We start from the raw sequence: 576,716 nt of genomic DNA on the forward strand, positions 1-576,716 counted from the left end.
CTTTTGGTGGAAGCCATATTTTTGAGCTTCTCTCCACTGAAACGAGTTGTGTTTTAAAGCTTCAGTAACAAGTAAATGTGCATTTCTCTTACCCTTTAAGACACTTCCTTGTGTTTGGAAATCTTCTATTAAGCCCCTAAAAGCACAGAATAATAATAAAAAAAGGTAAAAATGAGTTCACGCACAAGGGAAATGGCAGGGCAGAGGAAATATTATTCTATTGGAAATCAAAATACACCAACCTTCTACAAATTCAGAGTAGATAAACTATTTACTAGTCACTACCTAGTATGGGAGAGTGATGGTATAATCACCAAAAACATTTTGAAATACATTTCTAAATAAAAAGGCATTTTGTACTGTTGCAGTAATTAATGGTTGCTCTCTTGCAATAGCCTGCAGAAAATTAACTCATGCGTTTGACAGCAAACATGAATATGCTTGTAAAACTGAAGGGAATCGTTAGACTTGTGTGAGCTTGATCACTTAAAAACAAACCAAGAAGCTGAATGTGGAAGCATGTTAAGACTTAGGGGCTTGATTGAAGTCAAGGGGAGTATGTCAGTATTGGGTCCTATGGAAAGGAAGGGAAGGCCCAGGTCATTTGCAACCTTGCCAGCTATGGCCCGGGGGTTAATGTACGTGATAAAGTGGCACATTTGAGGTCCCAAACATGGACGTTTTGAAAGAGAAGGGCAATTATAACACCATTATACATGTGGTTTCCTTGGAAAACTGGACCTCACTGTAGGCAGATGTGAGAAGATGGTGATATTCTGAGATTGTTGTGCATAATTCTGGTTCGTTTTTGCCTCTGACTTGCATGAGGGCAACTTCTGTCCCATCCCTGGAGTTTCTGTAGGAGGAAATACTGTTTATTTGTGAGGGTTAAAGAAAAGGGGAGGATTATGGCAAATTGCGCAAAACCTAAAAATTTCAAAAAAGCAAACAAAAAGGTGATTCAGTTTACCTCTCATTTTGCATGTGCTTACCCTGATTATTCCATCCAGTTAATGTGCAGGCATGAATTTTCAGGAGCATTCATTGGAAAAGCTTCTAAAGAAATATGGCAAAGCTTGCACGGAGAGTGAATTTCAAAACTCTGTGCTATGGAACTGCAGCTGATTCTCTTTTATATGTCTGAGCAAGGGACAGAGGCACCTCATGTGACCACTCAAAGTTTCTTCTTAGGTAATTTAAATATTTTAGATTTGGTGTCTATGTTAGAAAGTTACAAATGGCAAGCATCAGTTTACAAATTATTCTGAACTGTGGAAAAAAATCATAAAATGAATGGGGGGAAAGCCCTACTTATTTGCTGTAACTCTGTTCACATAGGTATCAGATGACATAGTGACTTGTTGAAGTTGAGGTGCATAAAGTCTACTGAGAACTATAATTCATGCTATAGAATTTAAACGTGTAATATCTACCTGTTCCTCATTTGTATTGTGGAGTGCAAAATGCAGAATTCTTATGGCTCAAATACATCTGAGTATCCCAAACTTACTAATTACTGGTAAATGGCAAATTTTCTATTTAAAGGGATGGGAATTTCACTCCAGTTCTGGAGGAGCAAGCAAGTTTTGCTCTTACTTATGGAGAGGTTAATTGGGAATACCTCTGCTGTCTATCCAGTCATCCCATTTGGATAGAGAGGAGACCATGTGAGCTGTAAATGAACGCTTTTCTCTATAGCAGGGTTTAACAAAAGCTGTTTGGAACAGGAGTAATTTTCATTGTGTCTATGCTCTCTAATGTTACTTCTAGTTGCCTCCTGGACCGTGTAGAATTGCGTAGTCCCTGGCATTACCTCAGTTATGATTTTGACAATTTCCTGATAGATTGTTTATCAAAGAAAATATTATGTCAATAATGTCTAAAAGCTGTAGCAATATTGCTCCCAGCCCAGAGATTGTAAATACTGTGTTATCTCATGGCACAGCCTTAAATGACGCCACACATCTTGAAATAACATGTCCAAATGTGTCGGAGGAAGAGATTGTTAAAGCGTTTGCCTTATGTTACCTGCCTGCTAGCAAATGGGTGGTGAGAGACCTAGAGTTTAATTTTTTCTTTTTTTTTTTTTTTTTTTAAATGTCTATTAGGCAGATCATGCAACTATCTAAACACAGTTCTGGAAAACCTGTTTGCTAGCTTACTCACAGCCCCAAATGGCTTTGAGTTGCAATAGTGTGGTGCCTAACCCTTCGGGGGAAAAGAAAAACATAGCAAACCCAACCCAGTGCACCTTCTAGAACAACATCTTCCGAATTTGTGAAGATGGGGGATGGGGGGGGGGGGGGGGGAGAAGGGAGGGGAAAATGGCCTGTGTGTGAAACCACGAATTATATTATGTCTGCCAAACCCCTTTGAGAATTGGACCAACTGTCGGTTCAAATGATTTGTGCTTATCCAAACTTTACTCATCAAAGGTTTTTATGAGTTCACTTTGGCAATGGCTGTGTTTTTCCATGTGGTGAAATCATACACCTGGAAAACATGCAGCCAAAATGGTGTGGAGCTTGAATAACTCTCCTTGTTCTCCAAATGCTCTTGAGTTTTAAGCATCATGGTAGTTAAAGTGTTTGTGGTGCTATAAAATTTGTACAACTTTACTGTAAACCTGACTCTTGCATAACCCTCTTGGCTAGATGATTGGCAGCTTGGTTGTGATCTTATAACACAAAAAGGAACAAATATTGGTCTGAAGTTTTTACTGTACAGAGGGAAGAAAGCTGAAAATCTTTACCTTTGTACAAGCTGTGCATGGCAGCATGGAAAACATCCTGTGAAGCAGCAGCCTATGAATAATCCTATTTTATGGTTTGCTTCACAGTGTACAGAGCCCTATCCAAAATGAGCCAGTTCTGGGATGGACAACGGCAATCAAGAAGATGACTGTACCTCACAGAAGTGATGGGGAGAGGCTGACAAGATACTGGCAGAAAATTCAAGAGAAAGGGTATGTCTACAGCAGTACTTGATGTTGACCTTGAAGTTACCTTAACCAGTCTCCGTGTTGTTTCTGGCAGCCTGCAGCAAAGCCAGTTATATTGCCCTCCTAATCTGCAAGTTGGGCCCTCCTAGGACTTGTTTTGAGGCCAGCTTACCTCTCCCCATGGGCAGTGGAGAGGAGCAGAGCTGGGGAGGAGCGGTGAGAAGTGGGAATGGTGGGATTGTTGTGGGTTGGCTTCTGTGCCCCGAGCCTGTGCTGGCTCCAGACGTGGTTCAGGATAGCACAGGGTTGGAGGACAGGCAGTGGTGGGAAGATCTCTGATCTGTAATTGAGCAAAGGTCCCAGGATGGTGGCGGCGGGACCACTTGTAAATTGTGGCTTTGGCAACCTCAAGGTTAATTGCCATTGGCGTTCTAGGTATTGGGTGGGTCTTTGAGCATGGCTGAAAAAGGTGCAACTTTTTCTATTTAACTGAAGAGCATCCTTCCCCTGCATAGTGTATTGTTTTATTTTCTAACTGCAATTAAGCTGGAGTTGTCTAGGGAAGAGGCCACAGCATAATTCTCAAAATGGTATCATGAAACAAAGATACATAAAGCTAGTGTAACAAAACTGGTGAAGTTGTAAAGAATTTAGGCCATGATGATCATCGGTTTTTTGACTGTAATGCCTAGTCACTTGCCTCTCTGTTTACACAACAAAATAGCCTGAAGAGAGTTAATATGTTTAGAAAACGGCACTTGCATGTATTTCTAATGGGAGAGGAAACTCAACAAATTGATGTGACTCAACAAATTGAGTATACAGAACAGATCACAGCTCTGATTAGGCCATTTGCAGATTGGTTTGAAGAGCACTGGCCTCTGGCCAGTGAGCTACTTCTTACTTGCAAGGAACATAGACAGACAATGAGGACACTGAGCTAATGCCACACTATGCGTTGTCTGAAGCAATGATGATCTTGTACTTGGAGCATACGCTCAAGGCTGGCTGCTTAGCATAATGGCGCAGTCCTGCACCACACACGCCTGTAGTCATGCTACAGAGGCTTCACCACAACATAACAGCAGACCTCTTCCACTAAGGCCTCATAAATGGCACAGATTAAAAATAATATGGGTAACATAAAATAGAATTTAAAATAATATGGATAGCTTAATATGAAAGTCATGAATAATGCTGCATAAAATGCCTGAGCTATTAGTTCACTTATAACCAGCATACCTGTGCACAAATCTGTATCCTGTAATATAAATGGCCTTTATTCTTGCCTTTATATAATAACACCCCACCTAATATCTAGATACTCTTGTGTATATTTTACACATATATCTAATTTAGTTAAATATTGCTCCAAAATCCACACGTACACCAAAATAACCGTAATATTGTCAAACTGGTTTGACATCTATAAAGAAGCAGTGCTTGGGAAGGGGAGGATTGAAAGCTGAAGAATTAAAGAACATTCTTTTTAATTTAGTGGCCTTGTAATATGCTACTGAGTAGGAGGAGAAAAGAATGAGTCTGGTGGCGGGATTGGATCTGGGCTTCCTGTGTTGACATGGGATGGGTGGAGCAGGAATGGTAGTGGTGTCCCCAGCCTTGGAAGGAAGAAACAACCATTTGCTCTTGATGTGGAGTAACTTGGGGTTTAACTCTGGGACAAAGTTGTTAGATTTGCTACCCAGGCTGGTTTTCTCCCTTTCAAATAAATGTTAGTGCTCCTTCCCCTTGAGTTTTCATCTCGTACTTCTGAGGAGACCACTTCTTGGAGGGTCTCACCGCTGTGAGGCATGGGACCTCGCCTGGCCTGTTGTGTCCTGAAGCTGTGGTGAGGCTGTGAGAGTCTGGGATCCCAGGGGCAAGCCAGGGAGAGGGAAGAAGCAGCTGTGAATTACTGATGAATCTCAACAAAGCCAAGATGCTTGGGTTGTCAGAAACCCGAGTGATGTTCATGAATTTCAGCGTTGGACTGATGGGTTTTTATCATTAGTCTCTTTTTTTTTTTTTTGTATCTGCTATTGTACAAGGGAAAGAATCTGCAAAAAACCAAAGGAGCCTGTAAACAAAGCTAAACAGTTAACACATGAGCCTGCCCCAAATGAGAATGGAAGGGGAAGATGTTTTTCATTTAGTGATGAGTTGCTAACTGGGAGTCAGTTTGCCATCTGCTTGTGGGAAAGCCCTAGGAAGAGGCTTTGACGTACAGCCCATGGAGTTCCCCACTGCTCCCCCTCCAAACCGTTCTTCGGCATGGAAAGCTGATCCTGCTGTGAAAGCAGTACGTTCTGGAAGTCTGCCACACTCGTACTGGGGAAATCTGAGGCAAGATGCTTAGTCTGCGCACCCTATGTCCCGCTCCGCACAGCAGGGACAGCCAGTGCTTCCCTACCACGCAGGGGTTTTGCAGGGGTGATGCTTATTATTATTTCCTAGGTGTTTGGGATGCTGGAGTGGTGGGAGAACGTGACCAAATCTTGAGTGATCGGTAAAGTGGGTATGGAGGAGTTCTTCCCCAGTGAGAAGAGGTTTTTCTGCATGCTGTGGGGATGTTCAAAATTATAAATGCAGCAGTTGTGTGTGGTTGTGACTACCTCTGTAGGCAGGTTTATCTACCAGCTGCAGTTGTGCTCTGTTCCTCTCCCCTGCATCCCCTCTCTCTCCAGCCAATTCACCAAGAGGTTTTCCCAGAGGCTGCAGAAAAGTTACTCTGTGGCTTCAGTTCTCAGGTGCCCATTAAAGATATGTTAAATACATAAATGAAAAACATCCTCCCTACTTCTGTCCTCCCCCACGTTGTCTGGAGCACCCATCACATGACCTCCTGCTTGGTAGAGCTGATGATGCAAGGATAGGGATTACTTCTGCTTGCAAGAATTGTATGGCAGTTCCAGCCATGTATTATAATTTTGTGCTGGTTGGCGCCAACTAAATAATCTCTGTGATAGCCTTAGGAGCAGCTTTGCCATGAGATCTTAGAAATGATATGTTGTCTCCCTGTGAAAGTGCTGAATTAAACAAGTATTTGCAAATTTTCATGACCGTGAAATTCCATTCCCTGAACAAGACTGGGGAATTTTCTTGAATCTGTGGAAATTAGATATATAGAGGAATTCTGTGGTTAAAGAATGACTGCCCTTTTAAGTTACCCTGCCCTCTGTTATTCTTGTTTCTTTGGGAGTGAGAATTGTTCTAAAAATTCTGGCATTATGGTTCAATATGTTCTGTATCGCAGAGCGAAAAGAATCTATAAATCTTTTATTATCAACCCAGGAATTTTGCTCTGTGGCTTTCCAAAGGTGAGCACCTGCCCCTTGTCTTATTGAGTGAAGGAGGTGAAGTTTATTGAGCCTGTCTTATTGTTGACTTCATTACTTTGATGTCCTCCAGATTATCAAATTCTCTTTGTATTAACATATGATAATTTCTATCTGTATTGATAGACAATTATATATGCAACTGCACTATATCACATGATACTGAGTGATTCATCCTTTGTTCTTGTGAATGTAAAAACTGGGTCTCCTGCCTTCCCAGACTGTCTCTAATTTAGACACTACAAGCTTAAAGCATCAAAATCTGCTGTGCTGTATCTATGGTTTGTTACAAGGAAATTGATTCTTCACCCAGTTATGCCACCGAGGGGAAGAGAGCCTCTCTCAAACCCGTAGCTACACTGTGAAGGTGGAAAGGTTGAGTCCTCCTGTACCTTTGGCTCTTCTGAGGATAGTGGGTATGTTCTTCCATTTAATGTATATTTAGAGCAGTGCTGCTTTAAGATCAAAAGAATTACTCTGGATTTATACCAGGGTAGCTAAACATGGAATCATACATAATTCCCAAGCACATTTGTCTTGCAAGAACCACACCTGATCTGCCTCCCAGCTCTTATTTACATAAGACATCCTCATTGTGTTGAGAACATCTGGGGTGGGGTTGCTTGCTGCCAGGGTGGGCAGCCGTCACTGCCACACAAGCCTGACTCCTACCTCCTCTGTAACCGTAGATCCTGACCGCTTGCAACCCCTCTTCAGACAGCAGGAACATCTCTCTCTGCTGGGTTTGTGCATTTCTGTGGTCTTAACACTAACCTATTTTATCCCTGAACACAATGGGATGAAATCCTACAGGAGAAAGACATATCTCAAATGTTTCCAGGATGCGTAGATCAGTGATGCATGTGTAGTTCCTAGTACAGAGAGGATTAGAATAAATGCATTCTTTGTAGATGCTGTTTTAATCTTTCAAGCTAAACTTAGATCTCGGACACCTGTCTCTGCAGCAGTCTGTCTCTTGAGCTCATGAATTTTGTGCACAGCTGTCAGTGCTGTATGTGGGGTTCTCTCTTTTCAGCTGGCTCTATTCCCAGTTGGCTGAAAAGTAGGAGCCTGTCTTAGAAAGAGAATTTCCACTCCTGCATACTTTGATGGAAACAAGAAGATATAAAACAAGATTTAATGACCCAGTTTTTTTTGAACCATTTATTAGCTGTTCTGTACATACTCAGTCTCTGGGGAACTAAGTTACATATTATGATAAGTATGGAGTGCCTGTTCCCTGTGGACTTTTTTTCATTATTTATGCGGATAAAATAAAGCATAGAAACCAAATAAATTACCTTGGATAGCTTACTTTGAAATAGGACTCTGGGAAGTGCCACAAGGTGGCCAGATTAAATGCTGACCTGAATCGGTGGTGCTAAAATGAGGATACCATCTCCTGCCCCTGCCAAGCCCTTTCTTTACCTCTGAGGATGAAGATTACAAAAGGAGGAAAAGAGTTGTTAGGAAAAACATCCACCTGTGTTGTCTTCATTCCTTTGGGACTCATTAGTTGGGCGGGATATGTCACAAACTGAATGGCTTCACCACGAGCTTAATGATGAGTAGTGTCTGCAAAGTTTTGCAGTGTGGTTGACTGCCACCCTTTTTCTCTGAGAAATGCCCCTCTGAGACTTTGGATCCCACCATGCTCTACTCGCCCTCTTGGTATGGGGACAAAAGCAAAGCTGCTCAAAACGAAGGGTTGCCGTTTTAGCTGTGCCTGGCTGTCTCTGGAAATGTAGATTGCTGTGCCACTGAGAAGAGCTAACTGTTTTCTTTTTTTGTTTGTTTTTTTTTTTGTTTTGGTTGGTTGGTTTTTTGTTGGGGTTGTTTTTGTTTTCTATGATAATATTATGGGCAAAGTAACTCTTCTACATTCGGGAAGCAAAAAGCATAGCCTCCTTGGGTGAACGTTAGCCACTCTCTGCATTTCGTAAAAGATGCTGCTGAAGCCATCAGTCATGTACTGCAGGGGGAAGGAGCCTGCTGGAGCCTTGTATCCTCTCTAGAAAAGAGAAGAAGCAACTGAAGGAATTTGGCTCGTGTTAGACGATACACCTACACTACCAGATAATGATTTGATCAATCGGCAAGCTTGTCAGATCAGACCCCAGATAGAGTGGCGACTTGCCAGGTGCTGGATCAGAGAGACTTTGTTTGATGTTATCAGAGTACAATTAGGTTACATGCATTGCTTCATGGCGCAGGCCAAGTGTGGGTGACTGGGAGGTGCATTCGCCTGCCATGGGAGGCCCTGCCAGCACCTGGCACCTCCGGTACCTGCTGCAGCAGCTGAGGGGGTCTGGTGGGAGGGCACCCCACAGTCCCTGCCCGGGTGTTGGTTCCCCTCAAACTCCTGTCAGCCTGCAATGAGAGAACAAGTAGATTCAGTTTCAGGAGACCTCAGGGCTTAGTAAAAAAGAAAGCTCAAAGGAATTACTCTGTAGAAGAGTAAAATACCAGGTGTAACATGCAGCTAATTATGCCACTGGTTTACAGGATGGATTTTAAATGTTTCTTTCTGAAAAGCCTGAAAGGAAAAAAAAATCAAAGGGGAAAGATTGAAAAACAAGTATGAGAAGATATAAAACAAGATTTATATCTAAATAATTTCCTCTAATTGCTGTTAGAAGACATTAATTTTCCTTTTGATGCTCCACTTTTACCTTAGGCTTTGCTGTACCTGCCAGGATGGCAGGGAGTCAAAGAGGATTAGCTCAGCAGCTCTCTACCTTAGTAGCCTCTGTAAAAGATTTAGCAATGGGAAGAATATACCGGTTTAAAAAAAAAAATCCTAATTTAAACAGGCCAACTTCAACCTTCGTTTATCCTGTGCAATCATGATGACTTCACCAGCATCCCATGGGTACAAATGAGGTAGAAACTGAGTTCAGAGTGCCAGGTGTGTGTGTTGCTTTTTAAAGATACAGAAGTGCCTGATGTATCTGTGGCTGCATAGGTGTCAGCAGTGGTTTCAAAACCATTTCAAGTGGAAAATGTTTTGTCCATACAGCCAGCCAACCTAAAGCCCATGCACCAATTAAGGTTTGCCTAAGTCCTGGTCTGGAACGGACTTAAATAATGCTCAGGGGCAAGCCCATTTGCCAAGGGAGGGCTTTGCCCGGGAACAATCTAGATAGAAGCAATATGATAATATTTAATTTGCCTAGATTTTTATAAGCTTCCGTTCTGGCTTGCATGTGCGTGGGACATCTCTCTGTGTCTGTGGTGGCATTTGGGCTGTGATTCCACTGTTGTCCATTTTTCTGTCTCTTCTTCTCCATCTGAAGATTGTGCAATTTTCTTGACTGAGACTGAGAGCGCAGAGATTGCAACTCACCCAAGAGTTTGCTTGCTGAGACTAAGTCTGCTAGTGATGCCAGCTGGATAGGTCAAACACTTTTTGTTTCACCTTTTTCTTTGTCAGAATTTTTCAGTTTAAAGGCACTTCTTGATCTCTGATTGCACCTGAAATCCAGAATTGCTTTTGGTGGTTGTGGCAGCCACTTCCCAGCTTGACTCAGAGGTACAGATACCCATTCAGTTCGACAGGAGTGGGAAAGTCCACATTCCTCAGGCAGCACTGAATATCTCAGCCTGGAAGTGTTGTTTATCAAAACTTCTCTTAGATGAACCTTGTGGTAATTCTCCATTAATTTATTTCCTCCAGTTATTACAATGAGTTCTGCTCAGGGGTATCCTAGAAAACCACTTGGAAGCATCAGTGGAGAAAAATGAAGTGCGGTTGGCTGGAAGGAGCACTCTATGCCACATCACAAGACTCGATCTCTTATTTTCCCACTGCTTTAATCTATTCTGTTCTCTGTGTAGGGCTTAAACAAAAGTAACCTAAGAAGATACTGTCTCTTTGTTTTTGTCCTGCATATCATTTTGTATTAGGCAGTGATTCTTAAACACAGCTCATAGCTCAAAAATCCTGTAGATGGGCCTTTTGGGTGAACAATGAAACAGATGCAGAAATAATGAGAATCAAAAGCTGCTTTTAAATTGCAGGTTGAGGTTATGAATAAATCCCCTCCTTCAGATGGAAATACAGGAATGTATAGTGTGTATTAACTGTCCAGTTCACTAAGGTCATGGGTTTTGTGAGAGTTGTTCTCATTTAAGCACTGTAATAAATACCCAGGCTGTCCAAAGAAGTTAGTGTGTTGAAGACATACACTGGTTGCTGAGCTCTTCTAAAAATCTGGTCCCACTAAATCAAGAGCAGACAGTCTCTCTTATTCATCTCCTTGTCTGGTGATGGTTAAACAAATGCTTTTGAATCTGAGGAACATTAAAATTCTGCAGCTTCCATAAATGACTTTGATTTCAAGATGAACAACGAGATGTTACAATCAAAACCAAAACCGCTGCAGAATGTAGCACTGAAGGAAGCTGTGCTAATTTCTTCAGAAACAAATGTAGAAGTTAGTAACATGAAACAGCTGACCACGAGCCAGATGCTTCAAAGTGATAACAAGTAGTTCAGGAGGCCCCCAATAGCTTTGGTTTTCCAGAGAACTTTAAGATCCATATGTATACCTTTTAGGGGTAAAACTACTTTGCTAAACACAATGGTGCTCCAGGTAGAAAATAGGAATAGGCAATGCTTGCAAACACCAGTGAGTACCTCTTCAATGGTGAGACTAGTAGATTTGTCCTTCTGAATATCAAGTTAAGAATGAGTTATTTTGCACAAGAAGCATCTATGGAGTAGAATTGATAATAACCAAAAGATTTTTCATCTGCTTTAATATGCTTGATAAAGTCCTGTTGCCATCGTATTTATAAGAAGCTCACAAACCCATACCAACCTTAGGAGTAATTACAAAATAACTGCTCAAGAAAGCATGCATTATTTTCGATTCTTCAATCCTCCTCAAGAAAACTATTCACTGCCCCCAAATGTGACTGTGCCCTCTATTAAATCCATTGCATCTTGTCTGTATTCTGACCCGCTATACCCTCTTCAGTCACAATTTGCCCAAATTTAGCACACTTGCTCAGTTTTGTACTGAGTAATGGTGCAGACTCTGAAGTAAGTAACAGTGGTTTGAATCTTAAGCAATACCAGAGTTACTGTGACTCTGTAGTATCAGACATGTTCTTAAAAAGATGTCCTGTTCTGCTGTCAGGCTTTTCATTTTCAAAACAATAGATGAGCATTTGGGAATTGAAGGAAAGAAAACTAGTCTCCTACAGGAGATGAGATCTGATATAGAGGCCTCAGAAGGAAAAATACGGCTAAATTTATGGTTGCTGGAGTGGCTGCTCTGTATCTTATTTATTGTTTTTTACATTCATCTGAATGTATATTTATTGCTTCTCAATTTTGTATCACTAAAAAAGTTCTTTCCAGTGAATTCAAGGAATAAGTTGGAGTATAACAAATGGACAAAATCTCATAGAGCCTCCTACCTGAAGTTTCCTCTGTTGGGGCAAATTTTTTAAGGGCAGCCAAATGAGTTAGTGATATTGAGGTTTCTTTGTGCTGAAGGATGATGGGTACAAATCCTTCCTGAGAGGCCTTGTTCAGGATCAGGGCCTCGCAGTGCTGGTTGCTGTACAAAACAAATAAAATTATATCTATGTACCCTTCAGCATTCATTTTTGTTGTATGGACATGTGTCATGCCCAGGATTGCATGCAAAGTCCTTGGGAGGGCAAAAGGTAGAAATCTGCTATGTTCTCGTGTTGCTTCTGTGTTGTATCCAGCTGGCTGATGCACGAACAATGTAGAAGGAGCCTCCAGTCATTGCTTTTACTGACATCATGTGTATAATCCCTAATATCATATGTTTATAGTTGTTTGGTTTTTTTTGCTACTGGTCTTTCTGAAAGCAAAATTCTCTAGCTATCAGTCAGGAGACTGGACTGCAGGACTTGGTCTTGCTTTCCAGTTTGGAGCACTATAGTTATTGTTTACACTCACAAAATTCCCAATCTCTGTGGCAGGATGCAGTGCTTTTCAATCTGAATTCGTCTCGCAGTACGGGTCTTTTTTTCATGGTTTTATACCACACAAAGTGCTGTGGTATCTAAATGCCTTTGTGTCCTTTCCTCCTTTTCATAAATTTAGCCCAGATCCCCTCAACCAGTGACTTTGACCAGAGCCATGACCACTCGTATCCTCTGAAAGTCAGTCCCAGGCTCTCTGAGTGACAAAAACAAATTAGGGAGTGATTTTTATTTTATTATATTTTATTTTATGGGTTTATTTACTTGCCTGGGAGCCTGGGGCATAGCCAAAAAGAGACCTGAAGATGTTCACAGCCCTGGTTCATGCCAGCTGTGCTCGATAGTGCTGCTGCCCTATATTAGAAAAACTTGATGATTAAAAAGAAACAGCTAGATATATCTAATTTAATAAGATACAACCCATGTGGATCATAAAAGGGAGATCATAGCTGATTAAAACTGCATGAATTAAGTGCATTCCTCAATTTTTAGACTAGAACAAAGGAGATGACCTGATTTATCCTGGAATATGGAGATAGATAAGAGCAACTACCTCGGCTAGACTTTTCCTCTGCCAACTCAGGATTGTATATTTAAAAACTAGTCTGGACAAACACTAGCTGTGTGCCAAGCAGCAATGTTTCCATCGCTTCCCTTGGAAGATTATTCCATACACTAATAGATCTTGTTGTCAGGAGGCTTTTTCTTAGAGCCTCAATCATTCACCTCAAAACATTAAGGAACTGAGGCAGGAGTCTAAGAGGTTGGGTTTTTTCCATTGTGCCTTGTTCCTCTCCAGTGTCTCAAGGCTGTAACCACGATACGTGGAGCTGCTGCTGAGCCAGATTATCAAGCGTTTGGGAAGACTTTGTATGAAACAAACTGCTCTGAAAAGCCAGGGTAGAGACTGGTTAAAAATTGGCTTTTGGACAGAAAATAGAGGATGTCACAGCCAGGAAGCACTTCAGGATGGGGAGGTGTGGCAAGGGTCAATTTTAGTTGCGCTTTTGTTTCCCTTATGTATAAAATGGTCTTTGCCCATTCTAGGCTTGAAACAAACTGCTGCTCAGGCTAAAGGAGACCAAACAGAAAAGGTTTTTCACTAATTTCAGAGTAGTGCTTGAGTGTGGTGGTGCGATGGTGAGTTGAGCTGACCTGTCTGTGTCTGTCCTTATTCCCAGTCAAGTCAGCCCATACTTTGTGGGCTTTGTGGTGCAGGACCATCATCCTTAAGATGCCATGGGTTATCTGTAAATAAATAAAAAACAACGCAGAAGCAGTTTAAATAAGCGGCCTTAATGTATTGGTTTGATAACTGATTTATGGGACTCTTTCCACTTGTGAATTGGCAGAGCTCCACTGACTGAATTAGGGCTGTGCAGATTTACACCAGCTGAGGATGTGGCTCATTGCGTTTAATATACCAGGAACTCTCGGGCCAAAAATAGCCATAGATACCTTGAAAGGAAATGCCATGTGAAACGCTGACCGAGAACAAGACTGTTGGGAGGAGGAGGAGGGGAGTGTTGGTGGTGACTAATACACTATGGCCATCTGCACAAATTGGCAGCTGTAAAGTAAAAGCAACGAGGTTATTGCACTATATATATATATTGAAGCATTAAGTGTAAAGCGTGTGGATGTACTGTGTGGAAGCATTCAGCATTAATCAGTGGGGAACGTGAAATAAAACACGTAGGCTATTGTGTGCGGTTTTAGTTACCTTATTATGGGAAGCGTGCCGCACATTTGAGAATGCAGAAGGGGCAGCATAGGGCAACCAAAGTTATTCAGGGATTTGGGGAATGAATTATAAAGAAAGATTAGCTAGGCTTGGCCTCTGTAACTTTGAAACAAGAATTGTTGAGCTGAGCAGCTTGCTTAGGCATGGTGATACTGAATTGGAAGCTCAGGAAAATAATACCTTAGCCAAGCTCTTTGACAGACTTGCTGGAAAAAGCACCGTGAAAGATTTGGATGGTGCAGCACTGGGAGTTTATACACTGGAATTTTATTTCTCTTTTGAAGTTGGAGGATACTTTCGTGGTGAGGGAACAGAGAGAAGGTGAGACTGTGGCCCTGCTGAGGCATTGGTGGTGCTGGCTTTCACTAAGGCATTCCCCATTTCTGTTTGTGTGCTGAAGTCTGTCATGGACTTCTCAGGATTTAAAAAGAATGACCTGTAAGCCTGGTGTCAGATGTGTTTTTATTTTCAGCATGTTTTAGCTTTCATTGTGATATTTTTAGCTGGGTTTTCTGGAAAGCCTGTTGGAGAATCCATTCTGGTTTAGACTTTCTGTATTGAGGACCTATTTTCAACCTGCCCTTCGTATCACTGGGAATTAAACCAGGACGTGTAACCATCCATGGCATCTCAGATCACCCGTCTATACAACAAGAGCAAAGATGAGTTTGCAGTACCTTGGTGATCTGGATATTTGTGATCGTCTCCACGTGTGTGGAATTTGTGGCTTAATGAACATCTTGAAAAGGGATTCGAGGTCCTTAGGTTAAAGGCCCATATCCTGTAAAACACCACATTATGATTATTATATTCCTCCTTATTGATCAGCTGTCACGGAGACAGACTCCAGTGCCACTTCGCTGATGAAATGGCAGCAATACAAATACCAGTGCTGCTCCACAGAGCACCTTGCACTAATACTGCCGAGTGCAGCTCCAGTAATTGCCTGGCAGCAATACAGGCAGTAGTGCTGCTCCATTGATCAGCTGCTCATCACCAAGGCTCCAGTGATGCTCTGCTGATCGCTTGGCACCACTTGTGGGCTCCAAAGCTGCTTTGCAGTCCCAGCAGCACAGGAGACTCCAGGAGATCCTCATCTACCTGGTAGAAGTCCTGCCCCGAGAGCCTCGTTGAGGCTGTGCAGATGGGGCCTTGATGATTTATTTGGTTTTCCAACTGATTTCCTTCTCAGCCACAATGGAAAATGCCGCAGCAATGCAAATGCTCCCCTTGAAAGCACAAGGCTCACATTCTGTTATTCTGAGTAATTGCCACAGTCTCCAGCCCTCTGCTCTCCCATCCAGTTCGTGTGCCTCCTAGTAGAGGTGTCTCTTGCGGAAGTGTGTGAGTGTCTTGGGGTGTGTGTGTACTTGCAGTAATTTCTGTACCACTCCACGGCCAGACAGGAATAAGTGTTTAATAATGGAAATCTAACGGTGTCTGCAAGTGAATCGTTATTCCTTAGTGTTTCAAAGGCTGGGGGTGAGAGGTGGAAAGGAAGTTGATCTGAAATGCAGCCAGAATGTGCTGTTGGTATTTTAGCAGGGGACTCCCTAAAAAATGTGCTCCTTTCACCTGGCTTGATTGCTCCCGAGGAACAGGAAGGGAGCTGCTGAGGGAGGCAGGCAGGCGAAATAAGTGAGCGTGTGAGGTGAGTTGGCACAAGGTAGTTTTCATGGTCTGCCACTGGAAAAGGAAGGTGTTGCTCTGTTGTACCCTGTGGTGGCCAGTCCTCTTCATCCTGGCTAGCCTCCTTGAGGTGTACATCTCTTGCTATTTTGTCCATGTCAGGGGGACTGGGACTGCACCCCCTGAGGTTCTTTCTTTTATTCTTTTTTTTTCTGCTCTTTACCCAGGGGCAACTGAGTTCAGCAAAGCTTATACATAATAAAGGGAAGCCCAGACTTTTCCTGTGAAGGACATCCACCAAAACCAGCCCTTTATCTTCTCCTGGGGTTAACACTGACGAAGGTACTTCATGGTTAACTTCAGGTGTCTGGTCTTTACTTGGTGTTGAAGTTTTTTCTGTTTTGTTTTGGTTTTATGCTTTTTTCTTTTTTTTTTTTTTTTTTTAACCCCAGGACAGTTCAAATGTGTTAATTATCCTGAGGTAAAGTAGACATCTTTTAATGTGAAGGCTACCCCTGCATATGTGAAATATTTAACACTTGGTATGCTGAGACTTGCTCTTCAAAGTATTTTTGTTAGCTTCAGGGGTAAATAATGTTTGGCAAGGATGATTTAGTAGGCACCAGAGAGAGGGTGCCTTCACACGAGGAAATCACTAAAACATCCCTCCAGTTTGCAAACTAATTTCAATGTACCCTGTGCATCTTGTTCTACTGTGGTGCTGAAGCACAGAGAGTGCAAAGTGGGGGCAGATACTGTGCTCCATGGGAAGAATTTAATTTTGTCTTGTAAATGTTATTAGCATCCTTTAATACGTAGCAAATATTCTATTGGCATTTACAGAAAGAAAACCAGTTGATTAGATTGTAGACGCATGATTTGGGACGTGCACATGGTTAAATCCCTGATGTTTTCGTTACAAACTAATTTCTGGCCAATTTGGCTACGTGAGGCAAAGCCTTAGATGATGGCTCCCCAGCACTGAAATTTTGTGGAAAACTTTAGTCTACTTGATGAAAGGCTGTATCCACAACACAGACGTGTTCTGAATCTTGGGGTAACTGCAATGCTGAAAAGTTTGTTTCTTTAAAAAAAAAGAAAAAAGCTAGGATTAGTGCCATAATAAAGCAGACAATTGAAATGAAAACTAAATGGAAATTCATTTCAGGTTTTTTTTTATCTACTGTTCCCAAGAAGAGTTTTGTTTGGTTTTTTTATGCTTCAGAAATTCAAATACTGAAAAACTCAGAGGTTTGGCCAAAATACTTTTGTTTTTAGGCATTTATTTTTTCAGGAAAAATAAGGCAAAAATTTTCCACACAAACCAACACTTTTTGCAGCCTCTCATGTTTCCTTGGAAATTTTCCTTCTAATTTGTTTCTGTTGGAGAACTCGGGCTCTACCCTCCCAGGGGAAAGATCCACAGCCTACCTGACTCAAATCCTCAAAAGCAGGCTAACACAAAGTTACTCAACTTAACTGTGGTTCTGTGGGCCGAGAAGGGTTATGGTTGGTACAAGCATGTCACAGATATTCCTGTGCACCCTTAACCCTTCTTTTCCTAAACCTTTGCTTTAGCACACTCCTACTTAACCCTCTGCGCCTACCAAACAATGGTGACTTGTGGACTGTGCATGGCTTGCTCTGCATCAAACCATGAACTGAAGTATGTTACGGGTTCTGCTAGAAAACTCACTCTTTAGTTAGCTCAGGCTTGCAGGTGTACCTCAGGGCTTCGCAGCGAGCCACTGAAAATGGGGCCTCTCTTAGTCCTGTTCCGCAAGGCAAGGCTGGCTTGGTTGATGAGGAATGATAGAGGATTCACATTCTCAAAATGGTAGCTTTGCATTTCTGGAAGCTGGAGGGTAAAGGAGGAGCCAGGAAGGAGGATAAAGAAAACAGTGGATTGCTTTTCTGCTGGGAAAAGGTATTTTGCAGGCAAAAATGGTGACTGTTCCCAAAAGCTTTAAATCTGTGGTTTTCCTATAGGAGTTCATGGTCCAAGGATTTTCTGCTCTTAGTTGTAAGGTCGAGAAAGCATTATGTATGGAGATTTGTGGAAGACACACTGTCCCAACGTGATTTCAATTCCTGAAGCAGGGCTGTGGGGTTCCCAGGTGTGGATTTACCTGGGAGCTGGCGAGCAGGAGGGGTGGTGTGCCTCTCTTGTCCTCTGCTGATGCAGAAATAGCTGTCTGCTTGCAAGTGCCCCTCTCTCCTTACCGCTGTCCTTGTTATGGCTACGCCTGGCCCTGAACACTGAGGTTTCGTTGCCTGGATTCCATTGATGCTCCTTTGGCTTTATCCTGTTAGGCTCCAATTTCCAAAGTGTATTTGGATATTTGTCAAAAGCACCGAGATGCCCTATTTTTACAGAAAATCAATGGGGTTTAGCTATTAAGTGCTTTCACCTGAGTCTTTTGAAAATGTCCCCCATAAATAACAAAACAAAAGCAAAAACTGTGTGTGCGAGCTGAGGATTGCAAACTGGCTTCCTCCGTAGGACTAGCACCAAGAAGTCAGAAGGTGCATAAGGACACATCTCGCAGCAATCAGCTGCATTAGCGGGTGTAAGGGATTATCTCTGAGCTGTAATTTCCACAGAGAAAAGTTCACACTGGTCTTAAAACGTTTATTCTCACAAAGTGAGTGTGCTGCAGAAGCAAAACATTCAGCCTTTTAATGTCTTGTATAATTAAGGACCACTTTATTTTCTCTTTTTATTAATGACTTACCTTTAATGTTAGCCCGATGACACAGTTGTGTAATTTAATGTGAAATGTATTATTCAGCTAGCTGCCGCCTTACAGAAAGGTTTTGACAGGCTGTAATGGTTTTGGTTTCAGGACAATAAACCATCTTTTTTATAAATGCTGGGAAGAAACTTGAAGGAAGTGACGTGGCTCTTTTAGTAGTTTGATGGGATTAATTTTTTTTAAAAGAAAGTGTAACTGAAGGAAAAAAAAATACAGTAAAGGACCTATCATAGCAAAGGCAAATTAGTTGTTCAGTCCCCAATTCAGAGGAAGCATTTAGGCATATGCTTAAGTCTCATTGGGGACTTGCCTCAGTGAAGCTTATGCTCTCTTGACTAAAGACTGAGTTTAAGCGATTATTTACCCTTTGCATAGTGAAATTTGTAGAAAGAGATAGAGCATCTTTTATTAAACCAGTGTTTTGTAAGGCACATCAGCATGTCCTTTGTCTTATGAAATGCCAGTTGGAGTCAGCTGAAAATTCACAGTTGCTTTAAGTTAAACAAATTTAGGAGTGTTCCCATGATTTTGTTGAACTAGGGGGCAGAAATATTAATAATTAAATGGGCTACATGAAGAGGTTTCCTGTGGGAGAAAACGATTTGATTCAGTGACCCAGTCCTAAATTCAGTTTGCTGAAGCAAAAACATCATATAGGGAAAAAATGAGAGGAAGTTTGTTGCAGTCCTGTGGTTTATACTTTCTTCCAACTGAGTGAAAAGGTAGAATCCTTTTTTTAGTGCCATTTTCTTAAGAAACAGAGCCAGTGCCGTCAGTCTGTGGTGCTCAGTGCCTTTGGATCTGATGGCTGATTTTTTCCAAACTGGATGGAGGTTTCGGAAGAAAGCTAGTTCCTGCAAATTCTGTAAGATGAGGTGCCTGGGCAAAGGAGGCTGCCCAGACCCGGGTTAAGGTCTTACATGGGAACCTCAACACTGAGGCACGAGAGCACCCACAGGGGCACAGAGCAGAGGGATACCGAACCCTGGTAAAACCCTGGTGGGCAGTAGCACGTGGGCCAAGGCACACACCCAGAGGCCACAGGTCTCCTTCGTGCAGGGGCTCTCCCACTTTATTTCACTGGCTTTCAAGCTGGCTCTCCTACACGCCATCTCAGTCACTGGCATTGATCTCTGATTTTTGTACAGGCAAGAGTCTTATTTGTACCTATGCAAAATCAGATTATTATGTCCATCCCCGTCTGCATGACAGGGACAAATTCCCAAAATGGCATGCTTAGAAACAACACTTCCCATCATGCAAGTTTAAGTGCACAGATTGCTTTTTCAATGTCTACGTCTTTGTCATTGCATGTCACTTCCCCCCAGCACCCCAGCCTGATGAAGGTTATTTGTTTTCCCTATAAACCTGGTCCAAGAGCATCCAACCATCCCTGGAGTATTGCCTACTTACCTTCCAGCAGCCTTACCCATGGGGAGGGATGTATTATTGCTCTTATGGTCAGACTAAAGGAGTGAACAAAGGTGCACAGAGATCTCCACACAGACATCCCTAGCAGGCTAATGCTTAAACCACGAGGCTTTTCTTCCCTTCCTCCCTGCAAAAAGCAAGTAAATTGGAGGCAAATACATAAAGGAGAGGGAGAGAGGTCTGCACTGAAGACAGTGGTGTTTGCTCCCTGCCCTGCAGGTGATCTCAGCTGCCTCTCCAGGGCCTTGCGAGTCCTCCCATAGCTAGATATCAGGTACAGGGGGAGGTTGTGGAGAAGAGTTCCTCTCACGTCCCGTCTACATTAGGCAGCACTGATATGCTTAAATTATGATCTTGCAATTAAAAACTGTATTAAAATCTTCTGCTGGTTCTGGAGTGGGAAGCTGTAGTAAATCAGATAGCTACATGGAGACTCTTAGACAAGTTACGAATTATTCATAACCAATTATGTAAATTCCTCTGGAGCTGTAATAGTAAAAAACATCTCGGAGCCCTGTACAAAAAGTGGGTTGGTTTGGTTACCCCCAGAGAAGGAGAAGCACTATTATTGTTTAAGTCTAGTCTGTAAATGTGTTAATGGATCCACTCTGAAGTATCTGAGGGGAGAAAGAACAGACGCAACCTATTAACTGCCCATGTCCTAGTAATCATCGAATAAATTGACTTTTATTGTATCCAAAAGTAAGAAATCTTCTGGGATAAAAAACCTTTTGCTACTTGGCTGCTGATAATTGGAATCAACAACTCAAGGAATTAAGGAAGCTAGATCAGCTACATGCTTTTAAAATGATTTGTAGCTGACGTATTGCCAGTTATGCACTCTATGGGCTAATCTCTAATTGTTTTTTCATGTATGGTTCTGGACTGAGTGGGTGATTTACTTGACACACGGTTTGATCTACTCATCACCAGCCCTTAATATAGAGGATTTGCCATTCCAGATTGAGCTCTTTGTCCAACAAGTCCAATCCTCTGCCTTTGGTAGTGGCTAAAAACACGCTTTCACAGAAGCACCCTTTGCTGAAGCAGACAAACAGGTAGAGGGGCCGCTCACTGCTGACAATGGTGGTGGCAGGCATGGTTCCTGGTCGCAGCATGGTTGTTTTCGCTGTCGAGCTTCAGACACCCCTGCTTGGGGCCTGACCTCTCTGTGTAAGCAATAGAGACCAGAGGCACTTTCCAAGGCAGCTTCAGAGCTGCAAAGTTGTTGCCTTTGTCAACTGCTTGGGAGCCTCAAGATAGAAGCCAACAGACAGCACGAAGACCCTTATGTTTTGAGGGAATCTGCGTGGTTTAGGCACTAGTTCAGAGGCCAGGAAACTGTTAGCTAGCTCTGCTTTGGGAGATACTGAATCAGTTACTCTATCTCTCTGAACTTGTTTCCACCCACTCCTTCTCTTGCCTAATTAGACTGTAAGCTCTTCAGGGCAGGGACCATCTTTTTATAATCTGTTTTGTGTAACACCTAGCACAATAGGGTGCCAGTCTCACCTGAGGCCTGCAGGCACTGCTCTGTTATAGATAATTAGTATTTTTTTAGGCACCACTGTAGTACAAATAACCAGGGTGTTTTGTTGTTGTTGTTGTTTATTCTTGGCCAAATCCTGCTTGCGAGTTGAAGACACGCAGCAAGCGAAGGTGCAGCAGACACAGAGCGGACTTTGTTGCACAGGTTGAGTTCAGGGAGGAACAAATACTCCTGTGAGCTTGTGGGGAAGGTGGGAAGGACTCTGCAGACCTCTGCTTTATTCCTAGCTCAGCCACTGGATCCCAAGTTGCTTTTAGCTAGCCACTTCATTACTTTTCACCAAAGTTTCCTTTCTGTGAAAAGCATGATTAACAACCAGCTCCTTTATAACGGGCTTTGAGAGGTTTGGCTAGAAACAATGACTTTCAGCAGAAATAGTAAGAAATTAGATATGGCAAATTCTGTTTAATTCCTACTTATACTTGCATATACGGAGGATGTTCTTACAGCACTTCTGTAACATGCTGTGCTCTGGATACGCAAAAGCAGGGACGAACGACAGAAACTCAAGTGCCAGTGTGTGTGCGTGTGTGTTCATCTGACCAGCCGTGTGTATATGCTCCCATGTGTGAGAAATGTCCTTTTTTCTTTTTTTTTAATGTCACAGAACTGTTCTTTGTTTCCTTAATCTCACCGTAGATGGTTTCCTCTTTGCATGCCCATCCTGTAATTCCCCCAGTAGACATCTGTCAGGAATACACAAAAACTAGCACAGCTTTGATGCAACAACAGAATCCTGGAAACTAATCAAGAAAAAAAAAAAATTGCCCTTGTAAAACTGGGTCTGTAATTATTATGGGAGCCAAGATATCGAGATAATAAGGAGACAGCCCTAAATAACTTGGGGGAATTACAGAAGGTAATAATGTACTGCACCACTGCCAGACAGAGTTAGACAGACAGAGTGGCTATGGGTTTTGGCCTGGGTTCTGCATTGTGTTTAGAGCTGCTCCATCGCTGCCAGACAGAGGAAGGAGCGTGAGGAGAGGGGCCGTGCAGCCCTCCTGCCTTCGCTGCGCCTTCCAGGGCGGCACTGCAGGGACTGTGATTCCTCGCTCCCCTTGCCCCGCAGTCTGGTGAAGTTTCAGTGCTGCCTCTCACCTGAGAGCTACGGGGCTGTTGCAGAGTGGCCTGAAACCTGTTGTGATTTCGGGGATCAGCTTTTCCTTCCTATGTCTGCTTGGCCATGACATCTTGTACCCACGAGATGATCCGCTCCATGCCAACAAACAAGCCTCGAATGCAGAGATCTCAGCAGTTGCCCCCATGCAATGTGATACTGTCATGGTACCCAGCAATGCAAAATAGGCAAAGGGTTACCAAAAAAAAAGGGGGGGGAGGGGGGCAAAACTGTTGCTGCTTCTGAGGGAGGGAGTGTCAGCTCGGCTTTGCTGGTTATGGTAAACTGTTGTACACAAGCTCATATCTTCAAACGGGAATCTCTGTGCCAGAAAGTCCATGTAGCCTTGGAAAACAGATGGTGTGGGAGCAAGCTAATCGGAGTGGTTGCCCTATTGCATTTGTGTGTTGCCAGAAGAGTCAAGCCAAGATCACGTTGCTTTCTTTTGCAGCCACCTTCAGCGGGGCAGGAGAAGCTGGGTAAATTAGCCTGCAGAGGAAATTTGGTCGGTTGCTGCTGCAGCTAGCCTGTTTCCAGTACCAGAGCGAGCTTGTTGAAAGCTGGCATGGGCATCTCAATGCTGCGGTGTAGACATATCCTTTGGGTGTAATAACAATAGAAAGATGAGATACGTAGTTTTCAGAGGTTTTAGAGCAATAGGGTGTTAAGATAATACAGGCAATCAAGCTCAAAATATATCTGGTGGTGGTTTCTAACCCTACTGGTATTTCTCCTCGGGGTTCAGTGTGTTAGAAGAGACCAAGGGCATGTTTTAAAGTATGCAGAACCCACAACCAGGAGTAAAGATTTCCAAGGATCTTAGCACTCATTTAGACAAACAAAAATCACTCTGTGGTACAAAGCTGCTCTTCAAACTGGGGGCTGAACTCATTTGGAAATTCAACTTTTAAGTGCTGTCGATTTACTATTCAGCAAGACAAGATCTTTGCGTCCTTTTCAGCAAAGCAAACGCTATTTAAAGACACACATGCACACTTACATTATTACACTTAATGTTTCTGTTTTGCAAGGGTGTTCTAACTCCAGGATGGGGATCTAGAGCTGTTATCCCTACAGGCTGACTTCAGTCCTCAAAACTGAATCTTAAACAGCAACCTCTTCAGTTTTCCACTTAATCTTGGAGATGCACTAAAATACTCTGTACCTTCCTTAAATAGAAGAAAAAACATGAGTTTCAGATGTGGAAATCCCAGTAAAGCTGAAGAGTCACCCTGTATAGCAGCACTTTCCGGGGACACTTATTACCTCTCCTCTAATGTCCTGGTACTCAGTAATTGTAGGAGCATAGCATGCTACTGCTAAGTGTTTTTAAATTAGGATTTTAAAACTTCTCCTGTGGCTACCCCTGTTGATTACAAATCTGGTTTTTTTCCCTACCAAGACCCAGAGTTTTGGCTCCAGCACCCTCATCAGTTGTAATTACTGTGCCCTTTTACATGGAAAATGTGATCAACTTCAGCTTGTCTGAGCTGCTTCATCCATCTGCACCTGTGGCTATGGAGGGAACGGCTCATGCTGGAAATTCTGACTCTATCAGAATGGCAATTATTAATCCTAGGAACTGCATTAAGAAATATCTCCCTTTTTATTAGTACTATTAAGAGAAGTCTTATTCTTGATGATCTGCTAATTGCTTGTCATGTTAATTCCAATGTAAAGTATAAACCTCCTTCTTTAGTTTGAATCAAAATCACGTTTTTCAAGACATAGGAATATAGTTGATGAATTAATATGGTTGACTGAGGGTAAATATGGCCAGAGTAATCCATTCACTCCCTGCTCTCTTTGAATCCTGTGTAATTCACACAGAAAAATGGCAATACAATATCCTTACTCATTTTTAGATTTCAGTTGGGCCTTCTGATTGTGCTAAGCGCAAATGGCCTTTGCAACTCAAGTTCAAGGTGAGCTTGATGGGGTGTTACGTGGCACACAACTGTCAGGAACATCAGATAACTCTGCCTCTGTCCTGCATCTCACACCAGGCTCTGGATTCTTCTGTGGCCTCGATTTCCACAAAATTTTCTCTCCATCAGGCCAGGAGGAGCAACTCTGAAGGTTTGCTTTTTTAAAAGACGGGTTTGGCTCCTTCTTTTGCTACTTCAAATGAATTGAGGGTAAAAAGACAAAAGTTCACACTCTGTGTGCACAAACACAGGGAGAGAGAGAACATGAACAGTTCCCAAGTCCTGCAGTAGCCCTGAAAGGCACCGTACGTCGTCGTCTCCTCTGCAGCACGTGTCCCCCCTGGCCTAAGACCCATGCTCAGATTAAACCTGGCCAAGGAGCGAGGATGTCCATGTGCAGTGGTCAGATCAAGCACCAGCTTGCGCTGCTGGACCTTGTTTGGGTTCCTGCTGCTCTGCCTGCATCTGTGCAGTTGTCTCCGTGCCCTGCAAACATCCCATGTTTGCAAGCCTCAGAAATCCGCTTGCACAGAGGAGAGGTGGGGCACAAATGCTACTTTTGCAATAACAAGCTCGTCTTTCCACCAATTCCGCCTGGGTGGCACAGTAACCACAGGCTCTCATCATTAGCAACAATTGGTGGGTCCCAGATTTAGCTCTGTCACCACAAACCCTGTCTTTTGCTCGAGCGGTCTCCAGCTTTAGCAAGTGGTAACTCCCTTAATTATACATTTTTATCTCCTCCACCCCAGTTACTGCACTCTGGGCTGGGGGAAGGGAGAAAAGAGCAAAAAGAAGGAATTGAAGGGGGAAAGTTAATTTAAGTACTTGGGCGCAGGGAGCACTGCAGTCCATCTTACTGGCTATAGCATAGCTCTGTTCTCTGCACTGTGATTTTAGTAGAAGCCCTGGCCAAATGATTTTTCCTTTCTATTGGGGCTGCAGCTTAGGGCTGTATTTTGGGGCTTCCCCCCACCCCCAGACTCTTCTTCCTGCTCAGGGAGGCTTATCGTGTGACTCCCCTTCTCTGGCCTGGTTTGGGGTGAACCCAGCTTTGCCCTAAGCCCACCACCATCTCCTTGAGCATCCTCCTTCCCTGGCTGGGGGCTTTCCAGGTCCCTTGTCCTTCCCTGCTCCTCTTTCTTTTTCCTTTGCTGCCCCCTATCCCCCAGGCTTGCTCTGCTACCTAGCACATAAAACTGTAATTTGCTGCATAGGCATAAAATACTGTGAACTGCTGCACCTTTTGTACATGGATAGGTCAAAAAGAAGTGTAGCAATTTGCTTGAACATGTGCACGGGCAGTATTAATGCAGATCAGTTGCAAGAAATAACGTAATACAGATTTGCCAACGTATGTATTGCATAAATGCTGACAGGTGCTGACAGAAGTGTGTGCGTAAACATTTAATAGCAGTGTTAATTCATAGCACAACAGTTGCTGTTGGCATGGTTTGGAATTTATTATGTTTTGCTATTTATTCCTAGTCAGCTTGTTGTCCATCATCCTCCCAGATGGCACGTCTACCGCGATTCCTTCCTCCTAAAATTTGCATGATGCTTTTCCTGGGAGCAAGGCAGGGTGGCTGATAGCTCAAGTTGTGCCTGCAGACTCCAAAGCCTCCTTTCTTGTTCAATACAAGCCCGCTTCGTGTCTGTGAAGAATTCCCCTAATCTCTTTATATCTTAATTGCTCTCTGTGAATAGGGGAAAATAAATATTTCATTCCCTTATAGATGTGCTTCCCTTTTCTGTTTTTCTTTTCTAATCTGTTCAGGTTGCCGTGGTGAAAACCTGGCCCCACTGAAGGCAAAGGCGAAACCACCACTCATTTCGTTTCAACAGAGATTCACCTTAACTGACTCTGCCTAAAAGTTAGGTGTCTAGCCTAAGATAATCATCTAGGCTCCTTTTATAGTCCCTGTCGAAAGATACTGGCACCTCCAGCATCAATTCACCATACCCATCTCAGATAGCTATCTTGGGATGGGATGAATAGCCCTCCATAGGTGCTAATTTCTCCCTCTGTTGACTACAGTTTAGGGTGAAAATTTGAACTCAAACTAACTTTTATGCGGCTATTTTTCAGTTGTGAGTCACAGGGATTACTTTTTTGCAATGTGGTGGCACTTCCTCTCTCCCTGCCAGGGATGGGAGCTCCAGTGGGATATCAACATGCTGTAACATTGCAAATATTTATAGCTGGATCAAAACTTGTGTGCAATTTTTGCCATGGTCTCAGGTATTCCCCTGCAAACCAGACTCAGGTGGCCTTGGATTGTGCCTTGCTCTGGCTGCCTGCTGGCATCACTGCATTAATCCCTGACAGATTTCAGAAGCGGCAGCAAGAGGTGTATATATATGCTGAGCAGCGCTTTGCTGGGTTTTGCCAAGGGAAAAACTGAACCATCGTGTGGGTTTCAGGTTTTGCTTTCCTCAGTGGAAAAACTGGACACTATCAAATGACACGAACAGCTTTCTAAAATCATTTTCTTTCCAGCAGTGAATAAGAGGAGCATTTTCACTATTAACGTCTAAAGGTACACAGTAATCCATCATGTTTCAGGTATGAGTGACAGTAATTGTCTGCTTGGGGGTCTCAGTGTGTGTCTACTCATGCTGGTCATCAGGAGCATGGGAGTTCTGAACACGAGCATGTGTGGATAGCCTCTAAGACACATTCCTGATTGTTTTCCTCCAAAATTAAGGATGCTGGTTAGGAGGTACTGCTAACAAGGACAGTCTCTGAGGAGGCGATTGCCTGATGGGATTCATTCCTTTAATTTCACCAGGAGCCCCACAGGAATTGCAGTGTGGCCTCCTAGTTGTGGCGGGGGGCTGTTGCTGCAAGCCGGGGTGGTCATAGGTGCTGAATTTACGGCCTGACAAGCTGCTGGGATGTCCTCCTGACAAATGAGAGGGAGGGATGTTTCTTGGCTTTAATAGAGTCACCTCATAGGAAAAGTCAACACGGAGAAGAAAATCAAACCTTTGTTCTGCTAAATTGTGAAAATTATTTCCTCTGTGGGTGTAAATTGATGGGGGATATTCTGATTTATCAGGTAAGGATCTGATTCTAATGTGCAGTAAAAGCTTCAAGTTTTGGCTGTAGCTCAGGTTAGTCCTTTAGGTAGTCACATAGGAGGTTTTGCAAGGGGATCAGAAGGTGGGGGTCTTGGGAACCCCAGGAAAAATAAACATAACCCAAAAAGCTGTGAGAGATTGTGTGACAGCCTCTGGTGAATGAAAAGTGACTGAACACCAGGTTTTTCTCTTTCACAGCCATAAAAACCAGGCTAAGGAGGCTGTCCATTACATCTCTTCTATGGTATCACTCCCCGTGTTTGACATAGCTCACATGATCTACGAACTGGGGCCTGGTTTTGATTTAGCACTGTTTATTAACCTAACGGTGCTGACATATTTTAGTGCAACATATAAAATCTAAGGCTTTTTCTTAAGCTGAGGAAATGAGGTTATGTGACATTGATCCAAAATGGAGGGGAGTATTTTAGGTTTCACTTTAACAGACAAGGGAACCAAGACAAGGGAAATGCAGTCTTTCTCCTGTCCTCCCTGCCAAGTCCTCTGCAAATGGGGCAGAAACACTAGGTTTCAGTAGAGTCTAGCGCACATTTAAAACCAGCTGCAAACGGCTTTTGATCATTTTGTCATGTGTGTGAAAGATTGTAGGAATCAGTTTAAAATTTTAATTGAAGCAATAAGAAAATCGAAATAACAGGTCTGCTTGAGTTACTCAACTCACGTCCAGGTCTGAAAACAGTTGGACACAAATGTCCTGTGGCTCCAGTGAAGGTACACCACCATGTCCCTGTTGTGTGGAAGAGGAAACTGAGGCCAGAGGGTGGGGGAATGGCGAGTCTGATGATAACGGTGGTTCAATGGGTAAAAAAAGAGATTGGTCCTCCTGCTTTTAGGACCTCGTGGAATGCTAGAAACGTCAGTTAAGGATAACTGATTAAGGAAATCTAGAGCTTACTGGCACAAAACGGTGATCCGCAGACAGGCAATGACAGGCCATTAATAGACCTGGTAATATGGATTTGCATTAACTGTTTGGAGGTATTTTGTAAGGCCCTTGGCTGCATGTCAAATCACTAAGCTGGTACATTGTTCCAGCATTGGAGTTACTGTTGTTGGCATTGAGTCCAGAGTTGTTGTGGTTGTGCAATACTACGAAGTCCTTGCTTTTCTTCTGGTTACCTTTTGAATGGAAGTCCTTTCCTTGATTTTGATAACAGCTATTAAATTTGGCTGCACCCACTCAACATTGCAGTGCTTCTTGGAAATAGGACAGTGGTTGTGTAATTTCCATTCATCAGCCCATACAGAGAAGTTAATTTCCATTATTGAGGTTTCCCAACATCACAAGAGAGTTGCATTAATGTGGCTTATCTGTGATAACCAGTGCAAACTAGTGCAGGAAAATCCATGAACAGAGCCAGTCCTGTTTAATTCAGTCTGGTGACTGAACATTACACCATTTTACCCCACTAGCTTCACCGCCTCTCAGCTTCCTGCTCCTTCCCACACTGCTCCTCTCCCCACCTGTGCCGCGGTGCTCACGCTCTGCTTGGATGCACACTGGCTGCATTTTGATCCCTATATCTGCTGGAGTTGCCTGTAAGAAGTTACCACAATCAGTTACTCTGTGATCCCAGCAAGCTGGGTTGTAATTTCACCAAATTCCCTCTATTCCCACTGTGACTGTGTGGTTGCCTGTTTTTCTCCTGCAGCCAGCCCAGAAGCTCACTGGTGCATGTTTCCTTTCTCATCACTCCAGTCACCCCATGAAGACAGGCTGAAGGAGCTCACAAGTTGCCACATGTAATCTTGCTGCTAGCTGACATTTCTCCTCCTCCTCCTCTCATCCCAAATCCCTTCCTTTTCAGATCCCTTCATTTCCTCCTGCTCTCGATTTTTAAGCCTTCTCTTATGTGACTTACTGTCTAGAACAGCTTCCCTCTGTACTTCTCTCCCCTTTCAAATCCTTCCTTAAACCACAGCCACTTCAGCAAGTCCTCCTTTTCAGAGGCAGTAATCCCCATTTATGCCATAGCCCACAAACATTATCTGGTGTCATGTCAAGCATGTGTACAGCCTCTAAGGTAGTCTGGTGAGGTTTCTGAGAGAGAGCAGAGCTTCTAAATCCCTTTGAAATGTAATAGAAATCAGGCACCTAATTCTCTTTGGTTTAAAAATTCCAGTTCTTCTCCTGGGGCAAGGCATGTGTATTGATCTAGGTGATGTGCTACAGTACCACTGTACAATGCTACGTGAGTTTTACATTGAACCATTAATCATTTGAATGCACAGCAACGTGCGAGTTAAGAGCATGTGCCCAATATTAAGATGGGCTGATTTAGATGTGTCTCGTGGGGCTGGTTCTTGCTCAATTGCTCGTTTCCAGATGTGAATTTTGAGAAAGGCAGAGCTTGCAAGTGCTGTGTCTGTCTTCTGTTAAGGATCCCCCATAGTCAGTGCCCATCTCCATATAAGTAAGCGGGATTACTCCCAGTGGTAGCAGCAACAGCAGGACTGTAGAGGCTTTGCTTTTCAGTTGCTTGCTGTGAAGCAGGTTTGCTATCAGCTGTATCTGCCAAGCAGGTGAATTCCCTCTGTTCCCACTGACGCTGTTGCTGTGAGAGCCATGTACAAAAGGTGACTTTGAGCATCATGGAAATGTCAGGAGTATTTAGCCTCGTGTGTTTCTCAAAGGAAAGGAGATTGAAGCTGGGATTTAAGAGGAGGGTGGTATGATCATAAAGGGGTTTAGGACTAGACATGGGTGTGACTATAGGATAGTCATGTGGATTGTTGTCTAGTGGGCAGAGCAGAGAGAAGTAGTTCAGGCAATGTTTGAATCTGCTCTTACATCCCTGAGAGACAGGCTGTTCACACAGGGGCCCCCAGCAGTCCTACACTTGGCTCACTTCTGCTTTTATTAAACTCAGTGTTAAAATTTCTGTGGGGAGCCTGTCAGGTCCTAAGTCCTAAGCACTTTTGAGAACTTGCAGCTCCCCAATTTTTGATCCATTACATTTGTTCCTCATGTTGTGATTTAATTCGCAGGAGCATCATTAGGAGTAGTCTGTGTGTAGATGGGACTCTCTGTCTCTTCCTGGTGCAGCTCCCAGGTGACTTTGCCTGATAAAAAGTGCTACCCAAGTAAATGTAAACTGTCAGTCATGGTCAGTCCTTAATGAGAGCTGTGCTAGATTCAGCTCAATTAGAAACCCACTTTGAGGGAAAAAATAATCTACCATGTCAGCGTTTATCCAGTAGAGTAAAATGCAGCTGTCCTGGGAGGGAGCTGTGGTCTGCAGACTCATGCTGGGCTCAGCTCCCCCCCAGCAATGGCTGACAGCAGATCCGATGCAGCACGTTTGTGGGATATGTTCTCCTCCATTAAAAAGATGAAAGGTAAGAGAAGGAGAGGAGACTAATTCTGATCAATTGCCAAAATCATAAAACGCGGGGAGAGAGAGAGGAAGAAACCTGCTCTAAATTACCCAGTGAGTCCATGCTGGAGCTGGGGATTAATCCCAGGTCTGCAAAATTCCAGTCAATTACTGCGAGCATGAGGCCACTTGCATCTGCTGACTCCCTGCTCTGGGTACTCCTCTTCTGAAGCAGCTAAGCTGCTTGCAAAGTGTGAGAGTGGCAAAATTTGGGCTAGTCAGCAATGCTTTTCCAAGCAATGCAATTCACGCGAGCCCTTGAGTAACTGCGGGACGGCAGGATCATGTACCCTCCTGCTACGTGGCACGCTGGAGCTGTTTAAGAAATCCCTCAGCCTCAGGAGCTCCTGGGTAGAATTACTGCACTTGGTTAGGCTGAGTGGGGTTCACTGGCTGTAGTTTATGCAAGCGGGGTGGTGAATGAGTGACTGGAGAGGATGAACAGCAAGGGAGGACAGGCTTTCCATTACGGAAGATCTGGATTTATTTCCATTCATTCATTGCAAGTCAGAATCCATTCTCTTCATTTTTATTCTTCCATGCTGTGACACCTTTAAAATCCATGGTACATTTAACTTTTGATTTTCATTTAATACCTTTTAAAGTGATCTAATGCAGACAGATTACAGACAGTAAGGGTTACTGCCCTTTGGTGGAAATACCCTATTTAATAAAAGATTGTAAGACAGATTGGCCGCTCCATGCATTAAAAAAAGAAAGATATACTAAGTTTAGATGCTATGGCAGTAAAACTTTATAGGCTCATCCATTTTAGACAGTCATACTCTCCTGAAGTTTTCAAATCACTTTGCAAAGGTAGCTAGCTCTCCTACTTTTGAAATCAGAAATAGTTGTTGCAGTTTGCAGTATTTAATGTAGATCTATGTAAATTCCTAGGGGAAGGGGAGGACAACAGTTTGATCTTAAAATATAATTTGGACTGTTCTCATCTTTTCTTGTAAAGGCTGTTTTGATCGTTTGTTGCCACCTCCCAGTTTTCAAACATCTCAAGTTCCTCAAAAGTTGTGATACTTTTAAAGATAAGGATCAAATTTTATGTATTTTTGTTTCTTAGTTCTCATGTCTTTGACATTCAAGTTTGCAAATTTCTTCCCCTATCAAAGGGCTTTAACACCTTTCCTTTTTTATTTTTAAATGAAAATTGACGTTCTCATTTGGTAATGTGACTTTAGGAGCCAAGACTTTAAGAAAAACGCCAAATACCACAATACCTATGGGAATTTGCAACCTTATTATTAATAATGGGCACCTCTCACTTCTCTTCAAGCCTCCTGAGATTTTGATGTTTCATTTAAATCCATCCAGATTCTTGTGATCTTTAAAGGTGGGGAGACAGTGGAAAAGTACTTCCTCAGGAGGAGAACTGGTTGCAAAGCATGGATCCAGTTTCCACTTTGAACCTCTTTAAACATCAAATATTTTCAGGTCTAAGGTTTGATTGCCTGCAATCTTGTTTTTTCCCCATTCCTTTTTTGCTTTGCTGGTAGGATGAAGAATTTGATTTAAGGTTATATGCCTGGAAAAATAAAGCATTTAATTTACATTTTACAAGGCAGTTATTGCAGGTTAATTAAATATCAATTGAGTGTTATAGGCCATATTAAGATTTATTAATAACCCAGCAGATAAATCTCCTTGGAATTCAATTAAATGAAAATCACATAAAAATATATGTGCAATTTTATTCATATAATACATAAAACTTGTGAATTATAGTGCAGCATTGTACAGTAAGTTGATTAATGGGAATTAATTGCTGAAATAAAGAAAAATCAATTTAAACTTCCTGTAGCAGCTATAAGAAGCACGGTATACTTTTTCAATACCCTTGGAAAGCTGAGTTTGTGTCTACACTTACACCGTCTCACTCCATACCGTAAGCTGCATCTTGGACATAAATGTGCTTCCTCTCCTTTCACTTGCTTTAGCTTAGTGTTTTAGGCTTAGAGAAAGGAACAACTCTGTATTGTCAGTATGCCCTGCTGAGTTAATTGCATGACCGAAGATTTTTAGAGATGAACAAAGCAGCAGAGTGAAACACTGGTGGGCATCCGTGACACTGAGAGTGCGCGTGGCTCCATGTCATGTCACAGGCAAGATCTCTGTAAGGGAAAGGTATCGAGAGGTTTGGGAGTGTTTGTGCCAACAGGTGTTGGAGACTTTTGCCCTTGATGCTTTATCAAATCTCTCTTGAAGCGTTTGTAAGATAGTTACCAATAGAAACACTGTTAGCCAGGTTGTCTGCAAACTCAGGAGCACATGGGTGTGTTGGGCTTTAACCAGGATTAGTGAGTGGATTTAGGCCCATTTGGGGAAGTAGCGCTTCTGACATCGGAGATGAGGTTCAGGAGCTGGACTTGGAAAACATCTTTCCAGTATTTGCAGAACGATTGAGGCCTGGCATGCTGCCATCTGTTCCCTGTGCATCCTGTGTTAAATACTGTCAATATGAGATTATGTTCCAATTACAGTACCAGACTGACTGGTTTAACTCCTACCATGAATCTATTTTCCTTTATTACTATGTACTAACTATGTGACTGATGTACCAGACACCAAAAGAGATGGTCTCTGCCCAGAGGGCTTTGTCTAAAAGAAACATGTCGGGAGAAGACAGAACGCAACAGAAAATGCAGATGAATGAGTAACTCAGTTGAGATTTCCTTTTTAATTTGGGGATTCTTTGCTCGTTTGTGTGTTTGGCTTGAGTTTTAATATTACTAAACTTGCGTCCTTCAGACATTGCACAAGAACAGAGACTTCCATAGAAACTCAAACAGGGTTAGGCATGTGACTCTTTGAAGTGTGTGTGTGTTTTTTGGGGGTGAATGCTCAGTGCACACATGGGAACATTGGAAGATGGAAAATGAAGGGAGAACCACATTCCAGCTCAGATGACAACTCTAGCAGCCGCCATGGCTCATGCTGGGGAAGTTTAGCTGTGTTTAAAATACAGCAGGTGTCTTTGTGAATGCACTTCTTGCTCATCCTCCCTGCTCCTCCGGTAGAGAAAGCATGCATCTGTCTCCTCTGTACTTCATCTCTGCTTCTCCCTGCAATAGTTGTCAGGGATATTAGCATTAAATACTTACTGCCTGGCTTAACTAAGGGGTAAGATAGGATTTAATTTGTATGGCTGAAATCCAATTATATAATGGAGCCCCTGGGGGAAGCAGTTATACCTGCTGAATCTCTTGGATGAGTAATTGTGCACAAAGGCTCCTCTCCAGAAGTAGAAACAGATCTGAAATATATTTTTTTCTCTTTTTTTTGCTGCTGCTGTTACATAATAGGGCTGAGACCCTGAAAAGAAAAACCAATGACAACTCAGTGCAGTAGAAAGAATTAAAGCATTGCCAGGAGAAAACAAGTTATAATCTGATAAAATCAAGGATCTAACAGGAAGTCTGCAGCAGCATTAGCTTGGAGGAGCCAAAATGCAGGGCAGCCAAAGGAAGCTTACTCATCTTTTTGGAAAACAGCACAGAGGCTCTGCTGTCTAACTTTTTCCCCTGCTTTCTACCATGAGCAGGGAAAGGGAATCCTCTACTTGCTTTTGTCAAAGCTTGTGAGGTGGGCAGGTATAAAAAAAGCTAAGCAGCCAACTAATTCAAATCCTTTTGATAAATCCTCCACTTTAACTACCTTTAAAAATCCCTGCTCCTTATCCTGCATGTCATCTGCATCCTGATAAGCATCAAAATCATAGGTGATTATGAGCAGGATAGGAGCAAAAGCATGATGAGGTTCCCAGCAAGGTTTCTGAGAGCAGGCAAGCTTATAGAGCATTGATCTCTGGGAGACTCTTGGGCCTTGACACCTGTCCCATCTGATACCTTCAGCAGCTCCAAATCCCACAAAGGAATAGACCAAGTGCTCAGAAGGACTCTGAAAGCGTCAGCTTTTTTACCTAGGCAAGTTTTCTCGAAGGTCAGAGTGCCATATTTAATGCTACTTTTAAAATTAGAGAGCAAACTTTTATTCAGTTCTAACGAGTTCTGAGTGGAAAAATATTTTCCTCCGTCTCTTTGATTTTATGACTACATGAAGATAAAATGATGGCTGCATCCATCCAGCCAAGGAAGTCCAAAACTCCAAATGCCACAGACTGAGGACAACCCCCCCCACACACACACTTCCCTCCATCAGCTCGCTGTCTGGGCAGGCCTTCCAATTCTTTTAAAAAACAGCTAAAGCAAAAGGGGTTGCAACACTGGAACTCTTGAGGAGAGGGTACCTGTCTCACAGACTTGCAGCTCCACCCAGTGGCTCTTTTTTGGCAAGATAAACGCAAGGTTTCGGAAGCATTAAAACCTCTTGAGGTCAGTGTTATACTGTGGCGATGCTCTGGCAATACGCATGAGAAATTGGGTGTATATTTCTTTTGTCAAATTCTTAGCAAGCTGACATCTACCATTTGAATAATGGCAAAAAACTGCAAGGAGAGGTTTTAGTGAAATAGAAAACCCAGCAATCTTATTACTCTCTTTCTTAAAAACCTCCCAGCACAAATGGTAGGAGGAAAAAGGTAAGGAACTGATGGATGACTTCACCTTCCCAAATTCTTTATGAGCAGATTGCAATAGTTTCCTCCAAATTTATGTTGTATGAAATTATTAATGAATTACTGCAGCAAATGATCTGTTATTTGTAAGCTCATTTTGCAAAGAATTCTCCTATGAGTGTGAATTTTGGTGAAGTTAGCTTGGCAACTCACACTGTATTGTTTCGCTTTCTTTCCTGGGTAATTACTGTGATTAACAAGAAGTGAATTTTGATCATTTCTATCAAGGATACCATGCTGAAACTTGCTTTTTCCAGGAGGATTAGGATACTTGTAATTAAAATAAGCTTTGTGCATGTGTACACTTTAACTGTAGGAAAACTCAAGAGGTGGTTACATATTCACAGAACACAGCAGTGTGATACCAACAGAATTAATTTTAGATTTGAACTAGTATTGTAAAAATATCCCATTCCTCCAAGCTGAAGTGAAAACTGAAACCTCTGTTGTTGCTGACTGTTTACCAGTCTCTCAGTATGTCTTAAAAATAGAGGAGCTGATAAACTGATACAAACCACAGCTTTTCCTGTGAATCTTCTGGAATTGCCTGCCCCATCTGTGTTAGGAAAATATCATCTGTGAAATTCTGCTCCCGGATGGACCGTGTAGCTCCAGTGCCATGGAATGAGTTGAAATGACCTCTTCCTCCTGAAGTTCAGACGTTATTTAGCATAAATGCAGCCCCTAAGGCCTTCACTGAAGTTGCTGTCTGCCAGTGCGGCAGCTGAACGTGGGCTTTAATTTGTTTTGCTTTGCTGCTAGAGTGCTGTGAGGTAAGGGAATTTGAGTTACAAACTGTATGAATCCCACCTCTAAGCTTGTAGACATCAGTTATCCATCCATACAATTAGAAATTAAGTCAGCCCATACATTGTTAGCACGAGAGATTGGAAGTTTCTTTTTACAGGGATAATATTTCAAAACAGTTATAAAACTCACATCTTAAGAATAACAGGAAACATTTTGAAACAGGTAGCTCTGGAAAAGGGAATTATTTTTTTCTTAAACCCTAAAACAGAGCAAGAACTTATTGGGCTTTCCTTGTCTTCCCTCAAATTATCACTGAAGACCCCTTGAGTGTATGAGCCAGGTACAGCTATCCCACCAGCAGCCCGAGACTATGGCAAGGGAGAGGCAAGTCCGTTTGCAGTGTATGGAAAGAGACGGAGGCTCGTCAGGCTGTGGAACAAAACTGGTTAACTCATTTTACCAGAAAAATGTTTGCTGTGCACCATCTGTCATCTGAGCCTCTCTTGCTCCCACAAGTGATCCCCGTGCAGTGGTGGCACCGTGGGAGTGAGTGGGGCCAGTAAGCCCTGCATCCACGCGCACAGACCTGCAAGAGGATGCTTTCAAATTCACCCTGATGTTTCATATAACACTTAAAATAGCTGAGTTGTTGACATGGCAAGGGTATATACTTGCAGCCTGAGAGTTTGCTCTTTCTCTGTGCCAGGATTTCTCAGTGTTTGCAAAATTTCTGCTAAAGATCTGTGTGTGTTGTGAAGTTCAGATGAAACTTGCTGGTGCGATAAGCTCTCTCCTTACCCCAAACATGCTGCTTAGTTCTTCTTTTCATGAAGTTGGGGGGGTTCCAGGTCCCCTGCAGCTGCTTTCAACCACTCTGCAGTTCTGCGCTTGCTCTCTTTCCAGGTGAAGAGGGGTTTGTACCCAAAATGCCTGGAAGCTTTGTCTGTCTCATAGGAGAAGGTGGTGACTATCGTGTTCAGTAAAGGCAAGTTTAGGAAAGGCTGTGGCTTCCAGAAAGGGTACAAGATGACCTTGATTATCCTGTGCAATTGTATCATTAACCACATCTTCCAGTAAGGGGTGTGTGAGCCTAGTCTTACTGAGGGGTCCGCAGAGGACAATAGCTGATGCCTGATCAGAAAACCTTTTCTTGTTGGAGTGTCGTCATAGGAATAGTACACTTGTCCTGCAAGTAAGTCTGGTTTCAGCTGCAAGTTCCTTGCTGCAAGAACATGCATCCATGCAACGTTCCCTGGAGAAATAAAAGGGGGAGAAAAACAGGTATTTGGGTGGAGCTACATTTTCCTGTTTACTGTAGGAGTGAATGAGTGCATTGGATCTGCTGGTTCCAGTGCTGTGAAGTAGGGAAAGCACTCATCGTCTTACTCAGCTGTACTGTAGAGAGAGTGAGTAGTTAATCCAGACCTCCAAGATCCTTTAAACCTTTGGTCTCTCCTTTGAGCTGGACAATTAATGTGCCTTGTGATACTGGTTCATGTGAAGCGAAAGGGCAGTGTTTTGTAGTGAGAGCAGGATGAATGGGAGGCAGCGCTCGAGGGTTTTATTCCTGGCTCTGCTGTGAGCCTTTGAAGAAGTCACTTGATTTATCTAGGCCTGATTCTTCTGTAACAGCATTATCAAACTACTGTTATCTGCACTTTTGGAAAAAGACATATAAGTAAGCTGCATAGAAATAACTAAAACCCCACATGATTTAATGGTGAGTTATACTCTCCTGAAATGCATTCAACACCACAACAAACTGTTTCTGTAGGTTTTGTGAGTAGTTTCTCATGCTTGCTAAAATCACTTATGTAGTACAGCCTTTTTATCAATGAATTGTACAAATAGTGTTAGTTAAATTTCTTCTAATGAAGAAGAAATTAAGTGTCTTTTCAAACCAAAAACATTTAAAAAATACTACCTGGATCTCCCCGCCCCCCCCCCCCAATATATCCTGTGAAACATTTACCTAGAAAAAGAAAAATTAGATCTTTTTCCACTGACTTTTGTCTAAACAACAATTTCATTATGCTGAGGATAAGAAAAAAAAAAAGAAAACTCTTCCCAGGAAAAACAGTAGAATATAAACAACAGTTTAAAAAATTCTTTTAGCCAGTCTAAGTTTTGTGGTTATAAAAATATTTGTGCTCATTCACCATACTTATCTCTCTATCTTGGAAGATTATGGTTAAGCTGACATGTAAAACGCCCTGTGACTAAAACAGCCTGGTAGCACCCCATGCAGAGAGATCAGTCATTCACTCACCTACGTATGTGTAATTACGTTCTGTGTTTTCAGGCTCTAGGTAGTTCAACACACTGTTCCTGGCTTTGGTAAGCAAATACAACTCTTGAAGAAACGTTGCTTTCTCCCCATACACTGTGTTTGCACGGATAATGCAGGTTGTGAGTTTACCGCCATTGCTCATCTGTAAAATCAGGAAGGGATGTTAGCAAGCGGTGCGTTCAGAGATTAAATCTTCTGCAGTGATGTTGGGTTTGCCAGATAAAACCAAAACCTGGGAATATTGGGCTAGAGGAGTGAACATTTGCAGAGGTGCTCTGGACACTTAGGGCCTGGTTTGGGTCCCTAAAAATGCAAGGAGGTGCCTAGTTTGATTTTTTAAAAATTTTTTTTTATTCATAGCATACCTGCACCCATGTGGTGCTCACTGAGAGACGTTGGATGGAAGGTGCTAGTGGCATTAACTCTTTTGCAGTTGTGATGTATAAATGAGTATTTGCAACAAGCAAAATCAGGGACCAGAGGAAGCCAGCTAAGCTGGCTGGTCTCCAACTGTAACTGGGAGAGAGATGCTCCAGGCAGTGATTTAGGACACATCTCATTTTTGCATTCTGCTTCATCCTCTAGAAGAACTCATCTGTCTGCTGACTGTACTGGGAGTCTAAAAAGACTAGCCAGCTAACTTAGGTGGGTGACTGACTCTGGATACACTAGTATTTTTGGTTCTTAAATCACTCAGGCACATCTAAAAATTACACCTTTATGCAGTATGAACCTGTAGGTGAACCTGATTTCTTAGGCCCTGATTTAACATAGCTCTTTCCAAAGTCACATTCCTGTAAAGCACAGGCTCAAAGGGCAGCACCCTTTGATCTTCCGAGAGTTTGGCAGCTTCCTGATGATGTGGGAATTATCAGGCTTTGGTAAGCTTAGGGCAATGTGGTTTATGCATCAAGTCAAGGCAGCAGTTGGACGCACACTTAGATATGAGCTGTTGGGTCTTTCTAACCATCTCTCTCCTTCCACCCATCCTGTGCTGTAATACCATGGGTGCTACCATTGACTTTTGTACCTTTTTTCCATTGGCTTCAAATACAAGTTTTTCTGCCATGGCCTTTGTCTTCCCATAAGGCAGCTCCACTTCCCCGCTGTATTTGGTGTCCTCATTTCCTCTGAAATAGATTGTGAGAGACGGTGAGTGACCATAGAGTAGAGTACAGGGCTTGGAGACATTTGTGGTTTACTCTGCAATCCCTGCTCTTCAGGGACTTATGCTGGCTGCAAGTTATAGGAATCTGAGATCCTTGTTTCAGTTCGAGAGAAATAAGGTCTCAAGAAATACCAGGCGGTTCTGGGTGTTCATAGGCAGGTTTGCACAAGGGTGATGGTTTGATTTCTGAGAGCTGGATTTGGTTATGTCTAATAGTGTGATTGAAGCAAACAATATTCTGGCAGGCAAATTAGCAGGCAGTGGAGTTACCTTTTTAAGCAACTCATAAATGGCTGAACAAGGTGGAAAGAACACAAGAAGATGGAGGGGATGAAAAGGAGAGCAACCCTACTTCGTCTTTTCATTAGAGGCTGAGAAAAACCTGTCATGAGCCGTAAACTAAAAGGAGAAGCTGCTGCTTTATTTTCTCACAGAGTTGATTAGAGTTGGGAGACATTTGCCAGTGATGTGATAGAGCTGCTAGTGATCTCCTGGAAGACATGCAATCAGAGGGTTTGTGCTGGGATTATTCTTTCATCTCTCCTAGCAGATTATGCTCGAGGGGAAAAGCAAAGAAGTGGACTCATGATTAAGGGCAAGCAGGGCTTGCATCCATTCTAGGGATACTTGGTTGCCACTATGGAAGACAACCTGCTCCTCAGCCTCCTAACTTAGAGCTGCAAGAAGGAAAGCCCAGGGGATCTAACCTGTAACTGGCCTCACAAGCCCTGAAATAATTCCAGGGACAACCAAGAAAGCAACTCTATTCCCCACCAGGGCACTGGCATTTTGTCCCAGTGGTTCTAGATCAACATTAGTCCGTTGCAGGATGTGGTTAAGCAGATTCAGTGGGCTCTGGAGGAGCCGGGGAGTGAAGAAACCTTGTTTGAAGCATTGGGAAGGACCATCCGTGTGGCCGCTTGCTCCCCTGCAGCCATGACTAGCATGGATAGGCTCTCTCTCCCTCCACGTGCTGCAGGATACTTTCTTCACATTTTTAAATTAATTTACTCTATATTTTGCTCTCCTGGAGAAATTCACCCTAGGCAAACACCAGACTCTGCCAGGCATGGGGTACCCCCAGACAGGGCAATGGAGAATTAATTATCCTTTTGCACATGGGGACCAGATGCACCTCGTGGAAGGGTTAAGTAGCCTGTGATGAGTTCATGCAACAAATCTGCAGCAGCGGTCTTTTTGTCAAACACTGGGCCTCAGGAGAGCAAGCTCCGACTCAGGCTCCATGTTTGACCTTGGGCAACTTGCTTGCTCTTTTCTATGCTCAGATCTCCATGTGTAAAATGTGGATAATGCTGTTGCCTTTCACTTGCCTGTTTGGCAGTCTAGTATTGTGTGTGTCAGATATCCCAGCTGAGATCAGGGCCACCTTGTCCCACAGCAACAGAAATAAATTAGGAGCATCAGAAATACAGCCTCCTTGCACACCCTGGGCTTTTATCACAAAACCCTCCTCCCCTTCCCTGTATTTATCGGTGATGAGGAAAAGACAAACCAGAAAACAAGCAAGACAAAAGATCGTGCGTGGTTTGTTGCAAGCCTAGCAGAGGCCCAAGACAATTGGGAAGGGGGGGTGTGTGTACCTAGAAGTTCTAGTTTTAATTGCTTTCTTTTTTTAATCCAAATTTATTTTTTGCCATGCAAAGCTTTTAAAAAGCAGCAGCTTCACAAAGGGGCAAACCTGCCTGCTGTTCCTGGGCTGCAGAGCTCTGCTTGTGTTTGCTTTCCCCCACCCCTTTTGAAGCTCGGTAGCAACAAAGAGCTGAGCATAATGCTCTTGCTTTTCAAAACGATCACAGATAACTGAACGCTAATAAGACTGGAGCAGCATTGTCAGAAGGTATCTCAGCGGTGGCTGTCTCAGAGGGATTGAGACTGACAGAGGCATTTTCTATTATTGTCGGATGCTGAGGTGTGAGCATTATCCCTGCACCCATCACCCTGTCCAGAGACTAATCGTGCTTTGTCTGTGTCAATTTCTAAGCACGTAAAAGTGAGTTAAATAAAATTATATGAGGAATGCTGGAGAAGGGGGACAGAGAAAAAGAAAAAGGCAGGCAGGCAGGATCGTGAACTGTGAGGGAGAAGAGCAGAACAGATTGGTTGGGGACAGGGGAAGATGAGGAGGAAGGGGAAAGCCACATCACCTGTGCTTTCAGCCTGGAAAACAGAGCCATATTATGTTGCCTTCCAGTCATCACTGGGCTCCCTATTGAGACAAGTGGTGTAATTTTTTACTGAGGATCTGACTCATCTCGCATTTTGCATTCTGTAATTCCCTTAGTTTAAAATGAAAATCATTGGAGAATGAGGACTACTCTCTCAGGCTTTCTCTCAGCATCATGGAAGAACCTGATTGTGTTGTACAAAATGAATGAAATGCTGTAGGTGGTGGTTTCATTTGCAGTTGTGGTGGGGAAGCATCAGGAATTGGTGGGCAGAGGATGTTCATGTGTAGCTCTGTGAGCATCAGCCTGGATGGGTTTTTGCTTGCACCCGTTGGTGCCATCATTACAAGTGAAAGGGCTGTCCTCTCAGGCAAGGTTTGGGTAGATTTTTCAAGACATCTATTCACATCTATCTCTTAAGTCGCAGGACTAAAATACTAACAAGGATGTGCCTGTATCCACATTCATTTTTAGAAATTATTTAGATATGCTAATGACCAAATTCCATAGCTTTTCAGTGGCACGGAGCGTCTAGTACTCATAGTCCCAAGGGAACTGAGGTTTGTTGCTCTCATGCATTTTTTTTCAGAAGCCAGACTTTTATTCTATGCATTTGGGTGCTTAAACACTTTTCAAAACAACTAGGTTATGCCTTAGCTTACTTGTGAGTTATGAAATTTAGGCTTGTAGGTCATTTAAAGTTATGTCTTAAGCAGCATTTTCTAGCTGGGCTCGAATTTCTAGAGCCATATGACTGAAGCCAGCTGTGTCTAGATTGGCTGCCTTTAGAGACAAAACTTGACTTTGAGCCAGTTCTCCTTGCAGAGAAGTTTCCACGGTTTGGGCAGCCTGTATGGCTACAGCCATGCTTGTAATCAGCAAGGAGCCTTACAATGGTACGTATCAGACTGCAGCTATCTCCACTTCAAATTTAACCTAAAAGCTCAGCTTTAGGTTTCTTCAGAAATATCAGCCCTGTTCTCAAGGTGAACATGTTGCCCCATGAATACAAGAGGTATCCAGATGCTGAGTCCTGAGCAGGAGTTTCAGCTGATTGCGAAAGTCAGTTCTGGATATCAAAGATCTATAACCCCAAAAGCCCTCCAAATCGTAATTTTGACCACAGTCTTTGTATTGCTCCAAATCCCACCTTTGCCACAAGAGGTTTTCTAAAGCTCTGCTTCTTCTGGATCTGTGGGTCAGTCTCATAGGAGCGACGCACAGAACAGATGGGTTGAGCATAATGCCCAAAAGTGTGAAGTCCAGGAGTTAGCCCTGGTAAACATATTGCCAGGAGAAAGGATTTTGAGGGATAGAATGGTGCAATACACAGGTCAGATCCAGGCCACAGAAGAGTGTAACTACACATGAATACTGCAGGGCAACTTCACACCAAACAGATCTGTCACTTAAGACTATGCGGCCAACTAACTAACTTCTGAGATAGTACTAAAATAGTCCGTATACACTTGACCATGTTTGATAGTAGGAGCTGGGTACAGGCTTCCTGGCAATTCCCTATGGAGCTGAAAAGAGGAGGGAGAGTGGGTTGGTAACAGTCGAGCATCACCTACCCTTTGGATTGACTCAGCATGAGGGGAGACCAAAAACTCTGACCCAACAGCAGGATACAACTTCACTATATCACAAACCTTAGCACCTGGGACCTCATCTACAACTGATTTTAGGGCTTAGAGGAGCAGGGCTGCACATTCAGGGAGCAGCCTGGAGGTGCAGTTGGGTCATACATCTCTCCACCAACTCTCTCAATCAGTGGTATCCGCTACTGGTCAGGTTTAGGTTAGGAAGTGGTGTGGTTCCTGAAAGCAAAGAGCAGCAAAGAAGGATTTTCAAGAGAAGAGGAATAGACAAGAAGGGGAACACTTGTTGTCTTTGCAGCCGCAGCAAAAATCTCCATCTGGTTGCAGTTTCATTGCTGTTTAACTGGAAATCCAGAGTGATGGAGATTTGCTTAGCCTTACCTGAACATGGGCTCATGCGATGTGTTGGGTCCCACCGCAGCAATGGAGCTTGTGTAGACAACATATGGGATGTTCAGGACACAGCAGGCCCTTAACACATTTTCAGTACCTGTGGGGCAGGTTGGGAAGGACAAACATTAAACACCTTGCCTTGATTCCTGTTGTGCAAATCAAAGAAGATTTCCAGGCTTGGGATTCTAACTTTGAACAGATCCATCTTTTTGTGGCTGAAAAATATGTAAAGTCACAGGTCAAGGCTGCAGTTCCTCAGGTGTGTTTGCACAGGAATGGATGGTTTATAACATGAGAGTAGCAGTGACATCTATAGCTATAATGTGGCTTAACCTCTATGGCTATTGACAACTGACTTAAGTTGGACTTAATAGTTGCTAACAAAAAGGAAGTTGACAGCTCAGCAGAGCAAAACTCCCTGTTTTCCATCTTTTTTGATTCATGGACAGACTGTCAAATGGTGAATTGCAGCCTTCTGGCAAAAGGATTGGTGTTTTAGTTGCATATATTACTCTACACAAGTTCTGCAAGATGATTGTAGGGTGAAAATCATTGCATCAGACTCTTGATAGCTGCAGAATTTTAAATAAAGTAGTGGGGGCAGCTTACAACTCCACATGAAATCCAGATGAATCTGAAGCATGGTTTGGTTTAAGAAAGGTTGCTCTGGCTGAACCTACGGGTGAGCATGTGTATTTTTTGTTTGGTTGGGGTTTAGGGGGGGAGGGGGTGGGTTTAAATGATTCATGACTATTGTAGGGATGGTCTTTGCATTCATCATGATTTTGATTCAAGTTGATTCTATGAGAACCTCAATGACTACAGCATAACCATGGTTGCGCACAGTGAGCCTTCAAATCTGATGAGGCAGATCTTAAAGGAAGCTGCTCATAGGGTTGGTTTCTGGAAATCTCCATACTGTTTATACCTGGCTAATCACGCTCTGCCCTTGAGCCTTACTGCAGATCTTGCATGGGGAGGGCTTGTGATTTCTCTGGTCTCTTTGTTGTTAAGGGCATAATCTGATATTATCAAGGAAATCCTGAGCTCAGGATAATTTCAGAGGGCATGAATCAATAGAAAGACCTGGTGGGAAAGAATCAATTTACTTCTCTGTGAGCCTATCACAATATGTAAAGTTAACTGAGAACCCCTGTTGAGAAACATCACTGGAAACAGCTGAGTTAAAATCCATTCATCTTAACAAAAAGCAGATTAAAAAGTCTTTAAGTGGGTAGATGGAAAAAATAATTCTTGTAGAAGAGGGCTCTTCAATCTAGTCAACAAGGCTGTAACAGGATTTGGCAGCCAGTGGTTGAAACAGAGGAGAGAATCAAAGCAGAAGATAGATGTAAATTTTTGCCAGAAACAATAATTAACCATAGCCACACTAATACTCTTCAGCATTGTTATGGCTTGCTGAAAGACATGATAGCCCATTAACTTGCAGTCCTTAATTCGAGGCAAAAAGTCTTTTGAAAAGGCATAGTCCAATTTAGCCACAAATTGTTAGTCTTAAAGCAGTAACTGAATGAATTTCTGTGGCCTGAGTTACAGAGAGGAGCCAGCTAGAGGATTTTATAGTTGACCTGTCCTGACCCTCTTTCTTTTTTTTTTTTCATGAAGTCTACAGCAGGTATCAAACACAGTTCATTTTTATTCTTTTACCTGCTATGATTTAATAGAAAACTTTAGACTAATCTCTCAATTCAAGATTTTGAGAAGTCCTAGTGAGGGCAGCAGCCTCATTGTAGGGAGGGCTACATGAAGCCATGCAAGGGGAGGCAGAAATACAAACAGTTTGACTGCGAAAATAAGGCTCCTGTTAAGACATCTCAAACTGTGCTCCTCAAAGAGACACTCGGTCACCAGTCACATTGGAAAAAACTTTGCGTGTGTGGTTTTCTGGGAATGTCACACACATCTGCAAGAGGTTTGGTTTGCTGAATAGGGGAGTTGCCCAATGTTCACTGCTATCTGTAAAATCCTCACTAGCTAAAGTACCTCGCTCATAGCAAGCAGACAATGAAGAGGAAGATCTCACAAAGCCATTAAAAGGCAGTGGGTAGCCTCAGGCTCTGAATATTCTCAGTACATATGCACAACACAGGCTCTTAAAAGTATCTGGTTTTGAAAACAACTACAGCAATGAAAAGAAGGATGGAATTTAAATGTTGCCCTTGAATGCATGGGCAAATAGCAGGAGCCCTAAGCTGTAATTGAGTTTGAGATTATATATATATAAAAAATATATAAAATCCCTTCCTTGTGGTTAACAACTATTTGAGTAGCTAACAGCCTGAGGTGCCATTGGAATTGCTGCTGTAATAGGGATTTCATTATTTTTATAGCCTGTGCTTATTTCCTAGATTTATGAACAAATTTTCTTTAAGGAGATCTTGCATCTAACATGAAATCGGCTCTTGGTGATAGGAAGAATGTGTTGTGGAGCTCTCAGTTATGTGTAGCTTGTAGACATGTAATAGTTGTGAACTGTGACTATAATTAAAATAACAGCACTCCCTAAATAGCATGGGTGCAGTTCAACTGGTGTAGTCTTGCACTGGCATATAGGGTAGATTTTTCTCCCTGGAAATCCCTGGGAAAGCTATAAGCTATCTAGAACAGGAGTTAACTTTTAATTGCTGTCCTTGTCACATACGAAACAGTTTTTTACCACTATAGGCATGTTCTGGATCACCTCAGTACTATTAGTGAAAGTTACACCCTTGACCAGAATGCCCATACAGTAACTGGCTCCAGATTTGACTTCCTAAGATGAAGAACAGTGGAGAGGAGGAGCATGGCCTGCCCTGAGCAAGGACAGAGGGGCAAAGGCAGAAACTTCCCCGCTGGAAAGGAAAGGTCTTGGGCACCTTTCTCATCCCGTAGCAGAGTGGTGCATGTGAAATTCAGGGGACAAGGGAGTGCTAAATCAGAGCGGATATATTTGTCATAGCATCTTGTATGACTACACCAAGGAGTGTGAATTTAAGGCTCTATTTAATTGCTTGTTTTAAAGAGCTTACCTCCAACATTGACAGCTCTCATTTCCCAAAAGGGCACAGTGTTTCTGTAGTCCACAATAGCAGCTGTGTGAATAACCACGTGAACTCCCCGCATGGCAGCAAGGAGCAGATTGTAGTCTCGAATGTCTCCTTTCATCACTGTCACATGAGTGGTAGCTGGAGAAAAATAATATAACCATAGATGCAGGGGGGGGAAAAAATACAAATCAGCATCCTCACCTTCTTTCAGAATGAGGATCCTGCTTGGAAAGCTTTCTTCTCTGCATGGCAAGCTGAAGCACACGCTTAACTAATGACTATGCTATTTGAATACATCACACTAAGGGAAAATACATCCCTATTTTTGAACCCCAAGAAGCCAGATCTGCATCTGGTTTAATTCAGCACAGCGCTTTGGCAGTTTGCACCAACTGTGGGTCAGAATAACTGTGTCTGTCATTGCAAATCTCTAGCATGCACCCAAGGATAGTGCTGAGCAAGAATGGGAGAGCGTTGGCCCAGAGCTGCAGCTGGTTACAGGACTTGCTCCTGGACGCGTGAATGAGTGAAGCTGGGCTGGACAATTTCCTTAAGACAGAAGAATTTTAGAGCTTACTGGGAATAAAACCAGGCAAGCTTAAGGGACATTGCTCAGAGCATTATTTAAATTGCAAATACTATAGATGGGAAGGGAAAATAATGTAACAGGTTAAAAAGTTTCATAGGATGTTCTTCCCTTTGAGCCATTCAGAAGGGTTTATTTCTCCTATGTCTTCCCCTCCACACACCTCCCTCAAAATAGCTGTTCGATACTCGGCTACTGTTGGCGCTCCTGCTAATTTTCTTGCTTTGAGACAACGTTGCAACATTTAAGCAGGATTTTTCCCTTTTTCCTTTTCTGTAGTTGGGAATAGGCCAGCAAGAAGCTGGGGTTAGGAAGCTGTACTCCTTGGGGCTTTTGTAATAGGCCAGGCAGCAGTAGCAGTCACAGGATTGCTTTGGGAAGGAGATGTCTCCTCTGCCCTGGGCTGGTGGCTTTCTGGAGAGCCCCATGTGGCCAGGGAACAGGGTAGTGATTTCTGAAGGGTCATGCACATGAGCAGCTCAGGGAAAGGTCCATGATTCCAGCCGTGGGAGCATTATGATATGGAAACCTTCGGTGAACAACTACCAGGACAGGGTGAGGAAAGTACGGGGTTATTCCTCATGAACTTAAAGGAGGGACAAAATTCAAGATAGTGGGTCAGCCAGCTGAGCACTTGCTAAGAAGCATGGGATGTAGGAAGAGACAGAAGTTTTACAGAAGGGTCAAACTGATTTCTTAATTAGCACAGCCAAGATTTGATGGACTAGCTCATAAGAGTTTTAATATTAAATTAATTTAATATTAAAGCACAGAGTTGATTCAGTGAGACTAGAGGGGGAAAAGAAAGAAGGCATTGCCCAGGTAGCAAAGGAATACACTTGCATGGAGGACCAGAATGCAGAGGAGGATGTTCCTGCTGAGAGGTGGAGCAGGATGTCAGCAGCCTCGTGGTGGGGGGGTTTGCTGCTACTTGGTGGTGAGGGAAAGCCCATCAGCAGCTGGGTTGAGGTGTTAAACAGTCTCTTTTGCCTCACCTGTCTTAAAGCAGCAGGTGCAATTAAGACCAGCAAGAGAATGATGAGAGCTCAGCCAAACCGAGGGACAATACAAGGCAACCATGAGAAATTTTCAGATTGATAAGGCCTGATAAGTTTATCCAGGGCTACTAAAGAGGTGCTGGATGTCACTGGAGCTTTTTTGCTTTATCAGCTATTTTGGAGAACTTTTGGAGGAGGCACTGGAAGACTGTAGTAGAGGAAATGAAATGCCTGTGCTTAGGAGGGAGGTAAAGAAGAGCCAGGAAATTACCGAACGGCTTTATTTCAACCCCAGGAAGTTCAGGAACACACACTTAGACATCATGTGTGTGAGGACCTGTGGGATAATAAGGAGAATAGAAGCAGCTGACATGGATTTGTCAAGAACAAATCAAGTCAGATAAATCTCCTTTGTTCTTATGACAAGTTAACAGACTGTACGGATATTGTGGAACAGGTAGAGGTCATCTATCTTGACTTTAGAAGGGCTTTGGAAACTCTACGTCATTCTCATAAGCGAGTTGGTCTAAGTAAGCCACATTAGGGTGAGCACAAAGCTGGCTGAATTACAGTTCCCAGGGAATTGCCAGCTGTGGTAGGTGGCTGCCCTGGGGCTCTCTAGGGCTTATTGCTGTATTTGAGTCTTTTTTATTGTTTTCATCAAGAATCTGGCAGATTTGTTCATTAAATCAGCAGATAACATCAGACTGGGGGAGAGTGGAAGTACACTGGAGGATTAGAATACGAGCTGAACGTAACTAATAGCGTCTGGAAAAAAAAAAGGTGAAATTTGATAGGGACGAAGAGAAGTTGTTTGGCTTAGTAGGGAAGAGGGAGCAGGTCTTCGTGAAAGAATTAAATTGGGCCAGGGCCGCTCAGGAGCTATCACCTGTCAGCAGAGTCTTGCAGCTGTGAAAAAGGCATAATTGTGCTGACAGGTACAAATAGGAGAATAGTCTGCAGGACAGAAGAAATCAATCCCTCAGCTTTACTCAGCACTGGGAAGGCCACAGCTGGCCTCTCTGTCCTAACCTGGGTGTCCCTCTTCCAGAGGAGAGCAACACCAGTGCCCAGAGATAGAGAAAGTGTGACCTGTGGAGAGAGGAGCGCATGAGAGTTGTTTTATCCTAAAGGAAAAAAACAGCATGAAGTGGAAAGGGAGGTGGTTTTCAAATCATGAAGATTGTTGTAAAAAATGAAACTATTAACCTATTCTACCTGTAAGGTTAGATGAGAAATCAAGGACTTAAATTGCAGATTAGACTGTACCAACAGTAATGGCCTGACGGTGCAGAAATTGGCTGCCTGAGGTGGCCTGGGGACAGGATAGAAAAACATCTGGCAACGTCTGGCTGAGCTGATTCTGCCTTGGGGCAAAAGCAACAGGGGATTGGTTGGGATGGTCCCGTAGGGCTGCTGGTGCCTGGTTTTTCTGCAATTTGCTGTGGTGTCAGGCCACAGACCTCTCCTGCAGCAGAGATTGTAGCAGCTCCTTAAGGTTTAAACAGTTTTGTTTTTTTCAATTATGGGTGCTTTTAAGGCAATCGGCTGCCTGAAGTCTGGGGAAACTAGTCTGGTACATTCATCATCACTGGGAGGGTTTCTGATAGCGGTATTTCCCTGGGAGTCTTTTAACTTGCTTTAAGTGTACCTCTTTTCTATTGCTGTCTCCCAGATAGGATCTCCCTTATTGTTTTTTCCTCTCTCATTTGAAGCAGGCTGAAGATTTGGGCAGTTGGAGAGAGGGAGTTCTAGCCCACCATTAACCATGCAGAGCACTGTGAGCTGCATTGGCTTGTTTGGGGTGAGTATTCTCAAATCCAGTAAAACAGGTTGCTTTTCCCCAACATATCTCACTGTAATCAACCCTGGTGAAACATCAGAAGGCAGCTCTCAGAATATGATCAAATGGATTAATTTAATATCTTTGAGTGTGTTTACTGTGACTCACCTCTTCCTTTTTTATGTACTAGGGCTATTATAGGTTTCTCTCAACTATTTCTGTAATTTATTTCACAATATCTGCAGCAGATGCTGAGCTTGATTCTATTATTGTCTGGGTTTTTTGGTTATTTTTCTCAGAATCAATAACTGGTTGGAGCTGTTCAGGAGCATGTTTTTTGTCCCTTTGCTGTTGTCAGACTGGTTCAGCAGAAGCAACTGGGTAGCCAAGTTCCCATGTCAGGTATTCTGTATGCATGTTGCTCCTTACAACTGATCCCTGAGCGGGGACTTAGATCCTCCTTGTGATATATCTCTTGAGGTTACACACTGTGGGTCTTTTTGCTTTGATTTAGTCCTATGCTGAAAAACCTCTCTGAGCTGGAAGTTATTCTTCATCCAGTCTATTTAATCGTGGTTCTTACCCCATGCCTGTAACTGTAGCATCTCCAACATAATACAAGCTGTCTGGAACAGGAGGGTTATAGCTGCTAAATAGAAGCTGATGCCCTTTTCTTACCTGTAGTGAATTTTTCTACTTCTTTTCTTGCTACTGAATCAAAAACTCTGACTTCTTTGACATCATCTTGTTGAGACAGGAGCTCTACAATCTTCTCCCCAATAAAACCACATCCTCCCGTCACCAGGTAGACCCAGGCTCCATCCATTTCTGAAGATGTTTTTGTGGTCGAGGAGTAGAGAGAAGGTTGCTGCCAAGATGCTATCATGCACTGTTAATCTCTCAGCCAGATGTTTTCTGAACTAAGTCTAAAGTTTAGCTGTCATATAATGTTACCGGCTGAACATTAACTCCATCCAGTTATATATAAATCAGGTTTTCATTGGCAGAGTCACACAAGTGACAGTAACACACATACCAATGCTGTGCACAGGCCAATTCTGGGCTCTGACTCAGCCTTTCCCTTTTACCACGGTGGCCTGTGATCTGCGGGGCACCTCCAGCTTGCCTTGGTTTGTGGCCAGTCTCAGGCCAAAATTTTGATGCCAGAAGTTTTCCATCCTGGATAGCCCTTTCCCATGGGCCGGGTGTCAGTCGATGTAGCCTGGATCTCTCTGGATGCTGCACAAAGATGATGTGTCCTAGAGATGTGCTTAGGGCAGCCAGCTTTTAGTGTGAAGCTACCAAGATCTCATTGCTGTGCACTAGTGAATTTGTATAGATGGTGTACAGCAGCAGATCAATCCAGTGCTGAGCTGTATTGGGCACAAAACAGGCACGGTCAGGAAAGGTCATCTGCAACTTTATGATCACTGACGCTACCAGTTTGATTATCTAATATGGCTCTCCTGAATGAATTGAGTAGAAATACATATGTACACACCCACCCACATATATTTAGGTGGAAGAAGTCCTCTCTCAATTTGAAAAATGTCTAGGAGTAGCTCTACCACAAAATTTTGGCAAATTGTTACAATGGTTGATTATTAACATTGTTAAAAGAGTGCACTGTTGTGTTTTATCTGCCAGACAGTGGCTAATATACCTTTTCCTTGCTAGGCTGTAAAGAATGTGTGCTATTCAGTTTGTCATTTGGATAAAAAAAAAATGGGGCCAGCTTTGTCTAAGGGTGCTTGATCATGTCCTAAGATTGGGATGTGGTGAGGGAAGAACTGCCCTCTGGCATGGTTGTTTCTCTCTGCCTGTTTCATGAAGAGTCTCAGATATAACTAGGTCAGGCCTGATCAGCTACCAGTCTGTCTTTGATGCCAAGCAAATTATTTTCTTAAGCTGGAGTAGTCAATTTTTTTCCAATCCATCTTTGAACCAACTTGTCACTGTTTTTGGTGAACTGTAGACATGCTGTCCTAAGAGAGGTAGCAATGGTAAATAGGGTAATATATAATATGTACAGCACAGTAGTTGCCTTTCCGGCCATAGTGTTGATCCCGTATCAGGATCACTGCTTGCCCCAGCCCCAGTTCCCCAGTCCCCCAGTCCACAAGCATGGGTTACAGATGCTGATTCAGGCTGCACTGGGGCGGGGGTACTGCTGGTACCCTTCCCTCGTCACATACAACAGGCTGAAACGCAGAGAGCAATGCCCACTGCGTGAATGTAGAAAACAACATTGTCAGAGCCATTTGTAATACAGCGGGAATGCTCGTCTGTCTTTAAAAAGGAAGCTGTGTAGCAACTTGCTGCTGAGCATGTGGCTAATGAAGAGTTAAGGCCGTGTATTCAAAGAGTGTGTTTCGCTTATGAGTATATATTTTTCTTTTAATCAGCTCTTGCTAGAAGTTCAATCTGTTCAATCCTGCCATTTTTCTTGTGCTGTGTTAAGCGTTAGGAAAAGTGCCGGTTCCCCTTGCTGTCATTACAATCGGTGGCCATAATGGCCTGGAGACCAACATGGCCCTGATGCTAATTTGGTGCTTGGCAGACCAGCACAGCCACAAATGTCCCACGAAATTAATTTAGCCTTTTATCCTGTAACTCCCAATCTGTACAGTAGCGATTAACAGAACCACCTTCCCTCAAAGGACTTTTTGCAAAGATAACTGTATCGGAGTTGGAGGTGTTAGGACGCAAAACCCAGGATAAATACAGCCTAAGAGACGCACTGAAGTGCTGCATGGGGCTGTTTGGCATCAGGTAACCTTGAGTATGTCCTCATCTGTGATGCAAAAAGCTGTATGAAGCAGAGGCCTTGACACTGTGGACATTTCTCAGTTAGCAAGACTTAGACTTTGCCACAGTACCGGTATCTGCAGTGTAATCTGATCAGTAGGGGGGGAAAAAAATGGCTATGATTTACATATCTCTTGTTTTTGTTAGGAGATAAGAAGCAAGTTCAGAAACCAGAACTGTCACGTCTCCGACAGAAACAGCCTAAGTCTTCTCCTACAGCCAAGGCTCCTGCAGAGTAAAGCCTCCCTTTGCAAACAGATAGGTAGTGGTAGTTGCAACTAAATATGTAGTTGTTCCCATTGCAGAAAGGTTAAAAAACCCAACAAACCAAAAAAACCCAAAAAACAAAACCCTACCCACATCCTCTTCTAAGAGTTTGAATTGTCACAAGAGGTGACAACTCGGGGGGGTGTGTGTCTGTCTCTGTAAGCCCAGAGGCAAATTCAGAGAAAGCCAAGTGGGCAAACACAGTGGTTTCTGGAGGGGGCAGATGCCCAGGAGGTACTAGGGGATTGCAGGGAGGAGACCTGGGCAGCCGTTGTTGTCTTCAATTAGCCAAGTTGCAAATAACAAAAGATTTTAAATTACGCTCTCAAGCGCTGCAGAATTCTTTCTCTGGCTTGTTCCCCTGTCGCGCAGTCTGCTGCAGCCAACCCGTCCTCCTGGTGCCCTGCCTCAGCTGAAGGAAAACTGGGATCCCTGTGACTGTACTGATGTCAAACTCCTGCTGGAATAGGAGGGCTGTTCCTGTGGAACGAGTCTGCCATAACCAGGTAGCGCCTGGCTCTGCAACGCAAAGCAAGATGCTCAAAGCTGACATTGCTCGAAGGCTTATCTGGGCTGCTTCAGGAATTAAAAGCCTCACCACGAAGGCAGGATGTGCCCCTGTATTTGGTTAGTGGGGCTGGGAGGGCAGAGTAGTGACTAAGTGATCCTAGAGACAAATCTCAAATCTCTGAGGTGGCAGTCATGCTTGCTGAAGCAGTCTAGCCAACATCTGCAGCAGAGTCAGTCCATCACGGGCAAGGGAACTGCCAGATTTGGCTTTAGTTAATGCAGGTCCTTTTTGCCCCTTCCTCCCCTCGGAAGATGAAGCAGGATCTTTGTCCACAATCTTGTCTTTTAAGAAACCTGCAAACATACAGTCAGAGAAAGGTGAGATGGCAGGAAAGAAACGCAGATGCCCTAATTTCCGGATGCAGTTTGCTTGGACTTGCTCTGAACTTTGTAAATACAGGACACCTGATACCGTATTCATTTACAGTATGTTTATTTCTCAGTGCATTACATGAAAGGTCTTTGGTATTTGTGGGTTCTTGAATACTGTTCCCACTCTGCTCTGTAAGAAAATGCTGAATACAAAACATTCCATATACAGTAACAAACCCCATAGCAAATAAAGAGAAATAGATATTTTGAACAATAACATAGCAATATGAAAACAGATAAGTAACCATGCAAGGGGTGGAACAAATGGGTTGTGTTTACAACAAACATTTGAGCCTGCCATAAATGAGTTCATCGTGTCAGATGAGATTTATTCTTTCTCTAAGTTATGAAATTACACATGATTGCAAGATACTGCATATGGCTGCCCTATAAAAGACCAAATGGTTGTAAAGCTTATTACAATGAGAGAAGCTGGGACCATTTGCACACATACGAAACACACTGATATAAATAAAAAAATACTGTGTAAAATAACGAGTGAAAAAGTTAACATTTCCTTCTGCGAATGGGAATGTGCTTTGTGGACAATTATAGCACCTTTGAATTGCTTGGTTTCAACTCAGTCACAGAAACTGCGAGTAGTTTAAACCCCTATACCACCAAACACGAGAATGGAATGTAATCTCAAATAAGACAGAAGGTGTAAATGTGGAGGAGAAGGGATTTCCAATAAATTGTATCGAGAAGTAATTCCAGAAACTGATTGTCTTTTAGAAGCCTTTGTCACAGCGGTCAGGTTCCTATGTTAAAATAGTTCATTGCAGAGACTGGGAGCGAACCCCAATCCCAGAGCCAAACTCAGAAAGCTGCTTGTGAGCCGTTGGCTCTGCTCCACTGAAAGCAGCACCCGTCCGTGCTAGCTGAAGGTCTGGATCTGATTTTTATGGCCTGTTCCTTTGAAAGTCGATGGCAAAATTACTGTGGAGTTTGGTGGGAGCAGGTGAGGGCTCTTCTCTCTAGTTTATTCCGATTTCCCTGGGTTGTTATCAATTCGTTACAGTAAGTGCAAATTAGATACTCTGGAGAGAAGTACTCTTCGCCTCCCAGATGTACCAGATTGCTGGTGAAGATGAGGGTGCACGAATTGCAAAGGTTTTTGGTTGTGCAATGTGCTGCTGCTTCTGGTTAGCTCAAGGCAAGGAAAATGCGTTACTACTACCAGAACCGATCCAAGTCAAGTCAAAAACACATTGGAGCTCAGAGAAACATTAAGAATTTCAAAAAAGTCTTAGTAAAAAAAAAAAAAAAAAGAAAAGAACACACTATGGTATTGCACAGTATGCATGTAAGATAAAGCACTAAACATTTCAATTAAAATATAGTTCTACATGAGCACGCATTCAAAATAAATCCACTCTCTAAGTTACATGGAGACAGCAAGATGCATTATATGACCTGGCTAAAATGAACCTTGGTATCCTGCCTAAGATGGGAAATGTGGTTGGAGTGGTTTGCTTAGTCATGAAGATCATTGGTGTCAGCACGTGAGGCTGTGTTCACCTGTAAAACGTAATTAAACTCCAACAGTGTGGTCCAACTCTTTTGTAAATAGAGAGGAATGAAACCCCAGCTGAGAGAGAAAAAGTCCATTTGGTATAATCCTACTGTCACCCAAATTAAAGATACAGTACCGCACAGGAGAGAGATGTAGCTAAATAAAGCAAGAAGTGTGGGGAGGAAAAAAAAAAAAATTACATAGCTCATACAGAAATTTGGAAAAGCCAATCATTAAAATGGTTGCAACCCAAACCTAACCAGTCTTTTGACAATTGATTCGGCAGGATTCATTGCAAACAACTTCCATTAAATTTCCTTTCATCTTGACAGTAATTTGATTTGAATAATTTAAAATCCAAAATCCTAGTCAATATGAATGTCTTGAAGAGAGCACTCATCAAGCTAATGCAATAGCTTTGACTTCAGGAAGACAAACTTGGAGAAAAATGTCTCTTTCAATTCCATGTGAAGGCTCCAAAGCATCAGGAAGTGAAAATGCCCTCACTGTTCCCCAAATTGTAGCTATAGGACCAGTAAACCAAATTTTGCCGTTTCCCTTTTGAAAGATTACTTTGGTCTAGTTTAGCTCCTGAAGCTGCCATGAGGACGCTTCCTTTACGTGGCAAGCGACTGTCGTCAGCACCAACCTACTGAACTGGGATTTCTGCTCAGTCTCCAGGGACTGAGTTTCCAACACCTACTGGCAGGCATAAGGGGTCAGCTCCTGGAAGCCACCAGCTATGTCATGTAATGTCCATGTGAGCAAGACCAAGATGGTCCCGATTCAGCGACGGGGTAATCACGTACGTCTCAAGTCCTACATGGTAATCAGCCTGTAAATGGGGAAACGGCTCTTTTTTTTTTTTGTGCACGTAATTCTTAAATGGAAAGCTTATTCCAAGAATGTATCAGTGGCTGCACCATGCTTAGCTGTCCACCAACAGGTGATTGCTGTCACGTGGGCCGGTGTACAGTACTTCAGGCATCTGCTATTTGTTGGGAAGTTGAGCTGTTTGTATTTGTGACTGGTTTTAGGCTGAGAGCTGGTTGCGAGCCTTAAGACACTGGGTTAATTCAGCATCTTTTATATACATTCTGGCATTAGAGTTAGTCCTGGATTTAGAGTTAGTCCTGGATTTGAAACTAAGATGCATTCAAGGAGCTTTTACTTCATTCTCCCGTGAGGATTATGAATTTGGGACAACTACTTGAGGTCAGTAACCTGCTTGACGTGGGCAGTTTTACTTGTTTTCTTGTCTTCTGACTGTATCACGCTCCAGCTGTAATTCAGAGTGCAGGCAGGCAAAGGAACACTGGAGCCTGCAGCATCAGCTCTTGGCAAAGCTCTGCATCCACTTCAAATGGCATCTTGGGGAAAGACAGCACCTGACTGTACCTTTTCTTTAACTCCCCAGACTTTTGTAGTGCTTTGGTCTTGTTTCTTTGCTACGTCCAAAGCAAAACCTGAGCATACGGAAGTACAACTGAACTACCTGGGTTGACTGCTGAACGAGCTCCACCACTGGCATTAGCCAAGCAGCACGAGGATTAAAAGCAGGGCAAGGAAACGCATTTACTGCAGCCTCCACGCCAGCTTAAACCAAGGCTGTTTATTATTTACCTGCACAGCAGTAAAAAGCTTCTGTACGAGGACAAGTTGCTGGTGTTTGCTCAGCACCACTTACACCATTTCACCTGCTTTGGGACACATGGTTGGATTTCTAAAGAGCAGGGCCAAATGAAGACATACAGTGAATTCAGTCATCCTGAAGTAGCATGTAACCTGCTCGTTTCTGAAAATACAATGCTCTTAGAGGAAAGATTTGGACATTCTGATGTCCCTGTAGGTCTACCATGTTTACAGTATATATGGAAAGTTAATTTAATGTGTGGCTAATGTTGGGTTGGCAGAGCTCCTTCATTTTAATCCTCATTTCCAGTCTTCTGGTTTTGCCTTAGGAAGATCACTTTGGATGACAAGGGTTGCTGATGCACGGACCATACAGTTGTTGGTCTTTGCAACAGCTTTTGACACAAATATTGTAGCCGTGCAGACAGCTGTACCTTGCATTAGGAACCAGATAGAATGTGATCAATGTACCTGACTTATGCAATAAAATGACAAATGCAAACTCAATTTGCTTACTTTTAGCTAGGGCTGAATTTGAAAACTGTCAGAACAAGGGGTAGGGGGTGTGTGAATTAAAAAAAAAAAAGTACCATCAGTTCTGTTGATTAGTTTTACCCTTTCTAACAAAAATCACTGTCTATACAAATGATGTCAACTTGTCTGATTTGGTTTGCACAGCAGGTGTGGTGATTCATTTGCCACTGAAGGGCAGGTTCAACTTCTTAACCCTAGGACTTCCCCCAAAATAACAAGTTATTGCAAAAAATAAAATGACTTTGTATTTAACTTGCGGTGCAAGATGGACTCTAATTGCTTAGGCTGTGGTTTGCTACTACACTGTCTCCAGGCTCAAATGGCAAGGATTTACTAACAAGATAAAAACAAAACAGTGTGAAAACATTTTTCCTTATTGATGTAGGATTAAGAAATTATTGCTAAATATCCTTTTCTGTGAATAGTTATTGCTACTACTTAACTGAATTATCTCTGGATGTATGCACAAGCTGAACACAATATGGGAAAATTCTTGCACAATTCATCATATCTCATACAAACTGCTCTATATTTTCGCAGAAACAGTCTAATCTCACTGTAGATAGATAGGAAGTCAATGGTGCCATGAACATTTGCATCAAAAGTCCTTTCTTAGCCAACCACGGATCGAAATAATGCCACTCACACACAATTAGCAAGATTTTGATGCTAAAGTCCAAAGAGTAACCTGAATTTTCAGAGTAACTGTTTTAAATGTTCTTTGAATTTTCCAATTTGTTCTTTGCTTAAAAGAAATCCTTGCAGGTCATGCTTTAACGGCCTATGAAGTGGTATCTTCACCTGGAAATCAGCATGATACCACCACATGAACTAAAAGCAGATGCCACCAACTATATCAATGGACAAGGTTAAGGCTTGGGTTTGAGTCTAGATGGGATTGATTGTCTCAGCTGGTTAAGCAGTGCCTTAACTGAGTAACTTTCAAGGGCAGTGAGGAAACAAGGGGAGGATTAAACTCTTGAGACACAGTCAGGATGTGTCATTTCTGTAGACAGCTTCTGAGAATACCTGCCATCTCGTATTCCAAAGGCAAAACAAGAAAATCAAGACAAATGTTCATAAGACCCTCTCTGAGCTATGGATAAGACATGCCCTGCAATAAGGGCATAGTATTGGCCAGGTAAGGAAACGCAGTTGCCAACACTGCAAGCTCCTACCCACTTCATTTGCACTCTGCAATTAAGCACTGGGATACTGTATCTTTAACTAGTGAACAGGCACGGAGAACGTGCAGATGCTCCTACTTCATCCGATTGCTTCTCCTTTTGGCTTCACTGTCATCCAGCAGTGAAGAGAGGATCTGGTAGGCCTGTGGCTGCTGTGGTCCTCCACGCTTGATCTTGATGCTGGTTCGCAGAGGGGAACCCGGGATCACGTCTTGTCCAGAGCCTGGCTCAATGGAAGATAAAGAGTCTGTAAGGAGAGAAAGTCACGGGAGAGCGCTATTTAAAAGGGGAGGCTAAGGAAAGAGTAAATGGGCCCTTCTGAATGATGCCTCTTCTGGAAGAAGTGTCGTCCCTCCTCTTGCCTTTCCATCTAGCAAGCAATTGTGGAGCTACGTGTTTGCTGCTATCACGCTACTCCTATATTAGGTCTTCTGCCTCTGCTCTGTCTAAACTCTTTGGGGTAAGTACTCCTACTGCACGTGGCCCAGCAGGTCCTGTTCTCATTTGTAATTCCATTTATAAAGCGCTGGTCTTTTATTGATTATAATTTTTCTTGGGCTATAGTTGCTACTCAGCATTGCTTACAGACTCCTGTTATTGAAGGATGAGGCCAAGCGGTCACTGGGAAGTGATGCTCCTGGGGCTTTAAGTACCATTTCGCTCCTTGTAAGGAGGACATCTTCAGGCACCGGAAAGATTGAACGAAAGGACTCATCCACCCTAGGCTACAGCCAAATTAGCAATAAAGCTGGGAATAAATATTAGCTGTCCATTCTCCTAGCATGCCTCACAGTAACACACACCTCTACCTACAGTGTCCTGCCCTGCGAAGTTAAATACACATTTGACTACGACCACTCTTCTATTTTCCCAGCAGTCAACTCAACGCTGCCTCATAATTTTTAATGCCCCAGTTTCTTCCTTTTGCCTTACGACATGGACGTTTGCTTGTTTCCCTGCCAAGAGCCCAACCTTGCAAGCCAGACACCCAGCCTTGGTTGGATCCCACGAGGCAGCACTTCTGTTTTAAGTGAGTGTGTGGCTGCTGGAGGATTTGTGCTGTGTTGGCTGGAAGGAAACAATTTGGGCTTTCATGTGTCCTGCTGGGCTGCTCTCTGCAGTTTGCTAGGCCAGATAATGTCAAACTGGCCTCCTATGGCGGAGGAGAGGTTTGTTTGCTGGTATGTTTTGCCTTGTTGCTTGGGTGGCTGTGGTTTTGGAAACCGCACTGATTGTGAAGTTTCTTTGGAAAATGAGAGCATGCGATTGGCATTTCTGTGTGGGTCTTTAAAGCTGGGCTGAGTTGGACTGCCCAGGAACCTGTGGTAAAATCCTTAACACCTACGGTGGGAACATGACCAGATCGTTGATGCTGGGTGATTTAAACCTGTGTGGTGACTTTCACTGCAGGGAGGTCTGGGCTCAAGGAAATTCTGTTTTGTTATTTTATGTCTTTTTCTGTTGGTGTTTTTTTTTTTTAACTGTGTACACATAGAGGGATGAATACAATTGCACAAGGAAAAAAAATGCCTTACTGTCCAAGTTCTCTTTCTAAAAAGTATTTTTGTAGGGCTTAAAAATATGTCTTAATTTAAAGACTGGAACTATCTCAAAAAGCACAGAATAATAATATAATTATCTATACTGTTATTGGATTAAACCCCCCCTATTTATATACAGTCATGCAACATAGGTGTTTAAACATAGCTTTAACTACACTGTACAATTAAAAGCTATCCATTATTGCTGATGCAGTTACATTGGTATAGAGGTATACAGGGGTATAAATAACTCATCTCCAACCTGAGAAAATACATTTATGTCAGTAAAAATGGTTTGCTGAAATGGCTGTTTCAAAATAACAGCAGTGCATGCCCCATTGCCACTGTATTGCCAAATCCAATAGCGTATAAAATAGATAAACCAGGCAGTTCTGCAGGGGCAAAGTTGCGTGCATTCCCTAGCCCAAGCCCCAGTGTCTGTAGAAGCTTCCTGAAGAGCTGCTATTTTGCTTTAAACTAGTACAAATGAAGGTACAAAGACAACGGAGGGCCAAGTTGTGGGTCCTGTAAATACGCTGCACCGTGCTTATGAACTGGGTTCCCCTTCCCCACAGAACGCACAGGCTGGGCATGGATTCCTGCCTGGCTGATCTGCTGAGCACCTTCCTGGTGCCTCCACCATCGCAAAGCAAAGCAGCATATAAACCCTGCTCTTGGTGTATGAAATCCAATGAAACTATGAAGCAAACTAGCATTAATGCAGAGGTAAGGTCAGGGCGACTGTGGTTAACTCATGGGTTTGTGATTCATGATTTACCGAAAAGCTTAAGCTATCGCTGCCTCTTGCTTCTGGAAATAGCACTTTGGGCCTCTCAAAGACACGTGGCCATTCAACAACGAAGAGCAGTGCAGCCGCCCAAGCCAGTGCAGCCATATAACACAGCACCATGCACTGACACTGGTTTGGCTTTGAAGTGCCCAATGGCATTTTAATTGTAGCACTGTGCTGGCTTCCGAGGGACTCCTGGCATCTCAAAGCATGCTGCCTTAAAGTGCATCTCTTACAGTGCAGTAAGTCAGGCTCAAGTACCCCAGAGGGAGAAGTTTGATCTGTGACAATTGCACAAACCCACACCCTGGTTAAGGGAAGAACCTGTGCATTGAGGGATGAGAGAGCAAATAATAGCCTCAACAGAAAACTTAGAAATCTATCTGAATGAAAAAACACATGAGACTTTCTTTAAATCTGATTGTGAAAATAGGTTTTATGTAAGTTATAATCACAAGACATTCAGGGATCACTGGTTTTCAGGGTAACATGTAGCACTGTTTGGTTTCTCTGTAAAATATAGTGCTACACAAGGCAAGGGCATCAGTGGTGTTGAAGTCACTTGGAAGACACTATCAACAGGATTAAATGATTGGCCTACAGACTTGAATGAGCAGCTCCCTGGGAAGCTAGTAGATGATCTGTGCCACATGGCTTGAGCTGCTGCTCGTGACTTGGCTGAGTTGTAATAAAAATTACTGCAGGGGTCATTTCATCTGCTACTGTAAAGCCAGAGTAACTAGTACAGTTGGTGGAAGCTCTAAGTCCTCAACAGTTCTAAGGATTCTTTAAGTCACATTGGGTACCTAGTTTTGAAAACCTGGCCGAAACAGATACTAGACAGAGAGCTTAGGAGACTGGGAGGATGTTTAACCATCAAGCAGCTGCCTGAACAGAGCCCCCAGTTGTCTAGAAAACAAAACCATAGTGATGCTTACCATGAATTCCTATCATGTGCTCAAGAATTAATACCCGCTCGGCTAAAATCTTCAGAGCTTCTCGAAGTTGTTGAACACCTTCCCCCTGCAAGAAGGAGAAGAACACTAACATTGGAATATGTTGCAGAATAGGCTGCTTGTTCATAATGTTGCCTCCATGACACAAAATTATGCAGTGTGGATGTTTAAAAAAAAAGATGTAGAAGAGGAAATAACCTACAAGGGTTAAGTAGGAATGCAGGAGAAACCCCTATTTAAAGCAAAACTCCTCAGTTATACCCCATGTTTGCAGAGCCTCTGACCCAAAGCCATGGCTTTCAGTTTGGTTCCTACTTCTGCAGTGGGCCAAACCCAGGGTGTATAGTCCTGTCAAACTTTCATACCATGCAACTTGTGCAACTTGCGTTAACAACTATGCTGACCTACCTGGAAAATAGGTTTTGCTTTTGTCAGAGATTTATTCTGAACATCAGTGTGGTACCTGGTCTTTCTCTACATTGTTACACCAGGAAACTGGGACATGTGGCGAGCACCACCTTGTCGCTCCCTTATAAGAGTGGCACACAAGCCCATCCTGATGGACCTCACACTGTCTCTAAGAGCTCCTAGCTGGGACACATACTGCCTGAAGCCGCTCCACATATTTTCGCATACACTCAGGCTGTGGGTTGTCCCTCCCCCTTGCCTTAGATAAGGTCTTGCAGGGACAGATGGATGTTGGGAATTATTTTAGGGTGGGAGACCTGAGCTGTGAGAACTCCAACTCTGCACATGCAATTTGCTGTCTTCTGGAAGTCAGTCTGTCCCTCAGCATGTGGGAGGGACAGTGGGGGGGGGGTTAATTCCTTACCTTTGTGGGAGCTCTGTGTGGCAGAACAACCACGGGGGGCAGAGAGCATGGTCAGAAGGGCAGCTGACAACATGGCCAAGGAAATCCCAAAGATCAGGATTTCTAGCATGTATTAAGTTCAAACCCAAGGTTCACATCATTGCTTGCGCTGCACTTTCAACTGTGGGCGTGACCCTTGCTCCCTCACAACCCAACCTGCCAAAGGGTATACGCTTGAAGGACAGTGAAGAGACAAAAAAAGAAAACAAAACAACAGTAGAACTACATGCTTACATCAGCACCTTTGTCACCTTCCTCACCCTTCTTGCCTGGTTCACCCTGAAACAAACAAGAAACAGAAATTTGTTCTCATGTGACTGAAGATCCTGTCCAGGATCATTTGCACCCCTTCCCTCCACAGGCTCAAAGTAAAGGCAGAAGCATTTCATCAGCAGAAACCAAACTGACTCTCAGGCATGTAATGCCAAGGGCCAAAGTGCTCTCATGAGCTCTGTCCTGGCTCCCACCAGCTTCCCAGGAGGTTCGTCACCATCTCTAACACTGAAGAACTTGGTCAGGAGTGGCCAAGCTGCAGGAGGGGCTGGCTCCCATGGCCTGGGCCCACAAAAAGACTATAAACATCTCCTGAAGCTCTCAATGTGTAATGCTTTAGGCTAAAACACTGAGATAAAAATACTGCTCCCCTCCAACATGTGTTCATCTTTGATTTAGAACATAAATCTTCCATTCTGCTTTTATTAATTAGTCACATCACTTTCTGCCTCTGAAGATATTCATTAAGCTTTTCTTGAATAAAGATCCCTATGTGCTGTGAATATCAGTCTGATGTTCCCCTCTAACCAGGAAGTTCATGCATTTCCCAAAGAACAGATGACATGGAGAGATTAAACCACAAGCTAAATATAAAAACAAGGCTAACAAATTGGTAAATAAAATAGAGTGGAAATGCCTGGGCTCCTCAAATTTGTTGGACATCCCTGAGATAACTGCAAACCGGGGTGGATATAGACTGAAGAAAAGGTTGTGTGAATCATAGGAAATGATGAGGTAGACTTAAGGAAGAGAGAAGCAAAACCTCCCAGAGGACCTACGACTTCTCTGGATGCTGCCAGCCAAAAAAAAAACCCCAACTTGCTCCCCTAGCTCACTTTCAGCCAACTGTCATCTACATCAGTTTGTTTGCACCCTGGCCATATGTGCCAGTGCAGACATCTTCTGTGTACATCTGTTCAGGTATTGCCAAGAAATCATTTGGAGACATCGCTTAATCTGATTAAAGGGTTTCCAGCTCAGCTTGCCAGACCAAGGTGCAAGAGAGAGTTGAGAGCAGCTGATGTACTTTGAGTCATTTAACAGTGCCCACTGTTGGGCTCTGGTAGTGCCAGGACCCTCACGGGGCAGGGAGGGGGGGCTTCTGTCTGCCCAGGTTTGGCTAGAGGGGCTCTGCAAAGCGTGTCTGCTCTGTTTCAGAGTGTTTCAGCACTACACTTCACATGCAGGAAGACTACATTTCATTTGCAGAGGAATACATTAAGGTGAGGTTGCCTGTTGAAGAAATGTCTGAGCTGGAGACAATTGACCTAAGCGTTGCATCTGAGCGAGCTGGTTGAACCAGCTCAGTCCAGCTAGGTGGCATTTACGGTGCCAAGCAGGCACCAAACCCATCTGTGTCTTGCACACACCCGCAAGTACATCACTTACAGGAAATCCCTTAATGCCCCTCTCTCCAGTCAGACCTGCTTGGCCCTGTTGGAAATAAAGTAAGTGTCATTAGGAGATATTTTTCCATTTGACAAGAACATAGTGTAATTTTTACTAGTGGAATTGAGATGGCTTAATGAAAAACCTTACACTTGGGATAATATGAAAAAAATTCCTCTCCCTTGACATTATCACTTAGAGACAGCAAAAGAGGGTCATGGTTTTCTGTCAAGTATCAGCTCTAAATCCCATCACACTTTGGAGAAGTTTGGTTTGATACAGAGCTGCTCAGCTCAGTACCTTCTCAGTAAGACGATTAGCAATTTTTTTGTACTTGACAGCAGTCAGTTACATTATACCAGGAAGGAATTTGGCTGGAGATTTGTATCTTTACAAAGATACCGCATTCTTCTCTGTAGTAAAACTGATGGGCTGATGCTGTCCCAGACAGCAGAGCACTGATTTAATCTGCATCCTGCTCCACACACACATCCCTGCGTCAACCCCAACAGCTACTGATCAAAACACAGGTACAATATCTTGGTTGGTTTGTTTCTCTTTCCTGCTGTGCTAATTATCACATTGTTCTCAGTGGGTTGCTTCCCCCCCACCCCGATTTTGAAATGGTATGTGTTGGTTTGGGTCGGAATGAAATGCCATCTAACTGAGCATCTTTTTTCCCCGTTTTCTTCTGCAGCATTGGTTTCCCACCCTGGCGCGCGCTGGGGCAGGGCAGAATCCCTGACCAGCAGAACAGTTAGAGATTATTTCATGAGAAAGCAGGAGTTCAGGAAGAGGCGGCAAAATTTAAAAGCATGTTTAGAAATCCATTGATGGAACAGCCACATATTAAACCTGACTCTTCTCCCCTAGACATACACAGAAACATCCCCATCCTTTTTCCCCCAAAAAACTACCTAGCTGGCTGCAGCTTTTTGTAGTATTTGCCAGAAAGGGAGAGCTGCTTTGTTATTGTGTCCATCAAACCGCTGCTTTGTATAAAATCAATGGGCCTTGGGCATCTAAAAACCATTACTATGGTGAGCTGTGCAGTGCTTGGCGAGCAGCTAGCCAGCACGAGACAAAGGCCCGCACCGACATGAAGAGCGCTGGGAGGAAGGCCCAGTTTGTCAGGTGCTCCGAGCATCTTCAAAGGGAAACACTTGGATTCTGCACTGGAGGGAGTAAGGCCTGTGAAAAAGCACAGGCAAGCAGCAAATCATGGAGAGGAGACATAGCAACGTACTCAAAATACATAAACAGACTGTTCTCTGTGTCCAGGGGGAACAGGAAAGGATGTTATCAGCTTAAAGGGGATCAAAGGATATTTAGGCTGGATGTTAGAAATATCTTTTATCCCAGGCCCTCACTAGCTGTACCTCTGCAGACTGCCTGTGGTGTATCCCTCACCAGCACTGGTTAAGAATAAGATGAACAGAGGCTGATCGTGAGCAGCACACATATAGATGTGCCAGCCAGGGGAAGCACTCAGACTGCTTCAGGTCTCTTCTACATCTGTTCTCTCTGAGATTAAGCAGGAAGAATGTATAAAACATTTTCTCAAATCTCAACAGATATTGTAAACCCTCCTCTGCTTTTCTTTGCAGCTGCACAGCTCCTCTGCTCCATGTAAAGCTAGCTCTAATTTCTATCCACCAAACCCAAAATTGCAGCATGTAGTTGTCAAAACCAGCATTCAAATCCACACTCACAAAAGACAAAAAGCACACAGAACATACTACAGAAATTCTACCAGAAACAGCAATCGGCTTCACTTTCCACACTAACAGAGGAAGGACAGGAAATAGAATTTATTTTTTCTGTTTAGCAAGACATTCTGATACTTGAAAATCTCATTTGTCCCAAACCTAGGAGGAGAGTTACAATTCTGAATATCTAACAGGGAGGGAGCAAAATCAAAGTCTAAAGGATTTGTCTGTACTGAATGGACACAGTGCAACAAAGCTTTTGTTTCAAAATAAGTTTAGTCTTAGCAATATAATCAACCACAGACTAAAAGAAAATGTTAAATGAATCATTGAGGAAGAGCTCTTATCAGTTTCCTGAATGGAAACTTGACATTTTGCCATATACCATGCCCTTTTCTTTTTTTAACTTTAACTGAAAATTAACACAGGTTGCAGCTCATTGCCATTAAATGTTAAAATCTCATCAGTTAAGGTTTTGCTCTCTATCAGAATCTTAAATTCTAGTACCAGAAATGCATCAGTCTCTAATCTATTAGTAAAGCAAATACATGCACAAAGTGGCTGATCTGCACAAGAAAACTGTTACTAAAAAATCCTAGCAGTCGCTTAAAATGGTCTCTGTCTTTCAGGGAGCTGCAAGTAATTTGTTATGTAAGAACAGGGACCAAGCACCCAGAACAATATGCAGAGACGATTTTAAAAGCATACGTGTTCCATCCTCAGATATCCTGCTGCTTAGCGTGAAGTGCCTCAGGAGGGAGTGCAACAAGCCACCTGGACTTGCTCTCCTCGCACACAGTCTGGACAGAGGAACATAGTTTAAGTCTGTTGCTAGTTATTCTCATGAATTTGGGAAGTCATCAAACTAGAGTTAACCAATTTGCATTTGTCTTAGCTCTTTCAGACATCGCTCTGTCTTTTGGACTGGAAGAGTGAGCAGAAATGAAGAAGTGGAGATGCTGTCATATGGAGGAAGGACGTCATCTACAGCCACCCATTTACAGGTGGTGACCTCCACGTTCACCTCCATCTATGTGATGGTAAAAGTGGCACTTGGAAGAAAAGGGAACTGGTTTCCTACAGCTGTGGCATAAGGCTGTGACAACACAGCCACCACTGCAGACGTCCATTATTTTAGAGGTACCAACCAATATTTTTCTCCTTATCTTTCTTCCTTTCTTTGACTCTGCTCCACACTAGGGTTTTAGTGATTGTCCACAGTCCATCTGTGCCCACTTCTACAGTTTGCAGATCTAACTGCTGAATGATCATCCGCCACGTAGTACATTCTCAAATGATTTTGTGCTCCTAGTGTCTCTCAGAGGAGATTTCAAAGACCATGGCCTTTTGGAGAGTAAGCTGAACAGAAGCAGCTGAAGGCCCAAATGCCACTTTGAAACGCTTCCTGGTGCTTGAACGCTGGATGGGGAATCTGACACGTTTATATCCTTATTAGATTTTTCTCTGGCATTTCCTAAACTTCAACAGTTTGGAAATAACTGCCCTTCTTTCTATGCTTAGTTATTAGCACTGGACAACCCATCAAGGATGCAGGTATAGCACACACACATATTAAGAACATGATTTAAGCATTCCAAATATATTAAGAACATCATTTGACCTGGGGAATGGCTTTGGTTCAGGAAAAGTCTGATGAGCTTTTACTGCCTTATTGCCACAGAAAGAAGAGTTCAGTTAGACCACTCAAAATACTCCATGCTAAAGAGCTTTGGTTGGCAGAAGAAAATTGGTCTTCACAAGTCTGTATATACCATGTATTTGCTACCTGAATCTCTTCAGGGAACACCAGACTTTGCAAGCAATTCAACGCTTTATCTGTACAGTAAACCCTCATCTTGGTTCTTGCAGAAGACCTAGGAACTCTACATTTGAAATTGTTCATGGCTGTAGTCTCACAGAATTTGAAAGACCTATGCTGTATACAATTTCTGAGGCATCACCCCAGATGTTGCTGGGAATCTCTCTGTGTATGTAAAACCTTACTCTCTCTCCTCGGTCTCCTTTGGAGCCTTTTGGCCCAGGTTGTCCTGGAGAGCCCGGTAAGCCCTAGAAGAGATGCAGAACAAGAAGGAATTAATATCTACTGTTCATCCTTTGTGTAGGTGCAATGAATACCTTTCCCGGTGATCCTCAACTCCTGAAAACCTCATACACCCATTAAGCAATTGGGCTGGATTCTCTTTTACCCTCAAGCAACAACAATGGAAGCTCTGTTTGCAGATATCCTGAGCCCCGTAGTTTCTCCATATCCCTCTATTTGGGTCGTTTAATGCACTGCAGGCTACTGATGTAACATTTTTAAGGGGTCAGTATGACAGGATAGTTCTTGTTCTCAGTTACCAAGAAGAAATTAATACACAGATAGTATGGTTAGCTTAAAAATCCCCACTACTTTCCCCCCCTTTGTAATTGCCTCAGTGGGTGGCATAAGTAAGCATACATACCTGGAAATTAATTGGATTGTGCAGTGGAAATTATTTTGAAGCTATTCACTCACCCTAATAAACAATTTTCAAATTAAGCTCAATCTCTACTAATAATTTTGCTCCCTGGGTTGAATAAATCTATAAAACAGTCACCAACGGATAAGAAGGGCATAGTCTCCTGATTTCTACTAATTGAACTGCTTTGTAGAAATCGATCCAAATTCTTAACTTATCCACCCAGCGAAGCCACAGCTATAAACCAGACAGGGAGAGAAGAATATTGTTTTTTTCTGTGCAGCATGTCAGCTCCCCATGACCATATGCAAGATGCTTTTTTCCACCTCAAGTGACTTGCACGTCGCCTTGGAGACTGCAGCAAATGAGACGACTTCTCCGCTCCAGACCACTGGTGATTTAAGCCAACCTGTTTAACAACAGCCCCCAGAAACCCCCACCTCAGCGCCCAGAGAAATGGGGTTTCTAGGCATAGCTGTGAGGAGCTTCAACGTCAGGTTAAGTTTGGATGTAAGTGTTGTAAGGGTCTAAAGGAGGAGCCCTCACAGTTTTGGCTGGGAGGCAGCAGCGCTCACCATTAACATGTTGCTCCTTGCCTGCAGTCAGCCCCACCAGCTCCCCACCAAGCTGCACAGTGACCTGGCCTCCAGCTTAGCTACGTCTCCTCTAGGCCCACAAAAGATTCAGAAACTCAGGCCTGGTTTAGGAGGTTAACTAGGGCTGCCAAACAAGGTAGGGCACAAACCAGACTTGGCCCTGTGTCAAACATGCAGCGTGAACAAAGCTTAAGTGTCCATAAGCATCCTTTGCTCTTCACAGCTCTCAACAGTGACTTTCAGTGTCTGATTACATGGGGATGCTCAAGAACACTGAATTCCACAAATCTGTTGTAAAAAATAAAAGATTTATAATGTGTGCTGCATGTGAAAAAGCCAGATTCTACTACAGAACCCATTTATGAATTGTGAATTACCTTATATTTAATGACGTTAAACTGCCTCTGTCATTTTGCTGCCAAATTTCCCACTGTGTTCATATCTATCTGGAGTTCCTCATTGTTCTCCAGAGCATTCACTAATTGAAATGATTCTGCTACACTGGCAAACTTTCACTAACCTTATGTCCGTTGCTTCTTCAAAGTGATTAATAAATACATAGTAAAAATCTCCTTTCTCTATTTCTAGCAATTTCAGACCTCTTCTTATCAGGATCTAAGTTACTTCCTTCTGCTAAGTTACTTAACCTTTCTCTCTCTCTGTGCTCTTCAGTCACTTTTATCTCTTTAGTCATGCTAGATTCCTTTGAAATAGTTGATGTTACTGGTTTACCTCCACATTAAGTAATACTCTTCTGAAAACTGGAGTCCCTTTGTATCAGCCAACCACAGTTTTGAGTAGTTGGGCAATTCACTATTCATCATGACTTCACTTCTTTCCATTTAACCAGATTTTTCCATGTGAGCACTTTACCCTTCTTTTACTATAAATTCTTTTGAGGGAGTTTACTACACTCCATTATTATCTCCCCCCTCCACAATTTTTGTATTGATAAATAATCATCTGATGAGAATCTATGATATTTTTCTTGACTAGAAAGTGCTATTTCTGAAAAAGTATGCTTAACAAATTCACTTTGGTGAATTGGTGAATTCCCATTGATGCCTTTTTGTTCTTTTTATGTGCGCCACAGGAAATGTAGTATTTTTCTATCACTGTGTTAGTAAAGCCCATGTCAAGTCCTTTGCATCAACTCAGGCCACAGTGAAGTGTTTTGACACAGCAACAGCAAGATGTATTGTTATCATTAGGGGAAAATAATTTCAACCATTTCAACCTCTCAACACAATTCAGAATGAAAAAAGGTATTAAAACCAGAGAATGTTCAGTGATCAAAAAAAATCAGGGAACAAACACGAGACCTAAGACTTATGAAGTACTCTCCCTCTTTGTGCAATGAGGAGATGTTTCACACCTAACCCGACTCTGCCCCTCAGCCCCAAAGCACAAAGCCCCTTACTTGTGATCCGGGGACTCCAATAGGTCCTGGTGGCCCTTTGGGTCCTGATGCGCCTGGTGGCCCTGGTGGGAATCATCATTTGAGACAATTTTAAGGAGATTAAATGGAAGGACCCTAAATTCCAGACACACGCACTTCCTTTCATTGTTCTGCTTAGTCTCTCAAAAGGTAAGAGCCGTTCATTGATCACAGGACTACAGCATAAGTGCTTCATCACATACTGGATTATTGGATACCCACATCCTGATATAATATATCCCTATGCCCCAGGGAAGATGTTAGAACTCTGGGAGGAAAGAAGGATGTCAGTAACGTGAAGCATTTCCATTGTTTAAAATGACAACTTTTGAGAAAACTTAAACTAGATCCACAGAACAGCTACATCGGAACAAGATACTACAGCTGCTGTTTCTGAAACGGAGTCTCATAGGTGGCAGGGGAAGTCCATGGTCTGTCTCTCTAGTGTTGTCAGAAAGTTGATGATGTACACGAAGGAGACAGGGTTTGGATGTAGCCAGCATGAGAGGCTGACTGCAGCAAAGCAAAGCTCTCTCTTGTTCTTTGCTCTCTCCAGTGGCAATAAATTCTTTTAAAGTCTGTACCACAGAAGAACCTGCTTCCAGGAGGAGTTAAACACTGTCTAAACAGGTCAACTTGTTTTATACAGTCACTTAAGCGATTCATTCCTTTTGGAAAAGTAATTATATCTCAACAATAGCTGTTAAATTATACCTGCAAATGGGAGACAGGATATTTGCTTAGTCTGAGCTTAGCAATACTCCTCTCTGCTTTAGTTGTCACAACCCTTGAGATGAAACAATGTGGACATTATACACAAAGTACAGCTGAATCAGCCTCAATCATTAATGCACCATACAAACGCTTAAGTCAAAGAATAAAGGAATTGAAGGATAAATGAAAGGCCCTCATAATGAAAGGAAAAGCCTTTTCTGCAGCTAATGGGAGTTCACTTCTAAATATGCATCATACGGGGAAGTGCTGATGTTTGCAGGAACACTATCATTTAAGCCACCCATCAGCACAGAGGAAAAGATGACTTGCCACTGAATTTTCATCCCAGATTCTGATTTCGGTTATACTATTGAAAATCTGGAATAGCTCAAACCAGCTCCAAAGTCTGCATACAGACCAGCTGGCCAGATCCTGCTTTACAGCAACAGGACAGGATTGCAGCAGTGGTGAGAACAACTCTGCTCTCATAAAGGAATTCACAGGACAACCCATTCTTAAAGATAGTCTTTATTTATTCCCTTCTCAAGATGTGTCCTGCCAAGGGTATAAAACAATCTGCCACTATCAACAGAAACCTGGTTACTTCTTGCCACCCTTCCCACTCCTGGACCCACTGCTCTACTGCCCTTCCAATGAGGACCACTTGCTTTCCCTGCCGGCATCCCACAGACCGCTTCAGTCTCCATCAGAAATTTCTTTTGCTCATCTTCCCCATCATTACAGGTTTGTAGCTCAACTGAGTTTATTACCTGGTGGCCCAACAGGGCCTGGGGCTCCTCGTGGTCCTGGCAGGCCAGCCATGATGGTGTCTATGACGGTGGAGGCCAGTTGGGGTTCTCCATCTGTGTTAAAGAGCAGAGCAATTAGTGTCCCTGCAGCCAGAGCTGCCCAGTCCCAGTAGGCAGGATTTCTCTCCAAAATCCTTTGGCGCCTGTTGCTGGCTAAGGGCAGGCAGTGCTTCAGGATGCAAAATTTGGGCTCTTGGAGAAACTGCCCTTTGCTCTCTAAGGCCACAGGCTGCATCTCCGAGACCTCCAGAGCTGCTCATCCCACCTCTGGCAACACCAGAAAAGTTGTCCTTTCTGTCAAAAAATTGGGTGTTCCTGCACATCTATATAATCCTTTGAATACCAAAGCAGATTAAGAGTAACTCTGCACTGTGCAGCAATAACTAAGCCAAAAATTCCCTTCTCTAAGACACATCTGGTTTCTGGCTACCTGAGAAATCAAACTTGGATCCCTCCTGTCCCGGCATCAGTGAACTGCCGAGCCAGTCCGGCAGTCTGGCATATCCCCACCAACCCAGCAAGCTCACCCTGCCATGAAGGTGGTGGTAGGAGATATCGTGAGGTCTGAGCATGCAGGAAAGCTTGGTGAGGGGGTGTGCTCTGCCCCCTCCACATACTCAGGAAACTCACTTGCCATTTAGGATTACTTTAGGTGTTCAACTGGCCAGCTTGGGCAGGTCCACTGAGTTCTGGGAAATGGACGGAAATGAGAACGGAGCAGGGAGGGGAAAGGCATCAGCAGGAACTGGAGGAATTTTGTGCTTTTGCGCATCTTTCTCCGTCCTCTCCTGTTAGGAATAAAAATCAGCAGCCTGTAGCTGCCCCCATCTTCCCTCATACTTGAGCCAATAGGCTTACTACTTCAGCTGGTGACTGAATAGAAAAAACAGAACTCATATAAAAAAGAAACCCTTATTATTTTTTGCAATTCCAAAACCATACTCAACAACCGTATTCCCTATGGACCTGTACTGTAGGATACTAGTAGTCTGGGGGGGTAGCTGTATGGCAGAACCTTTCTTCTGAGCATCCCATGATGCTGTTTGACAGTTTTGAAAACCTAAGGGAAAAAATTCCACGACTGACCAAGACACAAGATCACAAAGCAGGGAAGGGAACCCCTGCGTCCTGATGCTGCTGAGATTTGAAATCCATGATCCTGACCAGTCCTATAGGACCAACTGCATATTTCCTGTTGCATTTAACCTGGATGAAGATGTTGGCTCCTGGTCACTGGGATAGTAAACCCTCTGAAAGTCCACATTTTCCATAGCTGGAGGCCACCGTGCAGGAATAATGCCTGTAACCTCAAACTTACTCATGTTTCCTTTCACCCATCGCTTTAACTCATCATAGTAGAATTCAGAGGAATTTGTTGCAAGTGTAAAAGACTGGAAATGTCTCACTGCTTTATTGCTGTAAATATCAAGTGACACCAGGCAGATCAGAAGGGTGTTTGTTTACTCTGCCGAGTCCAGCCTGAAGGACATAAGGTGAAATCTCCAGAAATGTTAGCAGATACATTATGAAGCCTTTTCAACTTCTGGAGCATTGGCAATGATAGAGAGGACTTTCAAGCTAGTTGTTTGAAAGCAGTTCCTAGGGAAAACTGTGAAATCTCTTTAACTGCCAAAGATGACAGTATATCACTGCAATGCCTTCCTGGCAGCAGCACAGCACAAGATCTAACCCAGATTCCTCCGAGAACCAAATCTCATGCCTAAAGCCTGAATGCAAACAGGTATTTCTTTGACTATTGTTTCTAACCCCTTCCATCTTCCCTTCTCCACAGCCCTGAAACAAAACAACTGAGACTGTTTTCATGTTCAGAAGGAAAGGTACCCAAGTGAAGTGTGTAATCCAATTAATGTGAGTTTTATTTGACCATGTCAAAATCCATCACGGCTTGGGAGTAAGATGAAATTGGGAAATGAGCATCGAACAGCAGTGAAGGCATTAACAATTGCAGAGCCTTTTGTTTTTAAAGAACAAGTGGTCAACAAAATCAAATGCACATCCACTAAGAGGGGGAGAGGACGGGCTGCAAACAACCAGGATTTAATTGCTGCTGGAGATAAGCCAGGGATAAAGATTTGGGTTACAAAACGTTCCAGCTAAATGGTACATTATTATGATGACAGATTCACTCCCACAAATCCACCTATCCTGATATTTGACTCAAAGTTATTTCTGAAAGGTGATTCCATAACTGTGACACAGAAGACAGCTCTGCTCAACAGCCCTTGAGATCAGTAGCTCCAGATTTGGTCTTGGCAGCATAGGAATATGGACATGCAGGAAATCCAGAGTGGCTCCTTCCTCAGCTGCAGCTGGAGGTTGGTATAGCAGCCACAAAACAGCTCCAGCAACAAATGGTAGCAGGAATCTTCCTTTCTCAGCCATCCCCTGTGCTGACCCAGGCTCTGGTGGGCTCAAGGGCTGGATTTTGTTTCAGTGCTTCTGGATATACCAAAGCAGAAGGCAGACAACTGTCTGCCTCATTTGAGAAGACCTTGATACACAATTTGCTCCAGGAGCTTTCCGACTCATAGCCAAGCCAAGAAGAAGAGCGCAACCAGTCTGATCTGGGCAGATATGAGCACCCACGTTCTCTGGAAGAGAGCACAAATATCCTGCAAAGCGGAAACCTGAAACAGCACAGAAATGCCCTGAATGAGGCAGTGAAACTTGCCCAGCCAGACTGGCAAGGCATCTCAGAGACACGGGCATAAACAGCCCTGAAAGCAATTGGTATGGTTTTCTAAATCAAATGCCATTCCCTTCTTCCTCTCTTTCCCCTTTGCATCCTCTGCTCTGTTCTCCCTTCCTCAGGAATTGCTACGTGTGGCAGCAGGCACTGGGATGTCACTTCACAAATCTCTGTTCTACCACTCTTCTTCACCAGTGATGTGCTGGGCACACAGGCAAGCCTGCTGTGCCTCAGTTTCCCCTTGCTCTCCCTGCAAAATAGGTTCACCTTCTCTTACGTGTCCTTTGCAAACTGAAATCTTTGAGATGTAAGGAAAGAGCCCTCAACAGAGTGAAAGTTGCATTCTTTTCTCTTTTCCCTAAAAATTGTCTTAGCTTTAGCATGAGAAAGCGGACTGAGCTGACTCCAGACCACGTACCTGATCCACTCATTTTTAAGTGGCAGAGAAAGCAAGCGATCCTTGTAGTAGCAACCTCAGCAGTGGGGTATGGCAGTTTAGCTTCTGGCCTATGTCTAATGTTTCTAAGGGATAAATTCCCCCATTATAGGCTTGATTTGTTGAGACAGGATGGAAATGAAGTAATTCTGTCTTAATTTCTTTCTGCTACCTGATCTGGAGGGAGACAACTGGGACCAATTTCTTTACCACAGCACAGTGAAACTGTGAGAAAATATTCGTCTACCCATTTTTGGCTTCTGCCTGCTGATAAACATTGCCAACAGGAACTTGTTGCGATTAATAAAGGCCCATGCATTAACCACGTTCAGGCGGAACAAAACACTGTACTACTAATAATAATCTGATACAGCTTTCTCCCATCTTTGTGGGTGCACATGCTCATTACCAGGAATATGCTTCCCTCTGCTGTCAGCAGCTGGAATCTTGCATTTATAGTTTTCAGATGTGGTCCATTCAAAATAAATTAAAAAAAAAAAATCTACCCAGAATTTACAAGGCTAAGTTTTATTGGTTATAGAGGATCAGCCTTCCACCCACCTCTCGCAGACAAAATCAGCCAACACATAAGCAAAATGGTAAGTTTTGTGAGAAAATGGTCTTGATGTTGCTGTAACTTTATCACATAGATAACTTGCACTTGCAGTGAGATTTGTAATAAGAAAAAATTTTAAAACGAGAAAAGTTGTCAAAAAGTTTTGGGCTACTCCTTCTGCAAACCACGAAATTCACCACAGATATGGGGGATAACTACAGGGCTGCCCCAGAGATGTGACAGTCACCATTTACTCACGGTACTCAAGTCCATGTGGGAACCTGTTGCTGCCCAGTACTGGCAGAGTTAATACAGATATTTATCCACTCATTCATCCATTTCCCATTTTGGGACAATACAGAGTTCACCCTTCTCACACATCAGCCGGTAAGGCCACGTAAGCAATGCCTTTATATACTTTTAAATTTAATTTATCCACTACTTTGGAAGAAAGTTTAATTTAAAGGCCAGTTGGAGGAAGGGGGCAGCAGCAGTACCCAAACCATCCTTAAGGATCCTTTGGAATAAAAGGCTGAATGTGGGATGGCACCATTTGGTGTGATCCTGTAAGGCAGTGAGGTGACTATAATGCAAAACTTCAGTGTTAAAAGGCTTGTGAATGCAGCAGCTCAGTCTACATTTTCTGAAAATCTTAGTATTGAACCACAATTAATTTCATCCTTCCCATACGCTCTACGTAACTCAATATGCAATCGAGCTGTTAAAATTGTTCCCAAACTAAAAAGACATCTGTTCATTTTTGGGAAAAGGAGTCTGGAGAGCAGAGTGGGTGGAAGGGAAAGGAGAGATCTAGAAAACTATCAGACACAGGGACACTTACTGATCCTTGGCGGGAACTAACGCAACTGAGCTTTGAAGCTGGATGTGAGCAGAAGAGCTGGGGAAGAGGCACAGATGAAGTCTGGGGGAGTGGAGATGGGAGACCCAACAGAGCTGGGCCTCCAGGGGTTTACAAGCCAAGTGGAGATACAGCTGAGCTCTGCTTTAGATGCCAGCCAGGCCAAGACTGGACTGGAAGAATCAAGCCCAAATTTGAGAGCACTCAGATAAAAGTGTATAATGTGCCTTTCCTAGAAAGCCTTTTCTTGCCACACACAGCACAAATCAAATAAATATATTTTTAAATCACCATAGGCTCAAAGAAACACTGACCCTCCAGTTATAAGGAAGGGATAAATCACTGCCTTGGTCTGGGCTTTCAAGTCCATAATTCTGTGCTTTGCGTGGATGTGGGATAATGTTGACGCACCAGAAACGCAGGTGGAAGACGCATCTGCGGGGGCAGGAAAACAGACGCATTTAACAGATGTCCTTGTTATGTTATATAATTTCAGAGTTGCAAACCTTTGGTGCTCATTTCTGAGCAACCCTGAGCACTGTCAGATGGCAACAGCGGCACCAAGAGGTCTCTCAACAGGCAGTTTTGTTCCACCAGCACCTAATCAGCCAGACTGCTATATTTCTCCACCCACTTCTCTCTCATGTGATGCTACCTGAGCTCTGTCATCTCACTAGAGACCCTCTTCTCAGCAGCTACTCATGATGGAAGCTTAAAGGACACTAAGGTGCCTCCTCAAAGCTATGATGAACCCAGAAAACCAGGCACAGGGAACAACCTTAAATCCCCCAACCCCTGTTCCCACTGATGGTTTTAGAAGAGCAGTGACTTAGTTCCTCATTTTGGCAAGGAGAACCCCTCTAGCTTCTAAGCCTTATGTGTTTCATCTTGAAATTCTCTCTTCCAGGAGGCCCACACAATGGAGGCAGATTGTCTAGCTGCTCCCAGGGAAGGCAGGGCCCTGGCAGAGTCTGGCTGGGAGATGGCAGGAAGAGGTGAGCTGCTCTGTGCCTGCCTACTCTGCTGATGTACGAGAAAAAAATGGGAACTGAGGGGGAAACTTACTTTCTTTTTCAGCCGTGGGCTGGAGTGAGTAGAGAACCCCTTGTTGGAAGGTAAGAGGAAGGCTTGGGGTGGCTGGTGGCCCTGGAGGACCTGGGGGACCTGGGATCCCGGTTTCTCCTGGAAGTCCTCTTGGTCCTTGAGGTCCCAACAGCCCTGTGTGGAGGCAGGAGAGGATGTGTTAGTGCATTTGAAGATGTGCTAATGATGCTACCATGTAAAACGGCAGTAAGACAACAAAGGATTTCTGTGCTGAACTGTAATTGTGGGAATTAGGAGGCAGGGCGAGAAATAGGAACAGCTTCCCAATTTTCCATTGTGTGCCTTTACCATCTTCCTCTGCAAAGCAGATAGCCTTACTTGGCTCAAAGGTGCTACAAAGCTTAATTCCTGAAAGAGTAAAATCTGCCCCCTCCCTGAGACTGAGCAAGAAACTGAAGGGAGCAGGGTGTGAAATCCAGCGCCATTCTTTCTGTTCCCCTCCACATACACCCGTATGTCCCGTTACTGCCAGGACAGCACAGAAAGAACAATGGAAATCCAGGCAGTCCAGCAGCAGACCGATTCCGCTTCCTGTGGAGCTGGAAGGCTCTCGTGGCCAACTGAGAAACCAAAAGGCAGACACATCCTCGGCCAGACTTTAGCCATTGACAGGTTGCCAGAAAATGCCAAAAAGTATTCAGGGCCGCTCTCACGTTTAAGGCACGCTCCGAGTTTCAGATCTTTCCTGAGCTTGGATTTACAAGGCACAGCCTTTTAGACACATAGCAAGCACAGAGCCTGAGGTCTGGCACCTATTGTGTAGTATCGCCTTCATCAAAAGATTTAGGAACATTTTGGGGATGAAGAAAGTCTCCTAGCTCAGGAATGGACTGTACTCTGAAAGAATGGCCTCATAACCTTTTCCCTTAACATACAAAAGCATCATTCGTTTGACATCCTGACATCTGACAGCTTGACACAAATGGTGGAGAAAAAAGGAAGTTACAACAGGCACACAGCGAGAGGGTTAAACAGGGAACGCTCTTCTCCAAAGGCTGACACATCAGAGACTGGTTTTTACAGCTCCTGAGCAGGATGGGGAAACATGATCCTGCTCTGCAGCTTTCTGGACAAGCTCTCTCCAGCTCCACGGGAAATCCCAGGGACTGTCATTGCTTGTGCAGGTGGTTGCCTGCTCTGAGAGCTGCTGGCTGGTTTCCGTGCCCAGGGGACTTGCTGAATGGATTCAATGCCAACTGAAGATGCTCAGCACCTTGTATGTCCAGCCTTTTATGATCTGTTGTCACAGATAATTTGTATAAACTGAAATCTCTCCTATCATGGTAGCACTGCCCTCCTCCAGGACTTACCTGGTGGCCCTGCTGGGCCCCTCTCACCAGGTTGTCCCTTCTCTCCTTTTGGCCCTGGTGGTCCTGGAAGACCAGTTGGTCCGACTGGTCCTGGAGGACCAACCTGTCCTGGCAGCCCTGGAAACATTCAGAAAGGAAATTAGTTGGAGGTTAGGACACTGCTGAGGTCGGAAGGTCTTTAGCAACCTAGAAACCAGAGGAGAGGGACTCAAAGATGCAAGGGGGAGAAGTACAGCTTTGCACAGACAGGGTGGTACTGGTGGCAAGAGCTGGCTGGTATATAGGACAAAAGAGCCAGACTGGACCTTGCTTCTCTTCTTCCTCCAATTGTTAAATAAACAAGCATGTCCCCATGCACAAGGCCCACCCCAAAACATCAGCAGGATGTGCACCTCCAGCTGAGATGTGCTGGTCACAGCTAAACTGAGCCCCCACTGTCCCCAAGGTCTGAATGGCTCTGGGCAGGATCTGGCTGGTGCCTCAAGCACTCCTTCACTAGCTGCATCCAGACACTTGTGTCAGCTCCATGGTAGTCCCAATGTATCAAAATACACAAAATATATTTACAAAAGCAAATCAAACCCTGTCTCGCACTTGCTCTGGCTGATCTATACATACCACCCAGAGATTTGGCATCAAAGATGTTTCCCTGTTTTCTCCTGTTGTCATTCATCTAACAAGTGTACCACGCTGTGCACAAGCATTTTTCATCCCAAACTGAAATTAATGCACCCACACTTTTGAAGTAACTGGATGTTACTAATTTATGTCAATGAATAGGGTGCTGAGCAAACCCATCTGGAAATACCAGTAACACAATAATTACAGCCCAGTGGGATGCTTCTTGGCAAGTCCACTCAGACCCCCAGTATGCCTACGAAAGTTGCAGGCAGCATTTGTAATCTGACAGCGACTATTTCTGATGACGCTAAATAAAATTTTAATGTTGTTTTCTTTAGACTATCAAAATACTAACAACACTTGGCAATTTTATAGTGTTTTTCAGAAAAACACCATGCGTCTTTGGCTCACAAAAATAGTAGCTGCTTTGGAAAGACACACTCAAATACTGTGCAAACATCAGCGAAGCCTTTAATACCTTAGAGAGGTGTGCGAGTTAGTCTGTCTACTTGGATTAAGTGGTTAATGGTTACAATAAAGGCATTAACTGTCAGAGCCAAAAGAGTCAGAGGTTCCTGGTTTCTGGGCTACCAAAAGGCTTTGAGTATTTGAAAGTAGTGGCAGATGCAAGCTACAAAGCCAGAGGAAGATCTGTTTTGAGTCCAAAGTTCAGTGCACTCAGATTTCAAGTTTTAGTCTGTCTATTAAGTATGGCCATAACCAGCAGAGTGCAAGTTAAGTTTTGATAAACTCTGAAGCAGTGTCCTTCTCCTTCCCTGGTATCAGAAGAGGTACTAGATGCTCCAAGAGCAGTGCCAGGAGAACCTGCTGCATGTAGGGGGTGGAGAAGAATGATGGGAATAGAGGGAGAGAAGGAAAAAAGGAAATAAGCTGGCCAACTAACACGTCCACAGCTGGTACCAAAGGGAACAGGGCTACATAATAAAAAACAAGGCTCACAGAGTTTGCAGCTCCCACATTTGGATCCGGTTCCCACTCTAGGTGTGAGACAGCCCACCTGGGGCACAAAACCTTGTCCCCCCAGACATTCATCCAAAGATTCCCCTTCCTCTCTTCTTTTTTTACCATTCTGGAGAGATGTCCAAATTAGTTTTTCTTACAAAAATGAAATCTATCCATCTCTAATCCATGGTGAAACTGACAGAGATTTTTTGAAAGGCTTTGTGTGTATGTGTGTGCCTGTATTTTTATTTAAGTCATCAATAAAGATCTGATTTAATTTGAGTATTGAACAAGGAATTAAGGTAAGGTTTTAATCTGGATCAATTTGCTTACCCAGAGGACACACGCTGCAGACTTTTCTATGAATAGAGGGGCTCCTTTAATGGATCTCACCTGACAGTGGATGCAGTACTTGGCAAGCTCAGGCAGATGATCAGGAGCCCATTTAAGAGAGCAAGAGCATTTGTTCACAGCATTGGAAACAGCTTCTCCCCCCTACCAAAACCCCCCAACACGCCTGAAACTTTACTGCAGCAAATTCTTTCCAGCACACAGGGAAGAACAGCAGAAACACTGTTTTGCAAGCACAGCACACTGTGCTGCTGAGTGTGGGTCAAAACATTTCCTCGCTTGTATAAATCAGCCTCAATCCTTCAGTTCAACCTTTATAACTCAATCCTGTGAACTTCTGCAGACCAAGAGCAATCATTTGCTGCTAGCATCCTCAATCACACTGCTGCAGTAGAGCTTTAAAGAAACTGGCACTTACTTCCCTGAAGGTGGAAAGCACTAAAGGAAAGACTAGGAGAAGCAGCACTGAGTAATGTGTCAGGCAAATGCTCATACTGGTGACAAATGGTGTTACCAGCATAAAAGAGACAAGTGCAAAAGGGAGAGGAAAGAGGAAGGGATTCGGGGAAAAAGGAGGAAGGAAATGAATAGGCCAGATCTTCAGCTGGCATAAATCAGCTCTGCTGCAGTGGCATTGCTTTTAGAGAGCTGCAGCCCATGGCGAGTATTTATCCTCCAACAAAACAAAAGAAAAAGCCATGAGGGGAAGAAAAAAAAGGCAGAGGGTGAGTATTGTACTGCTGGAGACCAAGTCAGATGTGCAGAGAGCTGGATTTTCTTCCTGGCCCTGTCATTAACCTGCAACACACCATCTGTTCCCTTTCCTTCCCCCAGGTTTTCTCTGTACAGGAGCAGGTATTCTCTGTTTGTATGGAGCTCAGCAAAACGAAGCCCGAAACATCACCAGCAGCTCTCGTGCCCCTGGCAGGCAATACCAGTAAGGTAACAACAGCGTTTTCTCCCATCACTCAGCACATATCCTGCTCGCTCCAGCCATGTGTCCTCCAGTGAACTGTCTCTCCATCGGGCAGCGCTTTCCGTCCTTTGTGTGCTGGGGGAACTGAATGTCTCAAAGACGATAAAGCTGGCATTGCACCTCTAACCAGAGCAGCCCATGATCAGATAAAACCCAAATTAAAAACCCAGCCTCTCTGTATCGGTGAGGCTCCGAATCACTGAGGACTCCTGACCACAGGACCCTTCTGTTTTTTGGAACACATATACTGGGCACCGCAATATTTTGTGCTTTGAAAGAGAAAATAGCAGGAACCATTGACTTACCCTGTGGTATTAGCTGCTCCTCTGCACCTCTGTGTCCTTTAGGCTCTAGTTAAGAGGGTCAGGGTGAAAAAAAAAAAAATAAAAGGAAACAGATATGAAAAATTAGGTCTCTTGCTGCCAACTGGCTCAGCCAGAGTATATATATTTTCTTAATACTCAGTAAAATGTATCCTGTTGATTAACAAGCTGATCAGAAAGGCCAGCAGTGCAGCTGTCTCAACAGCTCTGATTGCTTTTAAATGATTGTCTATTCTCAGGCCTGTCACTCACAGAAGAAATAACTACCCTAATAAACAGTAGCATGTTTTCCTGGACTTCAGCCTGGAGAGGTGTCAGCCAACCCAGAGCTATAAGGTCATCCAGAAACATTCCCACCATTCACAGCATCTAGTCTGTATCAACCATCTTTCTGTTAGGCACCAATGTTCTGCCGTTAGTCCATCCGGTTGAGAAGCTTGGTGGCACACAAGCTAGGATTTGGATTTGGATTTGCTTTGGCTGAAAAACTAGAAGCAGGGCAAAGTAGGCAATATTTCACAAAAACTTCTGGGGAAGGGGATGGGAGGGACAGAAGCTTAGCTCTCCACAACCCCAAACCACACAGGACACTCAGGTTTGACTTCCACCTACGCTAATATCATGCTTGTTGAAAGATCTCCCGAGGTCTGCAATCTCTGTAAGAGACCCTGGGGACAGCTTTGAGCAATAAGTCACAGTACAGTGTTGAAATCATGCAAAACGGGCAGTCCCCCACCATCCTAAACCAACTGCGTGAAATTCCCTACATTTCACCAAAATCCACAGTGCGGTTTTTTTGGCTGGCTTTGAATTGTAGATAGAAACCGGTGTGTGCAGGGAAGGAAGCCAAATGTGGACCCAGATCCATGAAACATCCCCACAGCTCCTTAGCAAAGCAAGCGTTTGAAGCCCACAGAGCTTGCGTAGGGGCTTGAGCATGCAAACACATGTCAATAAGCGACTTAACCAATTACTTCTAATTGCTGAAAGACACTGTCCTGACCTGAAACGGTCCAGTGCACGCCTGATTCCCAGTTACTACTCTAGAGTTGTTATTCCACACTAGGTTAAAGAAATCAAAGCTAGAAAAATAAACGGTAAATGGGAGGAAGGACTACACCTGGCAGCACGCAGGCAGGCTGTAACACACAGCCTGGAAGTCTGGCTGACAAGACAGACTCACGTAAAACTCAGACAACATCATCTGTGTTTTGGAGGTGACCACTAGGCACCTCCTGGATTTACTGCAGGGGTGGAGGGTGCTGGACCAGTCAGCCTGATGCAAGCACTACAGGAGATCCATTCTGGTTTGCATCACTGCCTGGGTGAGCGGCATTTGCTGCTCTTGCTGAACGAGAGATTATTGCATATGGAGCCTCCAAGAGAGGAGGCCTTTGAGCGGAAGGGACAGAGTCATCAGCACTTTTGCTGGATTGACTTTAGTACAATGAAGTGCAGGTGCAGAGATACTGTGACAGCAAAAATAAATGACATGGAGAAGGCAGAATGAGCATATAATAGACACTGGGGGAAACTGCTTTAATTCAGTTCCTGGCAGCCATCACTGTGGTTCTGAAAATACTTTGCAGAACATATTGTTAGTGAACCTCCCTCCATGTTGTGGCATCCTGTCAAATTATAAACATGGACGACATCTGGTCTATGTTGATTGCTCCAAGTCTGCTACAGTCATGAAGGGCTGCCATAATAAACTGCTCAGATAAAAAAAAAAAAAAACAAAAAGGCAAAAAAGAAGAAAAAAGCAAAAAAAGTAAAGTAGGCTCTATAGAGGATAAGGAACTAAAGAACTGCTCTGGGAGCAAGCAAAACAACTGACAGACAGGGCTTTGGAAGCAGAGAATGGGGATCTTGAAATGAGAATGCCAAGGTCAAGGAAATTCAATGCGTGGGGATCTGTCTAGCCAAGTGGGCTCAGAGGAAGATTTTCTTATAAGTGTATTTTTTTTTCATGCCACAAGAGGGATCATAAAACAGCCCATTGTGTTTATGGTAAATTTAAAAAATATAATGCAGACTGCAACTGATGTTGCTATTCATGGGAAAGTTTTTCCTCCTAATAAAACCAAAAATTACCCCTACACCCCAGTCCTCTGCCTCCCTGCACTGCTCCCAGATGGGGAAACACTGCATTTGGTGCTCGGTAAGTGACTATAAATTGTCCTCCTGTGATCCCAATGGCTCTCTGGAGTTTCTTCAGGAATGTTTCGATCTATCTAGGCCTCAAAATCCACAGTCTTTGGACTTAAAACATGTACACTGAAACACACAGGCAGGCATAGTGGCCCTGCTTTGGTTAAAAGAAATCTAATTTTCCCACAACCAGAATTCAGCTCTCAGAAGATGCTTGTGCCAACAGAAATCAAGGGTAGAACGGGCCATTAAGGCTGGCAAAATGGAGGTTAATATGTTAGTTTCTGAGCTTAGCTGCTTTCTTCCAGGAACATGCCTGCTCTGTGCTGGCTTAACTCAAGGAGAGGCAGAGACATGGAGAGAAAAGCCCAAAGTCCCTCTCTTTGCAAAGGGGTGACCCTCATCCCTGCCCGGGCAGTGGGAAGGGGCCCTGAGGAAATTGTGCCCAGCTTGCTGCAGGTAAAAGGATGCTTTGTGGTGGGATCAGAGAAGATTAAATTCCTTCTTCATCCATTGAGTCCGCATGCATGTTGGTGTGCAACCATCTCTGCATTCACAGCTCAACAGAGAGAGAGGGACAAGAGGCAACATGAGACCTTTAGACTGAACAGCCCCTGGTGTGCAGGAATCCTGTCTCTAGAGCTAAATAATGCCAATTCTGACTCTAAAAGAGAGGCTGAAAGCTCTCAAAACACCTCTCCGCAGGGTGGCTTTCCTGCTGAGCACAATCCCATCTTGCAGCGAGCATCTGCAAAAACCAAAGCTATGGTGTCCCTGCTGAGGGTGTAAAGCAAAGCGCAGACACGGAGCCACCCGTGCCAGCAAGGCTGCTTGCCCTGCACTCATCACGCAGCACCATGCAACCGCTACCGTCAACGGCTCCCTGCTGGGTCAAACACACAGCAGCTAATGTGCCCACAAAAAAAGAGAGGAATTGTCCATCTGAAAATCTTAACCCTCTTCTTTACAGAGAGAGGGAAGGAGCTGCCAGTGTTTCCCTCCAACCCCCCTCCCCTGCAGTCTCCAATACTACGGCAGACCGACACAGCCTCCTTTTTAGTTACCCTATGGGAATCGTGTATGCAGAATGGGTGATTTGGTGAAGAGCAGGTTAAGCTTACCGACAGATCCCACTGTTTTTCTCAGGACAGTCCCAGGATTCAGCAGAGGAAAGGCATCTGGTAACAAATCGTCATACCACGTGGCTGTTGTCCCAGTGATTGGCAGGTTGTTTTCCAACGGTGGGCTTCGCTCTGCAGCCTCAAGCAGAAGGATCTAGACGGGGGACACGGGGAAGGCAAACAAGGTCAGTGGGTTAGTTTCATACACGGTCTCAATCCTGAAGAGGTCTTGAAACTCCTCTCCTTGTCGGCAGGAGCTGGGAATAACTGCATCACAGACTGCAGGGTTTTGGTGTTAAAGCTCTTGGTTTTCTGGAAAGCAGCAGTAATTAGCGTAGGAAGCTGCTGGGTTAAGTTGCAAGAGGGTCCTGCATACGCCCTCCTTGGAGAGGGCTTCCCTGCTTCCAGAGAGACTTAGCCTCACACGGGCTTGTCTCCTTAGTGAGAAACATGAAACTAGGGACCAGAGCTGCTGTTAGGGGACACCGCGTTTCACTGCTAGGTGATGTGTTTAAATCCAGAGTCATAAGGTCAGAAATTACTAAGAGCTGGTACAAGGTGAACGGCTGTACCCTGGATGCCCAGGGTAGCAAACTGAGGTGCCTCAGGACACAGACTGGTTGTAACTCAAAGAACAAATGCTGACCAAATTAAAGATGATGGAGAATATGAACCTTTTAAAGAGTTGAAGTAGTTTAATTTTGGAGTGAATAAAAAAAGGCAGGCAATTTCCTTAAAGAGCTCTACTTAGAAGTAACAGGATATTATTAAAACTCAGAACTGTTTCTATACCTTGTAAACACACTACCTTCAAACAAATCCACATCCCAATGTGCGTCCCTGAGCTTTTTGGGCCACTTACAACCTAAGCTCCTTGGCAAAGCGACCCCATTTTCCCCGTATGATTTAGACTGCTGTTCATCAAGCTGTGCTGCCCTAGCCACTGGTGGCCCGTACGAAACTGGAAGTTAGTCTTTAACATGCCTGCAAAAACCTCAATGCCCACAAGAAGTAGAGAGATGGAGGACCCAGGTGGACTCTGCCCACTGACAAACCCCAGTAAAGTGGAGCCCAAGGGAAAACTCTTGCACTGAATAATCAACATTTTTAATTAAAGTTGTCATAAAAAAAAAACCCCATATATTTCTATTTTAATCTAAATGCTTCATCCCCTTGCCTTCCCAGCCACAAAGCAAGGGTGGCATAACAAAGTAGTCTAAAGATTTCTTTTGTAAAAGCCTAACCCCTCGAGAGCGCTGACCTGGAGAGCCAAGCCCATGTGCTCTGCTGCCAAATGGATTTCACCCCAGTTGCCAGACAGATGGTAAACAGAGGCCAAGGGCAGCACCCGCTCTCCTGGAGGGACAGCCAAAGGGTCGGCAGCCCCTGCACCAGCCATGTGTGGGACGCAGCAGCAACCCTGGCGCTCACCTGCACTGCATCAGTCCCTGGCAAAGCTGCCTGCCCAGGGTGGACGCAGGATGGAGGCAGGAGCAGGGCTGCCGTTTCCAGAACCAGAGTTTTGATCCAAGCATCCAGCACCTCCAGCAGAGTCTGCTCTCTAAGCACAAAGCTACATGGGAAAATCATTCAAGGAGTGCAATGCTGCGGGTTGTTACAGCACTGTCTCTTCCTGTTTGGAAACCACCTAAGCAAATACTGATTTAGGGATAAGGGAAATAAAAGAGAATACGGCTCAAACTTTCCACTAAATCCCTAGAAGTTTCAGCTTTTACATGCTGTGTTGTCTTTACATAATGAAGTCACACTGCAATTATAAATGAGAGTGACTTGGCTCCGTTTGTTTAGCTTGCAATTATTACAAGGTTTATCACTTATTTATTACAAGGCATGGTGAGAGCCAGTATTGCAGCAGTGCCAGAAATGATGAACTTCCTGCAGAATGCACTGGCCTGACAGGGGTGAATCAGAAACTAATTAAACTGGGAGCTAGGTTAAGTGCACGGGAACTGAACCTCAGCTGTTGCAAACAAGCAAAATTCTTCCTTTATTGCAAGGATCTTTATTCACGGATCCAGAGTCTTGCTTTCTGAGTAACACGGCAAAAAGGAACCAGGTCACAATTCTTTTATTCAACAGACTTCTCTGATGCCAGGTAAGGAAGGAATCTGGTCAGTCTGTCTCATGCGCTTCTGTGCTTCTACCCAATAATTTATTTGTCAGACTTGCAAGGAAATATGCTACCAGTTCAACAAACACTTAAGCATGTGCCTTACCAAAATCATGCTTCCCAGTGACACGGGACTCAAGCCTGCATTGAAGACCTTTTCTGAATCACTTTATACTATCATATTATTCTCTCACTTCCCCACCAAAACACCTGGATGTTGCCAAAGTGACCTCAGAGGCAAAACTAATCCTGGAGGTGGCAAATTAGAGGGGCTACAGCCAGGGCAGTGTTAGGATGCTCCGCTGTAAGGAAGGGACCGACAAGGGCTGTCCTGGGCAGTATTTTGCTGCAGCCCAGCTGTGGGAAGAGGTGATATTAAATCAATAGCAGCAACGGTCAGAGACCAGCAAACTGCAGGGGTCCGGGGCCCTCCCGGGCAGTGCGAGCAGCACTAGCGCAGCTCTGCTCAAGGTTGCATCTGGAGTGGAACAGCTCCAAATCATTTTTATGGGTGATAATAAAAATGTGTTACCACATAATCAACACAAAACAGTGGCAATGGTATCCTTTTCATTAAAACAACATGTTTTAAATGAGCGCTCCGCTGATAAACGCTGTAAAATATTTAAAGGCATGCACAGAATAATCCAGTATGCTCTTTTATAAATTGACTATATATACTTAGCAATCATTAAGGCTCAAACCACAGCAAAAAGTTTATTTTCCCTGGGCACAAAATGATAGAAGTCAGGAAGTCTCCAGACTTGAAATTGCTGAGAAATTCTAGTTTTTATGATTAGGACTGAAGAAGTGCCCAAAAGAAATAAAGTAGAAAGAAGAGAGCTCTCACATCCATGAGATCCACAGAGCCAAACTAAAGAAGGGAAAGCAGGAGGGATAGTCACATTCAAAATCTCAAACTATACACAGTTCTTTCAACAAGGAGTGTCCTCTCATAAGCTAGCACAGCACATAGCACGAACGGGGTCCTTACGCATTACTGCAATAGCACTGGAGCCATTCATCTATTTTCTGTCACGTTCTGTTTTTCTTAAGGCTGCCATTGCCGTAGTCAAGGGACTTGAAGAGAATTCCCACTTTCATTAAACAAAAAAAGTTTCTAGCCCTCTGAGTAAACTGCTGGAAAATGATACCACAGAGGCTCACAGCCAGAAAGCAAATTAGCAAAATGTGCAATGCATTAAAGTCTCAATATTAAGGTCTTGGTATTTTCTAGTCAATAAGGTTGAGGTAGAGAGAGGGATAACACCAAGTGAAGAAGAACGTGTGGGTTTCATTGGAAATCCTCATTGCAAGCAGTGCCCACCCCTGTTGCTATTACCACTTCCAATGTAAAAGTTGTACCTCCATGAAGCATGGAGGCAGCAAATATTCTAGTGCTACCATATAAATGAAATATGTCTCGATGCCATGGGTAATGCTAGTCACCCAACCAACCAGAGGAGGTACAGAGAACTAGCTGAAGGACAGCGCTTGTGGTTGCTGCCTGCGGTGTCAGCAGGGCAGATCCCTGCAGAAGACAAAAAGATCTTTCCTGCCTGGTTTGCGCTGCATTGCACAAGGTGAAGGACGGCCTCAACTCAGCAAAACACTCAGGCTTTTGTCTTTTTGCACATATGGAAGCAAAAATTCAAATCTGAGCCTAAATGGACGCGCTGAACCGAAGCCTCTGGCAACAGAGGTCCCACCGGCATGAGGGCTTGTCTCTGGTTTCCAGACCCCACCTCTCAGATGCAGATGAACTGGGTCAGAAAGCTGGAAACAACTGAAATGGGGCCACATCTCCTGCCAACACCGCAGCAGGAGACGGGCTTGACGTAGGAGATGGCGTGTGAAGGCGAGGGGAATGCAGGAGGGATGAGGCACTGCACTGGCTAAGGAGCTTGCAGGCCAACGCCAGCGGCAGAGATTATTGCCTGCAAAACTCACCCCAGAGTCTTCCGAGTCCCATAGAGCTGCCGGGCTCACCTCTGTACAGGATCTGGCGCTCGCTTTTCTCCTGTGGCTCAAAGCCTGGCTCTTCACTGTGGGGCCGCTCATGCGTAGGGCCCTCAGCAGGGACATTTAGTGTTATGTGCCTGAAGCTCAGTCCCAGCTTACTCAACCCACCTCCCCCTTTTCTATTTGCCAGCATAAACTTTCTAAACTTCAGACACATACCACATTTCTTGCGTCAGATCAAAAGCTCAGGCCAGGGACAATGGAAACGGGAGGAAGGTTTTCATCTTCTTGAGATGTTCAGTGTCAGAGGACTTTTTTTGGCTTGTAGTGGCTTTTGAGAACTCTACTTTGGTTGTTCCCACACATCAAAAGAAGATTTCACAAACACAGCCTCCTCCCATCATCTGTCCTCTGCTCGCATTCCTGATGTCTTGTAACTAGTAGGTGCTAGAAACAAGGAAAGAACAGTCGGGCTTCCAAAGATTTTAAAATTGATACAACAGGGCTCAGAATGTTTTTTCTTTGGATAAAAATCCATGGAAATACAGGGGGAATCATTTGACATAATCCAGATGGATATTATTAATTAATAAATGGGGGATATTTGGTCTCTTGAAGCATTGGCGGAATTAACTCCCTTCTATCCCTCTCTAAAGAGGAGGGAAAGAAACTGCATGAATCCAGCTCATCAGCTAAAAATTCCAGTGTAAAATAAGATTCCCTTGATCTTGTAAAGACACAAGCTGATTAATAATGGTAATTGCATAACTTGTTGGACATATCTATCTTTATAGTAAATTATTTGGCAAAATATAAGAGTTTTTTAATCATTCATCAAGACAGAGCTAAACAGGGAGTTTTACAAAATCTGATGGAGAATGGTATCTCTCTTGTAGCAACATGAAACCTGTGAATGCAAGGCTCCAACGCAGATGCAATTGCTTGGTTTCAAAAGCCAAAAGACATTCAGTAAGTGTCCGCTACAATTTGATGAACCAGGTGCCCAGAGACAGCATGGGTGACTTCATCCTTATTGCATCCTAGATGCTTTGGCCAAAGGGGACAAGATAATTAGTGCATGGAGGAGTTTTCGTTATATTGATAAATTATGCGGGGAGCAATAGCTGATGTCACTGTAGTGACCCAGTGCAGACCAAAAGGTATGGTATATGTCATCAGCTATTGCATGGAAGACAGAAATGTGGACCAAAGGCTTCCGCCAATCCACAGGTAGCTCAGTTCATGCTCTTTCTGCAAAGGTATTTGGTTTTTTGTACAGTTTTACAGGATTTCAAAAAAAAAAAAAAAAAAAAAAAAAAGGATGCAAAAAGTGACTGTTTTGTTAGCAGGTATCTTCTGGAGAGGAATCAGAGCAGACAAGACACAAAAGCACAGGCTAGCCTACTAGTTTAGATGAAATGCAGGCATTGTTCAGCAGATCATCAGACCATCGAGGCTTTGCTTGAGAGCGCAAGAAGTGAGGGAAGGTTGGGCAGTGGTCCTGCTGGGTCACTGCACTTTGAGGCACCTGGGGAGCTTCTCTGATATTGCCACACATTGGAGCTTTACCTCTGCTGCTGTGAGCCCATGCAGCCTGCCACCACTGGTACCCTGAAGTGTTAGAGCCAGGGGAAGAAGCCAGATGTGGAAAGGATCCAGCAGTCCTTTAATGGTGTGCTAAGAGCTCATTGCAAAGTGAAGTACACAAAGGAGCTCAGAGTGAAATCAGATTCCCCATCATTACTTTAAAACACCTGATAAAAATACATTGGAGCTATAACCTTCCACCCTCAAAATCACATCATTCTTCTCTGCCCGATTTATTGCTTGTCACCTGCTGGGGATGTAGCAGTGCTATGCACGTGGAGCCAGGCCAGCCTGAGATGAACTCAGCCTGACAAAGTAACATCTGTTCTCAGCAATGGCTTTGAGATCAGCTCTCTGCTTCTCACCAGGTGAGGAGCCCTCAACTCTGGCTGAGAGATTCACATCAGCTCAAATAGGCTGAGATGCCTTGTGTGCTCTCCTCCTCCACTGGACTCCAAATGAAAAGCAGCAAGAAGAGAGCGGCACAACTGGAAAAGATAAGGGGCTTGGTCCTTTCCTGGCTCACCTCGGTGCAAGCTGAAAAAAGGACCCAAAGTCATTTTTCTCTTACGATCATACTTTCCTTATGAAGCTCCACTAGAATTTCTGATTGAGAATCAAGTGGAAGTTTGCATGTTTGGGCACGGGATTACCAAAGGATCTGAACACTTACATCCCTTCAGCTCCTCACATACCTTCCCTTGCTGAAACCTATTTTTTGTCCACGAAAGTATTTCTCTTAAACATCAAAGCTTGTAAACAATGTTCCCAGATATTAAACACACCTAAATAATTTCCTAATGCAGACATAGGATTTGCTTAGCAAATTAAGTTGTATGTCATAGGCAAAGAGACTTTTTCAAAGTTATTTTATGAAAATATTAAATCTATTTGACTAAAAATGCCAAACTTGTAACTAAAAGACTTTGCAGGAGGGGATGGTGGAGGAGGAGGTCTTTAAAGCCGTTTTGTGGTTCTGGCAAACGATTTACAGCATTTGCCAAACACATGGAACAGTCTTAGGGGACAGATTGCTCCTTCAATCCAACAGTGATAAGGAATAAGATCCAACAATTACTAGACTTGAGAACGAAAGGATTTTAACTGTCATTCTGAAAGACAGAAGCATGCTCAAGTGAGAGAAAGGCCACTACCCAAACTGCCTCAAGTGTCCTAATCATAATCGTGATTATTGCTGATTAGAAAAAGGCCAATGAGATAGAGGCAAAGTTCAGGTATGAACATTGACACAAAATTTGGCTTGCCCGCCCAGTTTTGGTTCATGGTTCCCCCTTGTAAATTTCAATTAGGAAGCTGAATTTTATTCTTAGGGATATTGGTTACATTAACTGACCTACAGAAACTCAGCATTAAATTAAAAATTTTACAGGAATTGATTTAAATTTGTTATTGCTACTAGAAACCAGCCACTTATACAGCTGCCTGTGAAATAGCCCAAATACTCCTTAAATTCAATGCATTACTGGAGCTGGAGGAGCAGATTCTGCACAGAGTCGTTAGGAGACCTTAGCAATTACACAAGCCACCTTTCCTGTTCAGCACAGAAAGAAAGTAACTAACTGCTAGTGGCAATCACATACACAACATGGAAAAATCCATGAAAGTCCTTGAAATATCAAGCAACCACTGATGCCCACTCTATAGGACCCCCAGCAGCCTCACAGCCAAGCAACTAGGGTTTTCCTTCCCCATCGCTCAACTGCGTCACAGTACCATGAAATATTTTCTATTTTCTAAATATTTCTCCACTACAGCAGGAAATTGTTTTATTGTCTATCAGAGAAAGAAAAAACAAACCCCATAAAACATCCCAGACAGCTGCCAGTATTTCATGTAGCTGCTTGGAAGAAGGGGGAGATATAGAAACATTTCATACAATGATTACATTAAAACTCCAGGTAATGGTGCTTCATAATCAAAAGACACAGTGTAGTGAAGGTGCTGTGGGGTAATCTGTTCTAAATAAATGGGGTGATTTCATATAAATAGCAATATATTGATCAAATTCTGTGCACAGTACAAAGATTTTCTTTAAAACCTTGCAGAATCTTCTGTGTGGGGAATCACATTACAAGGACTGCTTTCATGCAAAAAATATGCATGTCATTTATCAATCACACAATGAATCAATCAGACACTAGATATGTAATGTTATCTCCCTGCATTAAAGCTGAAAGTGAAATGCCACGAACTTCTCAAAAGCAGTGTCAGGAGATAAGACTGGGTTATATCAACTCAGATCAAATGCTGCACTCAAGCTCCAACCAAAAGCTGGGATTAATATCACACTGCCCGTAGCTCTGTGGCGGTGTTTATTAAAAGAAACCAGGCGAACAAAATAAGCAGAAATTTTTATGCAGCTGCCTGCTTTCCTGCCAGCACTGCCTGCCGTGGGCAGCAGTGCTGCTCTCCTGACCTGCAGCGCTCCTGAGCTTCGGTGGAGTTTGTCTGGGCTTAGTCCTGTGACACAGGAGGGCAGCATCAGGCTCAGGAAATTCAGCAAGGAAGGGCTGTACGCTCTCCCCACTACGAAGCTGTGCTGGCCTAAGGAGAAACCTTTCATATGAAATAAAAGCGGGGTTCATTCTGCCCTCCCAGCAATGAGGCTCCCCACAGGGTTCAGGGGGTGCTGTAGTGATGTCAGGTGAGATGTCATGGGAGAGAAGTAAGGTTTGGTGTGTTGCGGCTTGGGGAGGGGGTAGTTTTCTTCCGGTGGGCACATTTTCTTGTCCTTGACCCCAGGCTCAACACCATCCTCCCTAACATAGATTCCCACAGCCTGTAGATTTCAAGCTCAACACCATCGATCAAGCTTTCAAATCTCTGGCACCCAAATGGGTCTGGTATCAAGCAAATGGAGCAGGCCAACTCCATGATGACAGGGTAACTGGAAACAGGGGAGACCAGGATGGAACCTGATTCCATCTCCCTTCACCTCCTTTCCTGCAGTAACATCTCCTACAGCCACAAGGACAACCTAGGGTAGCATTAAGGAAAGCATAAGACATGTGAAGAGTTTGTTCTGCTGCACAGTTCAGCCATGTCTCAGAGTCTCTCTCCTCCCCAAGGGCTATATAAGCACCAGTCTCTAATGAGTCATTTTTCATTCCAGTTGCTCTGTGTTTATTCTCACTTCTCGCTTTCTGATCCAACTCTCATATTACAAAAATCAGAGGGTTACTTTTATTACCTCATTTGGACACTGATCTTACAAGTTGGATGAACCAACTCATCCCTGTAACAAGAAAGATGAGGCCATTTCTGGTTATATCCCCAATTTTTAGGGGGACAGCTATAAAAGGCTGCAGAAGAGGAATGGGAAAAGAAGAAACCACAGTCTTGTAGCCTCTTCTTCCATGACTGAGTTTAAGTTTCTTTAAGTTGCCCTTCACAGCCACTGGAGGACAAACGTGCATTTTACATATCCTCACACATAACCAAGAAAGGCTGTTGGCTCCTTGTCCCCATTGCAGAGGCGTGAGGAAGAGATTGTTTTTCACTTGTCCTTAACCTACTCTATTAAAGCAAAACCTCTCACCCAGCACTGATCTGCCCAGGTCCACGGTGCATTCAGAGGTAGCTTTTCCACACATCTGCTCTCACCCTTGGACCTTGCAGTATTTATAACAAGTCTACAGAATAACAAGTCTACACAGGCTCCACGTGCCTCAATGCCCTTACAGCAGGTGCCAATGGCCTGATCTGCTTGAAGGTGGCTGGCTGATCTTACCCATTACCATTCCCTGAGCTCACCATGGTCATGCTGGGCTGAAATTCAAAAGAGCGAAAGCAGCAAAGCTCCTCAACTTCAGCTGTCTCCAGAAGGAGCAGGACTGTGGCAGGAAAATCCATCTCTGCTCGTAGGAAGGATGAACTTCCACATCTGCCTTTGCAGAACAAGACAGCAAAAATCAGTCTCCGACACCGGTAAGGGATGTGTGTGCCCATCCTATCACTCATGTCTTCCTCTGAACAGCTTCAGGCTGTTGTTGTGGTGAAATGAGACATTACAAGAAGACAGTTTGGAGACCTAAGAGACAACTTCACATCTAGATCATCCAGCAAAATAGGGATCTTTCTCCAAAATCCAGAGCAGGAATACAGACAGTACTAAACTAATTCAAGCACCTTTTTAATGGTGCTAGTTATTATTGATTAACAACAACTGAGGTCATTACATTGCTACATAGATCAAACTGAACTTAAATTAACCTTGAGAAAAGAGTGAATCAGCATATTTCTCTTGTGAACAGCACCAGCATTCATGTGATGTTGCTTCACTCACCATTTAATTGCTACAGGCGATTTCAGGCAATTGCCACAGCTTTTCAAACAAAGTGGAAGCCAAAAGATTGATAATGACATTGCTGGGCTGTGCTGCAGAAGGCACCCTTGCAGAGACACGGTCTTTAGTACTTCACAATAGAAAGAAATAACTAATTTCCCTATGTAAAAGTAAACCCTCTGATGAGCTTTGCTTCCAACCTGGGTCTCTGTGGGAACATAGTAAAGTCAGACGGAAACCCATCACAGCAACAACACAAATTGCCTCAGCGCAGCACTAAAACAGAGTCATGATGCACTACGCCCAAGATCGAGAGCTGACAAGAATCAAGTTACCCAAAGCCCCGCTCTCAACAAGGCAGAGAGGAGTTGGTATGGTCTTGACTATGGCTGGGACCGAGGCAGCACCAAAATCCTTCAAGTGTCATCTCTAGGGTCTGGCTGGCTACATCTTGGCATTGAACTTTGCAGGCACCCGCCTCACTGTTCCTCATGTTAGGAGGTCTGCAAGACTATGAAGTCTTCAGCCATCAACACTGTGTTTGTTGATGATGACTCAGTGCTCCCTCCTAAAGGCAGAGCAGATTGCAGCCATATGGCTGCCCACATAGGAAGCATTTCCTAAGGGCAGCATGTCAGGACAGCCAGGAGACAAATGCCAGTTGCTGCACAAGTGTCCTAGGTTAGAGTAGGAGACAATGTGCTCCTGCCTTCACTAGAGCTCCCATGCAGAAGGGAAGCAAGGCAGCACTTCCCAAATACTGTGGGCATCTGGCAGTTGGAGCCAACACTAGAGAGCAGATTGTGTTCAGGTGATGGGAATGTCACCTGATTTAAACCAGCTTCGTATCTGTGAGACAAACCCACTGACCTGGATGCCATTTCACTCTGGGCTAAGACTTCTCAAAGGGACTGGGGTAGGTAGGACCTCCTTCCTCCTCCATGAAGTCCTGCCAGGGCCCCAGCTGAGGTTGCCATTAGCCTCTTATGCTTTGTTACCCAACACAAGTGCTGAGCAGCACACGCCAGCAGAGCACGGGCGCTCTGGTGTCAGGACAGTCTTTGGTTATCATTTTCCAGTGAGCCAAATATAGAAAGTCCTGGAAAGCAAAGGACGGTACAGCTGGCTACAGGCTGAGCACAGGAGGGCTGATTTACATCTCTCATGGTCCAATGTCTTACTTGGACTCGGGACTGCACACGCAGAGGTCAATCACCAGCCCCTCTCCCCTCTCCAAACGCCTCCAGCTCCTTACTGCCAAAGAACACCCACCTGCCAGGTCCCGCTGCTCAGAAAAACAATCCAGCTTGTCTTTGTCCTTTGCACTACAACAGTTGTTTTCACTTGAACAATTCTGCTCCCCAGAATTTCATTCCCCTCACCCCTTCATTTTCCTGTAGTGAAATACAACTGTGAAAGCTTTGAGGAAGTTCCAGACAACATTGCTCACTCCATTTCAGCACAGACAATTCCCAAATTGCTATAATATCATGCACTGGCCTCAAAACCACCACACATCCACCACCCCCCTCTACAAAGGTTTCTTCCCAAATTCTTTTATGTCATTGACAACCATCAGTTAATGAATAATAACAGCAGCACAATGCCTTAAAGGCACCAAAGCGCTATATCTAACAGCAGGATTGGGCTGTCTCAGGAGGGACCACAGATCAAAGGGGGAACGGCTGACTCAGCTGCTTTGTTGCAAGACTGGAACAATTTATCTGAATCTCTATAGACAGAAACTAAAACAATTTGCAAAAAAACCCCTGCAACATGAAGTTTTCCCCTTAATATTTCTCTCCAGTAAACTATGCGTGAAAGCCTCACATCTTTCAGAAAAGGGATAAAAAAGCAGGACTGGATAGCACTTGAAGAGTAGGCTAATAAACAACTGTTCTTAAAAAAATCTATGTAGCGTTACTCCTCTGTTTTGCACTCTATGTTAGTAAGGTTTCTACAAGGCATTTTTAGCGAGAGAAACCAGAATCAGAGTCTGCTTCTTTCCTGAGCGAGGGGAATCACTGCTTTACATCCCCACATTATCAGCCAGCTGAAGGCAAGAGATTTTTCATACAGCTCTGTCTGCCCTCTCTTTCTGAAGCAAAACCTGAGCCAACGTGTTCCAGTCGAAAGCAATAAGCTATTAATTATTTATTAGCAGCTGCACACTTGTGACAGCAGCGAGCACAGCCTGGATGCACCACTACACGGCGGCCAGCGAGCCCATCACGAGAGCCGGCCAGCCAGAGACAAGGTGGACCCAGTGTGAGGGCAAGCTCCTAACGGGCAAACACAGTGATAAGCGTGGAGGCAACACACAGCGCATTATTTCTCAGGTCTGAGCGTTATTTCAGAGGAGCTGAGCTGAGCAGCTGGAGGGAAGAAGGGAGGCAGAGATGCAGCTGCATGGGAAGTGGAAGAAGCTGGGCTAGAGGCAAGCAATGCCCATGTGACCCCTGTTTCTGGAGAACCACCACGACAGCGTGTTCCTCGCTGGGGATGGAAGGACAGACACCTGATCTCTCCAGGGCTGCCAACTCAACATCTTTTTCAGCAGCAACTCTTGGAAATTTTTGCCAAACAGAATAATAAAGGCAGGTCCTTACCTTGGCCTCAAGCGTGTTTAGCCTCTCGGTCATATCAGTTAGTCTTGTGCAGTTCATGCATTCTAGAAAGAACAAAACAAAATGATGTAAAATTTGTGTGTACTTTGCATTTTAATCTAGGGCTTTCAGTCTGCAGACCCTGATCCCTTTTTGATCCGAGGTGCACAGGAAAGTGATTCAAGATCAGTAATGAAAGGAAAATAAATATTCAAATCCACTGCACAGGTAAACAGTCACAGCCCATTCCATGAACCTTGTTTGGGGATGTTTAGTGGGGCAGAGTATGAAACCAAGTTCCCAACAGATAGAAGCTAGATGAAGAAAAAAATTAGTTTTAAGACTTTTCATGAGGCGAACCAACATGACCCGTTGTCACCAGCAGAGGCACGTGTTCTGCCACTGGTGCAAGCTGATGTGGCACATGCTCCCACCTCAGCAGACATCACCACTACTCCATTTAGCTCTGTGCTGTACCCTCTCCTATACTGCGTCCTGGTCAAATATCGGGGAAAGCAATGAATGTACCAAATGCCCGTCTCTGTGGAGTCCTGCTCCATCCCTGGGCTCCCAGGGCCTGCTACCATTCCCACAACAAATCGTCTGCCTCTGTGACAGCAACAAAATCCAAGACAGACCCCAGGGCTGATGCAGACTGGAGCTGCAGCACAAAGTAGATTCCATCTCACTTTGCTGCATAGAAGCAACAGATAGGCAGCAGCCACCAAAGGGGTCTTGACAGGATGCCTTAGCAAGAACAAATGTTAACAAAATAGGCTCTGAGTGCAGTTTAAAATGATTACTTGATAGAAAGGACATCACTTATCTAAACAGAAGGCCTGCTGCTTTGCCTCTGTTTTCATTTCAACAATTCTAAAGTGAGTGAAGGAGGATAAAGCCCTGAGCAGAGACTTAATCAACAAGGCACTTTCCCAGCGCTTTGCAGCAGTGTGGAACTGCCCATTCCCAGCTCTCAGAGAAGCTTTCCAGGCTGGACCACTCACCTATCACGACTTCTGAAGTACAGCAGTTTTTAAAAAAGAAAAATGACTTGCAGCATGAAGTATTTCAGAGAACAGACCATCCATATTCCGGTCATGAATTACTGCCATCTCATGTCCCACAGAGGAGAAATACATCTCTGTGAGTGTTTCTGGGTTCCTTAAGGGCCAGAGCCAGTTTTCACGGACTGCCCACAGAATAAGTATTGAATCCTGGTATTTCCATAGGGCTGGGGAGGTTGACCTGTAATTCTTGAGCCCCTTAATAGTCCATTCAGGTGCAGCTCAGGCTGAGGTTGGACCAATGCAGGGGATGTTGAGTAAACCCAGTGCCTATCTGTTGGGATGAATGGGTAAACATGGGGTTTGGCCTGAATAAACATCACTCCGATACCTGGAACTCAGTTGTCCCCACTAACAAGCTTTGTCCCCTTTGGCACAAGGAGTCCCAAGGAATCTCTCCAATCTTCATCCACAAACACTTTCCAGTTTTATGAAACACATGGCATGCACCGATGGCTGTCAGCTATGCAAAGACTTTAGCACATGGCTTGGAGGGCCAGGAAGCTTGGCTGTTTCACATTAGTGATTTACCCTCTTAAGAAGTTTGCTTGAGTGCTAATGGCAACCAATCACCCATTGCATAAACCTTCTAAAGAAATTCTCTCACTGAAACTCTCTGAGGAGCTGCGTGGCTTCCGAAAGGCGCCAGACATAGATCTTCCACCTCACGATACCCAATGTTTTGCAAAGCACCTGATGGTTCAGGAACACTTAGATTGAGGGATTTCCTCACAGGTCAATACTGACATAGACTTTCTTTTACCCAACAGGAAATAACATTTGTTTATTTTTATTCTCTGCAATAGATCTTGGGCAATATTTTTTGGCTTGAAATGGCCCAAGAATATGCAAGTGCCATAAGTGCATTGTCCTACAGGGAAGGAAATGGGTGAGGCTTGTTTGGTCTGGATCTGCTTGTGGTGTGTAAAACAGGGAATTATGTTCTGCATATAACCAGCTTCATGCTTTTGATCTTGCTCATCCCCATAGAAAGATAAGACTGAATAAATCCAGTGTTTCCAAGAGCCAACAGGCGTACCAGATGTGTTACAGAGCAAATAAAATATGGAGTCCTATTCTGCCTTCTGCTGGCTTGCACATATTAATAACTCCCAAAGGTTTAGAGAGACTGACTTGAACTGTCTGAAAACCATATCTGTGCATAATTTGAGATGGATTGATCATTTAAGCTCTCCTTGGAGAGCTCAGCTCATAAAAAAGGGCTTGTAGCACCCCTCTGCACAGGGATGAATCAAACAGCTCCCAGGGGAGGATACTCTGATTGTCTCTGCCAGACAGTGTACGAACAGCACCAGTCCAGCAGCCCTCTCTGCTCTTGAAGAGTGTCTCTAAGAGCCCTCCCGGTGCATTTGCAGCACACAAGGTTAGATGTAAATGAACAAAATGACATAAGGGGAAGGAAGCAGCAGTGCCACTGCATGGTGAGATTTGTACTAATATCATGTTCATGTCAGTGATGTCTGCTGAAACATATGCAAAACACAGCCCAGGTCAGAAACAGAACTACTTCAGCTCAAATTGGACTTGAACTCTGATCCTTTCCTTTGAGAAATGCCTGGAAACCCAGATCCACACCCAAGGTACTTAGACAGGACCCAAAAGACATTTAACTAATCCAGAAAGCACATGTCCTAATGCAAAAGATCTTCTTACTAAGGAAATCCATCCTGCCAACAAATCCTTGTGACATTTATTTAGCTAACCAACAGACGGACGATGCTTTCAAACACAGAGATGCATGCTCAGTACTGCGGTTACAGAAATGACATTCAAAGCTCGCTCACCACACAGCAGGGACCAGGCTGCTTCAAGGTCTGGGGTTGTTATCTGTCCTTGCAGAAAGCCTGAGAATGGTGGTGACAAATCAAGCTAATAAATATCTTCCCTGACTACTATGCACTGAAATATTTAGTGTGTAATTCTGATGGCTGGTGGTTCCAAGGCCTGGGACTGTGAAGTTGAATTTTCTGATCAGGGTGAAAGCCATCTGCTTTATTAAAACGAATTTCAGAATCTCACATCATTATTTCACATGCAATGAATATAACATTGGGGCAAATACACATACTCTCTGACCTGGAACTCCAGAGCAGACGCTTTCCATATCTGCAGAAATCCATCACGTGCTGCTACACAGAACCACAGTTTATTTCCCTCATAGTCCTAGTTGGCAGATTTGTATTTTTCCAGCTAAACTCTGAGAAGGAGTTGCGATTTCACTCTATGAAGCCCAACCTCAAAACACATGGTAGAATTTGTTTTAGAAGTGTTCCAGCAGGGAGGATAAATAATTGAGATAATGAACATGAGACTGTACCAGCATATTGTGTGACACCCAGTCTGTCTCCATAATGTCTCTCTGTTACTGTCCTAGCACACCTCTCCCTTCCCACCCTCCCATTCCCCCTCTCCAGCCACGTGGGTAAAGAAATGCAACTGGGGGGGAAAGAAAAGTCTAACGTATCAAAGATGCGGTAGACTCGGCTTGCTAGAAAAGTCGTGTTCCCTGTGCCAGCAGTGACCCGCTTAACCCTGATCCAATGGTTGCTGCATTTGACCAATCTTTGATTAAAGGCTGAGCCAGCACCTCCAGCACTGCAGCTTTGCAAACGGGCACTAGGCTGTAAGCCTGCGGCTTCCACTCCAGACAAGCGACTTATAGCGGTGAATGAATGACCTGGCATTCCTGCTTCGCAGGGCTTGAGCAGCGTTTGCATAATTTCATGATTAAATAGTTGTACAATGCAGCTCCTCAAGGCTGAAAGCCCCACAAGTCTTCAAACTCCTCACTAGAAACAAAAAAGGCGTGATAACAGCTTTATACCAATGGGGCTCTAATGATTTCAGCACAATTATCACAGTGGCACTGAGGGGAGCAGAAAAAACAAGGCCAACTTTCACCACAGGGCTGCAGGTCAGAGTTTTGTGCAAAATGGCAAAGAAACCTCTTGGCATCTCTGCCCTATTTCTCAGCTCTGACAGCTCATGCTCATTTGTATACCCAGAGTCTCTGCAGAATATTAAAAGGGCTTTTGGTTTCCCTACAGCCAGATGCTCAGTAGATATAAATTGCACAGCTCAACTGAAGTCAAGGGATCAAGGCTCTGTCTCTCTTTTTCTTGATGGATTACTCCAAAATTCATATTTCAGAGGGGAGGTGGAGGCGGTGGTTTATAGCATATGAAAGGGGAGAGAATTCTGGAATCACAAAGCCTTTGTTTAAACAAATAAAATCTTTGCAGCCGGTTTTTTCAAGACCATATTTTGCCATTACAAGAAACTTCAACCTTGCAATGCAATGGGGCGTAGCACGCAGTCAAGTTTCAGACATAAGAATCGCATTTGCAGCTTGTGCTTCAACCTGCTCAGGACTCTAAACAATGCACTTTCCTCCTCTGAGTCTTACTTTCCTTTCTTCCATTTTTAGTGTAATGTTTCTTCTGTAAAGGACCCGAGGTCAGAGGATGAAAAATGACTAAATGTTACATACACACAGAGAAATAAATGAGTATATTTGATTTCTGTGATAAAACCTGCCTGCAAGCTCTTCTCTTTCCATCTAATAAAGTCCACCACTTCCATTGCACTTTTCAGAAACAGACATGCACAAAGAGCACAAACTCGGTTATCCTCAAGGTAGGGGGGGCAAACCAGAGCTGTGTCAAGGCCGTGCCAACAGCCCACGCCTGCAGCACTGGGAACACAACAGCAGCTCCACGAAACACAACGCAACAGCTTTACCTCTGCACCAGCAGCTGTGCAGTCAGGACTACCCAGAGCAGATCTCCATGCACCATGCTGTTACGGTTCGGGGTGCACTGTCTTACAAATCAGTAATATACAACTTGAGTAGGTCCAGATTGAAGAAAATTTTGTCTTTCAAAGGAAGCGGGAGACTGGCTTTTCTCAGTAGAGACCTTTCTCCAGGACAAGTTCAGAGCAGTCTCTGAACAAATCTGGAAGAGCGTGAGGGAAGTCAGCTAAATTAGTACAGGCAACCATGTTTCTTTGCAAGGAGAAAAGGATGAAGGTCAAAACTCCTGAGGGAAGTAGGAAGCACAGCTAACTTCTACTGTCAACTCGGTGAGCACCTGAAATGTTATGCACCAGAGATGTTGTATTTGGATGCTCACGAGATAAACCACCAGACCACTAACCCCTCCATCCACTTGTTACCACACACATACGCACAGTTTAGCCAGCAAACAAAACAAACAAAAAACCTCAAAATAACCACCAACACACACACCCCCCCAACAGGGACATTTTTAGACTCCAGCACAGAAGAAATTTCAAGTCAAACTCCACAGTAGAAATTTGAACACAGATCTCCTGTGCCTACCTAGGTGGCCCTCAGCAGGGGACAGCTAGCCTGGGCTTGCATCTCCACCCCTCTTTAATTTGTCTGATTTGACCCTTCCAGCCTTTTTACATGGATACTGAGTTTCCCTAAGTAGTTTATGTTCTGGCCCTTTGCAAAAGCTTTCGCCAGTGCTTGTGAAGGATAGCAGACTCAAGCCATAAATCACAGCCAACCTGGGATCTGTTTTTTCAACACGTTTCATCTAATGAGAGTCAGATGTTGGCTAGATAGACTTTATTAATTGTACTTGTTTAGAATCAGTCACGTCTGTAGCTCTGTAACGAGGTTTGAGCATGTGAAAGGCAAAGGGCTGACAGCAACTGTGGAGAGGAGGAAGGCTTGTGTCGCCCGGTAGCCTCTGGTCTGAAGAGCAAACAGGAATCAAAGGTCTGGAGAGCTGCAGGAGGTAAAGGCTCCTACCAGCACATCGTACGCCCTGGCCGCGGCTCAGGACCCAGTATGCTGGAGCAAGAGCTGTTTCTCTGTAAGGGGAAGCTCTCTGGGTTTTGTTTAGTGTGGGATCATTAAGACTCAGCTGCAAGAGCCTCTCAGTTGGCTACCACAATATTTACTTGTTGCGTGCATTGCAAATGTTCACCTTTTGGCAAAGACAGTGGTGAGGGAGGAGCCCCAGATAGCCAGAGTCTCTCACAGCAGCGATGCTGGGACAGACAGTCCAAGGCACCCGACTGAAAAAAGAAGAGCTCATTAGGTCCCTCCTCTCCCCAACACATCAGCACCTTCAGCTGCAGGGGAAATCTGTTTTCTTGCTGAATGGCAAACATCGCATGCTCTGACCTAAGCGTGCTCAGACTGGATGCACACAGAACACACCACCACCTTACAGCATCCCTTCTGTTTCGGCAGCACAGAGACGGCTGAACGAGGCTGGGTCTTGCCCACCAGCAAACGTGGAAGGAAGGAGAGAGCACATCATTCTTTTTGCCCCCTTTCCAAATCCAGTAACTATGGAAAACCATAGGCTACTCGCTTTCAACACATATTTCCTCTAATCCCAAGTTCAAAACCAGCACTGACAAAGCCCCACACCATTTCCACTCAGCGTGACCAGGAGCTTAATTAAAGTATCTCACAGATAAGGAACTAGAGGCTCAGAGAAATTTAAAGATGGTCTCATTGACCAAAGATGGTTTGTTCTCTCCCACAGTTTTCACATCAGGATTTTACAGGATGGAAAGTTTTATTTTCACCTGTAAATAGGGAGTTATTAGGCTGCCTATCAATATGAAACAGAACACCTATAGAATCTTTTTGCCTTTATACCATCATTACAGATAATTCACCATCTCCCAATCACTGCCAAAATTTCTCCATTTCTAATCTCTTTCTCTTGTATCTCCATTATAATAATCCTTACCCTTAACTTTACTGGCTATCTTTAAAAAGCAGCTCAAATTTAGTTTCTTATAAGAACTGCTATATGATCTTTTTCTGCTTGTAAAACATTCATCCTTCATTTTCATGTCTACTTTCTTCTACCTTCTTAAACAGAAAAAGGCTTTTTTTCCCTGAATAAGCAAGAAATAGTTTTTCATTATCATGATACTCTGTGATTTTGAAGTGTCTGTAAAAAAAAAAAAAACCAAAACCCTGAGCAAAACTGAGCGAAAAGAAAGTTTACCACAAAATGCACTTTCAGAGTACCAACTACTTTTTGAGAACACACATAAAATTTGGTACATAGTTTCAAGTGAAAAAAAAAATGGGTGCAATTTTTAAAATTTTTGCAATATTTTATCTAGATTTTTTAAAAATTATTTTCATAGTTTCTTAATGACACGTTTCATTCAAGTTTTGAAATAGCATTTATTTCAAAACTCACCTAAATTAAAAATGAAATGAACTAATTAAATAGTCTTAAGTGAAACTAAATGGTTCACTTCAGGTCAAATGAAATAATTTGGGTTGACCCAAAACCATATTTTAGTCATTACGTTGTGTCAAAAACCTAAAAATTTCCATTTCAGTTTCTCCCAAATCATTTTTCTTTCCAATTTTTTGGTTTGGCAAATGGACCCAAAAAACCTCCATTATTCACCCAGGTCTATTCTTAAACAGCTCACATCACTCACATTGTTTTATTTAAAATTTCACACATGCACACTCCCACACCACTAATTTTATATATAATTGCTCTCAGCCTGGGGATTTGTGCCTTTTCACAGTGCCAGAGATCTATTTTGCTGGTTAGGGCTGTGCTCTGTTAGCATATGGAATTAGATCATGATCATTTATTCACAGGCAACCACAAGCTGCAAGATCCGTGTTTAATCCATCTTCATCTGTCATAGTAAGGTTTAGCAGGGAATGGTTGGATTTTGATGCGACACGTTTTGCTAGAAATGTATTATCTATTATTTTTAGAAACACCAAGAACATTTTACTAATGTAGCCCAGCCTAGTTGCCTGAAGACTGAAATGACCCTGATGATAAAGTTTTTACCTACCCAGCATGAGTTTGTTTAAGCCTTGCTGTCTACGGAGCTGCTGAACATGGTGCTCGTGCTCCCAAGCAATGCTGATGGTACCGTGGGTGCTCAGTACTTCTGATGTCGTACAACACAACCCTCCTGTGAGCCCTTTACTCCCCTGCTTCGCTACTGTATGGCTGTAAAGCACACCAAAGCAAATAAAAAGCCAGAAAATAAAGACACATAGGTAGTATGAACAAGATGTATATACAAACCTCTCACAGCAAGATAGGGCTATATAGGAGCTAGATTAAGAGGCCCCAGACTAAAAGGAGGGAGCCCACATGCCTTCCTGCCAAGAAAGACGAGGGCACAGAGCCCACAGGGGCTGGAGCTCCTTCCTGGGGGAAACCATTCTCCTCCTATAGAGGAGAGGAGGTCCAGTCCTTACTGTGCCAAATTCCAGTGTCTGATACCCACCATCATTGAACTAGACTCATATCTCTGTCACTCCCTGATCTATGACATGGAGTGATACTTGATGGGACCTGGCTAACTCTTTCAACCCCAGTCCAAGCATGCATGGGAATCCCACCACGCTTGAAAGTTCATCTCAAATTGAGATGGTCTCGCATCCTTTGCAGAAAAGACTGCTTTTCCCTGCTGGGAGAAGCAATCAGAGGAAAAATGCAGTCAAAATATGGCATAATGTAACATGAAATAAGGAAGCAGACAGGACAAAAGGAAACATTTGAATCAAGGTTCACCATAAAGTCTGGAGAGACTCTTATAATATTGGTTCTGCACCTGTGTATCACAGGTCAGAGAATCTCTCACAGTCTTGAGCCAAACAACGTGTGCTTAACTGGAGTATATCTTTCAGAAAGACACTCTAGAGCCAGACAACTGAGGTTTCTTTAGTGAACTGCATCCAAAGTTAACCATTGTATAAAAAAAAAAAAAAAATGCATCTTGTTTCCAGTTTAGATTTCTGACTTTAAATTCTACCCGTGCTTTGAGCTTTATTACACTTCAGCCTGCAAAGACTAAAGACACCTTCTAGGGTTAGATGCCTTCTCTCTCCATAAAGTCCCTGTAACCCATAAACATGTTACATTTAGGATGTTCAGTCAGGCACTAGTGGTTCCTCATTCAGAACATTTAGCACAAGCTTCCTTTAGCCAAGACAAAAAATTAGCTGAAAGACCAATAGCGAAAACAATAGTTTAAGCAACTGAGAAGTATGGTCTGAATCCAGCAAAATTGCCTCCCTGAACATCAAAGTACTATGTAGTAGTAGTATTATTATTATTAGTGCCAGGGGCACTTTTGCAAAGCTTTGATTTCCCAGACCACCATTTCATCTTTGCGTTCTACCCCCCGCAGTTTGCCCGTTCTCCCAGACTTCAGTCCTCCCTGGGCTCTGCATGGCACCCCACAGTCCTTGTGCAACACACCCTTGCTCTGCACAAGGCTGTCACTCAGCACGTGAGAGCTGGAGCAAAATGGTTCAAGGCTATGAGATAGTCAGTCTCTTGAGGATCATTACTTGGGCCTAATTCTGCTAATTACCCTTTGCTGGCCTTTATCCAAATCCCTCTGAGCCTTGCAATGGTCCTTAGAGATCTGAGCAGCAGAAAAAGGAATCCCTTCCACATTTCTCTGCAGCTGTGATTTTGTTCTCTGAGACAAGGGACACTGGGGAGTCAGGAGACCTGGCACATCCCTTGTATCATCTCTGCAAAGGACTTCTTTTTGTTTGTTTGTTTTTAATTTCCCTATTAACTTCTGGATGAAGAAAAAATAGTAAAAGAAATATCCACTTGGGGTTAGCCAGGCATGTTTCATTTTCAGTTTCAGATTTTTAAACTCTTCAAAATAGCTACACCAGGCTACTTCTCTAACTTGTTTTAGAATGAAAAAACAGAGGATATCCATAATCAAAATGTTTTCCAGAATTCCTGCATCCTGTTATTTTAACCCCAAACTCACCAAATGCTTCCAAATCTGAGGATTCATTCACTTTCTGGTGGGACTGAGCCCTTATTCACAATTTGCCTATTTGTGCTTTCTTTGATTTATGATACCTACACAGCAATAGTAACAGACATCATGCCATTGGCAGTTTGAGGAGCTTCATTTTGAGGTTCTAGCTGCCTCCACCTTGAAACTCTCCTAAAAAAATGCCTTAAATAGCAAGTTTAGACCTACGACTGAAGGCCCAGCATCCAGGGAGATTTCTCCTGGAACATGGCAAGCATTGGGTAAGGCTGGGCGTCAGCCAAGCTCCTCTCCCACGCCTGTCACCCCACGCACTCAGCCCCAATATTACATTACTCTTACAGCTGTGGAGGATTTGACAATGAATTTTGACCCTCCCTCTGAGCACTGATGAGGAATGGTGAGAGCAGCCACTGAGTCCAAACCGGACAAATGCAGAATGGCGCAATTTGTCTGCAATACACCAAGAAGGAACTGGATATCTCCAGAGACACTTTCATTCCCCCCAACATTCCCCAACTCCACACCTTCTCCTCCCAACAGCTCAGCATCAATAATCACTTCTGAGCACCCGGCAACAATACACTGGCAAATAAGCTCAGACCAGGGCTTTAAAATTAAACAGCTTCAAAGGCTCAAAGCACAGTCACTGGTACCTGCTGCCACATGATGCCGCTGGCAATAGGGACAACGTTGACACTTTCAAACACACACAGGGCCAGATTGCAACTGGAAGGAACAACCATAACTCTCCTGCAGTCAAAGGAGCTCCAAGGTTTCATACACACTGAGTGTTTAGGTCCAACAGTACAATTAGGAAACTTGAGGGCACCTAAATCAAATCTGTCAACTATTTAAGTTCATCCTTCTCCATGAAATGTGTCTGGAAGACACTCTCAAGCACTTAACCAAAGTTAATTGCCCAAACCCAAAGCATCACAGCCCACAAATTCTTTAAACTTTGAGAACTGACTTAATGCTGAACAGCTGCCAGGCACTCGTTCACTTGCAGTCACAGGAACAGCTTTCTTATCAATAAATGGGGATTCCTGTGTATGCAACACCCAGTAATGGCAATGGAAATGACTCGGTCAAATGCCTCTGCTTTGAGATTAGGATATGCCCAAAAGGTTGCAGGCAGCAAAAAAGTGCTAAGTGCAGCTACAGGCCAAGCAAGATGCACATTCAAAATAAACAATGGAACAGTCCCCTTCCAGAAGTGTGAGGACAGCCAGCATGGGGGATGCTATAAAAACGTTGACATTTGCTAGAAATTGCTGTGCTTCAAGACCCAAGATGCTACAGTTTTCCTCAATAGGAAATAACTGGGCTATCACCAAAAGCTGTTGGTAAATGAGGACTTTAATGGTGACAATTGCATCAGTACACAAGCAATCTCCTATTTTAGCCCAATTAGTGCTGTGCTAAATCATCAGCCCAGGCCTTGCCTTTTGCAGTTGAAAGAGACACATCTGCAAATTTCTTCTGTTGCATGTGTTTTATATTATACTCTAGCACAATATGTATAAACTAACACTATTCTACACTTACCCAGCACCTCATCTGGAAATCTGAAAGCGATTTATGAATGGTGGGCATCTGTGACATTTTACAGATGGAAATTGAGGCACAGAGGGATTCAGTAATTAGCCCCAGACGTGCACAACGAGTCAGCTGCAGAGCAGAGCCCATTATTTGTTGTGTAGTAACATCTAGTGTCCAAACACAGAGGGAGATAAGTCTTTCCCCCAAAAAGTGTAGAAACATGCCCAAAAATGCCACCCATGTCTGTGTTCAGACCAAGGCTGTTGAGGAACAGTTGGTGTGAATGCATATCCTAGAGCACAGTCTCCTCTGGAAGACAGGTCCCTCCATTCTTGTAATACAAACACAGGCCAGAAGAAGGGTTAATATGCCTGAAAGTTTGTCTGCTTTTTCCACATCAGTTGATCTAATAAAAAAGATTGATTCTCCCCGCAAATCTGGCCTCGCTTTAACAAATCATTTGATTTGACACAAAGGACTATATTCAGATAGTTTAAATTCCACTTTAGTCCCTGAAACTGAAGTTTCTGATGGGCTGAATGCTTAGAAACAGCCAATAGGAAACACCAGGCAGAGACACCCACCTTGGGTAGGGCTGAAAGTGCCTGAGTGCGGCCAGAAGCATCTGCAGATCTCTCTATACAGTAGTGCTTAGGAGCCTACGAGGAACATCACAGTGTTACAGAAAACAGACAGCCTTTTCTATACTTTCTAGAAATACAGCAGCAACTCACACATCTGAAGCACTTCCAATATGTAAGCATACCGCTATTACCTTCCCACCTTGCCCAAGACAGAAGGCCAGATGCCGGGAGTGATGCTCCCGAGGTATTGGGATCCAGATCACCAAGGGGTAGAAAAAGCTCATGACAAAATTCAAGCAATCCAGGCACTTGTGTTAGAAAATTTTCCACTTCTTTAGCTTGAAATGTTAGAAAAGTATCTGCAGCCGGATCTCTATTGCACTTAAAACAGACCTAATTTTTAGTTCTCCATTGGTCCCTCTTGGTCCTGCCTATATCAAAGTAATGAATGTTGCAGTTAGAAGGAGCTGATTTTACAGTGCTCCTGCCCTCAAGTCTACCTCTTCTCTACTTACCTAGCATGTTTCCTTCTAAAAAGGAGAAGAGCAAATCCTCATGTCATGTGGTACCACAAACACCCTACGCTGTACAAATGTTGTTATCTAGTCTCCAGGGAAGTTGTGAAATCCCTCCTGCACGTTTCACTGTTCATTTCAGAACAGTCATCTCCCCGGATCTCAGAGAGCAAGTCCCAACCACACTAGGGGCAATACATCTCTGCCTTGCTGTCTGGCCCCATACTTCCAAAGAGTTTAGCCTACATCCTAAAAATCAGCATATCATTTGGAAGCTAAATGACTAAGAGCAAACCATAGAAGGAAACAAAGGACAACTAGAGGAATCCTAGGCCAAATTGCTGATAAGGATTCCTTGCACAGTCAAAAAAAACCCCCAACAAACCAAACTACAAAAACCCAGCCAATATCTTCTAACACCCATTGTCAGGTTAGCAGAAGAATAGTAGCATCAGTTAGATTTTGCCTGGATGAAACCTTAAAGGTTTGCAGTAGTGCACAATGGAGTAAGCCACATTTTAAAATAATTTAATATTTTGTCTCCTCAGAGGGCCATGATGTGCAGGGAGCAGGACTATTCCTGCCCTCTACGGACACAGGGCAGATGTTGAAAAGGACACAGCCACCAAGGAAGAAACTGAAGCACAAAGTGGAGAGAGACCAAGGGGGTATTCCATACCATATGATGTCATGCTCAGTAGGTAAAGGGAGCTGGCCAGGGAGGAGAGGCCAGTGCTCGGGGATGGGTTGGGCATCGGGTTGGCGGTGAGCAAATTACATTGTGTATCACCTGCCTTGTATATTCTTTTATTAGTATTGTTGTTATTTTCCTCTTCCTTTGCTGTCCTAGTAATCTGTCCTTATCCCAACCTATGAGTTGTACCTTCTTGTTCCGATTCTCCTCCCCACCCCACCGGGGATGGGGGCAGTGAGCGAGTGGCTGTGTGGTGCTTAGCTGCCGGCTGGGACTTAAACCATGACACTTCTCTATTTGGATATTGATTTTTTTTCCTGATACAATAAGAACAAAGAATTTCAAGGAAGGACCTGAAGTCATTACACACTCCAGATGCCCTCTGGTCTCCACAGCGAGCACTGGGAATAGGTGTTGGGCATCTTCAGTTCCAGGGTCCCACCCAAGGGATGCAGCACTGTAGATTTGAGGCAGATCCTTCCCAGGCTGCCATCTCTGCCCTGCTACTGCCCACTCCAGCTGTGCCTGGGACAAATGGCCAATTTTACACTGAATAACCACTGTTAATGAGGAATCAGAGGCATGTTCTGTAACATGCATGGGCAGAGCATACAAAGAGAGATAAACTGCAGCTAGAGCATGAAGCACATCTTCAACAGAGGTAGGGACAGAAAGACAGATGCTCATCCTATTTAAAGCTTCACAGGAGCTTTTGGGCTATGGGATGCGCATTTTTCTGCCGACTGTGTGTACAGCAAGGAGAGCAGAGAGGCAGATCAGCGTGAGCTTTTCATGGCCTTGCATACCGCTGCTTTCACAAAACTGGCCCTTTGGACTAACTTGTCTGCTCAGCATATATGCTGCTTCAAAGGTCCCAAAGACAATTTTCGTCTTCCACAAAACCTGCCCATGGCCATCAGGTACAAAGACTCCCATGTAAATTCCTGCTTCTTACTGATTAACCATCATCAGAGATATATGGTCAAATTTAAAACCTTGGTTGGGCTTTTGCACGTGCACCAGCACACTTTCAAGCCACTCTTACCATCAGTTTGGAGACATACAGTTCATGCACTGGCAAGCAACAAATAAGCTGTCGTTCACTTCCAACCTTCAAAACCATTTTGTTTTTTTCAGTGGAAGCTGTTCAGAGACACCAACATAAGTGTCAAAGAAACACTCAGATATGAGGAGACACCAGGCTGCTGGATGCCAATGGCTGACAAACCTCTCTCCTCACAGGAGAGCCTGCAATTACAAAGTCACAGCCACCTTCCCTCTGAGCGCTCTGCAGCACTCACCTCATCAAGCTGACCCCCCTTCTAGCTCTTCTCAACATACCACCCCCAAAGTTTGATTAGGAGCATGAATAAGTCAGGGAAAACAGGGGGGTGGATTTTAGTTGCGAGGAGTAGAGCACAACAGGCACCCTGGGGCAGACCGGGTCTGTAGAGCCTGGTATCCCCTCTCAGACACCGGCCCAAGGGACAACAAGAAAAGCACAGGCAGGACAGCCCTTCCCAGGTGCTGATCGGGTGCTGCCTGGGCAGCTGCCTGAATGGGAGAGGAGCAGCGCATTTCCAGCTCCCCTTTTTCCTTGTCCTCCAGATACCTGAGGGAAACTGAGGCAAAAAGCAGGCAGAGACTCACAGACCCCCTCCTGGATGCCTCCCCCTCACAAGCAAAGGGCATCCCTGGCTGCCCTGGCCCCCCACCCAGGACTGCACCCCGCTTTGCTCTTAGGCTCTGCTCTTCCGTGATGTTCATGTTGCCCACTTACAGTCGTGGTTGGAAAAGTAACTATGCTGGTGGCCAGATGAACCTGCAGGGGGGAGACAAGGCAATTATCACTGGGAACGTGTCAAACCCTCACCCTGCACAGCATTGGTTCAGCAGAGAAAAAGTTTACTCAGCTTGTGGAGCAAAACTTGGTAAGGAATGAAAGTGCCTTCGCTCTCCCCGCTCAGCTCGTTTGCGCTCCTGCCAGCACTTCCCCCTTCCCACCCACAGCAAGACATGCATGCACAGACACACACACTCACGCTCTCAAAGTGCTGAAACAAGCCTCTAAAAGAGCCCTGTGCCTCTACTGAAGATGATGCTTCCAAGAAATACAACCACAGAAAAACCTACTGAATGAAACAGGCTGCAGCAATCCATTCTGGTTGAATGTAAAAGGGGCTTGGGGTTGGGTTTTGTTTTTGTTTTTTTTTTTTTTTGGGGGGGGGGTGTTGTTTGTTTGTTTGTGGTTTTTTTTTTAGATAACGGCAGTCATTGCCTCAATTGCACGCTATGGGGAAAAAATGGTCCCAGGTTCAAGGAGGGAGAGCAGCTGCTGTTGTCTTGGCTCAGCCATGGGAAGAACAACTCAGCACCTTCCCAGTGGCTGGTACATATGCTAAAAAACAAGTTTGTGACAATAAGGAGAGAAGGAATCAAGTCAGGGGAAAGGCCTGTAGCAGTATGGGCAGAGCAGTATCTCCTAATGTTTAGAAAACCAGAGTACACTTCAGAGGGGGTGTCTGCCCCCAGCTCTGCCAGGGCCAGCTTGGGAGCTGGGCTGGTTACCTTGTCCCTAGAGATTTTTCTATCTTCAAGGGTAAAACCAGAGATGACGACCCCAACTGCCTTTGTAAACCAGTCTGCTTCCATCTGGAAAGCACAATATATGAGCAAATCAGTATCTGTGTTTTCTTGCACAGAAGGGTAAAAAAACGAAAAAGAAAACAAGCTGAGGAAATAATTGTCTTAGTACCAAAAACTTCCCACAGCACTAGAGAATGACGGTCACACTGAAGTGATGTACATTAGTCATGATCAGCACACATAAAATCATGTTGAAGATATAACTACAAACAACTGTTACAAGATTTTACAAGAGTGTGCTTGTTGTACCAGTGTCTAGAAACATCACATTAAAAACAAACAAACAAGATGAGATAATTGCTTTGAATATGGTTTTTGTTAGTTTGGGGTCCTAGATGGTTTTGCACATATGCTTAGAAAGCTGAGCAGCAGGCTTGCTTACTGTCCTCCTACTCATCTTCACTGGGAGGAACGGGAGATGTTGGTGCAGTTACACCAGTGCAAATCTGGACAAGGCCTGGAGTCCCTTAAGACCCTCAAACATGCACTAAAACCCACACAGATTTCTTTGGAGATCTGATGCTTTAATATTCCTCCAGCTCTTCCTGGAGGAATTCTTCTTAATTCATTCCTCTTAAACCTACCCTTTGAGAGAAGTAAATAGAGACTTGGCTGCTGGTGTGACTCCCAGCAGCTGTTTCCATAATGTTGGACAAGCATAGGACATGTGGATGAACAGAAAACAGCCTCAAATGGACACCAACCCTATCTTATTCCCTTTTTCTTAAAGGAATTCTGTCTCAGAGGGACAAGCCCCTCACAGGATTGCCAATGTGAGGAAACTTTTCAGCTGGTATAATCCAAGATTTGGGGTTCAAGTGATGCTCTAATTTGGCAAGGACATGGTAAATCAGATCAGGAACCCAAGGGGCTGTTCCCATAAAGTCCCACCATAGCTCTGCTCAGATGAGCAACCACAGCATGTGCTGCACCACTCACACCGCTTCTAGTCCCACCAACTCAAGCAGCGGGAGCTGGGCAACAATACTTGCCACTAGAAAAATCCCCTGTGGAGAAGGTGATGGCCATGCCGCTGCCTTTCCTGCAGGTGTTACCAGTGCCAGCTGGCTCCAAGCTACCACAACCTCATCTCTGGCTGCAGAGGAGAGAGCAGGCAAGTAGGGATCTGGGACACAACCTAAGCCAGGGCAGCAACCTGGCTGGATCAAAGTGCTACTCTAAGTGCAAAGACAGAAAACACCGTACTTACTGAGACTTTTCTGTTGCGTGGGCAGGACCAGTTTTGCTTCTGTGCGAGCAGCAGTTGCAGCCTCCCAAGCAAACTCAGCAGGAGCCACACAGGGGAGTCCTGGCCTCACACAGAAACCTCCCTCCAGACACTCCAGTTCCTGACCCTTTCAAATGTATAGGGTTTCTAACTCTTGTACCTCTTACTGTAGGCCTGTCTTAACTCATGGTAGTACTCTGTGTCACAGAAGACAAGTCAAAAACACTCTGCTCCCTGTCTTTGCTACAGCAGACACATGATTGCAAGTGAGGATTGGGATGCAGCTCTAGCATCTTCCCCCCATCTCCCCAAGACAGCCAGCTAGGGGAACTCCTATCCTTCACCTTCTGAGAGGAGGCAGAACAAAGCTCAGTTATCCACGTCAGGTACTAGCCCAAAGAAAGCATCACAGGCAAGTCTCAAAGAGCCTAGAAATCAGTTATCTGGGCACAGGAGCTGCCCTCCATGTCAGGGAAGGGCACATCTGATGCAAGAGGAGTGCAGAGAAGCAAGAGCTTTGCTTTGCTTTTTAAAACCCGAAGGCCAAGTCTGGCCAACCTGAGGTCCCAAAGCAATATGTGACAGAAAATTAAAACCAGGTTAAGCCCCAAAACAAGATGCTGGAGACTACAAGGCTGCACAGTGTTTGTCTTGTGCACTTACAGCTGAAACAGGTGGGGAGTTCTCCTGAAGCATCCCCTCTTAACTGAGATTGTCATTGCAGCCAGAACCCCAAAGAGCTGTATCAATGCAGCACACTGTTTTGTACTGTCTGAAAGAGGAGGACTGATGTGAGAGAGAATTAAACTAGTCTTTCAATGCCTTAACAGGTTTGAGGACTTAACATAAGATCAACTAAGTGCATCCTGCATGAGATTTCTGGGAATGGCTGGTCACAGAAAACAGGTATGAGATACAAGTCACAGACAGTACAACAAGTCATGTTCATTCCGAAAGCCTTGCATCGCTACAGAGCATACAAACCAGCATGCAAGCCATAACAAAATTCTCAGAACCACATAATTTTGCACTATTAACTGAATAATATAACCACCACTATGCAACAATTTTTCTTTCATTAATTCACCATTAACAGCAACTACAAAGCGGGAAGTTCTGCTTCTACTTTGAGGAGCAGATAAAGATTCCAGTTTAGTCCCTTCCAGCTAAAATTAGATAAATGTTTTATGCCTTCTGCAAGAACTGCAGAGTCAACAGAAATACCAAGGGCCAAATCCAGAAGGATCCTGTTACTAACTCAAGATCCATCTAGAGTTAAATAGCATCATAGGAAATTTCTCCCTTTGCACAACAGTGCCAGGTCAAGATCAATGGCATTAAAAAAAATGTTTAAAAGATCTTTTCTGTAACAGCAACAAGAAAGAAAAAACTAAATCACAAGAATGGCAAAAGAAAGGCCAGTCAAAGGTAGAAATGTATTCCACAGCCCTGCGCAGGGAATCCATTTCTGGAGAGCTGCCTAAAACTCTGCATCCGCCTTGTGCTGGCTCAACCCCCACTGCTCTTGGCAGGTGAGATAGAAAACTGGTTATAAAATGAGCCCTATATTTTATAAGTTTCATAAACATTTTTTTTTAAAAACTAGAATATGAGGTATTCTCAGAGATCCTGTGCCAGAGAGTAATGTGGTCTAACTTGGAAACAGAGTTACCACCTGTTCATGGCAACTACTCTTTTAATCTTCATTTCTGTTTTATGAGCTGACCAACACTATTTTATTAGCTGACAATTAGTTTAGGTTGATTTAATTAAACAAAATTGATTACAATCCCTCTTTCTTCCAGGGCAAACCTTCTGCAGGACTAGGGGCTTGAACAACTTGGACCCTGTATCAATAAAGCTATATTCCAGATCTTTTTGTCAAAAACAATCACACAACAATTCAGGTAAATACATGTCAGTGGACAAAGAGATGTTCTAGACATGTCTTAAAAAGAAAAAGGCAGGCTCTAGCTTCCTGGTTAAAAACAGAGGTGATAGTTTGACACCAAGGAGCACTACTACTAAAGCTTAACTGGTTTAAGAAGTTGCCACCTTTGTTTTTAGAATGAGTGTGCCTGTGCCTCACAGATGGACAGTATACCAGATAGGAAAGAGGCAGCTGAAAAATAACCCAATCTGAAAAAAGCTAATTTATTATTTTCCAATTCCTTAAATCATATGACTGCAGAGATGCTTGGGGCAGTGCAGCATTGGGTGCAGGGTGGGAGGAACAGCAGGCACGGCAACGTGGGTAAATATTAATTGCCACTGGAAAATAGTTCATTTAGCTAAATGCAAAGATGAACACACGGCCATTGTCCCCCACTATCAGACAGCAGAGTTAGTACTTGACCTAAAGCTTGAAGTTGATGACAAAAATCTGTTGACATCAACAGGCCAATAGAAGGTCATCTGCATCTTGAACAGATGCCTCTAAAATAGATGTTGGACAGTAGGCACTGAAAGCTTTTCCATAAGTGTTTGCTCTTCTGTGAGCACATACACTCCCGCAGCAGCATTCAGGCTCCAGTACCATGTGTCTGCAGAATATTGGTCTACAGTGAAAAAGACAGCATAGGGCAGATATCTCAGTTAGCTTTAATATGTCTTTGGATTTGTTTCTGTTTGTTGTAACTTTTCTTCTCCTTCACACCTTTATTCCTTACATTTCTATTTTTTTAGAGCTATACCAAGAAGGAAGTCCTGACTGGTCAAACATCTCCAGTTCAGCACATACTCAACATTACACACACAGGTAGGTGCTTTAACTGTGAGGTATCAGACTGAGAAGAGACAGTGTTCATCCAGACTGGTTGTATAGATATTTATGTTTGGCTTATTTTAAAGATTTAAAGCAATAATTGACCAAGATCAGCAGCATTAACAGCCTTTTGAGTACTGGCCCTTACCAAGCTAAGCTTGAGTGAAACATTCAAGGATGAACTTTCACATGTCACAATTTCACAAGTCCCATTTTGCAACAAGGCAGAACCCATTAGTTAATTATATCTGCAGAGCTTGCAGTAGAGGCTGTGGCAACAACTCAGCCCTGGAGGATGGATAAAAATGACTGTAACGGTAGTAGCCATTTGGGTGCAGTTAAGTATAGACAATGTTGTAGTCAAATGGCTATTCTATATGATATATGTTGCCTTTGACACTTACAGAGCCTTGAAAAGTGAACCACCACCATTAGTTATAACTCCCTGGCAACAAAAGCTCTAATAATTCTGACTAATTGTCATGGAAAGTTACTCTGATTGCAAATTTGACAGTTATAAAAATCCAATTTTGGAATTCCAAACAGGCCAGGAACATAATTAGGCTCTACATTTTAACACCCTCTTGATCAATGGTGGGGTAATGGAGACCCTTCCAAGAGCTTTGTTTTGAAATGAATGGCGCCATATTGATGAAACAACTTGGACACAAATCAGAAATTAAATTGAAAGTTTAAACAATGCAGCTGTATTTTATCATCCTGTATTGTCAAGCTTTAACGAAAATAGCTCCTAAACAGAGCCACATGTTTTGCCTGTTGCCCAAAAACTGAAGGTGAATTTTAAAACCCTTTCCTAAACTGCAGGATGCCAAGATTTTTCAGCTAGAAGTTATTATTAGGACACAACAGTATTTCATATAAATCTTGACAAGGGTTTTGTATGGTTGTAAAAGCAACTTCTTTTTTTAAATCAGAGATGGCTTAGATGAGTGATGCTTCAAAAAGATGGAACCTCTGTTGTGTATTTCTTCTTGTTCCATATACCTATCGTACCACCAAAAATAAGATCTCATTATAATCAGCAGAACAATCAATACAGGAAATATAAGCAGGATCCCTCCCTCATCCTGTGTATCATTAATGAACATTATCAGCTGTCTTCTAATCTCAGGACCTGGAGACAGATCTAATGGGAGTATATCATATGAGAAAACTGTAGTCAACTCTTACTTTGAGAGTTATCTCTTGCCTTTAAGGATTAAGATATGATGAAAAAAACACTTGTTAGATACAACACACTGCGAACCAGATCTTTGAAAATTCTAGCAAATTGGTCAAGATAAAGGAAACAAAAATGTATGACAAGACTTAGTCTTTTTAATATCCAAGGATGGATTTGCACAGCTGGAAAATTAGGAAAAAAGCTCTGGTTTTTGACTTGTAATGTGTTCAAATAGCCTAGAGGATTTTAGGGGGTGCAACTCATACAAATTAAATGGGATTCTACCACATTTATTTACTGGCATATAGTATTTAAGATTGCAAGATTCAATTCCACGTTGACCAAAATTTGCTGAAAACCAAATAGCATGTAAAGTTCTACCAGCCTTTCCCATAAAAGTTTAAGTGTTCAATCTCAGTTTTGAATACCCATAATCCCAGAGCCACGACAGAAAAAAAGCTCCAGGATTGTAACGCTCCAGCTGAATAGGTTCAATGGCTCAACCCTCACATATTCTACAGGAATAAGGTATTTTAATTGGATCTGTCAGGAAGCTTGCAGAGGGGTGCACGCAACTTTCATCTCAGTCCACCAGATGAAGGATGGAGATGAGAGATAAAGATATAATAAAGCTAGGAACAAAGAGGTCCACATGGTGCATCCCAGTCTCTCTCACGCTGGATAAACATATCTGTCAGATCCTGAGGTCAGGCTAAAACATCTGACAATGTTAGTCTATCTTCCTGTGGAACACAGGCTTTCCAATAGCACAAGAAACAACTTAATTGGATAGCTTCCATGGAGTTTCACCCATCACTCATTTCACTCACATACTCCCACATACCAACCACTCCTGCTGTGAGTTGGACACCGTATGCCTACCGGTATGGCAGCACTGAAAATACAGCATGACAGGAAGGGCTGTGGGCAGGCTGTTATCCTGGGATAACAAGCAGGTAACCGCACCAGCAGTTTCTTGTGCCCATGTCGACAGACTAGCTACATGCAGTGCTGTGCTGGCAGGCAGAACTACACTGGTACCTGGAATTAAGGGAATTTCTCTGTGCAGGATGATGCTAACACACAGGCATCACAGCCATCCCAAGATCACTCAGCATCACTAACGCAGTGCTGCACCATGTGGTGACAGTGGAAATACGCCATAGTCTAAGCCAGGCACGCAAATCAGGCAGGGATCCTCACCCTTCTGGAGAGATCCCTCGTTCTCCCTCTTCCTACTCCACCTCCCCCTCCTCCAAGGGGAAGCCTAGATGACTGGTGAACAGATGAACTTCAGTGAGATACCTTTCTTCGTGTTTTAGATCACTGTCTACTAAATGTGGATGTGGTACATCCTTTTCTTTCTTATATTAGGGATATTAAGTGTATTACTGAGGCTGACAGACTCACTGTAGTAACAGAGGTCACATACACTCCTTAGGCAAACCATGAGAAATGCTATTTTTACTCAACTTTTTACCCAATATATTACTGCATTGCAAATTCTCGTGTTCGTTAAATGTTACCGAAATGTTGGGATGAAGAGATAGTTTTTAATGAGGTTGCTACTCCCATTCATCTGCCACTGTTCGATATCTCATGAGCATTTTATCTCTCTTAGCAGACTAACAAGACTGTAAAAGCGGCACGATAAACACCAGCCAAATAACTTAGATGTTGTAGCCTAGTACGTGAATATAGGCTTCAAAAGGGCACCATACTTTATAGCCTAGGGCTTTGCTAAAGTGGCTAAAAGAAGGGCTCAGAACAGGAAGCACCCACCTGTACTGGTCTGTGCTGTGGCAAGTTTTCTCTACAGTCCTTTCATGGCCAATGAACATCCAACAATGCTTGATAAAAACAGTGTCTCCTACTGATCAAGCACTGGTTGCTTTGTATCACACTTGAATCTAACAGAGAGAAATGTCCAAGAAGATGTATTGTCTAAGTTCAATGTTTTATCAAAACCAGATGAGCACACGTAGCCCGAGGTCCTGGTCAAAAGCCAAAACATACAAGCAGGAAACTGCAAGTGGGTAAAATGTGACACTTGAATTAAAAAAGGGGTAGTTACCTTTGTGCCAAAAACAAAGGCATTTTTACCACGATGGTACAGTGTATCTGGAACACCTCTGCCTCCTGAAACAGAACACTGGTTGCTATAAAGCCTCTTGATGTCAGGCACTGCTGATGGAAATCCCAGCTCAGACCACCTCTGGATGATGCACTCCAGTGCCTTTACTTTCACACATTCATTTACACAGATGTGTATACATGCGCACATACCCTTGTGTCTGTGCCGAGAGGAAGACTGCTTCCATCACAGCTATTTTTACTTTCTTTGGACTACTACTGAGACGCTTTCTGAATGATTTTCTTCGTGCTATGGCTTTGGGCTTCAGTGAAGAATCTTGTCCAGTGTTCTCCTCAAAGACATGCCCTTATGGAAAAGAATAAGCCAGACAGAACTGCCAGTGGTTTGGCCCTGACTTTCCGGTGACCACCCATAGCCCTCCATCTACCCCTTGCTCCACTCTCTTGGCTGCCCTATTTAAGTCTCTCTTGTTTCCACTGAAGCCAACTTTGGAGTCATCAAGACGTGGAGAGATGGAGCTGTGTTTAAGCTGGAATGGACATCTTTTCTGATGCAAAGCCCTAGCTTCTTCCACAGTTTCATTAGCTCCCAGCTGCTAAGGAAACAAGAGCTCAGTGGTGCTTACTGATCCCGGACAGTCAATTCAAAGTACCAGTTGGCTTGGGGACTTCAGATACCTGCCACGCATACTTAAGCAAAGAGTGTCTAAACCATCTGTGACAAGAACACAAGGGGAATACAAGGCACTAAACCATCATCAACCTATGTTAGCACTTTTTTAATGTGCTAAATCATTGTTTTCAATTAACTTCTAGCAAGAAAACATATATTGAGTTTGTCACTTTCCTGGTAAGGCACAATCCACCACTGCCCATTGAAAAAAGCTGCAGGGCAACAGGAAATGTCTCCAAATGCCCACAGATTCCTCACTCCTCAACCCCCAACACCATCCCAGTAGTATATGTCTAGCCCTGCAAAACCTAGCTACATTTTACACCATGCAAATTAGTAGCAGAAGAGGCACGCTAGCCCCCGGTCATTTTAAGTTGTCTGTCCAGTCAAGGTTAAAGAGTCTCACGGAAAAGGCACTGCCATATGTGCAATGGCCACAGTTCCCTCGGTAACATCCCCCTCCCCTCCACCATTGCCGAAAAGTAACATAGCTGTTGGAAAGAACTGGAAAATAGTTTTTAAGGTTCATTAAACTATTTCAAAAAGTCACTTTGATTTAAAAACCCACCTCAATAAAGTCATATTTATAGTTTCTTTCCACAGTCTTCATCCATTTATACAGCTGCAGTTCCTCTAAAAGACAGTTCAAAGAAATGCAGCTCCAGGCACCCAGTCAGAGCCTAAAAATCCACTGCTGAGTTGCCCAAGATTTTACTAATAAAGTTAGTCTTCAGCAATATAAACTGAAAAGTCAAACCAGAAACCTGCTCACAATCTACTGCAGTGAGTTTTTCAATCTGCGGCTCGACTCCATGAAAAAAAGGTGTTCCGCATGACCTCTGATTGCAGGAGGGAGATAAGGAAAGAAACACGGTAAGTAGGTGTTGAAACTTCTTAGAAATCTGACCATCCCCTGGGGTATTTTCATCTGCTCAGAGAAACAGGCACTCCATTTCTGATTTGGAGATGAGAGTAGCCACTTGATGACTTCTAGGAGAACTGGTCAACACTTGCAGCCATCTCCTTTCAGTCTTTTACAAAAGGCCATTCTCTGAGTTAAAGCTTTCGCACAAGCCCTCCTTTTCCAATGAAAAGAGATTTCACTTCCCCCTCACTGATGTTCAAGATACTCCAAGGAGAGGCAGCCAACTGCAAGAGCACAACACACCACGAGCTGCTCTCATGATGCTGTTCCTGAGAGTGGCAGTAAGATTCAGGATAGCTGCACATGAAAAAGCACAAATAAATTTTCTACTACTGCTTGTGTTATAGCCTTTCTGCTCACCCAGTAAGCTACAGGTCAGAATTCAAGACTAGAAATAGTGTATAAAGTTGGAATTGCTGAACTCATCTAATAACCAAAAGCTACAAGAGTTTTATGCTCTGAAAATATATTATGCAACATTAAAATAAGGATAGCATCAAAAAGCGCACTGAAAACTTAAAAGAAGGTGTTTTTTTCCCTACATTGCCACCCTTGAGCTATAGCAGACTCAAAGGCTTTACAAGCCAGTTTCAGCATGAAAAAGAAATACATTACACAGAACTTGGGGAAGCAATCAGGCAGCCTACAACCTCCTGTTAAGAAAGCTCTCGATAACCCAGGACTGCATTCAAACAAGCAAGTCCTCTCCAGTCCCAACTAGGGCAGGACAATCAAAGTCTGGAACAGCAACACCAGCTTTGACAACATCACAAATCCCTCGTTCTACATTGCAGCCCGCTCTTCCAGTCTTTTCGGACAGCAGTTCCCATGCCATCAGTGAAGGTGGCACACAGTGCCAGGGCAAGCACATTTGGCAGGAGGCTTACCCAATGAAGCGTGGTAAAAATAAGCAGATCTCAAGGCAGATACTCAGCCAGTCTCAGAAAACACCAGTTGGGTAGCCCTGCTACAGAGAGAAAAGTTTTCAGCTGTTAGCAACTGTTCCTTACATAAGACGCATATTGCCAAATCTATCAACGCAGCACTTCAAGGTCTCCATTATTCCCAGGCAAAAAAGGGAATGTTTAGGGCTGCAGAAGCTGCCATCTGGCAGGTCCTGCTGTATCTGAGAGTTTGTTCACTGCTTACACAGGGCCCTGGTCTGAGTGGTCTCTCGGTGCTACTGAAGCATTGCTGTTAAATAACAGAGCACTATTTTACTTGCAAAGTCAATTAGTACACAAGCAAAGTTGGGTTTATGTTTGCTTTTAAAAAAAATTTAAAATCACAAAAGCTTATTAAATGGCAAACACATGACAAATAGGACAAGAGTCAAGTGTGTTATCAGTGAATAGGGACAACCAAATCATTTTGAGCTTGCAATATAACATGTTGACTGAGAAATGCTAGAACTGGACTGATCAGCAAATGCCTGCAAGACTAGTAAGGCTAATGAGAACAGCAGGACAGGGGATATCTTTAACAGCCAGACTCTACATCCTAAAATTCTTTAATTTCAGTTACTATGAAATTCCAGTGCTTCTTTGATAACATCTAGAAGGCAAACGTTACCACAGCACAATCTCCAAGGAAGCAAATTTCAAAATTGAAATGACCTTTGAAATACTTGCCTACATCACTTTTGCCAAGAAACTTGGGGCAGTTTCATCTTTCATCATTGCTGATTCTCAACTTTTAGGCAAACATGTTAGGTTATTATTAGTAGTAGCAGTATTTTAAATTAGTGCCTGAGAATCCATTTGTCTTTTGGTGTTGAAGGAATTTGAAAGGAAAAAAATATTTAAAAAAAACAACCAAACAAACAAAAAAATACCCCCAACTCAGAAATTAGACTTAGCTAGCTAGCGTGCCTGGATTCAATCTATAGCTCCTCAGAAATCACAAGTCAGTGGAAGATTAACTCAAAATCATGGGATGGGAATACATACGGGATTCTCAATTCTGCTTAAAGGAGGGTAAATTAAATTTTTTTTTTTACTCTCTGAAGCTTCATTGATGTTTCAGTTAGTCAGTGGTTGAAATAGCTGCCCAGCCACCTCCTGTTAATTTGGATGGGACAGATTGCTCCGTTTACATCAGCCTTTGCATAAGACAACTCTCATTCACTCACAGTGTAGGTAGAAGAATCCCCTATCTCAATACTAACACTGTCCATACTTTTCAAAAGTGAAGGCACCCTTTCCTGCACAAAAATTACTACTGACAGGGTTACAGATCCCTGGGGACACAGACAGTTGCTTTCTTATTTCACAGCCTTTGGATACATGCATCTAACACCAGATGTCCATGGAATATTTCATTCTATAGAGGGCTACCAGTTTCCCTCATCATTTTTCAATTAAGAAGTGATTATGTTTAGCATTAGCCAGGAGATAGGGTGTTCTGAGCACACTGTGAAAAATTTCAGAAGGAAAGTTGTACCAAAAAGTCACGTCTTACAAGAACATTGACACAAACTTTAAAAACAATCATTAGTCAGAACATTTTTGTGACAACCTTACCCCACGTAAACGAAGATGGCCTCAGATTCAGACAAACCACAACATGCTGCCCAAGCTATAACCATTTTGCTAGCAAATTATAATGTTCCCCTCCCCCAGATAACTTGGCCTTGCCTATACTAGTCCAGCTGTTTTATTTTGTGAATTGGAGTCTAAATGCATAGGCAAAAGAACCGCATGATTTTAGATTCACTGATGCACAAGGGAATTTTCTCTAATAATCCCATTCATCATTACAGAAGCTAAAAGTGTGAACGATGATCCTTTAATATCCTCTGGGGAGAGCTAAGAGTCTCAAATTCAACAGGCCATTCAGCGGGTTGCATCTGTGGATCTTAGAAATATGATTAAGTACCTTAACTAGAAGAAACTGCTTTTTTTTCCTTCCCTTTTAATGAACAGCTCAGAGTTCAGAATATAGGAAAGAGACAAAATGCCTGAGAACAGTCAACAATGCATCTAAAGAATCTGGAAACTCCATCTTTTGAGTTTCTTCAACCTATTTGCTACCTATATGGCTAGCAACAAATTTTACATCCTCTCTCTTGTATCTTAACCTGCAAGGCTAAGAGGGAAAGGTGATGCTTACCTTGCAGAACTGAGGTTCTCCCAGTCTGGACAAACCCACACAAAATGCCAGCAAATATTTTGACATGTCCAAGGTGGAACCATACCAATTTACACCAAGGCAGGATCCACCCCCTTTTACCATCAACTCAACAGACAAGTGAGCGTATAAACATAAAGTTTTATATTAACTGAGTTAATGATGTCATGGCTAGTAACTCTTCCCTCCTGACTTTCAGTTACTTCCCCATGTTTTTCACAGGTCATAAACTGCAAGTTCTGCTAGCCAGCAGTGGTAACTGTATGGGTTTTTTTCCTTTTCTTTCCCCTTCTCACTTTATTCTCTTCCCATAACAAGTTTTAGTTATATGAAAAAATTATACTGATTGTGACTATATGCAAAATGTCCATCAATCAAATCCCTGCAAAGTTTAAAAACTGTATGCAGAGTAGCCTGTAGCACTGCTCCCCTGAGGACACTCCAGTATTTTCTCTACCACAGCTTTGCCCACAGCTTTTTGAGACATTCAAGACAAATGTCAGTGCGAAGTCCATAGCAAGAAGCACTCTGATAAAAAGCAGAAAACCTGCTTTCAATTTTTTATAGCTGGTGTTGAAGGACAAATCTCAGTAAGCCCCATCGAACCTAGAAGAGAAGCAACCAACAGCTCAACTTCTGAAAAAAAGTCACCAGTTACGCCCCTCTGACGTAGTTCTCAGTAAAACTTCCAGATCAAAAGAGCAAGTTGCTTGAATTTCTCTCTCTCATGGCTTACATTAAGTACTACTTAATGCAATATGGTGTTTTCACCATTGTATTCTAAAGACAGTCAAGCAACACTGAAATACTGTTCTCATGGCAAAGTTAACTTGGCTATATTACATACCCTACACATGTCATCATACAGATTTAACACATGGGTCATTCTAACTGCAAATCGGGACTAACTTCATCGAAGCCAACAGAATTATGCTGCCATATAGTCAGTGACTTGAGAAATGGGGCTGCTGCCTTCATACTTCAGCTATCTGACTGGAACATTGGACTATGTAATGGAGGAGGGTCTTTTTAAGAGGGGAAGAGGTGAGAAGGAAAAGCAATGTAATAGCATGCAGAAGAGTTTGCATTTCTTGACTTTGAACTCATTGCCTACTTGCTAGAGCCACAGAAATTACTTCACAAACATTGTGACATGCTGGAGTGGAGAGTGGTTTCTTTTTACACTTTGTCCTTATGAAGATGAAAAGGAGCAACGGTGTGGCCTCTGCCAGCCCCACCAGAAACTGCTATTGATGCTGTATTCCTTTCCTATACTTTACTCCTTTTGCTAGCTAAAGAGTCTACAGCACGTAGCATAATTCCTGTTACAGGAAGGAGAAGTTAATGCTGAATCTGGAGAAGCCAGGGAAGTATCAAGAGATTTCCAACAGCTGACGGCTGCTCTGGAGGAAAATCCAGCTGCTCCTTTCCATGCGGTGACCTGTTAAAGTTGGAACAGCAAATTTCCAAACCAGTCTGTAGCCATGCCTGGAACAATGAAGCATAAATAAATTAAATTCTTATCTCGGAAAAGCTTATGAGTGTCTCACTCCATATGCAAGCTTTTCAGGAAATGGGGGAGGGGGAGAAAACCTTCCAAAAATTCTGCACTAAAATCATTTATACTTTTTGCAGTCAGAGAAAGAGAAAGGGAAAAATGAATAAAAAATAGCAACCTTTTGTCGGACAGAACAAGCAATGCTGTCTGTAGGGGAGCAGGAAAAGTTCTTTACATTCTGGCACTCACCCTTCATTAAAGGTAGCAGGAATTCAACCGCGTACATGTACAGCTGTGACTGGCACAAGCTTTCTGTTGGAGCACAACCAGCGATTCCCCTACATAAAAATCCACTGAAGAGTAACTAGTTCTGCTAACAACAGTGCAGAGCCTGCGTATATGGTCTCAAAACCGTACAAGCACAAAGTAACACCATTTCCAACTCCAAAAGCTTATATTCCCACCAGGCAAGGGAATAGGCTGAACAGGGAGGTGACTTCAGCAGTGCACTTGCTTTGTAGCAGAGCTGGACTTCCTAAACTGCAGTTGTTTGCACAGTCCTTTGAAAAGATGCAACTTTCAAACAAGTGTTAATGCCTGGAGTATTCAAACGCTTTCACGTTTTAAGTGGACACTGACTGGTAGCACTGGCTCCAAGCTTGCTGCAAGGGTTACAGAAAGGGAACATTAAAGAAGGCTTGCAGCAACATTAGGCAGCTAAAATCGTTAGGCAAAGATCTCAAAGCAACAAACACCTGAACAAAAACTTTAAGGGCTACTGAAAATTGCTTTTAATATGACTGTTGGAAAGCTATCTTCCTGCAGACCAGTGCAAAACCAAAGTTAAGCCTGCTGCTTAACTTACCTAGGGATAAACCATACCACATGAAAACGGAGTGCAGGATGTATAGACAAAGAGCAGTTATGACATGAAACAAATGTCTCCTGAATTCAGTCATTTCCCACAGGGAGTAAAAGTTAATCACATAACCTAAAGACCAGGCAACTGCATTTAAAAGAAATGATGCAAACCATTCTTGAAAAATAAAAACTAGATCTTTGCCTGTACTTAGATTTTGACATTAAGACCATTATTTCAGTTTGACCTCTATGTCACCTAAGATAGAAAAAAATAATCCTCACTATCATAAAACAATACTGCTACAGACACTTGTATTACATTTATCTTACAGTTTTGTGAAAGTATTTCTCTCAAGAACTCTGTTAAATATCTAGTGCTTTCTTAACTAACCAGAGGTTCTCAGCAAAAAGAAAGACCAAAACTTGCAATCCAAAATTCTTAATTCTGGACTAAGATTTCATATGAAAACTATCAAGACTTTGGCCAGCGGGGGGGGGGAGGCAATTCAGTAACTTTTTAATTTAGACTAAATGTCAGCTCTCTCCCTTAAAACGTCAAAGGCAAATGTTCAAACGTCCTCCCTAACGCTAATTTTATTAATACTGTCAGCAATTCTCAGTATCTCAATCTAAGACAGTGAGTCAGGCAGCAAATCAATCCAATTGCCAAATCTCCAGAGGGAAAGAAACAACAGAGGAATCAGGCCAAAAAGATTGCTGATAATGGATATTTAGTCTTTATGTGGGACAAATACTTTGCTACTTCCTCACACTCCTTTTGCTCTGTTACACTGGGGGCACTCAGATAGTTGTGGTTTAAATGCCTAAATATAGCCATTTAGATTACACTGCCTAGAATTTGTATATGGGAAGAATTCCTGCCTTCCACTCCCCGAGCAGATTCACAGCTGACTCACAGGACGGCTCACCAAGTTTGGGGTCTGTGACTTCCCTGAGTGGAACAAGCGATACCGCATGGTGAGTAAACTCGAGAGCTAGGTCAGGTAACACTGTGCTTCTTGAGCTTCTTTAATCCTGCAGCCCACTGAACGCAAGCTGACCACACCTTCAGGTCTCCATTATAGTGAAGAGCCATTCCACACACATAGAAAATCAACAATTTCTTGACAGAGTGACACTGAGGAAGATTACAGCTGAGACCATGGGAGTCACTTGTTGAACAAGCTACCGAAACAATGGGACCATGAAAACTGGGTTTACCCCTTTGCTGTTGTTGGTAGAAAAGAAACCAGATGATGGTTTTTATGTCCTGGACAAAGAGAACACGCCCAGCAACAGATTCACAGATCATTAGGGGTTGGAAGGGACCTCTGGAGATCATCTAGTCCAACCTCCCTGCTAAAGCAGGATCACTTAGAGCAGGTTGCATGGGGTCACGTCCAGGCAGGTTTTGAATATCTCCAGAGAAGGAGACTCCACAACTTCTCTGGGCAGCCTGTCCCAGTGCTCAGTCACCCCCAGAGTAAAGAAGTTTTTCCTCATGTTGAGATGGAACTTCTTGCGTTCCAATTTGTGCCTGTTGCCCTTTGTCCTGTCACTGGGCACCACTGAGAAGAGTCTGGTTCCTTCCTCTAGACGTCTACCCTTTAGATATTTATAAGCGTTGATAAGATCCCCTCTCAGTCTTCTCTTCTCCAGACTAAACCCAGGGCCTTTAGAGCCATTCCTGACAGTTTTGATTTTACCAGCTTGGCAGGACACGATGGCATATTCCGACACCCCACTCCCCACTGACAGCCATACTGCCTCTTGTGATCTGCAAGACATCAATCCCTGCCTACACCGTAAGTGTAGGATTTACTTGCCCTAATTTAGGCACCTGAAAGTTAGACATTTAAGCCCAAGCTGTTCACCCCGGCCTCTCCTCATGCTCAAAGGCAAAGAGCAGGTGAGTCATGTCACCCTGTGACAGGCCTCCAAGCTAGTTCAGACAGTCTGGAGGAAACGATTTTTCTGCATTGACTGTGTGGGGAGCATAGCATAACTCTGGCTTTCAGGTTTCAACCCAAGGAGCTCACAGCCATACATGATATACATTAACCTTTGCTTTTTACGTTCTTTGCTACCAACTTTTTATTCATGCCTCCAGCATATAAAAGATTTTCAGCTCTTAAAATGAACAGGCAACTAGGGTTTCCCACACAGCATTAATGAAAAATGTAATGCAGAAGAGTTTGAGACCTGCTGGGCACCGAATGGCTAATAAACATAGTTGCATTTTCTTGCCAGCAATATTTTTCCTGCTTGGTTATGTTTAGTTAAGGGGCTAACGAGAAGCTTCTCCACATGCCTGCACGTGGAGGTTTTATTTCCTTTTCATGTGGGAATGGGGCTCATGTTTGATTTGCACTGACCCTTCTTCCCACACAATGCCAGATCTCTATCGCCTTGGCTACAGGCCACACATTGCGGTTTGAAACGTGGTCCCTCAGGTAATTATCTGAGGAACATTTACATGGAAATCGATGGTACAAACTCACAGCTGTCAGCCTGGGCTTGAGTTTGGCCGAGTCAGAAAAGGATTCAAAGAGAAAATTCAGCTTCTAAATATAAATTAAGGGTTGGGGCTTTTTTTTCCTCCTTCCTTACAGATTTTTAAGAGGCAGAAGTGAGGGAAAGGTGAAAAGTGGTTCTTCTTGGTGGAACAAACCTTAGATCCCTCAAGATGTCTGAAAATTTTGATCAAATTACTTTGTGCTGTCAGCTGTTATCATGCAGGACTGGGCACTCTTTCAAAGGGAAATTGCACAGAGACTGAAGCACACACTCATTGGCACGAAAGATCAAGTCATCTGTTAAAAGTATTTGGACTTCTTTGAGAAAGTTAAAATGTTTTACACTAGTTATTGCGTTAAAGCGCTGCAGTAAAAAGAATCCAGTAAACCCAAACCCAAAGTGCAAAATTAATAGGTAGGATATCCGCTGATTCACTACGTTATTTCTTAGCTGGGCCTCTGGTACATATAACCCTGGGGCTTTCTCTTGCCATGCTTGGGTTGACTTCAATCAGTGTCCTTAAGATCCTTTTTTCCAGTTTCCCAGCTTCTTTTATACTTTCTTCGGGGGGGGGGGGGGGAAGCCACATTAGTACAGACTCATCCAGCTGAGAGGCTGAGTTTCTGGGGATGATAAAAGTAGTGCTATAAATTAAAAAATGAAAAGGTTTCCCTGTTTTCAGAGAGGTTTTATGGTGTGTCACTCACAAACATAACATCCAAAGGACAAAATCTTGTTAATTAGTCACTTATCAAGGTGATTTCTAAGTTTCTGATTACCTGAGCCATAGTATCTTGAGAGCACTTAAGAGAGCCACTGGTGAACATGTTCGAGCATTTTTGGAGAACAATATGAGACCAGGAGTCTGGGCAGAGGGAAGTATGATGCTTATCTTTAAAAACAGAAAACAGAAACCAGCCATTTTTGTATCAATACCCAGAAAAATGCAGCAGTAAATAATCAGTCTATTTATAAGCACTTGGAAGATAACAATCAAAACACTTAACAGCCAACATACATCTGCTGAGAACAAATCATGTCAAACTAATCTGATTTCCTTCTACGATGAAATACCCGGCCCCTTGAGAACAGAGTCAAAATAGTAGTTTGCACATATCTTGATTTTGGCATGGCTTTAGTCCTAGGTATTTTACAACATTTTTGTAAGGCAACTAAGGATGCAGAGTCTGTCTGAGTCTGCTACGGGGAACGTTGGCAAACTGGTCACAGAATCACGCAGCAGCTATCAAAGTTTCTCTGTCAGGGCGAAAAGACATACTGAATGAGGCTCCACAGGGCTCCACCTCAATTCAGGTTCTGCTCTGTGTTTCAGGAACAGTGAAAATAAAGAACAAACTCTAATACAAAATGGAAAACTTATACAAATAGAATAATTAATAGTATGCTAATGAGCAAATATTAATGTTTGTATTGGACAAAACAATATAGTAAGAAATAATCCATAGCACAACCTGAGGCAAAAATTTAGATTTTTAAATCAGAGAAGTTGCCTGAATAAAGGGAATGACTCTCAAAATGAGCAAGAATCACACGTTAGACCAATTGCATCTTCACAAGATGAAGAAAGCCTGGATAAGCACTGGTTCTGAAGAAAAGGTCCTCAACAAGTTGAACTTTAGACAACAATATCACACTATCGTGATCCAGGTGAGCCCCACACAGGGCTGGATGATGGGCAGACAGAAAACAGAAATAAGGGCTCTGCTGTCCTCAGCATGGATAAAGCCTCGGCTATACTCAGCTTCAGATATTTACACTCTGTATAAAATCAATCCCCTTTAGTTTTGCGTGAGTCAGAAAATAATTCAATTCAGCGTCTGCCTAGAGAGATACCATTGCAGCAACAGCAAGCATGGTAAAGGCAAGTTATCTGATCACAGCCCAGGGACCCCAGCAGCATTGTGGAGCTTACTCTGAAGCCTACTGATATATTTGTCCCTCAGATCTCCAGCAATCCTATTCTTGACTGTTGTCTACGTGGACCCTCAACTACTTACAGCCTTTCTGCTAGTGAACTAGGAATGCACAAGTGGTTCTGGAGCACAACCGGGAGTGCTAGATGCTGCAGGCTGGTGTCTCCCCAGGCTGGAGAAGCACGGGCAGGCGTCTCATCAGCCTGCGCATCCCAAAGGAAGCCCCATCAATGCAGAGCTTCCTGACAGCTCCTGGCCTCTCTCTGGAATGTGTTTAATTTAAAAGAGAAGAAGAGGGAAAGAGGTGGGAGCAGGGGGAGAAGAAAGGAAGAAAGATTCCAGGCCTAAGATTTATGGAGAGCCAGGTCAGTGGGAAGAGAGAATTAATAACTAAGGGTTATGGGGCTTTGTGCAGGGATGATGATAACTGGGCTTCACTTGGACATTCACAAGATATAACTGGTAACAGGGGATGAACATGAAGCAACCAAACCCATCTGTGTGGCTGGATCCAAAACTGATGCTCGCTGGTACACCAGTGCATATGTATTCCTTTTCCCTGTTTCTTTTTCCAGAAAGAGACAAGTCTGAGGTTGTTTGGGGGTTCTGGGTGTAGTTTGCTTCTTCCAGTATTTTCTGGGAAGAAGCAGTGAGTGCTCCTAATTCTAAACGAATTGTTAGTTGTTCAAGTGATCAAAACTGAAGCAATAATAAGGGCTTCAAATAACAGTTACATGCACTAACAGCAACAAACACAATCAATTCATATCACCTTTATATCCACACTCCCAAATCTTCATCTCAAACAGGAACAAGAAGAACCAGGGTGAAACCTCCACCTCCTGCTAAAGGAACGCAGACCTAAAATGAAATGTTACTATCACTTGTAGACTGATGCCTCCCATCGATGCAGCTCCCAGCCCTGACCAGAACTGGTCCATCACCTGCAGTATCAGAGCTCTCCATTTCAGATTTCACAGTCTGCAGGCATTCACGTCTCTTTGGAAACTGCTCTCATCGGCCACCCATTTCCACTAAAGAGTTAACACCTTCCTGCAATCTGAAACATTACAGGATAGCAAGTCCAGTGGCTTTAAAAAGTTTTAATCCCACATTGTGGCCACGGAGTCTCTGGGCCAGGCTGAAGCCTACACCACAGCTCAGGGTGAACTCTCAGACCTCTATAAATTGCTCATGAGGAATGCAAGGGATTTACAGTCACTGATTGACTATAAATCAATTAGATGATCTAATTTCTGCTACAAACACAGAACGCCATAAAGTTACAAATGAAGAGGTGCAGGAATGCCTTCTCATTTTTAGAGAAAATGGAAGGCATGGATAAATCAGCCCTTTCAGAGTTTCTGCTCTGCATGAACAGAGCAGGCACGGCAACAGCTTCACGTTTCATCGCATGAATTCTTGTAGCTTTTTTTTTTTTTAACTAATTAACACTCCCACCCCCACCCCCCCACCCCCCGAAATACAGGAATGCACTCAATCATTTTGAAACCATTTCACCGAGTGTCACCTACCCTGAAGAACGTTCCATCTACCTGGACAGACCTGACACCAAGAAGATATTTATTCCTCTCCTTCTCTTTCTTTTCTTCTTTCCGGAGATAAGCATTACAGCCTAAGCCGGCCACGGGAAGGAGAGACGTTCAGATTCTTTAATCAGTAAAATACCAGACTCTTTTTTTAAAACTCTGTTATGGAGGAGTCTCGTGTTTGAATGTGACAACAACTGCATATTCTTGCTGAACCCAGGAACTCTCCGGTGGCCTGTGCCTTTCATTACAGAGCCTCAGTGCTCTTTGACTCAGAGCTAAAAGCTTGCATTATTTGAAGATGACCTCAACTGAAGTATCGTCTGCTGGGTTAGTTAGCAGCTGTCATGCACCCTGCTCACAAAGGTGACATTTAGTATTCCACTACAGTTCTTATTAATGATATCCCATATAAAGGTACAATAGCATCCTGTATCTCAGAGTCAAACACTGGAAAACCCACACTAAAAGTTCAACACTGGTACAGTACTAGGTACGATAAAGACAAGAGAGATCTGCCTATGCTTTTTTCTTTTCTTTATGATAAAGAGAAACTCAATTACAAAGAATTAAAAGACAGCATAGTTTTATGACATGGTCTGTTAGAAGCCAGAGAGGAATCAGATTAAGAACAAATTGCTTAATTTATTATATATATTTCTATGAATCTCACAGCCCTAGTATCTGAACAACCTGTAAATATTATCTTCCCAATTCCCTGTGAAACAGGAATATGTAATCCCCATTTCTTATACAGGGAAACAAAACGCCTTGACCAAGATCACAGAGTCTGTGGCAGAAAACCGCTCTTTCGTTAAGCTATGTAACAGCTTGCCACTGATGTTGCATTTGACCAAATTTTTCACAGATTCAAAAAGGGTTGAACCAAGTCACCGAAAAATCCATTGAGAGCTACAAAATGGAAAGAAATCAGCCCACAGCTAAGGACATGCCTGAGACACAGCTTGCTGGATGCAAGTTGGCAGAGTAGTCAGAAGTACTTGCCGTTTTACTTACACATTTCCATAGGCATCAGCTCCTGGCCACTGTCAGAGCCAAGAACTGGGACTAGATAGGTATTTGATCTGATCCAATGCGACCAATATGATCCCTGTGTCTTCATTCTTCATCTGCTATCCTTAGCTTCCAAGATAAGGATAATTGATAAGGAATTTCTGTTCTTTATTGCAAACTTATGAAGAACAGAAATGCTTGACATGGTTCTTGTTTAACCCCCCTAGGATTTTCTTATGGAAATCAGAGTATGGAAGTTGCCAGCATAAAGAAAAAGGAGAGAGGAATATGGTGAGTCCTTATCTCATCAAAAAGCAACCATTGCACTTCACCACCGACCTCTTGGAGGGTTGCTAAAACATGCAGCTTTTGAGGAGGCAGCTGCTAAGGATTTTGCAGCAAGCAAATCCCATTTTAATTCTATCATGATTTTCCTGCTCTTTGGGATAAAGAAGACAGACAGAGGGATCAAGGAAAGAGTACCTGGAAAGTGTCTGCTCTAGCAGGAGTAAGCCTCTGCTGCTTTCTCTAGCCCCTAATGCCGGGGGCTGAGTGCCAAGTGGCACCGTGTCAAGTCCTCGTTGTAGGCACCTGGTGGAAGCTCCACAAGCAGCTGCTCCAGGAGGATGGGCTTGAAGACCATAAGGGACTGGGACTGTAGCCAAGTCTTAACATTGCAATGCTTCCTTTGATCTGTTTAGACAGTGCTTTCTAGACAGCAGATGATACCTGGAACAGACCTCTCTCCGCCTGTGCACAAAGTCACCAAATCTCAAAATTTATACATACATTCTGCAGTGATTCAGACTGAGGCGGAGACACGCAGGATTTAGCATCCAGCAAAAAAACTTGCTGTAAGGCTGAGGAATGAACCTGCTCAGGAAGGAAATGTGAAAATACCACAGATGCAAGTTGCCAGAGGGAGAACAGTGCCTCGAGAGACAGAGGCTGCACTCAGCAAATCAGGACAGTATCTCCTGAGCAAAGGGAGAGCAACTACGGAGAGGAGGGTCAGACCAACACCTATCTGACCAGTATAGGTGAGACACAGCTGTTTGAAATCTTTTAGCTGCTGCAGAAAGTCAATCTCAAGCACTGTAACACTGAATAGTGCTGACAGTAAGAAAACTGCAGTTCAGCTGAATAAAACAGGGTTTGTGGATGGCCAAAAGTGCACACAAGCGCACACACACTTACTGCAACAACTCCTAATACAGCCAGGGATACATCGCCAACTGCAGAATCAGGATGGACGAACATATGTAGGTTCACCTAATAGATAAATATGCTTTTTATAATGAGTTTGAACACATGTGGCACTTAAAAGAAGACACCACTAACAAACCTCTGATTCTAGTTTCTGGGCTGCAACAGAGCGCTATTGTGGAGCCTTGGTGCTTCTGAGATTGTCTCAGAAAAGGACACTAAGGCAGCAACGGTGGTGTTGCAGCATTCCCAGTGAGAGACAACCAAGGACTTTGCTGACTGAAGTTGCAATCACAATTATTTTGGATACTGGTGGCACCCTCCACCTAAAACATATCACGACGGGAAGTGGAGCAGAAGGATCTGAAGCAAGTTGATTGTGGCCGCACACCAGCGGCCGTGCAGGGTTAGAACACCTGATGCTTCTACCTCCCATGCCTCCTTTCCCTGCTAGACCTCCCATCTTACCAGGTGGTATCAGCACCCAGTTCAGCCCAGTTTCTCAGTTTCAGTCATTAGTGACACGCTGATTTATAAGCATCACTGCACAGTATCTCAGGAGCCACCATGGAGCGTGATAGCAAATCCTCTGTACAAAAGCAATGCTGAAAATAAATGCTCAGCTCTTCCCATGCCATTACTGTAACTACACATGTGCCACAGCAGCAACACTTCCCAAACCAGGTGCAAAGAGGCTGGCAAACATATGTATGTGACCTGGCTAAAAAGAGTTTAGTTATGAATTTGAAAATTATTTCAGCAAATGCAGATGAAGGTTACTAAAGGAAGATTCCTTGTGCAATTACTGAAGTTACTGGTAGTAACAGCAGAGCCAACTACTAGCTGAGCCAGACACAAACTGTGGCTGCTTCAGACAACAAAGCTTTCAAAGGCAGCAGTAGCTTTAACCAATTCTGAATGACCCCAGGAGTTATTAGGCTAATCCCTTTCCTAAACCGGTAAGAAAAAGAAGTGCAGACCAATAAGGAAGGCTTGAAAGTTTGTTCAAGGGAAAACACATCACAGTTTGCAGCAGGTAAGGGATTATCAGTCTTTCAGGGAGGCCTTGTAGGATTTCCAGAAAACTTTACTGTAGCAGCAAGAAATGATCCAGTTTCAGTAGGAAAGGCTACAGCTACAGGGGAGATTAAACACATGCAGAATCAGTCTTCAAAGGTTCAGTAAATTTCAGCCACTTGGCAAGGCTTTCCTGCTCATGTTGTTTATCTTAAATGATTGGTTGGAGATGCATCCAAAACAAAAAAATCAGAAACAGAGAGAGCGCGTGGGTCCAATGTAGACCAGCACAGAAAGGCTTCTTGTTCTCCCTGAGCAAGCCGTAAATTTACTTCTCCTTCAGTATTTCATTAGGAAAGAACTCGCTTTTGACAGGACTCTGGTTAGGGGTTAGCTTCCGGGGACTGAAGGGCTCAGCAGATTAGCCAGGGACTCCTTGCCTCCAAGAAGAAACGCAGATTATTTTTTGTTTTCTTTCTTTCCTTTTTTTTTTTTTTGTTTTCTTTCCTTTTTTTTTTTTTTGTTGTTGTGCTTTGTTTGTTTCTTTATGCTCTCACCCTTGGTTAGTAGTTTTCAGAGAAGCAGCAATCAAAATGCAAATAGCATGTAGCACCATTGATAAATGACAGTGCTGGCAAACAGCTTCAGCAGACAGGGCTTGGAAGATGAAATTTAATCCAATGCTGTCTCAAATTATTGAATAGATGAGGCAGCCTGGGAAACAAGCACTGTGGATGGCTTTAGTTCATAAAGCACATTTTTTTCCTTAGTGCCCAGGACTCAAAACTCGTATGGCTGTTTTGAAAATCCTAGCTGGTCTCTGAAGTGTTCGTGGGCTCACTCACAGTACATGGCGGGTATCGGTCATTGTCAACCCACAGAAGTGGTTGCTGACATCATATAAAATTAAAAATGTGAACTATGTTCCCAGCAGCATTGAAAGGTCATTAGTTAGACATCAGTTCATTTCTTTCATTGAGCTATTAATAACCGTATTTCTTTGGAAAGGTCCAGATTCAGAAATTTGTACAGGAAGTAACCTTCTTCTTGGAAATGAACATGAAAATTTAACCCTTTTAATTAGCATTCCTAGACAGACTAATTTGGAGTTTGGTGTTTTTTAATATGATGACTAAGTAAAGGAACAAGAATTCCCATGCCACATTCACTGTTATGATCTATTTGACAAAAACATTCAAATATTAGTTAATATCTACTAAAGTCATACAAGACATCTCAAGTTCACCAATTACACAAAACAGCTAGCGGTCATTTATTTTAAATGAAACTTTAAAAAACACACCCCATTCAAGCATTTCTTTTTTTACTTTTTCTAAATGTGGACCTTGAAAGAAAAAGAAAAACCATTTAAAGGGGGTGTGGTGGGTTGACCCAGTTCTTCACCAGCTGCTCCAGCATGGGTCCCTTCCATGGGGTGCAGACCTTCAGGAAGGCTGCACCAGTGTTGGCCCTCCATGGGGTCACAAGTCCTGTCAGCAAACCTGCTCTGGCATGGGCTCCTCTCTCCATGGGGCCACATGTCCTGCCAGGAGCCTGCTCTAGCCTGGGGTCATAGCCTCCTTTGGGCATCCACCTGCTCCAGCGTGGGGTCCTCCATGGGCTGCAGGTGGAATCTCTGCTCCACCATCATCCTCCATGGGCTGCAGGGGAATCTCTGCTCTGGTGCCTCGAGCACCTCTCACATATTCTCACCCCTCTCACTGGCTGAAATTGCTCCTGGTGTTGTGCAGGTGTTTTTTTTTTCCCCTTCTTTACTATGTTATCCCAGAGGCACTACTGCCATTGCTGATGGGCTTGGCCTTGGCCAGCAGTAGGTCCGTCTTGGAGCCGGCTGGCATTGACTCTGTCGGACACTGGGGAAGCTTCTAGCAGCTTCTCAGAGAAGCCACTCCTGTAGCCCCCGTGTCTCCCCCGCTACCAAAGCCTTACCATGCAAACTTCCTTTAGGAGGAATCCCTCGCGTGATCACAGGTGAAGGAAAGCAGGCAACAGCACTTTGAAGACTTGACATGCAGGCTCTTTCATCACCACAGAAATCAGAGTGGATCAGAACCCTTTTTACAGGGTTTTCTACCAGACCTGGAGCTCAGCGATCATCACAGAAGGCTTCTCCCTGCAGAAGGAACTGCCCCTATATCTACAGCCCCATCCTGATTCTTGGGCTGAGAGCTGGGATGTGGAGCAGGCTTGCAACACACAGGGCTCTGATGGGGCACCCACTTCCCACATCTGCAAGCTCATTTCAAGAAGGAAAAGCTTTTCATTAGACCCTCCCACTACAATGTCATCCATGCTTGAACTGAATGCTCCATTATTCCCCTCATCTTAGGTGGCTATTCCCTGGGTTTGGAGGGAACTCTTCTGCACAGTAAGATACAGATGAGGGACAACTGTCCCAAGCTTTTATCTTCTCCCTCTGTCTTTCACCAAGGTAGCTTGGTGGTGGCCTGGGACTGTAACATGGAGTGAGGACACAAAGCAAAAAAAAAAACCCAGGAAAAATAAGGAAACAAAACACTGAAAACAATGCACAAAGAAAATTACTAAGAGCATCTTGCATTTGTTGCTCTTTCCTAAGGTTCACTGACTTCAGAGTTTCCTGTATGTAGGCTAAGAAATAACATAACTTTTGTAATTTATCTTAGTCACTCAGCATAGGGCCTCTGTTCTCAGCTTGTATTGCAAATCTGTTCTGCAATATATACCACATGAGTCAACTGTGTATGAGTAGCAGGCACTTCCCAGGAGAGCGTGTGTGTGTGTTTGGGCTAAGAGTCACCAGGATATTTAAATAACTCGGTAAGTATGCACAAACATCAGTAATTCTAGTGTAGCCATAAAAATTACACAGTATGGAAATATACTGAAAATGAAAATTGGTACCTCAGCCAGCCATAAAACTTTAAACTAGCCACGAGTTAGACTTTAGGAGACCAAAGATATCTTTAAAAAAAACCCATTAGCTTCTTGGAATAAACTTTGCTACTAACCACAGGGGAATGTTACAACTCAGAACCTACCCCATGATTTTTATTTTAATGCTGAGTTAGAACAGGTATAACCTTCCCTAAAGTATTGAAGAACCACTCACTAAGTGCTACTATACTGGTTTCCTATCATTTCCATTTTCACCTTTTTTTTTTTGCCCCTCTCCTGTCATGTAATGTTTCCTATCTATGCAGTCTATACTGTGTATGTATCAACAAGTTCTTTTGCTCAGATCATTTCTTGCTATCGAGGCTTAAAAATAACACAGTTTAGAGAAGCATCAGTTATTACCATAAATCTTCAGAGCTGCAACTAAGGTTCAAATGCTTCTATATTCAACCCCAGCTGCTGGAGCACATCCCTTTCTTCACAAGCCAAATTAAGACACCAGCAAGAGCAATTTTGTTGCTGGTCAGATGGATTGAAGTCCAGTGAAAAGGCCTTCCTCTTGCTGTGTTGCCCCAATGTCTTTGAAAACAAGACTGCAGAAGGAATACATCTTTGCAGGCTTTAGTCTCGAAGCAGTATCTCTCGGTAAAGTCTAATCCAAACCTATCCCTCTACGGCTGCGACTCTCATCCCAAAGCTAAGTTGGAGATGGCCTTGGCCCATTTATAGAGATTTTAAAGGCTGTCTCCATCCTCCCCTGTTTTGTTTCTCCAGTCTGGGAAAAGGCGGTCAGGTACTAAAAGAACGCGTGACTGATGGTGACTTAGAGGCTTTATAAATTCAGGGTTACACTCACCACTTGAAAGTGGCAACTCAAAGACCCTACTCAAAAATTCCTTTGCTAAATGGAACCACAGGGGAAGTTTGGGATGGGCAGCATTTCATCTCATGAGAGCGTCTGGCTCAGACCAACATCAAAGCTAACCATTTTGCCAAAAGCATTGGGAAGACTAAGTCACTGCAAAAATAAAGATTAAATCTCAGATTTAATCTTGAGGTGAGAAATGAAACCTCAGCACGGCACGAGTCAGTGATCCAGACGTACACTGAAAAGTTGTGACACCCTGGCCCGTTTCTCCCTGGTGTGGCTGACGGGAACATTACCCTGTCACAAGGCTGGGAGCACTTGTGCCAGGCGGAGGGCCAGGCGTTGCCGTGCCTTTACACCCCCCAGCCTTCACTTACAGACCCATAACTCAGTGAACCTGGTAATGGCAAATGCAGAGCAGCAGCTCCAGGTAGTCTTCAAACGTGCAGAAATGCCAGGGAGAGCTTCCATGCCCAACTTCAGAGAGGAGGCAGCGGGGAAGGACCCTGCACCAGTTCTCAAGAAAAGGAGAGAAAGGAGAGTCCCTGAGCAGATGTCACTGCCTCTGTCCGAAGGCTTACTTTTTACTACTGGCTACAGCAGGGAGCAGCTCCATAAGGAACGCTCCATGGAAAGCTGAGCATCTTCATACTTGCCCATGCACAGGAGCAGAGCTGCCTCAAAAGCAGGTTTTCTCCTCATCTCCCATCTGACCTGCTTTACCACCAGGGCTTTCTGCGCCACAGTTTTTCTAGATGTAAGACAGGAATAATAATGCCATCCTTTGCAGTAAAGCACTTCAGCGATACATGCAAAACATTATGTACAAATTTTTATTACAGTTCAGACCTGCTGACAAACACTGAAGTTTTACCATGATAGATGCATGACTGTGTGTATGGCGTAGACATTCTTAAGCAAGCTGCTTGCAAAGTTCACAAACCCATCTGCATTCAATTTGATGCTTACACTTATCCAAGGGTCTTTATACATCATGGCATTCTTAACCTCAGTGGCTTTGCATCTCCCCACATCTTTCAGTCATGTAATTGAGATGATGAAATGGTCCCTGGTGTACTTAGTTCACGATACCATTATCAAGACTGTACAACACATATACCCAGTGCTGGTAAAGCTTTGAAAAGAAAACTGTGAACACCAGGCACCAGCAATGTTCCAACCAAAGTCATCTTTAGTTGCCATTCACACAGTGAATGACAAATGCAGAGAACAATGAATTAGGTGCACAGCACACTCAACTCATTCAATTAACCAGGCAAAGAGCTTTGCAATAGTTTTTCAGTGCTGACAGCTTGGTGATAATGAAGCTTAGTTATTCATTGCACTGTAAAATGCAAAGCAGAACATCCAACCTGAAGGAGGGAAAGAATAATGTTTGTCTAATTTATCATGTTTCCAACTGACAAATAACTTAGGCTCATAAAAATAAAAAGGAAGTGAAGCTTTAATCCTCTCTACTTTCCTACTCAGTGGAACATTTTTAAAGCATATATTCGCATTCTGGACCACGGATCCCTGATCCTCCTAAATGCTGCTGCGTATTAGTGGTTTCACACACCACCCCAGTGCTATTCCAAAATATTCAAACCATAAGGCAAGAAGAAAGGGGCATTTGGGAGGAAGGGAGATGCAGGAAATACCCTTGAAAGCAAGGGAGACTGAGATTTTATCCCGCTTCATAATGCAGCGGAGAAAGGAATTAAACACATTGACCACATAATCAAGAGGAATTTAAAAAAAAACCCACCTCCTCCTAAGCAAGAGTATTTGTATCACATAACCTTGGGACACAGCCTACATGTCTATGTTTGGTCTGGTCTCCCTAGGTTGCCTGTGATCAATGGACAGACAAGTGAAATCACCTTCTGGATCTTTATCAGCTCCTGTTCTGAACAGACCCTTGGGGAAACCTTTCCTCCTGCTCAGATTAGAAAGGGAGCCTTTCTAGACAAGTCTCGGCTCTCACAAATCCTGCTGACGCTCCTGGAGAGAGGGGCTGCGAGTCCCTCCCGCGCAGAGGCTGAAAAGCTGGGGCAGACAGCCTGCGTACTTCCACGAGTCAGCATTTGTCCACAAGCCTTTCGTCTGCTGGTGGTTTTGTTCAGTCTTCGATCTGAGGACCCCAGAGCGTCAGTGTCAGAAAGGTGAGCATGAAGTTGGCAATTGCTGCCATCAGCATATGCGATGTCAGTGCTCGCACACAGCAAATGTCCATACTTCCTGGGGTTCAGCACACTTGAGACTGCTAAGAGTTTTGAGCTCCTTGATCCTTTCATCAGGGCAACGTTCCCCTGAAAACAAGAATCCCTGCCGTGAACCTGCAGACAAGGATCCTTCCTGGATCTCCGCTTCTACAATGTCCTGTGCACTTCACATAGAGAATCAAGGCATTTTTTTCTTGTTTGTTGTACATTTTCAGGGTTTGAATTCCCGTAAGCTAAAACCACTGTTATTCTCATTTTATCACCTACACTAAAAGAAAAGAGAGGAACCTAAGCCTGTGTGTATGCAATGAGATTGTCCCCAAACACACCAATATCAGGGCCAATGGACTAAACTTCTTAAACTTCTATTTCAAAAGTTTGCAGGTAGCCTACCATGATCTAGGTAGGATCTTGAGGATAACTGAATTACCGTGTCTTCAAACTACTGCAGCGAAATGTATTTTCTTACTTAAGTATTTTTCTGTTAATTTATAATAAGTGTCTGCCCCTCCTGAACAGCTGGCTCTACTAACCTTGCCATGTGCAATACTTACATACAGTCAGACGCAAAACCGGGAACTGTGCATCTAAACAGAGTAATATCAGAGTCACACGATATGAGGGATCTCTCCCATCCTCATCAATACAGACCAGAGTATGTCACTGAGGGTTATTTAGGAGGCACACAGGAAAGCCTGAGACTAAACACCGACTCTTCTGAGTCATCATCTAACAGCTTAATCAAAAAGGTTAAGCTATACAGTGGATTTGTTTAAATAACCTCTGCAGAGACTCAGAAGCGATCTACCTATAAACAAGTAATACTAGAATATAGGCATAAAGTAGCTTAAAATCTCATGCAACCTCCAGCAATACTAGAGTCTCCTGGCTCACCTATACAGTGGCCTCACCTAGGAGAAAAAAACCCACATGACAAATTGCATGGAAAAAGGGCAACAGCCTCCTGCTGCAGCTTTTTGCTCTGCCAGACAGTGGTCAGAGGAAATTACAAGAGCTTAAATGAGTTAATAACACCCAAGTTGCTAAAGGCCACTGTGGTCAGAACGGAAATTTTCACTAGCCTGTGGAGGGTGGGGAATAAGGATTCGCAATGGACCGGAATAATGCATGAAGAAAAACTTGAAATTCAAGCCTGATCTCAATCTATGTACGTATAGTCCAGAAAACGCCACTAGGACTTTCTCCAGAAATAAACAGCAACAAGGAAGAACTGCTAGGAGTGGAACATTATTAAATCATTTCTGGCAGCATTTTGGAAAGAATTACTTGAATGTTGGCACTTGTATACCTCTGCTCACAATTCTGGTAGACTTTTTTGGAGCCCACGGGCTCTGTCTGGAACTTATTGCTTATATGGTCTTTGATGCTTCCTCAATCAGCAAGCCAGCTGGAAGTTGGGCACATACACCCACACTCTTAATCTGAAGTGACTGTACCTTACTGTTGAATTATTTGCCTAAGTTCCTCTCTCTGCAAGAGCAAGTCTTATCATAGGGATTTGTATAGTTTCTGCTGTTCTCACTTCTTATGAATGGGACAAAGCACTTACAGTGAACATGAGTAGCTGAACTAAGATCTAATCAACATCCCTCCTGTGTTAACATTGATCTGACTTCTGAACTCTTCCTTTATAAGAATCTTTAACTACGGGGGAAAAAATCCACTAATATTAAAAAAAAAAAAAAAAAAAAAAAAGACTCAAACCCTGTACCTGAGAAGCCACACGTAGCTTCACTTTTGCAGTGTGACAGTGATGCAGTCCATCAATAGCCAGAGCTAGAAATCAAAATGGACTGAAAATACACGTAAGTAAAGCCTCGCTGCAAAGAAGGTGTCACTCTGGACATTGCCAGGAGTCAGCCTGAGTGTGCTGCTTGTCGTCCTGCCAGTGCAGGTGCCACGAGACACAAACAAGCCCTCAATATGGAGACAAACGTGTTAGAGAAGAGAGGATTGTCTAGACAACAAAATACTAAGGAAAAACAGCAACAGGACTGGGATCACTATACCAGAAGACGTTGACCTTCCTGAACCTACAAGCCTCATCCCAAATCCTTCCCACAGCTGAAAGCAGCAAGTCACCAGCCACAATACCTCCGAGAGCAAAAGGGAGGAGGTGCTCCAGGAGTGGTGCACAAGCGGGAGATGATCGCCATCTCCCACATGTCCACGGTGGGGCTGGGCATGTGTGTGGGTGGGACCCAGGTCAACCCAATGACATCAACTTCTTCTCCAGCCCCTGCTGGCTCCATTCCCCACAGCTGGGAGCTCGGGCTCGCCAGCAGCTCCTTTCCCTCCCCGGCACACCCGCTGCCAGTCCCACGGCTCCGCCAGCCGCTTCCACAGCAGTTGTGTCACGTGCGGTTCGAACACGACAAGTGGGCTGCATCTTGGCACTATCCTTCTGGGGCAACGCCTCAAAGCAAGGTCTCCATTCCCAACGTGCAGTGACGTGACTCCAAAATGCAACTCTAAGCAAGGCTAGGGACAAGACAGAACTAAAGGGAAAGAAACCACACATACCTATCACCTAGTTAGCAACTGCTGAATAAGCCTTTTTGTACACATTGCCCAACAGAGAGGAACAGAGGCTCTTCCGAGTGTAACTCAATAAATTTGAAGAGAGGGAATGCCAACACACACTTCCAACTCCAACCACTAAATAAGGAAACATACGTGGAAATTACAGATGAACAAATTCTAAACAGACCTAGGGGAGTTTTCTCCTTTTCATCCAAAAAGCAATAAATGTCACAGAGCTGAGCAGCAAATCATTCAAAACAATGTAGCTTACCAAGCACACTGTCAAAGCAAAAATCTGAGTCACTTAACTGGATGCTATTTCAGGACTTTTTTTTTTTTTTTTTTTTTTTAAGGCTCATGAAGTGCAAGTGGCTCAAATTCCTCTTTTGTACTTGCTAATAATGGGCGTGTTTCTTGGCCAGAACTGATCTTCAGAGGTCTGATTTTTGGTTTTTATTTCATTCTGAAATGCCTCCTTGACCTCCAGCCGTGGGGCCAGGACCTCAGGAGGCCATCTGCCCAGCCTCTTGTCCCAAAGCAGGATCAGCTCTGCTCTTATCATTCCTGACATGTTTGCCTAAGTGGTTCTTAAAGATTTCCAACACTGGAGGCTCCACAACCACTTCAGGCAATCTGTGTGTGTTTTATATAAATCAGCGGCTCATCTTAAATTGAATGCTACATTTAATTTTGCTTACGTCCAAAAAAAAATTTAAAACATGCATACTAACGTTAAAAGATTGGAGAGCACATGTACCTAAGTGCCCACTGCCTACGCTGCGGTGCTCCCAGCAGCGGTTCTCAGCACACCCCGGGAACGCACACACGTTTGCACCCACTGTTGCAAACCAACGAACCGAGCCAAAGGACCCTGAGAAGTTTGCAGACTTGGGCAGATACACAGGTTTATTGAAAGCACATTTAGGTTAATGGTTACAAACCATTCAGAGGTTTAATCACTCAAAGCTACAATTATACAGCAATTTCCCCTCAGCAGAGAAGCCTACTGCACTGGGGACCAAAAAATTTTGGGGGATCCCAACTTTCCCCCAAGGTTTTAGCTCATTCCACATAAACGCTCACATTTTTACCACACTGGAAACATAAATTATACTCTGTAGTTTGAGCTGGGATCTTGCAAAGATTTCATTTGCTTGCTTTACACTGGGATTCATACATCTGTTTAACCAGTTCCTTAAAAATGTGCAATTACTTTACCCGCATGGTTCACCAGTTAGTTTTCTCCACTGTTTCCAGTTATCAAGCACTTAACTGAATCAGGTCACTGACAAGGCAACGGCTTCTTTTACTTCTTACAGTTCTTTCTTTTGATCACTTTGGTTTAGTCCATGTGGCTCAGCACGTCTCTGTGCTGGCTTGCCCACCAGCAGCTCCCATCTCCAGCAAGCTTTGGGGAGACCTCTGGACTCTGAGTGCTTCCACCTCTAGTCTGAGCTGCTATAATGTCTCATTTTTTTAAAGAGGGTTACACCAGTATTTGGATTTGGTAATTTTTCTCCAAATAATTTATTAGCTATTGTTTCTGTCTAACTCAAATTCTTTCTTACTGTCAGTCTCTTCTTTAATTAAATTTAATTGATTTCCTTCCCATCTTACAGTTTTCTTTGTTTCATGTATTTGGTCAAAACACAAAGAGCACATAATCAAAACCAACACAAAAAACTGAAATTATGTGAAGCGCTGCCAGACTCACTGTATCAGAAGTTGTAAGCACCTCTTACAAAGTGCTTTTCACCAGCTGTTTTGGGGTTTTTTTCCTTCCATATTCTCAATATATTTGGCAATTTAATATTATTCCTTACAACCTTGATTATGGTTTTGTTTTGCTTTTATTTGGTTTACCTTGTATTTGTTTTATATTCACTTACACATGCAGTATATTTTGGGTAACACTTCCATTGAATTGATTTACACAGAAAAATTCTTTTTTAGTTTCTCCTTCATTGGTTTATTTAGTTACTTCCACCATAACCCCAGGTTGAGTTCCAATCTGACAGCATCTTTTTTCTATTTAATGTAATACACCATTTGGAGTAAGCTTTTCTTTCTAATTGTAAAAACACAGTCTCATGGTAGAGTAACAGTTGTGACAAACTAGAACCTCTTGGCTGACAAATTAGTTCTGTAGGTTTCTATTTACATCCTTTCATAGAGATTTCTAATTTACAACTTCCAGCCAGGAAAGAAATGTGCTTGTTACTAAAAGTGTTGATTAATACATTGATTTTAATCAAAAGGAAATGTAGCGTGAGGTGCAATGTAAGGATGACATAGATCTGCCACTTATAGTTCTTCTAACAATCCAGTAAGATGAGCTTAAGTTAGACAAAGAAGGTGTAATTTTCAGAAGCCCTCAGTCTCTCCGTATCCCAGTGAATTTGGTAAGGGCTGCATATGTTCAGCAATCTCTGAAAAAGTCAGGCAACAAACCAGAAACAACGAAATCCACTGATTTTCATGCCAAAGGGGGACTCATCCTTTCCTGGAAAATTTTGCTGCTCTCAATTGAGAACCAAATTATGGATTGCAAATGACTTCTCCTCCACATCCCCTTAAAGAAAAAAAAATAAATATCTTTGTGTCTATCTCAGAAAAAGAGCTAAATGAACCAGGAAACCACAGACTGCCAAGTCTCAGATGAAAGAGGTACTGAACATCAAACAGTGACCCAAGCAGCTATACAAAAGGGAATAAGTGATGGCTGTTCTTCCATGTAATACAGTTACATGGTGTATTGCACTTCCAGCATCTGTGATGGCATGCAACAGGCTGTCACTTACTCACTCACTTCCTATTCATCTGCACAGGAACGGAGGGCAGCCGGCAGGGGAGCTGGCACGGTGGCAGGATGTATCCTGTTCTTCTGCGGACATTATACACAGCTGTGATGGTAATTTAGATTCTTTCTACAAAGAACTGTGATGGGAAGGTAACTGTTTTTCCTTCCATGCCAGATGAAAATCTAAGCTTCCTCTGAAACCTGCTGAGTCAATGTGGAATAAGAAAAAGGAGCGATATACTGTCCGGACTTGCACAAGGGATTTCCTTGTCCTTGGGCAAGCAGAAGGGGGAACTGGCAGAACGCAGTCCTCTTGCCCAGTTTGCACATAGACTGTATTTGTTTCAGACATCTGGATTGTGGGATGTACATTTGGACACAGGTCAAGGGCAGTTTGGAAAGAAAGGTGCTCAAAAAAAAAGACCACAGATTCAACCTAAACTTGCAATAGTAGGGAAAATTTACTGCATGGAAAAAATCCACCACACACTATATATCTGGTGCACAAGATATGCTTTGAGACAGAACTGAACTACATCTTCTGGATTAAGCTTTGAATATCCTCATAATTCAAGATATTTGAATTGGCTTGGTAAACTTGATCTGGGTCTACCTCAAATCACAACCAGCACACTCAGGAATTGTGACATTTTCAGTGGGCAGCTGCCACTCAACGGCTCCTCCAATGCACAATTGCTGTCTTTCATCATAAAACACCTAAGCCAGCACTATTTTGAATAAAAGTATATCAGCAACACAGGTAAGGCCCAAAATTTAGGACCTTGAGTTACCTAAGGTTATACAAATTATCCCTCTGCATAAGAATATGACAATCTTGTTATAATGGGTTAAGTAAAGAAACCAGTTCATGGTGAAGAGAAAGAGTTGAAATGCAGAAAAGGAAGCAAACATTGTGAAAGTATCACCCACAAAGAAGCCCTGCAGTCCTGCCTGAAAATTCTAAAAATAATGTATTCAGGAAGGGATAACTGAGTGCCAGCAACCCTTTGGTTTGGTTTCCCTTGTGAAGAAAGGAGGGGTTCAATAAACCTTAGGAATTGTGCTATGGCTGCTTAGATTGACTGTGAGTGGATCAGAGAGAATAAGCAACAGCTCAGACTGCCACCTGCTAACCGAGATGCCAGTCACAGTAAATAACAGAATCACTTCTCTCTTCCACACAAGGAACTTAACGTGTAGAATATCATTGTAAGAATATGGTTAGACCCATGCCGCAGCTTTCCTAGGATCCCGATTTCAACAGCAGCCAATAGCCGCTGCCTGTGGAAGTGTGTAAGAAGAGGACAAGCACAGAAGCCCTCCCAGTCTCCAGTGGTTGGTTTGTGGTTCAGTGGACTGTGCTCAGTGATACAGTTCAGCCCATCTTCCCACCCAAGCACCTGCTCACAGTTCACTGAAGCAGCAAGTAGATTCTTCTGCATTGGTAACACTTCATTCACTGTTTGACAGTACTTTCAATCAAAGCAACTAAACATCTTCTGGAATTTTTAATGAAAAATGAATGCTTGCAGAGTGAGATAGCAGATGAGAAGCTCCAGTGTGCCAGGTGCCTGGCTCCAACCTCTAAGAAGGTGACAACGACATGCCATCCCCTCCTGCAGTCCCACCTTAAAAATGCAGAGACTCCCTGAAGGAGGGACAGCAAATGGCTATTGCTGGAGACACAGATGGGAGAACAGAACCCACAGAGGAAAGGAAATGACTTAAAGACTTTTCATCTGACAAATTTTTGGGCAGAGATTCAGGATACTAGATTTGGGCTATGGATTAGGGATGTTGCTACACATCTTTTTAAAAAAACAAAGCAAAACAAAGGCAGATGCCAGGAGTCTGATCGTTCCAAAATTCCAATGACTCAGACACTGGTTGAGATGACACTAATGGCACAGCAAGGCAGGGGTGAACATGTGTCAGGAGAAGAGGAACTCCCTAGTGTGACTTGCTGAGCAGCCAACATGAGCAAATACTGTGGTGTTCCTAATCTTCAAAATCATGCTAGGCATAATTACATACATCAGATGTTTAGAAATATTCTGATCTTATCAGTAGATCTGAGGAGCTCTTGAGGAGATGGTATGCGCTTGAGAAAGAAGTGTACAGATTCCTTTTCCTTTAGAGCAGCTAGATTCGAAGTGCCCTGGAGAATATCAAAGAGGACTCCATAGCATGTCTTGGATATTAACCACAGAAAAGTGGGAAATACTTAAGTAAGAGCTAAAATGACTAAAACGGAAACCCAGGCAGGTTTAGGAACCGAAACAGGAAGGCAGAACTCCACCAGACCAACATGGCTGCAGAAGAATAGTATGTGTTTAGAAGATTACACATACTCACCTTATTAAAGATATCTACATTCGGGCTCATCATAGGCACAAATGGGAGATCTGAGAGAAGGACAGCAATACCCAAGAACAAAAGGGAGAGCACTGAACAGCTTTACTTCAAGTGTTTCTGCAGCAGACCCTATAGAGGCAAGCCAGTCAACAAAAGGGTCAGAGCTCAACTGCAGAGCTAGACAGAGGTTTGGTGCCCATAAAATAAAACCAAGGAAAGTGAAGAATCTATGCTTGTATGGTTTGATAAGGAGTGTGCACACAAGAAAATATTGAACAGGAGAAGAACTGCCAAGTAGTTTAGAAAACAAGTGAAACACACTCAATGCTGGCAAACATACTACCAGCTCTGGTGAATTCACAGGAAGAGCCCAGTCCCACAGGGTGAGAGATGGCTCAGCTTCTACCGACATCTACTGACTGCTCAGTTCAAGGTTCTCACAGTCTCTGGATCACATCCCATATGAAGCAAATGACTTGACACTTTCAAGGAAGGATCCTTTATACAGAAATCCAGCAGTGCAGCTAGAATCAGGTGCCTAGTCCCCATGAAAATTCTTAACACAAGAAACTGAAGAGCTAAACCAGCCTCTACTCTCACACCGCACACATGCCCATGGCATCAGAGCGCCCTTCAGTAATGCCTTCAGCAGCATGACTCTTTCTGACTTGCTTTTGTTTTCTTATTCTATTCCCAGGCAAGAAGCAAGTGGCTTCTTGATCAGGGACTGCATAAAACACTATGAGTCCCCACTTCATATTTTCACATTTCTGGGTACGCAGGCAATTCTCCATCGGGAACTGAGAAATGCCAAAGGGACCGCTGGTTTGTTCCAATGTGGCATTTGTGATATCCTTGTCTTGTAATGACTGTGCGGCCAACTCACCTGTGGCCTTTCCTAGTCCCTCGTGCACTCGAGCGAGTTCTCCCCGCTGCAGATAATCCAGGCAGTGAGGAGAGACCAGCGCATAGCATGTGTGATCAGCATTGCACCCTGGCCTCTTAATAGTTTTATAAACCTTCAAAAGGTTTTTATAAATGCTAAAACCAGAGGTGATCACATGGGCAAAGGAAATCATATAATTGAGTTTGAGACCAACAGGCATGCTTCTGAATAATCAGAGGATGTGATGTGAAAGCAGTCACAAGATTCTTAGATAAAATTACAATGTATGGAGCTTATTCAGCCAAGTACCTTTTTGCTAATAATTTTCCCCTATCTTAATTCAGGCTGATAATTTGCAATTACAGTTGTAAAGGGCTCCAAGTGAAAAGCCCTTTTATCAGAAGTTTTTGTTGTTAGTCGACTTTCCAAGAGCGAATCAGATCCAGATGAAGGCATGGAAAAGTCCAAATCAATCAGCCTTTGACAAGAATTGTAGCCCTCCGGCAAATCCAAATAAAGCATCTTGATTTAGGAAGACATGAATGCAATTAACTGAGGAATCCACATTCATTTATTTCCCTTTGTAAATATTGTTTATTTCTTTAACAGGTTACAAAAATGGTGACACACTGAAAACTCAACAACCCTAATCACTGGGCTAACAGACCTAAATGATTCCAGGTCCCCCAAAGGGAAATCAGCTACTCTCAGATACCCACATACTGATTGTCCCCGTCAGAGAAGTATTGGCTAACATTTGTTAACCCATAAAAACCACTGTCTGAAAGGGGCATTGAAAGTAAAAACCTTGGCCCTCCGAAGTTTACATTTTTTCTATGTGAAGCATGCCAGCTCTTTGATTAGCAGCCAAGAAAATGGACTCAACTCCATTCCAAGTCTTAAAAAATTGTATGAAACAAAACATTAGTGAAGTGATTTTTCCTTGTTTTAATGTGGTTTTCAACATTAGGTTTATTGTTTTGTGGTTTTCTGCATGGAGAGCATATGCTTGCAATATGTTTATAATATTCTGGGTTTTTAAAGCTACAGTATAGTCATTTTAAAAAAAGAGAAAACCCTGCAAATTGAGGAATCCTGTAATTAAACAACAGCTGATGTTTTCACCCTCCCTAAGCCCCTTTTGCAAAAAGTACACTAAAGGTAAAATAGAGTCACTGTTTCTGTCCGGTGAATCAAGTTCTCTCAGACACTGTATTTTTGACATCACATTTTAGAAGTGTTCTGGCTCTCTTACAAGTTAGCTGTGTTTATTTGCCCACCTGCTAGAAGGTATCCATCCTTTTAGGTCTCAGTTATTTCAATAAAAATACCCACCTTTCAAAGCAAGGACAGTAGACATACTCTTTGGGGTTTGGATGATCTGTCCACTAGTAGCTGGGGATACTCAGCACATCACCTAACCCAGCCCCAAAAGACCATGCCAAAAGGAAAAAATATCAACTGACTGAAATACTTTGGGGCACAGACAGAATCTGCCACTGGACCACAAGAGGAGGCAGGCCAGAGTGGGAGGAAGGAAGGATGAGAGCCAACAGTTCCTGAAATACTGGCTCCCGATGTGAAAGAAGAACAGCTCATGGAGGAGCGGTTACCTGATCTTAACATGACAACACAGTGGCAATCAACAGGGAGTTTTGAAGACAGACACATGCGAGGAACAGATAACACTTGTCTGTCTGTAAGCTGGGTGGTTTGGGCAGGCTGAGGTGCCCATAGCCTGTTTCCACTGTCCACAAAAAGGGGTGGCTGTGCTTCGGGTTATCTGCTAAGCCTGACACCCAAAAGTGATAGTGCAAAGCTGGTGCCTGTTTGGGAAATTTGGCTGCAAGCTGTCTTCAGTTTGACAGGGGAGCAGTGTAACCCAGTGAGTAGCAATGGATCACAAACACAAAAGAAAGACAGTCACATAAAACGGGTGTAGTGCTGTATCCACTACAACCAACTCAAAGCTGTGGAGTGAGAGTCAACCTTCTCTGCAACCTGAGTGTACTAAGCAGAACAAGTGGGTTCCTTGACATCCTAGTGTCCCCCAAGCTCTGATCAGAACTAAGCAGAGGAGAAACTGCTGACATGACTCTGTGCACAGTCACACACCCTTCCCTCACACCTCCCCCAGATAGCCTGGCTCCAAGGGCTAGCGTCAGAAAAGGAAAGAAGCATTTAATTTTATAATTCCTGCTTAAATGATTCACGAGGTGCTTCTGCAAATTGCAAGAGAACACCCTATGAATCAGTCAGTGACAAAAATAAATTACATTAATCCATAGTAGTAATATGCTCAGAGTGCTAGAGTTTCTGTAGAAATGAGCTCATTTGTTAAGCTCCCCACTCAAAGCATATAGGATGGCTTTGTGCCGTAACGTTGTCCCATAAGACAAAGGCCCGCTTTCCTGTTGGAAAAGTCCGCAGCTTGCACACCAGATCTCTATCTTCCATTCTAGACATTGCAGAGTGGCATCCCATCATTCAGCTGCCTTATCTTCTTCATGCCAACACCAATCTCTCACCTCCTCACATCACAAACACGGAATTAGCTAGAAATGGGCCAAGATCCAAACTCCATATCCAAAAGCATTGGTCATGGATACGCAGGAAATTCAGGCAATTCAGGATGAAAAGAATCAAGCCACTACCTCTAAAGGTGAGGGTGAACTCTTCTAATTGCCAGGCAAAACTCAAGAGCAAGACAATCATCACAGCTGGCTTTATGAAAGTCAGCAGCAGCCCTCGCCAGAATGACACAGGAGCATTAGAGAAGCTTTGAGTCTGGGGCTCTTTGTGCAAGCAGTCATCTAGAGCAAAGTGCTGAAATGATTCTCGGGCAGCATTGCTTTCCTTCGTTCTCCCCATCCCAACGGCTGAGCCCAAAAACCACAGAAAGGCAAGAACTGCAAACACAGCCATGCCCATGGACATCAGGGAGGCTGGTCCCCTACCTTTATTTCAAACACCTCCCATCAATTCCAAGTGATTTAAAAAATAATCTAATAATTCATTAGAAAACTTGAAATCAGAAAGAAAGAAACAAACACATAAACACTTTGACAATGTTAAAAAATTTGCAAGAGATCCTGATGCTGAGTTCAGTGCCTTCACCTTTCCTATCCTATTTCCATTTAAATAAGATTTTGTGTGGAGCAACTGGTATCTGTAAGAAATAACACTGACAACCTGAATTCAAGTGCTGCTTCCAAATCCTCTGAAGCATGACTTGACATTGAACAACTTGTACCTTTATTTCCAACAGCAGCTTCATTTTAAAGAGCTGCTGGAAAATTCATGATCAGGTCTATGAAAAATTACAATAACTACTATGAACACATTCCCAAATGAAATGATGGTCTCGGGCCAGTTTCACAGTCCTCTCCTTTGCCATGACTGCACATTAGGAATGGTGTGGCCAGTGTGTGTTTCTGCTACGTTTTCTCTATTTGCTGTCTCTATCTGCTGCAGCTGGGTAAGCAAAGGATGACCCGAATTTTCCCTCTTCTAGTTTAGGGATCATCACAGCCTAATCACATATTAAAAAAAAAAAAAAAAAGAAAATCAGGTATTTCTGATGATCTGAGTATTCTGTAGTTACTGCTACAATAAAATCTGGTTTTAGAAAAAGCAGACAACCAAATGCAGGAAAGAAGACATACAACTAAGTGGTCATACAATGCTCTTTTGTGAGGACTAACTTGCAATTTTTAAAAAAATAACACTGTTTTATGAACTGCTTGGGACAGCGTACCATAAACTAGGATTGGCTCCCCTTTTCCCTAGCGTCTTCATAGCATCGGGTCTGTATTAAAGCAGAGATCAGGAGACCAGGTGCAATCTGCATGGCACGCAGCCTCCGCACTCCCCCCATCCGAAACACAACCTGGCTGTACTTGCAAACGGTCTTGTAACAGAGGTAACATCATTTCAACAACAACAAAGTAACGCTTAAAGCAATAATTTAGAACCACTCACGTTATTAAAATGGAGAATTTGAGAAAGCATACTTTTTCCTATGTTTTTTACACTGTATCGTTTCAGATTTTGCTTCGCTCTAAAAGGCGGCTCATTCTAGTTGACAGCTCCCAGCCTGTTTCACTGAACTGGTTCTTAATGTACTAGCAAAATGTGGGAGTGCTTGGGATGTAAAGGATACCATGTTTTGTATTACACATACACGTCTTGGTTGAGGAAAAACATTTCTCTTGGTAGAACGTTTTTCAGAAAAAAAATGTTCTATAAAATCCAAGTCTGAGAGAAATGTTGCATGATGTTTTTTTTGAGAATACAGGCCCTAAAATTTGGGGTGAAATCTGACCTTAGATTGTTCCTTTATGTCTGCACTTTATTTTGACTGGGTGAACCTAGTTTTCCCATTTTGCTGGGTAGCACTTTTTTAGTTGACTTTCCAAATGTTGCTCAGCTTTTGACACTTAAATGCCATAGCAGCATCCAGCAATTCCTCAGTAAAGTTCTATGTATAGTGACCACGTTTACTAATTTCCAACAACTTCTGAAATTTGTAAAGCCTATATCCTCCATAAAAGCAGTAGTTAAGTCTGATTCTTAGACCACTAGAGGTCCACAGAGCTGTTTCTGCTAAAGCAGCAAAGAATGCACAATTTAAACAATAGTTTTTATTCCTCTGACCTTGAAAGTTTTGAGTGTCTCATTTTAAGGGCTGAGCTTCTCTCCACACATCTGGTTAGTTGGATTATTGCACATCAAGTTTTAAAAAGCCTCTTCCTTTTTTGGGTGTACCATTAGTATAAACTCAACCATGAACAAGTTTGCAGATGACACCTAGGGCAATAAAAACTGAGAAAGACAAAGCAAACTGCAAAGTAAACTGCAGATATTACAAAAGGCAAATGAGCCAGATTTCTTTGGTCATTAGCCGAGAAAAATTTCTTTTGATGTGAAGGGAAGTTTAGCGCTATTTGGTACCAAAATATCAAGTCTCTAAGATGAAAATTGATGCTAACATCCATAAAATATCTAACCCAAGAAAGCAAAAATACACAGCCCGAAGACAAAACAGAACAGAAGTAATCAAGGAGCCATAGCCACTTCACTAAAGAGATCTTTTTTGTTCTGGCTTCTTCACAATCTCTACTGTTACTTTAACGTAACCAAGCCCTACGGTTTTGCATGGAAGAGATAAGGAGCTAAACAGCTGGGGAGGGGAGAAGAGTTATTTCCAAAAGGATAGTTCAAGGTAAAGCCATACTACAAAGAGAAACTCCAGACAACATTGGGCATTTAAAGGTTGTCAAATGTTTTCTCAAAACACATCCTTCACTATTATCACAGGTAGTGCTGATGAAAAACTTCAGAGCCAAACCCACAGGACTGATGCCATGGGGCCATCCCCACATTTCTCTATTTTGCAGGAGAGGATTCTCCAGTTTTTCGAAGATCCTCCCTGCTCTGTATCCTTCCCACCTGGAGGCTCCACCACACTGTTCAAGTTGTCCCAGTGGGTTGCTCTGAATGGGATTAAACAATGTTCACAAATCACATATCTTGACTCCAGGTGCAGAATAAACAGCAGGAGCAGATAAACTCCTATGAAACAAAGATCTTGTTGCCAGACAGCCAGCCTCTTCCTTAGCAATGGAGAAAGCAGAAAGAGAACTAACCTGCAGGAAGAAGGTTCTCGTTCTGTCTTAAAATGAACGAAGACACGTATGACAGTCCATCATCTGTAACACTACTATGCCAAAGACAAACTAGAGGTAATATGTGAACCCACGCACAACTTGTGAAATGGTAGAAGAAGAGTTAAATAGGTTTAATTTGTATGGTATTGGGCAAAAGTGAAGGAAGACGCAGGCACACATATACACAGATCTCTTCTTATTCTCCCCCTGTCGGGCCCTTCTGCCATAAAACAGACCCTCTGGTGTCTAATTCCTTTTTTTCTAAATGAAACTTTATCACCTACTTACTCGTATCCTGCCTTCATAATCATATCTACATTTAGAGTCAAAAATACTCAGAAAATCCCTATTAGCAAGGACTATTGTTTGCACTTACAGAGCATCTCTCAGGTATTAGAAGAGTTAATTGCTTCCCTCTTTACCTTTAATAAGAAACTAGGTTATTTTCTACAGCTGCATTGGTTGTAAAGCAACTACAGGCAATGCATTAGTCTTATGTCTCCGGCAACTCTTCAGTCACCATTATAATTAGGGGGAAGACAGTACAGGTTGTCTTCAAATACAAGTTTTCCACAGGTAAACTTTTGTTGTTGTTGTGAACTACTGTAACTCCTGGTGAAGTGTTCTGCTGGGTTTTGCGAAGTCAGCAATATTTGCTTGCCAATGCAAAGACCATAGGACTGTCCCTGAGCATGAGAACTGAAAAAGAAACAACATAAATAAAGCAAATACCTGATACCGTGCAGCCTTCCCACACAAAGCTTTCCTTGATAGAAGCAAAAAGCAGTGCTTACTGTAAGATCTGGCTAAAATAAGAATATTTTTCATTGTTCATCTGAGAAACTCAAGTGGCAGCAAATGAAGTCAATAGTGAAAATGCAATTGTTTAACAAATAAGTCTCCTCCCTATGTTACAAAATAACTTTGGATTATTAAAATCAGAGGTGTTTTGGTGGTGGTGTTTGGTTTTTGTTTTTTGACTACATAGCATCAGTAATGTCTGCTCAATAAACCTCTACCTTGGAAGGAGCAGCTTAACGACAACGTCTGAAATGTGGTAATCAGACAATCTAAAGGTTTGGCTTAGTACATGAAGGATAAATGGCAGGAAACTGGAGGAAGAATAGTTTTATCCAAAGTTGGATGACTGAAGACCAAAAATACTACCGTAAATAATTCACAAAGGAACACAGCCAGGGTATAACTATGTAAAAGCTTAGATCTTTTGCAGGATAATAAATTAAATGGAGATGTCTTTGATAGCATGAACAGCACAGCACAGATCACTAATTGCGAGTGCTTGCAAAGAGGCTGAACAGTGAAACATAAGCATATGGTTGGAAGGGTGGTCTGATGACTACAGCAAAGGTCTCAGATTCTATTCCCAACTCTGCGACCAGTATCTTTGGTAGACCATAAAAAGAAAAGTCTCTTATCTGTCTTACTCATTGAAAAGATAGACATATTGAAACTCAGGTTCTTCACCTAGCTGTCTGGGATGTTAGCAGGCTTCGTATTTGGAGAAGCTTTGAGAGTGATAAAATACCAGAATTTTTCAATACAATTTAGTTTGATTTATTCAAAATTTAAAAGAAAAAGGAAAAAAAAAAGAAAAGAAAGCATGCTGATTCAAGGATCTAGGCCTCTTGACAAACCTCAAAACACAAATCATGCAATAAAACTCAGCTGCTCAAGCAGCTGAACTCCACACAATTAAATCAACTAGCCAGACAACAGAAAAACACCCCTGTTCTCCCCAGAGGCTCTCACTCCTCCCGCCCAAAGTCTGAAATGCTGCATCTATCTTGGACTGTGCCAAGAACAATTAAGATAATGCTACTCCATATCAAGGTATGGGATAAATCCTAATTTCAAGAATCTGAAGAGAAAGCACTATGCCAGCAAACCATTTTAAAAATGAGATGGCCTTCAGTATATCTACAACTAATTCACCTGGAAAGCACATAACTGCCTTAACCGCAACACACCCATGCAGAGCTTTCCCATATGAATGGCACAACACTCATCTTTCTTCAGGTTGTCACTGCCAAATCCCATGGGCACAAACCCACCTTTGCAGCAGGACAGCATCCAGCTATGTCAGTGTTGGTATTACCTACAAAAGAAGCTAGTACCACAATTTAAAGCGGGTATGGAAACTGTGGATGCCCCCATTGCAATTTAGGCAGTAATTGACTGGGGGTCCGGATGGAAAATGGCAAAAGATTAATTTACAACAACTTAATAAATTGCTTAGCACCTGAAATTAGGCAAACCAGTTGTGAGCACTCTCTTGTGTTTGTTTTATCCAGTAGATTGCACTTTGTGTTCACAACAAGCAGAGAGGGTACAAAATGTCAGCTAGCCTGCTAAACTGATGACCTGTAACTCATTAAGCTGAAGTGAGAATAACAGATATCCATCCATACTCTTAATGTAATCCAAAATAAGCATGTCTACATGAGATTTACACTATTTAATTAAAGAGACTATCAAAGTCATTTCAAGTTAAGTATCTGCATGTGGATATTATCTAAATCTGGGAGGGGAAAGCAGCTCCTTCCTCCTGCTAGAACGATGCTGTTAACCATCATAAGCTGATTTGCCCAAGCATACAAAACTGGCAGTTACCTGTATCAATCACTAGATTTCTAAGACTATTTCTTCTAGAATCTAAGTGGCATTAACAGCCACATCCCCCAAAACAGTATAAGCAAGGAAAGAACTGTTGTCTGATCAATGTGTAAGAGAAAAAACAGGTCCAGTGATCTTAAATTGAGTTAGGTAAACTGCTACACACCTGGATACACCACTGTCACACTAGAAGTCAACACACAATCTGCAGTCAGAGGCCGAAGGATCTAACCCAGATCTCTACCATTTTAAGATTTCATTTGCTTGACCCCCATTAGCTTTCAGAGCTGCCCTGCAGCTTTGCTATAGCAAAGGATGGGGACCTGCTGCAGACAGAACAGCCAGTCCACTGAAACGCCACAGCCCATCACCAAAAATCAACCTTTCCCATCACATCCTAAGGGATAAACAGGAAAACATCGATTCATAGCTTGGTCAGAGTAATCAGTCCGATGAAGAAAATTCTAAGTGCAAGACACAAATGCAGTCCAAAAGTATGCAATTAAAGATTTTTTTTTTTTTTTAATTACAGCAGTTAAAAAGACTTGGCAGGGCAGTGACATAATTCAGGTATTAACAAGCTATGTGCCGTGTAAAGGCACAGATTAAGCAGAAGGGTAAGATAGAGCTGCACAGAGAAACGCCTCGATCTCAGTTTATTGGGGTTGCAAAGGAAAGTACAATTTTGATTTTAAATTGTTTTACATACAAGGATAATTTGAGAAGCCAAAGGAAGCTTGGAGGAAGCTTTCCCCTTCCTTTTTTACCTCTGTTATACCATATTGGGACTTTCCAGTGTAATACCTATAGCAGGTCCAATTGTGAGGGGGGCTTATAGGAGGAGAGAAATAATAAAAATTGGTAAAAAAAAAAAGATAGATAGAGGAGAGTTATATCTGATCACCCGGCCTGGAAATTATTGTGTCTGCACAGCCTTGTTTCAAACCTATTATCAAAGCTTTGGGGAACATTATTTTTAAAATGAAATCTTCTCTGTCAAAAGTTTCATTAATAAGTTATATTTCTTAGTAGGGTATCATTTTACATAGAGTGCCCAGAGATCTTGCAATGTGGAACAGATTCTTTTTAGATGAAGTACAGTATATTGTTTTAGGATTGTGGGAACTTAACATTTTACTTATGTTTTTGAACCAGAAAGGTTCCCAAACTTTACACAAACACATGTGAGAAATACTCTTCTCCTAGGCAAGCCTACCAACAGCTTTCTTTGGGGCTGTGAACTCAGAATAAGAGAGAGCAGAAACAAAAGTTTGCAGCACACTAGCGGGAGGAGAAAAGACAAGCAGAAGGGGGCGGGGCGATGTTTACCATACCAAAGATCATGCCATCACTACCCAAAACCTTTTGTTTATACTTTCATGAATGTGAGCTGCCATAAATCTTAAAACATCTCCCTTTTTTTCTACCCACAAATCATGCTATAATGCCATAGAAAGATTCAGGCGCCCAACCAGAGATTGAGAAACACATCACCAGAGCAGTCTCGTGCAGTATGTAGCAAGTAGTGGCAATAATTAACTCATTTGTCTTACTGAGACCTCCCTTGCTAACATCAGAGAAGGATTTGGGTTTCAAAGACAATTCCAAATTGCCAATATTTGGTTGGTTGTGCCACAGGAGAAAGGAAAACATGGATATTGCAGCATTCCCAGTGACGTGGATGCATGCAGAGGGATGCTCTCCAGCCTGCCTGGCCTTGCCTGCCCCACAGATCTGCGGGGCTGCATTCAGCCAGCCGGCACCTTTCCAGCTGACCCCTGGTTTGATCCCTTACCACCCATTAGCCAGGTGGCCACAGAGCCCACCAAGAGCTCAGGCAGCTGGGAGGCTGGTCACCAGCACCACTCTTGCCTGTCTGGTTCCTGTCAACAGTTTTGACAGGTCTCCCACAACAACAACAACAAGAAGATCACATGGAGTCAGCATTTTCTTACAGACGACAGTTCTGTTGAGAAAATCCTGACCAGCTCTAGATGCAACACAAATTACAGAAGGCTCGGAAGTTTTTCCTAACCTAAGGATAAATCTGTAGTCTCCAGAAAAAAAGACCAGATGCTATCCACCATGACAGCCATAGATCCAGGACACATTCATCAGGTGGCACAGATGCAGAGTGAAACGTGGCCACAATTTAAGTTGCATTTTTGAGTTGTGCTGTGGTTCAGGACAATTTCCTCTGACAGCATCAGAGCAAAGGGTAGGAAAGGTTGGGGCAGAAAACTCTTGGCTGCAGAGATCAAGATGTGGAATAAGCATTCAGAACACAGGAGGGGAATCAAGAGCATTGGTATTTAGCCTTTAATCAAAAAGATATTTCTGCACTTTCTTAAAGCTTTTCAGGCATAATCAGAGTAGGAGAAGTTCCTTTCTGTTTAAACACCAAAAGAAACTATTCTCTACAAGGAGATCTTTTTACAGCACAGAATGGTAAGCCTACTAGATATTTCCCTGCTGACAATGTACTTTTACACCTTAAATAGGGAATTAATAGCTGGGCATTCCTCTGAAACTGAATACACACAGGTTTTATGCACAAATAAAGTGATTTCTATCTAGAATACATCTGTATCCTGGAAAGAGACTAGAACAATTCATGTCCTTGAAGACTTGCAGAATTATGAATGCCTATTTATCCCAAACCAGGGAGCATATTTGGACCAATGAACGAAACATCCACACCAAAAAAGAGCCCATTTGTTGCCTGAATTTGGAAAGTCTTCCTTATGATTCCACAAGGTTGCCTTAAAGTATATCCTAAAGTACAGAGTAGGCAGGTTTGCTTTGGATCAAGAAGCTGATCTCTGTCCCAAGGGCACCAAACTGTGCAGTAGTTGCTATGGTACTGCAAGTATTTTTGTTTGTTAAACAGTAGATTAAATAGTCACATAAAGTGATTAGACTGCACGTTGGATCATTCCCTGGGAAGGTTTATGTTACAAACTGGCTTTCTGGGGAAATTATTTAAGCTTTTCACTTAAAAAAACCAAAATGTTTTTTGAATCCTAGGCTGGTGTGTTTAAGAGACTCTGCTCCTTACTCTGATTTAAACTTATTTGTGCAGGCAGGTAATATAACAAGGCACTTTTACACCTATTAAAAACATTGTTGCAACTGTTGGCTTCATCCAGTAAGCTCTAATAGCTCCGGTATTATCATCATGGTCAGGGCTTGGATTACAATTCTTTTGCAAGAGGGATGGATGTCTTGCCTTGGGTCATAACAGTGCTGCAGTAGAAATTAAAGATGAAGTGTTAGTCTGCATTACCAGACAGAACAACAGATTCCCTTAAAAGGCTAAGTGCACATACATGGTCTCAAAAATCAGCTTGTTTGATTACAGAAGTTACTGAAGGGGGAAATAAAAACTTTTACTGTTGCTTGTTTCATTTACCTGCCTTGGCATTTACATTGCACTCCCTTCACGAGGTCCAGACACTATTATGAAAGAGATCCAAAAATAAGGATAGATATTCAATGGTTGATGAATGAGCCTTAGACTAATTGCTCAGATGACAGACTCAAGAGGCAGATGGTCACCTAGCTTAAGTCAGCACAAGTGTCATGAAAGGTGTGGCAATTACACAAACGGAGAATCTGTCCCTCTGGCTCATACTATCCAGCAGTTACTATCTTTTTCAAGAGCCTACCTAAGCTGCCAGTCTAGATGGCAGAGCAGCATCAGATTAAAAATAAAGGTGGTGTACCTTACAAAGCTGACCAGCAAAGAGCATCTGATTAACCTCCGAAACCAAAGCAGCTCCTTTCCATCTGATGGCTTTCAACGGAAGGTGACTTTGGAAGACACAGACAATGAGTATTAAAGACCCAATCCTGATGCAATAAAAGTGAATCATACATACAGATATCAACACAGATAATTCTGTTTGCTGAACAAAGATGCCTGATTGCAGAGGACTCCACTTTTTTTTTTTTTTTAAATTTTCTCTAAAGAAAGGTCAAGCTAAGCAAAATAATATTAACATTAAGCAAGTACAGCTGTAGATATCAGATAAGAGCAGTTCTGAGGATAATATTTGGCATATATTACACTGCTTCATCTGTTTTTCCTGTACCCCCATAAATGATGACAGAACTCTCTTCTCTGCAAGAGTTCCCACAACCAAAGGCATTGATCACTGGAGCTTCCAAAAGAAAGGCAAGAGGAGCCAATACTGGCTCCAAAGAAAACAAAATGCATACCAAACTTACAAGAAAGAAGTCGTAAAATTCCCATCAAAAATGCCAGTAGGACTGAAGCAGATCAACTGCAGACAGACCTGGAAAGTTTACTGCTGAGTTCCCTTCTTGAGCACGGGCGTAACAAACCAGACACTCAACAGCTAAAGTTACAGAACCAAATACTCTGTCCTCTAGGCAGGAGGAGACAAGACCAGCCCGTGCATTTATCACAGCAGCAAACGCAAATAAAAATGCCCATTCAACATAAGCTAAAGCCTTCTGTCTTGCTTCAGAGACTGGGGTTCGCTGTTGCCATTCAAACCCATAATCCCTGCTGTAGCTTTGCCAGTGTCCTCCTGGGGTTATTGCTTTAGAGTAACCTCAAATTACCATTTCCTTGGGATGAACACCGTACCGCTCAAATTCAATACTCCCTATACAGCCTCCCCTGGGGAACAAGGCTGTTCCAGATGACTGCACGGATGTCAAAAACAAACTGGAGAATGGGAACACCCATGTTCAGAGAGGACAAGACTTGCAGGAGCCTGACAAACGCTCTAAGTAAGTTCAAAACAGATAGTTAGACAGCATCTTCGCCTCCCATTGAGAAAGGGCCATCATGAAAGCCTTGGTGCCAGATTTATAAAGTCTGCTTCACAACTAAGTTTCCTCTGAGGAAACTAACTTTGCAAACATCATTTATCCTTACAGTGAGTATTGGGGATAAGCAATTGGTTGTAACGTTGCTATTGTACAGATGAAGAAACAAAGATGAAAGTCAACAGTTTTTAGTGTGCAAAATGAGCTTGGGAACTTCAGACTTTGGGTGTCTTCATTGGGGATGTCTGAACAGCAGCAGCGGTGGGGTGGGGGGTGGTGGTTGTTTGTTTGTTTAAGGGTCTCACTACCCTGAACCACCAATGGAAGCTTGTGGAAGCTGCTTGGATTTGGCAACTCCCAAACCAGACATCTCAAAAATTACTGACTGGTTTTGAAGAGCTGGCTGGAGTAATTTGGTCCACATCATCACAAGCAGGAGTTGGTTGCAGAGCCACAAAGCAGAACTCGGGGGCCTCAATTTCATAGCTTGCTAGCAGCGCTGAGCCACGGTATATTCAAAAATATATAATCTAGCTCTTTGGATGTCTTCTGAGGAACTTAGAGCAGGCAGCAACTTTAAGCCTGATTTCAAGTTTTAATGTCTAGCTGGACCCCTTTCCCTCTTCTTCCATTTTTCTTTCTGAAAAGATGAATTCCTCCATTTATTTTTAATCCTATTTCTCTTTTGGAGCTGCCAAAAAATCAAACCCGGTTCACATCAGACTGCAGTTTATTTCCTTGGGGTGAACCAGCAACCCAACCGAAAAGCTTCCTACCCTCTGCCTTCTCCCGCCTCTCAAAGACATCCAGGCTGACGCTAGGCGAGAGCCGGATGTCTCCCTTCCCTGACCGATGGAGCTGGAGGCGCAATCAGGCCTCCTCATTATCAATCAGACCTGTACGCTCGTTCAGAGGCAGCCGCAGTCCCAGAGCCAGCAGAAAGAGCAGTGCAGCAGCTAGTTTATTTACAACCTGCTGACAACAGAGTGGAAATTGATAGAAGCTGCAAGCAGCAAGTGACTCCCTGTCTGTCAGCACCAAATGGCAGCTCCTGTACTTACTCGGCTGGACAGGAGCTCTTTAACTCTTCCTTAGCCCAGGATTCACAGGGGTGCTACGGGTCTCCATCACGTTTCCATCCACGTCAGCTTCATGCTGATGCTCTCCCACTGCCTTCGGCCAAGTTGCTTCTAATTCAGAGCAGTGAGGACACACCAGGACCTCCTACATTTAGATATTTACTGTACACGCATCTTTGTTGGACAGATACTGTACCTTCATATTTTATGCAGTGCCAGGTGTCAGTACAGAGCATGTTTGAACAGCTTCATCTGACTCAGAAGAAATAAATTAATCCTATATTTAAAAGGAAAATGCTCATCTACCAAAACTCAGACAAGCTATGTGTGTTATCTATGAAGTCTGACCTTAAAAAGAATTAGGTAAACCACACTGAACTCTATGTAGACTTTCTTTTTTTCATTGTTAATGGCCATCATTCAGTTTTAGTTATTTCCAAACAGTATCAAATTAAGGTTGCTTCCGTTCTGAGAAAGAGTGTTTACATGATGATCTAATGCAGTTTAATTAATTCTCTTAAAATTAATATTTTTAATTAATACAGATTATCTAGACAAGGCTTCATACAAGATTGATTAGCCTGAAATCTTTTGAGTTAATGTGATTTGCACACCCCACTCAACCCAGGACTAAAAATAACAATATTGATGTATTTAAAATTCTAACTAAAGAAAAGACTATCAGTGGCCCAAAGATGTGTAAAAATCCTTAACCCATACGTGCATGAAGGGATTAAACATGAAATCCAAGTTAAAATTAAAAGTTGTCTATACTGAGATTTTAACCCAGATAAACTGTTTTTACCAAAAAAAAAAAAACCAACCTAAACCAAAAATGAGCTTTCTTCCCTACCCCAAAAGTTGTTAGCATGGTTTGAAATCTCCTTTCAATACTCTCCCTGACCTACTCCCAAAATAACGCTGCTAAAATCACTCTCATTTGTGCTTCCACCCTCAGCATGCATTTCTAGAGGATTAGTGGAGGTGCCTGGCAGCTTCATCACACCTCTCATTCCGACCACTTGGTATCACACCATGGTCTCCAGCTCACTGCTGGCCCTCACCGATTGGCAGCACTGTGCCCTCACCATGCTGTCTAACCTCAGTGCTTCTGAGGCATGAAGCAGAGAGAAGACGGTACTGGAGGTCACAGTCCCCAAAAGCAACCCTGTCCTCCATCACTAAGTGCAGCAGACAGGGTCTGCTGAGTGGGAAACGAGGTACGTGGAAGGTATCCCACTCCACCAAACCAACTCAGCTTGTATTACCTACACTGTTCACAAGTTCACTTTTATTTCAGCTTTTATAACCAACCACAAAATGCACACCTAAGGGTGCCATCCAGCCACCTAAACACAGGCATCTCATGCCACCGTTGAGCGCTCTATCTGGCCTCCACCTGCTCCAGAAAGACACAAGACCCCTAGATTGTATCAGTCAGCCATCATCTCCATCAGCCCAAAGAGCTGTCTTTGATACACCAGGGTATCTAAAACTGGCACTGCTTATCTACATTAGGAAAACCAAATTGCTTTCTAACTTATCCTTCTATAAGATCTATGCAAGGCTTCACTTCAGTTTTTGGACACGTATCTAAAAAAAAATATCAGTGCTTGGAAAGGTGTTTTTCTTTGCATGACCAGTCAGTCCCTAGCTCTCATCTTTTTCATTCAGCTCTAAATCTCTCTGAGGCCGAATTCAGAGTGAGCAACCAAGTCCTTAGCAAGGTCATAAAGATTTGCAGAATGCTCAAGCTGTTTCAGGACCTGTTTCCACAATGAGCAAGCACCAATTCAGCCACGAGATGCACCAGTTTGGAGTCAGTATAACTTCTCTGAAATCAAGTTGCATATGTATAGCCTCCAAAACCAGACACAAAGTGACTTCAAACACAAGATATGACCCCACACATGTTAAACTGGAGTCATTCTAAAGAAAATGGTTTTCTGTAATCCTTTGCGTTCCACAGTTACCTGTTGTGAGATAAGCAAGTGCAGCCACAATGTCATCATTATCTCAGTGAGGACACAGATGAATTCCTCAGTTGGCATCCACCTCGGCTCGCTGTAAGGGCAAACACCAAAGGGCACCACAAGTGCCTTAAACCTTTCTGTGGAAGAGATCTGTGGCAACTTCTGTCTCAAACAGAAGCAAATCCAACAACTTCGATCCAGTTCATTCAGACTTCTATTGGCATAAGCAAAATCACATGGCCCCCAGGAAAATAAAAAAAAACCACACCAACAAACAAAACTGCTCTGATTACACTGGGTCCAATGCGAGAAATGCAAAAAAGCCCTTGTAAAAGTAGCTCCTTGTGTTTCATCAGACTTTTCAAAATCACAGAACAGTTTGGTCAGATTCAAGCTGTTAGCAAAGACAGGAGAAGCTCTTTTTAAAGTCTGATTTGATAATTCTCAAGATGCTAATCAGAGCAAATAGACAAACTTGCACTTGGTTTCTGCATCTTGCATTAAATTTGTTCCAGCTGATGACTGCAGAGGATATGCAATCCCAAACTGAAAGCAGCATATCAAATCAGCTGAACCAAGAGAAATTAAAGCTCCCCGTACCATTGGAAAAAGAACCCAAAACAACCAAACAGTTAAAAATATTTATGGAGCAAACAAAAACTTTCCATTGGACAGCTAGTCCCTTGCTTGGGGAAAATATATATGTTACTAATAGGAATTATATCCTGTTTCCTTTCTACTGCTTAAAACATACAAACAAATTATATTTCAGCCTAAAGACATATTATTCACGGATTTTTTACTTCACTGGAGTTTATAGTTCAATTCCAAACCTGTAATTTTAAATGTTGGCTGTTTTTCTAAGTAATTCACCAGAAGGGGGTCCCAAGTCCCCTTGCTTCTCCTGCTAGTAAGGGAAAAAAATTCCCTGCCAACTTCTACATAAACTGGTGTATATCACAAGCCACCCCACTCAAATGCCCAGACACGGTTTTTCTTTTCACATCAGAGCTGAAGTAAAAAAATGCAGACACACACATATTACATGCAGCCTTTCTTGTTTGAGGGTCACACAGCTGGTGTTAAACTGGTGGTAGTTGAGCATCAAGGCCAAGAGAACTAAATACAGCATCCAGCAAATAGGTAAAATATTGCTAACAATACAGTGTTCAAAGAGAAGGAAATCTGCTACCAATGTATTGCTGCACAAGCCCACTGCTGAGCAGGGCACAGGCTGGGGGAGCATCCATAAGGACAGTTGGGGGAGATCTTGGCTAAGGCAGGCACTCTGCCAGCCAGGATCCACTCCCTGCCAGCCCAGCTCCCCCCCACCACACCCCATGTAACAGGGCAGTTTTGGGGCACGGCAGGGATGCAGCAGAGCACCGATGCGTGTAACTGCGGGCTCCCTTCCAACTCACAGAGATTTTGGCTGAGAAAATTGCAGGCTGGCTCCCTCTAACCATGCAACAGGGTCTATAGGAGCAGGCTGGTACCTAATTTCTGGAACATGCGTTCCAGTCACCTGTAGGTCACATACCAGAAGGCTAAATGTTAAACTTCAGCTGCACTAGTCTGCCACATCACACGTAGCTCTGGAGGAGACATGTACCAAAGCACAAGGATCAGCACGTCCCCACAGAGAAGTCAGACAAAGTTTTGCCCAACACCGGGCAGGGTGCTTTCTCTTTTGGGGTTAGCAGAGAGGTGCCAGTCAGACACAACTGTTTCTCCTCTTAGAGGAAAGGCACAGAGCAAGTCACAAACCACACTGGCTACAGGTACAAAGACTTTCCAGCTGAAATCAGTGGCAGTGGACAGGAGAGCACCCTTTTGGGAGACCAGCTGGACACCGGGACCTCACATCTGTAAGAACAGTCCCTGCAGAGCTCGCAGGGAGCTCTGTACACCTCCTCCTGACCCCCTGGTCTGTTTCACAGACCGATTTCTCTCCCTTGGCAGGTCACAGGAGCAGACACATGAACATGGGACTTGATATAAAAGGTTTCATTGTCAGAAGCTACATTAAAGTCCAGGGGAGTATTTTGCTCTCACCCTCTTAAGGTCACAGGGGCTGCTTTCTTGCGCTGCATTATGTCAGTTTATTTTATAGCAAGAAAGGGTGGAAATAAATACCATCAAACTAGCCCTGCCTTTCCTCCCCCATGTTCCACACAAGAAAATCCCTCAATCCCTACAAAACAAGCTGAAGCTTATGCCAAACCTAACAGACTTCATACAGACATTGTTATCTTTTGAAATGACACCTTCAATTTAATTATCTCAGAGATTAAATCATCTTCAAACTATTAAGCAAAATAACTCAGTGGTGCCAAAACGCTCCATCACACCATGACTTCTCTTTTTTCTAACTCCCCTTTAAACCTCCTCTGCTGACTAGATATGCAGAATAGCAGAAGCACACAGATCTGCAGTGGCGCCCAGCCTCCACAAAGCCAGTTCCTGCCTGTGCAGCTCACCAAGTTTCCTATCTACTTTAAGCCTGACCTCAGCTCTACCAGTATAAATTCAGAGCAGTTCCAGGAGCTTCAGGGGTGGGAAGGAACCAAATTTAACATGCTGGACCATGGGATGTGCAAGTAAAAAAGAGTACCTGAAAGCATACCAGCTTCTTCTTGTACCAGAGAAAGTACAAGAGGAAAATCAACCTTCAAGGCATTTTAAAAGTCTCTAGTCTTGACTGCTTTGCCTACACTTCCCCACCGACACGTCCTGCTCCCTTACTGCATTCTGCATTTGCCTACATATCTCTGTTCCAACTGGTGCTTGCTATGCTTAATTGTACACGCTCTTCTTAACCTGTTTCCCCGCTCCTACAGTGGTCTTGGAAGTCACGTCACCAGCCACATAAGCACTGATCGGCCCAGAGATCACCATGGGAACAGCACATTCCTAGTGCTTGTTCAACTGGGGACACTGGCTGCGTAGCCAAAATAGAAGTATTTTTCTCCCTTCTTCCCTGCACATGTGCATGGATACCTGCTTCAGCGGTGACACAGAGGGACAGAGCTGAGTGACCAGCACCCAGCACTGCCATGCCACAGCAAGAAACAAAGATGACTCCTTGGTCTCACTGCACAGCTTCAAGTCAGGGGAAGTATTTGCCAAGAAGGAATGATTATTCCAGCCAAGGTTGTTAGAACTACAGCATCCTTTACCATATGAAGGCATGTGGAACAACATAATGAACTCTCTGAAAGGGCAAGGGAATAATTGCAACCTTCTGGCTGCAGGGAGCAGGCCTAGGAAGTAGCTCACTTGGCCGTTACAAGCCACTGAAACAGAGTATGTTTCTCTAAACATGATTTTAGAGCAAGGACAGCCAACTGATGGACCAAGGACTGGGTATGAACCATAAGCCAGTTTTACCAGGACCTCAGGGAAGCAGATTAGCTCAGAAGCCAAGTGTTTGGGGCAACACACGCCCCACCATGCAAGTGCTGAGGGGCACACGAGTCCAGGTCGGGTGTATTTTACTGGGCTATCCACAGCACTACACAAAGTTGCCTTAGTCTAGGAGAATAAGGACAGGGGGATAATTTTATGGAACAAAGCAGCTTCCATCATTCGGATATTTGCCATTTCTGTTCCAAGAAAAGAAAATACAAACTGGATTGAAGCACAGAGATGAGAAATACCGGTATCTTCTATGGATCACCTGTTTGTTAACCACAGGCAAGTCACTTGAGGCATGGTATCCCTCAGTATCCCAACCTGTACAGCACATAAAGCATACTTTTCCTACCTCCTCTAGGGCACACACCATTCCCCCTAAAGATCTCTTAAATTTTATAGTAGAAGGACAAAATGTGGCCATCTAGGCCCTCAACAACAACTACTTGCCTCAGGTACCAGCGAACAAGATAACTGCCACTAGGAAGTGCCAGGAAGAATGCGTTTTTGAAAAGGGCTGGTATCAGATGCTTTTAAAGGAAAGTGTAAACCTCCATACATCAGACAGTAACAGAAAAACTTATTCTTAGATAAGGTTCTTCTCAAGCACCACGATCTACCTGCTGAGCTGTGCTCTGGTAGGTTCATCTGCTCTGATGCAACCAGAGCTGGTCTCAGTAGTGGTGAAAAGCTCTAAACATCTTTTGAATCACACAGAAATTTTGGGTGTGTTCATGTCCTATTACACTGAGATCCCAAGACTGTTCATATGGAAAAACATAATCTCACAGCTGCCTTAATTTTATGATCTTTTAATTACAGCAGACAGTAAGGTCTTTGGGTTGGGGACTCTGTCCTGTATTTATAGCACAATATAGACCCAAGGCTGTTATTCACAAACTCAACTAACTCTACATTCTCCCCTCCTTCCTATCCTCCATTATTTCTATGCCTTGACAAGAAAATTGTTTGACTGGCATCTGTGCTATTTACTATTTCATATTCTGCTGTATCTCCTCTTACAGGAGAAAGGTGCTGAGCTGTTTGGAGAGGGATAAGAGTTGTCATTTCTACAACAGTCTGACTTAAAAAGTTTTAACATTCAGTTCTCTGGAGACCTGGAAACAAGAGATGCCAGCACAGGAGACTTGTGTGCTAATGGCATGACACTGTATTGGATTTAATTAAACTATGGCCCTGTGAATGAGAGTGCCTGCGAGTGAGAGGCAGCTGATATGGGGCAGAGAGGGAGTAAAGGAGAAAAACACGATGTCAAGACTAAGAACTCACCCATCCAAGTTATCAGGCTGCTTCGAGTCAGCATTTTATTAACATTATTCCCTCTGGTCTTACATTTCTGTTACCCCTAGCAACCCATTCCCAAACTCCCTGTACTATTGATGTACTTGAAACCAGCACATACTAAAGGGAAAGTTCTGATAAAGCAAGAACTGAAGGCTGCAGCTAACGTCATTATTCCCCTACAGTCCTCAAGAGTGATGCATCAGAAGCTAGACACATCCCAGACAGAATGGGGTACAAAGCGGGGGAAGCTGGGACAGTGCAAGGTAGATTGTCTCCTGTGAGATCCTGCCATGAAAGAAAGAAAAACAACAACAAAGAGAGAGAAAAACCATGTTATTTTGCCGAAATATTTTACCTTCAAAACTTTACCGTGGGTTTAGAACAACTCTTGGTCTAACCTAAAACTCAAAGGTCCTGCTCGTGGTGTTTCTTCCTCCCTGCAGAAGCTAATTTGAAACCCTATGCTGCCCCCCCGGACCAGCCTATTGCTGCAGTGTCCTGCTCCACCACACTGTGACCACCCGGCACAGGCCAAAGCTGACGTGTAGATAAAGCAGTGGTTGAGGGTAAGTTGGACCAGGCTTCCATTATTCCGAGTCGGATTTTAATTTATGACTAAGATAAAGAAAAGCAAAAGGAATAGACTCCTGCGGAAGCTATCACGCAAGTGGCCACTGCCAATTCCTCCCCACACGATCGTACCACAAATTACCGCCAACCTCCCCAAATTCCAGCAGGCCTTATGTCCCTGCTTCCCTCATCACCTGTGAATGTCATCTGCTTCTCAGAACCATTAACATCACTAAACAGGGGAAAAGCCAATTAGGGGATTTTCATTCTTTCACCTAGGGCTGGCACAGAGTTTTGATACAATCAGATAAACAGACTCCAGCAGCAGCCCTCAATTTCCACAAAAAAAGGAGAAGCGTATCCATCACAGACTAGTTCCTTTTCAAAGCAGACTTCCTCTGAGACTATCAGGGTTGTCTTATACAAGCAGTCAAGGATAGGCTCTTAAGGTTGACTACAGCTTCCCCGTCCAACTTTCTAAACAAACCCAGGGTGTAAGAGTTACAGCCTGTCATACCAGCCTCCAGAGTTCCTTTAGCTCACCTTGGACTGAGAATAAATTGCTTTTCTTCCTACTAGTTTTCCTGCTCTTTCTACCTATCAATTCTGCGAAGACTAACCTGCAAGCAGAGCACAACACACTGAAGATTTTCAGAAAAGTTCAGGATACATTGTGTGGTGTCCAGTTCCAAAATGGCATAAATTACATCCTGGAATGCATTATGTCCTGCTATGTTAGACAAGAGGAAATGTGGTATACAATGAAATAAAAGACATCCTGGAACCTATTACATACTCAAAAGACAAAAGAAAGGACATTATAGGATCGGCGTGGCTAATAAATGATGTGTTGGCATCTCTTTTCTACCAAGATGTGGATTAACAACAGATGTATTACACTAATGTCTATTTGTACACTAATCTAAAACAACTGCATTGCTGTTGCAGACAGGAATTTGATAAATGCAGCCCCCATTCCAGCTCCATGAGTGCTGCTGAGCTTTAGGAAAGGTAGGGAGGGGGGTGAGCCACTCCCAGAGTTTCCCTTTTCAGTGTTTGGGCCCTTGCTCTCACCTCCTTTTCTTGCTGAGTTGTTCCCTGCTGATTTCTCATCTGCACAGCTGGGATCCTAAGGATCCAGGGAAGGAAAGGGGTTGCCTTGCACTAGCCCAGAAGCCCCAAGTGTTCAGCAAGTAAACTGTGGAAGTAAGGACTACTCAGCATGTTGAAGCAGTCGGTGCTTTTGAACTCCTGAAGCTAAAGGGTTAACTCCTGGAGCCTAGCAATTTCTAAAGTATCACTTTCCTTCTCACAGGCCAACAGGCCTCCTGCATTTACATAAAGCCCTCCAGGGAAGGCAGCTGCAGAAAGCATGCACAGAAGATGCCTTCCTCAGGTGGTTGAGGGATAGGAGAGAAGATACTGCCAGATTTACCCTCTAGTTCCCTTCCACAAGGAGCAGCTGGAGAACAGTTAGAAGCAGAGCCTCCAGACCACTGTGCAGTCCCAGTTTGATAGCTACAACAGCTCACTCACCTTCCCTCAACCTGAAGAGGCAAGCACAGAAGAGCAGCATTGCAATTCTGGAAGGCCGGAGCAAGGTAGCAGACAAGGTGGATGATCCATCTTGGTGGCAGCATAGGTGAAATTCAGTTTAGTGCCAGCTGCAGAGAACCTTCTCCTGTAGCACGTACAGAACAAAAGTCTGACCGAGACATCTGAGGTTTGTAGTGTCACGTGCCAGGGAGATGAGGAAACCATTACATCCCATTCCTCCCAGGTCCTAGGGAAGCCTAGGATGTGATGTGATTATTGCCTATTAACAATGCAGAAAAAGGGGGCAAACAGGAGCAGAGTACAAGCAGAGGAGCTTGGAATACCTGACCCTATGGACAGGGACATTTTACTGGCACCCGAAAGCAGTTGTGGATGATGGCACTGTTGGGAGGTGCTGCGAGCCACCAAAGACTGGGTGTAGAACAGCAGCTGAGGCTGGGAATTAGGAGCTCATATCAGCCAGCCACCCCAAAATGGTATGCTTTGCCTGTTCCTCACCTGGGCTGTGCCTTAACCACTGTAAAAGACCAGGAACAATGAGTCGGGGAGGAGGGGGAAGAAAAGAAACAGAAGCACAAGAGAGAAGGAAAGGAATGTGAAACTGGCTAGATGAGAAAACCTAGGTGAATATATCTGATCCTTCCTTCCCAGCCTGCAGAGGTTTGCTCTGTGAAAAAGATTTTCTCTGAAATAATTTGCATTTGCTTCCAAACTTAGTGCAGATCTGTCACCAGTCACTCAAAGCTCCACTTCAGGAACTAGCAGAGATTATAAAAAAAATATGATACGGTCTTCACAGTGTTCATAGCCTCACTTATTGGTATGGCTAAGAGAACCACTTGAAAAACAGCAGGATAGCCCTACAGAGCCATCCAATTACATGATACAAAATGCCAAAGCAGGTTGTCAGCCATCACACAAACATGGAACATGAAAATCTGTGAGCAAAGATGCAACAAAAAAGAAGCATATCCACAGGTGCCTCATACATTTTTCTATGTGTATTTACAACCTTATCAAGAGAAATTGTTATTTTGTGTTAGGCAATACAACCATCTATTCCAGATCAGCATCATGGCAGGTTTTACACTACGCTCCATTCACTGCTTTACTTCCACCACATGTTTAGTTCACAACCCAGCATTGGCCCAACTGCAACGTATGAGTGAGAAGCAGTTAGTCCCATAGCTACCCAGGTTTGGTTACGGTTTTGGTTTGTTGGTTTTTGGTTTTTTTTCCCAAACATTCTAGAAAGACTATTTCTACTAATATTAAATAAAATCCTCACTGCAGAACTCCTAGTGATGATGCTTAAAGAGATATAGTTAAGAACTTAATATGAAGCGGAACTTCTTATTTTAAGACATTATCTATAGACACACACTTGCTAAAGGACATCTCTGAGTAGAAAGCTGCAGAATAGCTGTGTTTTCCCCAGAGATCATATCCTTTCCCTTTCCCATAAAAATCCTATAAAATCTGAAGCAAAAGGGAATCGCATATCCAGGCCATGGTCTCTGCCTAAGCAGCTCTGGTTCACATTTTCATTTCTTGCATTTCTCCTACTTTCCATTCCCTGGATGTATGTCAATGCCCTTAAGGTGCTGAAAAAGCTAAGTTACTCCACATGGAGTAGAAGTTGGAAAACTCTCCAACTTCCACACAGTTCAATATTCCAGAACAGTCTGAAGTTTTGCTTTCTGCATCACTTCAGCACTTGGAGCAAATTAATTTTCCCTGGGACAATGGGATTTGCAAACTTCCACATGACACTTGCTTGAAGGAGGCTCACATTGACCCTGACAAAGTTATGTGACAATAATTCTACATGAGAAATACATGTCTCCTCCTTGGAGGATCCTCCTTGTTGGCACGTAGTCAGGACAAGGGCAAGCCTCTGCTGGCAGCCTTACTCCTGAGGCAATGGATTGACCCAAGGGCTCAAAACCAGCCCCACTAGGCAGGATTGACACTAATGGGCCTGTCCTGTGCTAATTAGAGCTCACAAAGGTTTGCTTTTGTCCTGTAGGCAAGGCATTTTAAGTAGAGACTCCAGAAACAACAGAAGATGGCTTTACAACATACACACAGCAGCAGGACCAGAATCCATTATCCAGAGAAACTGCTCCTCCACTGCAAAGGATTTCCTAAAGGCCATAAAACAGAACAGGATGCCAAGAAACGCCAACTGCTTCTCCCTCTTCCAGCTCCTGTGCACCAGCAGCCTCCACTCCCTGTGCCCATCAGCCCAGGGAGGGGACAAGTGCCAGCTGAGTCCATAGCTTCATGCCCTTGGACCAGCCCAGGAGAGGGACAGCTCCATATTCCAGGAGAGGAAGCAAGCTCCACCTGGGCAAACAAGAACATGAAACCAGGCTGCAGACTTGGAAAGATGGGATGAGAGGGGAGGTGGGGTGAGAAGAAAAGATGGAGGAATCTACAACATCCTGCCCCAGGCTACACAATTCCTGGCTGTAGCCCCTGTCCCTGAGCACCAAACACTTCAGATGAGTTAAGACCCTGGCCAGGGTGCTGCTATGGAGCTGAATCTTTGCTGCTTTCCATCTGTTTGTACTTGCACTGGTCAAGAGTCTCACAAAAGAAAAAGTACCTCTAAAAAGCCATGAACAGGGAAAAACTGGGACACTGCAAGTGGATATCCTAGGAGCAGGAGTGAGGACAAACTTTGGCTTATATTTAGAGCTGTAATAACACTCTCCTATGTTTAATAGCCATTAAAACCAAAAAAGATGACATCTATGTACAAAAACAATCCTTCAATCAAAAGCTGAAAAAGGGCCCTAAGGCCATCTCAGCCTGTGCAATGGATTGGAAGGGTGCAGTGGAAGTTTTAATTGCTCAAGTACTCTTACTACAACAAAGTATTGCAGTGGAAGCATCTACTTCATGGCCTTGCTGCACACAATAATTTATTGATCTCTGAAGATGTTATAACAATTTGTGGTGCAGCTCATTCATAAGTATCACAAGACTTGTCACCTAACCACACTCTGCACAGTGCATTCACCCCTCTACGGACACTGGGCACTTTGCAAGTTGCACGCTATGTTCACCTCCCATATAACCTTTTGCAAACAACAGCACAGCAGTGTGCAAATGCAGAGAAACAATGCAGCAAAAAGGGTCATTCCTGGCTGATAGGGACAAAGAAACAATACAAATGCATCCAAATAAAGACTAGTCTTGCTATGATCCTGAAAAGTGGGACAGAAAAAAGGGCCTGAGCAAATTGGGACTTTCTGATCACAAACATCAGGTCAGGACAGGAAAGTCATGGCTCCAGAACAGACCTGACATCTCTACTGCATACAAGAAAGTTGCTTGATCGCTGTATTAGCAAAAAGCCAGGTACATGGGAGTGAATCAAGGCTTAGGGGCTTGTCCACCTAAGTTTGTGGATACCAAAGAAAAGTCTTCCCTTGCCCAGCACACTAACCGCCAGTGTGGACGCTTCAGGTTAATGAGACCAGACACATGCATCCCTTTGGAAACAAAAGCATTGCTGCATGCACTGAAAACAGAGTGAAATAGTTCTTCAGTGGATCTCAAAACTGTCTCTATGGCAACAAGAGCAGAACAACCTCTGTACCATTGATTGCCATCTCTGCTTGCCGAGCATTAAAGGTTGTCTCCAGAGACATGCGGTGTAGACAGCTTCCAGGAAACAAACTAATATGATTATGGGTTAGAAAAAGATCACAGGAGGCCCAGGTATGGCAAGAGTTAGATCCAGACATAGGTATTTGCCTGAAGCAGAAGCCTTGCCCTCAAGGGGACACACAGAAGGCAGAGCAGGTATCTGGGGAGAGCAAGGTGCTCTTCGGATGAGAAAAGGCATCATATCTAGACTTGGAAGCAAAGTCTGCAATAGGCATCTACACAGACAGATAAAAGAAATCCTAGACGGCAGCATGCTATAATGGAGATGACTGAAAAAGCTAAGAGAACTTGAGAACAAATACCAGTTAAAATGGAAGAACATTCTTGCCAAATTCCTTCACTTGAGGACCACATAATTAGGTCAGGAAAAGCACAACAGAATATGCTATAGAGAATAGTCCTGTACTGGCTTGCTAACCCAACAGGCCTCTTCCATCTCCAAAGTCTGCATTTCATAGCAGGTACCTGAACGGTATAGATTACACCAGGTGGTAAGCCAACAATTCCGATCTCATCATGAAATTAAGCCCAGGCCAGGGGTGGGGGACTGTGTATTTTATTAAAAGTCATCAGACTAGCTAGGCCTTTGTTAGCAAGGGAGCACCCCTTATGAAGCAGTGGAGTTATGCCCAAACAACCGATGGTGGACAGGACACAAGTGACTTCTGCGTGTGCTGTTCTGTGCAGCACCGGCAAGGGCCATCCTCTCAGCTTGCAAGGTTTTAGTCACCAGGTATGAGATTGCCCGTAACAGCTTAGCTACACTCCACCACTCACACACAAAGCGGCAGCAGAGACTCTAGACAGAAATTCAACTACTATAACCAGACAGACAAGCCTGCTGTAAATAGGGTCCAACTTACCCTTAAATAGAAGGCCCATGCAACCCCCGCAGGGACTCCAGGGATGTTGCTGAGACTGTAAATAGCAAATACTTCTGAACATCAAGCATCTGGGCACCACAGCGGAGTTCTTGTCTTTCCCCCCCCACCCCATAAAACAAAGTAACCCAAAATAGCAAGCCAGTTTTTTAAAAGGTTGCCGTATATCACCCCCTCGTGTGACCTTGCCTGAGTCATGACTGGACCCAAGAGTCTTCCTCTCTAGTTCTGGGCTTTAAGTAGATGGCTACGCTGCTTCCCTCGAGACCCAGAGAGTCAGAAATAGGAAATGAAATGGAGAACAGGGAGGAAATTCCATCTCCCAATACAAAAAAATTAAGAGGCAGTCACAGAATTCTCCTGGTATAGAGGTAAAGAAATACGTATGTAAGAGTGAAGGCTAGAGACACAGAAATATCTTGTTAAATTTTTACAGTTTAACCACTGAACAAGTTACTTTCTCTCCATAATTTATACCTGAATTGTGTGTCTAGACATGACATCATTTTAAGGTATGCCTTGTGTTCTGTGGTAAGTTTACAATAACCAGAACTTATAATTGCTGTGGTTCAGGTCAGCAAAAGCGGAAAAAATATCCAAAGCCCCTTCTAAGCAGCTGTTCTTGGTAATCGTTTTAGTCTGTTGTTTTCTGTCAAGGAGACAAGGCCTAGCAAATGCTAAAAGCCAACATTAAACCAGCTCCCCTTCCTAAAAGTGACGAATACCATAGATAATCTTCAATTCTCAGGCAGCTTTATTTGGTATGGTTCATATTAAAATAGTGAAGGACAGCCAGATAAGCAAGGGCAATAAAAACATCTACTGTATGCCTACAGAGATTGACAGTTACAGACACACTAGACCCTGCTGTATGCCCGTATGATAAACCAGTTATCCAAATACAGTAAAATAAGCCTGTGGGTCTCAGGTGGGATAACAACAAATACCAGCGTATTCTCACTACTGAGACATAAATCCTGAGGCTACAAATGCTGGAACCACAGTGTGGTTAACGTGCACCAGCCACTCTTACTAGAGGAATGAACCCCGTGGTGATAAGGGCTGCTAGCCAAGGGACTTTAATCACATGAGGAGTTGCAATCACTGCCCTGGAGAGTGTGGCCTGAAGCATCCTATTTCGTCAATGAAGTGGAATTTAGACATTGGAATGGGGTGGGGGGGGAGACACGACAAAAAACCCCAAAACCATAACTGTGCAACCTGAACACTAAATGTTGTTTTTGTTTTGGGGGGCTTTTTGCTGGGTTGTTTTTTTTTTTGCTGGCATTAGAAGCACAGGCATGCTGGATGCCTGAGCTAGCCAAGGAGGAGCAGGAGCTAGGATCAGACATGCAGGAGGATACCTCAGTGCACATCAAAACTGTCTTTATGACAGCAAGCGCAGAGAAACTCCTGTGCTATCATATTCAAGGCAACCGAAAGATCCTAAACAGAAATCTGGGTCTACAGGTGCATTGGGTGGAACACATAGTCCATAACATGCATGTCAAAAGAGACAGGTATATCACACACATGAATTTATTTTTTTTTTTTTTTTTTTTTAAGAATAGAATAGCTCCAGTTGGAAGGGACCTACAACAATCATCTAGCCCAACTGGTTTTTGGACAGAAACATCAACATTGGTAAGAATGAAATACACATAAAGGTTACCCACACATTATGCCTCTTCCTGTTATCTCAAGGGGAAGACAAACTATAGCCCTGAAGATATCCAAAATAAGGTCAAAGACAATGGGCAGCAACCTTGGATAACAGTCACAGATGATGAAGTGAGCAATAGTCTACATCAAAAGGATAAATCATAACTATTGTTGACATCTAAAAGCCATAAAAGACTGTCCAAAACCTAGCTGTCATCACCAGTCAGGAAAGAGCCTAAAGACATAGGAATTGACAGCCACCATCCCCTTTTCTCCATGTCACACAAGTGATCCAATCCGGACCACACAAGTGCTCACAATTACAAGAATCTGAGTGGGTAGAATCAACACATTTACCTGTTTTAAAATAAAATCACCTTCCCCTTCCATACAGGTCCCACAGAGTTTTGTTATACTAACTTTTTTCTACATATATAAACATAAGTGGTCCAACTCTCCTCTGTCATCTGCAGTAGACCGGAAAAAAAAAAAAAAAAAGATTACTTCTTAGCTCTTCCAACACCCACTCAGAAACAGGGAACCATTTCAGCTAATAGCAAACAGGAGAGGGCCCACACTACTGCACTAATAGGGTGAGATAAGAGGCTGATTATTGCACCCAAACTGAAGCTAGTTTCTATTCACCGGTTAATGCAGACGCAGAGCTATCACATCCCTGTCTGGATCAATCCACATCGATGCAACATCAAGTCACACAAGGATCTGTGCCAGAACAAGGAATTTAACACACAGCTCCCCAGTTCCACATCAATGGTTCAGGCTCCTTTCAAATCACATGCACACCAGGGACTCAAACCTGGACCAACAAACACCGCACACCTTTGAAATGCAGGGTTGGTGCAGAGCTACACTGATTTTTCACAGGGAGCAGCCCAAAGTGTCACATCATTCAGCGCCATGTTGAGAGCTGGAGAACAAAGGAAAACCATGACTGATGCTGGCAAAGACTGCCATGAGATAGCTTGATGCTCATGAGTGGTGGTGAAAAGGAGAAGAAAGCAGCTACTGCTTTTCAGTGCCAGATAATTAAAGAGCAGCAGTGAGAATACCATTGCTCACAGGATCCCAAGGGAGCAAGCACATTCCTGCCCAAATGGTGCAGCTGACCCGTCATATCCTCTGTCCCAACCTGAATGCACATTAGGGTCTACAGCTGGCTTATAATGAAAATCTGAAGTCATCAGGGCTGTTCTGGCTTCAGTTCTTGTTAAAGATGTTGAACATCAGCCCAGGTTTGGTCAAAAGGTTACACAGGTTTTCAAATCATTCCAGCTTGCAGTGACCAAAGGTAGATTTAGGGTTTGCTGTCAGAGCCTATTTGCATTTACAGTTCTACAATCTGCCATAAAAAGCCAGGTAAAGATCAGGAGTTTCTGCTGATTTGAGATATAAACGAGATACAAAACCATGTGGAATGGAAAAAAGATACTCCTCACTCTGGTATCATCACAATTCCAAGGACAAAGGACTGATAAATAATCAGGTTTTGATATACCTTCAGGCACATGGTCGTCTTTTTCTCCTGCCAGTGTTTAATGAGTTTGAACAGTGAAACTTACTTTTACTCTGTCTCTCCTGCTTAAATCAAAGACCAAAGCTTAACACAGCTGAACTTGTAGCAAAAAAAGATTTCAAGGTGAAGGTTTACACTCCAAAGTTTACAGTATTCACAACTGTCCAGGTCTAGGAGACCAGTGCTGAGTGTCAAAGGACACTCATTCTAGAAAAGTCTGCCACTAGACATTAATAGAGCCATTTAAGTGCTCATTCACATTCCCCATTAGGTATATGAAAGATCTTGTTACTTACACTGTTCTGTAAAGAGCTTATAGTTTTATGGTTATCATCCTAATTACCACTGCTAGTAGTCATTCTGCTTCCCTAAGACAACCGCAGGGCAAGAATGATACCTTTGTACAGACACATCATACTATAAACAAACTTGAACTACTGACATAGCAAGGAGAATGGTTTATTTTCCTGTGTAGCTAATAAAAAGCTGCTGTCTTGCTGTGAGTGCTAATATTAAGGCAAAAGCAAGAATCTTGAAGCTTATGTTATGTTAAACATAAACTGATACCCATCCTCTGCATCCCACCCAGACAGCCTAGATGCAATAGAAACAACTGCTTATTTATGTTTCCACAAGGACTAGCAAGTACACAGCAGGACAGCACATTGGGCAAATCACACTGGGAGATGTGTTTCGCAGATAACACAACTAGAGAATGCTTGAAAAGCCACCGTTTGCTTAATCACTTGAGGCTAAGTTTGAAAAGATCAAATAAGCCAAGTTTAGGAATAGCTTGTTCCCCTTATTTAATGGGCTATAATATTTTACAGTGCAAAGCCCTGCAGCAATACAACTAACTGCGGCATTTGGAGCCATCGCTACGCAAGTACTGTGAGCCATATGGATTTAACAACTCTAACCACCAGTAAAGAGAAAACCAGAACCTTTGTTACTTAAGCGCAGGTCTCTACCACTGAAGCTAAAAACCACTGGCTGACAGCAGCAATAGTTTTGTATCTATCACCCAAATTGGCCACTGGAGAAGAACTAATTAACCAAGATACTTCACAATTTCCATCACTGTCTCAGTAGTACTGCAGCAGCTTCTACAACTTGTGCTGTAGAAAACACTCTCTTTCCATGAGAACAAGACCCGACACCTTCAACAGAAACCTCTAGCACTTGGATCTAGGGAGCCACATTTGGCTTAGTCACTGGCTGTAAGCAGTACTCTAATTAAAGTCCATCTGCCATGAATGTTCCTCAAAGTTTTTAAAATGAAGGACCACCTAGCAATCAATATAGGCCCCTGCACTTTCCATGGTGGATATACACCAAGGACTTCTTTAGCATTACTGCTACGAAAATCATCACTTACAAACAAATTAACCATCAAATTCCAAATCCTCACTGGGTCTGTTTTCTTCTCTTTTACGGTCATGTAACAAGGAGTGTATTTCATTTACAGGAAAAGAAAAAGCAAGCAGGAATTACTTCAACCATCTCTTAATATCTCCACAACTGGGTAAGGACTAGGACATCTTCTAGTCCCATATATCTATAACCTTCTGACTTGGTTAGAATTGTTGCACAAATTAATTTAAGTCACTGCCTTGGGCAATCCTGCACACCACTCTGTTCATTAGTGTAATGCTCTTCTATTGAATCTGCCTGCAGTAGAGGCATCAGCCATCCATGGCATTACAAGGTTTAATGAACAGCAACTAAAAGTCACAAGCATTATTAGGTTTTGTGTTATTAGTTTGATGGTATTAGCAACCAGAAAACCACAAATGTTACAAGAATTTTCCTGTGAAGAAAGAAGACATGCAAGATGTGGTTGCATCTGTAGTATGACCCTGATGTTGCCTCTCTTACATGCTGCACCCATTGCTAAGCATCTTGAAACATCTGTGCCTTTCCAGTGACTGATTATCCAGAGACACGCAACAGTGCTCAGTATCTGTAAGAGGCCGGGGACTGAACCCTGAGTTTATTACAGAAAAAGAGCTGGAGAAAGCTGCTTGCCAGAAATCCAAACTCTAGCCAACAAGTCCCTCCAGGCTCACTTGGAAAGGTCTTGTAACCTCATTGCTGTATGCCTGCTGGGCTCAAAATGAAATGCAAACTTGCATGTTACTTGTGGATTTGGATATATTATCCAAGGAAGAGACAAATCAGGAGCCCAATCAAGAAGTATATATGTTATGAGTCCAGAATAAAATTTACCAGTCTTTAATGAACTTCATGATAGGGAATTTTCACAGAGCCACTCTTTAATGTCTTTCCTGCTTTGGTGGGTGAGCACAACCTATTTAAATGGTGATGTTTCACACTCTTACACATTTTGATGAAGTCTTTTATTAAATGTTGTTTGAAGTCTAGCTCATAGTACATTGAATCACATCTGATTTCTTAGAAAGTTCACCAGCAAGTTTTTCCCAGCCTTCATACATTTAAGAACAGTAAAGTTGCTAAATACCCAATCCAACAGGTGTTCATTACACTGCAGTAACAATCAGGATATCTTGCAATGCTACAACTGTTTAGGAACTGATTAAGTGTTTCCTACTCTTTGTATCCCATGCATGTAGTCATTAGAATGAGTCTATACCTACTTCTTGTCCAGTTTTTGAAAAACATGAGTTAGCCCTTAATGACTACCAATTATGTTGTTTTTAGAAAAGCTTGTTTGTGCTGATGTATTTTCAGTTGCATATATAACATGCACTTACTAACTACTCTAGCTGGTAATCAAAGTTAACCAATCTAATTATTTAACCACATGACATTCAAATCCCATCAACTACAAAAGGCATATTCCTTTCCCAGCCAAATACTTTCCTTCACAGATGCAACACACCCCTTACAGTATTTAAGATTGTGGGGCTCAGACATACACCACCAATTAGGACTAGCTTTCCCATGAATTAAGCGGTAACAAGGCTGAAGTTACTGCAAATGCTGAAACTTGACCTCTCTGAGAAACACTGACACAGACACATGCAGGTACCCCTATCCATAAACTTTTTAAGTGTTGTGTCAGGCAGTCTCATGGATACATTAGTAGTAAACGTTACACCTGGTCAGAGTATTTGTAGCACCAGACTCCAGGATGGCATTTCTTCTCAGTTTAGAGTAGAGCTTCATTCTACTGTCTTCCATAAACTCCATTCCCTCCCCCTGGGATCCTGCTACCTTCAGAGTCTCCTTCCATTTAAAATTTGTACATTTGATTATTCCTGTCTCTGTGACTGTCCTTAATAGAATCTCACTTTATGGATCTCTGCCCAACTCTACAATTTAATCAAGATTTGACTGCATTTTAAGCTTAGTCTATCATGTATTCCCAGTACTGCTCAGCCTCTAACACACACAGATCTGATTAGAGAGCTCTCTCCATTCCTTACACTAACTTTAAAATGAAATAGCAAGCCATACTGGACTGAGAACAGTCCCTGCTACAACTCCATTTGACACCTCTGCCCAATCTGACAGTCCAACCCTTATTAATTACAGCACAGGGTTTCTTTTGAGTCAACTGTATATTTTGACGCTCCATCTAATGCATGTTCCTGTAGCTTACCAAATGGAGTTATACTAACTTTGCTGCCAAACTAGCTCACAGAGAGAAGCAGTGATGTTGGCATGACATGCATTGAATGTGCTTTTGCCTAGCACTTCTCCATGTTAAATTGAAATTCAACTCCACTAGAAGTTATTTGGAGCAAAACTTTTGGTTCCCCTTTTAATAACAAGGAGTCAAGTAAGAATAAAGTCTAGGATTCAGCAACATGGGAATTTCATGCCTACCTCTTGCTTTTACCTTGAGGTCTTCTACAAAACCTGAAACCAGTGCCAAATCCACTTCTGTTCCTACTCCTGGGCTTGCAATCCCAATTCCCCCTGCATCCCAATTCCTTGCAATCCCATTTCATAGAATCATAGAATGGTTTGGGTTGGAAGGGACCTTAAAGATCATCTAGTTCCAACCCCCCTGCTGCGGGCAGGGACACCCTCCACTAGACCACGTTGTCCAAAGCCTCATCCAACCTGGTCTTAAACAGCAAAGCATCCCAGCATAGTTGTAACAGTTGTACTGGGGATTTAGGTCCCCAGTAACTCTCCTCTTCTGCCTGAAGAAAGCTTTTGTGTAGATGAAGCTTAGCCTGCTTAGGTACTGCACTTATATGAACTCTTCATTATGTTGATGTTTTTGAGTGGCCCACAACTGGAATTAGTTATCACAGAAAACACAAATGTTATTGTACCAATTGCATTAACTCATTTAATGAAAAACCTACACAAAAAGAGGCAAGAGTCCCCAAGGTAGAAACAGAAAGATCTCTATTTGTCTCACCCCAAAGCTTGGCCCCAGTTCAGCTTGCTACCAACTGCACCACTCCATGTTTATAGCCTCCTTCAGCCTTTCCCCTTTGTCTTGCAACGCCTTATACCCTTCTTACCACTTACACATGCAAACAGCTTGCACTGTCAACAGCTTTAAAATTATTGGAAAACTGTTTGCAAAAAGAGTACATTGGCCTGTCCATCTGCCGTCTGTGGAAACCTGGCAACGAAGTCTCCCGTCTTAAGGAATTTCCTCTACTCTCATGTCTTTAAACCTCAGCAGTACAAGATATTCCTCCATCACTCACAAAGTGACAACTCATTATTAGAACAGATCTGCACAGGAATCTTAGAACTCATGTAGTGCAGAGTATGTTCTTGTCTCTCCTCCCGTACGTGACAAGACAGAAATAAGAGATGGCACCAGGACTCTGAACCCAGAGTCAGACCTAGAGGTGAAGGTTACATCTAGGGATGAAAACCAGGAAGGATCCCCTCATCTCTCCCTTACCCTCACCAACATTCGTATCTGCACAAGTTTCCACTGCTCCTAGGGCCAGATATCCAGCATAATTAAAAGTAAATAAATTACTGCATTGATAACAAAAGAGATGGCACTCTGCATACCAGGCATTATCTGACCACTCAAGTATTCTCCTGGAAGAAATTCAACAAGTTCTTCCTCAAGGAACCATCCCATTCGACACTGTTTTACAGCAACATTAAGTCCACACATTGCATAACTAAGCCCTTAAAAAGTGATGGGGGAGAAGCTGTAATTTCATAAGCGTTATGCTCAAAAATGAAACACAAACAGCTTCTTAAATGAGCAATAGCCTTGCAAATCCAGTGAAAGAAAGAAGATACTCTTCATTGCCGCCCCTTCCAACTGTAGGCATTTCCTATTCAAGGTCAGAAGCCTCATTTCCTATTCCTGATTAAAAAAAAAAAAAAATCAAGTTGTTACAGCAGCAAGGAAGCTCAGATACAGCTTCAGTGGGTGGTTTTAATTCTTCTTCCACTGTGATCTACAATTCAGGCATCAAAACAGTGCACACCAATTAGGAGCTCTTCCTCTCATTTAGCACATCCATATGTGACTGGTAGCATGGTATGCACTTCAAAAATTGTTAACTTTTGTAATAAACATAACCCCACCCTTCCTCCACCACCTGTCACAGGAACTTCTGTAGAAGACAGAAATAGGGTGGAGTTTTTCAGGATAATGTTTTTCATGATTTTGGTACTGACTACATTTGCAGGACTGACATCATAAGGTGTCACATCCTCCTTTCCAGCATGCTCTACATTCAGTCTAAAGTCCTTGGACAATTGATGGCTTAATGAACTCCTCCAACCTTCTGGCTATTTTGATATGACTCTTAATAATAGCAACAATCTGGTCTGTTTACACTAAATTGCTTCTTCAAGGTCATCCCTCCTCTATTCTTAATGGACCACCAACATCAACTCATCCCACAAAGGGATAGAACATTCCACAAAGGCAGGTGGCAAAAACTAGCAGCCATCAGAAGCTAGAATCTCCAGATTTCAAGACTGGAAATCAAAGGATCCAGCCTTCTCACAACCCAACCACCCGTGAAAGTAGCAAATACGCCATGTGGGATATCTCCCCAAGTTGTGAACACCCATCTTAGCTATCCCATCATTATACATTTCTCAATTGCTCCAAAAGGACAGGAGTACATTTTGCACAACTCATGCTAGGACAGCCTCTATGAACAGGTTTTCAGGGAGATCATCCTGCAATCTGTGGCTTACCAAAATAAATATTTAAAAGAAAAAAAGTGTCATGTCCATCTTGTTCATTGACTGCCCTCTGAGCTGACAACTGTCCACCTCAGGATTAGAGTTTAGCATGGACTAGTGATCTTCTAGTCAGAAGCATTTCTAAACCTGATGAAAGCAAGACTATCTCTGCATTTCTTAGGCAATTCTTCTGTTGCAAGATTTCATCACAGTTTGGGAAGTTCGACAAGATCAAATACATTAAAAAAAACAAAACAAAAAAAAACCCCAACCCCACCACAAACAAAAAACATGAGGGCAGGATATGGCCCTCAAGGATTTGAGGAAAAAAAAAAAGAAAAAAAGGGTGAGCAGAGGAGGAAGAGTAAAGAAGTCAGCTGTCCTTTGAAATCCGCTCCAATTCCTAAGCACATTTAGAAGTTCAGAGTGTAGATTTATTATCCCAGAGGCTGTAATAACACGAGTCTTACATATGGGAAAAGCCAACTCCATTCTAACAGCCTCAAGCAAATAAAAGGTACATTATTATGAAGATGCACGGGAAATAAGTGATAATTTTGAGAGGAAAAAAGGTCTGCTGTTTCCACCCCCACTCTGAACTCTGCTGTGAGCCTAGAAAGAGAGTTTGAGAGAGCACTGTGTCCCCTTGGCTGACCTCCTCACCAGCAGTGTCCTGAAAATTTTGCTCATCTACTCCTCTGATCAACATATTATAACTCCCTAATGAAAGCAATTTCTTTCTGCAGACCTTTTCCTAGTTATCTGTTTTGCTGAGTGCTTCAAGATTACTACCCTTTATGTTCTTTACAGGATCATAAGTATTCAAAGCAGGATTTGATGAAACCAGCCTTGCCAATGGCAACTCCAGTCACCGATTGACAATATTTTTTACAACAGTTGCCTGTAATGTAGCCCAGCTTATCAGCACTTACCTGCTCTGTCACTGAAGCAGATAAAAAGAACCTCAAGAGACTCCCACCTTCAAGGCAGAACCAACCCATGCCATCTCCAACACACAAAAATTAAGACCCTGCCCAATTTCATAGATCATCTATTCTAATAATTCACAGTTTTTTGGTCTTTCCAGCCATTCCAGGATCATGATGGCTGCTCAACTTGTTTTCATACACTAAGGACAGTTGCACAGAAGATGAAGGTGAAACCTCTTTAGGAAGCAGCAGCAACACTGGCAGAGATACAGAAGAGCCATACCTTGCCACTAGCGTCTGTTCTGTGTCATGGCAGAACCTGCTTTACTGCAGCAGGTTCAAGCCAGCTACCCAGGACTTCCTCTTCAACTTTAACCTTCAGCTGCACTCCACCACTTCCCAGAAAACATGCCTATCAATTAGTGATATCAGCACCTATGGACAGGTCAAAGTTGTTAAAGACACCCCACACGCTTGTCTTTCTTGACAGCCATTGGCAGAATCCTGCCAGCATGGTGAAGACAATCCAGGCAGAGTAGCTACACACAGAGCTTCGCAGCCTGGTCCTGTGTTAGCCCTACCTAAGGTAAGGTTATGGTTGCTCCTGATTAGAAATAAGGCAAGTTAATAGGAAAGCCATTAACTATAAACAGGTGGGTCTGTCACTTGTGAATTAAAAAATACACAGCTAAATGAAACAGAAGGCATTCAGTATATTTGGGAAAGCAAACAAATAGCTTATAAAAATAATAAAGATTCTCTACATACCACAGTAATTGGATGGGAGCTAAAAAGATTGAGGCACTGTAACAGTACAGCATACAGTTTTTCTAATTATGTTAGATAACATCTGCAGATATTTAGCACTCCAAATATTTTGACATTAGGTGCTGAATAAAATTCTCCCTGTTCAGATTAAAAATGTCCAAAAAAATGAAACTACTCAGATGCTGGAATGCAGTGTCAAAGTCTTTGGAAATCCGACAGGAGATTTTTTTTGTTGTTTTTTTTTCTTTTGACTGTGTATCAAAAGAGAAGATGTACATTTACAAATTGTTCAAGTAGTCACACAACACTGATGCCAGAAAGCACTCTCAGCAGGCTGCATATTCTTCCAACAGTGACCACACACTCCAGGAACTCCTCAGAAAATTTGATCAAGGGTGACACACATGTTATGCCTCAAGCCAGAGGTTGCTGAATGGTCAGTATGGTGATGGGAATAGATAGGAATTGCGTGACACATAGTAGTTTGGGAAACTTCTGGTGGACCTTCTGCCTTGTATTGAAGAAGCCACCAGAAACACAAGCAGGAAGAGGCATAACATATGGAGGAGCAGGAGGCGTATGCTATGGAAGAAAATATCAGGGTAGATACTATCCAACACCTGTGTACTATAGGTACACAAACACCATTACTCAGAAGGCTGCTTTCATGCATCAGCAATTCCATCAAGGGCAATCAACATGGTTTGATGTTTTTTCAAGAAATATTTTTGAAGGTAGGTTTACAGAGTTAGTTATTATATTTTACTACCTACTTACTAATTGCATTACTAACTAGATAATTATTAGGAAATTCAGGTTGCACGTAGTCTATAAGTGAATTACGTGAATACATGTTATCATATCTAAAACATTAAACTTCAGAATGAGAGGATATTTTTAGAAGCAAGTTTGCTATGTGGAACCAAATGTTAGACTTTGAAACAAAGGTCTCAAAATGACAGCAAAGTCACATTTCACTACAGAATTACTGAGCCAGTCTCTAGTAGGGAACTACATATGTGCAAGGCTCTGTGCTAGATCCAAACTTGAAAGGAAGGTACCTCAGTCTGCCACACATTCGCAGCATAGAACTGCGCTGCTAAGCACAGATCCCCGAGATAAACACCTCTGGGAGAATTTCACTGTTTAAAGAGAAGCTTTTGCTTTATGACAGGAGTTGGACTCTGCTGAAGTGGGAAAATGTCGCTGTACTAGGCTTTAGCAGCAATAGGAACAAATAGTACAATGCTTCTCTTGACACCCACTTACATTTTCTCTAGTTTTTAAGGACAAGATGAAAAATGCTCAGTGGCAAAGAGCTCTGCTACTTGCTGTATGTGATATACAGACTTAACGCCCTTACTTCCAAACAGTGGCAATGAGGAAGAGGGAGAAACAAGAAGGAACTGAAGTACTCGACAAAAGAAAAAGACTCACTGTGATACTATGGGAAATGTTAGTCCATAATCTTCACATTGTATTTTCACATAGATTGACAGTTTATGTTTAGTGGTTCACAGGGGAGCAAACCAAGACCTGGAGAAGTGAGGTCCCATCAACATCACTTTGAATACCCTTCCTTCTAGAGCACTTTAATGGGCTTTCAGACTTTCAGGTCTCTAGTTTTGATGTTCATTCTCATGGCCTCATCAAATTTTGTATCATAATTGCATTTGCTAGCTTAAGATTTTCCTGGCAGCGTTGATCTGCATCTCTCCTGAGACCAAGAAACTTTGTGAACTAGCAGTAAAAAAGAAGAGGGTTTTTGCACTCCGTCAAACAGAGAAGAAAGTCCTCATTTTCTTGCTGTTTTGAAAACTGTAAACACACAGGAATCTAAGAGGTTTGAAGAATATCAAGATGACAAGATGCAAACAATAGTTATTAAAAGTAGATGAAAATATTCTAAGAACTGAAATGAGGGGGTGAGAGGGGGAAAAGGGAAGTTCTCAAATTAAACCATTACTTGAACAAGGCTACTCAAATTTCCTATCCTACTTGTCTTCTTAAAGAAAAAAAAAAAAAGTAAGCTTGGAATCACAATGGCATCACTTTAGAGGTGCCAAGGTTACTCTTGGAGCTGCTTCTTGCCCAAACAGCTAAGCTGTCTACCATCAATCTGCTTCTGGGGTAAAGAGGATACTGGCTACTATCCCAAATTCAAGCGATACAAACAAACAAGAAATCTATATTAGATTTGTAAAGTGAAATAAGACCTTGCGTAGCTGGAGAGCTAGGGCAGTGCTGCGCCCCTGAACTTGCTAGGGACACTTTTCCTCTCCCAAGAGATTGCACTTGCCTTTGAACTTTCAGCCATATAGAAAAAAAGGCTGAGTTGAAATGTCAGCATCATCTTGGATTCAAATCAATCAGCTTGATGCATGATTGCAATAGCTAAACCACTTCACCTCTGCACTGCCCTCATCCATATGGTCTTTATATCAGCAGTCAGCAGACTGGGTGGCTCAGTGGATTCATTTCCTGTCCTAGGCTTGGGCTCCAGTTTAAACAAACCAAAAAACCTCCTGAAACTGGAAAATAAAAATTAGCATCTACTGACAGTTAAATTCACCAGACTTGTTTGCATCAAGTCTCTTTCTCCATCCAAGACGGTTGCAAGAAACCTTTCAGGAAGCTCTGGTACAACTGATGATTTTTAACTATCTACTCAACTAGCTGGTTCCGTTCTACAAAACCAATAAAGGAATTGGAGACCTTTCAATTGTTGACATACCTTTGGGTGAGGAGAAAGCAATGAAGGGAAGAGGGGAGAGCCCCAAGCAATGTCAACTTAAAAAAGGAAACAGATTGGGAGCAGCCATCCCCACCTCAGTAAATTAATAACCCACTGAGTAGCAAAAACTCCACCCACTTCTAGAGCTGGGCTTCCTCCAGACGATGCTGCTCTTTATCAGCTACAGTGCAAGAGTTAAATTCCCAAGATAATTTAACTCTAAACAATGTGCAGCCTTCAGCATTAATGTAGGTGCCTGCCAGCTGGTGACAATTAAGTGGTTACTTTCTCAAGCTAAACTTACTAGCTAAGGGTTGAGACACTCTGTATTATTAATCGATTGCATTTAACAGCTTGATCTAAGAGTGCAGTATGTTACTGTGGAAGGAGAGTTTTCTCATTGAAGGTGTGTTACAGCAAGCCAGTCTCAGAGTCTGTCATACTTTGAGGGTAGACAACCACACGGGATGTCTTTGCAAAAGAAAAGCTGACTTGCCATTTGGGAGATAACAAGAAAGTATGCATGTTGGAAATAGCTGCAGTGCAGCCCTTGAATGATATCAAGTTCTTTGACTTGGTTTCCTTGATTCGCCCTCCCACCATCCTATCTTCCCCCATAAAATGCTAAAAGAAATAAATTTAAAAGGGGCAAGGAAAGCCTCATAAAAGGACAGCTAGTAAAAACAATCCATCTTCCAGATAGCCTGCAGTGGCTCCCCCAAAGACACTACCCCAGAACAGCACAAAAGAGGAGCAAATATCAACCCTGGCCACTGGAGATTAAAGGAGGAATCAATAGACAGGATCTCTCAAGCCTCAAGATACAAAAAACCACCAGTCTGAAAGGACCCCACACCCATAACCATGCACATGCAACTCCCAAAACTGCTCTGTGTGCTTGATCAATCCCTTATCTCCTGGCCTACTCTGTCCTACTCATGAAAATGCAACCTTACTATTTATTCCAGGGCCCACTGGGAAAGAAAACTTTTTTAATTCAGCCTCTGGAAACAGGAGACAGCTTGAAGTGGAAGCTCAGAGCCATTGTAGTTGCCATTCTGCTGACATAGAGAACAATAGTGACTGTCGGAAAACTAGAGCATTTGCAACACAGCAAACAGACAAGTTAAAAATAGTGCAGGTCCAATCTGCCTTCAGTTGTACCTACCTCACATCAACTTCACAAGCACCAGCTGCACACACAAATGAAATGAAATATTGAGGAGAAATCTAACTAATACTAAAAAAAGATTAAAACATTTTGAGGTTCTACCCTGCTAATTCGCTGTGGCTTCATAACTGCGCTGTTTTTGTTTTGTTTCAGTTTAGTTTCCTGTTTTCTTTTGTCTGCTGTTTCCAGGAAGGACCCACACAGATGTAAGCATCCTACCCTCTCAGAAGAATCAAATTTATAGTAGGAGAGAGTGCAAAAAGGAAAGAGTACAAGAGGTTTTATATCACATTGCCAAGGCACCCTAAAAAAACTCCTTTCAGCCTCTTTTACTTACAATTCCAAGGGACACTAACATTAAGAATTAACATAAGGAGCAAATAAATACTTCAATTTTGAAATTGATGTCTCTGGACAGCTTGAGGGGCTGTGCATACCACTAGTGCCAATACTGCTGCTAGAAATTAAGTAGCACAACCCTGCTGTACTAGAGAGGGGTCTTTTTTTTTTTCTTCCTTCTTTCAAGAATATGGGACTGTCAGTAGTGCCAGATGTTTTCGGGAGAAAAAAAAATTAAAAAAATCTCACAGATGAAAGTGAGGGCTTGCTACTGGCTTTCTACTCACACTCCGCAGACCTTATCCAAGCCCAAAAGAACAGTTCCACCTTGAAAACTGACTGCATAAAATTGTCACCTCGTTCCACAGACCTGCTCCTGTGAGATTGCTGCTGACTTTCTCAAACAAGCTTATGTTGGCTTTTTTATTTCCACTGAACTCTGCTGAGACAGATCTGGCACTGCGGGAGGGAGCTGGATTCTCTCCTTTACACCAGCAGCACCACTAAGCTGTAATTACTCACACCTGTCCAAACCTACAGGCACGAACGGACTGCACACACAAGCTTCTCGGGTCCCCGGTCAGATCCTTGGCCAGGCCGAGCTGCAGCTACTTTGGAAATAAGTTTGCCACAATCCTTAGTATCCCTCTCCCCTGCAGTGACAGGTAAAAAAAAAAAAAAAAATCAAGCTGCACACAACAGCTTCTCTTTCCCAGGCTCACTTCTTTTAGCAGCACGCTAAAAAGCAAAGCTCTCTCCTGCAGACAGCAATTTAGGGTAGCTTTGCCACTTTTTAAGACTTTTCTTGAGCTTCTGGGATGCTATTGTTTTCTCAGCAGCCTGAAGCCAGCTGCTGTCTGCAACCATCATTCTTTGACTGTAACGAGACAACTTCCTAATTGGAGATTTGCCTGAGTTGTGTGATTAGCACAAAGATATCACAGCACAAAAAACGAGGTGCAGCTACAAACAGCAGTCTTAGAGCTGTTGGGCAGCCCCAACAACCCTTCACCAGCCACAGAGGCAGGCTGTGTTGACCTGATGCAAATGAACGGAAAACCCAAGGCCTAGTTTCTCTCCCATTCATAAGCCATGAACAGTCATGACACAGATTAAACAGATGCCTTAGTATCTAAACCAAAAACTCAATCAAGAAACAGGACTTGTTCAAAGCCCCAGAAGCAGCAGTTAAAGCAGAAAATGTTAGGAAGGGAAATGCAAAACATGCCCTTTTTGTCCATCACAATGAGAAAGGGAAAAGACTTTCCTTTCTTCTAGCTCTGGAAAGAGCCCCGTGTTTTCCTCTGTGTGAAAGATCAGATGCCAAACCCAGACCTGTGTTTTTACATGCACTGTGCAACCTGAATCTTGTACCAGTAAGTCAGGGCCAGGTGGGAAGGGGAATCAAAGGTGCCTAACGTAATTCAAAGCTCTCTGGGAACACATACTGTTTGTGTCCAGATCTTACAGGCATAGCTCTTGCAAGCAGCCATCCAAGGAGTAGCTTTCATCAGCTACAGCAATTGATGGTGATAGCAGTGGGATGTTGAGAAGATGACACTGACATGGAGACAGCACATTTTCTGAAGCAATGCGGACACCAAGCATGAGCACATCAATAAACAGGTCATCCCTGAGTACCCATTTCTTCATTTCTTGCCCCATCCTTGTTCAGGCTTCTTTACAGACATTCAGTATGGCCTGTTTTCCAAGACCATCTTTCAGGGCTTGTGTATGAGCATTCAGATAATGATTGGGAGTGAAGAGACTAGGTGATTTCTTCCTCTTATTTGCACAGAGCAAAGCAAGGAACAAAGCCCAACTCAGCCCAGCCAGTTCATGCACACATCCCCTCGCTGCACTGTAAGGATAGATGCATTGCTGGATAACTTACCCTCTTCACAGTTGCTCCCCATGAAGCCAGGACAGCACCTCCACTCCAGCGTGGTCACTGTTCGGTATGACATTTTGTATGTGGGCCTGATGAGAGTCCTGTAACTAACACAAACAAGAAGTCAGTAGAATGCACTTAGCTACTCAAAGGTGGTGTTGCTACTAATTCATAGCACATCTCCCTGCCTGGATATATCCCCAGAACCCCCAGCCACCACCAGCTGCAGAAAAAGGAGATGCACATAATAACAGAGCAAGGGTTTACTGCAGCATAGAACTGATTCAACAACCCTTATTTTTCTCCTTAAGCCCTCACACTCTTCGGCTCTTCCCCACACCTCTCCCCCAAATAACACCAGTATGCTTTGTGGAGGTCTCATTGCTATCAATCTGTTGCAAGCAGCAGAGATGATGACTTGTGTTTCCCTCACTCTACCTCCATGTGGATTTCTCACTCAGATCTGGGGTGTATCAACACATCAGCATGAAAAAGATCATCATGACACAACACTACATCAGTGATCTGCGTGGAGTCTGTTTTCCAGCTAGCTGACCTGTGCTTCAGTTTTCCCCATCTGAACTAGGGTTACATTATTCCTCACCACACTCGAGGCTCTGCAGGACACATTTGTTAGCTCTGTGCAGCACACAGCACTCCCAGGGTCCAAGTTAAAGCACAAGCACTGCCATGCCCCACTGGAAACTAGAGGGTTACCTGCAGACACAAACAAACCTGCACTGGGCACCAGTGATTCTGAACTCAACGCAAAAAGAGACAGTTGCATAAATGTCAGCTTTTCTTTTAAAACAGCAGCCCTTCAAAGTTGGCAAATCAGAGTTTTCCCAGCATACAGCCAGAAAAGTCACTGCTGCTATTCATGAAGCTGAAAGCAAACACAGAAGTCATACTCTACAAGCTCCCCTCAAAATTCCTCCCCTTATTTAACAGCCAAAGGAATCTGGCACGCACAGGGAGAGGCTGAAGCTTTGGGATTACAGTGTTGCAGGCTGCAGCTTTAGGCTTCTCTATTAAGGCCAGGCAGACACAAACCCCAAGCACCCGGGTGTCCTCTGGGAAGAGCCTCCTCTCGCAGTGCCGAGAGCCGCCAAGAGACGGAGCGCTGCCTCAGCCTGCTCCGCCTGCAGCTCTGCCCCGGGCTCAACCAGGCACAAGGCCAAAACAGAGATAGAAACTGCATGAATCTCATCCAAAACCCCTCCAACAGGTAGCAGGGCAAAGGTGTACATCCAGAATGGCACTGCAGCAACATTGATAGTTACTCTGCAGAGCAGTAACAAAGGCTTGCCAGGAGAGGCTGCCCATGTATGTCTTTGAAAGAAGGCAGCATTTAGTCATGGTTAACAGTCTTTGGGAAACTAGTGTGTCAGTAAGCTGTTGCTGACTATTTATGCCAGCTGCCAAACACAGAAACCAACTTCTATTGCCACCAGAGAGGAGGGCCACACAAGCTTCCTCCTGAGCACATGGCCGCCTGCACTTGGAAAGGCATCACCCACGGATGTGAGAGCAACACTGTCTCCCGAGAACATTATGTCCTCACCCTCTGAGCTGCCATAAAGCATGCCAGTTGCTGCTAACACCGACAGCTGTGATCCAGGTACTTGTCTGATATGGCCTGGACAGAGCCAGCTCGTCCCACCTAGTTCTTTGTGTTTCTGCATGCAATGGTATTCAGGAATTCGCAGTCACGACTGAGTTTGAGGACTTGGCATCACGTCGATGGAGGTAGACCTTCAGTGCTTTTTCACAGAGATACCTAAGGCACGAAGACTTCAAGTGTCTTACTGAGGGTGTCTCAGAACAGCTCAGGCAAAGTTCAGGAACTGAACCCAAGTCTCCTGACTCCCAGTCCTGGCATTGGACTTGAGACATCTTTCCACACGTAAGCCCTAAACCATCAGTCAGAAGTTCATGACTTTGTCGCTAACACTGCAGCTGGATTTGACCTTGAGATGAAAGTCTCCAGCCCTGTTACCAGTGTCCGGAGCCAGCTAGTCTCCAACCACACCATGATTTTAAAACCATGTTTCTGCCAACACCAAGATGTTAAAGCTCTCTCAAACTTCATTATGAAGTGTGGAGAGTGGCTTGAGCCAGACTGGAATCTTGGCAGCAGTTCTGCGTCGGGGAAGTAGCTATAGTTTAATCCTCAAATGAGTGAGGACTTCTCAGGGCATGACAAAAGTGGAGCTCAGCTGTCACAGCCTACCACCCACCCTGAGTTTCCTGGAAGGGTCCTGACATGTGTAGCTCTGTTCAGCATTGTGCAGTCAGGCATGCAACGTAGTCCCAGCTTGCTAGCTCTGATTTGATCTAAAGTTGCTCTGTTCTTCATAACATCATTTTTCTTCAATCATGTGACATGGCACTGAGGTCTGTTGTTACATATATCATCACGTCATGCAGATTGCTGACTGCTTTTCCAGGAGGGAAGCTGTGCTAAAGGAGTTTTCTTTGCATCACCGCTGTGTGATACCCAAAGTGTTATAAACGAAGAAGAGGAGAAAACACGGGAAAAGGAGAGGAAAAGATACCTGTTAAAGATCAGAAGCCTCGGAACAAAAATGTTCTGCAACAGGCAGAAAAAGGAATTGGTAGCAGAATAGGAAAGCCTTTCCCTTGGATGTCACCCAAGCCACAAACACTGGCATAGAAATCTGCAAAACCACAGTAAGGGAAGAGGTTAGGATGAGCCACAACCTGCACCTCTTTGCTTCCCAGACAGCCAAAGGATGTGCTCAGCATACACAGTCCTTCAGCAGAAGGCTTCCACGCACTTCACAGAGAAGCAAGCTACCAGAACCTGCTACTCTACTGCAAGAGGTGTCATTTCCCAACATGTTTGCTGAGGCACACAGCAAGGTCCCAGGGAGGGGGGGGGTGACACTGAGTGAAGGACCCAGAAAACTCAGCTAGTGGCCACTACTGTTACTAGATAAGATCAAACACCCAGCTATCCTTGGAGACTGCCTCAGTGTCAGACAAGCTACAGAAGCTCATCCACATGCAATTATCATTTGGGAAACAGAATCTCTTGCTTGTGTCTAAGTGACTGCCCAGAAAGTGGTAATTTGGGGAGGGAGCACAAGATGTGTGATTAACTGATTTGGGGGTATGAAGCTAGAAATACTGGAGAGGTCAGGACACACTGAGGGATGGCAGCCAACAAGTCTCACGCCTCAGCACACAAGGATATGTTCCCGCTGGTCTCAAGGAAGTGTCACTGAACACAACAGCCAGACATGACACAAGAAAGGGAAAGAATGTCACATTCTTGGATCGGACTCTCAAAACCCAGGTCAAAGAGAAAGGAGTGATCTCTGCCATGACCCAAGCAGGACAGCCTGTCACACACAGGAAATACCTTCCCCCTTTGTGGAATTCCCCTGCCCTTTGACACTTACAAACAAAGCTGTTTGTACACGAAGACCACATGAGAGGGAAGGCGTGAAACTCATTTCCACATCACAAGAGATGGTTTTGTTAGTGCGATTCATTCACCCATTGCAATTTGTGCCCGAGGAGACCTCAGCAACCTTCAGAGTCTTCTATTCATTTTTATTCCAGTTCCAGGTTGAAAGTTTCAACATCACTTACTGGTGGATTTCGGGATAACAAGAGGAATGAAAAGTTCTTTCGGACTGGCAAAGAATCTGGAAACCAAAGAATCCAAGCCTTCTTTTACCTACTACTGCCATGGCAATGAAGTCACATATCAACCCAGTGGGTCCAACCCTGTACATCCAACTGGTGTATTGCCTTTCAAACAGGGACAATTCATCTTCTAAATAAGAAGTGCTACCTCTGCATTAAAAGAGGATCAGAACAAAGCTCATGGTAGTTCCTCTAATTTTTGGTACCCATGGCCTGATTTACAGACATGCCAAGAATCTAAAATTCCCCACAGAAAGCCAGGGTGTTCTGAAATCAAATTTCAAATATGTCAGGTTAAGTAACTGAATCTTGAAGTACCTGGCTGCCCTGGAAAGAAGGGAGGTTGGAAAGAGCTGAGGAAGTACTGACATGAAAAATAATATTCTATGAGTGTACCCAGAGAGTCCATTGCTCAGAGAAGCTATCAAGAACATATTTGGTAGCCAACACCACCCTCCCCAGACAGACCATTATAACTATCCTCCTAAAGCCTGCTAGAGACCGATTACATCAGGGAGCTTCTCTGTGGAATACAGACAAGACAACATCACCTCAAACCACTGCCACAGCTGACACAGGAGTACCTTTGCCATCACATTTGCACTACAAGCACGACAGATCACACTGCAAATCAGACCTGTGCTCTTTTTTTTTCCTTGCAGCCCCAGCACTTCCAGCTTCCTCAGCACAAAGGCAGCAGTTCCCCGGGGCAGAATGTAACCAGAGGAGTTTCAAAAATGCTCCTGCAGACATTGGACAAAAAACAAAACCTGCAGCTGCAGGAGTGTTGGAGGCCATTGTGCGTGTCCTGGTTTGCCAAAGGGGAGGAAGATGATTCTTTTCTGAGCATCTCTGGTTTGCACAACGTAACAAGAGCCTAAAACCCAGAAAACAAACTTATACACCTCCCATCACAAGTTGTACAGAGCAATACTTTACAGTCTCTCAGGCCCAAGAAAAAAAAAGACGACAAAGGACGGAGACAGATGTTTCTATGCCACCGGAGTAATCATCAGCTCCTGTTTTATTAATAATTAGATCTAAGTGCTATTGCAGAGCAGCACTGCGCTTCCGTACCTGCAAGGGGGAAGAGTGCCCAGACAGCATGTCTGAGCAAGATCAAAAGGCCTTCAGTTAGCAGCCTAAGGACACCTGCGCCTGTGCACAATTTACGAAGCAGATGGTCATCCACCTGTGCCCAGCCAGCAGCACACAGCCATCCACACTGTTCCCAAACTTGAGAACATGCCTTTGCTACGCTTCAAACACCTTACGCACCCAGAGCCTCTAACTACCCTGTTCGCAAGGGCACTGTTCATCCTACATTTATATCCTGTATGCGCATGGCGGAGCAGGCATCTTTTTCCAAGCATATGAGTCTACATCTTGGAGAGAAATAAGGGAATTAAACACATGAAAGAGTTCATGTGTAATAGGACTTCAAATAGCAATCCTAATGCCCTGGAATAAGCTCTGGGATTTATTATTCAATTGACTGGAAAGAAAGAGAGAAGGATTTCCCTGTGGCATTACTACTTCTGAAACTGAGGAGAAACATCAGCTACATGCCAATCTCTTGGGTGACAAATCCCCAACTTCTCTTACTGACCCTGTAGCAATAGGGTGTTCAAAAGCAGAGAAGACCGAAAAGGATGAGCCTGCAGAATTCCTTCTTTGTTATTCTGCAAATTAGCTTGTAAAATCCCTCCGGGAGCAAAAATGTGCTCAGTTTAAATGAAAACAACAAAAAAGAAAATCCAACATTCAAAAACACCAAACAGCAAAATGATCTATGCAAGATGTGAAGACTGCTCATGCTAAAAATGTCATCAAAAGCACATAGCATTTATGATAAGCCAAACCAGCTAGAATACTGAAAGGAAAAAAAAAACATGCAATGACTGGCAGTTGGAAAGGGCATTATAGCACAGATTTGCTGTGTTGCAAGAATGCTCTCCCCTTCCATCTCTCCCATCTTTGAGCGATATTTGAAGCTGACAGATGAGTAACTTCATGTTTGGGGTTTCAATGGCCCTTGTTAAAGTACAGAGACCAGGTAAGCCCATCCCTGTACAAGCCAGCTATGGGTTTCCAGGGGAAATCTCCAGATTCCCTGAAGCCAGAAAGTTCTGCTGAGACAGGATGCTCAAAGGCTAGAGTGAAACAGCTATGTGACCATTAAGTACAGCAAAAGATAGCCAGATAAAACATCACATAACCTTGCTAGGAACATTCATTTTTCTAGGATGAAACAAGCAGGAGAGGAGTCAGAACACCCTGCCACAATCTGAAGCAGCATACTTCCAGAGATAAGATAGGGATTTTCACAGCAACAACAGTTTGAAGCTGAAAATGTTTGTCTTCTGAAGGCTGTAGCAGTGCATGATCTGTCAGGCTGTTCACCACATTCACTTACCTCCTGAGATACTGTATTACTGACCACACAGTCATACACAAATACTCAAAATTAGGCTGATTTTGGCCAAGTAGGGTATAGCAAGAAGTTGTCCTATTGTCAAAGTCATAAAGCACAGTAAGACAAAACAAGTACTGTTCTCATCTTATAGGTGAGGTGGCATCGCTTGACTGAGGCACAGGAAATCACAGAAGCTCCAGTCACTGAATGCAGGTCTCAAATCCTTGCCTCTGATGGCCTGTGAGACCACCCTTCTGTGTGAGCCTCGAGGAGCACAGTGTCCTAAGCATGACAGGACTGTGCATTAGCCTGCAGATGCAAAATGATTGCTCAGGAGAAGGGTTACAATTCAGATGCCTGGGTTTACTGGGAGCTGGGTGCAACCATCCAGGCAGCAGAGATCCAGAGATTAGGTTGCCATTGAAACACCAAGCTAGAGACTTTATCCCTTCCTTCACACAGATAAATGGCATGCGATTTTTGTAAGTACACTAGGAGCTTCAGCCAGACTGCTGGAAAGTTGCCTGTTCACTTCATAGTGTGACAAAGCAAAGGCATATACTATGGCATGCAGAAGCTGAAGCCTTCACTACACAAATGGAGAGAGTTCAAGAGTAGATCTGCTGAGGGAGAGTCTCCAGCCAAGACTGCTCCAAAGCAACTCAGCACCCAAGCTAAATAAAGAGTCTGGAGTGGAGGGCAAGAACAGAGCAGCTCATCCCATCCCAGCCAAGATGACGACACTCCTGCAGAAGAAGCACAGCTGCCAGCTTCTCAAGAGCAAGTGAACAGACAGCAAGGACATCACACAACTGAAGCTGCTAGGCTAGGGATCTTACAGATACTCCTCTGTCAAAGGCTTGACCCTGAGCTGCAGTTTGTGCAATAAGGAAAAAGAAACATAACACGAATGAATGGGAGACAGGAAATGGATTAAATCCTCGTCTGGCTACACTGATGTCTGCTTGTAAGCAGTCTCTCTCTAACAGAAAGCCCCTCTCAGCTGTCACCACGAGGTTGAGAGATGCCTTTTTTTTTTGGCTCGTGTCCCGTTTGCTAGTGAACAGCCCGATAATGGGAAAGCTCTCCCAGATACAGTTGACTCCCTGTAAACAAGGGGATGAAAACAGTTTGTTTCAAGTTGCAGCTGGGAGAAATACTATAAAGCCAAAATAATGCCAATGGTTTACTGATGTTTTGCATTGCTTACAGACAAGCGTAATGCCCCATGAATCTGGCTGCGCTCCCACTTCAAGCACAGGCACTAGAAATCCCACTACAGAAGAACAGGGCCTGGAGTAAGACTGACGTTGTCAGAAGCTATAGACTGCCTGGAAAAGACAGAGATGCTGGTACAGAGAAGGTAAGGAGGAAAGAGAAACAACATTGTTTGATGGGTATGAAGCATTGGCCCTGTGGAACATGATTGCTGGACCTGTTATGTAGAGCAGAGTCAAGCAAGCGTTCATTAAGGATCACAGACAAAATAGAGAAGCTCCTTCATATTACAGGAACACGCTCAAGGACTGGTGACCTAGAGAAGGTGTTTAGTGACAAGATATTCTTTGCTTCCCCTTCCATGAAGCTAGCATAAGCCCTCTCCTGTGCTTTACAAAGTGTTGGAACAGGACACGATCAGATTTCATACTAGTCACACTGCTCTTCCCTGTTGATGGCATCGACTGAAGATATCCTTACTTAGGATGTCCCCCAAGAGATGAGTCCCTTGACCTCCCAAGGTATCAGGGCTTGCAGCATTTCTGGACTTCAATCCTGCAGTAGCAGGATTAGATGAAACATGGGTAGAGGTGTCCTTTCCTGTGAGAGCCATGGTGGCAAAGGAGCAATCCCATGGGCTCAAGTTCTGTCATGCCACATCCATAATTCTTTTTGGGAGAACTGAGTTTTAAACACAAAAGAGGTAATATTTACCCTAACCACAGAGCAGTTGTCTTCACCCTGCACCACAGACAGCATGCTCATTGCAAGAAAAAACTGATTCCTGAGAAAACCAGGACAGCTCCCAAGCAAACAGCAGTGTCACCCAAAGCTTTTAGACATGCAAAGATAGTTTTGGAGGTTTGGGTTGTTTGTTTTTTTTGTATTTTTTTTTTTATTTGTTTTGAAAAAGCAGGTACAGAATCACTCTCAAACCACTGGGTGGGGGGAGAAAAAAAAAAAAAAGTAGGGCACCTGACTTTTCTGTTCATCTTCTGTAAGAATTTTCAGAGACCTGTCGAAGGAAGTTGTGCAGCACAGGGGCTGGTATAAGCTTAGAAGCCCCTTCAAAGCCTGTTTCTTCAAAGAAAAATAAAGAAAACAAGTTATAACTTGCAAGGAACTGCACTAGCAATTGAGGTACTGAATAGAAGAGGGACTCAACTGCCTTGTGACTTTGGGGACTGTCTGTCTCATTGCTACCCTTGGAAGTTTTCATCTGAAAACAGGAGATAGGATTCACCTGAATTAGGAGAAAGATTGGCATTTCCTAAAGAGACAATATTCATTTTGGTAAAAGAGGTCCTTAAAAAATATTTTAAAACCTCAGCTTGACTCTGAGACACATCCCTAGGTGCTGGCAACATAACATTGATAGGCTGCCATGTAAGCCCAGGAATGAGACCTCAACCATACAACATGACTCAGGGTTACCAAATGTTGCCCACAGTAGTTACATGTCACAAGATCCATCATTTTCAGTGGCTATTTTTCATTCTGTTATCAGAAGTCAGATGTACTGCTGAAAACAAGCAACCACTTCTAAAAGATGCGTGGGGTGGGGATAACTTACCCAGCAACCCACTCAACTCTCAGGACCTCAGTGACTTCAGCGTTGTTCCTACTTGTTCTTGGGGCTCTCCCTTCCGTACAGTGGCATTTCCTTGGAAGGGTGCCATTAGCTTCGCTTGTGTTACCTCCCACTTGCTAAGGGAACAGAGCATTAGTGTCTGTCCTCCCATATCTTCAGGTAGGTTTCTTCATGGTGATCATCTTCCAGAAACAGGTCCTGTCAGCTGAGCTTTCACCACCTTAGATCTTAAATGTCAATAACCCCAGCTTCTTTTGATGATATTTTCACATAGAAAGAAAAATTGAGAAGTCTGCTGCCATTCTGCATTGTCTCCAAACAATTGGACTCGTCAGACAAATGAACCAAACTACATTTGAAACTGAAAACGTTCCATGAATAACAATTTTCACAACAGCACACACTACTCCTAAAGCCTCTGGGTTAACAATGTAAGAACCAATATATATGAGTAACTGCAGGAGCCCACAAAAAGGATTTTTACTAGTAACATGATCAATTGTGTAGTACTTATGAAACTACAGTTAACAAAGAAAAATAAGCAAGATTTTTGGCAATTTTAGGAGACAAGGTGAAAGCTCACAAGTTTCTAATGACAATTATGTGCATAAAAAGTCTGGGAAATTAAAAAGCTTCAACAGAAGTTTGGCCATGACAGTGTAAAATATTAAGTGTTTCAACCACAGCCTTGCATAAAACAAGACTAAAGAGACACCAAAGCAGATATATTACAAGTGAAAAAACTTAGACTGACCACTGGCCAAGTAGAAACTGGAGATCCAACTGTGGTAAGTGCCACATAGAAAATGTGAATTCCAGATGAAGAGTCACAAGAACAGATTGGGAAGGTGGATTTCCGAGCATTTGAGTAGTTCAACCACATTCTGGCTAGGTTATCAACTACAAGAGGACCTCAATCAGTGCCCTGTGGGTGAATTGGTAACTATAACAAAATGGCTAAGTTTTGTGAGCTGAATTATGTGCTTGTCTACATTGGGAATTGTTATAGAAGCTAGGTGCAAATTTAGACCACAATGGGTTTTTTTGCACCAATTCCCACGCGGGTGGGTAACGCTATTCTGCTCTAAGAATACCTTTCAGAGAAGGCAAAGCTCAACAATACAAAGACACTTTGCATACTGAAAGGCAGTAGCTGAGGATAGCTATTTCATATCTTGGTGGTTTGTCTGGGTTTTTTTCTTAAATGTAGGTGGGTTCCAGGACTGTAAATGATTGAAAGGCAAAACAGGCTCAGGGCAAGTTTTTGACAAGTCACTGTCTCTAAGCTTTGTTTCTCATTTGGGGAGAGTGGATGTTGTGCTTTCATGCATGTCTCTAAAAGATATTGAGATGCAAGAGTAAGAGGTGCTGTAAGGAAATTTTGCTCTGAAAGGTACAGGTCGCATCACCTTCATCCATCACCAGCCACAAGGATTTTGATCACAGCTTTCCAGTATACGTGATATTACCCTTAAAGACCTGAGTGTGATGATTCGATACCAACAAGCCACACAGTGCCATTAATCCAGCATCCCTGCTAACCCTGTTCAGTCACACTGCACTCCGTTGGACTTGACTTTTATTTAGCTTCATGCCTGACTACCAGCAGCCTCCTGTGCTGAGAAGTACAAACTGACATTACAACCTAATAAGCTAAACTGTTTCACATAGCTTGTCCCTACTACTACGTTTACCTTCATGTGTAAGTACTCTGCAGCTAACACCAGTGGCATTCTTTAGTTACACCACCACAAAGAAGGATGTCAGCATCTGACCCATTGATCTCAACTCTCTATGCAGTACTTAAAAGCTAAACAATTTAATGCGAAGTGCAGGAAAATTTGGGCAACATGAGACATGAAGATTTTTACCTCACTAAGTTGGCACAAGGTCCTGGCCACCGGCAGCTCTGATAAACTCGCTGGATCACTGTTTCTGACCCATTCTGCACTTGGCAGGAAACTGTCCGTGTAACTGTATAGTGACACCAATGCCTGTAGAGAGAAAGGACACTGTTAGCCCCAATAACACAGCAAGCTGAACCAACATATATCAGACTGCAGTAAAAACACACCAAGTATCTGGGGGTGGGGTTGTTTCTTCTGCCAGCCATAGCTAGCCTAACTCGCAGTCTTCATTTCTCACCCCGCCCTCTCCTCCCAATAGCTGCAGAAAGATTCCCTGCTTCTGCCAACATGAACCACGAGAGATCCAGTAATGCCTCTTGCTAGGTCCTCAGAGGCCAGAGTTTTATAGTACATAATTTAGTTCTGTTAGTTATCATAAACAATAGGGCTTTAGAGAGAAAAAAAAAAAAAAAAAGAAAAGAAAAGTGTTCCAAATCTCCTGATAGTCAGTTCCCATTGTACTGGTCTTAATTTCACCCTGCTCATTATGGTATCATTCCCCAGCCTCCTACCATTCCGAACAACATCCGAGTTGGAAAACTCAGCTTTTTGGTGTGGTGGAGCTCATTGTCAGCAGGGCTCAAACAAGCTGGGTACCAAACAAGTCTATTACTGTCCTGGTGAGGTTACAGTCTAAAAATGAGCAAGAAAAAATGCAGGGGAGGGAGGAACTAGTGTCTTATGCTGTCTCATTAAAAAAAAAAACAAGAGTGAGAGAGACCTCCTCACTGCAAGGTGTACAAGATGACAGGCACTGCAGCGTCAGCCCTGGGAATGAGGACCCATTGATCCTTTTCCACCTTCTCTGAAAAAGATCTTTCTAGGTTCAGTATCGTGCTTCGGGGGGGGGGGGGGAAGGATACTTTCATTTTCCCCTTGCAAGCATCTTTCATGTTTGCCAAATACTAGTTCACATTTTTGCTTTCATACCTCGGTGTAGTTAACAGGTTTGAGAGCCACTTTCCTGCTGATTGGGGATTAGAACTGGGGTCACTAATTGAAAGCGGACACACCAGCTTGTGCTCCAAAACATATAAAGTGCTTCTGTAAGCATTCCCTGCACATGCAGAAGAGTCCTGGCTCTTCATCCCCCAAGCTTGCATACCAAAAATCAAACTGCTTGCACAGTGGAAACAGGCACCTGTACACCCCCTCCTCCTTCCCTAACCCACCTTCCCCATGGCAGTTTAATTTTTCCATTATTTGCCATTTATAGCATTTGTTTCTTTTTGTTTCCTTTTTAGATTCCCCTCCAATCTCCGCAGGAGGCTCCCTGCTCTGTGGATAATTCTCATTTCCATGAATAGGAGGTACACGTGCCAGCGGCTGAGCCGAGAGCTGCAGACCACAATGGCCAAGCTGGGGCCAATGGGCTACTCACTGAACCTTCAGCTACAGCCAGACGGGTGAGCTGGGGCACCCGGAGAGAGGGTGGCTTTCTACCCACTGCTGTTGAGGCAGAGTCATGCAGCTTTCCCTGCAGACACTGCTCCTGCACACTGTAAACCCGCTTGCAATTCCTCATCAGGAAGCATGGACTGCAATCACATCTCAGGTGAACCTAGGCTGGCAGGGAGGTTTTAGAGAACTACTTCTCTCAGATTTATTGAGGATCTGTGGTGTATATATAGGGATTGAACACTCTAGTACCCAAATGTCTCTACTAACATCTACATCATAGAACCAAAGGGCAAAACGGGGGGAAAATATAAGATTAATGAAGCTTAAGATCACATGATGATAGCAGATCCTTTAACAGGCTCAACAACTTCTGCACAAAGTTTAGGGACCAAAACCAGAAGAAACAAAGACAGGAGCTAAAGAGTGGAAATGTGATAATTCAAAGCAAAGATTTCTTTTAAATTTCACATGTACACATAGTGCAACTGGCCATTTTGTCTCTTCAAGCCTTAGTCACGGGGTTTGTTCAGACAGGTATTACTGGATAAGATCTCCTCATGCCATGGGAACAGCCAGTTGAGCATGGAAGGAAAAGCAGCCAGGAGAAAGGGCAAGTACCAGAGGGGTTGGAGAAACCATAGCTCTGCATTATTTACCTTGAGCATGTTTTTAGCACAGTGCTTAAAGCCATCAGAAGGACAACACTTCTGCACAAGCCTCAGGGCAAGAGCATTTCATGTCAGGCAAAACAAACTGCACATATACAGAACCTGACAGAATAATGGTAGAAGCATATGTCCTAAAATTACAAAACCCAAAACTTCTCATTAACACGCAATGAGGAAAGGAGTTGGTCCCACCACAGGAGAGGAATGAAGCAGTAGCACACATGCTAGCAACATGTAACAGAGCATGAAGGGACATGAATACTAACAAATTCAGAATAAAGTTACTGAACATTTTAAAATAGAACATATTTTCAAGGACTCAAGTGCCTCCCCTCATGTTAAGACCATTTTTCTGGTTTGTCAATGATAAACAAACATTTGATTTATTTGGATATATGTGCTATGCTTTAACTGTTGTGTAGCTTGTGTGTTTGTCCCTCTGGCCTTTTGTCATCCCAGAGTCATCTAGGAAGAAGCACTGTTTCCATGTTGTGGAGCTGGATTATCCTACACTCTAATACTGATTTTGGTGGGCTTCTGAGACAACCTGTCCCACCTTCGTGGGTACACACAAAGCACTTTTGTCAGATTAAAAAAAAATAAATTCAACTGCACTCTGAGCAAAACCCTCCATATCTGATGCTGAAACTAGAGCGCTTCATATTCCTGAAGGCCAGTGAGGTGGGAAGGTGAACAAAGACAAACACCACAACACACCCCAGCACAATGCAGAAGAGAAAGGCAGGCATTGGAGGCTAACTCCACAATTGCCAGAGAGCATCTGGCAGCTTATCTGCTCTGCTTAATGTATAACGTGTATAATGGCAGCTCCAAATCGCAACTCCTAAGGAGAAACTGGAAACTGTTACGCTCTTTAGCTTTCCCTTGCATAGACCCAGATTTAACATCATCTTGCTCCTTCAAGGATTATTTTCAACCAACTTGGGAGTCTACCACTACGTTTGTGGATTTGGAGCTAAACAGGTGGCACTGTGCAGGCTGCCTCTGTCAAAAACTGCAAGAAAGGTTGATTGTTTTAAGCTACCTACAAAGCTGGTTTTGCCAGGGCTTTCATGCAGTGGGTGCTGCCGGCATGCACACAGATTTTCTTTCCAAACTAGTCCAAAACTTCTGTGGTCAGAGTAGGTCTCTTGCACCTTTGCTCTACCTGGTCCTTAGAATAAGCTATTTAGGTACATGTATCCCCTCGCAAGGAATTTGGCAATCAAATCATCATTTCTGCCTTGGAAAAAGCCTTTCTTAGAAGTGAGACGTGCTGGATGGACCTTATTACAACCTAGTGACACAGCCTTAGGCAGCAGTTGGAGGTAAAGGCTGCTCCCACACTGCAGAAGCCTGCTCATCCGTGGGGGGAGAAACCCAACACTTTCCCAAGTTCATTTCTTCAGATGACCTGTTCAGGAACATGTTATAAAAGGAAGCAGTCATTACAGCAAGCGAGAAGCTCCCCTGAGGCTCTCCATTCATTGCCTTCCTTGCCTGAAGCCATCACCTGGGTTTGCCAGGCTGAACAGGACCGATAGCCCGTGGCAAAACAACAGATCCTTCGCTCAAATCAAGGGACAACCTTCCACCTTCCTCAGCAGGAGCACTGAGAGTGCAGTGACAAAGTACCACTGCACTTGTCACCTCAATGCTCTGTCTTCTCTAAAGCAGAACCTGCATGGATCACGAGGGCAAAAAATGGTCATACCCCAAAGATATTCTGATAATCTGACACAAACACAGATTTCTCTAACTTCTCTCCTTACCAACAGAGGGAAGAGTTTGGTTATACGGGTACCCACCCAGGAGTGAAAAGTACATTTCCATTTACAAAACATCACACACCTGGCTTCCCATAAATAGCATAATTTTCCTACAAATGCAACTTTTAGGTGTTTGGTTTTTACTGTGGCTTAGAAGCAGGTGAGACAGAAAGACAGGAACATAGCTGATCATAAGTTGCATTAGGGTATATAGCTTGGGACTCACTGTAGGTATAATAGCACAGTGACTACAACAGAAAGACGACAGACAAACAAAACCACTCCAAGATTTCTCTTTGCAAGCCAAAAGTCAGCAAGAACAGTCTCCAGAAAGCAAGCAGGCTTCAGACCAAGTGATGAAAGGCCCCATCATGGCTTACAGAGATTATAAATGACCCTTTATATTATATACAGATGCTAGCAAGAAAGGTTTAGGACTTTTACTGGCATGCATCCAGCATGGCAGAGAATATATTGCTGCTTATTCAAAAAGAATATTCCAACCAAGCAAACAAAATTATCCAAATAGCAGCTCCTTTAGGGTTGGATCTGTCAGATCTCATGCATGCTCATCACTAGCATATTTAGCACAACGCCTTGCAGCGCCTTGTGGAATTGGTCTTCCACTGCTTCGTTTAGAGGGGCAAGTCTCACTTGGTCCATTCTCCCCAGCCGTTTCCAAAGAGACACCCTCCTCTCACACCCTGTTTAATTCTTGGAGGACTTTCATGGACAACTGAGGACCTGCAGACCACGGCCTGCAAGCTACTGATTTAGACAGTTTCAGTCCAGGGCTACAGACCAAGATCTTACATCTTGATCACAGCTGACAACATGTCAATCCAAAGGGAATATGAGCATTGATGCCAGCAGATACGCGATCATATTTACTGTGTACGTTCAGGACGTTACTGTGGACATTTCAGGCTAACTAGAGCAAACTCAATAGTTTGCTTCCATTTGGAGATACTCTGAAAACTGTTATTCTGAGCTTAAAATGGACCCTTCTCCTCAGCAGATGCTGGGAGTGAGTTATTGGTTCTCTGTTGACTCAGCAGGAGCAGTGCTGCATGGCTTCAGGCACCCAAACTCCAGAGGAGACAAGAAAACCTCATTTTCCAGAGCATGCATGGAACAGGCTGAGAGGACCTCAAAGGGCAGCTGGACTTCACACAGGGAGCTTGAGCTCCATTTTGCTTCTGCAGGCAGATGCCAGGGAGGAAGCCATATTCTGCACCCCACTGGCTTTCTGAACCTGCTGCACGCCTCATCAGAAACCTTATTCGGATGTGCAGTTCATCCCCTGGAGATTCTAGGTGTCTGTACAGCCTGTAATTCTACAGCGAGAGAGAAGAGGGACCACAGAGGGCCAAAAAGTGTATGGTAACAAATACTCGAGCCGAAATACTCTAAGTTCCAGAAGAGCCGTATACTCACATATCAAAGCTTAATTCCTGGCTAGCATGACTGAATTAGCTTAGAGCAATCATTTCACAGATGGGAAGACACTGACAGACAGCAAGAATCCTCTTCCCCTCATTTGGATTTGCACAGCACTGTTTCCTAAGCCCACCACTCAAGGGGTACGTAAGGGATCCCTCCACCCATTCACCCACTGTGAATGCTTAGAAAGACTCACTCCGTAACAAAAACTTACAAAGCCATCCCCAAAAACAATGTTTGCTTCTTTCCTAGTCCAAACTGCTGGCTTTTATCCAAGCTTCTCAGACTCCTGGACGTCCCTGGAGGACCTTCTAGGGGGTTTGCAAGAGAAAAGCCAACCGGTTGTTAGTAGGCTTCATTTCACTGGACAAGTGATCACAAACTGAACAATATCAGAAACCACTGAGCTGAACTGATCAGGACTCAGCAAGTAGCCTGTTTAATCAGGAGTCATGCAACTTGAAAATGAAAGCAGCTACATTCTTGCCTAATCACTTCTTTCAGTGGGATGGCAGTTCAGCTCCACACACAAAACTGACTTGCTGCCATGCCCTGTTAAGGACAGACCTACAACAGGCAACACCTACCACACACAGGACCTTCTGGCTACAGCTCCTGATATCCATGGCCTTCTAGTACACCATGCTCCTACCAGCATGAAGCGCTGCACTTTCAGCAGAAACAATCCTGAACAAAGCCATTTATGTTGTTGTAGAGCTAAGTAAAATGGAGATTTCGGGTGGCTTTAGTACTTCTGCTAAAAGCACATGCCACAAAGCACAACACAAAAGCTCAAATCACCAACACTTGACTGGCCAAAACAGAAGCAAGCAAAGTCTTTCTGGGAGGCAGGGGGCGGGGGGGAAGAAGGACTTTAGATGCAGAATTGTTTCATCAGCACCTGCTGCATGTGTTTGAGCATGAACTGACCCTCCCTGCTCCCAATAAATAGAACAGAAGTCTCTCAATAAGGCTGGCATTTCTGATGCTTGTGATTTGCCCTAAAGCTTTGTGCTGTGTAAACAACTGCACTGAATTATCTTTTTGTTTCCATAAGGATAACACACTGTGTGTTATACTTAGCAGAGATCAACATTTAGGGCACAGAAAACAGTAGGAGTGTTTTGATAGCTAGATAGATTTCCCCAAGTTTCCTCATAACATTTTGCACGGAGCTATCAATTTCCCTGCAATCCTAGAGAGGAATTTCAATAAAATCAGAAGGTCACTGACTTTCACTGGGAAAAAGTTTCTGTTCTGACTCAATGAAAGTGAACTGTGCCCTTTTCTCTGTGTAAATAGTACAGCATCCCACTTGCTTTGCCAGAACAGCAATCCATACATTGTGTGCTGCAGCCCATCATTGGGGGGGGGATTAGTCATTTATATACTCCACTGAGGCCACGAGCAGAAGTTGCCCTCTATGTGCCAAGGAATCCAGATTCAAAGGCTGCCAGGCTCTCTGCGGTATCCCTTCCTGAACCATCCAGTTCTACATAACTGCATTATTCCCTCCTTATTCACAAATACACACCTCCCTGAAGGTGCTTTGACTCTCCTCAGGACCAGGCTTACCAGCTAATTCAGTTGGCTGTGACCAGATTAGTCTTTACTGCTGTGACACAGCTAAAAAGGAAACAATCCCACCACGTTACTAGCAAGCTTAGATAAAAACCAAGCAGGGCTTAAATTTCTCCTGTTCTTGACCATATTTGTGCTCTCCCCAGGTAACTAGGTTTTAGGATCCAAGGCTGTCATTCAGCTCATTGTCCAGCAAAGAGCTAACTACAAAATTCAGTTGTGAGCACCGGTCTCCACAATATTAGAATGCTCAGAGTTGACAGCTTGATTCAGGTCTGTAGACTGATGGACCATTGCTAAGGAATCCATGAAAGACCATCTGGTAGGGGCAAGGGGGTAGCTGTACACAAGCTTATGATGGCAAGGTTCAGTTCAAAGCAGAGTCTGTTCTTCCATTACAAAGTCTTAAGAGCTCTGCAAGTCAGAAGACAGGACAAGCCACAGTAATCTTGTTGTCAATATTGATGTTTTACGCATGCCTTACTCCCACCAAGTACTTCATAGTCACTAATGGAGGTTACCCTGACTCGTGAAAAAAAGGGACAAAAGTCTTTGTAACAGCCCATTTGTTTTGGGAAACGAATAAAACTGGAAGACTGCTGGTGTTTCTGAAGCCAGCCAGCAGCAGCCATTTGAAGCAGGAGAGAGCCAGAGGCACGAACAGGAATAAGAGAAGTTCCAGGTCTTCCACTCTGCTATGTTGGTCAGACAAAGATTGGAAGGAAGTTCAATCTTTCTGCACACACTACAACCCCCACCCAGTAAGACTTTGAAAAAAGCAGCCATAAAAATAAGTTCTGGCTAGCAGAGTAAGATGGGACAGTTTATCTAGGTACCTCCCAATAGCATAACTCTTCCCCAGGGCATATGTTCTGTGCTCAGCACACTTCAAATACTCAGTTGCCAATAACAGTCTTAAGTTTTCCCACACAAAGTGGATTATCAGAGACTGCTGGAGGGAGTTTCAACCTAGAGGAGTCTTTACCTTTGGAGGAAAATGCAGTTCAGTCTGCACAACAGCTTTAATCTTCAGCAAGTTCTGCAGCCAAGTGCATTTAACTGTGTTTTCCTTGCTTTGTTGTGTGCATGGTTGACCTTCCAAACAGCATTACCTTGAGGGCTGAACTCACTTCAATTCATAGGAAACTGCACAAAATTTTGCCTTATCCTTCTGCAGCCATTGAAGTTACAAGGGTTAAGGGAAAAACATCTCCCTACTGGAATTATTAAAAGCCTAGAAGCAGAATAGCCAAATAGTATGGAGCCACGGGTGCAACTCTTTCAGAAACAAAGAGGGAATCCAGCTCCCCGCAGCAACATTCAGCTTTTTCAGCCATGAGACCATTCCTCTTCCAATCCCCCACCTCATTTACAAGGCACCTTCCAAGTGCTGTAACTAATGAAGGAGGGGCTCTGAAGATGATAGCACTCATGTATTACACACACTTGATTCATTTGTACAGTAGATCCACCCTGTACATCAGCACTAATATAACGCAGAATATAAGAGGCAGACGAGGACTTAAAAAGGTTGAGCAGGCAGGTGGATCAGAAATAAATTAATCACGTTTGATACATGCACCTCTGTGCCTATCTGTTTATGTATGCATGAGGGCAAAGAGGTGAGAAGGCACAAGGAGTATATGTCTAGCATAAAATCCCTCTGATTTATACCCACTACCCAGCTCCTCTCAGCTCGCTAGTGGCATATTCCAACTGAATCAAACAATAAATATGGTTGACCTGAACCATAATTACCTTCATCATGAAAATGAAAGAAGTTAGTCCATGACTGAGTGCTCAGAAAGAAAAGGGGGGTTCACTCCTTTGAAGTGCTTTGCTTTTACTAGGCACTGAACTGTTTTGCTGCTCCCTCCCCCACGCTTATTGCAATCAATGAGAAGACAGTAGTTTCCAGTGTTCACGGAGGAAAGAGGAAGCATACAAAAATATCCATGGAATCTGTCTTTGTTAAATTAGACCGACTTGATGGAATTTGGCATTCGATATCCATGCAGCATGGAAGTCATGCACAATTACAACCAAGTATGTAATTTTTGCAGCATAGAAGCTCCTTGAATTAGACCCTTTCAAAAGAAGAACCATAGTCTAAACATTTTTGCACAGCTGGATAACCTGGTTGTAGATAGGTCTTCTACCTTCATATTGCCAATACATCCATAGGACTGGTTTGTTCATTCCTAGAAAGCCTGACCTTGAAGGGAGGGTTGGAGTCGATGAATAACATATCCTTAAGACCTTGACTGAAAGTGCAGAGCTGGGATTTAGAACACCAACTATTTGTCTGTGTGGTGGGTTGACCCTGGCTGGAGGCCAGGTGCCCACTAGAGTCGCTCTATCACTCCCCCTCCTTAACTAGACAGGGAAGAAGAGGCATAACAAAAAGCTTGTGGGTCGAGATAAGGACAGGGAGAGATCACTCACTAATTATCGTCACAAGCAAAACAGACTGAACTTAGAAAAAATTAATCTAATTTATTACCAAGCAAAACAGAGTAGAGCAATGATAAATAAAATCAAATCTTAAAACACCTCCCCCCACCCCTCCCATCTTCCTGAGCTTAACTTCACTCCCAGCTTCAACCTACTCCCCCTGCAGCGGCACAGGAGGATGGGGAATGGGGGTTACGGTCAGTTGATCACACATTGTTTTCTGCTGCTCTTTCCTCCTCAGGGGGAGGACTCCCCTGCTCCAGCATAGGGTCCGTCTCATGGGAGAGAGTCCTTCACAAACTTCTCCAACATGAGTCCTTCCCACGGGCTACAGTCCTTTGTGAACTGCTCCAGTGTGGGTCTCTCCCATGCGGTGCAGACCTTCAGCAGCAGACTGCTCCAGTGTGGGTTCTCCACGGGGTCACAAGTCCTGCCAGCAAACCTGCTCTGGCATGGGCTCCTCTTTCCATGGGTCCACAGGTCCTGCCAGGAGCCTGCTCCAGCACAAGCTTCCCACAGGGTCACAGCCTCCTTCAGGTGCCTCCACCTGCTCTGGCGTGGGGTCCTCCACAGGCTACAGGTGGAATCTCTACACCCCCTCATCCTTCCTCCATGGGCTGCAGACGGACAGCCTGCTTCACCGTGGGCTGCAGGGGGATCTCTGCTCCGGTACCTGGAGCACCTCCTCCCCCTCCTTCCACACCGACCTTGGTGTCTGCAGAGTTTCTTACATCTTCTCACTCCTCTCTCCAGCTGCAAAAGCTCCCTCTGACTTGGTTTTTTCCCTTCTTAAATATGTTGTCACAGAGGTGCTGATTGGCTTGGGCTTGGCCTTGGCCAGCGGCGGGTCCGTCTTGGAGCTGGCTGGCATTGGCTCTATCAGACACAGGGGAAGCTTCTAGCAGCTTCTCACAGAAGCCACCCCTGTAGCCCCCCCCACCAAAACCTTGCCACACAAACCCAATACAGTCTGAAATATGTTGTCTTTGAACACAGGACTATTCAGCACTTTTCTCTGTGTCCTCTGAAGATCTGATCTAGAATTGCTTAAGTTGAGGACAGCAGCCCTGATCTTCATTAAGGTACAAGACTAACTTTGATAAAAGTCAGTACCTCTAAATTTACAAAGATTCATTCAGAATTAAACTCTAACTTTGGATTAGCAGGAGATGGAAAAACAGGACACTGACACACGCCTGCTTGTCCTCAAAACCTTTGCAGAGGAAAAAAAACATTAAGAAAACTAACATAAGGAGTCAGTAACCCTGTAACAGTAATCTGTGCTTTACTAGTGCTCCTGTTGTGGCTACAGAGTCTCCTCCACCATCCATGAAGTCAGTGCCCATAGCTGTCTTGCTACATCACATCATACCAAAACAGCACTTTGCACAATCTGAGTCCTCCAAAACAGACAAATCAGGCTCCTATTGGTTTTCAGTATCTCCTTCAAATTATGTACTTAGCCCGACAGGGCCTGTACCTGCATGCATCAACAGCTAGCGCGCAAGGATTGAACAGGGGCTGCTCCTGCATTTATTTTTTTGCTTATAGAGCTCTGTACAGACAACAGCGCATCTTTGTGCCTCATATTCAGCCCTCTGTTGCCAAACTCACAGCAGCAATGAAAGCCGCATGCATGACAGGAACACAGGGACTTTGCCTAAATCAAGCAGTGTTTTTCATTAGCATTATATTGGCACCAAAACCCACAAATTACAAGAAGAACAAAAGGCAACGTCAAAAGGAGAGCACTGAGCATATCAAAGAAAAAAACTGCACGATCAAGTCATTGCTTCCTATTAATTGCATGATGTTAATCTGCCCATGTAACATGCATGTTTCAGGCTTTTCCTGGAACTGAACAGTAGAGATATGACTGTCATTGGAGACAGGTACACCCTTTTGATAGCTAAAAAGATACATTGAAGAAGATCCCACAGACAAAAACATTGCTTTTTCTCTCTAAGGGAATACAGATTTGTTTTCCTGAGCTATTTTGACAGTCAGAGCAGCATCCTGTGGGCCCAAAAAGACATTGAAAAGGAGATCAAAGCATCAGCTTGAGATTCACAAGTGTTAGGATGCAACTGGAAATACCTGTACAGACAGCTGTGTCAGGTAAACAGAATCCAGAATTCTTCTAGCAATACTTCTTCTACCTGCCCTCCCTCCTCTTTTCTGTGGCATGTTACAAGCATTTCATTCAGTGTAGGTCTTCAATTTGTTCAGCAACTTGTAAAGGAGTTTATGGGCTCCCCATACAAGGGACTATGCAGCAGACCTTTTAGAGTAGTTATCTACCATGTGGTTGCCCATCATTGTTGGGAACTAGATTTCATGAGCCAAGGGAACTTCTTTCTAGAGTGAAGTTGCAGTAAGTGTGCAGGGTCAGCTTTATTCCATCTACTTATACTGCTTCAAGATCAACAATTCTTCTTTTCCCTTTTTGATCTGTCAAGTTAGCCACTTGTATTCAGTGAGGCAACTGGAGGTCAGGTACTCATCAGCCAGCATTTACATTAGGCCTGAGACAAGACTACTGCTGGTGCTCCAGGAAGATTTTTTGGAGACAGCTGTACCCTACTAACATGCCTGTACTCCAAGAGCAAAGCACTTGGGTCCAGTAGCTGCTCTACTGATACGCCAGGTCATTCTGAATACCAGGCTGTGTGGTGTGGAGTAGAGAAAGCAGGCTGTCTTTCACTTGCCCAGCTCAGAGATCGCCAAGATGAGCCATGCGAGGCCCCCATTCAATAAAAACAAAGCCTTGCAAAACCCCTCTGCCTGGGTATTCAAAGCGTTAATCAGTCTGAAAAACAAAACCCAAAGCCTATGTGTTAATTTGCTATTTAAATTGAAAACTTTTTATTCCATGTCTGCCATGGCTGGCACAAGGCTGTCCTGGGCGTTACTACAATAAAAAATAATTTGGAAAATAATCCTATTGTTCCAGTCACACCCATGGGAGTTTCATGTGTAGGGAAGTAGGAACATCAAAACTAAGATCTGTTGTGTGATCAGAGAGCTGAGTTTGCCCTTTACAACAGTCAGTTTTGATTCAAGTGCATGTTGGGAGGGAGATCAGAGACAGTGAGCTAAGGCAGAAGGATGTCTCAATAGCTTTAAGGTTAATAAACTCCTATTTGCACAGCTTAAAACACTCAAAAATCATCTTAGTGTAGTAAACTAGCAATACTCTTTACAAACAGATGTCCACACCCATGGGCGGTTGGGGGAATCACATCCTTCCCTTCCTTGCCTCCCTCTCAAGCCAGTCATTCCCAGTGTCCATCTAAATGCAGTAATGAATTGCCTAAAAACACTTCCCAGTTGCCAGTCACAAGCCCTTTCAAAGTGCTTCCTCTGCACAAAGTGGAAGCCTTAAAGCTCCATGCAAATAAAACACAGCTTGGACGTGGTAGTTACAGGCACACAATAATCTGCTATACCAGCAGCCTCCTCTTCACCTCTCTCCAGACTCCCACTCTTACACTCTGCTGAATGCATCCGTCCAATGCCATAAAAATTAACTACATAGCATTTGCTGTAGATCAGCTCTTCTGCACACAGTAGTAGTCCCAAACCCCTGCTAGTGAACACTCTGTATTGCCTCATGAAGTTTTAAACTCACTCTTAAGTTGATGGTATACATTTTAATCACACAGAACCCACTGCACTTCTATATCCATCTATAGATGGACTGTACAAAGACATCTTAGAAATGAAGTGCTCTAACTACCCATTTTCAATTTAAAAGGTTCTTCTGCTTTTAACACATCTTCCTAAGCTTTCATTGGTTTTGGAAGCAGTCTCCAGACCTCATTTCTAGCCAAGAACAATTATTTGTATTCTCCTTTTAAACCTTGCTGCAATCCAGTTTGTTCATTAGAAAAAAGTGTCTTTAAAAAAAAAGCCTTTCTCTTGTGAACAGAAACACTAACACCTTTCTCTATTATTAAAAAATTCTTGAACAATCTAAGAAACCGCTTTAGTGCCTCGGTGCTTTGGAAGGGAGATGGTCTTGAGGGAGGAGATCTACATTTCGGTATCCAGGTGGAAAATGGGTTTGATTTGGCCAAGTAGTAACAGTCAAAAAAACCCTCCATAGCCTGTGCACGCATAGTAGATTCCTTAGGAATGATAACACTGCCTTGAAACATTCCCGAGTACACACATGGGAAACTGGATGGGGAGAAAGCAGCACTGAGCAAGAGAGGGGGACAGCAGGAGGTCCGAAGGAGATATACAGACATTTGGCCAGAAAAATTCCTGCCCTGTTCTGTGGGGAAATAGAAGTATGGCAAACTCCATTAGATGGGGATTTGTAGGGGTTTTTTGGTTATGTTGAAGTTTAAAATTACCTGCCAATGCAAAAGGGCAGGGCAACCTAACCAAGGGCAACCAAGACAAAGTAGAAAACTCCACAACAGCATTTTAACCACAAATATGGTAAGGGTGCAAATGGATGCACACAAACAATCCAACCTCCTAAAGCAAAGGCTTCACAGGCATCCCTCACTGCTCTGCTAGGAATGGGAATGTCTTGACTTATTGGTGAGTCTCACTCTCTGCTTGCAAAGCAGCAGCAACTGACACTAGATATACACACATCCCATTTTAGATACATACTACTTGCAAAAGCTTGTGGCAAATTCAAGGCAAAGCCATTAAAGACAGATGACACTTTTCTCTCCTATTTACACAGATTTCTTCAAAAACTGAAAATTCAAGAGGATGAAGAGTGATACAAAGAAGAGCATGGAAGATAAGTTTTAATTAAAACAAGCAGTTACAACCTGAATTTTATTGATGGGTGACAGCTATTCTGTATTTCTCCTACCTTTTTTGTCGTTTGGGAAGAACAGCATACTGTTGCTTTACCTATCACAGACAAACCTGTGAATGATACATGGCCACTCAGCAACAGCCTACGGTTTATTATTACGCTAAGTACACATGCAAACAGCCTTCACACACCACAGCTAAAACTTGCTTGTGCTTTTTCTCCCTCATACACACATACACGAGAATTTTCCTTCACACCTTTCAGTGCAGCTTGGAGAAATTTTTACATGCGGCATCTCAGCAAAGGATGATGCCAAATACACCCTGCAAGCAAAGACAGCAGCTGCCATTGCAACAGCGCTCACTTGACGCATTTATAATAAAGCATATAGGGATGCCACACACCAGCCAAGTCACTGAATGCATCAGTACTGAATGTCAAATTAAACAGCTGTGACGGACTCACGTCACGTATTTCTTGCAGCGGAAAAAGCCTGGTATGAGTTTCAGTTGAAACCACTCTCACACACACAAATCAAAAAGGTTGGTTGAACCACAGAGTGTGACAGAACACCAACTATTGAACTGTTTCCCCTTGCTGTCAATAGGTCCATGGTAACAGCCTATTCAATTATTACTTGCAATATCTGAGCCACAAGCCATGCAGGGAGCATGCAATTCCAGTGAAATGCTTGTGTGGGGTTTAGTGTTGGGTTGGTGGTTTTTTTTGGTTGGTTGTTTTTCTAAAAAACAAACAAAACCCCCCACACCCACAAACCCCAAAACCCCAGCAAAACACAACCACACAGATCGGAGTTCCTGGAGGTGCCCTGCAAAGTAAGCCTTCCCTCCATAGGCCACAGAGATGCTCAGATACAAATCAATAAGCCAGATGTGGGTAGTACAAGGAAAGTCCCAGGTTCAACCAGGACACCAGCTGAAGTGTCCGATACAAACCAATATAGTTTCTAGTTACATTCAGCTCAAGAGATTAGTTGTGATGATTCCTATCATTTCCATTCCCACTTCTCCCTTCTCTTCCCACCCAGTGCAGACAGATACTGCTTCACCCTTACCTTCCCAAAGGTTACACAGCAATGCCTCCAAAAGGCACCTGGGAGCTGAAAGTTTACAGCAAAATTCTATAGTAATTTGTAGAACCTGCCTTGAAAACCACCTAGTTCAGATGCCAATAACCACTTGGCAGGGCCTGACAGACATAATTAGAGAGCTTGATTGTTTCAAAGGACATTACCCAAGAAAATGAATATGTTGCTGTGGTCCTTGCAATAAATTTCCAATGGGTTTTGTTGCAGAGGTCTTCAAAGGGTTTTAGCAGACTTTTAATTACACTATCAGGACTCAAGTATTTTGGTGTTTGGCAAAACAGGATCCTATTATTTCTGCTTGCAATGCACACTCATTCAAAGCTTAGGCACAGGCCTACAGCCTACAAATTCCTACAACTTGGTAATCCAAAATTTTTTGTATCATTTGTGATATACATTAGTGACTTCCAGTAACAGTGGCCCAAGAGACAGCATTTTACTGTGCGATAGTTTAAACCATTTGGCTCAGTGCTGTATCCTGAAATACACTGCAGGGAGACTATATATTTTGCTGCAGGTTATGCTGATTTACAGCAGCATTAAGCCAAGTGCTGTAACATCCTGCAGAGCCAATTTGCCTTTTTGCTCTCTGCTATAATTCAGACACTGCATGGGAACAGAGAAAGTTCGCAGCATCACAGCCCAGACCTGCCTTTGCTCAAAGGCTGGTACTGTTTGGTAGCACCAGTTGTTGCAAGCATTTTTGCGCTGACCCCGTTGGTCGGTGCTGCTTCTATAGGTATGTTACACATTCAGCCTCCCACAAACCTTTCACTGCAGTCAAGGAAAGGGAAGCACCACAGCCCATGCCATCACCCAGCCTTCTGCTGCTGTTCAATCCAGCCTGCCCTGCTCAGCGCCTCCCTCTCCCACCTCTCAGCTCGCCCTCCAAACTAAATCCTTCTCTGCAAATATCAGACAAAGACTAACTCCCAAAGACTAATTTCAGTCATCCAGGCTCAGAGAGGTGCAGTAAACAGGGAGCACAACGACCTCTATACTGTAAGAGTGGAAGTTTATAGAAGTACCAAGTATTATCATTCATAGATTTATTATAAACTTCTACATATATTCATATACAATACTTTGTATTTTGCAGCTTTCCCTGTAAGATCTAACCACACCCTCACGAAACACTCCCCAGAGCCTTCCCTTACATGAAGGGAAGTATTACTATTCCCATTTCATTTAGGGGAAAGAAAAAGAGAGAGAGAGAGAACTTGCAAGTCTCAGGTCCCAGACTTTGTGCTGCTCTATAGAATATACACTGAGCATTTAAGGGAATGGTCTTTTTCTTGGGAAAGAGGGTAGAAAACAAAGCCTAATGAATCAGCCAGCTGATAATTAAAAGCAACTAAATCCAGATCACTCTAAGCTACACATGAGAATCTGAACTCCTCAGATGCCGAATTCCTCTGCCGACCAGAAAAGCCAGGGTCACTTGCCCAGCTGGTCACTATTGTTCTGTCCAATAAAGTTCTGGCAGGAATGCATGTTTAACAAAATACAGAGATTAGGCATAGCAAAGAATGCGGCTCCCCCCTCAGTGTTTAGGTTAGTGGGGCTTGCCATGTTGAAATACTGAAGCTTAAGCATATCAGATTTTCTCTGTCCTGTACTGCTAGTGCCAGTGAGAGACACAAGCTGACAGCTCAATTCTCAGGATCACTGCCATTTTAGCTTTAAGTTCATTAAAAGCAGCATAAAAAGCTCACCTCAAAGCTTCAATAACCATTAATTAAATCAGTGTTTTCTTGGCAATGTAGAGTACCAAATGAGAAAAGCTCTCTGCTCCTCCCATGCACCACAAACTCTTGAAGGGCAATTAAAACCAAGCCAGAGACTCAGGAGTCCAGATTTCGAGAACCTTGCAACAGGGTAGTTCATCTTCAAATGCCTTAGGATAGCCTAGATTTCCAGAAGGAATCAAAATGGCAATGATCTTCCTAACATCTGACTTAGGTCCTGACAGTTCAGAACCTTTAGCTCAATTTACAACCACACACACAAGGCTAGAGTCAGATGCAAGTGTCACAAGAACAAGTCATACAAATGATCTTACAGAGATCTTCAGAGATCTTGCAGGAACATAGCTTTTACCAAGTCAGATGCCATGCATAAAGCAGCTCTGATACCTCACTGGGCCAAGAATGTCTCAGCTCAAAAAAGAAGATATTAAATAGACAGATATTTGAGACTCATAAGTAGATTTGCAAAGGCTACAGTCCTTGGAGAACTGTGTCTAAGAAGGTTATAAATAGCCTGGTTATACCTCAGAGTTAATGGCTTATATTTAGAGATATCAAGGATTTATAAGTTCCCCTGCAGGGGGTATGGTAGCTCACACTGTGTGAAGTGCAGACTACAGATAGGAAGCATCTAAGATCCTGTTACCATGGCAGTCTCTCCTCTCTCTCTCCCCTCACAAAAAGCTGAAAAATAACTTTGTCAGAGCCATACATTAAATCTGGAACAGGTACGGCTGAGATACAGAGCGGCTGACAGCCAAATCTAGGTGTTTTCTTCCAGGAGCACCTTTTTTTAGTCATCCTAGCACAGCAACAGAAACCTTATTTTAGCTGATATCATTTTCACTGTCACCTGAAAATGCAAACAACTCAAAGTTTGCACAAGACACAGATGAGACAAGCAGCCAGACAGCCCACATTGAGCAGGTTGGCAGAAACCAGACCAGTTCTGGTGAAACAGAAGAGGGAATTGGGCAAGAAGAAAGCCAGGAAGGCAAGCAACCTGAGCAGGAGGAAGAGAAGTGGCATCAGATCAGGGGGAAGAAAAAGTCTTTAGGGAAAACACAAGCAGAATCTCCCTTGGGTTGGGGTGTTAAATTCATGTCAACCCCCCTTCATACACAGGCACACTGGAGAGCTGTTGGTAGAGCAGTCACCCATTGCTGCCTCAAATGAGGATTTGAAAAAGCTCCCTGCGCCCTGCTCTGTTTACAGCAATAATGAGAGCCTGGAGGAAGGGGTTGGAAACATCTGAGTTTAATAAGGGCTAAGCAGCACACAGCAAAAGAGAGATGTCTGCCCTTCCGTTCAGGGCTACCACACCCCACCAAGCACCACAGCACCAGGCCAATGGGAGGCTCGGCACAGAGACGTTATGTCATCCAAACAGCCGCAGCAGTCCATCTGCCCCAAGCCTTTTTGTGATGAGAAGAAGCATTTCAAACCAAGCTGAGAGCTCCCAGCACCACACTTTTGAACGGCTAAATAAGCAAAGTTCTATGGGGAAAAAGCAGATGTTGACTGACCCCAGGCACAAAACAAGCCAAGGACAGAAGGGAAGTTTTTGTGCTGTGCCTTAACTGAACAACTCCATCTCACATGGTCATCACAATGGGGCAAAAAGAATATTTAGCTTATTTAACACCTATGCTGCTGCCTTTTCTTAGTCCTGAACAGCTCTAACATCCAACATACACAGGGTAAGGAGCGCCCTATTCCAGTTTCTCACACAGAAGACCAGTAACCTCAGTACTTGGGTCCTGCAATGGCATTTGCTGCACTGCCTTCCTCACTTCTCCAGGGTCCATCCCCAAAACTGTCCTCACGTGAAAGATACCCTTCATAAGACATCTTTGCCTACAACTGCCTTTATGAGGCACTCTCTTCCCACCACACATACTTGGTCTTTTTATTCCATTGAGAACATGGAATGCAGGAATCAAGAGTCTTGTCCATCTGCAAAGTCAAAAACAACTCCCTTCTAGAGTGCAAAAAAAAAAGGGGGGGGGGAGGCAGAAGAAACAGGACTGGGCCTGTTCTTAACTCTACAGACACAGTACAACTTGGTTACATGACCACATCCAGGGAGATATTCCCCTGCCTCATGATTTCAGTTCACTGGCATTTCTGAGATGCTGTGAGCAAACACATGCCTATATCTAGTGCAAATACTGCAAATAGTATCACTTCCACCCAGTTCCTAGGGGCAGAAAAATTTGAAACCGATTAAAAAGACATCTGACTACATAACCTGATGTCAAGATTGGACATGGATAGATGCATTTCTATGTAGCAATACCTCACATTGGCTTATAAAGTTTTGACAGATGGTTTGTTTGCTCAGCACAAAGGAAGGTGGCTGGATAACCACAGCCTTACTCAGCTCTCACAGGACAGACAGGAGACATGCAGCAGACCACAGAGAAGTAAGAGTCCCACATAAAAGAAGCTCACAGATACCTCCTCTTCTCAGCTTCAAAGAGGTTTCAAAATCAACTACTAGGATTTTAAGTGGCAGACTCTTTTCCAGATAAACCACACAGATATGGAAGAGGAAACTGATTTGTCCTAAACATGAAACATTACTAAGCTGCCTTCAGCTTTTTCCTCAGTAGTATCCATTCTGCAGGCCTCCAGGTGAAAGCCATTTCTGAACAGATAGCAGAGGGGTTTTTTCTTTGCCAGAGCTGATTTCCCTACTTTGGAAGCCAAAAAGGAGCCTCAAACCTGAAATAGCTTCCTAGTTGCATATTTTTGAGAGGACCAACAAATACTTTCAAATACCCAGGCCTAAACATTTCAGGCAACGCTTTCACTCAAGTACACTCTTTACTTACGCATCTGTTCATTTCCAAAAGGAGGAAAATTTAAACTTGTCAAAAACAGCCAAAACATCTAAACCATGTTATTCTATGCAATAAATTGCAAGTCAACAAATAATTGTTTCTTTCTAAAAAGGAGATAAGGAACAATATAACAGTTCCCACCCTTGTTCCTTTCTGTAGTAGTAGTAAGGACTAATTCTGATCAGTGCCACATTGTGCATAAATACGCTAAGCAGGAGCTTTAGTATTATTCAACTGTATAAAAAGTTGAAAAACTGCAGGACAGTAACCCAATTAGTAACATTATGCTTTTTTCAAACTTTTGCAACTACGATCCTTAGAGTCCGTGTGATATCTAAGCTGGCACAGGCTAGCTTTATGCTCAAAGCCTCAAAATAAATGTCATGCCTCAGTGAAAGCAAGTTTAAGCACTGTCTACGTCTCTCTAATTAAGAGTTGAGAGCATTGAGCATATTGCAGAAATGAGGTTGGATGAATTTTAGTATTACCATACAGGAGAGGTAGTCTATGCTTTACCAAACAATAATGTTTCCAGACATGCTAGAGGTTTAATGCAGGAAAGAGCATGAGTAGCTAGTCCATTATTCTAATCCAGCAGACCTAAAGCACTCTATGCTTTCAGTCTTTCATCGTTACCTTAAAGTTATTGTTCATTTTTTCCCCTTTACCAAGGCACAGCCCAATAAAACAAAGATGTGAGTAAATATTCTGACCCGAGCATCACAGAACCACTCCCCTCAAGCAAAGCTGTGAAGTTTCTAACCTGATGTGTTTCGGCTAGGATTTTAGTGCACTAACAAGCTCAGCTTTGAGAAAATGAACAAGTATGGGTTATTGAAAGAGACACATTTGTTAATTTATCCAAGGGGAGCACAAGTTCACTGCCACCCATTGCTTTGCCTCTCCACTCCCTTTTCCTTCCTAGAGCTGGTAAATGAAACCTACATGAGAGGAAGTGATTCACACAAGCAGCTGGAAAGGCAAGACAGTAGGAGATTTCCTAAATGAATACAATTTACTGCAGTAAATTGTATTGTCTGGTATTTCAAAGCCATTCTAGTGTTGCTAGGTCCTTACACTATCATTGGCTTCACTGTTTTAATTGGATTGCGAAGTTACAGCACTAAACCGCACTAATCAGATGACAATCATATGGCTGCAGAGTCCAGGAAACAAAAACCGGATGGTTCAAGGGTTTGGTGATGAGCTTAAGACCTTCTGACCTCTTGGTTACCTGGGTAGGGAACTTCAAAGGGGAATAAGCACAGGGGACTCAGCGTGACACAAATCCCAGTTTGCTTGCTTGACATCCTCACACAGTCCATAGCAAACCATAGAAAACCAGAGACCTCAGGCAACGAACAGACTATTAGGTGATGGAGGGAATGACTCAGAAAGCAAGATCCTGTCAGTAAAAGGACAAAGAACCACATTTCTCCAATATGTACAGTTTCATATTCCACATCCACTTAAGAGCCACAAGAGGTTTAGAATTTGGGGCTGAAATCGGGTTCAAACCATCTTTTGCTGGTGAAGAGAGAATTAACAGACAACCGTCAGGAAAACTCCAGATATATGTTCTGAAAACACTCTGACAGACTGCATAAGTCAGGATGCTGATTTATAGATTGCCTCTTAATATCAAGAACAGGCTTCTATCACATAAAGACACCCACACTTACTTAAAAGTACTAAAACATCACCTAAGAGGCTGGAGGTTGTTACATTACAGCACAGTTGTACGCAGTCCTTCAAATGGGGCTGGAGAGGGGCAATTCCATCCTAGCAAACGTATAGCCATAGGAGCAGGCACAATGCAGGCAGCTATTTTGAAAAGATCAGATCTGCCTATAACAGGTCTACCCAGATATCTTGATGTTGAAAGCCAGCCACTCACATGACCTATCAAGAGACCGCTAGCCTCAAAGAATAATTGACAACAAGCATCACCTAAACATCTGAAAGCATCAACTCTTCAGGTTTCTACAGGAAAGCTGATGACAGTTTAAATACCTTTGCCATGTCAAAGCAGCACACAGAACACATTTAATTGTTCCACTGAATCCAGGGCAAAGTGATTTGCCCTCCGACATGGAGCAAACCATTGGTAGAAGCACAAGTGGAACCCAGGTCTCGCTCTCCTGGGCTGTGCTCCAAGGCAGCTGTGTGGCAACAAGAAATGCATGAAGCCACCTGGCTTTCCAGGTGAAACCTTTGCCTCTAGCAATCAAAAGTTGCACTTACAGATCTCAGTTGATGGATATTACTGTCCTTTCCATATCTGTCCTCAAGAAACATCACTGCTATAGTAATTCCTAGTGCTTGCTATGTGACCAAAATAAGTACTGATTTGCAGTTACCAGTATAGTCTGGATAACAACGCCTACTCAGACAGTCCTGTTGTTTGTAACATTGTGGTTCTAATGTTCATTCACAGGAAGAAATTCTTAGGCTGAGGTGTAAGTGTTTTGAAGGTCTATCTATCACAGTTGGACTTTGCATCCAACCCAGCTGACTTTTGTAATGCTACCGTAAATCTAGCAGTAAAATGAGTTATCATCCTAAATTGCTTTCAGGTTCATGTTTGGGGGGTTTCTTTCAGCTACCTCCACCTCACATCCAAAGAGGTTTCTAGTCTAAGCACTGCACCTAGTCTCAGAAGTTTCTAACTCCCACACTTGAGTTCACAAGGACTTGATGCATGACTAATTTGAAACTACAGGAAAATAGGATGAGAAGTTAAGCTGGGAGAACAATTCCAAAGACAACTAACACAGATACAGGAGTTCTCTGAGAACCAAACTACTTCCAGCATGGGAATACGCTTCCTTTAGTTCACAAAGCTTCTCATGTCCAAGTCTGGAGGACAACAGTTTCTGCTGGGCAGACAGCTCCTCCATTCTTATGTTTTGGGTAAGACCCATTTCCCATTCTCATTGGCTTAACACAGTAGCAAGTTAGAAAAGCATACACTGAATGTGAATTTCAAACAAAATAGTGAGATTGTTACAATACATACAATACCAACGAACACTGCTGCTTGGATTTCAGTCGTTATTACTTGCACATCCCCTGCAGAAGTTCAAAGCAATTCAAGCGCATGCAAAGACAGACTGCAAGTGTCTTTGGTCTAATAACCAAGATCTGTCATTAAAGCCAACCAGAAGCTAGAATTTTCATTTTAAAAAAAGGAAACAAAGCAAGCACCATTCCACCAGAACAAGTATTACACAATTTCACTTTGAAGGATGTGGATAATTATTTTTTTTCCTTCAAATTCCCCTCCACACACCCCCAAGCTTTTTTTTTTTTTCTTCTTAGTCTTCTGGTAGAAAAAAAATGTTCAGCAGCCCTCAGAGCTTGGGTATCTGCAACCCAGATACTAAGAACTAAATCAGCTATAGAGTTTGGAATGGTTTTCTAGGTGGAAAACAAGAGATTCCAACAACTTTTTTTTTTTTTTCTTTTTTTCCTTGATGAAATACAACTTTTAGGACAAGTTAATTTAAAAAAAAAAATTGATTCCCAAACAGTTCAATCATGTCTTCACTTGCTGATCAAGGACAGAAAAAGACAACTGCAGGAACGTGGTGTCTCATATCAAGGAAACACATTGGCTGTAGAGCATTGCATAAGTATGTGCTGCAAAGTACCGAAACCTGGAGCTACAGCAGTAACTTTCAAGGGTCTGGCCTGCTTATACTTGGCTGATGGTACCCAGGAAAAATGCCAGAAGTCACTGGACAAAGCACTCACTGGGAAGTTGCAGAAGAGAAATTAGAACAGCCACATAGTGCCATTAAGAGTAATCATCTACCCACCATCTTGTGTCCTCTGCAGCCTCTTCAGGGCAGAGGCCAGCAAGCTCTGCTGGGATCGAGCTGCTATTGCTTCACGTAATTCATGTGCTACTAAGATCCCATCTTTAGGTGGCAAAAGGGACGCTGAACAATATAAACAACAGTTTATACCAGTCTGATTCAGTCCCCTGAAAAAAGACTTCACACCCATATGGATTATAGTTAGACTTTAGAGCAAAAAGCCTCATTCTTATCCAGCACCATATTAAATCCAGAAAAGCACAGCTATCCCAACCTGAAGCTGCACCCTGCAGGAGGCTCCCCCCAAAGGTCCAACACTGTGGCTGGGTAAAGTTTTCCCACACAGATTTTCCCATCTAAAAGTGATGCTATTAGACATTTGCCAACATCTAAACTCCACCACTCAAGGGGAAATTAAAACATACGAAGATTACTTCAACATATAATAAGCACTTGAATTTTTATTTCCAAACATCCACCAGTGATTTTTTTCCCTCTCCAATTTTTTATTTTCCCCCTCTGCTTTAAGCTAGAATGGGAGATTCTCACATGGCAAAGTTCCACTGGATAAAAAAAAAACTAAAAAACACACCACCTATCAGCTCTCCCAACATCATTGTTTAAATCAGCTTTAGATGGTTTTATACAACAGTTTATAGACTTGGAGAAGGACATGTTCCCCTGACAAAGCATCAGCTATCCAAACAACTGAGCCATGGGAAGGTTGTGCAAGAGTGTGAATTGGGGAAGGTCTTTGGTGAGCAGAGATACAGTCCACACTCATGTAAGCGTGGTAGCTCTGAACAAAGATCTGCAGGCTAATAGATATGTAAGACAAATGACATGTGGTTCTCATTGCAGCTCATGCTTTGGGAAGGGGGTACCTTGGAACAGATCCAGCTGGGATAGGTTTATCCCATTACTCTCCTATAATTTTCTGCCGTTTCAAACCCTTTGACAGTTACTGTAGTTTAACATCACACCCCCTACAGACTGAGGCCTGTTTGACAGGCCAGCAAACAAAACCACCCCCACTTGGAAATGAAATATGCACCATATGTGAGAACCGTGCAAGGCACAAGGCTAGCGCCCACTCTTGTACCGCTGTGACACGCCGATGTAAATCTGCTATGTAGATAGAAGCCTTATCCCAATTCCTAGCCCATATACACAGAGCCAACCTAAGCTCTCCTCCACAGCAGCTTAGCTCATGCATACTAGGTATTAGCAAGGGGAGGAGGAAAAGAGGTAGAAACAGGATGGACGAGCCCTGAATATTAAATTCCCCAGTCCCCATTTAAGGGAATTGCAGGGAAAAAAATATAGTGAAATTCAAGAACAACTGGAATCAGGTTAAGCCACTCTCTCGCTTTATACAGTGCGGCTCATTCATCTGAACAGCTGTTTCACCTCTAGAGAAATACCCAGAGAAAACAGAGGGAAGGGGGAGAAGCCTAAATTGTTTGCTCTACTGAAGCAGCAAGATAATGTTAATCAGTTTTGATTTACTGTAAGTTTATAAGAAAATGGTTTGGGATGGGAGGGGAGAGAAGAGTAGGAGGTTTGCTTTTAAAAAGCTATTTGAAAGCTGCAGCTCTTGAATGGACATCTGTAATTAAGGTCTTCCCTTTGTTGGGCTGAACAAGTTTTTCCTCCCAGCCGAGGGCTATAACAGTTCCCTCTGCCGGCATCACCAGCGTCCCGGTTCAGGAGTTTTTACGGCTCTGGCTGCGCACTGCGCGGGGACAGGCTGCTCTGCGGGAACACGCTGCCCCGCGGACCCAGCAAAGCCACCTTCCCCTCCCCGACGGGCTGGGGGAGGCGAGAAGGGGAGGGTTTGCGGGTTTCATTTGCCAAAGCTCAGCTCCTTCATTCCCTAGTTGCTCCCTGCCCCAGAGACGAACGCAGGTAGGGAGTCTCCCTCACCCCCTTTAGGATGGGGGCAGCCCAACCCGGCTCCCCGAAGGGCTGCAGTACGGTAAGCCCCATGCACCCCCCGCGGGGATTGCTGCCCGCGGTTTTGCCGTCTCCGTTGCTCCCCCCGGGAGCCACCGGCGCGGCCCAGCCTCCTCACCGGGGAGGCGGACCCGGTCTTACTCACCGGCGACTGGCGAAGCCGCTGCTCGGCGAGCCCGAGCTCTGCTCTGGGTAGTTGTGCTGCAGGGTTGATGCTGGGAATTGATAGAGGAAGCCAGTCCCCAGCACGCATCCATGCAGGCAGCAGCACCAGGACAAGAAAAGAGCGAACTGCATTTTTGCAAGAACAGGGTTTTCCTCCAGGCCCCGCTTTTCCTCTTACACGGCACAGCAGGCGCGGGGCCCCACCGTGCCTCCCCCGGCCGGGGTCACGGCGGGATCCCACAGCGCGGAGGTGCCCCCGGGACCGGGGACCACGGGGCAAGGGTGCGCGGGACACAGGGACCGCTGCTCCGGCTCCCAAAGGGAAGCCCCGTTCCTCCGCAAGCCGAGCCCCGGCGGCGGCAGCTGCTGCCCGGGCAGGGGGTCCGGGGCCAGCGCGGCTCTGTGCGCCCAGGGCGCACACTCAGCCCCGGATGCCTTTTCAAATTTGGCGAGGTTGGTCCGACTCCGTCAAAGGGGGCGTGGGGTTTCGGCGTTAACCCTTGCCAGGCCTCTCAGCAGACCCCGCTGCTAAGGGGCTCCCCATCGGTGAAGGCAGCCGGGCACCCCTGGGCGCAAGGCCGAGGCGAGCCGCGGCTCCACATGGGCACAAAACGCACCGGGGCAGCACGCTCACAGGCGGGCAGAGCTAGCAGCATCACCGCCGGAAGCACAGGCTCAGCAGCAGCTTGGGCTCCAGCTACCCAACAGCAGGCAGTTCTGGGCACAGCCAGGGAGCACACCCGGGGAGCCCGAGCCCCAATCCCAAACCCGAAACATCGGTGACAGATCACCAGGCCCTCCATCCACCTGATTAACCAAGAGCCAGTTCGAGGGGAACCCGCTGGACTTCAGCAGTGCACTCCATCACCCAAAAGCCGGTGCCTGCTGCAGTGTTTGCACCGCAGAAGTTACACAGGTAAAGTAGGAAATAAATAATTTTTAAGATGCTTCATTCACATGGTAACCAGTGAAAAAGTAATCCCTGCTCCAGTATGTGCATCCTGCTCATTTTGGCATCACACGTAAGCACCTAGGATCACCCTGAGCTCAGAGAATTGCACAGTCAACCCCAGCCACAGACAGGAGAAACGTGTATGCAGTCATGGAAGGATGTGGATATTTTGCAAAGGCAGTACCCCAAGAAGGAAGCCAGCAGCAAGGCTCCCTCTCTCTACAGCAGCTGAATTTGAGTTTAAAGTCCTTGACAGCATCACAGATCCTGTTTGCTGGCCTTTCGGTGTCCTCTTCCCAGCTCCAGAGGAACTTGGGCTGTTACAGCTCATTGACTGGGCAACCAGCTGAGCCAAACACCACAAGGAGGGATTTAATTTTTAAGATGACACAACTGGGTTTCTAAGTTTTTACCCTCAGATCCTGCAAGCTCGCAGTACCCTCTCTGCACCTTTGCTGTTTGTGCAGCCATACAAAGACAGCCCTGATTTACCAACAAAAGCAAATCTTGCTGGGGTATCCTTGGAGCCTGGGACTTCCCCATGGGGCTTTGTGAAGCCACAGACCTCTTCCCCTCAGGGGCAACACAATCCCTGCAAGATTCTGAAACACAATTCCTGCAGCTGGAAAACAATTCCTACAAGATACTGGGAAAATGGCTAGGTTCATCCCCCACCCATGGGTGGGCACATACTCCTTCCCCCATGGTGCCCACCTCCAGAGCCTGCACATAGAGATAAATAGCCTCTGGCTGGAGCCTGTAACCAGACAAGTTTAGACTGCAAATGAGGCACCAGGTTTTTAAACAGCCACTGTCATTAATCACTGGAGCAAATCACACAAGGAGGCAGGGGTGCAGTCTGCACTACAGCTCAGCACAGCCTCCCTGGGGTTGCCCCACAGCTGCCCTTGGGGTGTCCCAGACCCGTGGCTGGAGCAGCCAACAGATCAGCACTCTCTGGGCTGAAAAGGTCTGGTCCAGCAGCATTGAGCTGCCAAGCCCACTCAGAAACAGCCATTATTTATTTACAAAAAGCCCTCAGTGCCCAGAGCTAGGACATAACAGGGTCCTCCGTCCCCAGCCCTGGCTCAGGTCAGCCTGAGCACCCACCCCACCAGTATCCCCTCACCCTCAGCAAAGGGAATTTCTTCCTTTTCCATTTCCCACCCCCAAGACAACACACGCATCCTAGCAACTCACCCTAGGATGTTCAGCTGCTCAGCCATTTTGCTCAGACTCAGCCCTCAGGAAACCTCTGCTCAGCCTGACAGGATAACAAAAATAAAGGCTTACTCTCTGGTCACCCCTCTCAGTAGGGCTACAAACTGCCTTAAATTCACCCTTCTCCTGGAAAAGCAGTCAGGAGCTGCAGTAAACTCAAACCACTGGGCTGTTCTCTATGGCTCCCCTGCCCTTTAATCTGAGCAATCATCCTCAGCTGTGTGTGCACAGCCAAACTGGGTGCAGCTGGACGCCCACCCCTGGCAGTTCATTGCAGCTCCAGGCTGTGTGCTGAGGGCCTGGTTCAGCCTCTTGTCCCAAACACACTAAGTTCCCTCTCCTGACAAGCTGGGATAGATCATTTATCAGTATTTAACAGCACTAAATGACACCAGTGGCTTTCTGACCCATTCTCCTGGTTTGGGTTAGCCCCTTCAGAAGCTCTTTGCAGTCTTCAAGTCCTAACTGTCCAAAAGCATATTATTTTTGGTTGCATGCAAAATTTGCTGCTTCAGCCTTCACTGACTTTGCAAGACCCTAGGAGATATTAAACACAGGTGATTAGACAAGACATGATTCAGGCAAATTATTAGAGACATATGTAGGAAGCTAATATTCTTTCTATTTCATGAACTGAGAGACTGGAGAACAGAGGTCAAATGACTTTGCTCAAGACTGCAAAGAGCTAAAGGCAGAGCTAGAAATAGAGCTCAGATCTCCAGGCTCCCAGTACTTCTGCCCTGTCCCTAATGCACACTTGCTTCTACTCTGTATGGCTGATTTAAAATGAAAATGAAGAATTAACTTCCAAGCTGTTTTTGGAAAGAGAGAAGAAAGGGTGATATTGTCTACTGTAAGGGGAGAATTAAAGATGACATTTCATTTTAGTCCTTTGGATATGCATAATATAATCAAACACAACAGCAGTAATAAATGAATATTTTTTCTCCCAGCAGTGCTTATGAGTGCAACATATTCTAACGATTTCTCAAAACTATGTTGATAAATTGGAAACACAGTGATGGAGGTAACAAAGAACGCCAACAAAAACATAATTCATGCATTTATCAGAGGGACTAGCTTTGAGAAGAAAACCCTTGAAATCTGAACAGTCCCATTCTTATAAACCAGACGTACTATATTTCAAAATATAAAGCTACACTTTTTATGCCTGTGCATAAGCATGTTAATTAACGATTTGCCCAGGCAATCAGTGCCAAATAAATTATTTGGATGTATTTCACCAACTAAGTTCAAGGCGGAAGAGGCAGGGCGCATACTGGAAAGCCACGACACATGGGAGCAGAGGGGGAAACAGTAAAGACGCAAAGGCCAGGTTTTCGATTTACCAACCCTATTTACCTTTGCTATCAGGAAAAAGCAGGCCCTGGAGGGCCTTCCTCCCACACACTGCTCGCCTTCCATGCAAGTGATGGCCTCACACTGTCATGTCAGAAGACTAATCCATTGGACATGTGTGGACACATGGAGTTTCACATGGTCTGGAGTGGTTTGCAGCTTCCTAGTCCCTTGGACATACCTGGGCCATAAGACATCAGAAAATGTTTTCTGTGAAAACATCCATAATTTCTTTAAACATACACACTGCATGCAAGCCAGGCCAATAAATGAAGTGAAGGGAAATACAGATGATAAAAGGAACATTCAAAGTTTAGTATCATTTTTGTTCAATTGCAAAGGAAAAAAATGGAATGATACAGCAAGAGAGGGATTTGTTTTCTATAATGTTTTCATTTTGAAAGGTGGCTCAAAAAGGTAGAGAAGCACCATCATACCTGTAAGCAGAGTCCAGCCCCAGAACTGCAATGCCATCTCAACTGTTCAGCACCACTTTCAGTATTAAAAACATCAGTAGTTAGCTGAAAAAAGAGTCACAATGTTGTTAGAATCATGGCAAATGAATTTTGAAAGTCCCATCCCTTGGATTTTGTGAGTGCACTTTTCATGTGGGTACTAAGAAGAGACCAAAGGAAAAGCAACAATGTTCTAGTTGATAAAACCTTGTGGAGCTTTAGAACAATGAAGTGTCCTTTTGAAATTAGAAAGAAGTCATTGATAAGGCCATCTAAAACAAAAAATAATTTGGATAAATCCCTTCTAGCTTCCTAAGACACCTAGATTATTTCATTGTGATGTAACAAAGCAATCAAGGAACCCTGGAAAATTAGAAGAGATGGATAAGAGCTTAGTAACAGCAAGAGTTCAAGATCTCTATTATAAATTAAATTACAAGATTACTAAGGTTATTGTAACACATCTTTTACTCGGGAGTCAAATCAAACCTGAGCCAAATTGAAAATATTAGGGAACTGTGTTTTTTTCTTTTAAGCTAGGAGGTAGCTAGTGTGTGAAAATTTCCTGAATTTGACCTGGAATACATCAGTCACAGCTGAACTCAAAATGGAATAGAACTGAAAAAATGTCACACTTACACAAGCAGTTTAGCATACAATAAACATGATAGACAGTGATTCATACATGAAACACAAGAAGTGATCCAGAAGTCATGACTTTGGCAAAATTCATTGACTTTAGATGAGAACTTTGCCTGAGTGAAGCACTTGTGTGGTTATTATAAAGTAATATACTAGATAAAATAACTCAGATTGAAACATAATTCAGCAGATGGAAAATGTGATGACTCGAGATCAGTGAGACAATGACTATGTCCAGTGGAATTACACATACTCTGAGCATTATTGTGTCCTGGGAAGAATAATTTATGTCACCTTTGATGTCAGACAAAAATTCTTCCAACAGGACATGCACTGAAGCACTGACCTGCAGAAGCACAGAGAGTTTGTGGACTCATCCTTGATCCATCAAACCAAGCATGCAATAAAGCAAGTGTGATAAAGCCGAGGCACAAATAGCACCAGGTCTATTGCACTCAAACCTCCCAGGGTAGAAACACATTCAGAAGTAGCCAGGAAAGACTGCAAGAGTTATCTAATCCCTCTTCCTTCTCCCTGCTAGAAGGCAGGATCTATTATTGTACATAGATCATTGCTGGCACAATTTTTTCTGCCTCCTTCTGAAAGACCTCAAGACAGAAACTCCCCCTGCTTTTCTGAAAATATACTCCAATGCTTTGCGCTCTGTACTGGTAGTTCTTCTTAACATCCAACCTCACTCTGTTTTGTTGCAATTTAAGCTCTTAATGTCTTACTTTCTACATTATGGATGTATAAAACTATTCCTCCTCTCTTTGAACAGACTTTTAATTCCTCAAAGTACTTTTAAAAATGTTTTAACACCTCTCCTTGCCTTCTAGGAGCAAAACAATCCCAACTCCTTCAGACTTTCCCTGTAGTTCATATGTTACATACTTATGATGCTTTTTGGTATTCTCCTCTGGAATTCCCAGCTGATCTACATCTGTCTCATAGTATGGTACCCATAACCTATACTTCTGTGCAATACCTCTGCTCTGCTGAGGATTTGCCTTTTTGACATCTGTACATCGTGATTAATCCATGCTTAGTTTGGGATTCTCTACCTTTTCTGCAGAACCACTAGCCTGACTTTCCCCCATCCTGTATTTGCTAGTTAAAATTATTGCTGCCAAAGCATAGTGCCCTGCAGTTGTCCTTAATGAGTTTCATCTTAATTTATTCAGATCATATCACCAATTTGTCAAGATCACTTGAAATTTTAATCCTGCCTTCCAGTGTTCTTGCATTCAGTTCCAGCTTTGCCTCAGCTACAGATTTAATAAGCATGCTCCTTCTTCCATCACTGAGGTCACTAACGTAAACATTGGGAGGTCTGTCTCCATGTCTGTATCCTCAAACTATGTTCCTGTTCGTTAACTGTTCATTAAACATTATTCAGTCACTGAGGGCTGCCTGCTTGCTCAATGCTGTACAGGACATGAACACTGAACTTACAAACTCTCCAAACTACAGGCAGTCTTGAACTTCTACAACAAAACAAAGTGCTTTTATTACAAGCAGTGGAAGGAGCTACCACATATCAGGCTGCAATTTTCAATAGAGTCACTGACTATAGGATATCCAGATCCAGTGGTACCTGAATGCTTACCTGATTTGAAAATAGTCATGGACTCTCCCTGAATCTCAGAGAAGCAAGGACCTTTATGATCAAAGAATGTCTCAGTTTTGGACTCTGGCCCTGAAATCCTCCTACTTCTCTCAATTTCCCCATGGACCCAGGTTGTCTGACTTGAGCAACCCAACATGAATGGTAGTCTGAGTTCCCTTTCTGTGTTGTGCAAGTGACATAAAAGGGAGTGGGCTCACCCCCTTCCTGACAAAATACACAAGAAACACAAAACAGATAAGAAAGGATTTATGAAAATAAGCACCCTCTTCCCAGCTTCTGCACACCCTGAGGTTGTGCCCAAGGTGCTGCACCCACCCTGTGGAGCCAAGGAACAGAAAAGCTGGGGGTAGGGGGGATGCAAGTGGGGAGACTGGAGTCCCCTTTCCTCCACACAGCAAATCTGTATGTTTCATCCATAGTTTTCCAGCTTTTATTGATTTTTTTCAAATCTCCTAGGAACTTTCCCTGTGGGCCATGACAATGAGACCTAACCACAATAGTCTGCTTTTCTTAGCTGGTTTTCACAGGCCCCCTAGAAGTTGGCTATAGTCCTTCAAAAGTTTGTGGGCTGTAAGCTGAAAATCACTGCACTGTAGCCATTGTATAGGGACCACCACCTCCACAGCATGATTCTGTCCAGCTAAGATCTGAAATTATTTTCACCTTAGGTGTCTGCAGTTAAGGTGAATTAATAGCAGCCATGTGCTTTCTCTCTCTTCTGTCCTCTGCCTTGTTCCACAGACTCCTTATCTACCAACCATCTGTCTTCACACTGCAAACTTCTTGCCGGTCAGTGCCTTCCTGTACCATCTTTGCCTGTGTTGGACCTTGCCACACAGGCTGCAGGACCTTCTGTTACCTCCTTGCTGCAGGTGTTTCCCAGAGCCTGCTCCAGCATGGCTTTCACTATCTCTGTGTGTCACTGGTAAACAGCCACAATGCAACTGTCATACCTGTATTTCCCTCACAGTTCTATCACCACCATATTCTGCTCTAAAGCAGTGTCCATTCAGATTCATGGGACCCCACGGATAACTGACATTACATATTTCTTGAAGCATTCATATGAGCCTCTCCCTTCTCTGTCTTCATTCTTTTCCCAAGATCCTATTTTTCAAATTAAGTCTCCTTGTTTTCATAGACTTTGTCTGTTTCAATGTGATTAATCCCCTTCATTATTTTGAAATCATTGACTGAATCACAGCAAGATCTCTTTTTAAACAAGATAATACCAAAGCTTTATAACTCAGAGCTGAAAGGCACAGTATTATTCTCATTTTCCCTGCTTTATCCCCTTAATCATATCCTTCTTAGGTAGAGTGAGCAGTACTGAAAAGAGCACTCTGAACAAGAACTCACCAGTGTTTTATGTAATAACAATAACACCTTTTTGATATATACTCTGTTCTTACCATAATGCAACCCAACATCCTGTTCAGTTGCTGGGGTCTTTTTTTCTACAGCTGTGTGTTAGGCTGAGAGCTCTGGGGATTATTTAAAGAGAATATTCTCCAGATTTATCAATTTACCTTTATGAACATTTCGTTCTATTCATTCTAAGGAGAACAATCACATAAGTAAACCCCAACACTGTTCAGTGACGCTGTCTTGCTCTTTAGCTGGCTCTCTACCTAATCTCCTCTCTTGAATCTTAAAGATTCCTCCATGGAAGCAATAAAAAGGCAGCTAAGGTGCTAAATACGGAAGAATCATTGTAGGCATTAAAGGCTAAAGTCACTGCAAGGCAATTGGATCCAAGTATTTCTTGGCTATGCACATGTACACTAATGCTAGCTTAGGTGTTCACAGTATACTCTATTGTCACCAATGGATACCACAGCTCATGTGTTTGGTATCCAAAATCCACCCCTCTTCCAGGGCCTCTGGGTGGTTTTGTCAAACAAGCTTAGTCTGAGCACCTTCTTGAACTGGTTGTATGCGGATCTCCCTCCCCTCCTCACTTCCATTTCTAAATGACCCAAACTGGAACTACTAAGTTGTACTTTGCAATTATCCAGCTCCTCCCATAAGACATAGACCTCTCTTTCACCACAAGAAATGCTCTTCATCTCTCTCTGTTTTCTGTTCTGCAGATCAATCTCTCTACAGATGCAAAACCAATCCCCAAAGAATCCTCTGGTTTACAATCCCTCATGCCACTGGGTCTCGGGCAGGAAGGATACGTGGGCTGTCAGTCTACACCCAGAAAGAATCTGGCTGAATTCCCTGACCTACCAGACCCATCAGGCAATCTCTCAGTGCCGCCCTTTATGACACAGGGTTTAGTGCTTTCTTATATGTCGTGGCTGTTGTAGGATAATAGAAATGGAGTCAAAATGATAATGGTATAAAAAGCAAAAATAATGAAAGAGAAGAAAAAAATCAAAGAAGCAAGATGAGATATAATCTAAAAAGAGAGATAAATTGTTCTTTTTTTGGGCAGAAAGATAATTATCTGCAAGATACTATGAAAAGTTTAAACCGATTGTTGTCCAAAAAAAGAAGTAAAAGCTTTTGACCAGACTGAGGAGATTTTTGGTATGTGATGGAATGGTAGGACAAGACTATCAGCTTCGCTGTGTGCTTGGAAAGAAGTGGCTCACAGCAAAACATTTTTTGGCTCAGTTCACATCTTGAGTATTTAACTCTAAGACTGTTGTGAAAAACCCAGTACAATGCCCCAACTACAGAGTGATGCACTATTTTGCATTGAAAACAGGTGTTCAGCTGTTTGGCTTTCTAGTGGAGCACAGTAGATTTGTCCCAGATTTTCTGTACATGATCTCTAGGTAATACTTGCCTTTTTTTTCAGATGTTTCAAGAAAATTAGATAATTATTTTCCATGTTCTGAGCCTTCCCTGAACTGACTGACAATAGATTTACAGAGCTGAGCTGTAGGTCAGGCAGAGGAGGAGTCTGGCCAGCTTACAGAGGAGGTGGTGGACTTTGGAAAAAGCAGTGCTGCAATTCTGGAGCATCTCTGAGAACAAACACAGCTTGTAACATATGCCCTGGCACACTGCGGTTATGGCTAGCCACCTACTGAGGTGCAGTCTCGGGCTGGGGAAGAAGAGAGCAAACAGTCTTGATAACCCAGCCATTCATTTCCTTAGTTTTGAAGCTGTGTGTCCTGGTTTTGGCTGGGATAGAGTTAATTTTCCTGCTAGCAGCTGGTATAGTGCTGTGTTTTGGATTTACCAAACCACGACACTGTGTTAGGTAAAGAACTACATTAACTGAAACTCTCCACTGTGTTTATTCACTTTAAATGGCTTTGAGATACTGTTTCTTCGAAAGATCCTGTATAATCAATCTCCACTGTTCTGTATATATTTGCAGAAGATAACAGCTTCATTAAAATATGGTGTGCTATTAACAGCAGTGAATATATAGCCTTAAACCTTAAAATGTGATGTAATTAAATAAGAAATATGAACCTAAGGAGGTTAAGTGCAATCAACCACTGACATTTACATTTGATTTGAATTAAAAAACACACAGAGAGGGAAATAAAGGGCCTCCGTGCATACTTGGATAACAGGAAATCCCCTGGATGTAAAAATAGTGAATTTAAGAATGGAGAATATAAAGGTCTAGTTCAAATTAAAGATTTTATGACTGAGGACTCCATTAAATCTTTGAACACTTACAGTAAAGAGTTTGGAATGCTTCCAGTCCAATTCTTTATGTTCTCATAAGTGACAGATTATACTTCTGAACTTCTACGGCAAAAGAAAAAAAAAGATTAATTGTATTAATCCATCTAAATCTGGAGCTTGTTAATTAAGATGAAAATTATAACAATCTGTGCTTAGGTGAAGCATAGTATTTTTATAACCCAGCTCAAGACAACATCACTAGTCAAGCCAAAAGTAGAAAATTTAAGTTTTCAAATTATTGAAGAACAATAAAATAATGAACCACTTAATACTACATCATTGACAATCTGTACTAAATATGAACTCTTTTCCAGTACTCAGTCTACTTCACTTTTTATATTTCCAAGACATTCATCCTGGTGTTTAAAATAATACAAGACGCTGCTTCTAACTTGACCATTACATGCAGAAACACAAGGATCTTCAATTGCAGCAAGTCAGCAGTGGCAGGCCACATTCAATCAAAGTGCCAGTCTCACACACACCTATATTTGTAGCCATAAGATGTTAAGGAGGACCTTTCAAATGACAAGTTGGCAAGTGAGTCAAGTATTGGAAACTAATGTACTACTTTCCCCAGGTTTCAAAGGGCATTGAGGCAAAATTATCAAGGCTACAGATTTTTACGCTGAAGGCGTAGAGTTAAGCATTCATCATTGTATCCAGGTACCTAAGCAAAGGAGCGAGGATTTGAGATTTTATTCCAGACTCCTCAAAACATACTAATTACTGGTATAAATCTGTTGTCTCTAATGGCATACTGCCAAGAGGTAATTGAGCCTTAAACGAAAATGAATGTGAGACATCTGAAAAGACAGCTGATTTGGCCCAGGATGTTAGCAGAAACATAATGCCTGGAAGAACCGCAGGGTTAAGGAACTCCCATGTTTGGGCATAAATGCCAAAGTAACACAGAAGTCAAATCAGAAGATGAAAATGAGAGAAAATAAAATCTTCCTATCGGTAGAATCTCCTCTCCTACAGGGCCACACAGCAGTCCCTCTAAAGACAGTACACACTTTTTTGCTTGCTTTCTATGAAGTCTTTGAGGGTCTGGCCTTGAGTGAATAAATAGATCAGACAATGTCAATAAATGCAGACTCCTTCCAGAACAACAGGGGCAGCAGACATCTCGGCTGTCAGTAAGAAACAAAACTTACTTTGAAATTTTATATTCCAAACAAAAAGCATACATGTCTAATAGAAAAGGTTCCATGAACCCTTGTGAATCACAAATAACAATTATCCTTTGATTGTCTTGTTTCAGTACCCTCTAGTCTACCACCTATGAAACTGTTTTTACCAAACATAAAGAAAGGTTTTTCACCTAGCCCAAGACTGCCATGCTCTCTTCTAAGGAAGAAGCTAGACAGAGAGCTGGGGATGTGGATGGAGGGAATACTACTTTTTTGAGTGGGTGGTGATACAAGTTTATGTCATATGTAAAAGAGCATGCATCCACAGCATAAATTAAGAGTCCAGACTCTGTCAACAGGCAGTGAAGACTCTCCTAAATAGATGCTTCCAATGGGTAATTCAGAATACCTAAACCAGAAGCCTAAAAACAAACAGCATGAATATGATGAGACCATAATGTCTCAGTATTGTAATTCCCACAAACACTTGAGGCTTTATTTACAAATGCAAATGATCTGGGCTTTAGCTGAAATACTTTTCCTTAATTTTTTTTCCATGAAAAAATTGAAACTTTCCCCTGGAAAGGGGAAAGAAGACCCTCCAAAGGGCTCTCCTGCTAACACAATAAACATCTGTGGGTTCTTTCCTCTCAAACGCTATTTTTCTAGGGGGTCCCTCTCTGATGAATTAGCAGTCCCAGTAGATCATGGCAAACAATCCTGCATACCACATCTTAAGAAACGGTACTTATTGGAACAGATCGGTTTGGTCTGCCTTAACGCAGGCAAGTTAACACCACATTATCAAATGCACTGAGGTCACCAACCTCCATCAGATGATCTCCTTGATACTTTTCAGACAAAAAAAATAAGAAAAAGAAAAAGAAAAAGAAAAAGAAAAAGAAAAAGAAAAAGAAAAAGAAAAAGAAAAAGAAAAAGAAAAAGAAAAAGAAAAAGAAAAAAGCTTGGATTCCTTACAGAAATCTGAGTACTCCAAGCTGGAAGCAGTAGGCTCGGCCACTCACAGCCCACCCACCTACAGATCAAGATGGACTGTAACAACCTCCTCCATGAGCCAGAAAAGTGAAGGGGGTTGGGAGGCAGGAGGAAGAGTTTCATATTTCATCTACCACTTTTAATAGAAAACAGAACGTGGTGGGGGGTTGAAAGGAAAATGGCAAATCCCTGAAGATCCTAAGCATTGGCCTTGCAAGTCAAAACTGTCAATCACACCATGTCCCCTCCAAGTCTTGAAGGGAAGGGAAGAAAGGAGGCAATGGACTGGCATGTTTAGCCACTAGGTGTTACTGTTGCTCCACAGAATGGGATCAGAGCAACCAGAATAAGCAATGCGGCATCTATCAGAGACATCATCTGCAGCTCTACCTTAAGATGTAAACCATAGGAACTAAATCCTACTTCTGGATTCATGTATTGACTCAAAAATCAGAGCACTTTGGTGTGTCTTCTTGAGGGGGTGATGGAGGTAGGCTGCTGCTCCTTGTGTTTTGTTTATATATCAATGCATAAATGGAGCAAGTCAAATTCATCCCTTGGGAACTTCCACTGCCTTTGATGAAGGTACATAGGGAGAATTGGGCCACTTAAAGTGTCACTGAGTTCATGTCCACTGGTCAGGAAAATACATTGGCCACTGAGTTCTCTGCCTCCCTGCTCGCAGCCTGCACTGAAACTTAGAGGCATTTTAATTAATTCTAGATCTGCTGTCAGACAGGTAGGTTCCTCAGGCAAGTAATTTAACCACCTTCTGCTTTTGTTTATCTATAAAATAGAAATAAACATTCTCATCTCCTCTGGGAAGGACTTTGGGACCACAGATAAATGAGAGCTGTAGTCCTCGATAATCTGTTGGCATGAACCAAGCAACAGGTTTTGCATGAGCTTTTCCTATTGATTCCAGAATAGGTTTTCTGAGAGAGAAAGACTGAACTGAGTGCTTACCCCTCCTTAGATGCCACTTTTAAGTGAAACAGACTCATGATAAAGAGCAGCACTCCATTGCACCTATCAATACACCTTAATGTCCTGTTTCTGTTTGCTCCTTTTTCATAGCTCTACCAAAACTTTGTCCAGAGGACAGCTACACTTCATCCAAACCTTCATCATTTACTTAATCAACTAGGCTTGGAACCATAGAGACATATCCCTTCTCTGAGTTTCTCAAGCAATAAGCTTTGAGTTTACAGCAATATTGATTTTCTCCTTAATTTTTAATAACGGGCTTCAGTGCACAAAAATAGGTGTTTTTTTCATTTCAATTCTCGTATTCTATGCCTTCTTCCCCCAGATGAACCAGTACAAATAAACAGAGGATGTAATGCAGTTCTCTGCCTGCGCCCACTAGAAAGCTGTTTCTGCACACACACAATAAATGTCATGCAATGCACAACGAACAGGCAGAGCATTCGTTCTCATGGTAAGTCTCGCCATGTGGTTGTACTTCTAACCAGGGCATTATTTTCACACACAACTTGATTTGAGTGCTCTAGGGTATGTTTTCCAAAGTTTGGAAACATTGTTACACTACATTAAACAAAGTACCACTACTGAGCCACAAAATCTTATGAAAGATTTTTGAGTTGTTTTCATAGGAAAATTTTTATATGCCACATTAAATGAAGTATAATGCAAATTTAAAATACTGTTCTCCAAAAGACTGAATGATTTGCAAGTGCTAAAGTATTATCTGAAAGGTGACTGGCACTACATTTTACTGCTGCTTCCAGTAAAACCTGTGGGCCTCTAACTTGGAGGCAAAGTCCTCTTGTCTGCAATTCAGGCAACAAGCATCACATGCCTTGATACAGCAATCAATGTGTCTCATAGTTTGAGTTCTCATAGACATTTCTAGAGTGAAGAACAGTTTTATTGAAGTATTATTGATAGCTGGCAATTGCTTTTGGCTTTTGACGGAAGAAGGAGGATCTGTCCACAGAGAATCATCTGGAGATGATTGGTTTTGCTTGCTACTAAAACATTATGGTGGAAAAACAGCCATTTAATAAATGCAAAACTTATAGACCATTACCAATACAGTCTGGAAGTAGTTCACTTACTGCTGAGTTTTCTCTCTGCTGCAGTTTAACAAAGAGTTTTAAATAAGTGAAACAAAATGGCTTTGCTGATTTGTACACGTGTACTCTCAGCAAACAATACATCAGTAACTAGCGTAACTTTGCCCATATGCCTAAGGCAGATGCTGATAACATCAAATGTACTTGACTTAGATGCCTTTGAAAACGTCACCTTAAGTGGCTTGGCAGCTTAATTCCCACTGTCTAAAGTGACTTAAAACCCTAAATCATGTGGATAAATCCAAAAATTGCAGCCTTAGTCAGCTGTGCTCTCCTTGCTCTTCGGTGGCTAATATAAACACACAAAGACCCTAGACTTCATCTAAAAATTAGTCCTAATTGCTTTCTGGGCAGCTGGACAAACAGCCAGTTTTACCCAGATTCAGTTACCTCTTATTCTTTTTTTTTTTCTCTCCTCTCTTCTGTGCTGCTGTCAACAATAGGACCCTTTATATCACATTTCTCTTCACGTGCTAGGGGCTATGGCAGCTAACGACATGTGCCAGCTAATAAGAGAGGTTGTCCTAATTTCTTCTGTCTGGGTCACCCTTTCTGTCTTTTCTTTGGAAGTTAGTAGGTCTGAAATGTGGAAAACAATATAGCAGCAGAAATTAACTATGAGTTGTAGTTGAGTTGAACTGGGGTTCATTGTGAATTTTCATCCTGGATCACATGTGGATCTTCAAAAACAGAATATCCAGTGCAACTGCTGTTTTTTCACTGTTTTTGTCCCACCAGCCTGAAAACAAAGGGTTTTCTGAAGTTTAAAATACTGTATGAATGGTGTGATGCCACTGCCACGCTGAACCATGCTAAAGTATCCCGTTGTAAGGACTGAAACAGCAAATAAGTCTAGAGTGTGAAGGAAAAGACTATACCCCCTCAGTAAGAGTAAAGCAATTCTGGTTCACATTTATTAGTAGTACTAGTAATAAACATTTACATTATGGTAGTGCCTAGAGGTCCTATTTGAAAGCTTGTCTAAAACTGCTATTGTACCTGGGCACTAAACAGCTCTGAAGCAGCACATCTGTCTGCCAGATGTTTTTTTCTTAGAAGCTGCAATTTAAAAAAGCCTCTTGCTTCCCCTAACAAGCTTTAATAAGTAACTTCAAGAGCTTGCTTCGTGGTCCATTCAAGGAGAATCTGCAGTTAAAAACTCAATGAAACTTCAGACAAGGACAGCACTTCTCAAGCCGGCGAGTGACACCAGAACAGTACCTGAGCACTGTGTGATTTTTAATGGCGTTTAGTATCTGTTAGCCTGATTCTTGCCTTCCAGAGGACAGAAAAGCCGAGGGGACACCTCTCCCCCAAAACAGCGTGGGCAGGAGGATCCACTCCCAGTCCCGCCCGAGGGACACAATATCTGGAGGTCATAGAATCATAGAATGGTTTGGGTTGGAAGGGACCTTAAAGATCATCTAGTTCCAACCCCCTCAGGGCACACTGGTTGGGGTTTAAGGCCGTGCAGGCGCTGCAAACCCCGCTGCAGGCAGCGTCCGGGAGCCCTGAGTGACACAGCGCCCGAGCCCGCTGCTGCCACACAGCTCCACTAGGAGGGGCCCGGGGCAAACCCACCACCAGGATACCTGGGAGGCCGCGTCCATCTCCCGCGCCACGGGCCCTGCTGTGTGTGAGGAGAGGAGGGAGCGGAGCGGGGACCGAGCGAGGACCGAACAGCACCGCGAGACCCCCCGCCGAGACGCCACCTCAGGACGGTCGGGCGGCGGCCAGACCCGCGCGCGCGCACCGCCCCCCCCGGCACGTGACAGCGGCAAGACCAATCGCAGCGCGCGCCTTCTCCTGTTGCTTCCCCCCCCCACGTCCCTTCTCCGCGCGGGCACCGCGAGCGCGTTGCTGGGCAACGGGCGGGCGGGCGAAGCTGCCCGCTCCCGCCATGCTGAAGGCCAAGGTGCTGCTGGTGGGGCCCCGCGAGGTGAGCGTGCCCCGGGAGGCTCCTCCGCCCGACCGGCCGCCTCCGAGGCCGTCTTCACCTCCGCCCCGGCCTCTCGGCCGCCTTGCCCGAGGCCCGCAGTCCCTGCGGCCTGCCCCGGGCGGGCCCGCTGCGGCGTGCCGGCGGCATCGCCAAACGGAGGAAGCGGCTGTGGGGGACGGGAGGGAGGAGGGGGCAGGCCTGCATGCACAGGGGCCTTAGCTGGAGGGAGGGGGTGCTCGGATAAACACCGTGCTCTTCTCCTGCTTGTGGCACGTTAAATTCCTATGGGTGTCTTTCACTCCCGCTTTCTGCCAGTCTGGAAAATCGGTGTTGACAAACTTTGTTTCGGAGAGCATAGAAGGGATTGGCAGCTACAGCCCGACGCAAGGTGTAAGGTGAGCAAAACCTCGTGGCGTGCTGACCGAACCAAACCCCTGACAGAAACTCCGGCTCTCTGGTTGTGGTGATGTGCAGAATGACATGACGTTGCGTATCTGCTCATTTTCACAGGATCCTGGAGTATGAGAAGCCGAACTTGAACGGTAACAGCAAGGGAGCTGGGTGTCGATTTGAGTTGTGGGATTGCAGTGGTGATCAAAAGTAAGCCAGCATTGTTGTTACTTCCTCCCAGTTACTTAATTCATAATAGTTCTGTTTACACAAAAGATTCATACTTAAGGTCTAAAAAAAGTTATCTTTGTGAGATGAGAAATATTCCCAACTCTTTACCCCGTTGTATTTTTTTAATGCTCTCTGCTATAAAGCATCTGATATTAGGTACTCTCAGCCATGATCTCAGCTGCCACTGAACTGTGTTTTGGATAAGGACTGAGTATAACAGTAAAGTCCATAGCTCCTAGAATGAAGTTACAGGTACAGGAGACAGAGGCCCACTCTGTAATTGCCTTTTTCTCCTTGACGTTTTTATGTGAGTGGACTTCAAACAATGTATGTATATGACTGAGGCCTTAATTTCCAAAAGATACAATTGAGAACCGGACAGATCCATTTTTAGGGAAAAAGTTTAAATGAGCATGTGACCAAATACTAATTGTCAGCAAATCATGGGACCAACTAACATAATAGCTAAGTCAAAATATTTGGAATGTGATAGATCACTGGCAAGATTACTAATGTTATAATAAAGAAAAAATACTGAAATGTGTTCTTGAAGAGGGAAGAAGAAAACTTGGGGAAGTGTGAGCACATGTTTCTGTTTTCCAGGTATCAGTCTTACCATTTTCCATGCACCTGTTTTTCAAGGTTTGAAACATGCTGGCCAGCTCTGATGAAGGACTCTCATGGCGTAATAATAATCTTCAATCCTGAGCTGCCCAGTCACCTGAAAGAAATTGAAATGTGGTACTCCTGTTTCGTGCAGCAGCAACCACTGCTTGATAGTCAGTGTCTCCTGGTTGCACATCACAAGCCAGGCAGCATGGGGGACACGGAAAATCTGTCCTTGGGTAAGAAGATGGAAAACTCGATGAATAACTCAGAGTTTTTTATTGATCTATGTATCTTTAAAATTGTTCATACCTTATGGCTCGCATTTTTCATTTAAATCTGCCAATCAAGGAATAATAGTGCTTTGCAAAAACAGAAATAATGAATTTCAAACATCATCTAGAAGGTGAGCAATATTCCTGTTTCACAAAAGGGAAAGTAAAGGCAAGAAAAGTTGGGGTGACTTTTCTAAAGTCACACAGTGAGTATGCAGCTGAGCCAGGAATTAGAACTCCTGCCGTATTTCGTCATCACTAGTAGTTTGGTTTTTACATTGAATTTTATCTTTTGTTAACTGGCACTTTTGAGGCCATTTAAGCCTGCATTTTATCGCTCAAAAGAATAGGAGCCCTTTGAAATAAAAGGCTGACAATCTTCCTATTAAAATTAGTAATAGGTACTATTACTACAATATACTTATATACTGCAAAATTATTAGTGGCTGTTTATACAAATGAGAACACATATTCCCTCTGGGCAACCTGTTCCAGTGTTCAAACAAATACATATTTAGTATAAGTATTATTATATTAATGCATATTTAATATGACTATATTGTTCCGTAATTTTGAAGTTATCAAAGAATGTCATATCACTTCAATAGTAAAACTGAAATTCAGTACTGAATTGTTTGATTCTGCCTAACTGAATGTGAGACTAAAACCAGTACTTTAAGCTTTAATAATAATGTCTGAAGAATTTACAAACAAGTACAACTTGTTGCTAGATTAATGCTAACAAGCTATGATGTATTTCTTCTTCACGTGTTATATGTTATTTGGGGTATCAAACGTTGGATACTACTGAACTCCAACTGACTTCAGCATGAGCTGTCCTATGACCTTGATTGTGACTATTTCTTTTATAAAAGGAATATACCTAACTATTTTTTCTTTACCTTCAAAGCTTACCCGCTGAACAAGCTAAAACTAATACATTCCAACTTAGAAGAGGATCCTGAAGATGTTCGGATGGAATTTATGAAATACTTCAGAAGCCTTATCACCTTAATAAATGAGAGCAGAGAGAGGGAAGAAATGTCAATTATCTCATAACATTAAAAGAAATACTGAACAGGGAAGAAAAGGGGTTATTTTCACTTTGTAAGCTGTACTAGCCTGTGAACAGGTCCTCACAACAAGAATTTTCCAGCCTATAAACACTTCAACCTATAAACAAGTGCTGATATCAGATGAACTGTGGTGCCAAACAGCTGGCTGCACATCCAGGAATTTGGTAACTTTAGCTGCACTTTGGTTTCATTTGGCATCACAGGTACAGGAAGGTATTGTTTAATATGTTAGTGTGGACCAAAAGATAAAGGTATGGGCCCTCTCTTCACTTCAGAGCCCCTTTTTGTAGAGGTGCTAAGAGAAGAAAGCCTGACAGAACATAAGATTTGTGGAGTTCTGTTGAAGCATCGGAGTAAAGTGCTCATGTTAGCTGTGTTCATGGAGAAGTTATGCTTTTGGAACTCAGTACAAACCGACTGGAATAGAGATCTGAGAAGCAGTCGTGGTGTGGAATCCACATTTCTTGTGTTCCAAGTTCTTATCTTTCTGTCCAGCATCTGAAGAGAGCGCATTGCATAGCTGTTGCCTTGGCAAGACAGAGTAGGTTGCAGCCTTTCTCAGGACTAGGTTTTTCTTCTATTCCAACAAAATAAACATGTTGTTGGGGACAATGTTTAGATCTCTGGGAGGAAAAGAACTGAAATCTCAGTGTAGTACAATACTTTGACCTATGTCAGGTGCTCCAACAGAAAAAAAAAAGTTCTGCGTTCTTCAGAGGAGGAAAAGCTGTTTTGAAACGTGTATTACTGTTCCCTCTTGCATTGAAATAAGTGGTTTCATAGACAATTTACTTTCTCATTTGTTTGGTTTGTGCTCATCCCTGTTCTTAGTGTGTTTTGCCGTGGAAGACATTTTTTGTAACATGCAGTACTAAGGCAATAAAAATATTTTTAAAATGCATCCTTTTTGTTGTCAAAGAGAAAGTTAATTATGGTCTCGTGGAACTCTTATCAACTTGCCTAATTTCTAGTAAGGAAAACAGTGATAAATTTGTAGTACATTTCACACTAATTAGCACCAATAAGAGATGTTTACAAAAACGTCATTGACCCAAATAGCCAAAGAAAAGACAAATGCAAAACAGAAGCGTCTATCCATACTGACACACGCTTTTTTCTCCCCAGAAGATAATTTATGGGAGAGTGGGACTGGGAGCAGGAACTGCAGAAATCCTTGAGAAGCATCCCATTTCACCTTGAACTGCAGCTCACCTTGTGAAGTGTGAGATCAATGGCTTGTCAGAACGATGTCTGACCATAGCGCTAAATTTTACAGATTTTTGTTTCACTCCATATTCATGCCACACATATATTTGAGCTGCAGCTGTTATACAAGTATATTTAACAGCCTTGTCCTCACACCAGCATTGTCTTTTAGTAAACATCCTTTACAGAACGTATGTTATAAACCAGGAAGTACTTGATGTATTTTAGTTTGAGACAACAGGAGTGACAGCTTCTTGGGTTTTTCAGTGATCTAGGTTAATTAGTCTACTATTTTTCCTATTTTCATAGTTCGTTCTTTTCTGAGTAATGAGTAGCCTTCAAACTGTGTAATCGGGGCTTTCTCCGGGGTTTTGTATGGGAAGCTTCAGCAAGCGCAGAGAGCAGTCAGGGTGTCGTGCACCGCCACGGGCTGGCGTTACCAGCAGCTCGGGTCCCGTCCTGGCCTTCTCAAAACACCCGCAGGTCTCAATGCAAAAAAGTGGCACTCCCTTTCATTTATCAGTCCCCTTCAATGGGACTCAGTGTAGCAGCGTAACAATGAGTGCCTGTAGCAGCCCAAAATAAGTTACCTTTGTTGTTGCTTTCAGGTAGAAGATTTTTCAGTAATTTTCATGTACTTCTACATCATCATGCTCAGAATCAACAAACACATTGCTAAAGTCTGAAAGACTCTTCAGCCCAGTTGTGTTTTGTACTTCCCTGGGTATTCTTCTCTTTGATTATTAAGCCTTGTTTATTTAAAACAAAGGCACGTGAGGTTAAAGATTAAGAGATCTTAGAACAGTTCCAGGTTGTAAAACCAATGGCTACAAATAACACAACAAAACACACTGAGCTAGGCTCGTACTTTAGAGAATCGCTATTCCAATGCTATGCTGGTTTGCTCAGGTTGGTACCAGGTGTGTGGCATGTGAAGTTGTGTGCACACACAAATAACCTGCACTGTTCGGGTCTTGGGTGCTTGGTGTGCTCACAGAATTTGCTGCCCCAGCTTCTTTTCATTGTTTGCTGGCTCCTATTCTGCCACTAAAGCTAAAAGCTCTGCTCAGTCCTGAGAGGAAAGGGGGGGGGGGGGGGGCGGTACTGAAAGAAAACATCAGTGAGTGGAAGGACACCAGGAAAGAAAATAGCAAAATAAGCAGCAAGAGATGAAAAGGTTGGAGGCGAATAGCGGGAGGTTGGCATTTCAACATCTACATTTTATTTATATGACTTTTGAAACAATCAGGCTTTATATGTTTGCAATCAGTGTCATAGGGTGGTCTATTGGAGGCAGTTATTGGAAAATTCACAGTCAAACTAGAGAACAAGTTTTTTTACATGCTGCCTTAGATTATTTTTTCCTCATTGCCAGCTGTGTGGTGCTGGAGCCAATTTTTAAAATATACTGCCTTAATAAATTCAGTTTTTCCCAACAGCAACATTGTAATATGCACTGGTAAAGACTGGTGTGAAACCCACCAAATATTTTATTTGGAATGTAAACCAGTGTTTGGGCGATTCCAGGGTTGAAAAGTCAATGAACTCTCCTATTCACCACCTTGCTTCATATAAAATGTTAATCATGATCTTACTTTAAACTCAAAAAAAGGATGTAAATTACAGGTATCTAAATACCGCAACACATTGTTCATTAGAGAAGAAAAATACTGTTAGACAGAACCAAAGACAGATCCCTAGACTTGACTTTATATCATCCAGAAAGGTCATGATATGTAATAAATGTGGAACATCATTCATAAAATCTGGCCAAGAGATTAATTTCAGTGACTGCTGAAGAGAGTAAATGCATAGACCCATGCAAAATTAATCCTTAGTATTGGAGAAGATACAGAGAAAGTATTTATTCAGAAGTATCATTTATTAATGATTTATGAAACAGGTCAACAGAGACATCCAGTTAGGAGTATGAGGATGCCAGATGAACATATGTTACGTCTCTGTCCCTGCCCTTTACAGCCTGCCTTTCCTCTGCTAAGCCTGCAGAGCTTCAAACAACGCCCCATCGCGGCGTTCCTCAGATTGGGGGTGCGCAGTCCTATTTGTCTGCCTGAAGCAGTGTGGTTAATAAGTGATTGTTCTACGGCTCTGTCTGTCCTTCTGCTTGTGAGACCAAGGAATTGCCTAGACAAGTGTAAAGGAAACTGGAAACATGAGGTAATCAGCCACAAGTTACACGGAAGTCAGTTGGCAAACCACAGGTTTAACTAATAGGAACAATTTAGGACCAGAAGGTAACAGCAAATTTGCAGCAAAAGTGCACTATTTTACTCTTCCACACTGCAGATCTTACTGCCATGCTTGGAAGTTTGGGAAGGCTTTTTGGATGACCTTTCCAAGAACTGGAAGGGAAGGCAGAGAACCAAACAAATGTAGCCTTCTCTAGGTGTCCTCAGTCCCTTAGAGTGACAGTCCATGTCCCCTTCTCATCCTATCAGCAGCCATGTACTCCCAGACCACTGCTTTGTATGAACTGTGCACAAATGGGAAGCCTCAGAGTTCCCTGTCCCTTTCTGTGGTTCCTTGTCCATACTGGAATTCAGTGGCCATTGCTCCAGTGGCTTTTCTGTGACCACTTGCATTGTCATGGTTTGGGTAACTGAGGCTGGAATCAGGGACACAGAACATTTTAAATAATAATTAATTCATATACATTCAGCCTCCACAGTGCAGAATCCAAAGACTCTAGGATAAGCCAACTGTGCAGTGAGAAAACAACCTATTACTTAACCAGAAGTTATTCAGGTGCAACATTATTTTGTCACTTGGCACTGAGTATTAATAATCCCCAACAGTTTACATCACTATATTCATGATGTACAGAAATTATTTTCAGTTTTATTGCTGTATAGCTACAAAAAAGTTTATAGCTATAGGTGAGCTCTACTCAAGTGCACACTCATCTCCCACGAAAGTAGTTGGTACGTCATTGCTTCGGACAGTTGTCCTATCTGGACAGGGTCAGCATGAAAATTGATAGGGAGCAGTCAGAATCAGAAAAACTCTGCAGGGCTAGAGATGCAGAATTTTAAGACTTCAGGGTCATATATAGAAAGTTAATGGCCGTGGCTATCTTGCAGATTGGTGATTTAAGACATTAAAGCTCTTCAATAACAAAATAGAGTTTGCTCAGGTTACCTCTTACAAGCTGTTTTCTGCACACGCAGAACATTATGAAGCCAATAACTACTTATGATGATGAAAACAGTTACAGGCACTGCAATCCAGATGTGTAGCTTCCAGGGCAAAAACGTTTACAACCAAATTTTGGGATCAGCAGCAAAGCTGAATTAAATACATTTGGACCTTACCAAAAAAATGCAGCTTTCTTTTCAAGTCATGTATTTTGAAGGCCAGGCCTTTGGTCTCAGTTGCTCTCAGCAGTATTATTCAAATGGACACAATAGACACAAGAAACCCTGTGTTCCTATTCCTATTCTTGAACTGCCAAGTGACTACAAGGAAGTCACACAGGCCACCACATTTAAGAGTGCCCATCCATGCTGTGTTTTTACATGCTCAGTTTAAAATCTGTAGGGTGCTGATGTGCAGACACTTTAGAAAGCAACTTCTAGAAGGTATCCAGGACTTCTTAAAATCAGATCTTAAACTACTCAACTTTTCAACAGGAGTACTTTGCTCTGGAGGTCACTTGTGAGTATTGCCTCATTTCTCCAGAAGTCTTTGCTGGTGAAATACTTCAGTGGTGCAGCAAAATTTCCCCAAAAGACCAATTTACTTTGTGGAGAAGTTGCCTTTCCCAAGATGCTAGAAACACTTTAACAGTAACTCACATAGCTTTAGTCAGTAGTCTTCATGCACACACAGACACTACTGCACTTGTGAATAAAAGATACCATATCCTACTACTCCAACCTGTTCAGGGAGTTAATTCACACGTACAAAGCAGGCCCATTATCAGTTCAGGTGTGTATTTTTGCACTGATCCATCTTATGTTATTTATTTAGGACAAGATTCCCCCTTGAGTGACTGAGGTTTACATAACTAGATACCTCGTAAAGATGCCTGCTTAGAATTTGCTGAGAACTTGTCCTCAGAAAATCAGTCCTCTTCACAAACAGCAGTATCTGGAAACCTCTTACCTCTTGCTGTAATCAGAAGTCTGATGGAACTGGCTTTGTGCAAATGGTGTACCAGTTTGGTCACCCATGCTCAGAAAGCTACACTGAATCAGAAAAGGGCCACGAGAGCAGTTGAAGAAGAAACAAGCAACTGTAGGAGAAGTGTATGGGCTTTTTCACTCTAGCAACATAGGGAGAGAGGGCACATGCTTAACTTCCGCAAAGAAAGAAAACTGACTGTATCTACGTGGATACAAGGTAAGAGGAGCAATCATCAGAGCAGGGATGCTGTTGCTAAAAGGCTGGACCATTCCAACCAAGTTACACAAACCTAGATATAAAGCACTCTCTTATCATCTACTCCTTTTGCTTATTTTCCCCCGCTTCCCCTTGAATTATAGGAAGAAATAATTTGACCTTGAATACAAGGTGACCTTATATTTAAGCCCTTTTTTTTACCCTGAAACAGACAAAGTCTGGAAATTGGAGAAGGTTTCTAACAAACAGAGTCTCCCAATAAGGAGGAGTGGGAAGAAACCTACCTGGTTCAGAATGGTGCTTGTGATTGATAGTGTGTCACTGGACTTGATCCTTCTACTCCCACTCTTAGGAAAACAAGGGGCTTATTTCTTTTTTATTAAGGCAGGTAATTTTATTTATGTAGGTATTGTCTGCAGAGGTGACAATGAACATCAGCTCCAAGCTTCCTTAAACTTTGCAAAGCTTGGATTTTGATTCATACTCTCCAGCTGGAGATGAGTTGAAGACATATGTTGTGTTTATACATAAGCAGAGGAAGTAAAACAATTTTGTCAACTCATAACAGAAGAAAGGTAACACAAATTTTCTCACATGAGTCTCACTTCAGAGAGTACTGTCTGAGGATGGGCACTGGGTTTTGCTTGCATAACTCTCAGACAGGAACAACAAAAAAAAAGCCATATGATTTGCTGAGTTCCATTGTCTCTTCCTCCCTTTGTAAGGAAATGAAAGCCTATTTCTCGACTAGTTCCATGAAATCTATCTGAATCATGGTAACTTGTCTCTGAGAATTTGCTCAGAGGGAATAACAGACAAGGGTACACCCTCCATTGCTATGTTACTGTTCCATGAGTTCCAGACAAAAGCATTTATTGTGGTTTGGCAGCAACCATCTATTCCTAAACCCCTGGGACTGCATTGTTCTTTACTTGTCAAAAGCTGATTTAGTACCTACAGGCACAGATTGCAGGGTTCATCTTTTTAGGAAGGATCTTCAGGCCTTCTAGACTGCTAGGGTTACCTCTCACAGCCAGTAAGACCACTTGGAGGACCCACACCAAAGTTGACTGTGAAGACCAGGCCCTCAAAGAAGCAAAAGGTCTGTCCTGCAATGAATATTCCAGGATTTTTATTCTGACCTAGGTTAAATGGTAATACTCCAGGAACTGAGCAACCAACTGCCAGGCCCATAATAGTAACAACTCTGAATCATTAAATAAAGATACATCTTAGGGAAAAATATTGTTAAGGCCTCAAAATTGTTTTGCTGTGTTTGGAATTCTAATAATGGTAGGCAAGTTTGACTGGAACTCCTAATGATACAAAGATCTTGCAATCCTATCTGTAGCTAAGATAATAACTCTGGGACCTAAACAAAGCTATTAGGAGACCCTTCTGCTCAGAATGGTGTATCTTTACTTTTAAAGCAGATCACTAAAAGTAACATCTAATGAAAACTCCATCTGTTTTCCATTGCACATACACTTGAGGTTTTTTTTTTCCTCTTTTTCTTTTCCTTAAGGTTGCATGAAGCATTGCAGCACACAATGCTGACACCTTCACAATGTAACAGGACAAGCCAATGCTTGATGCAGTTCCTTTGTCCAGAGAAGTTAAATATTGGGTATATCTGGATCTATTAACATCAAGCTGAACTTTTGGACCTTTACTTTCTTTCATATCCAGGAACTGGAGAGAGATGTACAAATATGGTAGTGGCATAATAAATCTTAGGTCACGCAGACCTGCACAGGTCTGAGTCTGCAGACCATAAAGGTTATTTTACAAAGCATTAGCAATAAAAGCTAAAACTTGCCACCCCATGCTTTCTGCTCTCCTCAGCTAAATGGGAATTTCTGTGTCCTGTTAGGACACAGGGTCTATGACACAAAGTTGGGCAGTTGGGATCCCTGCCGACACTCCTGCAGTTTTCTATAACATGAACCCACAGAAGCCAGACACACATACAGTTTCCATTACTAAATAATTCATTTGCCAGTCCCAGAAAAACGTAGTAGTATTAGATAAACAAATATTTTATGCTAAGTGCTGTTGAAGCCCAGTTTCCAACAGACATGTGTCTTAAGGATTTGCCCAAATGTAGATTTTCTATCTTCTTAGAAGGGTCTTCCTCCCTTATTCTCTACACAGACATGGCTGCCTATAGTAATGAATTTTTTAGGAATTTCATAACTTTGAGACTTCTCTCATTCTATCAGATATAGTTGCAAATGGCCAATGGCTTAAGAAAGGACAGGTGAGATAAACAAGCTGATGCACAGGTAGACATTATATCCTTATAGCCAGGCTAACAATCGAAGTTAACTATGAAGGTGGAATACATGGCAAAGAGCACTTGTGAGCAGGAATGTGTGTGTGCTTCTGTTCTGGTGATAGCAGCATATGCTATGTGGCTGTGGATTGCTCGTTGTGACATCATTTGTTAAAGTTTAATATTAAAAAAAAAAAAAAGTCAGGACATTCAACCCCAACCACGTGCAGTTCCTGTTAAGACTCTTGAGACTCCATCTGATTTCCTTTTTCTTTTACACCCAGACACCACTGGCCAATAACCACCATCCTGCCAGTTAACAAAGACTTGGAAGACTTTGGCACAAGTTCCAGGCTGTGTCTGGCTTGCTTTTGTCAGTCCTGAAAGGGGCCAGAAAACAGGAAAGATCTCTCCCAATCTTAACTTGCCAGGCACAGGGGAGATTCCTGGGTGATGGCTACCTGCCACACACACCCTTGCAGTCCCCTGGGACAGAGGGAGGCTTGGAGGAAGGAGACCAATGTGGAAGATGATGAGTTTAGCCAGATTCCACTTCACTTATCTTTGGCTGCCGTTATGTTTTCTTGGGGACTAGGATGAGCATTTTTTGGAAATCACTCACATCTAAAGAATCTGAAGCAGGCCTCTGCACCCAGCGTCCAAGCATGGCTGCTTAGCACCCACATGTGTGTCACTTTGTAATACAGGCACAGGTTCCAGCTGACAAGGTCTTCTAAAGGAAAAGCTCCGCAGCAAGAACAACCACAGTCCCAAAATCTGGGTTTAAAATTTCCATTGCCGTCTTTCTTGGGACCTTTCAGAAATCCAACTCAGATTCAAGGGCTTAATCTGCCATTATCAAACATAATGAAGAAATCTGGCTACTTTGCAATAGAAGAATAAGCGAGCCCTGATCTCTAGCTCTCGTTCTGTTTCCACATGATAGCTCCTTTTTAACCATAAACAGATGTCGCCTTTTACACTGGCAGAAGTGAAGCTGAACACATCAAATTTTGTCTGATCTACTTACTTACCTTCTTGTCTCCTCTACTTCTTCTACCTCTTGAATTATTGCCCTCCCTCTTCATGCTTTTAATTTCTAAATTAATTGTTGAGTTACATTAAGTAAACTAAACTAACCTTGCAGAAGATTAAAAAGACAAAAGGAGGTTTGAAAGAAGCAACTGTGATATTTTTTAATAATTTTTCTTAAATCCTGCTGATGTTTTGTAATAGCCATATAACCATTTCTTAACCTAGAAGAAGCAAAAGTTACATTTCCAATGTAAAAATAAGCAGAGAGCTTGAATGGCTAGTGAGATTATTAATCAGAGAGAATACGATAAGGTAAATCAGATGTGTTAGACAAGTAAAATGAATAAAATCAAGATGGACTTTCATTGTCACTGAGGAGGACGTGAAAGAGAAGTTAGCTTTGCTGAAGGTACAGTACCCTGACCCTTCACAGGAAACTCCAGGAACCTTACAGTTTCCCAGGTCAGGCCCCAAGAAACCTCTGCCAAACCACATGAAGCCTTGACTGGATGTTATCAACATTTGAAAAATCAGCATGGAAGGACCAGGGAAAGACTTCAGGCTTCTTATTTAGTACAAACTAAAGCTAAAATGGCTGTGATTTTCTCAGTTTTTTCATGGTATCCTTAATTTTCATATGACCCCCTTAGGCTGTGCAACAGATCATCCATCCTCCTGCAGTCAGTGAACTGAGGCTGCTGCCAACCTTCCTACCACTCTTTCCACTTGTCCTCAAATTATCTATGATCCACAGGAACTTTCTCTTTGCTTAATGTGACATATCATGAAAAATGCATGAAGGATTTGCTCTAAACAGCTAGAGTATGAGGGAAACAGGTGTAGGGCTGGCTAAGAAGACTAACTCCTACCTCCTTTACTGGACTTGGCACAGCAGAGCACGTGCACAGTCTCTAGTTAGATGGTGTAGAAAAGAACTAAGCAACCTAAGGAACATTCCTGGAACAAGAACAAACATGCATAAACTGACCATGGAAATTAGAAGGTTTCTTCCTATAAAAAGAAGGAAATTCTGGAGTAAAACCCCAAATAAAGTAGGAAACTGGGAGGACAGGAGAGATGACAAGGAGGAAAGTGCATATTTTTGAACAGCGCAATCCGTTTATGAAAAAGATTGGGAACTTGGCTCACTGCAGAAGCAGAACACTGGACTCAGCAACCTGAAAGGTCATTTTCAATTCTAGGTTTCCTTTCTTCCTTTCCAAACCAGAAGTGGTGAGGTCTAATTCTAAAGGAAATACAATCTGTTCTTTCTCTGCACTTGCCTGTGCAAAGATGCCAGTTAAAATGCGCATCACCTCTTTCCCACACTCAAGTGAGGACAATAAAAAAATAATCTAATCTCTTATGTGGCCCATAAGTATAAATTAATAACGTTTTACTATATATACTCAATGTGGCAAAAAATTTCCCATATTTCATACAGCTTTACAAATAAAGCATATCTTACATGATTTATCACAAATAAACAGAATAGAAACAACCAGATAATATACAAGGACAAAATATTAAAAAATTGATTCTTACATTCTGCTTTTGTAAGAAAATGAAACTCATGTTCATGTTTGTTTACATGAGTTGGCCCCAGATAACTTTGGAACTGGTTCCTAATTCCCACTCAAATTTGACATCCTTGAGATACTTAATTCTCACAAGCTTTATGAAAGTAGATGGCCAAGTAAAGACGACAGATTATTCATCCCTCATTGGAGAAACGGGCTAAAATGAACTCAATCCCTATTAAACATCAGAGAATCCATGCCGAAACACAATCAAAAATGTAAATTCATAGGAAAAAAGATTTCACTGCCTGCAGAACTACTTGTATTGAATGAGATCACAGAGAGATAACATCAGTATAACAGAATCTAATCACCACTCAACGAACATTTTGGAAACGTGTCAGCAACCACATCTGCTTCAACAGAACCAGAGCCTCATGTGACAGGAAGCTTATTAGAGACCCTGTCTCTTGTTATTTTGTTTTTGCTTATAACTTCCCAGCATGAATATTCAATATTGCAAAATAAAGCAGTTTCCTTCACAGACCATCCAGAATGGGGAAAGAAATTGGGCCAGACGTTCCAGATCCTGAAGAAATTGGTGCCTGTGGAGCTATGGATTTCTACCAGCAAAACATCTGGCATAAAATAACATTAAACATGAATAACTTGCTTCTCTTTCCTCTTACCATTGGTGTGAGGCAAGAATAAGTCCACTGAAGTTTGCTTCATGTATCAAGCCTGAAAACAAAACAAAAGAGAAGAAAATCAGCCCTTTAAACACAGCAAGACATATTAAAGGAATATAACTCAAAATATCTTATTTCCTCAATAGCATAAAATGATACATTCTGAGATGTTTTTCTTGGTTACTACATGCGAAACAGTTGCTTCACAATATTCTGAATGCAACTTCAGAATTCCCACTTGATGCCCTTTCATGGCTTTGGTCATAGTGCCAGGAGTCAGAGCTTCTGCACAGGTAAATTTGGGAGATTCACAATACCACTCATCTGAAAATCTGCCCCGGAGTGGAGCCAAGCATCCCAAGTCCCAGGAACAGTAATGGGAGCTCTGTGTGCTCAGCCTTTCTTAGCTGAAACACTGCCTAAAGTGAAAGGAGTTAATCTCAAACACCTCTAAATTAGGTGGTCCATATGCATCAGCCCTTGATTTGCCTCTGCTGTGTTACTGAAGTGAAAAACATGCCTAGCAGTGCCACATGATTTGGAAGGCTGCGGCTGTGGATGTCTTAAGTACAGGCACTTCCATCTGTTTATGGTATCAGTCAAATAACATGACAACAGCTCCCATTTCCCCTTCTCACTCTTCAACTCTGCAAGGCTTTTTCTTGCACATAAAGCAGGACTGGCAGTGGGATACCATTCACTTCCCCGGGCAGGGAGGTCTTGCGTGGATGTATTCACACTATGTCCCTATGGGGGGCAGAGACATTTTATAAAGACAAAAACTCTCCAACAGGGTTACACTCCACAGATACATCAGACAGTATCTTCCCTAAGTCTCTGGATGACCACTCTTCCTTCTTTCTCCATCACCCTGAAGACAGATAAAAGCCTTTCAGGGAGATCCTAAGTCAGTAGTGCCATTTCAACCCCACATATGCCAAAGTGATTTTTATATTCTTTCTGCTCAACTAATTGCCAAGCCCCAACAAAGGGACTTTAATGGGTTGCACCAAGCAACAAACCAGCCTCTATTGGCTCTAGAAACAGGGAGGCAAGAGAGGGAATGTAAACTGGAACAAAGCACAGACCCAGAGCAGGTCCAAATACTTGCAGAAACTGATTTATCCAAAGATTTGATACCAGATGTTCTATTCAGACAACTTTAACAGAGCTCCATAGAACATTAAGTGTTTCTCATGTTTTCAGTATTCAAACCACTCCATCTGGGCACTTCTGCCACAGGGCACAAACAAAACACTACTTAATATTAATCAAAGAAGTAAGTTCTGTTCCGCAAGTCCAATATAAAATGAGTAAGAGCAAACACATGCTAAGCTGTTCCTGGGAATGCTGAACACAACAAAGGAGCTGTCTTGGATTATGGCATTTCTAACTTATGCCAGCCCAAAGTCTGATTTTAGGGAGGATATATTAGTGATATGTTACTACAAATTGTGCTAAACTGGAGCACTGTGCATCTTTGATTAACAAATGTTCTGTTCCTAATAAACCTAATAAATTCCTGTTTCCTTGTTTACTTTGAGTTTCAATACTCTGTTGCACAACTGCTAGTCCATGGGAAAGTTGCATGCTTCTTCTTGGACATCTATTTGGGTATCACTTCTTTGCAGATAATATTAATTTTTGCCTGTGCCTATTTTTAGTGTCATGTATTCCTTGTTTCCTACTAGTTCCTCTTCTCTAGCCCACAAAAGCCTGTAGCCCTACATAATAAGAAGAATTACTACTCATTGCACACTTCTGTGCAAAATCTTTTTCCAAATCATCTTCCTTCTTGAAATCCAGGACCACCTACATTTGTCAAGCAATACAAGGCTGCTGAGACTGGACAGTGGCAGCTGAAGTCACTTCTCCCTTATTTTTTCAGCTGCCAGTACAACTTTCTAGCCTCGTTTTGCTGATTCCACTCTGCAAAGGGGAAGGATTACAGGATAAGGATCTGGCTCAATTTTCTCTCTCTGCTGTAGGTCCTTCCCTTCATGGATTTAATCTGCATAATTTTCTTGACCAGCCCCACCTATTGTCACCTCCACTTCCTCCTGCTTGTGTCTTTTGCTCCCTCAGTCATCAATAACTCCAACTCAGAATACAGCTCTTTAAAAGATGTGATCTTCCAGGTTGTCTCATGTCTTCCTGAAAGGCTGACAACTTTGCCAGTCTTCCCTTAGAATTTCCTTCTATAACTGACTGTAGCCTCTCTTTAGTTAGATCGTCATGTGTCCCACCAGGTGTAGCTTGACTATGAGATGTTCAGAGATGCCTTTGTATCAATGCCATCGAGTTTTTGTGTCTTTACTCTGATTAGACACTGGATGGTGCTCTTTGCACTTTCATGCCAGCAAAAGCCCTTTCAAAGTAAGCAAACTCCTTCTCAGGAGAATTGTGAATCTCCCCAGGGTCAGGTACAGTTACACCTCTAAGCATCTAAATCCTCTGGGAAGAGCATGTTTTGACTATAAAGAATGTAGCCGAAGCCGCAATGGAAGAAGCTTAGCTAGGTAAGGACAAATGCCAAATAAAATGTCACTGCCTATTACACACAAATCCACCAAACAGTGCTTTTCGTATTCCTCCTCAAGTATTTTATTTGTTCATTTGTTCCTTATCAATGTTCCCCATAGCAACAAGAGAGATGTAAGTGGCATAAAGTGGGCTGAATGACATTATGTCTGCATGTAAATGAAACTCGGATTGTGCATGGAGGAGATGATCTGAAGGAGGTTAACAACGTAATGTGGTCTCAGAGGAGAAGGGAGCTCCTTAATGCTGCATGAATGGTGAAAGAATAAGGCAGGAAAGCCTACCTCAGCAGCAAACGTTTTTGAGAGAATCAAACTGAGATTCTATAGAAATTGAGTTCATTTCATCTTTTTACCTGCTAAGAAATATTCATTTTACAACAGATGTTTGTCTTCAGCTGTTTTTCAAAGGTCAGAAGCTTTTTGGTGTTTTTAAAGGTGTGATGAATAAGCAAAGGAAATATATTTTATGGCAAAAAAAGCTATAGAGAGATAGGAGATACATGTTCATGTTTTTCCCCCCCTATTGCTGAATTTTGTGTATCTCTAAGCAAATCAGGCTATCTGTCTGGGTCTTCCCAGCCTACAAATCTGAGGTAATTCCTTCTCTTCTGGTTCTACTAAAAGGCTCTTTCTCCAGTGAAAGGTGGCATAGAAGTACAAAATATTTTGTGTGTTTGCATCTAAGGGACATACCTCTGGAAAAGGCACTCTAGTAAAGAGGCAAATAGAGAGACCACTGTAACGCCTAGGACAAATCAGGGGAAATAGGCAATAAAAGGATTCATAATGATGGGATGACATTGATGAGAAACAGCTGGACTAGCTGGGTCTACCCACTGACCTAAGATGTGTGATTTAAGTTTGTATTAACAAGTATTTGGGCTGGTCCACACCTCTGGACATACGGGCATAGGCAGAGCCCCAGGAAAGGCTCAGGAATCACTGAAGAGTCCCAGCTGGAGGAAGGCCTCAAGCTAAACTTTTGGAGCTTCTTGCAATCCTACCTGGATTAAACTGCTCAGAGTGGGCTTGTTCAGCTGAAGGATTTGCAGAAATTTGGTGATCCTCTGAAATCCTATTGCATCTTTTCAGCTGCCTGGGCCATTGTTTACACAAAGACTGCTCAGTCTTCTTGGGTATCATGTTCTTCTAAATATCTCCAAAGACAGTTCTGAAAGGGACATACTGAGAGTTAACAGTGGTTGGATTAATAAAACACTCCACAATAAGCACTGCTGTTGAAGTCTTAACACGGAAATCTTTTGGCTACACCATTCAATACAACACACATGGGACAATGAATTTTATGGTACTTGCAACATTCCATCCTTCTCTTGGCAAGTGAGCATTGCAATCATTAGAATTTATGGGATATCTGATCTGCTTATGCCTCAGAGGCAGAAAACAGGATAAATGGCCCAATCCTGCAGATCTGATGTGACTCATTGATGTTAATGAACTGATCTTCTCAAGATTAGGCAGTTAAATGCATGAGATGCTACTGCTAACATGGTCTGTTGTTTTGAAAAATACTACTAGATGCAATATTTACATACAAAACAGCCTCAAAAAGCAGAACCTCTTACTGTTATTTTAGTTTTTTTAAATAAAAGTACAATCTCATGAACAGAGTGAAAAACAAGAGAATTCTTTCTGGGGTCCCATTAGCCTGGTTGTCCCTGCTGATGGATTGTGTTGGGCTCTGAGGTCTGATGAACATGTGGTGACTGACAGGGGCCTTGCTGGTGCCCTCTCCCCTCTATTATAAATTCCTGCTACAATAGCAGACCTGGCAGGAGGGACCATGTGTGTGTCCACACTTCAACTATTGCAATATGAAGTCCACCATCTCTACTTAAATCACTGATGAAGGCAGATTTGGGCTAAGGCTAAACACTGCGTGGCTAAGCTCAATCCTACACTCCGCACTCTCGGCTTCACTACAAGAGTTATCTCTAACACAAAGGCAGAGCAGGCTATAGGGCACCAGCTGTTTAAATCACTATGGGAAGGTTTGCCAGAATATTTACTGAACACCTTTGCATCCTTCTCTGCATGCCTGTAGACAGACACAGATAACTTTATTAATACAGGTATAGCGAGTCTGAATGGGTTCTGGCACATTTTTAGATCTTCCAATGAAGGAGTGCGTAAGTACAAAGCAGGGTCGGTTTTGTGCCTCCCTGCAATGACAATTCTAATGAAGTATTGCTGAGCAAGGTTACCCAAAAGACTATGCTCTTAATGTGTCCTTTGTTATGCATACGGAACAACTTTCTGATTCCTTGGTTATTTTGCAGTAAGAAAAATTGTTTAGTTTCATGGTACATCACAATATTCAATGAGCTTGCCCCTTGGGAACCCAGAGAGCTTTCAAATCTTAATATAGACATCTTTCAAATGAGATCATTAATGTGCATATATCTAGATTTAGGGCCAACGCAAGCACTTTGATTTTTGCCTGCCAAATTTTCATTTTTTGCTTCATTTGCTTCCCGTATATTCAAAGAACTGTACCACATGGAATCCTTTAAACAATAGATGGGATAACATTATTTTTCAATTGCTCTTGAAAAGGTTTTTAACCACATAAACTATTCCAGGGTTCGTTAAGAAGTTACCATTGCAAATAATGTAATTGTTCCAGACTGAATTCCTTGCATTCCAGAATAACTTTTGAAGCAAAGAGCATGACTGGTTTGGGATTTTTAACCAACCTCTTTATGGTAATACTTAGATGAATGTAAATTTTCTCCAAAAGCTTTGCATTAAAAAGAAAGGACCAAAGCCTACAAACACTCATATCTGCAGAACTAATACTTAATTCTAATGACCCATCGATCTCAACAAAAGGACAATAAACGTTTAAACATGAGGAAACTCTGAACACTTTTTTATTTTAAACAAAATAAAAAAGTGAGAAAAACAGTAGACAAATTCTGGCAGACCTAGAAATATATAAAGTGCAAGCAATAAACTCTGGTTTTCCTCTTCTCTTTTGCTAGGTGGACAAGTCCGTTACTTGCCTTTTGAATGAACCCAAGGCTTGCTGTTGTGAGCAGCTGAGTCCCTCCTTAAAGATGCATGCAACTTTTGCTTCCCTGGGCTTCACCTGGAGTTAAGAACACACAGTTTTTTCTGGTCACAGGTTTACTCTCCACATTCAAACTATTCTTGTTGCGTTCACCTAAAGACAACATCACTTCACGGTTTGTTCAATGAAGGAGACTCTTACCAAAATCCTAACTGTGTAACACCTACAGGTAGAGCGATCTGGGATAGACGAGCTGTTGCTCTTCAAATTAGTTTTCCCACTTGCTTAGGCAGAGGGTCCTTAGTTCTGCCATCTTCTTCCTCTACGAGTGCAGAGGAGTCTAGTGTTGGCAAGCCACAAAGCCGCTTCCCAAATCTACCTTGTTACTCAGCTCTATTGGATGAAATGAATTAAACAGTGGGTGGTTTATGAGATGAACCACACTGGGGAACAGGGCTTGTAATTCACTGCATACCCCTGCCATATGGGGCACAATGGAATCAAACTTCTCTGTGGCAAGTAAAGCAACATAAATGGGAAACAGCACGCTTCAGAGGGTCTTTTTGATCTCCATTTTGATTCTGTGCTACAGGCCGGTTTCTCATTTCCCACACATCAGCCTGTTTCCCCTGAATTCACACCAGATGTAGACTTGGCCTTGCAAGTCCAGAACTTTAGTTTATCTTTTAAAAGACTACTCTTTTTTGTAGAATCAGCTTAACTGTCATATAAAACAATAGTATCTTGTACCATTTGAAACTAAAGGAATTAGGTCTGTATTTTATTAGCCTCACTTCCTACGAATACAAAGCTTTTCGGTCTGATCACAGCCCTGGCCCTCTGATCATCCACATCAAGGGACTTGCTGGAATGTGTAGTGACTTCCCTCAGAGCTGTGTACTTTGCTGCAAGTGATAGTACAATGTATGTAATTGGGTCTTGTCCTGACATGGAGTTGGGACATAGCCAGGATAACTCAACCAGACCTAGGATCTAGGACTAGTTTCACAGATAAAGACAGTGATCATTACATTCTTCAAAGTCTAATGAAAATAGATGCTATAGTTGAGGTTAAAGTGCTTCAATTAAAGGGAAAAAAAATCAGAGCCACACAAAGACAAAAATCTTTCTACATGCTCAAAAAAAAAGTAGGAAAAGCTTCATTTGGAACTTGAGCATTCATAAGCACTGAAGTCAGTCAACCACAAGACAGATCTATTCAGAAAACAGATTTAATTAGCTCTTTGGCTACTTGTTTATTTTATTTTCCTCAGGCAAAAAGAAAATACTTCTTCTCCCCTAGATGTGTTATATAAATTACTTCACTATGCTCTTTGCAACCAAATAACTACAGTCCCCCTCAGTTTACTCCTGGTCTCCAGACAACCACCAAGTGTACACACCTACTGCCTGTCACTGGATGTTACTGTTTAAACAAAAGCTGCAAACTTATCTTTTTCAGTAAGCCAGCAAGATTAAATTTCAGGCAGAGTACAAGGTGACAGCTACTCCTCCAGCTTGTACTAACACACCACACACTCTCCAGGAAGATGCATGTTCCATTAACTTGTGTCTGCTGCTTGTGGTACTGATGCTGAAAACGCCCATGTTAGACTTTTAGGCCAAATATATTTGACAAAATTGTATGGGATTCTAGGAGTGTTATTATTTCTGGAGAAGCTTATTGCAGAAAATAGTCTCTGCCCACCTGCAGCTCTCTAGATCTCACCCATGTCTCACTGATTCATTAATACTGCACTTGTCTAACATTTACAGCATGGGGATGGAATTCAGGACTTGTGGTCTCTGCTGGTTCTGCCACTGCAATAGAGCTGTTTCTATGACTGCAAACCACTGTTAAACTTTGCTTACCTGTTTTAAGGTTTAGCTGAGTCATTTTGGAAAACTCTTTTGAGATCAAGGCTATAAGGACTACAAGTGATTAGAATGAAATGTGACATTTTGGGAGGCACAGCAGAAGTTACCCAATTGTTCCAGGTTCCAAGACATTGTTACTAGATACCACATAAACCTTTGCCTCTGTCAAGTCCAATTACTGTCCAGAAAAAGAAGGAAAGATTAAGTAAGAACCATACCTATAAAGCTAGTACAGCTTTAGATTGCAGAACAAGAAGGAAAAAAATAAAAAGCAGGAGCCCCTTGAGAGTTTTTCTATTCTTCAAACTACTGTATAAAACCCATTTAAGCTCACGAGTTCTGATGCAGATTTTGAAATATTGCAATTCCAATAGTCAGTATTTTGGCTATAGAAGTGATGGAAGGTATATGATATTCATCCCTTAATAAGCAGTTGTAGGTACAACAGATATCAAGCTTGATATTATCTTACTTTCCATTTGCAGCAAGAGTGATGCATAAGAGTTTGATCCTGGACCAATCAAAATGTGTGGGAGTTTTGCCGTGACATGAATAAGATGAAAGTAGCTGCTAATATGGTGGTTTGGGGTACCCATATGAACACACACAAGGACAGAATTTCAAGAGCTCAGTTCCCAGTTAGGACTAGATTTTCAAAGGATTTATGTGTTGAATGCTTATAATACCCAGCTACTTCTAAAAGAGCCTAAGCAGGAGCTAAGAAATTTGGAAATGTACCTCAAGTGATAGATACTTAGTCCTTTGATCATTTTGTCACTAAGCCAGCAATTCTGTGAGCAATCTGCAGCTCTGGGTTCTCCAAACACCTTTGAAAAGAATGCTCCAAATGCCTCAAGTTGGGAACACTGATAAGTAAGTGTTTAGTTTAAACCCGCTTTTTACAACAGCAAAGGCTGAGAAGATTTACCTCAATTGATCAAAATGTAAAGGATTGATTTTCAAGGACTGCCTATTTCAAGTTTGTATTTGCTTTAACTGAGCAAAAATTTAATACGAAATCCAGAATCCCATGTCTTGCCATACCACCTATTTTGATAGCAAGGCCTCATAAACTCTGGGAAGTGAGGGAAAGGGAAGTCCTATGTGACCCAGTTTAAAAATGACTGATTTTTAGGGTATGTAAGCCATAGGAAAGGCAAGTTGTAACAGAACCTGCCCTTGACAGGACTTGGTATCTTACCTATCCACTGCAACACAGCTTTCTGTGATTTCACATACACCCAAAGGATGTAAATCTACTTCTTTATTGGTAAAAACCTGGAGTTTAGACACAATCCCCTTGTTAGGTGGAAGGATTCATGACCTCCTCCATCAACACACACCAATGCACCATGAAATCCTGGCTTTCAGCGGGGCAGAGATCCTGTGGCTGGCCACGCTCCTTGCCCCACCCATCTTGGTCACACCTGCTTCCCTCCTGAGATTATAGAGCAGAATGGTATTTTGTTGGTGTCGCTTATACCAATTCCCTGAATAATGGGTTTAGGCTAGCCTAGCTGAAAGCTCACCCATGGATGTCTCCCCGGCCCAGCCGGGCCCACAGGCGAGGCCGAGGCTAAGGGGCCAGGCCGGGCAGAGGGGGCAGGCGGCGGCTCGGCCCACAGCCGGGCCCCGGGACGAAGCCGGGTCGGCGGGAACGCCCTCGGGCGCCTTCAGCTCCACGGGCAACTCTGTCAGCCCGCCACCGCCCCGGCCCTGCCCGCCACGGGTGGAGGCTTCGGCCCCGCTCCCGCCGCGGCCGGCTCTGCCTCCCCTCTCGGCCGTTGGGTGACAAAGCACTTCAGCATGGGGCCGGGCGGCGGCACCCTGCCCAGGGAAAGCTACCCTGCTCCTCCCGCGGCGGCGGCCAGCGCGGCCCCGGCCCTCCCAGCCCCGGTGGTGGCGGCAGCCGATCCCGTGGTCTCACCGTGGGCGCCTGCGCGGCGCTCCTCCTCCTCCCGCCGGCGGCGGCCGCTGTCAGGATGAGGCGGAGGAGGCGGAGGCCCAGGCCGGCAGCTCCCGTCTCTCGCCGGGGCCCCCTGGCGTAGCGGTTCCCGCTCCGACGCCGCGGCTGGAGGCGGAGGAGGCCGCGGCGGTGCCGCCCGCCCGCTGGAGCCATGGCCCAGCCCGGCCCGAGCCCCCCGACGGACGGTAAAGGAGGAGGCGGCCTCGCTTCGCGGAGCCGGGCGACCGCGGCCTGCCCAGCCCCGGGCTCGCCTGCGGAGCCGCGCCGGCTGGGGGCCGGGGGGCAGCGGCCTGGGCGAGGCGGCCTTGCCGGGCCGCGGCGGTGGGTGGTGACGGCGGCGGGGAGGTGGGATCCGCCGGGACAGGGTGCGTGGGGCAGCCGCGGAGGCGGCCCGGGACGGGGGCATGCACGAAGGGGAGCCCCGCGGAGAGGCCTGCGGGGCCAGGAGGGAGCCCTTGCCCGGATGGTGGCGGGGCGGCGGTGGGAGCCGCCGTGTGAGGGGAGGGCGGGCGGTGAGCGCCCAGAGAGGAGCTTGACTGGGAGAGATGGGTCGGGAAGGCCTTGCGTAGGACGAAGGGGGCATCGCAGGTGGTTATTAGTCTGCAAGTGGGTTTGATGTGAAGCAAGGGCGGCTCCCCAGCGCGCACAAGAAGGGAGGATAATGCTTCAGAGGACGCGCTGCTGGCAGGAAAGGGGCTCTTGGCTTGGGTGTGTGGTGGGATGGGGAAGGCCTTCCCGCCCTGGGAAAGGGGAGGAAAAGGGTGGTGATGCTTCTATCCAGGTAGACATTTCTTGGCTGGGCAGGACTTTGTCATTGATTTGGCCACGGCAGGTGATGTAGGGCTGTATTTGTCCTGTGCGTGCAGCAAAAAGGCGCTTCAAGAGGTTGAGGTCAGGATACTTGGCGTGGACAGTTTGTACCTGTGCTGGAAAAGACAAAGAAAATGACCGCCCTTCTCTCAGGATAGTATTTACCTGTGCAGGAGGAAGATAAGCTTTCCCTGAAGGTTTTTGTTTTGGAAATGCTATTTGTTTCTGGTTTGGAAGGAATTACGGACAAGAAAGTATTCCCCCCCTCCTTGGAACAGGTTACAGAACTGTATGCATATCAGAAAAACTGTAGGTAATGCTTTGCTTAGAAGATGGGATTGAAGGGACAGTGTTTAGTGTGAGGGATGTATGGGAAGGGGCAAGAGAGCAAGAAATTTAAGTTGAGGCTCCTCATAATGTAGAAATAGGAGGACTAGAGAGATGTACAGAATCTCAAAGGATAGGTGCTTGCCTAGACGTGGTGCTATGCCAGAGCTCTCTTTTTAAAGAGCAGATGAGTTTCCCTGGGAAAGCACTCTGTTAGAAAATGACAATGATGTATTCTTAATTATGCATATCTAGGGAGTTGTGTGGTCTTTTTTTTTTTTTTTTGTGGAGCTACACGAGAAAGTGCTCATCCTCAGGGATTTCAGGATTTCAATCTTCCTTTTCAAAGTTTTAATCATGAAGGTGCTTAGATTTTGGGTTTTTTTCCTTCATTGCATGCTTGTCCTTCTGGAGCACTAAGGGGAAGGTGAATTTACTTGCTGTCATGCTTGTAAGATCAGTGTTGGTATGGGTTGTGCTTGTGTACTTTCTAGTGAATGACCATTGTTTATTGTTCTTTAGCCTTTTCTTCAGAGAGCTGCAGAACAACTTCAAAAAAATTTTCTTCTCAGCTCTTGCAGGCTATCTGACTGCAGGTGTGCGCTGGAACTGTTCATTGTACAAATGTTTGCTGCCTCTTGACCAGGAAAGGTAGTTGTATGTTAATAGTATATTAGAAGCGACAATTGGATAGATTTTTTTGTTGTTGTTGTAGTTGATTAAGAAGACAAAAAGGTACAAATCTAGTAGTTTGATAGGTTGAGGAAGTCTTTCTTGTAGGAGGTACAGATTGCTGTCTTTCTCATACTTTCTAGCTGCAGGAAGATGAGGATGCTGTAAATAAGGCACATGGCGGGGAGAACTGGCTGCAAGTTGGATGGATTCTGAAAGTGGTTGCTGTGTGCTTGCACTAAAGAATTACCGCTTCTGAAATGGCTCCTTTCCCCCATCCTCCTTTGGCATTAATAGGACCAGTTTGGGGTTTTTTTTATTCACTTTGATTACTATACTGTTGTTCTCATGTGTGTTGGTTTTATTTTTAAGTAACTTGCCAAAAGCGTGCCTTGAAACTTCTCTGTTCTATCTTAATGTGGAGAAAATGTTGAAGAAAGGAATTATTTAATATTTTAGTTGTCTGCACTGAATTTATTGCTTAAAGGACTAGCGTAACCTCTAATTTAAGATTACATTTGACAAAATAGAACTGGATTAGTATGTTCCCCTAAGGAAAAAATAACAGCTTTGTATAATTACTGATATTTATTATAAATACCTTATGCATTCTTTACTTGTGCAAGATACATCAGCTATGCCTTTTTGTTGAAAGCAAGTATAAAAGAGCTACTATTTCTACTGTAGTAGAAATAACATATTGAAACAACATGAGAGGAATATAATATAGAATGTATATTCTATTCTAATACCCATACTGAAATGAAAATGGGCCCAAAAAGAGTGGAAGGAGTAGCACAATGAAATAGGAAAAGAACGGATGTCAGGACCTACCTTGTTTTTGTACTTTGGCTTAGTATAGAAGTTAATAACCCTCTAATTCTTTTGTGTGTGGTAATAGAGTTTCCATATGATAACAATCACAGAAAGGCTAAGTGCAGAGTCCTTTGCTGGTGTAGCTTTGTGCACTCTGCTGTGAACTGTTAGCTAATGACGTCAACCTGTGTTGCCAGTAGGTGTGTGCTTCTTATTGATCCTGGTCAAGGTGCTTTTTTTTTGAGATTTTAATTACTATGTGCATTGTTTAGATTGCATGACTGGAACAGTAATGCCTAATTTTTAAAAAAAATTTTTTTGAAGGTGGTATACTCTCAGCCTCCCTAGGATTAATTCAAATCTGGATGCTTGCCATCTCTGAAAATAAGGTTACCAAACAAAATATTTTGGTTTAGTTTTTCGGTATCAGAATGCTCAAGCTTTAGCATTATTCCCTTTCTCATATCTGGAAAACACTTCAGTGAAGAAACTGCAGTTACATAAACCACTGATTCTTCAAGACTAAAAAATTAATCACAATGATACGCAAATTATTAAACTTGTCTCACTGCACTAGTGGACTTAAACCATTAGCACAGACAGACTGATAAATAGCATGTCCATTGATATTATTCTGTGATAAAGGAAGCTGTTAATGGCACAGTCTGTCAAATATTTTAATACGAATTTGCCAGCAGAACGAGTTCGTACAGTATTGGAGTAACCTGTGCTTAGGCCGGTAAAAATGGTATCTCCTTTTTGTGGTCAGAAATTATGTCAGTTCTCAGTGGAGAGAACTGCTCAACTGTATATAGAATATTAGAGGATGTTGCTATGTTAATTTTAGTACCCCCAGCAGCACCGTGAGCTCCGTTGTTTCCCTGTGGCAGTAATACAGGATCCTGACAAGAGCCAAGACTTGCTGTCGCCATACTCTTCACGTATCCCAGAGACTGAGCATTGCTAGTGAAGAGGTCTAGGATGTCATGTAGAAAATTAAGTAAAAAAACTTAAGTCTTAGACACTTTTACATTTCTAGTTATTTTCCTTGTAGGCATCACTTTTAAATCAAATTGAAGTATCTAAAAATGCTATTACTCATCTCAAAACCTAGGTGTGGTTGTTAGGGGACTGGTTTTGAGCGCTGAAGTTTAGCTCTATGTTGTTGCTGTAACTGTCAAATGTTAAACTCCTTTCTCTTGGAGAGAAACTTCAAAATTGTTGGTACTTTCCAAGAGCCAAAAAATTTCTTCCCTCACTTTCATTTTGCTTCGTTTTAGTTTTATGTTACTTAATAGTTATTAATATTATTGAACAAACAGATTTTTAGTTAAAAACCACAAACATTTGCACATCTTTTTTTTTTTTTTTTTAAGCTGTATGTTTTTCCATGTCAGTTCAATGGACAAATCTGGGATTTGGCTTCAAAAGCAAAACAGACACCTTGAATGTACATGTTTCCACCTTTTGGAATTTCTAAGGAAGTTTTGATCCACTCAGCAGGTCAGTTTGCTCCACATTGGAAATATGCACGTTCAGGGTGTCTGTTTTCCTGTTGAAGCCAAGTCCCAAATCTCTCTCTTAATTTTGAAAAATACCAAGACCCTATTCTTTATAATTAGCTGTTGACTTGCCTGAAGGCACAATGAATATACGTTAACACATAGACTGACTCTCTCTTGCATTTTGAACACTGGAAAATATAAATTCTTTGCCCATTTGTATTGCTTCTTGGCCACTTCCCCATCGTCACAGAGAAGATGGCCTTAGTAAATGTTTTCTTCCCTTCCTGGCCTGATGCCTCGAGATGCTTAGTTGCTTTCCTATAGCACTTTGTGGGTGGAGCGGATTCCCACTGTGCAACTAGTTTGTGTGTGCTCCTTTGAAAGTGATTGAAGAAGGAATTTTGTTTTAAAACTTTTAAGAAGCTAAACCAAACAATGTTTCTCAGCGTGGGAGTGGACCAAATCCCATAGGCTTCCTAACATGTGATGGCTGAATGGCAGACTTCCTGGGTTTTCACTCTAGGCACTTTATTAAAAAATACTTTTAAGGTGTGAAGTTTTCTATATTATATTTAGGTATTTTATTATGTTTAGATTTTTTTTTTTTTTAACAAAAGTGTGTAGGTTAAAAAAAAAAAAAGCATGAGGTTATGGCTTTCCTCTGACTGAAGTCTTCCAAGATAAGAACTGGTAAAATTGATAAGCATCACTTACTATGCAGACCTCTAGGCAGTCTCTGACAGCAAGATTGGAAAAAAAAAAAGATGACTAGCTATAAATGCCACTCTGTATTTAAGAGGAACATCTTTCACTCCAAAGGTCTAGTGCTTCTGAGTAGTTCATAGTTTTTACTTGCAGAATTGTTTTCAGTATCTGATTTAGTGGTGTCTGAGTTAATGGTACTAGCCTCTGCAAGTTTTTCTATAAATAGTATAAGCATTGTGTAATTTTAGTCACGGTATAGTCAGTTAAGCATGATGATGAATTATCTCTGGAAAAATTTAAATCATTTGATATCTTTATATAAATTGGCATAGGAGGAACAAGTGAGTAGCGTACCCTTAGTTAATATTTCTGTGTCTTTCAGAAAGAAGATAATTGATTTTTACCTCTTCACTGAAATATACCTGGTGCTTGAGAAAACTTCTGGGTTGTCCTGTTGTTTTATTAGCAGTGCCTATAGTACCTTAAGAATGCAGAACTGCAGCATGGCTGTTAATATAATGAGGAATTGCTGTGTTTTCTGTCTTTATTTTTTCCATTCATGTCTGCTTCTGTGAGCCACGACTCCTGTTGGCATTCAGCTGACTCATGGTGGTGCTTCTCTCCTTCCTGTCCCCATCTTCTGCTGGTCTTCCCTGGCCTAACTCCTCCAAATACAACAAAGAGGAAAAAGAAAAGCTTTCAAGTTGCCCTTCACATGTTTCCATCTTCCCTGGCAATTTCTGCTTCCATGCAGTTAAGTGGTAGCAACATGGCCTTACTTGACCTTTGGTCACAGATTTTTCCTCTCTGGTTAAACAGGCAGTCATTTGACCTTGTCTTAGGCAACTGCTGCTCTCCAGCTAATCCTCCGGTTTTCTCAGTCCTCTTTCCCAGCCATCACCTCATCTTCTTTAAATACTGCTCTCCCTCTCGCAGGCCTTTTGCAACCTCCAGTCTGTGGGTGTCCTGTGTACCTTGCCCTTGTTCTGGCTGCCCCGGTCTCTGCTTGCCCTGCTTTGCAGTTAGCACACCCTCGCTCTCCGTTTCCTCCATGCCTCCATTCTTCTAGAGAAAATCGCATGACCATATAAACTTCCTCTGTGAAAAACATCTTCTCTTTTCTTTTCCAAACAGCACTGCTCCCTAGCTATGTTGAATCTTAGCTTGTTTGCTGGGTTTTTTAAAATATTTTTTTCTTATTTAAGATCTCTCCAATTTCTTTTACTTAAAAGAACTACTCTACTCTTGATATAGAGCAAGTACTCATCTGCTTTTCAACCCTGCCTTGTACATATTCAGGTTCTGAGTTTTCTTAGAACAGGTTAGAGTATTTTGCAGGCAGTGGATTTCAGTTACCTATTTATCATGAGGTTGGCTGACACCTAATTCTTGAATACCTTAGTAGCTTTATTTGTAAACCAAAGCAGTTATGTGCCTCACAGATTGTGAAAATTAATTTATGCCTCTGGAAAGGCAGAAAAATATGAGAGTTCCATCTTTTGGCTATCAGCAGTTCTGAAAATTGGTATCAGTGAGTAGGGCAGGAAACCCGCACTGCTGCAATTTGCTTGTTTTGTTCTGTGTGCAGTTAAGAGCCCTGTCTTGTCTTGTATGTCTGGCAGCCTAAAGAACTGAAAAATAACTAAGATATTTAAAAAAAAAAAAAAAAAAAAAGCCTGGTTTAGTTACTTAATAAGCAGAAGAGGCTTGCCTTACTGTGGTGAGTCACACAGAGAAGAAATTTGTATTCAGGTGGGAGTTTTTTGTTAATATTTATTTTCTTGTTATATTTTGTGGTTTCTGAAAATGTTTTTTAGTAAAACTGTGGAGCAAAAATGCAGTAACAGGTAGAAGTTATACCTGGCAAAGTGAATCAGAATCAGTAATTGAAAGACAACAAAAGCATTAACTGTGTGGTGCTCCAGAGGGAACGTCGAGAGAAAAGGATTGATTGAGAATCAAACCGAACCAGCTTTGTTGATTATAGTGGTGTTGCCCATGCCTTTAAGAAAGTGACCTGAATAGACCGTATAGGTTTTATTGCATCTTTTGTTAATACATGCCTTTAACTTACAGATAATTGCAACAAGACTTGAAATGCTATTTAAATGGCAACAAAGGAGAGAAATATGCAAAACAGAAGAAGAGCTCTCTTGTACCTTTTTTGTTTAAGTGTTTCTGTGTGTTAACTGCTTACCCACCACACCCCTGCCTTGCTAGGGTAACTTTTTGTATTTGCTTGGGTGGTTACCATTAAAATACTCCCCAATAGAAGTGATCTTTGTGTTATATTTTAATCTATACTACATCAGTGCTATGCAAAATGATTAGACTAGCACCATGGTTGGTTGCTTTAAAAAAAAGATAAAGATACAGTAAATTGTAAACAGTAACTTGGATACAACCACAGAGTTTAAGACAATCCTTACATCTGTATTTTCAGTGTCATTGGCTTAATCTATAGAGGAAGAAATACAGATGAGTGCTAGAAGTTATTGCTCAAGCAATAATTATGTTAACCATCCACTAGAAATTTTCATGTCTGGTACCCTTTAAGAAAAATGTATTTCCTAAGGCCTTCTGAAGTTCATATTAGACTCCCATTGACTTCAGACACAGGAATTAGAACATTCATCTTACATTGACAGTAGTCTGTGCCAAAATCACTGTGATATAATTTAGCTGTGCTGTTACTTCGTTTATTTTGGTGAAATATGAAGCATAATTTGGGCTCTGTTAGTTCAAATCATCTGACAAGCTGGCATCTTTGTCATATGCTACATCTTTTAACCTTATTTGAAACCAATCTTTAAAATAAAATCTTTCTTAATTGTCAGCTTGCAATGTCTGTTTATATCTTCTTCCTTGTGCTGTATCTAGAGATGTGTGCTAAATTAATGGGAAAGCAATTAACCAAACTCCGGATTCAGTGCTTGACTGATGCTTCGAGCTGTGAACATATTAAAGCTGTCTGGTCTTCACAGCTTCTGTTTGAGTTTTAGATGAAACTGGAGATAAAGATGCTGAATCTCTAAATGGTGTAGAAACTCCTGATGTTACAAAGGTTACATTCATTTGAGACACTGAGGCTTACATTTACCTGATGATACATCAGGAAGGGTTGTAATGTCACATTACAGAGGCTAATCTAACTGCAGTTTTGTACTAGCACATTTGCTTTCAAGTAAGAGTAAATGTGAGCCTAACCTTATTCTGGAATACAAGTGTTTTCTGATATATTTTCATACACAAGTCTAGGTTTTGTACCAGTCTAAATACATCTTTACTGGAGATACCCTTTCATTTGAATTTGTTCAGAACCTGTGTGTATACCAACACTGATGGGAAATCTGAGCTTTGGAATTTGCTTTCTCATACAGATTAAATTTATAAGCTTCCCCTGGAGAATCTGAATGGAAATCAGGATTTGAGGAAGGTTATTTATCAGTTACAAATGACAGTCATCAAGTCTTAAAAAGTAAGCTTTGCTGCATGATTACACCAACCTCAGTTGCCACAAGGGAGAGTCCAGGACAGAAGGAAGGCCGGGCTATTTCTTTTGGCAAGCAGCATGCACTTAGGTTTAAACTGATTACCATAGGCTGTGGTTTTATGTTTCAGCTACGCCAGTCTAGAAGGTTGCTGCAGCTGAAAGGAGTGATCCTGCTCTCATCTTCCTGCTCCCACAGTTCCTGCTCCTGTTCCCATCATTTCCTTTGTGCCAGCTCTGCGCGTTGGACTTATCACTGAGCCAGTTCAGCTCAGTCACCCAGTTGAGAACTACTCACTGCTGGGTTAATGAGTTTAATTGATTTAGTGAAAGACCTGATGAGCATTAGAGCTGGCATAAAGGAAGGGGTGGAGACCACACAGTAGTAGTATGAGTGTCCAAGGGTATAGTTCAGACTTTTTTTTTTTTTTTTTTTCCCCACAGCTTAAACCAGTCCACATCCTCACTGTCATGTTTGTGCCAGTTCTGGTATATACTTAGCCAAGTGATGAGCGTGGTCAGGGACGTGATTTGGCTGAAGATTGGTTTGACTCGCTCCCCCTCACCCCCCAACTTTTTGCTGTATCACCTCTCTGTTCCCGTCAGTGAAAGCCTCAAAGGCTCTTCTAGCATGGTGAGGATAAAAGGCGTGTGTGCCAGGGTGAGGTGGGAGTGCTGAGTTACCCTTTCAGATGACCACCAGTACTTGGTCATTTAAAATCAACACCAGTTGATTTAAAATTATTGTAATTGCAGGCTTAATAACGTCTTCATGTTCTATATTGTTTATATTCCAGGCATATTTTTTTTAAAAATTAAAATTTCATGCTGGAGGAGGATTTTTTTTCTTTTTAACTGTTCAGGAGCTCATTTGGTTGACAAGTGGTAAGAAAAAATATTAATATGTAGAATGATGGCAGTGTTTTCTGTCAAGAAATAGATTAGAGGCTTGGAGGAGTAGTAGTCTGTTGTTCTCAGGGAAACTATTAAAGTGCTGTAGAAACCTCACTCCAAATGATATGAACTGTATCCTGTTCCTTATCAAATAAAGATGCTAATCTTTTGTCATACTGTATTTATCACCACAGTGTCTCCATAAATACATCTGGCAACCATATTTTCCAGGCCATTTATTAAGATTTATGTCCTTTAAGTGGTTACTCTAAGGCACCATGTTTTCATGCCTGCAACCTGCTTTTGTGATAACTAACACTTTTAAATTACTATTTCTTTAAAGTAAGTCTTCACTTGTTCCCTTTCTCAGTTTCTCAGTTTTATCTCTGCCTACCAATTTGGGTGGCCAAATTGTGTAGGAAGGGAGATAGGGAACCACAGAGGGAAAGAAATCTGGTGTTAAGTCCCTTTTGCAGTGCTTGTTCACACTCATGACTCTTGGGTTATGTATGAATTATTGCTATTTCTGAAGCTTTTCTGGTACCTGTAAAAGTACAGTAGTGCTATCTAGTAGCTGCACATGTGGAAGTCAGTTTGCATGTTATTATTGATTATGTCAGCTTTTGAAAATGTCCACAAAGATGCTGATTTGCTTTCAATGGCAGTCTCCTCATACCTGTAGCAATGGTAAACTAGAGAAGCCATTGCCTATATAAATTTCACAAACAGTGACTTCTTTATGGTTTTCTCTGCATCATTTTCTTGATGTAGCTGTGTGCTTATCTCTCCAATTGACTATTTTGCTTTTGTTACTTTCCTTTGAATTTTTAAGTGTGTTAGGTCATCATTAATTTGTTCTTTCAGTTCAGAAAGAAAGCAGAAGTATTTGGGGTGGTCTGTAGCCTGGATGCTACAAAAAGCTCAAAAGCTATGCCTCAACTGTTGTCCCCACAACAAAGGGCGAGATAGCATGAGATCTCAGACTAGTGGTATCTGGGGGAATTTTTAAATTAATGGAATGATTTTGGTTTTTATATTAAATTACTTTGTCAAAGAGAACAATGTAGTAGGGTTGGATTAGTATGTTCTTTTTTTTTTTTATGGAGAACTGAGTCATACCTAATTCACTTTTTTCCCAAAAGAGGACAGCCTTTAATAAATCTGTAGCTGAACTGATAAACATATTATAAGGAGTCAAAGGGATATTTTTTTTCCCTTCCACTGAAAATGAGTCAGCAATTAAATTATCTTGAAAGAAAATCAGTACTGAGTTTGTTGTCTGGGTTTAGCAAATGTTTACGTTTTAAAGAAACATTTATACTGGTGGTGGTCAGAGTGATTAAATTATGTAAGTGGTCTCCTGTATAGTGAAGTGCATGTGAGATTCTCTCCCTAAATGTCTGTCAATCTGAAATATTATTTGATCAGAACAGCAGATTTCTGGTGGTTTACTAAAACAGACAATATCCTCAATTGATATTTTGTTTTTCTTGCAAGGCAAGATACAGTGAAAAACTCACTGTCAAGTGTCATTGCTATGTGCAATATTTTAATCCTGTTCTGGATTTTGTGGTTATATCATACAAATGATGAGATGTGGTAGTGTGGGCAAGCCTGGCAGAAGCATTCCTGTATAAATACAAAGACTCATTCATATTTTCAGTGTTGCTTTGGTCAGGAAGAATTAAGTGACTTGACATTTTTTGGGGACTTGCATTAAAATACTGTGGAAGAGGAGCAGGTGGCTCTGCTGGAGGTCTCGTTACAGGCTGAAGGGGCCTCCTCTGCATGTCTCCGCTTAAAATACCTTATGTTGAATGTTTAGCTTACCTGTTAGTGAGGTGGGACAAACTGATGAAATAAAAGGAGTGGTGAAAGTGTGTGTGAATGCTGACAGATGCATTGTTTAAGCTTAGATGAATTAAATGCTCGAAAAGCTTTGCCAAGGGGATCAAGTCAGGCTGTGACTGCAGGGTATGTAGATCTACCTAGGCTTGCTTTGAGCTGATAGTGACGTAATCATAGCAGCAATGACACTCGGCACAAGCTGTGAACCCTTTTAGAGAAATCTAACCAATAGTTGGATACTTAACCTTCACTGAGTTTCATACTGCCATCACCATGCTCTTGTTTGCTCAAGCAGTGACTAGTTTGAGTAAACGTACACAGCCTGTAGAGTAAATAAACCCAAGAAGTCATTGAGCTTTTTTCCTGCGGTCTTTTTTTAAAATTGATCCTCTTGTAAAGAGCGGTTATAAAAATGAAAAATTGTTAAAGCAAGGGGAATAAGATACGAGCACTGAGAGAGCAGGGAAAATGCCGATGATTGTGATGAGATTGGTAACTCGGTTCTCTCCATTTTGTGTCGCTATAGATGAATTCAAAGTGTCTGTGTTCACCAGACTGTAGCTTGCCGTTGACTTTTGAGATACTCTGATACGCATTCAAGCTTACAAACCCTGTGTTTCTGAGAAGATTCACTGGCGGTAGCAGCAGGATGGAGCCAAAATGCTTTCTATAGGATACCATCTTTTATGATGTCCGGTTGACTTTTCCAACACTGTGATTTATCCACTGCTGCTCTATTTAAGTTATCACTAAATTGATGAGCCAGAGAGCGTGGTTGATTCTCTTGAAAAAAATGCTAACAGATAGTGTTTTCCTGAAATTTTGAGGGTTGTTCTCCCCACCTACCAAAACATCAATGGCAGAAATGGAGTGAAAACTAAAGATGGCAAACTCCCTCATGCATCGAGTTGAAACTTTTGTGGAGAAAATTAAGGATGTGCACAAAACTGAGAGGTCTGATGGTAATGCTAATTAAATGGTGAAGGAAAGAACCAGCTAGTATGATAAGGGATGTAGGAAAAGCCAGGCTATATAACGGAGGTAGGGGACTGTCCTTAGGAAGAAAAGGTGCTTTTAGCAAATGAAAGATAAATTGCTGGAAAAAAATTCAAGCCCACTTCTGTCAATGTGGACATACATATGTGATTAACTACATTCCTGTGATACTTGATGTTGTTCCATTGCAGTCCAATTTAAATAATGTTTAACTAAGCATAAATTTAAAACTAGACTTAAGTTACCTGGGGCCAGAATGACTAAATGTGTAGAAGAGGTGGAGGGAGCATTACTCATCACATGAAGTGGGCTTATTAGAATCATAGAATCAAAACTGGGAGGAAGTCAGGTGTGATTCCCCTTTACAGAGTGTGAACGGAGTGTCAGGGGATGGAGACTTGGACCCCAGAACAGCAACTGCCTGGCTTTGTGTCCAAGAAAGAAGATGACGGAGGCAATAATAAAGCAAGGAAGTAGTTAACATGTTGTGAGTGCCATGAAAAGGGAGAAAAAGTGGGATGTGGAAGTGGAAAAAATGGGGAAGGAGAAATAGTATGTTGGCTTTTTTCCTTGTAATTCTGCATGAAGATGTGTGAACATACTTTGAGGAAGATTTCAGTAAAAATGGTTGTGCATGAAAGATACAGGACAATATGTTGTCTTACTAACAAGTGCTAAGTGACATTTTTGGCAGTCAGTGTTTGACCTGAACCTGGAAATGCTCTCATGTTCATTTGCCTGCTGTACACTTCTGCATTAATTTAAACCAGCAGCACCAGATGTAGCTTTGGTGCTAATCCTGAACAACGCTTCAGTCATTCAACTTCAATGAAAAAGTAATATTACTTTCAAACTTTAATAGTATATTGCAAGCTTCCACTTGAGTTTAATATTTATAATGTGGTTAGATGTCTGTAACATGCAGTGTTCAGTTGAATATTTTTGATCCTGCAATTATTGATTTACTGCAATAAATAAAAAGATACTGGATCAGATATGATGCAGCAAGACTCAGTTCTGCATCGTAAGTGATATCTGCATTTGTCAGCAACACCAAGTTTTTATGTATAAAGCATTAAATTTGTACTGGATTGTTTACTTGGGAATGTTTAGTCAATAGAGAACATACTGTGGATGTCACATAACCTTCAACTGTACAATAAACTAGAATTTGTTGGATGAATGCAACAACATCTCTAAAAGTCACGCTGCTCAAAATGAGGAACTGCCTAAAAATTACTTCTACAGAACTACTTACTGGTGGTAATATTGGCAAGCAACGGCATGTCTTCCATTGCACAGATGCAGGTTAGAATCTCTCTTTTTTTTTTTCTTCTCTTTTTTTAAATTTTTTCCTTTCCTTTCTGTAGCTTAATTATCATCATTGCATGCAGTCAAGTGTTCTGGAAGGGAGAGGTGTGACAATCCAGGGGGATTTGTTGCCATTCTGAAAGTGAAGGTGGCCAGTGAGAAGTCTGGTCTAATTCTCTGTCCTCAAATAAAACTAGAAAAGTGTATGCAGACCAGTAAGTTTTAGCCATTTGTCCAGGAAAATAAAATGCTTGATGCTTCCAAATGCAAGTTTGGGAAAAGCAAATAATTCTTTTCTTCTTTTTTTTTTCGTGTTTCGTCTGCCGCTGCTGAATATCTGTATGTAAGGGCAAATTTTGTTCCTTGAAAATAAAGCAACCTCCATTTCATAAGTCAGGAATTACTGCTGTTCAACGTGCCTGTTAAAAGAACCATTATTCATTCCTTTACTTCTGAATGCCTCTTACAGAACAACCGTATTGGAGTGTATTTTAAGTAGTGGGGGTTTTTTGGGTGTTTTTTTAGGTGAGGGTTTTGCTTTTCTTTTTTTTTAAGTCAAGTCCTGTTTGAAGAAAATAAAAACTTTTTGCAATCTAAATACATGTCCTGGTGGCAGACTCTTAGATTAAAAATTTATATAGTAGCATCACTTTGTCTACAATATGATGTCATGATAGATAAAAATTAGTACTCTTAGGAAATCAGCATGAAGAAAAATAAGCAGCTGTATCTTCTTTTATTTTTCCATACTTCTGCCTAGAGCAATCATGACAGGAAAAGAAAGAGGTGGAAAATGACAGAAGTATGACAGAAGTTAATTTTTTTATTACTATTATTTATTTATTTTTGTCTTCAAAAAATTCATTGTATGTATAGGGCTTTTTTCTGATCTGTTTTTCAGATTTTAGCTATGTGGGACTGAACTCTTCATGTCATGTTAGTTTAAATATCAAGTAGAAAGCTTTGTGGCATTAATTTTATAAATAGACCTGGTACTCAAAAATAGTCTTATTGATAATCAGCTTTGTCTGTCTTAGTTCTGGAATGGTTACTACATGTTTGTGTAACTGGAAACTTTGTCATATTTAAATTTAATCCTTTTGGGAGCTGATCAGTGAAACTCAGTGAAATTTAAGTCACTAGGCAATAAGAAATGTGTGTTTACCCCTGTGTTTTCCTTGAATTGAAATTTTGCTAAGTAGTGGGTTAAGACAAAGTTGTATCTTTTTCACTAGAGTTTCTCTTTTGTACTCCTATAGTTTCATGGTCTCCTGTAAACTGATGACTCCGCTCTGAAATTCATTTTGCTGCCCTGCTTTTGAGTTTTACCTGGTTAAACCACATAATAGCCTACACTGTACTTCACTGTAATGTTGATGTTAAACAGGGAGATGGTGATCCCTGCGTCTGACCTGAAGTGTCTCTGCAAAATCCGTGTTGTTTGTTAGAAACAAAGCTAGTAATTCAATTGGCATGTCTAACTGTGTCATTGGGAGTCTGTTTGCCCCCATAGTCTGGGGGAAAAAAAAGCACTATTTCCAGCTAATAATTGTTGGCCAAAGGGACTTCTTGTTTGCTTGTTTGTTTTTCAGTTTGGCATGTCAATTTTAATTTAAATTCTTCTCAGTGCTATTTCAGGAGTTAAGAAATTGAGTCTTTAGGGGGTTTGTTTGTTTCTTTATGAGTTAGGGTCCTAATTAAGGAATTAGATCTTCCACACTACTGCTCTTGTGAAATACAGCATATCCCATGTCTGTTCTGATGTGTGTAGCACAAGATTCTGTTTCAGTTGGGCATAGCTCCATGAGAGCTGACCATCTTATCGGGCTTTGACTATATACTTCACTGGTATCGTTAAACACTGATAGCTGCGTTTCTGTGTGTGGAAATGGGAGCACAGGGACTCGGGGAATTTAATGAATACTGTCGTTGCAAAGCATGTTTTGGTTTGGGATTTTTTTTTTTTTAAGTTGATAGCCCGTGATGGCAAATAAAATTTTCTTTTTCAGCTCTGTTACAGACCTGGGGTGAGTTGGACCTAAATTCAGAGCAAGAAGTCAGCTATAAGTGAGAAAGGCCTGATTGAAAAAAATCTGTGAATGAGTCCATTTCCTGCCATTGACATCCATGCCTTTCCAGGCAGACTTTCGTCTGTGTCATGCGGCCCGCGGGTACCTGCATCTGGCAATTTGGATTTGGGTTTACACTTTATTTTTGGAAAGTGGAGTGTCTATATGGCCATTGTACAAATTGTATGATTATACCCCTGGAGAAGAAAGTAATTTTGGTGAAAATGTAATCATTCATACTTAATAGAAAGAAGGTAATTGTCATGCTGTCTTGGAAAATAAACCTTCTCTTGCTTTTAACCCCCTGTTTCAGGGGGGGTTTGATGTATTTACACAGCTTATTGTCTTCAAGTCAGTGTGCCTTGTATCACTGGTGGCTAGTGGTAGTGCGGACAAACTCCTCTCTCTCCAGCATGATGTACATGGAAGTCTGTCCTGAGCCGCATGCATAGTACAGGTGGTAAAAGCACTTTAAACTTCAGTATCTGAATAAAAAGAATTATGTTAATACACAGTTGCAGTGATGCATGACCTGGAGTTGAGATCTTAAACTGTTTGTTCTTCTGAGTGCCTACAGCTGGTTCTGACATCAGCCACAGCTCTGTTGTGGTGGGGTTGATTATTTATTTATTTACTTACTTTTTTTATACATAACTGCCAGACTGTAGGGAAGGGGAATACTGTAAATGTAAATATTTCAAGTCTAAAATGCATTCCCTGCTTGGTGACTCTGCCATCCCTCTTTCCATTTGGGCAGAAGGGTTTAAAAAGTATGGATTTGTCATTCCTCTAGCTTAAAGCTCTTGAAGTTTCTGTTCTTGTGGTGTCCTCTCTTCCTTCCATCCTCAGCAGAAGCGATTCTCACCTTCAGAAGAAATACAACTTGGTGGCTTTGTACAACAGCTTTCTCATGGGAGCAGTAGCACAGCTGCTGCTGTCTCTCTGCGAAAGAAAGATGGAAAGGGATACAAGTAAACAAGGAGAGCTTGAGTCTTCTTTTGGGAGCAGAGGGAGGTTTACTGGTGTCTGCAGTTGATTTGCTAAATTTCAGAATTAGTAGTTGTAGAATTAAACAATTTTTTGTACGATCTTCAAGGCAGCATTTGTAAGGTGAGTGATGTCCAGATTCCTCTTTGTTTTGTTTTGAATGTGTGCGTGCAGCTTCAGGCCGCCCAGATGGCAACTGTGAAGCCTGAGCTGTGTGGCTGCACCTGTAGGGTTTAGCAGCCTGCCCCTAACCAGGGCATACAGCTCACTTAAGCTTTAGTGCCTCTAATAGTTTCCTTTCAACAGCTGAAACTGTGAGATCAAAACCACCTCCTTAGAGCCAAGCATGGCTTTTCATCCCTCCGGAGTGTGAAGCAGGCGTGCAGCCGGGTGTGCAGGGGCTCTGGCTGGGGCCAGCAGAGCTGCTTCCCCCCCGGGCTGCGGGAAGCAGCTTTGCTGGCAGCATCGCTCTCAGAAATTAGCGGGGAGTGAAAAGGTAGGCAAACCCTTTCCCTTTGGAAGACTTCAGCAAGAGATCAAAAGCAACTCTTTAGCCTTGGGAAGCATTTTTGCTACCTGGACCTGGCTCCATCTGTGTTATTTCTTTCCTAGTTTTGATCCAGCTGCTTTCCTAACTCACTTGAAGCTTTCCTCTCAGTGTGTCGTCTTTGCTATAGGTTTCTTTCATTTGCTGGAGATTACCCTTATGCAGTTGGCTTTGCACAATCCAGGTAGGGGTTGCTGGCCAGAAAAAACTCATGTATTAATATTTAAAATTATAAAAGAACAACATGAGGATTTTGAGAAAAAAGCAACATTAATTTTATTTTTTTAGTTCTGTATCTACAGATACCTTTTTTCTGATACAGAATTGAACAGATTGTATTGTATTTTGTAATATCATAAGCTCTCGTAACCAGCAATCGGTAAAACATACCTGTGCTTTTAAGAGGTCATTTTGTTTGTGTGTGCTTTCACTCTAAGTCATCTGATACTAAAACCAAATATAACTCACTCCATCTCAATGGCATTGACCATCCAGTGTTCTACCACTAAGTTCTAGAACTGACTCCGCCTGTTGGCAAGTCTAAATGTTTGATGCTGCTGAAGTCGTATAGCCTTTGTACTACGTTTTCACTACTTGCTTTTGAGGGGAAGCGTGTTGGGTGTGATATGTAAATACTTCTGATGGATCAATATTGAATATATCTAGTCTGTGCTGTATAGAGGCTATAACTGAAAAGGAGTTACTGGGCTTTGCACGACAGAGTTGGAACGTGTCCGTAAAATGCTTTTGCAGAACAGACAGAAAATTGTATAGAGGAACATTATTTGCCTGGTGTATTGCAGCATGGAGATGGTTTTGTTCCAGCTCATCTGTCTTTTGTTTCTGTTTTGTATTTGAATTCGGAGATGTGCAATATGAGACTTTCTGGCACCTAAACCAGACCTATACTTCTTGAGGTGCAAAGAAGTTAATATTGCACATGAAGATCAATATTACAGGGTCAGTGGTTGTGTGGGATCTCTATAGCATCATACAATAGTATTGTATGTTTTTTTCCGATAATAACCACATCGTAACAATCTTTAGGAGCTTTGTGGGCTTCCTACTGTTCCCTCTTTTGTTGTACCACCAGATCAACTGCTAATGTGCAAAATACTAGAAAATAGTGTGATGAATGTGCGCCCTTGAGGATTTTTACCTGCTGGAAATGAGAAGAGTTTGATCTTATGATCAGTCATTTCTGCACAGATTGTGGTCATCTTCTGGCAGACTTCTCCAAGTATAGTCTGGTTCACCTTGTTTTGGTGAACGTGCAGAACTGAAGACAGGAAAGATAATGGCGCCTAATTTTTAGCTTTCGAGTGTTTCTGTGCTTTGTTCTTCCATAGTTGTTAGTTGAGCAGCTGTCCCTTGTGTTTTCTTTGACCTCAGCCTTTGAGAACTTGGTGCTTTGTTGCTTAGCCTTCACACACTGTTCCTGTGCCTCATGGCTAAATTCCCAGTGTTTTGGAAAGAAACACCAGTAGAAATATTCTGGTGCTGGTTTTTTCCCGCTTCTTCCCTCATTGTATATAGAAAATTGGTGTTTTCTTTGAGAGATTGAAGGTTGTTTTCTACAGAATTTCCTTCCGCATAACACCTCTAGTGCTGTGAAGATGTCTAATTGCAAGTTGGTGCTACGGCCTAAGAAAACTTATCTTCCTTCTTCGCTTAAAGGACTCTGATTAGTTGTTGTGATGTATCATGGGGCAACAGCTGAGCTAATGAGTAAAGATATTGTAAAAAGAGTAAGTCTCAAACCTCAAACTTGCAGAATGGAATGGCTTAACTGTTAGTGACGTACATTATCTTCTGTTTTATTTTTAGTTGCTCTTCTACAACGCGTAGCAGAATTGGAAAAGGTCAATGCAGAATTTCTGCGCACAAAGCAGCAACTTGAGCAAGAATTTAATCAAAAGAGAGCAAAATTTAAGGAGTTATACTTGGCTAAGGAAGGTAAGTTATCAATTCTCTGAATTACTGTGAAGTTTATTAAACTTCATCTTCAATTAATCCCTCTATGAAGAATAACCTTTGTAATGCCAACTACTACTCCCCATTTGCCTGTGCACACTATATGTTTGTTTGGGGTTTTGTTTGGTTTTGGGGTTTTTTTTTTTTGTGGTAAGGATAATTAGAATTTAAGGGGGTTTTCTACTGGGGTAGTCGGCTGCATATCCAGCATGGTTAGTGGGATAAGGCATTGTTGTTGTGTCTGATTTGCCAAAAATGGAAAAGTGACAGTAGCCTTTTAAACATATAATAAGAATATAAGAGACAAGCAGAGAGTGGAATTCAGTAGAAGGCTGTTTAGCTTCCTAGAATGAATTTTTAGAATTAAGTTGAAAGTTTGCCTGCATGGATAGGAGTCAGCAGAGCAACTTGATGTACACGCAGAAGCAGCACCACCACTGAGTTTTAATACTAACTTTCTGAAGTCATGGTGTGTTTGTTCTCTGAACAGCAGCTGATCCGGTAAGCGGAAAGACACAGTCTAGATGGTGTGCTGTTTGTACTTTGTGGCTAGCTTTTTTATGTAATACTAATTTGTCTTAGATTGCCATCTGAGGTAGAATGTAAGCAGACAAACATTATAAAAGTTTTAATACCAGCAAGGACATCTATTTCAATAACACTTTTTATAGGAAAATTTGAACCATATGAGCTCAAATATCTGATGAAGAATTGGCGAGCAGAGATAGCTGTTGTTCTGAGAGCCAAATTGATTTATTTCTAATCTTGATGATTTTCCTGTCCTTAACATATGAAAGCAGAGCCAAAAAATAATGTATTAAGACTGCAGCGGCTTGTATAAGCTTATGAGAGCAGAAATACAACAGGCATAATGAAGATCAGATCATACAGAAGGGCCTATTTCTTTGTGTTTCTAGCAGCCAGATGAAAGGAAATTTACGATACAGGACACTACTGATGAGATCAGCAATAATTCTCCCTTTTCAGAACAGTCAAAAAATAGAAGAAAAAATAGTTGTGACGAGGGGGGGAAAAAAAAATTCCAACTTTCACCTGTACTGAAGTAAAAGGATACCAGAGGAGAATATACAAGCAATTACTTTTCTTTTTTTTTTCCTTTTTTTTTTTTCCCCAAGCTTTTTTCCCCCCTCCCCATTCTCCAAAACCCTTTTCTAAATATACAGTGGGCCTGTCACAACCCATCCTTAATACTGTCATTTGAGAACTAAGTAATATAAACATTACAGGATCTTGGGGTTTTTTTACACGAGTATTAATGCCGTGTTGAGTACTCAGTTAGCTCTGGGTTCCATATTCTCTATCAAGGAGTAAGGTGTTGGGCACCAGGATTGATTAAACATTTTGGTACTGAGGGAGATACATGGAGATAGCTTGCCGTTTGTTGTACACTGGCCAGACATTTCTGCTGAAAGTAATTGCCATTGAAATAGGCTATGTGGGCATAAAACTGTATTTGGTGTTAGTGCTTTTGAAATGAATTGTATACGTATATCTTGCAGAACTTTTTGCTTCAGATTAACTGAAACCTCAGGAGGATAATATGAAATTAGTTTAATTTCTGTTTATAGTTGCAACAGTTAAAGAAGTAGTGGATGTTCCATTGAATGTATACCTTTTTTTAGTTGAAGCTCAGTTTTAACAAAGCCGTGGTAAAAAGCAAATTAGGCTGTATAGTTTTGTTATGTGGGCTCCACATAGTAGTCACTGTTTCTGTTCAAGAAATATGAAGTATTCTATCCAAATTCAGGACCAAATTGGTGCCAGAAATGGGGGAAGAACTGTCTTCTGTCTGTTGTTCTTATCTTTTCCAGATTCATTACCAGAATGAGTTAATAATGAACTAATTAAAAGCACAGTCCATTTTCACTGGGTATGTTGATTTATAGATTACATCTACAGTGTCTGCTTTGTGGCTGTGTCCATGAGAAGGTACTTTTTTAAGAAAAAGGCAAGGGCAAGCGAAGTCAAGAAATGCAATGTTCCCTGAAGATACCTGCTAACGTTTGTTCAGTTGTTATGGGTAGATACTTTATATCGGTGCTTTTTTCACCCCCTTGTTAGAGCGCTGTTCTTTGCCATAGAAACTATGGATATTCTTCAAATTGAATTTTTTAATCAAGCTAAATGTAATTAATACTTATTTTCAGAGGACCTGAAAAGACAGAATGCAGTGCTGCAAGCAGCACAAGATGATCTGGGACAATTGCGGACCCAGCTGATGGAAGCTCATGCTGAAATGGAGAACATCAAAGCTATAGCTACAGTATCTGAGAACACAAAGCAGGAAGCTATCGATGAGGTGAAGAGACAGTGGCAAGAAGAAGTAGCTTCACTACAAGCTATTATGAAAGGTAACAACCAGGCAAGCTGCTGCTGCTAAGATCAGACACCTCTTTAGTATGTGTTTAGTGATTTGTACTTCTCTTGCAGAGCATGTGGATAGCTGCTTTTCATGGCTTGGCAAAACTGGGCTACAGAAGTGATAAGGCATAGTTCCAAAGCTTGTGAAAAGGAGCTTGGTGGTTCTTTTCTGGTAATATGGGGATAGAATTTAGAAGTAATCATGGCAATGGGAACACCCACATGTACACAAAGCTTTTTTGAGGGACTATGAATGTGATACTTCATCCTTCCACGAAGATAAGTATAACGCGTATAATTTGACAAGTCTGAAAACAGCTTTAGGCTGACAGCATGATTCTCTTCTCTCCTTCTCTGTAAACATAGTTCTGCTGTCAGTTAAGTGTCCCTGCAGTACTATCACATGGACTTGTCCACAGGCTAGTGACTGAACATGCTGCTCTGTATCAGTCGTGGGTCTTTTTTTTTTTCTTGGTATTTCTGAGCTATTCTTTGTTATGTTTGCATGTTGCACAGCTGTTGATGTTTCTGAGACAAGCTATGTGCAAGGAACAAAATGCAGGATGTAAACTGGGGACAGCCTGTCACCGTAATGGGCTGTTTTCTTAAAGGTTCACAAACAGGATCACAATATCCTGAGCCTGCAGCCAATGGTTTTTCCATCACAAATTTCTGTTTATTTATGATCTACATAGCTACATGAACCTAGATCAAGGCTCAGGTGTGCCAGCTGCTGTATGTATGTAAACAAAGACAGCCCCTTACCTGAAGGGGTAATATTAATAATAGGGACATGAAAGGTACGTGGAAAGTTCTAGTTCCTTTGCATTTTGGACTAAATAAGTAGGGGTTTGGTAATTTGTTCAGATGATATGCTTGGAGGTACAAAATGTGCTGTTAAATAGGATGTTAGACATGTATGTTGGTTTTGAAATTTGGAGTTACACAGTTTTGGGGGCTTGTTTGTGTTCTAGTGATGGTACAAACTGAGATGGTGTTCCTTTGGATTTTTTTGCTTATATAGTTGGGGTTTGAGGCAAGAGTCAAAGGGAAGAGAGGGGAGAGTTCACTGTTGTCCTCGTTTTGATCAATTATGATAAATCGTTGACTAGTTGGAGATGGAGTTCCTAAAGCTCTGTTTTTTTAACATACTTTGAAAATAAGTTTTGAAAATGCTGTTTTATAGAGACTGTTCGTGACTATGAGCTCCAGTATCATCACAGGTTGGAGCAAGAGCGAGCTCAGTGGAATCAATATCGAGAAAATGTGGAACGGGAAATAGCAGAGTTAAGGCGGCGACTGTCTGAAGGTCAAGAGGAAGAAAATCTAGAAAATGAAATGAAAAAGGTATGTTGAAATCTAGTTCTCCGATTTTGTTTGTTTGAAGATACACTTGTGTGGTTTCTACGCCCTGCTATAATTCCTCAGAAATACACATAGCCTTGTTCTGTCAACTCTCAGCTCTTTGTTCATGGAAGTCATCGTGACCTAATCCTGCATTTGAATCCATAAAGGTATTGTACCTGATTGTGTGGATTCAGTAAGAGGATTGCACCTGAGAAGGTGGTAAGGATTGGCCTTCAGCTTGTAAAAACAGGAGGCCTTGTAAAGTCTCTTGTCATAATGTCAAATGAACTCAAGTAAAGCCCCCTTTAGATTTTCCTGGAGACTTAGAAAATTTCTTTTACTATTCTGCATCTTTACTCCTTTTGTCCCATCTTATTAACTTCTTTTGAAGTTTTTAGTGGGCACTATATCTAAATGTCTTTCGTCTTTCTTTAAGGTAAGCCATGTTTGTGCAACACAATGCTACTGGCTTCCTATGAAATACAGAACCTTGCTGTCACAAAACAACAGACTCTAGATAATGAAAGATAATTGACCTGGAGTTTGGAAAGATTTTGTTGTTGTTCAAAGATCTGTGACTTAGAAGAGTTCATAGAAGTAGATTGACTTGCCTTGTGTTGAGTTTGGAGTTGTGGGGGTTTTTTTGAGTTTGGAAATTTGGTGTATTTCAGGCAGGAAGGAAATTGAACCTGTCATAATAGATCAATGTTTTGAAATCTTTGTTTATCAAGTTATAAAACTTGCATTTAAGTGAATGTGCCTTCTCAGCAGGCTTACAGTAGTCTTCAAGGTATTCTAAGACAATTTTAATTTAATAAATGATCTCGTATTCAATAAAGGAGTAGACTAACATCTGCTAATCTGCCACATCACTGCAATTCCTTGTTTCTGCTTATTGTCAGTAGAAGAAATGCAATATTGAATATCATAAACATTCCACATTGTAAGTGGAATAAACCTATTTGCCAGTGTTCTGGCTACAGAACTACTGCCACTGGAATTTTAAGACATCAGTTGTTTTTAAGAGAAGGTTTTAGCCCTATTAAGAGAAACAAGACTTTGGTGGACACTGGAAGGAAAGTTCAAATTTGGATCAGTGTGGTAAGTCCTGTAGAAACAACCCACAAGATTCAGAGTTCATAGTGTAAATGTCCCAGCAGTGCATTACCAACAAACTGCTGATGAGAATTTTCAGAAAACGCTCTCTTTTTGACTGAGAGAGTGTCTTTCCAATAACTAAAATCTCACCCTTTTTTGTTTTTTATCTGAATGTACTGATCATGTAATAGTTGGAGTTGCAAGTTGCTCAGATGACAAAGCAGCTCTCCTAAACTTACTGGCTTTACTATGAGCCAGTTAGCACTTAAAGGTTTAGTATAGCAGGTAAATAACATTTTCAACTGTACCCCTTTTAAAAGGGAAATAACTACTCCTTGTGATCTTAAAGGAAACAGTGATCGATTTATTAATCTGAAAGCTTTATAGGCCTGTAAGGTGGAGGGATGGGTACTCTATATAATATGAGGAGGAGGGGTAAATCTGGTTTTCAGAGTGCAGCTTGAAGAAATTGCTTAAACTGCTTTGCATGAGGTTTTTTAATCATCTTTGTCATTAAACCTGTGAGGTTTTTCCTCAGGGAGACGAATAATTAGATCAAAATTAGAAAAAGGACATTCAATTTCACTTGAAAACAAACAGGCAAATCCCAAGCCCCCCAAAAGCTGTGTTTGGCTAGCAAAATAATGAATACTCATGCATCAGCAGTCAGTACAAAAGGAGGAATTTTCTTGATCACTTGGGATATGCTATTTGAAGATTTGTGATCAATTCCTCATGCAAAATGGTATTTCCAGCCAACAATGTTGTATTCATCCTCCATCTTTATATGCTTCATTATAAGGATGGATTTATTTTATTTTTAGGCATTAACTTGGAAAGAGTTTTTAAAAAATATCTTCATCTTCTAGCCAGTTCTAAGGAATCTTCAACAATCTCAAAGGAATAAACAAATACTTTGCTTTTTGGGTTGTAAGTAGATGCTGTACCAGCATATAATACCTCACGTTTCTTAAAACCAGCAGAAAACCATGCTATTGTGTAGCATTCTGAATGAGAGGCGAGAAGAATGGACAGAACAGAGACAAGATTGCAAGCTGTATGTTTCAGGCCAGGATGCTAACCTTCTTGGCTCTCTTGACTGGATAATATCTCAGTTCAGTTGTGTTCAGTCTGGCTATAAAATCTGTTTTAAACTACAAATAAAATCCTTGAAATTTAATGCTTAATAATTGCTAACAATTATGCTTGTTGTCTGCATACTTTTTCCCCTGAAAGAGATGAAAGGTAGATAACAAATGTTGCTCCAAATTCTGTAAGTATCTCTTTGAATTTAAAAGTTTATTTGGCTGAGTGTACGGTTCTGGTATGTGTGCTATCAGGCTTGCAGTGTGCCTGTTATTTATCCTGGTTTGCGAGTGCTTAGAGCGGGTGGGTACTGTTCGGATAAGCATCCTATTTTGAGCTGTATTTACTAGATTGTGACTACTTTGCCAGAGGTATCCACATCTAGTCTGGGAACCTGGCATTTGGCATTCTTGAGCATCCCCTTGTCAGAAAGAGCCTCTCTGGTGGAACACATGCACTTGTCTGGAAGCAGCTGTTTTGCTTTTTCACGTAAATATATTTCAAGTCGCAAATTGCCAAATCTCTGTAGAAAACCAGTGTGTTCTGTGATTTTTATCATAAAGCAACAATTTCTAAGAAATCTGTGCTGAAAACTTCATGTGTATTCTATAAATCTCCCTTCCCAACTCATAAAAGGTAAATACCTTGTTCTAATGATGTGTGCTTACCTAATGATTCATCTTTCAGAAAACGTATTGGTGATTTATAAAAATCTCTCTATCTTCCTGTTACGTTGTAATACCAGATAGAGTTTGGGGTTTTTTTTATTATTATAGGTGCTAAAAGCAGTCTAGCCATAGCAGCATGTACTTCCGTGGAAGTTCTCTGCTTGGTAATGACTGCACTCCCACTGGACAATGACTTGGTGGGGATGGGTCTTGCCCACTGACAAAACTTGGCTGATCCCTTTTTATGTAGACTGCATTTTCCATTCAGGAAAGGATCTGGTTTGCTGTTGGAGCTGTGATGAATATAAAGACTCTTCTTAGCACAGTTGTGTCAAACTCTGAGCAGCAGAAGTCTGCAGAACAGGTATTTTGCATATAAAGAGAGCAAGGACAAACCTCCTGTTATGAAGTGTACTTACTAGTCAGAAGGGGAAACTGGAAGGGGAGAGTAATGTGTTTTCTGTGACAGAGTTGGCTATAAAGTCTGATCTACAGCAAGCTGCTTTCATTGGTAACGATAAAGAACAGTGGAGTAGATTTAGAGGAACTTTAAATGGTTTACTCCTACTTTAAAGAGAGATTCTCAAATTGTGTCTGTGTGTTTTCTGCTTGTCTTGTTTTTAAGGAACAAGTTCAGGTGCAATATTGCCTGAGATTTCCCCAGCCAGGTTTTTGTTCTTTTGAAAATGTTGGTTGGAGTAACAGTAAAGGACATTCCAGATTGCTGTAGCTAGCTGTCAGGCTGGCAATGCAACGTTGTGTGTGGTGACTTGGACTCAGTTTTAGCACGTTCTCTCTGTGGAGTCATCTTCATGCTGTGGTCTGCAGATCCTTTGGGGCGTATTCTTCAGCTGCTGTGTGGGGGGAAGCAGATTTTGCTGGGGCAGAAGTGGTTTGTATGCTTGGTTTTTGAATAGGTGATGAATAACTACAAGCTGATAATGTGTAAAACCTTGGTCTTTGACAGTCCAAGTTAGTGTGGCAAAAAGTTAGAAGGAGAAAAACGTTTTAAGGATCACACCTCTGGAAGAGTCTGAATAGCACCTCATAACACAGGAAATGTGATGCTGTGACGCCTCTTGCTGCATGTGACGGTATCTTAATGTTGCATTTTTCAACAGGAAATATTCTCACTTTATTAAAACTTCAGCCTCAATTTGGAAGTCTCAGTACTTCTACTTTACCTTCAAAAGCAGACCCAGTGACCAGCACTCACGTTGTTAGCAGATAGCAGCTATTCTGAGTGTTTAGTTCAGTATCACACGTTACCAATATGTTGCAAGCATAGTGGCAAACTTCGGCTCTGCTTACCAAGCAGGAAAAGCTAGGGTAACTTTCTGTCATATGGAATTTGATACAGTTTTGACTTTGGCTGCTGTTAAACAGTCCGGTTTTGCTTTTGGGGAACTTTCTGTTTCTCTGAACTGACTGGCTCCAACATGGACGCATTTGTTGTTCTGTGTTCGGTGTTGAACCGTGTGAAATCAGGCTGGTGATGAAACGTTCCTGCAGTTGTAACGAATAATTAGGAAAAAGCTTTTTCCAACAGTCCTACAAATGTTGGGCTATCTTTAGTCTGTATGAACTGGCTATAGGTAGCATTAAATGAATAGAAATTGTACAAGAAATTAAATATAACACAGTCATTGAAGTTGAACTCCTGTTCCCATCAATTTGAAAAATGTGACTGAAGGGTTGCTGGCTGCTGGTGATGGGATATGTATGTGCGTGTGACACCGTCACATGGCCCTGGTGTTGAATTCACTGTGTCAGGTGATGTCCCTTGCTTTCCTCACGGATTTTATCTGCACTCTTTGGATGAGCAAACTAGCAGTGACAAAACATAGCAGAAGTGAACGAAACATGAAGAAATCTAATTTTGTTTTGTCTATAAAGTTTTCTTTAAAGCTTTTTAGAGCCCAGGGGCCTGGTAACATTAGTATAATTGCAAGTACTGCAATTTTATTTTATTTCGCCTATTAATTTTAAGTTTAGAAAACTCCAATGGTTAAAAATATTATCTGTTTTTCTTCCTGAAACTCTTGTTCAGAATACAGTTGTCAGTAAGCTTACCAGAAACTGAAAGTCAAATGAGTAGCCTCCAAGACCTGCATTCTAGTCTAGATTTAAAACAAGACATGAATGTTACCTTTTAGCAGCTGTCTTTGGTCAGGTTAGCAAAACTGTCATCTTTTGAAAATTCAGCTTTGGGACACAGTTCTCTGCTTTCCCTCCCCTGCTGAGTTCCTGCAGTTGAAGGTAGAGAACAACTGAGCATTTGGAGCTTCCATAGATAAACCCAACCCAAATTAAGTTGCTTAAATTCTTTATATATTGAAGAATTTTTCTGTGGTGACTATTTGAGTGTTCTGCTTGCTGTTGTGGAGTCTATGGGAGCTGTTACTTTCACTTGGAAAGTTTTTAGTGCATCCATGAAGGAAAGCCAGAGCATTTAAGAAATGGGGATGTCAGGGACACCCTTTGACATGTCCAGTTCTGAATTTGAACACTGAATGCTATTTCTCATTTTAATTCTCGCTATTTTTACCTGGCTCTTTCTCTTTTTTTTTCCCCTCTTCCTTGTATCTATCTTCTCATTCTGTTGTCCTGCTTTGATCTTTTCAGAACCACTTTTTGAAAAAATCATGCGTTTTTTGATAAATTGTCTGTATATAGTTTTGAAATACTTAATACAGTAACACCAAAAACTGATGCTACATCAGTAGTAATTTAAAGTTGAAAAATGGTCTTCCAAAATAGAACAAAGCTACACAATGCATTGCTGTGCAGATCCTTTTTCTTTTACCTTTGAGTAAGTTAATGAATGGTCAATAATTCATCGTGCAGTTCTTGTACACTTTTTTTTTTATATGTGCTATGTGGCAGCAAGTTGCAGGACAGTTAGGCCTTTAATTACAGAAAAGGGTACCTATTTTGAAATTCCTGATTGTAAATTTTCTCCCAAGTGTCAAGAGTGATAGATTTAGTAACATTCGCTTTAAAAGCAGATATTCATGGCCTAATCCCTACGTGGATTTAGAATTTAGCTGCCTTTGTGAATGGAATAATATCGGCCTGTTGTCATAGAGATGACTGCTGCACTAAATAAATAGCAATAAGATGAGTATTGAAGATGGAAGTTTAGTCAGCTGTTTTTGTTGGCATAGAGATTTTCTCCAAATGTCTCTGAAAATAGAAACTGTTGTGGTGAAAACTATGATAATATGTTATTCATAATTTATCACATTAACTTCAGGCCCAGGAAGATGCTGAGAAGCTGCGTTCGGTTGTGATGCCTATGGAGAAAGAGATTGCAGCGTTAAAGGAGAAATTGGCAGGAGCTGAAGAAAAAATAAAAGAGCTAGAAGCGTCAAAGGTGAGGTGGAGGTGTAACTGTATCCTCATTTATGTCTTGCATCGTTCTAGTTTGATGCAGATAAGTAAAGTCAAATTTTGTAAGAGAGAAAAAGGTGTATTGTGAAGCTCTACATGTGCAATACATCTTTTCTCCTGTAGCTCAAATAAATATATTTGGCCTATATGTGTTTTCCCATATTAGTTTTGAGGGTTGTGTTATGTGTGTTTGTGTGTGTCATCTGTGCTTAGCTTAAATTGCATGGCTTCAGATCTACTAATGAAAAAAACCAAAAAACCTCTAGAAAAATAGCTGCTTTGCACGTCTCCAGCAGGCCTGGCCTTTAGATTAATGTCATGGTTACAGCCACAGAAAGATTTGCATTTGCAGAATTCTTTTAATCTACTTCATTCCAGCATCTGCTTTATTTCATTTTCTAATCCTGGGCATAAAATTGAGGCAATATCACCAGAATTTTTATATCTTAAAATTTAAGCAAATCTCAGATTCATAGAAAGGGATATTGTTCATGGCTGCCAAGAAATCAATGTCAGTGATATATATCATATATATCTGGCATTCTTGTGTTCTTCAGATATGTCAGAACCCTTATTGAACTTTCTCTCCAGCTGTACAGAATAAGTAATATTTGTATCACTGTAAGATAGCTGCATTTAATATACTGTTTTATACAGAAATTAAGATGTCTTCTGTAACAAGTATTTTATCTTGAAAGTCAAAAAGGCTGATGTTGCAAGACAGCGTACCGTTTGGATGGTTTTAAGACATACAAATAAATACCCTTCTTGTCTTCTGGATCACTTGCATTTTCATTTAAATAGATGCTCATCACTTGCTGGAATTCTTTATCTTTTTTTATTCTTCTTTTTTTTATTCTTTATCTTTTTTTTTTCTCCTTTTAGTCCAGCTTGGAGAGATTTGTGTAGTTCATTTAACAGTCTTAACAGTTTCACTTGATTGAGAGTCCATGCTTGAGTGTTTTCCTTCTTCATAGATTCTTCGTGAATTGCTTTATAGGTCAAATGTTGGATATTTGAAATGTTCCTAGGAATAATAGTTCTCTAGATAGTTCTGCTTTTTCTCTTGATGCAAGTAATACTTCCTTTTCATTGCCAGGCTGAATTTGGGGAAGATGAGGAAATGTGAACCTTCTTTTCTTGCTTGCTCTCAAAATGCCTTTTTTAGCTGCTTTTTTTTTTTTCCTTCTTTTCTTAAGAAGATTTTCTTAGAACTGTTCTGTTGAATTTGGTTGTAAAAATGATAGGTCATTCTTGTCTCCCTCTTTCCTTACAGGCGAGACCTGAGTAAAATTGGTAGTGTTTCAGAACTAGGAATTGTGTTGGTTTCTCTGTCAGTCCTCTAAAATCTGAGCATGGTGTTCTATGGGATGAGTAAAACACAAACTCACATCTCTTGTAAAAAAGGGAATTATCACTTTATCCATGTTTCTAATTTATTGAGGGGTTCTTTTTAAAAAATTCTCACTTTAGGTGGTGATTCTTACCAAAGGAAATAACGTAGGCCCTTAATTCTTACATGTGGTTGATTCTACTTCATTCTTCCTTCAGTCTGAAGTTGATGATAGTCCTATTTCAAGTCACCTTTTTAGGGAAAGAATTGCTGTTTTGTATCTAGCAAGGAGATGTTTACGCACAAACTTAGGAAGTTGTTAAAGGACTTTAATCTACAGCACTATAAATAGACAAGGTAGTATTTACATGATTTATATTACTAGACTGGTATGAGGACTGACACATGCAGAATAAGCAATACATGTGGCTTTTCTGTTGGTCATGGTGAAATCACTTAGATCTGCTTGTCATGTAATTTTGGTTTTCGGTGTCAAGTATTTAGTTGGATTAGTGAAACAATGCATTTCTTTTTTTTTTTTGGTAGGGTTTTTTGTTTGTTTCCTCCATTCCATCCTTCCCAAGGTTATTCTCTAGGAGTCAGATTTCTCCCTTTCAATGGCTAAAAGACTTGCAGATAGAAGACTTGGTAACCTAGCGCAGCAGAAACTGTCCCCACCACCAATGGCAAGTTAAAGCCGAAGGGCTATCTTGAACTCTGAGTCGGTGTCTGTGGCTCATGTGCTGTTTTGAAGAAGATGAAGAACAGCTCTGTGGAGCCAGTCAGGAATTGTCTGAAAGCTTTTGTTTCCTTTAAAATAAAAACTCTTCTGATTCCTAACTTGGCAAACTATAAAACTGAATTGGGCCATAAAGAAATCTTTCAACCTGCTCCAAGCTACGATCCATTTGTAGATGCATCATGTTTGACAGATGTTTATGTAAACCCTATCTTGAAAGGTACTCACCAGAGATTCTGCAGTCTCTGCAGGATGTTTGTTCCAGATCTTTGTTAGCTTTGCTATTTAAAAAAACAAGAAGAAAAAAATCCTAATCTACTACTTGAGTCTTCCTTACTGTAATTGCTTTTCATCCTGTCCTCCATGGGCAGATTTTCCTTTCTTTTTGCAGCAGCCTTTCCTGGGTTTGAATGTTTTTCTTGTCTGTCCCCACATTTTTTCCTCTTCTTAGGCTTACGATCCATGGTAAACTCAAAGCTTGCCTCATAGTCATGTTTTCAGACTGCTGTTGCTGCTCTATTTTGAACAGTCCCCTCATCCTCTTTGGTGAAGGAAACCCAAAACCAAACACAAAATTTAGTTGTTGGCTTATCAAAGCTAATTAAAGGATTGCTTGGTTGTTTGCTGTTCTTAGCCTCTTTACCATCTCTGTGCTCAGTGCCACTGCTGTTGTGATCCAACTGTGGGAACTCTATAAATATACTGGTATGTTTGTCTTAGTAAAATTTTAATGAGTAATTTTTTCAGAAATAAATATAAATACAACTTGCACACTGGTATTTGAGTATTTGTGATTTATAGGAATAAACTTATCTTCAGCGTCTGTATGTTATCTGAAGAGATGACACTATAACCTCTAAGAAAGAGGAAAGGTCCGAGAGTGTTCCTCCACTGAGATGGTGGATTTCCCTTTTTTTATTCAGGTTAAAGAACTGAACCATTATTTGGAAGCCGAGAAGTCATGTAGGACAGACTTAGAGATGTATGTGGCTGTTCTCAACACGCAAAAATCGGTCCTGCAAGAAGATGCAGAGAAGTTGCGGAAAGAACTACATGAAGGTAACTATCTAATAATAATACTTTTGACTCTTACACTGAGGATGCAAAAACCAACACAGCTGTTACTCCTTTACTGATTTCTTATTTGAATTGGATTTAAAGAAATTGGGAGGGGGTGGGAAGCAGTATCTTCAAACGTGAAAGCCCTTGAAATGTCTACAGAAGAGTTGAATGTGGCGTAGAAAAACAAGAGCCATTCATTCTCTTGAGGGATGCTATTGAAATTCTGCGAAGTTCTTATAGTATAGCAAGCTTCCTTCTTATTAAAGTGATTTTACTGATGTCTTTTATTTGTGTACAATTATGAGCATTATTTCCGTGAAGTATTGATATGTCTCCCTGAGGTATGTCAATTCTGAATGCCTGGTGGTGGAACGGATGTGTAAATGTACATGCATGCCAGTATAGTGCAGAATTCGCTGTAGAGGAATGAAAAACGGAACCATCTGTTGAAATAAATAGAGTCATAGAAGACAGTCTTTTGAAACCAGCACTAAAAGAAATAAACTACTAGAATTCATGAATGAAGTTAAGGCATTAGTCTTCTAATTGGAAAATCTTAAACTGTAAGTAATACTTGCCTAATCACACGCCAAGTGTGGAAATTACGAAAATGTCTTATTTCATCCTAAATACTTGTTGAAGAAAGCCTGGCTGGTTTTGATTAGAACAATAATTACTTTTATTTGCAAAAATGCGTCTCATTGGAAAAGAGGTTAAAAAAATTCTGATTCAGACCAACTCTTTCTATTTTTGAATAGTCTGCCATCTCTTAGAGCAAGAGCGACAACAGCACAACCAGTTGAAACATACATGGCAAAAAGCCAATGACCAGTTCTTGGAGTCTCAGCGTTTGCTGATGAGGGACATGCAACGTATGGAAATTGTTCTGACCTCTGAGCAGCTCCGACAAGTTGAAGAACTGAAAAAAAAGGATCAGGTTACTTGCTGCTTGCTTCTTTTTTTAAATTTTATTTTATTTTTAAATATTGTAGATTTAATGTGGTATAACAGGTATGGAAATCACGTGTTAGAGACAAGTTATTTAAGTGTGTTACTATTTCAAAAAATATTAGCTGACAGTTTCAGTAGAAATTCTCCATTTGAATGACAGCTGACAGTTATAACAGAAACTCTCCATTTGTGCAAAAATTTTAGTATTAATGTGTATATATATAACTTTATACATTATATAGTATAATGTATATAGTAACTTTAAAAGTAATGTTGCCAGCGTTGTTAAATGGAAAGGTAATAATATCCAGAAGTTAATCTTGGAGGAAGAAACAGTCATCTATGATGCAAAACATCTGGGTTAAGGATGTTAGGATAGCAAATTTCACTTCTTTCTAGGCTTTTCCAATATAGTACCTAGCTCAGGCCTGAATTAAGAGCTTCATTTTAAATTAGCTTATGCAAGTGATCATGTACATGCTTTATGAGTTAGTGTTCTGTGATGGTTTTCTTTTGATTCTTTTCCCATATGTTATATTCCATTGTTTAGAGTGGTCAAGGCACTTCTTGTTTTCACGTTTTGTTTTAATGTTCATGCTTGTATAATGTCTGTTAATGGTGCCATTAGCAATGCAAATATGTTATCTGCTTCTATACAATAGCCAGTGTAACAGCTACTTTTGTTACTTATTTGGTAATCCCTAGAATAAGAATTTTGATCGAGGTAATATGTTCTTAGAATAAAATTATTCCAGAACATGAATTGGCCACTTAACTTGAAAAGTAAGTTCTCATTTAAGTCAGTCTCTGCGTGTCTTTTGAAATGAACACTAGATTTTTAAGCAAAAGAATCCTTATGTGATAAACCTGGGTTTTTAACCAAAATAATCTTTTCCAGTGCCACCTTAGTAGCTTAGTTTAGTGTGAAAGCCAATGTCGTGACTACTATGGCAAAATTGAATCCCGCTTATATGCGTTCTCTGTCAACTACTGATTTCTAGGAAGAAGATGATCAGCAGAGGCTTAGCAAGAGAAAGGAAGAGAAGCAAAAAGATTCAGATGATGAAACGAAAGCTTCATGTTCTCTAGCCCATGAGGAAACCCTTACCCAGCTCTCCAATGAAGAGGTAAAACAATTGGATAGTTCAAAGCAACTTTGAGCACTTGTGCATCCCTCAGGGTGTTGATTACAAATACAAATGCACACTCTATGTAGCTTATAATTATTACTAAGCAATGAAAAATCTTTGGAGTTACACTTGAATAGATAAATTCTAATGAAGATTGGAAGACAATAGTTAACAATCCTGAGAGGTGCTGTTAAAAACTGTAATTTACCTTTTGCGTTCTGGATGTTAACTGCTGTTAAATTCTCTAGGGATTTATAACCACATTCTAACACACCTAAATGTTCAGAACTAAACCAATTATGTCTGAACATTCAGCAAGTGTATTGTAGCTGCTTTGCTAATCTACTTGTTGAATTCTGTGTTAAACGTAAACTGGTTAGACAAGTATGAGATTGCTGATTATGAAATTACCCAGTTGCTTAGCATGTGCAAAATAGCATGATGTGTGTGTCTGTACGTTTAAAGCTACATCCAGCTGTGCAAGTAGAGGTTTTTTGGACACATCTGTTCAGCAACCAAAAATAAGCTTTTTTTATTAGCCAAGCCAGTAGCTAGGGCTCAGCACTGAGGTTTTGCAGAACGTGCTTGAGCTGTATTAGTAGATTTATTATAACAGCCAGAAAAAGTGATGCTGTTGGATGTCCTTAGTTAGCAAGCCTTTTGGATGTTGTAGATAGTCATACATTAGGACAAGCTGAAATCATATTTGAAATGTGCCGAAGCGAGTCCAGTGAGCATAGAGTCTGTAACTTGGAAACATTATCCTTTCCCCCTGCATTTTGCTTGTTTGTCTGATCATCTGATAGGTTCAATTTTGGTTTTGTAAGGCAAAACAAGGACACATTAATAAAAACAAACCAAGGTTTGTGCTATAGAAGCTTGTGTAAGCTTCAGGAGACTTGAGAATCTGCAGTGTCAACTGGTATTTTGCCTGCTTTGTTTATCCTTTTTGAAGGGGAAAAAGTACATATGTCTAGAGTCTGCCCTCTATTGTTATCAATGATTTGTAGCAGTTCAGAATGGAGAAGGATGTTCAGAATTGTAACATCTAAATGTAGCTGAGATCTAGTTCTACCCTTTATCCTGCAATAAGGATGCAAATTTTTCTCTTTCAAATACTGTGCTGGATACTAATACCACATCTGTATCCAGATATGAAATGCGACCTATTGACAGTGAACAAAAGTTTTGTCTTCTGATGTCATCTTTAATCTCAGTTCCTGGGATGCTCTTTAGTCCCTTAATCACAACATTTATTTAATTCTAGGAATTATACAGGATGGAGAATCTTACATTTTGAGTAAGGGTATAGTTTCCAGATTGATTTTGGTTTTGCTTATGAATTTATATTTTGTTGCTATTTATGCCCTTTTTTAGCTGTACAGAATGTGTTTTAGAAGTGGTAATGTATCATATTATCAGTCATGTCTCACAACTTGTTGTGATTTGACTGCTGAGCTCTGAGCAGTATGCAGTACAAATGATTTGTATCACCAAACAGTTGTTGTCTGAAGATTCAGTTTTATATAAGTCCGTATTCTCTTGACTGTTTGTTATGAACTTAAACTCATATATGTACATATTAAAGTAAAGATAAATATTATGCCTAAAACCACTTAAAACAAGGCATTTACAACAGTTGTAAAAACAGTAATACATAGTATATTGTTATAAGTTATAAACACCTGTACGGAAGTATCAGCTGCCTGCTAGTCTCTGCTGGACCTATTTCAGAAATTACTATTTTTCTCAAGAGGCTGGTTTTCAGTGTTAACTTCTTTACATGTCTAATGGCAAAACAGAAGTGCATAATATATTGGAAGGTATTTTGAAAGCAGTCATATGCTTTTAAAATAAAGCATTACTGCTCTCTTTTTCAGTGCTACAAATAAATAAAAATAGATCAAGAGACTTAATGTGCCTTACACATGTCACAGGACAGTTAGTGTGGCTTTTTGGTATCTTCATTCCCCAGGATGCCTTTCTGTTTAAGCCCAGCATTTTCATTTTTCATTTTATTTTATGTACAAATAATCTTTTAAAGAAAATACTACTTTTTGTTACAATATTTTGTCAGACAATCAAAGTAGAAGAAAGAAATAGAAGAATATTCACTTGTCAGTATAGAGTAGACTTTAAGTATATCGTTCTCCATTTATTTTTATGTTAATATAATTTTTTTGTTTTACTAAAGACTTCTGAATTTACTAGAGGAAGTGGGATATTTGCCTTCTGTTGTGTAGATTATAGTTCTAGAAGTGATATTGCAAGTGATATCTTTAGTGGAAGAAGTGCCTTGTTTCAAATATTGGAAGATGTAAGGTGACTGTGTCCTTGCTTGTCTGGCAGGAAGACAGATTTGTACAAAAGCACTGTGTTAACAGAAGACTCTCTTTCTCTTTTTTTTTTTTCTTGTATGTTTTGTTTTTTAATTCTAGAATTTCAGTTCTCTATCCTTTTCTCTGCCATATTAAGTTTAGTGATCAAATGTTCTTGCCAAAGCCAATTTAAATTTATCTTTACTATGTCTGATAATTAGTGTCCAGCATTCTTCTTGTACCATGCTTCTAGAATGTATTTTTCTTCCTTGTTTTTCAATTGTAGGTGCATGTAAATAGCACCCATGGCTCAGTCCATTCATTGGATGCAGACTTGCTTCTTTCTTCTGGTGAATCTTTCAATAAATCGGATAATGATATGTTTAAAGATGGACTACGGAGAGCACAGTCAACAGACAGTCTGGGGACATCTGGATCTTTACAGTCCAAAGCTTTAGGGTACAACAACAAAGCAAAATCTGCTGGGAACCTGGACGAGTCAGATTTTGGACCGCTTGTTGGAGCAGATTCAGTGTCTGAGAACTTTGATACAGCTTCCCTTGGGTCTCTGCAAATGCCAAGTGGGTTCATGTTAACCAAAGATCAGGAAAAAGCAATCAAAGCAATGACACCAGAGCAAGAAGAGACTGCTTCGCTTCTTTCCAGTGTTACACAAGGTGTAGAAAGCGCTTATGTATCTCCTAGCGGTTACCGCTTGGTTAGCGAAACAGAGTGGAACCTGCTGCAGAAGGAGGTGAGTACCTGCTGCATGCATCTGCTGTGACCGCTGCCTGCATGACAGGCTGCCTCTGCGTGTTGTGGGCTGTCTGCTAGGTGAAAGCTCTTCCTAATGTGCTTTACACGGAGTCAAGTGGGGAGGGAAATAGGTAGCATCATATGTAGCCTTTCACTTTTCTCTCTTGGAATACTTCTGTAGGTAAAGTACATCTGATGTAAACCATATTGGCTGACTCTGTTCATGGGAAGGTCAGCTTTACTAAATACAGGATATTTTTGCACTTAGGAGAGGGTCTGGCAGAGGTAGTTGTTGATCTTGTAAATATGTGAGAGGGTGCAAATAGATGGGAGAACTCAAAGAAAAGGAGAAAATGGGAAGCTAAGGAAAGAAAGTTACAATGCAGCTGGGGGTGACTAGGAAAGTGCAAAGATTAACAGAAGGTACAAGGCTAGCAGTACTGGGTTTTATGCCAAGGAGTTTTACTGAGGATTGTGCACGGAGTGCAGTTTAGAAATGAGCAGCCAAGATATGCATAACACACAAAGCTACCGCAAAGGAAGCTTTGGAAAATTGTTGGGTTCTTGTATCATCACAAACCAACTTCTGAGAGCAACAGGCAGCAGACTAGACTTAACATTGTGCCAGTTTCAGTGTGGGTGACCCAAGGAAATTGTTGCTTCTGGGTGTTCTGCCTGTCAGTTTTTCAGCAGTTTTACATGATGCCAGTTCAAAGCTTGCATTTGGTTTATTGCTGAAAAAAGGGGTATTGTGGGGCTCCTGTGGTTACTCTTTCAGAAGAAGAGAGGTGGACACCAAGGAGCAGCACGTTAGGGGGAAGAAAAGGGGGGGGGAGATAACAATCCATAATGGGTGAAAAGGAAGACAAGATGGGGGGAAAAAAAAAAGAAATGTAAGAATGCAGTGAAAGAGAAGAGGCCAGGCAAAGGCCAGATGAGACGAAGAACTGGTGATACTTTATTTCCTCAACTTGTTGGAATTCACCTTATTTGCAAATCATTACTTAGGAGGTCTGTCCAAACCTCTTGTAAAGTTGCTATTTTTGTGTGGCTACTAATTTGTAATATCTGGAGAAACTACGGCGTTGTGATCTCAGAGCTGAGTTAAATCCTTTACTCTTGAGTATTTCCTTGTCCTGTTGACATTTGGATGACATTTTACTCCAATCCTTTCTTGGAATTCAGAAAAGAAATGCACTGTTTCCCACGAGTTTCTGGAGGCAGGAGTACAGGCAGGGCATGTGAATGCCACTCTGTGTGGATGGGACGTGGGGCTGTGAATACAAATTTTCAGTTCAAACCTTACTTGCAGTGTTGATAAAACTTTCATTTGTCCCCTTGGCCAAAACCATTACAATTTCAAAATGGCAGCTGGTTTATTCTTTGTTTCCCACACCCCAAGACATTGTTTTCCTCCTGTTTGGTGGTGGGGGGGGGGGGGGGGGGTTGTTGGTTTTTTTAAATCTGTCTATCTTCTACTTTATTCTTTCTCAATTGTTCTTTTAGCTGATTATTTTCTTCTTGGTCTCTTTTCCCAAGTAACAAGGAATAGAACGAGAGGAAATGGCCTCAAGTTGCTTCAGGGGAGGTTTAGATTGGATATTAGGAAAAAATTTTTCACCAGAAGGGTTATCGAAAGTGGTTGAGTCACCATCCCTGGAGATATTTAAAACACATGTAGATGTGGTGCCTAGGGACCTGGTTTAGTGGTGGACTTGGCAGTGTTACATTAACGGTTGGACTTGATGATCTTAAAGGTCTTTTCCAACCTAAATGATTCTATGATTCTATCCAGTCTCTGATACTGGAGGAGGGTATTAAAAAGTAAATCTTGATTACTGTTGTAGAACAAAATTAGTACATGTCATTGAAAAAATATTCAAAGCTCAATTACAGGAGGAAAAAGATTTAAGGAAGTCCTGGCCTCGTGAACTGACTTGCTTTTGAATTGGTTTCTGTTGCTTTAAAAAAAACCCAAAAACCGACGACAACAAAAAAACCCACAAAAAACCCAACCCCAAACTCACTCACACACTCCTTCATCCAAAAAACCACAAAACACCATAGCATTGTGTTTATAATTTGGTTTGTAATATAAAATAATTTCATGAAAAAATGCTATGGTCTGTTGAAAGCTTTTCTCCAAGATGCCTGTTTCTATACAGGTAATTAAGTAATATATTTCAAAAGGACACACTGAATGACTTGATAAACTCTTATGTGTCATGGCTTATCACTTTTGTGCTAAAAATGGGACTTGTGCCAGGAAAAGCTGATATTCTGCAGCTGATTTACATTGTCCTTTACTTTTAGAGCAACTTAATCTTGCCATTACATGATTCTACCACTATCTTTTATCTGTAGTATTTTGTGATAGCACAACACACCTGAGAGTATGTAGCATTTCTGCATTCTGTGAAGAATTCTGTGGTCTTTATGTCAGGTGATAACTCTGTGTTCTCCAGGTGCAGAATGCAGGGAACAAGCTGGGTAGACGCTGTGATATGTGCTCAAATTATGAGAAGCAGTTGCAAGGTATCCAGATTCAGGAGGCTGAGACAAGAGACCAGGTGGGATTTCTCTTCAAGCTTTAGCAAGATTTTTGCAGTTGTTCATACTGCTAAGGATGCAACAGTGAACCATCTGCTGTTTTATTCATTGGTTTGAATTAAACAATGTCAGCATACTTAAAATCTGGATAACTTCTGTCATTTTCTTGACATAACCTGATTTGTTACTGTTAATGTGGTCATGAGCACCACGTGTACCTATTTCTTAAGGATTCACCTTGGAGAACCACTTTATCTGGTGCTGTAAGACCATGTGCTAAAGGCACTGTTCTATAAAAAGTGGTGTGCTCATGCTGAAGTCAGTATCTTTCATAATTTATGCTCTAAAATGCTTTTCATGCATTAAATTCTATTATCTTTGATACTGCAAGAATTGTTAACAGCAATGGGAAAATTAGAGGGACCTCATCCTAGCAGCATAAAATGACTAAAGTATGGGAGGATGTTTGTTTCCTGCCGTAGACTGAAGAACAATTTTCAGATGGGTATGGAAGACATGAGTAACATTCTGCTTTGAAATAAGCGATTGAAGTCGTTACATGGCGACGGTCCAGTGTGGTTTGATGTCCTATGTTTCCTTGTAGGTGTAATCTGTGATGCAGGGTGTTTCAGAAGAACAACAAAGGAACTTCTGGGTTGCAAAGGTTTATGAGGGATTTTGTTTTGCGGTTTGGGGGTGTGATGGGGTGAAGTAGATTTGTGTTCAGGAAATAAATACTTCCCAAAAGAATGGAAAATTAAATTATTTTGTTACAACAACCCAGGTGAAAAAGCTGCAGGTGATGCTGAGGCAGGCTAATGACCAGCTGGAAAAGTCAATGAAAGATAAACAGGAATTGGAGGATTACATGAAACAAAGTGCTGAAGACTCCTCTAATCAGGTACAAGCATTTTGTAACCAAGATGGTAGGAATAATGAAATGTTACTCAAAATTATGTAATAACAACTCTTGTCTTCTGTTAGATATGGATAGACTACCTGCTGTAGAGGCGAGAAAAATGAGAATTTCTAGGGTTAGTTATGCTCCACCTGAATCCCTCACAGTTTCTAGATAAGTCTGACATGTCTCTAATACCATGTTACCTAATTTTGGTCCTAAAGTTTCATCTCTAATCTTGAAATCCATTACAGAGGTGATAATTGGAATTTGAGTTGTGTTTGAGTTTTTCGAAGTGACCTGTGTATGAAATCACCCAAACATGCAAAAGTGGCCTTGTGTTCTTGGTCACTGTCCTTGTCAGTAGAGTGGTACTATTCATGCCACTTGCTCTCATCAATACTTGACACCCAGTTAATGGACTTGTGGTGAAGACATACAGTTAATGAGTAGCTGAGCAGGCAGTAACAGTAGTTGGTCCAAAATATCCACTAGACTTCTTTAAAGCAGTAGCCTGCGGAAAAGATTTTTCAGTCTGAGATGTGTACATAAGTCTCCTGGAACAATGGAGTCAAACAGGATGTGTGGTAGTCATAGCTTTATTAGGGGGGAAAAAAAAAAAGTCATCTTTGGCCTGTTAAAAATTAGAATATGAGGTAAATACTGTGTACAAGACATTGAATTTACTTCACTTGAGCTTGGAAGACTTTCTCTCTTCCATTCCACCCAGTGTTTTTTCCTTACTAAAGAAACAGTAGTCATTAGACAAAGTCTGTCTTAGATGACAGGAATATGTTTATACATTCTTTCTTTTGGCTGTACCAGAGTGCTCTTAATTAAGCAATGCTTAATCTAACTGTTAAGCATGTGTTGTTGTAGAATAACTTAATTGTAAAGTTGTTGAAGACCTATGCTTTCAGAGAAAGGTACAAAAAATTACCTTAAGAAAATGCTGAAAACTTAGGTAGTAGCTCTGCAATTTCCCTTCAGTGTCTCTGAACTAGCTTACATTCTCAGTGTCTCTGAACTAGCTTACATTCAAGTTTGATTAGAATTAACTGTTTATTTGTTGTTTAGAGTCTGGTAAATAGAATATAAGTATATTATTGGTATAGAAGCACAGCATCTCACTGACTTAAGCTGCGTTACTGCTTTACTGAGTAAGGAATTAACAAATTAAACTTTAGTGGATTAGTTTGAAATTTCAAAGCATATGTTAGTAATGATAACAGGGAAGAGAACTTCAGTGGTTGTTTCTTTTTTCAAAATCTGTTTCATGTTCTATATCTTTGTGTGGGTTTTCTTAAGATCTCTTTGCTTATGGCTAAATGCCAGAAGTCGGAGAACTTCCTCAGTGAACTGCAGCAGGCGTTTTCGCAAGCAAAGAGGAGTGTCCAGGAGCAAATGGTAAGACAGCTTAAGCGCAGGGATCACTTGAACAGTGCTGTTTGTCTGACCTTTGGAGCTCAGTGTGTTAAAGGCTTTGTCTTGCTGCCCAGCCAAGCTTGGCTAGAGAGCGCTGTGCATCTTAACATGTAAAGTTACTGACCAAATGAGCTCTGATAGCAAGTGCTGGAGCTGTAACAGTTTGTAGGGTTGGTCTGTCAGACTGTATGTATGCATGTTGATTCATATGGAGATCACTACTCAGCTTTTCCCCTTTATTTGTTATGTACATTCCATGCCCATTTAGTATCTTATTTCACCTCAGATCTGAAGACAGAATAGCTTGTCTCAAGACAATTTTTTAGGATTCATCACAAGTACCATCACTAGTGAATATTTTCTGAAGTGTTGGAGGTGAATGTTCAGTGTTTTTACAGGTCAGGCTTAAAATATCAAGCCCTAACACCCAAGAAGAGATATGTATGGGAACTTACTTTTTTTTTTTTTTAAACTATTTTGAGCATCTTGTAGGAATTAAGCCAGAGAACAGGAATAGGATCTCATTTTCTAGGGCAGAACAAACTCTCTAACTTCCTTAGAGCAATTCTTTCCCTTCTAATATAGGAATCAAGTTTCTTCTTTTTTTCCTTCCTTGCACAGTGTTGTGGGGACTAAGAGCATTCATTCTCGTGAATCCCAGTGTGGTGTTTCTGGGGTCTGGGATTGTCTGTAGGACATCAGGACATTGCTTGCAGAAATGTTCTGTTTGATGTTCTGCAGGAGAGCACACCTAATGGAGATGCAGGAGATTCAGAAAATATATTGATCTGAATATGCTTTTCATGCTGTCCACCTATAATACAAAGGGCAGCCTCTGTCAGAGTTCAAGTTCCTGTTTCCCTATACCGAAGCAATCATTCCTCTCAGAAAAGTTCACTGGATTTTTTTTTTTCTGTTGTAATGCAAGCAAACCTAGGGTTTTTTTGAAATCCTTTTTCCTTCACAAGGGATCAGCTGTTTTGATGTTTTCCTCTAAAGACAGTGGGAGGCAGACACCTACCATTGCAAGTTTCAGGATGAACGTATAAGGTTTTTGAATAACCTGATCTTACAGCTGAGTTGTTAGGTGACTTTAATAAATATCACTGCCAGTTCCCAAAACCACATCTGATTTCCTCCCCCTGCCCACCCTCCATGCACACAGCTAGCTAATGGATAGATACGGAAGAAAACTTAACTGGGAGACTTAACAATGCTGTATTTATCACTTGCTTCCTCCTATCTGCCTGTACAGTTAAGATTGATCCTGCCTTTATTTCTGGTGCATAGGCCAGGCAAGAGAGAACTGATCGTGTTGATCCACACAATCATTTTGTTTCCTTCTTTACAAAGAATATCAATTAACCAGACTTTTGAAAGCAATGATAGTAAATGGGGCATGAAGAGATCTGAGCATGACCCTAATTTATGCTTTTCTTTACATTGGAGGCTGTCCTGACACAGTCAAGGGAGCAGATTTCAGAAGAGTTGGTGAGACTGCAAAAAGATAATGAAAGTCTTCAAGGAAAACATAGCTTGCATGTGTCTTTACAGCAAGGCGAAGACTTCATTCTACCAGAAGCAGCAGAGGTAAAATACTTTTAAATCATAAACACAAATAATGCATGTGGCTAGATCTCGCTGGAAGAATCTTCTTTTATCAACAAGCTGACTCAAATAGCACAATGATAATCTGGGGTTTAACCCCGTAAGTCTGCAATGTACAAAATCAGCAGCCTGATTCCCCTGTGCCATGAGCATGCTTCAGGGTATGGATAGATAATAGTAATAACTGAGTTAACTATGGCCTGGCAACTGCTCTGTTGTCAGTAGAGTGTGGGTTTATCCCAGTTCAACTAGTTTAAGCTGTATTTTGCAACTGGGCACACAAGCGTTCAGTCACCACAGCTCCAATGGAGATATCAGTTCAATAAATTAAGCTAAGTCAGTCACTTTAATTTCTGTCCAAGCATTAAGACCAGTAATAATCCTGAGCCTTGAATAATGATAAACTTTGTCAGCCTTTTCATGGCCACTCCCTTATGCTCAAGCACATCAAGCTTAAAAGATGTGTGGGATGAAGGGCAGGGGAAGAGGGTCATAAGCCTGTGGAGACATGAATCTTTACACATTCTCCGTGTACTATGGCCAAGCAAACTGTTTGTGATTTTGCTTAATACCTTGCTGGATGCAGGATCTGCTATGGTGGGACAAACCTCGGGGTAGTGTAACTTTGTCTTTGGCTTGTATGCTGATAAATATAGTACTGTGTGTATCTGAAGATCATAATACAAATCTTTGCTAATCATTGATTCAGGAGCTCCGTGAGCTGATTTTAAAATATCGTGAAGACATAATTAGCGTGCGGACAGCAGCAGATCACCTTGAGGAGAAACTTAAGGCGGAGATTTTATTCTTAAAAGAACAGATTCAAGCTGAACAATATTTGAAAGAAAATATAGAAGAAACTCTACAGCTGGAAATAGAGAATTGCAAAGAGGAAATAGGTGAGCAGGGATAAAACAGTCTCAAAATAGGAATATTATAAATCAGTAAGATAAGTGAAGACTTGATTTTGTGATAAGTAGACTTATCTGAATTTTAAATACTGTCTATTTTTGATAGCAGATACACCAAAGTAGTGCAGCTGAAAACAAAAGTACAATTATTTGTTTACCTTTCAGGTACCTTTGTAGCACATGTTTAATTCTTCTTTAAATAGTAACAGAGGTAAAGAGAGTATGTCCGGTTTTCTGTTTTATCTGGCATCTAAGCTTTAATATTCTTGTTTTTCAGCTTCCATTTCCAGTTTAAAAGCTGAACTGGAAAGAATAAAAATGGAAAAAGAACAGGTAAGGAGCCCTTTAACTGTGGGATTTTTGGGTTTGGGTTTGTTGTGTGGTTTTGGGGGGTATTTTGTTTGGGTTTTTTTTTTTTTAAAGAAAGAGAATACGATTCTCTTTTCCTGCTAGTTCTGTCAGTGACACTGTGTTGCTGTCTTTGTCGTCAACTTCTTAACATCAGAGAAAATGAACTTTTTTTCCCATCTGCCTTTGAGGTGTCAGTAACACTTCAGATATATTTTTGTATGATCTTTAGTATGCCCAGTATTGGGAGGGAAGGAGAGCTGAACTCAGGAGAGAATTCTAAACCACGTAACATTATTGTTCTTCCATCTCAATGTGCTTGTGGGATGCTGGAGGGCTGGCTTATTTCCATAGATAACCTTTCCTTTCTGTAAGAAAGAACACCAGTCTCTCTTTCTTTTTTTTTTTGGCACAAATTTTCTTACTGAAGGCACCAGCACTGTACTGGATGCTCTCAATCTATTCCAACTCTTGGTATGAGCTCAGAGCATAGACATACCTGTGTTGTAACTGCACCTGGGTAGCTTCCGTGTCCATTTCAAAGGAAACACGTATGGTCGTGCTTGGAACTTCGAAGGACAGCATAGCTGTGGTGGTGCTGGTGTAGGACTGGGACATGTTCATAGTTCTGTTCCTTAAAAGGTGTTTTGTCTGTTTATTAATCTGTTATCTAAATATTGGTTTAACTAATTCCTAACTAATATTAGGCTACCTAGTAATACCCTAAATGTCAGGTTTGGCCATTTCTCTCCAGTTCCAAAAAGAGATAAATGGAGAGAAAGAGATGTTATTTAGGTGTTTTCTGTGTCCCTAGGAGACATTATAGAGGTGTATTTCTGAGTCCCGGGAAAGATACTTTGGCTATACTCCCTGTATGGAGGGACTGTGAGAAACTGCAATGTTAGGGGTTTTAGTTAATACTTTTTTTTATTATTATTATATAGTTGGAAAGTTCTTCACAGGAAAACCTGCAGCAGCTAGAGAGTCTGCAGGAAACAAAAAACACTTTAGAAGAACAGCTGAAGAAGGAGACAGCAGCAAAGGTAGCTATGATGTCTCAGTATGAAGTATATATACATTCAGAGAACGTATCACTATGTAAGAATGGAAGAGGAAACTTTTGAACGTTCATAAGATTCTGGCAATGAAATAGTGTCCACTGGATGCAGTTTAAATCCTCATCCCAATCACTTTGCACTTGGGTTTGTAAAGCAGTGGATCTGAAATGCTGCTGACTTGAATATCTCTTTTGGATTGTCTGCCAAAGTTGCAGACTTCAATAATGTTTCTGCATATAGAAAGCTTCTTGACTAACCAAACCTTGGTTTGAATGCTCTGATACTTTTGAACAAGTGTCATTTTGTTGGTGGTGTAGGAAGGAGCCCTGCTTTGGCACTTAGCTGAAATAATTGTGATCTGATTTTTTTTTTTTCTCTGGGTTTTTTTTCCCCCTTGTTTGTTTTTGGGTTTTTTTTTCCCTCCACCAAAGACTTTTTCAACTAAAACTCAAGACAGCAAGATAGTCATATTTTCACCAGCAGACTGCTCCCATTCATCTATGGTCATGTTCCATTAAAACTCAGAAATCTGCTTTTTTTTATTTTGAGATCCTGGGACCATAGTGCTGTTAAAAGACATGGGGCTTTTTCATGCTTTAACCAGTCTAATTATGAGAATGTTTGTCTGATGGGTATTAGCCCCTGGTTTTGCAGTTAGGAAAACTGAGGTGTAGAAAGAGTGATTGGTTTAATTTCTTGCCAGTACTCTGAGAGTAACCATGCTTCTTTTCTCTAGTATCATGCTTTGATCAGTTTATACCAGCTGCTGGTTTTTTATGCAGTTTAAGCATAACATAAAGAATCTCTTTCTCTTCAGGCAAACCTTGAACAGCTTGTATTTGAAGAAAAGAATAAAGCTCAGCGGTTGCAGACTGAATTAGATGTCAGTGAGCAAGTGCAGAGAGATTTTGTAAAGCTTTCTCAGACGCTTCAGGTAAGGGAAGTGCAATCAATTTGTAAGGCCCTGCTTTTGTTTCTTTACTTCTCCAGAGCTGTATAAAATAAGAAGTAGCACTTGTAAATTTTCTTATGTTGGTATTTATGAACTATTTAAAAAGTTATTAGTGTAATAAATTGATCAAGTATTCCTAGTATAATGTTAGTATTAAAGCCTATTGGGGATTTTATTCTGATTACTTGATTCCAACCAATTCTCAGCAGCAAAGATACACAATTATTGTACTAAAAGGAACTGTAGAGAGCCATAAATGATGGTACCTTTAGACCCTAGCATTTCATTGTCCATCTCCTGATGATTTTCCAGTATGTTACTTTTCATAGCAAATCATTAGGGTGCAAATATTTGAGGACAAAGTAAGGAACTTATACTGTTTGATCCGAATATATGAAATGGTTCTTCATGTTTTATTTACTGCTTTCTATTTATACTATCTAAAAGTCTGAGCCTTGCTATTGTCACTGTTGCTATCCTTGTATTTCCTCCAAAAAGTGGAGGAAAATAGCTTACTAGAAATCTTGCTCACAAATGAGGTAATGAATTTGAGCACTGTCTCCTTTGAGTTCTTGGCCAGTCTGCTTGGTAAAATTCAGCAGAATTAAAAATACAGGTTTTTGAGTCAAGTGTTCAGGTTTATTTGGACAACTAAAACAGGAATACAGGAGATTGTTTACTAGACAGAGTTTAGCTGGATGGACAATAGGGAACTGTCTTCTTTTGTTCTGGCTGTTTCTGGAGGAGTAAATAGTACAAAGGAGACTATTGAATTATCTGGGCTAGTGAAGTTGCTTCTTGCTTATCATCATCTGCTCTTTCTTTTTTTTTTTTTTTTTCCCCTTCCCTTTTTTCTGTTGTGCTACATGCACTGGTTTATGCAGTTCTCAGAGTAAAAATATATACACCACTTTGAAGATGTGTAGCACACTCTTCCAAAGCTTGCAGGAAGTTTAGTAGACCTTCAGTACTGAGCTCAGTAGGAGTGGTGTAGCTCTATGTTTTGTGTTTTCTTTCTGCCTCTAAGCAGTTATTACACATCAGTTTCTCAGCAGTTAGTCATTTAGTTTAAACAGTGGCTTGTGCCATGCATAGTACAAGATCTGCTGCACAACACAAGAGATTACCATTGAATGAGGATTTTGGTTTCTTGATAGCCAGGAAGGGTTATTTTCTTCCCTGACCTTGTCAGATCCTTGCCCAGATCCTAATGTGAAGAACATGAAAGTTTGAATAAAAAAACAAAAACAAACTTGTGCTCTCTTTGCATTAATTTCAACACAGTTCTGCTGGGCACTCTTTCAGCATATAAGAAATAGCTTAAGATAGATTATCAGAAAAGCAAGTTACAGGAGTGAGCTTGGAAATGAGACGTTTCCTCCAAGAACATTTTAGCTTTGATCTTGAGAGGCTTTAAAGCATGTGCTAGGCACATCTGTACTTCCTTTACATTCTTTTGGTGAAAGCTTACATTGCTTTGCACATCTCCTCTGGTTTGGCTGGCTGGTGAGGTGTCAGTGACTGGTTATTAGGCAAGACAGAGTGATGATGAAGGCTTGCTTGAGTCCCCCAGAAAGTGGCATTTTATTGTAAAGAGACAACTGCCTTATGTCTTCCTTCCTCCTGTTCTTGGTTCTAAATTAAGCTCGTGCTCCTTCATGCCTTGGGTTTTTCAGCCGATGTTAATTGGATATGTCTTCTGCTTGCACAGGTACTAGGAGTTGCTAACGTGGGCTGTTGGCTCAGTGCTGGTTATGGGTCTATGGTCTTGCGTTGGCACGTTTTACTAATTTAATCACATCTGTTGGTTTTCTGTAGGTGCAGCTGGAGCGGATCCGACAGGCAGATTCCCTGGAGAGAATCCGTGCAATCCTGAATGACACAAAACTGACGGACATTAATCAGCTTCCTGAAACATGACACCCTGATGAGCGGGCTCCAAGGCTGCATTTGGGGTTTTTAACTCATCTTTATAGCAACATTAATTATTATTTAACTCTAACCGAAAGAGCAGAAGACAACAGAGGGGAGCAATGACTGAGTTTTTTCTAGAGGGGAAAAAGGTTTCGTACTGGGCAGGAAGAGAGCACAAGGGTGACTTGCAGTGTAGGAAGGAGAACTTTCTAATGGAAACACTAATGAGTGTGGTGTTTCGTGTTCCACTGAGTGGGATCAGTCCTTACGTTCTGAAAAACTTCCCCTCTTTCAGCCAACTGGGTAACCTTATATAGAGTTTTGGAACATTTACCCCCTGTCTTTCCCTCCTTCCTTTCCCCCCACTACTGTGATCAAAGTAGCTGCTGGAAACCATATTGTCCCTCCAAAACATTGAAGAGCAAAGTGGTTGAAGTTTTTCTGTTTGAATAGTCAGTAACAGTATTCAGCTAGCAGAGAGAATGAGGTGTAGAGTATGCTGTATGAATATTTTATATTAAAATATGACTTTATTAGCAGGACACTGGATATTGATCTTATTTCATAACTCAGTACTTTTTTCTTTTTTCTTTTTTCTTTTTTTTTTTTTTTTAACCATTGACTTTGTGTTGAAGAATCTGAATGCTGCTGAAATGTGGTGGACATGAGTGAGCCGTGTGTCTCCTGAACAGAGAAATGCTAATCCAAAAAAAATGAAAAATGTACTGAGAATTTAGCTCCTTGAAATTTTTCCGTTGAATTCTGATACTTAAAGAAAAGCACAAGAAATGCACTGTTTTGTAATCTCTTTTCACAAATGTAATTTAGAATATGGAACTACAAGTGATTCTTTCTCATCTCTAAAGCTGAGCAGTACCTGTAATCCCTTCTTTGTGTTTAAAAAAAAAAAAAAAAAAAGCTAGTAAAAATCCTATGCATTCTCTGAGCATTGGCATGGGGTTTATGCAGGTCTGCTTTGCTCTGGTGGATGACACCAGCTGTGAAGTTTCTAGCTTTCACAGGAATGTGTCAAGGGGAGGTGCTGAATAAAGCAGTCAGCTCAACCCACTGCTTTGGGTCAGTTTCATAGTGTACAAAACAGTGATTGCACTCTCAATCACAGAGCACAAATGCGAAGGAGCTGCGTTATTCTGCTGGTTCAGGTTTGAAAGGTACAGTGCATCTCTTACTTTAACGTATGGTATCATGGTATTGCTCAGAGTTGACTTTTATACGGTCCCGTATTTCTATAACCATACATTTAAATTACACTATGTAACGTGACAGCAGAGGCAAGAAATTCGTGTGATCAATCAGGTGCAAGGTTTGGGTTTCTTGTTCTATAAATGCATGGCGGTAACGTGACCGTTCCTCCTCCTCCTCCTTTTTTTTCTGCTGTTGGATTTTCATGCATGGATAGCGATGGTTTCATGTACAGTTGCAGGTGTTGATAATACTTGTGGTGCAAACTGAGTTCTTGATCCAGCCCCTGCTTCAATTAAAAGAAAGGAGGCTGCAGGAGCAGATCATTGCGATCCAAAATTTATCACTTAGATTTTCCTCCATTGCTTATTGTTTTTTCTTTACATACTTGGCTGTAGATCCTGAAGGTGATGAAGAAAACCAGAAGTGACAGAAAATGCTCCAAACTGTAATGTACATGACTACATTTTAAGTGCTTAAATCCTATTTTTAGCAGTGTATGTTCTGCTACTAAAATGAAGTTAGAACCGGTGGTTTTGAAGAGGAATGCCTTAAAAACAGCCAAAAAAGAAGCATACATGCTTAATTCTTTGTCACTCATTGCAAGAATTAAAGCATTTTATTCACCCTAGCAATTAATTCCTTTCATAATCCTGACACCCAAAAGCCATTTTTCCTACCTTAGTAATGACTAGATTAATAGATGGCAGAGTTGTCATCTCCTTAAGATGACACTTAATTTCACTTAAAAGTGAAATTGAAATGTGGCTTAGGTTCTTTATTAATTGGCTATTACAAGATTTGGATTTTTTTTTTAACCTTTCTCACGGTTTGCTGAACTATAAGGTGACAGCAGCTGCCTCCTGATGCATAAATCCAGTGCCAGATGTTTTGCATTCAGTTTTCCAATGGTTAGGGTCCTATTCTGTTGTATAAACTTTGGAGGAAAAAAAAAAATAGGCCTCTATTAGGAGCTGCAGAATGAAAAGCTTTTTCCTGTGTTTCCCTCCTTCCCAAAACCTAACTCTTCCCTGGTTACTGATACTTAACCTGTGCAGCAGTGTTCAAGGAAGCCTGTTGTTGTATGGCAAAACTACAGGGCATCCTAACCATCTCTTCAGCAAGCTGAACGCTTGAGGAACAGCACCTGGAGACTTATGCAGAAAAAGATTTTTTTGGTTGAGTTTCTGGACTGTTGTAGTGCAAGAGAGCAAGAGAGCAAGGAAAGCGGCTGTGAATGGCTTTCAGCATCCTTTCCGGTCTGAGTGTCAGTGCCCATTCTCAGCGGCCCTCCCTTCCTGTCTGCTCTAGACAACCACGGCCATATCTGACCATTTTAGATTGTTTCAAATAGTACAGGGCTGGTGTGGCTTTTCCTTGGTGTATTTTTACAAATCGTTGACATGGTTTTCTATAGGTGCAGTACTGTCGGATTGCGGATGGTGGCTGCAGGCTGTCACTGCAGTCCGTTGGGGAGACGGGAGCAGGCAATTGGTTTGTCATCTTTCATAGACACAGTAGCAAATGTAACAGTTGCTGAATGGAGTTGTGCATGTGCGTGTGTGTGTGTGTGTTTGTGTGCATGCTTGTGTAGTGTTCTTGGTGGACAGCGATGGCGTGTTGGTGCAGTGAGAGGAGGCTGGAGGCGTACGCAGTAGGGCACAGAGGGGGCTGAGAGGAGACCGTGCCTGAAAGGGCTGGTGCTGACTACTGGCTTCCTTCCTTTCAAACCAGGTCAGGGAGGGAACTTCCTTTTGGTTTGGAGAGGAAGGATATACGATTATGGTGTGGTTGTCTTCCTTTTTACCACCTTATTCCATCATGCACCTGAACACCTTTACACCTGTTTAAGTACTTGGCTAGAGTTGAAAGATGAGTGACCTTTTTCACCAACCAGTGCAAATTTATTTTTTTTTTTTAAATTAGAAACTTGACTGTTCACAGAAGTGGTGGGAAATGTCCTCACTACAAACAGCTGTCCTGCTAACCCAGAGGGGCTGTCCCTCTGGGGAAGGAAAGCACAGCTTCAGAAGCAGTAACTCAAGCTTCTGCTCAACTTAAGAAATGTAAAGGGGCCTTGAGAAAAAAAAAAAAAAAAGTGGTGCCAAATTTGTAGAGCAAATTTAAAAGACTGTAAATTAAGTGTAGTAAAAGCTCTTGGTGTAGATACTCATGGGATGGCTTATGGTGGTATCGCTCATCAAATAAAATGTTCTTCCCTCCAGATCTTGGTGTTCTGGAGCGTGATTTGAGCAGGGTGGTAGGTTCTCCTCGCTTAGCAAGAGATTCTTAAAGGGCACCACTCAGCTCAGCCACGATACACTAGGTGAGAGGATTAGAAAACTGGATTCTGTTTATGTAGACTGTAAAAGGGATGAGATCAAGTTTTGTATGCGTTCCTATACTTGTATAGTCTTAATCTGTACAAAAAAAAAAGTGTTCTTGCAGCATGTCTGGTAACCTTGTTACCCGAGGTACTAACAGCCCTCCTCTCCTTACAGCTTTCTGTTGGCACCTCTTGCTGTGCCACTTTTGTAGCAGTGCAGTACTACTTTTCAAAGCTGAGCTTGACCACGTCACCTTTTCTAAGGGGTGGGGGGAGGGGACAACAATTATTTCTTGTCCACAGCAGATCAATAATTGGCCTTTTAATGTCAAGACGGACTCCAGAGCCATCTTTTGGTAAAGACAAACTGAGTGTTTGGAAGTTAATACTGCATTCCAGCGAACCGAGCCATTGGTGTCCTGTGCAATTGTGGGTGTAGAATTCTGCTGTCCACAGGATTCAAGTGTAACCATTTGTTAACTGTATTGAAGGTGTGTCCTTTATGAAGAAAGTGTTCCAAATTAAAAAAAAAGCTGCTGAAGTGTGTGCGCTTCTCTGGTCTTTCTACTCTGCCTTCTGCTGCAAGCCTCCCCCGCAGTACCCGTGGCATGGCCCGGGGTAGGAGACCTCTCCCAGAGAAATCCTTGGGAGCTCCCTGAAGGAAGTAGCAATTCCCACACTGCTGAGCTAGCTGTAAGTATTACACTGGAACGTACTTCAGGTTTAAAATACCTGCTCCACAGACTTCTTCCCCAGAGAAAGGCAACAAAGCCACAGCATGTAAGGAATCTTATCAAAATTATTTTATTTCACAGTCTATCTTTACAAAATAATAAGTAAAAGACATATTGTTCAACATACGAATGTTAAATATACAAGAGGAAATACCAGGAAAATTAAAGTTCATCCAGCCTTTTGGTGTAGGTTCCTCATCGTGGACGTGTTAGAAGTTCACGTGGCTTCGGATGTCATTGATCTGTTTTACCATTTCCCTTATGTGTTCTCCCCTTCAAGAAAAATAAATTCAAGTCAAAAGGCTGCAAGTCATTTTTGCTCAAAACTAATCAGGAAGGGAAATGCTTCATATAGTGGAAGCAGAGAATGGGAGCACTGGTGCATGGCATTTTGTTAATTATATAATTATAGGCTGGATACAGACTGTCAAAGATCCTCAGGCAAAAAGCAGAGTTAAAGGAGAATTAATTTGCTAGTAGCTCCTGTCACAAGCTGGCACACTTTATGCTCCAGGTCATCTCACCAAGCTCTAGCCGGTGCCTCAGCCCCTCATGCAGCACCGAGGTGAAATTATACCCCAGGAACTTGAACAGAACTGTTTATGTGAGTGCCAGGGCTTCAATTCTACAGAAGCAGCCAAGCTTTAACTTACTCTTCTTTCAGGACAGTTTGGATGCACTTGCTCTGGTAGGCACTGAGGGTGATGCTGGTTTTTGGGGGCTGGTAACCCTTTCCATCTTTTTCTGCTGGTATTCCTTTTCATTTTAACCTAGAGGTCACATACAAAAAGAAGATCCAATCAGTGCTGGTACTGCCTGCCAAGGGAAAGCTTGTTGTAGTTACAAACTGGTGTGTCATACTGCCATCAATTCCAGTTCTTTTGGGGTTAAAACCTGCTTGCTTTTGCACACTTCCTCCCACAGAAAGAAGAGAAAGCTAAGGCTAAGTCTGAGGAAGGTGTGTAGACTTTTATGGTTTGTACTCGTTTGCAGAGGTTCTGGCTATATTATAACAAGGATCAGAAGTTATTTTAGTATGTTGTTGATCATTTAACACAAGTTGCTCTATTGGAAGGACTGTATTCTATCAGCACTGTCACCAGGTGTGAGGGAGGTGGGGGTCAGTAACCCACCAGCCAGCTAATTCATTCTCTCACCTGTCTGATAGCATTGCTCAGGTGTTGCAGCTGGTCATGTACTGTCTGCAATTCTTTCTTCATATCTTTTTCGCTGTCTGATAGAACAGGAAGCTGAGAGTGGAAACTCCGAAGTACTTTCTTCATCCTTCACATACAAAGCAAGAAATGTTGCTGAGTTAGCACAACTGGTCTAATGGGTAAGTTAAGACACAGACAGTCTTGCACTTCTGTCACCCTTCCTCATTTTCAGGGACTCGAGATTTTACTTTCTTCTTCCAGTTAGTCTCGCACAGCATTTCTGAACAGCAAACTGACTCGGTCTGGGCCTGAAGTAGCACTGAAAACCACCACTAAGCCCCAACAAAGAGAATTTCAGAAGCCCAGTCTTCTAACAAACCAGGATGGTGCTTCCTGCCTGCTTGGTTCTGCCACACTTACAAACTTCTATAGAAGAGCAAGTGATCTGTGATGAAACAATGTGGTTTGCACTCACCTGTTCATAATATCTTCTTGCTTCTCTTTGGCTTCCTCATACTTGTCAGCCAAACGCTCAGCCATTTCTCGCAAACTTTTCCTTTATGCAAGTGAGAAATGTTTATTGAGATTCACATGCAAGGCAGGAAACAGGACAAGGAGCAGTGAACCTACATGCTGAACCATAGCTGGAAATGCATTCACTTCTCACTGGTTTCACACAGGACCCTGCACAGCATACTTTTTCCACAAAGGTCCATCATTCCTGATGTTTGACTTGATAAAAGCAGATTATACTCACCTTTCCTCTCGACAATAAGTAAGATCTTCCAGTTGTTTCTTTTTCTGTCCCCAGAGCAGCTTCACTCTTAAAATAAATACAGACATAAATTCAAATGGCCCACAATCGCAACCCAGTAGAATCAGGATTTGGTTGAGCCACACAGAAAACATGACAGAAGTGATGAATGCTCCTAGGAGTACGAAGAACTAAAGACACAGAAAAATGGGCAGTGGAGAGAACAAACTCCTCCATCTTGTCCTAACTTACTAATATAAATAAATAACTGTAATTAATTTGGAGAAGTAGAAACTTATTTAATGCAATTTTCCTTTTAGCAGCTTTGTCAGGATTATTGCTGAGGTCAAAGGATTTTCTGCCTGTGCCTGGCAGACTGACAACAGCAAGAGAGAAGTATTTTGTGTGTGTGTATACTTTTTTCCTTGCCACTACAGAGATCAAGTATTACATCACCCCTGCTTTCCCTGGTAACTCAATTTTCAGTTCTGGTATTCCATTAGTCTTACATAAGTACATTTTACTCACTTACAAGGGTTATTCCAGCAGAGAAGGTTTAGTGCTCGGTACTCAGTGATATTGTTTCACAGAGACATTGCACAGCACATATTTATGAGGGCTTTGTCTTACCTTTGCTGAATTTCCTCCTTTGCCAGATCTTGTTTCAGTATATATTCCTCTCTGAACACTTGTGTGGCTCTGCTAAGAAGCTGAAGGCATTCTTCAGGGGGAGGAGCAGCATCTTTATCAGCAGACCTTAAGAATAGTAGAGACAGGTTTTTTTGCAATCCTACTCCAAGACGTTCCTTTGAAAGGCTAAACAGCTCTCAGGATTTATGGTAAGGGCTCTGGGGAGGCTCAGATATGGAAGTGAGAGACTATAATTAATTCCCTTTGCTATTAATTGTTTGTCTTATGAGGAAATCCCAAGATATCTTAAGATACTCAAAACCACCAGGACAAGCAATGAGCAACCTAATTAGCTGAGGTCAGCCCTGCTTTGAGCAGGGACTGGAGCAAGATGCTCCCCCTACTACCCCTCCATCATTACTTGGTTTGATGCCATCCCTGTACGGACAGAGAGGCACAAGCGGGCCCTGTCATGGCTATGTCCAAGCTAATGCGCTGTTCAGGCAGAAGCTGATGAACACAGGGTGTTCTTAAGAGTCTTCCCTCTCCAGGTCCACTGGAAAAATGTATTTACTTACTTCAGAAGCAAAGGATTGGCAGAACTGCGCTGCAGGATGCTTCGGATATGTTTCTCAAATGAATGCTGTGATTCAGCCAGGATACGGAGAGGGGAAACAGCAACATCTTTGTCTTCCCTGGTACACAGCAGGGGAGGGGATGCAGGATGAACTGTACTTCTACCAAAGAACATCACAGTGGAGAACACAGTTTAAACCAGAAAAATTTAAACTATGTCAGAGTTTAAATGGTAGTTAAAGTAAGGAACTCAGCTGCTGTGGAATTAATGTATTACAGCAGTAAGTCAGAAGTGTTCCAAGAAAAAGTACTTCAACTATGTGGTAAATCCAGCTCTAGACAAGGTTGGAGGAGCTCACATCCCATCTTTCCTTTTGGCTGCAGTTGAAACAAGCAAGAATCATAACTATCCTTTTACTTAAGGAGAGGAAAGTTCCGTAAGGCAGCAAGCAAGCACCTGACCAGCAGCGTGCCCTGCTTTTCCAGGCAGCCTGCTACATCACTGTTCACCTATATAATTTCAGATAATGGGGTTTAAAAGAGCTGTAAGAAAACCCTATTTAATAACAGTGCAGCAATAGTTTAATGCAGACTTTTTTTTTTTAAAATACTAGCTCTGCAAGGGTACCTGTCATACATTAAACAGTGTTCTCAGCAATAAACTAACTGAAAATAGTGACTACTCCTCAATGTGTTCACTTGTGCAAATGTAAATCTACCACACTAGTCTGTATCTTTGCTTTGTTTGGGGTGGTGGGAAAGTTGCTTTGGAAATGCATACTAAAATCCCGCTACTGTAAAGCAAATTAATTACCCACATTTTTTTCCCCCCCTTTCATGCAAATACAACCTTGGTGCCCATTAAGAATCTCTGTACTACTGTCTGTAAACAAGTTTCTGATTTGCAGAGTCTCATTATGAAAAATGAAGTAAAAAACCCCAACAATACTGTCAAGAACCTTTTGATGCAAACTTGTCCTAATGCTCATTAAAAGTGTATAGATTAATTATATCCCCTATGAACACCTTATCAGTAATAAATAACTACTCTAATAGCGCTTAAGTGCTCAGACAGGGAGCGCTCAGAAAGTAAACTTCATTGTGTGTCATAGGGGTGCAGAAGTCTGGGGCAAAAGGATCAAAAATAATTGTGAAAAAAATAATATCCTGACATACTTTTCCTGCAACAGTCACAGATTTCAAACCAGTTAAGAACAACGTACAAAAGAGGCCTTGTAATGCACTCATAGGTGTTTGTGATGCAGATCATTGTGGGCCCCAGGATGTCAGAAACAATCCAAAATCCTCTAATTGGAGCAGGTTGCCTGAAGGGAAGAAAACACAACAATTACCCATTCAAAAAAAAGTTCTTTGGTCCTGAAGTTGTTGTGCAAGCTCACTCTTAGCAAAGCTCTGGCTATAGCAGTCAGCCTAAGTAAGTCAGATGTTTCACTAAGCTAAGAACCACTCCCCAGAACAAGTCCTGCAAAATAATGACTCTTATCCTGGCAGTCAGCTGTACCAGGACAAATCCCACCTACACCAGCATTGTGAAACAAGCAAAAAGCTGCCGTGACCCAGGAAACGTTACACACGGCTCGTGCAAGGCACAGGCGTCCTCAGGAACAACAGCAGGTGCCCCAAATGCCCTGTCCCCAAACCCACTGGAGATTCACTCTCTGTACTGACTTAGGGGGCCCTTTAGATTAAGTAACACCTATTAATAAACATTTTTTTCCTATATTTTCGTAGTGTTTAATACATAGTGGTCTATAGATATGACTAGGCCTTACAAAAGTGAGAAAATAAAGCAGCTTAAGATATATTAGAGCCCAGCAAATGATGCCTCTTGAGCCTGGCTAAGATCAAAAAATCAGCTGTTGTTCTGAGGCACTGTTCGCTCCTTAACAAGTGGATGAAAGGAACATGTCAGCGTTCAAGACTCTTGGCCAAATCAAGCTCAGAGGTGTCCTGGGTCATGTAAATGGAAGTGAAAAATTTCAGCTGGTTCGACAGATGATTATCAATGATGCAGGAATTTAGCTTTCCTAATTGTGTTGTAAGAATACTGATGCACAAATTCCTTATTGGTAGTAGAATTCTGTTAAGCTGACCTCATTATTTTTAATGGTGAGACTACAGCAGAAGAGGGCAAATCATAAACATTTTGCAGAGCAAGTCACTGATTTGGAAGCGATAGAAAGGGTTTGGTTTTTACCTGCATGGCAACGGTTTCGTACACAAAATATGTTCCACAAAGCACTTCTGTTCTGCTCCCAACTCTTGTAAACTGTCCTTGTCTTCTTCATCTACAAAGGGATTTGTCACAATGCATGAGATCCACTTTGTGGGGTAAGGGATTCTCAGTATTGCCCACATCTACCACCTTGTTATTGGCAAAATGTAGGTGTTTGGACAGTAACCTCTTCCCTCTATGTGCAATAGCATCTCGCCACTCACCTGAACCAAGGAATTTGTGAAGTTTATTGATCCACGTCAACCCCACACTATGGACACCAGCTTCATGTGTGCAGTGGTATCGAGAGGGACATTTCGGGTCTGAAATTTAAACAGCAAATGTAGGAGAAGGTGCTGGACAAAGAAAAACTCATCCTTCAGACCTGCATTGTTGAACATGCGTATCACTTTACTGTCCAGTCACCATTAACAGCTTGTTGCAAGTACTAACTCATCCATATCCAAAAAATGAGCTACATGCGTTAGCCACGTTATTAAGAGTTCTGCATAAAATTACCTTATGCCTGAAAAACCATTGACCTATTCCTATCACACCACATCTGCATCAATCCACTAGATTTTAAGGGGAAGATTGGTTAAAGCCAGCAGTTCAGAAAGACCCAAACACTTTGTCCTCCCCAACCTCCTGCCCCACAGTTGCATCAGAGAGCTGAATAACCAGATACCAATTCTTCCCTCAGGATCACCATCCCCACAGCACTTGCTTAAGTATGTTTGTCATTGCAGCTGCAACAACTTCCACTTTATAATCCACAGCTGAAAGAATTTAGTATTACATGACCATGTGTAATCTGCCCTTGAGGAAACACTAACGCATCTCCCCGGCTTGCTCCTTTCACAGCTTTATTGAGGGCATCAGGCAAATCCTTATTCTAACACTGCTGTTTGTTTGACACTAATGATAATTCATAATAGTTGGATGCTAAATGCATGAAATCAAGCAAAAGCCAACAACCTGAATGACAACTCTACCTCGATGCAGTTTGATTGGGCAAGAGAAATCAGACTCCAAAGGCTCTTCTTCATCCCCTGATGCCAGTTTCAGTGCGAGTTCCAGCTCAACACATTCAAACACATACAGGGAAGGAATAAGATCAGATCTTGGGTCCCATGACTTTTCTGACTGTGAAGAGCATTGAATTCTTCTGTGAGACATCATTTAAATAGAAATGCCAACATAAACAGCAACAAGAAAGAGTTACATAATATAGGTGAGAGTATTAATTGTCAAGGAAAGTAGTTCAAGGACCTTTTTTTTTTTTAACTTAAATTTATTTATCTCAGAAACAAGGTTTCTTCTTAGAAGATCCTCTTTAAAACAGTTCATTAATAAGCTTGATTAAAAACTGATCTACCGTCAGGATACACAGAACTGACATTTAAAATAAATTCACCAGAGAATTGCAGAGACTGGCTGGAATAGGAGGAAAACTTGCTACCTCATTATAAAAAAAAAAATGCAGCTTTGGCACTTGGCATTCAATTCCCGGCACCTTGCCATCTTGTAGCCGGCAACTTTGACTAAAGAAAAATACATATGGGAAAAAAACCCAAGATAAGGTACCTGCTCATCATCCTCTTCTCCATCCAGTACCACGCAGTGATAAAGCATTCCCGACTCAGTGGCAATCACCAGGATGTTGGGAACACAAGGCAGGCACAGGACAGCACAGGCATCGTAGCCATAGTTATCTTCTGCAGCAGGGTGCATGGGCAGAGGGCCGAGCAGCCTGCCGAGGCTTCCAGTGCTGGAATAAAGAAAGAAGATGTGTCCACAACACAAGGTGCGGAAGGAGAGTTCCCCGTCGCTGCCTGCGGGAGTCTGCTGGACAATAACTATGACATTTAAGGATGATTTTAAAAATAAGCATGATTTAAAAAAAAAAAAAAGATAAGGATTTTTTTTTAAAAAAAGACCAAACCCCAACGATTTGGAGTTCTGTCTAATTTCCGTTAGATGGTAGCAGCCCAGATTTCTGCAGAGTAAGAGTCTGCACTACACCTGCTTGGTGGAGATCTCAGAGAAGGACCTGGAGCTCAGTAATAACATTTTATGCTTTGAAAACAACCAAGCTACGTTACCAAAAATTAAAGAGGAAACATTTTAATACAAGAACACAAACTACTTATGGAAAGGCTAATTATCTTTGTCAATTAATTACTTTCTTGCTTAATAAAGCACTTTACAACTAGCATTTTGTGACCCGGCATTTCTCAAAGAAGAACTTTTGAAGGACTAAGCCTATTTCATTGCCTATGGGCAGGATCTGCTCAAAGCTGCATCATTGCTCATACAGAGGCAAACAGTGCTGCTTCCAAGCTAAACACCACACGTTAATATCCGGTTAACACTAGATCTACCTTGTAAGTTTTCCACCATCTTCTCAGTTTTCTGAAGTGATTTTTTTTCTTGTATCATGTTTATATTCTTGACATTTCATTACGAAACATGTCCGCAAACCCTCTATATCCTTAAAATATTTCTTCTCCTAAGATGCCATTGGCTCTTTCAGCCTCATCCAAAGCTAAGAATGCCTGTGCTGTGAACTGGAGGCCCCAAAACACACCTAACAAACAGCCTTAGACCTGCTGATCTTTTAACAGACTTCATTTCAAATTTCTGATTGTAAACAATGGACAGCAGATTCTCAGCAGTGGAAACTGCACCCTTCACATCTGGATGAGAAAGGCTGATTCTTGGATTTCAGTCTATTAGCACCGGCACAAAGAGATAAACCAGGCTGCAATACAATAAAACAGCCCAGCATCCATTACAGAGTCCCAGCCAAACAGAGAGATGGCTCTCCAACCCTAACCTTGTACAAACATACAAGCGCTCCACGAAACCCAGGGATGAACACAATCTGACCTCTGTATCAGGCTGATATACGTGAGGAACGTCTCTCCATTTTCATATAAAATGTAGAGTGGATATGCCAACACTTCTTCACTCCCTCGCTGTCCAAGTATGTTCTTTGGGACAGGCACTAGCGGGCCGAAGTCAAACGCCACAGCGGTCTCTCCCAGCGATGCTGTATAGGTTCTCCTAGGGACGAGTCAGAACAAGACCTCAAGTCAGCAACAACTGCAAGAACACAAGTATTTAACGAGGTCCATCAGCATGTGCTGACAAATTACTGCTAACCACCTGTCCTTCAGTCCTTTCACGTACGCTATTTTCAGCAGCAAGAGCGTGCAAGTAACATCCTTCTCATGGTACCTCATTTCTGCAACACGCCCACCAGCCAGCTCATTCTCAGGATAGAAGAGGAGGGTCTACTGGTATTTCCTCTGCAGGACATCAGTCTGGGACTTGGCTAGTAAAGACTCTCAAGTTTTTCCTTCTCAATTAGGCCACAAAGGAAATAAAAAGATGATCTACTTTCTGCATTCCTCACTCAAAAAGTTCTTTTTAACCCCATCTTAAAGACAATGTGTGTTTTACAAATTACTATTTTGACAAACACTAGGCTTATAGTTTATTACAACTTTCTTTTAGAATTAGTAAAAAAAAAAGGTAAAAAAAGGTAAAAAAAAGGTAAAAAAAAAAGTAAAAGAAAAAAAGTAAAAAAAGTGGGGAAAAAAGTGGGGGGAAAAGTGAAAAAAAAGATGCAGTTACTGTGCTTGGAAGAAGTCCTAGCACTGAAGAAGTCCATGACAAAATTCACATCACATTCACATTCTTTTGGCTGAATTTACCACTTGTTCATTACAAACACAACTAAGAATGCAGAGCTTATTCTGTCAAAAAGCATTTCAAAATACAAGAAGCCACACAAACCCTTTTTTGATTGTTAGAGTCTCCTCCTCAGTGTCTGAGAGAGCAATCACTTTGATGGGTGTCTGAGGCAACTTCAGGCTATAGAACCTAGAGGAAAGAAACAGCAGCAGTGTTCATTCAGCTGGCAGTGTTGCACGTGTCCCTGCTGATGCGGGAACAACAACTGGTATCAGCTTAAAGGGTCTCCCCTCCTATTTTTTATTGGTAACCCCGGTAAGAATAGTAGGACACAAATATCTAATGAAAAATCAGACTGGCTATGACAAAAAAAACCCCACTTAGATAGTCAACAACAAACAAGTTTTACCTCACAGTGTTATCTGAAGTCAAGAGCACAATATGGGGCTCTAATGTCTCACAGGGATACCAGGCAGCATGCTTTAAAGTCAGAGATGTTGAGCTTGTGAAAAACCGTTCTGCAATAGGAATAGTGCTGGAATACAGAGCAGAAATATGCACTGTTACAAGAAACACAAAAGTTACTTCTAAAGGGAAATGGGGACAAAAGGAGCTAGAAACCCAATTAAAAGGTTTCCAAGCCATTAGCTGTATTATTCTGAAAGTTGGAGGGACAGCTTTAACCTGAAGCCCGCTATTAGTTCCACCTGGACGTCTGTTTTTAGCTAAAAGACCCCAGGAAGGCTAGAGAATACTAGAGGAGCGCCTTGCTCCTCAGCCCCTGCAACAAGTTTAGCAGGTCATTTGTTTGGGTCACTTGACAATCAGCAAGACCCTGAGCCAAAATAACTTCACTCGTGATTGTCCCTACAACCCCGATACAACCAACGACTTCCGTATCTGCGCGGCCCCAAGCAAGGAGAGGCTGTCGAGGAACGACGGCAAGACGAGGATGTCGTTAACCGCCTGAGTTCTCACCCACCTACAGTTCACCGTGGATTTCCCACCTTCAAACTCTGAATTCTTCCCCCAGCGTTTCGGCAGCTGCAGCACCATGAGCCCCTTGGTACCGATGAGCGCCACATGATGCTGCGTGGGGCTCAGCAGCGTCTGATAAACCTCAAAGAGGGGCGGGTTTATGCAGATAAGGGTCTGAAAATACAAATATTACAGTCAAGCACAAGCCATCAAAAGCACTCGCAGACGTACGGCGTATCTTTACGTCGGACGGTGATGTATACCCGGCTACAGGGCGCAGAACGACGGAAGAACCCTGCTCCAGCCACGGCCAAGCCCAAACGGGTCTCCCTGAGGGAAGACCCACCGAGAGCGGGCTGGCGAGCGGCCACCCGGCCCGGGGCCTTCAGGGACCGGCTCCCCTCAGCCCGCTCCCCACAACGGTCCCCTCGGAACCGCCCGCCGGCCCCGCGCGGCTGCCCACCTGGTAGCGGCTGAGCCCCGCCGAGTCGGGCCCGCCGAGGCGGCGGAGGCCGATGGTGTGGAGGGCGCTGCGCTCGCCGTCCCAGAGGAAGAGGTCGCCGTCGAGGCCGAAGAGCAGGTTGCGGATGAGCGGCGGCCGCGCGGCGGGGGCGGGGGCGCGCTCGCGGAGGCGGCTCAGCACCGCGTGCTGCGGCAGGGCCGCGCGCCACTGCTCCGCCGGGCCCCACTCGGCCGCCATCGCCGCCGCCGCTGCGCGCGACGCTGGCGTCACCGAGCGCGACGCTAGCGTCACCGTCCGCGCCGCCAATCGGCGAGGCCGCGCCCCCTCCGCGCCGGGACTACATTTCCCGGCGTGCCCCGCGGCAGAGACGCGCTGCGGCTCCCGGCGAGCGATGGAGGCGCCGCCGCCGCCCCGGCGACACCGCGCTCGGTACAAGGGCCCGGCCGCGCCGCCCTGGAAGGAGACCTACCGCCGCGTGAGTGCGCCGGGAGCGGCTCTGCCCGCTCCTTCGGGCCCGGTTCGCCTCCCGGGGCCGGCCGGGCCCCTTCCCCAACCCCCTTAGCGAGGGCCCGGCGCTGCCGGTCGTAGGCCGGCTCCCGGTAGGAGCTGTCACCCCGCTCCCAGGCAGCCCCTCCGGGATGCGACTGGCCCTGGGGCCCCGTCTCCGCTCCCTCCCCAGCGCGGCTCTAACGAGCTCCGTGTGATCCGCTCCCCCCAGCGCTGCATGGAGAGGCTGAGGAGCAGCCGGGCGAAGCTGCTGGACCGGTACCGCCAGGCCGGGGAGAGGCCCTGCGGCCCGGCCGCGGGCACGCTGCTGGTGCAGGAGGTGATGGAGCAGGAGTGGCAGACGCTGCAGGCTGCGCAGGAGAGCCTGCCGGCCCTCGGGGGAAGGGAGGCCCTGGCCCAGGTCAGTCCCCAGCATCCTGCCTGTCTCATGCAGGCATTCGGGCGCAGCTCCCCACGGCTGGAACTTCAGCCTCTCGCCGCCTTGGAGTTGGCAAAAGTCATCGAGTTTCTGGGTTTCCCGCTTCCGCAACTAGTGCGGGGTGTTGCGCCGTGGAAGCGCTCGCCTTTGGGCGCGCGAGCGGGGAACTTGCGCGTTTCCTTCACGAACTGCGTGGGAATCGCAGCACGGGGTGGGGTTCCTCATCTGTGGTTTTCAGAGCTGGTCTGGTGCTGACTGCTCCTGAGAATAGGAATTAAACTTTAATGTTTTACAAAGCAAATTCTTGGACAGACCCTGTTCTGATCCATTGTGGCCGGCTTTGCACAGGTGATTGTACTATAGCTTGCTTTCCACAGTGCTTGGTTTTGCACACACAGAGACTTGCCAGAGCGAAGAATAAGCAGAGTGAATTTACGTTACAGTGGCAGCTCAGTCAGGTGCTGGAAGTTCAGTGAGCGGGTAGCCAGAAGGGCGAGTCACTGACTGATGCACCTTTCAGATGCTGGAGGACCCTGACGAGCTAGCAATACTGGAAGAGATCCAGCAAGAACTGATCTTGCAAGGTAATTTCTCTACGCACTTTCTGACTCCTATTTGATTTGTTGTAGCCCTGACTTTCTAGTAATCCAAACCAGCCGAGGCTGCGCTCCTTGGTTCTTGTAGCCTGTGTGATACCAGAGAGCCTCCTTAGAAAGCTCTGTAGCCTCCCTAATGCATTGAGACTCTTTTTGACAAATTTAAGAGTTTTAAGCAGCATTTTAAGGTCCATGAGAAGCTAATAAGAGAATAGAGAAACAGGACTGAGGTGTTTGGGAGCTGTGGGACCCTGTATAAATCAGAACACTGGAAAGTCACCCACTTGAGACTGGCTAAAGATTGAGCCACAGGAAAAACTGGATTAACAGGAATTATTTCCTCAAGTGTAGAAATATGATACAAAGAACGATAAGTTCAGAAACAAGTGACTGCCCCAGCCTCCACCTGCCCAGCAGCTTCACACCGGCTGCTTTGTCTTCGGCTCCTAACAGAGGCCTGAGGGCGTTTTGCTGTGTTATTGCAGAACAGTCGGTTATAGAAGAGTACGAGCGAAGCCTGCAGTTTGATGAAGAATGTCTCAACGCGATGCTTGATGGCTTGGACGCCAGCAACAAGGTCATCTGCCCAGTGTGTAGAAAGTAAGAAAGCCCTTGGCATCAGAATGGGGTTCTCCCCTCTCTTACAGCAGTTTGGGCTTAGAAACGGGCAAAAGCAGCGGGCAGAGGCTGCTGTTACTGTTAATTTCAAAACCTGAGCAATGATCTAAATTTAAGAGGGTTTTTTGCTAAACTCTGCCTTTGTTCTTGGTCTCTGTGGTGATGCCCCTTGCATGCTCTTTCTAGGAATAACCTCACTGTGAGGAATCACTTTGTCTTCTGCCAGTGTGGATTATACATCAGCACGCAGGTAAGCTGCACCGTAACGTGGTAAATGCGACATCTCGTGTCTGCTGCTGCGAAGAGGCAGTTTCAAGCTACACGCAGCAACTTACACATGAGATTTCTTTTAACCCAATTTTTCTCAGGGTATGACAGAAGGGAAGCTTCGGTCGCTTCTAGAAAACACTCTAACAGAGCACAGTCACAGGTGCTTTCACAACCCGGAGTTCACGGTGACCAGTGGAATGGAGGAGGAAGCCAGTCTTCTCATGAGCTGCGCGGTGAGTCTAAACATCAGGAAAGGCTCTCTGCTAGGATCCACTTCTCAGTTACCTGGGCAGAAACCACAAGTCCATTGATCCCAGGGGTTTGTGTTGCCGTTTTCTCCACAAACTTCCTTGGAAATGGTTTTACTTTTGACCACCAGTAGCCGTAAAAGGAAGAGCCAAATTGCACAACTTACCTTTGCTGCTGGATTAGGGAATCGTTCGAGGAGCTGTCAAATTTAGTGCCTTTTACCTTTTTCACACCTTGGCCAACAACTTCCAGGTTTTGTGTGCAGCATCTGTCCAGGTAAGTGGCTCATGAAGAAGTTTTAAAAAGTACTTCAGTTTCAGCCTCCTCAAAAGGCTTGCCCCTACCCCTTTAAAAAACACGTACCATCCCTTTGGCCCAAGCTAGAGCTAGCATGTTCTTAGCTTTGCTGCTTATGTAAAACTACTGTGAGGGCAGTGTTAGGAGCAGACCATTTCAAATAGTTTTGAACATTAGTAATTAATTTTATACATTGCTATTGCTTCTCTGTTCCATTTACCTTTTGTAAAGGTCTGCGACTCGTGGATGATTCTCCTGTAAGTTGATTCAGCTGCTGCTTTTTCACTGGAAGGACTTCAAGACTAAAAAAGCCACCCAGAGCTGCTAGTGCTTTTATGTATATATTTGTAACTGCTGTGTCAAAAAGATACTTGAAAAGGCAGTAATAGTGCCTTGATCTGCACTTTTAATGGCACAGTGTATGTTTTGAAATAAATATATTTAGTTTATTTCAGCCTTTGTGTTGTCTTTAACAAAGCTGAAGGCCAAACTTATGTTGACCTTCAGGCAGCTCCTGGAGACCTGGGTTTGTGTAGGAGACCACAGCTGCTGGCCTGCAGCACCACCTCCGACAGCAGCAGCCCATTCATTGTTCTGCCGGAACCAAAGTGCTCCAGCCTCTCTGCAGCATTTTTCTCTAATAGCTACGTTAATACTGGTACAACAGGCCATGGCATGACTTCCTTCTTAAAACAGCTCTTCAAACACAGTGCTTAGGACCCTGAATTTGATTCCCTAGCACACAGCCAGCCAGCCAAGGCTTCTAGAATGAGATTCGCATTCATCATTAGCCCTGCCTGGCCAGCAACCTTCCTCCTCTGGCCACAGCTCTGACAGAGGGCACGCTGTGTGGAGGTGCAGGACTAGCTCTCCCCGGAGAAAATTCCGGGCCAGCACACACGGTCACTGCAGCAACAGCTCTGCAGGCAGCTGTACTGACAGCGCTCGGGCACAGGAAATGCTAGCATCGCTTTTAGGGCAGCTCTCTGGTCTGCAGTGGTACAGCAGGAAGGAGAGAAACCACTGTTTTTTCAGTGATATGTTGGACAGATTTTATTTTTCACATTCGTTCTTAATTGTACAAAACCCACCAAGTAGGGGGAATCAATTCCAGACCATGGTGTTGGACAACTTGATCTGGGCTGCAACATAAATACAAATCCCCAAATACAAGCAAGAATCCTCATTCTCCAAATTCAAAGTTACTTACTCTCCATAGCTGTTGTGAAGATATATTTGGGTGTTGCTGGCTGGAGCAGCACTGTGGAATACCCACATTTACAGAGAAGTCTCCTAGCCTAACCTACTGACATTTGACAAAGCTTTTAAGGTCTTCAAGGAATTTAATGTACTCCCGGTGCTCCAGTGCAGTGCTGAGCTCTATTAACTCATCGGCAAACGTGTTGTCCACTCCTCGATCAGCCAGGAAATCCATTAAGTGATCATACAGAGCCTGGAAGCAATGAACAGGAAACTTCCTTAGCAGAGCGCACCTGGGTAGGGGTTGTTTTTAAAACACTGCAGGAAGATCTGGCCTGCAGGAGACCAGGCAGCTCCCTGTCCCCTCCTCCGCGGACCTGGCCTTGGGCGTACCGTTCGGAGGGAAGGGGCTGTGGGACAGGTCTTTCAAACCTGGTCACGTAAACCCAAACCCAGTATGACAAACGAGCTGCACTCAAGATGACTGACTGACTATAGGAGCCAGCAGGTAAAGTCTGTCAAAGATGGCACACACCAAGCCCTGCCTGTCCCCCCTGTGTAATAGTGCTATGGCCTTGGGGGGAGTTGTTTTAACATCATCAGACACCCGAGACAGGACTCCTTCACAATTCAGGAGCAAACGCGCAGCCAGATGAGATAAGCTGAAGTGCCTGCGGCAGCCTACGATCCCAAGCGTTAGCAGCGCTCACCCAGTCAAGGGAATCCGTGTTGAGGGTGTAGTTGGTGTCCTTCCAATCCGATTCTCCGGTGGGCTGAAAACTGACCTCTCGAATCGTGAAAATGTCACTTTCTTCCTCTCCCTCATGTCCAACCTGAAACAGCAGATGCGAGACACGCAGTTAGCTCTAACTGCTGGGCCCCTTCAGCCACCTCATCCCAAAGGCAGGAATGTTACGCTGCAGGCAAAACCCCAAGACCGGTACTAGAGCCGTGCCTCTCCCCTCTCAACGCCTGCCTGTGAAGACACACGCAGACACGCAGGAGAACGCAGGAAATCCTGTCAGCTTACCAGCTCATGCAGACGTGGTGTAAGTCAGCAGCCTGATTTTTACAAAGATGTAAAACCCTCTTCTGCACGATTCTAAATCTGTCTTCACATGTCTGTCTAACCTTTGTCAGCTAGGACTGGCTGTGTAAATGATCTGCTAAGGTTTACAAAATAAACCACAAAGCTCAGTCTGAAGCAAAGCTCTCAATTCATTCCCCCCCTCCTTTTTTTCATCCCTACTTCTCTGTGCAACACCTCACAACAGTAAGATTTGCAAGTTACGGACACACTGTATTAAATCTGTCTGTTTTGGCCACTCTTGTTAACGCCTCTCAAGTTGCCATGCCCTTAAAGAGCTAAGCAATGCCTCCCTTCTCTAATGCAATTCAATAAACTGGCCAATAAGCAGCCGATCAGAAACGCCAGGTCAGGATGTGAGGGATGCAATGGAACATCTCCTCCCCAAAGCTTGCTCTTGCAACTACAAAGCCTTTTTTTTGTGTGTGTTTAAAAAAAAAGAGAGGGAAGAGGAGGCTGCATTTTCTGCAGATTCTAAAAGCAGGAGCCTATAAAAAGCTGTCAGATCCAACAGCGGCACAATTACACTACAGTCAAGCAGGAAACACGCAGCGAGTCACAGCCCAGAGTTGGCTACGGCTAACACACGGCCAGTACGGTACCCACCTCGTCTTCGGGATAATGGCAGTCAAGAACAAGGGTCTGTTTTGTGTCATCTTTTATTACTTCCACAACAAAGTTGGGAGTTGATGTAAGATCAGGCTAAATAAGAGAACAGTTGCATCAGCATTAGAATCTGAACAGGAGTAAAGTGATGCTGGCACAGCCCAGCAACACAGCCCCATCCAGCGCAGGTTGTTCCCTGTCACCCTCTCTCTGGAGGCTCTGACCTGGCCAGGGCAACCCAAACGTCCCTCAGCCTCGCCAGTGGCCCTTCAGCCCCTTCTCTGCAGCTGGTCACACGGGTAAAACGGCAGCTGGGGGCATCTGCCATCCCCTGGCGACCCTGCAGCTCAGGTCCTTCCAGAGTGACAGGAACTGGGAGCAGACTCGGATCAGGAGCTGCTCGTGCCTGCCTGCCTCCATGGAGGAAACATGGCAGGACACAGGGACCGCCAAGCACACGTACACACGCACAGATCAAGTGTTCTGCGCGTTCTCAGCGGATACGGGCACACCCGGGAAGGGAAGCAACGTACCGGTGTCCCCCATACTGTCCCACCCGGCTGAGTACAACGTGTAGGAATAAATATTCCCATGCAGAAGGTGCAAGTGAACTGCTACAAAGGGTGCAGCTGCATTCCTGACTTGTCCAGCAACAGTGGTACTGCAGATGAAGCCATCTGCCTCAAATGATACAGCTCATTTACACTTTTTATCAGTATTTTTACTAACAGACTTATTAAAAAGGAGCAAGACAGTTCTGGCCAACAAAAGCACACAAGCAAAGCCATGTCAACAGCTTTGCGTTTTGTTGGCACTGCCTGCCAGCACCGTGCGTTACGCTAGGAACAAAAGGCAGATATTTATTGTAGGGGGTTGCAAAGGCAAGAGACACCAGAGCTCCTCTCGCTCCTCCTCCCACAGAGCCCTCTCACCCTGCTCTGCCCTTATGCTGCAGGGAAGAGGGTCAGAGCCAAGTGACAGCCGACCCAGAAAAATCTGCATTTTGTGACTTAATGCTCCCAAACGTCAGTGAGAGGGAAAAAAAACCCCGTAACGCCTAAGGGCAAGGTTCTAACTTGCCACGGTGTACCCATCGAGACTAAGTTACCTCCTGCTCATCAGGTTTCTGCTCTTCTTGTGTTTCATCTTCAACTGAGGGTGGAATGCTGTTATTGATGTTGAATGTAACCGTTATCCTTCAAAAGAAACGGAAACAATTATTTTGACCACCCTCCAAAAAATCCTGATCAAAATCTCTTCTATTTGGAGCTTTTCTTGTAGGTAGAGCGTTACTGGTGTTGAATTCACACACCAGGAACAAGACTACGTATTGCAGTTTAAAACGCACGCCTGAAGGAAGCTGGCTTCCTCCAATCACTCTCACAAACAAGCATTTTTCAAGTTTTACTGGACTAAACTGTTACTTTTAATGCAGGAAGACTGCATGAAACTTTGTAACACACAATACAGTGGCAAACTTGTGTAAAAAGAAAGGGGGGGGGGGAAGGAAAAACAAAGAAGTGCCTTTGACCCAAGATGGAAAAATAAAGAGTCTTTGCAACGTCCAGCTTGCACAGACTGGACAGCCGGCAACAGAAGGAACGGGAGCGCAGGGAGGAGTCGGGTTGTTCAGATTCTGCCTCTGCAGCACACGTGCTGGCCCAGGGGCCTCCTTCGCTCCCGGCCTCACTTACTTCTCACCGGCGACCTTCCGCACCAGCTTGGCCTCCGTGCCGTGGACCTCCAGCTCCCACCCGCCGGAGACCTTGGGCAGCGATTGGTGTTTCTGGATCTTCTTCTCCTCTTTGATCTCATCGCTCAGGAACTGCGCGAAGGCTTTGTCACCTGGCGGGAAACAGGGAGTGCGGGGGGGGGGGGGGGGAAGGAGGGGGGGAAGGGGGGGGTTAAGGGCAGCGCACGTGTCGGCCTCGCGCCCCCCAAGGGCGGGAGCGCTCTATCCCTTCCCCCTCCCCCCCCCGGGGTCCCCTCACAGCCCCCCCCCCCCCCCGGCTCCGCGCTCCCCTCAGGGCAGGACGCCCCCCCGCTTTGCCCCCCCGCTCACCTTCGGTGTGGAGGCCGCCGCAGCCGCAGGAGACGCCGCCGGCCGAGCCCCGCCGCGGGCGGAGCAGCGCCGTCCGCCACCCGCCGCCGCCCAGCTGCCAGAGGGAGCGCGCCAGGGGCGGCGCGGCGCTGGGCGGCGGCAGGAGGGCGCGGGGCGAGGAGGAGGAGGAGGAGGAGAAGGAGAAGAGGAGGCGGCGGGGCGGGTTGCGCTGCGGAGGGCGCAGGGCGGCAGCAACGCGCAGGGCCCGGGCGAGCAGCATGGTGCGGCAGGCGAGGGCGACGGGGTGGGCAGAGGACACCGCCGGCCCCGGAACCGCCCACCCCGCTTCCGGCCCCAGCGGCCCCCGCGGCGGGGAGTGAGGCGGCGACTTCGAGTCCCGGCTCCGGCGGCAGAAGGGGACGGGCCCCGGGTGGCTCACTGCCATTTTAACTGAAAATTAAAAAACAGGGACAGGGGGACGGGACGGGGACGGCACGTGCAGAGCACCCGTCCTGGCCGCCTCTCAGTGAGGCCAGGGCACCGAGCAGGCACAGAGGAAGCTTTAGGGATGCGGAAAAAATGCTGGCGCTTCCCCATTGACTGCAACGAGAAAAGCATCGTCCGTGGTGAAAGCTTTACTGCCGTGCGTCGTCCCACTCTGTGTTCAAACAGTCAGCTTTCCGGCAAGACCGCAGTAGTTTACTCAGAAAGGAAAAAAAAAAAAAAAAACAAAACCCACCACTCTTTTTTTGTCTTTTTAGCAATAAATATTTGATAGGGAAGATTGACCAAGAGACCAACCCGTCTCCTGCGGTAAAGCGTTCCCTTTGTCTAAGAGCTGGCGCTATTGCCCTCTGTTGAGTAGAGGAACAAAAGGCCTGGCTGGTGCTCACTGCACGGCTGCAGCAGGACAGCGCTGGTATCGCCCCATCGCATCAAAGCACCAGGATTTTTACTCCTGGCTTCGCACATAATGGTGGGGTCCATTCCGCACATGAAGCACAGCTTCACCGCCCCACCTTAACATCCTGTCTGGAACATCTGCACGCAGACAGCCCAGACTTCAGCTTGAGCAGATGCTCCCACAAGGACTGAAAACGCTGGGACTCGTACCTGAACGTCCTGCGATCGTTTCATCCATCCACACAGCTTTTGTGTCTCACAAAACAACACCCAGGACTTGGATTTTTGTCGTAACTTCTTTATTTTGGGAAAAATATACAAATTATTTCTAAATAAACACCCATCCCCTCCCTTACACAGACAACTAGACTGCCCAAACAAAATGTGCTTATGCCCCCTTTTCCCCTACAGATGCAGAGTCTGTAAAACCAAGACATCGACAGATACAGTGCTTTGAGAATTCCCTGCTCCTGTACATTCACTACAAAACAAGAAATAGTCTTTTAGGGTGAGCTTAAAACCCCTGGACCTGTTAGTCCCAGACCCACAGGTCAGTTCTTGGCCGTTCGGAGCTTCCTGCGGAAATACTCAGGTGCTGCATCGTACAGCCAGTCCGCATCCACCACGCACAGGTCCCGCATGTAGCACTTGTTGGTGTGAAGCAGCCCATTGTAAACCACACAGGCGGGCTTGCAGTGGAAGAGCACAGAGGAGGGGTGGATGGCCACCAACTGGTGAGAGTCCACGGTGCTGTAGGTGCCATCCGGCTGCAGCTCCGCGGCGTTCATGAAGAGGCTGTGAGCCAGGCAGCGGCGGATGTTTCCCGTGTCCGAGCGGGAGGACTCGATTGGCATCGATAGCTGTTTGGCAGCAAGAGACACCAGAGTAAGCAAGCATGTACCTGCACCCTTGTGGGGAAACACAGCCCCGTTTCAGCGGGCTTCCGAGATCAGGTAGTCTTGTGTCAGAAATCCTGCTAGCGTGGGAAATACAGGACTGCTAGCTAGGAATTCAGTTCAAGTAGATGTTAGGCCAATCCAGACTAACAGCAAACAAAAGATGAGCCACAAAATGATCAAGACTCTCCTTCTGGAAGTGAGTTTTAGGTCAACTAGTATTCACAGCAGGCCAGAGGTGCCAAACAGTGGCTCCCACGTCACGCGCAGACTGCGAATGATTCAACAGCAGCTCCCACGCTGCGCTTTGTGCTCTGTGTCGGGCAGGAGCAGTGCTGATGTGAAAGCTGCTGTTAAAGTGAACGCCTGACTCTGTGAAGAAGCCAACCAGCACGGGCTGCTGAGGCTGACATCGCTCGGTGGCACGTGTAGCACCGTCACATCTACACCAGAGCAGCGAAATCCCCTAAGAAAAACGGTCCTCTACCCGAGAATCCTTCCCAGGGGTCCCCTTCTCTCTTCACCTCTCCTTGACCCACTGAGCCCTGCAGCTCTGAGCTTTTGGGATGCAGCTGCAGAGTCAAGAGTTTTACCTGACTCTTCCTGGGAGACTGAAAACAAAACCACATTCTCTCACTCCTGGGACTCAGTGCACAGCAAAATCGGTTTGGGGACAAACAGAGAAATACAAACAGGTGAAACAGAGAAATACAGTATAGAAACAAGTTACCTTTACACAAATGTCCCTGAGCTGAGCTCTGACATCTGATACAAGCATCATGTTCCTGCTGTTGACAAAGTTCTCTTTGCACCATTCCTGCAGCAGAGACACCGGGAGTTAGAAGGGGCTATTTCTTCACCCAAGAGGCACAAGAGTCTTTGGATACCATGAAAAGCAGAACCCTCCAAACGCACAATCTTTCTCAGACAAAAGGTGCCAACCCATTTCCTTGTCATATTTCTACCCCCAATTACTCTGTCTACATTCCTTCCCCAACAGTGCCAAGAAACGGCACGCTGTCGTTCGGTTCCCACTCAGAATTGCTCTGCAAGGTCAATGAGTGCTGCGAAACAGCACCTGATATCCCACAGGAGGCGAAAACAAATTACACAAGAGTGATGGATGCTGTGAGGAATGGGGTACGCTAGCCTACAAATCTACTAATCAAATCGAGGAGTTTACAGGGAAGGATAACCCAAAATTTGCTGGTAAACACGTTCAGTGTTTTTGCAATGAATCCTGACAAAGAGCACGTCTAGGTATTTATCAGCAAGTCTCCACGCTCCCCCATTCCCTCCTGTTTCCAGCTGGAACCAGGGAAGGCCTCACAAAGCTTTTCATAACCAGTCTTGCTGTAGCTTTCTGGGGGAACCTTTAGCACTTGAACAACTTTCTCCAATTACCCAACTGTAAAGGACGAGTAAGTCCTCGCTTCTCATAGGTGCTTTGGAAGGATGCAGACGTCACCCCGCTGTATGCCAAAAAAGCTCCTCACCACCATGAGCCCAGACAGCACTGGCATCCTCAGAGCATCCTACCTTGTTGCCGCTGACATTTTTGAAGGCCCTGTACACTCTGAGCAGGGTAAGATGATCCCCCTCACTGGAGATGAATTTCTTCCTGACGGATTGCACTTCATCTCGCCGGGCGGGGGGACTGTAGAGGATACTGTCCACTGATAACAGCGACACGATGGTCAGGATCTCTTCTGTGCAGTGGAACTTGGGGGACACGAGGATGGTCTGTAAATCACAGAACAAAACCGATTTTTGGTTGACCAAATCCACTTCAGAAAGGCAGACTCTTCTGCTCACTGGCAGCCCAGGAACTCTACCAAGCGTTGCTTAGGTAAAGATTTCATAAAGATTTGGGCCTAGAGACAACTGTAAATCCTCTTACGGGCCCACCAAGCACCTTTAACAGCAACTGTCATGCTCCTTCAGAGACTGGCCAGTGACTAAAATCAGCTACATCATCAGACACTTCATGAAACTGCTAAACAGTGCTACTAGCAATCCCAGAAATTCCAAGGAAATGAGCCTTGTTTCAGCCTCAGTGGTCCCAGATGAAATAAGTTATCTTTTTAAAAAATTCTCCTGAATTAAATGACAAATGACAAGCAAACCAGCAAGCTGCTGTAACCAAGGCTGGGCTTCCTTAACGTATAGCAAACATACTAGCACAGCTGCAGTCGCCCCACATTCCAGACCTTGTTTAAGGAGTTTGAAAGAGAAATGCCAATGGTACTGGGAAGAGTACATGAGATATAAAGATTAGCTAGTTTTTCTGTATTGTTTACTTTAGACAACTTTGGTTCCAGTGGAAAGGCTGCCATCTTCCTTCCCAGAGGGGATAGGACAAGCTGATCTTCTTTTCGTTCCACAGCTCCCAGGAGGTCCAGCTGCTCAATTGCTCCTTGAATAGCATCTGTCAAAACAAGGATGTTCAGGCTGTGAGGCCTCCTGGTCAGCACTGGCAGGGATGTGAAGGATCAGCTGGCACCATCACTACCACTTTCCCTTGGCCAGAGGGACAGGTACTTTCTGTTTAGAGAAATTAGTGCCCCAAATTGTGGTTTAGCTCCTTCTATCCAGCAGAAAAATCACCTCTTCCAATTTAAGTATCAAAAACAGAGGCAAAACTAAGCTGTCATCTTTAGCTTTGAGCAGAGGCTGCGCTACGTGAGATTCTCTTTGTCTTTCCTTGGCAGTCAAGGCACATCTTCGTGGTCTCTATGACTCAGAACTGCTCCTTGCTCTGTTTGGAAGCTGGACTTCCCAGCTCTCTGCCACAACCATGGCTACTCTGCTGAGGCTGACCAAAAGCAATGAGCAGTGAATGAATCTGAGACTTCTGGACCACTAGGAGAAGATGCGGCAGAGAGAGAGACAGCTCCTCTTTCACAGCTCTGACCTTCTGTACTCCATCTTCTCAGGCTAGCCTGAAGACACTGGTTTTTTAGCAATTCCTCAGCAACTCATTTGTCAATTTTTTCCTAGTCTGCCTTTGTAATCACTTACCAGGAGATGGCTTGGACATGAAGTCAAAGGTGAGCACATTGGGAATTCTCAGGGCCAGGAGCTGAAGCATCACACTGGCCAGGTTACACCTGCATGGGCAGAAAAAACAACCGAGACCTCAGATCTGTGCTGCAACTTGAGAGACTAGTCCATGAAGAGCAGGAGATGAGTTCAAGATTTGGAGGAAAGTCAAGAGAACTATTGCCAATGCGTGTTTGGAGACTCAGAGCCCAAACGTCCACCCTGAGCAAACGCTTCCTAGTTTTTCTGTTTAGTTTCCAGAGTTCATTTCTCTTAAAAGTCAACAAGTCAGACCCTAGATCCAGTTTTGCTCTTCAGTTCTTTACACCGCTCCATCCAGAACAGCAAATAAAAAAGGTGTGGCAAGAAGTGTGATGGTATCAGGGTTCTTTTTTTACCTCTGTATCTCGGGTATCGTCATTTTGTCAAACTTCTCAAACTCCTTCTCTGTGTAGAGCCGGTAACAGATCCCACTGTCCTCTCGCCCTGCTCTCCCCGTTCGTTGCCAAGCCTGGGCCTTTGACACCCGCTGGACTGCCAACACTTCCAGACCAGTTTCTATGTACAGAAAAGCATTGCTTCAGTCAACGTCTGCATAACGCACAGCTTTGAAAAACATATCGGATTAACAATAAAAAATCCCAGGGTCTGCCATCCAAATACTGACTTCAGACTTCCAGTGGCTTCGCACCCTGAAGCAAAGCTAACTATCGCACACTGTGTCCACGACAAGAACATTCATATCGGACAGATTTTTTTTTTACTCCCACATAGCTGGTACTCAAAAAACCCCCACAACCCAACCAAAGCCCACCACCAAAACCCACACCTAAAACCTAGGACAATAATTTAGACAGTGCAGAGGGTGTTTTAAATCAGCTGTCAGTGGGGCTCATTGCCTCACATAACTTCTACAAAACTGAAAACAATCTCTGCATCACTCCTTAGAATTCCTCACCAGGGCTGTACTTCTTTGCTTTGACCATGCCTGTGTCCACAACATATTTTATTCCCGCAATGGTGATGGAGGTTTCTGCGATGTTGGTGGAGAGGATCACTTTGCGACAACGCTGGAAGGAAGAACAAGCTAAAGCCAGTCAAAAGCCATTTCAGATTAGCTGCAGTGAAGAAAGGCTGCTACTTTGGGCCAGCATGCGCCAAGCCTACGTATCATTGCAGCATGTTATGATCACGCACCATGCTTGCTATGCCAGCTCTCGTAAATTAAGATAATCTCTAGTTCCTAATCAGTTTCTAAAGCATGTGCTTACACTTCTTGCAACAAAACATACCGCCCAGGACAGCTGTTATCAATACATCTTTATACCATTTGGGTTTCATTTCTGGCACAAGTACAAGATCTGAATTCTTAAATTTATCTGCTGAATAGGTACAAAAGAGTCTGAGGCAGCACAATTTCCTTTTCTTATGGCCTTGCCAAATATGCCCAGGATTTTAGCTTTCTTAGTATTTGGCCCATTAACTGCTGTACCTTTTTTTTTTTTTTTTTTTGATATGGACATAGAATTCCTATGAAATGAGGGAAATTTCAATTCCTCTGCGCTTTTCACTCCCCCTAATCCTTCATTCTTTTTATGATCCCAGATGATTTATCACATGCATCTGTTAATACCATCATAGTTGCATTGTCTTACATCACACTGGAACCATTCAGCCTAAAGTCAGCGGACAGTGGAGACTCTTACTTACTATCAGTACAGACTGCTTTAACCCCTTAAATTCCACGTTTCTTCCAAACACTCATGCAAGCAAACAAACTCATCCTGTTTACTCATCACATTGCCTCACCTTGGGGGCAGCCTGAAAAACGCGGAGCTGTTGAGAATAGGGCAGGGAAGCATAAAGCGGCATCACCACCATCTGTGGGCAGCCATCAGGGAGATGCTTGGCAATGTCCCGACAAGTTTTGGTCATTGCTTCAATTTCTTCCTGACCAGTCAGAAACACCAAGATGTCCTGAGAAGGGGGTGCTTCCTGGAGCCAGAGGAAAAAGCAAATAAAGTTAAGATGGTTTGGCTAGGGGGTCTGAGTCTTAACAGGATGGAGGAATCATTTCAAGTCATATGTCCATTTCATTCAATAACTGTCCAGGACATGCAAACGAGAGAGCCAGCAAGCACCCAGGTACAAGCCAGTAAACAGAGAACTCACGTGAGAGGAACATTTAGATATTAGGTATCAACTGGCATCAGAGATCTTTGCTTAGCAGTCTCCTTTCAACTCCAGCCTTGATGTACAAGTCCCAAAATCCCAACAGCAGCAGCATCCTCAAAGCGTCAAATGCAGGGTAATAAACAGTTTACTTAAAGGATTTAACCATTGGGCAGTTTTGCATTCGAACGTTTAGTCACAAAATGCCGATGAGCTGTTATTTTAATAGATCTCGACTTGCCCTGTGGTTACGCTTTGCCAGTGAATTAGAATCACCTTCATGCTACTGCTCGCTTATGCCTGGATTTCCTCCCACAAGCTAAGGCTCTCGACAGTTGACCACTTCCAAACCTTCTTTATGCTTTTGGAATAATGCTTTTTGGTATTTGCCAACCCCTCCCTTGAGCCAATGCAACTCATCACCCCAACATGCTCCCCAACTATCCACTTCTCCTGGAGGAGGCAGCAGAGCACCTCAGGGACATCTCTGATTTAGTAGCAGCTAGCTCAAGCCATCTCTTCTGCTACAGCAACCTGTGAGCAACCCACGAGCAACCCAATCAACAATCCGTGGCCTGGCAAGACCACCGTACCTGGTGGATTTGGAAGACTGTCACCAGTGCTGCTTGGAGGTAATCACTCTGAGGCTGTTTGGTGTAAAAGATCTGAATGGGATGCTGCCTGCCTTCTAAATAGAGAACAGGAGCTCCGTTGAAGTACTGGGAGAACTGGTCAACATCCATTGTTGCTGACATGATGATCACCTTCAATATGAGCATAAGATGGGTTAGCCCTGCAGTTCAGACTCAACAGGACACTTACCAGTCAGGACTAATCGAAAGTCAGCTTCCTGAGGCTGAGATATATGCTCAGAACAGTAAAAAGCACACAGAGTTTGGGACAGAAGAGAGCGATCTTCCCTTGTTAAAGCCATCAGCTTTGGCATCACACAAGTGTAACGTGTTAGTATGACAAAACGAGCGAAGAGGTGTTAAAATTCTTTTCTGACATTTAATAAACAGAACTGAGTACCCACAAAGCTAGGCTGCACAATGGTCTGTTGAACAAGAATGTGCTAGGACCCTGCCAGTTCCCCTACGTGCCTTCCCCATCAAAACCAACATGCACTCACACGCTGCATCATGTACGCACACACATTATTATACAGCTGTCACATCAGACAAACAGCTCCTGTACCCATGGTGCTCTCAGTGACAGTACCAAAATCTCCCCAAACAATTTGTTTAGCCTATAACTAACACCCACAGGGCTCTCGGGAAAAAAGGCAGCATGGAGGTGACCAGATACCTAGTTCAGATGAGTCATAGCAGGCCCACACATCGTAACTTGGCCACCCTTAACTATTCAGATTTAAAGCAGCTTTTTAGGAACGGGAAAATAGTCAAGGCTGACATTTCAAACACGTTAGAAAACCCCAGGAGATACTCATGGCGCCCAGAGTCCAAGCCCCATCCCTGCCCTTTGCTGCCATTCCAGATGCACGTACTTTCAGTGGCAGTTTGCCCAGTTCCTTTCGTTTCTTTTGTGCAGCTTTCACCACTCCAAAGAGTACATCGGTATGGATCGTCCTCTCGTGGGCCTCATCCAGGATGACAACACTGTACTTCCGCAGCATTGGGTCCCCAATAGCTTCGCGAAGCAGCATGCCATCTGTTAAAAACTTGATTCTAGTCTCATCAGATGTAAGATCGTCGAAGCGTACAGTATAGCCAACCTATGGAAGCAATCATTACAGAAAGCACAAACACAAAGTTAATTACCTTTCTCATTGCCATTGTACTACAAGGAAGGACTACAAAGCACTCTGGCCAATGCATCAGCCAGAGCCCATTAGAATGTGGAGAATTTGGAAAGCGTAACAGTGTGTTTTCAGCCTGAGCAGTTAGTCTTGCAAATCTAATAATCCACCCAAAGGAAGCTCCCAACATTGTATCCCAATTAGCTTTTTCCCAACTAGAAGTTCATTACAAATGCTCCAGGTTTCCTTTCTTTCCCCCTCTGCTGGAAACCACTGCATGCTCTCCAAAGGCTTTTTGCAAGAGAAGTCTTTGCCCTCTGCTTTTCTCCCACAGATTCACAGATCTGCACAGATGCAGCACTCTGCTCTCCTTGACAGTGACTTTTGATACAGGAAGCAAGGGAAGAGAGCGCAGTATTTTTTGGTTTATTCATTAACCAGTGTTTTTTCAAATGGAGGAACACAGATGATAATCAAGAAGTAAAATACCACAGAGACAGTGTCAAACATGACCCCCCTCGAGCCACAGAAGCAGGTAAACAGCCATTTTTTTCATTCAGGCATATTCATAGAGGGAGATTACCTAGTACCCCTGTGGCTGTTTTTGATCTTACTCATTAAGCCCTGATACGGCCCCATTGACAATGCAGTACTAAACCGACTCTCTAAAGACTCTGTAAAGCAACCTACCAGTTTCCCTAGCTCTGTCTTCTTCTCATCTGAGACTCTGGTAGCTAAAGATATAGCTGCTACTCTGCGAGGCTGGGTCACAGCAATGATGCCTTGGCGGCCAATTCCTGCTTCGTACAGGTACTGCGGGATCTGAGTCGTCTTCCCTGAGCCCGTTTCTCCTAAAGAACACCAAAGGAATAGACTTTTTCCCTTTCGTAGCATCTTCAGATGAAAGGTACCAACTCGGTCTTTTTACGTTAACTTTTAATCACATTTCAGGGTGAGGAGGCTGAAGGCAGGAAGAGGTTGGACAACTTGCCCAAAGTCACGCCGAGAAGCGGTGGCAGGCCAGGGACCGAACCCAAACACCTTGCTCGTGTTGCTAGACCACTCCTCAACAAAACTCATTTCACCCAGATTCTCTCCCATCACATTCTGGTTTAGAAATACAGTCCAGTCTGCCTGGATATGAAGTGTTTGTTGTGTTACACAGCCAACAGAAGGAGATGATTGTGCTGAGCAAGGAATAGATGCTGATTGGGTTTTATGCACATATTTACACTACACACTAGGAAGGTTCAAAGTCAAGCTGCAAGCAAATTAAAGCAAAGCTTTTGTCACAACAACAAGCAGTGAGTTAACATCTGAGACTCTCTTAGAGGAGCACTCAGGGCACCGACAAGCCAACAAGTCTTCTCTGGGCCTTCCTGAAATCAGAGACAGTCCCCTCAGGCTCAGGTGAATGTCTTCTCCACACAGCGCTGGCACACAACACAACAAACACCATCCCGGTTCCCCCAGGGGTTCCCGAACACAATCTCTGCATAGACCCCTCTACCAAAGATGGCAATCAGCAAAAGCATACGCACAGCTTTGGGGGAGTGAGGTGAGAACTGACAAGAGGAGCAAGCAGCATGAGAAATTCGGAAGGATGACCACCAAGCAGAGAAGAATCAGAAAGCCAAGTTTTAAGCACTGCAGCTGCAGACTGGAAAAAGTGCGCGTGAGCTTTTTAGCTCACTCCACAGCTGCGAAATTTTACGTGGTGTATTATAGCGTATATTTAGCAAGCAACAATGACAATCTCAGGATCATACAGAGGAAATGAGATAAATGCAGTCATGTCTATCAGCTACCATAACTGATTTTTTTTTTTTTTTAAAAAAGCTTCATTTACACTGGTGAAATACAAAGCGTTTTTCCTTTGATTCTACTAAGTGGTGAGTCTTTAGACGTCCAGCTGGAAAGCTGTATGTCTTCAGCTCCTGAAAGTCAGACAGAAAGCTTCTCGGTTTGGACTCAAAGAAAGCCTAATAAAATTAGTGAACGTCCCTGAAAACGTAGCTGAGGAGACACGTTTTTCTGAAGAGCGGGGTTCTGCCATTTGGCTTGAAGTTGACTGAACTCCAGGCAGATCGCGAAACAGGCGAGGGAAATGCTTTTGCCTTCTCTATAAAAATCAAGTCCCCAGCTGCTTTCACCAGTCAAAACTCACCAAAACTCACCACCTTTCAGACTTACACCCAAACCGCTTCTGTGCAACTTCTCTCAGGCCACGCCATCCCCCGACGCCTGACAGCACCTCCGAGCCCCCGCCGAGCCCCGGGAAGCCGCGCTGCCGCCCGCCGAGGGGCCCGGGCCGGCGCTGAGGAGAACCGGTGCCCGCCGAGCCCGCGGAGGCGCCGGGTGGGGCTGTGGCGCTGAGGAAACCCGCCGCCACCCCCCGCGGGGACATCCCACAGCCCGCCCGGCTCCCGCACTCACCGATGACGATGGCGCTGTCCAGGCCGCGGAGCTGGCTCAGCAGCGGCCCCCGCGCCTGGAAGATGGGCAGGCCGCGGCGCTGCGAGTCGGCGGGCGGCGTGTGGCGGCGCGGGCCGGGCACGGCGGGCAGCATGGCGACGCGGGGGGCGAACGCCGGCTTCGGCCGCTTGGCCGGGGGCTCCCAGCCGCCCTGCGGCATGGCCCTGCCGCCGCGCACCATCGCCCCGCCGCCGCGTCTCAGGCCCCTGTGTCGCCGCTGGAACCGCTGCCGGCCCGCGCGGCGCCATGGCCTCATAGCTCCGCCGTTCCGCGCCCGTGACTCGCCGTCCGGTGTTACGGCATCGCGAGAGGCTGATGTCACTTCCAGGGCGCGCTTTGGGGGCAAGGGGAACCTCGGCAAAACCGCTCTTCCGGCAGGGAAACGCCCGGAACCCGCCCGTCAGCGAGAAAGGGCAGAGCGCCGACTGGCAGATCCTATCTGATGTCATTCCCATTTACGATTTGTCAGCACAAAGAATCTCCGAGATCACACGCAGCTCTCCAGACAGGTCTTTCACCCTTCTGTGCGGGACACTCTGCCCGAGAACTGGTTCAGGAGGAATTACAGCCCAGGTCAGGCAGGAACATGACAGCCAGGCCCGGTTTGGCCCTGGGGTACAAGGACGCAACCCTGGAGTTACTCGGCAGAGTACAACCTTGCATACTCCACCAGAGCGCAAGGAAAGCGGCTTTAGAAGAGCAAGGATAGACAAGCTGCCTCATCAATATATGCCTGACTCAGAACACGCGATCATCCTCAGGAAGGGGCACATCACCTTGCCCACTTCACCGTAGGGCTTTAGATTTCCAGGCGGCTTTACCTCAGCCACAGGGCACCCTCAGCTTCAGGTCCCTTCCCTACCTCCCACCGGCAAACTAAACACTGAACTAAAAGAAAAAAAAAAAGTTTTGATCAACTACCTGTCTCAAAAGCTACCCTGAAGCAACATTGCCCAAAACATTTTTAATATTCCTAGCACACGAGATTTAAAGGTTTGGAAAAAAATCTCCCTCAAGTTTTTAATAACCTCAAACAGATAAAATGCAGGTACAAGCAGAGTCACCAGTTTGGTCTATCAGAATCTAATGCTGCTTGTGGACAAAGCTTAACCCCATGAATCCCACCATGTTTATCTCCTGGACTACCAACAAGTTAAAAACACGTAGCCAGTTTAAGAATAGCAAAACTTGAGACTAAACAAGATGATTAGGTGCATGGCAAGGTTCAGCCTGTCCTTCTAAGTTTGGGAGAAAGACGCAGTTTCCACAATACCTGGTTTTATCTATTACGATGTAATTAGTAACGAGCTACCCAGTACAGTCCATAGTGTCTTAGGAGTGACTGAATGCAACAAGCTGAACTGTGCTCTGAATTCCTTATGTGGAATTTATTTGTAATCAACATAACTTCAAGCTAGATCCCAGTCAGTGTCACTGACCTGTGCTGGACACTCAGTCCTCCCACAACAAACTACAGACACGGACCGTGAAGTTAACGTCTTGAACAGACAATCCCGTTTCCCACAGTTCTGAGACACCCCAGTGGGAAAAGCTTGCATTAACGCAATGTCTCTTCAGACACTTGCTTTTTTCAACCTCTGCTTTTTCACCAGCTGCCTCAAGACTATCCAATTATAAAGAAATTAACAAAAACAGATCCACAAGACATTTTATTCAACTCATTGTCTGAGATATTTGAGCAGTTCTGACTCCAGACAAGTTTTCTTCCCTAGTGCTCCAAGTCATTTAATAACTGTTAGAAGTGTGCATGTGTGCAGGGGGGTGGATTTTGTAGAATTGCCTATAGAAACAAACCAGTAACACTCAAACCTGGACATCTGAACATAATCTTTGGGGGGAAAAGCCATCAAAACGTAGCCTCAGCCTGCAAGTGTATTCATGGAGGCACTTTCCAGAAACCCAACTGGCGAAGTGAAAAGCCTGCATTGTGCTGCATGTTGCGTTTCTTACAATTCAAACAAGACTGGAGACAATACCATCTCAGATTAAAAAACCTTTTGCCATTGAAATAGGGACTTACACTTTCAATCATCTTGTAGGTGTTTTATCCAAGAATAAAAAAATGAGTTAAAACCTAAAAAGTTGGTTTCGTCCCCTGTAAAGTTTTCCATATAGTTCCCTGTATCAAATACTTGAAAAAATGCTTTAGAAATCACTTTAAACAAGTACTCATGGTCTTGTTAGCTAAAGTTGACAGGAAATGGTTTCCAGTTTTCGGTTTTTGGCTTCACTGGATTGGTATTTTCATTACCAGCGCAATAAATTCCCTGACTGGGAAAGACACCGGTAGTCTGGAAGTGTCTTGGATTAGACTACCATTTCATAAAGTGCTTGCATTCAAAAGCTGTCAAAAAGTGTCCTTTCTGCCATGGGGAATGAGAGTCCCCAGTACGGAACTTCATTTAGGTCAGCCTCTCCCAGGTGTCACTGGGTTTTGGCACAGACCTTTATTAGCCGCCAAGGCGCTGACCTTCTCCCCATGGAAATCCTCCCGGTCGGTCTTCTGGCAAGGGATTGTAATTAGGATCATCTTCCGGTGTATCAAATATTGCTTTCCTAGAAAACAGAAAAGATTTTTTTTTTTTTTCTCTTCAGAAGATGTGTCTCACAATAAAAACAAGACTGCTCAAATTCTCCGTATGTACAGCATCCTCCCTCAGAAACAGCCTGCCAAAGCACTGGCGATTTCTATCCAAGTCACACTTGCTCTCCAGTTAGAAGCCATCTGGAAGAAGGTCTAGAATTATGTGCCTCAATCAATCGAGACTGACAAAATTGAGCTGAAAGTTAAAATTCCACTTCCAGTGTAAGGCAGAATTTCATACAGCTAGCACATTCTCCCAGGACAGGACAAGGGAGCAAAACATGAATGGCATATTGAAGAGCTCTCCACATCTTGAGAAGGGGACAAAGGAAGAGGCGAATACAGGCAGTATTATCTCAGTCTCACAGGCAGGATGCAGGCATTGACAGGCAGACTTGAAATCCCCAGAAGAGTCTGTATTTGAGACGGTATTAGAGGCTTGGGTTTCCTATTTATTACAGAAGTCATGCTTAATCTCGTAGGCTATTTTGTCACTCTCAAAACTAGTTTTAGAGGTTCTCTCTCTGTAGATTTCTTTATCCAGAAACAAAAATGTCACAGATTCTTTGAAATACACAGGCAAAAAAAAAAGTCACAGGCTGCATACAAGCTATCATTATATCCAAAATGTCTTGGAAGCAAAGTGTGTTTAACAGGACAGTCCTTAGAATAGCTAAAGGGATTATTTCTCTTCACCCAGAGTGGCAGGCCATTTCAGGTAAGTTTTCAGAACAGGAAAAAATAAAATACCTAGATGCAGACAAGAATCACAAGCAGCCTTCTGAACACAGACATGTAAAAGGATTGAAACATCAGCCTGAAGAAGGCTGACACTTTTTCCACAGAGGAAGAAAGTTACTGAGACAGCACACATTGCTCCAACAGCCTTAGGATTCCTCCTACGCACAGCTGGGTGCATATACCCTCTGCGAAAATGGGAAATCCCAAATATACCCTGATTGCACATGTGTAATTGGACACTCAATTCACCTAAAGCTGCATTTGTAGGAAGGCAGCCCTCATCACAAACAGCCTTCAGCTGCTAATGCAAAGTTGGATCAGCGTAGGCTGACAAAAGCGACCAGCACAGCTGCTCTGGGACGGCCATTCCGGCAGCCATCACCCCGTACAATTACCTGCTGAAGACAAAGCCTATACTGAGCAAAGATAAACTATCAGCGTAAGCGTACTTGTCCAATCAAACAGGAACAACCCATCAGTTAAACTAATCAGGGGACTGAATATGACATTTTAATTACCCAGGCTTCTGGAGTCGAGTTCAAACAAACAAACAAACAAACAGAGTCAGCTCAGCTCTAGACAATTCTGAGTCTCACCAGAGCCCAGCTTTCAATGTCTCAACTGCGCTATCGTTTAGGCAAGCTGCTCTCACCCAGGCTGCTCTACCGCGTTACAGATGAATCCAGCCCTCTACGCAAGAGGAATAGCACCACTCAATAGTGCAAACACTGAAGCGTTTTGCCAAAGTTGTGAAACGAGGATGATTTACAGAAGAAAAAAATATTAGATGTGTTATATTTAATGCCTCAGTCACTCTGTTCACACACAGCAGGGCACCAAGAGACATGGATCTCTGGTGCCACCAACAGGCAAAACTCAGTTAGCAAAGACTAATGAGTGTTACCGAAGAAATCAAGGGTTAGAAGAACCCTTCAGCCCTTCTCCTCAAGTAGTTCCCACTTACACATCTGTAAGATCCTCCTCCCTTGTTTGGCAGCATATGAGTTAAAAGAGCAAGTACAGACACGCCACATTATGTCTCAAGCTGCCTAAGTTACCACCAGAAGTTGACGTGACTGAAGTATAAAGTTTTCCATGCACACACTTTTTCTACATCTGTTCCAAATCAGATGCCCATACTTACAGGACAGATGGCGTTCTCAGAAGCCTTCCACCACCAGGCTGAGTAGGAAAGACATCCTCTAAGAAAAAATATATATGCCCAACAGCAATGCCTAGGATAAAGAAAAGTCAAATGGTGATTTTTCAATACTTCTCCTTTGCAACTTCCAAATGCTTCACTAGAGTTTTCATGCTACAATGCTTAGAAATCAACATGAAATGCATCTTAGAAATGCTACAATGTTTAGAAATCAAAAAAAGCCTGTAGAAATATACTATCATTGTACCAGATGAACTAAGTAAAAGGCATTTAGTCCTTGGGGTTTTCCACATTTTTTGTTTCATGTACAACATCAGCAGGAACAGGTCCTTGTGATTCTCGCAATTCCTTACCGAGGAGATCCACAATGATGGAGTTTCCCAAAAGTAGCGAAAAGCCCATCAATACCCAGGGTAGAAATGGGGCTTGAAAAATAAGAAGACCAAAAAAGTTCATGCGGACATAGGGATTCCTGCGGCTCCATACGTACACGAGCATTATTGTGAATGCCTGACCCAAGAAAACCAAGTTCACAAACAGGCCAAAAAGCTGTGATGGGTAGTTAAAGAAAACAGTTCACCAAATAATTGTGGTGAGGTCAAGCATGAGAAGTCTACAGCTTGACCTGTAATCCTGTGTTTTTCATACAATTTCTATCTCTACTTTCCCAAGCTCAAGTAAATTAAACCTGCTGCCAAGCAAATTCAACACCTGGAGCAAGATTCAGGGGAGCTGTGGCATGAATAACCTCTTTATAATTTAGTGTGAAATCACAGAAGCACCAGCATTTCTCTTGGAACAATCTGAGCATGATTTACACACCTGAGCAGTCCCCTTGTATCTGATAATCTCATTTCCATAATCCTGTCAAGCAGTAAAAAGCCTGAAAGACCAGCCCAGTATTTAATAGCCACAGTCACAAAGCATTCAAAACTACTTTAACAAATACCGTTATCCTCATAGTACAAACAAAATCTATTATCATCTATGAATTAAAAGTAACATCACAGTTTCAGTTCTCATTCACATATCTTTAGCTTTACTAAAGCCATCTGGATTATATAAAAAAAAAGGATACAGTCATTAAAAGTCCTCCAAAAAGGAACATAAATACAAAGTCTGCCGTCCGACCCCGAAAAGATCCTTCTTCAAGCATTCGGCAGTAACGATATCTGAAGTCACAGGTCAGGAAAATTTGATTGCAAATGAGTTGAAAGAAAGATCCAAGCGGAAAAGGATTCAATTATACCTGAGCTTAGATGTAAGGTTTTTTATCAATTTACTTCATCAATCATCTCTTTCTGGATACCTCAGCAGAGAGGGTGACCCAGGAGAAAAAAGTTACAGGCATTTTCTCCTGTACATGAGAACCAACCTGACGGATCAGGCTTGTAAAATGAAGTCTTAACACCACGAAAATAAATGGAAAAATTCTTGACAGCTTATGAAGGAGATGCAGTTGATGTCCATTCATGACATCAGTGAAGTTGACATTGCTAAACTCCCAGGAACTTCACAGTGGAGCAGAACTGAACCTTTGCCTATATGGAAGTATAGCAACATGCCTGTACTCTGGAGCTCTGCTTTCCAAGGAAAAAAAACCCAAACTTGATGAAGGATACAAAAAGATCATGTTAAATAAAAAATTAAAGCCAACTGGTCCAAAGAATAAGTAGTTTGTGATTAACCTCCATACCTGAAAAATAAGACAAATACAAGGATTTTAAACATGACAACTTATTTTTATTGACTGTAAATAGAAAAGCAAGTAACATAACTGAAATGTCCTTTACAGTCAATGAATCGAAGACCTGAGCTAAGATACAATGATCCGCACTCTAGCTTCATTAGCTTAAGATGTAATTCCAATATGAAAAGTTATAGGCATTTGCAAGACTCCATTTTGAGAGGACAAGCACTTCCAAACTCAACGGTTTACTTAAAAACCTCCCATACTTTAGAAACCACTTACTTGGAAGTTTTTAAATATTAATTCAGGGTTGAAATACAGCTGAAAGGGTGTGATTAGTTCTAATTGCTGAAAAAGAAGAAAACATTTGATGGAATCAATACACCAAGAAAAAGCTATAGGTACCCAAATAAGTAACTACCTTCCTCTGTGCCAAAAAAAGCCCACCAAGCACTCAGTCAGCATAATGAGGAGCTTTCTAGCAAAAGCAAGCCTCAATAACCTCTTCAGCTCCCCTCACGTTGCTGATATTTATTTGTGCTTTGCACCTTACCGGGTTTCTCGCCGGGCAGTCAGTGCGGGCCCTGGAATCGCTGCTTTCCGGGGAGCCCCCCCCCCACTCACAAGGGCCTGAGGGGAACAGACCCGGCCCTACGGCGGGGGAGGTCTCCGAGATAACCCCCTCCGCGGCTCCCAAGCGCACTCCTCTCCCCATCCCGCCGGCACAGCTCCAACAAGCCTCACCGCCCCCCGTTCCTCCGCCCCTCCCGGACACCCTCCGCGCAGCCTTCCTCTGCTCCGCCGGCTGTCAGGGGGCGGGCGGGCGGCCGCTCGGGGCCCCGCGGTGCCGCCTCACCGCCCGCGGGCCGGGCCCTCATTGGGGTCCGCGGAGGCGTGGGCCGGAGGGAGCGCGGCCGGCGGGGTCCCACTCACCACGGCGGCGGTGGTGAGGACGCAGGCCGTGGTGTAGGCCCGCGTAACGGGCGGCACCTGCAGGTACTCCTGCCGGAAGGTCTGGTACGCCATCTTAGCGCCCGCGCCGCTTCCGCTTCCGCTACGCGTCTACGCCTGAGCGCCCCGCCCCCCCCGCTCCCCCCCCGCCTCCAACCCTCGGCGGAGCCAATCGGCACCGGCAGCGCTTGGGCCGTCTCGCTGAGTTCTCATTGGCCGAGCAGGGATCGCGGCCTCTTGCTCCTCTCGCTTTCCCCGCCCCCGAAGGCTGGAGCGCTTGATGATTGGCGGCGCAGTTGTCGTCGTGGCCACTGATTGGCTGCCGGCGGTGCTGCCCTCCTGAGGGAGTTCGAACGAGGCGGGAAGCGGTGGAGGGAGCGGAGCGGCGCGCGGGGCGCTCGGCACCGGCCGCGGTTACCGGCCTCGGTTCTGCGGCCCTAGAGCGGGAGGAGCGGCCCCGCCGCCTCGGGTAACGGCCTGGTAGGCCGCGGCTGCGCTGGGCTTACTGTGGGAGCCGACTTCTCCTCAGCTCCCGGGCTCGGCCTTCCCGCCTACAGCAAGGCCCGTCTGCCCCGGGGCCTGCGTTTCTCTCTTCGTTCCTTACCGGCTTTCATCCGCCACCATGTCGGTCAATCCCATGGCCTACGAAGCGCAGTTCTTTGGCTTCACTCCCCAGACATGTATGCTGCGCGTCTACATCGCGTTCCAGGACTACCTCTTCGAAATGATGCTGGTGGTAGAGAGCGTAATCCTGAAGAAGCTGGATGGGTTTCCCAACTGTAAAATCAGCCCCTTCCAAATCCGGAAAAGCACCGAGACATTTCTTCTCTTCATGAAGGAACACTTTGATAAACTCTTCAGTAAAATGGAAGAAGTGCTACTGCAGCTGGTGTTGAACATCCCTAAGAACGTGCTCCTTCCCGAGGACAAGGTCCATGAGCAGTACCCCTACAGCAAAGAGGAGTTCCAGGCGCTGCAGGATGAGATCAATCAGCTGCAGCAGCAGTACAGGGCCGAGGCGTCTGCTGGGCAGGCACTGCGAGCAGAACTGGAAGAACAGAAGGCTGTTCGGGCTGAGCTTGAGAAGATTTTGCAATGGTTTGATGGACTCGAGAATATCTGTAGGGAGCACGGGACCGGCAACTTGAAAGAAAGCTTTGCTTTCTTGACGCAGAACTGTAAGAAACTGCAAGATGTGCTGAAAGATGTTGAAGAGAAAAGCAAAAAAATAAAGAAGCGTGATCAGTTATTGTAATGGAAATTCTGAAAAGGCAACGAAAATCATTTAGACAGCGTGCTGAAATTTATAGGGACTTATCTTTCCAGAGCATCTCCTCTAATCCCTTACTCCTCTAATTCTGCCAGGATCTGGACTAAAAGCTGTCGAACTGTGTCAGTTTGCACCTATTTAGCACCTCCCTAGGGAAGTAGGGAGAGGGAAAAGCCTGTAAAAAGTAACTGTGAAACTGGTGATTGGGAATAAATTTTGGGTTGGGTAACCTGGCTGTGAAGGTGCCTTCCTGACCTTATGGACATTAACTGAACACAATATAGCATTTGTTGATTTTAAGGATTAAAAAAAAAAGTAAATGTCTAAGTAAGGCCTGTGAGAATGTGTGAGTGAATTTCCAGACTGACAGCAGCTCAGAGTCGGTGTTTCTCTCAGTGAGGACATCAGGACTTTGTACCAGTTTCCCAAAGGACCTGTATTGCACAGGCGGTCTCTTGTTTCGGCTAAGGCGCCCTTCGCTGTGTTTTCAAAGCCAACAACTAGGAATTCCTTAGAGAAGAGTGAGACGGCGATGCTGTGGTCAAGGTTCTGAAGAGAGAGAGATCTGTTTGCATCAATACTGAATTTCGGCCCAGTTTCTGAAATTTCAGGGTTACTTACCACTTCATATACATTAGCTAAGAGAGACCTTGTGTTTCCTTTAAGCAAGGACAGCATGCTGCTCCAGTGACTGAAGAGAAAGACGCCACTAGAGGAAATGAGCAACTCGATCACCTTGTCCTACTGCAGCTTATGTTGCTTTATATATGGTTTTGTTTGGTTTTATTTTTGTTGTCCAACGTCCTTTTTCTACTAAATAGCAAAGTTCATTTTATTCATGTTTAATCTGATTTTCCTGAAAAAAAATTTGTGAAGAATGACTGATATGCTGGAGTTCTTTGAAGTCACTTAATTAAGCTTATTCCATCTGTACTTGCTTCAAAACACATTGCAGCCTGTGTGCATCTTTCCATTGGTCTCCGCGGGTTTTGAATCTCCTGTACAGACATAGCATGATATCAATACTAATTTCCACTTTACTAGCATAGGTGTTTGAAAGACATTAAACTTGTGAATGATTTAGAAGTTACTGCAATTAAAAAAAAAAAAAAAGTATTAAAAGCATAAAATAACACTTTGCAGTTCCTTCTTCCCTGACTTTTGAAGACTTTATACAGTATCAGCTTGGTAAAACCAGTATCTTTAAACATATATGGCCTCGATGTGCGGCTGGAGGCCTACGAGACTCCGTGGCGACTTGAAATCCTCACAGAGGAAGTGAATTTCTGATGTTGAGCTCTAGACTTCTGTAGTGAATTTTTGTCTGTGTGTAGGCTAGAGTTCAGAGGAGGAAAAAATAGGGAAATGAGTAAAAATTAATTTCTTTGTTTAGAAAACAACTTAGTGACTTATAAGTTATCTGGTATTCTCTAACTTGAAGCTTGAAAAGTAGAAAAACATGATTAATGCAATGTCTGCTGTAGATAATCTTGCTGGAAAAGCGTGCCTTCGTTTTTAGACAGCTACCATCAGTTTTGTTGCAGAAACCAAGCAGCCGCTGCTCTAAATTGAATGCAAATGTGTAGATATTGTTACACTGAATGTGAAATTGTAAAGAATAACATTTGAAAAACCGACTGAGAAACAAAGGTGATAACTTGACCTCAAAGACCCGAGAATGGTTCCACCAGAGCAAGAATTGACAATGGGGGATGAAACAATCGATCACTGCCTGTTCTTCAGGGCACAGGTCAGCGTAACTGCTGTCCAGACCTAATGTCACGATATGCTCCTGGAAGTCCTCAGAATTATTGGTATCTTGTCTTGGAAATAGGAGGAAAACGAGATGTGATGATAGCACTGACAGATCTGAAACCTTTCACTTTCTGCAATCCTGAATAAAGGCGTTGCTGCATGCAGGGGAAATGTCCCAAATACGAAGCTCTTCACATCTGTTCACACAAAGGGTCAGCATCTGCACAGGTCAGGTTTGCCTCGCTGGGGAATGCTGTGCTATGGAGGCACTGGTGGGTGGAAGGGTGACGTGGCTTCTCTGGTGGAATTAGATCTTTTAAGGTGTTTATTTTGGAAAAAGGGGTTGGGGGTTTTGGTGTAGGAATAAATTATTAGTATGAGTGTGTAAGACAGCTCGTTACAGCTAATAGAAGTTCTCTCTAAACAGGAGATTTATTACTCTGAGCTCTCTGTTTAGGCTTCTCTTCAGCCAAGATTAAACGCTGGTGGTCTGATGACAAAGCATTTCCACATCCAGTGGAAATAAATGACAGAGAAGAAGGAGAAGAGCAGATCTCCTCTGGAGATACCGGCTTAAATTCAACTGCTATTAAAATCCTGTAATCTAATTTCTCTTCTTCATTTTTGTGGATAAAAATCAATTTAAAGAATAAAAGTCTTTAAGTGGGGGGGGGGGGGGCACAGGATACACAGTGAAGGCTGCTGCCAAATACAAACCTCAAAGAGTAATGAAAAGTCTCAGCAGGAGATCCAGCGTATTTCAGTGACATATGTGGTAGCAGTATATTGAAGAACAACTGTTTTGTGGGAGGGAATAATGCTATTTTTTTAAAATGCTTATCTATGAAATGCAAATAAGCATTGAAAGTCCTTTTTAAATAAGGTTTTCAATTAAAAGCTGAATGAAAGGGATATCCGCGGAAGTTTTAGCAGCGGGGACTGCACTGACAGCCAGGAGAAGCTTTGCAGCAGAGGGCACCAGGAGACCAGCCCAAGGCTTCGCTTGCAGAAAACTGGTTTCTTTTTTCCCCCCTCTCCATACCTTTCACGTGCACCAAGAATTGTCAAGCGTCTCCTGAGATAAATCAGTTGTTTCACCCTTAATGAGTGGGAGACACTTTTCTTTGGGCATTACATGCCATGAGAGACCGTGCATGTCTCTGCAGAAAGCTGGATCAGAACGTACAGAGTTTATATAGCCTAATGCTGTACTTGCCTTTAAAGAGGAATTACTCTCATTTTTCACTCATTTGTGCTCAGATCTCTGCACTTTCTCCTCTCTAGACCAGGCAGCCTGCACAGCGCCGAGGTCTTCTCCAGTGCGTTCTTCATGATTGGAGCTGTGGGTGAGCAGGGAGCCCTGGCACTGGGCATGATGGTTGTACTGGGATTGGCCTGGACATTGCAATTGCTATGTGACATTTGCGTTGTGGTTTCTGTGCATCGCTGTATCACTCTGCTAAAGCAAAAATCCCCTGTATCATTAAAAGTCCCAAAGAAATAAATCTGATATTAACCATCCAACCCTCCTGGTGCGGGATATCTAACAGTCCCACTCAGGGAGGGACTCTGGCAGGGCTGCACCCGCACTGGCCTCGTGCCCTCCTGCCAACGCCCCTTCCTACCTGCTCCTGAAACGATGTCCTGTCATGTGCGCTCTCATCGTTCGAGTCATCATAACAAAATGTATTTTAGATCATTTCCTGATGTGGAGGACAGCGTGGGAGATGCCTTTGGGCAGCACCCATCACCCTCAGGAGCCTGGGAGCTGCTGCTGCACTTTGCAAAAGCTCGTTAGGCAGCTGCCTGCAAATGCCCCGCTCCACATGAAAGGTGCCAGCACTGAAAGACGTTTCTGGCCTGAAACCTCCCTCAGTGGCCCTTGCACAGCCCCGCTAACACGGGCTGCGGGCTCGCCTGGCCACCGAAACCATCCTAACAGCGCCTGACCGTCCTTCTCGCCGTCTACCAGAGTCCAGCCTCAAAACTGAAAATGTCCAGCGAGGGCTGCACGTGCTGCTGCAGGAATCCCTAACCGCCAGGGCAGCTCCCAGAGCCTGTGCAACGCTCCCGGTTAACCTCAGGCACTCACACAGCATTACGGCGTCCGCCCAAGGGTTTTCCTTCCAGCTTCACCTGCTGCTGCAGCAGCTCGTCCTTCAGCTGCGGGTTCCGATGGTACCGGAGGGCCATTCCCAGCCCCAAACTGTGCTCAGGCATTTGTGGGTACCCTTGAGGTCCAGACGCTGGTGAGCAGCTCGACATTCCGTGACTCCATCCTCGCTGGCCTCTCCGGCGGCCCTGGCCCTGTTCACCAGGGAATGATTCAGCAGATGGGAGCAGCGATGGCCGTGGTCCATGTCCCATCGGTGACAGCGGTACAGGTACAAGACAGGCAGACACAGTCCGGCACCAAGCTGCTGCAGGAGCGGGGACCTGGGACTGGCTTTTAAAGAAAGGGAAGAACATGGTTGATTTTAACGCTCGTTTTCTCTAAATGATTGCGCAGAGCTGGAAGACTCAAAGAGCCCCAGGCTGGGACTGAGCTACTTCACAAGACCCAACATAAAAAATACAACCAGCTGTTGTGAAATGTTACCAGGAGGCTTTTGCAGGGGGGAACAGCCTTGCTGGGGTGCACTTGGTCCGACAAACAGCCCAGCAGCAGAGCTGAGGTCTAAGGGGAATGAAGCCACCGGTTTTCTTACCGGGATAACATGCACTCCTGGTCCAGAGACGTGTGGGAGCCCTGAGGCTCGTCAGGGCAGGGGATGTCCCAGGAGCTGCACATGCCATCAGGATGGGGAAAGGCTTTGAGCCCCACTGTGGCTACTGGGCAATCAGGTTTTCAGCAAAACTCGCCCCAGGGAATTAAAAAGTGCTCACTGGCTGCAGGGAGAACGTGCAGCCGGATTTACAGCCCCTACCCATGGAGGAGGGGGTTGGGTGCAGCGGGGAAGGAGCCAGCACCAAGTTCCAGGGGTGGTGGGGTTCCCAAAATGCAAATGCATGGGGGTCCAGTTCCCCCATGGCAAGGGGAAAAAAGGATAAATGAAATTCAGAATGTTTTTGGCAGCATTCACAGTCAATTTGAGCACTCGGGGCCAGGTGATGCAGCCCTCCTCGCTGTATACACTGAATGACAGTGTAATTAACAGCCGTTAATAAACCCCCACCTGGCAAAATGCCAGCCTTGGGCCAGGGAGGTTACCATATGCTGCCTCATTAAAAGCTTTAATTACAGACAGAAAACACCCATGGCAGCCACATGCTTTAATTGCTTCAACTCAAGCTGGCGGCGGGTCAGCTCCCTCCCTTGCCGGCAATCCCAGGGCGGCTGGGGGCTGCCGGCCCCAGCCCCATCCCACAGCAGGGCTGCAGGGACCGACAGGCCAGGGAGGAGATGCTCATGCAACACCGCACCATTTTTTATTTATAATGATAAAAAAACCCTTGTTATGCCAAAAAATTTTTTTCCACAGCTATCCTGGCTGGCCCAGACTAAGCAAGAGCATCTCCCTACCTGAAACACAGCTCTGAGAAACCTCCTCTGCCAAAACAGATGGAGTTCGATAGGCAAGGAGGCAGGGAGAGAGACAGGCGCTGCAAGGCACTACGGGTGATACGAGTTATCCCGGCTGGTGTGCGTGGCGGCTCTCCTCTAATGTGTTTGCACATCGCACACCATAAAAGCGGATGAGGGTGAAAGCACTGAGTGTTTCGGTGGGGTTTACGGAGAGCTGCCCTGGTGCTGCCCCCCCACCCCCCCAGCCCAGCCCTGGCACTAAAATAAATGGGGCACTGAAAATGGATGTTCAGCTCACATTAGTGGCAAAACATTGATTTACTCAAGCAAACAAACTGGGTCAGGGCTGTGTTGCTGAATGGCTCCTGGCCGTGTTTGCTTGACCTCCCCGGAAATTGGTTTAAAAAAGAACACACTAAACACCTTTATCCAACTCAAGGAGAAGAAAAGAAAAATTCTTGAAGTGTTTGGCAACAAAGGGATCACTTTCACATATGAGATAATTTTTTCCCCCCCTCTCTAATTAAACCATAGGAAAGAGGGAGTGTGATTAAACAGCCTCTGCTGGAGGGAAGCCTTGGGGGCATCCACGCAGCTCGGGGTGTGGAGCAGGACAGGTAACGATGAAGGGTGAAGTTTTTAAGGGGTTACTGCCGGTTGGGGCTGTGTCTGCTGAGGGCTGATGATTCCCCTTCACTGGGGACAGGAAAACCCATGTCCCTTGCACAGCCCTGCATGGCTTTGGGGGCTTCCCCAGCCGCTCATCCTGCCCCAAAGCCATCCTACCAACACTCCAGTTAGCCTTAAGTGGCGGTTGTGGTTCTCAGGGCCAAACTTTGGACGACAAAATGTGATTCAGAGGTTGGTTTAGCTCCACCTTGGCTGTCCTGAAGGACTCAGGCTTTTACTTTAAAACCACCACCCGTTTGTAGCTGGACCGTGCCCAAACCCCAGGCAGCAACTGCCTACCAGTACCCAAACCTGCAGCTTGTACGCACACACGCCAGCATCGAATATCAGACCCAGCAGAAACATCTTCCCATCTTCTGTTGGAAATCATCATAGGAAATTTAATTTCAGCCTGAAGAGAAAAAAAAATTAATAATAAACTAAGCAAACGAACTAGAGAAATCATGTCGAAGCAAGATTGAGTGCCTTTGGAGCTCGTTTCCCTGTGTGGATCCTGCCAGGTGGTGATGCCCCAAAACCAGACACTTTGGACCCAATGGTCCCACGCCTGCGACCCCTCTGCTTGCTGTCCTCACCCCCGCCAGCAGCGCTGATTAGTTTTGTCCCCTTCTCTGTGCAGCTCCCCAGCCTGGCACCTCACTACAGACCCTCTGCCTGGGCAGCCGTGGCTCCCGGCCGCTTGCTGCTGGGATTTTATCACCTCTCATTTCCCTGCGGAAAGGAAATTCTCCCACTGCTTTGCCTCACTTATCCCTCCCGGGCTGTTATTACTCCTACTTACACAATTCAGAATATTATTCCCTCCTGTCACCTTAATTTCTAATAATTAGTATTTGGTATAATGCTATAGCAGAAGTCAGCTCTTAATGAATATTATAATAAGCACTAAATTATAATTTACTGCTCAAGAAATCCATTTTAAAACACAGCGCATTTAAAAGAAAATGAGGGGGAGCAGCTTGGAGGCCATTTACGTGGCTGAACCAATCCCCAAATCGAGTTCCCAGCGAGATCCTAAAACGTCCATAGACCCTGGGGACACTTACTGGCCTGGGACACATCCCCCACCACGTCTTGGGGCTGGATGCACGATGGTGGCAGCGACGTGACCCACCGAGGTGGGACCAGGACACCACCGCATTCTGGGGAACAAGCAATTATGTGACTTAAATATTTTATTTACTCCCTGACAAAACGCTGGGGTATGAATCCACCCGGTGTGGGAGTGGGCGGTAGCATTAATCCAGCAAAAGTGCTTGCGCAGTAACGAGTCCTCACTGTCCCCGTTCGCGCACACCTGAGCCTCTGTCAGTCCCTCTTACCGAGCGGGTTTTTGGTTTGTTTTTTTTCCTTCCTTTCGTGGCGCTGGTTGCAGTGGGTTCAGCCCTGTTGCTATGGCACTGGGGCACATCTGGGCATGTTTTTCTGAGCTTATCACACAAATCACTTCTCCGATAGCACAAAGCAACACGGTGCCTTCCTCACCCGCCGAGGCTCAGCTGGTCGGGATCGCTGCAGCACTGAACGACCCGGCTCCAAAGGGGGTTTCAGCTCTTCGGTCACTACTTTGGTGTTGGTGTGCCAGAAACAAGCTAGGAAACCCAACCGGGGGGGGGGAAAGAAGGAGTACAAAAGTTTCAAGTGATGTTTAGTGGCTGCCTTGAGCCCGCAGGAGCTGGTGACAGAGCTCATCCCTCCCTTTCCAGTGCCGAGTCACCCCCTGCCCTTTCATGGCCATTTCTCCCATGATTTTGAGAGCGCTGCAGCTGTCCACCCTCATCGCCACCCCAGAGAGGGTCAAAACAAAAATGCAAAGACTGGACTTGTTAGGAATAAACAGTCCCAGGTGAGAAATAAAGCTGCATGGCTTACAAAGTTCAAGCAACACCCCTCTCTGTTTTAATAGAGATGGTAATTGCTGTATCCTTCGTGACAAGTAATGTGGCCACAAAGTACTTTCTGCTCAGCATTTGCAAAATAAATTGCAGGGCTTTGTCTTAGCGTGGTTTGCTGGGAAACACCGGTCATCACCTTGGTGTGCAGTCTGCTGCTGCAAGCAGAATGGGAAAATGAAGCTGTAACATCCTAATTTGAAGCACAGACACGCCTCATTATCCTCCGCCAGCTGCCAGGGGAGATGTGAGGACCAGCTCAGACAGGGATGTTTCTGACACAGGATGAGTTTCCCAGCACATGACAACTGGCTCAGGGCACAAAGGGGGCTCCTGCTTTTTTCAGGGAGGGAGGAAAGGGAGGTTAGGGATTTCCTAAGCTACGCTCGCTCTTGGAGACTTTGCCAAAGCAGATAAAATAGCAAAGCCCACCTATAAACAACATGGGTTATTCAGCAAAACTGTGCATTCATCCCCCAGTGCATCCCCTCCCCACAACACAACAGCAAACAGCCCAGCTCTATTGGAAAAAAGTCCTTCAGGGTACGACGCACCCAAGTTTCTTTTCCCCATTTACTTTTGCTGTCCAGGCACAGCCGAGGACCTGGACCCCGCATGGGAGACCATCCCTGGCTGGAAAGGTTTTGGTCTCCCCATTTCTGTCCCCTGACGCTGAAGCCAAAACCATCAGCTCATGGGAAGGGGGAGCCGAGCCCGGTTTGTTTAACCCAAGGGATCGAGCATTGCGTCACCCAAGCGATGAGCCGCGTCAGGGGACACACAGCCCGGCTGTTCCCTTGTGTGCAGGACTCGGCTCCTCTGGGGCAGCTCATCGCGGGACTGGGGACAGGCTGCGAAGGCATCAGGAAAACAAAGCCCAGGGCACCCCAGTGAACAGACAAGACCCTAGAGCCAGTTCACTGCAAGTTCTTTGTACCTCGGGTCCTTTTACATTCAAACTCAGAGGGTGCTCGCAATTATACTCATAAATTAACGGGTGTGTTTAGCATTAGCAGTTATTGGGCTCATCGTGTGTCTGTTTGAGCTAAACATCAATGACAGATGATGACATAGATGCCTTCAACTTTTTTTTTTTTCTTAAATTTTTCAGTATTTGAAGAACAAGACAGAGCAGTGCCTCCGCGTGCCTCACCTGGAGGAAGGTGCACCCCAGAGCACCGCGGGATCAGCCGGCCAGTCCTGCCCAGCAGCACCAGATGAGCTCAAGATTTGCTGAGGTTTCCACAATCGTGCTGAGTTAGCTCTAGCCTAGGCCAACCCCTCTTCGAAGCAAAATGCACTTTTCTTTGGAAGCAAATGCATTTAAGGGAAGAGAACTTCACAGGTCACGTTACAGCAAGATGCTGTGGCAGTTGGTGATGTGGTACTGAAGCACGATGGGTCCCCGAGCCTCTTCGTCCAGGGAAAAGCCCAGGAGGGAAGGGCAGGGACAAAGGAAGCGGTGGAAACCCTGGGAGCCCCTCGTTGCTGCAGCTAAAAGCACGGTGAGGGCTTGGACAGCAGAGCGCAGGCGAGAGCCAGCAGCAAGTGCCACGTTAGGAACTGCACTTATGCCAAGTGTCATTTCTGTGTGCTTTATTATCATTTTCTCTTCAGTTCTAGAGTACAAAAGCATGCAAAAAATAGCCTCTCTATTCATGGTACATATTTACAGTGCAATGGCCACGTGCCATTACAGTACTGAGTGCATATACATCATGCTTGAATTATAGCAGAGTACATACAGAGTCATATATTTAACATCAAGTGTAACAAGAGACTTAAATACTAACAGAACAGGCCTATACATCAGAATCAGCAGCAAAATTACGGCACAAAGGATCTGAATTATATCCTCAAAAGTTGCAATTTATTTTTCTTCAATTTACACTTTTTTTTTTTTTCTTGGAACGCTTTGACTGATGGCTTGTGGTTACTGACTGAGGGCCTGGGCATCTGCTAGCAGTGACCCAACACACACATAGCTCTCCTTCAGGGAAGGGAAGGTGAGAGGCAACAACTGGCTCTTGAGCTCCTTTCCTTCCCTCGTCCCGTGGGAGGCTGCGTTCAGAGTAACAGGCTCACAGAATAATCCAGGTTAATTCAGGTTGGGAGGGACCTGATCAGAGCGTGGTCTTCTGGAGGAGGCTCTCGGCCAGAGAAGAAATCCCTTTCACTGCTCTGCTCAGCAAACACCACTGTAAATGCGCCCCAGTAAAGCGGGGAAGCTTGGCAACCAAGCTGAGTTACATATACACACAAATCCCACGATCTGCTTCCCAGTCTCCAGTATTCCTGCTGGACACCCAACATTATCGTGCTCTCGGCAGGACCCCCTTTTAACTCACACAGCCACCCTGCCCAGAGACAGCTCTGGGGAGACAGCAATCCTTGCTGCGGTTGTTCTGAAGCTCTTGCAGTAGCTGCACCATCCAAGGATAACTTGCAATCATGCAACAGCTTCTCACGTACCCGTTTGTGCTGCTTGGTGTCAGAGAACCCAAAGCACCAGCTACAGGATGCTGCTCACTGCAGCTGGCGGGGCACAAGGGGCTCTGAGCACGAGCGAGGGCAGCCAGGACCCTCAGAGCGAGCCTGGGTTCCTAAGGGGCTGGGCTGAAGGCCCTGGGCTGGCAGGATGAAGCTCTTGGTTTTCTTGGGCAAGATACAGGATGGAAAGCACCAAGCTGGAGAGAGCAAACGAGCTCCCCCAGCCACACACCACAGAAATGGAGAAAAACCTCCCTCAGCCCCTGCCGCAGCGCTGCTGATGGCTTCAGGATACGGAGCTGTGCTGAAGGGACATAAAATTCCTCCCACCGGCTCCCCCCTGCAAGTCTGGCAATAAATAAGGAATTAAACCCTGTCCGAGGAGTTGTTTCATCGAGCTGCAATTCATTTTGCGTGGAGCAGCTACGCCGTCCCCCCGCCAGGCTTCCCTCAGACACGGCCATACATGAAATCAGCTTTCCCACGGCCAACCCCCTGACACCTGACCACCAGCTGCTCCCGCCATCCCTGTTTCATTCCCCAGGAATATCTTCCACAGCAGCATTTGTCAAACCACTCTCCCTAGGACCCCCAAACAACGCAGCTTGGGTTAGCGATGCCACGCTGCAAGGAGCTGGGGGTGTATTTAGCCTCGGGGGGTTTTTGCTTGCCTCGGGGGCTCAGTTCTAGCAGGGGAGATGAAGACCTGCCAAGGGGATGGGCACACACAGAACAGCGCACGGTGGCAGGAATGTGCTGGGCTCACCAGAGACCCCGTACTTCTTGGGGTCCTCCTGGCCAGACCCACTGCTGGCACACGGCGTGGCTGCACCTGCAAACCCGCAACCAACCTGCGCCGCTCCCTCAGCACAAATCTCCAGGTGAACTTTCAGCTCCGAAACTCAAAGACTTCTCTAACCTGCAACTTGCAAGACGCAAAAAGTGAAGCACCATCCAGACAGGAGATGTTGGCCCAGGATGACATGAACAAGATACGTAACTGATGCCACCGTGATCAGCAAAGGAGAGGTCTGACTTATCTGCCCTCAAAATGATAATAAAGAAAACGTTTCAAAGACATGTGGCACTTGATCTTTCAGAAAGCCCAGTCTTTTGCTGTGCAGTTTGCTTCTTGTGTCTCAAGGCACTGAAAAAATAAAAATTAATCACAGTCCAGTCACAGTTAGTGCTGCAGGTGATTTAGTTACACCACGGCTACCCACGCTGCGATCTCTCGTGGATATGTCCCTGGGAACCACCGCCCAAAGCAGAGCCCCTGCACGGGCACAGTGGGGGCAGGCGGCTTTATCAACACGTGAGCGGTTCTCCATGCGTCCATTTGCACGCTGCAATACATTATTAAAGAGCTGAAAACCTCATTTATTTGCAAATGTGACATTCACAGTGACGTATTCCTGCCCAAAGGGTTAAAGACATTCTCTGCAGTGTTCCTTTGTGCCAGACAGGAGATACTGAAACAGGATTTTTACTTAGCACTACCTCCCCAACCGAAGGCCCAGAGGTATTAACTGAGCAAGACAGAGAGAAATCTACCTGCTGGAGATCAACAAGATGTGCGATTTCCCCAAAAGAGAAATTTCTGTCAAGGTGTCTCAGTCTGGGCCCATCCCTGAGCTGGAAAAGCCGACTGAGACAGATCAAAGCTGACCGTGCCACCACGCCGCAGGGGAAAGAGGAGCCCTCCCGGGACACAGAGCGGTTCAGAGCATCCCGGTACCTCTTTTCACAGGATGCTTGTTCCCCAGGAATAGCACAGGCAAGTGAGGATTCAAAGGGGAAACCACAGAGCATATACAAAAGCATCACAATGTGCCTACCCCAGCTCTTCTTGCTGCTCTGAGGAGCCCTGCCACGCCAAACCCGGTCCCTTCGTTCATAGAGAGAAGCGAGACAAATATTTAGCTATCCAGCTAAAGAGAATGAGTTTCCTGAGGCCATAAAAGGGCTGGCTTGCCAGAGATTTCAGGGTTTTTTAAATAAACACTCTCTTTAGTCTCTTCCTTTCTTCAGAGCAGGAGCAGCATTGCTCCCAGCTGCCCTAACATGCACATAAACAAGCACGGATTTCATTTCAGCTAAGTGAGAACTAGAGCTTATTTTTGCAGGAGTCCTACCAAGCCTTTGAATAAATCTGAGCATTTCTCTTGCTGGTAGCGCACCTTTTTCATTTCATTTCATTTCACACAAGTTTTCAGGCTGCTGTCTGTAACGGATGGCTTCTGGAGGCATAAAGGAAAGACCCACAAGGCTGGCAGATTTGCTGGCGGTATGACAAAAGCTCAGCTGTACAACTCTGGCTTGCTTCTTGCACCTGCGGAAACAGCTCCAGAAGGATTTCTTGTCAGAAAGGGCAATTTTTTTTCAAAGTAATTTTGGGATAATTATAAAAACCACCCATTTCCTCCATTCCCTTCCAAAACTGAAGCGGCACTCCAGCTACCACTAAAGGAACATGACATAGAGATAATTTGTAAATGATCATTTGTTCGGTCACATCAGTTGAGGCTGAGAAGAGCCTTCCTGCAGCCATGCCCTGCTAGCTCCCACCCCCTTGGCCATTACCAGAATAACCCCAACAACTGGCTGGATTAACAAAGTGTCTCTCCGTCCCTGAATTATCCTTACCATATATTAAAAATACAATAAATGACCCCATGTTAACAGCTCTTTGAGCACCACTCAAGTATTGCTTAGCCCTCAGAAGAGCCATGGGGATAAGGATCACCGGTACTCCCTCTTTTCCCAGGGGTAAGGCAACTTCCCAAAACATGCAGTCGTCCTGAGATCACCCCTCTGCGCGGGCTGGGGGCTCACCCAGCATTGCAGCCTTCCTCCCTGCTGCCGGCAGCCCAGCCCTGCCGCAGCAGAGCTCTGCCATGGCCAGCCCTGGGGGACACAGGGTTCGCTCCTGCCACTTCCCCAAGGCTGTTCAGCTCGGTCCCTGGTGCGCAGCAGGACCTGGTGGCATGCCAGCGGTTTGTCCCAGTACAGACCAGTTTGCATCCAGAGACCATCCCCTCCGCAGGCAGCGGTTCTTCCTGCCCAGTCCCTCCTCCCGCATTTGCAGGGCTCCCCCTTGCGCTCTCAGACTTGCCAAGTCTCCGTCTCAGTTTTCACTCCCTTTCACCAGGCACTTAAATCTTTGTTACAAGGCAGCCAGATCCAAGCACACGCTTGAGTGTGCCAACCCGCGGGACGTATCATGGCACTTGGCCGAAGGAGAGCCACGGGCCCTCAGAGGATGCTGAGCGCACAGTTGGCGCAGGCAGACGCACAAATGCAGGCAGGATTTACCATCTGGATGCGAGTGATGCAGAGCACAGGCCCAGAGCAGTAACCTTTACAGCATATAATCCCTTTGCCTGCTTTAGAAATTAAAGGTCTCCGTAATAAAATGCATTAACTGCAATACTATTTCCCAATTTGTCAATATTTACAGGCAAGACATAGGGCTGAGCCTTCTGGGCATCCCACCGAGGCGGCTGAAGACCAGCGAGGGGAGGCAGCAGGCTGTGGATGGGGAGCAGAGGCCACCGGCAGCAAAGCCCGGTTAGGAAAATGTTGGGAACCACCAAACTAGACTGCAGTAAAAAGAATGGGAACACCAGTATTCCAGGCACTACCAACAATCCTTGTACATGTATCCCCTCGCACAAAAAATGTGGGGACAAAGTCCCAAGCCCTCAAGGGTTAACCTATAAAAAGACAGTAAGATGATTATGTAGGAACCAAATTTAATCGTGTCCTTTATTTAAGTACTATAAAATAAGAATCCAATCCCATTGGCTTCCCACGGGCATGTTCAGACCCCATAAAGCTCAAGGGAAAATATTAACATGTATTTTGATGGATTGATGTCACTGTATTTTATTCTGAGTGCAAGAGTGAAATTCCTGATTATATACACAGTCTGTATAGTCAACAGCCGCTGAAATAGCTGCATTTGCCCTTTTAAGTGCAACCTCTCACCTGTTGTCAAACTGTAGAGATGAAGCTTCTAATCCCAAGTTTAGAAGCAATCTATGGATAAAATAGCAGCATCAGCACGTTCATAAAAATTACAGTCTGAAAATAAAATTAAGAATTAAAGCCTTTAAAAAACCAAAAGATAAAGTTTTTGATCTCATTTGTGTTCTGTAGCTTTCCTTAGTCTAAAAACCCTCCACCAACATTTTCCATCCTAGGGAATGCTCCCAGTTTGGGTCATTTATCAGGAAATTAGAGTTTAAAAGCATCAGGTACATAATTTTAAAGGAGCTAAGAGATGAGTGAAGGAAAAGAAATCACCCTTAAATAAAATAAACCCAAAACCTGCCAACTTCTTTTCACCTTTGAGAACAAGGTCCATGCACACAGGACTGGGCACAGCCGACGGAATGCAATCCCAGCTCTTTGGGAAGAGCACGCCCGGTTAGCTGACGTCCTTGGTGCACTAAGCTTTTCCGTGTAACAGCGTATCCCAATGCTCCAGATGTCTACGACGCTCAAAAGCTCATTGCACATCACAGGGAATATTGTGTAGTTCTTCTATTTTATGCCGCCACCCTGACTAAAGCCATCAATGCTGGCAGGATTTACACTGTGCAAAAAACTGAGGGGTAAGAAGAGAAGGAAAAAAAGGAGAGAGAGAAAGAACGGCATAGAGTGACAGCGTTCATTCCAAAAGGAAGATCTCATCCTTGTTTAACTGATATCCATAGAAATTTTGCCATCAACTCCAACAGGAGCAGATGTATTCTGGTATGCAGAAGAACTTTACCCATGCATTAAATAAAACAGTTGCCCTTTGATATAAAACCTGGCTTGATGTCATTTTTTTTTCCTGATGCTTGAAATAGAGAATGCAAAAAAGCAAGGAAAAAGTCTCCGGGGCAAACGACCCATGAGACAACGTTTGGTTTGCTACGTTACAAATAAAACCACATTCATTGGCCAAGACACCCAACTACAATGCCCACACGTGAAACACAAGTGGAGAGCAAGGCACACAGGGAGCAGCGCACGGACACCTCGCACAAGGAACACAGCCACCCACGAGGCCAAGACAGCCCTCTGCCAGCTGCGCTGCCCAAGGACTTGCTCTTCTTATTGCTGCTCTGTTCCTCCTTTCTGGTTTTCTGGGTTGGTCCATTTTGTTTGGGGGGTTTTTTGTGGGCTTTTTTTTTTCCTTTGCAGGCCCCGGACTTGGCAATGAGGGCAGATACGTGCTAGACAACACCATGATGGGTACAACAGCAGCAGCACGTGAGCGACCAGCCTGCGGATGGCCAGGCAGCTTCAGGACGTAGCTTCATCTTCACACACATCAGGCAGCTCCGGGTCCCTGCCTCCTTCTCTGCTCCCTTGTTTTCTACATGAATGGGAAGGAAATAAAGAGATTACAGGCACATAACAATGCAAGAAATAAAGCAGGTCCTACAGGTAACCTAGGTCAACAACATCAATATTAAGAGGGAAGAGCGAAGAACCAGCCTGTTGCCCTGGTACCACATAAACAGCTCAGCAATATCCCAGCGCGATGTGCCGCAGTGCTACACGCCTCGTCTCTATGCACTTGCTTGGTCTCGGCACCCCGAAGACTAAGCTTTGCACTTTGCACTGTGTGCCCTTCTCCCAGCTGCAGCATCACAAGGAGGGATCTGGTTCTTGGAGAAAGTCTTGCAGACCAGCAGCAATGTTTTGAATTACCTAGTTTGTATTTGGGGAGTTCTAGTCTGCTTTTCTTTAATCTGTTTTTGTGTTGTTTTTTTTTTAAAGATCAGAGTGATGGCTTGATACCATAACTACTTCTCCAAAGCCCCACTGTAAATGGCAGTAAAAACTGAACGCTTCTACCAGAACTCAGTTTTCCCTACACAAGAGTTGTTTGATTTCAGTTTCTGTGAGCTTGTCTGGTCTCCAAACCAGCTCAGCAACCGAGAGCAGCAGTGCTTAAAAACACAGCCAAGGTAACTTAACTTGCATTATACATGCACCACGATACCTTCAGCCTGTTCCCCCTGCTCCTAATTTTTGTTGTCTTCCTATGTAGAAGGCTTGAGCTTTGCTGCGGTGGGATGGGACACCTTACCTCTGCCAGTGAGGACACAGGCTCAGAGCTGCTTAGGGCATCGCTCTGAGGCACAAGTGGAGACATTTAGGCTGATGGAGCATTTTGCTGGCTCAGGCTGGGGGGACTTTTATGGACTCCAAGCCGAGCCAGCCAGTCTGGCAAAGCCTCAGCCATGCTGGCACCACATCCACCACAGGCCCAGCAGCACTGCTGGATGCCATGTGACGGGGTACACACTGCAGGATGCGACAGCCACAGCACATGGTGCCTGCTGTCTGCTCCACAAGCCCGTGCGCAGCCCAAGCCCTGCTGCTGGCTGGTTTCACTCCAGTGCAGTCAGTGTGTCTGTGCCACCAGCTCTGCTGGGGTAAAGCCAGCTCGAGCACCCTGGGGCACCCTTGAGAAGTAACATCTCCACCCAGCCCACCTGTCCGTAATAGAGCCCGTGATCAAGATTTGACCAGAGCAAGTTGTCACAGTCTAGACTGAAAGGCAAAAGTGTGACACCTCTGTTTGCCATCCACCCCACAGCAAAGACCTATGGCAGGCAGACGACTTGCACCTAAACTGCCTGTTTCTCCATCATGAAGATGTGAAGATATCCACAGCGTAAAGGGGGTGATGCTGTCCCCAAGCATCCCTGTCTCCCAGAGTGTCTGGCCTTGCTCATGCCAGCCCAGCTGCAGAAGAATCAGTCTGTGTGGGCAAACCAACTCAGCCGTGGAGAGTCAGTGCTGCTCCATGTGCCTGGAGTGGGGCAACCTACAAACAGCTGAATCACAGCACGTACACACACACACACTCCTGGTAAGTGCTTAATTCCTGCACTGAGTCCCCATTTAACACCAATAATCTGCTGTCGTCTAGGCTGGTGATGTCCCCTGCCTTCTGCTGAGGACACAGGCAAATTTTGGGGGCACACTGACTGTGGCCAGGCTGTGCAGTCACTCCTGAAATACATCTTGAAAGAAGAAGGGCTGTTCTTCATGAGGAAGTTCTCTATGAAAAATGTAGCAGCAGGCATTGGCAGCAGCTGTCACTGACAGCACCATGTCAGTCCCCATCCTCCTCCGCCTGCCTTCTATTTATTTCTGGAGGATCTCTGCAAGTCCTTCCTCACTCGGAGCAGGTGGCATCCTGGCTCTGGCTCATCCGTTCGTCTCAGAGCGGTAAACCAGGCCAGCCAGAGTCCCCAGAGCAGTGGAGCTGCTCCCAGAGGTAGTTACCAACCTCTCACCCCAGACCAGATCTCCCCAGGCCTCAATGGAGGCTGTGTCCTGCCTAAGCACTAGATCCTGGGACTTGACTCCGAGATGTTTGTAAGCAGTTTGTCATGGTTTGTATTGAATGTTATTTTGTTATTTAACAGAATTAATTGGACAGACTGTTCCCTAGAAGGATATGTGTAAGTGGTTGGAGAAATGACCGTGATTTAGAGACGTCCTGGCTGAGGTGGGGTGGGTGGTCACACAGAGCAGAATTTCAGTCAGCCCAGAGCTCTCCCAGCGTGGCATCAGAAGCAGAAGTGCAGGGGAGCAGTGGAGCAGCTGGAGCAAAGATGGCTCCAGCTCTATTTCTTTTGCATAACCGCTAAATATTAAACCTGAGCCCAAATTACAAGTTCAGCCTCAGCTTTTCCCAAATTCTGTGGTTGTTCCTCCATGAACATGGGGCCAAGCAGCAGTTCCTGCTAAAACCCAACTGGCTTTTTTCACCCCTCCCTCCCCAAAGAAGGCTGAAACACCAAAGAACAACTACTACTACTATGCATACATAAACATTAGTGTCACACACAGAATTACTGCAGTAAAATTGTCCTACAGGAAGGAAGGATGGAGCCAAATGCTCTCACTACCACACAAATCACGCAGGCTGAGGAGAGGACACACGTTTCTACAGCACCCAGGGGAAACACAAATACTGAATTACCTTAAAGATGGATGCAAATACACAGATGCGTTTAAGAGTCTGTCCCTGAGAGCAAAACAATGAAACAAAGGAAGAAAGTGATCATGAAGGTGATGGCAGCAGGCAAAGGAGCTTGTAATTCTGCATCTAACAAGTCTAGGGAGCAGAGTGAAAGGGAGGATGGAGCATCAGTCACATTCACTTGCAGCTCGAAGGAAGGATGAGGACAGGCACTGGTACAAACCTGCTCCAGCCCCTACTGCTGCTGAAAGCTCCGGAGTGCTTCCAGCACGCTGCTGATGTCCAGCTGGCTGCTAGCTGCCCTACAGGGATCTCTGCAGCCTATTTTTGAGCAGCACTATGGTACCAAGCCCTGGGACTTTCTCAGCACAAAGCCCCCACGAGGCAGGTACCTCTCCTGCTGCTTTGGGAGAAGCTGTTTGTGCTGGGAGACCTCACTCAGCCACTTTTTTTACCTCCCTGTCCCTCCTGCCTTCCTCATGCCTAACCTCCAGGGACAGTAAGACCCCTAAGGGCAGCGACGGCTCTTTTGCTCTCTTTTTGGGAAGGCTGGAAGCAGAGTAGGCTTTCTAAATACAGATTGATCCCCCATACAGGAGCTGACAACCACATTTCATCAATAGTAATAGCAGCCATAATAGGAAAGTAAACTGGGTCTGTCAAAACACAGCAATTAATTTGATAGGTAGTAGTTGCAATAAATGAGAGTAATAAAATGTGGTGAAGCCAGTGCTGACTCAATTAGGAGAAATCTGGAGCAGGCAGAAGAGATGTAACAAACACTGCTAACAGAAACCCAGAACTTAACTGTGAACGCTAAACAGCTGGGTATAAAAATATTCTGCAACTGGGAAAGTTAGAAACGATCGGTTGCTTCTGCCACCATTAGTGACAGATGTGAGCCCGGCTGTGGTCTGCAGGACCTGCAAGGCTCAGTGAATCCCAGCATTTTCTGAGAGATCCTGCACGAAAGGCAGGAATCGGTGCCGCCTGGACGTCTGGCCCCAGCTACTACACAGCTCGTGGCAGCACTCACATGGCTTCTAGGTGTGCAGAAGTGCTCTCGTGGGAGATGCCAACACTGCAAAACAAGAATTGCCTAACAGGGGCATCTTCATTTTCATTCCCTTCTACCTGCCATTTTAACAGCTGCCTTTTTAACTTTTCAGTGCTATTAAAGCAATAAATAACACCCAGGAGAGGATTTGCTTCTTCCAGGTCTAAGGAGCACTAAAAAAGCCCTCTCTCCTCACAGTACTAATTTAAGAACTATTTCAAAATCACTGCTGTCTTAATGGTGTCCTCTAAAGGATTGAAGCCTGAGGCAAACACGAAAGACCTCCTGCTATCACAAAGACTTCTGCACGAAGCATTTGCAAGAACAGAGCCCAGCACACTGTGTACAGGTAATGCAGGGAGAAATTAAAATAAAAAAAATTCAACCACATGATTTACACTTTCCTCCTCTCCAAATCCCAAAGAATTAGCTGTTAAACCAGCTCCTTTCTCTTCCTCTTTTCTTAGAGGACAGATCCATTTTAAGAACCATCAATTAGGCATCAAATACCAGAAAGCAGACTCAGCTGTCAGAGGATTTCCTGCAAAATATATTCTCAGTATGGGCACAGATGTAAGATGCTTGAAGCAGCAGTGAGTGGGGCTCTGGCAATTTCACATGCAGCCTAATTAAATAAATTGAATGTGAAACTGGAGTTTTCTAAATTGCTTTTCTTTTTTCTTGTATAGAAACACAAGTTATTTTCTACCTAGAACTAGAAGGAGATGCAATATTACGAAGGCTGATTTATCTCTCTCTAAAGTCACTGCCACTGACAAGGAGTAGCTCTGCAGTGGAGAGCTTGGGAACCTGTGGCTCATTTTTCTCTCAGCTCGTTGTGGACAATCACAGGGCAGCATGGCCAGAGAGTGGGGATGGCTGCGGGTGCTGCCCCTCTGGCAAGCCCCACTTTTGGGGTACCCTGTCCAGCCACGGGGGAGAAAACAGTGCCTGACATGCAGGAACTCTGCAGAGCCTTTATGCTACAACAATATTATCTGTTCCTGCTAAGTCTTAGAAATTTACAGTCATTCAAATTTACTCAAAACTTATTTTAACTAACACAGTGCTACTCATAATATTTGCACTGATGTTATAGTTTATATGTATATTAAGGGTGGTTTTACTACAGAACAACCCACTATGAATTACAAACTGGATGGGCTTAGCATCTAGCTCTGTTTGCCCCTGTGGCAATAACACTGTAATCAAGAGATAACTCACTGAACAATGAATGTTCCCATTTAGACTTGGTTCACTTAAAATCAATGTCATTAGATTCAACAAATCTATTTAAATTTGAAGTAATTTTCATTAGATTCAACCAGTATAGCGTTTTTCATAGTTTGAAATAATAATCCAGAATTTCTTAAAAAAGCATCCCTGCTGTAGTGTTTAATACACAACGCCAGTTGTTGAAGAGATTTAGCCAAATGTCTGTCTTTAAAACAGAAGGGTTTTGAGGATGGGTTCTCAAAGGTCCAGTTGTGCATAATTTAATTTCGGATAAAGTTAATTGTTACTGCCAAAAATTGGTGCTGATGGCACAAGATCGACAAATTAAACACAGAGGTTAGTGCAGTGGAGAACTGGCACATTCAAAGACCATTCACATTCTTTTTGGAGATCTCTAAGCGCTTACACTGCTGGGCAGAGGTCAGCCCAGCACCGCCACAGCTCCATCCCTGACCTGGCATGTTCTTGTAAATGAAGGGCCCTGGACGCAACAGCACAACAGTGGAAATTAATACAGGGTTTTCAAAAACCTTTTAGTGTATTCCTGTACAAGGACCCTGAATGCAAACATGGGGCTGAAATGAGTAGAGATAGGGAAAGATGCTGGGTTTGTATAAGCTGAGAAAAATTTGACTAGCAACTTTAGAAAGGAGACAAAGGTAAAAGTGGAGGTTCATCTTGAAGGCCTAAAAAGATTTAGAAAGGGATTAAACATTGATAATGCAGCTAATCAGAAACTTCACAGCTACGTTAGATCAAATGCACTTTACTTGTTCTGAGCAGATAACAAAGCACCTGGCTTTAGGCAGGAACCAGCCACAGTGCCAGGGTCAAGAAGTTTTCCCACCAGATGGTTATTTAGTGGCATAGGCTATCAAGCATCTCAAAAGAAGGTGGAAGGGAAGAGGTCCCTTTTGGACACAGGCTCAGGATACTAGAAGAAACCACCTTGAAATACCAATTCAGGCAGGGCTTAAAAAGAAGAAAGCCTGCCTTGCTCTGAATTAGCTGTCCTGGACAACACGAAGCATGCAATATATTTTTCTTCAAATTTAGTAAAAGTTTCCTCATCTCGGAGCAATGAAACGCAGTGACCAGGAATGATAGCGAAGATACGGGCAGAGACATGTGTCAAATTAGCAATAACTAATTTGGAAGGCAATGAGCCAAGGGAAACAAATGAGGACAAATTCCCTGTGTGAAGCTGGCAGACGAGCTGTGACTGCCATACTCTTCAGATATGTGCCCACAGCAGCGCGCAGTCTATGGGGTGTTTAGCTGTTAAACTGCTGTCTAATATTAACTGGTCCTGGACTCAGAGGCAAAGCCTTGACTGCAGCGTCTGATACACAGTTGGGCCCTAAAGCTTCATCATCCTTAATTGACCTGAGCCCTTAAATCCCCAGATGCCCTTGAGAGAGAGAGACACTCCTCTATTTGCACTGTGAGACCCTTAGCACACCCTCGTGGGAGTCTGCTAGGCACCGTACTGGGATTTTGGGTGGAAAACGATCATTCTGGGACAACACAACTTTGTTGTGAACTGCAGCCTTACGGATTCTGTATGGCGAGAACATGAATAACTGTCCCAGGTCGGGCTAATGGTCTATCTGTTACTTACTGGCCTGATGGCTCAGAATCCTGGCTCTGAAAGGGATGGGTAACCAACAGGAGGGGAAAAAAAGTAAGGGCCAAGTAAAGAACAGAAATTCTCCCCCCACCCCTGTACATCCAGACCATTGTTTAAAATTTGTTGATGAATCTAACAGTCATTACTTTGTCTACTCCCTTTTTAATCCCAATATAGCCATTTATATCCAGCCTCCAAAATATCCTGTAGCAATGTGTTCCACCATTTCACAACTGGCTGTATGAAAAAATGCTGTATGTTTTCTGAAATGAAAAAGCAATGTCACAGTGTTCTCCACTGTCTGCCCACGCGTCTCCACAGTGTCTCTGCCCAGACTTGGGCCACAGACAAACCACGTTTTGAGTTTATAACACATGCAAACTGCTCATTTGGTGCCTTTTCCATTGTCCATAAAAAAGGGAGAGAAGAATTAAACCCTCCAACACACATCCAGATTAGACACTAATTAAACTTATTTTAGTTCACCAATCTCTAATGGATCTTTGATCACAGTGTATTATAAACTAACAGGTTAAAAACCAGACTAGTGTAGCACTTTACATCTGTTTAGGCCAAACCCATCTTACAGAGAGAACTGCACCTATTAAAAGGGTAAATTTAGCCTGTTATACTGCATTGTACTTTAACCCCAGAGGACTTGAGGTAGAATTTAGCCTCAGTATTTGATTTAAAATGAGTTTTGTCCTTAAATGCTACAGAAAAGATTTGTAAACTGCTTCCTTCATCCTCCCCACACACCTTTACTCTGTACAAGCAGCAGAGCCAGGCAAGGCTGTATATAAACTTACATCAGTAAGTTCCCTGGAGCAGACATGGACCTCTCCTCCCGTCTGGTCTGAATCTCAAATGGATTTCCAAAGGAGCGTTTTCTTAGCATGGCCTTCACTAGGATCTTTGAAGAAGAAAAACAGACCTGTGAGAACAGCAGGACTGACATATCACCCCCTTGAAGCTAGTTCAAAGGAGTCTAAGAACAGCTTCTTTAATAATTCAACAGACATTTAACAGAATTGCAGCTAGAGCATGAACTAGAGAAACCCACAGAACAGCAATGTGACTTCCAGGCAGTGTCAGTGCCACCCCCTCGGGCAGTGAGCTCAGACCTCAGGACGCAGACCATTGCTGGCAAGAGGCAAAGCTGCTGACCACTGCCTGCCATTCATGGTGGCCCAAGTCCAGGAGGAGGCAGTACCAGAGCTCTCCTGGCCATCCTCTCAGGCAGGCACTGCCCAGGGAGTGCCCTCAGCTCCTGTGGGTCAGAAGGGAAAGGTCAAGGGGAAAGGATGGTTTTCACTCCCCCAGCCAGCTGCTGGGCCAAGTGTCTATGATAACATCACACCACGAGAGCTGTGATCAGCAGCTCTCTCCCCAGTATGAGGAACTACAATTACGTAGTAATTGCCTAGAGCAGACCTCATCTGGCTACACACAAACTGCCGAGAGAGCCCTGAACCCACTTATGGCTCTCCAAGGCTGGCAGGCAAGCGCCAGCTATATACACCACCGTCCTCTCCCTGCTTCTCTGGCCAGGTCACCTCCAGGTTTGGAGCCTTCATTTTGAGGATCCAAATGAGCTCTCTTTCAACCGCTAGATTAATGAAACAAAACACAGTTGGGATGCTTCTGGTGTTCTGGGATGTCTGATGCCAGGCTCTTTCAGGGTGAGACCCTACAGCTCTTATGAGAGCAGCCAGGCAGATATAAACAGGACTGCTCACAGAGTCAGGCCCTGCAGTCAGGCTGCTGCAGTACTCAGAGACACAAAAAGTTTACATTGGGTTGAAAAGCCAAGTTTCTCATGCCAGGAGCACATGTGTACCCTCTCTGAACCTCCTTCACCAGTTGAGAGCTTCACCAAAGTATCACGCTCTTGACCCACGCAGAGGATGCGGTTGTGGCTTTTACATACCACAGCTGGCAAACTTGGGATGGTCTTCACTGAGTTTTTCACTTCCTCCTCCGTCACCTCCACCACGGTACAGTGCTCTTCCTCCAGCGGCAGGGGCTCCTCACCGCCCTTGGTTAGCCACGGGTGCACCTGCGTGGGGAGGAACACAGAGACAGCTGTAGGTCTCCCTTCTGCAGCAGAGTGCAATGATGTTGGTGATGAGAGAGAAATGGGGCCACAGGACTGATTATGGGGGTAAGCTGTCAGTACTGCTCCATTTTCCACTTCCAGTGATGCATCTAAAACAGCTCCCTTGGAAATTGCTGCAATCTGGTGCCTGGCCAAACAGCATTCCCTAATGCCCAGTGCTGTCCACTCACTGCCATTGACTGGCATCTTGGAGGAACCTGGCACCCTCTGAATCAAGTTTGAAACACTTTGAAAAAAATCTGAGTTATCCAGAGCCTTTTCATCTTTTTCTCTCGTATGCACACATTTCACCTTGGACTAGGCATGCTTGCTACCTGGGACAATCAAGATATTTTATGCATCGACACAAACAAGGGTTTAGGTGCTTAAAATGGAGTACTTGGATCTGAATACCAAGGCCTCATGCTACTTCAACAGCCTCCTGCCTACATAAACAAAGAAATTACATACCTTGCCACCTGGACACCATGTAAACCTCTACACACCCACAAGAGAGAGAAGGCAGTTTCCCACCATCCCTCCCTGTCACTGCTGTGCTGCTGCGGAAGGGAGCCGAGAGCAGGACGGGAGAGGCTCTCTGCTACCCACATCCAGGGCTGGACGTTTTGCCTGTCAGGGAGAGCACCCTCCAGTCTGTGCTAGAAAGGCCTGCCTCACCCTCCAGGACGAGGAGTTTAATTAGGATGGACGCTCACTGCCTACTGCCATTCCAATCAGTTGGATGCAGGTGTCCAGAGTGTTCTCCAAGGGCTTAGTGATGACCTGCTTTACAACACTTAAGTTGTGTTTTCCAAAGACCATTAATTGTGCTTATAATAACTCTTTTCAAAGCCACATCACCGTGTTCAGCCTTAATTGGAACCAGTGCACCTACAGTCTACTTGGGGCTTGCGAATGTTTCTGCTAGAGAGGGGACTCTGGCTAGCCATATGTTCAACGTTCCTCATACAATTTGCTCGATTTATTTTGATGGTGAACAGCAATTCCAAGATATTTGTCCAGCCTAACCCCCTTATATACTTTACTGCCTCCTCCCAGCTTTTGCTACATTTATCCTCAATGTAGACATCAGATTTATCAACTATAATTGATCACATACGAGCTAATGCTCACCAGCACAAGAACATTTGCAACCATGTCAGGATTCTACCTTACAAGTAAGGAACATGAAAGAAGAGGAGAGTGTGAAAACAGGGGAAAACAAAACAGAAGGAACCCAGGGAGGAGGAGGAGGAGGCCTGGAACAGCCACTTAGAAACATGTAACTATGCAAGAAGCCAAAGCTGGAGCCCCGATGCCATGCGGCCAGCTGTATGCTACTTCAGAGCAAAGAAGCTCCTTGGGATTAGTCTGGGAATACAAATATGGAGGGAGTGCATCATCTCCTTGTCTGGATGGCATCAGCCACATGCATCAAGCTCTCCTGTACTCTCTAGGCTGGACTCCCCTGGCCAGGGTCTTCAGTGATGGTCGCGAGTCACTCCACAGCTGCTTCTGCCAAGAAGCTGCTTGGCCATCATCTTTCTTGGGAGAACAGCAGAAGCAAGCTGCCCTTTTTCTATTGCCTCTCATGGAATAGTTTTCTTGGTTGAGAGCATGAGAAAAGCAGTGCTGAAGGCTGATGCTCTTTCAGCTTCAAACACAAGTCCTCAAGCACACCAAGAACCTTTGGCACATGGCCAGGGATAAGATCCAGCACCCTGCTCTGCTCTTCTCCCCAGGGTCCTTAAGGGCTCAGGTTTCCACATGAAGTGCCTGCAAGAGCTGCCAAGTGAAATCACTCAATACGGCTCCAAAGCACTTCCCACCATCATTGGCCATGGCCTTCTGGGCACAGAGGGAAGTGATATCACATCTCATCTTGAAGTTCAACCTTCCTACTGTCAGCTTCGGTGGCAAATGTGCTGGTGTTGGCCTGAGACAAAGCGAAGAAGAGTTGCGTGCCCTGCAGAGACTGCTGATGGATCTGAGAGCTTCTAGCAGATCTGAGGCCTTGGTGAGGGGTGATGTGAGGACAGCAAGCCCATGCAAAACCAGAACGAAGCCAAGCCTCTTGAAGCTTTGTGCTCTACCAGTCCTAGTCACTCCCTATATTAATAAGCATCTCCCAAGTAAAGCCAATAGAAACAAATGTGCTGCCTTGAGGCCATTGACCATGCAAGCACCAGAGGAGGAACGCACTTCCAGCCCCCGTAGCACAGCTCCACCAACACAGACAGCACAGGCTCTGCAGCTCACAGTCCCCATGACAATGTCAATCCTCCCGGGGGATTTGCTGAGGATCAGCCAGCTTTTGAGCAATTTTAATTTAAATAAGTAAACAAGAAAGCTTTTGTCAATATTCCCCAAGCAAACAGCAGCGAGAGAGCTGTTACATGCTGCAAAATGAGCATTCTCCCTTTCCCAGGCGGCACGCCAGAGAAAGCTCCCAAAACAAACACCAGGAACAGCTCTGCCTCATTAGAGGGTACCAAAGGAACAACAAAATCAGCTGAGACAAAAGACTATGATATCAACGTCTAATTTACCTTAATTTCAGGGACTGTTATCCTTGTTTCTGGATTTTTATCAAGCATGCGTAGGATCAGTTCCTTGAGCTCTTCACTTATCTGTGCTCTGAGTAAAGAAAACAGCAGCATACAGTTAACAAGGGAATTTTAAGTGCTTGAGGTATGCATAGTCCTTACTGTGGTTACTTGGTAGACAACCTGCTCTGCTCAGAACATATTTTCTCTGCACATCCAGCTTGTGAAAGGAAGGTCTAGTTGGCTTGGTTCCTTCTCAGGCATCACAGTCACTGTTATGGGGTTTGGTTATCCTGTTCTGCCCACTAACATAGCTGCATGCTCTCAAAATGCAGGACAAGGGATCAGGTGAATGAATCTAAGGACATTTTTAAAGACAGCATATCATAAGGGAATTTCAGAGGTCAGATTCTGAGACTACAAAGTGTTATTGAGCGCAGAACAGGAGCTGGGCTCTATGATACAAGAAGGGCACAACTTGATTTGCCGAACCTGCATCATGAGCAACTGCATGCTGGAAGAAACATCCCCATTTGACACTCAGGTTCCCAGCAAAGTTTGCAGGTTGTGGTAATGAAACTGCGTCCATGAATGCTGATAGCATAGCCAGTTCAGTAACTCAGTATTTCCTACCTGTACAGCTCAGCCTTGGGGTAACATAAGGAGAGAATGAACAGATGAGATTAAGAGAAATACATCTAATTTTTTAAACACTATTTCTGGGATCTAAATGCTAGAGTGCCTGAACCCAGAAGCCACCGTATTCACATGGAGCCCTTGGTCCTGCATTATGTCCCTCTAGTCCAAAGGCTTCAACGACTTCTGTCGCTAATGATGCGGGCAACGTCTTTAAAACACACTCGATCTGTATGATCAAAGTACTACTGAAATAAAATGCCAGCGTATGACAGAATCATATTAGGCAGTTGAAAGTCTTTATCACAAATTACTTGAGAAGCTGTGTTTCTGCATGGAGACGGGATTTGGCAGCATAAAATGTCACTCCCCGGCAGGGCTGGATTTCAGATTGAAAACCGATGAGGACCAGGTGCTGTGCCCACCTCCTCTGTGCCCTCCCCAAGCAGAGGAGGGAATAAACTATCACAGACCTAAATGAAGACCAAATCACAGTAAGGGATATTTTAGTCTGATGAAAACAGAGCTGCCATTTAGTAATTTATGAATAGTTTATGTGGACTTTGGTTACGGGATCTTTAACAACCACCCACAAGGAAACACTGCTCATTCAGTGGGACAGGGCAGAAACTGGGTTCAGTTTAAAGGCTGAACACTTTCAGAGTGATGTCAAGGGTCTGCAGTACACAGGCAATATGACCCAGACAAGGGGAATGGCAGGATGAGCTCTCAGAGGCTTCCCATTTCCTAGGCTGCACTGGAGATGATAATTTAGGTGGGAATGGGTAGAAGTGTGCTGCTCTTGAGATGAGATCCAGGCACAGAGGAACAGCTACGGGGAGCGACAGGTCAGAATAAACAGACCCTTACCGGAGGACCACACTGAGATGTGGGTGCGACGGAGTTTTTAAAATACTTAACACCAGATCTGTGCCAAACTAGCACTGGCTTTCTTTAAAATACAAGAAATAGAATATACAATCACCTAACATTTCTGGGCACTAGATGGATTTCAACACAACATAGGATTACTGTCATAAGGAAAAGCCCTATAGACAGGATCACAAAGTTTCAGGTGGGTTATGGCCAGGTGACAGACTGCATCACCCTGTCTCTGTTTTTCCTTCTCTCCGTTCTGCCAGGGTGCATGCTGTATTCAACGGCATTTTTATCTGAAAAGCATGCACTATCTGGAATTTCTCAGTGTCATATTCCTGTAATGGCCCTCAGGAAAATGCCAAGCATCACAGAGCTCAGCACCCATTTGGGAGGGCTGCCAGCACCATACATCATTTTACAGGGTGCCCGCAGGTCAGAGAACGCTGTCCTGGACTTCAGCTCCTCACCAGGAGGGACCATGCAGAGTTTCTGGCTCTCTTAGCATGTCTGGACAGAAACTTCTCCAGCTTGCTTTTTAGTCATGCCAGGATCATCAGGGTGTGAGCTAACCCCATTTACCTTGTGCCATGCCAAGGACTCATTGACATGAATGAGAACTCCAGAGCGATAAATATTTATCTCTGCGTCTCTAAGGGAAGGGAAAGGACAATGATGCTGGTACAGTCAGCTCCATCTCTGTCCTAAGGGTTGTCAGGAAACAGGCAATGAGTTTCCATGGACTGTCTGCAAACAGGAATGTGTCTTTTGTAGCCATGGTGAAATAAATTGAAACCAAAATATTCCTAGCTGCAGCGAGGTGCTAATTCTGTGGGAGGTCAGGATGGATCCAGTCCAGTGAATTCCAGCTTTATGTGCGTCTGTTACTGCCTTTATCTAACAAATAGATGCAGTTTAGACAGCTGTCAACACCCAGTAACTCTCTGCTCCTCCAACAACCTAACGATGGGTGCAGCTTTTTTTAGATTGGGCGAGCAGGTCACCAAGAAATCCAAATAAATCACACAGCCGAATTATCGCTGAAGGAAACATCTGAATGAAGAAAAGGTTCTTAGCACAGCCCAGTTAGCCCATTAAACGTTAATAATTTACTGCAGAGACAGATGGGAACAGTCACTGGTAAGCTGACTGCTAACCCAAATACATGATGGCTGAGAGAGGATGGGCATTTTGCCAGGACTCAAGCAAGCAGAGAGCCTGTGCCAGGGAAACATAAACAATTTGATTTCTTGTTGCTGCAGTGCTGTCAAGACAAAGTCCTGCCCCAACCACAGAGCAACTGGTGGGAACACAGCAATGTGGTGTGACCAGCCTTTGTGCTCTTAATGCCTGAAGCCTGGTAAGCTGTAAAACCTCACCGACGGCACACAGTTGCCAGAATTGCTCCCTACCCACGACATGGGCCTGTGTTGGCCACCAAACAGGTGTCCTGACCTTGTGGCCACAGGTCCTTGGGAGATGTGCTCTGCACAGTCCTTGGTGTGAGCTCCACCAGCCTGAGCGGAGATAGCTCCATCCGAGCTATCTGCAGCAGCCGTGATTCATAGTCAACGGAGAGGTAATTAATACAGCCCATGGTGTGAGTCATCCCATCGAAAGCAGATGTCTAAAATAGGACAGCCTGAGCACCCATTGCTTTCTGCAGACTCAGAAGGAAACCTGGGGCTGCCAAGGCAGAGGCCCAGCCCTTCGCTGTAGGTGTCTAAAAATTCAGTGAGCGTCTCAAATAATTCATGTAATAGACGCATGTATTGCAGAACTGCCTGACAACATCCCTCCCTTCCTCTCTAATACCAGATGTGCCTTTCATTAGGGCTTTAATTTCTTCATGCTTGTTTTAAATTAAGTCATTTTATCTCTAAGTTTTCATTAGAATGAACAATTGGGTTAAGAAGGTCAAAAATTCTTTGCCTGACTACTGTGCTGATTTTGAAGGAAGATAAGGAGTCCAGCTTTGGCTACTTCATCTGATAGTAACCAGGAGAAACAAACTGATCACCAACAGAAAGTCATCAGAGGCCTGAAGATAGCGGAGATGCCAAGGAGCGGCCCACACATGAAGGGAAAGGCATGGTGGCTCTGTGGCAGAGACCAAGCACACACCGAGTGTGATCGTCTCCTGCCAGCCTCATCTGACAGGACCACAAACACTCACTGCTCAGTGCCTCGACACTGAACTTCCCACTGCTCAAATGGCACACAAGCGGCTTGGCTCGTCCCCCCATTGCTACCAAGTGCACTTCTCCGGGTTAGAGGATGCGCTGTGACTGTGCGGCTGGCCATCCCACCACGCAGCTCTGACTGTGGCCAGCGTTGGTTTCCTTCACTGACCAAAGCAGGGTTGGGGCAACCTCTCAATAGTGAATGGTAACCTGGTTTGGTTTTGGTTTTTTTTTTTCATAACTAGCCCAGCACACAAGACAGACCAGTATTTTCCTGGAGCATGATGGAGGAGGCAGAGGAGTGGGGATGCACCAAGCTGTGGTTGGGTATCTCAGGACAAGCCTCCTTCCACCAGAAACTTCCCCCAGCTCCAAGACAAGCCCACAGAAGCAGCATGTGTTTACTTAGACTGAGACCAAGGTCTATAAACCACATTGCTTTTGAAAACTAATACATGGAATCATTCTGGTGGCTACCACATGGGAGAAACTCAAAACCCCAACCCAGCCACGCTTCCAGCATCTCCAGCGTCAAGTAGCTGGGGCAGAACTCCCTAGACCCATACTGAAACCCCTCCACTTCCAAAGATTTCAGCAGCCATTTCCTTTAGTCCCTGTCTGCACAACATGGACACAAGAGCAGTAGAGGCAGCTGCAATGCTTCAACAAGAACATCTGTACAAAACCCACGTGAAGGGCCCAGGAGAACGCAAAGCACCTCACCTGCCCTTGTCTGTCCCTCTGTGGTGACCTACCAGCGTATATGCTGCACAGTGAGTAACACTGAAAACTGAACTTTATTTTACAGTAGTTGGGTAAAGTTTACTTACTCTTCTGGGAACTCTACAGGCTTGTTCTTGATCCTGTTATGAAGACCCAGAATATATTCATCTATAAAAGGGCACTGTAAAACAAACAAAAGATTTTCCAGTTGTCAGAGATCTTGGCACCGCTTAAGCATTTGTCATTCACATAACAGAAGTATAGTCTCTCTGTGCACACTCTTGATTTTACACAGAGATACATGGAAATAAATAAAATCTCCCCACACAAAATAAATTGATTTGTTGCCTATTAAGAAATAATTGCAGAAGAACAGCAGAGGGACCTAAGGAATACAGAACTGGATTGGGATACACCCCTCCATCCAGCCTGCCAGGTGACCATGAAGTACTCACTTTCCTTTTCTCTGCTCCACTTCTTCTACCTGAAAAATGGAGATCGTGATACTGTCTTGCTTGTATCACTGCTTTGAGGTCTCTGTGTAACAAGCCACACTATTAAAAAAACTGGTTTTCTATTGTAAATTCAGATATATGGATTCAAAGCATAGTTCTCTTCAGCACAACTTTTTACACTGGATTAACTTAGACCTAGATTCTGGCTCTTCCCACCTGGCAGGGCAGGCAGGACTGACAGGCGGTTAACTGAGCTGTGGTGAATACTGCGGAGGATACAGGAGCAGCATATTCACAGCCCCTATCAACATCTGCATCGAAACTAAAGGAGCAGGTACATTTGTTTTAGTGGGCTGTGGACTTAAACAGATTAAAAGATTAAATTATGAAATATAAAACAGCTGCAAAACGTACAATATTTACTGTACAGGGACACACGGAACAGGTAAGTGTATCCTTGCACTTGGCTTCATATTCCCTCTATTGCCATAGGGGGGAAGTAGTATCTCCATGAGGTTATACCAGAATACACAATCAAGGTTATACCCTGGATTGGGTGTATATATATATAGGATTGGGCCTAAATGAGACATCATTATAGACACAGGTCAGAGAATATTTTCCATCCTGACTTAGCTCAGCAATATCACACCACCAGTGGAGATAGTTCTGCCTCTGCCATCTCCCCCAGCCACTTCTCTACCCCCAAGCCAGATGCCTTATGTCTCTGTGGTGGGATCTGCAGCAGTCAACGCTTGGACAGGAGGTTCAGGGTAACATCCGACACGCACAGACCATACGTGCCTGCTGTACTGCTTGCCCTGGAACAGCATGGGTGGGAAAAGAGGGTTCTAGCCACAGGAGAGGGAGAAGCCATGACAGGACATGGAGTCTGCAGAACACAGCTCTGAAGAGCTGGCTCTGCCAAAGTGTTCTCCACCTCAGCTCTGGCAGAAAGAGCTTTCTGTAATCTAGTTTGCTAAAGTGCTGCAGTGGCTTCGGATCAAACCCCTCTCCATGCTCTATCTGGCTTGTTTCTAAATATAGGCAATACGGATAACCCCCTGACAAACTGTTGTTGGTGCTACTGATGCTGCTTTGGGTTTGTAGCACGAACAACTGCTCTGAATACAGGGGCCAACTCTAGAAACCATCCTTTCCGCAGATCACAGCGTCAGTCCCTTCTCATCTGCAGGGTGATTTGGGAAAACAGGAGCTTGCAAAAGGTAGTTCTTCATTTCTAATATTTGCCTTTATTTGGAAAGGAATGAGACAAAAGCCAGACGGGTAGACACTCCCATGCAGGGCTCCAGTGTCTGAAAGCCAGCTTACCTTCCCATAAACAAAGCAGTACAGGGTAATTCCCATGGCCCATACATCAAGCGCCTGAAAGAAAGCATGTGCCAGCAGTAAATGAGATGCAACACAGAGATGATCTGAACAAGCTGGATTTTCCCACCAACTCACAGAACATTATGTGTACGCATTCAACATTTTCTATTTTATTGTGCAGTCTCTCTGAAGCTGGGCTCCTAAAGGCATCTGCAGCATGCCTGGGGAACAAGGACTGTGCAGGGCCAGACGCTGCCACCCTTGTCCTTGCTGTGGAGCGCCGTGGACCAGCAAGCAGCCCCTTCTTACAGGGGATGACACCATTCAGGGCTGAACCTTAAAAGTCTTCTTCCAGGCAAAACCACCCACACTAAGACCCTATTCCCAACATCCTGGCAGTGTTCCTCCTTTCAGGGGATCAAAACATGACCCTGATGCCCAGCAGACCCCTGATTATTTTGGAAGGGAATCAGGAGTTTCCTGCTTTCCCTTTGGGCAGGGAAAGGGCTCTAACATGGCTCCTGCCAGGTCCACAAACTCAGTCTGCCTGCTACATAAAACAGCCAATGTAAACTTTGCCTGGACTGAACACACAGAATTAATCTTCAGTTTTACTCAGTAACAACCCCAACCTGCACCACAATCCCTGGGTGGGCAACAACCCAGGATGCAGGTGCAGTGCTGCCCTTTGTGCCATGCCTGGGAGTCCCAGGAGGCATTAGCTGTGAGCAGACTTACCTTTCCACTAAAACTTTTGCCAGTGTCTGAAATGGCCTCTGGCGCCATGAAGGCTGGTGTCCCTGCCGTGCTGGAAAGCTGGGCATCGTTCCCTTCAAATTGATTGCTGACTCCAAAATCAGCGATTTTGACGTGCCCATCATCTCCTAAGAGCAAGTTGGAAGGCTTGATGTCCCGGTGAATGATCTTCTGGTAGTGCACTAAAAAAAAAAAAAATCCACCAAATCCAGGATCATGGTCTGCAGCTGACCCACCCAGAAGAAACGTTTCCAGGAGTATGAAAGTAAAGGTGCAAGCTCAGGCACCCCACTCAAGGCTGCTGTTGGATATGCAATATAATGTAGTAAAAGTTCCATTTCCTATACCCATTCCTTTTCGGTGCCTCACTGGGATGTACGGAGCACAACGCTCCGAAATACATCTGTCACCAATAATTACACAAAGAGCAAACGTGAACCCAGAAGAGTCCAACCAGTGGGACTGAGCAGAGCTGTTAGAGAAGGAAATCATTCAAATCACGCAGATTTGCTTGGCCTGATCAGACCACCTGATGGGTTGGGCAGCTTGTGGTATTAAAGGTTCGTGAGATCCAAGTAAAAAGGTTAATTTTTAATTTGTTTATTTTGAAGCTGCAATTCCATGAAACTAATCAAAAGGGGCAGAACCACAGGCAGACTGAAACAGGCCCAGAGGAGATATTTAAGCAACTAGCAGCCGAGTGCCAAGGCCAGCCAATAGCTCAGAAATCAGTGGGTATTTCCAGCTCAAAAGATGCCTCTGACCACAGAGCAATCAATCACCAGCTGGTTGGTGCCAGCAACCCAAAAAGGTATGCTCTCTCTCTAGCTGTGCTTCACAGTGGAGCCCACAAATAGAGAAATGATGTCAACTTGTTTTGCATCACCCCAAATCCCCACCACCGCACAAAGGAGCCAGCCACGCCGACCACTCTCACACACAGAGCCACGGCCAAACCTCTGCCACCCAGCCCTTCAGAGCGCAGGCTGTCCCTATGCATGGCCTTTTGCTCCCACAAGGCTGCCACAAAGACTCCAACTCTGCCCTGGGTCCATAAGGCCAATCGTGGGCACCAGCTGAATTGCTTAGACATCCAAAATGAAAGAAACCCTTGCAAAGAGCCTGGAGGTTGAGATGCACTGAAAAACAACAAAATCTCTCTCATTAGAAGCTATCTGGGGAGCAACATTGCAGCTGCAAGAAAGCCATTCCTGTGCCGCTGAGGGAAGTGGCAGCAAGGAGTTTAAGAAAGGGGCTAACTTCTCAGGAACCTGGAGAAAAAAAAATTAAGAATAAAAAAAAACCCCAACCCCCCCAGCTTTCAGAACACGAAATGACCCCAAAAGCAGAACTATAGAAAACCTAAAGAAACTTTACTGAAGAGAAGAAGAAATCCTCTAAGTCTTTACTGCCCTTCCCTGGGGAACAGGACCCCTCAACTTTTCTCCTTCCCCAGCTCCAACCACCATTTTCACACTTGCTTCTTGCAAACTGAGCACATTTGTTTTTATACCTCCCCACAAACACTGTTCATATCTCCTAGGAAACACACAACTGGGGGAGGGAAAATGCTGGTCTAACCCTTTCCTGCTTTACAAACCTGGTCAACACACTGTTGCAAAGGCAGCCTGCCCTATGGAACGTCCCAGCTTGTGTTTGAGGACCAAGAAAGAACAAACTTCACGTAACTATTCTGCTCTTTTCAAGCCAGTTCCCCAGCAGGCTGTGTCTGGGGAGGTGAAGTCATGCTTGCAGACACTTCTTCTGCAAGGACCTCTCCTTAGTTTAAAGGAGTGCTGGGGGATGCTGCCCTTGACACGTTAAAGAGCTGATCTGGAGACACAGCAGACAGAAGCTTGCTGGAGAGCAGTGGTGCTTACATCTTCTTCCAGATGTGCAGCAACTGCGCGGCCACGCTGTGATGTGAGCCAGTTAATGCTGTAACAGCCTGACTAGACAGTCAGGATAAACACTGAAAACCCTGCAACAACAGTAATTACGAGGAGACATCTGCTCCGCAGCAAAGCTGGTGGCAAGCTGGCATTTCTTTATGGTAATATAGGAAACCAAAAAAAAAAAAAAAAAAAAAAAAAGCAAGAGGGGGAAATGAAGTTTCCCTTCAGGAGATGAGCTGCCTTTCAGGCAGGTGTCTGGTACCCTGCCTGATACCACAGGGCTAAGATTCCCAATGCCTCAAAAAAATACAAGCTACAAATATACGTGGGCCATACAAGTATATCCCTGGAGGTAAGTCTGTGAAAACTGAAGGAGTTACACTAGGCAAGCAGGTACTGCATGCTTTCTATTATTTCTTCCATACAGGAAAGGAAAAAAAAAAAAAGCCCAAACAAAACCAAAACCCAATTCTCATATCAAATAACTATTAATCTTGTAAAATACATTCCCGGCCTTTGCGCAATCTAATAAAAGTAGAGGAAAAATGCAAACCGTTTCGTTTGCCAGGTGCTCTGTGTTTGTTCAGTGCCCATCTCAGCCTGGTACCCAGCGGGTCGGGGCACTGCCGGCTCTTAGGGACAGGAGCAATGTGAATGTTGAACAAAGAAATGAGGAACACATCCTTTGCAAAAATCAAAGCCATCAAACACTGGGATCAATTAACATTTGCATCTCCCAGAACTGAACATCCATGTGCTTGATGTGAGCATTAGGGACAGTCTCTGACCTCGACTGCTCAAGAGGAGGAAATTAGCACAAGTGTCTGTGGGGCAGCGGAGCACAGGCTGTGCTTTCAGGAGTGAGCCTGACACGTCCCAGGGCTTTGCAATGCAGCATCAGCCAGGCAAAACCTGGGTCACGATTTCAATAATAAAAAACCTGGGATTCAGAGAAGTGACTGGCCAGCTCAGGAGTGGTGGTGCTACGAGTAGTGTCCAACCCACGTGCCGTGCTGCTTTGCCATGCTGTTTGGGTGACAGTAATGAAAGTCTCATGCCAGGTGGCTCGAAAGACTTATGCTACCTGCAAGTCCTCTCCTCTATCCAGCTGCCTTGTGCAGAGGCAATAGCCATGAAGGGAGAATGGATGAGAGACAGGAATTATGCGCCGAGCACCAGCTGGTGTAAATGAACGAGGTTCCATCACAGCTACAAAAATTGTAAGAGTAAGAGCTCACGTCTGCCAAGAAATGATTTGGTGTGGAGCTGCTAACCTGATGAAAGCAACCTGAAATCCCTTTTCTGCTCTGAAGAAGCACAATTCTTAAAGTCCCAGTCTACCAGCTGCTGTGGGCATCCTCCCTTGCACAGCTATCTGAAACGGGCTTCAGGCTTTAAAACGCACGGTCTTATCCTCTCCTGTGCTGTGCATTGCCACTGGTACATTTCAGTAGAATACAGTGCTGCAGAAAGAAAAGTAAAAGATTCCCCAAAAATCATTCCCAAGTCCATTTGTAGGCAACAGAAAAAACCTGGCTTGTCTGAGAGCTGCAGAAAGGAAGCAGGACTGTTCACCTGCAGGACATCAACACCACTAAGCTCAGAAAAACTTTCCAACCCACAAACTTTCGCTGTGAGTCCACATCTCTTGCAGATAATGCATTGCAGGGAGAAGGGCAAGGAACAATTAATTTAGCAGGGCTGGCCAAAGGCTGACTGGCCAAGTGGTGGGATGTGCCAGCAGTGACATGGGCATTGCTGCCACACACTGCAAAAGAAGCTCAGGGACAGAGCTGTCCTGCAGGAAAGGTACTTGTTAAACCAGTGTGATCTGCATTTCCAGCATGACGTGCAGAGAAAAAGATGGTGTGTTATCCCTGCAGAACTCCAGAGGGAGAGCTAAGCATCTCAGAAATAAAAGCCTACCACTAATGATACCCTCCAGACTGCTAATGACCGTACAGAAGGGACAACAGCGCAAGGAGCGTACAACCCACAGAGCCACCCAAGGGGAGCAGGTGACACCTGCGCTCAGTTAAACACAATCACCAACACAAATCAACCCTCTAACTTCAGCAGCCTGAAGCATCTGGGAGCAAGTTTCTTCCCTCTGCAGATGTAAGAGCAGAAGGCAGGAAAGGTGCCTATGTTAGCACTGCTATTTAATGTCACTGGAAGCAAGGAACAGAGGTCCCAGAAACAAAACACTCATCCTGTTCTTGGGGTTAAGGACATGCTGTGACACAGCTGTAGCAAACAGGAGCAGGGCTGCATCAGGCACAGAAGAGGAGGAAAAGCACTTTAAACCCCAAATGTACTTTAAAGAAACATAACCAAAATAACTATCTGTATTGCTGCACCTAAACTTGCTCCATGAGGGTTTGGGGATTATTCTTTTAAACCAACCTATGACGTACCTCCATTTAGTTCCCTTCGTGGGGAACTGGGACCCATAAGCTGAGTTCATGCCTTTGAGGGAACTTCCAGCTACTCCGTGCCCTGCTCAGAGAGACTGGCCACAGCAAGGCATTGGGTTTTTTGCTTGTGACATTGCAGAAACAGTTACAAAGCAGGCAGACATCAGCCCTGGCAAGACTGCCCTCAGACCCACACCATCCAGCCGTGGGGATGTGGGTGCTGGATGCATGCAGCCTTGGGAAGGACCAGCCCATCAGTGCTCCCCTCCCAGGCCCCATGTGCCACGTATAAGGGGGACATCAACAGCCAAAAACCACTCATTCTTCTGCAAATGTGCCTGTCTGCATCCCTGCCAAGGCTAAAATCGATGCTGAGCTGGCCAAAGCAGAGCACTTCACTGAAGCTGCTTTGGCAAACTGACTAAAGGGTTCCACGCGTTGCTTTTACCTGGAAAGGATTTTGCTCTTAAAGCAGAGGTCAGCAGCTCACTGGAGCAACGTCCCTGGGCTCCAAGATGCTCTGCACTTTCTGTGCTGACAGACTCGTTTCAAAGAATAGATCAATACCTCTTCATAATGAAAATGAAACAATGTAAGATATTACAGAGCCCTTAGGAGAAAGTCTGATTCTGCAGTGCTCTGTTAAATTTGGGTTTATTAGACCTATCCTTCACTTCAGTGGAAAGGTAATAGTATTTCAGGCGTGTTTGCATCTGAATAACAATCCCATGGATTTCTGGAGCATCGTCTAGGCAAAGATCCCAAAGCGCATTAGAAATACCCATTTGCTAAGCCTCACAGTCGCCCCACGAACGAAGCAGGTATGACAGGTGAAGGCAAATGTACTACCTTTTCATCACAACATGTGTTAGAAAGCCTGACCAGGCACATCTGAAGTTGGACATAGTCAAACTCCAAAGCCCTGGGGTGCTCAGCAACAAGGGAAATCATGCCTAAAAGTCTAGGCTGTCTCCTGACTTTGGGCATGAAGTGCAGGCACCTAAGAAAAGCCTGCTGAAGGCTGATGGTGTGTGGTGGAGAGATACAAGCTCAGAGGAGGATTCAGAGCACTCAAGGTGTTAACAGCAGCTGGGAAAGGACCATCATCATCTTCTGTCCCTCTCAATTTCAGACAGAGCCTCTAGCAGGTATGCTGCACCTACTGCCTATAGCAGCTGGGATGAACCTGTATTTGGGTGTTCAAATTCAAGCCCATATGAAACAACTACCCAAAATAAAAGGTCTCCTTAAAAATCTGGCTTTTCAGGGCTTTGTTTTGTTTCTTCTTCACAATGTATTTTATCTTGGTATTAGCAGCATGGATCCAATAGGTTGAGTGTTTATGTACACAACAGAGTAATCCAGAGTTTCTCAGAGCAATAGGGACATGGGGTGTGCCATGCTGGGGTTGACTGCTTCTGCTTTCAGATCTTCCCCAACAGGGGCAGAAAAAGCACCTGCAGCTTCATGAAAAGCTGCCCGTGACCTTGCAGCTGGTCCTTATGGCAGACCTTGTCCCAGGGTAGACTCTCTGAAAGCCTCTCCAGTGGCACACCTAGATTACTCACCTCCTTTCAACAGTTTCAGGCAGTCTGCATCCACTTCTCCCATAACTTCATCAGCACCACAAACATGGTTTCTCATCCTTGGCCCTAGGCAACAAGACAGCGTGTGTCTAACACCAAGAGGCTGTCACAGCTGCCTGGTGGTACTGTGCCATCCAGACACCTCCAGGCCTGCAAACACTCTGGGTGCTGACCGTCCAGGGAACAAGCAGCTGGTTTGTACTTCCAGGTCACACAACATGCCCATTTAGGACATAATTTTGGCACACACTGAATGTTATCTCTGTGAAAAGCCAGCAGATGATTTAGGAATGGTATTAAAAGAAGGCATGGGCTTACATCCCTCTGAACTGGGGTCAGCGTCCCTGCAGAACTCAGCTTGCAATAGTCAGAGCCAAATTACTTCAATAACTACAAAATGAAACTCCCGCAGAAAGCCAGTGCTGTTAGCACACATGTTGCTCCCGAGAGGATCTTGCCGTTCGGGAAGATATGGGGCAGGGCCAAGGTCCTGGGGCATCACAGCTGTAAACTTGCTGTGGCTTACAGATCCTGCAGCACTCATATCGCAAAGCAGGCAGGGGTGAATCTTCAGGGGCTGGAAAAAAGGGGCAGATTTTGGGGAGGATCTCTGCTGCTTGGCCAGCTGGCTCCTATCTGTGCGTGCAGCACACAGCACTGCCTGGGCTCTCTGCAGGTCTCCTGCCGCTCTGCTTCCTTGCTCCATCACTACTCATTAGCAAAGCCCCGCTGAGCACATAATTTCTTTCTGTTCAGTCCCCTGGCTGCCTTTGGTGGGACAAGTCAGCTTTTTTTGCAACATGCAACTCATTTCACAAATGCTGCTCATTTCCAGATACCGCAGGCTATTCAGAGACTAAATAGGCTTTTCCTTTTCATTCAAAAGCAAACGCCTGGGAACTGTCTGCTTAGATTAACAGCCAGTGAAGACCAAGAGGGAACAGAGGTAGGATTGCTAGAAAGAGAGAGATCGTTCCTTGGTCCTTTTAAAAAAGGTGCCTTTCACTGCATTCCTTTCTGGAAACCTTAGAGCTCCAGCAGGTTAATACCAACTTACTAAAAGCCCATTTAAAAATTATACGTATAAAACTTTGCAATGCACTGACACATCCTGCTATTTACTGAAGCTGATGCTGAATTATACTTGATTAAAAACAGAATCCCATTCCCATTCAAGGGCAAAAGCAATCCATATGGTGCTACTGCAGAGTCTGCTTAGTATTACTCTCACATCACCCCTCTAGCAAAGAAATGATTTAACACCCTCCCAAGGAAACTGCTGCACCACCATCCAAAGCTTAAAACAGAAGGCTGCTCTTTGAAGCAAGCCTCTGTACTTGTCCGCAACGCTCCACTGAGAAAGAGCTGGAGGACATGGATGTAGTGGGCTGTGCGAAGGGAACACCTTCCCTCCCAGGCTCAGCTCATTGCAGGGGTTTCATGTACCGGCTGGAGCGAGGATCCCAGCTCCTATTTTCTCAGCTCTGTTCACTACTTTGCCACTCTCTTGCTGCATCCATCAAACTTCTGCCACTTGAATATGTTGCTTAAGCCTGGGTTGTACAAAAGGGGATTCCAACACCCAGCACTGCCCAGCCCTTTGGAAGAGTTCAGCTGCCATTTGTGCTCCATTTTCAGCACGTGGTTGCCCACCACGCTCCTGCCAGAAGGGACAAGGTACAGGATACTAACAGTAGGAAGCAACGGGGAAGAGGAAGGAGAGGTAGCCTTGCCAAAGGCTGCCCTTCTACACCTGTCCTCCAACCTGCACAAGCCCACGGCAGATCACTGGTCACAGAGGATATGCAGAGCTTCCTGCCGCAGCTACACATCTGCCAATGTTCAAGGGACTGCTGGAAAGTGGGGAGGAGGGTATGACGTGCAGCAAGTTCTGCCAAAACAACCTGCACAGCCTGTGCCGTGGGCTGCGTCTGACCCCAAGCACAATTGCTTACATAACTTCATCAAACCACAACAAAAAATCAAACTGCCTAATCTCTCTTAAGAGGCTCTAGCACATCTCTCTGATCTGCTCCACCAGCTAATTACTCTCGCTCTTATACAAAGTCCTCATCGATTGCGTATCAGCAACACTTGCAGCTACATGAAAGGTTTTTTTGTTTGGGTTTTTTATCACCCAGAGCCCTGCAAGTGATAAAACAGAAGCCAGCCCCAATTTTCCTGGTGGTGTCATTTATAAGACCCAGCACATTGCAGCTGTAGTTGGAGTCAAGGGCTCCCACCTCAACATGTTCAGTTTTGAGGGGCTCCCAACTTGCACAGGCAAGAGGCAGGAGCAGAGAAGGAACAAGTTCCCATCTTGCACACGGGAATGGAGGCACAGATGGATCAAGTAGCTCACTGGGAATCACAGTAGAGTACACAGCAGCTCTGTCATGGACTTATGTCCCAGCTCTCCTGGGCCACGCCAGCATGAGGCCTGAGGAACTTACCTCTGCCAACAGCCAAACCTGATCCAACTCATCTATGCTACTGATGCTTGAGTGTGCCTACCCTGGGCTTATGTTGCAGTTGACTCAGCTGTTGATGTGTTTGCTTAAATTTCCTTTTAAGATAATGGAAATTATACTCACATATTGATGATCAAGTAGATTAAGTCTTATCTCAGAAAAGCTAGCTTTGATCTGCATGTCAGGCAATTCATTATTGTTCCAGGCTTAGCGTGCTAGGCTCCAGAGCATTGCAGGCATTCATATGGGCGCCCTGCAGAGAACTGCTGCTGGAAAGGTAACTTCCCAACGGCTTTAGTGTCATGGAGAGTTGTGTCATGACCCTCCCTTCAACCCAATAGCTCAGATGAGACAAGCAGAGGGGACCAGAACTGCCACACTTAGTTTCCCTAGACACAGTCGCAGCAGGGAAATTGTGCATTTTCTATGGAGAATGCAGGAAATAATGTTTTTTCTTCCTTTCAGCCACACTGACAGCAACTGTTTCAGCTTCTCGTGAGCTGGACAAAATACTGAGCTTGCAGCTAAACAGCAGAAGGGACGGTTGCTGTGCTTCATCCTAACCGTGCAAGTGAGCAGGGTTTTCCCCCGGGTCAAGCTTGTGTGCATGTTCTGCACTAAGCATCTGCTCCTGGCTAGTGTCACAGCCAGGCTGCCTGCTTAGACAGACCTTTCATTTGCTTATTCCTCTACCTTACTTAGGCTCTTACTCTTAGGGCTACTTGCGTCCCAATCCTAAATCAAAACTGGGATACCTGCCTGGCATATCCCTCGTGTCTTTTGACGGAGTACGCTTCTCCCTCACAACCTCTCCTGCAGCTCCCACATATGTCTCCCACCACTGGAGAGGAGTTTAACGTATCTACTCCTTGTGTTGAGCCAAACATCCGCTCACAATAAGGAAAACATTTCTGGCCAGCAGACTGACACTGGAAGAAAATCCTCCTTACATGCTTCACCTGGTACTTGTTTCCACAGTTCATCTGCCAATGCAAACTGGCATGACACCAAATTCACAGTCACTCAGCAAACCCATTTACTGTGCAGTTATTAAACATAAGTCACTAGTAAGTCAATCCAAAAGGAAATTTTACTGCTTTCAAGAAGTTAAATCTGTATTCAGGTATTACCATAACCAGGATATTGGAAGTAAAACAGCAGACTATCTGTCCTTGTCCAGCAAACCTGTAGGCTTTGTTGGGGGAGGGATGTGTCAACTCCTGCAGCAAATATTTTCAGCTGCATTTACTGTAGCAGACAACTCTGAAATACTGTTGTGCCCTCAATTAATAAGGCTTGGGGGAGCTCCAGGACTGCTACATGGTCAAAGGGGTGGAAGGACACTTGGCACAGACAAGGACTCTGGAGCCTTGAAAAGCCGCCCATGAAGATGTGACAGAGGTCCATAAACCAGGGGTGGGACAGAGAGGGCATGATTGCTCCCAAGTCACTCCTGGCATCAGCTGAAACCTGCAGGATCAGACTCAACCCCGAATGGGAACTGTTGCCCACAGTGTATGTAGGAGGTAACAGACATTGAAGATTTACACAAGTTTAACAAGGGATTGGACACAGGAATGGAACAATATCAGAGGCCATTAAATACAAAGACACAACCTTTGGCCAAGGAAATGCCCAGGCCACCGATCTCAGGGTGCTGGAAGGCATGCTGCAAGGTACACGGCTGGATGCCTGGCCATCTGGCACTGCTGGTGGGTCCCGGTGGCGAGGCATCCAGGGCTGACCCCCAGCCCCGGCCTGGCTCTGTGGGGGAGCATGTATTCACCTCCCGGCTCTCAGGATTGACTCCTGCCATGGTTGCTAACTCCTTTGGCAACTCTTCGCTATCTAGCGCATCTATTTCTGCTGAGTATCATTGGGAAAGCAATGTTTGCCTTACTAGGAGGGAGACTGAAGCTTAAATAACCCCAGATAAGCACTACTAGAGGGAAGTTACAAGTGAAAAGGGAGGTAATTGCACATATCTCCAATTCACAGAGACTCTTAAGCACATGCTTTAGTTAATGACACAAATAATTCAGCAAAACTTTTCCATCCAAAGCACTTAAGTGTGTTCTGAAATTACCACTCCAGTGGTACTTAAAACATGCAGCCGGCAGCCCACCTCCTCAGTTCATGAGGGTGTGCATGCAGTGCCATCAGTACCGGGAAGTCTTGCACGCAGGAGCAAAAGCATTTTCCTTCGTAGGGCCCATTTCACCAGGATGGGAATTAAAGTTTGCTTAAATAACTCCTGACATGGTCTGCACAACAGAGCCCAGGTCTAAGACAGGCATATCAAAAACAGAACATGTGAACCACACTTAAGCTCAAAATGTTTTCCCAGCAGTTTGGGGGCCAGAGGAAGGGATACTCTAGCCACAGGCAGATCTCCCTGGCTCTCAGACCTTGAACCTGTCTCTGTTTCTTCATTACTCAGTGAATGAGGCTGAGACTGTGCACACATCAAAGAGCACTTCCCAGTACTAAACATACTAAATCCAGACACCCAGCCAAAAGCAGTCCCTCTGGATGTGGGAGCTCTCAGCTCTCTCCAGACCATCTGTCCCTGCCTCCCACCATGGCTAAGCCGGGCTTCCCACCCAGAGTTTCTGCTCTCATCACACTGACCACTGCCTCCCTCCTAACACTTCTCCCCAGAGCCAGCCCTCTTGCAGGCGGCCTCCATTGCAAGCAAGCATCATGAATAACCAGCGGAGTCCAGTCCCCACGGACGCCCAGCAGCTCCTGTGGCCCCTTGCCGCTCACCGCGGACGGTTTGCACCGAGGGCAGCACACTAGCATGGATTAACACCTTGCAGGCTCCCACAGGAATGCAGTCTGCAACCTTTAATTTAATAAAACCCAACCAGCAATGATGCATTTGCTGCTGTGACGACTGCGAGCTTCAAGCATCTGCATGGTTATTGAGTCTCCCAAATTACATAACAATTATGTATGCTTACATTAAAATTACCTTGCAATCTGTAGATTGCCTGGCAACACTTTCCCTTCAGTGTGCACAAATGGTGCACTTTTCCTCTGTAATTACATAATAATTGCCACGCATTTACCCAGCAGTTCTGAGAGAAAGCCATTTTTAACTTTCATTCGCTAATAAAATAAGTGGTTACTCAATTGCCCAAAATAAAGCATCCTATTGTTCCTGTTGTTGGGAGTGCTTGGGCATCCTATAATTTATTGTCCTGTTTCACTCCCTCTGCCTAGGACTATCCACACTTTACTTTTTTTAATTTTTTACTATCTTCTAAACTTAAAGTTTTGTCCAAGCAGGAACTGTTACACCAGCATCATCCAGCACAGAAGAGTGTGGATCGCCCAGCTGAGGTATACAGGTACTGCTATAAAATGAATGTTAATGAGAATATAAAAAGCTGCATCTTCACCCCTCAAACTCTACTGAAAAACAATCTTGAGCTTCCCATTCATATATACATTTCCACCCACTTCCTGGGGTAACCTGACTAATTTTGGCAGAACCTGGAAGCTTCTGGACTGTCACATACTCACAAACGTGGATTTCATTCCTACCCCCTGGTTTTAGACAAAAAATTGCATTTCAACGCGGACCAAAGCACTGCAACCCACCTTTCCCTGCCTCGGCAAGGTCCGTCGTACTCAGAGACTTGCTCTGCAGGTGTTTCAAACCAGGTGAGTCTTCAACTGGTTTGAAGGGGCTTGCTCTGGCTCTGAGGAGCTTCTGAGCTCACAGGAGTCACTGGAGATTGGTGTAATTAAGGCAGACACGGCTCAAAGCACCACGGCAGCATGAAACGTTACCGTTGAGTGTGACGCAGCTACATGCTGGCTTTTTGAAAGCACATTTGAAACAATTCCCTCTGGTTTGTGAAAGAAGCAGGTATTTCTTTCCTAAAGTTGAAACAGCTGGAAAAAAATCTCACTTTGGACTAAACAGGGAAGGTGACACGGCTCTGTCTTGCACACGTCTGACCTCTCACACTTTGCACTGCTCATTGACTGGGGATGACGATCACTCACTCAAGTGTCCTTGCCCCTCCCTCTGCTTGTTGCTCTACCTTCAGATGTGCCACCAAAACCGTGCGTTTGCACTGCCAAAGTAAGCCAGGTTTATAAAAGGTTGCCATGCCTGAGAGACACCAAGCTAACCTAGATCAGACTCAGAGAACCTGGCACAGTGCAGCTGCCTCTGTCATCACGTCACGGTGATAACCTCAAGGACAATGTGGACAAGCTGCTGGAGGAGAGACAAGGATAGAAGAGGAGCCAAACCAAAGGCGCACCTACCCCAGCACCCCATCTCCTGGGAAAAAGCGTCAGGCAGAGAGATGTAACACCTCCAACACTCACACTCCCTGCTTTAGGCAGTCTGGTGGCAAACTACCTGTGTCCTCATATTTCAGTGTCCTTGATGCTCTTTTCTTCTGCAGATCTGCCTAATCACTTGGAGCCCATTTAGTTCTGGCACCTGCTATCTCCCCTAACACTGAATTTCACCGTTTCATTACACACTACATGAAAGAGTAATTTCTTCTGGTTTAAACTGGCTACCTGATTATTTTGTTTACTACCCCTTAGTTCTTTTGTTTTTAGAGACAGAAGGCATTCATTCCCTGTTCATCACTTTCCTGACACTTAGGATTTTATAAGCCTGTCATATCACCCTTTCCCATGGTAATTTTCAAATCTTAAGAGCTTTGGTCTTATCTCTGTACATAAGATGTTCCAGGACCATCCTGATCATCCTTCTCAGGTCTTTTTCAGTTCTAGAGAGCTGTTTCTAAGACAGGCTGAGCCGAGTTGCACAAAATATTCAAGATACTCCTTGACTGTACCTAAGAGGTCTTACAGATCCAAATAACTGTATAATGACATTTTCTGTTTTCTTCTCTATTTCCTTCCCAATAATTCCCCAAATCTTGTTAGCTTTGTTGAATGTCACTAAGTAATGGGCTGGCATTTTCAAGAGAACTATCCAGAATGAAGCCTGAGTGAGAACAGCTAATTTAGAGCCCGTCACGATGTACGTATTTTTAGTGTTGTTTCTCCCCCTCATGCATTACCCTGCAGTCAGCAACATGAATTTTTATCTGCCATTTTATCATGCTGTCACTTGCTATCATGGCATCTTCGCAGTCAGTTCTAACAATGACTATCCTGAATAACCAGATGTCATCACCAATCTCTCTTATTGTACTCTACCATTTTTCTAGCCATTTAAGAATATATTGAACAACCCAGACCACATTATGAATTTCTGTTTAACCACACTAGTGACTTTTCTCTACTGTGAAAGCTGTATTCCTACTTTCCTGACTGTCTAGTTATTAATCCACAAGAGGCCACCCAAAGAGACTTATGAGCTTCTTTATGAGCTATTGTTAAGGGATCTAGTCAAAAGCTGTTTGGCAATCAAAACACAATGTAGTAGCAGGATCACCTTGTCTACATGCTTGTTGTCTCCTCTGGAAAAAGCCAAAGCCCTGTAGAGATTAGTCTCGCCAGGGATGTCAAGGACAACAAGAAAAGCTTCTATAGGTATGTTAGTGATAAAAGGAGGATGAGGGAAGACGCGGGTCCCCTCCAGAATGAAACGGGTGACCTGGTTACCCAGGATATGGAGAAGGCTGAGGTACTCAATCACTTCTTTGCCTCAGTCTTCACTGGCAAATGCTTGAGCCACAATGCCCAGGTCACAGAAGGCAGGGACTGGGAGAATGCAGAACCACCCGCTATAGGAGAAGATCAGGTTCGAGAATATCTAAGGAACCTGAAGGTGCACAAGTCCATGGGACCTGATGAGTTGCATCCGTGGGTCTTGAGGGAACTGGCAGATGAAGTGGCCAGGCCACTCGCCATCGTATTTGAGAAGTCCTGGCAGTCTGGCGAAGTTCCCGCCGACTGAGAAAAGGGGAAACATAACCCCCATTTTTAAGAAGGGTAAAAAGGAAGACCCAGGGAACTACAGGCTGGTCAGTCTCACCTCTGTGCCTGGCAAGATTATGGAGCAGACCCTCCTGGAGACTATGCTCAGGCATATGGAAGATAAGGAGGTGACTGGTGACAGCCAACACAGCTTCACTAAGGGCAAATCATCCCTGACAAACTTGGTGGCCTTCTATGATGGGGTTACAGCGTCCGTGGACAAGGGAAGGGCAACTGACATCATCTACTTGGACTTGTGCAAGGCATTTGACACTGTCCTGCATGACATCCTTGTCTCTGAATTGGAGAGACATGGATTGGAGGGATGGACCACTCAATGGATAAGAAATTGGCTGGATGGTCACACTCAAAGAGTTGTGATCAACTCATTGTCCAAGTGGAGAACAGTGACAAGTGGCGTTCCTCAGGGGTCAGTACCGGGGCTGACACTGTTCAACATCTTTGTCGGCAACATGCACAGCGGGATCAAGTGCACCCTCAGCAAGTTTGCCGACGACACCAAGCTGTGTGGCATGGTCGACACGCTGGAGGGAAGGGATGCCATCCAGAGGGACCTGGACAGGCTAGAGAGGTGGGCCCATGCAAGCCGCATGAAGTTCAACAAGGCCAAGTGCAAGGTCCTGCACGTGGGTCGGTGCAATCCCAAGCATGACTGTAGGCTGGGCGAGGAATGGATTGAAAGCAGCCCTGAGGAGGAGGACTTGGGGGTATTGATTGATGAGAAGCTCAACATGAGCCGACAGTGTGCGCTTGCAGCCCAGAAAGCCAACCGTGTCCTGGGCTGCATCAGAAGAGGTGTGACCAGCAGGTCGAGGGAGGGGATCCTGCCCCTCTACTCGGCTCTTGTGAGACCCCACCTGCAGTACTGTGTCCAGCTCTGGGGGCCCCAGTACAGGAGAGACATGGAGCTGTTGGAGAAAGTCCAGAGGAGGCCACAAAGCTGATCAGAGGGATGGAGCACCTCTGCTATGAGGACAGGCTGAGAGAGTTGGGCTTGTTCAGCCTGGAGAAGAGAAGGCTCCAGGAAGATCTAATTGCGGCTTACCAGTACCTGAAGGGGCCTACAGGAAAGATGGTGAGGGACTGTTCATCAGGGAGTGTAGTGACAGGACAAGGGGGAAATGGGTTTAAGCTGAAGGAGGGTCGATTTAGATTGGATGTTAGAAGGAAATTTTTTACTGTGAGGGTGGTGAGGCACTGGAACAGGTTGCCCAGAGAGGTTGTGGATGCCCCATCCCTGGAAGTGTTCAAGGCCAGGTTGGATGGGGCTTTGGGCAACCTGGTCTAGTGGAGGGTGTCCCTGCCCATGGCAGGGGGGTTGGAACTAGATGATCTTTAAGGTCCTTTCCAACCCAAACCATTCTATGATTCTGTGAAAACTAATGGATCTGTGAGGCATGAATTGCCTCTGCAAAAGCTGTATTGCCTCTTCTTCCTCTGTCCATGAACTGCTCCAGTGCAAGCAGCAGAGTTGAGGATAAAGGCAGGGACCTAAGGTGAGTGAGCAGCAAGGGATCAGAGTTATGCCTTCTGACTTGGTGACAACGCTGGCAGGAGGTTCAGGAGGATGGGAACGTTCACTGTAATACAGATGCAGCATGGGAGTAATGCCAGCTACCAGCACCACACCACACCAAAGCACCAGGCTCTAACCCACACCCCCTTGCATGGTACGGATGTGTCCTGCACCCATAAATGCCCAGCTTTACTGTGCTTGACTACTTCAGAGGTCTATCTTACAGAGAAGAAAGCAACCAGCAATTTCATGGGTATCCTCCCACTGCTGGCACAGGTCAGGAAAGCAGCTCAGCCATGAAGCCTGCAGCACAAGGTCTGCAGATCAGCAGTGAGCAAAACGCACCAGCTGACAGCCTTACATTCCGCACTGCAGAGAGCGAGAGGTTACACAGACATGCCAGCTCTGCTGAGTCCACGAGGGGAAACACCAGCCAGCCATCGCTGCTCCTCGGGGCCCATGCTGACAAGATGCCAACACATAGACCGCTCTACCTTGTGTCTTCAATTTAGGAACTCCTCTTCTCCCACCCCTGCCAGGTTCATGCCAGCAGGGACATGTCAGCTACAATGGGGCCAGAAAAATCCCTGCTGTCATTTACAGACCTACTGTGGCCTCCTTGTACTCTTCAGGACAGGCACTCAGCAAAGAATCTGGCCTCAGCCACACAGGGAGAAGACTTACTAGAAAAAAGTGACGATAATCAAATATGCTACAAAGGGGGAAACCTGCCACTGAAGTCTCCGGACAGAGCCTGGGAACACACTCGAGTCACCACCACCCTGGGAGAGCGCAGCAGTGCTGGGCTCAGCACCCCACAGCCCCGTGTGACGAGCAGTCACTGGGACTGATGCTGCAGAGGGGGCTGACAACAGCAGACCCCCTCCCAGTGCTGCTCACTAGCTCTTCCCATGGCCAGTGCTTGCCCCACTAAGCTGGAGACAGCAATTTGTTCCAGCTGAAGCTAACTCAGTCTGTGTCACTGCAAACACCCATTTTCTGCCTCTACTATTGCCTTCAAAGACACTCTCCAAAAAGAGATAAACGGAAGAAAAAAAAAAAAGGAAGCCACTATTTTCCTAATGTTCTTTCTAAGGAACACTGGCTCCCAGCATCTGTGATACTGCCTGGGTAAATCTGAGCTAAGCGGGGTCACTGCCAACTGCAAACCCTGTCACATGCAATTAGAGGGGACCTCGCTCAACTGACAGCCCACCAGAGTCGAGAGGCTTTTCCCCAGCTGAGCAGGAGGCTGATGCGTGCACTCTGCAAAGCTGCCATTGGTGCTGGTGGTACTCACAGTACTCGATGCCCAAGACGATGTCTCGGAAGTAGAGCCGAGCCTGCTCCTCGCTGAAGGGCTGGTCACTTGGTACCTCCATGACAGGCCTGTTAGGAAGAGGGAGAGTAACTAAGTACTTTGCAGTAACCCTCCTTGCTGGAGGGGTTTCAGGTTCTCCATCACTATGTCCCCAGCGTTGAGGGCCAGTGTCCCAAGAGGTTCTGGGTGCCATGACGCAGGACAGAAGCACAACCACCCACACTTTCTGGATGTGGTGACACCTGGGTTAGTGAGCTTGGCTAGTGGTGATGGGTGGCTTTGCACAGTCCCTGAGCCAGCGTGAGCCACAGAGCCCTCACCAACACCAGGATTAACTGCTGCTGTCTACAGAAAATAGGACAAACACTTCATTCACAGAGAGTCCTAGTGGGAAAAGTGCAGTGAAAGAACAAAACTGGATCTGGCCTTTGGTTTCTTGCTGAAGCTGCTCACAGCAGTGAGCACCAACATCACCAGCAGATACCAGGCAGCAGTGGGGTGCAAAGAGTGCCCTTTGCTGTGCGCTGGATGTCACGCCTGCTGGGACTCAGTCCTGAAGCAACATCAGTGTACAGCTAGTCTAAACCAAGGCAGAATCTAGACATGAACCACTGGCTCAAAGATTAAGTGGGAATATTTCCAGTACATTGTGCTAAACTACTTTGAAAACCTATTTAACTGTTCAGCCACCACCAGAACTCAGCCATTCAGCCCTAAACAGCCAAGGTTACCTGGTCAGCTTCTCCTCTCCTTTCCTTTGTATGCCGCCACTGCTGAGAGATGTACAGTATCCTTTAAAAGCCCCTCTTCTGCCTGTGCCTGCTGAAAGCTGAGGGCAAAGAGGCTGTAAGAGCTAGTCAGCATCTTCTGTTCCTCAGCGGATGAATGGCACAAGCTAAAGACTTCACTGCACTGGGGGTTAATCCTGCTTGTGCTCAGCAGCTTGACCTTGCATTTGGACATACGCTCACTGACTCGAGTTGGATTTAAGGGAGTGCTCCTGAGACACTGTCCTTGCAAGCCAAACCCTGGCGGAGTTTGGCTTGCAACCATCACCAGGCTCTGCAGCTCTTCCCCTCAGCACCCAGCAGCAAATCCTTCCTGCATCATTTCTCTCTTCTCCCTTGCTGCCAACTTGATCGATGACCTCCTTCTCCCATTTGCATTTTTCTGCCACTGCCTTCCCTCCCTCTTCATGCACATTTTTCTGCTGCTGAAACCAGGGAGAAATAATGTGAGCAGCAGGACTGGCAGAGCCACTAATGGAGTCTAATTGCCTTCTGCTAGAGGCAGACAGGCTGCACTGGACAAGCTGCACGTTCCCTGGCCACAGCTGATTACAGGAGGTTTTTTTTTCCTCCCCCTCTCCTACAGGATAGTCATCAGTCTGGTCACCAGGGAGACTGGGGAGCCTCTCACCAGCAACCTGCTGGAGCTGGCAGCTAGCAAGAGGCTTGTTCATGGGGCCAGAGAGAAAATAAGCCCTTTGGGAATCTCCCCCCCCATCCTGGGCACAGCTCTCTTGACATCACTGTGACTCTGCAGAGCTGCAGAATCAGTCCAGGTGTAACAAAAAGCAATGAGGAGTTTCCCACCACCTTATCACTTCTCCTGCTACAGAAAAATACAGCAACAAAACAGCCTCCCACAATATGTTAGTGCTAGGGGTAAAATAAGGCAGCGGGTGGCAAGTAAATGTTGATGCAACCTCACGCTCCTTGTGCCAGAGGAAGCCACAATGTGTCTGTTACCCCAGCAGAGTATTTCTATTAAAACCTTTTTTTCCCAGGAACTTGATGGGGAATTGGCATCAAATTTGTTTTTTGGATCAAAGCCTGACACCAGGACATGTCCTCCCAGCCCATTACTATCCACCACATCATTCCAGGCTGTAACAGCGCAAAGGCAACTACAGCCAGATTTTGCCTCCTCTGCACTTGCCAGCAGGCAGTGGTTTGCCCCACTGTACATATCAAACCTCTATTTCATGTAGGAAGCTAATGATGAACACCAAAAATTTCAACACAAGGGGTCCCAGGAAGGCTACTTACCCTTTCCTCAGGAGGTCAAACACTGCAAGAGAAGGAAATCAAACCATGAATGAATCAGAAGAGGAGACTAGTCTTATTCATTTTTTAGCACCTACAAAAACACATCCATTCTCATACCTGCAAAAGCAATTTATCTCCACTCACTTCTCTTCTCTCACCCATGACAAGGACCCCAGAGGATGCAAAATGAAAATATTCATCTCTTCAGCAAAGACAAATATCCCCACCTCCCGCCAGCTCCACAAAGAAGACAGCAGGTGCTAATTTATCAACCACATTTCTGCTGCTCCTGGTGTCAGCCCTTGCTGATTTGAGCCCCGTGTACCTTCAAGGGAGGGTGTTTGGTGTGATATTTCTGCTAAATTGCTGGTATTGAATGAGATGCTGTAAGAACATGCTGCTCCATTTCTGCTGCGTCAATCAGCAGCACAGCTACATGGCTGTTGGAGGTAAATGCTCCCTGGCAGGAGGAACTGGGGAGGACTGGTTGGAGTGAGCTGAGTTTTGTAGAGCACCTGAGGTTTTGTGTCTGATTAGGGGGTTAAATGGGGGCTTGCCTCAGCGTGGGTTAGTGGCAATGTGTTTTTCTGATCCTGTCTTTGACCTGTTCCACAAACAGAAGGATCTGCAGTAGAAGAGCTCTTTCCTCATGAATTACTAAGGGATTTCTTGCACCTCCCAAGAAATCTGAGCAGATTGCCCTCCCCAAAGCACCAAGCAGCCCAGCTTACAGCTGCGATGTTAGACCAGCTGAAGCTACAAACACAAGCCAGCGTGCATCGGCTCATCTTGCTCTCCGAGCTGAAGAAGCTGCAGCTTGTGGCAGAACTTCATTACTCAACCATCTTGTGCCATTGCAGGTTGCTCATCTGCTATCAGCACCCTCCATCCCCTGCTTCCTTCCCAATGAGCACACAGCAGAGAGCACTCACAGCTGTACTTAATGCCAGCAGTAATTAGCAAAAAGCAAACTCCACTTTCTCTAGTTTTGCTTTGTAGTGGAGGGCATTTCTGGCAGGATAAATGTGCAGTTATCAGCTGGGTCAGCAGCAGGAGGGAGGAAACCTACTCACAGAAGGCTCAGTCCTGAGCACCCACAGCCTCTCCTTGCTGCCAAGGGAACTGCAGGCAGGAGCCTGACTTTCCTGCATCCTTCTGAACCACTCACAGATCCCAGGTAAAGCCAGGGGAGCAAAGAGGTGATGAGGCATGGACAACACAGCCACAGCCACTGCTCACTGCCCAGGGACCAGTGCAACCTCCCCAAGACCCCCAGTGGGACCAAGAGATTTCCCACTTGTCCTGCTGCTATGACTGCCATTCTGTTATCGTGCTCCACAGGGAGAGATTGTTTTGGTTTTTTTCCCCTGCAGCTTTTTTGACTTCCTCATGCATTTACTTTATTCAACAAAAAAAGCTTGCTACCTGATCTCTGCCCTCCTCTCCACCCCCAGGAGTTCAGGCCTTTAAAGAATGGCCTCAGCCGCCCTACCCACCACACGTGCATCTGCCTTTGCTGCCGCTTCATGATGCTGCCAGAGTGCCACTGGGGCTTCAGCCAAAAGGGAAAAGTGGCCTTTCAAAGGCAAATAGCTTCATTTGCTAGGCAGAGCCCCCTTCACAAGCAGCTTCAAAAGCATGCCATAATTATTTCATGAAGAAGCAGCCTTTGAGCCTGTCTCATCAGGAAATGTTACGGGGAAGCAGAGATGTAATGGGGTCGGACATCCCCCTCCTCTGGCCTGTCTCAGAGGGCACCTCAGTGCCTCCCAGGCCTGTCCCTCCAGATTTTACCCAAATCAGGGTTAGGCTGTGGCTGACACTTCCAAGATTTGGGGGAGAGGAAGAAAAAAGGGTGGAAATTCCCCTCTCTCTGCATAAATGCAGGGTCAGCTATGGTCTCCCATCTGTGCCCCTATGGCAGGGACCGGGCTCAGAGGCCAAGGCAGGAGTGCTGCTATCTGAGGAGGTCCTGAGGCTCAGCAGGGGTCACAGGGAACACCTCATGACAAGGATATTTCCAGCGTCACTGCCGCTATCCACAGCCTACAGGAGGAGTCTGGAGAGACCAACCTCATACCAGGAGGATGAGAAACCATTCTGCACCCTGCCCTTCTCTCCTGGCTCTAGGACTGGAACCAACATATACACAGGGGAGGTCAGAGCCACTGTCATGTCTTTTTAGTGTCCCCATGGGCAAGGGGATGTGCACAGCTGTACTAAGACACAAGGCTGCCTTACCTTGCTGCAAGGGGCCCTTCCATCCCAGCTGCCTTTACAGGCGTTTAAAATTTTTCAGAAAAAGTAAGTCTGCTGAAGTTGGTACAAGTTTCCTCCTGGTATTGACCCCGAGCCCTGGTACGTGTTACGTGTATCAATAGGTCTAAGCCTAGACAGTTCTGTTAGCATATGACGACTCACCCATGTACAAGTTGTCCTCTGCAGGATCATCAAGAACCTGTAATTGATAACAGAGAGATAAGGGGAAAGAGGAAAAAAAGAGAAAAACAGCAGGAAAAAAAAAAGATTTTTAATCAAATAACATTTTACTGCTCCCTGTACACTGTGCTGAGCTGCAGAGCATTGAGAATGACTTAGGCTAATATTTAGAGATTCCTGCAGAGAGAGAGGCTTTGAAGGACACGGATTTTCCCGTCTCCAGAAAATTCTGGGCTTCTGCCTGTATTTGGAGAAACAGTCTACCAATAAAGGCGCTGCTTGTCCTGATCTGACCTCAGCCAATATTGAAAATGGCACCGAAGCCTTGCACTTGTGCACTTTCCCAGGCTTGTCTATGCACAAGTGTACACTGGTCAAAGCTTGCTTCTGTTCCTACCAGAACAGCCAGCTGCCTTCTCTTGGGCACCAGCCCAAAGCCCAGGGTATGTCAGTTTGACATACATAGTTGGTATGATCTTGCTTGGAAGCATCAGCCTAAATTTCTGAACAACTATTTTAAACCACTTTTGGCTGAAATAGGAGCAGTTGAAGAAAGATTCTTTTGTTGCAATACAAACCAGACTTGTTTCAGTACAGCTTAGGGTAGGAAAGCAGCTCACCTCTATCAGCTTAACGATGTTGATATGGTCCAGTTTCTTTAAGATGGCTATTTCCTGATAGACTCTGTCCAGTGGTGCCATGGGTTTTGGCTGCTCTCCGGAGGATGCTTTCGACCCTCTGGGAGGAGGCCGACCTGCAATCATGATAATACGGTGAGAGAAAACTCATTTTTCAGCAGTGCCCAGCACGCAGGAGTGAGCAGCCACTGGCCCCTCTGCAGAATGCCTCCAGCTATTCTGGAAGATCTCATCACCTTGTTGTCATCCCAAAGCATTACAGTCTCCACCCGGAACTCCAGGAGATCTCCAAGCCCCGTTCAGACCAGCTCCTGCTGGCTTCCCAGCATGGTCTGTTTGCCAGGTCCCATGGCCCAGCCACTGGAGGCAGGAGCTATCTGAGGGGGCAGAAGAACCCCTGGGAGGAGGTGGTCTACCCTGCCTAACTTCCAGCACTTAATTAGACTTTATAGATGATGAACATGGAAGAGTCAGCACTTCAAAGAGACTCAGAAAATCAAAGCCAGTAACCTGATTACCAAGTGCGCTGAATTTCGCTGTGGTTGTCCCTGCCCTTTCACTACCCACTGCGTTTTAACCAGTCCCCAACTACTTGAGCAGCTTTTGCATGAGGCCAAGTTCCACAGTCCTTGCCAATAATGTTTCTACAGAGAGATTTGCCTGGCTGAGGACAACAGGTAGACCTCTAAATGTAAGATACCCACGTGGAAATCCATACTGCTTCAAGAGCTTCTTTTTGGAGAGGACTTTCATAGCCTGAAGGAAGAAGAAAAAGCAGTGTTAAAACTGAATGAGAGCCAGAGTGCTCAATGCTGTGACTCAGTATGCGGGGCATCAGGTCTGTTCCTCCATCTAGAGAAGTTATCTCCTGGTTAGTGGTGACCACAACAGGCACACACATGCGCTGACCCAGGCTTTCCTAAAGGCATTGTTAATCATTTGTTGCACTCCTCTTTTTCCCCATGAGAAAATAAGTGGGTTTGATTTATTTTAAATTGGACAAATGAAAAGGACCTCAATTTCTGCATTTGGGGCAGGAGCTTGAGGGAAGAGGTGGGTTCCTCTAGCTGCCCTTTATGTACCTGCTGATTTGGATGATGCTGTGGCCATGCTGCAAGTCAGAGCTGCTTCCAGGCTGCTCCACCTTTACTTTCCCAGAGAGTCTAGGAAGGCAAAGAGCTGGAGTGTCACTGCCATACAACTAATACCCTTTCAACCTATGTCACAGACCTGGAACACAGTGAGGACATAGCCCTTCCAGCAGCTCTGCACTGCCTTTTGTATTCTCAGAGACTACTTTTGCCCCATAAACCTCTTCCCTGCTGCCAGAGCAATACAGAGGACCTGCAGCGTGATCCAGCACCATGCCCAAGACCATGAGCGAGATACTTCATGGGCATCCATCCCCACACCATCAGAAATGGTGGAGCCAGCTCTGTGCAGGAGCACGACAAAGGCACAGGGAGGGAAGTGGGTTTTTGCAATGGTGTCCTTCCCTTCTCGTACCTGATATATGCTGCATTGTTGCAAACACAGGCAGCTGAGGCATGGGAGGGGGTCACGGTAATTTTTTCCACCAGCCAAATGGCATTAGCATAATGGCAAATGGCAATCTGAATTTAATAAGCAGTCTCTGAGCCTCCATATGCTCTGTGCATTAATAACCTTTCTGAGGGCCACTCAAACAGCCCCGAGTGGCCCAGCAGATAAATATTTCATGAGAAACCAGCTCACAGTACAATTTACTTAGGAAAACAGTCTATGCCCCCAGGGCTGGGATGGTCACTCACTCCTTCCCTTAGAATGGGTAGTTACTCCTATTAATTAAGCATCCAAATCTGTATTCACACTGGACTGACCCCTGTGAAATATAATTAACCAAGGACTCCCGTCGGACACAGTCAAATGCCAACGAATTTTACAGTAGTACTATGGAAGCAGGCTCTGCACACTACCCATCTTTAGCAAGTACACCAAGAACGGGTCACCAAAACCGTTTCGGCGAGCTCCTTCCCAAGCTGTTTTTCCTGGCAGCAGTGCCACCATGCGCCCCAGGATCCCCATCTCCCATCAGTGCTCCCACTGCAGCCAGGTTCATGGCTCACTGAAAGCATTGTTATTTTTGGTACTGACCCAGTGAAATCCTCTGGATTTGCACCTATGTAATTGAGAAGAGACACTGTGTAGTTCGCAATCCTGCCTGACAGCTCCTGAGCCAACTGTTGGAAACGATGGTGTTGAGAGACAGACTCAGAAGTGCTTATCTTTTACTTAGCACAGTGTGGTGTCCAATACAGACAGCCAAATGATTCATGGTTTGCTGAAAGATGATCCAAGATGTGCGCAACCATCTCCAAGGATAGCCAGGACCAAGCCTGGAGGACTACTTACATGCCTCGTTTTTATCTTCTCATAATGAAAATTTATGGGGGCAGGGGGAATCAAAGGAATTCATACACCTGTTTTTCTTTCAACCAGTGCCAGGAGAAGGCTCCCCTTACTCCATTCCCACCCTGAGTCATCTCTGCCTTCGGGCAAGGAGCTTTAGAAAGAGAAGAAATAGAAGATGCAATTTGCTGCTGAAAGCCCCAAGTGGCATGGGGAACCCAGCCTAAGGAACCAAACCATCACCACAGGCCATGCCTACATCAGGCTAGTCCTTCCCAGGACAGGGTCTATGGAGAGGCTGGAGGGAGCGGGAAGGTACAGAGGGGAGCAATAACAAAGATATGAATTGCTCTCGGGGACAGAAATGGAGGGAACAAGAGCTACTGCTTTCACCCAATCTCCTTGAAGGATGCTACGAGGGGCGACGGGAAAATGAGTATACCTACTGTATCATAGGTGAGCTGACCGTAAACTGCCTCTCCTGCCACGGAAGAAGCACCAGGACACGCTTACACCAGCTTCAAAGCACTGGTATCTGCTACTACACAAAAGGGCTGGATCAGAAGACAGGACCTGTCCCACTGCACTTTCAAATGCAAACAGGGGTACAAAGAGCAAACTTCATCACGCAATGGGTCAGAGCCACTTAATTATCACAAGAACAGAGATGAGAGCCCATAGTGGTGAAGCCTTACTTTAATTACAGCCGAGAGCTGGCAGGACAAGGCTTCCTCGTCGAATTGTAGCTGCACATAATGGGGGCAACACAGGGATGCCTCAGCAAACCTCTCCTTCCGGGCTCGCATGCATGAAAGAGCCAAAGACAGTTGTACTCGCAGGCAGAGCTAATTACCCAGATAATGCCTTTCTGATAAAGAACCAGCTCAGAGCCAAGCCAAGGGATTTTTCCTTTGCACTGGCAAGCATTGCTTCAGCTTCCTCAGGAAAAAAGGGAGCCTGGAAGAGATTTCCTCTACACATGCCCTTCCACCCACCTTCCTTCTGACTATTCACACATGGACATGGGTTGCGACATTTTCCTTTGAGAGGCAGCGGGAACTCTGTGCTTTCCTTTGATGTGTATTTACTAAGTTTACTGCTCTCCTTGTAGCAACCTTGCAGCTGGAAGCCACAGGGAAGCTGCTTCGTGAGGATGCCAGAGGGAAAGCAAATCCCAGGTTTACGGAGAGGAGGGATGCCTGGGATACAACAGCATTCACAACAGCGAGACCTTGAACCTGCATCCTGTTGCTAGTAATAACAACAGCAAAATGGCTGTTATTTGGGGGAGGGAAAGGTGATAAAGTGGATTGAGCTAATGGAACTTATCACCTGTCCCTTGTGATGTTCTCACAGCACTTAGGATGTCATTTTATTTGTTAACAGAGACACTTGCATTGCAACAGCAGAAGACCTGTGCACAGTCCCTACCTGCAGCTCCCAGGGAAGTGGGATGTTGCTCAAAGGTCACTACTATCCACCTAAATCCTCTGCTAGCATGTGACAGCACCCTGCAGGAGTGCTGAGTGGACCAGAGAGCATTTCCAGCCCTTCCTCACCTGTCCTGTCTGAACAACAGCATTCCTCAGACAAAGTGGCTCAGAGGGAAACTGTGCCAGGAGAGAGGAGTGCTACGCACTGAGAGAAAAGCCTAAACCAGACAGGTTTAGCTGCCAGGCCACCAAAATCCCACTCCTGCATTTGTCACCTTCTGTCCCAGACACCACTTGTCACATCAGCAGCTGAATTACATTGCAGGCTGTGCCTCATCCACACCACAATGCCCCAGGCTGGCAACACCGCAGCCAGGATGCCTTCCTGGAGTGGCCACGCTCGCCTGCCTCCAGCCATCTCCCAGAGACTCCTGCTCTTACCCCAGGTGACCCAGCTCCTCACGACCCCACTGCTGACCCACCCGGGGTGTTAAAGCAAACCAGAGATCATTTCGCTGGTCCTCTCTGCGCTGGAGTGCAGCTGGCAGTGGTTCAGTAGCTGTTACATGAACAAGAGGACAAGAAACACAGGAGCCATGCTTTCCCTTTCCACCTGGGTGGCAACCAAAGTGGATTCACCAGGGGCTAATAAGGTTCGAGGCTTGCAGCTGGCCACCTTTCCCTCAGTAGCTATACTTCATTCAGCCATCTCTTTTCATAAACTTGGAAGGAATTTCTCCCCATCATTGAGAGCTGGTAGAAAACAGCCCTCCATGCAAAGGTTGTTAGGTACAAACAGAGGCAGAGAGTATAATCACACAAATCTTGTTTCTTAGGAAACCAGATTAAAAAAGAAAAAAAAAAAGAAACCCACTGACAACCTACAATGCTATTGCTTTTGTCCAGAAGTAGCATAACAAATGTCCATCATAACCACTTTTCTTTGCAAGCTGATTTAGAGATTGAAAAAAGGAAGGAGACATGACCCGAGGCATCACAGAATCAAATTCCATCAACGCAATGACTCCAAACTAGATCTCCCATCTGGACACATTTGCCTTTGCTTTTTATTTGCTACTTTTTCACAGAGCTTGCCTCCCCTGCCCGCCCCCCCCACCCCCGTCACTGTCAAAGCATCTCCTGCAAGTTGAGACACTGAAACCTTTCCAGCTGTAAAGGGTTCCTTAGCAGAGCCCCACGAATGATGCTAAAACACGTTCACATGCCCCGCCAGGGACTGAGCGCAGTGGCAGGGACCTCTGCTCTGGGAGCCAGCTCCGCATCCTGACAAGGTCTCCTCCTTGGAGGGAGCACCGAGTCACATACTTGGTGCTGAAAGTTCAAATTCCTCAGTCTAACACATCCCCTGTATCCGCTGGCGTAAGTCGGCACGCTGTCACAGCCCTCCACAGCACTGCAATGAAGGATAAACATCTTGGAAGCACTCGCTCATCTTTAATAGAAGGTAAAAAAACCCACAAAGTAAGTACAACCCATCTACATTTTTCCCAAATGTGGTGATCAGCTCTTTTTCTTGAGAGTTTTTCCTAATTCTAGGCCAGATCCAAAACTCATTAAAGCAATAGAAATCTTTCCTTTTGCTTTGACAGGAGCTAGATACAGTTCCCGGTACCTATAAACTCTGCCTTTACAAAGAGAACTAGCCAAGGGCTCCATGCCTCAGCAAGAATCAGGAGTCACACTCTGAATTACACTCCAAAATAAAAATGCTCTGCTTTCTTTAAAGTTTTGCTCCTTCTTATTGTAGCACACTAGCTTAAATAAAGCAGGCAGCAGCACCCTGGTCTCATGCTAAAACATTGCACATGTGAATTGGTTATTAGGGGCTGTTCACCATGGGCTGATTTCCTACAATTATCTGTTATAGTTTTTTACAACTAAGAAACAAAACAACCTTCCAGAGCTAAATTTGGGGAAAAACAAACACACAGTTGGGTCCTCCCCAGCTGTCAGAATTGCAATTGCTTCTACTAACTGCTGCTAACAGGCAGTTGCATTAGGTACCCCCCCAGGGGATCGGGGTGCATTGCTGCAACGCGGCCTCAGATGGGAGCGATAAGCAGGGTAGCACGGAAGTTATCTCAACGCTAGGAGAGCATGTGGGTCAGACACACGGGAGGGTGTGGGGAGCTAAGCAACCATCAGGCAGTTATGCAATTTACTGCTATTTCTCTGAAGCTTTAAAAGGTCTGCCAGCTCTTGGGCTGTTTTAGCATCTTGGAAAAGTGGAGGTGTCTCCATTGTGGCTTGCTCTCCTGGAAAACACAAACACGGGCACCTGGAAGGATTAGGGGTGACAGCCTGTCTGCTTGTGATGGCAGCTGGGGAATAGTAAAAGCTCCCGCTGCCCCAGCTGAAAGGGTAGCAAGCACATGAAACAGACTTCAGCATCGCAGCCTTTTGGCAGCGGTGCAGGCATCTGCCCTCTCCTCTCCCATATGCGGACATTCACTGCACTAAAGCACAGGTGGGCACTGCCAATGCTCTCACTCTGATCCCATCTCTCCATCCGCTGAAGCACTCCACAAATCTCCCACCATCAGCTTCACGGGGTTGCTGCTGAGATCTGGTTCAGACCCTGCCGCAAACCCCACAACAGGAGGATTGGGGTGAACCAAAGAGTGTGCCCCTGCAATGCTGGCGGTAAGGGAGTCTGCACAGCCCATCCCTCTTCGGGTAGCGAGGATGAAACAGAAGTGCCCAGGCATGGGCCGCTCTCGGGCTGCAGTAGCTTTAACGTGTTTGCTTAGATTAGAAAAAGAAATGGAGATTAAGTGGGGATTACTAACACATAACAGGCTAACCTGGACACAGGCTTTCACTTTTGGCTTTGATTTGACCAGCTAAATCTATGTCCCTGGTGTTATTCTACATCCAAAACATGGACAAGAAAACAGTAGGCAATGCTAACCCAAACCCACCTCTCCTCTGCAAAGCTGTGACAACTGCCCTGCCCGCCCTTGGGCGGCCCACAGCACAGCGTTGGGACTCCCAGCACCAAAAGGGCAGCACCAAAACATAGATTACAATTTTCAAAGAAAAACATTTTCAGCTGGAAACAAAACATGATGTGATGTGTTCCCTGCTGTGCACCATGCAGGTCCTGGCACTGCCAACGCTGGCGGGACAGAAGGATCAGGGAAGCCAGAGCACACTCTGCAGAACAAAACCACCCTGCTGCAGGGCAGCAGCAGGAGCACTAGGAGGGCAGCAGAGAAAGGGAGCAGCCATCGGAAACAGCAACCACTCCAGTGTGGCGGGTGAGTCAGCTTGGAAAGCACAGGGGATGGAAAGAATTGTGGTTCCTTTGCTTGGCCACTTCCAGGGCACCTTGTCCAGATTTTGTCTCATCTCTTCCACCCTTTATTTCAAGACATTTCTCCTGTAATTTTCATGCCCATTGGAAGCACAGAAGGGCTAACAAATACTAACAGGCAACTCCCACCTGGTCTCTCCAACCTGGCATGTCACTTTTACATCCAAGAGTCAAGGGGGAAAAGCTAGCCAGGGAGTAGCAGGAAATGAGCATGCTTTACATCTCCATGGCATACTCTTACTCCCCTTTGTGCCAAGACCAATAGCTCTGTGCAGTGGGACAAGGAGCAGCACAAGAGTCTGCCCAAGTGCTCTGACGGGCCCATTTTCACCCATGTGACGCCACTCCATCATGGCAGCAAAAGCAGGACTCCTCTCACCAAACACAGCACGGCGCAGCAGCTGAAGTGCAAGGCCAGACCGGCAGGGCTGCATCGAGGGCAGCTGGGTTCAGGTTCAACAGCACTGCAACAACCCAGCTCTGCTCAGGAGATACCTGCCCTGGGATCCACCAGAAACTCTGCTCAAAACTGTTTCCACAAGCCTTCAGGCACACACAAGGCAGTTCTTTTGCCAGCTGTCCAGCTCCTGCTCTCAGCTTGAGCAAAACGTGCCACAGGGCAAGCCCAGGGACACAGGCACATCCGCAGACAGATTTTGCGGGAATCTCAGCTGGGATGGTTAGGATTCACCTGGCTCTGGAAGGGGAGGGACAGAGAAGGAGCCTTTGGCATAAGCAGCCTTTTTTAATCTGAAACCCTTCTAACTCTGGCTTCAGCTCAGCAAAAGATTTAAAAGCCAAGGTTTGCCTTCTGCCCCGCACCCTACACCTCTCAACCTGACAGCAAGGTCCTGTTCGGTGTACGGGGAGGCATCCTGCAAGGGGGTAAGATGCAGCAGAGCCAGGCACTGCCCAGCTGGGCCACACTGTTCAGCATCTTTCTGATAAACGCCTCTGTTTCCTTACAAAACACGCCTGCTTGTTCCAGACCAAGCTTCCAATGCACAGCAGGTGCTGAATACCACCACCCACATGCCTCTAATTTCAGGTGACCTGCTTCATAGCTAGAAAATGTCAAGACAAATCAGCAATACGCTTCTGCAGCCTGCCTCCAAGATCCCTGCCTGTTACATAAGGCAGCCCACCTGATTTCCCCCCCCCGCTCAGCGCCGCACGCAAACGGGCAGCAGCGTGGTGCTCCATGCCCGGAGGGGAGGTTTAGACTCTTTTCATGCCACCCAAATCAGAAACGTATATGCTAAAAGCAGCAAGGCAGGGAGGACCTAGCTCTCAGGGGTGCAAAAGGGAACAAGGAGCAGGCAGCAGTGGCAGCGAGGAACAGAGGAGAGACACACTTACATAATACTTGTCATCGTTCTCATTGTAGGCCAGTTTCACAACACCGTAGGAACCCTAAAAATAAAAACAAATTGCACAGTCAGTTCAGCAGCTTCACTTTGTCTCCTTGCTGTTCAAGGCTGGCCTTGAACAGGCGAAAAAAACCCTCCAAGGCTCTACACCGTGCCTAGCCCCGAGCAAAGTCTGCAGGTGATGTGACCCCGCTGCGAGGTCGTACGTTTTGGGCAGCTCTGTTGTAGCCATGGGACTTCTGAGGATTAACAATGTCTGAAGGAGCCAAACCCACTGTGTCTTTCTTAAATGTGGGTGGGACGAAGAGAATAATTTTCAAGTGGATTTTTTTGTGCAAGTTTGGAAATTCTGCATGGACACCTTTCCTATACTTGTGTGCAAGACTACCTTCAGCAGGAAGCCACTCCATCTCTCAACAGCAAGTGGACTTGAGTGAGGACCAGCTGCCTGCTTTCCTCCAACGGCCTCTTGCCTGGGCAGATGCAGGCCTGGATTGCCACTGTATCCACAGCTCCAGTGACAGCCTGAAGCCAAACTCCATCCAAACAATTGTTTTTTCACAGTTCTGTGTTAACACTATACATTTTATGCAAGTGAGACAAGATACCATGGTAGGTATCATCCCTGACAGATGACTGTTGAATAAATGAGTGGGATGAATGCTGCATCCTTCAAAACATTTCTCTTGATTTCACTGAGAGCTCGAATGAAGGTCCACGTCTGAGAGGAGACCAACAAACTACTGACACAGAAGCACAGCAGGTCCAGCAGACTCTCTGCCAACCTCAGGGCGTCTATCTGTTCACTGTGATCTGCAGGGAAGGAGGCGACGGGGCAAATCCACCACAGAGAAGGCCTCATACTCTCCTTCAATCATGCTTAAGCCAATGACAAAAGCCATAAGTAGGACTGAAGCTGGGTTGTGAAGTTTCAGATGATATCTGCTGTACAACCAGCAGTGGTATCTCCAGCCTTATACCCTGACTGCCAGCAGCCAAGCACACATGGGAAGGGTGCTTCCTCCCACAGCCTGGGGCCTCTCACTTTGGAGAGGAGTTTGGGCTAATGAAGCTTTTGGTGAAGGTCTCTGCAGCTCACGGTGCAGTCCCTTCTGACCACAATGTTCCAACTGCGAAGGTAGGTACAGCTTCCAGACAGCACCGTCACTCGTGGACTTATCTGCAGTGGTGGCAGACGTCCAAACGTGCAGGTGTCTGAACTGCTCACCAGCCCAGACCTCTAAATAACTTTGGAGGAATCTCTTCTGAATCAGTCTGCAGCTTTTAAATATGGACTAGAATTAAACTAGCATTTCATTCCTGGACATAAAAACTTAAGCTTGTCCTGATGGGGACCAAACACCTGCCCTGACCTTTTTCAGGTTTTCTTTCCTTGTTGGGTTATAGTAATGCATCAAAGGCTCTTAGTGTTACATTTGGCAAGCAAACACCCTGGAAGGGAGCCAGCTTAACCACCTTCAGAGGGAAGGAAAATAAATTTAGATTTCAGAGGAAGTAGCTCCACTTTGACCTTGAACAAAACTTGCCCAAACTAATAGGGCAAAAAACAAACAAAACCCCCCAAAACAAACATAAATTGTAAGGAGTGTTGGCCAGTAAGATCTCTTGGGCTGGCACAGTCTGTCTACCCATACTTGTGTGTGCATGCAGGTTGCTTGCGACAAACACGAGCTCCAGTAACATACCTTGCCTATTTCGCTCTGCAGCTTGTACTGGTTTAATTGCACGCAATCCTGCAGATCAAAAAGAGAACATAGTTAGAGTATTGGTAAAAGGAAATGACTGAGTTTCAATCTGTATCAAGTAGAGGCAGAGTGCTGAATAATGAAAGACTAAATCTTATTTAAACCAGTATATGTTGCGCTATAAGCACTGCATTTTTTTTTTTTGACAGACCATGACAGAGCAATTATGGGCTGAATTCTGACTCTGGTTGTGCTGGTGTAACACCAGAGGCCCCTCCACCCCAACTCCCCAGCATTGTTCCAGGTTCAGCCCAGTGAGCCTGACAGCAGGCTCTAGCCTCTTTACATTAACCATCTACATCGGACTGTGCACAAAACCAAGCACAAAACCACCCATCCCTAGCTCCACAGGGCTCTCACAGCCTGGCAGCTGCCCGCACCCAGGCACCCACACCAGCCCCACGGTCACAGCATGAGCCCGTGCCCTTCCCAACATCAGCCCTGCAAAGACAGAGACCCTCTGCGGGCTGTGCACAAACACTGTGGCTGCACCCAGAGGAACCCTCAGCTGGATCACAGGCTGCTCTTTGAGGAGAGCACACGGAGCAAAGCTCCTTTCCTATGCAACACAAACAATAATGGATTCCCTTAAACTGCTACAGTATTTGCTAAAATAAATCACCCCTAAGCGGGTCTCATCTCTGCAAACTATCCAGCATTGAAACCCCAAGGGGTGGGAAGGCAGTGGATGCAGACCCCCGGCAAGTTGTGACAAGGGTGTAATGATGAGGTGCTGAGTTACTCAACAGACCAGGGACAGCACGGGGAGCGACGGTGGCCCTGGGCATTGACCACTGGAAAGCAAGGTGGAACAGGAGACCCATGCAGTTACCTGATGTTAAATTCACCCGATGTTAAATTCACCCTTCCATTAGTCTTGTACTACCTAAACACTTCCAGAGCAGCAGGAAAACCTCCACAGCTTCATTTCCCTTGGAGCTGATCCCTCCCACCCTCATTAATTACAAGAAGAAAATCCCAGATGCCACAGAAGCTCAAGGGGCTCAAGACCACGAGCGCAGGGTGAGCAGTGCGCACTGCCCACACCGAGCTCTCCCTGCAGCTGCCCGGGAGCACCCAGGGGACCTGCCCAGCTCAGCCACAGTGACGGGGTCTGCAGGAGGACAGCACACACCGTGCTGCAATGCAAAGCTCCTGGCAAGGAGTCACAGTGCTCTTGCAGGGATCTCTGCAGTGCCGGCACCAGGGACAATGGGTTGCAGTGGCTTTTGCTGTGGTTGTGACTTAATACACACCACTTAACTGCACTGCAGGGAAGAGCCCCAAACTCAGTGGGATGAGGGAAGGTGGGAGGTTCCAACCCCAGCACAGGGTGTGGGCTGAGCCTCAGATAGGACACCTTCCCCAGACAGCAATTTCTCCCCAAGATTGGCAAGCACTAAAGCAGGTTGGAAATTCACTTCCAGCCTCTGCACCAGGCACTTCTTTGGGAACAAAGCTGATATAAAGTGTGCAGACAGGTAGATGAGTCTTCCCATAAACCTCAAAATAGCTCTGCAATCAACAGAACCTGTGCCAGGACAGCAAAGCTGTGCCAGATGTCTTCAGTCCATTTGTAAGAACAGGGGATGTTACAGCCCCGTCCCCATGCAGCTTCCTCACTGAAAGCAACACTCCTCTGCCTCTCAGGATGCATTACAGCACAGACATGGTAGATGATAATTTTGACTTTTCCCCATCACCAACCAGAAAACATTCCTAACCGAAGCAATTGTCACAGTGAAGGAGAATAAAGGAATGGGGAACTGATGACTTTTTAAGCTTGCAAGTAGCAGCTTGTCAGGAATACAAGAAGTGATTTAAATCTTGATCCTGTTTCCAGTGAAGGAAGTTTTTTTCCACCACCCTGACAGGGAAGAAGAGCCAACTGTGAGTAATGGGGCCGTAGAAGTGTATTAACTCAGTTGCTAGCAAATCACGCATCTTTCCAAAGGCAAAAACCAATCCATCAGAACTAGGAGCAACAAGAGAGGAGAAAGCATGACACAGCAAAGCCAAGATATAAAGCACAAGGCCACTGAAATATAGGGAAAAGAAAAATCTCATTGAATTTCTTAGAAAGGACTACCCTCCCCAAAGGAGGGAGCAGCACACAGGAAGCCAGGGTAGGGACACGTGGAGGACAAATTCCCCTGCAAACACTGTGTCAGCAGATTCGCTTCCCAGCATGAGGCTGTGCTTTGCATCACGGTGATTTGCACAAATTAAGCAGGAACAGTTTTCTGTTCATGTCTCCTGCCCTAGCTTTCCCTGTCCTCAGCTTCGCACCCCTCACCTTGTCCTGTGCAAAACTGCAGTGCTGCAGAGATGGGGAAACGCTCACCAGGGCAGCTGAGACAGGCAGGAAAAACACGTGGTGTTCCTCAGGGATTGGTACTGGGACGAGTGCTATTTAACATCTTTGTTGGTGACACGGACAGTGGGATCGAGCGCACCCTCAGCAAGTTTGCCAATGACACCGAGCTGTGTGGTGCAGTGGACACGCTGGAGGGAAGGGATGCCATCCAGAGGGACCTGGACGGGCTTGAGAGGTGGGTCCATGTGAACCTCGTGAAGTTCAACAAGGCCAAGTGCAAGGTCCTGCACATGGGTCGAGGCATTCCAAACACAACTACAGGCTGGGCAAAGAATGGATTGAAAGCAGCCCTGAGGAGAAGGACTTGGGTGGGTTGGTGGATGAGAAGCTCAACCAAGCTGGCAACATGCACTTGCAGCCCAGAAAGCCAACGGTGTCCTGGGCTGCATCAAAAGCAGCGTGACCAGCAGGTTGAGGGAGGGGATTCTGCCCCTCTGCTCCACTCTGGTGAGACCTCCCTCTGCAGTACTGCATCCAGCTCTGGGGTCCCCAGGACAAGAAGGACATGGACCTGTTGGAGCAAGTCCAGAGGAGACCATGAAGATGATCCGAGGGCTGGAGCACCTCTGCGATGGAGACAGGCTGAGAGAGTTGGGGTTGTTCAGCGTGGAGAAGAGAAGCCTCCAGGGAGACCTTGGAGCACCTTCCAGTACCTAAAGGGGCTACAGGAAAGCTGGAGATGGACTGGTGACAAGGGCAAGGAGTGACAGGACAAGGGGGTATGGTCTTAAACTGAAGGAGAGTAGATTTAGATGAGATATTAGGAATAAATAATGATTTAGATTAGATATTAGGAAGAAATTCCCTGTGAGAGTGGTGAGGCACTGGCACACGTTGCCCAAAGTAGCTGTGGATACCCCATCCCTGGCAGTGTTCAAGGCCAGGCTGAATGGGGCTTTGGGCAACCTGGTCTAGTGGAGGGTGTCCCTGCCTGCAGCAGGGGGGTTGGAACTAGATGATCTTCAAGGTCCCTTCCAACCCAAACCATTCTATGAGTCTATGAAAAGCAACCACCCCTCTGAGAAAGCCTCCAACCAACTCAGTATCTCCTGCTCTTCAAACCAGCAAGCTTGCAATGACCAGGTCCTGTTACCAGGCCTCCTCTCCCGAGTAGGGATTACTTGCACAAGTAAATAAAGCCTTTTACATGTAGCCATAGGCTCTCTGGTCTGCACTCAATATCTTGTTTCAAGACAAAGCGGCATCTCTAAAGCACCAACTTCTTGCCCACGCCCTGTCGAGGGAGCCACAGTGGCATTTTCTCTCTCCCCCCTGAAGGAGCAGAGTCCTTTTTGCAGAACATAGCCCATCCAGCTAGGCAAACCCCCTTACAAAGCATTTAGTCCAACTGAGGAGGGACTGTGTCTTGTTCCTGTGTCCAATTCCTTTGACTCTGACCATCACCTTCCCACCATCCTTCTTACACCTGGTTAGAAATTACCACTCTTATCCCACACCAGACCAATCACCTGAAGCATCTCTCTGGTCTTTCACTGCTGCTAAATGGAGCTTGTGAGCAATGCCAGGACACCTGCCTTCGGGGGATGGGTTTTTTTTAAAGGGATGGATAAATATTGGGATGGGAACACCCAGAGAGGGTCCAAGGGAAAGGCGATGACAGAGTCTGCAGCACAGCATCCAAGACTACACTCATCATCACCACATCCCTATCTAGTCCACACCTCCATCGCTCTCCATTTGGATAATTAGCGGTGAGATGCACTATCTTCTCAGCTGGAGCTCAAGAGCTCAAAGCACCGCAGAACACAGCAAAAAATCAAACCAGATTATAGGTGCTTTCTACTTTTTTTTTTTTTTCCTCCTTACAGAAAGGCCATAATTCACAGCTCAAGCAACTCCTGCCACGTGTTGCTGCAGACTGGCATGGTTGTTATTATGTTATTTGGTTCTCCTGCAGGAAGTGGGATAATTGTACTATTCCTTTATTGGAGAGAAACACTTATCTCTGGGCCAAGTGTTTCTTAAAGATAACATTGTACAATCCTCTTGATTTCATCATGGAAATGTATTTGCAACTGCTGATAAATACAAACAGCAAGAACCTTAATGAGATCCTTTAATGAAAAGCTGTCAGCAGATTATCTGCCCAAGTGTGCAATAATTGTTCCGTTTTAAAAAACAAGATACCTTGGACATGTTAACAAATGGGGCATTACTTGAGAGGGAGTGGGGAATCAATGCCACAGAAAACAAAAATTGATCAAAGAATCATACAGCACAGTCAAGTCCAGATTCCAAGCCCAATTCCATAAATCCACTGCTGCCATCGCTGTGTGACAGAAACCCCAAGAAATTGAGAACCGAACTTTTGCTGTCCGGGGGGCACATGGGCATGGGAAGGAAGAGCCAGAGCTGGTTTCCAAAGTAAGACATTTCTGAAAACAAATCAGACTGCCTCATACATACATATATAATGGAGAATTTTGCCCCCTAAAAGGACCCAAATTCCCTAATCTGAAAAGAATGATAAGTTTCAGCAATTCAGAGATACACTTTAAAGAGAAGCATGGGAAAGAAAATTGGGAACTAAGAGCCAGTAAGGAAGACAACATTGGTTTAAGCTGATCCTGTCTGGAAGGGGAAGCGAAAGCAGTTCTAAAAACAGACAAAATGAAAATAAAAGCCAGAAAAGGGGTATTACAGGCAGCAATGAATACAAATTAGAAAATTCTTCAGGGATAGAGGAGGACACACAGGAAGCCCAGAGCTCATGGAGGTAAGAAAAATAAACAGATTTTTAAACAACATCCAAAAACAAGTGCAAAACTGGAAGCCCAGCACCACGACTGGCTGCTGGCAGGAGCACTGACCACAGCTGGGCACAAAGTGCAACACTGAGGCTCCACACTGCTGTCTGGGCTCACCCACCCAAGATGCCAAGGGTTGATACAGGAGCCTGGGGGGGTCACTGGGAGAGTGGCTAGAAGAATAAAAGGGGGCTGGGACCAGTGGGACGAAGGCGGCCCCTTTCCAGCCCCACTGGAACTGTGGATGTGGGCTTTCTCCTTCTCTTAAACCTTGCCCTTAGACAAGTTGGAAATGTAACTTTAAATAAAGGTTAATTAATCCAAGGAGAAGAAATTAGCAATGCCTGTGGGGAATTCTTTAAAGAAATGTTTTCCACGTATCTTTGATCTTTTCAAGAGAGCTCTAGTTTGAGCACCACAGTAAGACATCTAGAGGAAATTAGTTTGGGGGACTCACAGGGCTGGAAGGGGAAGCTCTCCAGCCCACACTGCATTGGAGTTCGATCCCCACCACTGCCCTAGTCCCACCTGGGTTTAACTTGCACGGCAAGGAAATTATGACCTTATGAAGAAAACTGGGCAACTCCCAGAGACTGGAGGAGCATGAGACCTGGATCAGCCTGGCACCAAAGCACTGCCTCTCACTGCTTTTGACACCAGTTGCTTCAAACCAGTTGGCCAAACAAGCAGAAGGCCTATGATAAAGACGTGGAAAGCCAAGGCAAGAAAGGACAAAGCAGTGATTTATTTTCTGTGCCTCTGGGATAAGCCACGGACATCAAGTATAGGAAAATTCCCTTTGTCAGCTCGTCCTCCTCCCTGCATGCTCGGGCCAGCAGCAGAACTGAGGAGGGAGAATGCACTGACCTGACTCATCCTCTCCATTCTGCTGAAGCACACATGGCCCAGCCCACTGCCACTGATGACAGCTGGGAGCTGGAATGACCTCCTGCTGATCCCACAGGGTGGGGAGACCATGCGGATGCCGAGGCTAGAGAAACCAGGATGCCAGGGAGTGGGTGGTTGCAGGGGAGAGAAAGGGAATGTGTGAAAGAGAAAGGACGATTCAGCCAGAAGAGACTGGAGAAAGTACAAAGCAATTAACTGTGATGGCAAGTCTGGGGAGAAAGCCTGGAAAAAGACATCTTTTATTCTTCTTCTAGTCATTCCCCAAGTAAGACTTTTCTTGGCTACCTAAAAAGATTGGTTTGGGATAGCAGAATAAAAAACCCAACACAGCATTGCATTTTCAAATCCCACTTTCCAACAAGCAGCGCTTCTCCCCTTTCACAGATACAAGCCCTGTCATTTTAGGTGGGACAAGCTGTCAAACATGGTGAGAAGATGCCCATCAGTCTGTACAAACATGTTCACAGAGAGTCTTGCCCTGGTACATACAATCCATGCAGCAAAGCAGAAGCTGCTTTCAGCAGCCCCAGGAAAAACCTTTCCTCTCGCCATGCGGCCAGCACCGAGCAGGAGCCGGGAATGTCACATCAGAGGCAACACGGGCCAGCGACTTAAACTCTGGGCCCTGTGCCTCAGCTCTGCAGAGTTACATACCCTTAATAGCTTCAGCGTAATCACTTCTGTGCCACAGCTAAAGGCACAGCCACTCCCTTGTTAGAGCAAAGCACTGATGGGCAGCAAAGGCAGCAGAAATCCCACCAGCCTAGCAGACACTCCTACCAGAGAAGGCAGCACTGAAAGGACCTTCCAGGCCATAGTCCATGAAAAATCTAAGAAAGGAGGGGAACAAGCAGGAAATTTTTAAACTTACAGATTAATTTTGATAGAGATATGACAGATCAGGTTAATTAAGTACCCAGTAATGCTGTAAGGAGAGCAGGATGGGTTACTTCTCTTGCAGAGTTAATAGTGCGGATCCAGACTTGTCAGCAGGGGCTGCAGGACACCATTAGCTGCCAACTCTTTTTCCCAGGGCAATTAGCTAATTGGTGGCTCTGCTCAGTTGATTGGGACCTGCCTCTATGCAAGACAACAAGCCCTGGCTCTGCTGCAGCCCTGCCAGCCTGGGAACCACCATCTTCCTCAATAACAAACCCAAGAACTCCACTCAGAAGGGAGACAGTTGCGGTATTGGTCCCGAGGACAGGACAGCCCAATTTGCTGCCTGCCTGCAGCACCGGATGAATCCTCCCACAGCATCACAGGCTCAGCTTCCACTCTTGGCCCTCTGATCCCTGAATATAAGTTTTCTTCCCAGTCTGCGAAGAAGTATTTAAACCAGCATTAAAAAAACCTCAGCAAAAAACTCTAACTGAACACGTGGTTCTTCCATAATTCCAACAACAGAAAATTCACCTCTGTTTGTATCCCCATATTCCATCTCCCCGTAGCACATCTCTCCATTATTTCTCCAGATCAGTCAAGGATACAGGAACCACTGACAGCAAGGAAGTGAGCCTGCTATCACTGGAAAGGGAAAGCAGATTCAATCCGAGATGGCTATCAGCAAAACACAGGAAATTTTGCTATGCAGCTGTACCACCCATCTCTGCTCCAGATGGACAGTGCCTGCACATGTGCCACTGATAAAGCCTGAATGCTCATGAACTTTATCTTCATTTTTGCACAGACTAACTCACTCTGGCAGCCAGAGCAATGGATGTCCTGCCACCTGAAAGGCACTGACTGATGATGCCGGATACTCAATGCAAGGAGAAAGGAGCAACTCCAAAATGGCTTTAAGCAGGTGAGACACATGGACTCAGGTACAAATGTGCAGCTTGCCTAGAACATGATGTGTCAAAGAGTCATTTACGGGACGCCAGGGGCAATGCTGTGATCAGTGAGCTGGATCTTGTCAGAGTGACCTAACAGCCTCCCTGCTCACTGAGGGTCTGCATATCAAAATGATCAACAGAAAACACAACAGCAGCTGCTGCTAAGTACATCATGATTGTATTTCTCATCATAGGGTTATTTTATCTGCCATGGGGCCAAAACCCTCAACACAGAGTCCCCCACAACTCTTAGAAGCCCTGCCCCTACCGCCTGGCTCTGCTCAGTCTTCCCTGCCCACATGCAAGGCTCTGCTAATTGCTTACAGCAAACATACTGAGCAAATGCACATAACAATGTAAGATCTGCTCTCCATTTCCTTTCTGAGTTCCCTGCTGTATCTCAGTTAGCTGTACAGCTCAGATTTCGACTGTCAGTGCCTCTCATGGCCACGAACACAATGACCCTGCAACAACCGCTTAGCAGCAACTGGTAGGTTGTACGCAGGATGCTGGGGTTGGGCTGTACGCAGGCTGCACGCTTGCCTTGCTGTCACACACCTAACATTTATTCTTCATTACTCAGTGGCCAGCCTCAAATGTTATCCTATAAGCAAGCATGCATCTTCCTCATCCTTTTGCTGTTCCTCACAGGACATAGATACTGTCACTGTAAGCTGGGAAGACAAAGCACAGCTCCCGAGAGCACAACTGCGAGGGTGAGCACCCACCTCCGAACGTGCACAGATCTCGCCTGGGCTCCCTTCCCCCTCCTACCGCAGCGATTCTCCATTAATATGAATGATGGTTTCCAATGAGCACAGCTTTGTTAAGCATCTGGGCTGCACCGAAGCTGGACTCTAAATAGTTATACTAAAGTGACCATTAAAAACACAGTACTGCATAAAGAATTGCTGCAGGAGCAGGGAAACGAAGGGTTCTGCATCTGCATTTCAAACTAAGCACTTCCTACCCCAAGACAGTAACTATTGCTCCCCAGGATGCAGATGCTGTGGAAGCGGACGGAGTATTTTGAATTTGCTTGCAGATGGGAATGTGCTAGTCACACTCGACTGCAGTTACTTTGAAACAGATTTCAGACAAGCCTCACTCCTGGCACAGTTAAAGTACTGCAGGATGGGAGAGCTGGCACACAAGTCACGTCCGCTTCCAAGAACTGGCTCCTCTCCCTCCCCGCCTCCCTTATTAAAGCATACGGCTGCCGTCAACGAAGCTGCAATCTCTGCAGTGCCCCTTCTGCAGATATCCTCTTATCGGCCGGTGACACCATGACCCATCTCACAGCTAACATGACCTGCAAAAGGTCCCGTGGGACAACAGCTGATTTGCTCACACACGGCACCCATCATCTCAGATGTGCAAGGGGAAAACACCCACTTTTCAGGAGGGAAACACTAAGCCACATAGATGTTAAGCTCCAGGTCACTCGGACCCACACCAGCAAAAGTCTAAACTCTGGTGATTTTGGTCCCTTGTGACAGGGTGGAACCATAGTGGGATTTAGGTATTGTAGCTGGGAGCACCACAGTGCCCAAGAGCAACACATTGTCACAATGGCAGTGGCAGAGCCACGTTCAGCAACATGTTCCCCACTGACTGAGTGGGGAAGAGTCAGATGGGCACTGGTCCTGAGCACCCAGCTGTCTCTGTCCCACTTCAGTGCCCAGGCACAGCAGCACAGGTGAATTCACTGGGTAAGCATCTGGAGAGAAACAATGAGGTAAGGAAAACTTGGGGGGTTTCCCTCCATAAATAGCAGATAAAAATCACAGGAATAACGTGGGGGATAATTCAGGTGTGAGTCTGTGTTTTTTCCCAAACCAGCTGCCAGCCCCACACAGATGACATTCCCTCTCCAGCACTACAGACAGCCCATTCCCTATTTAAAATCCTTCCCCAGCCAGTAGCATTTTACAGAACATTTTGGCTTCAAGAACCACCCATTTGCACCACCTCCACCACGCCTGGCTTTCAAAGAAAACCCTGCTGAAGTCTCAGTTTGATCTGCATGCCCCGTTCTCACTGGCACTGCTGCAGGCTTGGCGTCTTCAGTGTGACACCAGGCAGCGTGGTCCGAGTGGCCCCTCTCTCTGCTCACCGGGACAGCATGTCACGGCACGCATGCCAGTGGGAAAGAAAGGCTGGAAAGAAAAGCTGCAGCTGCAGATGCCTTCCTCCTTGTCCTTCCCCCAGACAGCAGAAGGGGACAGGTTTCCCCACCTGGCACAACACAGGGAATTGCAACCAGCAGCGGCCTCCATCCATACACTCAACCATTAACAGCATGTTACACCTCTGGGACAGGTCTGAGCCCAGGTCCAGTACTGGGAGAGCAGCTGCAAGACAGACAAGCAGGAACGATTGCAGCGACCCAGAGATACTGCTCTGAAGGAGAGGGGGGTCACGGCCCTCCATTACCACTGCTGTTAAAAACGCTTTAAAGACAAAGGAAAATCCTGACAGGAGTAGGAAACACCAATGCATTTAAGCTCTTTATAAAATTAAATCATGCCTTCAATAATGGCAAAATACAATAGGAGATACATAATCTCCAGAAGCTTAAATCCATAAAATACCAGCAGCAAAGCTGCTGTGACTGATAAACTCCTGAAGGGCAGATACAGCAGGGACACGAGAGCAAAGCCATTTGGCCACGGCCCTTTCTCTGAACAGCCCAACAGGCTTTCTGCACGGTACTGTACACAACAGGGGTCCCGGCCCCTCAACAGCACTACCCCAGGCAGGTGAGGGCTGAAGGAGCCAATGTCAGGACCACAGCTATGCCCAGAAGTCTGGGGGATGGATGCAAAGGGATTCAGCCATTCCAAGCTAATACAATCCCTGGTTTCAGGGATTTTTCTCCCCCTTAGAAAAAGCAGTGCTTTCAGATCTGCTACTCCAAAAGACTGAAGACTCCCCTTACCAGTTAAGAAAGGCTTACCTTACCTCAACACCACACTTACTGGGAAGAACATGCCTACCTCAGAATCTGATATGGAGACCCGATTGGACTCTATCGTTGGTCTCCTCATTATACGTGGTGATGGCCCTGTGGCATAAGGACCATAACCTGGAGTGTTGCTAGAAGCCAAATAACCTCCAGATGATCTTTCCTGAAGAGACAACTTCCTACTTGATAGGACAGGTCTAGTGAGAGGTCTCTTGGGAACATGCCTCCAGTGAGCATCTTCTGACTGTTGAGAAGGCAGAAATTCATTCATTCCCACATCACTGTTGACTCCATTTCTTTGGATGTCTTTTATATTATCAGAAAAGACTGTGTCATTTTCTTCCGTGTTGTCTTCACCATTTTGGTCACTTCTGTCTGGGCCAATAGTCACATCTATGGCTGCTACCCGCTCTGCCAGTTCAGTCTGAGTGTCTTTGCAGCATGTGTCTATGCCTCCATCCACAGCATTTGTTGGAGAGTCCCCCATCACTGCATCCAGCTTGTATGGTCTCAGAAGGCTGCAATGCTAGTGCTCATAGACAGCATGGGGCATGAAGGAATCTTTCCATGAAACACCTAAAAGGAAACACAAACAGGTAAAGTGAATAATAATGTTCATTCAACACACACATAACCAAGACACCCATCTCTGGCTTCTTCCAACATGAAAGAAAGCAAAGGCAAAACACTGGCAGGCTGTAAACAAGTTGCAAAGCCTCAGAAGGAAAGGCAAACCCAAGCATCATGCTAGATATGAAAGTGATAAGGATGAGATTTTATCTGATGTGCAACAAGTGACATAGCTAAAGAGAACTACTTCTGTAGCTAGACTGGCAGTCAACCACAGCTCACAATAAAGGGAGAAGTACAACTTCTTAACAAGCCAAGGGTAAAGGGCCAAACTTTCAACCTCTTGAATTCTTATTTATAGGATACAAGAGCTTCTGGTATGTATCCAAACCCAACATGCACAACAACAAATCCACAGCCATTTAGGGCTCCACACTAGTCTCTCTGTTGCCCTGTAGTGCCTTAGAGAGTGTCACAGAAAGGCCTGGAAGCCAAGCCATGGCTGGTGACTTCCACACTCTCAGTTATTTTCAACGTAGTCAACAGCAATGGCAGAATTTAAAAGCAAGTCTAGTTCCAGGGCCGCCCCAGCCTCCCACAGTTGCAGCCTGTGTGCAAACACACATTAGCCTTGCTGCCCACCATGTATAAAAGCTATATTGAGTTGCAAATCAACAATGCTTAATGATTACCAGCATGTGGAAATCAGCTTTTCCTTTGGAAAAGACCTACAGAACACAAAAATGCAATACAAAGCTAAAACTGCTGAATAAAATTGCTGTTTCCTGGATGCTAATTGCAGTCTCAATTTAAAACAGATTTCAGTCTTCCCAGCACAGGCCAGAGCAGGAAATGATCCTCTGCAGCACATGGCTGTCATCCCTTAATCACCTCTGAAGATGCAGTGCTGCAGGATGCATCATCTCATTCCTCTGCCCAGTTTCTGGGGACAATGGGGGAGAACTTAGCTTTAGTCACAGCACCCTGGACTGCATCCAATGAATTTCAGCGTAGGCTTAACTCTGAAATATTGTAACCTTTGATTCTCTACATGCAAAGCAGGTTGTGCATAAAAATCCCTGCAAGCCTGGTGACACTTGCATTGCCCTGTTTTCACACTGGCTACATTTAATTTACATGAAGAAGGGTGGGGGTGAGCAAGTTTAAAAAGCCCCATCCATCATCAGCCTGGGAACACACACGACACCCTCATCGAGGGGCACGGAGCAAAGGTTGAGACTGGTTCGAAGCTGCCCAGCGATGCTCAGTTAAACACACTACAGCTGAACTCTGCTGCAAAAGGAGAGTTCCCAAGTCCCTCGCACAAGCGTGGTAGCCAAGCTCAAGCAATCTTTTTATATCAGTAAGGAAACAAGAAAGATCTGTATGGGAGGCTTCACCCTAGGTTGCATGCCAGTCACGGGGGACACATGCTGGGCACTCAACATCACAGAAGGGAAACATCCCAATCCAACACGTTCCCCCCACAGCCTGCTGTTCACCTCCTTCCCCACCCGGGTATAAGTCTTCCCCCCCCTCTCCTGCCTTTTCTGCAGGCTTGTTTGAAACAAATTGACAGAAGTGTCACTCACTCAAAACAGTAATGAAATGGTGAGATCAGCTTTAAAAGCTTCTATTAAAACTATATTTAAACCCTTCAATCCCAAAGCAGAAATCCCTTTCAGAGCCAGGATGCAGGCACTGGGGATGGCTTGCAGGGTTCCTCCAGCACATACTGCACATGGTCCCACAAACCCACAGGCAAAGCAGCGCGAGCCTTCCCCTTTGGTAGACCTCCTTCCCTCTCCCAAACCCCCAAAACCAGGCTTCAAGCTAGAAAGGCAGCAACAATCCTGGCCTTCGAAACAGATTTGCGAGAAGCCCGTGGAGGACTTGCTGTCTGCAGAATGCTTGAGCGAGGTCTGTACTCAGAAAGCTTCTGGGCTGACCTAGGAGCATCGGGTCAGGGCAACCACAAGCCTGTGGCCACCCTGCTATCCCTTAAGAGGCTTTCCTTGCACTCCAGAGCCAACAGAGCAGCACATTTCCTGACAGGACACTCATAAGGACTCCTCATGGGATGCCTGCACACTTGGCTTTGGGTCAAGGTCAGTGCCTCGGCCCCTGGGAAGCACAGGCCAGCCTCCAGCCCTGTCTGCGGGGCAGCAGCTTCCCAGGGCTGCTTTGCACAGCCAGGAAAGCACCGGTCCACATCGCCGCTGCCAACAGCGGCCCTCTGCACCACTGGGGCTGGAAAGGACTTTAAATGAAGGGAGAGAGTGAGTAAAAACGCTTTCACCATTTAATCCAGCTTGCACAAGGGGATAGAGGAAACCTCCAATTCCACCCTGCGTTAAAAGCCTGGCTTTGCTTTTCTGCCTACAGAGAAACCAACCCAAGGCCTTTCCTTGCAGCAGCTTTAGCTGCTGGACAGTCACAGCTCACCTCGCTCCTAAGGAGCGCCAAGAAAATCAACCTGCAACTGAAGTCTGCAGCTCCCTGACCTTCTTCCCTCCTCCTGCCACGAGGTTTTCCCCACATGCAGGAGCGAGGGGAGGGAAGCATCTGCCCATGTTGCTGCGCAGCTGACAAAGCCCACAAATCACCCACATCCTCGCTGTTCAGCCAACAGGAAAAAAAAAAAAAAGCCAGAAGTACTGGGAACAGTGGCCAGGTCTCAGCAAACAGCGATGCTCATGTGAGCCACCTGTGCAGCTCTTCACTGCCAGAACAAGCACCCCAGGGTGTCACCCCCTCAAAAGCAGCAGCACAGTTGCATAGCTCTAACCTGCAGCTCAGGCCACCTACCCTCCTCCCAAAGCACAGTGCTGCAAAATAAATCTTCAGCTAATTGACAGCTTACATAGCTAAACTTAAGATAAAGCCCATAAATCAGTTCATCCAATCTGAACAAATATACTCACACAGCATCACAACAAATAATACAGTGCTGCTAAAAATATGCTAAAAAAACCCAGCAAGACTTAAAAGAAAACAATTGTTCATCTGCAGAGCTGGGCTTTGTTTCAGGTTCTACTGTTTTGAAGGATTCCTTTTCACTGATAAATCCTCCAAAAGTGTATTGGAAAGCAATGGTTTCTGAATAAGCAAATCAGTTACGCACAGACCAGTCTTACTGTGCATAAAACTCAGTACAAAAGGCAATTATTTATTTCTGCAAGGCAAAAATCAATGGTGGATTTGCCATTTGTCAGGCTGGAATGCAACCGCATCTTGCTGTGATGGGAAATCCCAGCGAAACAGAAACACCATCGCTACCTTCTGCACCTCCTGTGCAGCTTTGGGCCCGATGCTCTTCACATGGTCACCAGTCTGATCCCCCGCAACACTAAATGCCTGCTGTAGATCAGAGGATTATGCTGCAGACATGAACTAGAGCTGCAAACAAGCTTATAAGAGCAAAATTCATTTACTTACACGTCTTATTTACCATTTTTCCCTGAAGCTATGCCTCTGCTGCAGGCGCACTGCCACTTCAACAGTGTTTTTTGCAACATATTTATCAAATGGCTGCACATGTTTCCCAGAGAGGTGCTGAGCAGACTATGGTACAAAAAACCCTTTCGAAAGGAATGTGATTCTGGAGAAAGTATCTCTGTACGTGGGAGCGGGAGATGAGCAAATGCAATTAATTTTGCTGTTCAATAAAGTATTTCAAAGCATTGTTTGAAAAATAAAAAATTGCAAATCTAGTTTACTGCTTGGTCCATTAATTTGGCTAACTAGAAATGTTCCTATGAGAATGGATGGGGAGGTTAAAAGGTTCTGGGCCTCAGCAAATCCAGCTTCAGGTTCCTGATTTTGCTATAGGCTACCCAGAAGAACGACTTTACAGCTTCATCTGTTGGAGTTCCCAGGTTAAGAGGAATGACGCTGCCCTCAGCCCACCTCGTTCCACCTCCCCTTCCTGTCTCTGAGAACACATCTGTCCTGTGCCGAGGCACCAAGGGCCTTTGCAGTCAAATAAGTCACAGTGACTAATAACTATAATGAGCATTTGCATGGAAAGCATTCAGGCAGCAATGTTGCTGCTGCTGCTCAGAGTTGGAGACTTCTTCAAATGCGCATGGATGGCATCCTCCATGCCAGCATGGGGACTGGCAGAGATGTCACACTGAAACCCTGTTTGAAGGCCACATTCATTAGGTACCTCTTGACCACACAAGATCCACAGGCACTCTCGCAAAGAGAGGTCCCAAAGATCACAGAAGGCTTGAGTCTGACGCTTTAATATACACTAGCAAGGTCAGGAATCAGGCCAAGTTTTCTGAATGGCACAGCTAGCCATGTACCAGGACAGGCTACCTGCAGAAGGGATGTCATCTCCATCACCAGCATCCTTCAGCTCAGATCAGGCCCTCACCAGGAACTCAGTCCTGCCTTGGGGCAGAGCTAGGCGGCACAGCCAGCCCCACCTTGTATCACCCGGTGCTTGTGTTGTGTTTCCTTCAGATGTTTCCCCACAGCAGCACAGTCAGGATAAAGAATCTGCTCTGACTGCTGTCAGCCGGCACCAGAAACTCCCTTTAAGGAGAGAAGCAGCAAGTCCTGGGCTGGGCTGCCAAGTCCTGAACAGTTCCTCGAATGACATTTTTGAAATAGGTCAGCAAGTCCTTTCCAGAACCCGAGCTGTCTGCTGACACCAAGCAATACAGCCTATGACTATTTCCATCCTGGAGTCTCTCCTGTGCTCCCTTTTCTGCAGCCGGGTCTGCAGGACTCAGTGTTACCCCACTGCCCTGACATGAGGGAGGTATTTCCATACCCTCACCCTGACCTCATCAAATTTTATACACAGGAGAGGCACTTCCCAAAGTCCAGCCAGCTCACTCCAACACCTTCAGCCTGCAAAAGCTTAAGGGGGACTTATGTCCCACAGCCATGCAACAGAGCAACACCTGAGCTGCCATGAGCTCCACAAGCACAAAGTGGTTTGCAGCACACAGCTCTTCAGACCACTCATGGGTCTCATTGCTGTGGTGGGGAGCAGCCAGCGGGTTCATTTGGTCTGCAGTAACTTTGCCTTCATTTCAGCTCTGCTTACCCTCAGCACACCAAGCAGGGCACCTGAAGGCGAGGTGGCCTCCTGCCCATCTCCACTCACACTGCTGCTGCAAGGAATCAGGCCTCGGAGAAGCACATGAGCTTCTTCACATCTAAAACCACTTTCAGACATCCACTGGCCAAAAGGCAGCCCAAACCAAGCAGCAAAGAATGATGAGAAGCTGCAGCTCTGTGAAACCAAAAAGAAAGCAAATCCCTGCAGCCCTTGCAGAGATAATCAAGGCAGATACACACCAGACTGGCCATTTGGACTGCATTCTTGCTGTGAAGAGGGTAATCACTTTTGGTACAGATTCCCAGTTAGAAGGAGACATTAACACAACCCAAATAATAAATAAGAATATACTGTTTGTGCTTTTTGCATACATACTGCACATTTGCTTTATCCTGTGGCTTATGAGGCTCTTGTTTCAGAGCACAGATGATCATGTCTTGCTGAGAAATCACTTAATCCTGCTACGATCATCCTAGTCCTTTTCCCTCTGCTCTCCACAGCTCTTGGCGGTGAGCCTGGCTGTTGTGCCACAGCTGAAAATTAGATCATAAAAGCAAGGCGCTTTGATTACTTCCATGAAGCTCCTAGCACAGCTCTGTAAGTAACCGCTGTATGACAAAGAACAGTATTTTTGCAATTCAAGCACTGTGTGAGAAATTGGAAAGGTAGGTTCAGGCCCCTGCTCCTGCCAGATTTCTTGAATGACAACAAACATCTCCAGACCACGGTCTGGAGAAATGCACCATTTCTCCCTCCTCCTCCTTAGTCTATATGTGCCTCACCAAGGCAGAGGGGTTTCAAAAGGGGTTTTGGGGCCAGTTCAGCCCCTGAGCACCCATCACTCCATCTTTGTCCTGCTCTCCCTCTCTTCCCAATGAGAGACCTCGGCCGAAGACAGGATCTGGGGTTTGGGTCCAGTGCAGGACTGATGCTTTCATGTCCCTGGGTTTAAGGTGTGGACGCAGATGTGAGACAGCAGGGCTGAGCTCAGCAATGAGCTCCTGATATTATCATGTAAAAAATTAAAGTTACACACCTTCACACCATGAAGGCCATGTACCAATTTTAAGAGCAATTAACAGCACATTTTAAATATGTTTTGAAACTAGCCAGGATGCTGAACTAAAATCTCCAGCCTACAGCATGAGAGATAACAACCACCTTGTGCACAGAGTACTGAGCTCAGGAAGTTTTACAAAAGATTTCCCAACTGCATTATATCTCATCCCTCCATGTTCTAATTATATGATTAAATAAATCTGCATAATCAGATGCAATTATACTAATTGCATATATAAGCAATAATCAACCAAAAATTACTCTGAAGAAAAAAGCTTCTACTTAAGGAAATTCCTGTAACAAGAAAACACTGAGAAGTGTCAAATCTATCTAAGCGAGAGCAATATTAGCATTAAACACTCCAGATAATGCCGGTGAAACAGGAGCCCTGCCAGAACATTATTTGACTGGGTACAGCTATGTTGGCACATTTTAACCATGGCTTCGGTGGGGACACCACCAGTGAATCAAAGAGGAGCTGTGCTCCTTTGTAGTCAAGCCCTGGCTAAAAACCATTTTCACGTGGCAGGTTTATTTGCCATGTTTTACAGCAGAAAGAGGTTCAGCAAGACTTGTGGACATCAGACCCTGATGCTGGACGATATTGCTTCTGGTTTAGTCTTTTAAAGCTGTTTATCAGTCTGTGAACATTAGAGGTGGTTTTATTTCACAAGTTACAGCCGGGAAAGCATGAGAGGTGCTCAGCCTACATATCCCACAGGTTTTGCTTGCAATGATGGTAAGCGCTTCCACTCACTGTCTCTGCAACATCCCAGTAGTGACCACAAACCCAGTGCATCCCAACACCCAAGCCCATACATCCACACTGTCCCCTGCAGATGACCTGAGCTCAGATTATAACAAATCCCACTTGCCCTTGTGACAAGGGACACAAAAGCCTTGCGGGGAAGGACCCTGGCCACTGTGCTAGCCTGACGTCAGCCCCTGACACTACAGCAATGGACAGGAAGACAGAGGAGGCTGGCATGGGCAGAGAGCATCAAGATCGGTCATACTGCATGACCATGCAGAGGATGTTCCAGCATGTCCCCAGCCATACTGGACCATTTGCCCTACCTCCAAGTGACCATAGGGACAGAAATATGAAGGAATTGAGCTGTTAATATACACACACAGAGCCTGGACAACATCTGAATCACTCAGCTAGATGTCAGAGGAGAGCAAAAACTCAGGAGACTCCCTTTTCCAAATCTGCTCCTGTGTGTGCTCCCATCAGGCACTGGGCTGATGCTGACCTGGACCTTGGAGCCTGCACACCTCAACCTCCTCTTCCAAAACCCATCAAGGCTGCAGGAAATACCCCGAGTGCAATTTGCACAGGGAAAGCTGAACCCCATAATACAGTGAAAAAGTAGTCTTCTGACCACCAACTATAAGAGTATGTGCTGTTATGGCTTGAGGTTGCACAAGTGGGCACAGGCAACATCAACTCGCACAACAGAGGCTCCTTGTATGATCAGTGCAGCATTTGTGCAGCAGAGGGAGAAGACTCCTGGGGCTGAAGCTGAGCAGGGAGGAGGAGGAGGAGGAAGAGGAGGCAGAAGTGTCATGGTTGCTGTCACTTGTTGAGCTGAGAGGCAGCATGATTCCCAGGAGAGGGGGTAGCAGTGGCAGGAAACACAGCTTGCTGGAGGTGGCATTTAAACAGCTGGCGAGGGGGTGCTTCAAAAAACTGAGAATGTCAGATTACATGAAGTTTGGAAGGCTTAGATTATTTGTAAAATATTAACAAGCAAGGCAGCAGCCAGATTCCATTGGTTCATGAGCAAAATTACTACCTCAGAATTAGGAAGTCTTTAATATTTAGGGTCTTCATTGCAATGACTTTTCAAATGTCTGTACTGTGGCAAGGTAAATGGCAGGTTAAAGAAAAAAAAAAAGGTTTTCAATTGCTCTAAGGGAAAAGGGTTCATCTCAGATGAGCCATCTTCTGCTGCAATCTGTAATACCACCTCAAAATTGCCACAGAAGATACAGTGATGAACAAACCAAAAATGAAGAAATCAAGAGGAACTGAATGGCATATTAGTCTGCAAGGGTGAGGTCTAACCCTCCACAATGGCCAAATCCCCTCTGATCTTATGAGAGCAGAATTGAGCACTCAAATCAAACCTGTCTCTAGACCACTGCAATTGCTGCAGTGCTTTGGGGTGACTATGCTGCAAAGCGGGACACATCTGATCAAAACAGGTCCAGGGCGCTAGCAAGTAGCCTAGAAAAAGTATCTCTTGTGGCATGGAGAGAAAGAAAAGTGACTATAAGAGAAATAGAACCAGGTGAACCCAGCCTGCAGCAAAGGCTCCAGAAGAGCGGGGGAGCCTGCCAGCCAGGCAAACCAGCGCTCACACACCAATTTGTGACCCTGAAGAACAGAAAATGAGCGTAAGCAACAGCTAATCTTTGAGGATTGCTCCCTGGTGGGACTACATGCTCCCTCCTGCACCGGAGTGCGATGAGGGACCTGCAGTGGGTGCTTGCACACATTAAACCAGAGACCAGAAGCCACAAGGACCACACATTGTACATACTTCTACTGACCACAAGGAACAGCCTGCCTGCAAGGTCGACAGCCTCCATTCAGCTGCCTGATATGCAGTAAAAAAAAAAAAAAAAAAGGGGGGGGGGGGTGTCCCTTTTGAGTGGAGTTTCCTGCATTGCAGTTTGTGCCCATTGCCTCTTGTCTGTTCTCTGGGCACCACTGAAATTAACATGGCTCCGTCTTTACCATCTCCTCCTCATCAGGCACTTGCACATGTGGAGAAGACCTCCTCCAAGCCTTCCTCCAGCTCCATTCCCTACCTGCTGCAAACATCCACCACACATGCAGGAGCCTCACATCTCCAAGGGTTCCTCCTCTGCCCAACTGAATTCAAAAGCAGCAGAGAGGAAGACACACCTCCCTCCTCCTGCCAGGGCAAGTTTACAGAAGTCTTGTAAAAAACAGGTTAAGCAGCATTGCTTTCAGCGCTCTGCATCAAACCCACGCAGGTTACAAGGGAACCGAGGAGGTTCCCAACCATTAATTCTGCCAGCTCAAGCCAGGTCCTGCAACTGTTTTTCTACCCTTATTCCCAAGTTTCAGGGATATATTCTGCAGCAAGGCCCCATGAGCCTGAGCAGCATCCTGCTTCCTCAGCAGAGCCTGCAATACACCCTAGTAAATAAATAAATTAAGGAGGAGGGAAGAAGCAACCTGAAATTGTGCAGACAGGCTGCTCTTCAGCAGCGGTGTCTCAGCCCACACCTGCACATCAGCACCCAGCAGACAGCCTGCACACTTCCAGGCCATTTCTTTCCTCCTCCCTAATTTATTTATTTCACCAGCGTATTTCTCAGTCCTGCCTGCCGCCTCCCCTGCACCCATCAGCACCTTCCATACCAACTGCCATGGTTAACTCTGCTTTTGAGGTGCTCACAGATGCTCAGATTTCCTATTGCTGCACAATATATCAGAATTCAATGACAGAAAAGCAAATCACTGCAGAACAACACTGGTGTAGTTTAGGAGCAGCACAGTGGGATCCAGGAAAGTGCATGTATAGATCAACACAGCAAAGTAAGTCAGCATCAGATACCTTTGCTAGCCTCAGATCTCGCAGCACAGACCAGCATTGAAGTTAGTGATGTTTAAAAAGCATCCACAATGAACCAAACAAGCCACCAGGCAGCACAAGTTCAAGTTTATACGTGTCGGTCTTAGAGGTTTATCTTCCTCCCAGATAAGGAAAAAGCTCTCAGCTGCCTTTGGGAGATCTGGAGGTATTTCAGGGGATGTATCGAGTTGCTTAGTTCTGTAAGCCAGCTGCAGTGAAAAGTCTTTCCAGCATTTAAAAAACATTAATTTCCAGCTGTTCCAGGATTGCCAATCTGCAATAAAAACGCACAGCACAGAACACAGTGGGCTTTCTTCTTCACGGCAGTTCAAATATGGGTGGAAATTTCTATTCAAGGTGATCTCTGCAAAGAGTTTTATCCAGAGAATTGACCTCAGCACACATGTCAAGCATCCATGGGATGAAGGTCGTCTGCAAATCTGCATACTCCAAAGTGAAAGGCAAAGCACAGAAGAACCACACAGGGCAAGACAAAAAGCAGTGAACACTATAAGAAAGGACAAATGGACTTCAGATTCAGAGTATTTGCTGTATTTCCACATGGATAACTCCTATCTTCTGATAATCCTTACATCTTTAGAAACCCCAGGACTTGAAAACATGGCCTCAGTTAACCTGCACAAAATCAAAGGCAGCAGCAGAGAAACTTTCTGTACAGAGGGAATGGGCTCCAGGAGACAAGTGACAGAGATCCCACAGGAGGCAGAACCAGGTAAACCGCCCCTACAATTACCCTTGGCCATGCACACATAACCCAGGCTGCTTGGAAATTTAAAGGGTAGGAGGCTTCCCAATTCCTTTGAAGCCTTAAGCTTTAGCTCTAAGCCAAAATGCACTTTCAAAGCCCCAAGGTCAACGACTGGAGATTATCCAGAGAGTCACTAGGCAAAGGCTGCTGGGGAGAAAGCTGTTCTTTTGAGTCACTGCAATGCTATTGCAGAAATATAGGCTGATCATAGAATCATTCAGGTTGGAAAGGACCTTTAAGATCATCAAGTCCAACCGTTAACCTAACATGATGATAATCTCAGTATTTGTCAGAGCATGAAAAAGGCTTTGCAGCACCAAAGTACCAACAAGACTTTCCAGGTGCAGCTTTACTTGGAAAAACAAGTGTGAAAATGCTACCCTGAGGGTGATTCTGGCTGTGCTCAACAAGCCTGGAGCTGATCAGCACCCACAGTTGGGGGCCACGCTGCCCTGGGACACCAAAGCAGCTCCCCCATTTTCCATGGCTTAGGACAAGTACTATGTGTCATACTCAACCTGCCAGACCCTTTCTGAAGCACGAGAAATGATGCAATCACATCCAACAGCTCTGTCACTTCTTCAGAGCCACAACAAGAAGAGCAGAAAAAGTCACGTTACTGGCCATCAAGTCAGCAGGTGCAAGAGGAGGATGGGGAGTAAACCTGCTGGCAAGGAGATGTTCCCTGCTGAGGGAGGTGCAGTTTGACAGCAACGCAGGATTTAGTCTTACTTTGCATGCCCCAGTGGAGCATACTGAGCTACAGGAGGAGCTGCCCCAGCTGAAGACACAGGGACAGAAGAGATACAGCTGCTATCAACGGCGGCACACACAGGGCCATCTCTTTGCAGAATCAAAGCCTGCTTCCCAGTCTCTGACTAGGGCTGTAGTACCTTTCTCCTGCACACAGCAGGCAAAGCCAAAGAACAACCCCTTGAAAACCCAAGAACAGCTAGAAGCCATCAACCTCCAGAGGACTTTCTAAGCTCCTCTCTGCCCTGGGCTCCACTGCAGACGGTGCCACTTCCAAATAAAACCAGAATTTCACAGTTTGCTGCCAAAATTTTCAAGGCAGGGGAAAGGTAAATACAATCTAAGAGGAACAGGAGGAAGGAAATATGATCTGTGCGGTCTAATAGCAAGCAGAGACACGTGGAAAGATGGAACGTGGTTTACAAGTGTAGTTTGAGCATTGCTAATGCAGCCTGGCCTGCCCCATGCCCAGCAGGAGAATGCAGAAGAGAAAAATCTGAAGCGAATTGACTTGGGCACCAATAGCAATACCTGTTCCCATCAGCCATCCCAGGTCCCACAAGACATCCCTGCAGTACAGATTAGAGTATCACTGGCAGATTAATTACACTGCTCTGGCTACTCAGATAGCCTTCTCTAGTTGCCAGGGCAAAAGAAATCAAAGAACAAAACTGGTAACAACATGGGGGGGGGCAAAGCATGTGTTTAAAAGCCTTGCTGGCTCCCAGCCAGGGTGCTCAGCACCTTCCAGGATCCATCTCAGAACAATTAGTCTGTATGCAGCCACCGAGTTTCCCAATACACAGGTGCTCTCTGCAATGGAGACGTCGGCTCTACTCCAGCAAAACACTTAAGCGCATACTTGAACTTTAACTATGGTCTCAGGACATCAGAAGGGACAACATTCATGTGCTGAAGTGTGAACAACACTGAAAATCTCAGCCTCAAAAATGTGGAAATACTCATCTGAGTGTCTGGGTGAATGTGTTTCACATGTGTCTAAAAGACAGCGCTGCCCAGTCACAGGGCTCCTTTCCAAGGAGGGGAGGACGATGACAGCATTTTCTTCTACATTTGCATTTACAGCTCTTTCTAGGCCAGCAGAGCGCACATCAAGGAAGCATCAGAAATAACTCCCATTGCATCCATCCTCTTAAATGGGGTCTGCCTCTACCCAGCTTTCCTCCTTCCACCTCCACAAGCTGACACACACAGCCACCTTGAGCTCCGTGTGGCAAGGGAGAAGAGCGAACCACAGCACCACCGCCCTGGTCCCAGCACTCCCCATTGGCCTCAGGGCACCACACGCACACCGCAGAGGCAGGGCTGGGTTCAATCCAGAGAAGTTTCCAGCTGCCTGCACACAAGACATGGGGAGCAAGGACTCAATCCAGCCATGGGGTGACAGAGGGCTGTGGGAAGGTCTCACTCGGTCATGCAGATCAGCTGTGCTCAGATCAAGTCTTCCAAAATCACTGCTCCCATCATAGGCTGAAGATGCTCCAGCATCACACTTGGACACAGCTCCTGCTCAGTTCCTCTACTGTTGTCCCTCTCCAGCCCCAAACCACCATGGCTGTTTGTGTTCCAGCCACTCGAGCCCATGAGAGGTGCATGGCAGGGCACGGAGCATGGACAGTAATTTCCTGTGCTTTCCTAATTGCTCCTTGATGTCTGGGAGACACCATACACATGCATTCATTTGGAAAGGGATGCCAGAAACACCCAATATCATCAACCAAACACCAAGCAGAAGTACAAATACATTCACAGAGGTAACTCCCTTGGAGGCAGCTTTATCTGCATTCTCTGCATGTGAGCTAACCTCATCTGGAAGGTCTTCCGTGCAGTAACAACACCAAATTGCTAACATTTGCCTTTATTATTATAATATTATGTACTAGTATAATTCCTTTGCCTTTGAGGTTTAGCAACAATCTTGGTTACATTTTAAAACAGAGAACAAAGAAACAACTTCTGCAATTACAAGAGGCAAAACAAACTAGAAAACTTCTTGAGGAAATGATAAATTCCTCTCGACTTGAATTCTCCAAGAGGGACTGCTGGTAAAATCCCCCATGCTTGTGACCCAGGAGATCTAGCATAGACAATTATAGAGACCTTAAAAACTACCAGCCTGTGAATTATTCTCTAGTACCTGACAAAGGACACTTATAAGAAAACTATTTTTGGCTTTCCTTTCACCAGTTCTATTTAACAATAAAACCCTATTCTTCAGCTTCCTGTTTTTGAAATTGTAGCCTAATACATTTCAATGGGAAATTCTCGTTTACATAGTATCTGTCACCTGCCATGACCTACCCGTGTTTTACAGATGGTGCCTATTCGCCAAAGGCCAAGAGAACATTTACAGAGAAGAGTTAGGAAGAGGCACCCTTGCTCAGGGTCACCCAGACAGCTCTGCAATGCTCAGTAAGAGAATCCCAGATTTCTCATTCCTGACTTTTGGCTACTTGATTTGCCTTTGTACTCTCCCTATAACTGAACACACCATTGTAAGGCTAATTCCAGCATCATTTTTTATAATGACACTACATAGAATCATAGAATGGTTTGGGTTGGAAGGGACCTTAAAGATCATCTAGTTCCAACCCCCCTGCTGCGGGCAGGGACACCCTCCACTAGACCACATTGCCCAAAGCCTCATCCGACCTGGTCTTAAACACTTCCAGGGATGGGGAACATCATCGTTCCTGGCAGAAATCAAAACATCTGCACTAGAGTCATGCTTACAGACCTGTTATTGACAGTCAGTGCACCCCCATTTTCAACATCTGAAGCACTGAGTTTAACAACATCCAGCTTAGCAAAGCCTCTGCCTAAGCTGGCAGCAGTGCCCCATGTCACACCCTACACTGCTCTCCCACCTTGGCTGCTGCTCAGCCATGCAGGTCAAGTAAAAAGCAGAGACCATGCCATGTCACTGAGCTCACCTGATTGATTCATCAGGAACCTGGTTAGATCAGGAATAGCCTATGTTACATTTGTTGCTGGTTGACAGAGATTAGAAAGAAGGAGAAAGAGATCAGGAAGAAAAAGGAGAAAAAAAATCCCTGTTTATTTGCTATACAAAGCTGGCAGTGGATTACAAAGTAATTTTTCATTGTTTCCCTAGGTATTCAGATATGCTATTCATACTTTCTTAAACATGTGCATGTTTCTGAACAATCAGGTTTCAAGCCAACTTCTTCAATGTTTTGGTAATGAAAAATATAATTACATATAAAATAAGTTGAGAACAGCAGGGTGTTATTTGCACAGCAATCTTGAGAGTGTTTGAGGGGCCAGCTTCCATCAAACAATGCTTTTATGTACTGCTGGTGGCACAGGAATTTGAGAATAGGCTCAGAATTACACCCACCCATAACATGGACTCAAATACCCTGAGAACAAAGCTTGAGAAGTCCGATTTGAAGCATGAGACACTCTGCCTGACCAGGAAACAAAGAGCAAAATTAAAGTCTCACAGTGCTGTAAAATTCAGGCTAAGTACCTGGGGTGCACCTTACTTGCCAGACAGAGCTCTCTCCTCTTCAGTCTGATAAATCATCCCAGCACGTTCTTTCTAACAGCCTTGATTTGACTGTATTATCATCCCCCCCCCAATCATTCTTTTCTTAGATACTTTTTAAAAAATTATCAAAGGGGGAGGTGGAAATTTTAAGCTCATTGCTACCCATGCCATTCTGGAAGCACCCAAAAAGAGAAGCATTTATTCTAAAAGCAATTAAGACGTGAGTCATCTGATGAGTAAGCACATTGGCTCTAGAAGCCTCGTTCAATCCATAACCAAATCCAAATCATTTCATTACCTAAATCACTCATCCATTTTATGTTAATGCAGCAGCACTCCAAGGTCAGGAAGGGGCTCCCATTTCCGACGCCAGTGTAATTGGTGCTGATCTTGTCATGCTAAAATAGAGCACCGCTAGGAAACCCTGTGCTGAAACAGCAGAGGAAAACCGCATCACAAGTTTGCATTTAAAGCATTCTGAAAGTCAACTTTGGAGACGCCTCCTACCTCAGCTAACGCTTGGGTTAAGCATGTACAAGCTGCTGGTGCCTGCCACTCATACAGCTCGGCATCCCTGCAAATGCAAACACAAGCCCTGCTCCTGGCAGCAGGGACAGGCAGAGCCTGGCTCCAGAGCCAGCAGGGCTCAGTGCAGGCAGGTGCCAGGACTGCAGCCAAACTCTTTCAACATCCTTCTGTTACTCTTGCAAAGGCTCTTATACGAAGCTGCAAAACCATTAACTTAAACCACTTATGGTACTTAAATATCTCTCCATTCTGGAGGAATACGAGCACCTCGCAAAACAAATGCGCCCATCTTCACAAACATCCCATGAAATACATTCACAGGCAGGGAAATAGAGCATCAGGGAGCAGATATAATTCCCACAAATACTTCTGAACAGACCCCAACACATACCTTGATGCCTTTAAAATCCTAGCTTAAGATCTCACAGCAAGTCTATGGCAGATTGTCTCTCTGCCCTCTTCCTAAAATTCAGGGAAGGACATCAGTCAGCAGGTCCGACCTGTCCTCTGAAGTACCCTCGCACCACTCTGCTGCATCAGGGAGGCCACAAGCAAAAAACTGGTGATGCACCCAGCAAACAGCCTGGGCACCCCCAGAAGTCTTTTACAGTCCAGTGCACAGCCTTTCTACAGGGCTGCTAATTTCTCCATGTTCAATTAGTGCAGCACCAAAAAAACCAAATACTCATAAGTGGAATAACTTCACAGAACTAATTTAAATTGTTCTGCACTGTACCACTGGCATCACACTATGACCAATGTGTTGGTACCGCATTTCCACAGTTCTTAGGTTTTCTGAATCTTGCAACAGACCCACAGGAGAATGCAGCCAAGGTTTTAACCTAGCTGGCCAGCCCTGTGAGCACCTGCCTTTACATAAACAAATATAAAAAAATAGAGATTTCTCACCAGGGAGTGAATTTGCAATTTGCCTGTGCTGGACTAAAGGTGTTAACACTCAGCAACACCCATCTGCTTTCCTCCATGGAGCTGAGGCCACTTTGCCTTCACTATTTCCCTTTGGAAAACTTTGCACCCATTTGCACTAAATCCAGTGACCACAACTCAACCTCTCACAAACTGAGGTCAGATAATGGGACTTAGCGCCGTAAGGACAGTCAGCTTTGGCTCCACAGCTGCTGTGCCAGAGTGTGGCAGTGATCTTCCTCAGCTGAAACATTAGACCATGTCTGCTTATGCCTCTTGGCCATCTTTCTACACCCCCCTTCCCTCCATGAACTTCAACTTCACCACTTAAATAATCTACTAAGATGGAAAATGACCCATCTCGGGCAGCAGAAGGAACAAGAGCCCACACAACAGGTTGGCCTGAGGATGGAGAGGCTTACACCCAAAGAAACAGCCTAGAAAAACCTGGATGTTATAACTCAGTCAAAATTACCAGGAAGCAGCAGCTGCCAGCATTGAAGAGGAAGGATGAAAAGGCTGAAAAAAATCTCCAGAGACTCACAATTGCTGCCTGCGTGTGCAGGTACAAGTACAAGATTAGCAAAGGATAAGCTGGTTTTCAGCATCATTACAGCAAACACCGCTACAGCTGCAGGTGGGTCGACACACATCTCCAAAGGGTTTGGATGGAGGTCCTCGGGACTGACAGCTCAGCTGTGACCACAAGCCCAGCTGCTGCCAGGATGGCACACGCACTTACACACACCTTTAGACACACGTGCACACAAATGTAAACACATCATGAGCTATTGCTCTCCATGGCGATCATATCACATGCATAAAGTCTCCAGGAAGGAAGAAAACCTGACAGCCTTCAAGAAGGGTGCACAGCAGCTCCACCATGAATCCACTTCAGGCTGCTGCAAACATGTCCTCTCTCCCACACTAAAGGCATCCTTCAATATAAAGGATAATTACCAGCTCTTCTGCTACAGTTACAACATCATGAGATCTGTCTGCTCCCTGCTGGGATAACCACTCCATGTGCCCATCTCTATCCAAGCCACTCTCTCAAGCACTGATGAGGCAGCAAGACTTCACCAGCCGCCTCCAGCTCTCCTGGCCATCACACAAGGCTGCTGGAGGATTACAGACCAGTATGACGCCACGGCACTTTGAACTTACGCCTCTGGTACTGGTGAAAAGCAAACCCAAAGACAGACAGATCCTCTCAGGAGGTAAATAGCTGTACCTTGGGGAAAGAGAAAGGCCAGCAGAAAGGAGCTTACTGTCATCCTTAATCCCTTTCTCTGGGAGTCTGCTGCAGAGGTGTAAGGACAGTCTCACCCCTGGAAATACTCTCTCAGCTGTTTGCATCCGACCTGTGGGCAAGGCAGGCCTTCCCCAGGGTAACCTGCAACACACTGATGCAGCGCTCTTTCCTGGCAGCTGAATTCAAAGGGGACTACAGGGAGCAAAGAAGCAGTAGGAAACACCCAGAATAAAACACTTTATAAAGACTCACCCATTACAAGCCCATAGTTTCAGGCTAAGGGTTTCATCCTGCTCCAACTGGAAATCACTGGTTGAGATTTGATTCACGCTCTGCTCTGTGACAGTGCAAATCCTGGAGAGATTAGCACTTCACACGGATTTCTCACCCCCAGGAAGACTCCTTCCCACCCCACCATAAGCACACTGGTAAAGTCAGTAACGACAAAGCTCCCCAAGGACGGAGCTGTGTGCAGCCGCCACCACGCTGTCCCTCTGCCGGCACTAGCTCTGCTCTGCGGAGGACTGCTGACTACAGCCAAGGCAACTTCATCACCACTCTGTTTTAAAACAACCAGAGCTCTCTGAAGTCATTAACTCAAACATTTCGTGTCTGCTTAGGGAACTCCATTTTTACAAGCATTCATACATGAAAAGCAATCACTAAGTGCATTCAAGAAGAGGTGAAATCAAGAGAGGAAGAAGCTTTTGCTATAAAGAGTGAAACATTTCTCCAAGTGCGTATCATGTAGCCTGGTTCCTCCAGCTCTATGCTGCATCGTATTTTGTGCCACGCAGCCTTTAAATGCTGTTACCTTCAACATCTGCATCTTCACTTTAAATATCTTGCTTCCCCGTACTACTGCTGTGTTTTTCAGAAAGTCAAAGCCAGGCAGAGCATTTGCAGCCTGCCCAGGGGAGACACTAGTCTGACTGGCTAAAAATTTGTACTTTCTTCCCTGCTTCCCCACCCTTGCTCTATTTTGACCTTTAGAAAAGAAGTTTTGGAGTCAAGGTCTGTCACCGACTGTCCTTGTACAGCAGCAGCATGATGGGACCCTGCTCCGCTGACCCCACAACATGAACCATAAACAACAGAAATGCAAAATTCTGCTTGTACAGGGGCTGGTCCAAAGCTCATCGGAAAGATGTCTGTCTCTTCAATGGCACGTGGACCAGAGCCGTAATACCAGCATGAGCAGAAAAGAGCTATTTGCAAAGCTAACTATTTGGGGAATACAATCATGCAAAAATACAATCTTCCAGCAGAATGTCTTTGCACTTTCCAGCAGACCAAAAAAAGTGTGTGCACACGTATATGTATGTTTTTATCAAGCGTTTTTGGCATAGGAAGCATTCTGATGCCATGGTGACGGGTGCTCTTGCAAACCCTTAACATAATAGATACAGATAAACCTGAAGCCAATTAGGAAAGCAATACTGCTGTGCTTACATGATCCACAGTTACTATGAAAGGGACAAAAATTTAACTCTCATGAAAAAGATCAAAACAAAAACCAAGCTCCATTGTTAAACAGATTAATCAGACTCTTGGAAAGCTCATCAGGGATTGGGTTCAATCTCTGCTGTTGTTATTAGCATAAGCCCTGCACAGCAGTAACAAAAGACTCGCCTAAGTCCCACATGCTTGGTTTACTTTGCAATGAGACTCTGCTCAGGCTCACAGCACTTTAACACACACACTCTTAATTAAGGGGACTGAGAGGAAGAGGAAGAATTTAGCTGAAATTTATATTGCAGCAAAACAAAACTCTTAACGGCTCTTTTTATAAGGGTAGGACTACCAGTCCCTCCTCTTCTGAGCAATGGGAGAGAAAGGAGCCCTGGTGCCAGCATCGCCTCCCCTGACCCAGCAGAGTCTGGGCACGATGCTGTGCCGGGACTCGTACTGCTACAGGCCAGGCACTGAACCCACGTACACCAAGAGCTAGTCCTTCCTTGGGGAGATAACCATGTCGGGGAGAGGGAAGAGCTGGGGATGCCCATATGCAAGGTAGGTAAAACCACGTTGCATAGGCAGGAGTGAGCCCGGGGCATTGGCAAGCTCAGGGCTGGGCCTGGCCTGTCAATGGCAAGCCACAGATGGACTTACAGCGGGAAGGCTCCTGCTCACCAGCGCACAGAGGTACAGCCAAGAAAAACAAGCCAAAGCACAACCCCAAAGTGGTTCCCTGCAGCTGCAGGGACCGGACGGGGCCCCTCGTGTGCTGCCAGCTCCCAGGAGAGGCTGCAAGGAGGTGTTGTGGGAAATGGGTTAATGGCATCCAAACAGAGAAGTCTCCGCAGGAGTGCTGACAGGTAAATGGAGCGCGGGAATGACAGCCTGCTGAGAAACAGCATCCTGCACCCCTCGTTGGGCGTCAATCACGCGTTCCCAAAAAATCCCCAAGTTAGAATTAAATATGATGCTGCCGCCTCTGCGCCAAAAATTATTCATTCCATAAAAAGCATTTTCCTACATTTCTCTTATGACTCTTCCATTCCTCTCTAGGCCCCCTCACTCTTCTCCCGCAGGAGTCATTTGATTAAGGAACTTTTCTGATTGCATCATTGTGCAAACTTTTTCTGCAGAAGGGTTAAATGAGCATATCCCTGCAGGGATGGCTGATGCTGGAGGAAAGGGCCCACCTCGGGTTACACTAGCAATAGCAAGGGGAAGGGGATCCTTCCCATTGTAACTGAGCATCGCATCTACTTTGATGAAGGCAGAGGGAGTGCCACCACCCCTTCCACTGTGATTTTATCATATTATTCTTCCAGATGTGCAGATTAGAACTAATTTACTACCTCAACACATGCCTCATTTGCTTAGGGCTTGTTAAAGCTAAGCAAATGCTTAAAAGTGCATATTGCTTAGGGAAGAACTGCTGGGTGGGATCTGTGCTTTGCTCACCCAGTGCTTTGGGTGGGCTTCACATGAATTAAAGAGGTTTCCTTCCAACCTGGGCAGGAAGAGAGATAGTAGTGCATGGTGTTACACATAGCAACATCCAGCAATGGGTCCAGGGAGGAGGTGGAGCCAGCAGGTTGCTGCACAGCATGCCCTGTGAGTCCACGGATTCAGAACCAGTTACACAGCTGGGACAGGTAAGAGGCACCTCCTTTTTTCAAGCAATTATTCTGTACTTCTCTATCCCAGTCCAGAGGAGGAATCACAGCTGTAGCAGCAGGGAGCCCAAGTCCCTGCTGGCAGCCCAGTGCTTGGGAGCCAAGTTTTACTCCTGACTGTCATCACATCATCACACAAAAGACAGACACGTTAACCCCACCTTGCTGCTTCTCCCCAAAACGGGGTCAGTGACTCCTCATCCTGGACCAGAGAGACCTGAGCCATCACCAAGTGTCTCACCAGTCCTGTCCACTTGCAGATCTCACTCCCTTCCACCAGTGCTTGCACCAAGTGCCACACTGTCATACTCCACTGCTCAAACTCCCAACTTCCATAAAGCAACTATGACACTTTCATCTCCTGCAATGTTTAACCGGGACAAATGCCAGCATATACATTGCTGGAGCATTGCTTGGTGAAGAGTATACAGAGCCATAACACCAACCAAAAGGTTTCAAGTGGTAATTAATCAGCTACAATAATAAATAATACGTATACTTTCAAGTGTTCACTCATTTCCTGAATGTCTCCCATAAATATCTAACCAGTAAAGCAGGCTTTGAACAGTGACACTTGTATCTTTTCCCTTCTGAGCTAACTCTGTTCTATTTACTTAAAATAGAAAATTCAGTTGGAGAAAGACAGCTTGAAAGGTAACAGGATTTTGGAAGTATTTTGAGCACTCAAACCTACTCTGAACAACAAATACTTACTACAAGTTTTTAATCTTTTCTCAATCTTAGATGATTTTATAGACAAATTTTATATACCCATTTTAATCCCTTCAGCCAGCCAGGCTGCTGGTTACCAGCCTTCATCTGCAAGCATCACATGTGATGCTTGCTGGTCAGGCTGCACTCCTGCCAGGGCAGAGCTTGGGCATGCAGCCTCATGGAAAACAGCACCAAGATAAAAGCCTGGCCTCTAAAATACAGCCCAAAGCAGCCTTCACTGAAGTAACAAGAGCTTTGCTTTCAATGTAAATGGAATTTCAGGCTTTTGAAACCAAGAGTTGTGTTAAAAAAAGATAATAAAGAAATCAGTGCAAATCTTCCCCCAAAAAGGAAAGTGGAGTTGTTAGAACAGCTGGAATGCACTCTGCAGCCTTCAGCATTTGCTGAAGAAGGGACTGGAAAAGGTCAGTGTCATTTGGCTCTTAGCAAGGCTTAAATGAGCTTCAGCCCTTCAGGTGAGGGCTGGCCAGTCTGACAGGGGTTAATTCACAATATCGAGCCTTGGTGCCCTGCAAAACACCCCAGCGTAGGCAGTTGGTGCCAAAAACTCCCCCTGCTGCAGTCCTCCTTGGGAAGCTCCTTGGGTGACACTGGCCTCACGCTGGCCTCTGCACGGCATTGAGTCTCTTCTCTACCACAGCACGGGGGACGCCGAGCCATAATCACCCATCCCATCAGGGCTGGCTGGGTTTTTAAGGTACATATTTGAAAAAAGGTACAAAAAACCTACCTTAATATTCCAGCTGGTACCTAATCCCCTAAACTGTCCTGGAGAGGTGCTTTTCATTTCCAAAGAAAAGTGAGTTAATGTTCTTGCCAGCGCTGCTAATCAGAGCAGCAAAGCCTCTTTCATCGCGCAGGGCCCAGGTGACTGTTTCCAAGGGATTAGCTGTTACCGCATTTAGTTCAGTAACGGGTTTATCTCAGCCACGTTCACAAAGGCTGACTATGAAGACATTCGCCTGCTGAATTCCCGTGGGCTGACACCTCAAGAAGCCGCAGGGCTCAGAGCACACCTGGGGAAGGCATGAAATGGTAATTGCTAGGAGTAGAGAGGTTTTCACCAGTCTCTGGCACAAGAAGCCAGGGCAAGAGACGGCTCTTTTTGAGGGATATGGCCACCGCCAGCTGCCAAAAGACTGGGCTCTCCAGACAAGAAAAGGGTGAGGGAGCTGGGGGCAGGAGAGGGAAGACTTTCAAAGCCCCCCCACACCAGGGCAGGCACCAAGTCTTTCAGCAATCTGTCTGGTAATGGTCACAGCAGCTGCCGACAGGGATGTCTGGTTGCCAAACCCATGAAACACGTATTCCAGAGAGCCTCTGAAAATTCCATGGGGTAAAACCATTGGACTTCTGCCACCAATGTTAATCTGGAGCTCAGTCAGCCTCCTAAACACTGTGAGCAAGGAGCAGTGCTAAAGGAAGCACTGGTGTCTGCAGCCACCCTGAAGGCTTCAAAGGAGACACCAGTTAAACATCCAGGCTCTTCTCAAACCAGTGTGAGCTTCCAGCTGATGAAAAGGAATCATGTTTTTAAAATCTAGATTTTGTGCCCTGCTGTTCCTCCAGCACTGATCAAACATTTCAATTCTTAACTCACTGCCTGCTCCATCCTCCTGGTACTAATGAAAACCTGAGTTGTTGCTCAAGGACAAACACTGAAGCTTTGGGACTGCTTTCTAAACTCTTCAGCAGACCAGAGGGAAATTCATATTTTCCCTCTTGCTCATCAAGAAAGCAGGCTGGGGTGGGGCTGGAAAGACTTATAAAGCCCTGGGCACCCAAGGATCAGAAATTCCACTCTGATGCTGCCTCCCCTGCTCCCCCCAGCCTTGCAGGGGGCTCTGCTGGCATCTTACACCAGCTGGCCGAGCACGCACTGCCTGCATCATGCCAACACGGCTGCCCGTGGCCCTGGAGAGAGCTTTTATAGCAGCAATGTCAAGTGGCTGAACGAAGAAGTATCAGACAAGCGGGCTGGAAGGAGAATGCCTGAAGATACCAGTGAGTAGGACATCACCGGGCATTGAGAAGAATGACAGAGGCGGTTTTCACAAATGGAGCAGGGAAATAAAGAAGAAATGAGACTGAAGATTGAAAACAATTTCCTAGTGTTTGGCATGCTCTAAAATTAGTGCTGTAATGGATCTCATCAGCCAGCATTTATTTTCCATTCTAAAGACAAGAATTCAAATAAGCAAGCTGCTGCAAGAGAAGCACTCGCTTAGCTGAACAGCCAACCTCTAGTACAGGCAGCAACACAAACCTGGCTGTTCCATTCCTGCTGTCTCTTGCTCAGGATTTTCACGAATGACAGCTCAAGTTGGAGACCCATTTTGCTTGACCATGTTACCACCCCACCATTACAGAGGTGACAGAGCCTCCAGAGCAGGGAGGGATAGGCTGCCCGTGACAGAGCTGCTCCGCAGGTTTGCTGTGTTTGTACAACTGCACCAGGCTTTGGGAAACCCCTGCTGTTAATCATTCTGCTGGATCTCAGTCCTGCTGTCCCCAAGGAACAAGCCCTGCTTACCTGGCTCATGCCTGGGCAGGGAGACCCCAACGGCTCTGCCATCTTGCTGGGCCTGCACAGGGCCAGCTTTTGGGCTCAAACCCACCCTGGCCCCAAAACCCCCTGCACATGGGTCACCAGATCCCAGGAGGATGTGCCGGTACACATCGGCATCCCACTTGCCGCTGTGCTGATCTGCACACCTTGAGGACCTGGCCCACAAAGTTCTGGCACAAAAAAAGGCTGTGTGGTTTTTAATTGAAAAAGCAAACAGCAAATCTCTACAGGCTTTATCTTGCCACTCTCACAGCTACACTCCCTCCGTTTCAAATACTCACACCCCAGGTAAAGGTACCAAACAGATCACGAGGCTGCGGAGCACCAGGGATACACAGCCCTGCCTGAGTAGCTCTGGAAAGGCTACCAAGCTCGGCCGGGAATGATGGGAGCACTGATGTGCTCTTTCAAACTTTCAGAACAAATCCCTGATGGCAGAGAACTGGCAGTGTCACTCTGCTGTGAGGTGTCAGAGATATTTCAGGCAACCAGATATTCCCATGCAGAAACCCAGAAAAAGTCACCTCCTCACTCCCCCAGCTGCCTCTCTCTGCATTATTGCTAACATGGATGTGACTCACTAGAGTTGGGTTTATATTAAACTCCTGAAACAGATTGTTTGGCTGTTATGTAAATCCAGTAAATGTTAAAATACCAGAATAAATCAGTCAAGCAGTTACCATAGCCAGCTTTCCAGAGACATCCAAGAGAAGAATTTTAGGCTTTTTTGGTTTGGTTGGTTGGGGTGGGGTTTTTTTTGGTTTTGTGTTTGTTTTTTTTAAAGGGACAGATGGCAAGAGATGAGGGGAGAAAAAAATAATAAGAAAAAATAATCATAGCAGCCTTTCAGCAGGGGGATAGCTGTGCCAGTGGCTGCAGTACCCCCCATCAGTGCTGCTACCAGTGTCCTGCCCAGCTACATACAGGCACATCACTCGATTGCTGCTCTGCACAGGTGAAGTTATGTAGCATCACCTGCACAAAACACAACTTCTGTGTCAGCAGGACTGCCTCCCTACCATGCCACATGAAACAGCAATGCAACCTCAGGGGAGGTCAGTATGATAGTACTGATGCCGAGGTTAGGACTTCAGCCATACCACGCTTTAAAATAAAATAAACCCCAAACCCATCCTGCCACTGGGAGGGAGGTTCTGCTCCCATAGAGCAGAGGGCACCTGCCACCCAGAAAAGAAGTCTCCCGCTCATGGTGACATCAGCAAGCAGGCACAAGAACAGATTTTAAAATTTGCAAACACAAGTGTTTTTACCAGAAACCTGACTCCAGGATTTTAAACAGTCTACAGGCCAAAGGATTAGTCAGAAAAATTATCTGGCAAATAATCTGCAACAATAAGCAACACCAGAGCATATCACCATCTGCTCACAGATACCTCCTAAGTCAGAAATAAGGAGCCTTCAAAGTAAAGTCTTCACTTTGTATCTAATTGTTGATAACCAAGCCATTGTACTCAAAATGTTCCTATACCTACACTAGCAACAAAAAAGGAAGCAGGTAGAAATTAGGACCCCAAATCTTAGCTGAAATGCAAAGCATGGTAGTTGAGCTGCCGCTTGAATGGGCCACATGCCTCAACCCAAGCACCTGCTCAGCTCCGGAGGCTGCCCCAAGTGCCACATTCCCTATCATACTAAAGGGCAGCTGGGTCCCTACGTACACAAGCTCTGCCAGGATTAGCACACCATTGGGCACATCTGGACAGGCACATCTGGGCAAGGGACAGTGACCCACCTGGCCTGTGCGCTGGCAGAGCACAAGCTCCATTTCTAACTGCCCCAGAGATGAGACTGTAGAGCAACGTAGTCACAGCATTGAAATGAAGCGGAAGAGATCTCTGAGCTCTGTTTAAATAAATATAGCCTGGGAAAGTCTCTGCTTTTGTTAAACACTGCCTCAAAAGAACAGAGCTGAGTAATTCACCAATGGGGAAAAACATACTCTTTAGCTACAAGGTGTTATTATTATAGGCTTAATATCAAAATGGCTTGTTCAGCTTATAATATTAGACTGGAGCGAGTGCTCCCAGCCTTAGCAAGGCTCAAAGATACTACAGATCTACATAACACACCTACATAAGCACTCAAGGTTCACACGGAGAGGATTCTCCTGTATGAAGAGGTAAGGCATTGATTTGCACCAGGTTTCTGTGGCACAGCAAAACTGGTTAGACGGATTACAGAAGAGCGTGCATGTTGTAATGGACACCAATCAGGACAGGAGCCAGTGCTGCAGCAAGGCCAGTGAAATCAGTGGCAGGAATTGGTCTCAGTGACTGGGGTCAGCACCATTACGGATGGGCGGCTGCAGGAACTCTGCCATGGACCACACAAGCACAGGCCATCAGGGAAACGCTCTGCAGGCATCCTGACTACTGAGAGCACCTTGACCAGCACCATATGTTTGACACTGAACTTACACCCTGCTTAACCTTGGGCTACTGCTCCCTCACTTTCCCCTTCTGCAAAACAGAGGTGATCACATGTGGACACTTAGGTAAAAGGCTTTGGAGCAGTGGGTTAAGCAGTATTACTGCTACCAGGTCCAGTATTACTGCTACCAAGTCTGCCCTTGGGGAATCCAGCCCACAACAAGCAGCCACTGATTGCTCCATACTGGGACTGGCAAGTCATTTCTGCCACCAGCATCCGCTCGCCTCCCCGCAGGTGCGGCCAGCCCCAGGCTGACTCCCATCTCAAACACCCAAGCCGTTACAAATAATAATTGTAACAATCTGAGACTTCCGAGAAACCATGACATTTAAGGCACTCTCACTCAGAAGAATCTCTCACTTCTGAAGTTGAAAAACAAACCCTTTCTCTGTCTTTTATTTGCTAATTAGACACATTCATTGTATTCAGATCTCATTTTTTGTGCAATAATATTTTGCCCATCTGTTTGATTAAAAAAGAACCCAACCACCCAGCTTCATTAAGCTAATTAGATGCATTCAGCCATTGGTTAATATTCTGAAGTACTTTACAATTATTCTCCTCAGTTATTAAATCTCCTCTGAGGATTTTCTGTGCTACACTCTTTATTAGCCAGCACCCAAATCAAACTGCATTTGCCCACTCCTTACCCGCATGCAACCATCTCACTGACTCCTTTAATGGTTTGTGATCCGAGACACACAGATAAATCCGTGCCTGGGTCTGATGCTGCTCAGTTCACCCTGACCTCAGAACACAGCATCTTCCTCCCTCTGTGCAACAGGAGCTCAACACTGCCTGCCCACAAACTGCTGGAAGATGATGAAGCGTTAAAAAGAGCAGCACAAATTCTGTTTCCTGGGGAGCTGTGGCCAGCTGAGGACTGTAGGATTACTTATATTTCAGGGATTTCTCTGTTCCATATTTACTCCCCACATGAATTTCTAAAGGGAAAAAATGGTCTCAGGAAGCCTCGGGACCACAGTCCGAGATGAACCATCCTAGAGGATGAAAACTAACACTGACAGAACTGGTGTAGCAACAGGATGGCCGCGTGGCATCACACAAGTTAGCCTTGCTGGCAGTCCTGTGAAGGCTTCTAAGGTGTCATCTTAGGGTTCAGGTTTCTGTACTAAGCTGTAGTCAAGCAAGCAACGTGCATCCTGGACCTCCAACATGCCAGTCTCCCCAAGCTCTCTGTGCCATCACAGAGAGCATGCAGCAGCTCTGAGGCTTGGTCTCCACATATCCCAGCATCATCACCCCACTGCTCCTCCAAAATGAGGCAAGCTTTGACCAGCACTACCCCCCAGGAGCCCAGCCCCAAACCAGAGCAGTCTCTGCTCAGCCTCACAAACAGTCACAGGACAAGGATCCTTCAGGACCAAGAATCATGGGCAGGAGAAGGGGAAGAACAGCATAGAAGGATGGCAGGAAAGAGGCTAAAGGTGGGAGAAACAGCATTAAGTCACCTTGTCCTGGTAGGAGCAGAACTAATGACTGGAACGCCTCACCATAACATCTTCCCCCTCTACCCAGCCATCCATTTCCATGAAAACTTGTAACGAATCTTTGAAGCATTAACCACTGCAAGACACTTGAGTCCAGGAGGACAAAGGCTCCAGAACCTGATAGGTGGCAGGGTGGGAGACAGGAGTGACAGATAGAGATACACAGCAGATGTCTGGCTTGTCTTTCACACAGGGTCTGGTTTCAGAAGGAAACCAGGTTAATTTTTATTTTATTTTTCACAGCAAGTTCTGATTTACATTCCCACTTGCTGGCCGCAGCTGATACCACGACCTCCCATCTTGAGAAGAAGCTGCAAGAGACAATGATGAAACTCTGCACTCATGTACATTATGGACTTGTGACTGCTCTTCCTTCCTGAACCAGCACTAAGTTTGAGATGTAGGTCAAGAGCTTCTAGAAAAACAAGCCAGCAGATCATTTATAGGAAAAGCCATATTGAGCCAGGCCACGTATCCACCTTGCCCTGATTTCTGTCTCCAACAGGGGCCAGTAGCGGATGCTTGGAGAGGTGCTGGTGCAGAAATTAAGGATTTAAAAATAGTAATGATAATCAGGAAAAGTTTAGTTTGTCCTGACAGAGTCTCCCAGCTTCAAGCACTCATTCAGGCAGCCCTGAGAGAGCATCTCTGAATTTGTCTACCACCATTTTGAAGCTATTTATTTTTTCAGCCTCCACAACACTGTAGGGAATTGAGCTCCTCTGCAAGGTGACAAGCACTGCACAGAAAGTACTATTTGTGCCATACCTGCTGGCCACACAGGGAAGTTCAGGCACCCCAACACCCATCTCAGGTGGTATTAGAAAGGATAAACCACACACACATGTTCACGGCCCCATGGTAGACCATGACATAGGGTCAGCACGAATCCAACACAAATACTCTGTACAGTCTTACAGAGCAAAAACTAAGGGCAAGGGAAGAAACCATCCTCTTTATTTGCTTCTGCAATCCCAGCCTAACCTCTTGTTTGGATTTAAAGAAAACAGCCAGTATCATTCTCTTGGTATAAAAGGCAGTTACACTTGCAAGAAATCACTTGGTGGTGATTTAACTGAAGGAGTAAGAAATTTAGAGGTTGATACAGCTGTGATTTGACATGGGCTGACCTGGGGCCTGAGAAGAACCTTAACGCCATTTCTTTCAGGCCAGCCTATTCTCCTTGGTTCACACTGTAATTAGCTTTCCCTTTTTAACATCCAGGCAGAGAGCCTAGACCAGCACTTCAAAATTTGGCCAGGTTATTGCAACTTTTCAATAGCATGGCAACAGCACCAATTAATATAGAGCTCACTGCCCCACTGTGCTTAATGCTGTAAGGCACACTGAAAGGCAACCTTGGCTCAAAAAGCTTTGATTATAAGCAGGCATTAAAAAGAGAGCTTAAGACATTACCCCCAAAAGACCAGTGCATTTAAGTGGGTGCTGAACTCCTGTGAAAGTCTAGCCCCAACTGGCACCTGCACAAACAAGCCTACTATGCCTGTTTAAGGAGCAAGGAAACCCTACCAAATGACACAGGGCTATCGTTTGAGGTGTGATTTTTCAAAATGCTCATACAATATAACAGCATCTGTGACATACTGACCACCCAGTAGATGAATCACACTCATAGATTAAAAAAAAAAAACAACACAAAACAAACACACACAACAAAACCCCTCACATTTTGCACCTTCCTTAATGCTTCATTTGTCTTCCAGGTTTGGAGCCTTCCAAATTCAAGGTTTCAACCATTTCTCTGCAATGCCAAGGTATTTCCTGCATGCCATTTATAAGTGACAAGGTGAAAGTCACTCAGTTACCAGCCTCCAGCAGGACTTGAAGGCATCCAAATACCACATTCTGACTGCACACAGAGCTCTTAATTTGGCTCTGTGAAACTTGCCCAGGGAGCATGATACAGAGAGCTCTGAAAAGCTGCAGGCAAGGTGGGATGATGAGCTCCCCACTGCCCTTTCATGGATGCACAGCTTTTGTGAAATCTTATTCCAGCTAGACTGAACAGCCAACAGCTCTGCAGCCCTCCAGGGAGGGGAGGGATGTAGGATCAGATCTCATTCCTGACAAGCTCTGCCTCTTCAAGCACATGGCCTTCCCCTGAGGGGAGAGTCAAAACAAAAGGGAGAGCACTGAGGGCTGGAGCTGAGGTCCTGGGAAACACAAACCAAGCTGCTTTTCTGCATCTCCCATTGCCATTTCTTTATCTTAGCCTTAAGGAGAAATTAAAATTGCCAAGGACTGTTCAGGCTGTTCTTGAAGTGCCACCAAGGAGTGGGTGAGCTCTGCTGCACATCCAACCAGCCCTGCAGGAATTGAGGGACAAACTGGGCTGGAAAACTAATGCCCACATTAGTCAAACTCAAGAGCAGTGCTGGCTTTCAGCCAGGGGTTATTCAAGATGTGTCGTGTCCTGCATCTTGGGCTTTGGCTGCTTCACACACTGCTTTTCTCACTCGTGTCCACAGCAGGGACAATGATCCTGTCCACAGGTCCCAAAAGGAAAAACACAAGGCTGCTGATTTCCAGAGGGACAAATCCAGTGCTTCACTTCCCTGAATTCTCTTTATTCAGGCTGGATCCACCCCCTGACACCAACTCCAATCACCTTCCCAGCATACCAGTTCAGGGAAACTGGTCAGTACCTATAGGAGTGTGACACACAGCAGCCTCACAGGGAAAGCTGTCCCCCATTAACCCAAGTGGGGCAGACAAGGTAGCGGCTGGTCCATGTCCCTACCCCAATGAACAGTGCGATCCAGGCAATTTGGGGCAAAGCTGATGTAGCAGCCCCATAGCATTATGTAAACAATGGATTTACATCCTCCAGTGAAACCACCAAACCCCCCCAAATCCATAAACCTCTTCAGTGGTTTCTCCTTGAAATCAGCCAATGCACTAGCCAACCCAGAGGACAGAAGGATGCTACTGCCTGGGAGAGACCTGCAGCAGTACACAAAAGCACTGCAGAAGGGACACCTACCCTTTAATTTGCTTCCCTCACTCCCAAGCTTCCTTTTTGTTTCCCTTAAGATGATGTCTGCAGCTAAATGAACACATTACAGCAGAAATTTTATTCTTAATTTGTCCCTTGGGTGTTTTGCTGACCCTACCGAGAACTATATTTAAATGTGCAATTTCCTGGCTAGGCTCATTTGCAGTCCCTTCCCCCTCGGCTGCCTGTGCAAGTCTGGCCCAGAATCCAATTAGCTACTACCACCCTTTAAATCAAAGGAATTAAAAAACTCAAACAAGAAAAATAAAATTAAGGATTTTAATTACATCATTCTTATTATATGCCTAAATATTTACAATTCCCATGCTCTCTGGGAGGTGGGCTTGAAAGGCTACAAAAGCGACAAGTTTCCAAGCAGACAAAATTGTAACCAGAACAGTTTGACACAAGAGACTCTGCACACCCTACTACATCCGAGCACATTTGGTTTCACACACTGCAGAGCTGGATGCAAGACCTGCCCGGCACCAGGGGAAGGAGCAGCTGCTTCCCAGCATCCGAGAAGTGTGGCAAGCCCAGCAGGTTCCAGCTTCATACATGAAGGAGCAGCTGCAGTCTATCTGGTTTTAATGTGAGGAACCTCCTTTCCTCAATATCACCTCCAATGCCTGGGAGGTGTTATTGTTGCAGTTTTCAGAGGAGTCTGAAACTTTAGTCTGTGGACTCTGGGTCCCTTCACACTTTGGGCATCCCTTCTACTAGGATCACAGCTTGTGGCAGTTTTGGGATCAGGAATGGGACTGGGATGAAGAACAGCAGGGCTGTGGTTTACACTTGGTCAGAAACAGCCATCTCCCACAAACAAGCCCAGAGAGCACCCAGCTCTGTTTCTGAATAAGTGACCCAGCAATAATCAGAAGACTGGTTTGCTTCTGGGATTTTGCTGGTGTCACACTTACTCCTTGACCAGTTTCAGCTGGTCACAGTGACAGCCATTGCAGCAGCTGTACTGTGTTCCCAACAGCCCCAGCTTTGCACAGGCACAAGGCAAGGAGGACGTGGATTCCCAAGGCCATATAGCCCAGGTCTTCACCATGACAGGGGTGTTTCACTCCTTTCCCTGCCACATCCTTTAAGGCTCCAGCTTTTGCAGGTCAGGTTCCCAGATGACAATTGCTGTGGCTGTTCCGACTTAACAGTGACCTCAGAGCATCTTCAGAGTCACTTTTGGGCAGGCTTCTCCACAGCCCTCCTGCCCAGCAGCCTGTGCTCCAGCTCTTGGCTTCCTGCCTGCCTCCAGGAGCCACACAGGACTGTCCAGCCAGAGGACAGGCTGTGCAGGGCAGGAAGAGCCAGGCCCTGTGACGTTGGAAGCCATCAGGAGCAGGGATGTGCCATTTGCCTCAGAGCTGGCTGACTGCAAGTGCCTCAGCCGGCACACCAGAGTTCCCAACTGCCAGCACTGCTCAGCTTGGGAGATACCAGGGCTGCAGAAGGGTTCAGAGGAGGTTAAGGACTTTGGAATAGCCAAGTTGCTGCTGCAAATGGCAGTTCTCAATGTCAGCAAGTAAGGAGTGGCTGGGATGACTTTGCTTCAAGATATTAACTGTCCAGGTACAAACAAGCTGCCTTCAGTTGCTGGCAGGAGCTCAATCCATCCTGAACTGTGCAGTGACCTGTACCTGCTCCTGGAAAACACAGGGGCTTCACTCAGGCCTCCTGCCCCTCAGGAGCCACACTTGCCACCAAATCAGGGAACTGCAGAAATCCCAGAAATGAACCAAAAAACTCTTTTATGAGAGTGTTAGACAGCTCAGCCTCCTGGGGAGTGGAACAGGAAGGGGCTTAGTGAGTCGCAGGCTTCTTGCCAAGAAAGTAGAACAAGGACTGCAGAGGCATCAAGTGATCCACAGGTTCTGACAGTGGAACAGACAGCTTCAAAGAGGTTCAAATCAGTATACCTGCATGGTGGAACGGGGATTCTCTACAGGACAGAGCATTGCCAAAATAAATGTATTAAGCACAATGATGAAATACCGTTCTTCATTGACTCCCCCATCCCACACCCTTCCTTTAGAGGGAAACAGATACGCATGGACAGAGCTGTCAGACACTTTTGCAGAAAGCCATCAGCTAGGAAGAGCAAATTCCCCAGGAGATGAACAACTCTGAGCCATCTTCCTTTTCTCTTGCATGCAGCTACACTGACAACTTGCAAAGACACTCTGCAGAGCTCCCTAACATGCTAAAAACCAGTTTGATGGTAAAGTGTCAGCACATTCCTAGGTTAATAAAAGCTGGGGCACAGGAGGAAAGAGGGAAGGAAGGAGACTGATTGTCTTAGACAAAGAGACTGGAATGGATTTCACAGCAGGAGAATGTTTCAAGCCAAGGAAATATTTATTCATACCTAAAGAGCATGGAATATTAAAGACTCTGGAAGGTTTCCTTTCCTCCGCAAAATCTTAGTGGAATGAGACTCTCAGCACTTTGCAGTAACCACAACACACCCTCAATGAATCCAGGTGTTTTCATCCAGCTCACAGCAAAACCTCAAGAATACCTTGACATCGCAGCCATGGCATTAGCAGGAGGCTGGTGCACCCACTGTGAGCAGCAAGCAAGGATGTGCAGCCTCAGGCCTGAGAGCAGCAAGGGCCAGGGACCTCTCTAGGAATGAAGGGAAGGGGCTGCCCCAGGGAAGCTGGGCAGGCATCGAACCAAAGGCAGCCCAGCAACACACTACTCTGGAGTCACATCAGACACAACACTATAGCTAACAAGCAGCCCTTTGGCCTTGCATCCCCAGAGCATCTGCAGTTCCTTGGCTCAGATCTGGAGGCTTATTTTCCATTGTTGTGGCATTTCAGACACAGTTACCGTCTGTACCTGATACTGTACAGAGAAAATACTGGTCCCTGCTGTGAAGTTTGTGCTCTTAACCCCAGAAAGAGTGAGGCAAGCAGACAGAGGTTTGGAAGAACATGGGGAAAGTCATATTGGTTTTGCTCATTCATTCATTTGGTGGCTGAGAGGATGTGCCACAGAACTCATTCCCACAGGTGGGGCATAATCTTGTACTGCCCTTTGCATCTGTGATAATAATTCTGGATGGCAGACAGATACAGTGACATTCAGGTGGAGCATCGGTACTTTTTGGCTCCTTGGAAACAGCAAACTCTGAAAAATAACAAAAAATTCCAGTTCCATTCTGCAGTCTGACTTAAATCAATCTATCTGGCATTAAGGAATGGACTGCCAGCAATTGCTATGAATAAACCATGCCTTTTCATATTGCTTCAAGGCAAATTACAAGCACTGCTCACATCAATACTGCATGAGAAAGGAAAAAGCAGAAGCCTGATTAGAGGATGGAAACATGCTGAAGAGATGGCTGATCTCTCTAACATGTAAGTGCACAGTAGTAACATGGCTTGATTTCCCAGCTGAGAGCACTGAAGTTCATGACCACTACTACAGGACAGAGGCAGGCAAAGCCTACATTGCACCCTTGAACAGACTGCACTGACCTGACAGCTCTGTAGAGGAAGCTACAAGCCCTCAAGTTTGCATAAAACCCTTCCTTCTGCTCCTTTCCTCAGATGTTCACTCTTCCCCAGCCTCTTCCCCTAATGTGCTGTGCACATTAGACAAGCTGAGCCAGAGGACCTTGTTCTCACCATTCCAACAAATCACACCCTGCACACGCAGTAACCCCACGCCCCAACCCTGAGGCAGAGGTATACATTTCTGTTCCCTCTGTACTCAGCGAAGCTTGGCCTGACAAGCTGCACTTGGACATCCTCCACTTCTCCAGGCCTGTCTCTCAGCCTAGGGATGAGGTGCTGACACAGCAAGGCAAAAAACCTCATCTCAGATCTGTTTTACACTCTGCCTCACAGACCTGGGAGCCTCAGATATCATTAATTTTTGTCAGTCAAGCTACCTGACAGCTATAGAAGGGTCAATCTGGACTTCAGCATCAAAGCCTCTCATCAGCAAGAGGTCAGTGGATGAATCTTTTGTCTTCATACTACCATTCGAGGCAGGCACACCATTAGGGCAAGCAGACCCAAACCCTTGGTTCCAGCACAAAATAATATCACAGAACAGCACTACCCAGACAGCATTACCAGAGCAGGTAGTGCCAAAATTAAGACTTGACTTGTCTAAGTGGTTGGCTTGTGCACGTGTACTGTAATAATTTTTGTCACAGGAACACTGCACCAGGTCCTGCTGCCTTTCAAGTATCTTGATTTCTTTGGAACAGGGCTACTGCCTTCTACATCACCAGTATCCAACCCCAGTTCTCTCTCCTTTCCTCCCAGTTTTTCCACACCAATCTGTAACCATTCGTAAAAGACAGGGACAGAAGCTCTAAAGAAGCAGAATACACTTTTCTATGGCAGCATTCGACTCCCTTGAGGGGCAAATCCATCCTTTTTATTTAATATTACCATCAATCACTTTTCACATGCTGCAGCAAGGAAGCCTCCTTCCCCAATGGAGCTGTGATTCATCCTCAGATCACATCCATCCCAGGCTCCTAATAAGGAGGCAGCTCACATCTTCCAGCTTCCTGTCCACAAATGGGCAAGGCCCTGTGTGCTGGGGTTGTACTGGGGGGGGGGGGGGTGTCCAGTAGCAGACACCCAGCATGAAGCAACAGCTACAAATCCTCTTCTAGCAGGGGTCCCTTTGAACATCCCAATTTCTCTCTCAGAGCCCACATCAGAGCAGCAGATCAGACTAAGACCACCAGCTGCATCTAGCACACAAGGAGGTCCAGAGGCAGGAGAAAGGCTCCAGTGATGCCTGCATGTTGGCAGTACCATGGTGAGGAAGTACAAAGGCAGGAGCTAGTTGAGAATAACTTGACAGAGCTGGATGTGGCAGCAGAACAGCATGGGAGCTGGTAATTAGAGCCAGCCTCAGGTAGATATGCATGCACACAGTACTCTGCAAAGCTGTGCTGGCACTTTTTTTCCCCCCCTGCTGCTGCACAATGCCTTCAGCTTTATCTACTGTAGATGTGACAGCTGCAACTATGGGCTTCACGAGGCTGTGCCCATGCTACTTTTATATAAAAAATAATCCTATCCTCACCAGCTCTTTTGTGATTTTAGGACTCACTTCTATCCTACAGAATAGAAACCTGAACTACCGCCTAGAGTGGGAGGGGGAAAGAAGAGACAGACACCCATGATAAAATCTCTCATGACTACAAGGGATCAACAGCAAAATAATCTTTGAGTTAATATGCACACCATGCAAAAAGAAGGCAAACCCAAGACAAACTATGGAGTGGCTGGTCCAAGATTTGCTGCACTTTCAAGACTGCAAGATAAAATTGTGAATAATCTCCACCATGAAGGGACAGCTGAGAAACACAAACCACCAGGAGGACAGCAGCATCTGACTGCAGAGCACTGCTCCAGTACAGTACCAAGCTCTCAAACGTAGGCACTAAAGTCCAGATCACTAGCATATGATGACCTCGCACCCCTTAGTACGACTGATTCACACCTTCACCACAGTCACAAATCCAACACTAACACATCCTCAGAAAGTGTTATTCAGCCAGGGCTTACACAGCACTTTATTCCTCCTTTTCCCGCCCCAGCCGAGCTCTTCATGTCTGCTCCTAGCTTAACACCAATGCTAAGCACTCAATGTCTGGGTCTAGCTGAGACTTGGAGCTCCAGATTACCAAGGAAATCTGTAGCCAGAGGAAACAACTGAATGAGTCTTCTTTGTGTTAACATCCTACATATCAAATCATCCTTCTCCAGTTGAAAGCCTTGTGGGTCTGTAGGACTTACTTCTACATAGCATGCTTAGAGTTCAACAGCCATACCAGAAATCCATGAAAAGTGAGAATACCAGAGACAAGATTCGTTTTTTTCCTTTGAAACTGAAGAAAATGTTATCTGCACAGCTACGCAAGGTCAGGAGTCTTGCTGTGCACAGTTTCCCCCATGGGAACAGGGACCTAACATCCATCCAAAAATGTGTCATTAATGCTTTGTCCTCACAAGGTTACACAATTATGGAGCCACTTGGCTGAGAAAAAACAATCAGCACACCCCAGAAACATTCATGGGATATTGCACAGGAACTGCAGGTTTCAGGGAGCTGCTCTCTTCCTCCCACCTTGGCACACAGCTCTGTGCTACCAATGGCTTAATACAGACCCCTCTGCCTCCCCTCCGCTCTGCAGCAAGGATTTCCATCAAAACCCCAGGCTCTGCGGCCAGCTGAAAAGGATGGGACATAGATCTCCTCACTTACACTGGTGTGAGTGGAAACTACCAGAGACACAGAACTGCAGAAGGTAGCAAAAAAAGTGAGGTAATGAATTTGGCTCCACTGACCTCAGGGGAGCAGTTGCCACTCAGCACCGCTATTAGCGGAAACAAAGCTGGACTTCCACAGATTCTTTGCTTGTCCAAGCCATACACATGACTGCTCTGCAGAGCAGAGCATGGGAACAGGAAAAAGGGGAAGGACACCTATATCTCAGAAACACACACATTCAAGTGCTGCTCCAGCAGACAGTGGCACATCACAGCCTTGCTGTTTACACTCACACCAGAGTAATTACAGCAGTCACTGTTAACTAGCTAACAACTTCACCATAAACTCTCTGAACAATACTGAAGAATTAATCACAACATTTCACAGTCTTCCCTGAACACAGCCACCAATCTGCAGAAACACTGAAACCACCCTAGAGACAAATAGGCTGAATTAATCCCACATAGCTTCTGGCAAAAAGAACCACAACTATTTCAGAGGTACTCGCCCTAAAATAATGCCTGCACAGGGCAGCAACCCAAAAGAAACAAGTCCTCAACAAACCACACCTTTTCCACAAGGCATGACTCAGCTTATATGCTGGTTGCCATCAAGAAATAAAATACAAGGGTTCATATTCAGCCAGGTTCACTCCCTAAACCAGCAGGTTTCTGGGCTAAGAAGCTCCCAGCTGCCATGGGACAGCCTGCCCTTTCAGCTGCAAGCCTCAGCCCACTAAGAAGCTGTGTCCTCAAAAGGTTTTGACCTTTCAGGAGAACTTCCCCATCCAGGGACATCAGCACAAGAAAGCAATAAAAAAAAAAATCTCCAATGTCATGTACTTGACACTTATGACAAATATTTATGCTTCTCCCTCTGTTTCTGTCCATATCACTTATGCCAAAAATAAACTGAAGACTGCAATAGAATAGGAAAATGTTTCTAAAGGCTTAACCCAGTAGGAAAGTGACCAACAAATCCAGACTGCAAATTCCTAAGCAAGTTAGAACTGTAAGTTATGTAGTGCTCAACTGCACCCCATCATTATTGAAGTCTATAAAATGACCGTATTTGTATAGGGTACAGGGAAAAATAGACTGGAAAGCAACACAGTAGCTGGAAACTAGGAAAATAGGAAAGGTTGAGTCAGATTTCCAGATGGATTTTTAATAGCCCTGATGTTTGATTCTGGAGAAAAAATACTACACTTGCTAACTTGTAGCAATCCTTGAAGTAAGGTACAAGCCTTCCCTAGGAACCCATGAGAGACCTCCCTGCTTCACCACATCTCTGGTTTCATCCCTTCTCCCTGGTGCCTGTCACCACTTCTCACCCAGACCAACAGCGAGGGCCCATCAGTCAGACAGGCAGCTCTGGGCACAAGGCACATTGCATTTGCTGGTGCAGGGCTGCCGCTGCCACCCAGGGCCTGAGCAGCTCCATTTCTTGACAATTCTGCAACATCCTCCAAAGGAATCTGCAACACACTCAAAGAGTTGTTGTTAATGGCTCAATGTCCAAGTGGAGACCTGTGACGAGTGGTGTTCCTCAGGGATTGGTACTGGGACCAGCGCTATTTAACATCTTTGTTGGTGACACGGACAGTGGGATCGAGCGCACCCTCAGCAAGTTTGCCAATGACACTGAGCTGTGTGGTGCAGTGGACACGCTGGAGGGAAGGGATGCCATCCAGAGGGACCTGGACGGGCTTGAGAGGTGGGCCCATGTGAACCTCGTGAAGTTCAACAAGGCCAAGTGCAAGGTCCTGCACATGGGTCGGGACAATCCCAAGCACAACTACAGGCTGGGCAGAGAATGGATTGAGAGCAGCCCTGAGGAGAAGGACTTGGGTGGGTTGGTGGATGAGAAGCTCAACACGAGCTGGCAGTCTTGCAGCCCAGAAAGCCAACCGTGTCCTGGGCTGCATCAAAAGCAGCATGACCAGCTGGTCAAGGGAGGGGATTCTGCCCCTCTACTCCGCTCTGGTGAGACGCCCTTTGCAGTACGGCATCCAGCTCTGGGGTCACCAGGACAAGAAGGACATGGACCTGTTGGAGCAAGTCCAGAGGAGACCATGAAGATGATCTGAGGGCTGGAGCACCTCTGCTATGAGGATACGCTGAGAGAGTTGGGGTTGTTCAGCCTGGAGAAGAGAATGCTCCAGGGAGACCTTGGAGTACCTTCCAGTCCCTAAAGGGGCTACAGCAAAGCTAGAGAGGGACCATTTACAAGGGCATGGAGTGACAGGAAAAGGGGGAACGGCCTTAAGCTGAAGGACAGTAGATTTAGATGAGATATTAGGAAGAAATTCTTCCCTGTGAGTGTGGTAAGACACTAGAACAGGTTACCTAAAGAAGCTGTGGAAGCTGGAAGTGTTCAAAGCCAGGTTGGATGGGGCTTTAGGCAACCTGGGCTAGTGGAGGGTGTCCCTGCCTGTGGCAGGGGGGTTGGAACTAGATGATCTTTAAGGTCCCTTCCAACCCAAACCATTCCATGATTCTATGAACATCCTGTCCTGGTGCAGATATCTGAGCACATTTTTCTGTAATTAAGGACTCCATCCTCAAAGCCACCACCAACTACACAAGCCTGAGAAACATCTGAATTTCTGAAGAGCTGGAAACATGCATGTATACTTACACCTCACCCACCACCACAAATCAGCAGCCACCCTCCTACACATCCATGAAATCACTGCAGCTTCTTCCCACCATTATCTTTCAGATTAGTATCCTACCCCAATTTATCAATTATGAGGATTTCTTCTCTTTAGAGGATTTCAGACATTGTTTTTCAACCATGCTAAGCTTAACCACTGTCTTAATTAAAACATGCTTCACTACATGACATTATTTGATATTATTCATTTATCTGCTGTACCCAATGCTTTGATGTTTTATCTATCACAAACATCACTAACTAACCTTCAGATCTGCCACAATGACTGCGTTATGTCAACATTGCTTCTATACACTCCAATCATCCGCACTGCTTTTACAGCCAGCTACCCACATTAATTTCTTCAACCACATATTTTCTGATGACTGGGTCACCTCCCTGCACATTGGATGCTTGCTTCTCAAAGCATGTGACATCCTGTGCCAAAAAAATAAAGGACTGAAGATTAGAGGAGAAGAAACCATGAAGAGAAAGACATAAGAGGAAGAATTTTGATAAGGGTTATTACTGTATACCTGGTTTTCCCCAGATGTGTCTGCTTTCCTACCTTTTAAGGCACAAGCCAATAACATTTTATCTCATACCAACTTTATACTTGGCTTTTACACTGACCACTCAGGCCTCACTTTCATCCAAAAAAACAAAGGGGTAACTTGCCTCCTCACTGGTTCTCAGCAAAAGGACAGCTTAGCATCCTGCCATCACCAACTGCCGAACTTTAGGAGCAGCAGCAGGGCTGAGTAGCAGCAAGCATCTGCCAGAGGCTGTGCAGGAAGAAGTCTCCCTCCACCCCATGTTAGAGGTGGGTAAAAACCCACTCAGAAGCCTTGTTTGCCCACCCTCCTTCACACTCAGGTGTCAGGAGAGCTCCTGCTACAGCCTGATGCTGCCCAAAGCTGAGGTCAGCAGCAGACCCCACACAAACCATTTTCCCCTCCCACCTTTTGCCTACTTACAATGCCTAACACAGTGTGCTCAGCATCCACACAGAGCCCTGAAGCCAAGTGTGATCTCCCACATAAGCAGAGCCTGCCTCCCCCTACACCCAGTGTTTGTCAGTGCTTTGAGCTGCTGCACAGACCCATCAACACTCCACCTGCCCATCATCCACATGCACTTTTGGGCAGCAATGGGTATGCTGTCTCCAGGCATCTTCCCACGGCAGAGTAATTGCACATATTGATTTCAGATGTTAGCAAACAAACTGCCTTCCACAACTCCAGCACAGACAAAATCCTCACAGTGAGCTCCCCACCAACACACCCCTCCACGAGCTTAGCATGCCCTGATTTGGCATCAGATTTATCCTCTCTGCCCCTCAGCCAGGCAGATATGTCCTCTGGAGACCCAAACCATGCTGCTAATAGCCCACAAAAGCCATCCAGCACCCCCAACCTTTTCCTGAAGCCTCTTACAGAAGAGGTTTCTCCTTCCCCTGCTCCCAGGAAGCAATGACCCTATAAAGGCTCTTGTAAGGTCAGCACTGACACTTGACAGAAGACTTAGCTTTCAGACAGGACTGTTCTTTCCACAGTTCAGGAGAGGCTGGCACAAATGACTGTGTTAATACACCCTTCAGTAATTTCAAGGAACAAACACCAGCAAGAAGAGATGCTGTACTCTGTACTTCAGCCAAGGGTCTTCTTGCCAGAGTGACACACTCAGCATAGTACCACCTCTTCAAACCGAGCCAGAGTCTAAACCACATAAGCACTTGTGGTGACCACTACCTAAACAGTGCTGCTTCTTCCAGAAAACAGAACGCTGCTGCACTGTCCTTCCATACATCTCCTCTGCTGCAGCCTGAGGAGATTCCCACTATAGCCATCCCACAAGAGCCCATAAGGGAAGAAAAATCCCACAATCCCTTCCCAGCAAAAAAAAAAAAAAGCTGGGCCTTGAAAGTCCAGTTAGTGCAAGGACAATTAATTATATCAAGCAAAGACATTTAGGGCTTAATGAACACCTAGCAGCACCAGCTTTGAAAGCCATGGCAGAAGTAAAGCACCAAGAGGCTATGTGAAGCAATGGGGGCACCTCGCCGTTTCCTGGGACGGTGCTGGGACAGATGAGGTCCTCTTGCAGCTCAGGCTGGGACAGATGAGGTCCCCTTGCAGCTCAGCTCTGGAAAAGGCTGGATGAGCAGCTCTGCCCACCCTCTCTGGGCCAGGAGCTGTCCTGGGAGCATGTACACCCACATATATCCCACTCCAAGCATGCCAGCTCCAACCCACAAGACACATCCTGAAAGCAAGGAGAAGAAATAGCTGGAGACAGCTCCACATTGAAGGCACTTCATGCCAGTGAACACAGCTTGCCTCAAAAAAGAAAACTATCAGAACCCAGTGGCCCAGCACCTACTGTGACTTAGAGCCCAGCCTTCATACCGTATCAAACAATAACATGCCTGAACTCCTCACTGGAATGATAAGGGGCTGGTGCTTACACTCCTGGTTGCTAAGATCTGGCCTTCTCCAGGCAAAAACCAAGGGAGCAAGCCCAGGAGAACAATTTATTGCTATGCCTGGAGATTAATCCTATTCACACCACGCACCCCAGCCCAAGCGCAGGGTGCAGCACAGCAAGCTGCACCATATGCAGGGACATGTTGGAGCACAGCCCCAGCACGCTGGCTTTGGTTTTTCTCTTCAAGCAACTGAGATAACGGCTCTCCGCTTGCCTTATCCAGTTTCAAAAGCAACACTTCAAAGCCTTCCCATGTCAAACGCCAGAACAAATTGAAGCTGCCAGAGATGCCTCACAGGGAGAAAATTAACACCTTATGGGAAGTGGCACTGTAAGCTTAACTTGGAACCACAGAGTATTGTAAATAGAAAAGCAACAGTTTCCTGTTAAACAAAACCTTTTCCATTAAGTTACAACTACAACAGAATGGTAATTTTAGCTTCATCAGAGCAGCTGAAGAAAGTGATATCCCTTGTTCACAGCATACAGGCCTTTGTGAGCTGCAGTTTATTTTCCCTCAGAGCCAAGGTAAGCAGAGAGAGGAAGACAGGCCCCTCTTCACGCCAGCCTGGCTGCAAGGTGTGTGCTCTGAGACACTGCCAGGGCAGGATAGCTCAGACCAAAGCACTGACCCATGACAAAATGCAGACTCTGAGGAGCTCAGACTGATCCCCAAGGGCAGCCGGGAGGATTAGGAAGCAGTGACAAACCTGCACGGAACTCACCACACTTCCTACCTTCTCTTCTGCACCCTCTCTCCCTCGAGAGAATGAAGAGATGACTGGTGTGATGTGTAAACTGCTCCACATCCCAGTTTTTAGAAGGATTTTTTTTTTCCTCTCCTTTAATTTTTGGGCTTGGTAAAAGCACCAGCTCTGGAGCTGCGGCGGCCCGGCACCACGGCGCATTCTCAGCACCGCTGCAGCGGCGGAGCACAGCTCTCACAGCCCGGGGGACGAGGCATCAGCCCGAGCCCACCCGCACCGGCGATCCGGTACAGACCTCCGACACCAGGAGCTCGGATCCCGCTCGCGTCCTGCCCGCCGTGCCCCCCCCCTCCACACCCGCCGGGAGGCTGCCCGTGGAGTAAACCCGCGTGTGCGTCCTCCGCGCTCCACCTGCCTCAAGCCGGGAAGGGGCCGCCGCCCCGGGTAGGGCTGAAACCGGGCGACCCGCGGGGCGGGCAGCGCGGCCTAGGCGGTCCCTCAGCCGGGGCGCTCGGTCCCTCACGCCGCCCGGTGGCGAAGCCCCCGCTGGGGCGACAACCCGCGCGGGAGCCCCGCGGTCACGAGCCAGGCGCGTGCCCGCCACAGCCGCCCCGCGCTCACCTGTGCTCGGCTGCGCCCGGCGCCGCTCAGCTCCAACGTGCCTCTGTTTGCAGCGCCCGGCGAAACTCCCCGGCCCGCGCCCTATCAGCGCGCGCCGCCCCCGCGCCGCCGCGGTCGCTCGCCCCTCATTGGCCGCGCGGGGCCTGAGCCCCCCACCCGCGGGGTGTAAATAACCTCCCATTGGCTAGCGGCGGCCGCGCCTCTCGGGGCTCGCGCGGCAGCCGTTGGTCGCTGCCCGGCGGTCGCCGGGTGGGTGAGGCGGCGGTAGGAGCCCGGAGGGGGTACCGGCCCTGGCCGGCACAGCCGTGGTTTTGAGGCACAATCCCTCTTTTTCGGGGGCGTGTGGCCGTGTGGTGCCCAACCAGAAGCACACCTGAGGTGGGGGCAGGCGCTTGGGTAAAAAAAAAAAAAAAACAAACCCTGGTATTTTTGCCAATGTAACCAGGCAAAGTGATGCTGGTGGGCAGGGCCCGGAGGGTCTGCTGAGCCCTAGGGGTTGTGCCAGGCTGAGGGATAGGGAGTGAGGGACGCAGTGTGGGGATGGGCTATGGGGGGCCCTCATGGTGTGGGGGCAGGCAGCAAGTCGGCTGCTCCCTGGGTGATGTGTGGTCAGGCTGTGGGTGCAGGTGGTTTTCCCTGTGCTGAAGCACAGTGCCCATGGTCTCCCCTGGCACCAAGGAGGCTGTGGTGAGAACACACTTCCTAGGGCAGGGTGGCCTTGTTCTCCAGGGTGCTGGCATGGGGGGCGCCTGCTCACCCTCCATGTGGCCATGTGTCCCCTCATGCAGGCTCTGTCTCTAGGTTAATAAGTCACCCTTGATCATATGCACAAGCATTTTCTAAAGTCTTACAGCAATGGGGATAAATGCTGCACATCAACTAATTCCACTGCCATCACTCAGGGAATTCCTACAAGCAACTGCCCTCTGCGTTTCATGACTCATGTTTTGGCTTTTATTTTTTTCCCCCACTCTCTTTTACCTACTTGGCTTATAGTTGACTGTGCCCCTGGGTCGAGGGGTTCCCACTGCAGCCCTGCACCCAGCTGCAAAGTGTGTTTCCTGTGGGATTCGTGAGGATGTTGATTTTGTGACAAGTGACTCGCGGCCGGGCTGGCTGGGCTTTGCTGTGACCCCGCTCACAGTCAGGGTCCCCACCAGGGGATCTTGGCTTTAGCTGGAGAGCAAGAGTTGGATTAAATCCACATCCTGACTCAACCCTCTGCTGACTGCTGCTCCTTCCCGCTGTGACAACAAGCGGATAGAAATGCCTGCGCTTACTTCCAGTGGGTATCAAATAATCCTCTGCTTTGGAAACAAATTAATTTCTTACCATGGGTTTCATTTCTTAAAACAACTCAACATATTAATAATGCAGCTTGTTGTTTACTACCAACTTGGTTTCCTATCCCAAAAAAACCTTGCTCTGTTTGTCACTGTGTCTACAGAAGTATCCAAATGTAATTGAGACACTAATTGTTAAAACAGCAAAGTCATCTTGTAAGCCTTGCGAAGACAATGAACTTCTTCACTTACTTATTCTGTGGGTATGTGTCTTATAGTCAGACATACCCTACTGCAATTTACCATGGGCATCCAAGTCTTACGTTTCCTGCAGAAATGTGCTTTGTCACCCTGGTTGGTCATAGGCAGCTGAGCAGCTCTCTACGAATGAACAGGTTTATCCAGGGCTAATGCCCTTTCACTTCCACCTAAAATATTTGTCCATTCCATTTGCCAGTTCTCAATCAAAAATGCTTTGAACTGAAACGTTTTGAATTTCGCTTGAAACCTTTGAGATGTTACTTGCCTACTGTTAACTTTAAGTTCACTAATAAAACAATGGATCCAATTATATGACCACAGCATACCCTGTCCCCTTATTTATATTGCAAGGAAGAAAACAAAAACAAGTGTTGGGTTTTTTTTTTTCCCCTTTAACCAGCAAGCTAAAAATCCAGTACTTGTGTGGTTCTAAACTTGACTATTAAAGAGTTGTTACATTCGGTGAAATGACCCCTGTTAGAAAGCTAGAAAGCATTGGTCTTTCAGCTCGTCACAGAGAAAAATCCAGCAGAGATCTTCCATGACCAGGAGACACTGGGGCAGAGAAGGGCAGTGACGTGAACCAGTGGGAGGGTGGCAGAGCCTGCCGTATTTTAGAGTGACCGACAAATGTGTTTTTCAGTGGAGCTTCATTTGGCTAAAACCCAGGATTTAGGAGCAGGGATTCGGCTGGTCATCTCTAGCAGTTCCCTGGTTCCTCTGCATGTCCAAAGAACGGCAACGAAGTGGGGAAGGGTCTGGAGAACAGGTCTGATGAGGAGCGGTCAAGGGAACTGTGGTTGTTTAGCCTGGAGAACAGGAGGCTGAGGGGAGACCTGATTGCTCTCTACAACTACCTGGAAGGAGGTTGTAGCCAGGTGGGGGTTGGTTTCTTCTCCCAAGTAACAAGCGACAGGACAAGAGCAAATGGCCTCAAGTTGTGCCAGGGGAGGTTTAGACTGGAGATTAGGAAAAATTTCTTCACTGAAAGAGTTGTCAAGCCCTGGAACAGGCTGCCCGGGAAAGTGGTGGAGTCAGCAGCCCTGGGGGTATTTAAAAGATGTGTAGACGTGGTGCTTAAGGACATAGTTTGGTGGTGGGCTTGGCAGTGCTGGGTTAACCATTGGACTTGATCTTAAAGGTCTTTTCCAGCCTAAACAATTCTACGATTGTAACAGGACAGCAGATAACCTCATCACCTTGAGTTCATACTTCCAAAGCTGTTGCCTTCCTCCAACAGCTCTGGATATTAGCTAATGATCACTGGTCAGATATCATCTCAAGACTGCTCATCTGCAATCACCGATTAGATAGCATCTCAAGACAATCACCACCCTGAGCTCCTGGGCTGTCTGTGGGCCGTGGTGGACTCAGGAAAAAGCAAAGCCTCTCCCAGCCCCGAGCAGTGAACGCCCCAGCAACCTCCTTCTCGGATGCCTGACTGTAAGCGCCCAGGACCCAGGGATGTGGCTGTGCCTACAGAGAGACTGTGCTCCTGTGGTTCCAGGGCACAAGAGATGCTCTGAAAGACCATAGCACATATAAGATAAAACATTGACCTGTTTCACAGGGGCTTCCAATTGCTCATACAGGGACAACTGAGCTTTTCTTGAGCAATGAGTAAAACTTCCAGCCTCCTGCTCCTCTTGCCATAACTACTGCTGAGAAATATGTTCAAGGGTTTCAGAAGTCATTTGGGCTGACGCACATTTGGCTTTGAGATGCCTAGGAGATGCTGACTGTTTGGAAAGTGCTGAGGATTGTCCCCCAAAGACCTGCCTCCTTTGGCATCAGGCAGTTTAAATCACTAGTGACGTCTGAGGCACAGTTTTAGCACCAGCATCAGGGTTTGAGGCTATCGCCTCTGGCAAAGACTGCTAGCACTTGACCTACTGACATAACCTGGTTAGCCAGTCTCAGCCACAACTGCTATTTCTTCCAGAAACCAAACCAAACCAAATCTAACCAATCGCCTGCCTCAGTTTCTCTTTCCACACAGGTGATTATACTGTAGAGCAGCAATGACCAGTGCAAAAAGAGCCCCAAATAATGTCTCTCTGATGCTTAGACCATGAAGGCTATAACAATGTTAAAATAAGACTTTGGTATTTCTGTTCGACAGCAATTGGGTGTAGTTGGTTGGTAACTATTATTTCCCACATGTTTTCTGGGTGCAAGGACTGGGAGGGTGTTTATTTAACTTGTCCTTGAGTTACAGTTACGAGAGGGAGACTTTACATTTCCCCAAGCATTTCACAAGTACATGTGGATGAAAAAAAAGTGTTGAAGACATCATTTCTTTTCAGAACAGCTTGGGCCAAATCTCTTTGTGGTGCCCTAAAGCGGAGCAGGATCCGTGCTTGGTACCAGCAGGCAGCGCGCTGTTAACTGGAACAATCCCAATTCACCCCTGCGAAAGAGCCCATCGGTTGACTGCGCTGTTGCTATATTCAGAATCCATTTGGACGCTTAGGACTTTTACGCTTTCTAAAATAAGGCAATAAAGCAATTAGAAATAGATAACAGAAGGAGAGAGCACTTCACCAAAGAAAGCAAAAGAAAATAGCGTGGCATAATTAATACAGAGCTGGCAGCAGTGAAAATGAGCTGTAACAACCGTACTGTCACCGGGAGCGGGACTGCAGGCTGAGCTGCAGATGTCTGCTGCTATAACAGCAGAGAGGGTCCTTTTGCCACCCAGCACAATCTGGCCCGAGAATGCACATCTTTGGGACAGAAGGAAATAAAAGAATCCTTTGGAGCTGGGAGGACATAAATATTCCTGTCAGTCCTTCACTGTGTGTCAGCCAGAGAATTTATCTGACTGAAAAACATGCTTGCACATCAAAAGAGAAAGGGAATTAGTGTCACCAGAAAGGCAGGTGCTTTTTTAGGGAAAAATCCAAGAATGTCCTAAGTGGAGGACTGGGTTAAAAATAAAAGGGAGGCTGCTGTGCCAGAGAAAGAATGAGTGGGCTTAGAGATAGGAGAGATTGCCCAGGGAAGGAGCTATCTCTTTCTTTATGTTATTCATTTTTAAGTTGTATTGTTACAGTGTCTGGAAGCACCAGGTGGAAATCAGAGCCTCATTGTGCTGGGAATTGTGCGCAAACATAATGATTAAATGTTGTCAGCTCTGCAGAGGTTGAAATATAATTCCTCATCTCTGCAGCATCACTAACCAGCATAACTATTGCCAAGTAAGTTTATCTGCTCTTCTGGAATATCTGTGCCGCTTGATTTCTTTCAGAGTAACTAGGCCTGAGGGGATGAAGAGACACTATTTGTACCAGGTCCAACCTGGTAACCTTCACAGATGATAATAACTGGTCAGAGGTGGAATCTGCTCACCACATTTACATACATGTTCAGAAATTATTTGCTTGTGACTTGGCTTCCCTTTCTGTAAAATGGGAATACTGACACTGCACTCTTGGCTCGCTCTCTTCATCTAACACCCATGATCAATGCAAGAGTCCTCCGCTAGACCCTCAGAGCGCTGTGCCGACAACGTCACATTCAAGGGCTTGTTAGTGCTGTTTGTAATGATTAGGGATTACCTGGAGAATAATATATGTTCTTTCTTATGTGTTTTCTGGCTGAAAGGACTGGAGGCAGTGTTTGATTTACTGAAGGTTCCTTTCTTATTAGTATTTTTCTGTTAGCTAAATAACCACATACAAACCAAAGCACAATTAAACAAGGCATTTTAAAAAAAAACACCCACAACCCACCCCTCCATTGCCACAGCATAAATAAGAAGCAACACAGCACACTGTCACTGAAGGGGTCTAACGCACGATGACCAAATCCCTTTGGGTTTCTGTGACACTGGCTTGCTGGTCAGAGAGCAGCAGGATACACTGGCCGCATTTTTACAGCTTCAAATACAGTCGCTTTCTGGCCACAAGAGATGCCAAGCACAGGAAATTCTTCCCTGAGCCTAAGAGCAGGATCAGGTCAAACCAAGAGGCCGGGAGTATGGTCCTGCCAGTCACCCACACCTCCCCAGTGGGACTTGCACCGAGAAACCTCCCTGCAACAAGCTCAGCAGCAATGCCAGGACGCTGCAGGGTGCAGCCTTTCTCAGGGCAAATCTTAGACCTGTCGTCATTTCCATTTTTCAGTGCTTTAGATGTGCAGACATTTAACTGTTGTGTACTATCCTGCATTCAGTAAATTTGCATGAATTTTAGCAAACTGGAAGGCACTGGGAGAAGTGGCTGGGAGCTGCCGTGCTGAAATAGAGCATCTATGCCAACGAAGGCTCAAGCCCCACGGGGCTGAGCAGACCAGCCCTTCCTCCTCCTCTCCCACCCCGAGCACCCGCTCCAGCCCCTCTGGCAAAAGGAGGGACTGAAACAACTGCCATGGGCTTTCCCTGCAATTTCATAGTGCAGAGGGGACCACCGTGCGTTACAGGCACACACTCACTCAGTTTCCTCCAGACAACTATCGCTCTGCATAGCACCCGCCTGAAAGCCGCAGGCCCTGGGTGCTGTGGCTCAGAGGAGGAGCTTGTTTTGGTGAAACAATTAAAATTACAATATCTCATTCTGCTGGTTGCAGAAATGGTTGGTGAATGAAAAGCAAAGAAAAAGATCCCCAAAGATTGTGCATTTTAAAAAACAAGCAAGGAGATGAAAATAAACCCTCCCACGATTTTTAAAGCAGTCTTGGGACTTTTAGGGATCCCAGCTCAGAGGTTTTGAATAGCAACTTCAGGGGATCATTTACAAGTAGCATTTTTCCTAATTTCCTATTCTGCCTTTTAATACTTACTAGGAAAGAACAGGGGCTGGGCATTACAAGCAGCTCGAAAGATTAAGCAGGCAGAAACAACGCCCTGCTCTACCTGCAGCCTTGCGCTAGTTATTTTAAGTTATGACTGGAGATTGACCCAGTTTAAGTGGGTGCAAAAGGTTACCTGAGCACTCTCGCTTCGCTGCCTCTAATCTTTGGCAACCGAATTTTTCCCCAGGCATGTCTGTGTGAAATGGTCTTCCAGTCCCCTCTGCTGGTTGCGGCTTGCTGGAGAGATGCACCGTTGCACTAGACGGCAACTGTGCAGCGCTTCGACTCGACGAGCGCTGCAGGAGAGCACACGCTGCACAGGGATGCCACCAGCCCCGCTACGATGGCACTAACTCCTCCAGAGACCAGGGAGCTTTCCCTCACCTCATCTCTGCATCTTTAGTATGAGCACCTGGCACCTTTCTCACAGCATCCTGAGAAAGGGTGAAAAAGTTAGCAAAATGGATAATCTTTAAAAAAACCCCAAACCCTGCCTGTGAAAGCTGAGACATCCTTCTGAGAGCAAATAATCTCCCCACAGGGAAGGTATGGCTTGAAATGTTTGTTGAGCTTATGACCAAATGTCACCTGCAACCATCCGCGCCACATGCCCCCATGTCCCTACAAGCCGAGCGCGGGGCGTCCATCCTGCAGGCTCCTAGCTCAGTTCCCACCAGAGTCAGCAGCGTTGCAGCCACAGGCAGAGCAATCCCTATAGCTTCTTTACTGACTTTCCCATGGCAGCTGGGATCCAGTTTTGAAGTCACCAAGGCAAAATTTCCTCCCAGGGGTGCAAAAATGACATTCAGAAAGAGACAGTGCAGAAAGTCTGTGCTGATGCGTCCTGGAGAACTGAACAGAGCCAGCAGCACGGGGCAGTGGCCTCTCGTAGCGATGTGAGGCTTGGGCGTAGTTCGTGACATCCAACTGCGCACGCCGAGTAGTGCCAATCTTCTAGCAGAGAGGGGAAGTTTTGTTCCCGGGTGCAAAGAGCTGGTCTGTGAGGCTACCGCCGAGAAGGTCAGTTCTGACCGGCTAATACTGACCGGCGTGGGCAGCAGGAGGCAGAGCTGGCACAGGGCAGCTGTTCTGGATGGCCGGCACCGCGCCAGTGCTCTCCGCCAGCCAGCCTGTCTGAGGAGGAAACCCAAGTGACAACCCTGATAAGAAGCCCCGCTCGTGGCTGGAGGCCCGGGGGCCCTGCACAGGAAGGCAGAGCCTGGGGGAGCCTGCACTGAGCCCATCGCAGAGGCCCCACGCTCCAGCCCGATTTACAGGATTGCTTTTGCAAGCACAAACCCCCCCAGTGCCCAAAAGCACTGCGTACCCCACGCCCCGGGGCAAGCATGGGCACCGCAAAGGGATGTAGTAGAAAAACTAAAGGTTTATTTTTTATTTTTTTTTTAATAAAATACATCCTTACAAAATAACCATTTTTCTCCCATGCTGAGGGACTGGGCATGGTTCTTGCCAGCTCTCCTTCCCTCCCCCTCGCCTCAGTTCTGAGCTGCCCAAGGGTGCCGCCGGGGAAGGAGAGGCAGTGATGCTCTCCCCAGGGGAGACGGCCCCCGCACACCAGGCAGGGCGCAGCGGGAGCCCCTCAGAAGCGCCTGCAAAGGTGGCAGACCCCAGCACCCCGCAGCAGGGCTGGTGGAGGGCCCCAAGGGTCCCTTAGTTCAACCCACCCGCAGCATCGTGGCGCGTCCCACCAGAGGCAGGGCTCCGAGCCAGCCGGACCCTGCCCCGGCTGCAGAGCGCTGTGTTCCCGTGAGCCGGTGTCGGACACTGCTCCTGTGGCCTTGGGGCTGGTGCAGGCTGGTGACAGGGGATGGCAACCGTGTTTTAGGAGAGGAGGAGGAAGAGGGTGCAGGTTTGTCGGTCAGTGTGGATTCTGCCAAGAGAGGGAGGCGCACAGTGATTTCTGGTGGCTTGCCCCCCACCGCCCCTCTTCAAGCGCTGCTGCCATCAAAGATGAGATATCTGTCCCACATCCTGCGCCCAGTGCAGCCCCACACACCGGCCTGACCCCAGGTTAGACATTACAGCCCAGAGCTCAGATCTCCTCCGTGCCTCCCTGGAGCCCTGCTGCCGCCTTCCCAGGGGCTCTCCCCAGACCCACAGCCCTCACCCTTGCCAGCCGTAGGCTAGCAGGGCCGGGGAAACACCACTCACCTCTCACTGTGTGTTGTCCAGCTCTTTTCCCTTCTTATGCAACTTCGACTGGAGGTTAAATGAGAGAAAACAATGATTCTTTTACAGACGTGCCCCTTTCTAATGTCAGGGGAAAATGTGGTTGAACAGCAATTTCTAACCCTCAATGCATAAGCACGTTTTCAGATGAATTTGAGGGGAGCTGTTTTCATGTGCTATGAAAGGCCACAGTCACGGAGATGTTCTCAGAAAGCAGAAAAAGGGACATTTTCCAATTTGCTAAAGCACTGGTCTGCTTCCTTTAAAGCAATGCAAGTGTTACCAGATATTGGAATATCTGGGGATAAAGGGAGGGAATAAAGCTATCAGCAGCGAGTCACGCAGAAGATCTCTAATTTCGGAGAGGAGATTCATGGATCCCAGTCCCTGACAGTCCCAAGGGCTCAGGATTCCCACTAGTTCGGGAAGGCGCCTGGTTGCTTCACAATATAAATGTTTGTGTTACAGCGTCATTACTCATGCACACATCCACACTCACACACCCGCAAGAGCCTCCGCAGGGGAGGGACTTGCTTTTACTTACAGGTTCCTGTTCCGCATATTTGAATTTCTTTTGCTTGTAATAGTCACGTCCTTGGAGAAAATGCAGCAGGAGCAGGTCACAGAGGACAGAGGCCTTAAATCAAAGTGCAGTTAGGGTTGGGGGCTGCCCTCTCAGCTCACTTGTGCCAGCTTGCCCCGCAAATTAGGGGCACTTCTGCTTCAACCCACAACGTGGCAGCTGCCAAAGAAGGTACAGCCCCTGAATGTCCATTTAGGACAGAAGTGAAGTGTGCTGGGTTCAATACTGGGCAACAGGAGTCAACACAAGTTAAGGGTTTCCACTTTAGGTATATGCGGAGCGCAACACCCTTCAGGTCATGCCAGAGTCTTTAATGACCATAACCAAACAGGATGCTGGTTTTCTGTTGTGCATGAAATACTGCCCATCACCTCCAAACGCCCCTCAATACCAGCTCTAACTTGAAACTATCAAGATGCCAAGACACGGTCCTGCCCCAAAAGCCTGCCTTCCCCTCACTCGGCAGGGCAGCGGCTCCCGCTAGCAGAATTCACATAGCCAGCGGTCAGCAGGAATCTATTTTCCTGAGCTAGCAAGGCAGGAGAGCACCTCCTTTCCCCATCCCCTGTTGTCTGAGTGGGAACCAGTATTTCATTGCAGCTCAGGGACACTTCCCCGTGGATGTCACAGGCAAGGAGACTAATTTGAGAATCTCCATATAGAGGCTGAAAATATCTGAACTTACCACTCCAAAAATACCAATTCCAGAGCCAATTGTGGTCATGGTTGGGATGATGTCAAATTTGCCTGCCTGAATAAATTGGAGAAAATAGGTGATGTGTTACAATCAGCCCAGGGGTAAAAAAAAAAAAAAAAAAAACCAACCAAAAAATGGTGCCATAGCTGTAGGTGGGGCTCAGCTAAAGTGTCTTGCAGCAACCCAAACTACAACCACAGCACAGATAGAAAGAGGAGCTGGGTAAGAGCTGGTTTTAAGCTCATTGGTCAAACGGAAAAGTATGGTAGGTTGGGTTTAGGCTTACACAAAATGAAGTTACTTTGTTTCCTGTATTTTTAATTATTATTTTTTTTTAAAGTATATCGTTTAAATATTCCCAGTGGGAACACAATGAGGAAAGCCTTCTCTCCCAGTGAGAAAAAAAAGACAAAATACAAAAATGCAAATGTTCAGCTTTTAGAAATATCAGTAAAATATTTTGACTTTCCACAGTTTCCCCCCCCAACCCATCATGAGGTTTTTTGGTGACAAAACCACTGACCGAACTGCAGCTGATAGATGCAACGTGTAAAGTGGGCTTCCTCTCTATGTTCCCTTCCCTGGCACTTCCTAAGGGCTGCTGTGAGCGAGCCAGCACCCAAGGAACCCACTCACACCAGTTTTCCTGGCCCACGAGATCCTGGCGCTGCGTTACAGGGCTGGTACCTTCCTGAGGACATGGCACTGCCGCCCCAGGGAGCAGGGGGTGACCCCAGCGCCTGGCCACCCTTACCTTGCCGTTCACCAAAATGTCGAACCGGATCCCAAACACCTTGTAGAGCGTTCTCTTGTCCATCCCATCTTCTTTGTAGTACTTGGCATATCTGTCCGATTGGATGGTGAGCGTTAATGGCCTGCCAGGGTGTCTAACAGCCCCCTGCAACCCAACGGGAATGCCTCGGGATCTTGGTGGGCTGCAGAGCAGTACACAGATCTGGGGTTGTGCTGTAACAGGCCTGCTCCTGACCCTCTCCTTAACCCTCCCGAAGGAGCTGGTCTGTTGGCACTTCTCCCCTCCGTGCCTCAGTTTCCCTGCCTGCAAGTTGGAGTTAGAGCTTCTGCTTGTGCCGACGCCTGATGAGCCCAAGTGATCCGTGACAGCAGATATTAGTGCAGCAGCAGTGACACCTTCGCACAGAGCAGCAGCTCACACCTAAATGTCATGTTTTCACTGAACGCTTTGAAGCGTGGGAACACGTGAGATGACCCTGCACCATCTCCAGTCTTTCAAGGGGCTTCCCAAGAGCTCAGCTGAGTGGGAGAGTCTGCAAGGGGGAGAAGATGCACAGGGAAAGGCAACGGGGTAATCTGGAGGCCAAGGCATGGGTTATCACTTTTCTCATGCCATTCTAGAGAGCATTCTAAAGTGAGTATTTTGGAGAACAGTCCCTGATCTTCCACCATCCCTTGAGTGCTGCAGCATCCTGAAAGATGTCATCTCTGAATTCTGCCTAGAGAGTTAACAGGGGTCTCCTTACCTGAAGTTGAAGCCTGGTGAGACGTTACTGTCGTCGTTGTAAAGGCCGTGGAACTGGTAAATGGGTTTGCAGTACCGGACGGGCCAGTCGAGGTCGCAGTTCCAGTCTATGGTGATGCCCACCACTCCGCCCTGCAGAAGAGAGGGGACTCGTGAGGTTGCCCCTCCTCGGACCTGGCCCGCACCAAGAAATGCTTTCCCTCCTCATGCGTGGCCTGTCTTGACACTATGAGGTGTCCTGGCCCTCCAGGGTACACACACAGCCTCAGCCCTCCCAGGCAGCCTCAGCTTTGTGCCCTGTACATCACCTTACGCGGAGGCGCTGCTTCTGCCCAAAATGCTGGATACAGAACTAAATTCATGCCCTCTTGTTCCTGATCAGCACCCTGATGGTCCTCAGAAACAGGGATTCCCCCCGGTCCTTGTGGGACAGCCTTCTCTTGCCTGATTTTGCCCAGGAGATTCGCCTTTCCTGTGGCTTAGCCCTGCCATCAAACCTTTAATGTCACAGGGAAAATCAAAAGGCAATTTAAGATGGACGTAGAGGAGAGTGAAACTAATCCATGGATATCAGAAGAAAACCTCCTCAAAGAGAAATGGCCACCTGCTAGGAAACGAAGCAATCCCTCCTGAGCTCGCTCCAGGTTGTGACCAGCTGTGCCCCAGAGGCTCGTCTGTTTGTACCTGTAATATATACAAGCCTCGGATTTGATTTAATGCCTGGCAAAGTTAGCTTAAGGCTCTGCAGTGCAGAAATAGCAGATACTTTTGCATCCCACCCCGAGAAGCGTTGGGCAAAGCTGCTTTTCGGAGCCTGAGGAGAGGCTGCAGTTTGCATTGCGCAATGACCAATATTTCACCATCCAGCCAAGGTTTCCGAGCTCAATCGAATGGGATTTGGCCACGCAGCTCCAGTTATTTGTTGCACAAATTAAAACAAACCAAACCCTGGATTTACTGTCAGTGGGTCAAATCTTGTCAAGCTTACAGGGGAGTTTCCCAGAAAGGCTTAAATATTAGGCCACTTCCGAGGAGATTCATAATCTTTAAGAGCTAATTCTGACACTGCCTCGTGAGTCCTTGAGAAAACAGACCCCTCGTGTCTCAACCCCTTGGGGATGATTGCTCTGTCACTGGCCCCCTCTCCACGTCAGCAAGAAACAGCATTTGAAATTCAAGCACCTTAACAGCCAGGAAGGTAAAATTCTGACCCGATTCCTTCACTATGTATCCCAGGTCAAACACGGGGCACAAGGAATCGGTGACTTTGTGATAGGTGCATTTCTTCAGGTACTGTTTGGTAACACTCTCAACCAAGTTGCGCCTGTGAATGAAAAGAGTGAGAAAGAGTCTGAATAACCTGATCATCTGGGTGGAAAAGGACCTCTGGAGGTCCCTGGTCCAACCTATTGCTCAAAACCCAGTAATGCCAAAGGTCAGGGCCTCGTCCTCCTCCCCCATGCGTTCCTCAGACCCCACACGTGGAGAGCGGGCCCTTTCCTCCAGCCCCGCCTGGTTTCTCCCACCCCATCAACAACTCATGTCCCTGAACCTCCTCCTGTGGAGGAAGCCGCTCTGCCATTTTCTTTCCTGCAAACATTGTCCACCTCCGCTTTGGGTTTGCTGTTTTGCCCGCTGCCCAAACCCAGCACATGTCTGCCTGTCCTCACCTCTTCCAGCAACCCCCTCTCTCATTCCTCGGCTTTGCAAACCCTCCCGTGGCCTCCACCATCCCTCCCAGATGCCTCTCCCATTCGCACGTCAGCTCGTCCATGGGCTCTACCAGGCAATGCTCCGTGCACCAACAGTTTTCATCTGGGACAGCTCCTGGATAATGTATCCCGCAGCTTTTACGTTTAGCTGGATTTTGCTTTCTCCTCCAGAAAGGGTGAAAAGGAAAGGACAACATCTTGCTTTCCACCTCACTCTGCTCTTTCCCCTACAAACAGTCTTTCTGTGAAGCCTCCCTGACCCAGATGGTTTTGTAAGACTCATGCCTTGCTCAACCCCGTCCCATCGTTTATGCTCAGCAGTTAATTAGCAGTAGTGATCAAAGGCAGGAAGTTTCCCCATGACCCCAGCTGGCTCCGGCTCAGCCCCTGCACAGCAGCCAGCCTGGCTGCCCTCGCCTCCCAGGACCTGCTCCTGCCCACCACGTCCCCTCTCCTGCCTGCCCTCGCTCAGGCTGCCACCTCTCCTGGCTGCTGGCAGGGGATCCCCTCTCCCAGCCGCCTCTCGGGGTGCAGTGCGAGGTCGGCTTGAGACTTTGCCAAGCATGCCGGCTGCCGGGGCATTTAACCTTGGCTACAGCGCAGGGATGCGATCGGCTTAGAGAGGAGAATCTGCTGTCTTCAGCACAAATAGCTTCTGTTAATTTGTTCCAAATCAGATATGTAATCAGTGTCATCATAAATCCTCTTACGCGTGTGGCTTCAGGCGGCAGCACCGTTTCCAGCGTTGCCTGGAAGGGGCCAACTCTATAACCTGCTGCAGAAACAGGTGGGAACTGTGATGTTAAGAGGGGACTCTGCTCATTTTTTGGCACCAAGCTTGTCCTGACTCCTCACCCCACTGTGCCATCTAGTATTTTACTGTTATCTTCAGGGAGGAAAAGGGAGAAGAAAAATGAAGAATCAGAGAAATTGTATATTCATGTGCATCATGTGAGGGTAACTCAGGGGACATTAATTCCAGAAACCTTTCCTGTAACCACAGCCACCAGCCGAGGTAGGACAGATTTGGGAGGGAAATGTCTTGGTTCCTATCAGCTAATCTGGTGATCGGTGCAGCAGTTAGAGTAGTTCTGGGCTCGCTGATGAGGGACGGCATCCTCTATATCAAGCACCCAGCCACACCCGTGGTTTCCTCTGAGGGACACGGGGACCAAGCAGAATCTATCCTCCTTACCTGGACACCTTGAACCTGGGGAAGGTGATGCTGTTCTTGATGAACAAGGTGAACTTCTCCGCTTCTGACAACAGAGCAGGGCTGAAAAACAGAAGTGTTGACACGTGTCCATCACTCGGCTGTCTGGCCTCTAGGGAAAGCCCCATTTGGTGGGGATTCATCCAAACTCAGACGAGCAAGACCCAGAAAAACTGGTGATATCATCCCTTCCCTTTCTAAGTGAAAGATCCCAACAAGGTTCAGAAAAGCCCCAAGGAAAGAAGGAGGTGCCTGTTAGGGGACAGAGAGGGAGTTAGGTGCTGGAATTTCAGTTAAGAAACCCCAAAAACACAGTGACGTGCATGGAAGAGTGCTCAAGGGCCCGCATGCTTCCCTGGGCTCTGTGGCAGATCTGTGGCTGTCCCTGTGGCACCCCTGCATGGAGGGGAAGCAAGGAAGAAAAGGACTTTGCATCTACCAGGAGGCATTTCCATGGAGGCAGGAGGTGGAGAACATCTCATGGGCAGAGCACAACTTTACTCTGAAGGTAAATGGGATAGACAGGGGCTTCTGCTCCACGCACAGAGAACCCAGCAGAGATGGGGTGAGCTGGCAGCAAGGTGAGGAGCAAACCACACCAGGAGAGGCACATCACCCCAGAGGCATGCACAGCCATGGGGTCTGCATCGACCCAGTCTGCCCTGGCAGCAACCTGCCAGAGCTTGCTCTGTCCTACACCGAGTGCTGCTGGTGCAGCCGGGGTGGCACCAGAAGATCATTCCTTACCTGGGAACGTGGTCATCAACTTCAACGGGGCACCAGCCAAAGACCTCGCAGGTCTTCACAGTGCTGTTGAAATGCACACACTTGCCCGTCATGAGCCCTGTGAAGGGGAAGAGAGACAGCTGCTCACACCCCTGGATGCTGCTCACACCCTGGGAAATCCCAGCCTCGTACTGGGACGGATGGGATCTGCATGGAGCTTCAGCCCTGCCGCAGACACCTGAAGTGCAAAATACTCAGGGCTTTGCTGTCCCTTTATAAATAAGGTAATTAATTGTGGCACCTCAGCTCAGGGCAGTGGTTTCTCTTGCACTATTGTACAGGGGAGCAACTGGGCAGTTTTCTTGCTAAAATACACCTCAGAAAATGCCGAGCTGTTAGAAGGACAGCAGTTGGGGGAAATGGTTTAGTCTTGATTAACCTTTTATTGGCAGAGCTTTTTGCAGCTCAGATATCTTTCAGAAGAGGAAAGCAGGACCAGCCCAGGTGGAACGCTCACCCAGCATGTCAGAGGCTTTCCCTAAACCCTGCCGGCTGGTGGTCCAAACCAGGTCACCCCCGCCAGACGCTCCAGCCCTGCAGCTTTGCCGGAGCACGCTGTGCTCAGTGCGTCTCACCAGAAACGCCGGAGCTTCAGTGCTGTGTGCCATACCTTGTCCCTGGCGGCTGTATTTCCCTTTGCTGCAGTCACTGTCCTGCGTGCAGAGCCCGGCGTCCGGCAGCTGTTTGGAGAGAGCAGGCAGCCTCCTCTCAGCATCACACCCCACCGTTTCGGTCCCTCTGTCCCTCCTGCCTTGCCAGGCAGCATTTTCCTCAGGGAAAACGCCACTCAGCTGTGGCCAGAGCCTCGTCCATACACCAATTCCCAACCAAGGATGTCCAGATTAAGCAGGAAAAAGGGGAATTTCTTTTTTAAACTCCAGGCAGATGCTTTTATTTAAGCCTTGAGCCTGCTTTTCTTGATCAGCTCAAAGGGAAGAAAACTTAAGGGGATGCTGGCTGTTTTTCAGCAGAATAAAAGCCTTCACATGGCACTCACAAGTCAGGAACGATAATGTGGGGCCAGGCTCAAGCTTTTACTAAACCTCTCAGTGTCAGAAAAACTCCTTCCCCGGTGCCACCACCACAACCCACCCCCCACATTACAGGGGCTGAGGGTGCTGAAGGAAGCCAGTGTGTTTACCTCCGGGCAGGTTCCTTGTTTCTGTCCAGGGGTGACAATGAAGTTGGTCATCACCACGAACGAGTTGTCCCCCTGTGGAGACACAGCCAACAAGCTCACAGCTAGCACAGCATTTTCTGATGGACTCTCTGCGAGGAGCCTCTCCTTGCAGCAAGGGGTAGGGCACCCAAACCGCCGCGGCTTGTTCAGGCAGATGGCACCTTTCTCCCTAACTTTGGGTCTTCCACCCTCCCCTGGCACAGGTCAGCAAGCTGACCCTGGGAAGCTGCAGTGCCACCAACCCCAGGGACAGTGGAGGACACCCCTTGCTGCCTGAGATGCTCATGTGGAGGCACTGGAGAAGCCTTGAGCTTTTTGGAGGCAGCCTCAAACATGCCCCATCAACCGAATGGCTCCCCAGGGGTGATACGTGGGCAGAAGTTTGTGGCAGGAGCAACCTGCTTTCCCCCACAGGTACACCGTGCCATGGAAAGCTTTTGCCAAGGAGCCCATCTGCACACCAGCACGTGGGGAAGAGCAGCCGTCAGGACAAAAGCACCCCCTTACCCTGCCTCCTTACCTGGGGTGGGAAAACATAATCCACCACATCCCAGATGTGAGGGCCCAGGACACTCTCGTTGGTCAGCGTCAGGCCTTTCAGCTTCACCGAGACCGAGCTGACAATGCTGTCCTGAGACTGGTAGCCCTTCTCATAGAGGAAAACCCACCTAGACAGGAAAAGGTGGTGGGGTGAGCATGGCCACCAGCACTCATCTGCAGAAGCCTCAAGTCCCAGCACATCACTCTCACCTGGGGGTTTCTTTGCCAAATTTCCTCCAGCTGGATGAGGAATGTGTTGCTGAGCTCTCCCACCCCTTGCCGGAGGCATGCAGTAGCTGCAGGACCTGACTTCCACAGTGGGAAGATTTATTTTGGGGACTGGGACACGTTTTGTGGTTGAGGGTGTGTGAAGGCAGGTGGAGCAGGGTACCATCAGCCATTTGGGGCTAAAGCCTATGGCGGGTTTGCAGTTTGCTGGGTTTGGCAACCCACCCAGACCCTCCTGATCCACTGCATAGGCACTCCCCAAAAATCAGTGCGTCCAGGGCCAAGGCATGGCTGAGCCTGGACATGACTTGCATCCAGGGCCACCGTTCCCCATCCAGCAAAGGGAACCACATCCCCGGCCCCAGGTGCAAGGAGGCTGCAGGAGCAGGGTCGGGACGCTGCTCTGGCCGGCACGAGGCTCTCCCTGCGTTTCCCAGCCCATCACGCAGCCCATTAGGGCCAGCTCCTGGCACTATTTAACCTATGGCATAAACAAACTGCTGCTGGATTAACTCTGGCTCAGGGAGACTATAAACACGGGTGAGCAACCATTTCGGGTAGCGCTCCCGGCAGCGTGGAGTGTTCCTGGCGCTAAAAAAGGAGCGATCTGGTTTTTTTCCCTGCCGCTGCGGGCACCGGTCCCGCTGGCCGTGACAGAGGCAGCGTGCTGCCTGTGGGACAGACCGTGACACCAGCCTGGCGTGTCAGCCTGTCCTCGGGCACCTGTCCGGCAGGCATGGGGGAAAATGGGGGAACCTTGAGTGCTGCCCGGAGGTCTGCCCTATGGGTGCCAGACCCTGTGGGCATCTCTCGGGGATGATGCTTTTTTGTTTGCAGCCCTGTTGGCATCCTGAGATAGGGGCTGAGGGGACCTCAGGGACAACATCTGTCCCAACACGTGAGGACGAGAGCAGAAATTCAGCACCACTGCCACCCCAGCTGGGACCCCCAGCTCCAACCTCCTCCTCCCCAGAGGGCCATACTGGCTTACACTGGTTACAGTGGGCTGCAGGAGGCTGCGAGCTGGGCGGCACCATGGTGGAGTGTTTCCCTAAATCTGCCTCCAGCGCTGCCACTGCCGCCCCGTCCCTCCGCGGTGGAGGTGGCTGTGGGCACACAGGGCCGGGCGCCCCACTGCCACGCAGCCTCCCCATGGTGGGACAGGATGCAGCCCCCACCCTGCCGCTGAGCCACAGCCATGGCAAACAAGGTGTCATTTCACCGTCCTGCTGTAAATGCTGCCTCGAGCCCTGCCCAGGTGGTAAAAGTCCCCTGGCGTTACTCCTCGGTGCAGCAGAGTCACCAAGCCCTCCTCTTCCCTCGCTGGCCCCATCCTGCGGCTCAGCCCGCAGCCTCCTCGCACGCAAGGTTTTCAGGAAACAAAAACCAGAAAGCGATGTCCAGCTGGGGAGCGCCTGGCACGGCCTGGCCAGCAGCGATACCGCCTTATCTCGGCACGTCGGCAGAAAGAAGAGCAGAGAGAGAGGACAGAGCTGCTCCCCAAGGCCACCGCCGGGTCTCTCTGCGCTGGTGGCAGTGTCGTACGTCTTGCCAGCACGGCCACGCATCGGCACGCATCCCCGCGAGCATCCCATGCCTGCTGCTGGGGGTACCGAAGCTGGGGTAATTGTAAATAAATAAATATCTGCCTGCCAAGCTTGCTTTCAAAGAGAAAATCTCAAGCATCGTGGCTGAGTGCAGGCAGGGAGCTGGAGGCAGTGCTGCAGGCAGCGAGGGGATGCCGATGGCCGGTGGGGTTACGCGCAGCCGTGCTCACAGCAGGCCCTTGCTAACGGAGCCTGACCCCACCAGGAGAGAGAAAATGTAGGAATTACAGCAACTTCATGCCAACCTTCTCCCCTCTGCCCCTGGCTGTCCCCCCAAAACTGGTTCTCTTTTTGCTCCCTCCTGGCTGCCTGTCCCGTTTTAGCTGGGTTGCTTAAGCCGCGTTTCCTTAGGAAGTTCTGCTCTGAGCAACCACCTCCGCCGGTTCCCCAAACGCGGGAGCGGTTCCCCCTGGCCGGGTTTGCTGGAGCCCGGGGGTGTCACGGAGTCAGCCCTTAGGAGAGCCGGCACTGCTCCCAGTAACACCAGTCCGGGCCAGTGCAAAACCCTTTGCAACAGAGCATCCTTGAGACCTTGGCTCAGCAGCAGTTTGGGATGAGGATTAGCCCCACGAGCCAAAGAGGTGGTGAGCAGGGTGGGAGCAACGCGGGGTCCCACAATGATGCCTTGGAAAGCTTCTCCCCCTTTCCAGGGAATCTGTCCTAAAAGCTGGGACGGGCACCGCTGCTCCCCATCCCGACTTGCACTGCGCCCTGGGAGCTACTGCCTCTTCTTTGGGCTGCGCTAGGCACCCCATGCCCCCAAAATACCCATTTTTTTCCAATTCATGGCCAGACACCCCCCTCACCCTGCAAACATCCTGCCGTAGGGCCCTTCCTGAAGGAAGGGTGCTGGTCTCTTTTGAGGGCTGAGCCCAGAACTGCCATGGGGGCACAGCAAAGATTTTTATCAACCGTCACACAACCAACAGCACAACGCATCATCCCACACTGAGGGGACGGGGACCGAATTGCTGTGGCAGGAATGGCAGCCCCAGGGCACCCGAGGACATGCATCCTCACACGGCTCCGAGCCCGCCTGCTCCACACTCGCTGCCTTTTTTAAGCAGCCGCTCTTGGAGCTGCCTCCCACAAGCAAAGCAAAGCAAAGCTGGGATTTGGAGCCAGGCTCCATCCTGGCCCCCACCGCTGGGCTGGCCCTGCCTCCCCGGCGGGGTGGTGGACGGGGAGATTTATGGTCCTGTCTCACTTGGGTCTCACAAATCACCGCGCTGGCCCCAGCTGCCTCTTATTTAATATAAATGAAAATAAAAATAACAACAGATTCTCAGGCCACCGTCCAGCAGCTCGAGCGGGATTTGGATGTGGCTCAGCGAGGAGCCGGGGCCCCGGCATGCAGAGCGGGGCTGGGCAGGGATGAGCCTCCAGCCTGCACACGCAGTAGCTTCTGGGGAGGACACGGAGACTGGGCGGCTATCTGGAAGACCCATGGCGGGACACTGGGCAGCACAGGAGTGGCCACAGCCAGGAGGATGAGATCCACAGCAATAAACCCCCCAACATCGGGATATAGGGGATATATGAGTCCCTTTGTCTCTCTTACTTTGTAACCTGGTAGCAAAGCATTAATTTGGGGGAAAGCAGCTGCCAGGGAGCCTTACCCGATGATGTACGCCAGGACGATGAGCTGGATCAGCCGGAAGGTCAGTCCCACCTTCTTGTTCCTCACCAGCACCATCCTGGGGGTGTCATACTCGAAGAGGAAGGAGGACACGTTCTCCATGCACTTCTGCCCCATGGCTGCGCCAGGGCTGTGCTGCAGCCTCCCACCGGCCCCGCTGCTCGCCACGCTGTGGGTCGGGCTGTGCAACTCCTCTGTTTGCAGAGAGGAGGGAAAAAAAAAAAAAAAAGAAAAAAATAATAAAACCGCTATCGGCGTTGCTCTGTGCACATCTGGGCTGTCGGGTTTCCTCCTCTGCGCAGGAACAGGGTTTCCTCTTCCTATAAGCCCTGGGCTGGGAGCAGCCGGTGCCCTACATGGTCCGGGGGTGGGACAGGGTGCGGGAGGGTGCAGGGCCACCCCGTTGCCGAGCCCACGTGCCACTGGGATGGAGCCGCCTGCCCATGGGGGATGCACCCTCACCCGGGCAGGGACCTTCCATGGGGGCAGAGGGGCTGCGGGCAGCGCTTGGGGCAAGCAGGGACCACGAAGCATCCTCTGTCGGGACAGAAGAGATGGTGGGAGTCCAGGGAGAGGATTTTAGGAACTGGGGTTGGGGTATCGTCTTTCCTGCCCCAGCAGCCACCTCAGGCTGTGGGTCTCCCGTTCATGTCCCTAACCCACGTCCTGCTCTGTCCCTCAAAGGCTGCCCCCAGAAAAAGGGTTGGGAAAGGGGATGGTGGGGGCACAGAAACCCCAGCCCAGCAAGTCGGAGCCGACACACGGGGCAGCCGGGCGCCTGGCTTGGCCCCCTCCTGCGGTGAGGCCGCCCAGCTGGGGCTTGGCTGGTTCCCAGCGCTTGCATGGGGCCGGGCACATTTCGAGGCATTTTCAGCATTTCCAGCATTTCCTGAAAGGCACAGCTGGGAGCGGGGCCGGGCGGGCGAGCCTGGGTCACAGCGAGGGATGCTCGGCAGGGTGGTGCAGGCACCGCTTTAAGTGAATATCACTGAGAAAGGGGCTGGATCTGTACGTGCCAGAATGAAATCTGGGGGCCAACATTGTTGCGATGGGAAGTTTTGGTGGGAATCTTGGCTCGCTGATGGGGAAAGCGCAGAGGCTGCGAACGAGGGTTCCCGTACCTGCACTGCATCCCACCGGGCAGCCTGGAGGGCACAGCCCCATGGGGGTGAGCTCTTTGCTGGGGAGCAAAGGAGAATTGTTTCATGTGGGAAACAGAAGATGTTTCCCCAAAAAAGCCCAGAGCCCAGTAGCTTCAGCACTGCCCGCAAGGACAGGCTCCATCCCACGAGCACCGGTTCATCTGCTCCTCCCGTGACCTTGGAGGCGGCGCTGGCTCTCTGCAGCCACCGAGTCTGGGACAAGGTCCCTCTCTGCAGGGGCAAATGGTTTTGGAAACACAGAAAAATTTAACCTCCTGGGATAAATCTTTCCTTTCCGGAACATTTTGTTTAACATTGTCACCTCTCATGTTCAATTGCCCATTGCTTAGCATCACATTGACCTATTGACTCAATACTTTGCAGACCTGACAACTGTGAAACAGATGGAACAAATCGATTATCTTCTCTGGGCAATAGGGGAAACGGGAAAAAAAAAACCCACCAGATGAGCCATTTATCCAAATCATTTGGGCGTACCATGAAGCTTGGGAATCAAAATCAGATGATCCCACATTACAAGTGATGTGATGCCATCCCAACGCCCCAGTCCTCAGCAACGTGGAAAGCTGTCAGACGGGGAGCCAAAAGCAAATACGAAATGCTGATGCTAATCATATAAGATTGAAGGCTGATACTGCTATTGAGCGGAGCAGACAAACCTTATAAGCTTAGATATCTGTCAGGAGAGAAGCAAATAACTTACTGTATGAAACGAGGCCTTTTAGGGAAGGCTGCTCACCCTTGCCAAAGCCATGGGGATAATGAAAATAGGACAGCTAAATTTAACAGCAAAATGACTTGTAAAAGAGTCACTTCTAACCTTCTCTCTGGTACTTGGAGTCAATAAAATGGTTATAGCATGGATTTAGCTAAAATACTTTCCATTGGGAGATAATATGCATCTCCCATTTTGGTATCTCTTGGAGCCACGGTGCAGCTGGTGAGCAGGGCCGGACCCCATGGATGTGACCGGGATGACGTGGGGAGCGGGGGACCCCAGCTCAGGAGCACCCATGGGGCTGGGGTCTCCTCCTGCCGCACTGGGTCTGTCCAAAGCACCCAGCACGGTCATCTTCTTGGCCATGACAACTAAATGTTTGGAAAAAACCATAGCCTAAACCCTCACAGGCTCACACGTCACCGTCGCTCACACCTTTCCCACACCCATGCCATCCCCGGTTTTCCCACTCTTTCAATTATTTTATAACAGGGAATTTAATGGCTTTGGGGTGGCATTGCTAAGCTACCCGGCCCCGCAACAGCAACGTGGGTGTGTGAGCAATGCCAGCTGGCCGGCGTGCCTGCCTGCCTGCCAGGGCTGCATCCCTCCCAGCCCTGTTTGCAGTGATGCTTCTCCCGGTGATAATCCGTGTGAGCTGCTAACAGCCCCCCGCTCTGCCAGGTGGTTATCGCAGGGAAGGGCTCTGCTTGGGCTGGTAAGTTGTTAAATTACCTGCCCAGACAGGGTAGTCACCTGCCGGGAGATGCTGAGCTCATGGGGCTGTGACGCTTTCTGCTGTAGCTCGGGTGCTGGGCTGTCCTGATGCGAGGTCAGGGCTTGCTTTCTGTTTGCAGTGATCTGCTGTGGTAATAAAGATATAACTGTACTGCTTAAATGAAAAATAAAAATTAAAAGAGAATGAGTGGAAATAGGGTTTTATAAGTGTGCTGTGTAAGGTGCGGCCCAGAGGTGTGCCACGACCCGCCGCACAGATGTTTGCACAGCAGCTGTGACCTTGGGAATGTTTTTATCTTGGGTTCCTGCAGACACAGAGCTTGTATGATGCTGTCGATACGCTCACAGTCGTTTCCTCCGAACAACTCTTACATCTCTTGGATGCTTTCAAGCAGAGCAGGCGGGAGGCCCCGGGGGTGCTCTGCCTGGAGCGACGAGGTGCAAAGACTGCGGGTGCTGCTGGAGGAGTGGCAGCAGCTTGAGATTGACTGCAGCAGGTCCCGGGCGCCGAGACTGCGTTTGTCCCAGACACAGAAAGCACTGAGCTGGGCTTGACCCCCAGCAGCATGCAAACGTGGGACCAAACGGGGTGGGAGCAGGACAAGGTGGGGACAACAGAGGACAAAACCAGGTAGAGCTAAGGAAAATGAGCCCACCTAGCTCCACTGCCCACAGGAGGTGAAAATGGAAGCAGCAACAGCAAATGAGGCCCTAAAGCCTCTGTGGTGGTGTCTGGGGTTGCAAAGCCCCAGGACCAGATTGCCCAAATGCTCTCCTGGGTCAGCTGGCATTGCCCGGTCCCCAGCGCTGGGCACGGCCTCATCCAGCATCTCCTTCAGCTCCAGGTGGGTCAGACGCCAAGGACGTCGAGGGCTGGTGACCCACCGAGGGCATCGCTGGCAGTGCTGCTGCGGGCTTAGCGCAGGGCTCTGTCCACAGCTGCGAAAGCAACTCCTTCCCTCTATCCACATTAAACAAACTCAACCTCTGCTTGGGGCTGTCAAGAGAAAAAAAACGCAAAAAATGGTATTTTCAAGGGAGACATTTGAAGATGCCAGTTTATCCTTGCTTCGAGCTGGAACACGGACCCGGAGGACAAAAGAACTGCTGGGGCATGAAGAGGTGGGTCTGAAAGTCCCACCCACACCCAGGAAAGCAGAGCTGTGGTAGGCAGAAAAGCTATCAGGTCTTTCCAGGCTCTCAGACATTGCTTTTCCAAAAACTTCTTGGGGGTGAAAAAAAAAAAAAAATAGATGAAGCTTATTACACAGTCCAGACTCACACTTGGCAGCTTCCAGGACGGAACTCTGAATTTCAGCACAAAAATGTGCAGCACGCTGCAAATCTGGGGATGGGAAGGAATAACATGGTGCTAAGGAGTTTTAAAATACAACAGCGGGTGAAATGATCCACCATGGATCTCCTTTGCCCCCACAAGCCAGAGGAGATGCTCACACTGTCCCGCTAGTGATGGGAAGGGAGGGGGGGTGTGCGTGGAAAAAAATTGGCAGATGAGAGCAAGCAAGGTCCTACGAAACAGCATGTTCAGTTTTCTTTCCAATTTTAACTTGTCCTTGACCTCTCTTCGCTCCTTCCCAGCAGGGCTGGCTCTGCTCCGTGCCCGTCCCGCGCTGCAACGCCCTGGCGCAGACAGATGTTTTTGGTGGTACTCACCCCACAGAAGTGGCATTTCCATCCTCGGTTGCTGTGGCAACACATCTCCCTGGAAATACCTTGGCAGCAGTTTAGCCAACGCCTAAACAAACACGCGAACCCGAGGTGCTGGGGTACCGAAGGGCGTCAGCAGCACTGTTCCCATCGCAGCTGCTGGCACCGCGGCACGCACACCCCACGGGGCAGCTGAACACTTGCCATGGGGCACAGGGACCCTCGGGGAAGGTAACACCTATTTTCTGAATCACGCCTCTGGAAGACACGCGCAGCCCCAGCGGTGATTGTCCCCAGCGGTGATGGTCCCCAGCGATCCAGGGACTGATGGAACATCAGGAAGGGGATTTGGGGGATTTTGCCTTCACCGCTGTGTGCTGAGACAGCGCGGCATCCTCTGGTACGGGGGGACCGGCTTGAGGGTCACCTCCAGCCACAGTAGTGGTTTCCCTCACGTGCCAATGCTGGAGACCAGGTCTGTGTTTGGGAAGAGGAGGCCAAGCAATAGCCCTTGCCAAAAATCAGCATTTGCCTGAGTGTCCCATGTCCATTTTTGTAATCTCCTTTGGGTTATAAAGGATTTGGGTTACCCTGTGCAGCATCTTCTGCTTGTAGCATTAGGAAGGGGCACATGGGGCCAGATCCCAGAAAAAATGCACCATGGACAGATGTTGCCATGAACCCAGATTTGCTCCAAAACACATCCCGCAGCTGCAGCATGATTTTCCGCTCAAACCATGACTGCAGGCAGAGCATCGGGCGATGCGGAGATGGAAACACACAGCCCCGAGGCCCTGTGCCACCCCCCAGAGCAGGCCAAGTTATTTAATTGTTATTTATTTAATAATTATTTCTTTTGGAGGTCATTGCAGGGCTTATTTAAACCTCTCTCAGCTGGGGGAGATAAGGTGAGGACTATTCTGGATACAGTCAAAATTAGCACTGTTATTTGTATTCTTGTGCCCTAAGAGCGAATTAGCTGGTACTTAAAAAAATTCCCAACAGTCATATCATGCCACTCCTTTCATTTCGCCTTCGTTGTCCTATGCCAGAGACAAGTTCAGCTCCATTTCTAGTTTGGCTGCTCTGAAAACCCACAAGAAATCTGGTGAGCACAACTCCTTTTACGGCTGAAGAATGCCCTCAGGCACTCCCGTACAGCTCCATGGGCTCCCAAATGTCCCCCAAATCAGCCACAAACAGGGTAAGAAAAGCGAAAAAATAAATTAATAAATTAACAAAAAAACCCCAACAAACCCACAACAACAACAAAAAAAACCCAGAGTGATCCAGTAAAATTGCTTTTATTTCTGTAATTTCATAAGTATAAAACAAATCAGCCCAATATTGTGTGAACAGAGTGGATCGTATGGATGTGACCACGAGGAGCCTTCCCACGTCTTCACGGCACACCTGGCTATTTACAGTCGGACAAAGGACATGATTTAGGAAGCGGTAATTTAGTGGAAAAATATCTCTCATACAATAAAATAGGAAACCTTCTCTCTTTCAATTCTACCCCTCACGTAACACCCTCCCACCCCCCCCACCCCCCCAAGATATAATGATTTACCTTTCGCTATGAAGCACAAACTCAGAGAATTCTAGATTTGGCTGTTCAGGCATCTCATATTAAAAAAATCATCATATTCCCAGACGGAAGCCACTGAGGGCACCCACCAGCAGCCCAGCGCTTGCCCTCCTCTTGGTCCCAAGCACCCAGCAGCATCCCCAGCTCAGCCACCCACCGGCGGTACCCATGTCCCTGTCGCTCCAGGGGCTGCACACAGATTCCAGCTCGTTTAACACCCCACTCATACCAAAAGCTGAATGGCACCAAGAGGACAGGTCCAGGGAGCACAATTCACCCCGTGTGTCCCCTTCCTCACTGCACCCCTAACCCAAACTGTGCCATGCAAGCTCTGCATGGGGTGAAGCCCTTCTTCTTCATCCCAAAGACCTGACCCCTGGGCCATCTCCCCCCCTGGGGACAAGCCCTGCCAGAAAGTGCCACTGCAGAGATGGGGGGGTGGCGGAAAAAAGCCCGGGTGGGATTGAACAGGGATGACTGAATCTCTGGCATCTTTTATACAAGGTGATGGCCACACCAGGGATGGACCAAAAATCACAGTAAGTCTTAGCAGCCGGTAGTGGGAACTCCTGTATGTTTGAGTTCCAGGAGTGACATGATCCCAAGGTCACTGAACCTCACGAACATCTCCCACCACCCAGGACAGCGTTAGCCTGAGCTCTGCACAGCAGTTATTTGGTGAGTGTTGTGGAGCAGGACCCTGCCTGGGAAGCAGCACCATCGACCTGACGTACAAAAGAGGGACCAAAAATTGCTGCCGCATTGTCCTAGTGCTCCTCTGGCTCCTTCTGCCATCCACGCCCTGACCCTGCTTCAATCCCAGACTTGTTGCTGTTAGGGGAATGAAACCCCCCCAGCCCCTATAGCAAAGCCTGTCCCTCCTACTCCTGACTTCTCCAGCACCTGGTGGCACCATCCAGCCTTGGCTGAGCAGAGCATCAGAAACACACGTACGACATCTTCACAGTGCCAAAGTCTCAAACACACAAATCAAAGACTTCATCCAGACCCTGAGCCATACGGTGCCCACATGACAGAAATAAAACATAGGACGCAGCGTTCTTTGCTTTGACGAGCATCTCTCTTTCCTTTTCCAACATGCCTCCTGACAGGATCACGCGCTGCAGGGGAAAGAGCTTATCCAGCAACTGGCCACAACGACACGATGTCCCAAAGCAGCACAAAAGACTTTCCACATCTGCTGCCCAAAGCCGACCCCCCCCTCCCTGGGCGCTCGCTCCAGGGACGCGGGACCCTCGCCTCCCGCCTTGGCTGCAACCCAGCGCGGTGCCTGGCCCCTGAGAAAGGAGTATAAAGTGCTCGTGGACAACTCTGCACCGCCATCCCGGCACGTCCTCCGCCGTGCATCCCACAGCGCTGCCTCCCTGCTCACAGAGGATCAGTCACAGCAGCCCATGGATGCTAAAGATCTTGCTGGAAAAACCTAAGTTTTATTTAAAAACTCTGAACATGCCAGGCAGCACCAACAAAATAAAACTAAAAAGGAAACATTTCCTAAACTCTGTTGTCAAAAAAGCAAAGATCTCAGAGGCTTTGCCCCAAGCTGCTTTTTTTCCACAAGCTCTTGGGCAAAACAGCCACCCAGTGTCCATCTCCCTTGTATTGCACACAGTCGGACGCCTCACGTAGACACAAGACTCGATCCCAAAGCAATGGTCTCGGCTCTGAGATCTCCAAGTTTGCACAAGAACGTGCTCCGGTTTGTAAAAGCACCCAGCACGCTACCGGTGGCATACACGCCATAAATAACTGCTCCGTGATTTGTCCTGACTCTTCACCGAAGCAGAAAGGAAAAATAATTAGATCTACAGATATTTTTCTACTTCATTAAAATATTTGAACTATAAGCCTCTGTAATCAGAAAGCATGGAGTGAAACCTGTATTCTGAATAATTAAAGGATGGGGAGAAAGAAGGGGAAATGGGGATGTGTCAAATGGTCCCTCCTAGCAAGGGGGATGCCTGCTCCAGGTAGCGTTAGCGCAGGTTTCCTGTACAATTTTCCAGGTAGATCTAGAGGCTTACAGTACAAAGGCAAATGCAATTTGCTGCTGCTGGAAAGAACAAGCCTTTGGCTGGGACACAGCTCTGGTTTCTCGCCCATGATGGCTTGGGTTTTGGTAACTCACGATGGCAACCCAACGACTGCACAAACAGACCGACACTGCCCGGGCTTGCAGCAGCACGGCATCTCCATCACTCATAAAATAACAGCAACTCGGCATCCCTATCAACAATAAAATAAAAACGCGGCATCTCTTCAGACAGCCTTTCTGTTAGTGGGTTCAGAAGGATGCCTGGTACAACCATCCCCAGCTCTCCGGTGTCAGGTGAGACGAAGCAAAAATCACCAGCAGGAATTCAACAGCGAGTTAAAATTTCATGATTTCATCTCTGCTCTGAAACAGAGCTGCTATTATATTTTTTTCCTTTTTACATCTCCTTACATTAGAGACATCCACCCATTATTCAGTGCTCATTAGCAGGACCTTTACACAAGAAACTCCTCCACGCACACATACATATTTGGGTAAAATTAATAATCCTATGCTAGACCTTCAGGGTAAATTTAATAATCCCACGCCAGACCTTAAGCCCAGGGAAACCAGTTTCACTCGGGTGGTGAAATACGGAGTGGATGGACCAAGCAGGTCTCCACAGGTGTGATGGACCAAGGCCACCATGTCCCAGGGAGATGCCATCGGGCAGCTGAAAGCCCTGCTGGACCCTACCAACGGGGTGCTCTGAATCAGGTCCAGCCTCTCCCAAAACTGGTTTTCAGCCTCAGGGAAACACCGAAGCAATTTCCTCCAAAGTCAGGGAGCTCACACTGGATTTAATTCCTGCTGGTTCTTTCCTGCCACAAAGAGCTGGAGATGACCTGTACTAAAATAAAGGTGAAATCCACCCTTTGGGGAAGGGCAAATCACACGTCTACAGCGTTAATCTTACTGAAGCCTTATTTTGAAGGCTTCAGCAGTACCTGGGTCGTGCCCTGCGCCAGGGTGAGTCTCATCCACAGTGAACATCTTTAAAGAGGAGTTGGTTGCCCCATGGGATCACCAATTAAATCAATTAGACATAACACGTTTGAAAAATAAAACTTCTTCAAGACAAAGTATAATAATATTTAAAAAAAAAAATCAGCAACAATCTTCTAACCACAGAGTATCTATAAAGATCTTTTTAAAGAGCTCCATATTAAAATTCCTTGAATACATTATATATTAAATACAGTAACAACATTTCATGCAAGGTTTTCTGTACAATTAAATCAGCTCAGTAGTATAACAATTCTGTACATTCCCATTGGTCTGGGGGCTCTGCTCATCTTCAATGCTGGTGATGGAGAAAAGAAAGGAAGGATGGCATTTGGCACCTACTGTACGGAGGAAGAGTAGCTCTCACCCAGGTGAAAGAGAAACAGAAAAGCACTGGCAGCTTTGAAGAGGCAAAAGGGTAAAAGAAAAAAAACCCAACAGCAGAGGAGCCAAATGCTATGCAAAACCCTGGCCCTAGTGCTGTTGCTGGAATTTAAGAGAAAGCAAAGAATCAGGGTCTGGCTAACTAAACGTCATCAGGACGGATCGTAGGGGAACGTGAGGAAACCAGGAGGGAGGATTTGGAGAGCTGGAGAAGAAATCACTCGCAGCCAGCTCCTCTGCTGACACAGCTCCATGGAGAAAGATCAGTTTACTGGATCCCAAAATCCACTCCTCATCCACAGACTCTCGCTGCAGCCTGTCACTCCTGCTGCAGAAAATTCCCAGGAAGATAAAATAAAGCTGGTGCCGTATAAAAAGGGATGCCACGACAAACACCGCTCACGGAGAAGGACTATGTACAAGCATACATTCATTCCTGTCTCGAAGGCAGATCACCGATGTCAACGATGCCCTGTACAAGACAGCGATGTCCTCCGAGGCAGAGGACACAAACTCATGGACGTGCTCCTAAGGACTTAAGCTCTACTCCTGCCAGGGAAATAGTTAAAAATCGACCAAGTAGAGAAAGCGTGACCAGAAGTGAGTGGCAGACATGAGGAACGTGAAGTCAGTCACCCCCGTGCTTTGTCTGAAATGGTTGCCCCTATGAGGAAGAGGGCTACGGCTTAAATAGCGCAGAAGGGATCTAACAAGACGCCGGATGGAGAACAGACAAGACTAGGTCATGCTTTGGTGTCGGATGAGCCCAAGAAGGCACGGGGCTTTCCACAACATGGGGGTCAAACAGGACAGTGTGATCAATGGGGAGAACTTCAATTTCCACCACACGCGCCTGACTTCGACGTATGAACGCACGTCCGCGAGAGCCACACCACCACTGTGGTGTAAAGCTACTTCCAGCTGCTGCAGCCCGCAGGCACCGTGGCGATGCGCTCACCGACACCGTGGACATCATCGAGGGTCAGCGACCCCAACCCACGGCCCCCTCGCCTCCCTCCCCTGCCCTCACCCACCGCCAAGCCCTTCCTGGCCCCACGAGCTGCCCTGCGCATCCTGCCCGGCTTGGGGACACAGCCTCCCACCCGCGCTCCGCATAGTGCCTAAAATCCCGACTGCCCCCCTTGATCTCCCGTGAAGGACGCCTTGCCTGAGCTCACCCGGTCAGGGTGAAAATTGGAAAGAGGGTCTCAAATTTTGCAGGAATAAATCTCCAAGGAACTGCGTTACGACGACCCAGGTCCACACAGCTCTGTCCCCAAACCCTACGCCAGCTGTCCAGTAATTGCACTCTTATGTACAGGAAAAAGAAAGCTACGAAACAAAACAAAATCAGTATTTTTCTTTTCGACGATTCACCCGCATTTGTCTGATAGTCGGACACATGCATGTCCTGCTGGCTTCTAGCGATGGTCACGCATGCAAGACTTCAGTCCGAGTTACAAGTTAGGGATCCTTTAGTTAGGAGCGTTTCCTTCGTGTCATTCATTTCTTGTCCTCTTCTCCTGAAACGAAGGGAAAAAAAAGAGGAGGAAAAAGTATTGGTGAGGGTTCAAAAGCAAACCAGCTCCCTGTTTTTGTTATCAAGAGAGGTTGCTCCTGGGTTGATGCCAGAAGGGACCTGGGATCCCGTCTGCACAACTGCAGCCACTGCAGCTCAGGCTGCACGAGGAGGAGGATGCCGGTCCCCGGGTGAGGAAGGGCTCGGCACACTCAGCCTGCAGGAGGTAGGAAAAGGGATGAGTGGGAGCCATGCAGGCAGGAACAGCGGGAAGGCGAGCAGGCAGGGATCCCTCGTTATTGCTCCTAACGAGAGCATCAGGGAGCACCCAGGGAAAGGCAGCGGCACAGAGAAGAGGACACTCACCGCATCCCACCGCCCATCCCAAAGCCCCATCCCCACCCCAGCCAGGCAGATGGATACTACTCCACGGGCAGACACTACTTACATACACTAAATACATATATTTACACCCACATATACCTCCAGACCAACTGGCAAGGACCAATCTACGCATTGCAGTCGCTGCCCCAGCCCCAGGGCTGCCCGTCTCCCTACCCTACTGATGGATGGAGTCGGACGTGGAAGGTAACAGGCAACATGGTCTGAAAAAAAGGCTGCGGTGTTCAGTTTGAACTTGGCGTGAGCCAGAGCTTGACTCACACCAACTAAACCCCCAGTTTTCAAAAGGTCAATGGCAGCGTCCCCGAGGAAGCAGCTACTCTTCAGCCCAGGGCTGGGAGAGACCCTGCTGGCAGCTCAGTCTGCCCAGAATAGGGTTTTTTTTTCTTAAAAAAAAAATAAACCAAAAAACCCACAAGGCAGCACTTCCTGAGAAGAGTTAGAAAAATCGCTTACATGAATCTTTCAACCCTATTTCTCTATCTTTCATGGCAGCACACATCACCGAACACATCTCGCAGAGGACCGCTGTTACTCTGCTCTCGACAAATCGGGGTCCTGCCTGGGGTTATCGGCGAGGCTCCGCGCCCGCCACCAGCCCTGGTGCCAACAAAGCTTCCGGGGGAATTAATCAGCAACCGGAGAGAAAGAAAAAAAACGTTTTTACAACTTCTGCCAAAATTTCTTTCCAGCGCTGGCTGGAGAGCCCAGCCCTCATATCTTGAGATAAAATTGATCGCTGCAACAGCAGCATCCCTCTGGATGACCTCTGCACCGTGGCTTCAGAGCGACGCAGGGATGCTGGCGACTGCGCTGTATCAAATCTCATCGCAACGATCAAAATTCAGCCCCTCCAAGTTGCAGGGGTGTCTCTTCAGCAGTTCTGGCAGCTCAACGGTCCCCGCCGGGTGACACACCAGCGGTTATTTGCAGCCACAGCACTTCCTCTAAGTGCTTCACCCTGTGGTTGTGCAAACGGCGGGGGGGGGTTGACCGCACCATATGGCGGGCAGGGACAGGAAGGGGACACGGGTGCAGTGCTGACAATGAGCGTTTAACCACAGTGGATGCTCTTCAAAACGTAACTCTCAGGCCTCCAAGTCATTCCCTTGGCACCGAGCCGGGGGTTTCCGTGAGAACGGCAGGCAGCCGAGCGCCCGGCCCCCGCGTCGCTGCAGTGGGACGCAGGTCCCTCAACGCCAGTGTCTGGCTCTCCTCTCCGCACACCGGTGACAAGGGCGGGGGGGGATCCGTGGGCCTGTTTGCGGGATTGATGGGGCGGTTGGGATCCACCCGCTCCCACCCGGATCCTGCCTCATGCCGCCAAGCTTCTCCGGGCTCTGAGAGTCCTTCGACTCTTGCAAACCTGCAACCCAACAACGCGAGCTCATCTCCTACAAGATCTGCTGCCCACCAGAACAGCTGAGGCTTTTTGGGGTGGTTTTTTTTTTTTTTTTATTGCTTTTGACTTCCCTCTTAACAGGTTCCCATCAAAGGTAAAGCTGGAGGGACGCAGCTGCCAGCTGAGATCGCTTCCTCCACCGAGGGAAACACCGCAGCCCTCAGCTCTGAAAACTGCACGTCTGCCCCACGGCACCCCGAGCTTCAGCCGGGACCCCGGACCCCAGGAGAGAACCAAAGGGGAAATCCTCCTCCCATCCCTTTGCAATCCCAGGGCAGCAGCACCGAGAGCTTCCCTCTGCCCTTCCAGCTCTAAAGCGTGGCACACGCATGTACACAAAAAAAAAAACCAAACCCCAAGAGAGGGTAGGGAAAAAAAAGAAAAACTAAAAAGCAAAGCAGCAGAGCTGTAAAATCCCATCTGAAGAGGTTCCGGCACCGAAAGGTGCAGCGCCGCGCTCCTTCAGAGCATCCCCCAGCTCAGGCGAAGGACTTGGCCCGTGGGGACGCATTCCTCCCCCGGCGCCAGCGCCCCGCCAAGGTAGCTGTGCGCAGAGATTACCCTACAAGGGCAGCCACGGCCGCTCGCTCCTGGCTCTCTGCTGCGCCGCGGAGAGGGACGCCGGCCTCCCCCGCGGGGAAAGCGGGCAGCTGCCACAGCCCCTGTGTTCCCGGGGGGCTTTCGGGGGGCTGCCCTCGTCCCCAGGTGCGGGTACGCAGGGGAGATGAGGGCAAGCGGCTCCTTTTCGCTACGTGCTGCAGGTTTTTTGTGATGGGACGGGGAGATTTTGGTCCCTGCAGATTTCGGGCTGTCTCAGGGGGATGGGGAGCCCTGGCCAGCCCCGGCAGGCAGTGTGACACACTTGTCGCTGCACGGCCACCTCTGCCAGCTCTTCTGCTCTGGGAGGACATTAAAGCACAAAGGTGACACCGACTTTGCAGATAAGAGGGCAAACCTCAGCAGTGAAGATGTTCACCCGAGGGTGCGATCTCACCTGCACATCAGCTGCGACGGCAGGAGGCTGCGGAGCATCACGCTGCCTGCCGGGGAGGGGACAGCCACCCAGCGGTAAGGCCACCGCCTCACAGCTCCTGCAAAATCCCCCAGGGATGGCCAGGGACAAACAGCTGTATCAATGCTAATCTGCCACAAAACACGCCAAGACAATTCCTGTGCGTCAAAACTCCTGATCTTCAGTGACGCTGCCGCCGTCAGGGCGGCCACGTACCTGCGTTGCGGAGAGCACCCGTGTCTTGACTCGCCCCTGCTTCTGCCACGGCACAGGGGAGAAGCAGCAGCTGGGCACGGCTCTGCCGCCCAACGTGCTGGAAACCAGTGAAACCACCACGGTGGCAACACCGACACCCGCGATGGGTTTGCTTCGAGATGGTGAAGATGAGGAGGCCCAGGGATGGTGCAGGAAGGCAGGAGGGGAGCAGGCTGGCCGCGGCAGCAGGTGCATGGAGGGGCACAAGCACTGGGGTGATCTCAGTGTCCAGTCTGGATTTTGTACCTTTGGAGAACCACCCAGGAAAAAGACTTCTGCGAGGTCTTGGCACGGATGCCTGGAAACCTTCCTCCTGCATGCCACGGAGCTCAGAAAGCAATACACTTAAATGCACAGAGGACAGCAAATATACAAAATACCAGGGCAAGAGGTCCTGGAGGGTGGACAGCCCTTGTGAGCCTGCTAGCCCGTATCTGTGTGATAGACACCTGAGACAGCCTTGGAGAACGTCTCCACGTTCCTGACCAGAACATCCGCAGGTTGCACCAAGCCAACCTAGCCCAGCCGTGCACTTTTGCGTCTGTCTCACGCTCACATTGCCTCCCAAAACTGAGACAGCAGAAACCTCGGAGAGGCCAGAGATGGACGAAGGCAGCGACACATGCCAAGCATGCAAGATGAGAGGCTGGAAGTGACCGGGGTGACGGGGAGAGGAACGTAAAATGCCGAGAGCATGGTGAAAACTGAAGAGTCTCAGCTTTCTGCCGCTTCAAGGGCAGGGAAAATTCAGCATAATGGAAACACGACTTATCTAAATCTGATCAAAGGAGAAAGTTTTCCATGCAAAACCTGAATCAGCAGAACTCACAGCTAGACGTTTGCATCCCTCAACTGAACGCCCTTGGCCATCCCTCAGATTTTGGCCTCAGAAGGTCCCACACTGGAGACCACCCCCAAGCATTGGCCTTGCAGATGCAAGCGGTAGCCTGGCCCCCCTGGCCAAATTGGCCACACAAACAGCTGCTTCACGGGCTTTTTAGACCTTATTTTGAAGCAAAACACAGAGGCCAGTGTGGGAAAGGAGACCCTGTCTGGGTACAGGGGCCCTGGGCTCTGTTATCAGCTGATTTTCCAAGCCACGTTCACCCAGACATGGTCCAAGCAGGTCCCCACCACACACAAGCAAGACTTTGGAGGAAGCACGAGAATACGGCATTCGGGGAAGAGACACGTAAGAAAGCCAACCCTTGCTCTGGAGTCCTGCAGGTTTTCAACTGGTGGTCCCCGCTCCACGTGTGTCTTACCGTCCTGAGAATGCCTGGCAAAAAAATCACAATACCACATTTAAAAGTGGCTTTTTGTGGTTGGATTTTTTTGGGTTTTTTGTTTGCTTTTCAAAGCCCAGAGCAATTAGGAAGATGCAGGATTTCAATGATTTCTTTCAAATGTGATGATGTAAGCGTGATTTTGCCCCGTAGCCGTGATTGAAACCCATGGGAAACCCTTGCTGGATGAGACACAGAGCGACCCGTGAGCATCAGGGGATGTGACCATGGGGATGAGGGCAGCTCAGAGGACCCGGCATGTCAGGAGCACTGCATGGGAGGAGGAAACACTCTGAGCTGGTACGATGGGACTCGAAAGGATCGTATGCCTGCCAGAAACCCCGCTGTGCTCGGAGCCGGGCTGGCAGAGCTGAAAAAAAGCCATTCGTCCAACAGTGCTGAGTTTTTATAGAGAAATGCAAAGTGTGGGAGAAAGAAAGACTCATCCCCAGATCACAGATGGTGAACTGAAGACCGAGGGCATGCACGGGATGCAACAGCCAGGAATTAAACCAGCTCTCCCACACCCCAGCCCAGTGCCACGCCATAAAATTGTTGCTACAGGCTTGCAGTTGTATGATAAAACAAGCCTGGGTGATGCAAATCACCTATTGGTTTGTTGAGGGATGCGACAATTAAATAAAAACAAGCTAGAAACAATTTCTATCTGGTCTGTAAAATAAGAGCCCCTGCACCTCTGTTTCTCAGCGGAGGCTTTGCCAAGCAATCGCTGTGGTTATGCATCAGCTTGTCGCAGAAAGGAAAGCTGACGTGAGCACCTCCACTGCGCCGGGAGCCGGCAATGGGGAGCGCAATCCGTTTGTGATTGTTTCCTGCTTGCAATCGTTTTCCATCCTGTATTTCCAGCTTTTTGCATGGTTCTGCTCCATGAGAAACCAAACAGGGCTGTTACGATGCCCTAAATCCCTCCCCTGCCAGGGCTGGACGGACTTGCCTTCAGTCCTCAACCACAAGAGTGGCTTCGCAGTTTTCTTGGGTCATTATTAAGGGGTGAAGGCAAAAGGAAGGGGTTTTCTAGGATGCTGGTTACTTAAGGGGAGCAAAAAAAGGTTTGAGCAAGGTGATGCCGTGGAAGGACATCCAGTCCCCACACTCAGGTTGCTCATCTGCACCCCCCCCCCAGGGCCACCACATTTTCCCTGGGCAAGGATGGTGTGCCCTTCTCCCTGCCATCATTGTTGGGGCAAATACACCCTGAAAAAATGAATCAAATCTGTTTTCCTGGAGAGGGGCCAGCCCTGTGGCAGCCACGGCCCCGTGGCCACTGCCAGCAAAACCTGCAGATTTAACTCAGTGCCGAGATAGCACCCACAGCAACGGCTTTTGCAAGAAATGAAAGAAAAGATGGTATCATCTCTTTGGAGGGCTGCCTAAACACATGCTGTGATTTACAGCTCGCAGCCCAGGAGCACATGGGAATTGCTGCCCCGGTGTCACAGGAGCCGCTTCTCCTCCGCATGTGCCACGGGCCAGATCCTGAGAGGTGCTGGCCAAGAGCAACTCCATTAAAACCAGTTTACAAGGTGTTCAGCTCTCACTTGATCTTAACATGAAGCAGCAAATACAAGATCATAGGAACATAGGATATCCTGAGTTGGAAGGGACCCATGAGGATCATCGAATCCAACTCCTGGCTCCACACAGGACCAGCCGAATCGGAGCATATGACTGAGGGCGTTATCCAGACACTTCTTGAACTCAGTCAAGCTCGGTGCTGTGACCACTTCCCTGGGGAGCCTGTTCCCGTGCCTGACCACCCTCTCAGTGAGGAACCTTTTCAAGATAAGGATCAAGATAGGGGGGTGAAAGATTGGGGGGGGGGGAAAGAAGGATTCCTGTTAGAAACCAGAATTTGATTTGTTCTGTTTTATAAGAGAAGGGAATCAGTTCCCTGAGGTTCGAGAGGCGTTGGATAATCACACATGGCAGGTTTATCTAGCGCTCCAGCTCCTACAGGAGTATTTCAAGCAGATGTAAGTACCAAATGCTCTACCTGGTGTGGCACTCGGGAAGGAAGGGGCAGGAGAAAAAGTCCCTTTTCATAGTGAAGGTGGATGAACATGCAAGTGCAGACACTATGCGAGCACAGGAGGTGAGTGAGGTGTCCGTGAAGCCACCATGACCCCCAAGCAAAGCGCCATGGAGCAAACATCAGCCAGCGTGGTGCAGACCATGCTCACCATCCAGGTGGTTGCGGGAAAGGTACTTGAGTCCTTCGTCCAGCAGGATAACGGGCAGGGAGATTTTCATTACAACCACCCACTGTGGCCAGCTCAGGGGCGTTACCTGGAAGATGAGCTGCAAGGTGGAAAGGATTGGACATGTCAATAGGGAAAGAGGTGGGATTTTTTGGTTTGTTTTAAAGGTCAGGTTGTATGGCACAGGTTGAGAAAGGGTCAACACAGATACAAGGAGGGAGGATCCAGACAGCCCAAAGACCAGGATTTCTTCAAGGTCTGTCAGGATCCCAAGGTGGCTCTTGGTCAAGATCAGTAAAAAATGAATTCCTTCATCTCTCCTGCAGGAGGAAAGTGAGGCACAAGCTAGGACTATATGTGCCCACAGACACTTGGCAGGGGACAAAGGACAATGTAACGTCCTGGGCACAGCGACCCACTTCATCTTAGCATCCTTAGGCATCAACTGAGGCATCACCAGCCTTGGACTGCAAAGGGAGGCGATGCCTCCAAAAGGTGCTGATATCTCCATACCCCTTTGCATTGCCTATATGGAGACCTTCTGACTTAAGTAAAGGCTCATTGGGGCAGGGTGTCTCCTGGTGCCTATGTTGGTTCAAGTCACAGGACCTAGTCCTGAGGGCACACGCTGGGGACAACTGTCCCAGAAGCTTCCAGACCTAAAGACTGCTCCAGGGACGTCCTTGCCCACAGCAGAAACCCCCTGGGCTGCGCGCGGAGGTGGCACAGGGCACTCACAGGCATGGGCTTGACATAGAGGATGAGGAAGTGCAGAGCCATGGACATGACGATGGCCCCCAGCAGCCAGATGTTGAGCCATGGTGGCATCCGCAGCAGCGACTGGTTCTCAGAGACACTGCAAAAGTGAGGAGACAGCATTAGCCCCAATAACCTCCTGCTCCCCACGCCTGCCCAAGCTGGGGGTTCCCACTCCTCTCCAAGGCTCTACACTATATCCCCTCTCTCCCAGGCTGTTCAGCTTCAAGTTTTGCCATGATTTGGATCTGGACACCCATCTCAACGCAACCAGCCGTGCCTGGATTAGGACTGGTGGTTAACAGGGCCAAACTGCTAATGGATACAGATCCAGTCCTTTCTCCACCATGATCGACAGCAGCACACTGTCTTGGAGGAGTTTATTTACAGTGAGCCCACGGGTCCCCTGCGAGAACAGTCCAAATGGTTCTGCTGAGTCAAAGCAAAGCCCTCATCCCAACAAGGGATGCTCAAAGAGACCCTACATAGAATTGGTCATACAGAGAGCATACAGAGCAATCCTGTGGCCACCCTACCTGTTCAGAGCGTTGCACATTTCGATTGTCACCAGCACGGACAGAGCCATTGTGGTTGGGTATCGGGACTCGAAGATCTCACAGTCGATTCCTTCAAAGATGGGGTTGTCCTCAGTGCACCTCATGAAGTTCCTCTGTCAGCACAGGAAACCGCTGGTAAATACATGGCAGAGCAGCAGTGTGGGAAAGGCAGGAAAGAGGAGGAAGAGGTCGACTGGTTGGGGGGGGCACACGGTGAACCTTGATTACTAGGGGTGCTGTTAAATATCCCACAGTTCACAGCAAGTGATAAAACTGTCTAAAGTGACCCAACTTCTGCTGTGGTTGGGGCTGGTGACACCCATTATGTGGTTGTGCATGCACATGTGGTGTGCAGGTTTATCTAGCTCACATGAAACACGTGGTTGGGGCTTTGGGGTTATGGCTGGATAGTGGCTTGGAGATTTTCACATGCACCAGCACATGCTTCCATTGCACATGACATCGGGGTGCGATGGCACCTGTTTTCCCACCACCTTGTTCAGACCAACAGTAATGTATAAATCAATCCCTTTCAATGTGGGATCAGGTACAGGAGCTACTTTGAGTCTCTTTGGATCAAGTTGGCTGCTGGCAGAAGCAAGACTGGAAACACAAGCCTGAGGGAGAGAATTTGTTTTTCCTTTTAAATTAATGTCTTCTCCACCAGGAATCTGAGAACACTACAATAACCGCAGAAGAAAGGTAGAGGAAAGATCCTAATGCCTGATTCCATGCCCGAATCCATGCCCTCACCCACCTGCTCAACACGTCGGCCCGTTCCCCTCCCAACTCACCAGCTGATGGAAGGAGACCTGCGGTCCCTCGGCGTCGTACAAGAACCACCAGGTCGCTGCACCCACCGTGGCCAGGCCCACGTACACTGCAGCCGAGAGAGACACCCTTACCCCCAGCACCCAGCAAGGGGTCCCCGACCGCGTGGCACCCCACGCCAGTCCTCGTCCTCCACCCACTGGCGCCGGTGGGTCTCACCTCCGATGGCCAGGTAGCGGAAGAAGAGCCAGCCGCTGATGAGGGGCTCCTTGGGGTTGCGGGGCAGCTTGTCCATGATGTCCAGGTCAGGGGGGTTGAAGCCCAGTGCAGTGGCCGGCAGCCCGTCCGTCACCAGGTTCACCCACAGCAGCTGTACGGGGATGAGGGCCTCGGGCAAGCCCAGGATGGCCGTCAGGAAGATGCTGTGCAGAAAAAAACAGAGATGCCGAATTAGACGAGCTCTGGGCAGCCAGAGAAAGTGTCTGTGTTGTGCAAGGGGAGAGCAAGCAGGCACCCTGGATCCAAACACCCCAAACTGAATATTCACCCAAAGTCCTGCAGATGAACCCACAGCCCCTGAGTCAGGAACCTGAAGTCCATGACTGAATTTTGCAGCTAAAATTTGTTCCTGTTGCTATTAAAATTTGCTTTGCCCTCGAAACCCAACCATTGATGTCCCCATGGCCACACAGGTTCCCGTTCCCAGCACAAACTCCTCTGCTCAAACGCAAGGACAAAGGATGCCCAAGTGATGCCAAGGCTGTGCCCACGTCACCAAGGACGGCACTGATTCACTGGGCAGGGACAGGGAGAGCTGCCCAGGAGCTGATGCAAGGTGCATCAGTGCGACCTGGTGGCAACAGCCTGTGCACAAATATCTGCGCCCGTCTTCAACGCTGGCATGGGCTTAATTAGGCAATGCATTAACCAAACAGCTCCTGAGGGGTGGCATGATTATAAAACTACAAAAGTCCCCTTGCCCCTGGGGAATGAGACAAAGCATAGCTGCTCTGTTTGGTACCCGGGGTTACAATTTTGGGCGCCACATGCTGCCGGGGCAGGGGACACGGCCAGGACTGCAGGTCACCTGCCCCAGGGGATGTATCCCCACTGCTGCTCCCCCCAGCATGGTGCCCAGTGGGGGGGTCTCTCACCAAACGACCTCCCCGACATTGGAAGAGATGAGATAGCGGATGAACTGCTTCATGTTGTTGTAAATGGCCCTGCCCTCCTCAACGGCTGACACGATGGTGGAGAAATTGTCGTCAGAGAGCACCATCTCCGCGGCTGACTTGGCGACGGCCGTGCCCGACCCCATGGCGATGCCAATCTCCGCTTTCTTCAGGGCCGGGGCGTCGTTGACACCATCGCCTGTCTGCACGAAGCCGTGATTAACAGGGTGCAAGGGGCTGGACCAGGCAGAGAGGAGGGCACCAGGGGGTGGGGGACGCGTCCCGGGGGGACTCACCATGGCGGTGATCTCGTGGAAGGACTGGAGGTACTCGACGATGCGGGACTTGTGTGCCGGCTCCACACGGGCGAAGCATCGGGCATCACGGCACGCCTGCCGCTGCACCTCAGGGGGCAGCTCGTCGAACTCCCGGCCCGTGTAGGCTTTGCCAGCCACGTCCTCGCTCTCTGAGAAGATGCCGATCCTGCGGCAGATGGCCACTGCCGTGCCCTTGTTGTCACCGGTGATCATGATGACGCGGATGCCGGCCTTGCGGCACATCTCGATGGAGGAGGTCACCTCCTTGCGGGGAGGGTCCAGCATCCCCACGCAGCCCACAAAGGTCAGGTTGTTCTGGTGGGGAAGGACAGCCCCGGACCCACATTAACCCCCAGGGATGCAGCCGCTTCCCTCCCTGCTGTGACGCCACCCTGGGCACACGGATTTCCCTGGGAGGAAACTTTGAGGAGGTTTCCTACCACCAGCCCCAGAGATAGCCCCAGTGCAATGGGGTGCTCCCATCCCCTCTGCTGCTCCTCGCACCTTTTCGCTTTGCTCCCCTCCTCCCCGTCCCTCTTAGTGGTCCCCAGGCCCCTCTCAGTGGTCACCCCATGGGGATGGATGCCTGGTGGAATGGGGCTGATGGGCTCAGGACCAGCCCCGCTGCATGCAGCTCTGCACCGGTGTTTGCAGAGGAGTAGCCGAGCCATTGCACTGCCCGCTGCCCACAGAGAAACCAGAGAGAAAATACTGTTGGGGCAGCTGGAAGTGGGTGGGAAAATTTGTGAGGAAAAAAGCTTGAGGAGAAAGCCCCCGGTGCCGTACCTCGTAGTGGATGAAGGCGGCGGTGTCGTGCAGCTGCATGGTCTCCCTGCGGACGGGCGCATCGTGGGTGGCCAGGGCCAGGCAGCGCAGCGTGTCGATGCCCATACCCCAGTCCCGGATCCTGCCCAGGATCTTCTCCCGCACCGGGGCCGTCAGCGGGACCCTGGCAGTGCCCACGCGGACGTGGGTGCAGCGCTCGATCACGCTTTCTGGGGCGCCCTGGGGAGGAGCGGAGCGCTTAGGGGCTGGAATGAACCTGCAGAATGAGCGTCTCTTGCCAGCACCGAAGGAAGTGCATCAAGAGGGAGGGAAGGCACCAAGTTTGGGCAAAGGAGAAGGAAATCTTCCCCAAAACTCCAGCACGCACATCCGGCACGCAGCTCAGCGCGCTAGATGGCAGCCTCCCACCGACTGCGCGGGGACCGCAGCCGGGAAGGACGAACCCGCATCAGGTCACCAGACAGCGGGACCTGCCGCGCGGCGGATCCGTCCGACTCCCGCAAAACCTACACGTCTGCCCGAGATAGCCCCGCCCCACAGATCCCCTCTCAGACCTGGAGGGGATCAGGGATGCAAATTTTATGCTGAAAAAACCGCGCTGCCTGCGGGATGCTCAGCAGACGCTTGTGATGCCTTTGTGATTCAGGAAAATGTCCTTTAGCATCACAGCATCTCACCCCATCCCTTCTGACCTTACAAAGGACCCCTGACATTGCTTTTTAATGTAAAACTTGCAATCCTTCTATTGCTCCTCTTAAAAAACTGGCCCAGGACCACCACAGCCACAGATGTGGTGGCTCCGGAGGGTCCTGACCTGACCCAGAGGACAGAGTTCACCCACCCAGAAGATGTCCCAGTAGGAACAACTCTATATAAATCTTCTCAGAGTCAGCAGGGGGAAATTCCTACCGCATCTCTTCTCTTGGGAAGAAAACGCCCTTTAAAACAGTGTTTTATTTCTGGTTACAGTGGAAAGCTGGACATCACCCTTTGGGCATTACTGGTGTCCGAAGGGTCCAAGCCTTCGTTAAAGGCAAGTGCCCAAGTTTTGCACAGGGGCAGCTCTCCCCTGGCCCCAGCACACTCAGCGCCTTTTCCTTCCTCTAAATCATTTTGCCTCCTGGTTTTCCCATCGATACTGCAAAGGCTCACCTCCTCCCTGACCACACCAGTCTACCTGCTGGTTCCTGGACCCCCAGACAGCTACGGGAAGAGACAAACTGCAAAGCATCACTGCCTGGTGACACAGGGGCCAAATCCTGCAGGATGCTGAGGACCTTCTCCCCTACCTTGACAAACATCTTGCTGCCAGCGGAGTTGTGGCCAGGGCCGGCGGGCGTGCAGTATACCGACATGGACTTGCGGTCGCGGGAGAACTCCAGGGTGCACTCCTTCCTCATCAGCTGCTTGATCACCTGCGGGGACAGCACGGGGCTGAGCTGGGACACGACAGGGACACAGCAGCCGGTGCTCTCTGCCTTGGCTAACAACCCTGCTGAGCTGGCGCAGCACTGGTGATGGGAGGAGAAAGGCAACCACAGGAGCCAGAAGGGATGGGACAGCGCAAAAAGCAGAAGGCGCTTTCCCTATGTAATTTTTTGGGAGAATTTTAACCTCTCCGGCTGCATCATTGCTGCCCAGCCCACAGCACACGCCAGCGTGTGCCAGACCTTTATTTTATTGACCTACATGGGATGCCAAACAGCTGCTGTAGCCTGAGATAAAGCCCCATTTGCCAGAGAGGTGGGGGAGACTTTCCCCTGCGCTGGGCTCCAGCGGCGCTGCAGGAAGGGGAACTGCATCCCACTCAGCACAGCTCAGGGGTCTGCCCCGGTCCTGCACCCACAGGGCTCAGTGGGAGTGGGAGCACCAACATCACCTGAGCCGGGTTGGTTCCCATCAAATTAACCAGCTCCACAGCTGAGACGCTACTTAGGCTCATTTCAGGACATGCTAATTCCCCCCAGGACTGCCAGCAGCAATCACTCACTCGAACGGTACGTGTGGGTTTGCAGGGCGAGGACAGAGCAGGGGCCGCCCCACATGGCCCCACGGCACAGGCGGCACCCCGGACAGGCTCTGCGCCCCGCCGCGCACCAGGCTCTACTCTCGCTACTCGTTAATTACTTAAGGAGCCAAACACCCAGCAAGACAGCAGCCGGTCCTCCTCAGACCAACCCTTCTCTCGCGCATCTGCTATGGCCCAACGGCTTATACAATGATTATTGTTTGCTGCCAGGAGGGTGTTGCTTGCGATGGGGACACAAGCCGCTTTTTGCACAGGACTTTTACAGCAACTTAAATCTAAATAAATCAGTGAAGGAGGAAAAGGAAAAGAAAACTCCTTTTGGGGTAAAACCTTGCAAGTTCAAAGTTAAAACAATGCTCCTACTACAGCAAGGCTGCGGGAGCTGGGGAGGAGGGGAGATGTGCAGGGGGGATTTACCCACGAGCAGCGCCTGCGGATATACCGGGCAAACTCCAAGCGGCTCTCGAAGGCCAAACCCAGCACCGGGTACGAGCGCAGGGACTACACGTAGCGGGGAAGTTTTGTGCCCACAAAAGCAGCGCTGTCCCCGCTGGGCATTGCACGCTCAGCGCAGCAGCAAGGACACCTGGGAGCAGCCAGCCGCTGCGGAAACCCTGAAATCCCACTGGAGATTTCAAAGCACAGAGCTACTGGGAGCAAAAGTAAGAAGCAGTGAAGAAACACTGCCAGGAAACTCCAAGGAAGGGGCTTTTGTCCCTGCCCAAACACAAGAGTAAGGAGAGAAGCGCCAGTGGTCGAACCCAGCCTGGCATCTGAGCGGAAGGGCAGCGATGGGCACGCGTAACGAAGCTGCTGGACTGATGTACGGCTGGGAAAGTCCATCTGCCTTATCAGAAAGGAGTCAGGGGATTTATTATGACCTGCTTGGACCTATCTGGGGAAGAAATGCCAGACCAGAGCGCCCTTCCTTTGAGCAAGCAAAGACATTATAAGATATAACAGCATGATACCAAAGCCAAGTAAATCCAGGCATGAATTAAAGTGTATTTTCACCAGGAGGACAGGGAGACACTAGGGAGCTGGAGTAGGGGAATAGCCAGCACAGGATATTTTCACTTGAAAAATAGCTGTTTCTAAAGAGCAAGCCTTGTTCGGGCAGGCATGGCTCCGGGGAACAAAACTTCAAACGCCCTGATCTGTGTCCGGAGCTCTGGCCATCACTGAGGGGGGCTCTCCCGGCTGAGCGGGGACTGGGCTGAGTTTGAGCCGCAGGGACCACCCGCTCTGAAGCTCCACATGGACCCAGGTTAGTCCCCCCGGCCCTGGCACCAGCCCCCCCGGGGCCATCGCACTGTCTGCTCCGAACACAGCTCAGCCCCCTGCAAGCCAGGAAATTGCATCCTCGTGGCAGATCAGTCCCTTAGATCATTGCAAGTGGTTATTGCTCAAATAACAGTCGTCCCTAAGCCCTCCTCTCCCTCCCGTGCCCCAGCACCAGAGCTCACAGGGGGCTCCCCCCCACTCACCGAATTGCAGGCGTTGGCTCGCTCCACCTTGGAGAGTTTGCTGGTGTCAGTGTTGAAGACGTTCATCTTCTCCACCAGGCACGTCAGGGCTGTTTCAGTGGCTTCCCCCACCTTCTCGTAGACTTTTTTGGACTAGAGGGCAGGGGGGAAAAAAAAAAAAAAGGGGAGCTTAAGCTTTAGAGCACGTCCTCTTGTTGCTGCTCCTACCGGGGATGCCGTCACCCACTGCACCATCCCGGGGCTGCCAGAGCATCATCGCCTTGGGACGAGCTGAAGCCAGGGAAGGGGATCCCAAGGGACAAACCTCCTCTGGCTTTGCCCCAAAACAGCCCAAAGCGCAGGGAAGAGCATCGCCGGTCCCCCGCACCACCCCGGCCCCGGTGCCCCCCGCACCTCGTTGTAGTCCAGCGAGGAGTCATTGCAGAGGGCGCAGATGGTGGCCAGCTCCACCAGCCCGTCGTACTGCCCGCACTGCACCGGCTGCTCGTCCTTCAGGCTGCAGGGAGAAAACAACCCCCCAAAGCCTTGCACCAGCTCACACCTTCAAATAATACAGAGCTTCTCCTATATATCCCTTGTAAAATTTTGCAGAAAAGAGGGAGAAAGAGCCCAGTCAAAGCCTCGGGCTTGGCAATAAACACTTGGGTTTGCATTTTGTGCTTTACCAAATGGGGCAGGACTAGTTGCAAACAAAATATCACAGGAGGCAAACAAACTCTGGAAGCTCCCCAGAGCAAAGGGGGCTGCAGAGGAGCTGAAAAGAGCACTGAGATCTGAAAGCAGGGGCTGTCAAAGGCTGATGATGAAGATGATGGAGGAGACAAAGGGCAAGGAAATTCAAGTTAATGTTCACTCCCCCAGGGGTTTCCAGTTGCTGGGGATCCGGAGGAGCTGCAGGACTGGCAGCAAGTCCCTTCTCCTCCCTGAGATGCTGCTTCGCACTCCAGAAAGCCGGAGGGCACCCAAGGGAGCATTTAAAAGCAGCAGACAAATTTAACAACTGCATTGCTAGGGCTGGTTCCAAGCAAGCGGCGAACTGTGGCCTTTGCTTCCTAAATAGCAGCTCTTCGCTGGGTAAAGGAGCACAAACATCACTGGAGAGGAGCAGCCCTGAACACACCAGTCAAGCCGGACGCTGCTTCCTGCCCACTGCCCGGTGGCAGAAACGGCAGTGGTGGTTTTCAGGAGAAATAAAAAATTACCCCGACTCCAGGAGAGGTAACTGCAGGTTAGAGCTGTATAAACCCAGCCGGTCATCTGCTTGCTGGAAAAATAATTTGTCAGGCATTTATTAGGATCAGTTTATTCCACTGCTGGTTCCCAATGGAAAGAACATGTTGGAGCCCTTGTTACAGCTCAGGAGCGGAAAACAGGGAGCGGCCAAGAAAATCTGAAAAATCTGTTTGCTGAGGGAGAAGAAGCGGCGCTGGGCTGAGAGCGGCAGGGGATTGCTGCTGCCTCCTGCCCAGAGGATGCTGCCTGGCCCCAGCTCACGAGCAGGCGGAGGAGGGAGCCTGCAGACATTCTGGGCCAGGTTTCGATGTTTGGGAGGGTGGAAACACCAGGAATGGCTTTTGCGGCATGTGATCCCCTGGATATTGCTGGGAAGGGATGGGGGATACGTCCCCATCATCAGCTGGCCCCGCACGGAGCTGGGCGAGACCGTATGCTGGGAACAGCATCAGCAAAGGTGCTGCTGGCTGAGTGCACGTAGGGATGCCAGCAAACCCAAGGTCAAGCACATAATATCCCCCACGCCGAGGCCAGGCTAAAGCAAAACAAGTATTTCAGTCCCACCAGCCCTGGGGGAATTGGGGGGATTCTCTCCGTGACACCTAAGCGAGCTCTCACTTCACCCCCAACGTGCAATACACGCACAGGGCTGAAGCAAAACTCAAAAGCAACGCGAATTGCTGCAGACCAACATGGAGCCTCCCTGCAGGCAGTCCCCAGAAGAGAGAGGACATTGAGCTGCAGAAGTTAGCAGACACAAGTTCAGCCCCTCGGTCCTCCTTGTTTAATTGAAATGCATTGATTGATACCAGCTTATGACCTGGCTCACTTTTTAATGGAGATTCCTAGCCAAGGATCAGATTGGCTCTATAAATATTCATGAAATTAAGTCTGAGGCTGGGATGAATTACAGTCACTCCACAGATGAGCAGAAGGGACCGCAGTGGAGAACACGCCCAGGGTCACACAGCAAAGTGAAGGGGAGCAGAGAGTGCTCCAACCACCGGCTGAGCTTCTCATCTTCCTCCTTCCCAGACTTTCCGCACGCCGGGGAGCATCACCTCCTCCCAAAGGAGGGGGAATAAACAAACACAACGGCAGAAAGCTCCACGTGTGTAACAACACAGCATGGAAAACCCTCTGGCTTCCACTCCCCGCCCACGGCCGCAGCTCAGCAGAGCCCACGGCTCCCCCAAAACAAGTCCTGACATCAGTGGGATCGTGCCCCGGGCACAGCAGCCATCTCGGCCATCCCTGCCCAGGACGTGGGGCTCGGTGCTGCTTTCCTGCTGGGGTTCACAGCTGTTTCCAAGCGCCTCTGCACATCGCCGGCAGCACGGCTGTGGGACAAGCTGCCGGCCCCGGGTCCTGCTTGGGGTGGGGGCAACAGTTGCCGACCGATACCAAAAGTACACAGGCTTCAGAAATTTGGAGAATGAGCACATACTGCAAAAAGCCTCGTTCATCACTATTCCCACACTTGCTGTGCTCTCCAGTTCAAAAGCAGGCTCGTTTCACCGGGATTGCCGATGAAGGGAGAGCGGAGCGCGCAGGAGCCCCTTTGCTGAGCAGCGGGAGGGCAGCAGGCAGAGCCGGGGCACGTGCCCCCCCACATCGTGTGGGGTGGGAGCCACCAACGAGGGCTGGTGAAACGACTTGCCCTGGCTCCCACCGAAAGTGAAAGGCAGCCACCCGACGCTTGCAAGCCCAGCGTGGCCAAACCCCAGCGCCCAGCGGGTACCTCCATCGGCAGGGTTCAGCGCGGCTGCGAACTGACGTGGAAAACCCCCTTCCTCCGCAGCCGGCGGGGTAAGCCTGGGGTCCCACTCCTTTGGCCACCCTCCTGCCTCCCCCCAACCACGGTGCCAGCCCGGGACCACCCCGTGTCACCCAGAAAGCAGAGGGCACCCGCACTCACATCTGTCCCTCGGGGGCGTAGGTGGAGCCGGTGATGCTGAACTCGTGCAGGCTGCACTGGGAGCCCTCCACCTTCTCCATAATGAACATCTGCACGGGGGAAAGGTGGAGGCAGAGCATTAGGCAGTGATTTTTTGGCACAATCTCCATGCCCAGCCTGGAGACCCTCCAGCCAGTACCGTCCCAGTGATGGCCTCGCCAGCACCGGGCTTAGCCACCTCCCCGAGCACTCCTGGCCGTCCCCGAATCCTTCCAGCTCTCCCCCACCTTTTTCACATTCGCCTCCTCCAGCTCTTTTTTTTTTTTTTTTCTTTTTTTTCCTCCTCCATCGGAGAGGAGCAATGCCGAGCCCGTTCCTAACAAGGTGGCTGTGCTTTTCTTGGAGCAGAGAAGGAGTCGGGTCCGGGTTTCCGCTCCTGCCACGGCCACCCTGGAAAGCCTCCGTGGTGCAGGATCCGACCCGCTGCCCCGCCACCCTTTTCCAGCCAGCTCTCCGCCACCAGCTCGCCTCGCGCGTTACTGGGATCGCAGCTCAGCTCCAGGCACCGGCAGCGTGGCAGCTCACTAATAAAGCCCCAGGGAGCCATAAAAGTCCCACACGCTCTATTTTTAGTGATTTTTGCCATTCAAACTCCTTCCAGTTTCTCTCTTGCTGCTATAGTGAGAGCAACAAAACCAAACCCCCAGAAATAGGGTAAAAATCCCCCTTCTCCCAATCCCCCCTTGCACAGCCCACCCTTTGGGGCACATCCAGCAGCAGTGAGAGCAGCGCCCGTTCCCAGCCGGGCCGACAGTTTGACGACGCTCATTTCTGCTTAATCATTCTTTATGACCCGTGCTGAAGCCAAAAAGTAACATAATAAATAAATAAATGCATGCAATCGGTTTGACGAATGCATTTCCCCAGCTGCAAACGTCTGCGGGGGAGCAGCCAGGAGGGAGGACGGCTACAGGAAAGCGAAGCCCTCATCTCTACAGACCTGCTCGACGGCTCCAGAAAGTGGTGCAGGGGCAACTGTCCCTTCTCCGCCCTGTCTCAGATCATTTATTTTCCCTACTTATTTTCCTCTCTTTATCTGAGATGCTCCCCAGGAGAAACCAGGAGGCATCACTCAGCGATGGCTCTAGGTACCATCGACTTCCCTCCCCTCTGCGCTTCCTCTGGCAACTAACAGAGGCTAATTTACTATTATTATAATTACTGTTAATAATACAAGGACATCCCACCAGCGCAGCCACGTCGGCTGGTGGGCGCGAGCCCTCCCTGCGCAGCCGGGGGTCCCCACAGGGGCAAGCCGAGGACCAAGCCAAGCCAAAAAGGTGAAGCTCAGGGACGCACGCTGACGACGGGTTTAGCACCGGGCCGCCTCGGCAGGTTTTCTCACTGCTGTATTTTACAGGTTTAGGCAAATCGAAGCAGGAGGTTCAAAGCGTATGTCTCCTCAGTAAATATTTCTGAGCCCAAAGCAACTTCCCTGCAGCCCCGCAGCTTCACGGCTACCTGCAGCCACCCCGTTTGCTGGGCTGTTGCCCTCAACCCCTTTGCCAGAGCCCATCCTCGGGGCGCCTCAGCATCCCTGGAGGGTTTCAAACAAAATCGTAAGCCAAAGGGTTGCAGAAGAGACTCAGGACGTCCCGGGCGCGCCGTGAGGCACTGAGCTCCTCTGGCAGGAGCTGCAAACGCTAACGCATGAAGGACCTGGATAAGGAGAGCCAAAACACGTCGCATCTCCTCTAGCAACTGAACTGCCCCAAAATGACGGACTCCAGGAACGGAGGCGAAGTGTGGCTGAGATTTCCCAAAGCGGAGACTTCTGCAACACCAAAAGGGACCTTCAAAGGGGGAGCATCCTTCACCCTTTTTTAGGATGTCCAACACCATCAGCTTTCCAGAAAGCCAAATCTCCTGGTCTCTTCAGAAAAATGGACTCCTGCGCTTAGAAACACCGACCGGACTCTTATTAAAAAATCTGAAAGCATCCGCCCCAGGCACCGATGGTTTTGCCTGATACGGGCCTGTTTGTTTTCAAGTGCTAACAGCTACAAAACAATTACTACTTTCACAATAGCAACTTTCTTATTAAAAAAGGAAAAGGAAAAAAAAATAAAAATAATTCCAGGCCCTTTATTTTTCCATGCCTATTTAAAAAGGTGCTGTGTAACCCACAGCAACCAGAGGTTATATCAAATTTCCTGCCTGCTCCCGGCTCGCATGACTGGCAAAGCGAAGGGGCGGCCAGGGGATCGCAAAGGTGTTTGCGGGTTTTTGGTGCGACGTTTCGGCAGATTTCCAGGCTGAAAAGAGGGCGGGTTTGCAGGCAGTGGGAACAGTCCGGAGGAAATAGCCTTGTCTTAATCCATAAAGAGGATAGGTAAGGTTCCCATCACAAAAGTAATACAAATAACCACAGGAGCAATAGAAGGAGGTGGCAGAGCTGTGCGCCGCGGCTCGGCTGGGCGGTTTGGGGATGCTGCCAGAGAGATGCTCGTGAGGGGCTGCCCAACCTCTTGCACTGCCACGGCAAACACCACCTCCAGCATCCAGCATGGGGAACCCGGCCAGTAACCCCCAGGGCTTCCCCTGCTCACCCCCCGGCCCGTAACCCTTCTAAACCCACGCCGGTGATTTGGGGGTTCAATGCAATGCAGAGATGGAAAGGAAAATGTTACTGCATGCTTACGAAGAGCGCACCCTGCTCCTCCTGCCCTGCAGATCTCGCCTGGCCCCGGCCCCATATCACACGGCCGGCGTGTACTTTCCGAAAGCAGAGGGCACTCGCGGCCGCACCGTCCCCGAAGCAGCACAGGGCTGCGGGCTCACGGGGAAGAGAGGTGCGAAGGATACGTCTCCAGGTTTCTGTATTTTCTGTAGATTCTTTAAAAGAACTACTCATTAAAAGGCAGCCGAGATAGGATTGCTGTCTGGAATAGTGAGAGGCTGTAATCATCAGTCATTTACCCATCGATCAGCCCACGGAGCAGCGGCGTCTCCCTCCTGCGCTGGAAGCGGCCCTGGCCGACAGGCACCCACCGGTACCCGGCACAGCCAGCGGCTCGGCCGCAGCCCCTGGGAAACCCCCAGCGAGGTGTCCCATTAATTAGTGACCGGTTTGGACAGACGAAACTGCCGAATCAAGGCACAGTGTCCTGCAGATTAAAAAGCAAATAGCGCCTGCGCAGCTCCTGGGCGTCCTGGGGACGGATGTGTGCACATCCCAGGCTCTGCTACAAGGTTTATTGAAAACAAACCCCCTTCTGCTGTTGTTCCCCAAATGACCAGCCATCTCAGAGACAGCCAAACATCACCAGCCACCCCTCTCCCGGACATCTCCCCCCTCCGGCCCCATCCAGCTCTGCCCACGCAGCAGCAGCCCCAACCCCGCACAGCCGCACTCCCCTCCCCGCTGCCGGTGCCGACTTACAACCACCACCCTCGTGCTCCCGGAAAATTAAGTTACGGTGCGTAAAAGGGTGCTGCAACTTTTAGGAGACTGATTTAAATGTGCAAGAGCTGAGCTGCAATGATTCTCTGCCCCCTTCTCCCCCGCTAGACTCCCATCACTCCCATCCGCATGGTTGTTTAATGGTGGGAGAAGGCTGTCCCTGGTCGCTCCGCACCCTGGGCTGGGTGAGATGGTGGTCTTGGAGACCTCCAGTTGTCCATGAGGTGAGTGACACGAACAACGTGTTTAATCTGATTTACTAAGCACGTTTGTGGCTTTGCTGTGTTTCTGCAGAGCTGTAACCTCTGGAGGACTCAAGGCCACAGCAAAAGCACCGAAATCTTGGCCACCCCAGACAGACGAGGCCCCCGGCTCAAAGGCCTTCAGAGGGCACGTAACACCCGTGGGCATTTGGGGGACACGGTTTCCCCCGTGCTGACTGCATGGCATCTGCACGCATCCTGCTGCGCTGGCTCAGCTCGTGCCGAGAGGGACCCGGAGCCGGTGGCGCAGCCCCTAAAAAACAGCTGAGGGTTTTCAAACTGACTCGGCGCCTTTCAAGAGTCACCGTACAGCTCCAGAGACCCGACGCTGGCAGCGAGATGTAAAGGGCAAGCACCACTTGGCAGCGTAACCCGTGGCCAAGCAGCTGCGCTCACCCAAATTAAATGTGCGCGTTAATTAAATCGCACACAATTAATACATTTTTTCCAGGTTATTGATAGGCTTTCGTGGCTTTTGCACCCCTGTGGCTGAGTCGGCCGCTCGGTGCAGGAGCGTGTCCAGGACACGCCAATGGCCGCCCAGCGCAAATATTTACCCACCCGCCGCAGGGCAGAGCCGCCGGCAGCCTCGGCACTGCCTGCGTCAACGCGGGAATCCCTGCCGTTAAACATTAACGGCTGCGTCTGTGTGTCCCGAGGCCAGCCTGGCTCCTGGTATCGCGCCCTGAGAGTCAGGATAACATGGATATTGGAAAGGGGTTGTGGGGAGATGGGGTGGAGGATACATTGAATTTTGAATTTAATTCTTTTTTTTTTTTTTTCCCAAAGCTGCCGAGTTCATTCTGCAAATGATGGGTCGATGCAAAAACCGCCTTGTGTGCCACTGCCCCACTCTGTCCCCCTCCTGCCATCTCCTTGTCTCAGCATCGCTAATCCTGCCTCTCCCCACTGTGCCACACCGCAGGAGACGGTGGCGCTTCTGCCCACGTTCCAGGAGCAGACCCTCCTGTAGGCTTCCCACCACACTACCCGAGCGTCAGAGGGGACAGGCGGTGGCCAGGTCCTTTTTTCCCCACAGCCACACATTTTCCAAGGTTCCCCTATAAAACCAATCTGCTAAGGCCATGAAAAAAAGCTTTCCTGAGACTTCAGGATTAATGGGAAAATTGAAAATTGCTCGGATAGTCCAGGCATTCCTAACAAGCCACCTCCCCATACAGCCAGACTTGTGGAAGCAAAGCTCTCTGGTAGACCAGGAGCCTTCAACCTCTTTGCCAAACCACCCCAGGGCTCCCTCCATCAGAAACGCTTCTCGGTCCAAGCCCAGCCACACGCCACTGCTGACAGCAGACTTTCTGCCAGGCGAGGACGAGAAACCAAAGCACCGTTTCACCAGGTCATGGGCACCTTTGCTCAACCTCTGGATTTCTGCATGAGCTGGACCCACGCGTTGCACTGACCCTCCAAGTTTGGGCCTCAGGTCCAGACTTTGTAATTTTGCATGGTCCAGAATTTCTCACTGGTTTGGTTAAAAACAAGGGAAAAACGGGCATGAGAGCAGAGGAGGCCGATTGCCTTGGTGTCTCCAAGAGCTCTGTCTCAATGCCACATCCCAGCAGGAAGAAACGCTCTCTGGAGAGGAAGCCCTGAAATAAGTCTGCAACACGGCACCTCCAAACTGGTGCGCTCATAAAAGTGAGTTTTCTAATTACAACCACGCCAAGAGAAGCCATAAACCTCCTCATCCCTGATCAGGCAGAGAGGAAGCTCGGAGCTTCCTACAGACCATCTTCCATGCTCACCTTCAAATTGCTAATACAGAACAAGTCTGGTGAGGACAGCAAAGCCTGTCACGTCAGGATGGGGATGGAGTGGTGCAGGGTGCTGGGGGGCTTACAGAGCATCCCTCCTGCACCCCAAAACCCGAAACGCCCCCAGCACTCACCCGACAGACGGACATCTGGTTGGTGGTGAGGGTGCCAGTCTTGTCGGAGCAGATGACGGAGGTGCAGCCCAGGGTCTCCACCGAGGGCAGGCTCCGGACGATGGCGTTCTTCTTGGCCATGCGGCGTGTGCCCAGTGCCAGGCAGGTGGTGATGACGGCCGGGAGGCCCTCGGGAATGGCAGCCACCGCCAGTGCCACCGAAATCTTGAAATAGTAGATGGCCCCCCGAAACCAGGAGCCCCCGTGGACAGGGTCGCTGAAGTGGCTGACGTTGATGACCCAGACGGCAATACACACCAGGAAAATCACTTTGGAGAGCTGCTGGCTGAACTCGTCCAGCTTCTGCTGCAAGGGGGTCTTCTCAGGCTCTGTCTCCACCATCTGGTTTCGGATCTTCCCGATCTCGGTGTACACGCCTGTCGCAATGACAACCCCTACGGCCTTCCCAGCTGCAATGTTGGTGCCCTGGGAGGGAAGAAAGGGGCCAGAGTGGATATGTGAGCATGAAACATCTCAGCCCGAGCAGGGAAATGGGTCACTTGTTGTGAAAGGAGAATGTGAGATCTTGGTTAAAGGGAAAATGAGACATCCTGGGATTTTATATAAACCCACCCTAAAGTAGCAGGAGACCCTCCTGACAGCTGTCTCACCCCTTGAAGACTTGACTTCTGCCTGAAAGGAGCATGAGCAAGGAGGAAACCCAAATTTGCAATAGCTCCAGGCTCAACCACAAACTTTTTCCCCATCCATAATGCATCCTACTTGACCGAAAACCCGCTGAGACCGCCCAAAGCATTTAAGGGTGTCATGTGCCAGAGCCCAAATGAAATCCTGTGGAAATAGGTCCTAATTTTTACGGATTTGAGTCTCTCTCATGCACGCACACACTTTCACTGCTCAGAGATCTCCCATGTCCATCAGCCTCTTCACTTGGAGGCTCTTTGGAAAACCACAGGAGAGGTAGGGACAGGCGTAAGGGACTTACGGAGAAAAGCATGTTCTTCTTGTCCTGGTTGACAGCCCGGGGGTCAGGGACGGGGTCAGCATGTTTGATCACCGACACAGACTCCCCTGCCGAGACAAGAGGGAGGAGATGAACCACCACTGTTTCCTCTCCAGCCTCTGCTCAAAGCTGTTATCAGCCTGCATCACAACCCCCCGCGGCTTTCTAAAGCAGCACTTTGCCACCAAAGCATCAAAACACCCATCATGGAGATGTCAGAGCTGGGCCAAGGTGCTCTGAAGATGAGGGCTGCAGAAAAGCGACCCGTGCAGATCGTTAGTGGCCATGAGGTCCCATGCAGCCCAACAGGATGGGGCCAAATCCCTGTGCCGGGAGGCAGCCGGCTTGCAGCGCAGGTTTGCGTGATCAGATGGGCATCGTAGGGCAGCACAACAGGAAAGGTGCCCAAAGCCCTTCTGCTGAAGGTTTATATTTCATCCTTTGCAGCTTTGCCCTTTTGCTGCCTCTCCTTTTGCCCGTGGAGAACTAAGTTAACGCACAGCCACTTTTCAAGGCGACTGGGCTCCTTTCCCCATGTTTTTTACATATTTTCTGATCATTTTTCCTTCCCTGCTGCCATCTCCTAACTCGATGCCTTTACAAAATCATGCAAGAGGGCTGAAATACTAGAATCCCTTTTTGTCATCTGATCATTCACCGGCCTTCCCTGACAGCAGAGAGAAAGACTTTTTGAAATATCATAGATTACCAGCTTTATGGGCTTTTCCAGTGTTTAAAAAAAAAAGCCCTAAATATTGTCACCTCTCCCTGAAATCATGAGGCCTCGTGCAGCAGCGGTCATTGTGCGACGGCTGCACGGTGGGAGCATGGGCAGGGACCGAGCAGCCCCTCGTGAAACCCCACATCTCGCACGGGAAATCCCCGTGCGTCACGTTTTGCAGGAAGGATGCCCAAGCAGCGGGCACATCTCGCCTATGCCATGACTTTCAGATGATGCTGGGACCTCCCCAGGTCCTCAGTCTCATTCTCCCACCCATTTTCCACCCCAGCAAAGCGCTTAGCCCAACGTCAGCCCTGAAATTTGGCTCGGGGCAGACGCCAGAGGGAAAGCTCTGCCTTCAGCACCCGCCTCCGCCCCGTCGCGTCTACACGCACCTGTGAGGATGGACTGGTCGACCCGCAGGGTGGTGGACCGGATTTCAATGATCCGGATGTCCGCCGGCACCTTGTCGCCAACTACAAGGGCAAGAGCAGAGCAGCTCCGTCAGGCAGGACCGGCAAGTGCCCACCGCCCCGGCAAACCCCAAATGCACACGGCCAGGCTCTGCCCCAAGGCTTGCACCTCAGTTCCTGCCGTCTCCCCTCGTTTTTCATTTCAACTGTCTGGTCTCCAGGGCAGGGACTGGCTTTTGCTGAGAATCACCACGTCCCTACACAGCGCAGGCACATGGCAGCACCCAGCCTGCAGCAACGAGGAGTCCAGCCCGTGGTAACCTGGGGTCCTGCCCTGGGACACCTCCTGGCTGGATTTAAAGCTTATTTTGTAAAATTTACACACCAAAAAAAAAAAAAAAAAAGAAAGCTGGAAAGAGGCATCACCAGATATTGGGCAGTGCAGTGATGGGACTTTGAGGAATTTTGAATTTTAGGGGATTACCTTGCGCACAAAAGCAGCCAGCCCGGGGAGCAGGCAGCAGCGCCGAGGCCGAGGGGGTTACTCCTGCCATGCTCCCACGGACCGACCCCATGTTTCAAGCACCACCTCCCTGTGTAAAATTTGGCAGAAGGGAGCGCTTCCCTGTCCCTGCTGCACAGGGATGCTGCTGGGGGGGTGACCTGCCTGTCAACCCTGCCAACCGCTTTCCTCGGCTGCCACCCAAGCAAAACTAACTGTGGTTCAAAGCCAGGTTTGCCAGGACAAGAAGCAAAGGCAGCAAAGGAGCTCTGGGTGAGCGGAAGACCCCAGTGGGTTCCCAGCAAGCCCCCATGTCCCACCCGCCCCGGCTGCACCTCCACGGTGACATCCGCTGCTCTGCGGCGGCTGGGACCCCCTTATCCATCACCGCATCCCCCCTCCTGCCAGCAAGCGGGCAGGAGGGCAGGTATCTCGTCTCTTCGTTTCGGAGCAGAGCCACGGCAGTTTGAGGAGCAGGCGTGCGGTCCTTGGGGCAGCAAGTGTCACACCTCTGCCCTCTGGCCAAACCCGGCACAGCCCTGCCTGCTGCCCCGCACCGCCTGCCCCGCCACGTCCCCGTCTCTCCTCTTCCCTGCAAAAAGCCAAAATGTCCCCATTGTGGAGCACCCCAAGCCTCCCGACACCACCCTTAACCCCATTTCAGGGGTCCGTGGGCTGACTGGAAGCTGTTGACCTTTTGTGGCCAAGACAAACAGCCGTCCGTGGGTCTCCTGGCACAGCGTGGTGGTTAGGGGTGAAAGCAGCCCTGCCGACTGACAGCCATCGATCGCTGCCCACCAACATGCATGCGCTTCCTTAAAAAACCGCGTTATTCCCACTGAGTTTCCCTCTCCCAGCTCCTTGGCATGGAGCAGCTCTTCCTCCTGCTCCCTTATCGGCTGGATGCAACCGCGCTCCAGCGCTTCGGAAATATTGAGGCGAAGAGAGCCCCGGCTCACAGCGCCTTACATCACATTGCACAACACCGCCGGCTTGGCCGCTAACTATCGTCTCAAATCCCAGACTTTAACGAGCGCTTCCTCCCGGGGCTCATAAACCCCCCCCAAGCGCTGCGGGAGGAGGGCTGGCACCGCTCCATCGCCCAGCCATTTATTCCAGCTGCAGATGCAAGCACTCTGGGATGGGGCGTGCAACATCTGCTGTCCGGCCAGACCTGCCCCGCTCCCCACTGCACCCTTTTTTGGGGGGGGTTGAGCTGGGGGGTACTAAGCACTGGGACTCACGGACCCCCCCCAAACATTTCCCTTGGACTCTGCAGCTGCTCGAGGGAATGGAGAGCCTTAAAGGGAGCAAAGGGTTCCTTGTTGCCCTGGGAAGGGCAGGGAGGGGTTGCAAATATTAGCTCAACCTGCAGATGAAAAAAATCTGTTGCCAGCAGCTAGAGACAGCATCGAGCCCTGGTGCCACAGGGGCAGCATCTGCTCGAGGGTAGATAGTGCGACAGCATCCCAAGAGACTTGCACGGCGCAGGACAGACGTACGGAGCTGGCAGCTGCCGCCAGCCAGCTACGAAACGTGCGCTGATCTCCCAAGCGCTGCAAGCCTCCCCCGTGCCGAAAGCCAAGGGAAAGAGAGGAAAACGGGAAGCAACGCTGCCTGAGCAAAGCGGGCGCGGGCAGGTGGTGCGGCACCCGACGGAGGTCCTTCGGCAAGGCCCTGCCTGCGCTTTTTGGGCAAGGCAGAAAGCTGGCACTGCAGCCGAATTTAATCCCTGCGCAGCTGCCTGCGGGAGGACTCACCTCGGCTGCCTTGGTACAAAAGGGCGAAAATCAGCTGGGTTTAAAGGGCTCGCCAACTTGCAACCACCGCTCCCCTCCCGTCTCAGTGTAGCACGTTTTCTGCTCCCTGCTGCCAAACTCATGGCGTTTGCACATGCAAACAGAAGGCAGGCCCTCCTGCCTGCACTGTCCTGCTGTCCCCAGGATGTCACCTGGATGTCCACCGCACGTTCAAAGCTATTGCTCCCGGTGCACTTTCCTATCAGGCAGCCTGACAACGTCCTCACCACTTGCTATAACCTCCTAAACCCGCAATTTGCTAATTAATTTGCTAATACTTTGCAAACCCCTCCAGAGGAGAGCTCAGCTCTTTCCCTCCCAGTCGCGATGCCGATTGTGCCATTAAAAAGTAGTATTTAGCCGCTGATGGGCAGGCAGCAAGCACTTGATCTGGGGAAAGATGGCAGAATTTAATTAATTAATTAAATTAATTAAAGGCCAGGTCAGCAGCTGGAGTGCATTGCCGGAGGTGGCTCAGGAGTGCCGCCAGCTCGCCCAGCTGAGGATCTGGCCGGCGCTCCTCCGCTTGATCCTCCCTGCATTATTTTTATGTTCATCTTCCAGCTGAAGCCCAACCGTAAGACATAAATAACAGAAAGCTGGCTGGGCGCGGGAGGGATTGCAGCATGTTTCCACTAGCAGGGCCACGAGGAGGAAAGGAGAGGATTAGTTTTGCGGCTCTGGGGGTTTCCGGCATCGTTTAACGAACAAACAAAATGGGATAATTGAAATGCACCCTCTTTAGCTCTGGTGGGGCAGGCAGGAGACCCCCAGGCATCCTTTGCTGAACGCAAAACCCCGACAGAAGGGCTGGTGGGGGGGCATAGCCCGACCAGGGAGGCAAAAGCACCCTGCAGCCTCTCACCCTCCCCGAATAACAAACCCCGGTTACCAGGGAAGCCTGCCCACGCAGGCAGGACCAGCGCTGCTGCCTGCGGCATCGAACCCCCCCCACGCCGGCAGCAGCCTGGCACCACCGGCGCGGCACCCAGCACCAGCCCGTCACGGTGCGCATGGGAAAGCCGCTTCCAGAGAGAGGGAATCTTGGCAGAAAATTAAACGTTCTTTCAGAAAACAGGGAAACCCTCCCGAGACACAAAACCTGCACCGGAAAGATACTTTTTTTTTTTTTTTCCCCCCCTTTTCTGCTGTTCTCTGCTGCCCTACGCTCGGGGCAGAGCCTCGTCAGGCTGATGAGCCCCATCTTGGGCCCAAATCATTTCACGCCTCTGGATTTAAAGAGAGAAACTAAGCATAGAATCACAGGATCGTAGAACAGTTTGGCTCCAGCCCTCTGATCATCTTTGTGGCCCTCCTCCGGGCTCGCTCCAACAGACCCACGTCCTTCTTATGCTTGGGGAAAGGTCTCAAGTGTGCAAAACTGAGGTGACTCGGTGGCTGTGCCTCCGGAGGAGACGTGCCTGGACACGATGGCAGAGCCCTCCTGCCACAAGGACCACAGGCTGCCCATCACCAAACCTCCCCCATCCCACCCAGTGCCTCGGGGCAGTGGCACCCTACCTGCCACCTCCACGATGTCCCCAGGGACAATGTCACGGGCACGGATCCGCTGCACCCCGCTGCGGTCGGCACGGATCACCTTCCCCATCTCGGGCTCATACTCCTTCAAGGCTTCGATGGCGCTCTCAGCATTTCTCTCCTGCAAGCAGAAGAGGAGCAGAGCTGCCGGCGGGGGGGTTGCTGTTCCCGCTGCGAAGACCGGAGCACCCAGACCCCACCCCTGGCTTTGGAGTCCATTTGCACCGTGGATGGGGCAAGTGCTGCATCTTCTTCAGCTGCTCTGAAATGGTCCCTGATGGCTTAAATCACACCAGGTCCTGGACACTGCATGGACCTTTAGGCTTGATTTTCTCATTTTTTGTTTGGGAAGCAGCATATCCCACCCAGATGTATTTTTCCCCATCCAGCAACCCCACCTCAGATCAAGCTGCAGATAAACAAATGGCCTTAAAGTGAATATATACAAGAAGAGGAGCACAGCTGGCTGAGGTGTTTGTTCATCCCCCAGGAGGGATACAGTGAGGCAAGGGGCAGCAGCCACCGTGGTTTTTAGGTGGACAGGGCAAAAAGCTTCCCTTGGAAAACACATTTAGCCACGGCTAGGAGACAATCAGCATTTACCTGGATGGCAAATAAATGCAAGATCCTAAACTCCAAACTGCAAAAGCTGCCAAAGAAAGATTGAAGGAAAGAGCTGAGAGGCAGCCAACGACTGAGCATCTGCACTAGGGCATGGTGCAGCACGGCCAACACAAAAATTGAACCTTTGAGAATTGAGTTTCCAAGAGCAAGAAGCAACCAGACCTTCAAAGAAAGCATCTCAGCCATGCGGAGCAGAGACCTGTGGGGCAGGTGAGGGGTGCTGTGACTTACCTGCCACACGCCCACCACGGCATTGGCGATCAGGATCATAATAATAACGATGGGCTCCACAAATGCTGTCGTGGTCTCCTCTCCTTCTTCAAACCAGGCCAGGATCTGACAGGCAAAAGAAGAGAAGGACCACAACGTGGCTGAAACAACAAGGACCAACATTTTCAAAAGAAGAAGGACCGAAACAAGAGCCAACCAACGTATGGTGTTTGCTGGAGAGAAGACAACCCAGAGTGGTGGCCAGCCCCATGCAGCTTGGTTAAAGCGTGGACTTGCCATATCCCACTGCTGGTGCTTAACTTGGATGCCTCCACCCTTCTGCTGGGGATAACCTAGTGCATCAAATGAGCAGGGCTGGAGCAAATGGCCATGCAAAACCTGGATGAGTATTTGCACCAGGAAAGCATCTATTTTTGTTTAGTGCACCTGTGGGGAGACCACGGCCATGAGCAGATGAGCACGAAGACCAGGGAGCACTTGCCCACTTCTCAAACAGACAGTGCCAGCAAGAGCTGGGCAGCTGCTACAGTCGCTGTTCGCGGCATGGTCAGCCCCCAAGATGTCCCTCCTGGGCAGAAGTGATGCAATACAAGTAATTGATGCAGCACAAGCAGCGCTGCAGAGCTGGGACTGACCTCGTGGCTTCTTACCGCCCTGAGCCCCCTCTCCATCCCACAAAGACCTCATACCATAATACCAATGAAACACACACACACAAATATTTTCACTCCATTTAACTGTTTGTCAACCTGCACTGCATCAACATAGCAACACCTCACTGCTCTGCAGCGCAGGCACCAGCACAAAGGACCTCTGACACGGGTTCATGCCTGCTTTGGCAATTAGCAGAGCCACCACGGCAGACTTGGCCACCAAGCAGATTGCAACGGCTCTGCAAATTCACCAACAAATGGGTCACTGCGTGTTGTTTTGGGAATGTACAGAACCTCACAAGGGACCAGCCACCCTCCTTATCTGCTCACGAGTCGTACCCAAAAGGAGAGGACAGGAGACTTGGCTTTGTCATCCCACTGCCAAACACCCTGAGTATACGCAAAAAATAAGTAAATCTCCAGCAGCTCGGTGGGAAACATCTCCTCGTGCAGAGTTGTTCCCAAGGTAGATTGTGGGCAAAACTGAGCTAACGGCTCAGTACTTGGGCACCGCAAATAAGACTCAAATCGGCAATCGGGGAGCGAGGTGCCGCATGTGATGACGAGCATTTCCAAGGCGCCACAAAGTACAAGTACAAAGGGGTTCATATTGCAATTACTCAGTGCCACCCACAAAGGCAGCTTTGCTAACCACATGGACGTTGAGTTTAGCTGATCCCACATCACCTCTCGGCATTAGTAAGCGTGGAGGAGGTCGGCAGCGCTCACAGGCACCGGCTCGCTGAGCCTGGTGATGCACCCACTGCCGGCTGGCTTTGCCTGCACGTCCTGGGGAGAATCTGCTCCGTGCTCACTGGAGGTGCTGGGGGGGGTATCACGGCTCCTCCCAGGAAAGACACGCAGGGATGCGGCCTCTCCCCCGGGAAAGGCAGGAGAAGAGCTTCACTGGAGATAAACCACTGAGGAAGGGAATGTCTGAAGATGAGCAAAACCACCATCTGGAGAAGCAGAAGGTGGATGGTACCACCTTGAAGGCACCACGCTGGCAGCTCCAGCGGCAGGAGCAGCCTGGGCTGGGCTTCACGCCCTGCTAAACACAAGGAGAACCCAATCCTAGGGAGGTCCCTGACATTACCTGAACGTAACATCACATTTTCCTGCTGTGTGACACATCGGGAGGCGTATTTTGTCAGCGAGCATTAACCCTGCCCCGAAGGTTCAAAGGAAAGCTATACACCCTGCGCTGTGCCCAGCTGTACCCAACTGAGCTGTGCCTGCCCTGAGCATCACCAGCTTGGGCATCACCAGCCCAGGATCTCTGAACCACGTGGGCAGGACGGGAAGGCAGCGAACAGCAGGCAGGAGGCACCTCCCACGCAGGCAGCCGAAACGCTGCCAGTCTGGCTCAGCCAGAGGGAGGGGAAAAATTTTTTTAAAAAATAAACAGATTGGATTTTAATTTTTAATTGAAAAATGAGCAGAATGGCTCCAGGAGGGAGACTTCACTCTGAGGAGGGCAGCCGCATGGGGTTTGGAAACGCTCCCAGCCCCATCTTTGCTTCCCTACGCGGATGTGCGCACTTCAGGCAGGTGCCTGCCCCGCTGCCTGCACCCCAACCGAGGTGAAGGTGATACCTGGCACTTCTGAGTTGGCTTCAGGTACCTGAAGCGCTGCTCTCACCTCTCATCACCCATCACCAACGCTCTGGATGAGAAAACGCAAGCCGTGCGACGTCCTGGGAGCCTCTCCAGGCACGGAGGGAGGTGGTGCCAGGACCCCCCAACTCCCAGCACCTCCCAGTTCCCCGAGGACACACGGCTTGGCCATTGCACCAGGAATGCACCTGCACCGTGGACATGCACATCTCCACATGTCAGATACTGTTCTCCATTTCAGCGGATCCCGACATGGATCTGGTCATGATGTGACACTTAATACTTTCAAAAATATCCAGGGAAAAAGATAAAGAATAAAGAAAAAAAACACCTTCACTTTCTGTTTTAACCATCTATGCAAGGTGAGGCACAAGCCAGGTTTAACTGGATGAGACGGCAGCATCCCACCAAAACGTGCCCAGGACTGAACGTTTCCACGGCCCTTTTCTGTCTTTGTCTGGCACAGTCTTGGGGAAATAGAAAGAAGTTCAGGTAGTTTTTCGACATCACTTTTGGGTAGATCAGCATTACTGAAAAATTCTACTGTCTCACCTTTTAAGTAGAGACAAGGATATGGTCCCTATACCCTAGAAAACCACTGCACTGCTGCCACATCTCCTTCATCCAGCGTGACCCTTCCTCTGGCTCCTTGGCCGGTCGGCTGCCACCCGGATCCGTACGTGCCCTGGAAGGTGCCCAGCCCCGAGCCTGGGGTACTTACGAATGACAGAAAAGCTGCGATCAAAAGGATGCGGACGAGGAGATCTTCAAACTGCTCCAGCACCAACTCCCAGAGGGACTTTCCTGGTGGGAAAACATGAAGCCAAGCACAGTCAGTGCTCAGAAATCCCCTAGAAGACAGGTAATTCAGACCACAGCAGCCACTAAGACCAACATGACCCCGTCCCCCGCTTGCAGCGGAGCTGCTCCGGTGTCCATCGGCCGTGGGCGCTGGTGAGGACATCCAGTACTGCAACGGGGCATTTTTCTCTCCAATATTAGACATCTTCAGTTCTGGCATTGGACTGTTTTTACTATGTCTGGTTTTAACTACAGAAACCAGATCCTCTGTGTTCCTATTCACAGCTGGCAGCCCTGCCATCACAGGCAAGCTCTGCTGTCAGCCCAGCTTTCTCTGGGATTAAAAACGATTAAAAGACCCCAGAGACTGCCCCCTCCTCATCCCCAGCACCCTCTACCCAGACTCAAGGCGTGTACCCGCCCTCGCCTCCAGCCCATGACCTACCTTCTTCTGCAGGGAGCTCTGCGGGTTTTCATCGATAGCCCAGTAAGCATAAGGAAGTAAAAAGTGATAAAAATAAAAATTAATTAGTGGTTTGGGCCCAGACTAGCAATCCCTTCCCTTGCACCCCTGCAGTCCATTCCGTACCCCAAAATGCAACTTGTTCTGCACGTATTCCCACGTAAAGACAGCTTGTCCTCAAACTTCTCAGCCTGACACCAAGTACGCAGCACTGGACGCTCCCCACACCAGGGAACCATCATTTCCCTGCTGCAGACGGCTCCAGCAACATCTATCCCTGCACTCAGCCTGCCTAAAAAATACTCCTCAGAAGCTGCCCTCTCCAACTCCAGGAGTAAAATGCCCTGCCAGAAACCCAACACGGACACGCTGGGGACTGTAACTTTCAGAGCACGTTCTCCATTGATTAGTTGTACTTTACAGCCTGCAATGCTCTAGGAAAGAAATCCAAAGCCGATGCTCAGCTGGTCCAAGTCCCAGGGGGTACAGAGCCTCCATCTACACTGCTCCCACCCAAACCCAAGCCCAGTCACCTGCACAACCTGAAAAAAACCCCACGGGCTCCCAAACGCCTGCCACGGTCTCCCCGAGACTCCAACGTCCCCGTGGGATGACTGCTACCTTCGCACGCTGCCTGCGCCAAAGGGCCCCGTGGCCGCCGGGCAACGCACAAACCCTGGTACCCACCAAGGGCATCACTCCTGTCGCCTCACCCGTGCAGCGATGGATGTGCTGGCCCTGCCGTGGGCAAGGTTTGGCCGAGGACCGCAAGGTCCTGCACCCCGGGAGGGCTCAGGAGCGACCCCCCTGGTTCTGGCCGCTGATGGGCGCTCGCTTCCATGTGTGCCCACCGTTCCCACACTCGGGGTGGTCACCTGCAGAGCTGCTCCCAGGGGAGCTGGCAGCCAGAGCAAAACCTCTGCCAACAGCCCAAGGTGGGGAAACACGGACGGTGCAGCTGTCTCCCAGAAAAGGAAATCCAGGATCCGCTGAGCACAGCAGGGATTGCTGGAGATGGAGAAGCTCAAGCCGTAGCCATGCCTCAGGAACCCCTCGGGAGGGCTGTGCTGGTGGCTCAGCGGCATCGCACAGTGCTGCAAGGGACAGCAGGGTACCAGCGCCGAGGTGACACGGCACCAGGGCAGGGCACCTGCCGCCTCCATCCTGCGGTGCTCCAGGGCAGGAGGGGACTGGACAGAAAGCCCCAAACCCAAACCTCCCAATGGGGGGGGGGGGAAATCAGGCAGAAACCTCCTGAAGAGCCGTCCCAAAACCTCTGCTGTCTGCCACCTACTTCTGCATAATAATGAACCAAGGTGTTCCTCCAACTCCTTGTCTTTCTGGGAGGCAATAAGGGACCGGCTGAAGTTCAAGAGGAATTGGCCCAAGGCAGACACGCTGGGTGCCCCGCTGCTGGACCGAACACGGGGCTGTCTCTGAGCACCGCCAGCGCGGAGCTCTGAGCGAGAACAGGAAGCAAAACTTGCTCGGCTGTTTTCCATCATCTATTTTCATTCAGAGAAATAAAAAAAAAAAAAAACAAAAGCAAAACAAAACCAAAACCTAAACCCAAACCTACCTTCACTGAACAAACCAGTGAAAACAAGAAGCCTGAACGTGTTTACGCTTCAAACTGCATCAGCTCCTCAGTGCTCACAGACACAAATTATTTTAAACTCACATCCCTCCTAGACAAGGCTACTCTGATCCCCTGCGAGAAACAGACAGACCAGTACGTAACGCCTATAATTATTCGTATAGCAAAAAAAAAAAAAAAAATATATATAATCTTGGAGCGGCTTCAACGTTTCGAATCACTCTGCAGAGCGTGTCAGAAGGAAAGTGGCTCTTCGCCCTTTCGCAGCCGGCTCCTCTCCACCCCCGGCTTCCTCTCCCCAGCCCAGAGAGCCACCAAAATTAAAAGTAGAAGAGATCTGCTGCTGCTATTTCCATCCAGGCTCCATTTTAAGGGTGCCAACGTGCGAGGTGAGAGGGTATGGGGCAGGCAGGGTGCCCTGCGGGAGGCGGCTGGGGTTCCCACAGGTCTCAGCTCTGCCGGGGTGCCCGGGGTGACTTTCCACTGCGAGCAGCCGCCCAAAACGCCGCGGTCCTCTTAGCGTGTCTCCTGTTTGCATGAAGAGCCGCAGCAATGCCGTTTGCAGAGCAGGGACTTTGCATGAGCTCTTGATTAAAGCATGAAAACAGGTTTCCGTGACCTCAGGAGGAAACACATGCAGTGGGGCGGCCAGCCGAAATACCGCTGGCGGCAGAGTGACGCTGCCATCGCTGGCACCAAACCCCAAACATTGGCAATGCTGCTGCTGGCACCTCCCCGCCAAAACCCCAATTTTGAGGATGCTGAGAACCAAGGGCCTCCCCCGCCTCGTGACTCCTTCCTATGCCCTCCACGTGGCACCTCAGCGCCCGTTTTGCACCAAATCCCCAGAGAAAAAGGGCAGAAAGTCACCATAAACGCACGTTTTTGGGTCTGAATCAAAGCCACCAGAAAACAGGAACATTTGGGGGTTGAAGCCTTCTACTCTCACTTCCAAAGTCTCACTAGAAATAAGAGGATTCGCCACTTGCCCCGTGGCACCAGGCAGGGCAGCAGAGCCAGCACCACTCCGCCGAGCTGCGGCACCGCCATGTCCCACCCGGCCGGGAAACCCGCCGCAGGCAGGGAACCAGCAAAAGCCCAAATCTCCAATTTCCTTGGGACAACACGGTGAGCACAGACAGGCTGAAATGGAAACTCCTGAATAGCCCCTTTCTTTGGTCGGTGGCTCAGAGCTCAGCACAGAGATCCCGCTCTGCGTCCCAGCCCCCCGATACGGCCAGAAGACAAACGCCGTAACACCACCAAGGGCAGAAAGTGATAACGGATGCTTAGAGTATGCCAAAACGGGGCCACCCGCTTGCACCATAATTTTTCAGCTTCCCGAGCTGAGCAGTCCTAGCACGGGACCTGCGGCTTGTGGATGCATATCTGCAGTTTCTCCGCTCCTGCTCTTCCTCGTCACGGCTCTGGAGAGCAGAGCCAAGAAAGAGGAGGGTGATGGGTGCCTGGTGGTAACCCCCGGAGGCGACGGGACCATTCCCACCAGCGGAAGGGCACGCTCTCCTCTGGATTATCAAGCGGCGCAGGCAGCTCTGGCTCCACCACAAAATACCTGTACGAGATGCTCTAAGGGCACGCAGTGAGCCCGGCCACCCCAGGCAGACGCGGGGCTGGCGTCGGGCTATTTTAACCGGAGGTTAATCTCCGGCTCCTGCCAACTCAAACAGGCCTGGCAGCCCGCGGGCTGGCGCCTGCAGCATGGCAGGGCACGGCAATCAGGTGATGAAAAGGTAAATAAACACGGGTGCCACCCACGAGCCAGGCGGCACGGGTGCGGGCTGCTGCCCCGGTGCTCGGCGACAGCCTTAGTGCCCCCGGGGAGACCCTGCGCCGCTTTCTGGGCCAAAGCAAACAAATAAAATGCAACAGAATGGTGTTGGGGTTGCTTTAAGGAATTGTTTGAGTTTCTCCTCAAAAAAAATTCCCCAGAGCAGCACAGCTCTACAGCAGCCGGTGTTTCTCCATCCCGCATTGAGGAACTGCATCCCACTTTGCTTTCGGGGAAACTGAGGCACGAGGTGACACTGTCTCCCAGGCCAGCACACTGCAAAGCAAACCCTGGTGCACGCTGAGATCCGGCGTACGACCCAGAGCAGCACACATCTTGCAAGGTGAACACTGAAATGTCATTTTCCCCACCATTTGAGGAGCTTCCCTAGCATAAAATCAGACTTCCCTTATGGGAAACACTTCTGCCACCAAGTGATGCAGGAAGAGTAACAGATAACAGTGAGCATCACGCCTGGGCCCAGCTCTCTGCTCCAAATGACTTCCTTCAAGCACATTTCTATGTGATAAACTCTTTTTTTTTTTTCTTCTCCCTCTGCATTTAATTTCTTTTTCCGTATGCAGGGAAGGGGAAATGGACGGGCAAAACAAGGGACACATCCGATTCCCAGACTTTGCCAACAGGCAGGAAAAAGGGCCCAAGAAGGCAGTGAAAAGAGTAAGAAAAAAAATCCTAAACTATCCCCAGCTGAGAGAGCAGCCCCCTTCCCGTGACATAAAGCAGGAACCCAGGCAGGGCCGCTCTGGGATCCTTCCACCATCCCGCAAGACACCAGCCAGAATAAATTGTTATTTTAACTGGCTGCCTTTCCCAGGACCGGCTGCACTGGAAGGATCCCGTCCCGGCGGGATGTCTGCTCTGCTTCATCCCCAGTGACAGCCGGCACCGCTGCACATCCCTGGCGCTCCGCAAAACTGCCGGGATGCACAAGCAGGAAAGGCTTCGTCGGATTGTTTGAAAGCAAGCGCAGCCCATCACCTGCTCGCCGTAAATCCCGCCTGGGGACGGAGGCGTGACGCTGCTCATCACCTTGCACGGTCGCACTTGAGCTGCAGGAGCTTAAAAAAACCCCCAGCGTTTGCAAACTAATCCCAGGTGTTTTAGCTTTATCTGGGATGACAAACACTCCAAGCCTAACGGCGCCCGGACGTTCACACAGAGGACAAAGCGCAGTTATCTAAATGCCTTGGCTGTGTATTACTTAAATTAACCCACACAGCTTTGCTTTCACATGCAGCTTCACACCTGAGCTTCCTGACTGCCGCTGCAGCCCTGGAGACCATCCTGCACCTCGTGTCTCAGCCGGGCTCCGACCACGTGCCGGGGCAGGACACGCTTTCCGCTCGGGAAGAGCCGGACCTTCGGGGCGCAGCTAAAGGGACTTTCTGAGGTTGCTTTGGCTCCTGCAGAACCAGCCGGGCTTTGGCCGAGGGGTCACCCTCCACCCGCCCTGGCACCCAGTTCCTTGCCGGAGCCCAGGCTGGCTGGAGGGGAAGCCGGACCCAGGGACACCACGTGCTGTTGGAGCGAGACAGGGACACAAGGATGCTGCACAGCCAAGCGCGCTGTTTGACACAAAAAGCCCTGTACGTTAAAAACCCCAGGAGCCATCCATCCGAATCGCAGCGGGGTGGGGGGCTGCCCCAGGGCACCCTCATCACGGCGGGGGGGCTCGCCGGCCCCGACCTCGGCGAGAGGGGCCAGCGGGACGGCGAGGGCAGGGCTGGCAGAGCGACGGCTGGCTTGGCCCGCGGGGAGGGCCAGAGCGGCGGCTCACACGCCCCAACCGCCCACGCGCGGAAATGGCATCCGCGGGCGCGTGTGCACGGCACGTGAGCCCGCCGGGCTGCAGCAACCGGCGTCTCCAGCTGCACCGAGCCCCCACGAGGCAGGGAAAAGAGCAATTACCGGCACATTAAAAATGGGTGCGGGCACGGCACTGGGAACGTCCCCATCCTCGTCCCGGGCAGCCACGGCCAAGCTCTGCTTTGCACCACGACCCGCTCCCAGAGGATCCGGCTCTTCCCTGCGTCCTCCATCACCCCCAAGGGGCTGATCCCAAAGCCAGGGGTGCTTTTCCTCCCATGTCTTTCCCTCCTGAGCGAAGGCGGCGGCGGCCCTGGGTGTGCCACGGGCAGGGGAAGCACCTCCGGCCCCCAGCACCTTATTTGCTTACCGCCTCGCAGCTGCTTTTTCCTGTGCACCGGGCGAGTTTTGGTTACGCTGCCTGCCCGCGACAGCCGCTCGCTCAGGGCTGCTTCGAAAGGCGGCAGAAAGATAAAAGGAACGAGACACAACCCCCCTCCCACGGCAAACGCCGGCGGTTTGCTGTTCCTGTAACTCCCCAGCGCTCGTCCCTGCTTCAGCCCAGTGCCCCTCCTGGCTGGGAGATCCAACAGCCCCAAAAATAACCAAATTTGGGGCCAGAGAAAGCGTTGGATGGCGGCAGCCCGGGGCGGGCAAGGGCTGGCGGGGCAGCACATGAGGACGGTCAGCAGAGGTTTAGGGGCCACAAACGTCCTTGCTATTTCCCAGGCGATGCTTTAGGGTGAAAGGATCCAACTGGTTTTCTGGCTGGCACCCAGATGCCATAAATGGCTGGCAATAAAATCAGCCCCCAAAAAAATTCTGGTTTAGGTCACAGGGCTTCCCCCAGCAGACAGGGCTCCGGAGCGACTGCTCATCCTACCCTCAGGCTGCTCTTCCCAACCCAACGCCATCGGTCCCTCCGGGATGGCGACAGGGTCCCCGGGGAGAAGAGGTGCATTTGGACACACGCGGCCCCACTGCTGTGGTCCCAGTGGAGAAGCTGAAAGGCTCATTTGGTCCCGGTCTGGCCAGCTAAGCTTATCTCAGGAGGTCAGGGAACAGGAAGCACAGTTATCCTGGATGTGCCCCTCAACAGCAGCGAAGCACCGTGCAAATCTGATCCTGCGGTATCTCCTTTTCCCCGGAAAATCAGCACGTCCCCACGCTAAAGGATAAGCTGCCGCCACCACCGCATCCCGTTGACCAGGTAGAAGGAAACGGGGATGGAGGTGGGAGTGCGGCATCGGACCGATGGTCCAAGGAGCTGCATGAAATAAATAAGGAAAAGCCTGCCCATTCCACCCCAAACTTCCTTTCCTTTATTCTTGGAAATGGCTCATCCCCTAAACGTTGGGTAGCACGAGCTTCCCTCCGCCATGGTGCAGGGCGTCCCGGCATGGGGCCACGAAGACTGGCTAGCCCCGAGCATCCTCCTCCCGTGCCACAATGAAAAGCAAATCAATTCCCCGCCGATAACCCACCTCCTTTTCTTAATGCTATGAAAATAAGAGGAGAAGATTTTGCCCTTTTTTTCCCCCCAAAATGAAGCCACCGCTCAGGCTTGCAGCTCCGGTGCCCACGTGGCGTTTGCAAGAATAAACTCTTGGGAAATTTAGGGGAAAAACTGTGGGGCAACAGGACTGCAAGCAGTGGCCTCATCCCCATCCCTGTCCCCATCGGCACCCGCAGCGGACCCCCGGGATCGTTTTGGGAGTGGGAGGGAGCGGGGTGGAGGAAACCCGTGGCTCCAGACTGGGATGGATTATTTGAGCAAACTAAAAGCAGCGGTTTGTTCCCTCCTGCACCAACGCAGTGGAAAGAATTTCCAGCTCCGGCTCCCGGGTGGAAAAGCTAAAAATCTGCATTTAAATAGTAACAGGTTTTGGAAAAAGAAAAAAAAAAATAAAACCACTACAGGAGCTTGAATAAAATAAAGTTTAGGCTGGGGTGGGGTTTGTTTTTTTTTTTAGTTTTGGGGTCGTGTTGGTTTTTCTTAAAGCCTCTCCTTATCTCTGCTTTGAGCAGACCCTTTCCATAACCTCGGGGAAAGGCAGGGGAGTAACTGCCGCCTCTGGGAACCTTCTGCCAGAACCGCCACAACCCCAACCAAGAGGCACGCTGCAATTCCAGCATATCCTCTCCTTGCACCCCACAGATATCATTTCATTTCCTCCTTTATTACCCTAAAACTATTTTTCCAGCTAATTTCCCATTGATACCCCAGTGCTAAGCATTAAGTAAACTGGGCATTTTTTGCCCGGTAATGGTTTTTTCACCCTTTTGGGCTCCGCTCCTGCCCTCGGCCGCCCCCCGCACCGCAAGCGCAGCCGCCAGCCTGAGCCCAAACCCCTCCGACCCAGCGGGACGGACTGCCACGCACCATCGCAAAATAGGCCACTCGCAGCGAGTCCAACACCCGGTGACGGAAAATCGAGGAATTTAGGTTTAGGAAACCAAAGACAGGGAGGTGCGGAGGCGGCGGTGCCAGGAGCCCCGGCGATGCCCCGTGCTTCTGGGTCAGCTCGGCCGCCCGATCCTGCCCAGCGCCGGAAAAACGTGCGCGGCCCCAGGAGGCTTCGAATGCCCCAAGGGAGGAATTCTGGCACCGCAAATTGGGCTGCGCCTTTCAGCTGAACTCTGCAAGGCTTGGGGAAGAGCGAGGCGGGACTGTGTTTGGGACAGTTCTCCTAAAAAGTAGGAAAAAAGGGATATTGGGGCTGAAAAGGCAGGTAAGAAAAATGAGACTAGGATGCATTTTCAAAAGAGGATGCATTTTCTCCTGGAGGAGAGATGCTGCTCAGCATGCAGCAAAGGCTGCTGCGGCTCAGCGGGGGGAACAGCGTCCCCCAAAACTGCCTCCCCGAGGGTCTGGTGAGTGCTTACACTGAGGCGAGCACCTTTGACGAGGCTGTAAGGAACCACTGAGGATATCACACTGGCACGGCATGCAAATTCAAACAATAAAATAAAAAAACAAATAATAAAAAAAATAACAAAAATAAACGTAACTAAAGCATTCCACCAGCCAAGTGCTGTGGAAAGCGTCGGTGGCTCCTGGTTGCCGTGTCCAGCGGCGGCCAAGCAGCCCAGGTGCATCCCTGCTCGGAGGACATCTCCTCCGCCACCCCTCGGGGACCAGCCGGTCCAGGGACTCTCAGCGTTGAAACACCCAGCAGCGTCTGCCCCAGGAGGACACAGGCAGGGAAGGGGTTACCTTCCCCCCGCCGTGCAACCCCAGCTTTTTCCCCGCTGTACGGTGCCCGCCTCGGCGTGTGACACCAAACCCTCCCGTCCCAAACCTGCCCTCGGCGGGAGGGGAAGCACTTCGACATCCCATCCCACCCCACCTCCACGTTAACCTGCCAGCACAAAACGACACAAAACTTCCTCCTTCTCCCCCAAAAGGCGCTCGACTCTGCAGCACTCATGGCACAGCCCACCAAACAAGCTGCCTTGCCACTTTTTTTTTTCCGCTCGACATTTTGCAGACGCCAGGTTTTGGATTGAATTGCAACTGGTGTGGACCCATCCCACGACCACCATCAACTCCTGGACACCTCTAAGAGCCAACCCACTGGGGACTGCAGGATGAACCCCCCCAAAATCCAAGCCCCAGACTAAGTAACCTCAATTAAAAATAAGAACAAAAAAGAACTACAAGATATTGCTTGCAAATCCAAGCAGCATTTTCTCCCCTTCCATGCCAAAATGAGGAAGCTGATCACTTTGCTCCAAAAACTGGTATTTCAATAGATATTTCAATAGATATTTCAATAAATCCTGCTGCCACCTGTAGCCAAATCTCAGCACACGAGCGGGGCTGTGTATTTATGGATCAGGAAAACCCAAACTTTGCACGCCGGGTTGGAAGCAGACCCTGCCCCAGGCTGGGGACCAAAGGGAGCTGACTCCATCCTAACAGCGCAGAGATCTGCAGGGGGTGGGTTTGGAGGGGGGGGGGGGTCCCGTTTGTTTGTTTTCTGGAGGAAGCGCCTCTGCCACAGCAAACCTTTGTGAAATTTGAAAGTTTGAATACGGCGTCTCAACCCGTCTCCCATCTGCTGCCAAATAAAATCAGGCTGATAAAACGCAGCCAGTGTATCCGCAGGGCGGTGCATCCTCCGACCCCGACCCACACAGGCGTTGATGAGCTGATTTTCAACTCAATTAACTCAAACTAAGATTATTGTTATTATTAATAATAATTTTTTTTGCAGAACTCCTTGCCCCAGCTGACCTGGCTCCCCCCACACACACACACTTGCTTTTTCTGGTATCTGTTCTCAGAGCGCGGTCTATTTTCAGCAATCCTCTTGGATGGGTTTTCCTGGAAAATGAAGTCTACACTGCCCTTAGTTTAGATTATATCAGAAGAAAAAAATTTCTGTAGAATAGATCTGTTCTTCTGGATGGGAAAAAGGGGTGAGTCGGACAATTAATACTTCTCATGATGAACTCCCTGGGGATCACGTATCTCTGTAGTTGAAGCAGCTCCTTTACTCGAGTGAGATACTCAGAGATCCCTGGACACACGAGTCCCATCTAGGCTTTTTCCATGATCTCCTTCTAACTATGTCTAATATCTGTGTGCGTGTCTATAAGGATGAAATGTTATATATGTATCTATACATAGATACCTATGTACATTCAGGTATAAGGATAAAATCTTACACATATATGGCACATATACATAGATACCTATACACATTTATGTCAAAAAGGGGTGAATAATTTGAATTAGGTTTTTATAGATAAAGGAGGAGCCCCAGAAGAGGCCCGAGCCAGCGCTGCAGAGCAGCCCCAGCTCCTCCCAGGGCACTGCAGGACGCCCGTCCGGAGGGGAGCGCATCAAAACACTTGGGCTCCTCCAATGGGGTTTCCATTTACCTGCCGGCATCAGAAGGTCCCTGACCTCCAAAGCGTGCAAAAGCCCAGAAAACCTGCAAAAACCCCAAAGGACGCGGTGCCCCGAGGGGAACCCTCTGCAGTGACCAGGGAGGCAGCTCCATCGCTTCCCCTCTCTCACCCCGCATGGCTGAGCTGGCCTTTTTTATTTGTATTTTTCCACTCGCTCCCCACACTTTCCTTATTTTAGACCTTCTGTTGACTTGGAGGTTGCAGAATGGAAAAAGACAAGTGCAAACAGGCAGGTAAAGCGCCTGCTCCGGAGGGTTATCCTGACCCCGGCTGACCGTCTCCCGGGGACAGGCGCTGCCTGCTTGGCAAAATCCAGCTGAGCTGAGGTTTTAAAGGGCAAATCCCTGGAGATTCGGCCATCGCTGGCGGCCGGAGTCACTGCTCAGCTGACTGAGTTCCTCCTCGAGGATCTCTGTGCTTTCACTCCCCACGGTGAAGGAAGCAGAAGAGAGAATCTCCCTGGCCCACGAACCCATCCCCAGAAAATAACTGATTTTTATCAGCAACAAATGCAAGAAAAGCTGTTTCCAAACCAGAAGGAGAAAAAAAAAAACAGAACAAAAACCGCCCATGTAATAAAGCAAATATATAACATACAAAACACAGCCCTTGGGTTTGCTCAGAGGGTGGCTCTGTAAGGACTCCAGGGATCTTCTCTGGTAAGATGAGGGGGAAAAGAAAAAAAAAAAAAAAAAAGGAAAAAAAAGCATTTTGGCCATCCATCCTCCCAGGAGGAATGGACTCGCAGTGGGGACTGGTCCCAGTGTAAGGGACAGCTTTCCCACCCAGCTCCTGGAAGCAGTACGGCCACGTGGCTTTGGGGACCACACGGATGCGCTGGAGGTGATTTCACCGGGATGGAGCAAAACCCATCAGCACCAGGGCTGCCCCGGCACCGCGTCCCCCACCGCTCCCGCGGCCGCCCAGACGAGCACACCCGCCACAACCCTGCCTTTCGGTCCCAATTAACTCACATCCCTTCCCCACCTCCCCCCCGACGCTGGTTTAAAATACACATCGTGGCTAAATAGCAGGAAACACCCAAAGCAAAAATACCGCGGACAGGAACCCTGGGGCACAGGGGACACGCAGGAGCAAGAAGCGGATTTCCTCCCCAAAACATTGCACCTCCAATGCTGACGGTGACCCTGCCGTGCGGCTGGGACGGGCCACCAGCGCCGTGTCGCTCATCCTCGAGTGCCTTCAGCCCTGCAGAGCCCGAGATGGGCTCCGACCCATTACCTCTCGTAAGGAATAAACATCTTTTTATTGTCTGTGTTTTGCTTCCTCTCCGTAAAGGGATCTTTTACCCAAAGGTGTCCCATAGTGACTTGCAAATGTTGAGGGGGAGGAATTTTTTATTTTTTTATATATATATATATATACACACACACACCCCAAATCTCAAATGGAGTAGAGATATCTACATATAAAATCTCAAATGGGAGATAGATATATTTATAAATATATATATCATCTCAAATGGTTCACACGGGAGCACAGATGACGAAGCCAGGACCTCTGTCTGCACATCCAGCAGGTTGCTGAACATTTAAATTGTAGGAGGATTTTGATGATCAGAGCAGACACTCCTGCATTTAGGGGGTACTATAGGTCTAGACTTCACAAAGAGGTACAAAATTTCAGATTTCAGCCACCGTGGGTCACAGAGAGATGCCATCACGTGCCCCGAAGAAGCCCGATGCCTGGGGACGTGTTGGACCAGGCGGCACATGGGCATGGACCCCCTCCTGGGAGGTAGACAGGACCGCTACCAAACCACAGCCTGACCTCGGACTTACCACCTCTGCGGGTGAGAAAGAGAAAAGGCTTTTACAGAGTGATAACGAGCAGCCAAACCTCAAAACCTGGGAGGTTCCCACAAAAAACCAGCAAATACTAGTTCTAGACATGAGGTTAATTGCTAGCAAGGATTAATTCAACTTCTCTTCAAAACAGCAACAGTTTGGACTCAAATCCGACCCTCCTTGCATGAGATGACTGGCTCAACTCAGCCAAGTCACCCACCAAGCCATGGCTTAGAAAAGACCCATTAGCATTAATTGCATTAATCCTAACAGGAATAACGAGTCTCCTGTCCCAGCATTGCTCATCACCACCCGCGCGGTCGTTGCTTGGACGCTGGCGGAGCAGGCAGCTGCCTGCAGCCCTGCCTGTGAGGGGTTAACCGCCCACGGAGGAGCCTCTGGCGCACGCTCACGTCATGGAAATACTCAAGTAACCACAATTTTCTCTATTGCTTTTTGGCTCCGGTTCTTCAACATTTCTGCACTACCAGCCCAGATCTCTGCTACCTGTTTTCCAGCGAGGTAATTGGTACAGACAGCAGCTCGACCGAGCGGTCGGTAATTTTTTTTTTAATATAGGTTACTGTTATACTTCTACCTCCAATACTACCAGCACTGAGATATAAAAAAAGATCATGAGTCACAATACTGGCAAAAAAAAAAAAAAAAAAAGAAAAAAAAAAGAAAAAATCAGATTCACAATAATAAATGGAGATGGGATGGCGGGGTTGGTGCTTTCTGGGTTTTGCTGGGTATTAATATTGCACCGGGTTGGACTGAGCCCCAGACAGACCTGTCCTGCTCTGCCTGCCCACCAGCCCACCCACAGCAGCTGTGGGCACTCTCCTCCATCCATCCCTCCCACCTTCCCCAGTCCTCCCAGTCTCCCCAGCATCAGCTGTTTCTCCTGCCTGAGGTGTACATTCTGACGAGGAGGGATCGCCTTCGTCACCTTCACCCCATCTGAGATACAACGGAGGTCACCCATGAATGCTATGTGAAAACCAGGGGAAGGGGAGAAAAACAAAAAAAGGAAAAAAAGAAAAGATTAAAAAAAGCAAGGAGAAAACTCCATCCCTCTCCTGCCAATCACAGCCTGCCTTAATATTTCCTCCCTGTTAATTGAGACTGCGGGCACCAGCAACACTCCCAGAAAACGTTGGCCCAGCGGCTCGGCTCCTGGTCCCCATCCCGCTCCCACGTGCCTCCCCCTCCGGACCGCTCTGCCAGCCGGTCACCGAACTAACCCACACCCGGCCCGGGAGACAACGTCCTCCTCTTCGCATCACCGCTGGCTGCAATTAGCAGAGCGAGCCAACGGACTGGGCAGCGCGCGCTGCCCTGCGTGCCAGAGCTGCCCAAGCACCCAAATGGGCTTTTCGCTGGGGAAAAAAAAATTAAACAGGCGTTTCAGAGCATCCTTGTGCAATGGCAGCACCCAGACACCCTGCCGAAAGAGATTTGCCATTCTGCTTTCACTGCCCTAATTCCCCATGGAGTACGGCTTAGGTGTAGCTCGTACCTTCTTAACGCTCCTTTGCACAACCCTGAAACCAACACTGGGGATGCGGCATCCCCTGCCCCGCCAGGCGAGCTCGATGAGCCACGAGAAGGATTTCGTGGCTGGTCCAGACACAGAGATGCCTCGTGGGGAGAAGCCCCTTCCCCAGGAGCGGGGCTGGACCAGCTGGGCGAGAGGCACAGGGTGCGAACACTCAACGTCTGGCTCATGGCTTACAAAAAATAATCCTAAAAAAACCTTTCGGAGGGGCACCAGCATCCCACCCGTTTGCAAATGTTGCGCGTAGGAGAAAAAGCAAAGCCGGCTCCTCCAGAGGTTTGAACATATGAAAAAGCATCAAATAACCTTATTTTTCAGGACTGGGAAAATGAAAGCATCTCAGGGTTATGTGCAGCCGCACCAGCCCCGTGAGTTCCCGACACCTTTCGATAACCAGTTCAGATCCCCGCTGCAGATCGCAGGAGGGCAACGGGAACGCCGTTCTCGGGGGAGGTTTCGTGCATCAGGGAGGGCGCAGGTCGGCCGTGCTCACCCCGGCTCTCGAGTGCTGCACAGGGCAGCTATCACCACCAGAAAATAACAACCATCTGCTCGAAGTTGCCCGAAGTTGCCCGTGCTCAGCCCGGCTTTATGCCAGCATCTGCAATTTTAGGCGCCCAGCAGGGATTTACGGTGGAGGTCCGTGCCAGAAGCGTTGCCTGGGCTGTGGATGTGCCAGCACAGACCTGACCCGCAGGACAGGGGTGATTTAGCAGCAGCCAGGAGCCTCCTGCTTTCACATCATCCTTTTTGCAGGAGAAGATCAAATACAGAGCGAAAAGGCAGCAACTTGGACGCTTCTCAAAAATTAAAATTCTCCTTGGTAGGAAGAAAGCAAAAGCAACACCAGGCATCAGGTGATGCTTTTTACTCAAGAAAAATGGTGGAGCTTTAAAAAGAAATTAAAAAAAAATACCTGCAACATAAATATCAACAGTACTTTTCAGATTTGCCCTGGAGGGAGACGATCATCAAAATGCAACTCAATAGCTTCAAATCAGATCTGGCGATTAGAGAAGGCTTAAATCATGCAAAAAGGGCAACGCCGCTGAAAAGGCAAAGAGCAGCCGCGTGGCTACAAGGTGATGGCGAGGACTGCACTAGGTTGGCCAAAAACGCTCAGCTGGAGCGGGGAGGTCAGAAGAGGCACCTGGAATTCGGGGAGGAGGATTAGCCTGGGGGAAGGGGGATATTTTGCTAACGGTGCCTTTGGAGGACCCGCTCCAGCCCCCTTCGGGCACCAGCACACCCAAGGCTGGCATCCACGATGCCTCCAACTCCTCCTAAATCAGCGTTCTGCAGCACCAGCTCCACCACCCCCAGCTTTAAAACCAGCAATGAAATAAAAACATTAATGAAGTAACAGTTGTGCAGTAGGGAAGGCCAACCGCCCCCCCCCCCCCCCCCCCAGTACACACAAGACCTGCACACAAAAATCCCTTCCCCACCAGCACAGCCCCTGCCTCTTCTCGCCCTGGAAATTTTCCCTCCTCGGTTCCCGCATCATTTTAAGAGCGGACATCAGTTTTTCCAAACATTGCTCTTTATTCACAATTTTTTTTTTTTTTTAAGGTAGGTTGAAAGCGGGTAACCTCAGAGGACGGCAGAGGGATGAAAATCCTGAGTTTCCTCTTGTCCAATTAGGAAAATTTTGTGTAGTCTCTCCCCAAATTTGAAGGCACTCGTAAGGTTTTAATGTCTCAGCATTTCTCCTAAGGGAAAGGATTTGGAGGAGGGGAAAAAAAAAAAAAACCACCACCCCAACCCATAGCATGTTTATGAATCACACTGTTAAGCGTGTGTTTCGGGGGTGGAAAAGGTGGGCGATGCGCAGAGGAACAGAGAGCAGAGTTAGATGAGTCAGAAAATGCTGCTCTTCCTCTCCTCACCGGCCTCTCAAATCTTTCAGCATGAAATAAAAATTTGATTTCTTCCTTTTTTTATTGTCAAGAGAGAGTTGGAGTGTAACCTTGGCTGGTTAGCAACCGCCGGCAGCTACCCCAACGTTAAGTAACGCACCGCAATTAGAGTACGCGCAGGGGCGCGTGCACACACGCGTGTGCCGATGGACATATATACACATATATACGCATGCACGTGCAGCCCTGGGTATAGGCTGGGAAAAAGATGTAAATAAATGTAAATAGATGTCTTTTGCTGCTGCATCTAGCGAAACAGGGCGCGGACGCGTGCTCGCGCCGAAGAGCGGAGAGCTCCTCGTGACCGAGCCTCGGTGGATTTCGGGAGAGCGGCAACACATCACAGGCTGGGTTTGGGCTTGGGGACGTCACCTCCTCCCGCCCAGGTAGGGTCGGGCACACACATGCCAAAATACACACAAGGGCTCTGAGATCCTGAAATAAAGCTGACGGAGATGTAGAAAGGTGCGTTATAAAAGAAAAGCCAGATTTACTCATGGCTTTGAGTTCACCCAGTGCTGAAGCTGGCTTGAATAACACTTAAACCAGCCTTCGTGTGAACGCCGTTACCGTCGCACCTTGCAGCGAGGCACGGGAGGTTTTGAAGCGCATCGGGTACCACGTTGGGGGTCAGCCCCAGGAGCAGCGAGGGTGAAGAGGATGGGCGAGACCCCGAGGAGGGCTGACGGGCAGGGTCCGATCCTGCCCGGTGGCGTTTCCAACCGCAGACAGCAGCAGGGTTCCTGCTTCGGAGTCAGCAGAGATGACACGCAAGAAGAGATGAACGCCCCTATGCTGCAACCAGCCCGGCACTTGACTCCACTGACATTCACAGTCCATTTAGGTTACCGATGAAGCAAATAAAATTCTGCATATGCATTAACGCTGGCAATACCCAGCCTGAAATGTATGCTCATTTACACATGGAAATCCATTTAGAAGAGAGAAATCAGAGCTATATTTAAAACAGAAAATCATTTGACTGTCCGCGGGGCAACGCCCATTTACATCTGTCATTCCTTGGCAAAACCAAAATCATTTCAGGGTAAATTGTGCCCCTGGGTTTGCATTTAGGAAGAAAAATGTCTGCACCCCTACATCTTCCTTCTCGGCCTATTATAAAGCAAGAGATGCACATTTTTCGCTTTTGTATTTTTATTTTTTAAGTGTTGTGGTCTAAAAGCAACCTGTGGAGCTCGGTGGATGGGAAGGGGTGTAGGGAAGCACCCGCCCAGCACACGTGGAGCATCCAAAGCGTTTATTAGTTTAAAATTGACTTTGGAGATTCAGGAGCCTTTTGAGAATCGCCATGGTGAGACCTAAACATTCTGCGGCTTCTCCAGTTTCCTTGGCAAACGAAGCGGCCATGCTGACAGCACCGATGACAGATCTGAAACTAGAACAAGAGCTCTTCCTAACGGAGAAATATCATCCTCCAGTCCAGTAATCTATATCTCACTGCTTGGCTGCCAAGCCACGGACTGGAGATATTAAATAATCAGTATTGCTCTCTGTTTCCTCTTGCAAACGTAAATGTGAGCACTGGAACTGAAAAAGCAATTTTAGGCTCCAAAAGAATACCCCCCAAAACAAAATCTATTTTTTTTTTTTTAATATAAAACATGCCAATGGCCACCGCTTCTCACTTAACGTTGGAGCTCATTGCAGCTCTTTTTTTTTTTTTTTTTTTTTCTTTTTAAACGCATCAACACAATAAAAAAGCAGCAGACAGCAGCTCTCTGAAATACACTGGGAGGCAGTTTTTAAGAAAGATGATGTATTTTAGATTGTGATTTACGACCACACTGGCAGTTTGATTTCAGGTTTAGAAGGAAATGAATGAATGCGAGACAGGAGGGTGCGAAAATGAAACTAGCTGGAGCTGAAGGTCTGCTCTGCACTTCAAGCCACACAAGATTTGAATTTTCTTCCCCCTTCTGCGCGAGCTCAAGCGAGTCACCAAACTGCCCTGCACTTCCGCTGTCAGAGCTTAATTTAAGCTTAAATTAAAATGCAATTTAATACAGGCCACCTTCAAGACCGGCACTCCGGCGCAAGCCCAGCTCGCTGTCCCACATGGCTCCCCGCAGCACCCTCACCCACAGCAGCTCTCCCAAACAGGGCACCCAAGGGTACCCCAGCGCACTCGGGGCGGTCGGCTCCTGCTGCCAACGCACAACCTGCAAGTCCTCACCATGCTGGAAAAAAGGCTATTTGCTTAACATCAAGGTTTTAAACCAAAAAACCCACACAGAGTCCCATTCTGCATGACTTTTAAGTCGTGCTGATCTGTCCATATCTCACCCGCACCACAAGCAATATATAAATACTGCACAAAAATTACAAAAATTCAGAATTCTTAAAAATCTTCAACCACATTTTCACTGATGGTTGCACAGCCCACGTTACAGCTCTCAACATCCGTGCACATCGCTGCAAGCCATGTCGTACAGGAGACGCAGAGCTCTGCTTTGAAGGCGAAAGCCACGGGACATCCAAAAGTCAGAAGCTCTCGCGAATCAGCAGCCTGCAGGAAACCCAACAACGGACCGTATGGGAAGCAAAACTGTAGCGAGGCGAGCACGCAGCCATTGCTTGAAAGAGGAGAAAGGAAGGAGTAAAAAAACCAACCAAACAAAAGAGACAAACTAATTGCCACCGCTAACCCTTTGCTTTGCACCTACGTCATACGTTCAAACTCCCTTTTTCGAGGCAGAGAGCCTGGTGCCACCGAGCAGCCAACGTGCCTGGCTCAGCGACAATGATTCACTTGGGCAAACAGGAGCACGAAGGCACCGTGAGCCCCGCGACGCGATGCCTGTGGGTGACACGCTGCCGCACGGCGCGGACCACGCGTACGGCCCATCATCCCCGCTTTCCCACGGGGCCGAGGGACAGCGCAGAAGTGTTGGGAGCAATTAATTATACCTTGAAATCAGCCCGGCACACCTCTTTGTTAAGGATGTGTTTTGCGTTCAGCCCCCCCCCCCCCCCCCCCCCCCCCAAAAGCAGAGGGATCGCTCCTCTCCCGGCGGGGCACAGGTCCCCAGCTGCCCTCCTCCAAAATCAGGTCAGACAAGGGCAGGAGCACCGCTCCATCCCTCACACCTTTGGCAGAGCGCTCCACGGCAAGAGCTCCCAACCCCGGCCCTGACCGCGCCGCCTCGGGGAGCGGAGCAGGAGCTGCCCGGTGCGGGGAGCGGTACCGGGCGGGGGGACGCCGAGCACGGCCCCGCACACGGGGCTGCTGCTGGCAGAGCGGGCCTGGAGGAGGCACGGCCTTCCCCCATCCCACCCTCCCATCCGGCCCTCCCAGGGAGTACCGGGGCAGGCAGCGACCCCGCCAGCACCCAGCGGGTTTGCCTTAGCTCAGCCGCGAGGGGCAAATGCGAAGCAGGCGCAACAAGCTCCAACCCAGGCGAGTCTACACGCTTAACAACTTCGAGAAAGGACTTGCTGCTCCAACGCACCGGAGCAGACTCCCCCTAACCCCCTCCTGTTCCCGCCTGCAGAGTTAACGACCTCCTTACAGCCACAGCCTGAGCGACCAAAATCCCTGGTGACCCGGGTGGGTTCGGGCACCCCCGCAAGTCCCTCCTGCGCGCACCGATGGGTTCGCTGAGCGTTTAAAACCACGAATTTAAGAATTCCCCTTATCAAGCCCAAGAAGATACCCCGGTGGCCCAGGCGGGCTCCCCGGCTCAGCGCGGCACACAGCCCAGCCGCTGCCCGGCCCGGCCCCCTCTCTCCCCCCGCCACCCCTTCTTCCTCCTCCTCCTCCTCCTCCTCCTCCTCTGCAGCAGCACCCAGGGCCCAGCCGGGGCTGTGGCGAGCCGGGAGCGGGGTTCCCCCATCGCGACACCCCCCTTGCCCCGATTTTGGGGCTTTCCCCCTTCACCCACAGGCAATGGGCAAACTTCCCCCTCTCTTTCCTGGCGACACATCCGCCTCCCTCTCCGCTTGCAAACGCTCCGCCAGAGGAATTAACACCCCGTTAATTGCCAGTGCCGCCCGTACCCACAGTAATTAGCCCTTAATCGCAGCCGGCAAATACTCCCCTAATCAACAGGTGCCCCGCGGCAAATCCCCACGGCTCCTCCGCAAGTCCCGGGGCGGGGGGGAAGATGCTCCGGGGGGTGCCCAGGGCAGCGCCCCGACCCTTCCCGGCCCCGGCGGGGAGAGAGTCCCGAGGAAGGGTCCCCTCCGTCCCGGGCGGGATGCCGTTGCCCCGTCAGGGCTGCCCCCATCCCGACCCCCGCCGGCTTCCCCAGCCCCTCCCGTCCCCACCGGCAACATCTCCCCGGTGCCGTCCCGTCGCACTAACCATTGGGGCCGTACTTCTCCCGGCTGCGACGGACCTGCTCCGGGCTGAGCCCACAGCTCTCGGTTACACCGAAGCGGCGGAGGACGTCGAGCACCGGGAGGCTGTGCGCCGCCTCCATGCCCCGGCGGCGGCCCGGCCCGGGGCGGGATGGGATGGGAGGGGATGCTCGGCGGGGGGCGCACGGAGGGCACACGGGGCACCGCTCGCACGGCGCTGCCTCGGCACCTCTCCGCCCGCCGCGGGAAGGGGCGCCCGGCCGCCGGGCCCGCCTCCTCCCGGCGGCACCGCCCTGCCCGCCGCTTCCCCCGCCTCCCCCGGGGCCGCCGCGCCCAGCGCCGCCCCCCCGCGGGGCAGCCCCGGGGACCGCGCCGGGCTGGGGAGGGAGGGAGGGAGCCGGGTGGGGCCCCCCCGGGCTCCGGTGCCCCCCCCCCCCCGGGCTCCGGTGCCCGCCCCTTTGCAGCCCAGGCTGGTCCCCTCCAAACGCGTCTCTTTCCCCGCCCTGAATAATTTTTTTTTTTAATTATTTCCAAACTTCTCGGAAGTGATGCTGGCGACCAGGGAAATCTTCCCGCCGAAGGGGAAACGTTCCCCAGGTTGCTGGTTGCTCGTTCAGGTGCTGGGATAAGGGGTTGCTCAGCCCCTGTCCGGGCAAAGCAAGGGCTGTGCGGGGAGAGGGGGTCCCCTCCATCGCCCCTCTTCCAGCTGGAAGCTGGCCATGCCGCAACCCCGCTCCTCCCGCCCCGCTGGAAGCACCCCAGGTCCGTGTCCATGTACCTCTGCGGGATCGGGGCAGTGTCTGATGGCAGGGGAAGCCCTGGAAGCAGGAATCACTGCCTGCTACTTGTTAAAACCGTCACCATCGATGCACCGTATCTGGACCAGAGAGGCAGCTGTGCTGCGCCGCCTTCGTCTTTTGAAATGTGAAACGTGAAATGTCACCGCAGGGAGACGCGGGAAGGAACCAAGGCACAAGGAACCTGAGCATCAGTCTCGCTCTGTGTGTGTCCCGGACATCCTGGGGCGCCGCACTACACGCTGCTTAGCGCTCCTCGTCTCCGCGCAGTAAGGCAGAGCATCCGTACTCGACCAAACGGGCTCATTCTGGAGGCACTTGTGGTTTTGCAAGGATTCAGCACAGCAGGGCTGGCCTCGGCCCCTCTCGCCACCTTATTTAATCAGGTCCTCGTCCCCTTCCTGCTCAGCTCAGGAGGGGCCAGCGCCCCGGTTACACAAGCGCTTTACATCACTCTTGCAACACTTGCTCGCAATGGGCTACTTAAATGAGTGTTTCTAGCAGCAAAATGACTGCTTCTAGCAGATCCAGTAGCAGCAACATGAGGAGTTACCCTGATCTGGAAAAGGAGGGTTGCCCCAAAAATCCATGGGTACAACCCAGCTAAGGGTAACCCCACCATCCCTATCTGCAGGACTTTTCCATGGAGTGCACCTAACTGGGCTCTTCAGTCGAGCAGTTTTCCTGTGACCCGACTAAAACCTACTCGCGGTGACTGTCCCCATGTGAACACCAACTTCTGACTTTTCAGGTACTTCCAGTTTTCCCACTGCACCCGCTGCCGCAAAAAGTGTGCGGCTGATGGCAGCTGGCACCGCTCTCCAGCTGAGGGTGGAGAGGCGAGACAGCCAGGTGGTGACGAACCCAACTTCTGTGAAAATGTACCCAAAGCAGAGCCCGGAGACGGCGGCAAGCACGAGGAAGTGGCAGCAGACATCTCGGGGAGGAGCTCTAGCTTATTTATTTCTATGTAGATTCATTTATAGAAAACGTTTTGCAGCTCCCACTGGAGCAGAGGTCTCGAAGAAAACGTAGGTTCATTTTTTTTAGTTTGTTAAACTCATTTTTTTCGGTTCACCGCAGCCGACGGCGTGGGAGGCGAAGGGGTGCTCTCGCTGAGCTGCAGCCTGGCGGGCCCCCCCGAGCGGTGCCACAGGCCCTCCTGCAGGAAGCACGGCTCCCAGCCCTGCGGTCTGGCCTCCCTTCAAGCTCTGTCGTATTCATCTGCCTCTCGTGACCGTTTTGGGGGGAAAAGTGGTGTTTCTGCTGCTGAGCCCCCTGAGCAATGTGCTGTGCTTGGCCGGGGTCTGCCCCGGGGCTCTCTGGCTCACGGGGCTGAGCAGTTCCCCCAGGTGCCCGGGGAGAACTAATGCAATCCGATATTATTAAAATACGACGTGGTCTTGACAAGGTGCACAGAGGACTTGATGCGACAGATCATCCCCAAAACTCAGGACCTGCCCTCAAAGCAGCTGCGTCAGCTGGGGGTTGGCCCAGGCTCCGGCGTCTCCCAGCCTGCAGCCTGGGTAGGAGCCTGCTGCTGGTGCCCCCATCCTTGGTACCTTCAGGGCAAATGTGCTGCCCCTAGAGCAAGGTTTTTTTGGAAGAGGGTTCGTTGTGGGTTCCTCCTCCTGGGTGTGATTTAGGGACGCCCCAACACCACAGCCTGGCAAACTGCTTTCATCTGCCCCTGAGAAGGTGCGGGTCTGGTTTAACACTCGTCGTGCAGATGAAGAACCGAGGCAAGACACACTGAGGGCATGCTGCGTGACCGTGTCTGTACAACCAAAAGACCCTCATCTCTTTCCCCAGCATCTCCTGACCCCTTTATTATGTTCTGCAACTGCAGTGGTTCAGACCAGGGCTCCCTCCCGCCCGGCAGCGGGTCCCCAGCAGTGACCCACCCCAACCGTCAGCCCCTACCACTGGGCAAGGCACAGGCACCTACGGCATTTCCCACCAGCACCCTTGCAGCATTGGAGTGCTTTATTCGGTAACCCCCAACGCTCTCTCCCGCAAGCCCTCACCTCGGCTGCCCGCGGGCACGTGCCACCTCCTGCCCGCACCGTGCCCTCAGGCAGGGCACCCCGTGGGCTGCTCAGCGCTGCGTGAAGACCCGCTCCTGGTGTTCCTGCTCCTTCCAGTTTTGTCGGACGATGCCAGTCCTTGTACTGGAAGAGAGCATGAAGACGATGTCAGTTCCAAAAGTTAAAGTTTGACAAAGTTGGGAGTGATTGAGAACAGAGTTTCAAAGGGAACATCTGGCAGCTGTAGTAATAGGCAGCACCATCCACCCCACATATAATTAAGCAATCCATGAAAATTATCAGCGATTTGGAGTCGTAAATTAGTCAGTCCAACAATCACCAGTGAGGGAAAAGGGTCTGGGGTGAAAACACCCCCTCAATTTTGCAAGTGAAAGGCCTGTGGCCACCGGAGTGAGCTGGGCTGGGGGGGGAGTGGGGCTCCATCCCTGGCAGCCCCCCAGTTTGGGGGATTCCCTTCTGCAGCACGTCAGCCCTCAAACAAAAGGCAAACCTCCTTATTTATCTTGGCTTCCCCCACGGTAATAATTTTTGGAGGTAGACAAGCTTAAGAGGGTCATAAAAAGAAGAAAGGAGTGGGTTTAACACCTCCCAAGCTTCCGAGGAGGGTGTTGAGCTGCGGTGCGGGAGGAAGAGCAGGGCCCAGCTAGCGCTGACTGAGCACCATACGAGGCATGGAAGTCTACAGCTGGTTTCAATTTTGATCTTGTTTCTACGAAAGGAAATTGGGAATAATTCTCCTGAAAGCCGTGGATTTGCACTGCCGTGCTCCCGGGCTGGGGGCGAGGAGAGTGGGACAGCCGGAGCCTCTCCAGAGCCCGGCGGAGCCAGCAGAAAGGGCGCCAGCAACGCTGAACCGACGCCACGCTCCTCGCCCCAAGGATTTTACAATCTGTGGAAGATTAATCTTTAGTCTCCACTTTGTTCCTCGGAGATGGGGAAAAAATTATGTTTGCTGGAAAGGCTGAGAGAGCAGCCTATGTGTCGGTAACCAGCCCCCGGGCTCCGGCATGCGAAGTAGCGATGGATAACGCACGCTACCCGAGCCTGAGCGCAGGCTAACCACGGGTTGAAGGACCGTCAGCAGCAATTACGGCTTGAAGGATGGGAGAAAACGTACAGGGCTTTCGGTCGACTGCATTTCATCCGCTTCGTTTCTGCGGCAACATGGTTTAGGGTCCACATCTGCGCTCCTCGCTCAGGTCACGTTCGTCTTAACTCAGGAGGGAGTTACGAGTGGGTGATAGGTGCAGGAGCCAGCCCTCGGTGCGCGCATTTAACGCCGTTTCGGGAATCTCATTCCCCCCCCCGCACACGCCTGCAGCTGCACACGCTTATTCCCCTGTGGGTTGCTCCCCCGGAGAGGAGCTGTGAGATTAAAAAGAACAAACTCAGGGTTAACCACCCCAAGCAGAGCAGCTAATGCCACACGAGGAGGTGCAAATCTCTTCTGTCAACAGCTCTCACCTTCATAAAGCAACTCGGGGTTATGTGCTGCTCCAGCACCCTCCCCTGGCTCTGGGGCCGTCACACAAGGTGGCATTAATTAACTGAAGGTGACAGTGCCACTGCCATTTGCCATCCCGCTCCCAGGCTTTGTCCCACCTCATCCCTCCAGTTCACATGGAGCAAATCCTCATCCACGGGGGGAGAGTGGGGAACGGCTTTTTTTCTACAGCAGCTTTGATATTTGCTTTTCCTATGGAGAAAAAAAAAAAAACAAACTCCTTGAAATAACAGTTTGAGGCTCTTCTAAATGTTAGACACCGGCCAACCTTTTAAAGCCAGGCTTAGGGCTTTATTTTTAATCCCCCAGCCAGGACTCCCAGCAGCTGTGGACCAATCCTGCTCCCCCAGGGCTGGATCCAAAGAGCACCGAAACATCAATCCTCACCGCTGCAATGCTCAGGGCTGGAGCTCCGGTATTTCCACCCTTGCTGGACATATATACCCTTGCCTGTGTGTCCTCTGCATCTTAAGGTGGTGTGGGAGTGTAGTTACCATTGGGATTTGGCTTCTCGGGGCATAAACGCAGCCGTTGAAGGTGGCAGGGAAGCGCCAGCCCTGCCGTGCATCCCACCGGGATGCAGGGGATGATGCGGATTTGCAGCATGGGGCGGCAGCAGTCCCGGCTCTGCAGAGCCCGCCTGGGGCCATGGATGCAGAGAGCCAGAGATCCTGGGAACACCTGGCCAGCACAGGATTTCAAGGCAGGCAGGAGGTTACAGCTAGGGAAAATGCAGAGGAACGGTCCGTACGGACAAGGCTTTTCTGTTGGGAGGCAATGGATGCGCAGGACAGTCACCCTATTTCCCAGCTCTGCTCCCACTGCAAATGGCTACGAGGAATAGGATTCCCAGTGTCAGGCAACATCTACAGTGGCAGCTATAAAGCAGATGCATTGAGGTTGCCCCTCCTTTCACAGCTCGGTCGTAATGATGCTGGAAATGGGGTTTTCCCAAGTGCAACGCCTCACCTGAGGATCCCACAGCATTTCCAAACTCCCTGGCATCTTCCCTGCAGCCAGCAGCAGCCTCTGCTTATGAATCCAGACCTATATCAGGCAATTATTATTTTTTTAAAAACTGTATTCCAATCCCTTTCAAAGGTAGGAAAATACATTCATATCCATCAAAGGGGGAACACCGTGACACTCGCTCTGACGCTCAAATGGGTTTTTTCCTGATGCAAAATACCTCCTGGAAAAAAACCCTGCCTTCCTGGTGTGTCATTCCTGGGGGTTTTGCTGGAGTTTAGGAAACAGCGAAAGCAAATAACACAACAGGAGGCTCCAAGGCAGCAGGGCTGGGCTGATGGTTGAGGTGGTTAATTCAGCCCTCTCGCTACGGGCAAAATTTCACTCCACATTTCCCTCCAGCAAAAGCACAAGCCAAAAATGGAAAAATGTCTGGGTTTAAGTAGGCAGAACGAACGATTCTGGCTCTCCACGGAGATGCAACGTTCACCAAGGGGAGGGTAAGGGCTGGCCGGCACGCTCGGCGCTGAACCAGCGTCAGCAGGGTTTTGCCTTTCTTTCACTTCTAGGGTGCCTTTTCTCTCTCCTACCAAGAACGAATTGCACAATATCACAGGGCCAGGAACCGGCCCCCTCTGACCGCAGATCTCCCTCGACAGCGGACGACATCACGGCGGCTTCGAAGCCAAAAAATGCCCGTGGGAGGTGCCCCCCCCCCAGCCAGAGGGACGCAACCTGCGGTGCAAACCGGCCGCGGCGCTGCCCGAAGGGATGCCCCCGTCCCTCCTGCACCCCGGCCCGTGGAGGGGTGGGTGCCGCGGGGCAGGGGAGGAGGGTGTCCAGCCCAGCATCACGCAGCCTTTTTGGAAGCGAAGGGGACATCGGCACCCGACACGCTGCACGGGATGATTTGCTGGAGCTGTTTGGTTTGGGTTTTTTTTAAGCTGTGCAATCTCTTTTTTAAGGCTGATTGCCAGGTCTGGAGGGTGGGAAACGGGGAGACGGGGGGTTTGTGACCGCACCGAGTCCTTTC

The 576,716-nt window shown here is 45.8% G+C and overlaps 13 protein-coding genes and 1 long non-coding RNA gene across 33 annotated transcripts; 5 read left to right on the forward strand and 9 right to left on the reverse strand.

Moving 5' to 3' along the window:
• Nucleotides 1-2,846: 2,846 nt before the first annotated feature.
• LOC142604503 (uncharacterized) lies at nt 2,847-58,868 on the forward strand. The gene is made up of 3 exons (XR_012838364.1): nt 2,847-2,965; nt 50,202-50,290; nt 58,734-58,868. It is a non-coding gene; the product is annotated as an uncharacterized LOC142604503 (long non-coding RNA).
• HSD3B7 (hydroxy-delta-5-steroid dehydrogenase, 3 beta- and steroid delta-isomerase 7) lies at nt 31,381-51,186 on the reverse strand. Of its 3 annotated transcripts, none has more exons than XM_075771412.1 (7): nt 50,948-51,186; nt 46,885-47,040; nt 43,844-43,952; nt 39,538-39,637; nt 38,487-38,649; nt 35,983-36,115; nt 31,381-32,383 (listed from the first exon to the last, which is right to left on the reverse strand). In XM_075771412.1, the coding sequence occupies exons 1-7, from the start codon at nt 51,153-51,155 to the stop codon at nt 32,308-32,310; spliced, it is 945 nt and encodes a 314-aa protein (XP_075627527.1). In that variant the 5' UTR covers nt 51,156-51,186; the 3' UTR covers nt 31,381-32,307. The 3 variants fall into 3 exon arrangements, with proteins under 3 accessions (XP_075627527.1, XP_075627525.1, XP_010296087.2); XM_075771410.1 differs by having other exon boundaries at nt 31,381-32,419; XM_010297785.2 differs by lacking the exon at nt 31,381-32,383 and having other exon boundaries at nt 35,978-37,469.
• Nucleotides 54,328-251,509, reverse strand: COL26A1 (collagen type XXVI alpha 1 chain). Of its 10 annotated transcripts, none has more exons than XM_075771407.1 (18): nt 251,404-251,509; nt 243,988-244,059; nt 237,613-237,790; nt 236,230-236,293; nt 208,296-208,418; nt 197,525-197,628; nt 98,780-98,841; nt 86,185-86,338; nt 82,895-82,939; nt 79,679-79,795; nt 78,330-78,482; nt 72,665-72,757; nt 71,163-71,224; nt 68,689-68,751; nt 64,976-65,020; nt 63,548-63,592; nt 62,425-62,509; nt 54,328-59,402 (listed from the first exon to the last, which is right to left on the reverse strand). In XM_075771407.1, the coding sequence occupies exons 4-18, from the start codon at nt 236,253-236,255 to the stop codon at nt 59,230-59,232; spliced, it is 1,350 nt and encodes a 449-aa protein (XP_075627522.1). In that variant the 5' UTR covers nt 236,256-236,293; nt 237,613-237,790; nt 243,988-244,059; nt 251,404-251,509; the 3' UTR covers nt 54,328-59,229. The 10 variants fall into 10 exon arrangements, with proteins under 10 accessions (XP_075627522.1, XP_075627521.1, XP_075627520.1 ...); XM_075771406.1 differs by lacking the exon at nt 251,404-251,509 and adding an exon at nt 249,820-249,907; XM_075771405.1 differs by lacking the exons at nt 237,613-237,790; nt 251,404-251,509 and adding an exon at nt 249,820-249,907.
• Nucleotides 250,002-253,645, forward strand: IFT22 (intraflagellar transport 22). Its single transcript, XM_075771413.1, has 5 exons — nt 250,002-250,166; nt 250,482-250,561; nt 250,677-250,766; nt 251,430-251,632; nt 252,579-253,645. Exons 1-5 carry the CDS (start codon nt 250,128-250,130, stop codon nt 252,725-252,727), a joined length of 561 nt encoding a protein of 186 aa, XP_075627528.1. The 5' UTR covers nt 250,002-250,127; the 3' UTR covers nt 252,728-253,645.
• Nucleotides 253,646-273,299: 19,654 nt separating this feature from the next.
• On the forward strand, nt 273,300-326,203 carry RABEP1 (rabaptin, RAB GTPase binding effector protein 1). Of its 5 annotated transcripts, none has more exons than XM_075771394.1 (18): nt 273,300-273,437; nt 292,057-292,185; nt 294,372-294,575; nt 295,772-295,932; nt 302,041-302,160; nt 305,173-305,308; nt 306,070-306,248; nt 307,264-307,389; nt 309,997-310,464; nt 312,932-313,036; nt 313,801-313,917; nt 315,223-315,321; nt 316,789-316,929; nt 317,657-317,846; nt 318,136-318,191; nt 319,151-319,249; nt 320,082-320,198; nt 322,035-326,203. In XM_075771394.1, exons 1-18 carry the CDS (start codon nt 273,404-273,406, stop codon nt 322,134-322,136), a joined length of 2,583 nt encoding a protein of 860 aa, XP_075627509.1. In that variant the 5' UTR covers nt 273,300-273,403; the 3' UTR covers nt 322,137-326,203. The 5 variants fall into 5 exon arrangements, 4 of the variants coding, with proteins under 4 accessions (XP_075627509.1, XP_075627510.1, XP_075627512.1 ...); XM_075771397.1 differs by lacking the exon at nt 273,300-273,437 and adding an exon at nt 273,507-273,573; XM_075771396.1 differs by lacking the exon at nt 273,300-273,437 and adding an exon at nt 288,620-288,949.
• A 237-nt stretch (nt 326,204-326,440) lies between these two features.
• On the reverse strand, nt 326,441-337,161 carry NUP88 (nucleoporin 88). The gene is given in 18 exon segments (XM_075771399.1): nt 326,441-326,666; nt 327,047-327,130; nt 327,132-327,163; nt 327,551-327,677; nt 328,026-328,106; nt 328,308-328,373; nt 328,935-329,060; nt 329,513-329,671; nt 330,734-330,835; nt 331,729-331,819; nt 331,971-332,069; nt 332,742-332,892; nt 333,334-333,517; nt 334,639-334,815; nt 335,551-335,637; nt 335,858-335,983; nt 336,431-336,600; nt 336,890-337,161. Coding segments are annotated over 18 exon segments (2,163 nt in total). The 5' UTR covers nt 337,127-337,161; the 3' UTR covers nt 326,441-326,602.
• Nucleotides 337,162-337,854: 693 nt separating this feature from the next.
• Nucleotides 337,855-340,069, forward strand: RPAIN (RPA interacting protein). Its single transcript, XM_075771414.1, is given in 7 exon segments — nt 337,855-338,162; nt 338,258-338,398; nt 338,896-339,010; nt 339,215-339,278; nt 339,397-339,537; nt 339,539-339,622; nt 339,624-340,069. Coding segments are annotated over 6 exon segments (525 nt in total). The 5' UTR covers nt 337,855-338,162; nt 338,258-338,334; the 3' UTR covers nt 339,681-340,069.
• Nucleotides 340,070-340,882: 813 nt separating this feature from the next.
• Nucleotides 340,883-345,238, reverse strand: C1QBP (complement C1q binding protein). Its single transcript, XM_075771497.1, has 6 exons — nt 344,800-345,238; nt 344,432-344,582; nt 343,846-343,933; nt 342,738-342,833; nt 341,755-341,877; nt 340,883-341,297 (listed from the first exon to the last, which is right to left on the reverse strand). Exons 1-6 carry the CDS (start codon nt 345,221-345,223, stop codon nt 341,148-341,150), a joined length of 1,032 nt encoding a protein of 343 aa, XP_075627612.1. The 5' UTR covers nt 345,224-345,238; the 3' UTR covers nt 340,883-341,147.
• A 907-nt stretch (nt 345,239-346,145) lies between these two features.
• DHX33 (DEAH-box helicase 33) lies at nt 346,146-356,311 on the reverse strand. The gene is made up of 12 exons (XM_075771494.1): nt 355,987-356,311; nt 354,241-354,401; nt 353,299-353,526; nt 352,385-352,555; nt 351,429-351,614; nt 350,578-350,689; nt 350,018-350,177; nt 349,599-349,687; nt 348,878-349,005; nt 348,117-348,320; nt 347,308-347,394; nt 346,146-346,541 (listed from the first exon to the last, which is right to left on the reverse strand). Exons 1-12 carry the CDS (start codon nt 356,279-356,281, stop codon nt 346,233-346,235), a joined length of 2,130 nt encoding a protein of 709 aa, XP_075627609.1. The 5' UTR covers nt 356,282-356,311; the 3' UTR covers nt 346,146-346,232.
• A 1,369-nt stretch (nt 356,312-357,680) lies between these two features.
• Nucleotides 357,681-363,272, reverse strand: DERL2 (derlin 2). Its single transcript, XM_075771517.1, has 7 exons — nt 363,157-363,272; nt 362,506-362,571; nt 362,156-362,229; nt 361,612-361,705; nt 360,887-361,082; nt 360,516-360,606; nt 357,681-358,602 (listed from the first exon to the last, which is right to left on the reverse strand). Exons 1-7 carry the CDS (start codon nt 363,247-363,249, stop codon nt 358,497-358,499), a joined length of 720 nt encoding a protein of 239 aa, XP_075627632.1. The 5' UTR covers nt 363,250-363,272; the 3' UTR covers nt 357,681-358,496.
• Nucleotides 363,273-363,502: 230 nt separating this feature from the next.
• On the forward strand, nt 363,503-364,764 carry MIS12 (MIS12 kinetochore complex component). The gene has a single exon (XM_010301277.2). The coding sequence runs from the start codon at nt 363,797-363,799 to the stop codon at nt 364,427-364,429; it is 633 nt and encodes a 210-aa protein (XP_010299579.1). The 5' UTR covers nt 363,503-363,796; the 3' UTR covers nt 364,430-364,764.
• A 13,774-nt stretch (nt 364,765-378,538) lies between these two features.
• On the reverse strand, nt 378,539-486,117 carry CAMKK1 (calcium/calmodulin dependent protein kinase kinase 1). Of its 5 annotated transcripts, none has more exons than XM_075771435.1 (17): nt 485,993-486,117; nt 441,793-442,337; nt 430,842-430,889; nt 429,125-429,178; nt 421,312-421,363; nt 420,590-420,723; nt 419,952-419,988; nt 417,531-417,552; nt 415,459-415,547; nt 398,310-398,509; nt 397,572-397,625; nt 395,892-395,965; nt 391,370-391,457; nt 388,653-388,781; nt 387,532-387,635; nt 382,800-382,844; nt 379,959-380,168 (listed from the first exon to the last, which is right to left on the reverse strand). In XM_075771435.1, exons 2-17 carry the CDS (start codon nt 442,246-442,248, stop codon nt 380,096-380,098), a joined length of 1,659 nt encoding a protein of 552 aa, XP_075627550.1. In that variant the 5' UTR covers nt 442,249-442,337; nt 485,993-486,117; the 3' UTR covers nt 379,959-380,095. The 5 variants fall into 5 exon arrangements, with proteins under 5 accessions (XP_075627552.1, XP_075627553.1, XP_075627550.1 ...); XM_075771436.1 differs by having other exon boundaries at nt 485,667-486,037; XM_075771437.1 differs by lacking the exon at nt 382,800-382,844 and having other exon boundaries at nt 378,539-380,168.
• Nucleotides 486,118-493,702: 7,585 nt separating this feature from the next.
• P2RX1 (purinergic receptor P2X 1) lies at nt 493,703-506,543 on the reverse strand. The gene is made up of 13 exons (XM_075771612.1): nt 506,184-506,543; nt 502,710-502,857; nt 502,151-502,222; nt 501,620-501,689; nt 500,971-501,067; nt 500,206-500,286; nt 498,481-498,622; nt 497,300-497,430; nt 496,555-496,645; nt 495,789-495,854; nt 495,065-495,157; nt 494,503-494,550; nt 493,703-494,221 (listed from the first exon to the last, which is right to left on the reverse strand). Exons 1-12 carry the CDS (start codon nt 506,318-506,320, stop codon nt 494,506-494,508), a joined length of 1,173 nt encoding a protein of 390 aa, XP_075627727.1. The 5' UTR covers nt 506,321-506,543; the 3' UTR covers nt 493,703-494,221; nt 494,503-494,505.
• A 10,339-nt stretch (nt 506,544-516,882) lies between these two features.
• On the reverse strand, nt 516,883-570,616 carry ATP2A3 (ATPase sarcoplasmic/endoplasmic reticulum Ca2+ transporting 3). Its single transcript, XM_075771361.1, is given in 23 exon segments — nt 516,883-517,049; nt 521,323-521,370; nt 521,373-521,395; nt 523,604-523,721; nt 524,360-524,477; nt 524,914-525,047; nt 525,729-525,814; nt 525,925-526,127; nt 526,860-527,080; nt 527,174-527,509; nt 527,981-528,199; nt 529,270-529,395; nt 531,497-531,628; nt 531,890-531,992; nt 534,648-534,736; nt 540,259-540,723; nt 541,244-541,329; nt 542,378-542,458; nt 546,218-546,356; nt 547,091-547,195; nt 550,082-550,164; nt 550,607-550,624; nt 570,370-570,616. Coding segments are annotated over 23 exon segments (3,075 nt in total). The 5' UTR covers nt 570,488-570,616; the 3' UTR covers nt 516,883-517,025.
• Nucleotides 570,617-576,716: the final 6,100 nt, after the last annotated feature.

The sequence above is a fragment of the Balearica regulorum genome, chromosome 19, assembly GCF_011004875.1.
Source record: "Balearica regulorum gibbericeps isolate bBalReg1 chromosome 19, bBalReg1.pri, whole genome shotgun sequence".
In the NCBI taxonomy this organism is placed as follows: domain Eukaryota; kingdom Metazoa; phylum Chordata; class Aves; order Gruiformes; family Gruidae; genus Balearica; species Balearica regulorum.

Excerpts from the sequence above, each read along its gene's own strand:
- MIS12 (XM_010301277.2), top strand. The coding sequence starts at position 363,797 with ATGTCGGTCAATCCCATGGCCTACGAAGCGCAGTTCTTTGGCTTCACT.
- RABEP1 (XM_075771394.1), top strand. The coding sequence starts at position 273,404 with ATGGCCCAGCCCGGCCCGAGCCCCCCGACGGACG. Across the intron at positions 294,576-295,771 it reads ACTACAAGCTATTATGAAAG|AGACTGTTCGTGACTATGAG; the intron begins GTAACAACCAGG and ends GCTGTTTTATAG. Across the intron at positions 306,249-307,263 it reads AACTGAAAAAAAAGGATCAG|GAAGAAGATGATCAGCAGAG; the intron begins GTTACTTGCTGC and ends ACTGATTTCTAG.
- P2RX1 (XM_075771612.1), bottom strand. The coding sequence starts at position 506,320 with ATGGGGCAGAAGTGCATGGAGAACGTGTCCTCCTTCCTCTTCGAGTAT. Across the intron at positions 502,858-506,183 it reads GTCCTGGCGTACATCATCGG|GTGGGTTTTCCTCTATGAGA; the intron begins GTAAGGCTCCCT and ends TTTCCTGTCTAG. Across the intron at positions 500,287-500,970 it reads GTTGATGACCACGTTCCCAG|CCCTGCTCTGTTGTCAGAAG; the intron begins GTAAGGAATGAT and ends TCTGTTTTTCAG.
- DERL2 (XM_075771517.1), bottom strand. The coding sequence starts at position 363,249 with ATGGCGTACCAGACCTTCCGGCAGGAGTACCTGCAGGTGCCGCCCGTT. Across the intron at positions 362,572-363,156 it reads TCCTCACCACCGCCGCCGTG|CAATTAGAACTAATCACACC; the intron begins GTGAGTGGGACC and ends CTTCTTTTTCAG. Across the intron at positions 361,706-362,155 it reads TTATTTAACATGATCTTTTT|ATATCGTTACTGCCGAATGC; the intron begins GTATCCTTCATC and ends CTGTGACTTCAG.
- IFT22 (XM_075771413.1), top strand. The coding sequence starts at position 250,128 with ATGCTGAAGGCCAAGGTGCTGCTGGTGGGGCCCCGCGAG. Across the intron at positions 250,767-251,429 it reads GATTGCAGTGGTGATCAAAA|GTTTGAAACATGCTGGCCAG; the intron begins GTAAGCCAGCAT and ends CTGTTTTTCAAG. Across the intron at positions 251,633-252,578 it reads CACGGAAAATCTGTCCTTGG|CTTACCCGCTGAACAAGCTA; the intron begins GTAAGAAGATGG and ends TTACCTTCAAAG.
- C1QBP (XM_075771497.1), bottom strand. The coding sequence starts at position 345,223 with ATGGCAGTGAGCCACCCGGGGCCCGTCCCCTTCTGCCGCCGGAGCCGG. Across the intron at positions 343,934-344,431 it reads CGGAAGGTCGCCGGTGAGAA|GATAACGGTTACATTCAACA; the intron begins GTAAGTGAGGCC and ends TTTCTTTTGAAG. Across the intron at positions 341,878-342,737 it reads GCCATTATCCCGAAGACGAG|GTTGGACATGAGGGAGAGGA; the intron begins GTGGGTACCGTA and ends CTGCTGTTTCAG.
- DHX33 (XM_075771494.1), bottom strand. The coding sequence starts at position 356,281 with ATGAGGCCATGGCGCCGCGCGGGCCGGCAGCGGTTCCAGCGGCGACAC. Across the intron at positions 350,178-350,577 it reads AGCAAAGAAGTACAGCCCTG|AAACTGGTCTGGAAGTGTTG; the intron begins GTGAGGAATTCT and ends TTCTGTACATAG. Across the intron at positions 349,006-349,598 it reads CATGTCCAAGCCATCTCCTG|ATGCTATTCAAGGAGCAATT; the intron begins GTAAGTGATTAC and ends TTGTTTTGACAG.
- CAMKK1 (XM_075771435.1), bottom strand. The coding sequence starts at position 442,248 with ATGGGGGACTCTCCAACAAATGCTGTGGATGGAGGCATAGACACATGC. Across the intron at positions 429,179-430,841 it reads TGCAGAGCGAAATAGGCAAG|GGTTCCTACGGTGTTGTGAA; the intron begins GTATGTTACTGG and ends TTTTATTTTTAG. Across the intron at positions 398,510-415,458 it reads CGTCTTGGGCATCGAGTACT|TGCACTACCAGAAGATCATT; the intron begins GTGAGTACCACC and ends TTTTTTTTTTAG.
- HSD3B7 (XM_010297785.2), bottom strand. The coding sequence starts at position 51,155 with ATGATAGCATCTTGGCAGCAACCTTCTCTCTACTCCTCGACCACAAAA. Across the intron at positions 43,953-46,884 it reads GAGAGCTGTCAATGTTGGAG|GTACTGAAAATGTGTTAAGG; the intron begins GTAAGCTCTTTA and ends CCTGCCCCACAG. Across the intron at positions 39,638-43,843 it reads TCGCATGAGCCCATGTTCAG|AGGAAATGAGGACACCAAAT; the intron begins GTAAGGCTAAGC and ends AATCTATTTCAG.
- COL26A1 (XM_075771400.1), bottom strand. The coding sequence starts at position 234,209 with ATGCAGTTCGCTCTTTTCTTGTCCTGGTGCTGCTGCCTGCATGGATGC. Across the intron at positions 208,419-234,057 it reads AGCGGCTTCGCCAGTCGCCG|GCATTGGTGTCACTATACAG; the intron begins GTGAGTAAGACC and ends TTCTCTCTACAG. Across the intron at positions 65,021-68,688 it reads AAGGAGACCGAGGAGAGAGA|GGCCAAGCAGGTCTGACTGG; the intron begins GTAAGGTTTTAC and ends TATTTCCAACAG.